General features: G+C 45.0%; 2 protein-coding genes, 2 long non-coding RNA genes and 2 other non-coding genes across 52 annotated transcripts; 3 read left to right on the forward strand and 3 right to left on the reverse strand.

The window, feature by feature from the left end:
• Positions 1–21,938: 21,938 nt before the first annotated feature.
• LOC146404655 (uncharacterized) lies at positions 21,939–368,999 on the reverse strand. The gene is made up of 3 exons (XR_014841359.1): positions 368,649–368,999; positions 361,319–365,191; positions 21,939–21,994 (listed from the first exon to the last, which is right to left on the reverse strand). It is a non-coding gene; the product is annotated as an uncharacterized LOC146404655 (long non-coding RNA).
• Positions 197,601–318,885, reverse strand: LOC102166005 (uncharacterized). 41 transcript variants are annotated; one of them, XR_014841261.1, is made up of 12 exons: positions 317,477–318,885; positions 312,645–312,858; positions 308,078–308,785; positions 307,443–307,530; positions 306,373–306,584; positions 298,994–299,211; positions 292,373–292,500; positions 290,115–290,154; positions 283,398–283,462; positions 279,874–279,952; positions 200,669–200,739; positions 197,601–200,177 (listed from the first exon to the last, which is right to left on the reverse strand). XR_014841261.1 is itself a non-coding variant. In XM_085018488.1 (3 exons), the coding sequence occupies exons 1-3, from the start codon at positions 318,762–318,764 to the stop codon at positions 311,761–311,763; spliced, it is 1,536 nt and encodes a 511-aa protein (XP_084874614.1). In that variant the 5' UTR covers positions 318,765–318,885; the 3' UTR covers positions 309,938–311,760. The 41 variants fall into 41 exon arrangements, 1 of the variants encoding a protein (XP_084874614.1); XR_014841258.1 differs by lacking the exons at positions 283,398–283,462; positions 290,115–290,154 and adding an exon at positions 242,472–242,640; XR_014841277.1 differs by lacking the exon at positions 298,994–299,211 and having other exon boundaries at positions 197,601–200,174; positions 316,995–318,885.
• On the forward strand, positions 316,928–393,007 carry ST6GAL2 (ST6 beta-galactoside alpha-2,6-sialyltransferase 2). Of its 7 annotated transcripts, none has more exons than XM_021087112.2 (6): positions 316,928–317,417; positions 358,020–358,958; positions 366,809–366,906; positions 369,079–369,180; positions 372,022–372,196; positions 387,669–393,007. In XM_021087112.2, the coding sequence occupies exons 2-6, from the start codon at positions 358,076–358,078 to the stop codon at positions 387,920–387,922; spliced, it is 1,512 nt and encodes a 503-aa protein (XP_020942771.2). In that variant the 5' UTR covers positions 316,928–317,417; positions 358,020–358,075; the 3' UTR covers positions 387,923–393,007. The 7 variants fall into 7 exon arrangements, 5 of the variants coding, with proteins under 5 accessions (XP_020942771.2, XP_003124903.2, XP_005662405.2 ...); XM_003124855.5 differs by lacking the exon at positions 316,928–317,417 and adding an exon at positions 317,467–317,804; XM_005662348.4 differs by lacking the exon at positions 316,928–317,417 and adding an exon at positions 318,017–318,286.
• Positions 325,515–331,123, reverse strand: LOC146404656 (uncharacterized). Its single transcript, XR_014841353.1, has 2 exons — positions 326,978–331,123; positions 325,515–326,432 (listed from the first exon to the last, which is right to left on the reverse strand). It is a non-coding gene; the product is annotated as an uncharacterized LOC146404656 (long non-coding RNA).
• A 23,474-nt stretch (positions 393,008–416,481) lies between the features above and the next one.
• On the forward strand, positions 416,482–416,588 carry LOC146404657 (U6 spliceosomal RNA). Its single transcript, XR_014842677.1, has one exon. It is a non-coding gene; the product is annotated as a U6 spliceosomal RNA (small nuclear RNA).
• Positions 416,589–527,820: 111,232 nt separating this feature from the next.
• Positions 527,821–527,902, forward strand: TRNAS-AGA (transfer RNA serine (anticodon AGA)). Its single transcript has one exon. It is a non-coding gene; the product is annotated as a tRNA-Ser (tRNA).
• The last annotated feature ends 11,486 nt before the right edge of the window (positions 527,903–539,388 follow it).

A 539,388-nucleotide genomic window follows, 5' to 3' on the forward strand; every position in this document is an offset into this window, starting at 1 on the left:
ACTTTAAAATATTTTGTTCAAGTTCTATGAAAAATGTCCTTGGTAATTTGATAGGGATTGCATTGAATCTGTAGATTGCCTTGGGTAGTATAGTCATTTTGATAATATTAACTCTTCCAATCCAAGAGCATAGTATATCTTTCCATCTATTTGTGTCATCTTTGATTTCTTTCATCAGTGGCTTGTAGTTTTCAGAGTACAGGTCTTTTGTTTCTTTAGGTAGGTTTACTCCTAAGTATTTTATTCTTTTGGATGCGATGGTAAATGGGATGCTTCCCTAATTTCCTTTTCTGCGTTTTCATTGTTAGTATATAGAAACGCTATCAATTTCTGTGTATTAATTTTGTATCCTGCAACTTTGCCAAATTTGTGGATAAGCTCTAACAGTTTTCTGGTATAGTCTTTAGGATTCTCTAGGTATAGTATCATGTCATCTGCAAATAGTGATAGTTTCACTTCTTCCTTTCCAATTTGGATTCTTTTTATTTCTTTTACTTCTCTGATTGCTGTGGCTAGGACTTCCAGAACTATGTTGAAGAGTAGTGGTGAGAGCGGACATCCTTGTCTTGTTCCTGATCTCAGCGGCAATTCTTTCAGCTTTTCACCATTGAGAATGATGTTCGCTGTGGGTTTGTCCTATATGGCCTTTATCATGTTGAGGTAGGTTCCTGTTATGCCCACTTTCTGAAGGGTTTTTATCAGAAATGGGTGTTGGATTTTGTCAAAGGCTTTTTCCACGTCTATTGAGAGGATCATATGGTTTTTATTCTTCAGTTTGTTAATGTGGTGTAACACACTGATGGATTTGCGGATATTGAAGAACACTTGCATCCCTGGGATAAATCCCACTTGATCATGATGTATAATCCTTTTAATGTATTGTTGGACGCGGTTTGCTAGTATTTTGTTGAGGATTTTTGCATTGATGTTCATCGGTGATATTGGCCTGTAGTTTTCTTTTTTTGTGGAGTCTTTGTCTGGTTTTGGTACCAGGGTGACGGTGGACTCATAGAATGAGTTTGGGAGTATCCCTTCCTCTGCAATTTTTTGAAATAGTTTCAGATGGAGAGGTGTTAGCTCTTCTCTAAAGGTTTGATAGAATTTGCCTGTGAAGCCACCTGGTCCTGGACTTTTGTTTGTTGGAAGTTTTTTAATCACAGTTTCAATGTCAGTTCTTGTGATGCGTCCATTGATCTTTTCTGTTTCATCTTGGTTTAGTCTTGGAAGATTGTACTTTTCTAAGAATTTGTCCATTTCTTCTAGGTTTTCCATTTTATTGGCATATAGTTGTATAGAGTAGTCTCTTATGATCCTTTGTATTTCTGTGATGTCCGTTGTTACTTTTCCTTTTTCATTTCTAATTTTATTGATTAGAGTCCTCTCTCTTTTTTGCTTGATAAGTCTGGCTAAGGGTTTATCAATTTTGATGATCCTTTCAAAGAACCAGCTTTTCGTTTCATTGATCTTTTCTGTGGTTTTCTTTGTTTCTATTTCATTGATTTCTGCTCTGATCTTTATGATTTCCTTCCTTCTACTAACTTTAGGTCTTGTCTTTTCTTCTCTCTCAAGCTGCTTTAGATGTAAAGTTAGGTTGTTTATTTGAGCTTTTTCTTGTTTCCTGAGGTGGGCTTGTATTGCTCTAAACTTTCCTCTTAGAACAGCTTTTGCTGCATCCCATAGGTTTTGGAGTGTCGTATCTTCGTTGTCATTTGCTGCTAGGTATTTTTTGATTTCCTCTTTGATTTCTTCAGTGATCCATTGGTTGTTTAGTAGCATATTGTTTAGTCTCCACATGTTTGTGTTTTTTGTAATTTTTTTCTTGTTGTTGATTTCCAGTCGTATAGCATTGTGGTTGGAAAAGATGCTTGATATGATTTCGATTTTCTTAAAGTTACTGAGGTTGGATTTGTAGCCCAGGATATGGTCAGTCTTAGAGAATTTTCCATGTGTACTTGAGAAGAATGTGTCTTCTGTTGCTTTTGGATGAAATGTCCTATAAATATTTCTTAAGTCCATCTGGTTTAATGCATCATTCATGGCCTGTGTTTCCTTATTGATTTTCTGTCTGGTTGATCTATCCATTGCTGTAAATGGGGTGTTAAAGTCCCCCACTATGATTGTGTTATTGTCAATTTCTCCTTTTAAGGTTGTTAGCAGTTGCCTTATATATTGTGGTGAATCTGTGTTGGGTGCATAGACATTTAAAATTGTTATAACATCTTCTTGGATTGATCCTTTCATCATTATGTAATGTCCTTCTTTGTCCCTGAAAATATTCTTCATTTTAAAGTCTATTTTGTCTGATGTGAGTATTGCTACTCCAGCTTTCTTTTGATCCCCGTTTGCATGAAATATTTTCTTCCATCCTCTCACTTTCAATTTGTATGTGTCCCTAGAAGTGAAGTGGGTCTCTTGAAGACAGCATATATACGGGTCTTGTTTTTGTATCCATTCAGCCAGTCTATGTCTTTTGGTTGGGGTGTTTAGTCCATTCACATTTAAGGTAATTATTGATATGTATGTTCTTACTGCCATTTTATTAATTGCTTTGGAATTGTTTTTGCTGCTCTTTTTCCTTTCCTTCTTCTCTTGTTCTTCTCTGCCTATAGAAGTTCCTTTAGTATTTGTTGTAAGGCTGGTTTAGTGTTGCTGAATTCTCTCAGCTTTTGCTTATCTGAGAAGATTTTGATTTCTCCTTCAAATCTGAAGGAGAGCCTTGCTGGGTAGAGTAATCTTGGTTGGAGGTTTTTTCCTTTCATCACATGAAGTAGATCATGCCACTCCCTTCTGGCCTGCAGAGTTTCTGTTGAAAAATCTGCTGATAGCCTTATCGGGGTTCCCTTGTATGTTACTTGTTTCTTTTCCCTAGCTGCTTTCAAGATTTTCTCTTTGTCTTTAATTCTGGTCAGTTTGATTAGTATGTGTCTCAGGGTGTTCCTCCTTGGGTTTATTTTGTATGGTACTTGTTGTGCTTCCTGGATTTGAGTGAGTGATTCCTTTCCCATGTTAGGGAATTTTTCAGCGATTATCTCTTAGAATATTTTTTTCTGTCTCCTTCTCTCTCTCCTTCTGGCACCCCTATAATACGGATGTTGGTGCATTTCACGTTGTCCCAGAGTTCCCTGAGACTCTCTTCATTTGTTTTCAATCTTTTTTCTCTTTTCTGTTCTGCGTCCGTAATTTCCACTAATCTGTCCTCCACCTTGCTTATTCGTTCTTCTGCCTCCTGTATTCTGCTGTTAGCTGCTTCTAGTGAGTTTTTTATTTCCGTTATTGTATTTTGCATCTCTTCTTGTTTAAGTTTTATCTCTTGTATCTCTTTGGTCAGTGTTTCCTGTAAGTTATCCATCTTTGCCTCCAGTTTATTTCCAATGTCTTGCATCTTCTTCAGCATCAACAATCTAAAGTCTTTTTCCTGGAGGCTGAGAATCTCCTCATGGCTTAGCTGTTTTTCAGGGGTTTTTCCTTTCTCCCTCATCTGAGTTATAGTTCTCTGTCTTTTCATTTTTATAGGTTTTTGGTGTGGTGACCTTCTTACAGATAATAGAGTTGTAGCCTCTCTTACTTCTGATGTCTGCCCCCCTGTGTCTGAAGTCAGTATGGGGGCTTGGTGTAGGCTTCCTGATGGGAGGGGCTGATGCCTGCCCACTGGTAGGTGGAGCCGATTCTAATCCTTCTGGTGTGTGGGGCTGAGTCTCTGGATGGGATTAGAGGCAGCTGTGTGCCTGAGGGGTCTTTAGGTAGCCTGTTTACTGAGGGGTGGGGCTGTGATCCCACCTGGATTGTTGTTTGCCCTGGGGCTTCTCAGCACTGACTGACGGGTGGGGCCAGATTTTCCCAAAATGGCCACCTCCAGAGAAAGGCACTGCTGCTGAATATTCCCGAGAGCTTTGCTTTCAATGTCCTTCTCTCACAACAAGCCACATTCACCCCCTGTTTTCCCAGGATATCCACCAAGAACTGTGGTCAGGTTTGACCCAGATTCCCTTGGAGACTTTGCTTTGCCCTGGGACTCAGTGTACGTGAAAGTCTGTGTGTGCCTTTTAAGAATGGGGTCTCTGTTTCCCCCAGTCCCATGGAGCTCTTGTGCACAAGCCCCACTGGCCTTCAATGTCAGATGCTCCAGGGGCTCTTTCTCCCAGTGCCAGATCCCCACACGTGAGAGTTTGATGTGTGGCTCAGAACTCTCACTCCTGTAGGTGAGTCTCTGTGAGCCAGTTAGTTTCCAGTCTGTGGAGCTTCCCACCTGGGAGGTATGGGGTTGTTTATATCCTGAAATCACCCCTCCTACCTCTTGATGTTGCCTCATCTTTTTCTTCTGGAGTAGGGTATCTTTTTTAAGGTTTCCGGTCCATTTTGGTGAAGTGTGCTCAGTCTTTAGTTGTGAATTTTGTTGTTTTTAGGAGAGAAGTTGAGCTCCAGTCCTTCTATTCTGCCATCTTAATCCCCTTCCTCTATTTTTCCTGATTTACAGAGATGTATGGGGACTTTTCCTTACCCTTTCTGCTATTTTCTGAAAAATAAGCCTAAGACTCTTCCTTTTCATCAAGTATCAATATAAATCCATTCCACATCTCTACCCCAAATCTTACACCTGTGTCTCTCGGTTTTCAAAAGCAGGAGTCATACCAGCTGAGGAAGAAGCAGAGTGTTCAAGGAGTGAGAAAACGGCCAGTGCCCTGTCTCAGGACTTTGTGGCTTAGACTGTACTCCCTTCCCCACTATTCTCCCCCACCCCCCACCCCTCACTCAGACTCTCCCTGCATTTGATGAATGGGAATGATGTGATGTGGCCGAACAGAAGTGCCCAGAGCAGTGCCATGCAGAGCCTGCCCGGCCCGACATGGCAGTTTGCAGTGGTCATTGCTGCTGGGGCTGCTCCGCGGGGACCTGGTTTCTGTGAGGGCACCTATGAGACAGAGCCAATAGGTCGGGAAGAACCAGACACCAGCACCATTAGGCAGCAGCAGCAGTGGGGCCAGAGACAGGATTATCAAAGTGACACTAAGCAATCTGGCTGCTAGGATCTGCACTGGCCTAAATCAGCCCTGAGGAGGACCTGTCAGGTCCAGCGGCCACTTTGTCAGCATTTGGAGGTGATGGGACAGACTCAGGAATGAGAGAATAGGGCTGCAAATTGTGCCTGGGCTCTTCCCTGTGCCTCTTTGAAGAAAAGAAGTTTGGAAAGTAATGAGCTTAGCATTTGTTTCAAGGATTTTTCTTTTCTTTTCTTTCTTTTTTTTTTTTTTTGATCTTTTTTAGAGCCGCACTTGTGGCATATGGAGACTCCCAGGCTAGGGGTCCAATCAGAGCTGTAGCTGCTGGCCTACACCACAGCCACAGCCATGTGGGGTCCGAGCCGTGTCATCACAGTTCATGGCAATGCCGGATCCTTAACCCACTGAGCAAGGCCAGGGATCATACCTGTGTCCTCATGGATACTAGTCAGATTCATTTCCTCTGAACCACGGTGGGAACTCCTGTTTAGTAAAATAATTTAATTTCTTTTTAGTAAAGAAATTAGGAGTTCCCATCATGGCTCAGTGGTTAACAAATCTGACTAGGAACCATGAGGTTGTGGGTTCAATCCCTGGCCTTGCTCAGTGGGTTAAGGATCCAGCATTGCTGTGAGCTGTGGTGTGGGTTGCAGACACGGCTTGGATCTGGCATGACTGTGGCTGTGGTGTAGGCCGGCGGCTACAGTTCCGATTCAACCCCTAGCCTGGGAACCTCCATATGCCTCAGGATCGGCCCAAGAAATGGCAAAAAGACAAAAAAAAAAAAAAAAAAAAAGAAAAGAAAAAGAAAAAAGAAATTACTCCAAGGTAAAGGGAAAGAAGAAATGCTAAAGAAAAACTGACCTTGTCAGGAAAAGAGTGTTTGTTGGGTCAGCCTAGGTTCCAACAGAGAGACGGTGTCATTATCACTGTCTGTCTTTGTCCCCGTCTCTCTCAAGCACACAGTCTCTATCTCAGGACCCCCCAGTCACATGCACAAGTTCTGGAAACCTTCTGTCCCTTGCTTAAGGGTGGAAATTTGCACTTCTGATCTAATTCTCCAGCATAAACATAGAAAAGGCCGTACATTCTCTACCAAGGACATTTTGGAGACTGTCAAGTGCATGTTTGCTTTGCTCTAGCAGAGCCTTTCCCTGGCTTCTGAGCCGCTGCACAGGGCCAAGCAGGTCAGGCCAACACGCTTTAGGCTCTGAATAAAGGCTGCAGCCTTTGCATTGGGGCAGTGTGGGCAGTGCGCCCTAAGTCTGGTGCTTGTGTTTCCTGAAACAGAAAGACAACATCAAAATGTGAGTTTTTTCTTCATGTTGTATTAGAAAGAGAGACAGTGGTTTACAGGACAGTTATGAGACTCTGTCTATGAATATTGCAATTTTACACCCTATAATAACACACTGACTTCAAAGCTCCCCTCCATAAAAATACTTCTCACATGTCACCAAGGCTAAATGCAAAATATCCAGTCCATCCAGGCAAAAATAAAGTCCATTAAGTGGAAGAAAACCACTCAAACTGGATTGGTCTTGTGCAGAAATGGCTTGGGAGTCAAGTGAGAAGCAGACACTAAAATAAGGATTCTGAGGAAATTGCCTTCATCTAATCAGGGTCCAGATGGGCCGATGTCAGAACCCAGCTCCCTGGTTTGCATAATGTGCTGTTCTCTGAGCCATAAGAAAGGGCTGTTTCGACTCCAAGAAAGCCCACTGGATTCAAGGCCATCATTCTTGTGACCTCTGGCCAATCCCTCAGCCTCACACAGATGTTGCTGTTCCTGGATATGGAGGAGTAATCCCATCACTCAAGCTGAGACGTTCACATGAGGTTCTCTGCTTCCGAGAACCCTGCCACGCTTATCCGCTTAACATAGCTGTTCCTGAAAGAACGTCCTGCCGTGCAGCTGAAAGAATGCTCTCCTACGAGGTGTTGGCTAAAGTGGGTCCCAATCCTGGTCTGTCATGTTTAGCAACACAACCTTGAATGCATCCTAAAACACTGGAGTCAGTTTTCTCATCTATAACCCAGACATCTCTATCTGAGGTGGTTGCCTTTGCTAATATCCTCCACGGCCATGGCCACTGCACATGCACCTGAGAGAGTGCTAGAAGCCAGGTAATAGGTAGGTAGATAATAGTTCTGTTACCGGAAAGATGTTACCAGAATCCGGGTTCGTTGTCACAGAGCTGAAGAATGAACTTCGTAGACACACAGGCAACAAGCAAGCCACGTCTTTATTACAGGAGAGCAAACAGCTCCCAGGACAGACACACACACATACACACACTCATATACTGGGGCGGGAGGAGGAAGAGTCCCCTTCTCTATTGTTCTTTGGAGGTTTTTATTTCTTAAAGACAGGAGTACCAACGTGGCATCTGGATATCAGTTCTTTTTTCCATTGGCCTTGCTCAGTTTATCTATATCAGTCCTCATCTAATAGGGACCTTAGAATTGGGGATGCTCCCTGAGTTTTATGGTCCTTTTGCTCTTCTCTCCCCTGGACTTAAGAGTCGTCACTCTTTCTACTCTTTTGCCAATAGTCAAATGTATAGGTCAGGGGTTAATGGCCACCCTGACGTAAAATAAATGTACTTTCTTTTTTTATTTTATTGTCTTTTTTGTCTTTTTAGAGCCACACCCATGGCATATGGAGGTTCCCAGGCTAGGGGTCTAATCGGAGCCGTAGCCATCTGCCTGCACCAGAACCACAGCAACGCCAGATCCGAGCCACGTCTGCGACCTATACCACAGCTCATGACAACACTGGATCCTTAATCCACTGATTGAGGCCAGGGATCGAACCTGAAACCGCATGGTCACTAGTCGGATTCATTTTCACTGCACCATGACAGGAATTCCCACAAATGTACTTTTGACAGTTAATGTTCTGACAAGCAAGGCCTGTTTGGATGAGTTTTTATAAATCTTAAACCATTGGAGTTCCCGTTGTGGCTCAGTGGTTAACGAATCCGACTAGGAACCATGAGGTTGTGGGTTCGATCCCTAGCCTTGCTCAGTGGGTTAAGGATCCGGCATTGCTGTGAGCTGTGGTGTAGGTTGCAGACGTGGCTCGGATCCTGAGTTGCTGTGGCTCTGGCAAAGGCTGGTGGCTACAGCTCCAATTCGACCCCTAGCCTGGGAAACTTCACATGCAGCAGGAGCGGCCCAATAAATGGCAGAAAGACAAAAATAAATAAATAAATCTATCTTAAACCATGGACATTAATCAGGGACTATATCGAAGCCCTTGTTCCTACACTAATGACTTGAATTATTATTCATTACTCTGTCTCAGTTTGATAGGTAAGTAGGTAGATAGGTAGGTAGATAGACAGATGGAAGATAGATAATAGGTAGCTAGATGGTAGATAGGTAGAAGATAGAAGATAGGTAGTTAGTACAGATAGATAAATAGATACCTAGATAGATAGTAGATAGATGACAGGTAGTACACAGAGAGACAGATATAGATATATAGTGATAGATAGAGAGAATGGATAGATCATAGATAATAGATAATAGAGACCAGGAACAGAGCCGGATCCAATGAACACGGACCTGCCCACACAGCCCAGGCCTGGAGGAGCCCAAAAGGGGGCTGTCCAGTGCGCTGCTGCAAAGGAAGCTCCCCCCGGAGGCTGTGAGGACCTGGTCTTTGCCTGTCAAGGGCATTTGTTTCCTGACACTTTCAGGAGCTCAGAAGCATACTGTCCAAGGGTCAGGATGCCCCGGGAAAACCTCTGCTCCATGAGGTCCGGGCCATAGACTCAGCAGCGTTCCCCTGGCTCCTGGCAAAAGGAGAGAGTCACTAAGGTGGGCACAGCGTCTGGTCCAGAATCGGCACTCAGCAAGTTTCGCCACCATCATCCACCCACCTCCTCCACCACTGTTACTCCAGGGCCTCTCCTTCTGGGAGACACCACCTCTCATGTTTTAGCAAAGCCCCTTCTCATCCCTTTAAAGCAATGTCATCTACCTCCTGGAAGCCTCCTCCACAAGTAGGTCACTACATTTTCAGGACTATAATTGCCTTCTTGGGGACAGTCCTCCAATAAGTACTTGCCTATTTCTGCAATCTGCTTTCCCCAACCTTCTGCAGATGCACACACACACACAACACACACACATACACAAACACACACACACACACACAACACACACACGCACACACACAATACACATATGAAACACATTCAAACACGACACACAACATACATATATACACATACACACATGCACACACACACACATACACACATGCATACACATACACACACCACACACACACACACACCCTCACTGAACACTCTAAAACATGTATCAACCCAGGAAAGTTATTAAAGGAATTTGATGGTGATATTTTTTCAACTATAAAATGCAGATAATAATAGTACCTATCTCGGAGAAGTGTTCTAAGGATTTAACAGGCCTTAAACATCAGTAACGCATTTCAAACATCCCTGGCCTTAGTGAGGGGGAGCCACTATCATTACCTTTATTCATCACTTGGTTGAAGCAATATCTTCTTTCACAAACAACTGCAAATACTGACCGGCAATATCAAGATTATTATATGGCTCTATTTATTTCAAAGCTGCTCTCACAAACATAGGGGAAAACGTCACAGCCACGAAAATACCCAAGTAGACAATTAAATCCACAGGCCCTAGATTGACAGAGCAATTATCTTGTCCCTAAATGAGCATTTTCTACCAGTTATATAACCATCCCATCCATGTCCAATTTTTTCCATTCAATAGCTTTCATATTTCATCAATCTTTTTTTGTGTTTCATGTGTCATTGCATCATATGTCTTTGTCAGTTAAAATAGACAACTAAATAACACCCACACTTCATTGTCATTCGTTAGTGGAGAAACTCAATTGAAAAACACTTTCAGGAAGATTGCTCACTTTTAATATCTTCATCACTTTAGCATTTATGCCACTTGTAGACAGGAATATTTAATAACTTACCGAGAATTCTAATTTGGAAAATGAACAGAAGGTTTGATCTAAAAGCGAAAGCCTATAATTAGAGAAGTAGGTCTACAGTTTTTATATTTTTTTGGAGGACCTCTTGATATTTCTTTCAAATCTACAGCTGGGGAAGTGTTTCTATCCTGCCACTTAGAAAGCACGTTCTCAGGAACCAAAGATAAAATAGTGCTGAGCATATAGCACAGGGAACTATATCTAGTCACTTGTGATGGAACATGATGGAGGATAATGTGAGAAAGATAATATGTGTATATATATATGTATGACTGTGTCACTTTGCTGTATGGTAGAAATTGACAGAACCCTGTATATCAACTATAATGGAAAAAATAAAAATCATTAAAAATTAAAAAAAAAAAAAAGTAAAATAGTGCTCTTCAGAAAAACCTCGGTCATCAGTGGAAGTTTCTAGCCCAGGACAACTTCTCATTGTCACCTAGAGCATTTTGGCCACTCCTTTTAGGAGCTATGCCAGGCTTAACTGAGTGAGTAGCATCTCAATTAACTACTCAGACCAATAATTACCTTCAAGAAGGCTGATCTACTATGAAAATACAGCACAATGAAAACAACAGTCCACTCTGTTAGAAATCCTCACAGGAATTACTTTGACTATAGTTTCTGTTAGATAATTCATTTCATTGTTCTCTACATGGCACTCAGATTAGAAATCTGACAAAAGAGTGAAATAGCTACAGATTACAATAACAGGCTATCTTTTCTTTTCAGTTCTTTTTTTTTTTTTTTTTTTTTTTTTTTTGCTTTTTAGGGCAGCACCCTCAGCATATGGAGGTTCCCAGGCTAGAAGTCTAATTGGAGCTACAGCTGCCGGCCTACACCACAGCCACTACAATGCCAGAACCAACCTGCATCTTTGACCTACACCACAGCTCATGGCAACACTGGATCCTTAACCGGTGGAGTGAGGCCAGGGATCAAACCCACAACCTCATGCTTCCTAGACAGATTCATTTCTGCTGCACCACAATGGGAACTCCCAGGCTACCTTTCCTTTAAAAGGGGTTTATAAAACAATCTCAGTGAGAATTTTTCTTCCTATTCTCTCTGTGCCTATAAAAATCATAAATGGAATACACACCCAGGGATCGAACCTGCATCCTTATGGATGCTCGTCAGGTTCATTACCACTAAGCCACAACAGGAACTCCCTCCTTCTTTATATCTATTGCTGCAAAAGACCTTTTCTGGCAGGTTCCAGGCTTTCCCATCAACAGTTTCTCTCTAATGTGCACCCACGGGAGGAGGGAGCTCAGCATCCTCCCACTCTGCCATCTTCAGAGCTCTCTTGTGCTTTAATTTTATTCATCAGAATTTTTTAGATTCCCTCACATACATCTTGCATGTATTTTGTTAGATTTCTACCTAAGGATTGCTTTTTTTTTTTTTTTGTCTTTTTGACTTTTCTAGGGCTGCTCCGGCAGCATATGGAGGTTCCCAGGTTAGGGGTCCAATTGGAGTTGTAGCTGCCGGTCTATGCTGGAGCCATGGCAACATGGGATCCGAGCTGCGTCTGCAACCTACACCACAGCTCATGGCAACGCTGGATCCTTAACCCACTGAGCAAGGCCGGAGATCGAACCCGAAACCTCATGGTTCCTGGTCGGATTCGTTAACCACTGAGCTACGAGGAGAACTCCAAGGATTGCATTTTTGAAAGACAAAGCTGTGAAAGCTTTTGTATCTTTTAAATTTTGAAAAGTGAATATATTCAATATTCTAACTTTTTGGAAATTACCAAAAAAAAAACTGGAAGCAGTATGAGGGAAAGATGACAAAAATGAAAGACTGATGGGCATCCCAACCCCCAAACTACTTTGTCGAAGCACCAATTGTCTTCCCAAGGGCCTTTCCTCCCAGGTCTAGCTCAGTCCTCACCACCCTTCCCACTCCACTCCTGGTCTCATCACTGACAATTATATTTAGGGACTATTTTATTTTCTGCCCCATGTCACCAAGTTGAGCACGATATCCTTAAGGGAAGCTACCATTTCTTCAACTTCTTTGATCCCCAGCACTGAGTACATGCTGCATATGGTAGGCTCTTTAGAACTAGTTTTTAATGACGATGAGACTTTTGTAATTTAAGTATAAGCCATGGCCATAATTTTCACAAATGTCTCCAAAATATCACTCTGAATAATTTATAGTCCTCATGTATCTGCATAAGTTTTTAAAGCTCTATAAAAATCAAAACATACCTTTTAGTTTTAAAATGTAGGTCATAAAAATAATGAAAATGTAAACATATGGTTTTAAAATAGCAAGCTTTGCAGCAGCACAAATCTGAGAAAACAGTGCATTTCAGCTATAAATACATTATTATAGATGGAAGGCAAATCTGTGGCCAACACAATTTAAAGTTTTCTTTTTTGTTCTTTTTTTTTTTTAGGGCCGCACTCATGGCACACGGTGGTTCCCAGCCTAGGGGTCCAATCAGAGCTACAGTTGCTGGCTTACACCACAGCCGCAGAAACTCAGGATCCGAGCTGCGTCTTCAACCTACACCACAGCTCATGGCAACACCAGATACTTAACCCACTGAAGGAGGACAGGGATCAAACCCGAAACCTCATGGTTCCCAGTCAGACTTCCGCTGCGCCACAATGGGAACTCCCACAATTTAAATTTTTCTACACGTACCACAAACTTCCAGTGTCAACCAAGAATTTATCTGACAGCTTATTGCTCATACTTCAAGCAATTTGCTGAAGTGACTTTCCATTAAAATATTTACTGCCTTCCCATCTCTTTCTTAAAAAGGCAGATTTTCAGTTGAAATATTTTCCAGCCAATTTACATAAAGGATTACAGGTCATCCATCTGTGTGATTCCAAGGAAGGGAAAGAAGAATAAACAGTTGGTACAACCCGTAATGCTAATCCCAGGGCACTTTTTATACTTGGGCTGAGGCCACGAGGGAGGAGGAAACTAAGGATAAAACCTGCCTGAAAACATGTGTGTGTGTGTGTGTGTGTGTGTGTGTGAATGCAAAAGCGAGATGGAGTTCCCTTGTGGCACAGAGGGTTAAGGACCCGGCATTGTCCATGCTGTGGTGTGGGTTCCATCCCTAGCCCAGGGAACTTTCACTTCCTGGGGGGCATAGGCAAAGCAAAAAAAGAACCCAAATAACATCCCCCCCTTCCCCCTCTCTGTCCCATCCCCCCACCCACCCCTCCCACCACCGCCCCAAATTGAGCAATAGCGAGGGGGTCTGAGGCTACTCTACCAGTTAAATCCACAACAAACTCCATATTTCTCAGCACCTCCAAACACATTATTCACTAGATGGAGAATGTTCATTGGGTCTTATTGGGGAATCAGTTCATCACAACCTCCTCAGCACAGGTATTCACCCTGTCTCCCACACAGGGCACAGACAAACCCCAGCCCCACCCCTCCCCGGACCTTAGCCCATTTTGTGCTCCCAGCCTCCCCCCACCTGCTCCAACTCACAGCTGGCCTCCTGCCTGACCCTTCAAGCCCCAGCAGAAATGACAGCTCCTTCACCAAACCTTGCTGACCTCATCTGATCTTGCTTCTCTCCAAACCCTCATTCCCCTTTAGAAGAATTTATTTCCTCCCATTGGGTGCTGGTTGTTTATGTGTGTGGCTGGGGGCTGCCTAGGCAGGGAGTCCTCTTTCTCCCCATCTCTCTATTCCTGCCCAGAAACCTAAAGGCCCCCTTTGTAGAGAGCAGATGCTCAATGCTTATTCATCACACTCACTGGACTTGGTCAATCTTTAAGGGTCAATATGTTACGCATCACGAAAATCAGAGCACAAAGTTCAGGACAAGCCGACTTAGCAACGGCATGAATAAGGCATCAAAACTCCTTGAAATACGAGCAATGTACGTGCTCATCACCTTCTCTATCGCCAGGCAGTGTTTCCTTTCTCTGGGGTCACAGCACGGTTTGCAAAGAAGACTCTCCCACCTGTTCCACCCTGGCCCATCATCCGTCAGGCACTGACAGCACCACTCTGCATACTTCGAGGGGCAGAGGCCCCAGTCAGCTAGTCCCTTTGGCCACAGGTCTATTGATGGAAACTACACATTCGAGCTATGTGTCAGATGAGAGGGTGATCAAAATGATCGATTACCCATTTCTCCACGAGAATGCTACTCCCAAAAGAATGCCTGATTACCAAATGACTGACCCCAACACAGAATGAGCTGATGGCATCATCTGCTCATGCACTGAAGGTTTTCTGCTAAGTTCATCTGGAGCTCTTCCTTCCCGGGGCTCCAGATACTAGGATTACATTTGACTGAAAGGCTTTGGCCCGGGGGCCGTTGGTTGATTGACGGGTCAGCCACAGAGTGGCTGATGAAGGGGTTGCTGGGCCCCATGGGCAATAAGCCTTTGGGAGCTCAAGGACTCCAGGCCTGCTGGTTTTGGAGAGAAATGATTCTGTCTGCTAGGCACCATCCGAGGAATCTTGCACAGGCGTGAAAGAAGCCCAAATGCCTTAGATGATCCTTTGACTGAATTCAGAAATCATCTGTTGTTTCCAGCTGACTATTTCTAAAGCATTGAACTGTCATAGCTCATTGGAACCAGGAGCTGCGATGTGTGCGCACAGCACAAAAACCAGAAGTGTAAATCTTCATTCCTCTCGTGAAAGTGTAGCGTGTTTTCTCCCCAGGCAAACAGATGAAGGATTGCAACACGGATGCTCTCATAAGATCAAAAACACAGTTTTTACCTTTCCCCCCTTGTTTAATACTCCTGGGACTGCAAACATACAGTGAGATGAAAATAATGGGGGCAGACAGCCAAGAAGGTCAATAGTTCTTTATTTTTGCCCTTTTTATTTATCTAAACAGAGGAAACAAGGCATTTCGGGCTGACTCTGAGGCAGAAGCCCTCAGGTCTCAGTGAAGAAATTGATCGGAACATGAAGTTCAGGTAGAAGAAAAGAAAGTACCAAAGTATTGAGGGTCTGAAAGGGAAGCTCCTGCTTTGGGCGAGGAGATGGATGGGCCATCTGTTAGGCCTGTCCTTGTCGGGGCTGGGGGGGCTGGGGGGAGCGACAATCTACACCTCCTCACCCCTTGACCTTCGCCTTTGTCCTCTGGCTCAGCCTAATCTCTCTGCCTTTCACCCTGCAGGGTCTCTGAGAGCTCCTAATAGAGGTCCTAGATTTTACATGATTTCTTAGCACTCCTGTGTGGGATCCTCTCACCTTCAGAGAATGGGAAGATAAAAGGTAGAGACCCAGAAAGATGGGGGGGGGGTATCTCTGGTTGGAGGATTAATCAGAGCAAACTTTTCCAAAAGCAGCTTGGATGGGGTGCTGACTTTGAGCTCAGCCTGCCTCTGAGAACCCAGCCTAAGGCACGAGCCAAAATGGGACCAGGAATGGGATAACGCGCCCCCGAAGCATCTGAGACACAGCTGGCCGCTTGCAAACATAGACCTTAGCAGGGGTGCTGCCCGGGGACCAGGGATGAGAGGAGGAGGAGGAAATGAGCGAGTTCCTGTGCTGATGGGCTGCTGTGTGGGTGATTCTGTAAGGAGACCTGGAGGTGAACATGAACGTGTGTGTCAGGTGCTGCGGGAGGTGTTCCGTTTTTAACCCGTGAACCAGCCCTACAGCGTTCTTTCCAATAGCGTTGCCACTTTTCAGCTGTTCACAGAGGCACACAGCAAGGTGAGCTGAACCTGTAGAACAAACGAGCCAGGTACAGAAGGAGTTAGCAAGATTACACCCAGGAATTTGGAAACCAAGCAGGGCCCTGTGGGGTCCTGGGCTCTTGAGCTTTTCTGTGTCCCCCATTTCTTGTTTTTAGGAAATAAACTTCAGCCTCCATGACCCTAGACCTACCCTGAGTTCCAAAGGGTGTGTTCAAACAGTCGCTAATCAGGGAAGGGAGGGGATGCAGAGACCAGGGAGGACCCATCAAGAAACAATGGGGCAGCTTTGGGGACAGGTCCTGGTCCCTCCTCAATATTTGAGTTCTTCTACAGAACTAAACCTCTCAACAAATGGAAAATGTTAAGCATTAACATCGTAGGAAAAGAAGACCATCAGGCCCCAGAACACCTGCTTTGAAAACAATGCAAGCTTGCTTCGGCCCTGATCCTTATCTGTGCCCCTATTTTTCACTCCCCAAACTACAAAACCACCTCCCAATCTCTCCTAAGGGGGGCACAGTCTTTAAGGCATTAACCTGCTGTGACCCTCCTTTGCCTGGCAGAGCAATAAAGCTCTCTTTTCTCTTTCACCCAAAACTCTGTCTCTGCATTTCTATTCGGCACCGGTGAGCAGAGGCTGAGTTCTGGGAATAATTTCAGTCTCAAGCTTGAGTATTTAACATCTTCTTTTTTTTCCCTTTTTTTAGGACCCCGCCGACAGCATATGGAAGTTCCCAGGCTAGGCTAATTGGAGCTGAACTGCCAGGTTACACCACAGCCACAGCAATGCAGGATCCAAGCCGTGTCTGGGACCTACACCACAGCTCATGGCAATGCCAGATCCCCGACCCACTGAGTGAGACCAGGGATTGAACCTGCATCCTCATGGATCCTAGTCAGATTCATTTCCACTGAGCCACAATAGGAACTCTTAACCTCTTTCTTTTACCGCAAGCTTTACTCCCCATTGCACACCCCAAACACAGCCTCATTCAGACCCAGGGCCCCCTGGGGAGGCAGGCGAGGCCCTAGGTGGTGAGAAGACAAAGTGCATGGGAGCTACTGGTTTAACTGGGAGGGTCTCAGGCTCCCAACACCCAGGAACTCCACCCCAGTGGAGTGATCGTTCCTTGGAGTATATCTGCTGACCTAACCAGAACGGATTGATTTTTTTTTTTCTTAGGTGAATAAAAATCAGGCAGGATCTCTGGGTCTTCATTTCATCCACAGTTCATTCCTAAAACCTGCTCTGAACCATACTGGCTGTGAGGACGTAAAATGTGAACTTTTAAGGAGCCCCGAGTCCAGTCCAGGAAAAAATGCTTCTGGTTTCTGGAATCTTAGAATGGGCACCAAACGCCAAATGTTCAGGGGATGCAAGCAAGCATCATTAGCCCCTGTCACAGCCTCAGGTCCTGATTTTCTTTTTTTTTTTTTCTTTTTAGGGCTGCACTTGCAGCATATGGAAGTTCCCAGGTCAAACTGGAGCTACAGCTGCTGGCAAACACCACAGCTCACAGCAACGCTGGATCCTTAACCCACTGAGTGAGGCCAGGGATTGAGCTCGAATCTTCATGGATACCAATTCGATTTGTTTCTGCTGCACTACTACAATGGGAACTCCCTGATTTTCCTTTTCTTACTGTTTTGTTCTCAATAAATAAATAAATAAATATATATATATATATATATATATATATTTTTTTTTTTTTTTGGTCTTTTTCTAGGGTTACACCTGCAGCACATGGAGATTCCCAGGCTAGGGGTCTAATCGGAGCTGTAGCCACTGGCCTACACCACAGCCATAGCAACGCAGGATCTGAGCTGCATCTTTGACCTACACCTCAGCTCATGGCAATGCCAGATCCTTAACCCACTGAGCGAGGCCAGGGATGGAACCTGAAGCCTCATGGTTCCTAGTCGGATTCATTAACTGCGGAGCCACGATGGGAAATCCAATATTTTTTTTTTCTTACAAGCTATCACTTTCTTCAAAAAGGTAGCATACATGTTTCTGTCTCCTTAATGGAGAATTGTGGTTAGTGGATTGTGATTTTCTTTTTTTTTTTTTTTTGTCTTTTTGTCTTTTTTTGTTGTTGTTGTTGTTGCTATTTCTTGGGCCGCTCCTGCGGCACATGGAGGCTCCCAGGCTAGGGGCCGAATCGGAGCTGCAGCCACCGGCCTACACCAGAGCCACAGCAACGCAGGATCCAAGCCGCGTCTGCAACCTACACCACAGCTCACGGCAACGCCGGATCGTCAACCCACTGAGCAAGGGCAGGAACCGAACCCGCAACCTCATGGTTGCGGGTTCGTCAACCACTGCGCCACGACGGGAACTCCTGGATTGTGATTTAATTGACTCTTTGAGTACATGTTCGTTGTATGTTACTATTTAGATCAATAGCTTCTCCAATTAGCAAGCATTGATTAAGCCTTAGAGAAAAAGAAGAAGAAAAAAAAAACTGGGTTTTTAAAATTACAGATAATGTTCAAAATGAAATATAGACGGAAATTTTGTTTCTTTTTAGGGGCTCACTCTTGGCATAAGGAGGTTCCCAGGCTAGGGGATCAAGTCGGAGCTGCAGCTGCTGGCCTACACCACAGCCACAGCAATGAGGGTATCCAAGCCTCATCTGCAACTCACACCACAGTGCATGGCAATGCCAGTTCCCTAACCCATTGAGCAAGGCCAGGGATCGAACCCACATCCTCATGGATACTAGTTGGGTTCATTCCCACTGAGCCATGATGGGAACTCTTCCTCTGTCTTTTAACAGCTTGCCTCACTGGCTTGGGCCACAAAGTTGGCTCTGCTACAGAAACATCTCTGCAGGTTCACACACACACCTCTGCAGGTGGGTCACAGAAAGAGCAGGACAGGGCTCTTAGAGAAGCATTGTCTGGATAAGTAATGGGAAATGCAGAGGAATTCCACGCTTTTTTCAGCCTGCCACTTTCGGACTCTTCGACGGTGGCCTTCCTACCCTGTGCCTTGGCATCCTCATCAGTGGAAAAGCTAATCAGACTTGCATCACAAGACCAAGGACGATGGGACACTGTGCACGTGACCCTCCACACTTACTGTGGGCCAGCCTACCTCGCCCTTCTCCTCGCTGTCCACATTTCCTGATGAAGTGGGATCCTAGAAGCACTGGAAGCAAGCAGCGAGATGATGCCAGGAAAACCCATCAGCTACAGAAGTTATGAAGTAACAGCACAAACACCACCATCCCAGATGGGCTGTTCGTCACTTTTCAAGGCAGTACCACATCTTCTTTTTTTTTTTCTTTTTCTTTTTAAATTTTATGGGAATATGGTTGACTTACAATGTTGTATTAGTTTCAGATGTATAGCAAAGTGAATCAACTATATGTATAAATATCTCCACTCTTTTTTCCCATCTGAGTTATTACAAACTGTTTAGCAGTTTGTACCATATCTATAGAAACTGTATTGCTGTACACTAGGTTCTCATTAATATGCAGTAAGTTCTTGTTAATCATTTATTTTATCAGTAGTGTATATATATTATTCCCACCCTCCCAATTATTCTCTCCCCCCAACGGTTTCACTTAAAATAACCATAGGATTGGTTTTGAAATTTGTGAGTTTGCTTCTGTTTTATAACTAAGTTTTTCTGTGTCATTTGTATTAGATCCCACATATAAGTGACACTGTATGATACTGCCTTTTTTTTTTTTTTTTTTTTTTAGGGCTGCAGCATGTGGAAGTTCCCAGGTTGGGGGTGGAATCAGAGCTGCAGCTGCCATCCTACACCACAGCTCACGGCAACACTGGATGCTTAACCCACAGAGCAAGGCCAGGGATCCGACCCACGTCCTCACGGATTTGTTAACTGCTAAGCCACGAAGAGAACTCCCGATTTTGTCTTTCTCTGTATCTCCTGCATCCTGGGATCCTCCCAGGGAGCCTACTCCACTATCCTGAAGGACTACTGACTCAGACATGAAGTGGATTCAGGGACAAAATGTGCAAAGGTGGGGACACGGCTAGGCAAGAAGCTGATGGAGAAGGATTTAAACCGCGGAAACGACAGAAAAGGTCTTTTAAATGTCTTAGTTCCTGGCAGGTGTACCGGCTCCACAGCCTGGGTCTGCGCGGGCGCAGTGAGCGCAGTGAGAAGCCTCAGGAACACTGGGCGCAGGAAATGCCGGCAAGGGGCAAGGGTGAGCCCAGGGGGGGACTCTTGGGACTCTGCTGAAAGGAAAAGAGAATAATTATGCCTGGGCGCTACCACTCTTCGGGGAAGGGATTCATCCCAGATGCCCGCCTCCCCCGCATCCTTGGCACCGCCCCACCTAATCCAAGCGCCAGGGGCATAGGCTTTTCTGTGGAGAAGAAATGCCAGAGGGACCAGACTGATGATGGAAACGCGAGAGGCTTAGGTCGGCCCAAGGCTGCTGTGCCTGATAGAAAATAAAGACACTTGAACTTGTTCACACTGGCAGGTGCAGAGATGTGAGGCCGGGTCTTGCTCTTACTGCTGGAGCAGGAGACATTGCAGGGGGCGGGGACAATGGCCCCGGGGTCCCTGCCCTCCTCGTTCAATCACAGTGGAATTTATTGTTTCACCCAGACTGCTTCCGGTGTGGCGATACTTCCAGAAACCGAGCAGGGAAGACGGGGCTGAATTTCCATAGCAGCTAGGAAGAAGGTGACCCAATGTAATACATTTTTCACATTTAAAACGTCTAATGAAATACGGCTTGTACCGCTTCTTCAAAGCAGATGATGCATGAACCTGCGGGTTTAAGTGCATCAAACTCCCCCGCAATGGAGGCCGAGTGGCTGGGACCACGGAGGCCTCCTCTTCCCACCTGCAGGTTGCACTGTGCAGCCCCGCAGCCCCTGCCCCCCCGGGCCCCCTTGCAGAAAAGCTGCCTCTTCCTGTTAATTAGGTCCCCCAAGTGCAGGGCACCCGTCAGGCATTCTTTTTAGTACAGAACCTTGTACTTCATCAGTGGTTAGAGGTTATTTTCTGTTGCTTTGAGATGGTTTTCAGAAAAGCTGTAAAGGCAGGTATGTGTCTAGGAAAGTCCAGGCTTCCCTCTGAGACGGTCTGTCTTTTCTAAAAGATGGGCGGCTGCGGGCAGGAGGGTAGCCCAGCCCGTCCCTCAGCAGGGGAAACAAAGAAGCCGCACATTGTAACATTAGGGAAGAACCAACCCTGGGGATTAGTGCGAGCTGGACTCATCATTTTCTCTCACTCATAAATATATTTTCCTTTATTGGCTATAACTCTAATATATGCTCATGATAAAAAAAAGAATAAAATCTTTATACAGTGTAAAAATTGAGTATCAAATTAATCTATAACTAAGCACCCAAAGATTTTGACAGCCAATGATTGGGTGGATTCTTTTCCAATTCTTTAAGCAATTGCTTTTTTTTTTTTTTTTTTTTTTTCAGCCATGCCCAAAACATGTAGAAGTTCCTGCCCCAGAGATCAAACCTGAGGCACAGCCATGACAAGCCCAAATGCACTGAGTCACTAAGGAACTACTGCACTTACTTTTAAATATTAACGTCAGGGTAGAGTTTTTGGTAATTAATTTTATTTTATTTTACTTTCTGCCCATAGCTACAGCATATGGAAGTTCTTGGGTCAGGGATTGAATCTGAGCTGCAGCTGTGACCTGCCCTGCAGCTGTGACAATGCCAGATTCTTTTCTTTTCTTTTTTTTTTTTTTTTTTTTTTGCCATGGAATATGTCTTTTTATTTATTTATTTATTTATTTATTTTTCCCCTGTTCAGCATGGGGACCAAGTTGCACATACATGTATACATACTTTTTCCTCCCATTGTTGTGTTGTGATGTAAGTATCTAGACATAGTTCTCAAAGCTACATGGAAATGCCAGATTCTTTAACTCAGTGTGCCAGGCTGGGGATTGAACTTTTATGCTTCTGCAGTGACTGGAGCTGCTGCAGTGGAATTCTTAACCTACTGTGCCACAGCGGGAACTCCTCATTATTTCTTAATGAGTATTTCTTAATTAATTTCTTGATTATTTTTAAATTAACTTCTCAAGAGTAATTTTCTGTGCTTTCTTACATTCTTCTAAGATGATGTCAGTGTTGAAGGGTACGCAGTGCTCCATTGTATTCACTGAATGGCTCTATCAGCATGGATTTGACTGAGACCCTATTTTGGAGTACTTAAGTTGTTTTTCTTTCTCTCTCTCTTTTTTTTTTTTTTTCCTTTCTTTTTTAGGGCCGCACCCATGGCATATGGAAATTCACTAGGGGTAGAATCAGAGCTACGAGCTGCCAGCCCACACCACAGCCACAGCAACTCTGGATCCCAGCCGCGTCTGTGACCTACACCACAGGTCACGGAGACACCGGGATCCTTAACCCACTGAGTGAGGCCAGGGATTGAACCCGCATTCTCCTGGATCCTAGTTGGGTTCATTAACTGCTGAGTCATGGGAACACCCTCTTTTTTGTTTTTTAGTATAAGAGATTTTTAAATAAGCATTCCAAGGTGTGGATACTTGCTTCATTTTCGTACTCTGTCCTTATAGCAGATTTTGAGAGCTGAAATTGCAGGATCGAACCCCTGGGGTTTTCTCTTGTAGGCTTAGGTGGGCTTTCAGCTCACTCTCCCTTCCTGGGAGCAGGGAAAGGAAAGCTGTAGGCACAGGCTGCAGCAGGTCTATGGAGCTGCCTCTCAGTCATTGGTCGAGGACTCTTCCCCAAAGATCTGACCAAAATTTTCTCCTGCACCTTTCTGTCCTCCGTTTCTTCACGCCTGCAATTATTTTAACAAGAGATTGTCTTTTATTGCAAAGTAGACATGTGTTACTTTATTTTATTTTATTTTATTTTTTTGTCTTTCTAGGGCTGGACCCCAAGGCATATGGAGGTTCCTAGGCTAAGGGTCCAATAGGAGCTGTAGCTGCAAGCCTACACCAGAGCCACAGCAATGCAAGGTCTGATCTTTGTCTGCAACCTATACCACAGCTCATGGCAACGCTGGATCCTTAACTCACTGAGCGAGGCCAGGGATCGAACCCGCAACCTCATGGTTCCTAGTCAGATTTGTTAACCACAGAGCCACAGCAGGAACTTCAAGATTTTTAAAATTCTTATTTATTTTTATAAGACAGTTGTTATCCTGGAGAGGAAAAGAATCTTTTTTCCTGAAGAGCAATCCTATGTCATATATATTTACAGTTACCAAATATGTAAATATACAAGAGAAAAACATTAAGATCTCGATTTCTAAAGAAGCTGAACATTTCAAATTTCAGGGAACATTCAAGAGTATGCATTTCTTTTTTATATGTTATGCAAGCTTACTGATTTCCAAAAATAAATCGTCTATTTAAATGCTTCCAATCTTCCAGCATTGAAATATAATTTGCAGAGGTGAGACAGCGAATAGTCATTTGACTCTGTATATTCTGTATGCTCGACAGGCTGCACTATAGCCTTTAGGGGAAAACAAAGACATAGAACAGATGATTTCTGCTGTCAGAGTTTATAGAATGTTAAAAATGTAAATAACAATGCAAGGGATGTAATGAATGAAAATATGATTAAATGCCAACAAAATAATATAGGCTAGAGATAATAAATTTGGCAAAGTTGAAAGAGAGCAGTGTTTGCTCTAGGGCAGAATGGTTATGGGTATAATTTACATAAGCAGAGAGAAGAATTGTGTCTTGGAAGAGCACGGTGAGAGGTGTGGGGATGTGAACACAAGGAGAGTTGAAGGACAGTGGCTGTTGCCTCTGAAGGAAGAAGTAGAAAGCAAGTTGTATGGATAATTGGACGCGGGGATGAACCAGGAGCTTACATTGATTAGACTCAAATAGAGTCAGTCCACTTCTCTGACCAAAATACCCCAAGACACAGCACAGGTATTTCTGATGAAATTACATCTTATCCCCAGTTCTGGCAATGGGAAATATCCTGGGAGTACCCAAGGGAAGCCAACGCTCACAGCTCAAACAGTGTGATCTGGGACCTTTGATCTTCTGATACGTCCCGTTATCCTGTATACAAACAAAGCCACAGGAAGGAAAAAGAACGAATCGTAGATTGAAGCTGTTTCACAAGTGGTTCGCAGAGAACCTCAAGAAGTGGCATCCATGCAGACCGTGGCTTCTGCTTTGCTGGCGTCATCCTCGGGGATACCGGCTTTCGGGGAAGTCCAGATCAGCACCTGGTATTCCCGGTTCAGGAGGCTTGTTCCCAAGGTGGACACCACACCAGGGCCACCTCAGCCCCTGCTAAAGTTTACTAACCATGTTGAAAGACATCAAGAGGTACAGAACCAAAACCAAAAGTTTTACGTTGTGACTACCACAGTCAGTCAAGGGTGGCGATATTAAGGAGCCCAATTACTGGCTCAGTCTTCTGCTTTTCAATCTCTACAAGTTTTAAAAATATGAGAAAAAGAGTGTGTGTATATATGTACATATATACACACACAGACACATATACATACATTGATCAGGCCAATTTTTGTACAGCGGAAATTTACACAATACTATAAATTAACTAATACTTCAACTTCAAAATAAAATAAAATAAATAAATATTATTGAAAAATATAAGTTGCTACATGGATCTGGGCCTTCCTAACCAAGTTTTTAAGAGAGAACCTGAATATTGCATTGATTTCTTTCTTTCCTTTTTTTTCCCTTGGTTTTTAGGGCTGCACCTGCAGCATGTGGAGGCTCCCAGGCTAGGGGTCCAATCGGAGCTACAGTTGCCAGCCTACACCACAGCCACAGCCACGCTGGATCCTTTCTCTGAGCGAGGGCAGGGATTGAACCCGCATCCTCATGGATACTAGTTGGGTTCTTAACCCGCTGAGCCACAACAGGAACTTGACCTTGATTTGTTAAATCACTTACTATTCCCAGGAAACAACCACCTACAGCAGCCCTCTCTTTTTATCCCAAATCCCATGCCCCTGGCTGTCAGCTGCTTTCAGCCCAAAGCCCTTTCTCGGTCCATTGGTCCTCTCCTCCTCTCCGCCCCCATGGAGCTTCTCTGCCCAGCTCTTGGGGAAGTGGAACGGAATTGGGCCTCAGAGACAAGTTGGCTGGCTGTCAGTGGAGAGAGAAGATACTAAATCACTTTTTCAAGCAGGACTCAACCTTTTTTTTTTCTTTGTCTTTTTAGGGCCACACCCTCAGCATATGGAAGTTCCCAGGCAGGGGTCCAAAGCTGCCGGCCTACACTGCAGCCATAGCAACGCAAGATCCGAGCTGCATCTGAAACCTACACCACAGCTCATGGCAACTCCAGATCCTTAACCCACCGATCGAGCCAGGGATCGAATCCACATCCTCATGGATCGTAGTTGGATCTGGGGACCAAGGCCCATCAGGGCACCAGAAAATAATTACATGAATGGGAGACTAAAGCCAAGGGCGGTGTAACCTGTCGCCAGCACCATCCTGTGCCAGGCACTTGGTCCTCTCAGGATCCCTGACACCTGCATCTTCCCTCATTTTAGCATCTCTCCTCACGCTGACCACTCCGGTTCCAAGATCTCTAAGGGGCAGGTGATCATGCAGTTGAGGGGACAGTGTGAACTGGGGGCCAAAGTGTCCTTTGTGCAATGGACCAGAGCTGAGTCAGAAATAAATTTTAGCTCTGTGTTAGCGAGGTAGAAGTTACAGCTGAGCACATTTCTGTGCTTGGGTCTGGCAGGAAGAAAGAGTGATGTGTTTTGGGAGTTCCCTGTTGGCACACTGTTAAAGACCTGGCATTGTCACTGCTGTGGCTCAGGTTGCAGCTGTGGCATGGGTTCAATCCCTGACCTGGGAACTTCTGCAAGGCCAAAAGAAAAAAACAGTTAAAAAAAAAAACCCAAAACACCAATGTGTTTGGCTTTATCTCTCGCTCTGTCTGCAAAGCTACCCAGTTAATAGCCTTGTCCTATTTATAATTTTCTCTTAATATTTTATGATCTATGATTACTGAAGATATTGCATGACTCTATGTCTGAGTACACTGCATTAAGCTGAAAGGTCTTAAAGGCACTCCAGGGGCAATTCTTGTCTTTTTTTACAAAGAGTAACTTTGTAAATTTAGCAGGTTGATCTTGCTTTAAGTGGGCACTGCCATGATGGGGTGGCGCCTACTTAGGGTTTGCTTCAGAACCCAGTGACTCTTGCAGTCATCTCTGTACCAGCCTGGCACCCCCTACTGGGTCTCCACTCCACCCCCCACCCCCCACCCTGCTTCTGTTACTCCAGCAGCAGCAGCAGCTGTCAAATGCTCTGCAGGTGACTTGGCTTGGCTTCTGTCTGCCTCTGAGGCATTCTGCTCCCAGCTCTGGTGGCAGCTTCTGGAAAGCAGAGAAACACTCCAGCAATTGTTCTTGTGGGGGTGCTGCTACTAGTCCCCTGAAAGCTGACAAGGCAAGAATTCAGCATGGCATCTCTGCTTCTCTCTTTCTGTTCTTCCAGCTCAGTCAGCTCCTTTCACATGCTTATGTGAAGCTATTTCAAAAGCAGCTACATGTAAACACCGATTTACCCCCAATGGAAATGTTACCCTTAGAAAAACAGGCTTTTGTCAACAAAACTGCCATAGTGCTTTTCTAACTGTTTGGCAGGAGGCAAGCCCAGGATAACATCTGCCATGTGGGGCCCTTTCCTCCTCCCCCTGCACGTTATGAAAGAGCCAGATCCTTTGCTGGAGAGTTTGAGAAAAAAAAAATATATATATACATACACACACACACACACACACACACACACACACACACACACACACACACACACACATATACACACACACACACATATGGAAAAGAGAAAGAAATGTGTTTAGGCACATGAACTGGGTCAGAATTGAGCCACGATTCAGTAATAATGAAATAAGAAGTGTCTATTGAATGCCTGGTGCTCCTTATTTGAAGAGTAAGGCATGGTCTCTGATATCAGATTACTCCCTAATCAAAGAAGCCAAAAGAGAGAGAGAAGCATTTATCTTTGGAACAATGAACCCAAACCACTGGGAGCCAGTGGGGATCAGAGATCAGGAGGAGGACTCTTTGACTTAGGGTCATGCATCACTAAGGATCTTTTTGAACCAGAATTACATGCATATAATTCTATCTTCACAATGGCACAAATCAAATAGCTCACCCTCCATTTAAGCTTGCCAAAACTTTCAGGAGAGGGCAGGTGAAAACACATTTGCATGTTTTCTGAGTATGCGGGGGTGGGGGGTGGGGGCCCACAGTGGAATCTCAGCTTGATCCCTATGTGGGGCTATTTCTGGTTCACTCTTTCCCCAGGTTCCCCAGATTGCCACCTACTCTCTTCTCTGTCCTCATTCCTGTCACTCACCCTCTGACCTGGGTTCTTTGGCCCCAAGGCTGTGCCTACAGAGTCCAAATAAGGCTCTCGTGGTATCTCTGAAACAAACATACATTGTTCTCTGTTTCAGGAGGGGTTTTCTTCAGTGTAATATGGGATGATATTCCAAGGGAAGGAAAACTGAGATGATCATAGAAACTCACCAGGGTAGCAGTAAGGTCTGCTCTGACTCAGTTGGGGTCAGATCTGGCTTCTCTGACTCCTGCTCAGACGTGGTCCAGTGATGTGGAGATTCCAGATGTGTGTGAACCTCATGGAGTCTGTGTGCTTTGGTTCTGATTGGTACTTTTGCATGGTGGTGAGATCTGATGGTTTATCTCTGAGAAGGGGGCTTCAGAGGGAGGTGGAGCTCTTGTTCCCTAATGGGCAATAGCAAGGAAAGAAACAGGATCTATTGTTTTTTTTTACTGTAAGTGTGAAAAGAAATTTAGGCTGCCTTTCCTCCCAGTGCCTTCTTCTCCTCCCCAGCGGATCCAAACAAGGTGGAGGAGACCCCTGGTCCCTTTCCTGCCCCTCGTGATAGACAGAGCTGGGGGGGAGCACCCCTGCATGCCCACCCTTCTTCTGAAGCCCACTGATGGTCTATTGTCATCTCTGCTGCCTCCCTCAGTCTCTTTCACAGGAGGCAGACTCACGAAGAAAAAACAATTGCATTCAATGGGTTCCAGATGGTTCACTGGAATTCCTTGGTGGTGTAACAGGTTAAGGATCTGATGTTGTCATTGCTGTGGCTCGGGTCTCCGCTGTGGTGCAGGTTCGGTCCCTGGACCAGGAACTTCCACATGCCACAGGTGTGGCCAAAGGGAAAAAAATGCATTGATTGTCAAGGAAGCTCCTGTCAAAATTCAACACTTGTATGTAAGTTTGGAAAGGCTGTTGGAGGTTTCCATGTAACAAATTGTCTCTGTTACCCCTGTTATGGGTTAAAGTGTGTCTCTCCAAAACATATATGGAAGATCTAAGCTCTGAAGCCTGGAAAATGGGCTTTTGTCACTATAACTAAGAGGAGGACATCCTGAATCAGAGTGGGCCTAAACCAATGACTGCTGTCCTTCTAAGAAGAGGAAATGTCAACCATGGAAAGATGGAGGCAGAAATCAGAGTGAGGCATTTACCAGCCAAGGACCAGCAAGAGTTTCCAGGAGCCTCCAGAAGATGGAAGAAGCAGGGCAGGCGTCTCCCCAGAGCCGTGAGAGGGAGCATGGCTTACTGACCCTTTCATGTTGGACGTCTAGCTTCCAGAACTGTGAGCAGGTCAATTTCTATTACTTTACCCCACCCAAGTGTATCTTGCTCTTGGACCACTTGCAAAGCCAGTCCTGCACAGTCTTGTTCCAAGTTTTCCATGGCAGGGGACAGAGGCTGGCCCGGCCACATGGGAAACTCAACAGCAGCTACATCTGTCACATGAGAGCCTTCAGATGAGACCACAGCCAGAGCCAAGAACTTGACTACAACCTCACAAGAAACACTGAGCCAGAGGTAACCAGCTGAGGCACATCTGAATACTGACCTGTAGAAACTGCAAAGCCATTGAGTGTGGGGCAGTTTGCCCCACAGCCACATATACTGATGCATCTAGTGCTTCACTCTGCCTGCCTCCCCATCTCCTTCTAGGATGTAGACTTAGGATAAAAGCAGCCAGCACGTGAGTCATTTGTCCATTCATGCATTCATTTATCTGTTTACTTGACTTTGGCCTGACGGCTCTGCTTTTTACTGTACCTACAGCAAGGAACAAGTCTCAAACATTTCAGAGTCAAATGCTTCCCCTTGCTGTAAAATTTGGCAGACTCTTGGCTGGGCAGAAAGGATGGACAAAAAAAAAAAAAAAAAAAAAAAAAAAGGCAGGAAAGGAGTAGAACCTAGTAAACTGAGTGCAGACTGCTTTAGGCATATTCAGATTTTTTCTTTCTATTAATACAACCCTCTGTGGTTTATGAAAAGTCATCTTCCCTTCTTTCTGTCTAGGGATACTGGGCCTCCTAAGCTTCCAGTGGCTTGCGCAAGTTTCCACCACTCATAAACGATGGTCCTACAGACCCAGTCACCTCTGTTCTATTTATTTTCATATCACTCATTTGCAGAAGTGCTGCTAAACTCTAGTCCTACCCTATTGTCAATTAATGTGAATACTAACTAGCATTTTCTGAGCCAGTCCTGTGTAACAGACATAGAATCAGAAATTAGGCACAAGTTATTTCACTCATAGATTATTAAAAAGAAAAACAAACAAACAAACAAAAACCTGTGGCATGGCCAGGCAGAGATAAGGGAAATCACGTAGCATGTAGAGATAATTCTAGCAAAAAGTGCCAAGCCAAGATGGCAGGGGTTTTCAGAAAGGACAATGCAGTAAAATCTCATTCATTCGTGTATAATATAAATGTGTTATGAACTTAGCTGTTCGTTAAAATAAAAATAACCTGAAAAAGACCTACATTACAGGGAACCAGAGGAGTCCAGAGAAATGTATAAAGCAAAACTGAATACAGCGACACTCTTTAAGTAATTTTTAAAAGCCCCTCTCTGAGATGGCAGAGAGGAAGTCAGTTTGATGAGAATTATACATATTTTCCCAGCTCTTGCCTTCATGAAAACGAGTTTCCATGGTGCCCAGGGACCCATAGGCATGATTTTGATTGCTTCCTTGTAATTTTCAGCATTTTCTACAATGAGCTATTCCATTTATAGCCATAGAAATACGACTGAAAAGAAAATTAAAGCGGAATAATGTGGTTTTGGTATTTTTATTTGATTTCCCATTTCTAGTGAAAACGTGCCTACACACAGCCAGGCCACTGCCCTCTGAGTTTCTATAGTTCATGGATTTGACAACAAGCATATTTTCATGTTTCAGCCTTTCTCCATTGGGAATGTGTATTTGAGTAAACACTGTGCCATAGATAAATTGGCAGCATTTATTTTCTTTCTCAGTGGTGCATAAAAGACTGGTTTGTCTTAAAAGTAATAGCATCTTCAGACTGATGAAATGTGGTATGTATTCCAGAAACATGTACCCCCTTAACTCTTTTAGGGGAATTTCTCCCATAGCCAAACTCTGCTCTTTACTGCCCACTCCAGCCAGCAAGGAATCTGCCTGTGAGAACGCCCGACTCAAGGGCTGACCCAGCAATAAGCTGATCTAACATTCGCAAGGCTTTGCTCCAAATAATGAACTGGGGACACCCTATCTTTCCCAGTACATTAAAATCGGTTGGCCTCAAAGCGAAAATTAAGTTGTAGGAAGTGTTTGGTCCTTATGATCCACCCGGAGGCGTGGTGCCTATGGCCAGTGCTGTGGAGGGTGTTTCATGAACCTTCCCCATGTGCTCGCCTCCTCCCCTAAGACCCTCCAACTTGTCTCTCCTGCTGGAGCCAAGGCAGCTGACCCTGGAGCTGTGGGACTTCATGTTTCACCATCAAACCTCCAGCTCCAGGGCTGAAGGGCCGTGCATCTTTGACGCTTATAAAGTCCTATTTTAAAAGCAAGGAACCCCCACAGTTCTTCTGTGCAAAGCTAAAGAATCACAACACTTTTAACCGTGGTAGAATCTTAGTAATTGTATCTTGAGGGAATCAACCCTTACGTGCAGATAGATTTTGTGCAATAAATGTGTTCCTAAGAAATTGTATGTGATTTTTATGTCGAGTCAAACCATATTTTATATGCAGTTTAGTCATAAGTACTATCAAATTGTTATAGAATGTAAGAAGTCATCCATTTACTTGTGTTCCTTCTAATCCTGAATTTTTTCATTTGATTTTCCTTAAAGTTAATGTTTCCTCTATTATGTATTATTATTGTGTTACTGAAGTAAGATTGTTTTTTAAGTGGAAGAACTGGAAATGGCTTTCCTTCTGAGAGCAGTGGCTTCCTAAGCGCAGGACGAATGCTGAGAACTCAGCACAAAATCCATCTGAGCATCTTTTCATCTAGGACTTAGCTGCCTGTGAACCTTTCCAGCTTGACTTTGTTTACATCGTTAATGTTATGCAGATATGCAAATATCAACCTATGCTGTTTGTTTATTCAAGTAGTCAAATAACTACATTGGGAAAACGGCACTATTTGAATTTTGTTCATTTTCTTGAACAGAACTCATTTTACATTTCAGACCATCACCAAGAGGAAAGGGTAAAATGACAGACGGCTTGGGATTTGACTCATTTCACTGTATTTTTCTTAAATTAAGGATTAGTCCATTTCTCTCTTGATAAATATGCAGAGAAGATTATGAAATGCCTCTTGATCTTTTCAGATCTTTAAATCCACCTGTTTCCTTTTTGTTTTGAATGAGATGCTGAGACGCTTAGATTTTCAATTTTCATTCCCGTTGTTAAACTTCCTTGGCAAAATATGGACAAAACACGAGCTTCTTGTTTATCAAGTGTACATCTCTCTTAAGTGTTTATTAAGTGTTCCTCTCTCCGCTGTCAGCTGCTTGATACTGGTTACCCATGCCCTCATCTGCATCATCATGACAGCATTAGGTGTCCCCATCTACACCTGCGTAGTCATGAATCAGTGTCACACCTCATCCACTAGAGCAACTCTCTTAAAACCACCTCATTGGCAAAATTCCACCATCTATATGGTCTTCTAGTCAAAGCTCCCCCTTTAGCGTTCCTGCTCAACTTTTCAAATTGTTTCTACATTAAGGAATCCGGTAGGAATTGAAGGGATGGTGGACAGTGAATTCAGTTATTTCACACTTTGTGCTGGGGGTGTGCGGTGCGCTTTGCTGGCCCAGAGCCTTTCGTGATGAGGTGTCTCCTTTTCTATCCTCAACAAGACGATTTGAGCCCATGCAAGGTGCGGACAGGAGGCTCACAGAGATTAATAAATTAATAAAATCCAACTTTCAAGGTTGGATAGCACCCTCATAATAGTATAATACGATAAATCCTAAAGCTAATGTGTGCCCAAAGTATGGAGGCACCAAAGGAAAAAAATCACTAAAATTTACTTCAAAGTAACTTTTGCCCTGGCCCTTAAAGGGTATCTAGCTATTTATCAAATGGGAAGGTTGAAGGAAATGCATCAAACTACCTACTCTACTGAAAAAAAAAAAAAAAATCTGGAAATTCAGATCGGCAAGTAGAAACGGGAGCTCCTACCCCACTGAGAGTTAGGGGTGGGACTCCTTTGATTGGTGGGGGCTTACATACTATGGAATTTCATGTTTCTTTGGGGTTTGCAAGGAGTTTGTCCATCAACAAGGAGTAAGAGGTGAGATCATCCTTCTTAGAAACTGAAGTTATTATGAATCCTCGGTTCCCTGGGTTCTCGAAGATGAGCACATTACACGAAATTGTTAACATCTGCAGGAATGAGGTTGTTTTCGTTTAGGTAAATGGGCAAAGTTTTTCTGCATTTTCTCAGTGGATATCGTTGATAAATGTTTATCAGCTGTTCCCGTGATGCTGCTGTATGTTCTACATTCGAGATAGAAAAGCTGTAGCAGGAGTTCCTGTCGTGGCGCAGTGGTTAGCGAATCCGACTAGGAACCATGAGGTTGCGGGTTCGGTCCCCGCCCTTGCTCAGTAGGTTGGCGATTCGGCGTTGCAGTGAGCTGTGGTGTAGGTTACAGACGCGGCTCGAATCCTGCGTTGCTGTGGCTCTGGCGTGGGCTGGTGGCTACAGCTCCAATTCGACCCCTGGCCTGGGAACCTCCATATGCCGTGGGAGCGGCCCAAGAAATAGCAAAAAGACAAAAAAAAAAAAAAAGAAAAGCTGTAGCAAAAACTCAAAGAACCTCTCTTCGAGGCGTTACTTAATGGGATGTGGGCAAAGTTGCCACATCTTTAAAAATGAGTGCCTCTCTAGAAGCATCTCTGTGTCTTTAAACAATGAGTCAGGCCCTGTAATTTGAACGAAGAGACGAGTTTAAGAAAATAACAATGGCAATAGTAATAATAAGAGTTAACATGCATAGAGCCCCTGTTGTGTGTTGGGCACTGGGTCCAAAGGTTTTCTTGGATGATTTGTCCTCACGTCTATTTGGAATATACCACGGCTAGCTTTCTTTCTCTTTCTTTTTCTTTTTTTTTTTTTTTCGTCTTTTTAAGGCCGCACTTATGGCATAGGCTAGGAGTGGAATGGGAGCTACAGATACCGGCCTACACCACGGCACAGCAACACCAGATCCTTAACCCACTGAGCAAGGCCAGGGATTGAACCCACAACCTCATGGTTCCTAGTTGGATTCGTTTCTGCTGAGCCACGACAGGAACTCCTGGCTAGTTTTCTTCAGCTTGCTAATGAGACAATGAAATCCAGCAGCTAAGCTAAAATCCAAGTCAAGCCATCTGACTTCAGGTTCTGAGCGCTCAACCGCTAACATGACTCAGTTGCTGTGTAAGAAATATATGTGAGAGGAGTTCCCGTCATGGTGCAGTGGTTAACGAATCCGACTAGGAACCATGAGGTTGTGGGTTCGGTCCCTGCCCTTGCTCAGTGGGTTAATGATCCGGCGTTGCCGTGAGCTGTGGTGTAGGTTGCAGACGCGGCTTGGATCCATCGTTGCTGTGGCTCTGGCATAGGCAGGCAGCTACAGCTCCGATTCAACCCCTAGCCTGGGAACCTCCATATGCCGCGGGAGCGGCCCAAGAAATAGCAACAACAACAAAAGACAAAAAAAAGAAATATATGTGAGAAAATTTCAGTACACTATAATTTAATGTGAATGAACTAAATTATATAGCCATCCCCCCAAAATAAAAGCAAACTGTTTATTCAAAGCTAAATAATATTTGTTAAAATTATTTTAATATTAGTCAATTATTATTTTTTTACAAAGTTTAAAAAATGCAGAAATATAAAGTGAAAAAGTTTACATTCCTCTTCATGACCCCATCACCAACATAACCTCCACAGAGGTTGCCATTGTTTTCAATGTATTGTGTATCCTTCTAGATCTGTTTTCCTTTGCATATACCTGTATATATCTATCCACAATATATATAATTGTTTAAAAATGGAATGTGTTGGGAGTTCCCATCGTGGCACAGCAGAAACAAACCTCACTAGTATCCCTGAGGATGAGGGTTCGATTCCTGGCCTCGCTCAGTGGGTTAGGGATCTGGCATTGCTTTGAGCTGTGGTGTAGGTTGCAGATGTGGCTGGGATCACCGTTGCTGTGGCTGTGGCTTAGGCTGGCAGCTGCAGCTTCGATTCAGCCCCTAGCCTGGGAACTTCCATATGCCATGGGTATGGCCCTAAAAAGCTAAAAAAAAAAAAAAAAAAAAAAAGGAATGTGTCATTCTGCAAATTGGAAAGAATCTCTGGCCCGGAAAATAAATAATCTTTCAAAATACAACTTCTTTCTGTTGAGCCATCACCAAAATGGAACTTGTATTTATGTATAACATGCAAAACAAAGGCCCTTCCTGAGATGAGTAGTTTTATATATTTAAACATGTTTTGGAGATAGGTCTTGGTTTTTTGTTTGTTTGTTTTCAGGGCGGCATCCATGGCACATGGAGGTTCCCAGGCTAGGGGTCGAATGGGAGCTGCAGCTGCTGGCCTACACCACAGCCACAGCAACTCAGGATCCCAGCCGTCTCTGCGACCTACACCACAGGTCACAGCAGCTCCAGATCCTTAACCCACTAAGCAAACCAGGGATTGAATCTGTGTCCTCGTGGATGCCAGTTGGGTTTGTTTTCGCTGAGCCTCAAGAGGATCGCCAGGCTTGTTTTTTAATGGTGGATGTGAATTAATTTTGTCATGAAAGATACAGCTGGAGGAGGACTTCCTGTTTCCCCTCAGGCATAGGAGGAGCTTAGAAGCCGTCCCTTCCATCCTCACAGCCAAAGTGGAGGACCTGGAAACTAACAACTATTTCAGAGAGAGGAAATATTTTATTCAGCTTCGCTCCAGAAAATACAAACAAGTCAGGTGATCTTTTCAATCCAAGTCAGAAATCCGTAAATGCATTTACTTTGGCAATATTTGATACCGAACTGGCTTTGCACTTCTTTCCTCCTCCTTGGTGAGCCTACCTGCAGCAGTCTCAACAAAGAGACCTGGGTGGGTCTGGATGAGGTCAGGGGGACCTGGGAGAGAGGAGATAGGGACAGGGGAGTCTGGATGGGGACAGGGCACCTGGGGGGTCTGGATGGGGACAGGGGACTTGGGAGAGACTAGATGGGGATGGAGAGACCTGGGGGGTCTGTGTGTGGACAGAGGGACCTGGGAGAGACTGGATGGGGACAGGGGGACCTGGGAGGGGAGGGCCTGGGTGAGAAGTGGAGCTGGTGCTCACACCTCAGGTGCCTGGGAAGCAGTTGAGAGCTGGCCCCTCTCAACATGCCCCCAATCCCCCAACACATGCTTCCCACCCCAGAAGCAGCCCACCACCTCCCAGACACTGAGATGCCTGTGCCCCAGCGCACACCACAGAGGGGCCCAGCTCAGAAAACAGTAAGCAGACTGCTTCCTAAATTGACACTTTGTTGCAATAATCCATAGGATCCATACTGGCCTCCCAAGGCTTCATCCTCAGAAAGCAATCTGTCTGCAAACCGACAGTTACCTTTAAAGAAACCAACACCAACCAAAAAACAACCCTACAGCATTACATCACTGCTCCTAAAAGGAACAGACCAAAGCACTTTCTCTGGAGAGTGGAGTCATGGATGTGTTTGTAAGGTAATTGTTTCTGTTTCTCTTTGACCTTGAAGCTGACAGTGGAAGGAGAACCATTTTTAACTGGAATAACCTCTTGGACAGGAGTATACAGTGACAGTCATCAGCTAGGGAGGCAATGATTTAATAAACACATAAATGGTCTTTGAGAATATGGTTAAATGAAATGGAGTGCTTAGTTAAATTTTTATGAGAAATTAACCATTTGACCAAAATGTAACAGGAATTAAAAGGGCCTTTATAGACACATAGGCTGCCGGCCAAAGTCCCAGTGAAACCATCATATCTGAGATCAGTTTCAAATAAAATAAGAGTTTTGGAAACGTCACATCTCTTTATTTGACAGAGATGTGGGGTTTTTCACAATATTAAATCTGCTAGAGAGATCTTTTATTTATGAAAAGATTCCTTATCTGACAGCCTTTAAAAATACCAATAGTAAGAGTTCCCATGATGGCTCAGCAGATTAAGAACTGACTAGTATCCGTGAGGACATGCGTTCAATCTCTGGCCTCAATCAGTGAGTTTGGGATCTGGTGTTGCCATGAGCTGTGGTGTAGGTCGCAGATGAAGCTTGGATCCTGTGTTGTTATGGTTGTGGTGTAGGCCAGCAGCTGTAGCTCTGATTAGACCCCTAGCCTGGGAACCTCCATATGCCTTGGCTGTGGCCCTAAAAAGACAAAAAAAAAAAAAAAAAGAGAGAGAGAGAGAAAGTTAAGTATGCATAAAATATGTGTGACTATTTCTTCATTATCAATGCATTACACCTGTAAGTAAATAGGAATTTATTTTTCTCATTATGTTTTCATTTTCGATTAGCATTAGTGATACACATAACATCTACAGTGTTTTGTATCCTATAAGATAATCCTGATGTAGATACAGAAAGACAATTCATCTTGTAAACAGATTGTATCAATGCACGACAGTGCTGTAAGCATGTTTTCCCTTTATGATTTTCCTTTTTTTTTTTTTTTAAGTTTTTCTGGCCATGTCCATAGCATGTGGAAATTTCCAGGCCAGTGATCAAAACTGCACCACAGCAGTGACCCAAACCACTGCAGCGACAACACCAGATCCTTAACTCACTGCGCCATAAGGGAACGCCATCCTTATGATTGTCTTAATAACATTTTTTTCTTTAGCTTACTTTATTGTAAGAATACAGTATATAATACAAAGAACATACAAACTATGTGTTAGCTATTTATGTTATCAGAAAGGCTTCTGGTTGCATCTGGGGGGAGCCAAAGGTTGTACATGGAATTTTGACTCTGCACAAATACCACACCTCTAACCCTGCATTATTCAGGATCAATCATATTTTATTGTATTCACTTAAACACACACACACACACACACACACACATACACACACACACACACACACACACACACACACACGAGTTCCCACTGTGGCTCAGCAGGTTAAGAACCCAACTAGTATCCATGAGGTTGTGGGTTCGATCGATTCCTGGCTTCCCTCAGTGAGTTAAGGATCTGGTGTAGCTCTGAGCTGTGGTGTAGCTTGCAGACGTGGCTCAGATCTGGAGTTGCTGTAGCTGTGGAATAGGCTGGCTCCTAACCTAGGAACTTCCATATGCTGTGGGTGCAGCCCTAAAAAACAAAAACAAAAACCAAAAAATAAAAAAACCTCTATTGTGGCGGTCATAGTGCCCCCTGAATGATGTCTTTCCTCATGAAATTCTCATAATCACTCTGTGAAGGGCTGAGTATTTCTCTATTTCACTGAAGAGGACAATGCCAAGTTCAAAGACTTGCAGAAACCCTACTGAATGTCTCTCTTCAATTCCTTTTCTCCCCTCACTTCAATTCTTGCTGAGCAAAGAGAAATCTAAATTTCCCAAGAAAAAGTTTCTTCTGTTGCTTCCTGTACCTGTTTCTCCTTTCGTTATGTCACAAGGCTAGGTAAAAAAGGGTTTGCTCCTGAAGGTACTAAATGGAATCGCCTGCATTCAAAGGATGCTTTAAAGGAAGTTCCCCTTATGGCTTAGATATTACGAGCCCGACTAGTATCCATGAGAACACAGGTTCAATCCCCAGCCTCCCTCAGTGGGTTAAGGATTTGGCGTTGCCATAAGCTGTAGTGTAGATCACAGATGTGGCTCAGATCCTGAGTTGCTGTGGCTGTGGTGTAGGCCAGCAGCTGCAGCTCCAATTTTACCTGTAGCCTGGGAACCTCCATATGTCACAGGTGCAGCCCTAAAAAGCAAAAACAAAAAAACAAAAAACCACAACGAATGCTTAAAAGATTTCCTGCCACCAATTGTAGGTGATTTATGGCACAGGGTGTTTTACCTGTCTTACTCTAAGGAGATAATGACACTCAGAAATAACCTGATCAAGTGACCATGGTCAGGGAAGACCCCCTGAGCGTTCAGAATGAATCGGGAGCCTGCCTGACATGAGGACCCCAGTGTCCATAAATATCGAATGGTAGTTTTTGTCATTTAAAGCCTGGGAACCACCGCAGGAGTGGCTTTTGATTCAGCTCAAAAAAATCACCTTCCAAATCAACGGACATAATTCTTGAGGTCTCCAGACCACGTTTTAAAACCTTTCCTTTTTTACAGCTGCCTCTAAAACCTAACGATGCTTTTCTTCCACTCCCAATCTGGATTCCTCTACAGGTTTAACACCTGCCTCCACCCTGCAAAACGGGAAAATAAGCAGAAAGGGGATTGTTTAGTATCTGCTCGAGATGTCATTAGCTCAAAGTGGCCACCCCGAGCTTCCCAGCCACCCTGTGGCTTATAAATAATTGGAGTAACCACAGCACTCTCGGTGACGATGGCACAAACAGGATGGTTTGCTCCTACAGGGAAATATTCATCTCAGCTCTTTTACACCCATCAAGATGGATTGTTTTTTAAAAGACTTCTAATTACTTTCCTGTTAATTATTTACATTCACCAAGTGTTTTATGCTTGCTTGTCAGCTATTAGCCTCGTGAGATATGTGGGCTGTGCAACATTGATTTACAAGTCTAGCCACCACGAACAGAGCTGGTGGCCCTGCCCATCCCTGGCTGAAGCCACTCGTATCCCTCACAGGTTTCCATCGGCAGCGGCGGGGCACCGAGGATGTTACCGAGGAGGACCCTGGAAGGCCGTCCTGGAGTGAACCCCACTCATGTCCACCACTTGCGTTTTTATCTCTAGAAAAACTTCAGTCAAAGAACCAATTTAATCAGATAAGTGAAAAAAAATACGGAGAAAAAAGGAAACAGTAATAATAATGCAGCCATTCAACAAAGTCAAGGACCTTCAGTTCTTCAAAGATGATAGACAATATTCTGAGCCGTATCCTTGGAGCTGTTTTGCAGATGTGATGCCCCCACCGGGAGGAAGAAGTCAACTGGATGCTGCACACAAGCAGGAGATCCCAGACCGGTTGGAACCGGTAGGTTGATGATACTGACTCCCAATGACCTCACCACCCACCAATCAGGAAAGTGCTCAGGAGCTGACCACACCCTGATCCTCAAAAACTCTAAGACTCCTCACTGCCCCCTGGGGAGGAGAGGCAAGGTCCCTGAGGCACTAGCCTGCTCTGTCTCCTATTTGCCTGGCCGTTAAAGCTACTTTTTCTGTTTCCTCCAACTCTGTCTCTGAGTTTCTATTTGGCATCCATGTACAGAGGCAGCCGAGATTTCAACACCAAGGACACACCAAAAAGAAACCACCTAAACATCCCTGTTTTTATCCTAGACACGTGGAACTTGCCTCCCTGGGAGATGGTGTCACGCAATCCCAAATTAGCCACGTCGTGGACATCTGTGGCACCACTCGGGTCCGATAGGTGGATTTTGTGACATCTTTGCCCCCACCTCTCACTTGAGGAGGAGAATGCTAATCCACGCGGGACTCGTCCAGCTGGCCCTGGTCCAGTAAGAATGTTCCTTCACTAAGTACGCTGAGCAGTTTCCTCCAAATGATTGGTTTTTATCTCCTACACCAACTCTTATCTGTCACCACTCCCTGCTCTTGGGACACGGTGGCGAAGGGGGAGTTAAGTGCAGCTCGGGACAGCTCACCCCTCTATTCTCAATTCTGTGCAAGAAAATAAGCTATTCAATGATCTAAAATGTCTGCCTCTTACTTCTTTTTATTTTTTTAATCCCTTCTATTTTTTTTTTTTTAAACCTCTATGCATCCCTTAGCTTGAAAGTATAAACTTCAGTCATGGTGGAAAGAAAAGATTTCAAGCCAGGGTGGGGCCCAGGAACCTGCATTCCTAAGAAGTTTCAATGTCATTGGGACCCCACCCTGAGCACCCCCTACCTCTAGTCTTGGCAGATCTGCCCCCAGTTCCACAAGGATAGGTCTTCCTTTCTGCCTGTCTTGCTTCCTGAAGGGTGAGCAGGGGCAAGAATGATAGTCATTCGGGCAAAATCTCGAAGCTCTGTCCTTCTGTCAAGGTGACCCTGTCCTCTTGGCCAAGATGTGCTCATGGTCGGTCTCATGGTGAGTCAGGGGTGAGGCCGTGGGCAACCCGTGAGGAGGTGGGGAGATCCCAGAGATGGCCCTGGGGGCCCCCTCAGAAGTTCTGTACAGGGCCCATCGCCATTCTCCCAGTGACTGAGATTGGGGCTCTGGGTCCTCAAGGTGGGTGGCACGTGACCCTCCACTGCTGGAAGGAAGATTCTTCTCTCCCCCGTGCCAAGGAGAGCTTGCTTTTGCTTCCCTAACAGTCAACTGAGAGCTTTTCAATCTAAAATTCCTGTGTGTTCCTCTCTCTACCTCCCCAACTCCTCCTCTTTTCAGCTTACATCCACCTGCCTGCAGTGGGATTCCGGATGGCAGGGTCCTTGAATTTCAACTCAGATGCTTTCACTGCTTTGATAGGGATGGGGTAGATGGTTGCACAGGTGGTTGCGGGGGTCCCAGGGGAACCATGGATGGAAAGGGGAACCTGAGGGGCTTTGGAAGATCACTGTGTGTTGGTGACGGCTCAGGAAGGTCATCAGAATGAGGCAGGCTTGCTTGACTAGTGGAGGCATGAGATATGCGTCAGGTCATTGGGTTGGGATGGGGTGAGGCCTGCATTCAGGTTCAGATCAAGGGCAGAAGTTTGAGGACTGCCCTTCTGCTGATTTGAAAGAGCACCAGGACTGTCCTAGTTTGACCTTATAGGGTCAAATGCTCTCTTATTGATACCAAGGAGGAGCTACTACTCAAAGAAAGAGGAAGAGGTAGTCTTTTCCCACCCCTACTCCCCTTGGATGATAAAACTTTAGCCCACTGGCTCCTGGGGGCAGAGCTTCCTTGCCTGCCCTCCTGCATCTCTCACAAGAATCCTATCCTAATAAATCCATTTCTTGCCTATCACTTTGTGTCTCGCTGAATTCCTTCTGTTCTGAGGCACAAAGAATCAGAACCTCTGAAATCCAGGGTGAGTGATTCTAATTTAAAAACCATGGGGGAGTTCCCGTCGTGGCTCAGTGGTTAACAAATCCGACTAGGAACCATGAGGTTGCAGGTTCAATCCCTGGCCTTGCTCAGTGGGTTAAGGATCCAGCATTGCCATGAACTATGGTGTAGGTCGCAGACGCGGCTCGGATCAAGCGTTGCTGTGGCTATGGTGTAGGCCGGCAGCTACAGCTCCAATTTGACCCCTAGCCTGGAAACCTCCATATGCCTTAGGAGTGGCCCAAGAAATGGCAAAAAGACAAAATAAATAAATAAATAAACAAACAAATAAATAAATAAGTAAAAACAAACCATGGGTTCCTTCTCCAAAAAAGATATACAGATGGCCAACAAGCACATGAAAAAATGCTCAACATCACTGATTATTAGAGAAATGCAAATCAAAACTACTACGAGGTAACACCTCACACCAGTCAGAATGGCTATCATTAAAAAGTCCACAAATAGGAGTTCCCGTCGTGGCGCAGTGGTTAACGAATCTGACTAGAAACCATGAGGTTGCAGGTTTGGTCCCTGCCCTTGCTCAGTGGGTTAACGATCCGGTGGTGCCGTGAGCTGTGGTGTAGGTTGCAGACGCAGCTTGGATCCTGCATTGCTGTGGCTGTGGCTGTGGCGTAGGCCGGCGGCTACAGCTCCAATTCAACCCCTAGCCTAGGAACCTCCATATGCCTCGGGAGTGGCCCAAGAAATGGCAAAAAGACAAAAAAAAAAAAAAAAAAAAAAAGTCCACAAATAACAAATGCTGGAGGGGGTGTAGAGAAAAGGGAACTCTCCTACACTGTTGGTGGGAATGTAAATTGGTACAACCAGTATGGAAAACAGTATGGAGGTACCTCAGAAAACTAAATATAGAACTACCACATGACCTAGCAATCCCACTCTTGGGCACATATCTGAACAAAACTTTCCTTGAAAGGGACACATGCACCCTCATGTTCACTGCAGCACTATTCACAATAGCCAAGACATAGAAACAACCCAAATGTCCATTGACAGATGAGTGGATTAGGAAGATTCGGTATATATACACAATGGAATACTACTCAGCCATAAAAAAGAACAAAATAATGCCATCACAGCAACGTGGATGGAACTAGAGATTCTCATACTAAGAGAAGCAAGTCAGAGAAAGACAAACATATGATATCACTTATATGTGAAATCTAATCTATGGCACAAATGAACCTTTCCTTAGAAAAGAAACTCATGGGACTTGGAGAACAGACCGTGGTTGCCAAGGGGAGGGAGTAAGATGGACCAGGAATTTGGTTAATAGATGCAAACTATTGTCTTTGGAATGGATAAGCAATGAGATTCTGCTGTATAGCACAGGGAACTCTATCTAGTCACTTATGATGGAGCAAGATGGAGGATAATGTGAGAAAAAGAATGTATACATGTACATGTGACTGGGTCGCCTTGCTTTGCAGTAGAAAATGGACAGAACACTGTAAACCAGCTATAACGGAAAAAAATAAAAATCATTTTAAAAAAATTAAAACCATGGGTTCAAGTCCCAATCTGGGTTTTGCCTGGGTTCAAGCCATAAGTGCCATCAGTTTCAGTTTGGCCAATACAAAACGTAAAAAATATTTTGCTTTGAACTAAGATGGCCCCCTGCATCCTCTCGATGTTCGGCCACCTGGACCATTGCTGAGCCGCCGGCTGGGCAGTGAGTCAGTCTGCATCCTCAGGTCTGTAAGGACATCTTCCCCCCAGAGACGCCCCTCCTGCCAACCACCCTGCCAGCTCCTGTGCACACAGTCTCTCTCCTCCCTCATCTGGCCCTGATTTCAGAGACAACAGCTTGCTGATAAAGCAGGTGTCAGCTCCATCAGAGAGAGAGACACACAAAAGGAGAGAGAGCTGCAGAAGGAGACGAAGCGGGTAAGGCAGCTGTTTGCTGTATTCTGTCTCATGTGCTTTGTGGACACTTCAGAACAGACACAGCGCATCCCTAATAAAGCACTTTGCCAGGACTTATTCTGACTGTGCTCTCCCAGGAGGGGGCGGCTGGGGAGCCACGTTACCCCTGCTGTGGCTCTGGTGCTGGGCACTGTCCAGCGTGTCCAGGTGGAGGGTTTGTCCTCTGGCCCAGGTCCATGGGCTTTCTCATTTAGGAAGCTTGGCATAGCTCCCGCGTGATCTCCAAGTCTTTTTCCACCCAGAGCTGATGTGAACAAACCGCTGTCCAAAACCTGTCCATAAGGAAGTTGGACAGAGCGAAGAACGCTCATCTCTCTGTCCCTCTGCGCCTCTGTCTACCTCCTGCTCTTTAAAGAATAGTTGATTTAGTTTGTGGCTGAACTGATCATCTATTTTTCTCCCTATTTCCATGCCCCCCCCATACTAATTCTAGGCTTCTGGGTGCCCTTCCCCATCCAAATTAGTTCTAGAATATCCCAGCATGCACCACCGATGTGATTTTTTATGGTTGCTGTTTTTACTCATTGATGCCACCAGACCGTCCCCCCCCCACCCCAGTAGGAAAGTGATCCCAGGGTAAAATCAAAGTGGGTTTCTATGGTTTTGCTCTCAGCGCTTCCAACATCCCTTAAGTGACACAGGGATACTCTGGGGTCATCCAGAATCCCAGGCGGGGGCATGCCAGTCAGTGTGGTCCCTTTGATCCCCCTAGCCTGGCTAATTCCAAGTTGGTCCAAAAAAATACAGGGAGAACAAAAGCCCAGGGTGAGGGGAAGGGGGCACCCTTACAAGAAGCCTCTGTGCTGTCGCTTCTCCTTAGTCACGGGGCCTTTGTGGGAGGCGACAGCTGCTGCAGAGGAAGCATGGCATCTGGGGGCCGCTGGGGACGTGCCGGTGAAATAGTTTCAACTTTTGATTTAAAGCCCAAGCAGCTTACCTTTTGTGAAGGTCCCCCTGGGTAATGAAAAGATGCTGAATGTGATGGATCCCGCCCCTTCCCTGGCGCAGTTTCACGTTGCTGAAGGTTCTGTCTCTCCTGCCACCAGCCCTTAAGCCAAGCACTCCCTGCACCCGTTTGGCTCTGGGTCAGCTCCTCTTCGGGTGTAAAAGCCTTGGCATTCTTGTCTCCGTTTTGGCTGAAGGAGAGAACATTTTTCAATAACGCTGCTGAAACGCTGCTTTATCTGGCAAAAGGTTTTGTCGGGACGAGACCCAAAAGGGAGGGGGGTCAGGGCTGGGGGAGGCCAGATGCCAGCTCCCATGCTCAGGACGCTGCAGCTCCGGGCTCCTCTTTCGGAATCTCAGTCCCACCTCCGGTCAGTCTGCATTTGCCTTGGGACACTTGTTCCATCCCACACCTTGGACTGTGCCGTTCGCTCGGGTCAAATGTTAGAGAACTGACAGCCCTCCGGATCGCTCGGGTCAAATGTTAAGAGAACAGATAGCCCTCGGGCGCAGTAAAGCAGATCCAACTATGGCCGGGATCCCTGCAGACACGGGCCGCCCAGCTGGTCCACCCTCCCAGGTTCCATGAGCAGGTGTAACACAGACCCCAGGAGGCCCAGAGTTTCTGAGGCTTTCTGCGGGGGGTGTGACCGGAAACTGGTACAAATATGTGTGCTGAGGTTTCAGATGGACTCCTCTGGCGATAAAATTATTCTTGAGGAGTGTGGCTGGGCCCTTGTCTCATTTTCACATCAGAATATAATTATTTTTCTCCAAAATTTCTAGATAAATAGACATTTACTCTACTACACGGAAATACACGGGTTCTATCCCATTTCCAATATTCTCTGTTTCCACTTTCGCCTGAGAATTATTTCCTTAAGTTTCTCAGTGTATTTCTGGCAATCCATGCAGCGGTTGTATGTATCCTGGGAAGTCCTGAGTGTTGGCGGACAGGGAACTCAAAGTCCATGAGAATAACCGTGGTAGCCCATCTGAGTACAGACCTGCCTGTATTTCATATTAGTGTCAAAAGAGTCTGAGTTTGTGTATTTACTCTTTCAACTAGGTTGTTTAAGTTATACGTGCTTTTTTTTTTAATCTTTTTAGGGCCACACCCACAGCACATGGAGGTTCCCGGGCTAGGGATCCAATCAGAGCCACAGCTGCCAGCCTACACCACAGCCACAGCAATGCCAGATCCGAACCGCATCTGCAACCTACACCACAGCTCTTGGCAACACCATATCCTTAACCCACCGAGCAGGGCCAGGGATTGAACCTGCATCTTCATGGATGCTAGTCAGATTCATTTCCGCTGAGCCACGACGGGAATTCCTATACATGCTTTAAAGTCTCTAAGTGATTGGCATGGACTTGGAGAAGAGACTTGTGGCTGCCTGATGGGAGGGGGAGGGATCGGGAGCTTGGGCTTATCAGACACAACTTAGAATAGATTTACAAGGAGATCCTGCTGAATAGCATTGAGAACTTTGTCTAGATACTCATGTTGCAACAGAAGAAAGGGTGGGGGAAAAACTGTAATTGTAATGTATACATGTAAGGATAACCTGACCCCCTTGCTGTACAGTGGGAAAATAAAAAAATAAAATAAAATAAAGTCTCTAAGTGATTGGGATTGGGAAGATTTAAACATGCATTATAAATTTTCTATTTTGCTGCCTTTTAATTAAATAATGCAACCTATAACTCTAGAGCTTGGATAATTTATTAAAAGTAGCTTCGTAGTCTGGTATAGGAAGTATGTGTGTAAATCTTCCATGAGGCTTTGAAAAGATTGTGTATTCTCATTTCTAGGATACAAGGGCCAAATATATTCATTAAATAATTATTATTTTTATTTTTTTTCTTTTGTCTTTTTAAGCCTGCTCCTGCAGCATATGGAGGTTCCCAGACTAGGGGTCCAAATCAGAGCTACAGCTGCTGGCCTACACCACAGCCACAGCAACGTGGGATCCGAGCCAAGTCTTTGACCCACACCACAGCTTCTGGCAATGCCGGATCCTTAACCCACTAATTGAGGCCAGGGATTGAACCCGCATCCTCATGGATCCTAGTCATGTTTGTTAACTGCTGAGCCATGAAGAGAGCTCCCAAATAATTATTATTAATGACAGTATTCAGACTATGCCCTCACTTTTTTATTGGCATCTTGGGATATTAGACTCAAGAATGATGTTATAAAAATTCTCACTGGCTGTTGTTTCAGCCAGTAAACCGTTGCATTTACAACTGTATGTGTGCATGTGACACCTCCTGATTATTAACTCTAGCTTTTTATTTATTTATTTATTTTTTGTCTTTTTGTTGTTGTTGTTGTTGTTGTTGCTATTTCTTGGGCTGCTCCCACGGCATATGGAGGTTCCCAGGCTAGGGGTTGAATCGGAGCTGTAGCCACTGGCCTACGCCAGAGCCACAGCAACGCGGGATCCGAGCCGCGTCTGCAACCTACACCACAGCTCACGGCAACGCCGGATCCTTAACCCACTGAGCAAGGGCAGGGACCGAACCCGCAACCTCATGGTTCCTAGTCGGATTCGTTAACCACTGCGCCACGACGGGAACTCCACCTCTAGCTTTTTAAAAATTAATAGGCTTTAAATCTTGAGTAATTTTAGATTTAGAAGCAAACTGAACAGGAAGCACAGAGGATTCGAATATGTGCTCCACCCCCCCATCACTAACATCTCACGTTAGAGCGAAGTGCTCTGTTGCATTTGTTCTGTGCCTGTGCATCTTCTCTGCTTGTCCCAGGTTCTTGGATGTTCTGATCTGTTCTGTTCTGTCTTTTTTTTTTTTTTTTTTTTTTCTTTTTCTTTCTCTTTGCCTCTCAGTTTCGGAAATTTCAATTGACATATCCTCAAGCTCACTGATCTTTAATTCACCTGTGTCCAATTTACCGAGGAACCCCTCAAAGGCACTCTTTGTCTCTCTCTCTTTTTTTTTTTTTTTTTTTTTTTTTTTTGTCGTCTTTTTGCCTTTTCTAGGGCTGCACCCACGGCATATGGAAGTTCCCAGGCTAGGGGTCTAATCAGAGCTGGAGCCGTTCGCCATAGCCACAGCAACTCAGGATCTGAGCTGCGTCTGTGACCTACACCATAGCTCACGGCAATGCCGGATCCTTAACCCACTGAGCAAGGCCAGGGATCCAACCCGAAACCTCATGGATACTAGTTGGGTTTGTTACCAACGAGCCACATCGGGAACTCGCCATCGAATGTATTCTTAGTTTCCGTGCAGTGGTTTTGATTTTTCTTTGATCCTTTCTTAGAGTTTCCATCTCTCTGCTTACAAGTTCCATCTGTACTGACGTGTTTTCCAGTTCTCCTGTCATTTCTTAGCTTAACCAATAGCCTTAGCTTATTAGTCATCATTGTGTTGAGTTCAGCTCTGATGAGTCTAATCTCTCTGCCACACCTGAGTCTGGTTCTAGTGTTTGCTCTGTTCCTCTGACTGCATTTCTTTCTTTTGGTGTGCCTTGCAATTTTTTCTTGACAACCTGACATGATGTACTGGGTAAAAGGAATTGAGACAAATAGGATCACAATGTGATGCTTTATGTTTTTCTGCCTGGCATTAGGGTGTGTTTACTGTTTGCTACAGCTGTAGATTTCAGAGGCTAAAATTTCCCTGCTGTCCTTGTTTTTGTCTCCTCTGCTTTTTTTTTGGGGGGGGGGGAGCAGAGGGCATGAGGTTCTTTAGAGTTTCTTAGACAAGGCTGAGATGTGCTCTTTTGGTTTTATTAGCCCATTATGGTCCAGAAGCCCTACTGCTGTGGTGATCAGGTGTGGGGGCAGGACAGTGCCCCATGTCTTGAGGATTAGGGCTTTGTCCCAGCAAGGAAAGTGACACTCAAAGGGAAGGAACTTGCCCAGGCTCAGGGGAGTACTTAACAGAGCACAGACATGGATACAAGATTTCCAGCATCGAATTCCCTGTCCTTTCCATTGTATCTAGATGATAACAGATGTGGATTATGCCTTTGAAGGGCTGATTATGGAAGGAGTCTCTTAATTTAAATTGAAAGGAGTTTTTTAAACATCATGGATTGTTTGGGCTTAAGAATCTTAAGGAAAACTGAAAAGGTGTTAAAGGTTGCTCGTGTGTAAATGAAGTTGTGCTGTGAAGTTCACACACAGTCCAGGTTTGCCTGCCCCCGCCCCTTGGGTGTGACAGGAGGGCTAGAAGGCGCTGGAGTTGGGAATTTCCTTCTGCTGTGATGCTTAGGCTCTCCTGAAAGAATGTCCCTTGAGGGCCTGCTGCTAAGAAGAGCAGAGAGCTCCTGGTGATCCACAAACAACTGACCTGCTGCGCTTGTTGCAGAAGGTTGTCTCAGGCTCACTGTGAGAACTCGATAAGGGGTCCTGGTGACAAAACTTGGGGGCCCCCTGGATATGTTAACTCTCAAACTTCTGGACACCAAGGCTCCAGCAGTTCATCAGTTGCAGTTGAGGTCTTCCTCCCCCAGAGCCAGGGCCCATGGGTGCTGCTCCCTGGCTTCTGTCTGCTAGGTCGTGGTTCTCTGTATCCGCCGTCTGTCTCCAGTCTGGGGGCAGTGATTCAGCCTCCACAGTTGATGGTGTTTCAACTTTTCAAACTGTAAACACCTTTGTTCCCCTCCTCCACCTCACAGGGCTTCAGTTTCTTTGCTGACTGTGCCAGAGGCGCCAAGCGGTCTGGGAACCAGAGCCCCTCAAGATTTATGTGGAAAATTGGAAGTTCTTGCCCCCACATAAATCTTGTGTTGAAGGCTGCAGAGGACATTGCCTGTGCATCCTCCAGAATGGTCCTTTGGCTTGATGGCAAGTGAGGGAAGAAAAATCACAGTGGATTGAACAGATTGAGGCTGGCGAGGGTGAGCACTTGGGTAAAGCATGTGGCCAAGCACACTTGTACATCTGCTGCTGTGACCACGCTTGGTCCCTGTCCTGGGAGCTTTCCTCAGAGAAGCTGTTGCTCAGGGGGCAGGATGACCTCAGCAATTCCGACCTGCATGGCCTGAGGGTGTGGGGGGACACCCTGCAGACAGATCTTTGTGTCCTAAATGACCTCTGCGTCCACCTGGGGCTCGGGGGTGGGGTCGGGCTGCGTAGGACTTGTCCCCAGCGCTAGGTGGGAGCATGGCTTCTGGGGCTCCCGGTTCAAACAGAACCGGTGCTGCATCCATCTAGATGCTGTTGAAGTGGTGTTCGGTGAGTTTGGAGCCCTGTGCCCATGACGGTCCCAAAAAAGGTTTGGGGGGACAATCGCGTTGTGGAAATAATGACCAGAGTGGGCAGCCTCTCCAGGAAGGAGGGACCGCCAGAACCCTCCGAGCTGGCTGTCATTTGCTGTCAGCTTACATGGCTCAGGGCCATGGTTGAGAGCACCACGTTTATGACTGCTGGAGGATGGCGATGGGCAGATGACGTGAGGAACACTTGTGGTCTGCACTGTTGTCCTGCCCAAGAAACAAAATGGGATGGATTAGTCAGTCAACTTTTTTTTTTTTTGGCCATGCCCACAGCACGTGGAACTTCCTGGTCCATGGATTGAACCCATGGGTCAACTTTGAGGTTCACTGTCAATTTAATTCAAGTTATAATTTGCTCTTTTTTGTTATTTTTAGTTTTCTTAGGGTTGTTTTTTGTTTGTTTGGTGGCAAGCTATTTCTCCTTTATGAGAATAAGATTCCTAGTGTAGCTTGATGTGAAGATTTTGTTCTTGTTAACCCTTTTTTTTTTTTTTTTGCTTTTTAGGGTCACACCTGAGGCATATGGAGGTTCCCAGGCTAGGGGTCTAATTGGAGCTGCAGCTGCCAGTCACAGCCACAGCAATGCCAAGTTCAAGCAGCCTCTGGGACCTACACCGCAGCTCACAGCAATGCCAGATCCTTAACCCACCGAGCGAACCAGGGATTGAAACTGCAACCTCATGATTCCTAGTCAGATTCATTTCTGCTGTGCAATGACGGGAACTCCCGTAATTTTTTTTCTGAAATCACAAAGTCCTGTGGCTTGTGGTTTCGAGGCAAACAAGTCAAAAGCAATCGCTGGTCCCCTCGTGAGCTCAGGAATCATGGCATGGCTTTGTCAGCCTCACAGAAGAAGAGAAACGAGACAGAGAGAGAAAGAAATCATTCAAATCACAGTAGCCCCTAGAGCGTTTGGAAAGTAGAAGATGGAATTTACAGAGGAAATGATGTCACAGGAAAGTTTCCAACCCCTTATTCTCATTGCCAGTAAACCCAGAACACAAGCAACCTAGGGAGCCAGCCTGTGAGGGCTGGAGAGATGATGTCAGACTTGGCAGGATGACTCTGTCATCCAAGCAGTTCGGAACAAAGGAGCAGGAGAGAAAGAAGAGGACCAGGCGGCAAGGAAGGGGGGAAGGTTTCTGCCCAGATTTGTCCAGAGGATTCTCACCATCAGGGGACAATCTTTGCTGTCCCATCCACCTGCCTACAGCTCATAGGCCCTAACCTTGGACTTGGGAGAACTCTCATGGAGACCCTCATGCCCAAAGGTCTCGAAATCCAGGACACAAGTGATGGAAACCCTCTCCCTCCCCCCCAGTCCCAGTTCTGGGCATCGTGACAAGCGCAGCTCCAGAGCACAGTGCCTGCAAGGAGCCTGCAGCCCAGTAACTGGTCCTCCATCTCTAAGACTCACACCAAGTCAACTTGGAATGGATGGTCCTTGGGCCTCCTCCCCCCGAGAAGGGCAATGCACACTTGTCCGTCCGAAAGCTCCCTGGTCACTTTAACCCTTGTCAAAATTCAGGTCCTTTAGACAGAAAAGAATCTACTACTTTTTAACTGTATTTCTACTTTTTGAACCCTTTGTAAAATACCCATCATAGCGCCAAACCCATAATAACAAGATTAACAAAAATGAACATTTTAATTCTCTGCCCTCCTCTTCTACAGCAACTCTTGTTACTGGCCTATATATATATTTTTTTTCATTTTTAAAATTTTATTGAAGTCTAGCTGATTTACAATGTTGTGATCATTTCTGCTGCACAACGAAGTGGGCCAGTTATACACACACATTCATTCTTTTTCAGATTCTTTCCCCACATAGATAATCACAGAATATTGGGTAGAGTTCCCTGTGCTATACAGCAGGTCCCCAATGGCCAGTCACTCCATATAAGACACTGTGCCTACGCCAGTCCCAAACCCCCAGTCCATCCCGCCCCATCCCCCACCTGTCCCCTTTGGTAATGTTAAGTTTGTTTGCAAAGTCTGTGAGTCTGTTTCTAAATGTATAGTTTTGTTTTGTTTTTTTTTTTTCTTTTTGTCCACGCCAGTGGCATGGGGAATTTCTCAGGCCAGGGATGGAATCCTAGCCACAGCAGCGCCCTGAGCCGAAGCAGTGACAACACCAGATCCTTAACCCATTTTGCCACAAGGGAACTCCTGTTACTGGCTTATATTTTAAAGCATTTTATTGTTTGGAGTTTTCTGGTTATGATACAATTCTTAAACAAATTATTTGTTAGAGTTAGGCAAGTGTGAGTTAAAATATCAAGCAGTTTTTAGAATGTTAATTTTTTTTGCTCTTTAGGGCTGAACCTGTAGCATATGGAAGTTCCCTGACTAGAGGCCCGGGGTTGAATCAGAGCTACAGGTGCTAGTCTATGCCACAGCCACAGCAATACCAGATCCAAGCCATGTCTGCGACCTACACCACAGCTCATGGCAACTTGGGATCCTATAACCACTGAGTGAGGCCAGGGATCGAACCCGAATCCTCATGGATGCTAGTTGGGCTTGTTACCACTGAGCCACAATGGGAAATTCCCAGAATGTTAACTTCGAACCCATATTGGCTTTACATATTCTGACTTGCAAGAATTTATCAACAGAGGCTGAATTCATGGATGATTACATGCCACACACTCCTGTCCCCTTCTCAGTGTAAAAACATAGCATAACACATGGAAGGCACTGTTTTCTCAACCTATAAAATATTCTCAAATCTATAAAATCCAAATGTGCCCAGTAACCAAAGGCCAAGCTGTACCTGCAGCCTTGAGCATCATTGGAGGGTGCTCTGGGGTAAGATAGGCACCCCTTCACACAGAAATCTCCTCACTTGAGAAAGCAAACCACCTACCCATGGAACAATGCGAAGATTGTCTGCTCTTTTTCTTCGTTATGCCCCAGAATTCAGGGAGCCGTCAAGAACAACCCCAAAGACCTATAGTTCTATGTCTGGGTCTAAGTCCAGGCCCTATCCGCTGCTCTGCAGGATGGCTATGTGTGCCTGAAAAGAGCTCTCAGAGGGGTCCTTGTACAGTCCCTCGACAGATGAATGGATAAAGAAGATGTGGTACGTATATACAGTAGACTATTACACAGCCATAAAAAAGGATAAAACATTGCCATTTGCAGTAGCATGGATGGACCTAGATATGATCATACTGAGTAAAGAAAGCCAGAGAAAGACAGGTATCATATGATCTATGTGGAGTCTGCAAAAAAAGATACAAATGAACTTATTTTCCAAACAGAAATAGACTTACAGACATATAAAACAAATTTATGGTTACCCAAAGGATAATGCAGGAAGGATAAATTAGGAATTTCAGATAGCAGGTACAGACTACTTATATATAAAACAGATAAAACAACAAGAACCTACTGTACAGCATAGGGAACTATAGTCAATATTTTGTAATAATTGATAAGGGAAAAGAATCTAAAAAAGAATATATATATGGATGTATATGTACATATGTAAGAATATATATACATATGTATAACTGAATCACTGTGCTGTACACCTGAAACTAACACGACTTAAGTCAACTATATTTTGGTTTAAAAAGAAAAAAATAATTAAAAATTAAAAAAAAAGAAATGTAAAATGGGCAATTCCTAGTCCTGAATACCCAAGTGAGCAGGCTTCAAAGCTTTATTCGTCTTCCTCTCCCCAGTCACAATACACATATTCATGTGCTTATACATATGTATGAATGCACACACACACATATACTTATTTCTACACATATAAACACACACACACATATGTACATGTATTATGAAAATATACACGTATCAAAACATGTACCTGTTAAAAACGTGTGCAGCCATTTCCAGATTATCAAATTTTCATGTCGCTCCACCTGCCTTTATTTTCAGTGTTAAATGCCGTGGTTCAATTTAATTCAATCAAATATTGATTGCACATTTCCTATGTGTCAGTTATATCTTTCTCTTGCTTTTAAGTACCAATAAAACATTCTGTCTGATCCACTTAAAAAAAAAAACTACAACGTGTGCAGCGTTTTCCCACATCTCTAACACAGAACTTAATACCTGTGCTTCCTGACCACTCTCCCCCTTCCAAGGGTGTCCTCCCCCTCGATAGTGAAGGTCGTGAAGGAGACGGACAGTGATGGGGCCATGAGGAAGCCCTGACCTACCTTCATGACAAAGGCAGGCAAGATGGGCTCCATCTGAGGGAAAGTTTTTGCAGCACATATAACTGGTGAAGCATTGATGTCAGAATTACAAAGAAGATTTAAATAAAACAAGCCAACTCAGGAGTTCCCATCGTGGCTCAGTGGAAACGAATCTGACTAGCACCCATGAGGACACAGGTTCAATCCCTGGCCTCACTCAGTGGGTTAAGGATACAGCATTGCCGTGAGCTATAGTGTAGGTTGCAGATGTGGCTCGGATCTGGCATTGCTGTGGCTGTGGTGTAGGCTGGAAACTGTAGCTCCCATTTGACCCCTAGCCTGGGAACTTCAATATGTCATGGGTGCGATCCTAAAAAGGAAAAAACAAACAACCAAAAAACTAGGACAAATCTATGTATGCAAAGTTCAAAAATCCTCAGGCGTGAACCACACATCATAAAGGAGACAAAGTCATAAAGAAAAGGAGTGATGCTGAGACCAAGGTATGGTTATCTTCAAGGAAGGATCAGGAAAGGACGGACTTTCACTCTCCTTCCACAGGTAGGTATGGAGCCACTCTGTCAGGGGGTGACCCAAGATGTCCCCTAAAAAGGCAGGGACGGCAAAGCAAAGTGTCTGGGATGAAAGGAGGGCTGGGCTGTGGATTGAGGACACCCCACACAAGAGGCGCCAGAATCTCAGCCCACAGCGGTGCTTCCATGACGCGCTGCCGCAGCTTGGCACCTGCTTGTGTTGAAAGCAGCCAAGGTGATGAAAACATTTGATGGGATCAAGCAAGCAAGCCTCAAAAACGGTCAATTCCACTCTGCTGTTGGCTCTCATGGAAGCTCTCAGAGGCAACTTTTCTGTCTGGGAAGCAGGAGAAAACTCACTAGCTAGTCTGTAAAGATTTCCTGATTTGATGCTTATCATCCCTCTTTACACCCAATCAGTCATGCGATGACTTCTGTGTCACATGCCACATGGATGTGAGCTGTAATCTGTGCTTTCTTGTTCCTAAATAAAAAGTTAATTAACAATGTTATGCATGGAAAGCATTGCCCTTATCCTTTCCGAAAGATTGCACGCATCACCTCCTCAGCTACAAAGCCAGAAAATAACTCTTTAGGACTCCTTTAGGACTTCTTTTCTTTCTTTACTTTTTTTTTTTTTCTGTCTTTTTAGGGCCACATCCGTCGCATAAGGAGGTTCCCAGGCTACGGGTCCAATCAGAGCTGTAGCCGTCAGCCTATGAGGATCTGTGGTTCTTCGGTGACCTACACCACAGCTCACAGCAACACCGGATCCTTAACCCACTGAGTGAGGCCACGGATGGAACCCGCATCCTCATGGATGATAGTAGTGTTCGTTAACCACTGAGCCACTAAGGACTCCTATTTCTAAGTTTTATTTTCTGGGACGATAGAAACAACCCTGAGTATGATGTTAAAAACCAAAAACCAATGAACCAGCATTGTAACTTCTTTTCTTTCAGCAGCTTTAAAAAGTATTTTTCCTTTGTTTCTTGTCTGAAGACTTGGCTTGATTCTCCAAAATCACTCTTTAAAATTTTTTTTTAATTTTATTTTTACTTTTATGTTTTTATGGTCACACCTATGGCATATGGAAGTTCCCTCAGTCAGGGATCAAATACAAGCCACAGCTGCAATAATGACGGATCCTTTAACTCGCTGTGCTGGGCCGGGGATAGAATCTGTGCCGCCACAGCAACCTGAGCTGGCTGCATTCAGGTTCTTAACTCACTGTGCCACCTCAAGACCAAATCCAAATCCAGTCTTTTTTAAGGCCCATATTACAAATTCCCATAGTCATGGTTTGATGCTTCAGCAAAGGTGTATGTTGGGGGCTAGACGGACAGTGTAAGTTAATACAAGCTTTTAAAAGACCTAGCCTAGGAGTTCCCATCGTGGCTCAGTGGTTCATGAATCCGACTAGGAACCATGAGGTTGTGGGTTCAATCCCTGGCCTTGCTCAGTGAGTTAAGGATCCGGCATCGCCATGAGCTGTGGTGTGGGTTGCAGACTCGGCTCGGATCCTGCGTTGCTGTGTCTCCGGCGTACATCGGCAGTTACAGCTCTGATTAGACCCCTAGCCTGGGAACCTCCATATGCCATGGGAGCGGCCCTAGAAAAGACAAAAAGACCAAAAAAAAAATAGTAATAATAAAAATAAAAGACCTAGCCTGACATCTCTGAAGAGTGTGTCCTTGACATGACAAGAGCCTAAATATGGCTGTAACTCGCACACAGCCAGCCTCCTCCTAGGAAGATACCATGAAGAAAGAATCAGACATGTGAATAAAAGGATGTAGGTGAACACTGGTATCAGATGTATTTATATATTAGCTGAAAAAACCCACAAACAGCTAAAACATGCAGCAATAGGTGAATGATAAGTTACAGTGCATTCATACAAAGAAGCATCTTATAGCCATTAAAAGTAGCCTTCAAGAAATATTTAGCAACATGGAAAATGTCCCTGGTATAATACAAAGTGAAACAAAAGTCCTCACAATTCTGTGGGCCAAAGGATCCCAATTGTGGAAAAACACATCTACAGGAAACATAATAAGTTAGCAACAACTTCTAGATAATGAGAATACAATGATTTTGATGTTTCTTTTTCTCTATCATTATTTCCCAAGTTTATATGGAGAGTATAAGAAAATAAAAAAATCATTATTTAAAATAATAGTTCCATTGATGGAGAAGGAGGTAAACATGTGCTATATATTAAAGGATGAGTATTAAATCTAAAGTAAAAATGAGCACTTTGACACAGAAAATACATCTTCTGGAAGAAATCATATGAGCACTTTTGCATGACCTTTGAAAAGACAAAATTACTCAACTAAGGCATTAGATGTACTAATCATAAAAGAAAAGATATAACAAGTTAGACCACATTAAGATAAACAACTTGGATTCACCCAAAGTCATTACAGAAAGATTGAGAGGGTAAGCTCCATACATCTGACAAAGAGGTCATACCCAGAATACGTAAAGAGCTCCTACAAATCAATAGGAAATATAAAGCCCAAATGAATTTATCCCAGAAGACACCAAGTCTAGGAAACGATGCTCAATTGCACTTGTTATCAGTGAAATGCTTACTAAAAGCATAATGTGATATCAGTAAAAGGAAAAAGACCCAAAATACACCTTGTGGTCAAGGGTGTAAGTGGAACTCTGAGACTGCTGGCATCAATGTGAACAGTACCCATGTGGAACCTGGTTGTCAGCATCCACTTGGGCTGAACACTATCTTATTCCATGAGTCAAAAGCCCCAGTCTTAGGTTTATAACCCCACCCGCCTCAGAGCTGGGTACATGTTGTCATCAAAGGATACATACAAGAATGTAGTGTAACTATTAGTAACAGCCCCAAACTGGAACTTATTCGAATACCCATCACCAGTGGATGGGATGAAGAGACGGTGGTATAGTCACACACTGGGATGGAGTAACATCCTGTGAGCAGAAACAGCAGGTGAATATCACAAGCACAGCAGTCAGTGAAGTAAGCCAGGCACAGCAGACTACATACTTTCATATTTTGTAAAAAAATAACAAAAACAGGTAAAGCAGATCCAAGCTATTAGGAGTCAGAATCATGGGCCCCTTGGTGGGAAGGGGTGACTGGAAGGGGGCTGGAGGGCTTCTGGAATTGCCACAATTTAAGGGTTAGGAAATCAGGAAAGAACAGTGGGGGCAGGAGCGGGGGAGTTGTGAGAGCAATGCTTTTGCCCTCCCTCCTCTGTGGGTCTGAACAAAGGCTTCCTGTTCAGATCTTGAAGTTCATTGAGGAACAGGTGTCAGAAGGGCAGCTTCTCAGGGAAAGCCAGAGCCAGCCAGGTGGGTTTGTCAGCTGAGGTGGGCAGCCTGTTTTCATCTGGGGCAAGAAACTAAGTTATGATGCGAAAAATAAGAGGAAATGAACATACAAGAATTCAGAATCTAGGAAACTAGGAGTTGACCTAAATATCGCAGTAACTGCTGCATAACTGTTACACCCCTTTCTTTATGAGCAGAGTCACGTTTGAGATTTAGGGGACTGTGTTGAAAGGGTGAGGATGAGTGTGTGTGCACGTGTGTGCATAGCATGTGAGAGTGTGCACGTGTGTGTGTGTAGGTGTGAGTGTACGCATGGTATGTGTGCACGTGTGTGTGTGCATGTGGGTGTGAACATGCTGGGATCAAAGGACCCCTGCTTCCCCCTCCTTTTGCTTAGATGACAGGCCAGGGCATGTACTGGTTTTTTGGAGAAACCGTGTCCAGATGTCCCTTCTCATGTCCCTCTGATCAGGGCTCTGGTTCCCAAGCCCACGGGGCATGTGGGCCAGGTTGACAGCATGTCACAGAGTCATGCAGTCTTGGGAGGGTCCAGCAGGGAGAGCCTGAGCCTGTTTAAGCAGAATCCCCCATGGCCACCTTCCCTGGTTGCCAGGTCCAGTCGGTCTGAACAGTTGTCCATGTCAGCACTTCATAGAGCTCAGCTTCAAGGTGAGAATGCAGGTGTGGTGTGATGTTTAAAAATGAAATGTCAGTACTGCCATTTGTAGCAACATTCAACTAGACTCTCTCTAGTTGAATCCACACACTCATGCATACTAAGTGAAGTCAGTCAGAAAGAGAAAGACAAATACCATATGGTATCACTTATATGTGGACTCTAAATATGGCACAGATAATCTATCTACAGAACAGAAACTGACTCACAGATACGGAGAGCAGACTTGTGGTTGCCAGGGGGAAGGGGGAGGAAGTGGGATGGATGGAGAGTTTGGAGTTAGTAGGTACAAACTATGATATTTAGAATGGATAAACAATGAGGTCCAACTGTACAGCAGAGGGAACTATATCCAATCTCTTGAGAGAGACCATGATGGAGGATAATATAAGAAAGGGAATGTATATATATTTAGGACTGGGTCACTTTGCTGTACAGCAAAAATGGGAACAACATGGTAAATCAATTCTAATTTTAAAATATGTAAAACAAAATAAAAAAATGAGGAGTTCCCATCATGGCTCAGAGGAAACGAATCTGACTAGTATCCATGCGGATGCCTGTACAGCGATCACTGGACTCACTCAATGGGTTAAGGATCCGGCGTTGTTGTGAGCTGTGGTGTAGGCTGGCGGTTACAGCTCTGATTCAACCCCTGGCAGGGGAACCTCCATATGCTGTGTATTCTGTGGGTGCAGCACTAAAAAGACAAAAAAAAAAGAAAGAAAGAAAGAAAGAAAAGTAGCCATTCAGGGTTTCCAGAGCAGATGCAGAATATCTAGGCTAGTTAGAGGAGGCTGCCCTAGGGACTGTCCCAGAGGAAAAGGACAAGGCCTGTGTGGACAGAGCTTCTTCCTGAGCCCTCCCCTGCTGTGCTGCCCAAGGGCGCTTGCTCCTGGTGCTTTGTCCCCAAACCGCCCTTCCACAGCCCTGCAGACACCCTCCCGCACAGCTCAGACTGAAGAGGGTCTGTCCTCTGAATGCCCCCTGCGCTGCAGGGGTGGTTTTCTATCTAAATAGCTCCCTGTCAAAGAGCATTTGGCACTTGGGAGCAAGCGCATCTTATTTTTTTTTTCCTAGCAAATGGCTTTTCTTCTTCTTCTTCTTTTTTTCCCCTCCTGACAGTCACCTGAGAAAAGGGTAATAAAAACCCACTCAAGATGAATATGAAGGCAATTACCTCGCACTTTCCCAGGATCCCATCTGGGACAAGGCAACTGGAAGTCAATCTGAAGAAGAGAAACCTCTGTGCCCTTCTCCAGACATGGTGCTAGTGCTCAGGGAGGATGTACACAGGGCAGCAGGTGCATCTGACCACCTTACACAAAGAGGAGCTCACTCCCGCCGCCACCCGGAACTCCATAGGCCGCAGGACAGCCAAAAAAAGGCCACTTCCAAGGGCAGCCCGCCCAGTTCCATGGAAGGAAGGCAGCCTATCTCCAGACCCTGGAAAGTCAGAGGCGTCTTTTTCCCCCCCAGTGATGTGCATTTAGAAGGGTTTCAAACACTAAAAACACCTTGAGATCCGAGGGCACTTCTCTGTTGACAAAGACTTTCCAGATACTTATCAGGTTCCTGGTGCAGGAAACAGAGCCATTCTCCCCACCTCACAGATGCTGAAACTGAGGCTTAGAGCCAGTATATGCTTTGCTGCAGGTTGCAGGGAACAGCTCATACCCCCACCCATACACAGAACTGGCCTGAGGGGTTTTGCTTCCAACATACCTGGTTTCCTTGAGTCCAGAGACATACTGCTGGGGCTGGAGCTTGCCACTTCGTTGGGACTCTCTTGCTCCTGGTATCTGTCTGCCTGCCGTCTGCCCTGAGTGCCAACATCATGGCATGGGCATGGAGAACCAGCTAAACCCTGGACTCACTCCTCCTCTCAGAACACAGCATCCACTCCCTTCCTTCTGCAGCATCTACTAAGCCCCAGACATAAGTCTTTGTGTCTCTCGGAATCTTGCGCAAAGGACGACTCCAAAGAGTGTAGCATCTTTGAACATTTCAATTGCAAACTATTTGATAGAAGACAAAGCCAGTGACTACTAGGTTGGAAAGAGAGGCATAGAAATAGAAAAATAAGACACTGTTTCCTTCCCAGCACCACTATGAAGAAAGGTTTTTGACTGATAACTTTTTAAAATTTTTATTTATTTATTTATTTATTTATTTATTTATTTATTTATTTATTTATTTATTTTAGGGCTGCACTTGCAGCATATGGAAGTTCTCAGACTAGGGGTCGAATCGGAGCTACAGCTGCCAACCTACACCACAGCCACAGCCACCAGATCTGAGCCGTGTCTACCACCTACACCGCAGCTCACTGCAACGAGGGATCCTTAACCCACTGAGGAATCAAACTCAAGTCCTCATGGATACCAGTCAGATTTGTTTCTGCTGTGCCACAAGGGGAACTCCTGATCAGTAATTTTTTATTTTAAGTAAAACGTTGAGCCGATGTATCTTTGAGAAAATGACCTAATCTTCATTCATTAAAAAAAAAAAGCCCAGTTATATAATCATGCTCCGCCCCCCACCTTTTATTTACAGTGAGAAAGGTTTATAAAATTCCATCCAGATCATCGCCCCCTCCACTGAGGCACACTTCACTGAAGTAAGCAGATTTTAAGGAGGAAAGAGCTGTTGCTGAAGAGAATAAAGGTAAACACAGGAGTTATTTAAGAAAAAAAAGAGAATAAATGCCTGAGAGCGAAATCTTTCAGAAAGGAGACAGTGCTTTCTTTGTGTTTCCCCTTGTTTTTCTTGCTGAAGATGCCAAGTTTACGTCCAAAGGCAGCACCTTCCTGCCCTCAAGTGATCCACACATCACTTCACCCCGAATAACCCCACACAAAGGTGTCTGTGTGAATTACAGCAGATGATCCGCTGGTGGGTCATTGCTTCTCTTAAAATCCTTTCTGCCTTGCTGCTCAAAGCCTAAAACTTCAGAGAAAGGCTTTCTTAAAAAGGAAGAGCAAAGAAGACACAGAACAGGGAAGGGAGAGGGTATAGACCGGATACAGAAATAATCTTATGGGCTTTTGTGTTGCTGCATCTTGATTCTATATTAACTCACTCAATCTCTCTCTCTCTCTCTTTTTTTTTTTTTTTTTTTTTTTTTTTTTTTTTTTGTCTTTTAAGGGGACTGCACCCTCAGCACATGCAAGTTCCCAGGTTAGGGGTCGAATTGGAGCTACAGCTGCCAGCCTCCACCTCCGCCACAGCCACAGCCATACCAGATCCAAGCCACATCTGTGACATATACTACAGTTCATGGCAATGCCAAATCCTTAACCCACTGAACGAGGCCAGGGATTGAACCCACGTCCTCATAGATACTAGTCAGATTCATTTCCGCTGCACCACAAAGGGCACTCCAAGTCTTTTATTCTCTTAAAAAAGTATTTAGTGATTCAACAGACAAGACCATGTCCTCTCTTTCATTTGTTTTGTATTCAGATGGAAAACTGTAAGGAGGACCCCTGTCCTTCTCAACTTTGGAGAACCTGGGAGTTCAAATGACAGAGATTGTTTTTCCAGATTGTATCCTAAAACAGAATTCATTGTCCTGACCTTGTGGTGTTGCAGGAGGCTGTGCTGACTCTAAATCAGCTCAAGAAGACGTACTCACGGCTTCCTTGGTTCTAAGATGCACTTTTCCATATTTTGCATCTTGGACTCTTCTCAGTCTCTGATTAGGGAGAATCTTACTGTAATTTTAGTTAATCAGGAAAGGTAAAACACCAGAGCAATCAATCTAGAAAAGGGAGAATTGATTTCAGGATAAGTTAGTAGTCCGCTGGTCACTGGGGGTTACCCCTGAGTTTTGACTCCACAAGCTTCCAAGGGGCAAATGCTGATTGCGAACAACTAGTCTGACATCACTGATGCGGAGCCAGCAAGAGACACGTGGCATTTCTGCCACAGTTATGCAATACATGCCTGTAACCTCAACAATGAAATATATTTATAGATGCAGAAATAACTAAGTATATAATATTTACTACAGTACCTTTGCTTTTAAGAAATGCATTTAATTTTTTTGTGATTTCTTTTTTTTTCTTTTTTTTCTTTTTCTTTCTTTTTTTTTTTTTTTTGGTCATTTTTGGGCTTCACCTCGGCGTATGGAGGTTCCCAGACTAGGGGTTGAATCAGAGCTGCAGCTGCTGGCCCACACCACAGCCACAGCAATGTGTGATCCAAGCAGTGTCTGTGACCTACACCACAGCTCACAGCAACACCAGATCCTTAATGTACTGAGCCAGGCCAGGGATTGAACCCGAATCCTCATGGATACTAGTCAGATTGGTTTCTGCCAAGCCATGATGGGAACGCTGTAATTTCATTTGTATTAATGGCTATGTCGAACACCAGGCTCACAAGATTCCTGAACATTTAATAAGCACCCTCGTCAACCACTATGAGCCGGCAGCAGACCACCTGATTACAAAGAGTGTTTTGGAAAAAACCAAAACGTTCGTTTTAACTCACTACACGAGAAGTTGCAATTGTGAAGGTCGGAGAATGTGCTGCCTTGGGTGGTTGATTGGGCTGACTTTGATCACGTGTCCACCTTTGACAACGGGTTTCTGCGGAGATGCAGAGATATCACACTTAGTGCCTGTGACTGGTGCTGTCTTGGAACACTCTATGACTGCTGTCATGGAACACTCTATGACTGTGTGTACTACACATGTCACAAATAACTCCTCTGATGCTCACACTCTTAGCCCAGGACATCCAGGCGCTTCTCGAAAGTGGACTCTAGCTACTTCAAAAAGCTGAGTTGGAAATATCTGGCAGTTTAGTCATTTTAATAGAAACAGTGGTTTATAATGTATTTTTTTTAATTAAAAAAAATTTTAGGGCTACACCCACAGCATATGGAAATTCCCAGGATAGGGGATGAATCGGAGCTGCAGCTGCCAGCCTATGCCATAGACATAGCAACGTGGGGTCTGAGCTGTGTCTGTGACCTACACCACAGTTCATGAAAACCCTGGCTCCTTAACCCACTGAGTGGGGTCAGATATCGAACATGCTTCGTTATGGACACCAGTCAGGTTTGTTACCACTGAGCCACAACAGGAATTCCATATAATGTATTTTTATCCAACTTGATGATCAAATGAGCTAGCAAGATGAGTGGAGATATTTAATAAAGGAGCCTTGGAAGAGTAATCGATGTATGCCAGTGGCTTCACAGGTAGCAGGGCAGGGATTGAACCAGACCACCTGACTCTAACATCGGTGCCCTATTCTGTGCTGGCAGTGCCCCCAGAGAAACTGACGTGGAGTCACAGAAGCCTCTTCTTCAGCTTTGTCATCAAACTAGATACATGACCTTACCTTTAAAATGCTAACATCTAAGGAGTTCCTATTGTGGCTCAGTGGGTTAAGAACCCGACACAGTGTCCATAAAGGTGCAGGTTCATCCTTGACCTCACTCAGTGTGTTAAGGATCCGGCATTGCCTTGAGCTGTGGTATAGGTCGCAGACGAAGCTCAGATCTGGCATTGCTGTGGCTATGGTGTAGGCTGGCAACTGCAGCTCCAATTCGACCCATAGCCCAGGAGCTTCCATATAACGCTGGTGTGGCCCTGAAAAGATGGAAGGAAGGAAGAAAAAAAGCCAACATCTAAAATTTTAAAAATCCAGCCCATATTTTGAAACTTTGTGAGTTTTGGACATTATATAAATGAGCAAAATGGCTGGGTGTGTAGACTCTTAGAGCCTGAAAAGACTTAAAGGGTTGAAGCGAGCCTTCTGCTTCACACCTGAGGCTTTCTGATGATGGGGAGGCAGAGTCGGCCTGCATCCACCTTGGCTGGAAACCCCCTTTCCATCATTTGCTTTATTTCCTTCCTTTCAGTCCTGATAACGTCTAGCCTGACCCTTAAGTTGGCAGCTTAAGGGTGAGTAAAAATATTCCTCATCTATTTCACACAATCTTCTCATAAAATATCACAATTTGACCCTGTGGGGCAGTGCGGGGATCTTTATCTGATGGATCCTGAGTCCCTGAGCTGACATCTGCAAGGTGTTATTGGAATATCCGGATCCCAAACAAACTTCTCTCTCTGTTCTCCAAGATCTGAAACATCATAACAAAGAATAAATCATTTTATGTCATAATACCAGGTTCAAATACAAATCCTAACTCCTCTGGCAAAGGTGTAAAATCTGACCTTCTCATGATGGTGTTGAACCCTTTATGGTCAGCCAGGGCTCACTTTCTCTGTGTCACCTGCCACCATGCACCTCCTTCTATTTTTCTCTTATCCTTGGCTGACCTGGGTCTCCCAGGAAGTCCCCTTTCCATAAATTTTATTTACAGAGGATAAGCCTTTCACTCCCCTCTTCAGCAGTGCTTTGAGTAGCCATCTCTTGCCACAATTCCTCCTTAAATTTGCAGATATCCCAAAAGACATGATTCAATTTTCAAGGTGTGCCTCTAGATGTCACTTTCTCCATGAGGTCATCTGAGATGACTTCCTCTATATCTAGGGCTACCATTCTCTTTCTCTTTCTCTCTCTCTCTCTCTCTTTTTTTTTTTTTTTGTCTTTTTAGGGCTTCACCTCAGCATATGGAGGTTCCCAGGCTAGGGGTCCAAATCAGAGCTGCAGCTGCTGGCCTACGCCACAACCACAGCAACTCGGGATCCGAGCAGTATCTTTGACCTACACCACAGCTCATGGCAACGCCGGATCCTTAACCCACTGATCAGGGCCAGAGTTCGAACCCACTTCCTCATGGATCCTAGTTGGGCTCATTGCTGCTGCGCCACAATGGGAAGTCCCTCTTTATACCTTTGGACATTAGGTTCTTATCGGTTAAAGGAAGACATTGAATAAAGTCACCAGCTCTCAAAGGTGGTGGAAGTAAATTAAGATGGTGGAGTTCCATCTGATAGCAAGTTTTCAATCTCAGTCCCAATCCTAATGAAGCCTGATTCTCCAGGGAGTGAAAGGGGAGTCAAATTGGAGGAGCCTCACACCTAACCAGTGATTGATTGATTGATTCTTTTTTCTCTTTTTTTTTCCTTTTTTTTTTTTTTTTTTTTTTTTTTGATTTTTAGCAAAGCACCCATGGTGTATGGAAGTTTCCAGGCTAGGGATCAATTCCGAGCTGCAGCTGCTGGCCTACACCACAGCCACAGCAATGTTGGATCTGAGCCACATCTACGAGCTACACTGCAGCTGGCAGCAACGCTGGATCCTTAGTCCACTGAGCAAGTCCAGGGATCAAACCCTCATCTTCATGGACACTATGTTGGGTTCTCAACCCAATGAGCCACAACAGGTACTCTACAAGCGATTGATTCTGACACAGTCTGAAAACACGTGAGGCCCAAGATAAATTCAAAGCTAACTATGCTAGATTTTAATGACTTGATCTGAATTGTTGGCAGAACAAGACCCAAAGCTGTTACAACTGCTTAGTTGTATGGAATTGATTTAAGTTGGGTATTTACTTCTAATATTCCATTAACTTCTCAAAACGTCCTGAGAATATGGAAATAAAGCCTAAGATGATGTACATGAGGTACAAGCATGGGGAAGGAACACACGCTTTCTTCACAAAAGCATGACAACCGCAAACAAAACAAAACAAAAAACATGAGTTTTTGATGTCCCAAGACTCCAATCTGATGGGGAAACTGCACCCTCAGCATTCCAGACTCAAATACACAAATTGCACTGATGCCCCAGGCAGATGGAGCCGTGGTTAAAACCACCTACCCAAAGAAAGCAATTTAATTTCAAAACAGTAACATGCAAATATCAATTTTTTTTGCAATGTAAGTCATATAAATTTTTTTTTCTTTTTTCTTTCTTTCTTTCTTTTTTTTTTTTTTAGGGCTGCACCCACACATATGGAGCTTCCCAGGCTAGGGGTCTAATCGGAGCTGTAGACACCGACCTACACCACAGCCACAGCCATCTCAGATCTTTAACACACTGAGCAGACCAGGGATAGAACTCCAACCTCATGGATTCTAGTTGGATTCGTTTCTGCTGCACCGCAACAGGAACTCCTGTCATATAAATATTTGCAGCGTCTCACGTGATAGCTTGTATTTTCTTTCCCAAAGACCGAGAAATCCAAAGGTAAAAAATGTGAATGGGTTTTCTCTTCAACCCCAAAGCCTGAAATCAAGTGGAAAGCAGGAAGAGGAGTAAGTTTGCCTATTGTTCTGCTGGAAAACTGTTTTCCAAACTGATTTTGCTGAGGGCAGAGCCCCGAGGGCAAAGGGCGTGGTAATCAGGTTGTTCCTTGATTTAATTTATCTTGATTAGCACAGCAATTTGCCAGATCCCTGCCTCAAAAAGTGCTAATCAATTTCAGCAACTACTAGAGTGGAAACACCACCCAAATGGCTCTCTTGGTCCAAACTGCTAATCAATTTTGAAAACTGAAATCAACCTGTATTTTATGCCTGTCATTTCTCACTTGACATTTTTAATACCTCTCATGACTCTGGGGAATGAGTTTTTCATGCCAAATAAGGAACCAAAACAATATTACATTTTGGTTTAAGGATTGTCACTTTTTCCTCCTAACACACCCTCTGCTGGCTTAAAAATGTTGATGTGTGTGTGCAAAGGAGAGAGAGAGATTTTAATAATCAAGGCTGTTGCCAAGGAGCTAGGCTGCTAGTCCTTCCCTCAGAAAGGAAACCGCTCCATTTATTTTATTGACTTATTTATTTTTTTTGCCACGCCCACGGCATGCGGAAGTTCCCGGGCCAGGGATTGAACCCACACCTGAGCAGCAACCCAGCAACAACGCCGCTGCACCACAAGAGAACTCCAGAGACTGCTCCACTTATGCAATACTTGGTTTAAGGATAGGAACGAGATACAGCTGTATTAGTCATTGAATGGTAAATATTAAGATAATATTTTAATAAATAATAAAATAATACAAATATCAAAGCTGCAGCACTTTAGAATGGGAATGGACTGTAGAAGTCACTGGCCCAGTCCCTATTTTAGCGGGAGAAGAAAACTCCCACGGGACCTCAGGCCTCCTCACTCCAGACCCAGGCTAGCACTCCCACCTTGGCAGGAAAGCTCTCCCTACACATCGGCTTTGGTTCCTATGAAGTTATGGCCACTAACGTCCCAACCTTAGTCATAGGCCCTGCCGCCCTGCTCCACTCAAGTGAGTTCAAGAGGCGTTGATCCCATGCAACCTTTCAAAAGGTTTGCAGTACTTTAAGCATGGTAAGCTTGCTTCCTAAGTGGAGATTTTTTTTTTTTTTTTTTTTTTTTTTGTCTCACATAGGAGTTGATGAGATTTTTCCCCCTTGCCTAGCAATTGAATTGCATCAGCAACCATCTGGATCCTTCAGCGGTAACACATCTGTTAGAGAAAGACTGGAACAGCTCTTTGGCAATGCGGTCTGAAGACGGCCGTTCTACCTATGACAGGGAGCACATTAGCAGAGTCTGAGACTCTCTGCTTAGTTGTTAAGGGCTGCCTATCAAATTTCAGATTTCAAACTCTTATGTCTAGGCCTAACAGCTGCAGATTCCTGGCTCAGGGCAAGCAGGCCCCACTGGGAGGCCCAGCACAAGCCTGAGATGGAAAACAAGGAATGAGCAGACCATTAGGTCAGGGATTCCAAGACATCAGTCTGGAGCTGGGCAGTGCACACACCTGCCAGAGGTCAGGCTGGGGCAAGGGGTCCCACCCACGTCAGGCTGGCCAGCAGGGCTTTGTAAAAAAATAAAAGCTGTGTAAACCTATCTATGGAACAGGAACAGACTCACAGACATAGAAAGCAGAACTGGTTGCCAAGCGGGAGGAAGGAGGGAGTAGGATGGACTGGAGTTTGGGGTTAGTAGATGCAAACTATGACACTTAGGTGGGTGTTTTGTTTTGTTTTGTTTTAGGGCTGTACTTTCGGCATTTGGAGGTTCCCAGGCTAGGGGTCAACCAGAGCTATAGATCCGAGCTGCGTCTGCGACCTACACCACAGCTCACGGCAACAGCAGATCCTTAACCCACTGAGCGAGGCCAGGGATCGAACCCCCAACCTCATGGATCCTAGTCGGATTTGTTTCCCCTGCACCTTGACGGGAACCCCAGCCCAGCTAAATTTCTTATGGATCCATTTATTACATATGTGCTATGTAATAGTCATACAATATCTTTAATTCAAAAATCTTTACTCATGCTTATTCTGAAGTTTGATATTAAAATCCTTCAGGGCATGGAAAATGGCTTCAAAATGTCTCTTGGTGAATTTCCCCAGAAAGGTCACAACAGCCATTCAGTTTCATATCATTTCAAGTCTGGGACTGTTTATTTCAGGACTCTTTCAGCCAAGAGAAGAGACGGTTTTCATAAAGGTGAGGAAAGAGGGAAGAAAAAAGTGTTTTGCAGTTTGTATGGTTTTTTATAACATAGCAGTGCTGTGTGTGATGGAGCCATGGCCATGTCTGCAGGATCAGAAACCCAAATGCGTAGGTGCAAACTTACATCTTAAAAAAAAAAAAAAAAATGGTATTTAACATTTTTTCCTAAAGCTACTGCTTATTTCCTCCATATTTCCAGCTTCCTTTTTTTTTTTTTTTTTTCTTGAGAAATTAAAGGAGTTCCCATTGTGGCACAGCAGAAATGAATCTGACTAGTATCCCTAAGGATGTGGGTTCGATTGCTGGCCTCTCTCAGTGTGTTAAGGATCCGTGTTGCTGTGAGCTGTGGTGTAGGTCGCAGACATGGCTTGGATCCTGCATTGCTGTGGCTGTGGTATAGGCTGGCAGCTGAAGCTCTGATTCAACCCTTAGCCTGGGAACCTCCATATGCTGCAGGTATAGCCCTAAAAAAGCAGAAAAAAGAAAAAAGAAATTAAAGTTTCCTAAAATAAGAGAAATACATCAAGAATAGCTCATATTTCATTGGCTCTGATTATACTGAAAGACTTCCCATTTCAACAAGGCTTGTTTATACTCACCTGCCAACTTCTCTGAAGAGAAGAAACAGGAAGATTTTGCCAATCATTATGGTTCTCACAAGCACCTGGCTCCCAAAGCATGTTAAGACCTCAACTCTGTGTATGCACGTTTGTGTGTGAACCTGTGGGTTTCCCTTCCTTGTAAACATCAGGAGGACACACCTCAGGGAAGCCGTGAGTGACAGGAAGCATGAAACCAGGGCTTTTCGGGCTCCCCTTGGCCCAATGTCAACCCAAGCCATTGGGATTTGGGGTAAACGACACACTCACACAGACCAGCTGAAGCCACCGGGCAGCCCACTCTCCTGTGTAACTCACACGAGCAAACCTTTCCATTTTCCCTGTTGTGGGTGCAGAAATGGCTTCAGTGAGTCATTATAAACAGAGCAGGTCAAACAGCAGATTGGGGCATGGAGCTTCTACTCGGCTTCCTCTCAGATGCTCTCCAAGATGAGGGGGCTCTCGCCTGCTGGCTGTCCCCTGGCTGATGCAGAGATCACCCAGAAAAGGTCCATGGAAATAACAGAAAGCTGCAGACTGGGAGTTCCCATCACGGCTCAGTGGAAACGAATCCAACTAGTATCCATGAGGATGTGAGTTCGATCCCTAGCCTTGCGCAGTGGTTTAAGGATCCAGTGTTGCTGTGAGCTTCAGTGTAGGTTGTAGACGTGGCTTGGATCCCTTGTTGCTGTGGCTGTGGTGTAGGCTGGCAGCTACAGCTCCAATTTGACCCCTAGTCTGGGAACTTCCATATGCTGCAGGTGCAGCCCCAAAAAGCCAAAAAAAAAAAAAAAAAAAAAAAAAGAAAGAAAGGAAGAAAGGGAGGGAGGGAGGAAGAAGAAAGAACGAAAGAATGAAAGGAAGGAAGGAAGGAAGAAAGAAAAAAAAGAAAGAAAGAAAGAAAGAAAGGAAAGAAAGAAAGAAATCAGTAGATTGATGACAATTCCAAGCCAGGCCAGCTCTGCACGCACTCAGAACAGCCTCCTGAGGGTGAGGGGCTGTCACTTTGCAGAGTGAGTGAAACTGCAGCCTGCACCCACCTCACATGGGGATTATCTGGTTCTGTGTCCTCTCCCTTTGGGGTCATCACATTCAGTATCTATCAAGAGGTTTAGAAAACAAGTTTCTCCTAGGGACAGGGGTAGGGGAGAGAATGTGCCTCTTAGATGTCACTAAGGAGTTTGTGTCTCTCGGTTAAGATATGCCAAATGTACTGGTCCAGTTTCTCCAAACGGTCTTGGTAAAATATGCTCAGGTCACAACTGGAAAACTGAATAAGGGAAGTAGGTTTTAAAAAATCAATACCTCCAACTCATAAAACCACCTTTTCAGAAAAGGTAGCACTGAAAGAAGACAAGATAATAAATCCATGTAACAGCTTCCACTGCTGTTTCCCCAACTACATATAAAGGCATCACTGATTTGAATGGATTATGGAGACGGGAATATTTCCCTAGTCTGAAAGTACAAAAGGAATTGTAAATGCAGAGCTTCAGTTAGGATGAGGTTTGCTTCGATGTAAGGTACTTACATGCAGATATTCCAGTGGCTCACGTTTATCACCCTCACTCATAGATGAGGTCTGAGAAGAGGTAGCTGGTGCTGTTAGCATCTACTCTGCAGCCTAGCTTCCTTAGGTGACACCTCATAGTTCAGCATGGCTGCTTATGCTCCAGCTGTCATGTCCACAGTCCAGCCTGCAGGAAGGAGAAAGAGACCAAAAAGGACCTACTCACTCTTCTTAGAGAACATTTCTGAGAGATGCTCCTGTCATGCTCAGCTATATTTTGGTGACCAGAAGTTACAGACATGGCCACACCCAGCTACAGTGGAGGCTGGGAAATGGAGGGTTTATTCAGGCCCACCAGATCTGCCCTAAAACCTAGTTTCTAGTATAAAAGAAGGAGGGAGAGCAGATATTCAAGGAGGGATACTTAGCAATTATGTTCATGTCAGTGCTACTCCCGAGGGATGAACAAGTTACTTGTAGACCCAGTTCTGGCAGGAGTCAAGGGCCTGAGGCAGGGCTACAAGGCATTTGGAGATCCAGATCCTGATGGCTGGGCCCCCCGTGAGTCTCCAAATCGTCCTTGCATGTGCTTCCCCTTCTTTGTCTCCTCCGCCTGAAGCCTCCCCTTCTCTGCCTGGTCCCTGCTCCCTTCCTCTTGTTCACCTGCCCCTCCAGCCATCTCTAGGAACTAGAACCTGGTCCTTGACCAGCCTGGTCCCAAGGCTAGACTCTTAGCTGCCAGGTGTCACTTCCTCCTTAAAAGCTGCAGTCCCCCAGCAGCCTCTCTGGATGGCCAGTGTCACCCAGCCTGGATCCGCCACCTCTGGGCTCTGCCCACCCAGCAGGAAACGTGGAGTCAAGGGCAGAAAGGACATTAGCAGTGAGATGGAACTGGGCTCCAGTCTCACAGCCTCCACCATGGGTGACCTGGCTCTGTGTGCTGTACTTTTCTCTTTTGTGAAATTGGGACATTAAGGGTGTCCACCCCCTATGAGGTTCTGTCGTTAGGAGCACGTGGGTGTGTATCTTTCAGGAGACACCATGGAGACTAAATCTGGCGCCAGGGCGGCTCCATGAGAGCTCCCACCCAAGTCTCCAGGTTTTGGGATGAAGCTGCCAAGCCCCCAGCAAGGGTCCTGGCCGCCTCTTGGTTACCCCCATCCTGTGATGGACCAGAGTCCATCCTGCCTCTGCAGCAGGTCTGTCCCCCAAGGATGTGGATCCCAGTAGGACATAGCATATCCTCCTACAGTCCCTGGACTTTGCACAGAGCATGTATAGTTTAGAACCTGCTCCTCAATGGAGGCAGCTTCATTTCAGCTTCCTCTGCATCTCCAGAGCTGTTGAAGGCTGTATCTTGAAACTTCACCTTGAATGCATCCTGCATCACCTGCAGCCATGGTCTCCATTCTGATCACACTTGTAAGATTCATGAGCATCTGAGAGCTGAGGTCAGCATTTGTCCCAGCAACTCATTGGAGCCCAATGTCTCTCTCCACTATGTGTTTGGGGGACATCTGAGGATCAGTCTTTTGTCACTCACCCAGATATTGGTCTCAGTTATTTATTGCCCCCAAATAATGCTGCGGGCAGAATCATCTTAAACCCCTATGTGGCATAGAGCTTTTGCAGTTCATTTTGCTCAGGAATCTGGGGTGAGTGGGTGCCTCTGCTGGAAGCTGAGCTGGCTGGTCCTGTGTGGCCAGTGGGCAGGACACACAGCGATGGCACCTCATCCAGGGCATTCACCTCTGCTCCCTCCGGCCTCTCATCCTCCAGCCTAGCTGTTTCTCACAGTGGAGGAAAAGCTCTAGGAGAAAAAGCAGAAGCACACCTGCCTCCTGAGGCCTGGACTCATACCAGAACGTGACTCTGCCGCATTCTTTAGGCCCCCCCGAGGCACAAAGACAACTGAGGGTCATGGACGCGGCCCTTTGCAGAAAGGAGCTGGACGGTCACTTTATAAAGGTCCCAGATCTAGGAAGTCACTAATAGCACCCATCATTTCAATTGGTGACCTACCCCAGTGCTTGCTCCGTGCTGGGCTGCCTGACATATGTCACACTATAAATCAAGGGTGAGGAAGCTGAAATAAGAGTCCTGAGGTTTAAATGTCATCAGAGAAGTTAACTTGGCAGCTGGGTCCAGCAACCTGAGACCAGTGAACTTGGCCAGCCTCTCTTAGCCAGACAGCAGGTGCCGGTGGAATGTGTCCCACCCACCGGGAGTGCCAGGATGGGGAGAAAGGGTTTCCACAGTGGCTGGGACCCTGAGCAACCACTGTCACCTCCTTCATCTCCATGCTCAGCAGGCTTTTGATTTCCCGTAAGGTATGATGCTTTGACATCTTGGAGCTTTGATGACTCGGGGAAAGTCTGCTGTCTGCAGAGTCACCTGGCTCCCAGAGACAGTGTCACTTCTTTGACATCAAACCCATCAGTCCCAAGGCCATGCTGTTCTTGTTTCCAGTTACTCCTGAATCTGTGACACTCTCCTGCCTCAAATCGCCAAGGGCTGGGTACCAGACAGCTGGTACCACCCAGCTACCCCAGAGCCTGCTGAAATTATTCAAACCATCTGATGCCAAGCCTGCTTACAGCCCTCAATCTTCTGTCCCTCATAAAGAGCCAGAAGCTCCTGTCTGTGTCTCTCTGCCTTTACCTCCTAAACTGCTGCTTCTCTGGGTGGGCCCTCTGTGGTGTGATGAGACCTCTCCTCATGGGTTCTAGAGAGTGACAAACTGTATTTTTTTTTTTTTTTTGTCTTTTTAGGGCTGCACCCATGGCATATGGAAGTTCGTAGGCTAGAGTTGAATCGGAGCTAGAGCTGCTGGCTACACCACAGCCATAGCCACAGCCATGCGCTGAATCTGAGCTGCATCTGTGACCTACACCACAGCCACAGCAATGCCAGATCCTTAACCCACTGAGCGAGTCCAGGGATCAAACCCAAGTCCTCATGGATACTAGTCGGGTTTGTTACCACTGAGCCACGATGGGAACTCCCAAACTGTCTTTTATTGGCAGTCATTTCCTGTTCTGTTCGTCACTACACCAGATTAAAAACAGCTTCAGGTACATTTTAAAACAACCTCAATATCCCAAAGAGCATGACCAGAGAGCAGGTGGATAAATGCTGGTGATGGAATTACCTAGAGCCCAGGGGGCAGGGGGAACCATGGGGGTACCATGGGGGTACCACAGCCCATGCTGGTGTTTCCATGGCCTGTGTCTTCACCAACTTCAATTCTTTCTTCCCTCTCTCCCCCGACATTATTCTAAGTCCTTGTTTCTATGGCAGAAGTGATTTGTGGGCCTCTTTTCAGCCTGGAGACTGACCAGGGTCACCCTCAGAGCTCTTGGCCAGGGCACACGCCTGCCCTTCTATTCTCACTCTACACTTTCTCAGTTTCTCTTTTCCGCCCTCAGCCCCAATCTTGCTGTTAAGCTTTCTCCTTAGGGTTGCAAGTCACACTTTGCAGGAGGGTTGGCTGACCCATGGACTGCAGAACATTTAATGACATGACCCTGCTCACTAGTTGCCAGGACATCTCCGGTGACAGGGACACGAGAACCATGCCACCTCTCATAGCTCCCTGGAAAGCAGGGTCAGCACCTTGTGGGGAGGTGAACCCTCTGCCCTCCTTGCAGGGCTCCTCCCGAAGCTGAGGTTACAAGTCCATCAACTCTGAAAGCCATCCATCCGTCAGCTTCTTTGCTTATCACATCCTTCGTTTCCATGTAAGTACCTGCTCCAGCCCCAATCTATAGGAAGCCAAGATCCCAGAGGGGAGGGGTGGGCCTGTGTCCTTGTCCCCTTCCTGGGGGCATCTCCCACTCTGCCCAGCTCCCCATCCCCACATCTCTTGTCACTGTCCAAATGGGGAGCTGCTGGGGATCCTTGAAATAAAATACATCTTGTCATTTTTTTTAAGTACTCGTAACTTGTTCTTATTATATTATTATATTTCTATAGAATAGGCATCTTCTAAATCTATTTTTAAAATAATTTGTGTATATGTGTGTGTATGTATGAATATGTGCATAGTAAAGAAAGCTTAAAAAACCTCATAGTGCCCACTGCTGGGCATCTATCCAGAGAAAACAAAGACTCAAAAAGACACATGTACTCCAGTGTTCATTGCAGCACTGTACACAATAGCTCAAGATATGGATACAACCTAAATGCCTATCAATGGAGGAGTGAGTAAAGAAAATGTGGTACATATACACAATAGAATATTACTCAGCCATTAAAAAGAAAGAAATAATGGCATTTGCAGCAACATGGATGGACCTAGAAATTATCATGCCAAGTGAAGTTAGTCAGACAGTGAGACACAGACATCATATGCTATCACTTACATGTGGAATCTAAAAAAAGGATACAATGAACTTCTTTGCAGAACAGATAATGACTCACCAACTTTGAAAAACTCATGGTTTCCAAAGGAGACAGGTTGGAGGGGGAGGGATGGGCAGGGGGTTTGGGATGGAAATGCTGTAAAACTGGGTTGTGATGATGGTTGTACAACTATAAATATAATAAAATCCATTGAATTAAAAAAAAAAACACATAGTGGGAGTTCCCACTGTGGCTCAGCAGGTTACAAACCTGACTAGTATCCATAAGGATGCAGATTCAATCCCTGACCTTGCTCAGCAGGTTAAGGATCCAGCATTGCTGTGAGCTGTGGTCACAGACTTGGCTTGGATCCCGAGTTGTTGTGGCTGTGACGTAGGCCAGCAGCTACAGTGACTCAACCCTAGCCTGGGAACTTTCATATGCTGCAGGTGCAGTTGTAAAAAGAAAAGAAAAAAAAAAAAGAAAGACCTCATAATGTTAGTATGAACAGAAAACATACATACATATATATAATCATAGCTTGAAAAGTGCATACTTTGTTTTTTTGAGCCATTTATCTCTCTCGTATCATGTAATATTTGTCACAAAATTACCCGTGATATTACTTCATATAGATTTACAGTTAACACATTTGAAATTGTTGACACCTTTAGTTGACACTTCTTTGGAAACAATAGTATTTTTAAAAGAGATAATAGTCTTTCTACCAAAACTAAAAAATTTAGATCTAACTCTACTAAGTAGAGGATATTCCCAATTAAGAATTTCTATATCTAAAAACATTCCATTTGATAAATTATTTTATTTTATTTTATTTTAGTCTTTTTAGGGCCATACTCGCAGCATATGGAGGTTCCCAGGCTAGAGGTTGAATCAGAGCTGTAGCTGCTGGCCTACACCACAGCCACAGCAATGTGGGATCCAAGCCGCATCTGCAACCTACACCACAGCTCATGGAAACCCCGGATCCTTCACCCACTGAATGAGGCCAGGGATCGAACCTGCATCCTCATGGATACTAGTCAGATTTGTTTCTGCTGAGCCATGACAGGAACTCCTGATAAATAATTTTAAATATCATTTAATATTTAAATAAATATTTTTAAAAGACCATGCCTATGAAATTTATCTCTATTAGGTCTTGAAATATTATGCCTAATTTCAAAAGCACGAAATTGTAGATCTTCTCATTCTTATTATATACTAGTTCAGAAGACAGATTTTTCTATTAAAAATAGGGCCATCAAATATTCTCCCTTACAGTCAAGATACGCTAAAGCTATCAAATGTCAAAATCATTTCTTGTATACTCTTGATCTCTCAGCATTTAATTTGTTCTCTTCCTAAGTGCTTCTGTAGGAATAAACCCCATCATCTTCCTGTTTGCAGTTTCTCCTCTTAATAAGGGTAATTGCTAAAAGCTTTGAAAGCTGAAATTTTGTGATGACCCATTTGTTCAATTACTTAATTAAAGATTTCCAATCAGTTTTGAACAAAGTGCAACCAAAATTTAAAGCACTTATTTACAAAAGTGTTCAACGCCAGGAGAGCAGTTGGGTTGATTTAAAAGTAATCCTTTAGAAAGGCTCAAACATTTCTAAAATATTATTCACAATGAACAGCAAAGAGCAAAAACTCATGTGGCCAGCTGAAGCTTTACATTTATTTTTATTCAATATTAACCTTATAAGAAAAAGTTGCCATTCAGATAGAAATGTATAAAGATCCGTAAAAGTGGACATAAAATTGACTTTTGAACAATACAGGGATTAGGGTGCAGTCAAAAATCCGTATATAACTTCTGACCACCCCAAAACTTAACCCACTGATGGCTGGAAGTCTAACTGATAATAGTCTATTAACACATATTTTTGTGATATTTGTATTATATATTGAGTGCTTACAATAAAATAAGCTAGAGAAAAGAAAATATTATTTTAAAAAAAATTGTAAGGGAGAGAAAATACATTTACAGAACCCTACTGCCGTTTATTGACATCGTAAGTTTGTGTTTACAAGATGAATTTCAAGACGAATTGTCTATTGGTACCCACATCAATATCATCTTATATGACATATAAAGATACTATGAATATCATTATAATGCTGTAGACATTATGTGTGTTACTAAAACCCTACATCAAAAATGAAAATGCCATGTGAAAAATAAATTCATATTTATTTACCAATGTAACAATCCAGGCGTTGATAATAAAGAAGCAACATGATTGCTTATCAGTAGCCTAGTGACACTGATGCAATAGCGTCCCATCAGGCTGGCCTTTACCCTAGGAATGAATAGTTATAACATTTTTCTGGCACACAGTGTTATATTCATATTCATAACACAGTATTGGAAATATTGCAACACTTAAAGCTTTCGCCTGTCATGGTACACTGATACAAAGTTTCTCCAATCATGGGAGCAAAAGGCAGTTGTATCCTTCTTTGAAAGCAAAGTTATAAAACAGTAAGAATGGACACGTTACTAGTTTTATGCTTAGGATCACTCACTTTATGCTCATGTAAGGATGGATCATCCCCTGCAGTGTAAGCCTTGAGCCCTACGAATACTTGGGCACCGATGAGCATCGTGATGCAGACACTTCGATGTTGCGCTTGCTGCACAGTTACTGGATTTTCAGATTTCACAAGAAGGCCCACGCACACGCGCACACACACGTGCACACACACACACACTCACACACTCACAACAGATAGGTTCATTCACCATAGGGCATGATGACTGGATACCATCCATGAAGCAGAAGGGGTCCCCATCAAGGTCTTTGTCCTCCTCCCGTTCACGTTGAGCGGCTGAGGGGTGGTCCTGCTGTGTCAGGTGCCAGAGGCAGAGGGGGTGGAGGTGGGGGAGGAAGGAGGGGCCTGCACACTCGGTGAACTATGTAAACACATCCGAATTCCCACCCCTCTTTCCTGCATTTTCTGTTCTCTGAAAATGTTTCTCCTTCTTCTTCCATTTGCTTTAGTTTCAGTGTCCATATCACAGAAGGTCCGCACTGTAGAAGAAGTCAAAAGCAGTCCTGAATAATCAGAACCCTTCTGCCAGATTGTCTGCTGTAATTGTTTTCTGACACTGCTTCCTTTTTTTTTAGGGCCGCACCCCATGGCATATGGAGGTTCCCAGGGGAGGGGTTGAATGGGAGCTCCAGCTGCCAGCCTGCACCACAGCCACAGTAGTGCGGGATCCGAGCCATGTCTGTGACCTACACCACAGCTCATAGAAATGCTGGATCCTTAACCCACTGAGTGAAGCCAGGGATCGAACCCGCAACCTCATGGTTCCTAGTTGGATTCGGATTAGTTTACTCTGCGCCACAACGGGAACTCCCTGACATTGCTTCTTTCATCTTCTTCCTCATCATCTGGCACTGGTTTGAAAGGTCTTATCTACATCAAGTCATCTTCTGTTAATTCTGGTGTGGGGTCCTATTAGCTCCTGACTTTCTCTGAGATCCGTATCTTGAAACACCACACTCCCCACCTTTCTTTGGCCAGACCCACAAGCTCTGTCACCATTTCCTTGATTGGCTCTATCGTAAATCCTGTGAGGTCATGCACAACACATGGACAGTTTTCTCCAGCAGGAATTTTTTTTTTAATTTTATTAGGTATAGTTGAGTTGCAATGTTGTATTAGTTTCAGGTGAACAGCATCTCCAGTGGGAATTTATGGTTTCAGGCTTGACAGCTCTTTCTATAACAATGATGGCATCTTCAGGGGTGTAATCCTTTCAGACTCTCATGATATTCTCTTTCTAAGCATTCTCTTCCATAGCACTGACAATCCTTCCCACAAAGTACTGTGTGTAATGAGACTTAAAGGTCTTTATGACCCCCTGGTCTAGAGACCGAATTAGAGACATGGTGTTTGTCTTCAAGTAGACCACTTGGAAACTTTTGAGCTCACTGGATTCTAAGTGGCCAGTGACCAATATCAAAAGAACATTCAAAGTCAGCCCCTTACTGGCAAGGTACTTCCTGACTTCAAGGACAAAACCTCGGTGGAACCAATACAGAGAAAGGATTCATTTTGCTCAGGACTTCTTGTACAACTACAAGACTGGCAGCTGGTGTTTACCTTTGACCCTCAAGGTTCAGGGGTCAGCATGGAATGGATGGGGGATGTGCCGATCATAAGCCTGACTGCATTTGCACAAAACAGTAGAGCCAGTACAGCCCTTCCTGCTTTCAATCCTTCTGCTCACCTCTCATCCTTAATAGTGCATGTCTTTTGTGGCTTTTTTTTTTTTTTTAGAATAGGATGTTTTCATCTGCATTAAAAACCCGTTCAGGCAGATTTCTTATCTCCTCAATGATTTTCTTAACAATGTCTGGGAACTCATCTGCCACCTCTCGGTTGGCGGAAGCTGCTTCTCTGGTTATCTTGACATTTTTAAAGCTGAACCCCTTTCTGAGATTATCAAACCATACTTTGCTGGCATTAAATTCTCTAGCTTTAGGTCTTTCACCTTCCATTTGCTTTAAGCTCTCATATAAGAACTTCACTTTTTCTCCTATCCTATTAGCATCTACAGGTATGCCTTTCTTATGACAATGCTGCGCCCACACAAAAGCTGCATTTTTCAATATGAGATAAGAAGGTATTTTGCAAGAAATGCAAGGTTTTCAAATCTGCTGGTGTAGCGGCAGCATTGGCCTTGTACATTTCCCTTTTTCTTTTTTCACAGTGGTCTTTGCATCAGAGCCATGTATCTTGAAATGGTGGCACCTGCAGCTACAGACCTCAGTCTATGGACCATATCAAGCAGTTCAGTGTTTTCTTGCCATGGCTCTGCTTGACTCGACTGTTTCTTGACTTGGCTCTGCTTCTTGGGAGGCACTTCCAGGGTCATGGCTGGCATTTCATGTGGGTCCGATGGTGTGGTGTAAGATTCAAAATTTTGCACTAAATGCGATGAAAAATGCACAAGAACTGTGAGAGGTCACTTTTTACAATGAATGGCAATTTACCAGAAAGAGGAACTGTCACGTGGGAATGATAGCCTGACAGGTGAGGTATCGTATCCTCACTACACTTGAACTCACTGTGATAGCAGTGGGAGGTGGCTACAAAATTATTCAAGCAGGACAGGGTGCATGATGGTCAATTCTCAGCAGTTATGATCAAATAGGTGCACCTTAACATCTGCTTATGTTCTCCCTGACTGAGAATGACACCATGTATGGGCTATAAGAGTTTGTGTGTGTATGTTTGATAAATTTTTACTTTTAGGAACAAATTTCTGTATATTCTATGGTAGTAAATAATAAAATTGGAGTCCCCGTCGTGGCTCAGCAGAAACAAATCAGACTAGTATCCTTGATCCCTGGCCTCGCTCAGTGGATTAAGGATCCAGCATTGCTGTGAGCTGTGGTGTAGGCCAGTAGCTACAGCTACAATTTAACCCCTAGCCTGGGAATCTTCATATGTTGCAAAGTGCAGCCCTAAAAAGACAAAAAAATAATAAAATAAACTAGTATTACATATTTTTATATATTAATGACATAACTAACTTTTTCTTACTTTTTTTCCTGTATTTCTAGTCTATGCAGTTTTCAGTTTTTTTCAAATTGTCAACAATCTCAAAAAAAATTCCAGTATATTAATTGAAACATTTATTTTTTCTTTTTCTTTTCTTTATTGCTTTTTGGGGCCACACCTGTGGCATTTGAAGTTTCCAGGCTGGGGTCCAATCAGAGCTACAGCTGCCGACCTACACCACAGCCACAGCAACGACAGATCTGAGCCGAGTCTGTGAGCTACACCAGAGCTCACGACAACGCCAAATCCTTAACCCACTGAATGAGGCCAGGGATCAAACCTGAGTCCTCGTGGATACCACTCCAATTTGTTACCGATTAGCCACAACAGGAACTCCTGTAGATTTTGTTATTTAATTAAACATTAAAAATAATAATTTCCCATGATACTGTGCTCCAGTAAATTTATATTCATAACATAATCACATAGCAATAATTTTATCTTCGGCATTGAGTTTTAACTAAATTTCAAACAGCATTCACAAATTATGCCAGATATTTCATCTTCTACAGAAAAAAGTAGAAAAAATTTAATTTCATGAATTGAGTTTAAAAAATCAAATAACTTTTAGGTTTATCTTAACCGATTTTATATTTGAAGCATCTGATGTTCCTGCTTAAAAGTGGAATCATTTAATTTTTTTTTTTTTTTTTGTCTTTTTGCTATTTCTTGGGCCACTCCCACAGCATATGGAGGTTCCCAGGCTAGGGGTCCAATCAGAGCTGTAGCCACCGGCCTACACCAGAGCCACAGCAACGCGTCTGCAACCTACACCACAGCTCACGGCAACACCGGATCGTTAACCCACTGAGCAAGGGCAGGGATTGAACCCGCAACCTCATGGTTCCTAGTCGGATTCGTTAACCACTGTGCCATGACGGGAACTCTCGGAATCATTTAATTTTTTGCCACATTCTTCTGCTAATGGAAATAATGCATCAATGGCTTTTCACGCATGCACAAAAAAACATAATAAAAATGCGCACAATTAATGTAGAAAAAGACATTTGATCTAAATGAAAAGCCATTTTTTTGATGCATGAGATGTAATTAATGCATCTTAAGCAATTGTATGTATTGAAGTGTTATTTTCAGGCAAGATCTTCTTCAAATAACTATTAAGCAAACAGGAGTTGAGTTTTGTTTGTTTGTTTGTTTGCTTTTTTTAGGGCCACACCATGGCATATGGAAGTTCCCAGGCTAGGGGTCAAATCGGATCTACAGCTGCCAACATACACCGCAGCCGCGGCAACGAGGTATCTGAGCCACGCCGGCCACCTACACCACAGCTCACGGCAATGCTGGATCCTTACCCCATTGAGCGAGGTCAGGGATCAAACCAGCTTCCTCATGGTTCCTAGCAGAGGTTGTTACCGATGAGCCATGATGGGAACTCCAGGAGTCGAGGCTTCATAGGCAGGTATGTGCCTTCTGTTTTTCCAGATTCCCTCTTTAGTGGATGGTGGATAGGAAATACTAAATAACATTCTGTACAGAATATGTATTTATCATCTACTCCTCTGAGGAACAAACATTTTGCATTTTTATTTTCATTAAGGTTGCACTTTCCCTTTTTAAGACGATTACGCTAAAAGAGCAGATGGTGGGGAGTTCCTGTTGTGGCTCAGTGGTTAACGAATCTGACTAGGAACCATGAGGTTGTGGCTTTGATCCCTGGCCTTGCTCACTGGGTTAAGGATCCAGTGTTGCCATGAGCTGTGGTGTAGGTCGCACATTCGGCTCAGATCCGGAGTTGCTGTGGCTCTGGCGTAGGCCGGTGGCTATAGCTGATTCGACCCCTAGCCTGGGAACCTCCATATGCCATGGGAAGCAGCCCTAGAAAAGGCAAAAAGACAAAAAAAAAAAAAAAGAGTGGATGGCAAAATCAAACAGCAGACAATAACGGCAGTAGCAGTTCTGCACCCTCTACGAGTAACAAAACCCCTGAGGAAAGAGCCAGACTACCCTCTCCACTTCTTCTAAGTGGACAGCTCTGTCCCAATGTCCCTCCCATGTTTCAGGGGTGCTCCTGCAGGGACTTCCCAGCTCTTGTTGTCCACGCCTGGCATACCAATGGCTCAAGCTTGGCCAGGTTGCACTGGGCTTGGATGCTTCCATCATCAGCATCTGAGACCACTCATGTCTCAGGGGGACTGGTTTCACCTGGGAGCACGGGCACCCTGGCACTGAAAAGGAGGTCATTACGCAGCTGGGAAGGGCCAGGAAAGAAAGACATTTAATCACGTGGTTATAGAGTACTCTGCCTCCTGCCACTGTCCCATACCTACCACACTACAAGACCGAGCAGGACAGCAGAAACGTCTTTGACATGTGCCCTGGATTCTCTCAGTGCAACCATTCATGCTAACCTGTGCTCTAAAAGGGACCAATCTGAAGAATGCAGGGGGAGACAGAGCCCAGGACGGAACTTCCAGCTGCAGGGGTTTCCCCCAGTGTCCCCATTTTCCAGCCTATGACAGCAGCCCTGCCTCTCTCAAGACTTGTTCCTGGGGGCTGGGAAGCTATGACAGAAGGTCCCTTCAGATCCCCACCCCCCAGATTACCAGTGATGAGGAGCCCGGGTCCTCCACAGATCACAGTGGGCTTCTGTCTAACAGCCCACGTGTGACTAGGAGCTCCCACAGGCATCCTGGACACACAGCCTAGTTCTCCTGCTGCATGACAGGGAAATTTGTTTTCTAAAGCCCGGTGGCTGGTGTACTTTAAAAAAATTTCTAATAACATAACTAATGTTATTGTTTGTTGAGATGAAGATTCATGAATATGTTTGGGTTGCAGCACAAAAAATATGAACATGAGAGCGTTTCTGAGGAAGCTAAATGCAGAATTTGACCTTCTCAGGGATCCACATACCTTCCTGTTGTATTTCAGTATCACAATTCCCATCTCTGGTAGGACTGCCTTTTCAGAAAAACCAATCTGGAAAAAGACTCATAATGTTGACACTTTCTCCCAAACTCCTTCTTGGAGCCTGTAACCAATTTTTAAATCTCCCGCAGTCTGATTATGCTTCATGTATGCTGTTTCTAATTACAGATCGTTTTAGTGTTTTTCCTCAAGCAGATAATCGGTCTAGCATATTAAAAAGGTTTTAGATCATTAAGAATAGCAAAAACAGCAACTATTTTAAGCGCTGAAAACAAGTCATATATACACACACACACACACACATATATATACATGACAGCATACACACACACACACACACACACACACACACCAACTTGTGAATAAAAAGATCTTAACTAGGAAAAATTGCCACAAAATGGAGATTTTGATTTAAATTTACTATTAAGAAGAGGAGTCATAATTATGCTTCCTGATTGCATTATTTTAAAAAAATATACTCTTTTCCCATTGTCTCGTATCTGATTTAAAGTGTGTCTGACAGTGAATCAACAGGACATTGCAACAGATGCAACTACAAAAATGCCAGGATTGTCGCTCTGCATGGCAGGAACACAAACACTCCTCTGTAACGTGCAGAAGCTGTGGCTATCAGTTTTGAACAGCTGGAGAGTTTTTAAATATCTAATCCTCCCCAAAGCAAGCATGCAAAGTGCAAGATTACAGAAAAACTTATAACAGCTACTCAGTTTATCCCCCATGAAGCAGCCACCAATCAGGTTTTGAAAACCAGAAGTTCTTTTAAAGGGAGTTAGCACACAGAAAAAAGAGGGGAAAAAAAAAAAAAAAAACAGTCTTGGGTGATCCTGAGGGCTATGTGCAAATACTGAACCCTCAAGGCTTGAAAATTGATCCCATGGGGAGTTCCCATTGTGGTACAGTGATAACAAATCCGACTAGTATCCATGAGGATTCGGGTTCGATCCCTGGCTTCACTAGTGGGTTCAGGATCCGGCGCTGCAGTGAGTTGTGGTGTAGGTCACAGATGTGGCTCAGAGCCTGCATTGCTATGGCTGTGGTATAGGCTGGCCCCTAGCCTAGGAACTACCACATGCTGCAAGTGTGGCCCTAAATAAATAGATAAATAAATAAATAAATAAATAAATAAATAAAAAGAAAGAAAGAAACGGAAAGAAAGAAAATTGATCCCCTGGAGAGAAAGGGCTGTCCAGCATCATGATGTAACAGGCACAGCTATGGGGAGAAGACAGCCCAGCAAAATCTTGGGGTCAATTGAATAGAAAGAGTCCTGAGAAAGCACAGCGTTGGTAAAATAAAAGAGGCTGTGGAAGGAAGAAGGGAGTTTCAGGTAGCACCATGTGGAGAAAAGCAAGGTGAGGATGATGGAAACGGTGCCCAGTCGGCTTTCAAATCTGGGGAAGGCTGAGGATGCCACAGTGAAAGGGTGAGACTAAGGGCACAGAGAACTGAACCATTTTCCAGAAAATTATGGCCATTACACGCCAGGAACCTAAGCCACTGTTTCTCAGGGACCACCCTCCACCTTTTAGGAGAGGTTCTGACCATTTGAACAGGCAGAATTCAGCCTCTGACCTCCTCGACTCTTTCATCCAGCAAAAAAAAAAAAAAAAAAAAAAAAAATCCTTCAAAACTGTAATCACAAAACATTCAGCTTTCTATGATCAAAGGAGAAAAATAGCCAACTTTGGGATATGAACCATCCAAATGGTACCCAAGAGCAGAAAATGACCACAGAGGAACCATTACAGCTTAGTGCTCTCTGCCATAGGGTCGAGGTGTGTCTGCAAACCCATTACCAGCTCCCTCTTCAAACACATCTACCTCCGAGCTGTTCTGCAGCTCCAGTAAATTATGTTTGGCACATTTTAGAATAAAATGGAAACTCGTTTCAAAGTTCCTGAAAGGGAAGAGGGTAGTGCGAGCACAGGTTTGAAGACAAACAGATTTAAAGTACCTGGAGTTCTCCATCTCTGTACTTGATGTTTCTTCAAGTCTCTAATACTTGCTCTCTTTCAAACACATGCTTGCCAGCAGCCTAAGGAAACTCCCTGTGCTTTGTAGAAATACAATCCTGGCCGAAGGCAAGGCCAGCTCTTCTCCAAGTCTGACTTCTAGATTCTTGGCTATGGTCACTTTGCTTTTTGAGAATTTTCTAAACCTGAAGCTCAAAGCTAGTTCTTTACAGAATAGGAAAAGACCAACCTACCTCCTTTATCACTAAAGACAATCGGGAGAGTTCGCTGTGAATGGGATTTTTCCAGAGGGTCTGCGGACCTTCTCTAGGTTAATTGATCAAGCAATCAACATTGCGATGTCATCATCACCCTGAGCCTCTTGAGAATTTTCCAACCAGTCGCTTTGCCAAACCCAGGAGTTTGTTCATTGTGGTTAAAATCTGAAGACATAGGAGTTCCCACTGCAGTGCATCGGAAACGAATCTGACAAGTATCCATGAGGGCACAGGTTCCATGCTTGGCCTCACTCGGGTTTAGGATCAGCGTTGCTGTGAACTGTGGCTTAGGCTGGCAGCTGAAGCTCTGATTCGACCCCTAGCCTGGGCACTTCCAATATCCCTGTTATGTATTCTTACTTTGTAGGTATGTGGAGACTCTGAGAAACTCAGAGACTGATACAGGTTTGAAGATGTACAGCAGAGCTCTGTTCTAACCTGGGTTCTGACAGCAGTCCATATCCCAAACACAAAGAGCAGTGTCCCTCCTGGTGAGGGGGGAGGTGGGAATTCTTGTGAAACACCACTGTCAACTTTTATGATGTTATGACTCAAATATTTAAGAACTAGATGTCAAAAGCCTAATGTATTTATCTCTTACAGCCATAAATATGAAACAAACTTACAGGTTCCCCATAATTAAAACAAAACAACCAGTACAATTAAAATTTCCATTTGGAGTTCCTGCTGTGACGCAGTGGGTTAAAGATCCAGCGTTGCCACAGCTGCAGCCTAGGTCACAGCTGTGGCTTGGATTTGATCCCTGGCCTGGGAACTTCCATGTGCTATGGGTGTAACCAAAAAAAAAAAAAAATCACCATTAAAAAAACCTAAGGTGATACATGTCCTCCAATGTTCATTGCAGCACTATTTACAATGGCCAAGACATGGAAACAACATAAATGTCCATCAACAGAGGAGTGGGTCAAGAAGATGTGGTACATATACACAATGGAATATTACTCAGCCATTAAAAGGAAATAATAATGGCATTTGCAGCAACACGGATGGACCTAGAAATTATCATGCTAAGTGAAGTTAGTCAGTGAGACACCAATGTCATATGTTATCACCTACACGTGGAATCTAAAAAATGGATACAACGAACTTCTTTGTAAGATACTGACCCATAGACTTTGAAAAACTTATGGTTTCCAAAGGAGACATGTTGGATGGGGGGATGGGCTGGGTGTTTGGAATGGAAATGCTGTAAAACTGAATTGTGATGATTGTTGTACAACTCTAATTGTAATAAAATTCATTGAGTTAAAAAAAATCTAAGGTGGAGTTTTTCTGTTGAAATAAAACCCACAGTGTTGATGCAATAGAAGAAAGACATGCAGTATGTTTTCTATTTCATAGATTGTCAACCAGATTATTTTGCTTTTTGGTCACGAAGTGGATTATCTCTCAAGTCATTGAAACTGTTTTTCTTTTCATGAGTTGATTTACAATATTGTGTTGTTTTTCTTATTTGATCCTAAACTCACTTCTTATCTTTGATATTTGAACTTTCAATTTTACAGAGCAATCTAATTCAATATCAGAGTTTAAAATAGAAACCAAAAGACGTTATTTACAGAAGAAGGATTTGATCGCACTGCAGCATTGCTGCCAACGGCCTTGTCAGTGGGAAGCATGGACTCTGTGTTTCACAGGACTTGGGTCCCTAAAGGCAATGCCCAGGGGAAAGTCACTTCTAGCCAGAGTTACTCTTCAACAATACCCCTTTAGACTCAGTGCACCTGGATGCTCGTCCACAAGGGAGCGCTGGGTCCTGAGACGGTTGAAGGGGCCTCAACCCACATCTCTGAGTAAATGATGCTCCCTCGAATAGAAGCTCCTTCTAATGAACAGAAGGGTGAGACTTTACGGTTTATGTATTGTTTTTCTCTCTCCCTCTCCTAGTTTTTCTTTGTTTGTCCTTTCTTTCTTTCTTTTCTTGGTTTGTTGTTGTTGTTGTTGTTGTTGTTGTTGTTTTTAAAGGCTGCACCTGCAGCATATGGAGGATCCCAGGCTAAGGGTCAGATTGAAGCTGTAACTGCTGGCCTACACCACAGCCACAGCAACATCAGATCCAAGCCACGTCTGAAACCTACACCACAGCTCACAACAACACTGGATCCTTAACCCACTGAGTGAGGCCAAGGATGGAACCCACATCCTCATGGATACTAGTCCAGTTCTTAACCTGCGAAGCCATGATGGGAACTCCTGTCCTTCCTTTCTTTCTATGAGCATTGATATGAAAAGATTATATTTTTTAAAAGATAACATTTAGGAATAAGAGGTCATGGTATATGTTACTTGCTCTCAAATGGTCCAGAAAATTAAAATTAAAATATACCTCTCTAGGAGTTTCCATTGCAGTGCAGTGGAAACGAATCTGACTAGGAACCATGAGGTTGTGGGTTCCATCCCTGACCTGGCTCAGTGGGTTAAGGATCCAGTACTGCTGTGATCTGGCATTGCCATGAGCTGTGGTGTAGGTTGCAGACATGGCTCGGATCCAGTGTTGCTGTGGCTGTGGCATAGGCTGGCAGCTGTAGCTCCAATTAGACCCCTAGCCTGGGAAACTTCATATGCCGTAGGTACAGTCCAAAAAAAAAAAAAAAAAAAGACAAAATAAATAAAAGAAAATGTGTCTCTCTAAAGGAGAGAGAGAAAGAAAAACACTCAAAGTATATCAATCATAATAAGGTACATGGGAGTTCATTGTAATATTCTGGGTTTTTTTTGGGGGGGGGGCATGCCCAAGCCATGAAGACATTCCCGGGCCAGTGATGGAACCCATATCACAGAGGTAACCAGAGTCATAGTAGCGAAAATGCCAGGTCCTTAACCCTCTGTGCCACTTGGGAACTCCCAGTGTGATCTTGCATCTTTCATGTCTGTAGTAATTTTTCAAGCTAAAAAGGATAATTAAACTTCAGGATCAACCCGAGACTCTCTTTGTAAAGCCCTGGAGTGGAACTACTCAGGAAATCAAGGGCCTTTATTGGGATGCTTCCTGTCCCTTTCATCCTGATCGCTTCTGCCTAGTCCTGCTACAGACCAAGGTATATTATTCTTACAACTTGAATAAATCATAAATAAATTATGCTTGTATTTATAATTTACTTGGTGACCAAAAAATACTAGGGGAAGGATATTTTTTGTACATGGTTGTCCAAGATCACCCAATGTTAGCAAGTGTGGTGAAAAAAAAGACCTGGACAGAAAGGAAAGAAGAAATGGACCAAAACAATGTTGCAAGAGTTAATGGCTGAGAATTTTCCAAAACAGATATCAAGATATCTAGTAGGAAGTTCAACCAGGATATGCCTAAGTAAAGTTTATTATTATTTTTTCATATTGTTTTTGTGTGTTTGGGGTATATATTTATTTCACTTGGAGCAGGTAGAACTTTTAATTAATTTATTTATTTATTTTTGCTTTTTAGGGCCGCACCCATGGCACATGGATGTTCCTGGGCTAGGGGTCCAATTGGAGCTGCAGCTGCCAGCCTACACCAGAGTCACAGCAACACCAGATCTGAGTCAGGTCTGCAAGCTACACCACAGGTCACAGCAACTCGGAATCATTAACCCACTGAGCAAGGCCAGGGATTGAACCTGCAACCTCATGGTTCCTAGTTGGATTTGTTTCTGCTGAGCCACAATAGGAACTCCAGGGCAGATAGAACTTTGTGAACTTAATGGCTGAGAATTTTCTAAAACTGAAATCAAGCTATCTAGTAATAAGTTTTAGTTTAGGCATATCCTGGTCAAACTGCTGAAAACCAAAGACAAAAGCAAAAACATGAAAAGTGTCCAATTAAAAACCTTATCCTTCAAAGGAAGAACAATAAGACTGATTTCTAAATTTTCAACAGAAAACCAGGAAACCAGAAAAGAATAAGATATCTTTAAACTGTTGGAAAAAATAGCTGCCAACCTAGATCCCATATCCAGTGGAAACCTCTCTTAAAATTGAAAATGGAATAAGAACATTTTCAGTAAAACAAAACATAAGGTAATTTACCACCAGCAGACCTGCAGTAATGGATATAGTATTGACGAAATTCAGACAGAAGGAAAATGTTCTTAGACATGCAATAAAAAGCAATAGAAAAGATTAAAATATATAAAAATCTATCTGTATACTAGTAAATACAACAATCATAAGACTATAGGGCTTAAATTATAAAAGAACTAAAAGCAGAGACAGGGAGTTCCTATCATGTCACAGTGGAAATGAATCCAACTAGGGACCATGAGGTTGCAGGTTCCATCCCTGGCCTCGCTCAGTGGGTTAAAGATCTGGCATTGCCGTGATCTGTGGTGTAGGTCACAGATGTGGCCCGGATCTGGTGTTTCTGTGGCTGTGGTATACGCCAGCAGCTGTAGCTCTGATTGGACCCCTAGCCCGGGAACCTCCACATGCCTCAGGTGGGGCCCTAAAAAGGAATAAAAAAAAAAAAAAAGAAAAGAAGGTGTGGTACATATACACAATGGAATACTACTCAGCCATAAAAAAGGAAATAATGCCATCTGCAGCAACATGGATGTGCCAAGAGATTATCATATTACATGAAGTAAGCCAAAGACAAATATCTTATGATATCGCTTATATATGGAATCTAAAATGTGGCACAATGTATTTACCTATGACACAGAAGCAGACTTAAAGACAAGAGCCTTTCCAAAGGGGAAATGGAGTGGGGGAAGGATAAATTAGAAGTCTGGGATTAGCAGATACAAATTACTATATTAAAAAATAGAGAGAGAAATGGAAGACTTAACCAAGCATGTGTCCTTTTGAGTCTTATTTAAACAGAATTTTATTGTATTTTATTTTTGCTTTTTAGGCTCACATCCACAGCATATGGAAGTTCCCAGGCTAGGGGTCAAATCCGAGCTGTAGCTGCCCTCCTTCACCACACCAATGCCAGATCTGAGCCACGTCTATGATCTACACCACAGCTCATGGCAACACCCGATACTTAATCCACTGAGCAGACCAGGGATTGAACCCGAGTCCTCATGGATTCTAATCCTGTTCACGACCCCTGAGCCATGATGGAAACTCCCTAAAGAGAATTTAAAAGGATGAGACATTACCCTCGCCTCTCTTCCAGTTCAAACGAAGTCCTTCACAGAGTCCATCTTCCCAGTGAGAACAGCTCATTCCACTGAGCGTGGTGTCACATCCAAAGGCGTTTGCACCGGAACTAGAAACACAGCTCCAGAGTGAGGACAGATATACGGGGGTGAGTTGAAGGTCATCAGATGGCCTTTCAGTGACTGCATTTACCGATTCTGAGCGGAGCATCTGGGCTTGGCCTTGCAGAGGGAAAGGAGGATGTTCTGGACTAGTGGAAGTTTCCTAATGCTGAGCAGACAAAGACCTCCATGAGCCATGGTCTACGAGAAAAACTCGGTGAGAGTTGAAAACCCCCAGCAGGCGTGGTGAGCTGATGTGACAGCTTGCGGTTTCCTTTACACCATGGTGTCCTGTGTGGTGACAGCTGGAAGGGGCGCAGAAGGATGGCTGAGGGCTCGCTGTACTCTACGTCTTCATCCAAGTGCAGGTCAGACAGATGTGTGGCATTTATGAAAACTCACGAAGATACCCACTTTCTATGCAAGCACTTTGTATCCCTCAGTGAAATAGAAACTATGTCAAATGTGGTTAGACCAGGTTCAAAATTGTAAAAAAACAAACACGCCAGCTTTAACAAAATTAGGACATGGAATGATTGGAAGCAAAAGGAAGGAGAAAGAAGGAAAGTTGGTGTGACTATAGTTAATTCAAAGCAAAGCAAATACTAAAGGAACAAGTATTGCAGAGAAAAAGAAGAAAATGCAAGCGTGATGAAATAACTAGATCACTAGGAAGACAAAAATACTTTAAATGTGTATGTGCTTAAATAGCTTCAAAATATATTCAGCAAATATTCACAGAATGAAAAGAAATAAACAAATCCATAATTATAATGGGAAATTTTAACACATATCTCTTAGTACCTAAAAGAAGAAGCGGTGAAAAAAAAATCAATAAGTGCATAAAAGATTTGAAGTGCACCATTAAGCAACCTGACCTTCCAATTTCCCATTGTAATTGACATACATAGAGCACTGTGTGCCAGGAATACACAACACAACATTTTTTCGCTGCCCATGAAACATTTACTGAGATTGACCATACACCAAGCCGTAAAGCAAGCTTCATCAAATTTTAAAGGATTGTCTTATACAGAGTAAAATCTCTGACCACAGTGAAAATAACTCAATTTGTAATAAAAAATGAATAACAAAAACTTGACAAAATCCTCATGCTTTGCAAAATAAAGCACAGCAGTTTTAAATAAGCCACAGGTAAAACGATATCACAATAGAAGTTGGAAGATATTGTGAAGTAGATTATAATGAAAATAATACATCAAAATCTGATAGATGTAGCTAAAGCTCTGTTCTGGGAGAAATGCTTGCTCTCAAATGCACAGATTGGAAGGAGAAAAGCCACCAATGACCTAACCTGCAACTCAAGAAGCCTGCAAAAATTTTTAAAAAGAGAAAGAAACAAAGATACCACGTGTTAAAAACAAAGTGAAGGGAGAGAATAATAAAGAAAAGATCAGAGTATATCTAAAGAAATAAAAGAACAAATGAATTATCATGAAGGGCAAAAATCAATTATTTTTAGAGCGCAATAACATTGATAAACCATTGGTAAGACCAATTAAGAATAAATAAAAGAAGGCAATATTATAAAAGTTAGGAATAAAAAAGGAGGCATTCTACAAATCTTAAGATATAATAAAATACTATGAAAATTTGCTCTTCCTTTAGTAAAATTTTAAATAAAATAGATCCTTAAAATAACACAAGTTCATGAAATCAGAAAGATAATGCATCTGTTTTAAAAAAATTAAATCTGTATTTTAAAGGGTTCCCACAAATAAAACTATAAACCAAGCTGGTTTTATTGGTGAATTGTACCAAATGCTTTAGGACATATAACACCAACTACTATCCAATTTCATCTAAAAAATAGAAAGAAGGGCTTATTTCTCCATTTATTATGGCTTCAACATAACCTTGGTACCAATTTTTGAAAGGACATAGCAAGAGTATCAAGAATATCTAAATCCAGGTGAACTCTTTGAAAAAGCATATGGATATGTCCTAAAGGAAATATTCACCCACTGAATGCCAATTGTAATATAAATTACAATATAATTTATATTACAATTAACCAATTGTAATATAAAAGGAATAATCCAAAGCAACATAGAGAGATGTATTCCACAAGTAGGAGGTTAGAAATCAATAAATACAATGCACCATTCACTAGCAGTATAAGTATGTGTGTGTATGTGTGTGTTTATGCATAATGCGTATATCAAATACTAAAACTTTATATGAGCAATAGGCTGTTTCACTTTCTTATCACAGTGAGTTCACTGGTGCAGCACTTGGAATTTCCTCCAAGAACTGTCCTTGCGTTCACACCTTGGCTAACTCTGGTGCAAGAGGCCTAAGTTCACCCTATCTCAACTTTCAATGCGCCTTCCTCACTAAGCATAATCATTTCTAGATTTTGATTTAAAATGAGAGATGTGTGACTCTTCTTTTCACTTGAATATTTAGAGGCTATTGCAGGGTTATTACTTGGCCTAATTTTAAAACCACTGTGTCTCAGGGAACAAAGAGTCCTGAGGAGAGAGAGACAGGGGATAGCAGGTCTGTGGAGCAGTCAGAACACACGCAACACTTATCAATTACATTCTTATCATAGATGGGCATGATATGCGGTGCCCCTAAAACAATTATGCTAGTACCATCAAAGATCACTGATCAATAATAAAGAAAAAGTTTGAAATGTCATGAGAATTACCAAAATGTGACTTAGGGATGCAAATGGAGCAACTCCCTTTGGAAAAATGGTACCTATAGACTTGCTTGACACAAGATTGCCACAAACCTTCAATTTGAAAAAAAAAAAAAAAAATTGCAACATCTGCAAAGGGCAATAACATAGAGAAAATGTTAAGGTTACTATTCACTGTAGGCACATACATATATAGGTTCTTTTTTCACACATTATCATGCTCTATCATAAGTGACAAGACATAGTTCCCAGTGCTACACAGCAGAATCTCATTGCTTATCCATTCTAAAGGCAATAGTTTGCATCTATTAACCCCAAATTCCCAATCCATCCCACTCCCTCTCCCTCCCCCTTGGCACCCACACGTTCTAAGATTACTTTGGAGGAAGCTGGATGAGGAGGACTCAGGAGGGCATATGAAAGGGCTTTGAGCATCCTGGTTATTTCTTTCTTGGGGTAGGAGAGGTTATGTGATTAGGTACACCTACTGCTAATTCACTAAAAACATTTTTTTCTACAATAAAAAGTATTTAAAATAAAAAGTAGGGAGTTCCCATAGTGGGTTAAGAACCCAACAGATACCCTTGAGAATGTTGGTTCCATCCTTGGCTTCACTCAGTGGGTTGAGGATCCAGTGTTGCCACAATCTGTGGCTTAGGTTGCAGATGTGGCTCGAATCCGGTGTTGCTGTGGCTGTAGTGACTCCTAGCCGGGGAACCTCGATATGCTGCAGGTGTGGCCAGAAAAATAAAAAGAAAAGAAAAGAAAAGAAAATGCAATACATTAGTTTTCGTTACTGTAGTTGTTTTAATTGAGTGCGATATTCTGGGCCTTATTTCCTCATGAAAAGGAGTTTAAGCTCCACCTGACCCCTCGGTTCTAAATTCCTGTCTGTAAGAAGAAGACTATGAGATTTTGATTTATTTTTCAAGAGTAGACTCAAAGACTAATTTTAAGTAAGTAGTAAGGTGAAGAAACACAGAGGTGTGGAAAACAAAACATGAACATAGACTATTTGAGGGATGGTTCCGGGGAGTGAGGCAGGAAATGAAGTCCATTCACATTAGTTACATGAAAACCAGCTGCTGCTCCAGCCTCCAGAATGGTTCAGAGTATGGAGTTTAAGGCAGGCACACTGCGTCCAAGTCCAGGTACAGTCTAATTATCTGTGTGTGACATTACAAAAACTATACATTTACACAAAATTATACCTTTACATAAAATAAATTCATGCGAGTCTATCAAGCACCTAGGTTTGTTTTTTTTTTTAAATAAATAACAGTAAATTAGTTCAAATGACCTCATCTCATGTATATGTAGACTTAATTGTAATTAACTGATACGACTGGTTTCCATCATGCTCAAAGTTCTATGCTCGATGTTTCGTTCAACTGAATGTTTTAACTGAAAGAAAATCTTAAAGCATATTATCTATTCTGAAAACCCAGCAGGAGAAACAACGCTCTTGGAATTAATGTAGGCAAAATGGTCATTAATAAGATGCTCTCATTATACTCTCCAAAAAATGATATTCACTTCAAGCGTCTGCCGTTTTGTCATTTCACGCTTGAACAAAATTGGAATCTCACTAGTTACCTGCCATATCAAGATTAATGGATAATGAAATAAAAAATTCCTTCTCATGAAAATTTTCAAAATTTACCCTTCATTCCTAACTCTTAACATCAACTAATTAACTTTGCTTGTCAATCCAGGGAATTAAAGTCAGAGATGTTGGGGGGGGGGACAGGAAATACATGTTTTGTGATTGACCACTTAAATATTGCAACAAGGTAATTCCAAAGAGTTAGCTCATGGTTGTATTATACATGGTTGGCCAGATAAAAAAACAGGTCACCTAGCTAAATCTGTTGTTCAGATAAAAAATGTTTATTATTTAAAAAAAATTTTTAAGTGTGTCCCTAATATTGCACAAAACAAACTTATACTAAAAAGGTATTAATTGTTTATCTAAAATTAAAAGTTGGAGTTCCTGATGTGGCTCAGTGATTAACAAATCAGACTAGGAACCATGAGGTTGCGGTTCGATCCCTGGCCTCACTCAGTGGGTTAAGGATCCTGCCTTGCTGTGAGCTGAGAAGTACGTCGAAGAGGTGGCTCAGATCCTGCATTGCTGTGGCTGTGGTGTAGGCCAGTGGCTACAGCTCCAATCAGACCCCTAGCCTGGGAACCTCCATATGCCGGGGGTTCAGCCCTAGAAAAAGGCAAAAATAAAATAAGAATAAAAATTAAATTAAATTAAAAGTTATCTGAGCAGTCTGTGTAGGTGTTTTTTGTTTTTTGTTTTTGCTTTTCAGGGCTGCATTAGCGGTATATAGAGATTCCCAGGCTAGGGGTCCAGTCAGAACTATAGCTGTGACCGGCACCACAGCTCTTGGGAATGCCAGATCCTTAACCCACTGAGTGAGGCCAGGGATCAAACCCAAAACCTCAAGGTTCCTAGTCAGATTCGTTTCCACTGGGCCATGCCGGGAACTCCAGCAGTCTACGTTCTTATGTGCTGTATTTGACAACCCTACCTGTACAATAACCCTAAGCAAACCTGGAGTCACAGTCACAAAGTTTATAGTCTGCTGCTGTTCGACCAAAGTAAGAAAAACTCATGCCATTTTATTGCTTAATTATTATACAAACTATTCACTACCTCTCAGCACACATTTTACTTAGAGACTGAATTATCTAAGATGCAAATTTTTAATTGACTTATTTCCAATATTCTAGAGCATGTGCTTCATTAAAAGAAACCTTGTAAATACCTCTCCTAAAGAGAAAATGCTGATGAAGTTAAAAAAAAATATTATAAGAACTAGAATGTATTGACCACTGATCATGTGCCAGGGATTTTTCTAAGTGCTCTCCTCAGTCAATTAATTGAATCATCTATTAGAAATACAAGTTTCCTCTGCCCGTGCATGGTCGAAAATTCATGCGTACCATCTCTCATTACGAAAGCTGAAGAATCACATTACATTGAGGAGAACTCAGTTCAAATAAAATTGACAGTAAGAATGCAAACATGACTCTAATTAACGAACCTCCTGGTAGTTATACGCTGTTGTGTTACCCAACTCTCATTCAGTTCTGACGTTGACACCAAAGAATTGTCTAAACAGAACAAATGTAGGGAAGGAAAGGGGTTATGTAAATTTTGCCTCGTTATCAATGTTTATGTATGAAGAGCAGTGTCACCTGGATCGTGGAAGGGTTATTCTCTTTTATTTTAGAAGTTCCCGTGGCACAGGAACCCACGGGCAGGAAACCACAGTTTGGAGGAGAGGGAGTCATAGGTCTGAGAAAAGAGGTGATTCACTTGAGTGGAAAATGTCTGGAAAGGAGAGGTAGCCAAGCATCAAGCATCATTTGGATTAAGGTGGGGGGGGGGGCCTTGTGCACACATGTGGTTGGTTCTCCCGGCTGGTCCTGGGGGACCATAAGAAAGGGGATCAGAACCACGAAGAAAGACTTGGACCAAAACCAGAGGGTGAGCTTTAACCTTGCCCAGAAAGAATATACAGAGAATAAGGGAAATGATGAAAGGAAAAGGAAGTGAAAGCCCGCCTGAAGTGACCCTCCAAGCCAATGACCCAAATAACTTAAAAGAATTATATTTGGAATGAAGAGAACCAGGACAGGACCATCTCACACTGTCGGAGCAGGAGAAAACTGGAAATGAACTCTTGTTACTAGCTCCAGTGTTGAGACCAGTAGCCTTCAGAATGCAGAGAGGGAACAGATCTTGGGCCAGAATGGAAGGAGGAGTTAAAGAGAGTGTGAGTGTGTGTGTGCGTGTGTGTGTGTGTGTGTGTGTGTGTAATCGTGCCTGGTAACACTGAGTGGCCTGATGCCTGTTCCAAAAGGGCTACACACCAGCCCCTGAAGAATGTGTGAATGAAATCATCACATGTCTCTCAGTGACCTTGAGTGAAGGTTGAGGAAGGGGAAAATCACAGAACAGGTGCAGAGGGACAGATGTGGCTCTGCCTCTGAAAGTGGGGGCACAGGTGGGCGTACCTGCTAACTATTGGCTTTGTCCAGGGTGTGTTGGAAGTATGTAGAAAAGCGAAGAAGATCTCCAATATCCAGAGCAGGTCATGTCATCTCATCTTGTTCATTTTAACAGGATTTCTAAACTGGTAGGTTGTAGAAAGGGCCTGGGCATGATATATTTCTTGTTCAGCACTTGAGGTGACATGGTCTTTCATGCCAGTTTAAGGGCAAAGGCAAATCCATGAGCTGATTGACAGGACAGGGTGAGTGACCAATGGCTTTGCAACCAGAAACATGATTCCGTTAGGTATGGGGCTGATGCCACTCTGGAGAGAAATTTCTACAGCAAACTGAAGGGCTAACGTTTTAAAGACAGAATCATCACATTCCTGGGTGCTTAAAAACTCTCCAGGAGAGTACATGCATTGGTTGATTGAACTGGAGAAAATGAAAGGCAAAAATCTGCCAAGTTGGAATTTCATAGGGAAAGATGATCTGGCTTGCATTTGGGTCCAAAAAATAGCTTTAGAGATGGAGGATGGAACAAATACTGTTTTGCTGCAGGACCTGGGTCAAAATTTGTGTGCATGACATGTCACTGCTGAGGTGTGATTGCCAAACGAGATACTGAGCTTATGGGCTGCCTTGTTAATATGGCACTTCATCCATGGACAGACCCCATCACCCTCCTGCAAGCAATCAGACAATTCCCACAGGAAGTCCATCTCCAGCGAGAGGTGGAGCTGGGCCAGAGGAGACAGGGAGACAGGTCATGCACAGTCCTCGGGTGTGTCAAGGAACAAAGATGGAGGAAATTTTCGATGACACCATGGGTCGCCCACCTGGCACCATAATCCTGGGGGGGCCGCCTGCCACCCCCACGTGGTGGACACAGACCCCTCAGTTCAGTGGAGGGCCAGCACTGTTTAGCATTACCTGTGCTCCAGACCCACCCAGGTATCCAGGTGAGACTGGTCCTGGAGCCCCGGACACACGGCATCCATCCATCAGCAGAAGTGCAGACAACGTACACAACACAAAGAATGCAAAGAAAAGTAGAAACTTCTGGAGAAAATGGATGGCAGGACCCAAAATAGCTTGCCCTACACCGACTATGATTAAGTTAGCCCTTCGTGGGGAGTTCCTGTTGTGGCAAAGCAGAAACAAATCCAACTAGGAACAATGAGGTTGCAGGTTCGATCCCTGGCCTCACTCAGTGGGTTGGGGATCCGGTGATGCTGTGAGCTGTGGTGTGGGTCACAGACACAGCTTGGATCTGGCGTTGCTATGGCTCTGGCATAGGCCAGTGGCACCAGCTCCAACTGGACCCCTAGCCCGGGAACCTCCATATGTCGGTGGGTGCGGCACTAAAAAAAAAAAAAGGCAAAAGACAAAAGACAAAAAAAGTTAACCCTTTGTGGGTGTCCCAAATGCACAAGGATTCAGGAGCCATCCAGTCACTGGTGATGCCCAGCAGGTGTTCCTGGCTCATTCCTGGCTTAAAACATGTTGACTCAAGGGTTTGTGATAAAGTTGAGAATACTGTATGTTTACAGCAAAATTTAATCTCATGTATCAGAACTTTATTTTTAATGCTGCTATTACATTTTATCATCCTCTTTGCAAAGTATTGATATTTATTTATTTATTTTTGCCTTTTTTTAGAGCCACACCCATGGCACCCTGGAGGCTCCCAGGCTAGGGGTCAAGTCAGACCCACAGCTGCCAGCCTACACCACAGCCACAGCAATGAGAGATTTGAGCCATATCTGCAACCTACACCATAGGTCAGGGCATCGCCGAATCCTTAACCCACTGAGCGAGGCCAGGGTTCAAACTTGCATCCTCATGGATCCTCGTGGGGTTCGGTACTGCCGAGCCATGAAGGGAACTCCCAAAATATTGATTTTTAATATTTGGCTTTTTGCTAAAAGATGTGCTTTGTTCAGGGTACATACATGCATAATGCACACATGGACACACGCACATGTAAAGGAAAAGAAATCGCGTTAAATAATATTTACTCATGCGATATGAAATGAATGCTAACATTTTCCATTTCGTTCTATTACTTGTTTAGAGGACCTATAAAGCTAATTTCATAGCCAACATAGGCCACTATTTAACAACATTAATTGAAGGACTCAGTGTTCTCTCAAACCCCAGGGTCTAGTGTCTACTTTAACACAAAGAAAATAGCATTTCAGAGTTCCCATTGTGGCTGCATAGGTTAAGGACCAGACGTTGTCTCTGTGAAGACGTGGGTTTGACCCCTGGCCTTACTCAGTGGCTTAAGTATCTGGCATTGTTGCAAGATGCCATGTAGGTCGCAGATGAGGCTTGGATCCTGGGTGGCTGTGGCTATGGCTTAGGCTGGCAGGTACAGCTCCAACTCCGCCCCTAGCCTGGGAACTTCCATATGCTGCAGGTGTGGCCCTAAAAAGAAAAAAAAAAAAAATTACATGTAAAGCTCTATCTCGCCGTGAAAATTCCTGAAGTTCCCAGGGAACCAAGATCCTGAGTTCTTGGGAAACAAAAAGTTTGTGGGTCCAGACATCAGCTGGAAATCTGGATTTAGTTGGTTTTGCTCACCTACTCCCCTGCACCCCCGTCGCAAGTCTTATAGAAATCTTAATTCTCCTGTGTAGTTCCTGTCAACTCCTGATGCCAACTTTCTCAACAGAGCCTAGGTTTCATAGGTCCTGTTTTTCCTAATGATCTGGTCACTCCAAGCACGTCTAGGAGCATGGTTAATACTGGGGACAGAGTCCTGAAAGGTGTTGTTTCCCAGAGCAATGTCGCCACAGGAGCTCCCCTCATCTGAGATACAGGCTGGCTGCCCCTCCTCCAATCTGGAAGTGGCCTGGCCGCCACCACCCGCCCCTTCTCGCCCCACTCGCTGCCTTCCCCAACCCCACCTGCCACCCTAGCCCTGGGCCTGCTTCCTCAAGTTCTCCTCCGCCCAGCCCCTGCCGCTCACCTTGCATCCTCATAAGGAAAGTCCCAGGCAGGTGGCCATGCCATCCACCAGCAGGACAGCTCTGCCTAGGCAGGTGAGGCCACAGACACTGCTGGTCTTTGGCTTATTTGGTTCTACTGCGGTTTTTTCTTCAGGGGGAGGGGTTCTCTGGGGTTGCCGGGGAAAGAGGTGTTTAGGCGATAAAGGAAACAACTGCCCCAAAGTGAACCGAGAACAGAGAACATCGCAGACCGATGAGGATGGAAAGAAAAATATGAGATGGGGGAGGGGGACTGAGTGCGCAGGTGGACCTGGAGTTGCTGGGCCACATGAGGAGGTGGAGCTGGGATGCTGGATGATGCTGGGGGCCCACGGGGGCGGGGCCAGGCTATCCCAGGCCGGTAGTGGGGAGATGAGAGGGGCCAGGGGTGCAGGAACTTCCCAAAGAGCAGCCAGCAGCCCCCAGAGCCCACATGCTGCCCAAAGAGGGAGGCCTCCCAAGCTGCAGGACAGAGGGACCAAGAAGGGTCTGGCATGGCTTGGGTGGGGCTCCCGGTCTGCGTTTCAGCCAGTGTTCATCCTGGGTGGGAATGTGGGACCTTCCCTTCGTGTCTTTCATAATGAGGTAAAGCATGGAGTGTGTTTATTTATATTTGGCCTGCCCACTGACATGAAGGAGTTCCCAGGCCAGGCACTGAACCCATGCCACAGCAGTGACAACACTAAGTCCTTAACTGCTAGCTAGGCCACCACCACTGCTAGTTTTTCCATTTCAAACAAAACATGTCAAGCTTTAAAAAGTGTATTGAAACAGGCGTTCCCGTAGTGGCACAGCAGAGACGAATCTGACTAGAAACCACGAGGTTGCCAGTTCGATCCTTGGCCTTGGTCAGTGGGTTAAGGATCTGGCGTTGCCGTGAGCTGTGGTGTAGGTCCGCAGCTGTAGCTCCAGTTCGACCCCAGCCTGGGAACCTCCATGTGCCACGCTTGTGGCCCTAAAAAGACAAAATAAGTAAATAAGTGTATTAAAACAACCACTTTTATTTTTTACTTTTAATAATTCAGTGAGTTTTAATTTAAGTATGTTTGTACAACCATCATCACAATATAACCACCACTTTCTCTGTTTCTCAGCCTCTATTATCCTTCCTTTTCTTTTCTGATTCCACATTTGCTCCTCCCAAGAATCTCTCCTGCACCTGCCATCTTTTATTTATTTATTTATTTATTCATTTATTTATTTGTCTTTTGTCTCTTTAAGGCCGCACTGGCACCACATGGAAGTTCCCAGGCCAGGGGTCCAATCGGAGCTGCAGCTGCCGGCCTACACCACAGCCACAGCAACATGGGATCTGAGCCGTGTCTGCGACCTACACCACAGCTCACGGCAACGCCAAATCCTTAACCCACTGAGCAAGGCCAGGGATGGAACCTATGTTCTCATGGATGCTAGTTGGGTTTGTTAACCACTGAGCCATGTTGGGAACTCCGAGTTCTGTTGACTCTTTTGAAATGTGTTACATTTTTCACAAAAGCTCTGCAAATGGTTATGTTGGAAGTAGGGAAAAGCAATCTAGAAACTTAAAATCTCCCCTGAGTCTGAAGGGCAGTTTGACTTCAGCAAATGGTGAACAAATATTTTCCTCGATGGAAAAAATAATCAACTTCAACACAGGAAAAAAAAAAAATTAGTTCCTTTGCAACACAGGATGAATTGTAAGGGAAAAAACCCATCCTTGGATCTGAGAGAAATCACCAAAGGATGCTCTCACGGGGTGAGGAGCTGAGCTTCGAAGTGACTCCGTCTTCTGCAGCTGTGTGTTTGGGGAAAACCGAATATTCACCAACACTTTTTCTTACCGGAGCAAGTGGAGAGGGAGGGTGTGGCTTGAAATCAAGGAACAAACTCGGAATATCTGTAAAACACCAGCTATGAATAGTCCTAGCATGAAAAATAATTTTTAAAGTAAACATAAATAGGGCCATTGATTACATACTTGCTCGGCATATTTGAAAATGCAACTAACGAGAAAGTAGAAAGATTAAGAACAGAACAGAAACATGACCATAGGTCACGTGATAGAGTTGACAAAGAAAATTCCATTCTAAAGCAGGGCTTCTGGTCATGAAACCAAATGGCAATGCTGAAACTCCCAGGAGATGAAAAGATCTGATTTATTTATTTATTTATTTATTTTTTAGGGCCACACCTACAGCATATGCAGGTTGCCAGACTAGGGGTTGAATTGAAGCTGCAGCCGCCGGCCTGTGCCACAGCCACAGCAATGCCAGATCTGAGCCCCATCTGTGACCTACACCACAGCTCATGGCAATGCTGGATCCTTAACCCACTGAGCGAGGCCAGGGATCAAACCTGCGTCCTCATGGATACTAGTCAAGTTCATTAACTACAGAGCCACAAAGGGAACTCCCTGATATATTTTTAATAAGGCACTCATGGGATTTGCTTAGTGATTGGATATATATTTTAAGAGGGGGACAGAAGTAGACGATGACTCTAAATGCTTTGGTCTGAACATTCTTTGTAACCAGCAGTAACTTAGGAGGAGGAGTTCCCATCATGGCACAGCAGAAATGAATCTGACCAGGAACCGTGAGGTTGTGAGTTTGATCCCTGGCCTTGCTCAGGGGGTTAGGGATCTGGCATGGCTGTGAGCTGCGGTATAGGTCATAGATGCAGCTTGGATCTGGAGTTGCTGTGGCTGTGGCATAGGCCAGAGGCTGCAGCTCCAGTTTGACTCCCAGCCTGGGAATTTCCATATGCCACGGGTGCGGCCCTAAAAAAACTAAATAAATCCTCAAATAATAAAATATGCCAGCATCGAAAACGTCCAGAAAAATGTGCTGACGTCTTAGAACCAGTTCTCTCAGAGGTGGCCCCAAACTGTGTGGAAGCATGACATATCCATGGAATAACTAGATGGCCTCTCTAGACAACTATTTCTCACAATTATCATCTATTTTAGAGCCAAGGTTACAAACAAGGAAGATAGGATTCAGTGAAAATGTGGAGCCTGTGCACCTGCCTTCTATCCTTCCCTCTTTTCTGGCTGCTGCCTTCATGGTCATTTGAGACTCAAGTTAGATGTCACCTCATCCATCCTGCATCCATCCATCCATCTAATATCCATCCACCTATCCACCAGGCATCCATCCACCTATCCTGCATCCATCCATCCATCCATCCATCCATCCATCCATCCATCCATTCATCTATCCATCTATCACCCATTCATCCACTAATCCATCATTCACCCACCATCCATTCATCCTTCACCCATCCATCCATCCACCATGCATCCATTCATCCATCATCCATCCACCCATCCATCTATTTCTCCACCAAATATTTATTGGTTTGTGTGCCCCCTGAGTACAAGGGATACAAAACTGGGAAGAACAATCTTCTCCTGACACTTCTCTTGGTTTACACTTGGAAAGAGACAATAAATAGATAACTTAACCTAGTTAAGTAGGTTCTGAGATAGAAGACCCCACAGGTCTCAGGGAGGACAGGAGGGAACATCTAATGAGATAGGATAAGTGTGCATTTGAGGAAACCTTAGACCCAGCAGAGAAGATTAGTCCTATCTTTATGGGTTTGCCAAATGATGGGTGCTTGAAGGAGATAGGATCTTGAGAGAAAAATCACAGGGCAGAGAAACTTCCGGGAAATTGATGAGCTTGTGGGTGTTTTACATGAGTGTCTCCTTCAACAGTGTATAAGCTCCCCAGGGGAAGGACTGTCTGATTCAGTTCTTGCATCTCTGGGGCCTGGACAAGGGCCTGCACACTGGGCTTAGTTGGTGATAAATAAGAGCCTATTAGAGTGAGTGAACTGTTAATTGCACTTGAAGAGATAAACGACCATATCTGAGCAAATTAAAAACAACTCAACTGCCACTGTTAAATGATGACTGATAAGGAAGAAGTCTTACTTTTCTTCTTTGGTCCTTTTGGGGGTTTTGATAATCAGCCATGCCAGCCAGCAAATTCTCTGTATCTGAGTCAATGATGTTTCTAACATACAAATCCCATATGTCACCTAGGATCATGTGTGGACTTGCACCAAGAGATCAACTTGAAAGAGCCAGAACCCTGGAGGAGACCAGGAAGATAAGGGCTATGTCAGGGTGAAAAGGGAGTGAACTGCCCAATTTGAAACAAAGCCAGCTGCCTTCTATACTATATGTGGATAAATAGGTTTCCTTCTCTCTTTTTTTAATTAACTTTTTTTTTTTTTTGCTTTTTGACTGAGCTCATGGCATGTGAAATTTCCCGAACCAGAGATTGAACCCATGCCACAGCAGTGACCTAAGCTGCAGCAATGACAACACCAGATCCTTAAGCCACTGAACCACCAGGGAACTCCCACGTTTCCTTCTTTAAAGAACCTGTTTGCTGCGCGTGAGAATAAGGAGTCGGATACAAGAGCAATTGAACATAAGCATTTGCCCATCAATAAAGCATCTTGCAAAGGTACTTCCAGAGGAGCTTAGAACTGAATATGTGGTGAGCTTTCTTAGAACAATAAATAAAAAGCTTTTTATCACCAAACACAACACTGCTAAAATGGTGACATTACCTGAGAGCAGTAATTATCACTCCAGCAGTCTTCACCTTCAGGGCTGGCTTGTGTTTCTGGGTCATTCTTTCCTTTTGGCCCCAAGAAGTATATCTCACCTGGAGCAAGGGATCCAGTCGCCCCCACCATTTTTATTTGTTTGTTTGTTCTTGCTTTTTAGGGCTGTACCCGCCTCCACTGCTATTAAAGGAAGGAATCCTGTCCTGAGCCAGATGGGGAACTGCCATGGGTGCAACCTCATTCACTGACTCATTCATTCATGCTCACCCCTCAGCACCGAAACTGCCCAGACCGACTGTGCACAACCTTCATCCTCAAGATCCCAAACCGTGGTAGAGGGAGAGGCGTGGGGGATGAAGGACCACAGAGTGAGCTGAGGGGAGGCAGGTGTCACTCCCACCTGAGGGAGAGACGCAAGGTCCTCGGGGGAACCGAGAAGTGGCTCCTCCCACAGCCCAGGCCACACACACCCGGAGGGAAAGCCCTCCAGCCAAGAGGGAGTGGACAGAGATGGGGGAGCATGAAACACACGTTGCCTTTGGAGCTGGAGCTCTGAGCTCAGGGAGCAGAAAGCCCTACTTGGGAGTAAGTTGGCGGGGTTGGGGTGGGGTGGGAGGGGGGGGCGGCGGCAGGGAGGACTAGAGCATGGACTCCGGGCAAAGTGGGGCCTGGCACAAAGGCTCTGAGGAACCTGGGCTCTGAAAGGACTTCAGGACAGATGGACTCAGTGGGACTGGGATTTGGGGTTTTTTTTAAATTTAATTTTGTTTGGTTTTCCTTTTTAGGGCTGCACCTGCGGCATACGGAAGGTCCCAGGCTAGGGGTTAAATTGGAGTTGCAGCCACCGGCCTCCACCACATCCACAGCAACATGGGATCCTCATGGATACTAGATGGGTTCATTCCTGCTGAGCCACAGCGGGAACTCTGGAAGTGTGATTTTTAAAAAGCTAACCTGGGCACCAAAGAGAAGGGTGGGCAGAACCACGGAATCTGGGGCTCTTTCCCACGACCCCTCTTAAACAGCAATTGATCTTATTTCCTGATAACATTTAACTGCAACGCTACCCAGAACCTCCCAGGCAGTCCTCTGAGGGCGCCTCATTGCTTCTGCGCTGTTCTGCCCAGGATGCAAAACCTGACTCCAGTCAGGATCAAACATCAGAAAAGCCTACCAGGAGGGATGTTTAATGACAACAAAAGTAAGATTTCTTCAGAAATGTCAATATTGTAAAGAAAACAGAAAGGCTGTGGAAAGAGGCCAGGGTAAAGAGAAGTGACAGCAATGTAAGGGAAGGGACTTTTTTTTTTTTTTTTTTTTTTTTTTTTTGTCTTTTCTCTTTTTTAGGGCTGTTCCTGCAGTATATGGAAGTTCCCAGGCTAAGGGTCAAATCGGAGCTGTAGCTCCTGGCCTACACCACAGACATAGCAACACCAGATCCGAGCTGCGTCTGCGACCTACTGCACAGCTCACGGCAATGCCAGATCCTTAACCTAATGAGCGAGGTCAGGGATTGAAACCGCAACCTCATGATTCCTAGTTGGATTTGTTTCCTCTGTGCCATGACGGGAACTCCAGGGAAGGGAAACATTCTAAAGCCCACTCTTGGGTCAAGGGGCAAAAGTGGAAGATGAACAATAGATTAGAGAGTTCCCATCATGGCTCAGCCAAAGCAAACCAGACTGGTATCCATGAGGACACAGGTTCAATACCTGGCCTGGCTCAGTGGGTTAAGGATCTGGCATTGCTGTGGCTGTGGCATAGGCCAGTGGCTACAGCTCCGATTCGACCCCTATCCTGGGAACCTCCATACGCTGCGGGTACAGCCCTAAAAAGCAAAACAAACAAACAAACAAAAAAGATTAGATAAAATATTGCTTTGGTGTTAACTTCGTGAATTGACTGAGGTTGTGACAATAATTATGCCAGAGAACAGTTCTCTTTTTAGAAAACACACGCTGAAATATTTAGATGTAGAGGGCCGTGATAACAACATAGACAGTTCACAAAATGCTGCACGTCTTTGCATTTCTGCATAGGTACATACGTGCATCCATACGAACAGAGGGAACTGACAGCAAATGCAACAGCATATTAATGAGAGTTCTGGGTAAAAGGCATATGGATGTGGTTTACACGATTTACAAGTTTTCTAAATGACAGTTCACAAAATGCTGCACGTCTTTGCATTTCTGCATAGGTACATACGTGCATCCATACGTACAGAGGGAACTGACAGCAAATGCAACAGCATATTAATGAGAGTTCTGGGTAAAAGGCATATGGATGTGGTTTACACGATTTACAAGTTTTCTATCAGTGAATTGAAGTGATTTCTAAGTAAAATAAAACAATGGGATTAAGTGTATATGTTTGTTCCCAGCCCTCTGCTTTGGAGAGGGAGCCGTGCAGGGAGCCTCCTGGCACCAAGACTGCAAGAGGCAGCGCTGGTTCTGGAAGACAGGCCCCCCCAGGCCCCTGCTCTGCTGTCTCCCTTCCCCCAGCACACTCTCAGCCGGGGTCCCACGCTTTCCCTCACGCCATCACTGTCACTCCTGCACCGTCCAAGAGACCCTCAGCCTCTGTTCCATGGACATCTGAGCACATTGGTGCCATCACTGGCCTCACAGGCTGGCAACGTGCGGGCACCAAATATGCTCCTGCAGGGACTTTGGGAAGCTGGTCCAGGCCTCCCTGTCCTCCATTAACCAAGACCTTGTGCTCAGATCAGCCCAGAGCCTCAGATGCTGGGCGGGCACCTGGGCAGAGGGACAGCTCCTGTGCTGGGGAGGCTGCTGTGAATGCAAACTCTGTTGCAGGAAAATGATGCTGTAAACTGAGCTGTTGGTACCCAGTGGTCTGGCTGATGGGCTGCTGTCTCCGCCCCAGGCCAAGTGCACAGGAAGACGTGTCCCCAACAGGGCTGTGTGGCTTGGAGTGGAGCAGGGAGATCGCCACAGTGGGAGGAGGGACCAGGGAAAAGGCGAGAAATGCTCCAGAGTGACCCATCCAGGCAACATCGTGGGAGCCCTGGAAGGGTGGCCTGACACACGTTCACCGCCCAAGACCACTTTGTCAGTAGCTGCTTTGTCCTTATCCCAGGAGACACGGCTGACCTCTGGAACATTAGGAGATTTAACAGCCAAGTCCTGGGACTGACCGGTGTTTGTAAATGGACCAAGTTACAAATGTTGAGAGTGCTCTCCAGCTGCTGGGCTGGGGAGGGGTGAACATCCCAGCTCCTTCTGCCACTACTTGGGGTTCCCACAGAAGAGTAGGAAAGCATGTTCAATGGCAGATCTTTTCCTAGAATTCACCATATCAATTAGGTATAAAGCAAAAAGCCCATCTCCGCAGATGGCCAAAGGCATTTGGAAAAAAAGTCCATATCCCTGCTTGATTTAAAAGATGACATTCAGTAAACCTAATAAAATAGAGCTCTCGCGTTCCAAAAGCCAGCACACGGAGACCCCTAGAAATCTTCCTGCTAACATCAGGATGAGGGTGAGGGCTTTGTGTTGGGAGCCCACCTAACCTCTCCTAAAATGAGATTCTAACCTCTCCAGGATGATACACCTCCTTGCAAAACTGCAAAAGAAAATTTCAGTGTCTATTATTCAGCCCACACTATCATAAAATTCTACACTAAAAAAATGGTTTGTATTCCATATGCAAATGTGCAGACACAATTCCATTAGAAGACAAAATGAAATATTCATAGGCTTACACCTAATTAGAATACATAAGCTGGAAATGAAAAGCACACAGAAAATATTGGACTGAATGTGGTCTGTATTTTTCTCTGTATTTGACATGTGGACACCAGGGATAAATGAGCACACTTGGGTCTATACAAATGTAACTCTGTGTGACCCATGCAACTGTGATGGACTTGAATGCTGGTGACAGACACCAGGAGATCACTGTCCTTGGAGACACCAGGCCCCCAAATGATAAATAACTCAATGAAATTCCAGCCAACACAAAGGACAGCCTTCTCTCAATTTGCTTGGCGGTTACTGTCTTTGAAAACCCAAAGTCTATTAAAATTGCAAAAGTGTTTAGCATATATATGTGAAACTGAGTTAGGCTCGTGGCTCAGATTTTTGTCAGCAGGTTTTTATCTACATGAAAGTCTGGGGACATTTGACACACACAATTTAGGGGTGTGGACACATTTTTATCATGGGAAGGTTTTTCTGCACTTCCAGGATGATTGGTGTCCTTAGCTGCCACATACCCAATGCCAATCCCGCTGAAATTATTGTGGCAATGCAAACCGCCTGGATGTAGGTTCCGAAACAGACCCGGGGAGCCTGCTCCATAAACCACTGACTTCATGGACCAGGGACCAATGCACCCCCACCTCCACGTGGTCTCGGAAGAGCCAGCACTTGGGGTTTAGTGCTCTGTAGGCACCATCTTGAAATTTTTAACAATTTTATCTTTGAACTTGCGTTTCCTGAGCGACGTCTAGTGGAGCTTCAGTAGCAGGGCATTTTGGTGACCTGCTTCCCCCCTCTTGGTGCCCCAAGCCCTTCCTGTTCGCCCTCTCCCTGGCCCTGATACCAGCACCCTTTACCACTCCCCAGACCCACCCTGGACTGGCAGCGCCACGGCACCTTGCAACTGGCAACTTGGTGGAGATGAGCCTCCACCCACCCTGATCCAGAGGCCAGATGTGTCTTGGCACAGAGACTGCTGTACGTTTGGGGTCACCCATTGCCAGGAGCTGGCAGCACAATCTCACAGCAAGGGAGACACCTGGCCCAATGTCCCCACCCCCAGCAGGACCCAGACACATGCAGGGCAAGAAGGGCAGCTGGGCAACAATCCCTTTTCTGACAGGCCTTTCCAGCTTTTTGAATGAGGAGCTCAGCATTTTTATTTTACTCTGAGCCCCACAACCTGTATAGTCGGTCCTGGTCCCACTCTGGTACCCTGTTATGAAATAGTGGTTCTTAGGAACTGAACATCATTCTCATGCTCTTAAATATAGATGCATCCATTATAATGAAGTGTAAGCATCAGACCATTTATTTATTTATTTATTTGCCATTTCTTGGGCTGCTCCCACGGCATATGGAGTTTCCCAGGCTAGGGGTCTAATCGGAGCTGTAGCCGCTGGCCTTCGCCAGAGCCACAGCAACATGGGATCTGAGCCGTGTCTGCGATCTACACCACAGCTCACGGCAACGCCAGATCCTTAACCCACTGAGCAAAGGGCAGGGATCGAACCCACAACCTCATGGTTCCTAGTTGGATTTGTTAACCTCTGCGCCACGACGGGAACTCCCCAGACCATTTATTGTTATCACCATTATCTTCCTGTGGAAATGTTGATTATTACTTCCTTTGTCTTTCTCCTTCATATTAAAATTAGGACATAAGACTGAGCCTTTTCAAAATCATGAGTATAGGGAGAGTCTACTATCAATAATTGGGTTTCAGGATATTAAAGAGATATTTACTTATTTATTTATTTATTGTCTTTTTTAGGGCCACACCCACGGCATGTGGAGGTTCCCAGGCTAGGGGTCAAATCGGAGCTGCAGCTGCCTCAGCCACAGCAACATGTGATCCAAGCCATGTCTGCCACCTATGCCACAGCTCATGGCAACGCCGGATCCTTAACCCACTGAGCAAGGCCAGGGATCAAATCTGCATCCTCATGGATCCTAGTCCACTAGTATTCATTAACCACTGAGCCACACGGGAACGCCTTGAAAAGACTTTAACACTATAACCTGGCTGTTGGTTGTTCTCTTTTGAGTTACAGCCTCCCGCAGGCATGCACCTTTCAGCAGAAGTCAGTGGCCGGGACTGGGCTGGGTGTGTGCAGGTGCTAGTACCCAGCCTGGGCACCTGGCAGGGAGGGTCAGCAGTGGGGGCTGGGTGGTTGTCCTGCCTGTGTGGCTGCAGAAGCCCCAGCTGCTTGGAGCATGGGTCAAGGCTCTGGTGGGTCAGGAGAGCCTCAAGTGCTGGCATCTTAAACTTGCAGAGCACAGACCTGGGATGGATGCCCTGAGGGTCCTTGGCTCAGCGGGTGGAAGTGGTGGGCAAGGAACCAGGGAGATGGTGTTAGCTGTATCATGGGACCAGGACTGTGAGATCTCAGGGTGAGTGAGCAGGGCTGTGCTGGCCACATCAGCGGTGGAATCTGCTGAGAGCAGGTCTCTGGATCACAGTAGCACCTGCTGTGTTGGGTCAGAGGGCCTCTGCTGTCTCCCTGCTTCCAGACCAGCTCAATGCTTCTCAACTCTGCCAGCCTGTGTGGGGTGCCTCTGAAGGTCGCCAGTGCCCAGGGTCTGGACACGCTGGTAGCTCACCCCACCCCTTCCTTCCTGGCCAGGGGAACTCTTTCTGGCTGGGAAGATCCTTCTTGCCCCCAGTGACACCAGCTGGGAGGTGGCTAGTGCAGCAGTGATGCTGAAATCCTTACCTTCGTGTGTGATTATGTTTTCTGCTGTTGCCAAAACCTCCACTGGGACTCCAGGGTCTCCAAGGCTCTGTCGCTCAGTAGATGGCTGTCCAGTCTTGGTCTCCATGGGGGACAGGAAACCTGGGGTCCCTTATGTAGCCGTTTTTCCCACACTTCCTTCATGATCTTTCTCTCAACTCAAACAAAGCAATGCATCCTTCAAAACTCATCCTAAAGGGTTGTGGTTGAGAGTTGAGTTCAGCTGCATTGCTACCTGGGCATTATTCCAGGTGGCCAAGTGACCCGCGGGGGCCTGAGACGGACCCAAGCCACGGTGCAGGCATGTGCCCAGCTGCCAGCCCACAGGGTCATGAGCAGACGTAAGTTCCTGACATGATGCCCCAGCAGCACTTGTGACAGGCACCTGCCCTGCTGCTTGGGGTCTTTTGAGCCCCCCACGTTACACAGGACCCCACAGGGCTTACCAAAGCCAGGCTCTGTGTGTCTGAACCAACCCATCCCGCCTCAGTCTGGGAACTGCACAGCACCCAACCTTGGACCCAGTAAAGGCAGGTGCCCAGGTCCTCTCTCTCTGCACCAGCCTTGACTTGCCCACGTGGTCCCTTGAGGTGGTGACCTGTAAGTAATAAACTTCTCTACTTTGAGTCCCTATTTCAATGGTCTTTTGTGAAGTGCAGTTCACCATTCAGCACCCCAGGGCTCCACTCAACAAATGTTAATCTAACAAAGTCATAGCAGCTGTACACTCACATTTATGAGAAAAAATACACAACCTTGAAAATATGCGTGGATATCAGCAAAAGAATCTTACAGATGCTTTCATCATTTTTTTTTTTTTTTTTTTTTTTTTTTTTTTTAGGGCCACAGCCGAGGCATATGGAGGTTCCCAGGCTGGGGGTCGAATCGGAGCTGTAGCTGCCGGTCTACACCACAGCCACAGCAATGTAGGATCTGAGCTGCTTCTGTGACCTACACCACAACTCGCAGCAACACCAGACCCTTAACCCACTGAGGGAGGCCAGGGATGGAACCTGTGTCCTCATGGATGCTAGTCAGTTTTGTTAACCACTGAGCCACGACAGGAACTCCTGCTTTCATTATTCTTAATCAGGTTACAAAGAGGTTTTAAGTTATTTTCAGCCTTAAGAACAGGTAACTTCAGGGGTTGCGGTCTTATAAGAAAACACAGAAACTAAGAAAGAGTAAAGAGGCCATATTATGAAAAAGGAACTTTTTCAGTATTGAAAGTGATTCCAGCAAAGAGACACAAAAGGCATTTTATACCAAATCATTAGGTTTTATAGTTCCTCAAGGGGACAGTAAAAGATAATGCTCATCTAGATGCATGCATTTTGTTTTAAAAATACGTAACTTTGGCGTTCCCGTCAGGCTCAGCAGTTAACAAACACGACTGATATCCATGAGGACGTGGTTTCGATCCCTGGCCTCGCTCAGTGGGTTAAGGATCCGGTGTGCCATGAACTGTGGTGTAGGTTGCAGATGCTGCTCGGATCCCGTGCTGCTGTGGCTGTGGTGTAGCCCAGCAGCTGCCGCTTCACTTGGACCCCTAGCCTAGGTAGTTCCATATGCCTCAAGCACGGCCCTAAAAAGAGACCAAAAAAAAAGTAACCTTTATTTTTATATTGCAGAAGTTACATTTGCTTACTAAAGAAAGAGAGAAAAAGAAAGAGAAGCTATAGATAAGACAAATGGAAGGGGCAAAAATCCATCCTTACGCTGCTATGGATGTAGTGTGCACTGTTTCAGATGTTTTCATATTCTTGATGTTACCTTCCATTTAAAAATAGCTTATCTGGAGTTCCCGTTGTGGCGCAGTGGTTAACGAATCCGACTAGGAACCATGAGGCTGCGGGTTCGGTCCCTGCCCATGCTCAGTGGGTTAACGATCCGGCGTTGCCGTGAGCTGTGGTGTAGGTTGCAGACGCGGCTTGGATCCTGCGTTGCTGTGGCTCTGGCGTAGGCCGGTGGCTACAGCTCCAATTCAACCCCTAGCCTGGGAACCTCCATGTGCTGCGGGAGCGGCCCAAGAAATAGCAACAACAACAACAACAACAAAAGACAAAAAGACAAAAAATAAAAATAAAAAAATAAAAATAGCTTATCTTTGTCTGACTTCCTTTACTGAGTACGCTTATCTCTAGGTCCATCAACATGGCTACAAATGGCGTTATTCATGTGATATCACTTATATGTGGGATCTTAAAAAAGGATGCAAATGAAGGTATTTGAAGAACAGAACTGACTCATAGACTTTGAAAACAAACTTATGGTTACCAAAGAGGACAGGCGGGGGAGCAGGGGTGGACTGGGGGTTTGAGATTTGCACGTGCACACGGAGGTATATGGAATGATCGGCCCACAGGGACCTGCTGTGCAGCATGGGGAACTCTCTCCAATATTCTGTGATCATCTATATGGGAGAAGAATCTGAAAAAGAATGAATGCGCATGTATATACATATAACTGAATCACTTTGTTGTACGACAGAAATGATCACCGCATGGTAAATCGACTATACTTCAATAGAACTTTAAAAAAATAGTTTTGCGTGCAGAGCTCTAACTTAATTTTTTTTCCCAGTAAAATGTGCAATCACCATCTTTTCATGTCAATAAACAGATTTCAATACCTTCATGCTCATACCTGCCTATTACCTGATTATCTGACTGTACTGCAATTTTCTCACGGGTACCCTATCATTAGAGGTTTAGGCTTTCTTTTCACTTACTTCTTCCCTCAAAACCACTGTGCTATAAACACACGGATGTGTCCCTGTGTGGTCTCATTTAATTGATGGACCAAAGGACTGCTCCCCTGGGTTGAGCTTTCTGCACAGCCGACAGACAGGCTGTCTCTGGGGCCCGGGGCTCCAACCTCGGTGCTGCTGAAGAGGGTATGTCTCCCAACCCCCTCCGTGGCTTTGCCTTCCCTGCTCATCCGTGGGTCTTAGAAGGAAACACTTGATTCTCATCTTTCGGTCAGTTTTTCCTGATTTCTAACAGGGCTGACAACATGCTGTAAGCTTCCTTGCCTACCTGCATTTACCTTGGAAAGTATCTGTTTGTACTTTTCCCACCCTTTCCTAAGGGGATGTGCAGTACGTACCTAATTCATCTCTTAAGGAAGTTAACACATTACCCAGTACAATTGGATGCCGGTTCTTCATTTGACTTTCATTCTTCTGTATTCCAGTGAACCCTGCATTGTTTGTGTATTCCATTAAATAATGCTGCTCTTCTTTAAAGCAGCGTAAATAGGTCACTCTGCATATCCTTATTCGAGCCATTGAAATTCAGGAGGAAATACATTTCAAGAGCTCTTGAAGGGAAGCGCCAAGGTGACATCTATTATGAAACCATCCACAGCCCCAGCGTTGCTGCAATACTGGCGATCTGCTGTTTTTCATGAAGATTTGCTGAAAGGCTGAGTCTTCTGCAGGGAGAGCTAACAATATAGAGGCTAATACCCTCTATAGATCTGTGATAATCCTTTGGATACATATTGAAATTTCTGCCAAGCAGCTACAAGTGTCTCTAGGATTTAGAAATGCCTAATACCTTAATCTGGAAAAGCAGATGTCTATCTGGCCAAACAAAAGGATGCTTAATGAAGTTTTCAGTGGAGAAATTGTAGCCCACCTAAAGCTATGGCCATAAATGGTAAACAGCTGTGCATATGAGTCTAGCCCACTAAATACAGAAATGCCAGGAAGTTACTCCACTCGAGTCATTTTGTTTTAATTGAATGGCCTTGTTCTAATACAAGACCTGGGTTCAACTGGTTTCACGCACCACATTCTTTTGGTTTAAAAGGCAAATCATCTCCAAGGTTTGGCTTTAGTGATTTACCATCATAGCTGTGTAGCAAGACTTAGCGGCCAAGCCAAATGGTTCAGGAGAGTCATGAGGCCATACGTCAGGGAATCCCTTGGGGCTGGACATCCTTAAATGGTCTGGTCCCCCGGCCCCCATACTTTCCATACCACAGGTGGGAGTGTTATACACTGACATCTGCAGGTTTGTCCTGAACCCAACTAACACGTCAGGAATGGGGGGCTAGAAAATAAACAATGATCTGAGCTGTTAATTTCAGGAAGGGGGATGCCACGTACAAACTTCCAAATCTGGAATAAATTTTACCCGCAGGAATCACGGTTTTTCCCCATTATACGTACCTCCACATTCTAAGATCTTATGCTGGAGCCAATGACTTAACAAAGCAGGCATTGATTTCATTTTTTTTTTCCAGCATTAAACCAAGTGGCACAAAAAGCGGTGGTTGACTCCTTTGTTTATATTAATTATATTCAGACACTGAAAGCTGATAGCAGAAGATTGATTGTAATGGAGCCATAAATTTAACACAGAGAAACATCATCCATTTACCTGGACAGCTCTTGGCTGAAATATATTTCTGAGCTGGAATGGGAGGGAGACGGTGCAAAGATAAGGATGAGAAATGCCTCCTGCCTGCAGCCAAGTGCAGTCATCCTTGGTCTAAACTGGCAACCACTCAGCCAGCAAAGTTATCCTCCTAGGGTAGGAATCATGTAGAGTCTGAACAATCAGAGGACAGTGTAATCACCCAGGATTTCTATGTTTGGTAAACATAGCTAAGAGATTCTGAATTTGAGGAAATAAAACGGCTTTTTTTCCTTTTTTTTTTCTTTTTAGGGCTGCACCTGCAGTATATGGAAGTTCCCAGGCTAAGGGTCAAATTGGAGCTGTAGCTCCTGGCCTACACCACGGACATAGCAACACCAGATCCGAGCTGCGTCTGCAACCTACAATGCCAGATCCTTAACCTACTGAGCAAGGTCAAGGATCGAAACTGCAACCTCATGATTCCTAGTCGGGTTAATCACCACTGAGCCACAACGGGAACTCCTAAAACAGCTTTAATAGCACCCTCTGCGTGATCTTGAGGCACTGAGTGCCCACCCTCTCCACTGGCTGGGTAAGGCCTTCAGAAGATCAATTTTGGTGCCCGGAGAAGGCCCCAGAGCACTGGGGCTGGATGCCCTGGGCCTCTGGGAGGAACTCCTGCAGCCCCAGGACTGGGCAGTATTTATGACATATTGGGGCAACCGAACAGAAGAGCCTCAGCCCTCCAGACAGAACGTGGTGGGATGAGGTGGGAAGGAGGAGGTGAGGGCCCCTCCTTCTGCTCCCCCAAGACCAGCAGCCCTCCAGGACGAGAAGGAGAGCAGAGGGCAGTGTCACCCATGCCACAACCCTCAGCAGAGGAGCAGGAAGAGCAACACCAACTGGCACCCAGGCCCGCGAGGTGTGTCCGGGATGGAGCAGATATTCTGAATCACCTTCAGTTCGTGTCGACCAGGGGCTGGGAGACTAGGCACCATCCAGAAGAGAGGGTGCTCTTGGGCATTCAGAGACCCGGATTCAGGCCACTTTTAAGTATCCGATGCTGTGTGAAAACCTGGGATTCCCAGCTGACCTGGGTTTGGGTTTGAACTTAGGATCAACCTTAGTATCTGACCTGAAGTATAACTTAGGGTCAGTTTAGCCAGGGCTGTGCGTGAGCAGAACGGGAAAGTACTGACCCACACAGAGGCCTCTCCCCAAACCTTTCTGGTGCGTCCCCTGGGGGTCTGGAGGGGAGCAAGGAGGTGAAGCCCGAGCTGTTCCCAGAGGGGACTTGGAGGATGGGGACCCTAACAGAGGTGACCTGGGACCCACCTGCCTGCCTGGCCCTCTCCCACCCCACCACCATCCAAAACCAAAATAAAGTCAAACTGAAAATTCAATGAAACAAGTTAGTGACCTAACCATAAAGAGAAGAAATCATTTCGCTGACTTGGAAATGCCATCATTTTACTGCAATATATTCCGAGGACAAAACACACAGAGATTTCAAACACAGTAAGCGGTTATAGCCACTAATAATAATGATGATATTATTTTGAAATTCCTACACATTTGAGCAAACCCTGAGTTATGCAGATGATTTTTTTTAATTATGAAATAAATGAGCAATTATGTTAATAAAGTTACAGAGGAAGATTTTTAGTGAAGAGAAGAAAGGTATAAATAGAAAATCGATAACAGGTAAAATTTCTATCATCTTAAAATTTGAATTGGAAATGTTGCTATGGGTTCAGAATTTATGTTTCTTATTCTTATAATACAGACCTATTTCCTAGCTGCGATCACCGTAAAGGCCACATAGACAGACGGAGTGACGATCTGGAGCATTTGGCAAAGCTCACACGCAATGATGGCTTCTGAGGACCATCTGATCCTGACAAGAACGGTGCTTCAAACCCAAGGAAGTCTTCAAGATAAGAGCAAACAGCTCCTTTGGCCAGAAAGCATAAGGCTGCCAATGACCACAAAGTTTCATCAAGGACTCAGCCTGAAAGAGTTGCATCAATCAAGATGACATGTTCTGGGAGTTCCCGTCGTGGCACCGTGGAAATGAACCCGACTAGTATCCTTGAGGACATGGGTTCCATCCCTGGCCAAACTCAGGTGGTTAAGAATCCGTCATTGCCGTGAGCTGTGGTGTAGGTCAAAGACGTGGCTGGGATCTGGTGTTGCTGTGGCTGTGGTGTAGGCCGGCAGCTGCGGCTCTGATTCAACCCCTAGCCTGGGAACCTCCATATGCCGTGGGTGCGGCCCTAAAAAAATAAACAAACCAAAAGGTGAGTTGTTCTGAGCATAAGATTAAAAATAATGAAAATAAATTGCAATGAATTAAAACATATCAAATCCATAAAATCCCCTGCATTCCTAATGTTCTGAGAGGAAAATCACTGGAATTGGTCCTTCTCAAAAATGGCTGAGGTATCACCTCATTATTTTGACAACTGAAAAATAAAAGGAAAGAATCCAGCCCTCATCTTCCATTTTCCATGCAAACATATTTCAAGTATCCTTACGGGTCACAGTGGAAAATTCTTTCTAGGAAGAACTCTAGTTATTAAAGAATGAAGCAGAGACAGGACTAGAAATTCACCCCTCCGTGGTCCCTAAGGAGACAACGGATCCAGGCAACTGTCCTCAGTGACTGTAAAAACCCTTGAAGGAGAAGCCTGGGCAGGCCGACAACGTTTAAACTCAGGGCGCAGACATGGTCCCATGCAGGCAGGTAACAGGTGGCTCTGGTGTTTGGCCAGGGGTGCACGCGAGACAACCCGAGCTCTCCTACTTGCCGGAAACATGGGAGAAAGTGCTTCCTTCTCACCAGGCCTCCAGATCTGATCCCCAAGCACAAGTGGCAGTGCCTGGAAGATGCCCTCCCAGTGCAGAACATGGTCCCATCTCCTCTGCGGAGTCCCCACCCCGCCCAGGAGCCGATAGGAGGCCAAGAGGTGGGGGCAGGAGATGGAGATGGAGCAGAGGCTCATGTGGGAAAAAACCGTGAGAAACACACCAACCTAGACCACGTAGTAGCCTTTGGGGCCCTCATTCAAATCAACCAAATCCAGAAAGACATTTTTGAGAAAATTAGAGATTTTCACCCACACTGGGTATACGATCATCCTAAGGAATTATTTTCAGTTCTGTTGGGTGTAAAAATGCTATTATAGTTTCATTGTAAGATATCACCTGTTAAAGGAACATACTGCGGTATTTACAAATAAGGTGATGCTACACCTGGGATCTGCTTTGAAATGCTTCTGCGGGAGTTGGGGAAGGGGAAGGGTGCAGGAGAGTTTATACACGAATCGAGACTGGCAATGAGAGTTGTCCAAGCAGCTGCTGGGCACCTTCATTGAATTCTTCCCTACTTTTGTGTTTGGAAACACTATTAACATAAAATCCAAAAAGAAATCGATAATTATTATCATTGATCAATATAATCAATTGTCAGAGTTCCCGTCGTGGCACAGTGGTTAACGAATCCAACTAGGAACCATGAGGTTGCGGGTTCGATCCCTGGCCTTTCTCGGTGTGTTAAGAGTCTGGTGTTGCCATGAACTGTGGTGTAGGTCGCAGACATGGCTTGGATCTCGCATTGCTGTGACTCTGGCGTAGGCTGGCAGCTACAGCTCGGATTCAACCCCTAGCCTGGGAACCTCCACATGCCGTGGGTGTGGCCCTAAAAAAGACAATAAATAAATAAATAAATAAGTGGCCCAAGAAATGGCAAATGATAATCAAATGTCATAGAAGAAAAGGAATGACTGGGTCACCTTGCTGTCCAGCAGAAATTGGCACACCTTGTAAATCCACTGTATTTTAATTAATTAATTTAGTTAGTTAGTTAGTTAGTTCATCTTTTTAGGGCCATACCCGCAACATATGGAGGTTCCCAGGCTAGGGAGCGAATCCGAGCTATAGCTGCCAGCCTACACCACAGCCACAGCCAAGCGGGATCCAAGCTGCAGCTGCCAGCCTACACCATAGCCACAGCAACGCCGGATCCTTAACCCACTGAGCAAGGCCAGGCATTGAACCCGCATCTTCATAGGTACTAGTCAGATTCTTAACCTGCTGAGCCATGATGGGAACTCCTCAACTATACTTTAATTAAAAAATAATAATAATAGGGAATTCCTGTTGTGGCTCAGTGGGTTAAGAACTCAACATAGCGTCCGTGAGGATGTGGGTTGGATCCCTGGCCTCGCTCAGTGGGTTAAGCATCCGGCGTTGCTGTGGCTATGGTGTAGGCTGGCAGCTGCAGCTCCGATTCAACCCCTGGGCTGTAAAAAACTAAAAAGAAAAGAATAAAATAAAAATGAAAAAAATAAAGCCAGTTGCCAATTCTAAGCTGTGCTGGAAGTTGAAATTCTAAGTCTCCTAGAAGCTGAAAAAGGCCCAGGGAATTCTGAAGGGCACCTCCTATTCTGAGCTCAGCCTTCTTCTGCCTCCATTCAGGATGGAGGTTTGGATGTAACTGTCTCTAATAACTTCATTCACTCAGAAACCATGAACTGATCCCCCTGGAGGCCACACTGCCTCTGAGAAAACCAGGTTGTCAGCCTCACCTGCATTGTGGGGACATTTCAATAACATGTCCACCAATCCTCCATTGAGTGAGTCCACGCAAACTGCTGTGGGCAGTCTCAGGGTAGACTTTGATCTTCGAGGGCACAGGAGAGCACGGGGCAGCTGGCGAACTGCCGGCATGACCACTCCTCCCCGGGAAGCCAGCTCAAGGGAGGCAAAAGCAATGACACTATTCTTGCAATCATACCTTACCTTGTGAAGACTGGCTGTCTCGGAGTTCCCGTTGTGGTGCGGAACAAATCCGACTAGCATCCATGAGGTTGCAGGTTTGATCCCTGGCCTCACTCAGTGGGTTATGGATCCAGCATTGCCGAGAGCGGTGGTGTAGGTCACAGATGCAGCTCAGATCTGGAGTTCCTGTGGCTGTGGTGTAGATCGTTAGCCAAAGCTCTGATTTGACTTCTAGCCTGGGAACCTCCCTATGCTGCAGGTGCAGCCATGAAAAAGCAAAAAACAAAAGACTGGCTGTCTCATTGATGCGTACATATATTCTGTTTAGTAAATAATCCCCTTGTCTGCTCAGATCAGAAGCCACAGCCTCGTAGGCAGGTCGGGGAAGTTGCTTGTTTTTTTGAAAAGCACTTTCTTCCTTCGCATAGACCTTTGTGGGGTCTTGGACTCACAGGTGCACTAACACCACCGAAATGGGGTCTCTTTGCTTGGCATTCCTAAAGGGGGTCCTTCTCCCTCACAGTTGTCCGCTGGAAGGACAGGGCTCAGCCACCTCCAGGGCAGTGGGGGATTTAATGGTCAGCTTGGGGGGCACTGAGGGATGAGGTCAACCTGTAAACTGGTGACTCTGGTAAAGCCAAGTGCCTCCCTCTGTAGGTGGGCCCCATGCCATCAGCGGAAGGCCTGAGAAGAACAGAATCCTGCTTCCCAAGCCCGATGGGACCCTCCAGCTGATGGCCTTGGCCCCCCACTCCCCTGGAACCACAGTCTCCCAGGTGTGCAGTCTGCAGGTGTGGGGCTTCCCAGAGTTCATGGGCAACGAACCAGTCCCTGCTGAAGAATGACTCCCCCATGCCTTTATGAGTGTGGTCTCAGAGAGACGAAGATTGTGTGTGTTTGTGTGTGTGTACACATCCTGTTGCTTCTGCTTCTCTGGAAAATCCTAGTAAGTCAGGGCAAGGCAAATAGAGCACCTGCCTTGAAAGCACACATCCCTTACTAAGTCAGCTTGGACCCTCCCGGGACTCGGACACCCAGGGAAACCATGCACTGTCCTGGTCATCTCCTGCCTTGGCGGTGTGCGAGGGCCCTCTCTCTGGGACATGGCAGAGAGGACATGGCTGAGTGTCACTTCCAGGGGTGGGATGGGGGGAGGCTCCGGTGGGCCTTCTCCTCCAACCACACACCTCCACCTCCAGCCCGCCCTCTGTTTGTAAGCATTGTCTTTGGGTGTGTCTTTTAAAAAGGGAATTGGGGTTTACCTTTTTAAAGAGACTATTAATCTCCAATTTAGGAAACATGAATATGACCTAAAAAAATGAAAAATATTCATGCACCTGTATGTTCATTGCAGCACTATTCACTATAGCCAAGACATGGAAACAACTTCAATGTCCATTGACAAATGAATGGATTAAAGAGATGTGGGACATATACACAATGGAATACTACTCAGCCAAAAAAAAGAACAAAATAATGCCATTTGCAGCAACGTGGATGGAACTAGAGACTCTCATATTATAAATAAGTCAGAAAGAGAAAGACAAATACCATATGATATCACTTATATCTGGAATCTAATATACGGCATAAATGAACCTTTCTACGGAAAAGAAACTCATGGACTCGGAGAACAGGCTTGTGTTTGACAAGGGGGAGAGGAAGGGAGTGGGATGGACTGTGAATCTGGGGTTGATAGATGCAAACTATTGCCTTTGGAATGGATAAGCAATGAAATTCTGCCATGTAGTACTAGGAACTATATCTAGTCACTTGTGATGGAGCCTGATGGAGGAGAATGTGAGAAAAAGAATGTATAAATGTATGTGTGAATGGGTCACTCTGCTGTACAGTAGAAACTGACAGAACACTGTAAACCAGCTATAATGGAAAGAATAAAAATCATTTAAAAGACAAAAAAAAATACGACCTGAGGTTCCACCTCCACTCCTTAGACGCTGCTGAGCCTCGAGCGACCTAAACGCTCTGTGCCTCAGTTTCCTCGTCTGCTGAATAATGATCCTTAAGGTTCTTACTTCCGTGGTTCATGTTGAAGATGGAGATGCCATGCTAGGGTCCTGGGATGGGATGCAGAATGTGACAACACAACCTACCAGGGTAGACTGAGAAGCTCACAGAAGAGAAGAGCCAGGGAGACCAGGAGACCAAATGTGACTTTAGATGGGATCCTGGGACAGAAAAGGGATATTAGGGAAGACTAAGGCTATTCAAAAAGAGTATGGACTTCAGCCAGTAGGAATGGATCCATTGAGTTCCTCTGTGGTGCCCTGGGTTAAGGATCCAGCGTAGATGGAAACTATAGCAGAGGTCGCAGCTGCGGCTTGGATCCCGGGAACTTCCATGTGCTGAGGGTGCGTCTAAAATGTTAAAAAAATATAGGGGATCCATATCAGTCCTTTAGTTCTCACAGATATCCACCACAATATAAGATGTAATAATAGGGAAAACTGTGTGGTGTATATGGAAACTTTCTGAATGACATTCACAATTTTCCTGTAAATCTAAAACTGCTCTCTAGATGTATTTGAATTAAAGTCATGTATTTTAGCGCTTTACCTGGCGAATGGCTTCTCCATAATACTCTCTTCTATCACAATTATTATTATTTTCTCAGGGTAAAACTGAGAGATATACTAGGTAAACCAAAATAAAACAAGTCTTTTGGGGTTAGTAGGTGCAAACTATGACATTTAGAATGGATAAGCAATGAGATCCTGCTGCACAGCACAGGGGAACTCTATCCAATTTCTTGGGAAAGACTGTGATGGAAGAAACATAAGAATGGGAATGTATATATATTTATGTGTGTGTGTGTATATATGTGTATATATATATATGTATATATAGATGTAGGACCTGGTCGCTTTGCTGTACAGCAGAAATTGGCAACTGATAAATCAACTAGACTTTAATAAAAAAAATTTTTTTAAAGAAAAAAATGAAAATAGGAGTTCCCATCGTGGCGCAATGGAAACGAATCCAACTAGGATCCATGAGGTTGCGGGTTCGATCCCTGGCCTCACTCAGGGGTTAAGAATCCAGCATTGCTGTGAGCTGTGGTGTGGGTCGCAGACACGGCTCAGATTCCGAGTTGCTGTGGCTGTGGTATAGGCCGACGGCTACAGCTCCGATTAGACCCCTAGCCTGGGAACCTCCATATGCCACAGGTGCGGCCCTAAAAAAAAAAGAAAAAAACGAAAATAAAACAAGTCTTAAATATAAGTCCAATTTTTATAGTAATGACTAGGGGAAGACTAAGAGGATTCCACTGAAAAATTTCTCTATTGATTTCTAAGTTAGAGGATTACATTAAAAGCAAAGAAGGATTAGCAATAAACACCGAGCTAGTTTATAAAGCAAGCAAAAAGTGATGGGATGAAAAAAAAATGCAGTTTCTTTTTATGGTAAAGCTTAAATAGAAGCATCCATTAAAACTGACGATGAGATGAAGAAATATTTTTTCAATATTCAGCCATGGTGCCAGAAAAGAGCTAAAAAGACAGTAGTGAGCTTATCTTTCCTTGTCTCCATTCCCTGTCACACACACGATGGATGCTCTAGTTTGAGGGCCGTCCTAACCCAGCCCCACAAAGTGGCAGCTTTGGCAACAGAAATGCCTCTTACAGCTCCGGAGGCTGGAAGCCCAAGGTGTCAGCAGGGCTGTTTCCTTTGGAGGCCTCTCTCCTTGGCTGCCGCTGAGGGCAGCGCTTCCGGTGTCTCCACTGGCTTCCTCTGAGTGTATCTGCGGTCTGATCTCCATCTCTTCTTCTTATGAGGACACCAGTGACATTGGAGGAGAGCCCACCCTGGGACTTTAATTTTAACTCAGTCCTTTATCTATTTATTTATTTATTTTCTTTTTAGGGCTGCACCTGAGGCATATGGAAGTTCCTTCCCCTGGGGGTCCAATCAGAGCTACAGCTGCCGGCCTACACCACAGCCACAGCAACACGGGATCTGAGCCACATCTGCAACCTACACCACAGCTCACGGCAATGCCAGATCCTTAACCCACTGAGCAAGGCCAGGGATCAAACCTGCGTCCTCTTGGATGCTAGTCAGATTTGTTTCCACTGCACCACAACGGAACTCCAGCCTGCTTTTTCTAAAACGCCATTTCCTGAGTCAGATGCCCAGCTGAGTTTGTTAAATTTCTCTATTCATATATTGCTAGCTTGTTAAAACATCTTAAAACTAATAATAACACATCATTTTAGATGCAGTTAATGTTTCACAGTATTTTTATATCCATGACCTAATTTTCCTCTCTAAACAGCCACATGACAAGAATAATATAAGTAATACTGGCCCATTTTAAAGGAGAAAATGGACCTAGGGAAATTTCTACTTGCTTAGAGTCAAATAACAAGGACCGAAATCCAGGTCTTCTGAATTTTATCCCAGAAAAACAGATATTGCTTGTTTTAAGCCAGTGTAAGGAACAGAGCTTTAGACTGAATAATTAGACTTTTGTCTCGTTGATTGATGAATTTTAATGTCAAATTTTAATAATTATAGCCATACCACGATTTTGTACTATTTGAATTATATTTCCCATGCGCTACATATGGTGGTATAAATGTAGGTTTGCTTGCTATAAAATTTTGCTCGGCATTACTCCGCTTGTGCATGTATTATACAGCAGATTTAGGTACGCAAACAGAATTTCAGTGGTTTTATTTGCTCTGCTTGTCTCTGTGACTTCTGGGAAATCCAGCCTGGCGTACAAGCACAAAGACCTCCAGATGAATTTAAAATACAATACAGCATAAAGAACTCCATAGTTTTGATCATTCATCTAGTTCCTTAGCAGCCACCCATCACAGATTTATGAAGAGAGAACTTTAGTCTATAAAACCAAGAAGGAGACTCTCTCAAAAGTAACTTGTAAAATATAGCTCATTCTGACTTGAAAGACTGTAGCTTAAAGGAACTGATTTCAGATTCCATTTCTGCCGTATGAACTGCCTGCAGCAGATCAACATTCCCACCAAGAACAATGGAAAAAAACCGGGATATGTTACTAAAAAAGGAAGAAGAGAATCTGTTTGAAGGTGCTGATGATTAGCTGAGGTGACCGGGGGTGGGTGGCCATGGTCCCTGGGGAAAGGGACTTCGGGATGGCGAATCTAAACTCTGCAACTGCTCTTGTTTTCCTAGGGGCCCTGCCAATGTTGGGCATGATGCTGGACATCTGAGCGGGTGGACAGAAGGTGTGCCACATAGCCACTGGGAGGAAGAAAAGAAACCAGCAGAGATGCAAATTTGAGCACCTGACATTGCCAGGCCAAGTAAAACTCAGGGACTCAAATCCAGGTGCAGGAGGGGAGAAGGGAAGGGATCCTGAACTCAGAGGGATTCCCCTTGAGACATTTATTGAAATCAGGACTTGCAAAGGGCAAGAGGACTAAACACAATAGCAAAACAGGCAGAAGCTGCTGTCTCCTGCTGTCTCTATAAATGAGAAGAGCCCAACCCAAAATACCTGTGAGCAGCAAGGTCAGAACATCTGGAGACGGTGTGGAGGAACTAGAGGTAGCTGTGGCCTCGGTCAGCTCAGTTTCTGTTTGGGTCAAGAGAATCTAACCCTCCTCTAGCCGCCTTCCAGGTGGCAAAAGGACCCTCTGTGGAGGGACATAACAGCATCTGCAAATTACACACGATGTCCAGCACTCAATAAGAAATGTTTAGGCACAGTAAGAAACATGACCACAAGAGAAAACAAGATAAAAGAAATGAGCCAATGGAGAGTGCCAGTCAAATCAGTAATTTTGAAAACATGCTAAGAGGACTTTGGGGAAAGAGGAGAAAGAATGTTTATGTCCATGGAGAGATGCTGAAGAAGGCTCCACTGGCGAGATGCCTTTGGAGCTGGATCTTAGGGATGGAGAAGAAATGGAAGCATGAGGACATAGAGACACAAAAGGTAGCAGAGCAGGTGGCACCATAAGTCCAGAGCCATTCCAGGTCAGGATGTAGGTTTGGGAGTAGGTTTTCATTTTTTTATTTATTTATTTTTCCTTTTAGGGCCACGCCCATAGCATATGGAAGTGCCCAGGCTATGGGTTGAATCGGAGCTGCAGCTGCCAGCCTACACCACAGCCACAGCAATGTGGGATCCGAGCCGAATCTGCAACCTATACCACAGCTCAAGGTAACACCAGATCCTTAACGCACTGAGCGAGGCCAGGGATCAAACTTGTGTCCTCATGGATGCTAGTTAGGTTCTTAACCTGCTGAGCCACAGCAGGAACTCCTGGGAAGTTTAAGTTGGCTGTGAGTGATCCAGAAAATGGGACAATGGTTTGGACTCTGTCCTTCAGGAAACTTACATCCCAAAGCCCTCAGGACAGTCTGCAGCGAGGAAGTCAGAGGGTTTCAGGAAGACAGTGGAAGGCAGTTGAGCAATAGGAGGGTGACCCATGCATGATTGGGGTCTTGAGTGGATGACGACAGCCTGGACTGGTCACTGCCCTGGAGATGCAGACTGGGGAACTTGAGAAGTTTACGTTAGAGGGATTTGGCAGCTGTTTGGATGAATGTAGACTTGATGAAGAATGATTTTGAGGGGTTCCCTGGTGGCCTAATGGTCAAGGATTCAGTTATATCACTTCTGTAGCTTGGGTTCGATACCCAACCCAGGGAAATTTACTCAGTGCTGTGTGGTAACCTATACGGGAAAAGAATCTGAAAAGAAATGGATATATCTATATGTAAAACTGATTTATTTTGCTGTGTGCCCAAATTTAATACAACTTTGTAAGTCAACTATATTCCAATAAATTTAAAAAAAAGACACAAATGAGTTTCTTTTCTGTGGAGAGTTTCATTTGTGCTGTATATTAGATTCCAGATATCCTATGGTATTTGCTTTCTCTTTCTGACTTACTTCACTTAGTATGAGAGTCTCTAGTTCCATCCATGTTGCTGCAAATGGCGTTCTTTTGTTCCTTTTTATGGCTGAGTAGTATTCCCTTGTGTATATATACTTATTAAAATGGAAACTAACTCACAAATTTTAATAACAAATTTATGGTCACCGAAGGGGGAAATGTAAGGGGAGGGATGGGTGGGGGGTTGGGATTGGCATATGCATGCCTTGGTATATGAAATGGATGGTCAACAGGGACCTACTGAACAGCACAGGCAACTCTACCCGATATTCTGGGATAATCTAGATTGTAATGATCTAGATGTATGATGGTTGAATCACTTTGCTGTGCAGCAAAAGCAACACCACATTGTAAAGCAGCTATGCTGCAATAAAAAATTTTAAAAAGAAGTCGATTTGCTTTTAATAAGCTCCTTCAATTCTCTAAGCCTTGTTTCCATTGGCATGATCCATTTATTCCCCCACCATGGATCAGAAAGCTACTGAGCCAGACTGAACATTCCAGTGCCCGGCCCATAGGCTTTTTAGGACAGGATGAAACAGGGCATGGAGATTATGAAAACACAGGCCCGATACAAGGTGCAGTCTAACTAAACAGGAGCTAATGGTCCCCTGAGCAAAGCATTGGCCACAGTTAAATTCTGACTCTGCTCCCTAAGAGTGCTTCTGGCGTTAGAGAAAGCAAATGGAAGAATTGCATTTAAAAAAATAGAGCTATATTGGAGTTCCCGTCGTGGCGCAGTGGTTAACGAATCCAATTAGGAAGCATGAGGTTGCGGGTTCGATCCCTGCCCTTGCTCAGTGGGTTAACGATCCGGCGTTGCCGTGAGCTGTGGTGTAGGTTGCAGACACGGCTCGGATCCCGTGTTGCTGTGGCTCTGGCGTAGGCCGGTGGCTATGGCTCTGATTCGACCCCTAGCCTGGGAACCTCCATATGCCGCAGGGGCGGCCCAAGAAATAGAAAAAAGACAAAAAAAAAAAAAAAATAGAGCTATAACCACCAGCTGCATTGTTTTTACTCACAAACTAACCACATTAACTGCTGTGTTATCAATGATAAATTGCCAATATTAAAGATGAGGTATTACCATTCAAATATTTATTAGCTTTATTCATCTTGAAAAAAAGAAGGTGAATCTCAGCTTCCACTGATCCACTGATAAATTATTACAGTTTTAATATGCAAGTGATTTATTTTATGGACTATTCACCAATGATAAATGGTTTTTGTTTTTTTGGTTTTTTTTTTTTTTTTCTGTCTTTTAGGGCCTCACCCGCGGCATTATGGAGGTTCCCAGGCTAGGGCTCCAGTCAGAGCTATAGCCGCCGGCCTACACCAAAGCCACAACAATGCCGGATCCTTAATCCACTGAGCAAGTCCAGGGACTGAACCCACGTTCTCATGGATGCTAGTCGGGTTCGTTAACTGCTGAGCCACGATGGGAACTCCAATAAGTGGTATTTTGACACAGTCTACTGAAAGAGCCCAGCCCGGGTCCACAGAGGGGGCTGGGCATCCAAACACTCTCTATGGGATGCTGGTCATGCAGGTGGATGCACGCTTATGTACGTTCTCCAGATACTCAAAGAATTTTAAGCCAAATGTCAAAAACTCCCAAATTGAGGAACCGTTCTAATTTCTACCAAAGGGTAGAAGCGTGACAAATATGACAGGTAGTGACACAATTAATGGAACTTGTCTTGGATGATTTTGGAAACTTGGGGTGGGGGGGTAATGCGTCAGAAGCCTAGAAGGGGTCAAGCCAAGTGGCAGGAATTTCTAGGGTGTGTAAGCCTTGCTCAGGGCCGCTGACCAGCACCCAGCTGTCCTGGAACTGTCGCTGGGCTTCCTCAGATGAGCCTGAGATTACAAGCGGTCACTTGGCTGATTATGAAAGTTCACTTTCATTTCTGACTTTATTGGTCAACTTCCTATTCATTTGGTTCAGTGATTCCTTTCTCCAGGGCCTGAGCCCTCGTGGTTACACTGTCAAGTTGGACCTGTGCACCTGTGATGATGCGCACAACCCGAACACCTGGTCTTTCCAAGAGAATATAAAGAGATGGTTGGGTTGAACCTTCTATTTTTTGTTAAGCTGGACATGGTCTCAGGGAAGTTTGGGAGCATCTGAGTTGCTATGGCAAAGCAGTAATTTATCACCCCACGTGACCCATTGAATAGCCTGAAATAAACAACGTCTCCCACATGTTTTTGGAAACTTCTGACTAATACATACAATATTTAAAAAAAAAAACAGTGACCATACTTCAGTATGGTTATTCCTACAGAAAGCAGCCAGTCAGTGGTTATTACAATAGAGAATAAATGGCCTAGCCTTATCCCTTTGGCTTTTAAATCATTAATTCACACATCCAGCTCTGTCAAATAACACAGAGATGAATCTTTTAGGCTGAGAAAGAGACGCATCTCCCTGCTCCCCGTCGCAAGAAAGTATGAGGAGATGCCTCATTGAAGGAATTCTGCTAAAGGCACCAGTCCTTGCAGGCAAGGGGTCCGCTACCTTTGGAAGGAAGGGAACAGAAGGAAAACCCGACATTCACTGCCCCATGGAAGGCCAGGTGCTGCACTCTGGTGATGCTGCAAGGAGGGGAGAGGTGATTTGAGCTTTTGCACGGCACAAAGGAAGCGCGGGATCCAGGAAAGCAAAGTCAGCTACCTCCTGGCCAGGCAGTCCCAACCCCACCTTCAGGCTGGGGGCCAAGGTCACCGGCCAAAGGTCCTGGCTGCTCTCAGCAGTAAGAGCTCTTGTCCTTAAACCATCACTCGTCCATCATGGGGACCAAATAGTGAACTCCCTCTCTCAGTGCCTGAAGTTGAAGTTCAATTTCCCCGAGAAATGGTGTCTGATGATCTAGCCAGCAACCATCGAGTGCGGAAGCTGAGAGAAGACAGCCCGCAGGCTGGTCCAGCCAACATCTGCCTCTGCAACCACTGGCCTCTGTGTACACAGTGGCCTCCATGCAGACACTGGCCTCTGTGCAGACACTGGCCTCCGTGTGCCCATTGACAGGTTCCAGCTGGCACATTGTCTCTGTGCCCAGCCTCTCCTCTGCACTGTTTTCCACCTGCACACAGGGGCCCATGTGGTGGCCCACGGTGAGACAGCTGGGTGCTCTGAGAGTCCTTCAGAACTGAGTGTCACAGGGAAGACAATGGAACTGACCACCTCACTGCACCTACCTCTCACTCCCCTCATCCACCACCCCGACCCCTCCCTGCCACCAGCCCCTCCCTCTCATCATCACTTCTTTTGCTGAAACTGCCTCTGGTGATGAAACTGGGGTCAGCCTCCCCCCGAGGGCCATTCTGAGCAAACAGGACAGAGCAAGGCCAGCATGTCCTTTCTCACATAAAAATCTCTAGGATGCCCTCAAATGTGCCTCTTGATAACAAATGCTGAACTGTTTACTAGCAGACCTTTTATGAGACCATTTGCTGACACCTGTTGTAGCAGAAAGAAGCCTACGGGGCACAACTCATGACCCTCATGACTCATAAACAATCCTGAGCCACTGGGCACCTTCCAGGTGGGACAGGTGTCCACTCCTTACTGATACTCCACTGCCTGGGGATTTCTACAGAGAATGACATCCTAGGAATAAGCAGTGACCCCCCTGCAGACAGGGACAGTGGACAGGGACAGTGGCAATACCCCTAAGGAGCGATGGGCATTGCTGGCCAGTACCGAGTATCCTCTGTAGTCTGGGGCTGTTTCTAACACGTCATTGAACCCACGATATGTAACCCGGTAAATGGCACATAACAAGGTCAGAGTGCCTACTCTGTGCCATGCTTCAAGGGGCCCAGGCACAGTGGTGACCGGGGTCTCTGCCCTCCTGGTGCTTCAGTCCTGGTAAGATGAGGATGGTAAATTACATCACTTAATCCTTACCACTCCCAGCATAAGAGGCTCAGGTGGTCTGTTCAACCCCGAAATCAATACCATTTCTCCCATGCCTTGTTATTTTGCAGACTAGGTTTTAATAAGTTTATATGGAGCTGAATTTAATTAAACATCTTCATCAGGAGATATTGTCAAGAGTAGTGTCATCAAGATGGTGACATGGAGCCTTCCTAACTTGGGGTCCCATCAGAGAAAGATCAACCAGCAATTGTCCAAAAATGACACACCACTGTGAACTTCCCAGAATAAGGGGGTGACATGCCACATTAATAGAATAAAAGATAAAAACCATGTGATCATCTCAATTGATGCAGAAAGGCTTTTGATGAAATTCTACACACATTCATGACAAAACCACTCAACAAACTGCATATAGAAAGAACATACCTTAATATACTAAAGGTCCTATAGGATAAGCCCACAGCTAACATCATACTCAATGGTAAAAGGTTGAAAGCTTTTCCTCTAAGATCAGGAAGAAGACAAGTGTGCCCACTTTTACCACTTCTATTCAAGTTAGTATTGAAAGTCCTAAGCAGAGCAAATAGGCCAGGAAAAGAAACAAAAAGTATCCAAATGGAAAAGAAAGAGGTAAAACTGTCCTTATTTGCATATGACATGATTTTATCCTGAATCCTGAAGACTTCATCCAAAATCCTGTTAGATCTAATGAATGAGTTCAGTGAGGTTGCAGGATATCAAATCAACATGCAAAGATCAGCTGTGTTTCTATACAGTAATGACAAATTATCTGAAAATGAAAAAAATCTACCCATTACAATAGCATCAGAAATAATAAGATACTTCTGGATAAACTGAAGCAAGGAGGTGCCTATCTCTGCACTGAATATTATAAGACATTGATGAAAGAAATTTAAGAAGACGCAAATAAATGGAAAGCTATCACATAATCATGGATTTGAAGAGTTCGTATTATTAAAATGTCCATACTACCCAAATCCATTTATAGATTTAATGTAGTTCCTATCAAAATTCCAATGATGTTTTATAGAAATAGAAAAAAAAAAGCAATCCTGAAAGTCATTTGGGACCACCAAAGACCACAAGTTGGCAAAGAAATCCTGAGAAAAAAAGAACAAAGCAGGAGGCATCACACTGCCTGATTGATTTCAAACTCTATTACAAAGCTACAGTAATCAAAACAGTGTGGTATTGGCATAAAAATAGACACAATGATCAATGGAACAGAATACAGAGCCCAGAAATAAACACAAGCACTTAGAGTCAACTGGCATTTGACAAGGGAGTCAAGAATACTCAATGGAGAAAAGACAGTCTCTTCAACAAATGCTGCTGGGAGAATCAGATATTCACATGCAAAAGAAGGAATCTAGACCCCTCTCTTACCTACTCACAAAAAATAACCCAAAGTGGATTAGAGACTTAAGTGTAAGACCTGAAACGATATCCCTACTCCCCACCCCCCACCCCCAATGATAACACAGGGAAAAAGATCCTTGATGTGGGTTTGGCAATGATCTTTTGGTCACGACACTTAAAACACAAACAACAAGGTCTTAGCACAGGTGGACAGTCTAAGCCCAGACGTGTCATAGGAGACACTGTGTTGAGGACATTACTGCAGAGCAAGAGGATATTATTCCTCCAGATTGAGACCTAGCAGTGGTAGCAAAAGCCATTATGAAGTTAATATATAGAAGCCCTCACTTCACCAGGAGCTCACAGCAAAACCAAAGCTTCCATCACCAAGCAGGTGACAGATGCTGAGTGCACTGGGCTCTGCTTGCCTTGGTCATCACCACCCTTGAAAGTTCACAAGCAGCACGGCCTTCTCTCAAAGGGACTTGGAATCTAAAAAGCAGCAGAACTGTGGTTCTATTTATGAATTTATACTATTTATGGCTGAAGAATACAAATGAGGCTTTATTGATGCATAGGAAACAGGAACTCAACAAATGATGTGTTGGGCTTTTCTGACAAATCATTCCATATCACATGGGATTTAATAGGAATGCTTCTTGTAATCAAATCAAATTGATTTCCACGTAGTGCAAAATTGTTCTTGAAAGCAGAGATTCAGGCTGATGTGGATGTTCTTTGTATTTTGCTGAGTCTTTCACAGTGTGAAGGATACACAAGGAGAAATACAGGGGGCTACGAAGATGTTTGTGACAAGTAGATATGACAGTGCCTTAGGACAGGTAGAGTGTGCAGGACATTGAGTGAAACAGCTGCCAGAATAGAAAGCAATGGGAGTTCCCGTGTGGCACAGTGGAAAAAAATCCAACTAGGATTCATGAGGATGCAGGTTCAAATTCCTGGCCTTGCTCAGTAGGTTAAGGATCCAGCATTGCCGTGAGCTGTGGTATAGGTCGAAGACGTGGCTTAGATCCCACGTTGCTGTGGCCATGGTGTAGGCCGGCAGCTGTAGCTCCCATTTAACCCCTAGCTTGGGAAGCTCCTTATGCTGTGGGTTCGGCCCTAAAAAGCAAAAAAAAAAAAAAAAAAAAGAAGAAGAAGAAGAAAGAAAGAAAAAAAGAATAGAAAGCAATGTTTCAACAAAAGTGATTTAATTATCTGACTCACCTGAAAAAACAAACCAGATAAATGCCAAGAAAACCAGTCCAGGTGAGGAACTGATGACCACAATATGTCCTAAATTTAAGCCACTTGGTCTTAAGTTCTGCATCCTCAACAGCCATGCCCTGGCGCATAATTACTGCACAGAGAATGGTAGCATTGATAAATTTAGGGCGTTACCAGACCCTGAACTATCACAGCATCAATCCACCATCACTAAATCATGCCACACACAATAGCATTTTTTTTAAACAATGATTATCACACTACAAACAGAAACAAAAGATTAAAAAAATGCAATAAAAAAGATTCTGTTTATCAAGGTATTCATTCAGTAATAGACACACCAACATTCTGAGAATGTCACATCACTATGATTTGAACGCATATTTAAGTACTAAGGGCAGTTTGGTGTTCTGCCCAGTAAATGCCTTTTAAAACATCCAGGTGAGGTTGAGATTACATTGTAAAGATGCATTCATTCAGTGCTGTCGTGTTTCTCAGTCCTATAACTTTTCCTAAACATTCTTTCATGCCGTTATAATAACTTTATAATCAGCAACGGAAAACATGCTATTTTTTTTTCTTTTTTCTCCCTTTTCAAAATTGCATTTCTGGAGTTCCGGGAAGTGGTGCAGCAGAAATGAATCCAACTAGGATCCATGAGGACATGGGTTGGATCCCTGGCCCTGCTCAGTGGGTTAAGGATCTGTTGTTGCTGTGAGCTGTGGTGTAGGTTGCAGACATGGCTCAGATCCCACGTTGCTGTGGCTTAGGTGTAGGCTGGCAGCTACAGCTCTGATTCAAAGCCTCGCCTGGGAACTTCCATATACCTCGGGTGTAGCCCTAAAAAGCAAAAAGCAAAAAAATAAATAACTTGCACCTGTGGAGAAGAAACAAGAATTCTTAACAATCCTTACTTTCTTTTTTGGGTTACTCCCAGAGTTATTTTTGGTCGCTCATTTTAAAAAGACGCATGATGCATTTGTCAGGTTCTAGGAGTGTATTCTTGGAATTTCAGAGAAGAAAGAAAGGAGCAAATTAGCATCCCTCTAAATTCTATCTAAATTTACCCCATGGGGGGTGTCAGACAGAGGGAGTGAAACACCATTGCTTGGAGCCCCTGAATCACGCACAGACCCTGAATCACCAGTGTGAGCGTGCTCCTTCTCTCCTTGTAATTTGGGATATTGAGGGATAAGGCATCTTGGAAAATGTATTTTACCCCAAGGTGTCAGGCGAATATATGTTAGACATACACATTAATGGCATGGCATTGCAAAATGCCATTTGGAAGCTCCGTGAATCCTGTGTTTGCAGCAGCAGCAACATGCAGGGTGGTGAGGACTAAATCGGGAGACCTGAGCTCTCCAGCCTTTCCTCTCTTCTCAGCCAGCACCCAGAGGACACTTAGGAGCCATGATGGGGCTTTTTTCAGCCAGCAGATGTGCTGCCTCACACCTGCTGCTGCTTCCTCAGCCAAAGTGCTGATGGGCACGGAGCCAGCCACCCTGCAGAGAAACCCAGGTTTGCAGCTGGCACATCCCCAAGTTCTAGACATCATGCCGACCAATGGGAAGGGTTCTTCTCCTGCCAGTCTTAGAATTATACTCGCGAGCCTTCAGTTAGGAAATACTTTCTGCTTTTCAGCTTATAAGATGACTTTAATTAGCAATGAAATACATTACCTGCACCTGGATTAGGTCCTGGTACAAAAAAAGATCAAACATAAAGACATGCTCATGGAGTTCCTGTCGTGGCTCAGTGGTTAACGAATCCCACTAGGAACCATGAGGTTGCGGGTTCGATCCCTGCCCTTGCTCAGTGGGTTAACGATTCGGCGTTGCCGTGAGCTGTGGTGTAGGTTGCAGACACGGCTCAGATCCCGCGTTGCTGTGGCCCTGGTGTAGGCCAATGGCTTCAGCTGTGATTAGACCCCTAGCCTGGGAACCTCCACATGCCGCGGAAGCGGCCCAAGAAATGGCAAAAAGACCAAAAAAAAAAAAAGATATGCTCAAGAAGTTCATGTTTCGGGGCAGCAGATTAAGAATCTGACTGGTATCCATGAGGATGCGGGTCTGACCCCTGGCCTCGCTCAGTGGGTCGGGGATCCGGTGTTGCCATGAGCTGTGGTGTAGGCTACAGATGCTGCTCGGATCCCGAGTTGCTGTGGCTGTGGTGTAGGCCAGCAGCTGTAGCTCCAGTTAGATCCCTGGCCTAGGAACTTCCATATGCCATGGGTGTGGCCCTAAAAAGCAAACAAAAACAAAAACAAAAACAAAAAACATGCTTGGATGCTTGGTCTGTCTCTCTCAATCCACCTGGAGACCTTGAAGATGTGTCAATAACTCATAGTTTTCCTTCTTTTTGATGTTTTAATTTCTCTAAATTTGTCTCCAACATGTTGCCTGTGTTTTTAAAAACCTTCCACCAGTCTTGGGGAAGTTCTTACTTTCCAGGGCATTAAGATATTTCAGGCTTATATTTTTCTGCTCCAGACCTGGAATCTCCCATTTCTTCAAGAATTTCTCATTCCTTTAAGTGTAGCAAGGTGTTTAGAAGCCAATATGTGGGTTCTAGGTGTACCCAAGCCTCCTGGGTAGTAGTTTTAGATTTTAGATATTTTCGGTAGCTGGTTCTGGGGTATCACCCACACATAAATTCACAAGATACATATAAGCACATATTCAGATATACACATATGCCTCTTTTGGAGATTCTCACTACATGTGTGACTGTTCAGGGTAGTGACAGTGAGCAGCAGAGAGTGACTGATTCAACAAATGTTTATGGAGCATCTACCAGGAATGGTCTCAGTGTAAGGACTATGGCAGCAAAAACAGCAAAGTCTTTGCCCCATGAAGCTATATTCTAATATGAGACAACACATGTATGATCTAGTGGCAGGCATTTATAAGTGCTATGAAAATTATACATGAAGGTATGACTATAAAGCATAAACTTGGTAGAAAGGAAATAGCTGTATTTTCAATAAGGTGGTCAGAGAAGTTGAAATTTGAAAGATGTGTGAGAGGCCATCATAGAAATATCAGGAAAAAAAGAGCTTTTCAGGCAGAAAGAGCCAAAAGGGAGAAGACCAGAGAAAGAAGCTTAACACGTTCAAGTTTTGGTAAGAAGGCCCAATGTGACTCGGGTGGAATGAGGGGCAGTGACCAAAAACGAGGCCAGGAAAGTGGGCAGAACCAGATCTTTGCAGGATACTTAAGCCATCGTGAAGATTTAGACATTTCCCACCAGCATGGGAGAAGCCATTGGCAATGCTGAGTAAAGTAAGGGCATTGCCTGGTCTTCTGCAAAGAGACCACTCAGGAGGCTAATTGGACAAGACACTGTGATCAAACAGGAGATCAGCCAGTGTGACAACTAGTGAGACCATCCAGGATAAGTGACATCAGCTGAATACAATGGCAGTGGTGGCTCTGAAGGAGAGTAACTAGATTTAGGACATGTTTAGAAGGTGGAGCTGCAAGAATGTACTGATGGATTAGGGGAAGATTTGAAGGAAAGAGATTAGGGGTGCTTCTTGAGTTTGGGGCACCATTTGCTGAGATGAGAAAGCCTGGATAAGGAGTGACCTGTGGGGAAGACGAAGAGTTTTGGTTTGGAACATGCTTGGAGGTACCTGTTAGACTTCGAAGGGAAATACAGTGTGGAAAGTTGCTCCTGGTGTCAAGGCAGAAACTAGAAATGGAGGTGTGAATTCACGAGCCCCTAGGCTAAAGGTGGCATTTGAAGATGTAGGACTGAACAGCATGGAGCAACCTAAGAACTAAGGTCTGAGGCATAGCATAAGTTTAGGAAATGGAGGAGGATCCAGAAAAGCAGCCAAACAGGCAGTGGAAAATTGAGACAGTGTGGCATCAGGGAGCTGAGGGAGAAAGCATCACAGGTAGGGAGTGGTCCCATGTGTCAGATGGCTGATAGGTGAAGCAAGATGAAGGCTGGGGAGTGACCTGGGGCAAAATTACTGGTGACTTTGATAAAGATACTGTCCATGGGAGGTGGGGTCATGTACGCCCAATGGGAAAGCAGAGGAAGGGGTGACTTGGAGCAAAACAATGCAGAAGGCTTCTGCTGTAAAGGGAAACAAATGAGTGGAAATGAGGGAGGGAGTAAAAAAAAAAAAACCCAGATTAGTGGAAGTGGCTGCGCTCCTTGCCTTTATCAGTAACTGGCCCAAATCCAAGAGGGACGTGAGTGGGGATTGCCAGATGGTTTTAACAAAAATATTTGGCACGTTGTATAAAAGTTCATTATGTACTGGTCTTACTTAAGAAGCAAATCGCTGTAACAGCACGTGGTGAAAAGCCAGAGAGTGGGTGATGCAATTAATGTTCACACCATGTTAGAATATAACAATACAAACTTTCTTAATTTGAAAGGTCAGGCATCAGATGTCAAGTATTTTACAAACTTTTTGCTCAGTGGGAAGCTCAAACAGTAAGACAAGCTCAGACAATAAGATTCAAAACTGGACAATGTACAGTCCTGATCTTACCTGTTCTCACACTGACTGTCTGAGCCGCCTCATATGCGAGCGTTCAGCTGCTTGGAATCACGTCTGGTCAATTTGAAAAGATGTGTCCTACCTCCGGAACTTTCTCTCATTTAAAATTCCACTAAGGGCATTCCCATCATGGCACAGTGGAAATGAATCCAAGAATCCGACTAGGAACCATGAGGTTGTAGGTTTGATTCCCGGCCTCACTCAGTGGGTTAAGGATTCTATGTTGCTGTGGCTGTGGTGTAGGCTGGCAGCTGAAGCTAAGATACAACCCCTAGCCTGGGAAGTTTCATGTGCTGTGGGTGCAGCCCCAAAAAGACAAAAGACAAAAATAAAAGTCCGCTAAGGCTAGGTCTTCATACTATGTTTGACTGGATAGTAGCAATAAAAGTAGAAACTGGCATTTATCTTTACAAAAATGGCTCTGATGGACCACTTATCTTTTACCTCCCTCTTCCCCTCCCCCATCCCCATCCCCTCCCCCATCCCCTGTCCCTCCTCCCCCCAATTCCCATCCCTCCTCCCACCATCCCCCACGCCTCCTCCTCCCCACCCCCCGCCCCTCCCTTCCCTCCTCCCAGTGTCTTTCAGTTTTGAGTAAGGGGAGGTAAGAGCTACAAGGCCAGGTTACATGAAGATGCCATTTCCAGAACCTTCCTTATTTCCCTTGCCCCACACACTCATGCCTTCCCTTGTCTCCCATTTTGCTGCTTGCTCACTTCTTTCATCCAACCATTCAGTTTGACTTCATTAGGCAGATGACTCTCTTATTCATCATTGCCTCCACCTTTCTTTTCTTTCCTCTATAGGAATGTCTCCCTCAGCTGACTCTTCTTTCTAGCTCCTCCTCTGTGTCTGAATCACCCATTCCTCCTACTGAAGCCTGTGGGTTAGAGAATGCCAATGCAGGTGCTAATCTGGACCTCTCCACGTGCCCTCTCCATAAACTCTCCTAAGCTCAGATTCCTCATGTGTCAAATAAGGAGGGGAATCACATACATTGAAAAGGATTTTGGTGAGATTGAAGTGAAACAAAGAGAGTAAATGCTTAACCCAGTCTTGTTTTTATTAGTTCCTTGATTGTTTTTATTATTGCAGTCATTTTGAAATAAAGATAGTGGAAACTTAGATTTTAAGAAAGTCAAATTTTCAAAGAAGTCATTTTCGATATTGAGTTTAAAGCCCTAATTAATGTCATATATATATATATATATATATATATATATATATATATATATACACATATTTCCTGTGCAATACGCATGCTCAAATCACAATATTAAAAATTGTCTATTGTAACCAAAGTTTGGATAACAAAACCAAACTTACACATATATACACATATATAATCATAGACAGCTGACTCAAACTGGATAATTTGAGGAGAGTTTAACAAGAGATTATTACCCTGCAGATAGCAATATCAGAGAGCCTTTGCCCAAGGCCCCAAAGGTGCAAGGGCATAGAGTAGGTGGAAGGTAGCCAGATACGAGGGAGGGCTGTGAGGTAGGAGCCATGGTCATAGGTAGAGTTCACGTTGCCCAACTGGACAGAATGGTCTAAGGGAGTTATTTCGCCAAGCTCTCTGTCTTCCCTCCCCAACCTTTGCAGCCATGTCCCTTGACCATGCTCCTACTGGCCAAACCCATCACAGAGGTCAGTTTCCTGGGACACTCGCCAGATGAGAAAGTGCAGAAGATGAGCCCAGCGGGGCAGGAATCCTGATTCAGTGGCAATTCCTTTACTTGAGACTAGGACTGTGAGTCTAAATCCACCAGGAGCTGTGTTTCACAGGCTCAATGGCAACTTATACTATTTCTATGTGAAATAGTAGATGAATACAGTAGTCTAGTCTCCTTAGTGATTAGCTCCATCTTTAAATCTGAACTTGATGCTTTACCAGGAATTATTCTAGGTGCTTTCTAGATGGGAGATGACAGCTGCACTTGCCATTATATTCACATATTTATCATGATGACTGTGCAATACACATGCCATAAGTAGATGACAACCAATTGCACTTAATTCACAGAGAAGATTAGAAACCAAATATCAAAAGCTTTTGCTCTCAAGACCATAACTACAAGCTCTGCCTCCTTGTATTATTAATCTCTCTGTAATACACTTTGAGTTCTCAATTGCTATTTGCAATGAAGGGAATTATTGTTTGACGGATAAATCTATGCGTTAAATGCATATATTCATATAGGTGTACGTGTTTGTCAAGATTTAAATTCTCAGTGGCTACACAGAACCACTTGAGGAGGAGATGTTTGTCTCTCAAAGGAAAACCATGTTTCTTCTTTTCTGATCCTTAGTTACTTAATTAGACACATTTCCTTACTTACCTTAGCTAAAAGAAAGCTTAAGACCTAAAGTGGTTTTCTTGTATAGAGCTACTATTTAGTAACTAAAATTGAAATGCTTTGTTTTCTTCATTACTTTATTTTACATTATGTTCCAATTTTAGTGTTTTTATTTTACATTCCTTTATACAAACCTGATGGTTTGAGGGGGTTGGCAAACATGTAATGTATGAAATAAATTTTTAACATTGGAAATTCCCATCAGGCATGTTTTTATAAGCTACATGGGTTATTTTCTGATACACACCAGACTCCAAATCACAGATCTCATTTCTTCATGCGAGATTGATTTGCTTATCAAATTATATCAAAATAGTGCATTTAGCATTTATTGCTTTTCTATTGAATTGAATTCAACCACAAACTCATTTTCATGGTTGCACAATAATAATAACAATAAAAATATATAGGAACAAACATCCGCATAAGAAAGGAAATCCTCAAAACAGCTCAGTGCAGAACTTGGTAATTTCACCCAGATGCTACAGTCAAAGGCATGTTAATGCTGCCAAGTTCACCAAAAGGGGAGACAGAGCTCTCTGGGGAAGGGAGTTCCTCACAGAGACAACATTAGACACGTGAGAACAAATTTCATTTGTCCCATTTCCTTCACTTTGGATCACATTTTTTATGGATGTGATCCCAGGGAAACTTGCCTGTCATATTAATAATCAAGAGAAACGCTGATGTATCCAGGACAATTTAGACTAGTGAGTTATTTGAAGCTGCAAAGCTTTTATGAGTCAGCCAGATGTTCCATGATGAATTATTCCAAACAAAGGAGCCAGAAACATCTCAAGTTAGCACTGGGCAGTCAGCTCTCCTTATTGATGGGAAGCAGGAAGGTGTGGAGTTTGAGCCTCTAAGGACCCATGTCCATCTACCTTTTGATAGAGAGCGCACTCCTGAGCCTCTCCTAGCAATTTGCTTTCATCTAGAAGGATGAAATGTCAGACACTGAAATATTATAAACATCCCCATTAATTCTCAGAATGGAAAGCTTTTAAAAACAACTACAAGCAGAGCCTCCAGGAAAAATGAGGAACAACTTTCTACTTCACTACCCAGGGACACGTGGCATGACTCATGGGACCCTTCCCTTATCGAGCACTTAAGCAACCCAATTTCTCTGTGGTGCAAATAGCTAAACACTTTGAGGGCATCAACTGCTTTTAGTATTAGGCCCTCTAATCCTGATCTTGAAGACTAAATGAGAGGGGAGATAGAGGATTCCAGGTTCACACCAGTAAATAGCTTCAATTAAGAAATAAAATATCCATTCGACGGCATGCCACTGATTTGGCCTCAGAAGAGGTTGATTATTTTAGGCTTCTCACATCGGGGTAGATTTTTCAGATTTTCGGGATTGTGTATCAGTGTCTTTGATGCAGGAAATGTATTATAGGAAGAAAAACATTGCTGTCTCCTGCCTGGTAAAGTATAAGATAGAGGAAGAGCCATGTTTTTATTTTTTTAATGTTTAACTTCATGACTCTTGTTAATACCAAGATGAGTTGAGAACAGTGAGATAAATTCCAGGAGGTAACAGAAGCTTAAGTCCTAGTCAGGATCTGCCCATCAGGATCTGTTTGGCTCAAGAATGCCCAGGTCTTGACTAATAAGGTGAGAGTGACCATTGGCTTGTAGGCTTCTCCCCCGGCTAGTGATTAATGTCTCTGTGGAATCAAGAAGGAGAAAGGAGCCAGAAGCATCTCAAGTTAGCACTGAGCAGTCAGCTCTCCTTATTGATGGGAAGCGAGAAGGTGTGGGGAATTTGAGCCTCTAAGGATCCATGTCCATCCAACTTTTGATAGAGAGCATGCCCTCTCTATCAAAGGCAGATAAACTATTTAGGATGTGTGGATGTGGTTCTGCATCCTCATTAAAGTTTGCTGAAGTGTAATTTCCTAGCCCTGATCATAGCTATCATTCGGGTTTAAATTTTTCTATGGATGTGATCCCAGGGAACATTGTTTGAAATATTTTTATTATAGGAATGATTGGACAGAAAAATTGAAATCAAGAATCTCTTGAAAAAGCCCTTAATTCAAATGTTGTTGTAGTTTCTGTTCATAATTCTCAATTTATGATCCTGATATTAGTTTCCAATTCTTGCTTTTCTTCTCAGACCTCTCTTCAAGGTCTCGTGTTTTCTTTTTCATGCGTGTATGCGTGTGTGTGTGTGTGTGTGTGTGTGTGTGTGGTGCTTAGTTTTAATTTCCTAAAATATATGAAAATAAAAGAGAACAGTCATCTTAAAAGTCGGTTAATGATGTGAGACTTGATAACCCAAGACCTAACAATGTATTCAATGCCATGCAAGTATTAGCACATTTAATCTTTACAAGTTTAAAATATATGCACTGCTATTATCCCAATTTTATAAAAGAGAAAATGAAGGCAAAAACAGGCATTGTAATTGCTTCCAGGTCAAGCAGTTAACACAGGGCAGAACCAGGATTCAGACCCAAGATGATTGATTCTAACCCGAGCCCTTGCACACTATTGTATATGCAATAATGAAATTCTCTTCAAGTTCAACTTTGATAGCTAGTCAAAGGATTCACTTCACATAATGATCTCTAATGCTAACCCTGTGTTGGTGGTCTAGGAAAAAAATTAAAGGCTTAAGCATAGTATCTGCCCTCAAGCATTTAGCAATCTGCTGGTCAGCTAAATATTAAACCTGAGGGTGAAAGGTAAGGTTATTACACTTTGGTAAATATGGTGTGTTGTATTTTTATAGATGTAGATGGATATACACATTAAAACATATCTGCATGTTTTATGTTTCAGTGCTATAAAGGTGATATTTGTATAAAAGCTGGCCTTCACATGGTTGAATAAAGACCAAGTGACAAGTACTCCCATCTACATTGTTACCAAAATCTTCCTGGTTACAGTGGAAAGGAGCAAAATAGTAGCAGGTCCTGATTCTACCCAGCAGAGCCACTGGATTTTGAAGCAGAGAAGCAGATACTTCTAAACCTGGCACCCTTTGGATCTAGGAACAATGGGCTACAAATTCAAGATTATGAAGGAAATGTTTTTTGTGAAAGCTTATTGGCTTGGGTATCACAGAGTTGGCCTAAGGGTTGTTCCCTCAGCGTGTCTGCTGAGCTCCAGGAGAAGAGACCATCACAGCATTCCAACCCAGAAGAAACAGGCCTGGAAGCAGTATTATCACCATCAGAAGTTTCATTGCGGCACTATTCACAATAGCCAAGACATGGAAACAACCTAAACGTCCATCAAGAGATGAATGGATTAAGATGTGGTATATATACACAATGGAATACCACTCAGCCCTAAAAAAGAACAAAATAATGCCATTTGCAGCAACATGGTTGGAACTAGATACTCTCATATAAGTGAAGTAAGTCAGAAGAAAGACAAAAACCATATGTTATCACTTATATCTAGAATCTAATATACAGCACAAAGGAACCTTTCCACAGAAAATAAATAATCTCAGGGACATGGAGAACAGACTTGTGGTTGCCAAGAGGGAGGGGGAGGGAGTGGGAGGGACTGGGAATTTGGAGTTAATAGATGCAAACTATTGCCTTTGGAATGGATAAGCAATGAGCTCCTGCTGTACAGCACTGGGAACTATATCTAGTCACTTGTGATGGAGCAGGATGGAGGAGAATGTGAGAAAAAGATGTATAAATGTATGTGTGACTGGGTCACTTTGCTGTACAGTAGAAAATTGACAGAACACTGTAAACCAGCTATAATTTTAAAAAAAAATTTTTTTAAAGAAGAAGGAGCCTGCCACCTCTTGGCTGCAGTTCCCATCCTTTCCAGCTCCAGAACCATATCGTTAGAACCTTGGAGAAGAAAGAAGGATTTAGGTCAAAACGCAAAGTGTTGGGAGTTTTTATCACATTAGGACACAAGAAACACAGCTCTGCTGTCATCCAAAGGTGTACCTCAAAGGCAGGGACACGTTCTCCCTGGGGGGCAGGACCCACAGTGTTGGCAGTGAGAGTTCTTGGTAGTGAGAGTCAGCCTGGCTACGTGGTGCACCCCCTACCCAAGCAGGTGACCAGACGCCCTGCAGGATCAGCCTTGAGAGGAATGCAGACAGCACTCCCTTGGGGGCCTGAGCTCTGGGGAATAAAGACGCACAGTGGGAGTCGAAGATGAGACTGAGTAGAACTTGGGCAGCACAGAATGGAGGGAGGGAACAGTGGGGAGGGGGCTGTGTGTTGTGAGCCCTGGCAGGCGTGAATATCAGCTGCGCTCGAGTATTCTTTCAAGACCAGTGTGAGGGGAGAGCTATTATAAGACCCAAAGCTTAAAATAAAAACCTTCATTCCCTCCATGTTTTAAAAGATAATTTCCTATTAACTTCTACCTTCTGCTCCTATGTTATCATTCAAGAACACTATAAAAAGTTAATGATGAGTGTGGAGCTGAAACTGGGAGAAACTGTAGAGTCCAAAAATAGTTAATATGTAGCCAAAGGGCAGTTATATACTCGGTCATTGAAAAGGCCATTAAGCAGGCACAGAATCTGGATGGCAGAACCAACAAGGGACAAGCACGAGGCCCAACTCATTCCTGCCCTGGAGTCTCAAATCCTTCCAGCTTGCAAAGCTCTCTTAAAACTTGCAAATGAGGTACCAACCCTGCAGAGAGAAAGAAGTCCTTGACTATTCCAAGAAGAGAAATTCTGAAATTTTCAAATTTCCCCTTGGTCCTGGGAGTTGAGTGCTGGCTGAATGTCCAGATCGCTTCTAAAAATGAGCTAGGAAGACCTCACTTTTTATTTCAAAGAACAGATTGGAATAAAGCCATTCTGCAATTTGCAACATTTTCAACATCTTACTCTCAATAGCTCCCATGACCTTTTCTTATTAAGTTATGTGCAGACCATACTCATTAATCATTTTTCTTCCTAAGGTTGAATTCATTAGGTTTTAGAGCTGATATAGATGCATAACTGTTAGTCATAATTAGTTGCTTAAAAGGGTGTGTGTAGGGGGGTGATTAGTGCCTCGTTAGCACCTCCATTTCTTCTAAAATGCTAACAAGTTATTAATGCAGCAAAAAAGAGACCATTCGCATTCTGCGGAAACTGACCTACACCAATAAATTAGTTTTCACATTTTACATTGTCTTTCTGAGCACCAATGATGGAGCTGGAGATTGAGATAGTGTCTTTTCCTTGCATTTAAGACCAAGGAAGACCAGGGCGGGTGTTCTACCTTTCATTCCAATCAACAGACAATTATCGTGTCCTTGTTTCCTGCCAACCACTGGGCTTACTGTAAAGAATACAAGAGGCTGCTATTACAGGAAATGCCCACCAGGAGCAGAAACTTGTGTCTCTGCGATTCACGTGGAAATGCATGCATCCAGGAAGAGGTCAGAACACAGCAGAAGGTTCACACCAGCTCCACTGTTAGGCTGCATAGCTCGGCCATGCAGGGCAGGGAGGGGACAGGTGCCTTAGACCCTCCAGGAAGTCAGCCTCCAAGTCTGGACCTGCAGCCCGTCCTCACCTCCAACTCAGTCCTTAATTTCCCCGAGTCTCCTGTTTTCATGTGTAAAATTCAGGCATTGAGAAAATGTACAGAAAGCATTCTTTGCACAGTGCCTGTCAATGCAGGGCTTTGGCAGGAAGGCAGGGTGGCCTGAGTTTTAACAAGAGCTGTGTGATGTGTCCTTTAGGAAGCAGATGGGAATGTTCACATAGAATCCGGCCTCATGGAGTCTGGGCCCCTTTCTTACTGATTCTCAGGACTAGTGAGAGTCAGTGATAACAAAGCATCCAATGGTCAGCCCTCCAACCGGGTGGGATGTGAGCCCTAAGCTGATACGTGGAATGCCTGGCCCACAGCAGACCCTCAGTAAATGTGAGCTATTATCTTTCTTGTTGCCATTGTTCTTTATTAGAGTTTCTGGTTCAAAATGAGCATTGGAAATATAAGAGCATATTTAATGAGGAAGTAGGAGAGCCTTCAGCTATTTCGAAAGCTTAGCTATGAAAGAGATAATGGAGAAAATTCATTATTATTTGTGAAGACAGATCCACGGTCTTTCCACCAAGAAAGAGGTGTATTCTACAAAAAGGAGCCCTTCGCTATGGCTGTCACTGACCCACAACTCAGTGGACCCCCAGAACACAATGAAGGCTTATCTATATCAGATGAGGCTCCAACACAGAGGACCCAAGGACCTCAGCTTCCCTTCTTCCTGGCAGAAGGTACATGCTTACCACATATGTGGGACCTGCAGAGAAAATGAGGTCATGTTCGGGAAAATCTGCATAAACTACAAAAGGAGTGGATCCGAGTGTGCCCTCCAGACCCAGAGAGGCCAAGCTTAGCCTTCTGCTGTGCCCACAACCAGCTGTGACTACAACCAGCTGTGCCCACAGCTGGCTGCGCTGACCTGTGCTCCCATGAGCCTCTGTCTCCCCCATATAAAGTGCAGGGAATTGGCATATATTCTTGTTGTGAGGCATTAATGCAGAACACCCAGAACAGCCAAGAGTTAACAGTGTTGTTCTCCTAATCCGGTGGGGAGGTAGGAAAGAGTGCCTTCTAAAGAGAGAAAGGATGACCACGATACAGCACGGCAGACACTGCGAAGGCATTTTGTCGCTGAGTAAGAGGAACGATGGGGTGAGAAGACTGGGAACAGTGGTTGGAGTGCACGGCACGTGGTCCCCTTACTTGGACCCCTTTACATGTGGAATCTAAAAAATAATACAGTAGATGCTCATAAAAGTAATACAAATGAATTTATATACCAAACAGAAAGAGGTTCACAGACATAGACAACAAACTTACGGTTACCAAAGGGGAAAGCATGGGAGAGAGCTAAATTAGGAGTATGAGAGTAACAGATACACACTACTGTACATAAAATAGATAAGCAACAAAGACCTACTGCATAGCACAGGGAACTATAGTCAGTATCCTATAAAAACCTGCAATAACCTATAATAGAAAATTACCTTTTTATATATGTTTTCTCTATTATAGGTTCTAGATAACTAAATCACTTTTCTATACACCTGAAACTAACACGATATTGTAAACCAACGATACTTCAATAAAAATAATTTTTAAAGAGCTTTACAAAAGTCTGTGAGCTACTCAGGACAACACGGTCTAGGGTGTTACAAAACCAGCATTTATGGGGAGAGGTGGAGGCAAGACAGGGGGCAGCTGAAATTCAGCTGTGCATCGAAAGGAACCACACAACACCCGGAAGCAGTTTAGGTATGTGCATCTCAGTATAGACAGGTCTGGAAAACTGAGAAGTGGATTAATCTATTTAACCTCAATTTGCCACTCATATAGATTTAAGATTTACATGCTTAAAACATGTATACATAATTTACAGAAATGATGCAAAAGAACACAAATCTCATTCAACACCTCAGAATGGTTTGCAGTGGGGGGTGGGTGGGCAGTGGGCTATGGGGATACAAATAATAAATAAATGAATAAAACCTGAGCCTGAACTGTGGTGAGGACTGAGAGCAAACCATAGAATGAGGACTCACAATTTTATTGGAACCTACGCATTATTAACTAATTTTGCAACCTTGAGCAGAGAAGTCTTGTCAGATCTGAAGCGTTTCATGGCTCTTTGTGTCTCAATAAGATGAAAGGGAATAATTGCTATTATAATGACTAAACACAGCTAGAAAGCTTGGAACACTGCCTTTCAAGATTCTCCAACTCCAGCGTTAGAGCCGAATTGAGCTTGAAATGCAGCCGGTTAAATCACACAGGGAAACTGGTGTTGATGCAGTTTCTAATGAGATGTGAATTTCAGAAACTTTAAATCCAGAACTGGAAATGCTGATGTAGACGAACACTAGGAGAAACCAGTCTGTGGTTGTTAAAAGGCAAAGGCACAGAACCAAGAAACAGCTGACCATGGAGGTGACAGAAACACAACGGAGAGAAGCCTGGACAACCGAACGCGCTGCCCAGGAGAATTCTCAGCACTGGACAGCGCCCTTGCTCAGGGCCACTGTGGGGTCCTGTCCTTCCCAACTCGTGTTCCTGTGTGCTCAGCCTGGTAGAAGCAGACCCCCATACACAACCACCCCATAATACCCAGCAGGCTTACTCGAGTTTATGAAAATAACCCCTGTTAGGAAGCAGGAGGGAAAAGATGTAGGATTTGGGGAAGGGAGATATAATCCAGGGTATCGAGGACTTGGGGGACTTTGCAGTGGGCTCTGGGTACAATGTTAAGAATTTTAGCCCTGGGCTTGAGTGGGGAAGATGGTGGATTTGAGAAAGGGAAGGTCAGCAACTTGGGGACAAAAGTTGCAAAGGCTTGAAACAGGCAGGGCAGACGATGGAACATTCCGTTTGTGTATTAAGTGAAATAAATCCAAACAACCATCTCCATGAAATTTTTGAGGTAGAAGATTTCGTAAACAAGAGATGATGGTTCATTTAATTTTATGTTCAGCATTATTATGTCCAGATGTGCAGAATACTAATGACCAGCCTCTTTCTTTAGTGTGGGACTACTATTTTTATGCACAACAAACTTTTTTTTTTTTAATTTGTAGGGCTGCACCCGCGGCATATGGAAGTTCCCAGGTTAGGGGTCAGATCAGAGCCTTAGCTGCTGGCCTACACCACAGCCACAGTAACACCAGATCCCCTACCCACTGATCAAGACCAGGGATCAAACCCACATCCTCATGAATACTAGCCGGATCTGTCTCTGCTGTGCCACAATGGGAACTCCTGCACCAAACTATTTTTAAAGATCTTTCTTAGTTTCTCTCATAGTTTAAAATAAACATAAACAGGACCCCCAAACATCTTTTCCCCCGTAAAATATATTAGCTCTTGAATCTTCAGCTCTTTTACCAAAGGATTTTCAGGGACATAAGCTTATAATGGGAGAAGGAATGTTATTTATGGCCCCTGTTCATATGATGCTAGAGATGTTGGACCATCACATGTGTGTGGTTGCAAATAGTGTATTTTGTCTGGAGAGGAATTCTACATTTAAGAAATATTTCATAACATTCGATAATGACTTAGGGTCACAAAGGGATAATTGTAGATTGTAAGGAAAACCATTCAGTGTGATGCATTCCACAGCCTTCCAGATAACAGGTTTTACAGACTTTAAATGCCTGGTTTTATAACTTCCATTGCAATGCACAGAAAAGACACTACTGTACTAGGCGCTTCCACAAATGGTCCTTATTTAAACCTCCCAGAAAAATCACCTGAGATGGGGATTTGTAATCTCAGGTTTATGGCTGAACTGATACTAAACTGAAACTAAGATTAGTTAAAAATTGGGCGTTTCCATTGTGGTACAATGGAAATGAGCCTGACTAGTATCCATGAGGATGTGGGTTTGATCCCTGGCCATGGTCAGTGGGTCAGGGATCCAGTGTTGCTGCGCACTTCAGGGGAAGTCCAAGACACAGCTCAGAATCCACGTTGCTGTGGCTGTGGTGTAGGCTGGCAGCTGCAGCTCCAATTCAACCCCTAGCCTGAGAACTTCCACATGCCACCAGTGCAGCCCTAAAAATGAAGGAAAAAAAAAAGATTAGTTAGAAATTGAGCCTAACCTCCTGGTAGCTCCAGAGTTTCCCTGGAGGATGGCTTTAGGACAGCAAGCTGCTAAGGATGCCGCTAAGAATCTTGTGTTTCCACAGCAACAACACTTCTGCGGCTCAGCCCACTGGGGAGAGACTGCTGGAGGACAGGGCTGAGGTAGAAAGAAGTCCCCCACCCCCAGGACCCCAGGCCCTGCCACTGTCGGAAATTTTTTCAGCCTAGCCAGAATGTGGAATTGAATTTTAAAAATGGAACAAAAGAACTTAGTTACAAAACAGAAACAAACTCACAGGTTTTGAAACCAAAAGGGAAGATGTGGGGGAGACATAAATTAGGAGGTTGGGGTTAGCATATGTACATTACTATATCTAACCAAATAAACAGTAAGGGCCTACTTATAGCACAGGGAATGCTACTCAATATTCTGTAATAACCTATACAGGAAAAGCATCTGAAAAAGAACGGATGTGTGTATACATGTAACTGATCACTTCGCTGTACACCTGAAACTAACACAACATTGTAAGTCAACTGAACACCAATAAAAATTTTTTAAAAAAGTAAGAGGAAGTTCCTGACGTGGCTCAGTGGTAACGAACCCAACTAGTATCCATGAGGAAGCAGGTTTGATCCCTGGCCTCGCTCAGTGGGTTAAGGATCCAGCGTTGCCGTGAGCTGTGGCGCAGGTCGCAAATGTGGCTTGGACCCTGCGTTGCTGTGGCTGTGGTGTAGTCCAGCAGCTGCAGCTCCAATTCGATCCCTAGCCTGGGAACTTCCACATGCCCTAGATGCAGCCCTAAAACAACAATAACAACAAAAGAAAACTTGAATCTGACAGACTCCAAAGTCAATTCATTTTCTAGAGCAGAAATCCACTGTGAGAACTAAGGAAAGCGATTTTATATTTTTATGTAAGAGTCATCTGCCAATGTTATAATCACCCTTTCTGTGCACTGGAATAATTGGAGACACTTACAGCCGACACTGACTTTCCAAGCATCATCTCTTGAGGGCAGGGTGAGGCTGAGGCACCGGCAGCTGTTGGCAGTGTGTGGATCCCTCCTTCCACCACCATCAAAGGGCTGTGGCTAAGCAGGAGCTCTGGGGCCGAGCATCCTCAGACTCCATCCCATTCCCCATCACGCTTAGACTCTCGTCGTCAAGGTCACTGCCTTGATGAATGACTCGAAGGTTAAAAAGAAAGTTGCAGGCGGGAGCAAGAGGAAGCGGCGGGTCCTGGCCAAGGCAGTCCCAGCAGCCTGGGCACCTCTCGGAGGAGAAGACACCGGCCTGATGAAGATCAATGACACGGATCAGACGCCATTAGTAGGCGCTGGCAGCTCATCTCGAAGGAAGAGATGGATTGCATGGCCATTTATTTGAAAAAAGGTACAGAGCTTGACGCTTTCTCTGTTTCTCTCCCCCTCCAGAGGATCGGTGACACCACAATTAGGGTTTAAGGCCAGCAGAACAGAACCCGTGTCTCAGTCCCTTCCCCAAGGTCCTCGCTCTTCTGTCATTTAGCTTTCCTGTGCTCCATAAACAAAGGATCTAATTTTCTAACAAAACCATGCTGACAGTTCATTTAATAGCGAAGGCTGCATCGAGACAGTTTTAACTGATTGATCCTGGATAAGCTGCTGTACTCAATATATTTTAAAGAGTCAAGATAATACAGGCTCTCAAAAATGAGCAGAAGTCAACCAAAGGCGTATAACCACATGCTACACATCATTTCGGGTCACAAAGTCTTCTTGGCATTTTTTTTTTCGGTCATTTTAGGGCTGCACCCACAGTATATGTAGATTCCCAGGCTAGGGGCACCTACACTGCAGCTTACAGCAATGCCGAATTCTTAACCCACTGAGCAAGGCCAGAGATCAAACTCACATCCTCGTGGATCCTAGTTGGCTTCGTTATGGCTGAGGCACAACAGGAACTCCCTTCTTGGCTTGTTCTGAAGAAGTCTGAAATGTTTTATTATCTGGGTTGTTATTCTTAGACTTTTGTTGATTATGGCCAGGTCAGCTCAAAATTAGGTCACAACCTTCAACTACTTTTTAAAACTGATTTTTTTTTCTTTTTTTTTTTCCTTGCTTTTAATGGCCACACCTATGGCATATGGAGTTCCCAGGCAAGGGGGTCTAATCAGAGCTACAGCTGCTGGCCTACACCACAGCCACAGAAATGCCATATTTGAGCTACATCTGCAACCTCACCAGAGCTCATGGCAATGCTGGATCCTTAACCCACTGAACAAGCCCAAGAATCGAACCCACAACCTCACGGTTCCTAGTAGAATTCATTTTCACTGCGCCATGATGGGAACTCCTTAAAACTGATTTGATTGCTCTACCCAGAGGGGTCCCACGTGGGATGTAGCTTTGTCAGAATGAAAAAGAGAAAGTCCAGGTTTTACAGGGGCTGATGGAGATCAGGAGAGGAACCACAAAGAACGGCAGAGAACAGCAACAGTGTGGAGCTTGGAGGTGAGAGGGCTGGTGAGCAGAACCAGCCCAGGGAGCCCAAATGAAAATGCAGGGCCCTCTGTGCAAAAATTATGAAGACATTCCAGGTGGAGGACTGTCAGGCACATCCAGCCCGGGAGCTGCAGGCCCGTGCCCCTTATCCCATGAAGCCCGCTCTGTAGGGAACAGCCAGGTGCACCTGCTTGCGGTCCCTGCTCTCAAACCCAGACCCAACTTGAACCCCAGGGTACCCAGTGTCCATACTGGTTCTGGGTACGGGTGTGAGTTTGGGATGAAATTAGCATCAGGGCAGGCGACCCACAGATGTCCCTTCCTAGAGCAGTGGGCAGCCTCCAGCCTGGGGCAGCCTGCATGGGGGAAGGTGGAGGGAGGCGCCCTGGTTCCTACCGGAGTCCTGGTGTGGAGGGGAGGGGAGTGTGTCTCATCCCTTCCTTTGCAGCCCCAGACAGGGGTAGACACCACAGCTTCCCCTGGTTCTCGGGCCTTTGCACTCAGACTGAATCACACCAGGGGTGGCTGTGGGTCTGCAGTTGCAGCAGGAAGACCCTGAGAAGTCTCAGCCTCCATAATCACATGGTGGAATCCCCTCCTGGGGAAGCTATTCCCCTGGAGAAGCCTGACTAGCTCTCCTCCCCCACAGGGTGGTCCCTGGTGGCATTACACGCAGGAGCCTAGGTTTCCTGAGGAATGCACCTTGTGTCCCTGGCTGAGAAAGAAACCCTGCTCCTGGTACTTCATCCTTTGCACAACCTTCCTGCTGAGTCTCAGGCCACTCTGTTCATCCTCATCTTTTCTTTCTCACGAATCCCCAAGTTTCTCTCCCCTCCGGTAGCCTAAGATGGTGAGAGAAAGGGAGTGGAGGGAGTTATTCCACCTAAAGACCTTTTCTTTCTTTCTTTTTTTTTGCTTTTTAGGGGCCGCACCTGCAGCATATGGAGGCTCCCAGGCTAGGGGTCAAATCAGAGCTATAGCTGCTGGCCTACACCACAGCCATAGCAATAGAGGATCCTAGCCGTGTCTGCAACTTACACCACAGTTCATGGCAGTGCCAGATACTTAACCCACTGAGTGATGCTGGGGATTGAATCTGCAACCTCATGGTTCCTAGTCAGATTCGTTTCCAATGCGCCACAACGGGAACTCCTGAAACACCTTTTCAATCTCAGTCTACCGTGAAAAAGTGCTGCTGGTTTATATTCTCAAAGTAAAGAGAGTTCACCTCGAATCACAGTGTCTGCTGTCCACACCTGCAGCTGGACTCTGTCTTCAGAGCGCTCTTTACTGGGGGCAGGGTGGGGGGAGGAGGAGGAGTATATTTAGATTCCAGTTCTGATCTTTTGCGGCAAATAGGATCAGTTTTGCTGTCATAAGTGCAGTTCTGTGGGGTGACCCCAGGCTTCCTGGGCACCCCTCAAACTGGCTTGTCCTCTCACCCCAGCTAGGCTTTCACAGTTGTGAAGCTCAGCTTATATGTCAGCTTCCAAACAGCAATCTCAGTTCCCACGGAGACCAAAGCCTGCCTTGATCCCTAGAACACTTTTCTGGAGCAGATTCTCCAAAGTGATTCTTGGAAACACAGGACAAAAGCACGACAGCTTCCATTTATGTTCATTTCAAAAATTTAATTTTTAAAAAACATGTTTAGTCTTTCTACACTTTTTACATGAGGCACATATATGATGGTTTCTTTTAGAGCTAGGGTAGAATATTTACATAATTTAAATAATAAATGTGCACATATTGAGGAAGGGGCTGCCTTTTTTTTTTGAACTAGGAGGGCACAGATAAAATACATCAGAACATCTGAGGTGCTGGGTCCCCGCCAAGTCTTTGAGGCTCAACCTTGCCCTCTGACAACCCAAGGGCTGGCAGCCATCCACTGCCAAACAGAATGGACCACCCAGAATCGTGACTATTTTATGTCAAAAGACTCTGCTGTTCTGCTCCAGTCTGCAGCTGTGACCCAGCTGGGTGTTAACATCAGCCCCAGCCCCGCTGAAACCAAAGTTTCTATGTCCCTTTGCAAATGACCCACCACTCCCAGCCCCTCCCCCAGTAGAAAAGCAGTTGCAGAGCTGTTAGATCTCTTAGCTAGCTCTGCTTCTCTGCAAATCCAGGCCTCTGAAGCCCTAGTGTTTCTTGACCGTGCGCACTGCTGGGTGTGTACTGAGAGTGAGATGACGGAGTGCAGTGAAGCAGGACACAAAGTAGGAACACGGATTCGGGGAGGGGAGAGTATGTAGCTACTCTGGATCTTCTTTTTGCTACTTTTTTTTGTTTTTAATTACAATTGATTTACAGTGTTGTGCCAGTTTCTGCTGTGCAGCAAAGTGACCCAGCCATACCTATATACATTCTTTTTCTCATATTATCTTCCATCACATTCTATCCCACAAGACTGGATACGGTTCCCTATGCTGTACAGCAGGACATTGTTTATCTATTCTAAATGCAAGAGTTTGCATCTCCCAACCCCAAATTCCCAGTCCATCCCACTCCGTTCCCCCTTCCCCCTTGGCATCCACAAGTCTGTTGTCTATGTCTGTGAGTGTGTCTCTGCTTTGTAGATAGCTTAATTTGTGCTATATTTTAGATTCCAGATATAAGTGATATCATAGGGTATTTGTCTTTCTCTTTCTGACTTACTTTACTTAGTATGAGAATCTCTAGTTGCATTCATGTTGTTGCAAATGGTATTATTTTGCTCTCTTTATGGCTGAGTAGTATTCCTTTTTGCTGCTCTTCAATCTGCTGAGGGACCTCTAAACACTTCCGTTAGCACCCTGAACTTGTGTTCCTGAAACTCACCCTCCACTCCCTCTTACCCTTGGGCTCACCAACTATGACAGGACCATGGAGTGATGAAGGCACCACAGCCCCACTACTGAAGCTATGGGACATCTCAGGCTCTTAAGGACAGGCAGCATGAATCCCACCATTACCTTCTCTTAACCCCATGTCTTGAGATGGGTTCAGAACGTATTTTATCCACCAGTGTCCACAAGCAAAATGCTCCAGAAATGAATACCAAATTGTGCTGTCAACAAAGGACCGCATGAATGCCCATCTGCTGAGACCAGAAGTCCCGCCAGATTATCTAAGACTCCACTGTTCACTTTCAAGACATACAAGCCTCAAGAAGCCACGTAGTAAATGGCAAAAAGTCCTAAATCTGCACCAAGACGTGTGCAATTTTTGCTGAGATTTTTGGCAAAGAACTTGAACCATTTTGGTTGCCTGTCTAAGCTTCAGGTTTAATCAGCATTGGGAGGCAGAGCCAAATCAAAGGAAGAGTTTCCTGGAAGCGAAGACAAGTAAGTCTGAAGAGTGGACTGAAAGGAAAGTGGTGATGCTCTGCTGGATGTTGGACTCTGGCCCAAGACAGCTTTGTCATCCAGGAGGTTCCTGATGCTGGAGAACAGAGCTGATGTCCCACTATGCCATGGGTTCTCCATCACACTCTCTCCCCCTCTACATACATACCTTGGGGTGGTGGGGTGGGGGGATGCCTCCACCATGGCCTAGACATTCATGGCCTTTGGAAAAAGTGACTGGCACAAATGAAAATTTCAAACGATTCACAAAGGTCCTTTTTATTTTTATTTTTAAAATATTTTTATATTTTATTTTTTATTATAGTTGATTTACAATGTTCTGTCAATTTCTGCTGTACAGCAAAGTGTCACAGTCATTCATATATGTGTATATATATATATTCTTTTTGGTTTTTTTTTTTTGCTTTTTAGGGTTGCACCTATGGCACATGGGGGTTCCCAGATTAGGGGTCAAGTTGGAGCTATGGCTGCCAGCCTATACCACAGCCACAGCAATGCAGGATCCAAGCTATGTCTGCAACCTACACCACGGCTCACAGCAATGCTGGATCCTTAACCCACTGAACGAGGCCAGGGATCGAATCTGCATCTTCATGGATGCTAGTCAGATTAGTCTTCACTGAGCCACAATGGGAACTCCCAAGGTCATTTTTAGACTGGAATTTTAACCACCTTAGCAGAATCGAAAGTTCAAAAATCATGATGAAATTTCACTTTGCCTTCCACAGCTGGACCTGAGGAGTTAGTTCAGAGCAAGAGATAAGGGGACCGACCTGGAGCCAGGATGTTCCTGGGCTGGGCCTCATCCTCGGCCAGGGTGCCATGCTCAGTGTGGGTAGTCCCTTTATCTTAAGTAAAGACCTTGGAAATTTCATGAAGAAAGAATTGGTACTCCTATTCTTGTAGGAGGATACGAGGCATGGGTTTTAAGTAACTTGTCCAAGGTCAAGAAGTTAGTAAATCATGAGGATTTAATTCTACAATCAAAACCCAGGGAGTTCCCGTAGTTGCTCCGTAGTTAACAAATCAACTAGGAACCATGAGGTTGCAGGTTTAATCCCTGGCCTTGCTCAGTGGGTTAAGGATTTGGTGTTGCCTTGAGCTGTGGTGTAGGTCTCAGATCCCACGTGTGGTGTAGGCCAGCAGCTGTAGCTCCAATTGGACCCCTAGCCTGGGAACCTCCATATGCTGCGGGTGCAGCCCTAAAAAGACAAGACAAAAAAAAAAAAAAAAAAAAAAAAAACAGATACTTTTTGCTGCTGGACAGCTTCCTATTGCTGAGCAGGACCAGAGCTGGGAAGAGGCCCAACATTAAGCTATGTATGCCACGTGGAGGTGACAAGGAGCTTCCCTAAGCCACAGACCAAGTTGGGAGGGTCGTCTCCTTTGAAATAAGAAAGGAATATGAATAGGGTTTATTTATTTATTTATTTATTTACTTTTCTAGGGCCACACCTGTGGCATATGAAAGTTCCCAGGCCAGGGGTTTAATCAGAACTGTAGCCGCCAGCCTGCACCACCGCCACAGCAATGCAGAATCCGAACCAAATCTGTGACCTACACCACAGCTCACGGCAACATCAGATCCTTAACCCACTGAGCGAGACCAGGGATCGAACCCTCAATCTCGTGGTTCCTAGTCAGATTTGTTAACCACTGAGCCATAATGGGAACTCCAGGAATAGGTTTAAATGAGTCAAAAATACACCCTGAGGAGTTCCCATCGTGGCTCAGCGGAAATGATTCTGACTAGCATCCATGAGGACACAGGTTTGATCCCTGGCCTCACTCAGTGCATTAAGGATCCAGCATTGCCGTGAGCTATGGTATAGGTCTTAGCCTCGGCTTGGATACTGCATTGCTGTGGCTGTGGCATAGGCCGGCAGCTACAGCTCCGATTTGACCCCCTAGTCTGGGAACCTTCATGTGCCACAGGTGCAGCCCTAAAAAGACAAAAAAAAAAAAAAAGATACACCCTGATAGGATGGACAGCTGGTTAAGATACCAACAAACACAGGCAAAGGCAAATAACAGGGTAACGGGGTAATCAAGGCCAAGACACTGCCCAGGAGACTCCAGGGTGGAAATTCATCACTGCACTATTTAGAACTAATTGTTTTATCTTCCTTTTTTTTTTTTTCTTTTTAGGGCTGCACCTGCAGCATATATGGAATTTTAACTAGTAAAAATAGAACATTCTTCCAAAGAAGAAAAAATTTCCAGGTAAAACAAGGAAGTTGAAACATGGTACATTTATAATAGACATTTATATATACGATGCTATACTCATTTGAAATGCCTGCACAAGTTACTCATGGGCCATGAAAATGCATCAGGGCAAAAATAGCGCCGACTTCTGCGCAGCCGAAACTCGCTGGCACGTTCATGATTGGGATAGAAATACCTGCCGTCGACTGCAAAGGACACCCAAATTACCCTCTTCAGGAGTGGCGCAGACCATAAATATTCAGTAATAGGCCCCAATGTTTAGTAGCTCTAGCTCGCGCTTGCCAAGTGCCCTGTGTTTTTTGGCAAGTATGTGCCTTAGATTTAACATCTACTTGGTGAACATAACCATTTCTCACTATTTTATTGGTTTTGAGAAAACGAAGAGGTTTGTGCCTTCTGTGCATTTAGACAGAAGAGACTTAGCCAGTTTGTTCCTGAGGACGGTGCTAAAAATATGAGACTTTTTTAATTACATAAAACCAAGTCACAGCACAGAAAACTGAAGATCAACCCCCCCAAAACTCTCAGCCGGACCCCGCCCCCACCTCAATAACCTGATTTCGTGCCACCCCATTCTGCACCCTTGGCTTCAAAGAGCTGAACCCCTGACTGGGGTCTCCCTGTAAAGTCTGCATGGCCAGCTCTGAGTCTCTGAGCCCTCCCTCCAGCCTCCTGGAATACTTTCCATCTTCCCTGCAGGTTCTCCATCTCCTGACTCACCTTTCAAATGCCTTTATGCTCACATGGAAGCTTTTCTCACGCTGACCATCTCACCCGGAGGTGATTTCTCTCCTGAGACTTTCTGTTTTCCTCTTCAGAAGGGTAGCAGGTGCGTATGATCCAAAGTTTGGAAACTTTTAAAGAAAAACAAAAGAAGGAGGAGCAGGAAGGCAAAAGAAGAGGAAGTGGAGTAGAAGAAAACTGTAAGGAGGAGATGAAAAAGAAGTGCCGCAATAAAATGTATTTTGGTAGGTTTTCTTCTTTACTTTCTCAATTTATGCTGGAATGTAGTGTTAATTGTACAAAACATGTAACTGTCTATACTGCCGTGTCCTTCCACCCCCACCTCCCCCACTCTCACTCCCACCTCCACCACCCTCACCCCCACTCTCACCCCCACCTCCCCCATACACACAACATGGCAGCATAAGACCACCTCAAAAACATGGTTTTTAATAGATACATAATTTCCACCTCCAAACGGCGCCATGATTTACATACTCACTTCCCTTTAATGGAACATGCAGATCATTTCCTGGTTTTCATTTGTTTGTTTTTGCAAATTACTTTGTCTGAAGCTCTCTGATGGCAACATGGAGTAGTGTGGTGTTTGGAATCTGGAATGAGAAGCTTGGAATACAATTTGTTGGTCTGCCAACAACAGCTATCTGACTTGATAAACCCCCAACCACTCTCAGCATGAGTTTCTTTAACAGTAATGACTCCATTCTTGACATGCACCTGATCACATCCGCATGCAGGAACTGACGTGTCAGTCAGCGCTCTCTCACTGAGGAGCTCCGCTGTCCCTGACCTTCTCAAGGCATTGTGAGGAAAATGGGGCGAAATTGCACAGTATCAAATTTAAAAAGTACTCACGCTTATGGCTTGTATTCCTTTCCATTTATCACCTCCCAGACCCACATTTCCATCTCCATGGACCCTCGCCCAGTGGGTACTTGGTAAATTCTCATTGACTAAATTAAAGGAATAAATCATTTACTAAGTTGAACAGAAATAGTTGCATATATATGTGTGTGTGTATGTGTATATATATGTAATATATACATGTAGAAACAGAAATAGTTGAATATATGTATGTATGTATATATAATATATATATGTAGCAACAGAAATAGTTGCATGTATATGTGTATATGTATATATAATATGTATGTAGCAACAGAAATAGTTGCATATATGTGTGCATGTATATGTGTGTATGTACATATATATATATATACATGTGTGTGCATATATATATATATATATATAGAGAGAGAGAGAGAGAGAGAGAGGGACCACCATACCCTATGATCTGTGCTTTGCTAACTGCTGCCTACCTGCCTGCCTACCCACCTCTACCTGCACCTACACCCACACCTACAGCAGCACCTACAGCTGCATTTCACTCACATTCTACCCCTGCACCTACATGACACTCCTCAAAGGGGGACATCAAAGTGCCAATTAATGGGAAAGTGTCTCAACCTCTTTGGTAATCACTAAAATGCAAATAAAAATGAGATACTGCTTCACGTCCAGGCAATGGGTGAATATTAAAACAAAAGCAAAACCAATGATACCAAATAGAGGGGGGTGGAGGGAGGCACCTAGAATTCTTTTCCACTCTTGCTGGAAATGTAAACTGGCATGCCCACTTTGGATATTTGATTGCAATATCTATCAAAAACATATGTAATTTATGAACCAGGATTTCTGTTCCTAGGAACATGTCCAGCCAAGATGCATACATGTGCTGCTCTCCAAAAGACCTGTGTAAGTGCACAGCTACATTATTCATAAAATGAACTGAGCATACGTGTTCAGAAGTGGGTTTGCATTTTTAGCATCTTGGTATAGATCTATGTAAGGTCACCCTTGACTAAACGTTTGAAATATTCTAAACTAGGTTCTTAAACTAATCCATATAAAGGGAACCTGAAAGTTGCTTTCAGAGGATCTCTTAGTTAACAGAAATCACTTGTCAACTGTGCAGGTATGAGTACCTGCAAGTTTCTAGTAAGAGAATTTGATTATCAAAAGGATCCTCAATTTAAAGTTTAAAAAAAACCAGACTTGGAAATCTAGTGAATTTTGGAAGCAGCAATTATCAAGAGAGTGGAAAGTGGCAAAGTAGGTTTGGATAACTTTATTACTAGAATGATAAAGTAGTTTTGGGACATTTACCTGTACTTTGAGTCACTCTGAAGTCAAATAACAGCTGCTTGTTGCTGTGTAAAGTTTCAGGCAATTTGAATTTACCCTGAGCTTGATCCCTGGAGTGTGATTCACACATGATAGTTTACATATGATGGTTCACATATGATGGTTCATGTATGATGGTTTACATGTGATGGTTTGCATATGGTTCACACACAATTGTTCACATGTTATGGTTCATAAATGATGGTTTACACGTGGTGGTTCATGAATGATGGTTTACATATAATGGCTCACATATGATGGTTCACATATGATGGTTTGCATGTGATAGATTACATATGGTTTACATATGATGGTTCACTTATGATGGCTCTTATATGATGGTTTACATATGGTTCACATGATGGTTCATGTATGATGGTTTACATGTGATGGTTCATGTACGATGGTTTGCATGTGATGGTTTACATATGGTTCACACATGATGGTTTACACGTGCTGGTTCATGTATGATGGTTTACACATGATGATTTACGTATGGTTCACACATGATGGTTTACATGTGATGGTTTATGTGTGATAGTACATGTATGATGGTTCACGTGTGATGGTTTACACATGATGGATTACATATGGTTCACATGTGATGGTTCACTTATGATGGTTCACCTATGATGATTCACGTACGATGGTTTACACTTGATGGTTTACATATGTCACTTCTGTCAATCCTGCTGGGCTGCCTGAGGTGGTGGCCTGGGCCACCTGGAACCTGTTTGCCCCTCCCCCTCTTTATCCAGCTCAGGAGTTGACACACTCCTGGCTCAGGGCTGGAGGAGTCAGGAGACCCAATCTCTGGAGCTGCTTGCTTTTTCAGGGCAATTTGAACTCCCACCAGGTGAGGCAGCGGGGAGGGAATTAAATATCCAATCTGTCTGGTACTGGGCAAGCATTGAGGAGCTGCAATGAACCAAAGGGACATGATGCCTGCCCTTCTGAATGTGCACACTGGTGACAGACGAACACGCACGGAGCAGCTTTAACAAGCAGCTCAACGTCCCATGCCTTGTGGGTGACGCAGACATGAGTGTGCTCAGGGGATGTAATTCCTTACCAGGGAGCTAGCACCAGAGGGACCTACCCCCACACAGAATCTGCCAGAGTTCAGGGGCTGTGCCCGCTCACATGCCCTGTGCTGGGTGCTACAGGCCATCTAACTCAGTCCCCACATCACCTCCTGTGACCATAATCCCTCCAGAGATTCCACACACATGAAACAGATGCTCTGAGTAACTACAAAACCTCCCCTGGGAAGACAAATAAACGTGGCACAGGAAGATGTCACAAACTCACCGACGAGGCCTTGGTCCCACCACTCACTTGTTATAGAGCTTCACAAAGGAGTGGAGGCAGAAACCCATGAGAGGAGAATAGGGTCAATACAGCCAAAGTCCCTATAGGAGAATGTCCAATATTCACACCACATACCGACCACTACTGTGTTGAAGGTGGTGAGACCAGCAGGAAAAAAAAGTACCTCTAACAGGTTTTCTTGAGCCTGCTCAGTTTGGCATGCCAAATGCTTTGAGTTAAGAGTTTTATTTGGCCAGAGGCAGAACACTGTAACACAAACACCAAATCTGCGAGTGTTCATGGCATTGACCGCCAAGGGCAAATGTCCATACTGATGATTAGGAACAGTGCCAATGATCAGACGCTGCCCACACTGACTGTGAGAGACCCCGGGACCTCTGTGTGGCAATCAGAGAATTTAAAGAATGTCAGTTCAACCTCTGTGCTCTCAGGCACCTTGATATTTATGTCTGTTGTGTAGTTATGAAAGTTGTTCCCAGCTGTTCAATGGTATCATGATAATCGAGAGTTTTAAAGAAGAAAGATTTGATTTTGAGTTGAGCTCAAGAACAGATTAACAAGATACGGCAGAGGTAAGGGGTTAACATTGGCAAGACGTGGCTCACTTTAAGCCACATCTCTGAAGCAAGAGAAAAAAATAAGTGTCTCAGGTGGTAAGAGGTTGTGCTTAATGAAGGGTGGGGTGGGCATTCAGCAGACAACGGGGGTCAAGGATTAAATGCAGCCGATAAGATGTTAGCCTCTGATCCCATAGATCCCTGAAAGAATGATGGGAGTGTGAGGGCATCTAAGGAGCCACTCATGGAGAATCGGGTGGTTAAGTAACTACAGACCTTCAAATCATAGCATCTAAGCCTCATGGTACAGAAACTAATTCACTTAATCCAAAGACTATGATTTCTTCTTTTACATCCCCCCAAAGTAAATCTCCTTGGACTCTTCTCCCCTTCTTTCTTTCCAAGTTCATGTCCATATAGATGGCCTTAGTCTCCAGGACGAAGAATTCCTACACCTCAGTAGCAAACTAGAAAATGGGAAGAGGACTTAATAGACATTTTCCCAAAGACATAACAAATGGAAAACAAGTACATGAACATAAGCGCTAATCCACAGGGAAATGCAAATTAAATCCACAGTGGGCTACAACTTCACACTTTTTAGAATGGTCATCATCAAAACCATTCTGAGGTCAGAGAAAAGGGAACCCTCCAACACTGTTGGTGGGAGCGAAACTTGGTGCAACCACTCTGGGAAAAGACATGGAGGTTCCTCAAAAAATTCAAAGTAGAACTAGCATATAACCCAGTTCATCTCACTTCTCATATTCCAAGGAGATAAAATCAGTGTCTCAAGGAGATTCCACTGTAGCATTATTCCCAACAGCCAAGACATGGAAACAATGTAAGTATCTGTCCACACAGGAAGGGATAAAGAAGATGCTGCCTGTTTGTACACACATGTATGGTGGGATGTTATTCAGCCATAAAAGCAAGGAGAATCTGCCATTTGCAACAACATGGACGGACCTTGAGAGCATGATGCAAAGTGAAATAAGTCAGGAAAACACAAATACTGTATATCACTCATACATGGAATCTGAAAATATTGAGCCACAGAAAGAGAGTACAATGATGGTTGCCAATGGCTACGGGGTGAGAGATGTCTGTCAAAGGGTACAAACTTTCAGCTCTAAGATGAATACATTCCATAGATCTAGCCTAGAGTATGATAACTATGGTTAATAATACTGTATCGAGTACTTGGAAGGTGCTAGAAGAGCACTGTTTTAACATTCTCACCATAACAACTGAACGGTGATTATTTGAAGTGAAGGATGTGTTGTCAAAACTTATGGTGGTAAATATTTTGCAACACACATATGTATCAAGTCATTCCATTGTACACTTTACACACTTACACAACGTTACATGTCAATAATATCCCAAACAAATCTGGGGGAAAACACATCTGAGCATCTGAGTAAAAAATGTTCTGGAACTCTTTTTATCTTTACTCATCAGTAAATCTAAAATTACTTCATATTAAACTACCAAGGGAAAAATGCTATGCACATAGTATTTCAGGTTCAACGTTTGTTCCTCTAAATTATTCTAGATACATACTTTCAGGTAGTAGAATAATCCATATACCTGTTATTTATTTATACAAATTTTTCCATATTTTCTTTTGACTCTCTTCTCACAGAATTATCATTGATTATTTTTTGCCTATCTAAATTAAAGTTGTTAAAAATTATAACAATTTTAAAAGCAGAACTAAAAGTAAGTTCAGAGAGGTTCTTTGTGACAACGAGTAAAATACTTTTGACTGTTTTCCTAATATATTTTGGTATAAAAAAGACAAATTACATTTACAAAATAATCTCCAATTTTTAGAATAAGAAGTCAATCTTAAAATTTGCCCAGTAGAAAATTTTCTTTGGCTATTAGCTTTTTATAATGGTATGTTCAGACCCACTTTTCTTATTTTCCTTCTTACAGCTTTGGCTTTTCCTTCACCAACTGGTCACCTCCACTCAGCTGGGCCTGGGGAATTTGGTCAGACAAGGGACCTAAAACACAATATGTTTTAGTGACTTTCCAAAAGTCTGATTAGATCTCTACAAAATCAGTGTGACAGAATTTAAAAAATCACAGGAACTCAAAACAATTTTGCAATTGATCCATGAAACTTAGAGAAGGGAGCCTGGGCTTTGAGAATTAGCTGTTTGGTTCCTAAGCATGTGATGTAAAGGCAAGAGTGTGAGCAGGGAGCTAGGAGGTGCTGGTGTGGCTCAGATGTGTTTCTTCCAGCTTTGCCTTCTCGGATGCCAGGGTAACTGTTAGGTAGAGCCTCCTCTACCCCTGACTCCAGACGACCCCTGGGAAGAACTTGACCCAGACAAACACTCCTGGTGGTCTGCACTCTTCATTCTCCTCCCCACAAAAAGGATGGGGGGGGGGCGTATTTAATTTGTGCATTGGGGAAATGAAGCAGGTATCAGTGGCCTGGCTCCTGTGAACCTGCTTTTCCCAGTTGCCCACCCACAGGGTAATTTCATTCTGGCTTATTTCCACCAGTCACTTGGGCTCATGGTTATGCCTGTAACGCAAAGGTTAAGTGAGTTCTAGAATGAAGCATTAGAAAGCCACACACAAGCCACAGCTTCCGACCCTGGGGACATGGGTGGCAAAGCTGGCATTTGAGCCCCATTTGTCTGATACTTATTTTTCAGTTGCTTCTGAACTAAAGAAATTAAGAAAGCAGGTTCACGTATGGATCACCCTCAAAATCTCAAATAATAAGGGTTATTTACCAATATAGCCTTTTCACATATGTAGTTACTGTGTTCCCACATGCTGTGTCCCCAGGAATTACCGTATCACACGTTACTGTGTACACGGTAATACATGTGCATAATCTTGGGACGTGGGTCACAACTAGTGAACCAACAATGAGACGCTATTATTAATTAAAGTCCATACTTTATTAGAATCCTTATTTTGTTACCTCATGCCCCTTTTCTGTCCCAGTATTTCATCCAGGGAAATGCAATACATTTAGTTGTGTCTCCATAAACTCATCTCCACTGTGACAGTTTTTCTGATGGATGTGACATTTTTGAAGAGTTTAAGTCATGTATTTTGTAGACTGTCCTTCAACTTGGATTATTTGATTTTTTTTTTCTCTCATGATTAGACTAGGGAGGAAAACCACAGCAGAAAAAAAACATCATTTTCATCACCTCCGATCAAGGGTACCCACTGTCAGTATGACTTATCATTGAGGGTGTTTGGCTGATCCCGAGAAAAGTGGTGTTTGTAGCAAAAATTACTCAGGTGTTTTTCCTTTAAAAGAAAATTGTTATTAAATGACTGTGAATTCTTCTGTACAGGATATTAGTATAGTTTTTCCCATTTTATTTATTCAATCCTTTTCAGATTAGTGTGGACTCCTGGTTAAATATTTTATACTTTGAGTTATAATACAATAAAATCCACTTCTTCATATTTGCTCAAATTGTTCCAGCGTTGGCAGTGGAAGACTCTCAGTTCCCTTCGGGGTCCCTTGAAAAATGTTTCAGCATTGTATGCGTGTGCATTTGTGTGAGTGTGCACATGTGTGTGTGTGAGTGTATGTGAGTGCGTGTGTGTGGTAGAGAGAGAGAGGGCACTTCTTTGCTTGTTAGCACTACCAGATGGCCCAGGCTCATCTCAAAATGATATTAGAAACCAAGATCTGGATACTGAGCGTGCTCCCTCCTACTGTGGTGTCATTGCTCCTAGACCTCCTTAGAGCATGAACACAGACAAGCATACATTGACTCATTTGTATATACACATCTATAATTATTTCCGTACATATTTATTTCTATGTACATTAAACTAAACGTGAGTTCCGACGAATTTCTCCAATTCTGGTCTAATCACATGTGATTCATTCTGGCCCTCCTCCCTTTCATCCCCGTCCATCCATTGACTTATTTTTTCCATTTTAATATAATTATGTGGCAGTTTCAGAACTGGGAGCCCATACATCCATGGGAAACAACTCTGTCACCTACAGTGCAGTGCTTATGTACATTTTCTTTGGTCTTTAACAATCTCCACTCAGTTCCAAAGTTAGGTACAGAAAGCTACATACTTACCTACAAGTCAAAAGTCACTTAGAATTCCAAGTCATGTCCATAGACTCCTAAGCACCCTACCACCATACAGTCAAGCGTCCATACGTCCTTGATAATATTCTTTTGTCTTTTTAGGGCCGCACTCGTGGCACACGGAGCTTCCCAGGCTAGGGGTCGAATCGGAGCAGCAGCTGCCAGCGTAAACCACAGCCACAGCAACGCAGGATCCCAGCCACTTCTGTGACCTACACCACAGCTCACAGCAATGCAGGAATGGGATCCTTAACCCACTGAGTGAGGCCAGGGATGTCCTAGTCAGATTCATTTCCCCTGAGCCATAATGGGAACTCCAGTATTCTTTAATTAAGTAAATTTATGTGGAGATAATATTTTAGATCATGCATTGCCATGAAAGATTTGCCTCAGTGCTTGTGCCTGTTGCAAATTTATTAGAGCTCTATCATCACCTAGAGCAATGATGTTTAATTTTTAACATCCTGGAGAAGGTACCTGGCTGTCCTGGAAGACGACATGTTATAAAGTCCAAATGACACAATCATGCTCCATGTGCACTGAACTCACCATTAGCTTGTTTTAACAGATAGAAAGATAGCAGTGTTGGAGCTCCTGTTGTGGCACAGTGGAAACAAATCAGACTAGTATCCATGAGGGTGCGGGTTTGATTCTGGTCTTGCTCAGTGGGTTAAGGATCCAGCATTGCTGTGAGCTGTGGTGTTAGGTTGCAGATGTGGCTTGGATCCTGAGTTGCTGTGGCTGTGGCTTAGGCTGGCAGCTGCAGCTCCCATTTGACCCTTAGCCTGGGAACTTCCATAGGCCACAGGTGCGGCTCTAAAAAGAAAAAAAGAAGAAGAAGGAAGGAAGGAAGGAAGGAAGGAAGGAAGAAAGAAAGAAAGAAAGGAAGGAAGGAAGAAAGATAGCAGAGCTAATGGAGATAATTCACAATTGAAAGACACATTTCCAGAGAGTTCCCATCGTGGCTCAGAAGGTTAAAAAAAAAAAAAAAAAAAAAAAAAGACACCACGTTTCTAGTTTCTCTCTCTTTCTTTATTTTTTTCTTTTCCTTTTTTTTTTTAACTTTTTAGGGCCACACCTGCAGCATATGGAAGTTCCCAGCCTAGCAACAAATAGGAGCTGCAGCTGCCAGTCTACACCACAGCCACAGCAGCAACCTGCACCACAGTCACAGCAACACTGGATGTTTAACTCATTGAGCCAGGGATCAAATCCTTGTCCTGATGGATACTAGTTGGACTCATCACCCCTGAGCCACTACGGGAACTTCTCCCTAATTTCTTAAATTATTTCATGAAATATTGATTTGACACCCCAGAAATCACAGAGTGTGTCTGGGAAATGACTTACTTGCCAACCAAGGGCTAATAAGAAAAGGACAGAGAGACTTCCTAACAAGGGTTACATCTTCTCCAAGTGAAAGCCGAGTGGCTAGCAGGACACTGCACCTGTTAAAATTGCACTGTCATGTGACTAGAAAAACATGTGAGAGAAGGGAGTCTTCCTACGACTTACAGTCGCACCGACACCCAAAGCTAATAAACACCTGCACTGCAGGTAAGGCTAGAATGTCTGAGAAAATCAGACACCTGCTTGACTTTTTTCCTCCCCTGACCTGCTTCCCCTTTTCCCCTCCATGCTTCTCCCATCTCCCGAGAACCCTTCCTAGATAAATTCCTTTTATGGAAAACTTCATCTGAGGGCCTGACCCCAGGGACCCCAAACCAAGAAAAGATGCCTGAGCGGGATGATTGGCTTTTCAAAGTGAAAGGATGTTTGTTAGCTTATTTAGCAAGTTCATTGTTCAAAAGGAAAAATGAAAGCAGTGATGATCATGACTCACAGAGACCATTTTCACAATCAAAAAGCAAATCAAGTCATCAAGAACTAAAATGAGGTAAATAATTTCTCTACTTAAACCCAGCAGCGCCAATTTGATCTCATCAAAAGAACCTCATGTTAAATCAAGTTGTTAATTTTCACTGAACCGTTCTCAGGTTTTTTTTTAAATCTCCTTTTTTACATGTGTTTGTTTCAAATATTCATAAATGATGAGTATAAAAAAAGTATATCCAACGTTGTTAACACATATTTAAGTAACATGAAATGGAAACCATTTCAATGAAGCAGTAAAGCCTAAGAGACAGCGTTTACTTTAAAACAGGGTCTGCTCACCTTCGCTGTAAATGTCCAGAGAGTAAATATTAGGTTTTGTGGGCCACACATGCTCATCTGAAATCACACAGCTTTGCTGTTTTAGCATAAAGAAGCTGTAGATAATACCTAGGCAAATGAGCATGGCTATTCCAATCAAACCTTACTTATTAAAGCAGGCAGCAGGTTGCAATGTGGTGTACAGGCTTTTGTTTTACAAGTTCTGCATTAAAAAGTAAGCCCAGTGCCTCTTGTAGAGGGAAAAAAAAAGTAAAAAATCTATTAGAGCCCTGTCAGAAAAAATGGAAGTGTAGGCAGCTCCAAGTTCCTGCCCAAGCTGAGGCCCTAGAAAATCCAAAAAACAAGCAGAAACTATCAGAATCAATACTGTCAGAAGTGTGGGAAACAGTCAAAGGTCTATAGTAACCAAGAGAAGGCTGAATAAAGATAAAGGCAAGTCAAAAATCATAGGAAAGCTCTGTAGCCCTTCCCCTGGTCCCACACCTTCCCTGAATCAGTGAGTCTTAGCGACAGCCAGCTAGGTTCCCGCATGGGGCCTGGGCTCTGGTCCAGGAGGAGGAGGCAAGGTTTTGCTTGCAATTTTTCATGTGTGTCCCTTCCAGGCTGCCTGCAGGCCTGAGACAGGGCACCCAAATTTGTTGTGCCTAATGCAGAACCCACTTGGGGCAGAAAGGAGTGGGCAATGGTCAGCCTTTAAGGTTAAGAGCTGATCTTCATATGTAATTGTAAGGGACCTCAAATAGCCAAAACAAACAAACAAAAAACAAACTTGAACACTAAGAACAAATTGGTCAGACTCACACTTCTTGTTTTCAAAACATACTGCAAAGCTACAATAATTTTATAAAGTGTGGTGCTGGCATAAAGGCAGACATATAGAACAATGGAACAGAACAGAGTGCTAAGAAACCAACACATATATCAAAGGCTGGTGGATTTTCAACAAGGGTGCCAAGACAACCCAATGGGGAAAGCACAGTAACTTCAACAAATGGTGCTGAAACACCAAGATTTCCACATGGGAAAGACTAAATTTGGACCCTTCCCTCACACCATATAAAAAATTAACTCCATATGTATCAAAGAACTAAGGAAAAGAGATAAAGCCATCAAACACTTGGGAGAAAATACAGGATAAAATCGCCATGATCTCAAATTTAGCAGATTGAACAGAAACACAAGCAAAAGGAGAGAAAAGAGATGGAAACGGACTTCATTACAATGTCCATTACAAGTTCTGTGTATCAAAAGACATTATCAAGGACATTATCAAGAAAGGGAAAAGACAATCTACATAATGAAATAAGTTTTTCAAATTATGTATCTGATAAAGTTTTCTATCTCAAATATGTTACAAACACCTGCAACTCAACAATGAAAAGCAAAGCAAAACAACCCCCCAAAAAAACAAAACAAACAAACAAACAAAAAAGGCACGAGATTTAAATAAATTCCCAAAGATATCTCAGAAGCACTTGGGAAAATCCTCGACATAATTAGTCACTAATTAAAGGCAAATCAAAACCACAGGGTCTGAGACACTAATTCCCACCTCCTAGAGTGGTTATAAGAAAAAATGAAAAATGCCAAGCACTGGCAAGGCTGTGGAGAAATCAGAACCCTTATAAATGACAGTGGAAATGTAAAACAGTGCAGCTGCTACGGAAAACAGTTTGACAGGTCATCAAAAAAGTTAAATATAGAATTACTATATGACCCAGAAACTCCAGTCCTAGGTACATACCTTAAGGAATTTAAAACAGGGTCTGGAAGAGATATTTTTACACCAACGCTTACAGCAGCATTTTTCACAATAGCTCAAAGGTACAACTCAAATGTCCATTGACAGATGAAACAAAATGTAGTTTATACACAAAATGGGATATTATTCAACTATGAAAGGAATGAAGTCCTGACACGGGGACAAGCCTTGAGAACATTATCTAAGTGAAACAAAACAGACACACAAAGATTAATATTGTATGATTTTACTTCCATGAAATATCTAAACTAGGCAAATTCACAGGGCTTTTTACAAGAGCTGGTTGGAAGGAGGAGTGGGGAGTCGTTGCTTGTAGTTACAGAGTTTGCATTTGGAATTTTAGAAATAGAGCATGACGAGGGTTGCACAGAATTGTGCCTATAATTAATGCCACTGCATTTTACACTTCAAATGGCTAAACTGTGACGTTTTATGTAATATACATTTACCACAATAAAAAAAGTTAATTTTTTAAAAATTAAACATTACTCGAGTTTAGAAATGCTATTCCATTTCATGCTGAATATCGAGGAGGAAGATTTCAAAATCTACTTTTCTTTACCTTCTGACCTGTAGTATAAGAGCACACCAGCAAAATTCACAGTGTCTAGTCAGGTAAAATCTACTGTTAATAATAAAACAGATTGTTTGGAGAGAGAATTAACATCCATCAGGCTTTGTGAGAGACCACAGAATCTATAATTCAGGCTTCAATTGGGTCTCATCTGAGTCTATGCTATCCATTAATCTACAGAATACAACAGTGAAATACTTTTTCGATTGTTTATGATGGAGAGTAACTTGGCACATTGTTACATATAGATTATTTCCTCTGTGTGTGTAACTTTCTCTTCTCATTTACCCTGTCTTACCCCTAGACTCTGGACAACCAGCCGCATATATCAGGTAGTCAAAACCACAGCCTTCCCAGCTCTATGGCTGGCCACCTGGTTTAATGGGCTTAACCATTCCAGTTGGGAACTAGGACACTATAGGTGTTTGACGAAGGCTAGGATGCTAAGACTGAGTCACCCTAAGGATGGGGCTCCATCCTGACGCACATGTAAATGGAAGTAAGCAGATCGGCAGAGATGGGGACAACCTCCTCCTGATGGTACTAGACATACCATCAGTTCTCCCACCTGCTCTTCTGGGAATCCAGCAAATGGGTACACTGACAATAAGCCTTTTTAGACTCAAGGTGTTCAAGTCAGTTTCCATTCCTTGCACCAAAGTCTCTGAATAGAACATACGAGGACAGACACAAATATATTTTCGTTTAAACTCTAAATTAGGCATAGTTTTTATAACTTCAAAGATGTTTGGTTTGGGGAGGGCAATTTCACACTACTAGCCTCTATTACCTTTAGGATAAGTATTTAATCTCCTCAGCCATTTGGCATATTTTTGCACAATCAAAACGGGAGGCAAAGAAGGCTGCACCATCCACACATGCTAACATCTCAACAAAATCCACGACAAAGAGACATGAGCTCTCCACGTGACTTTCCCCAGCGACACGGCTCCCACACATGAGTGGGGAAACTGTGAGTCTTTCAGTCAAGGAGCCTGCCCTGCATCTCTGGGATGGTTCACTTTTAATGCACACATGCAGACCCCAGCACAACACATGCCTGACAGCTTGAGACCAATAAACAGATTCCAGCACTAATGCACCTTCTGAAAAGTGCATGGGGTTTAGACTGCGTGGTTTGGTACGACCATGGAAAGTATCCATCATATGAGTTGGGTTTGTCACCCTGCCATGTTGCTGCCAATCCAGAAGAATATTTAGCAAAGCTCAAGAAGCTTTGTCTCGCCAGACAGAAGCAAAATTTCTCATGGTGGCTCTGGCAGCGGCAGCAGCAGGAAGTGTAAACCGTTATTAACTGAGTGTGTGTGGACGAGGAAGGAGGGTTAGTGCACCGCTGCTGGGACCCAGCTCAGTAGCCCCTGCTGAACAGGGAGCTCAGTGCAGGGCTCAGAACAAGGAACTCAGAACAGGACTCAGAATAGGGAGCTGAGATCAGGGAGCTCAGAACAGGGACTCAGAACAGGGGCTCAGAACAGAGACTCAGATCAGGGGGCTCAGAACAGGAAGCTCAGAACAGGGGCTTAGAACAGGGAACTCAGAACAGGGGCTTAGAACAGGGGCTCAGAACAGGGGCTCAGAACAGGGAGCTCAGAACAGGGGCTTAGAACAGGGAACTCAGAACAGGGGCTTAGAACAGGGGCTCAGAACAGGGGCTCAGAACAGGGAGCTCAGAACAGGGAGCTCAGAACAAGGAGCTCAGAACAGGGGCTCAGAACATGGAGCTTAGAATAGGAATCTCAGGACAGGGGCTCAGAACAGGGAGCTCAGAACAGGGGCTCAGAACAGGGAGCTCAGAACATGGAACTCAGAATAGGAATCTCAGGACAGGGGCTCAGAACAGGGAGCTCAGAACAGGGAGCTCAGAACAGGGGCTCAGAACAGGGGCTCAGCACAAGGAGCTCAGAACAGGGAGCTCAGAACAGGGACTCAAAACAGGGAGCTCAGGACAGGGGCTCAGAACAGAACAGGAAGCTCAGAACTGGAGCTCAGGACAGGGCCTCAAAACAGAGAGCTCAGAGCAAGAAGACTGTGCAGTTAGTCCCGAGGCCTCCTCTCTATAAACGTCAGAGATGCCACTAGCCAGCCCTACCCACAGCTGATGGAGGCGGCTTGTGTCACCCAACACCTTGCTGGTGTAACATTTCAGAGGGAGCGCTGTCGTGCAGGGCTGTCTCTGTGGATTCCCAGAACCCTCAGGTAATCCTCAGGGCAAAGGCCCAGAGGCAGATGCATTGGATGATAGCAGCTGAGGACTGTGCCATGGTGCTCTCAGCCCCTCTCCTGGGCCACCTGGGGACCCAGAGTGGGACATGTACAGGCCGCCCCCTCCCGGCTGACAAGCTGGATGCTGGCTCTCGTCTCAGCCTCAGCTCTGCCCAGGCTCAGTCTCCCTTCTCCGAGGCATCACCTAAGGAGGCCTTTCTCTTGGTCATGACGTTGCTCCTGTTCTTCTCATAAAATTAGATTCAAGAAGGAAAAGGTCTCAGGATTTGTGAAGGAAAATTAACCTTTATTTTCCTTCATGGGAGATATACAGTTCTCATCTTATTTCTCTGAGCTGATCCCAAGACTGAGGACTGATGTGACCAGTGGCTGGAAGGTTGGCGTCACCTAATGCTGCTTAGGGTGACAGCAAAGGAGAGGTTTCTTCCACGACAGGTGTCATCGGGCCTGGCTTCTGCTACTGAATCAATCCCTCTCCCTCTCTCTTCTTCCATCTCTCTCTCTCTCTTCTCCAACCCTGTCTCTCTCCCTCTCTCTCTCTTTCTCCCTCTCTCTCTCTCCCTCCCTCTCTCTTTCTCCCTCTCTCTCTCTCTCCCTCCCTCTCTCTGTCTCTCTCCTCTCTCTCTCTCCCCATCATTTCCAGGGAAGCTCATACTGTGAGCTACCCAGTGGGAGGTCCATGTGTCCAGGTCCATGTGTCCCAGCACTGGTGGTCCCACCCAGCAGACCATGCAGACCCAGGCCTTCAACTGCCACGTACGTGAGCCTGGGAATGGGTCACCTCCCCACTGAGCCTTGCCAGGAGAGTGGCCCAGCAGACACCTCAGTCACACCTTTAAGAAACCCTGAGCTGAACTGCACCTGGATTCCTGGCCTACAGAAACGATGAGCTCACAAGGGTTTAAGCCACTGAGTCAACAAAAATGGCTAATTTATTGCAGCAAGAGGTAAGGAACACAGCAGGATTCTTCGTGAAAAGAGTACAAATTTGATGGAGGAAGGAAAGACAGCTGAATGTAGAGGGAGGACTTCAGCTGACTTTTTGAGAATAAGAAGCAGCCTTGGATGCAAGGCTGGTTGAGTTTGCTGAAGGGGTAGGTAGGAAGGGGACATCAGCGTGACTTTGACCCCACACTTTGTGTAGATGTGGGCGGAGTCTACAGGAACTGGGATGGCATCTCCAGCTCCCTACAGAATCTCTAACAGTGGTCCTGCCCAGACCACTGAGCTCCACAGAAACCCTTACAAGGAACACAGTCAAAGGAAGGTTAGAAAAAATAAGGCCATAACAGACAATAAAGACAAATCTTCGAGTTCCCATCATGGCTCAGCTGTTAACAAATCCGACTAGCATCCATGAGGATGCTGGTTCGAACCCTGGCCTCGCTCAGTGGGTTAAGGATCCGGTGTTGCCGTGAGCTGTGGTGCGTGTCACAGATGCAGCTCGGATCCTGCATTGCTGTGGCTGTGGTGTAGGCTGGCGGCTACAGCTCTGATTGGGCATCTGCCTGGGAATCTCCATATGCTGTGGGGCTGCCCTAAAAAGCAAGCAAACAAAAAGACAAATCGTGCTTATTTCCTGTTTTGGAAATAAGTAAACAGAGTTGCCTACGGGCATCATCCTGCCCAAATGGTAACTTTCTTCCTTTCTCTCACTTCTCTACCTTCTTATTTTCATCTGATGATACAAACTTAGATTTGAAATCTAGTTGAAGTCTGACCTGCGTTAAAAAGAACCTAATCTGAGAGTCTTGCCTTGTTAGCAAGAGAAAACAGAGATACCTATTTCCAAGTTGAGAAACCAAATGCAGAAAGAATAAGGACAATGGGACAGAGAGAGAGAGAGAGAGGAAGAAAGAAACAAAACTCACATGTTCACGTGCTGGAAACATACTGAAAACCCCAAACCCTGAACTTAAACCCATAGGGCAGTCATGTGACCTGCAAAAAATCCATCACCTCTCTGAACGTTTAGGGCCTTTTGTCAGATTTGTCTCTCTCAGCCCAAAGCAAAGCTTTCTTTAGTAAAATAAATCCATGCACTTGACCTTGGCATCAGTCAGCCTGAGAAAACAGTACAGAACAGGCTCCTTAGAGAAAGCCAACAATAATCCACTTCTGACATGCTTTCTATTTACTCTTTTCCCTCCCCCCTCCTTTTGATTAAGTACTTTTTTAATTTCGCCAACAGCTTCATGCATTATTCTGTGGCTGCTTAATATTAATAGCAAAAGGATTTATTCTATTGTAATGGGTTCATTATCATGCCAGCTGCCACGCTTGTGTCTCCAAACAGGCTTCCGGAAATGGAATCATCGCAATACCTTTCTTGCAAGAGAACTGCAGATTAACAATGGGAAAATAGAAACGCGCTGCCAAGGTTTACAGCCAGGTTGACAGAAACAGACGAGTCAAGCTTACCAACCCCCTCAGAGCAACAGCCCTTCTGCTCCATCCTGGGGTTTACCCCCTAAGTCCCCTCAAACTCCCCTAAGTTGCTCAGTGCACTCCTCTTCCTGAAATGGTCGTTTGGGTTCCCCAAACTACACCTCTCCTTAAAGCATTGCTCACTCTCTCCTCAGAAATAATTTCTCCCCATTGGTGCCCGTCGGTGGCACCTGCACCGGTCCTCTCTAGAACATTCTAAGCTCCATGGAGACAGAGTGTTAGGGCGGCTGCACTTAGAGCAATCACTCCACACACCCACACTGAGTCCCACGACAGCCCCCGGAGCTCCACACCAGACCCAGTGGCCGGCGCAGGGCTCAGCAGGCAACACAGAAACTAGAAGGTGCCTCGCTAGATACAGTCCCTCACCTTAACACATCAGAATCAAATTTCACACACCCAAACCACAGTTCTCAGACATACTGAGCCCATCAATGGTTTAGGAAAAACTTCACAAGGGCAGAGTGACAAAGAGAAGGATGAGCTAATTGGCAAGTTTGCACACAAGGTCCAGGGCACCCCTGCCTCCAAGCCTGTAGGATTTACTGCCTAATTACATGCAAGCCTATCTCCAAGTTCAAAGTTCCCCAAGGTGGGGACCGTGCTTCATATTTCCTTCAAATAGTGCCTTGCATAGCCCTGAACATATAGGAGAGTCCCAGGGAGTGTATTCTCATAAATTTGTGATGCCCAGAAAAAGGAAAGAAAACATCAGGTAGGAAACACACAGGCCCCAACAAAGTCAGGTTTAAATACCATCATCTCTGTTTGATACACTTTAAGCCACTGGTTTCTAGTTCGGTTTTGTTGTTGTTGTTGTTGTTGTTTTAAACTTAGGGCTGAACCTGCGGCATATGGAAGTTCCCAGGCTAGGGGTCGAATCAGAGCTACAACCACACCAGATCTGAGCCACATCTGCAACCTATACCATAGCTCACAGCACCACCAGATCCTTAACCTACTGAGCAAGGCCAAGGATTGAACCCACGTCCTCACGGATACTAGTTGGGTTTGTTACTGCTGAGCCACAAGGGGAAATTGTTGGCTTGTTTTTTCTTTTTTAATTTATTTTTTTATTTCATTTTTTAAAGTTTTATTGAACTATCATTGATTTACAAGGTTGGGATAATTTCTGCTGTACAACCAAGTGGCTCAGTGGCTTACGTGTGTGTGTGTGTGTGTCTAGTCACACTGAAAGTATATAAGAAGGGAGGAGTCAAAGGAATTCTTGATCCTTTGTGCAAATCTGGTGTCTCCCTAATGGGCTGGCTTCCTGTACACATTCCCACCTCCACCTCCATTCCACAGGGAGTGGAGGGCATGCCGGATCTTTGGGGAGAAGCATTTGCCTCCTGTGACTGGACCCTGGTTCAAAGACCACATGGCAGGGCTGAGGCCAGAGGGCCACTGTGAGGAGTGACTGGATTTTGAAAGGCAGGTAGGAGGAATGGGTCGAGATTCTGCCACTAAAACAAGCGGGACGGACCCTGGGAGCTGGCCTGGCCCCAGCAATAGTCAGACAGGCCGCTTTGATCGCTGTGTTGGGGAATAGTGACTCTGGCTCAGATCGTCAGTGTTAGAAAGTAAGACACAGGAACATGGGGAGACCTCGACAAGGCTCTTTACTTCTACAGATAGGCAGGAGTACTCAAAAAGCATGCACAAAAGAGGGAAGACACCCCTATTTATCCCTAACACAAGTGATGTACCTATCTCCTTCCCATTGGTCAGGTCAGGGCGCACATTCTTCTCGGTTGGCTCATTTGAAGCAAACTGTTACTGGGAGAAGAGGCAAAGGGGGTGGGTGGGTGGGTGGAGGAGGGTGTCTCAGATGAAGCAGGAACAAAAAGGAGTAATCAAGACTTCCTTTGAAAGAAAAGACGTGAATTCTCACAACTGGTCCCCTCTGTCTCCAAGGAAATAAAACCCTTTCATCTGCCATCACGACCCTTTCTCTGCTGTCTCTGTTTGTCTTATTTTCTGGGGAGAAAAAGCCCTCTCTTTAAGAAATGTTATTAAAACAACCTATATGCAGAGTTCCTGTTGTGGCGCAGCGGAAATGAATCTGACTAGAATCCATGAGGATGCAGGTTCTATCCCCAGCCTTGCTCAGTGGGTTAAGGACCCAGCGTTGCCGTGAGCTGTGGTGTAGGTCACAGACATGGCTCGGATATGGTGTTGCTGTGTGCTGTAGACTGGCAGCTACAGCTCCGATTGGACCCGTGCCTTGGGGACTTCCATATGCTGTGGGTGTGGCCCTAAAAAAAAAAAAAAACAGAACAACCTGTATGAGCAAAGTTCTCCAGGCCCTGAGATCAGCCCGCAGCCTCTGCTGAGCTTCACCTCCTCCCCAGGGCCTCTTCCTTCCACCCTCCTCCATCCTTTCTCTCCCAACTAGAGAGACAAAGAGACCATCTTCCACCTTGTCCCATCTCTTTGATCCCCTCGCTTCTACCCCCTCCACTTCTTTTTGTTGATGGAAGTGACATTTAAAAAATTATAAAAACAAATGGTGCTAAAGGAAGAGGGGAGGAGCCTTCCAGGGAAAAAGGGAGAAGTGGGTGGAAAGCTTTTGGAAGGGGGCTTGGGTTGCCTTGGTAACCATAAGTCCTATTGCCCTCCTTTCCCTGGGTGTGACATTTCTTGGATTAAAAAAAAAATGTTCTCATGAAAATTTTACAGGAATAAAAAAGCGACTGTTTGTACTGCATTCTCAGTTTTGAATGGAATGTTATTTCGGCACTCCCAAAGAAATTCTGCTTGACTAGTTTCAGAAAACAGAAAGCGTATATATGTGGGTGCATAAGCCAAGGAAGAGCTAAAATAAATGTTCATTGAGCACTTACTCTGGGCTTCTACGGGGTCTGGTCAACCTGCAGCCCCAAGACATCATTGCAAAAGCTCAGAGGACACAGGAATACCCAGAATATTGTGAGGCAGAATAATAACTCAGGTCATCAGTGTAGGAGCATGGGCTTTGAGGCATTCCTCGATATGGCTATTGATTGACATTTGTGGTTTAAGGGCTCCAGAGAGTAATTCCCTACAGGCCTTGTTTACTATGGGAAATGCACCTTCCCCCACATGGACCTTAATCTCTAGCCCACTCCTCAACTGGTAGAAAAGGAATGAGAAGAAGGGTGACTCAGTCTAACGAAAGAGAAGGACAAAGAAATCATAAAACTTAGGGGACATTTCCACCCCTAAGACCCCTGTTGGACAAGGACTGATATAGGTAACTGGGCAGGGCCAATGGGAGAAAACCACATCTTTCTGGACCCCACATTGATACCCCCCCATTTTTAAGGGATTAAAACCCCTATAGGAAAATGCGGGGTGGGGGGGTCCTCCTCCTCCCAACAGCCCTGGGAGCTGTTTGCTTTCCTTTAATAAAGACTTTGCTTGCTTGCTGCCTGTGTGTTCGTGGAGTTCATTCTCCAACTGCTTGAACAAGAACCTGGATTCCGGTAACAGCTTTTCAGTATCAACTGCTCCATCTGCCACGTGGGCAGAGTAAGATTTCACATTCAGCTCCACTGACCCTGGAGCCCATTCATTTGTTCACGTGTGTTTGTTTGTCTGCTCGGCAAACATCAGCCAGACTCTTACCAACATGCCAGGCATTGCTGGAGACACCGTGGACATCTAGGCAGACAAGGTTCATGGAGTTGACCCTGGTCCCTGGCCCCACTTGGTGGGACATAAAAGATGGGAGGATTTTATTTTGTCCTGCCTCTGCCTTCAGCAAAACTCACCTTGTTTCCACAGGTCAAAGGGATCCCCAGCCCTTCCTTTTCATTCTGCATGGCCTGGCTTTAAATCCCAGCCTATGCCGGGTTATAACCCATCTCTTTACCTTCCCGCAGCCCTGGGGAAGGTTTGAGGTCTGGGGTTGGTGAGAATCAAGGACAGATATGAGTCTTTGCACCCCTCGTTCTTCTGGGTTTCTTGTGTGAAAACAGTTGCATAGAAATGACACCTGCAACATTAAAAAAAAAAACAAAACCAACCAACCAAACAAACAACTTTTCAGTCTCAAGGTGGCTTTAAATCACAGTGGTTTTGGCTACTTGGGAATTTCCTGAAGGTGGTGGCAGGGAAGGGACGAGGAGCCAGGAGGTACAGTGCTACAGACACACAGCTCAAAGTTGCACTTCAGCCCCCTTATAACCCCTGAGAAACCTCACCCAAGTGATTATGATGTCAGAGCTGGGATGCCTTAGCCCCCAAATGACAAATCATCTCTGTGGTCTTACCCTGTCAATTTTGGACAAACATTTGATTGCAATATAATTTATATACAGGCAGGTGCACAAAGCTTGGAAAATTAGCACAAAGGAAACACACACATCGCCAAACTGCTCAATAGGTGGGACAGTATTATTAGCCTCCAAACATGTCCCTTCAGATATTTCCCTCCAGTGGCTCATCCCTTGCCCTCCAGGAACAGAAAGAAACCCCTTGTTGGCTGTGCCAGCTCTTGGCCACCATGGAGAGGATGATGCCGTGTGCCCCCTTTATCTATGCCTGCATCTGTCCTGTCGTGTTTGTGCGAGCCGGCCATGCTGTCAGGTGAGGCAGTAATGTACCCATTCTCCTTGCAGTCAGTATTCTGCTATCTGAAACAGCACAGCATATTGATGCAATTATTTATTCCCAGCTTTTGGCTCTTTCCAATAAATAACACGGTGTGGCCCCCAGCCTCTGATATAGCCCCTAATATCTCTGAACTTTGATGTTCGTACTTTTGTCTAATTCCTTTGCAAAAGGCTGTGGCATTTGTCTCCATCGCTCTTGCTGGCTTCTTGTTGAGATGGGTTATACTGTGAGCTGTCCTGGGGATAGGTCTGGGGGTGAGGAAGCCAGGGTGACCTGTGGCCAACAGCCCACCAGGAACAAATCCTTCTGACCATCAAGTGGGTGTGTTTGGAGGCGGACCCTCCCCCAGTCCAGCCGTCAAGTGAGACCACATCCAGGACAACACCCTAAAGGACCCTCATGAGAGAGGTTGAGCTGGAGGCACCCACACTACACAGATCCCGGAGCCACAAAAACTGTGCCATAATGAATGCTTATTGTTGGAAAGAGCTTTGTTTTCAGGGTAGTTGTTACACAGATAGATAGTTAAACAGTGATATACACACTTCTGTACCTATTTTACATTCTGTTGTATATAAACCCAGGAGTGGCACTGCTGGGTCACCGATGGTGCATGTGTCCAGCTTTAATACAAAGCACTGGTAGCCATTGATCTTCCCAAAAGCAAAAGAGAGAGTTTGGGTTCCTCGGCTCCCTTTCCACTCATTAGTCTTGCAGACCTTCTACCTCTGTGGTGGGGGCAGGTCAGCATCCAGGAACCCTCTCGAGGTTCTGGGAGGCAATAGGCGTGGGCCCTTCTTCCACTGCTTGGGGTCATTCACACACCCCCGTTTATGAAGCACCCACTTTTCTATCTAGCCGTCAGTCTTTTTCTCATCGATATGAGATCATTCTTTTCACATTTTTGCATCCAGCTGTTAGTTATATATGTTACAGACGTCATCTCCCAAACCAATGGTCTTTACACTTTCTTGGTGTTCTTTTGGAGGGATAGACATTAGTTATCAATTTTAATGTAGCCCAGTTTATTCTTTATAGTTCGTATATTTTGTGGCCCATTTAATAAACCTTCCCTTCCCTCATGATCAAGAAGCAATTTATTTTCTTCTTCTGTTTTTTTTTTTTTTTTTTTTTCAGGGCCACACCTGTGGCATACGGAGGTTCCCAGGCTAGGGGTTGAATTGGAGCTGTAGCTGCCAGCCTACACCACAGCCATGGCAACACCAGATCCGAGCCATGTCTGTGACCTACACCACAGCTTATGGCAACACCGGATCCTTAACCCACTGAGCAAAGCCAGGGATCGAACCTGAGTCCTCATGGATACTAATCAGATTTGTTTCTGCTGAGCCACGATGGAAACTCCCAAGAAGCTATTTTCTTCTGTCCTCTCCTGGAAGCTTTACCATGGGCATTTAGACCTGCTTTTGCTGATTTTTATGGATGACAAAAGGTACTGGTAAAGAGATTCATTTTCTTCTGTGTGGATAACCAATTAACTCAGCACCATTTTATTGGGAAAAAAAAAAAAAAAACACCTTTTTTATCCACTGCACTACAGAGCTTTCCTTGTCAAAAATCATAATCCTTTACATAAAAATCAAGATCCTTTACATGATCCTTTTTTTTTTCCTGTTGGTCTATATACCTATCCTCGAAAGAACATGTTGAATTAGTTGCCATGGCTTTATAATAGATCTTTATTACAGTAGAGTAGATTCCCCCCACTTTTTAAAGATTGTCATGGCTCATTTTAATTCCATCATTTCCATATAAATTTGAGATTGAATTTAGGATTATCTCTCTCTCACACACACACACACACACACACACACACACACACACACACACACGCACACACAAAGCCCTCTGGGATTTTTGCTGGAATTGCGTTTAACCAATAGATCAATATGAGGGTCATTATTGTCCTTTTAATACTGGGTCATCCAATTCATGAACATAGTATATGACTTCATCGATGTAGGGGTTCTTTAATTTTTTAAATATATGAACTGCTTTTCTCTGCGTAAAGGCCTAACACATGTTTCTTTATATTTGTGCTTAGGTATCTGAAGTTGCTTGATGGTTTTTGTAAAACCATCTACTATGTTTAATTTTCTGTTTTTCACTCACGTAAAAATTAAATTGCTTTTTTTGATGCGTGCCCAAGTACACAAAAGTTTTGCTAAATCAATTGATTCATTCTAAGAATGCATCAAATACTTACTTGGGATTTTATGCATTCACAGCCCTCTTATCAGCAAATAATGATATTATTATTTCTTTCTTCCTAACCCTCACGCTGTTCCTTGTTCACCGTATTGCACCATATGAGACCTCCCTTAGAATGTTGAAGAGATGCGGGGTGGGCATGGGGTAGAAGACAACTTTATCACAATCTTGATCTTAGAAGAAAAGCGTTTAACATTTCACCATTACCTGAAACATTTCCTGTAAGTTGTATGTAGACAATCATTATAAAATCAAGAAAGTTACCTTTTCTACTTAGTGTTTTTTTTTTTTTTTTTTTTTGTCTTTTGTCTTTTTTGTCTGTTGTTGTTGTTGTTGTTGCTATTTCTTGGGCCGCTCCCGAGGCATATGGAGGTTCCCAGGCTAGGGGTTGAATCGGAGCTGTAGCCACCGGCCTACGCCAGAGCCACAGCAACGCGGGATCCGAGCCGCGTCTGCAACCTACACCACAGCTCACGGCAACGCCGGATCGTTAACCCACTGAGCAAGGGCAGGGACCGAACACGCGACCCCATGGTTCCTAGTCGGATTCGTTAACCACTGCGCCACGACGGGAACTCCTACTTAGTGTTTTTTTTAAGTTATGAATAGATGTTAAATTTTGTCTAATATGTGTCTACACTTCTTGAAATTATCATTAGCTTTATACTCCATCAAAGTGTAATTATATCGATTAATTTTTGAATGAAATCAAACTCAAATTACTAGAATAAACATAGCCCAGTCATGGTGTGTTACCCTTTGTATCTTGCCAGATTTTGTTTGCTATTATTTTAGGATTTTTGAAAAGATGTTCCTGCAAGAGATTGACTTGTGATTTTCTTTTCATTGAATATTCTTCTTAAATTTTGGTGTTTAAGTTTTTTTGTTCTCATAAGTCGGGAAGATCTAAAATATTTCTATCTGATGAAAGATTTTGCAAAATATTGAAGCTATTTCCTCTTTTAGTAATTGCACAATTCATAGGTAAAACCAATTACATCTATGATTTTCCTCTTGGAGAGGTTTTCCAATATGAATTTAATTTTAATAGGTATAGACTATCCAAAGTCTAGTTTTTCTTGTGCCTTCTAAGTTTTCAAATGTATTGGCATAAATGTGTGAGTAATTTCTCACAACTCTAGGTCCTGTGGTGCTAGTCCATTTCACCATTTTGGTATTGGTTTTATGTGCTTTTTAAAAATAGTATTAGTCAGTTTTACCAGGCGTTTATCACTTTTATTAGTCTCTTCAAAAGAACTAATCTTTGAATTTGTTGGTGCTCTTTATTATATGTTTATTTTTTATTTCAGTAATATTTGCCCCTATTTTTGTCACACCCTTTTATGTCCAAGGGATTTAACCCATGCCTCTTTTGCTGCTTTTTGAAATGGATATTTAATCATTATTTTCAGGCTTTCTTTTGAACACAAGCATTCAAGGCTACACATTTTCTTCTAATCTCCATGTTACCTGCATTGCACAAGATTTAATATGTGTGTATATTTTTTTAGTTTTTGTTTCTCCAGCACTCCTGGTGTGTACCACGGCTGTCCCTCTCATGGGCCTGCAGATGCTGTGAGCTCGGCTTCATGCGCATGCTCAGAGAACCGCAAACATTTCAGCCACTCGACCACTCTGACCCCTTGAAGGACATGAAGCCCAGAGCCCTGTTCTTTCCTCTTCTTCTGAACCTTGGCCCTGTGATGTGTTTGTAGCTCTCTGATATCTTCAATCAGGAGTTTTACATATTCTTAACTACTTTTATTGAAGTAGAGTTGATTTACAATGTTGTGTTAACATCTGCTGCACAGCAAAGTGATTCAGTTATATATATACACACACATCCATTCTTTTTCAGGTCCTTTTCTCATATAGGTTTTCATAGATTACTGGGGAGAGTTCCCTGTGCTATACCTCAGGTCCCCACTGACAATCCACTCCAAACCCCCAGTCTATCCCTCCCCCCAATCCTTCCCCCTTCGTATCCATACGTTTATTTTCTATGTCTGTGAGATTGTCTATGTTTTGTAAATAAGTTCATTTGTATCATTTTTTAGATTCCACACATAAGCAATATCATATGGTATTTGTCTTCTGTCTGACTTACTTCACTTAGCATGAAAATCTCTAGATCCATCCATGTTTCTACAAATGGCATTATTTCACTCTTTTTTATGGCTGAGTAGTATTCCATTGTATATACTGTACCCCATATTTTTATCTATTCCTCTGTCAATGGACATTTAGGTTGCTTCCATGTCTTGGCTATTGTGAATAGTGCTGCTATGAACATTGGGGTGCATGTATCTTTTCAAATTATGGTTTTCTTTAGATATATGTCCAGGAGTGGGATTGCTGGTCATAGGGTAGTTCTACATTTAGAACCTCCATACTGTTTTCCATAGCAGCTGTACCAATTTACAGGAATTGGCTTTGTCACTGTTGTGGCTCAGGTTCGATCCCTGGCCCAGAAACTTTCAAAAGATGCAGGTGTGGACATATATATATATATAATTTTAAATTGGAAAAGAGATGAAAGAAAATGTATTAAAGATAATACATCATGAACATTAAAATGTATGAATGTTAAATATATTTCTATAGCAGAAACTTAGGTTGAATTACTGCTTAATCAAACTATTGTGGCTGGTGGCAAGGCAATAAAAATATTAAATTGCTTAATGATATTTAATGAGACCAGCTTATGAATTACCTAGAGTTCATTCCATAACTTTCAAGATATTAGAGTAATTAATTGTGTCTATAATCTTTTTCTTACTTTAGAAAAATTTCCCCTTGCTAGTCAACCTGCTTAAACAATCCAGGATTATTACATTATTTTTTTGAATCCAGAGCTTTCTCGACAGTGGAATGAATTACTCTGAGGATAACTGCCTTTTAATCATTTTAGGGTAAATCAGTGAATCATTTGAGTCTGAAATTTGAGAATGCCAATTATGGCTTTTTGCTGCTCGCTCCCCATGTCTGAGGCTGGGGTGGATGAGTTTGGGCATGTTATCCGCTGGAAAATTCTAATGGTTTATTTTAGCTCCTTGGAGTTTCTCTCACTGGAGTTGAAGGAGTTACATTTAACAAGGATACAAGGCTGAGGACAGAGTATGCCAAAGAATACTGAATTCTCCTGAACTCCCAAAAGAAATGTTTGTGATTTTATGTATTCAAGTAAAGAACGAATAGTATAGTGATTTTGTGCTTTCGGTATGGACTTGTAAGCTTCATGGATTGCCTTGTTTCTGCAACCAAAAATAACTGTTATTATTTGTACAAGACTTATAATCTCCTTAACATGACTAAGAGGAAGGTAGTATTTTTCTCCTTCTATAGACAATGTTCAGATTGGTTTATTAACTTTCTGAAGATCTCAAGTAGAACTTTATATTCAAAGGCCCTGAGACAAAATTTCATAAATCTTGTGATTTGTTCAACTACATTACTTAATAATACTGAAGTGTATGTTATACATCAGCCACTTTCAGACACCACTAGCTTTTTGATCACATTCAAACAGCACAAGTGCTGATCTTGATACCATTACTTTAGCAGTAAACTAAAACTGAACATAGTGTATTTCTGGAAATTTTAGTTTAGAGAGTTTTTGACCAAACTTCTAGGTGAGAGCATTTAGAAATAATGGTCAAAATATGTAAAACTCCTAAAAGGGAACCCTCCTACACTGTTGGTGGGAATGTACATTGGTTTCCACAAGGAAACCCCCCTCTATATACTTTTATATATACTTTTCAAATGGTGCTTTAGCTGTTGGGAAAATGTTCATTTGTGATCCATAACAAACCACACAGGAATCTGCATTTCACACTTCAGAAGCTCTTCTATCAGGGTGTGATTTACATCTCAAACAGCCTTTCAACCATCATCATCCAGTGGTGATAAGACCAGTCATCTTGGCATGCCTGAGTACCATTTGCTTGGTCCTGGAGTTCAAGGTTGGCTAAATCACTCCTTTTAGTTTATGAAATGTTTTGGCCAAGCTTCTCCATGGTGACAAGATGGAGGTGGAAAAGGATTTACAAAAACCCTGTATCATTTCCCCTTTGTGAGGGGCTTTCCAGTGATTCAAAAATCAAAAATGGTCCAGGCCTCCACCGAAAATGCATCTATTTAATAAAAAGTATTCCTGAACCCACATCTGCAGTCTCCAAGTCTCTCACATCCTTTCCACGGAGTAGGGTTGCACCTGAACTCTACACTGAGATCTCATGGTCACTGCTGCAGGATTTCAAGCAGCAGAGAGGTTTGAACAAGGCGACATAAGCAGACTGCTGTCCAAAGCAGCATTTGGGACATCAACCAAGCCTCCCCATTCCCAGCTGTTGTGACAGCTTACACTTATTTTGGTTTCTGCTTTTGCATCCATCACACCTGCCTCTCCTGCCTGTTTCACTGTCTCTCTTTGATTTTTGTCTCCTAAGGCTGCTGAGGTGTGGGGTCACCATGGGGAGGGCAAGCTTACAGTCCAGCTGTTGCTGATTTCAGCAAATAGCTCCTCCTCCCATAAAACCAAGGGTGATCATGTGTGAGGTGAAAAGGATAAATAAATAGAGAGGAAAAAGGAAGGGACTTCGGGATGTGTGTGTGGCTCTGAACATCTTAGCTTTCTCACGCCCATTTGCTAACTTTAAGCTCATTTCCAGTCTTTTTCTACACATAAACATTCAGGGCGTCTCCAGATAGGGTCTCCCAGCCTTCTGAACCTTTGCACATACTGCCCTCCTGAGGCTGGACCTCTTTTTTCCTCCCCCTCTGGCCACATTTCCTCCATGGCCATGTCCAACTTGAACACTGGTTCTTTGAAGGTCTCTCCCCAAAGTAAGTTACACCCCCCTGTTATTAAACCTTAGCATGGGAGTTTCTGTTGTGGCTCAGTGGAATTGAATCTGAATAGCATCCATGAGGACTTAGGTACAACCCCTGGCCTCACTCAGTGGGTTAAGGATCCAGCGTTGCTGTAAGTTATGGTGTAGGTCGCAGCTGTGGCTCCAATTCAACCCCTAGCCTGGGACCCTCCATATGCCACAGGTACAGCCCTAAAAAGACAAAAAAGAAAAAAAAAATCTTAGCGTGGAGTCCATCTCCTTTTCAGCCCCTGGCACCCTTATAAATATTTCTTTATATATGTACATATGACTGGGTCACTTTGCTGTATAGTAGAAAATTGATAGAATACTGTAAACCAGCTGTAATGGAAAAAATAAAAATCATTTAAAAATTACTTATTTATTCATATCGCATGTGGGATAGGAGCACGGCTGCTGTTTCCTTTACAGTGATTTCCCAAGTCAGCCACACGCCTCGGAGATGGTCAGCAACAGTGAGGATCACAGCAGTGAGGTGCTGCCCCTGGGGCTTGGGTGGTTGAATTCTCCTCTTAAACCACCCTGAGTATTCTCCCAAATCCTAGAGGAACTAATTACTGGATGAGAATAATAATACATTCTAAAGTAACCCATTGATTCGCAACTCATAGAACATGAACCCATGAACACTTAGGAAGGGTTACAATGTTTCTTGATCTATGACATAGGACAGTGTTCAGAAAAACTTTGCCACCTTACAAATGCAGATTCAAGAGGTACCTTCCTTCCCCACCCCCACCTCAGGTGTCACCCCTAGGGCCCTCTACAAAGTGGTCCACCCCAGTCTGTCACTGAGAAACCTGGTTGCTTCTTCTCCTTGTTTATTTAATCCCTCCCTTCTAGAATTTCCACTGTTTCCAGGCAAAGCAGATGGTTTTTTCAGTCCACTCCATTCCTTCAAAAGCTGGCTATTACAGCATCTTTGAAAAAGGATATACACTACCCAGCACTTGCAGGGTGTGAATTACTACAACATTGCTGAAAAGGGAACCAGTGATCTTAAAATGCCTCCACCCTGGCATTTTATACGTCTCACAATTTCAAGTGCTTCCTAAGGAATCATATTTTATCTGCAATAGTATTCACTGCGGTAATATTTATAACAGTGAAAGTTGGAGGAAAAACATGCCCAACAATAGCGGCATTACGATAGCCAAAGGCACATTCTGTGACAGTCATTATTCAAGATAATTAGGTAAAGGAAATACTCATAGTATAATGTTGGTTAAGGAAATGCAGTTTCAAAATTATCAACATTGTAAGTCAATTGTACTCCAATAAAATGTTTCAAAAATCGCATAGATGGTATGGAATTGACTACATAAAAAAATTCATAACAGAATTTTCTAAAGCACCAACTGTATCGGGCAGAGAGCATGTGGTCCTATCAGATCTTAGTATTTATCAGTAAAGTGCCGCCTAAATTCAAGTGTGCCCCAGCATCTCATCATTGCGGCCTCCTGAGGTTAAGAGGGCTGATTGCAGGTGTGGGCAGGTGCTGGCAGGTGCACACAGGTGGATGGTATCTGGCCAGGGGAGGCCTCTGGACTTTTCTCCTTCCTGCCACCTCCACCCTGAACATTCTCAGTGCATTTCCATCTTCACACTGTTTCATCTCTGCTCAAATACTCCCTTTCTGTCTCTCAGGATCCTTAGAGGCGGAATAATACACTCTACATGGTTAAACTTTTAAACCTTTGATTCACTAACTGAAAACTGCAAATTCTTGTAAACCCTTTAGTTATGTGTATATGTTTCTTGAGGCTATTACACCAAATTTGTGGCTTCAAACAAACCATAGTGGAAAGGAATATTTTTAAAAAGAAGGTTATAGGAGTTCCGGTCATGGCTCAGTGGTTAACGAATCCAAGTAGGAACCATGAGGTTGCGGGTTCGATCCCTGGCCTCACTCAGTGGGTTAAGGATCTGGCGTTGCCGTGAGCTGTGGTGTAGGTCGCAGATGCAGCTCGGATCCCGCGTTGCTGTGGCTCTGGCGTAGGCCGGTGGCTATAGCTCTGATTCGACCCCTAGCCTGGAAACCCCCATATGCTGCACAGGGGGTTGGGGGGACCAGGGGGGCGGGCTCCTAGAAAAGGCAAAAAGACAAAAAAAAAAAAAAAGAAGGTTATATATGTATATAATTAAGTCACTATGCTGTAGAGCAGAAGTTAGCACAAGATGGTAAATCAATCATACTTTAATTAAGATCAAATAAATAGAAGAAAACAAACAGACAAAAAAGAAAAAAAGCAAAAAAGAAAAACACAAATGTATTAACTTCCTGTTCTGGAGAACAAGGGTTTGAAATCAAGCCTCTGGGACTGAATCGGTTGACCAGGTGTGGCCAGGGCTACGTGCCTTCTGGGCTCTGGGGGACCCTTCCCTTTACCTTGGCAGCTTCCAGAGGCTGCCTTCATCCCTGACTCCTGGCTGTACCTCTCCAATTTCTGCCTCCGTGGACACATCTCTTCTTTTGCTATAGGGATGGGGCATGATAGCTACACAGGTAGCTATAGAAGTCCCAATAAGGGGCCATAGTTAGATAGGGAAATCTAGGGGCTTGGGAGACCACTGTACATTAATAACTGCTCAAGAAAGCCATCAGAACAAGGCAGGCTTGCTTGACTAGTTGAGGTGTGAGATATGCCTCAGGTTGTTGGTGGGGGATGGGGTGAGCCCTGCATTCAGGTTCAGACCAAGGGCAGGAGTTAAGGACCACCCTTCTGCTGATTTGAATAAACACCAGGACAGTCCTAGTTTGACCTTCGAGAGTCAAACACTGTCTTACTGGATACCAAGGTGGAGCTACTACTCGAAGAGAGAGAAAGATGCGGTCTTTTCCGACCCCACTCCCCTTGAATGATAAAACCTTAGCCCACTTAATCCTGGAGGCAGAGCCTCCGTGCCTGCCTGCTTGCAGCTCTCACCAGCGTCCTATCCTAATAAATCTATTTCTTGCCTATCACTTTGTCTCTTGAGCTGAGGCATAAAGAACTTGAACCTCAGTACGTCCAGACACTGGGTGAGTGATTCTAATTTAAAACTATGGGTTCAGAGTTCCCGTCGTGGTACAGTGGTTAACGAATCTGACTAGGAACCATGACGTTGTGGGTTCGATCCCTGCCCTTGCTCAGTGAGTTAAGGATCTGGCATTGTCGTGAGCTGTGGTGTAGGTTGCAGACGTGGCTCAGATCCCGAGTTGCTGTGGCTCTGGCGTAGGCCAGTGGCTACAGCTCCGATTCGACCCCTGGCCTGGGAACCTCCATATGCCACAGGAAGCGGCCCTAGAAAAGGCAAAAAGACAAAATAAATAAATAAGTAAATAAATAAAATAAATATAAAACTATGGGTTCAAGTCCCAGTCTGGGTTCAGGCCATTAGTGCCATCGGTTTCATTTTCACTCCAAAATCACCTGTAAGGACCCTTGTGGTTATGCTGGGCCCAAGACACTTCCCCTGTCCGAGAGCCTGGACTCAATCACATCTGCAAAATCTCTGTACCATGGAAGGTCACATGGTCACATATTCCAGGGATTAACACGTGGCAATTATTCTTTCTACCACAGTATTTCAAAATACCTAACAACGTTTCCATGCATGGAAGTCACCCTACACTTAAATTCAAAAAGTAGGACATTCCCATCATGGCTGAGTGGTTAATGAGCCCGACTAGGATCCATGAAGATGCAGGTTTCATCCCTGGCCTTGCTCAGTGGGTTAAAGGATCTGGTGTTGCCATGAGCTGTGGTGTAGGTCACAGAGGTGGCTCGAATCTGGTGTTTCTGTGGCTGTGGTATAGGCCAGCAGCTGTAGCTCCGATTCAACTCCTAGTCTGGGAACTTCCATATGCCATGAGTGTGGCCCTATGAAGACAAAAGACAAAAATTAAAAAATTCAAAAAGTAGAACCATTACTCAGAATCGAATACAGTTACCATAAGAATTGACTAGCAAGAGGTTAGTTGCCAGCAGCGCTAACAGGGGTGGTTTTGAACACCTCTGGATATGTGCTCACCACTTGAGCTGGACACTTGAAAAGCAGAAGCAGCTGACCCTGGATGAGACCATATCTATTATCGGTTTATATTTATGAAAGATCTATATTTGCTACAATTATGAAAGATCTATAGTTGCTTCTGTATCATTTTTTCCTGTTTCTTCATTCTGTACTTTCCAAATCTTCTACTTAGAGTATATTGCTACTTATTTAATTGGAAAGTGATTATAGCAAATTCGGGTAAGAAAAACACAGAAAAGTGAAAACCAGGGAGTTCCCGTCATGGCTCAGTGGAAACAAATCTGACTAGCATCCATGAGGACACAGGTTTGATCCCTGGCCTTGCTCAGTGGGTTAAGGATCCAGTGTTGCCGTGAGCTATGGTGTAGGTCACAGACATGGCTTGGATCTGATGTTGCTGTGGTTGTGGTGTAGGCCGGTGGCTACAGCTCCAATTCAACCTGTAGTCTAGCAACCTCCATATGCCTCAGGTGCAGCCCTTAAAAAAAAAAAAAAAAAAAAAAAGTGAAAACCAGACTTCTTTCAATGAATTTGAGAATTCCTACCTACCATTCTTCCAGGACCAAGACAAATCTGAGCTCTTCCAAGGAGCTCTGCCACCTCGATCACCATCTGTCACCTTTACCATCCATGGCTCTGAAATGTCCCCCTTTTCTCTCAGAGCCCCCCAGCATCTGGTGAATACTCCTAAAACAAGGTGCAGGATCAGCCTCCACTGGACTCAGAGACCCTTCAAGAGCGAGACTGTCCCTCACTGGCCTCTGAGCCACTATACCCCTGTCCCCACTCCAAGCCTGCGTGGCGCCATAACCACTAAACTGCAGGTAACAGAAGTAAGACACATGCTGTGAGCTGGAGTCTGGCCCTTGCCATCAGCCTCTACATGGAGTAAAACATAAGCCCCTGCACCTGCTGACCCCCAGCACCCCGAGTGGAGCCCCAGGTGGAGACCAGCAGGGAGGTGCTCTTTGCACTGGGAAAAACTGGAAGAACTGGAAGATCTTCAGACAGATATTTCTAGGAGAGGATTTTATGAGCCCAATCCTTGCATCTCCTCATATCTAGAAAAACACTAAAATCTGTCAGTGATGGCTGATGTCTGTGGCTAGTCGTGACCTTCTCGAGACCAGCAGCAAATTTCTATAAAATGTGTGCCCAGCTGCAGGCACCTCCCCCCTCATCTTTTTGACTTAAATCTTGGTATTCCGCCCTTTCCTCTTTGGGGCAGTATTTCAGATAGAAATGCTGCCTCCTGGGCTGCAGTTAGGTGGACAAAAAGATGTCCCAGCCATCTGTGAGAAGAGCCACTCTCATGGGTGGGCCCATGAGCCCTGAGGGAACTCGGGAAAGAAACAAAGACTGGCCCCCAGCTGAGGGGCCTATCAAAGGAGTGAGTCCAGGAAGCCCAGACATTTACATTTTCCCATAGAAGTTTTTTTTTTTGTAAATCTTTTTCTGTAAATCTGATTATCTGTAACTCTTTTGTTGCCTACCCTTTGTTGCAAAAACTCTTATATATCCTAGGTTTCCCCTCGGCTCCTCCCAGTGGTTTCTCCAGGCTACCTGAGATGCTGTCTCCCAGGCTTAAGGCCTAATTTCACCCCAAATAAAATTTAACTCTCAATTTTCAGGTCATGCATTTTTTTAGTTGAAAATGTGTACACGTGTATATGCCACACAGCTGCCAGTCGTGTACGTGGTTTTCTATTAAAATCTCAAACTCCATAAACCAGCCAATGTCCATTAACTACAAGAAATAGGAGACTGTGTCTGTGCTGACACTTCTCTTTTCTATTTAATGGTTGGTTTAGACTGTTGCCCTTATTAGGGGACCTTAATTCCTTAAAAGGGGGCTTGTTTTTTTCCTTTACAAATAGCCTTGGGACAAAACAGTAAACTGAAGCAATCCATCACCTTGCCAAGCTCAGAAAACATTACATATGGCACCGTGAAGAAACGCTAATTAGCCCTAATTGAGAGAAATTAACACAGAGCCCAAATTATCAAGTATTTTAAAGGAAATTGAATCTCACGGTTTTTAAAATACAGGGGGAATCTTCAGCTAACTCCTGATAGCATGCTGACAAGTATCAGTCCTACTGGGCTTGTTTAATAAATAAATGCGATTACATTCCACAGAGCCTGCTATTTGTTTGGGTTCAACTGAAGGCTGGTAAAAGACAGGACATTCTCCAGGCTTCCTGGCTTCCTGGCTTTCGCTTCTGAGGATGTGCGTTTCTGTGTTCTGGGCTTTGGTCCCTCCCCAAGGAGAGCCCTCCCTGTGGCCTCCAAGAGGGTGTCACACTGCGGTCCCTGTCCCCATCCCAGCTCTGTCTCTTCGTGCCCCCCAACTCCTCTCTGGCCTTTCCCAGCCAGGATGTGCCTCCCATCCCTTCCCATGGGGGGTGGATGCGGAGCCTGCCAAGTGCCAGGAACACTTTAGCTGCCTTGTCTTGTAAGGTCGTGGAGATAAGACTGAAAGGATGTGAAAATTAACTAGACACCTAGACTCTTCTTGTATTCAAATGCTCCTGATACAAATGTAGATTTCTTCTCACCCAGACGCAGATGCGACCGCAGATATGAGAGTCCCAGCTCAGTGCCTGGCTCTGATCTGGTTCCTAGTAAAATGCTGATGCTGATGTTTTTCCCCCAACACCTCTGAGATCTCTTAACACTATAAGTGCTACAGAAAACAATCAGAGGAATAGGGTTTCCTTAAGTGGCACAGGACAGGGACCCACGAATTGCCAAAGAAACGGATAAGGTTGTAGAACACGTGAGTGTTTGAAGGGGAAATAGCCAGTAGGATGAATCAGGCAGCCTCAGAGGAGGTCAGCAGCCTGTGTGTAGATCCCACCAGGTAGGTATCAGCCAGAAAAGGGTTCAGTTGGTTATCCGAGGTCACCAATAAAGTCTCCAGATTAGAGACTCCAGGTTGTAATGTAAAGCCTCGGTCGTCTGATTAATGATGTCACATTAATGTATGTCATAAATACACTGCACGCCTGTCCTGTGCCTGCCTCGTGTCACTTTGAAACCAGGTAGCGCGTGTTTGAGTGGAGGGATGGGTGGGTGGGTGGAGAGGCTGAGGCAGAAGATGAACAAGAGACATGCTGCCATCGCTGAGTGACTGACCCACAAGATCTACACGGAATCTCGTGCACTTCTAAACTTCATGTATTTATTTTATTTTTTATCTTATTTTATTTTTTGAAGGGTCACAACCATGGCATACAGAAGTTCCCAGGCTATGGGTCGAAACAGAGCTACAGGGGCCGGCCTACACCACAGCCACAGCAACAAGGGATCGGAGCCATATCTGCAATCTCCACCACAGCTCACAGCAACGCCAGATCCTTAACCCACTCAACAAGGCCAGGGATCAAACCTGCATCCTCCTGGATACTAGTTGGGTTCATTACTGCTGAGCCACGACGGGAACTCCAACCATTCATTCTAAAGTGGCTTAGAAAGTTGGGGACATGTCCCCTGGAGCCCTGCTATGGAAGAATATTGTCTATATCATCCAGACTCCTTTCAAAAGCCCGAACCTGGATCCAAGATTCAGCAGGTGTGTAGAAAAACTTCAAGAACTCGGCTGTCATCCTCGGAACCCTCGTGGTCCACATGCTAGTTTCCATGAAGACCTTCCAGATCAAAGACTCCAGACCTTGACCCACAATTCCTTGCAGTAAGGATGTTCCCACCCATACCTTGCCCCAGACCCCCTCAGGAACAATCAGTTAAGCCCAGCAATCCGATCACATTGAATATATTGCCATATTTTTCAAAAGGATGATGAGGATGGCTGGAGGATGCTACTCTGATTATAAAATCTAACTGGAGACCAGAAACTCACACAGCATGATTTCAACAAGGCTCAAAGATCCATTTCCTTTCCCTCTACCCTCCTCTCACACTCCAGATAATCTAGGAAACACCAGTTTCCTGTTATCTCTATACCTGAGGACTTTGGTTTCTTTAAAAGTGCAAATACTCCAGGGAAACATGTTAAGCCATGAAGCCATCAGTCATGTGGAAATCAGTGCAAATGATCTGTGAGCAAGACACGGGAGAGGGAGGTCCCATGGTGGCTCAGCAGTTAACGAACCTGACTAGTATCCATGAGGATGCCGGTTCAATCCCTGGCCTCGCTCAGTGGGTTAAGGCTCTGGTGTTGCCAGGAGCTGTGGTGTAGGTCGAAGACGTGGCTCGGATCCCACGTAGATATATATGGCTGTGGTATTGGCCAGCAGCTGCAGCTTCCATTTGATCCCTAGCCTGGGAACCTCCATATGCTGAAGATGCGGCCGCAAAATGACCAAAAAAAAAAAAAAGACATGGTAGAGGGAGAAGAGTTCAAAGGGCCAGTAGACACTGCTGGAAAAGTCAGGGAAACTGGTACAAACAGACAGGTTAGAAGTCAAAGAAGAGCTCCTGCTATTTCACGAGTTTTGCAGACTCAGCCCTTTTTTTCATAATCACATTCAATCTGATCTGCGCAAGAAATCTGCTGAGCTCTGCACTGGACAGCAGTTGTGTAACACCCGTGTCTTCAGGAAGGGATTGGGTAATGGGTGCAGTAGGTACCAGGTCTGTGTGAGACTCGCATTTCATAGTCCTGAACAAAGCAGGGAAAGAAAGACTACGTCCCACAAGGACTAGAGTCTCGGTGTGGAACTCGCCGTCCTTCCTCCCTCTCGTGTGCGAACCTGAGAGCACGGCTCTTGGAGGACAGTTGTGCAGAAAGCAGAAACAGAGGCTGATCAGGGATTTGATCAGAGCCTCAGAGGAGAAAGGTCACATTCGGTAAGCACGTTGCACCCGACACCCTACAGCGGTGAAAGGACAGGCACACGCTGGCCTCCAGGCCTGGGTCCTAAAATGGGACAAGCTGTGATACACACAACAACACAAAGGCGTCCCAAAGAGACTGTGGTGAGTGAAGGAAGCCAGTCTCAAAAGAGAACATACTGTATGATTCTGTGTATGTGACCTTCTCAAAAACAAAGACATTCTGAAGACGAAACAGCAAAACGCAAAAGGGACAAAACCATAGGGACGGACTGAGAACATATCAGTGGTGGCCGGTGGCCGGGGGATGGCGTGGGGGGTAGGGTTTGACTACGAAATATCAGGGCCAGGGCATCTGTCTAGAGGATGGAATTGCAATCACGCAATCTCTGCATGTGTTAAACCTTGAAAACCTGCACATGCACAAAAAAGCCAACGTTAAAGCACATAATTTTTTTTTTTACCTGTAAATTTAAATTCCGCAAGAGGATGCGAGGGCAGAGAAGAGTGTGAGAGTAAGAAGAGAGGATTTCAGCCAGATTTCAATGGGCCTTGGTGGAGTCACATGGGGACCGCACTGGAAACACCAAGCCCGTCAGACATCACGTCACCTGCAGACACGTGAACCTCCACCAAATCCGCAAGGAACCCAGGCATGGGGCAACAGGTTCTCCTGCCCAAGGACATGCTGTTCTATGCAGGAGGACTAGAATTCTAACCCATGTCTGTGTCTCTCTAAAGCTGGGGTCTCCAGGAGAAGCCACGTCGCCACATTGCATCACCACCAGAAGAGACCAGGTACAGGTAAGCTTGAGGTTTATTGTTCGCTGTCCTTTTTTTTTTTTTTTTTCAGGGCTGCACCTGTGGCATGTGGAGGTTCCCAGGCTGGGGGATGAATCAGAGCTGCAGCCCTGACCCACACCACAACCACAGCAACACCAGATCTGAGCCACGTCTGCAACCTATAGCGCAGCTCAGAGCAATGCTGGGTCCTTAACCCAACTGAACGAGGCCAGGGATGGAACCTATGTCTTCATGGACACCAGTCAGATTGTTTCCATTGAGCCATGACAGGCACTCCATGTTCGATGCTCTTGAGTTTGTTTTCTAGGGTGGCCCTTGAACAAAAGCCAAGTCCTAAGAAAAACACTTACTGCCTGTTCAAAAATACATCTTACAGAAGAAAGTTTCAAAAGCTGGCTGACAGCCGAATTATTCCCAAGTTCAACATGGAAGTATTTCAATACCACTGCAAAATTAAGACAGGGCTTTCCTATTAGAAGAAGTAGGAATCAGAGCCAGTCCAGTTCACAGTGCGGAAATAGGAGACAGAAAGTCCTAGAGAAAATTCCCTGCAATTTCCCAGTTTGCACCAAATTTAAATGACAACTACGGGGTTAAAAAAAAAATAGACATTTTCTTGACATTGCAGAAATAATCTTAATGTCCAACACGCTGAGGTTCAGAATTTCATGAAACCTTTTTGACAATCCTCTGGAAGGAAAAATCAGCATAGACTTGGTTGAAACAAAAACGGCTCTTTGACTTCACTTTAAAATAATTATAGCAGAAGTCAGATTTAGCTGCCGACCTCTTTTGAAACAAGAAACATGAAAATCTGCAGATGAAAGGCACGAAAAGAACAGCTTGTTCTCTCCCCCTCAGAAGTTCAATCTTTCTGCTCATCACTGTGCAAGCCTGTATTTTCAGATCCAGGCATATATCTTGTTGAGTCTTCATTCGAAAGAGCATATGGCAGGTGGATCCAGGAACACCCAAGAGAAGCACAGGGCTCCTGATGTGGGGCCAAGCCGCCACTTTTAAAGCCTCCAGCCCTGAATGTGAAGACACACATTTCTCATGTCAGGGGGACTAATTTAATGAACTTTTAAATATTCTTTTCATTACCTGAAATCGACTACATCTTTCTCTGAATCCCGTTTCTTTTTTCTTTCTCTCTCTCTTCTTTGACGTTGTTTTTCAACCTTGGCTCATAAAAGTAAGACAGTGTTTAGCGCCATTCCACAATGAATTTGCTTTCCTCTCCATGCTTTTCTCCAAAATCAGAAAAGAGTATGTGTCCTTTAATTCGTGAAACTCCATGGGAGGTGTTAAAAAATTTTTTTTTGTCTTTTGTCTTTTGAGGGCTGCACCTGTGGCATATGGAGGTTCTCAGGCTAGGGGTCAAATCAGAGCTGCACCTGCCAGCCTACGCCACAGACACAGCAATGCCAGATCCGAGCTGTATCTGCCACCTACACCACAGCTCACGGCAACACCGGATCCTTAACCCACTGAGCGAAGCTAGGGATCGAACCCGCAACGTCATGGTTCCTAGTCATATTTGTTTCTGCTGCTCCACAATGGGAACTCCAGTGTTAAAATTTAAATACTCCATCTCAGCCTCTCTTGGTAATGATAAAATCCTTTCTCAGATAGAACCATCCACCTCCATGGCCTTCTTCTCTACCTATTCTAGCTCATATCTAATATTTTTGCTGTATCGAGATTCTTTAATTACTGAGAACTAATTTACATGCTAGAACATCCACTCACGGTGGGCGACTGTACTGCAATGGCTTTCGTATTCCATTTCTGTGGTCACCAGAACAAACTGCCATTCAATTTAGTAGCTTAAAACAACACTCATGTTTTCTCTGACATTTTCTATAGCTCGATGGTCCATCTGGGGCCAGGTGGCTCCTCTGTCCATGGGCTCACAGGGCATTTGTGGGGCTGTGCCCTTCCCTGTAGACTTGGAGCAAGAATCCACTTACAGGCTCCTGCAGGCTGCTGGCCGCATTCCCGCCTCGTCCTTGCAGGGCTGAGATCCCTGTGTTCTTGCTGGGGGTCAGCCAGGGGCCACTCTTCCTTCTTCAGGGCTGGCGGCCTTCCTCCTCCTGCTCTCCAGGTGCCCTCCTCCCCAACCAGGAATGTTGGGTCCAGCTTGTCTCACCCTTTGAATCTTTCCAGCTCCCTCTCTGCAGCATCTCTGATTCCAGTCGAAGTTCTCTGCTTTTAAGGATTCATATCATTAGAACAGGCCCTTCTGGATAAGACAGGATAACTGTCTCTTTTAAAGTCCATATTTCTGCAAAGTCCCTTCTGCTAACGCAGCATAACAGATTCACACTACAGGAACTTCTCTGGGGTACTGTTTAGCCCAGTGAACTTTAATTTCATCCAACCCCACCCCAGGGGCTGATGAATGAGGAAGCTTTTTTTTTGTCTTTCTGCCTTTTCTAAAGCCACTCCCTTGGCATGTGGAGGTTCCCAGGCTAGGGGGTCTAATCAGAGCTGTAGCCGCCAGCCTACACCAGAGCCACAGCAACGTGGGATCCGAGCCACATCTGCAACCTACACCATAGCTCACGGCAACGCCAGATCCTTAACCCACTGAGCAAGACCAGGGATGGAACCTGAAACCTCATGATTCCTAGTCGGATTCGTTAACCATGGAACCATGACAGGAGCTCCGTGGAAGCTTTTAGTTTTCATGTACCAACCTTGCATGGGGACTGCTCCAGCTGCAGAGTTTTCATGAGTCTCTGGCATTTGGATTCAATGCATAGAGGTCCTGAGGGTGAAAGGATAAGAGTCTGAATTCTCAGTTCCCTTCTGAGTCCTGGCACCCTTCTTGTTGGGCCTCACTGTGCCCATTTTAAGGACAAAGCAGATGAGGCTCAGGGAGGTTACATAATTTTCTCCAGGTCACACTGTTCTACCAACAGTGCCTCTACCAGGCACCAAGATTTGAACTGGATTTTAGAGAAGACTAAAACCCAAATGCTGTCCAGGCAAGGTGAAAGAGGGGGGGCATTTTGGCCAACATTACTAAGTGTCTTTTTTTTTTTTTTTGCTTTTTAGGGCTGCACTGTCGGCATATGGAGGTTCCCAGACTAGGGGTCAAATCAGAGCTACAGCTGCCAGCCTACACCACAGACACAGCAGCATAGGATCCAAGCCACGTCTGCGGCCCACACCACAGTTCATGGCAACACCGGATCCTTAACCCACTGATCAAGGCCAGGGACTGAACCTGCATCCTCATGGATCCTAGTCGGGCTCGTTACTGCTGAGCCACAACAGGAACTTCCCTAAGTGTCTTAACTTTACTATTAATAGGACTTTGTCATGGAGTCATGTATTCTTTCATTCACTCAGTAAATATTTACTGGATCTGTGGTACATCTATTCAATGGGATATTTCTCAGCCATAAAAAAGAAGTAAGTGGAGTTCCCGTCGTGGCTCAGTGCTTAACCAATCCGACTAGGAACCATGAGGTTTCAGGTTCGGGCCCTGGCCTCGTTCAGTGGGTTAAGGATCCACTGTTGCCATGAGCTGTGGTGTAGGTTGCAGATGCAGCTCGGATCCCAAATTGCTGTGGGTCCGGCATAGGCTGGCAGCTACAGCTCTGATTAGGTCCCTAGCCTGGTAACTTCCATATGCCTCGGGAATGGCTTTAGAAAAGGCAAAAAGACAAAAAAAAAAAGAAGGAAGTAATGCCATTTGCAGCAACATGGATGGACCTAGAGATTATCATACTAAGTGAAATAAGTCAGAAAGAAAAGGACAAATTTTGTATATATCAATGATACGTAGAATCTAAAAAAAACATGATATGAATGAATTTATATACAAAACAGAAACAGGCTCACAGACATAGAAACAAGTTTATGGTTACCAAAGGGGAAAGAGTAGGCGGAGGGATGGATTGGGGGTTTGGATTGGCAGATACACACTAATTTATAAAATAGATAAACACCAAGGACCTACTGTATATATAGCACAGGGAAATCTATTCAATATTCTATAATAATCTATAATGAAAAAGAATCTGAAAAATAATATATAAAAGCAAAAAAACCCACCAAAAACCTACTAGGAGTTCCTGTTGTGGCGCAGTGGAAACAAATCCGACTAGTATCCATGAGGATGCAGGTTTGATCCCTGGCCTCGCTCAGTGGATTAAGGATCCAGTGTTGCCATGAGCTGTGGTGTAGGTTGCAGACATGGCTCGGATCCGGCGTTGCTGTGGCTATGGTGTAGGCTGGCAGCTGTAGCTCTGATTTGACCCCCAGCCTGGGAGCCTCCATATGCTACACAAGCCCTAAAAAGCAGGAAAAGAAAAAAGAGTATATATACATATGTGTGTACATGTGTATGTGTCTATATATACTATATATCACTGAATCACTTAGCTGTACACCTGAAACACTGCGAATCAATTATAATTCAATAAAAAAGAGAAAATGTTAAAAGCGAAATAAAATAGAAAAAAAAAATATTTACTGGGTTCCCACTACTGACAGCTATGCTTTCCGAGCCTCAGGGGTTCAGCAGTGAAAAACAAATTTCCCTGGCTTCACGGAACTCATATTAAGAGCCTAACAAATAAGCAAAGAGACACAAAGTCCTTTAAAATCCTGGATGCCTCGGAGAAAAATGAAAGAGGATGTGAGGCCAGGGCAGGACCAGGCTGGGGCTGGAGGAGGGAGCAGGACTTAGAACTTTAAATAGTCAGAGGCAGCCGCACTTTGGAGGCGGTGTTTGAACAAAGAATTGCAGCAGGTGAGGCCTCCACACATGCAGAGGAAGAACCAGAAATACGTTCCTTTAAATCTTGTTCTTTCTAAGCCTTTAAAGGGATGCGTGCCCCCAGGTGGAGGGGAGGGCACCCCCTCCCTACCCCATCCTAATAACAGACACCAGCTGAGCAGTGACACTGGCAGCAGCTGGCTGAGGAGTCTGTACGCCTCTCAGGGACACCTTGAAGCCCTCGTCACTGTTCCTGTTTTTATAAACAAGCACAGAGGGTCTCAAGAGCTTGCTGAGGTCACCAAGTAGGTCCACCACCCACAGTCATGTCTCCTTGCCCTTGTGCTCGACTTCCTTTGATGAGGGACATTCAGGGGACAGTGAAGTCCTCAGCCCGGACACTGTCACAACACCCGGTCCTCCTCCTCCTCGCATCTCCACTCCTGCAGAAAAACCCCCGACCAGGGAGATGAAAAACGGCAGGGTAAATTCTATACACACTCATAAACCAGAATCAACGTGCAAGGAGGCGACTTTTCATAACGTGCTTTTTTGGAGGAGGGACAATCGACGTTGTTATGACAATGGGGACAGTTAAGCCCAGGCAACAGATGACAAAGGCCACAGCAGGCAGTTGTGGGTTTCTCTGCTTGGGGAATTATCCTCTGACCAACTTGTCACTGCAGAGCAGACCCCTCCAGAGAGGGCATAAGCGGTTCCTGAATTCACCTTAGCTACTCATTCACTGGAGAGTGTCAAAATCGCAGTAATCTTTTTAGGAAAGGAAGACAGAGGAGGCAGGGGAAAAAATACAATGGAATGAAAGAGCAAAGAGGACAAGGAAAGAACAGAAGATCAAAAGATTCAATTTCCATTACTCCCTTCCCCTTGCAACATAACGTTGCCCAAAGCCAAGAAAGAAAATGCCTATTTTTTTAATCTCCGATCTGTTGAGATTATAATGTTTATTTCTCTGAGTGCCAAGTCTCATATCTTTTTCTTAATATTATTTTTTATCAGAGATCTGCTGAGGGCAGCTCCCTAGACTTGCTTCTGCCTTTATTCTTTTTTCTTTTAATAACAGCTCAGGAATCCAACACTTTCTGTTTGCCCAAATCCACTGGTTTTCATTCAAAACCGGAACATTCCTGGGATAAAACTTGAAAGGACATAACCTGCTCAGCTTAACTTCATCACTATGCCGTGATAGAAATCTCAGAGTTCTGTTCATTTTTCTTTGATTCTGGAACAAGCTCTGAGAAAGACTGTGGCTTTCAGCCCACTCATTCGAGATGGCACTTTGCCGAAGGTTGCAAATTCAAGTTTGAGCTTGAAGAGCAAATCAGCCTTTGAAGGGATGAGATTCTGAGTTCATTTATGCTGACAGAGCCAGTTGAGAGTGGGGGGTAAGCTCCATCCCTGAGGAGTCAGAGGTCAAAGGCACGAGGAGAAAGATCTTCAGGTCTGTGAGCAAAGAGACATTTTGCTCGTCTCTTGTATCTATGTTTTTGTAACCATGTTTTTAAAGTTTTAAAACATTTTTATTATATGATGCTTCATTTTCAGACCTTTCAGTAGTATCAGTCATTCACTGATATTCCATGAGCAAAATATTTTCTGAACAACACTATAAAATAATTAGATTATTGTATTGCCCAAGGAGAAAAAATGGTCTATTTACTTTTTAAAAAATTTACTTCTTACCCTGCTTTAAATGTCTTCCCATGGTGAGGAGTCTCAAGCTGACTTAATTTCTTTTTGAGTGGAAAAGTCCCTTGGAGGCTGCCTTAACCAAACCCTTTAATTCTGTAGACCAGAAAACAAAACCCATGGGAAGCCAAAGAACTAACCCTCCCACAGCTAGTTTATAACAGGAACAGGACTATGGCCCCAATCTACTTTTCACAGCAGATGAAATGTGTTTCCTTTGGTATTACGGGAATGTTACTGGAGGTGCCATGGCCTCTTGGCTAGGAAATAGATAATAGTTCTTAATTGTGTAATATTGTATTGGTGTTTCTATATTTTTATTTTTATTTTATTTATTTATTTATTTATTTTGTCTTTTTGCCATTTCTTGGGCCACTCCCACAGCATATGGAGGTTCCCAGGCTAGGGGTCGAATCGGAGCTGTAGCCACTGGCCTAAGCCAGAGCCACAGCAACGCGGGATCTGAGCCGCGTCTGCAACCTACACCACAGCTCACGGCAACGCCGGATCCTTAACCCGCTGAGCAAGGGCAGGGACCGAACCAGTAACCTCACGGTTCCTAGTCGGATTCATTAACCACTGAGCCACGACGGGAACACCTGTTTCTATATTTTTAATCTGAATCAGAAAAATATATTTCTAACCCATTTATGTAAATTGTTAATATGTTTCTCTAGAGCTATAAAGCTACCATTCAAGCTGGCAAGTTTGCTTTAACATTGCTTTAACAACCTGAAGCTGGGCTTTTGTGATGCATGTACGTTTTTAAAAGTATGTACATTTTGTGATTTTATGTACATTAAAAAATTATTTTATTGAAGTAGAGTGGATTTACAATATTGTGTGTCATGTATGTAGCTTTAATTGTGAAGCAGTCACATCCAACATTAACAAAATATGGCAGCCTTTCTTAAAATTTTCATTTTGCTGATGTTTCCTGGATCCAAGCTAAAAAATTTCAAGCCACAGCTTTTTAACCTAAATCCCTTATAACTATTTTTTAAAACATTTATTTTGTAAATTAGTGATTTTTCCAAGTTTGGAAATCAGTGTTTGTTTGATTGATTGATTGATTGATTGTGTGTGCTTTTAAAGATGACTTTTTTGGAGTTTCCCCGTGGCCTGGTGGTTAAGGATTCAGTGTTGTCACTGCTGTGGCACTGCTTCCGTCCCTGGCCTGGGAACTTCCACATGCTGTGGGCATGGCCAAAATAATAAATAAATACAAATAAATATGGCACTTTTACTTGAAATAGCACCAAGTGACTTTCATTGTGTTTGCCCCTGTCACTAAATTACACAGCACAAATCTACAAAGTCTGTTGAAAGAACTTTATATAAATGATAATAGGCTTTGTATAGTTAATATTATGCATTTTAAGTTGTCTAAGAATGTATTTAGATGGAAATTCAACTGTCGATAAAATGTGAACTCTCTGTGATTTTATACATCGAGGTCTACATCTGTACTTCTAATCTGTTTCTGCCAGTGCTGGTCATTTTCCATTCCCACCATGCCTCCCACCACAACAAAGGTGCCGTCTCTCTTACCTGGATTATTGCAGTGACCTTCTCATTGGTCTCCCTCTCAAAAGGACTTGGTCCCTTTCAGTCTATTTTCAACTTTCATGGCACTTTTCCTATTCTTCATAATTTCTTTAAGACAGCTGATCGTAATTTCATAAATGCTAGTTTTTTAAGTACATTGTGGTAGTCCCAGAAGTTTGAAACACTTGAAAAATTTAAGCACTTTTTATCTTTGAAAAAGCAATGTATACATGTGTAAAAAGGCAAACAGTAAAAAGGATTAATAAAATATAGAGTAAATATCTCTTCCATCCTGAATCCTTAAATACCTCTTCAGCGTAACTATGATTATCAGTTTCTTGTATGTATTTTCATAGGTTTCCATGTTATATAAACATATATGTGTTATAAAAACATATATAACCCCCAATTTTCTACACTAATGAAAATATCATCTATATAGTCTTAAAGAGCTTACTTTTTTTTACTTAACATAGCTTAGAAAATGTTTTATGTCATGTTTCTTATACGTAAATAGTGTTTCATTGTATTGGTATATCATAATATGAAATAATCTTTTTTTTCGCCTTTTTAGGGCCACATCTGCGGCATATGGAGCTTCCCAGGCTAGGTGTCAAATCAGAGTTGCAGCTACTGGCCTACAACCACAGCTCACAGCAATGCCAGATCCTTAACCCACTGAGCAAGGCCAGGCATCAAACCTGCATCCTCATGGATGCTAGTCAGATTCATTTCCGCCGAGCCACAACAGGAACTCCAATATGAAATAATCTTAAAATGACAAAATATTTCCTTTATGTAACAAAGTCAACAAAATAATGGCTGTGCAACCAACAATGAGAGCAATACCAGTTCAGATCAGAAAAAGAAGACAGAGTTCCAAGGGTATTTTTTTTCTCTGTGAAAATACAGGACTAATAAAGTGCATTTGTATGCACTGAGACATGATGTACGATTCTGGAAAGTTAAGAGGTGAATTATTAATCAGTACACACAAAAACTTGGTTGATATGAAAAATGATGCCAATATTAGCTACATGAAAAGCAAAATGTGTTTAGGAGGGGATATGTAATCAGGATATGGTATATGATTCAACTGTAAATAATATTTACATATTCATAATAATTTAAATATTAAATACTGATTTCACAAAAAAATTAGGAGATAGTGATAAGCGAGGGATAAAAATTTTGTGTCCGTGTGACATATAACATTAGTACATAAAAGTGCACCAATCCTAAGTGTACAGATTGATGAATTATGAATTATGATATAAGAAATGGCCCTGGGTAATCAGCTCTCAAGTCACCACACCAGCAGGTGTGGGTGGACAGGCATGGGCGGGCAGGTGTGGGCAGAACCCATCCAAAGGGGCAGACCACAGCCTTGAGGTGGGACAGTGGGGACAAGGCCAAGGGGATGCTGGGAGGACAGAGTGGGGATGAGGAGAGAGAGGGATGGAGGAGTGAGGAGAGTGGACCTGGGACCAGGTGTATCTGGCCTCAGGTCCTGACTCTGCCCTTCACTGGCCACATGACCTTGGGAAATGTATTAACATCTCTGGGTCTTAATGCCTTCACCTGCAGAAGGAAGACGATTTTTTTTTTTTTTTTTTTTTGGTCAGTAGAAAAACGTCTTATAAAAACTTGGAGGCCAACATTGAAAGCATGGTTTGTACACATTTTTGGAAGAACACAAAGTGAATACAACCAAATATATTAAAATGGTTTCAATTACCAGCATTGAAACAAAATTAGTGCAAAAAAAGCCAAATACAATTGCACAGATAGTGGCTCTTAAGTCTTGAAAGAAAGCAAACGTGACTCTCGGTCCTTCCCATTCAGGTGAAACTTGTACTTGCAAAGGGTCTGGTGTGGACTAAACACTATTCTTGCATCTACCAAGGACCTAGTGTATAAACACGTTGTTAGGGCTTTCTTAGTTAACATTGCCCTCCAAGACCTGCCCTTAGGAAAGCTGATAAACCTCTTGTCTCAATCCATTCCACATCTCGTGTGATACTGTCTCTAACATAATGTCAGCAGAGCTTCCTTTCTGTATAAATATATTACGCTTACAAAAAGAACATGAACCCTAGCTAGCACTGGAAACTTTTCTACAAAGGAAAGACAAAGAGGATGCTTTCAGATTTCTTCAGCAACCTTTAATTCTTGAAAAGATGAAATGTTCTCCCATGTTTTAAGGACAACTTATTTTGAACCTAGAAATCAAAACTAAATCCAACTGTCAACAAAATTATAAAGAAGGCGATTTCAGACATGTAAGAAATAAGGACGTTTTACTAGTAAAATGTCCTTCAGGATAGAATCCATTCAAACAAAAAGGGAATCTAAGAAAGAAGAAACTTGAGGCATCCAAGAAACACGCATGCATGTGTGTCTATGTGCTCATGCATATGTGTGCTCACGCATATCAGAGTGATGACTAAGTGGGAGGGGAGTGAGCAACGATGGATCCAAACCAAGACTGAAGCACAGAGATGTGAGGAAAACATTTTCGGAGAAAAAAATATGGATTCCCCTGAGCAGAGAGACAACACCATCAAAAAGAGGTGGCAGACGCTATTGTTTGTTAAGAATATGTCTTCTGTTAAGAAGAAATTTTTAAACTGTTATTTGGAAAATCAAGGAAACAAAGCCCTTTGCAAAAAAGCATTGCCTAAACATGGAGAAAGCTAAGAGGTGGAGTGATACCAAATCACTGAGGACTATAGAAAACATAGATAATTTTACTTTGCTCTTGCAACTTCACAGTTGAGCAGAATTTAATGGCATGAAACTATATTCCTTTATCATAGAACTAAATCATACAACTTGGTTCGAGAATGAATATTGTTTCATCATTTTAATATTCTAAGGATTATTATTATTTTTAAAAGTTCTGTGATCCACTCCAAGTAAAAATGGGAAAGATTTAATTTTAGTTACCAACTATAATATAAATAACAAACTTGGACAATGCAAAGTGATATAAAGGTGACAGAGCTAGAAGGAAAGTGGGTGAAGTGAAGGACAGGAAGGAGCGACATTTCATCATTTTATGTGGGGCGTGCCGTAGAGATTGTCCATAAAGGATGTGGATTCCCTTTGAGAAAATTCAGCACTTATCATGACTTAAAACTAGAAATCATACCAATTAATGATAGGATAAAACTTCTGTACGTAAACAAATATACATTGTTTTTTTTTGTTAGTTTTGTTTTTAGGGCTACACCCACAGCATATGGAAGTTCCCAGGCTAGGGGTCCAATCAGAGCTGTAGCTGGGGGCCTGCGCCACAGCCACAGCACAGGATCTGAGCCACATCTGTGACCTACACCAGAGCTCACGGCAAGGCCGGATCCTTAACCCACTGAGGGAGGCCAGGGATTGAACCTGCGTCTTCATGGATGCTAGTCTGATTTGTTTCCACTGAGCCACATCGGGAACTCCTATACATAAACAAGTATTTTATAGAAACTTCCTACAACAATCATCATGCTTAGACTTTAGACACACATCTCTTAATATGCTTTAAGATATGTCTCACCAACACTGCAAGGAAAGAAAAATAGATGAGAAGGGAAGAGAGAGGAACAGAAGAGATAAAAGTGCCATTTCCTGGAAAAGGATGAAATTAAACTATTAGAAATAGGAGATGTCAGCAAGTTGCCAAATAAAATATTACCTTATAAAAAGCAACAGCATCATTCTATAAGAGCAAAAATCAAGTAGAAAATGTATTTTAAAATAAAATCTTAGTGACACTAGCCATAAAAGAATAAAACACCTAGGAAAGAAATTTTAAAATGCCAAGGCCCGTAGCTTTATAGCAAAAAAAAATTAAACTATTGAGTGACATAAAGGAAAATCAATCCCATGTTCTTAGGTGGGATGTCACTACATCAGTGTCCATCAAATTAATCTATAAAATCTCTGCAGTCTCAACAAAAATCCCACATTAAATTCACATGACAAAATAGATAACTCAATTTTGGAAAAAAAAAAAACCAAAAAACCAATCAAATAAGTGAGCTTTGTATGTCTAAATATTAAGATGTTCCATGAAGCTGCAGTAATAAAAGATAACAGCCCAGAGCTAGTGCAAGAAGAGACAATGAGGGGGTAGAATAGATCAGCACAGCAGAGCAGTTCAGAGACAAACCTGTATACACACACCCATGTGTACCTACAATTATGTGTAAATCTAATAAATATGTCGTAAGAGGAGCAGTGCAAAGACAGACCAATTAGTAGATGGTGGTAGGAAAACTTGGAGAAAAAGGATACAGTGGGCCAGTCAGCAGCTGCTGCACAACACAACGTGGATCCCCAGTGGAGACGCACCTTAAGGTGAAATATTAATTTATAGTTAGTGGAAGAAAACCCTGGGGCTTATTTCTGTAATCTAGAAGAGGAGATGGACTTCAGGGAAGTCCTTAAAAACTGAAATGAAACTCCCAACGCACAAGTCATAAGGCAAAAAAAAAGAAAAAAAAAGTTCTTCCAAAAGAATGCATTTTCAGGAAAAATTTCTTCTCTTTCCTAATGAAGAACCAATAGAAGATACCATCTGAAGTTGGTAAGTCAAGGATCCATAGCAGGAATGTATTCAAAATATAGCAATAACCACAAAAGAGCTGGAAACAAACAGGAAACTAGTGTATTTGGTTACTGTGGGATTCTGAAAATAGATTGCCAAGTATTTCTTTCATGTCAAAGCTTTGGGTATTGTTTGAATGTAATCTGAACATCCATGTACTGATATGGTATACATGTGATCTTAACATGGTGTTTTTCATGGGTTTTTCGAGCTTGGGGGCTGGACCGGGCACCTCCCTTCCTGGTGATGGAAACTATCCCGTGGGGGAGGTGGTCGTGACAAGAAAACTAGAGACACTCATACTAAGTGAGGTAAGTCAGAAAGAGAAAGACAAATACCATATGACATCACTTATATCTGGAATCTAATATATGGCACAAATGAACTTTTCCACAGAAAAGAAACTCAGGGACCTGAAGAATAGATTTGTGGTTGCCAAGGTGGGGGGCAGTGGGATGGACTGGGAATCTTGGGTTAATGGATGCAAACTATTGCCTTTGGAGTGGATAAGCAGTGAGATCCTGCTGTATAGCACTGGGAACTCTATCTAGTCATTTGTGATGGAGCATGACGGAGGATAATGTGAGAAAAAGAATGTGTATATATGTATGTGTGACTGGGTCACTCTGTGGTACAGTAGAAAGTTGACAGAACACTGTAAACCAGCTGTAATGGAAAAAAATAAACATCATTTTTAAAAATTAAAAAGAAAAATAAGAGGCAGCTGGAAGTCAGATCTAGACTTGGAGCTCTCACATTTCAATCACTGAGTGTGAGCACTGCAACAAAAGCTTTCCTTTTCTGCAAAATAGAACAATAAATATCCTCATTCTTGATCCAAACTAATCGATGCCAGGAAGTATACAGGTTAAAAAGAGCTATTGGAGGAATTTACTCTTGGTCAAGCTGTTTCAGAACCACCACGCCAAAAACGCCACTTTGCACACATATAAATGCACTTACAATTGGTAGACTTCGTCCCTTTGGCTGCAGACACACTCTTTAAACTAGTCACACCCATTTTCATTTACAACCTTTATTCTAGGTTCTTCACCTGTTCATTTTTGAAGTGTTTTTCTTTCTTTTTTTTTTTTTTGTTTATTATTTTAACTCTTCAGAATCATATGTCATAAAAGCGAGTGGTTTCTTACCTTTTTTTTTTTTTTTCTTTTTAGGGCCTCATTCATGGCATATGGAAGTTCCCAGGCTACAGGCTGAATCAGAGCTACAGCTGCAGGCCTACACCACAGCCACAGCAATAGCAATGCCGGATTCTTAACCCACTGATGGAGGCCAGGGATCAAACCCACAACCCCAAGGCTCCCAGTCGGATTCGTTTCCACTACACCACAACAGGAACTCCAGTTTCATACATTTAATAAGAGAGGGAAAGAAGAAAGGAAGGAAGAGAGGAGAGAAGGCGAGTGGGGTGTGATAGGATAATGAGCAGTCAGGCTATTCCTAACAGAAAACCCAATTTCAATGCTTTAGACAAATAAGGATTTTTTTTTCCTTCTATGTAAAATAAGCCCAGAGCTGTCACTTCAGGGCTGGTAGGAAGTTTTGTGCCTCCACTGTTTTCTCAGGCTGCCTCTATCTTTCTGCTCTGATGTTTCCAGACCACTGTTCCCAACCTCAAGGTCACAAAATACTTACTGGGGCTCCAGACATCACACACTCTTTCCAGCCATCAAGAAGTACCAAGTAGGGAAAGGAAGCAGAGGGAAAGGAGCTCTCCTTCCATTTGAATCACTTCTTTTGAGGAACATTCCAGAATATCCCCTTATCATTTCTACTTTCATCACCCTGCCCACACTTCTCTATATTTCTATTAAATTTCTGTTTCCTGGTGAGATAAATTTCTGTTATCATCTTGAAATTTTATCATCTTAAAGAGCAGTCTAGGAGTTCCTGTCCTGGCTGAGTGGTTGACAAACCCAAGTAGTAACGATGAAGTTTCGGGTTCAATCCCTGGCCTCACTCAGTGGGTTAAGGATCCAACGTTGCTATGAGCTGTGGTGTAGGTTGAAGACATGTGAAGACATGGCTTGGATCCCTCATTGCTGTGGCTGTGGTATAGGCTGGTGACCACGGCTCCAATTTGACCCCTAGCTTGGGAACCTCCACATGCTGCAGGTGCGGCCCTAAAAAGACAAAAAAGACAAAAAAAAAAAAAGCAGTCTATATATGTGATTTGAGTTGTTCAGTCTCTGCGTGATTGATTCATTACAGAATATTCTTTGGGATCCATATAGCTAAGCTGCGAATTAGCCCTAAAATTATTATGCCTACAAAGCCTCCACTCATGATGAATAAATTTTATTTAATATGTTAATTTACCTAAAGAGAACCAATATCTAATGACCTACAACTGTGGTCCCCAACTCACTGGAGCTAATTCTCTTTGTGACACATGTTCGCTCTGCACACTGCACTGTCCTGAGGCTCTAACATCTCCCTGAAAGAGAGCCTTCTTGGATTTCAGGTTGGACGGTCATTCAAAGGTACACAGTAGGCTTATCCAGCACCATCTACACTTAGCTTTAGGAAAGAAGCTCAGCACATACAAGACAAAGCATTAGGAGTCCTCAGACACTCAGACAAGACCTCTACCATCCAAACCCAGTATGCAACTGATCTTGAAAGATGAGCATGGACAACTGACATGAATGCAATTCACATCAGCATGGGTAAGTCCCAGCCCAGTCAATTACAGATGACAAAATACACAGCCCTGACAACCATGAGTGATGTGTTCAGGAACCTCTCTGGTAGATGTATTCATTGAGTGGATGCTGCAAAAAGGCTAAGGATTCAATTTTTCCTAAGCATCCCTGGGGCTAGAGGAAGGATTATGGCCCTACTCTTAAATCCTTTATGGTAAAAATAGCTTGTATTTCAAAATATAAATTCTTACAGACAACTACACCAGAAAGTATAAAATAGATGCTGCTTCTATTAGAGGTGTGTGACTTCATAAAATTGACTAACTAGCAGTCAATCCTTCATAATCAAGAAGGAGGCTTCTATTTAATAAAAACTTCTAAGGCTGTGTACATCTTCCTGATTTTAGCTTTCACTGCATTTCCTAAGCATTGGTATGAAGTAATTCCTTCTGAAGATGCTTTGGCTCTTGGGTTCTTATTACATCTTTGAAGTAGGGGTTATTTAGAAGGATGTTACTGAATTTCCCAGCAGTTAAGTTTTGTTATTATGGTTGATTTTCTTTGTTTTTATTTTTTTTGGTGGGGGGGTATTTCTTTCTTTCTTTTTTTTGTCTTTTGTTTTGTTTTGTTTTGTTTTGTTTTTTTAGGGCTGCATCTGAGGCACATGGAGGTTCCCAGGCTAGGGGTCAAATCGGAGCTGCAGTCACTGGCCTGCACCACAGACACAGTAACACCAGATCTGAGCCGTGTCTGCAACCCACACCACAGCTCACGGCAACACCAGATCTTTAACCCACTGAGCAAGGCCAGGGATTGAACCTACGTCATCATGGATATTAGATTCGTTTCTGATAAGCCATGACGGGAACTCCTCTTTTCTTTATAACATAGATTTACGTTGATTTCTTGTTTGTTTGTTTTTGTTTTCTTTTGTTTTTTGGGTTTTTTTGGCCATGCCCATGGCATGTGGAAGTTCCCAGGCCAGGGACTGAACCTGCGCCACTGCAGCGACCCCAGTGGCTACAGTGACAACACAAGTTCCTTAACGCGCTGCACCACAAGAGAATGCCCTGATTTCTGTTCTTACAGTGAGAAACTGCAATGTGAAAATTTTCAGCTTTTTGGAAATCATTAAAGCAATTCTTCTGGCATTTTTTTCTTACATCACGGTATGACAATGAAATGATAATATTTGTATGGCCTGCTGGATAAATTAATGAGACCGTCTGGAGTCTGGAGGACTGACTGCCCAGGCACTGCCGGGTTTTCTGAAAAACAATGAGGAGCTCCATCTCAGCAGATCTGGGAGCTGTTTGTGGAACACGGGTTGGGAAGAGCTGCATTACAATTTCCTTTCTGGTCTAGTATTAGCCTAAGAGACCAGGGATTATGTCGCCAGTATTCCACCTAGAATACAACATTTTATATACATGTGACTAAGCAGAGTGTTGCTTTAATTTCCTGCACTCCTATTTAATTTTTGTTTTATCTGTCAAATTCTGAAAGAATTTTTTTTTTTTTTTTTTTTTTGTCTTTTTAGGGCTGCACCTGCAGCATATGAACGTTCCCAGGCTAGGGGTCCAATTGGAGCTACAGCTTCCAGCCTACACCACAGCCACAGCAACACAGGATCCGGGCCTTGTCTGTGACCTACACCACAGCTCATGGCAACGCTGGATCCTCAACCCACTGAATGAGGCCAGGGATCAAATCCACATCCTCATAGATACTAGTCGGGCTGGTTACCAGTGAACCATGATGGGAACTTCTGAAAACGACTTCCTGCAGAATAGACACTCTATAAGTAGGCCTCGTGGATGCTAGTCGGATTCATTTCTGCTGAGCACGACGGGAACTCCCTGAAAGAATTTTAATTACTCTTAATGTTGAACATCTTTTCTTGCTTTTATTTGTTTTTCTAGATTTTTTTTCTGTGAGTTTCCTGTTTATATCCTTTGGCCATGTTTTTTCAATTTCCTATTTTTTCTACTCTCTGTCAAGAGATGTGTGAGAATTATTTACAATTCCATATATTAATACTTTGACTTGATATATCTCCTTCCAGCCTGTTCCTTTTAAACTTAATGTCAGCTCTTTTTGGTAACAGATTAAAAAAAAAAAAAAAACTTATACAGTCAAATGTATTAATTTTTACCTTTATAATTTGTATTGTGTGTCTCATCGAGGTATTTCTGCAGATCTTATTTTGCTAATTTTAAAGTTTTTGTTTGTTTGTTTGTCTTTTCTAGGGCCGCTCCTGTGGCATATGGAGGTTCCCAGGCTAGGGGTCGAATCGGAGCTGTAGTCTCTGGCCTACACCACAGCCACAGCAACTTGGGATCTGAGCTGCGTCTGCAACCTATACCACAGCTCACGGCAACACTGGATCCTTAACCCACTGAGTGAGGCCAGGGATCAAACCCAAAACCTCATGGTTCCTAGTCAGATTCGTTAACCACTGAGCCACGACAGGAACCCCTAAAGATTTTTTAAATAATTAAATCTTGATCCATCATATGTTCATTTTATGTACACTGTTCAAAGGGTCTATTTTTTTTTGTAACACTACTTACTAAATGATTCACTCTATTTTCAAAGATTCTAATACTTCCTCTATTAAAAACCAAGGTCACTTTAAGATAAACTGATCACATAAAATTATATGTTTAATAACTAGAAGCATTATTTAAAAAAAAAATCTGTACACACATTGTCTAAACACAATTATATCTCCACCACTAGTGATGAGTCAATTCTACCTTCACCAGTTCTGTTATGATTTTCTGTCTTCTTTTTATAATGGAAAAATAGGTCTTTGTGGTATAGAAATTTGAAGCCTTTAATTGTTCAGGGAGGAGCTACTTCTGTGTGTATTGACCATTTCTTATTGCTTTTCTTCTTTGAATTTTCTATTCACATGGCTTGAAATTTTTTCAGTTGGTGTCGCCTATGATTTTTCCTTTACCTGTCTGTGTGTTCTTTCTATTACCCCCTGTCTCAAATATCTTGGGTCAGAAAGAATATGTTGATAATCTGGTGGAGAGGGTTGAATAAATTAATTTATGTCTCTTAGAATGGTGTCTGCCACACAATAAATCATCACCAATTACTGGCTGTTATCCTTAACAATGGCAAGTTGGGTGTTCCCTTCATGGCTCAGCGGTTAATGAAGCTGACTAGGATCCATGAGGATGCAGGTTCAATCCCTGGCCTCTCTCAGTGGGTTAAGGATCTGGCATTGCCTTGATCTGTGGCGTAGGTCACAGGTTGCAGATGCAGCTCAGATCCTGAGTGGCTGTGGCTGTGGTGGAGGCTGGCAGCTGTAGCTCTGATTTGACCCATAGCCTGAGAACCTCCATATGCCGAGGGTGTGGCCTTGAAAAGCAAAAGGGGGGGGGGGCAAGTTGTTTCTTCTATGATCCTGGAGATAAAATGTCAGTGTAGTCATAGGTATCAATCCTGGCAGTGAGACTCATAGGATGGGGGAGGCGTCCATGCTAATGTGAGTATTCACAGTAAAAATGCCAAGAGTCAATGTTTTGCATGAAAGTTTCTTAGGAAGGTACTATTTTGGAGAGTAGCTTCCCAGGAATGCAAATGAATCCAACCCTTCCGGGGTTTCTACAAACACCGAAATGATTCACATTGATTTGCATTCAGGGGCCTTGTTATAATCCCAAAAATGCAGATGTAAGCACACTCAGAGCAGAGAGAAACTGGCTACGAAAAGCCCTGGAGAATGCGGATGAAGGAACCATCGTTATCTCCTACTCACGTTCACTCCACAAACTTGCTGGAAAGAATAAAACATTTTTTTAAAAAAAGTTTTCCCTCTGAATGTATAAATTTGAATTCACAAAATGTATAGGCACAAGGCAGGTACTCAGTAAATTTTTATTTTGTGAAAGATAACTAACGATATTTCTTTAAAAACCTGTCACGGCATCATCTTCCTATTCCTGCATTCACAATTTTAAGTGACCTTATCTTTCAAATCTGTATGAAATATTCCAAAACAACATATCTTGTTCTCAGACAGTCGGACTATAATGAGATTTTCATCATTTATACATTTTCCCATACGTACGCCAGCACTGCAGTGAAATGAATGTGAGTAAATATTAACCTATCAACTCAATTATGATAAAGTTATGCAACCAAGTTTGCTTCCTAAATTTAAAAAATTTTATTCTTGCTCTACTAGGGCCAGTGTGATGTTTTCCTTCTAATATATCTCTTTTCCCACAAAGCAAAGCTAATCCATGAAAACACAGCATATTGTCAGGGAAAGGGGTAAATTCAGAAAACTGAAGTTTATCCGTATAATCACAAAAGCTTTTTTAAACGTTAACCAAATTTGTTCATGTCATTATCACATTTGTTATACCCATCCTTGTTTTAGTAAATTGACTTCATGTGATATTACTCAATTACAGGACCCATCCTATATGGGCTATGTTTATTTTATGTCCTTCTAATTTAAGAAGGTTCTACCCATCCAATCGTGATGCTTCTAGTAACTCCACATAGATTATCCAGGAATTCCTCAAGTGGGAATAACTGGCAAAGCATAAATTTACCAAAGAAGATAGCATTTGCATAAGATAAAAAGATGAAAGATATTAAGATGACAATGTTAATATTTACTAAATAATATATCCATTAAATTATTAAAGCACTATTCAACAACATTGAAAGAAACAAAATTCTGTAAATTTAAATCATTAAATGGATTTTTTAGATTACTCTTATAGATCTTAAACTTTAAAAAAGATATAATATAGAACTCTCCAACTTACATTTTCATTTCATAAGACATAATAGCGAAGTTCTAGCTAGCCACAATAAGCAGGAAAAGAAACAGAAGGCACCCGAATTGGAAAAGAAGTTAAACTGTCAATCTTTGCAGATGACATGATAATATATATAGAAAACCCTAAAGTTTCCATCAAAAATTGATCAGAACTAAGAAACAAATTCAGTACATTTGCAGGGTACATGATTAATATACAGAGATTATGTTGCTTTTCACTAATAAAGAACTATCAGAAAGAGAAGGTAAGAAAACAATCCCATTCAAATTTGCATCGCAAAGAATAAAAAATAAATAGCTGCTCAATAGTTTGTAATAACCTATATAGAAAAAATAGTGAGTATATTTATGTGTATGACTGATTCACTGTGTTGTCAACCTGAAACTAATACATTACAAGCCAACTCTACTCCATAACATTTTTTTAAAAAGAACCATTGCATTCAACTTTGTAATGTTCTCAATCAAATCTGACTCCCCACAGGCCTGAATTTTTTAATTATCCCTCCTTTTCTTTTTAATAGTCTTTTTTCGTATATAAATATACATATATACATACGTACACATATTAATGTATCTATGTATATTGTATTTACAAATCTGTGTGTATACACACACAGAACATATGAACAGGTCTTAAGAGTTTAGATTTTTTCAAACCGGTTTTTATAGGACCTGGTTCAAGGTGGATGAGGATCTTTAAGAATCGTAAGGAAAGAATAACACCTAAGAGCAAGGGGAAAGCTTACTGTTCTGTGGTAAGGACTGCCTAATTAAGTTTCATTATCTCTTTTAGATCCTTTCATGGGAAGCCAATGATCTCCAAGGGAGAAAGACGGTGTTATTCAGAGGTGGGCAGTTCAGAACAGAATCTTAGCCAGTTTTCTTTCGTCTCTCCCTCTTTGATCTGTGAATTGGCTTAAACCTTGCTGGTATCAAGACAAAACTTTGACTCCCTACCAATTCTTTTATCTATGTAACCCAGGCAAAGGTCATAACAAGGAACCCTGGGGTATTTTATAGACATTATATGAACTCTGCCTGTGTCAGCTTAGGGAGCATATTGTTCTAGGATCTTTAAAAAACATTGCAGATGTTTCTTTCAGAGGCAGACCCATCTGAAGGGGGAAAAAAAATCAAAACATACTTAGAAGAATTAGGTATACATCCAGAGAATTGCTAACTAATCTGTAGGGGCTCTGAAGGCAAGTCCTTGCAGAATATTATGCAATAAAATCATGTGATCCTTAGAAAAGAATTTAATTGAAGAAGAGAGTTTTAGGTAACTTGGCACATTTCAATGTTGGTCTGTTCTCACTGGGCCAAAGGAACAAAACCCAAATCTTTGAAAGGCAAGGGTCAAATCTATGAGCATGCACTAAAAAACGTGTGTTATTTTGTTTGTTTGCTTGTTTATTGTGATTGTGGCTGTCCAGCTCTGTAAACATAAAAATGTCATTGAATGGTGTACTTTATTCTCTGATATATAAATTATAAATAAAGAAGGCTCTTAGGGAAAAAAATAGTTGTTTGTGTTTCACAATGTATAATGCTGGAATTACGCATCTGGCAAATTTTTCAATCTTTCACTAACGAAATTGAAATGCAGAAAAGGAAAACTTAAAAATGTTCTAATTGAACAGTGTATTTGGAGGTGTATGCTTACAAAGCAAGCTTGGTTTAGTTCTAGCACTTAGCCAGCAGTATGGGGCAGTTGGGGGATTTTTGTGCACTACTATGTGTGGGACTCCAGAAGGCTAGCCATTTCACCAGTTCAGCAGATTCTTTATTTCTCTGAAGTCCTAATCAGTAGGAATTTACAAGGTCTAAAACGGAATATAAGCCTAAAAATGGAAAATCCCTACATTACTGGTAAAACTACAGACAGTGAAATTTAAAGTATATAAATTAACCTCAAAGACAGAGATTTGTGTGCGTTGGTGCAAAACCCATCAAAGCAATGAATTGTATGCTGTCTGGAAAGACGGTTCATTCTTTGAATTGTGAAACTTCACCATGTCATCACTAAGCCAACATAAAAGAATCAAAGCCACACAGGAAACAAAGATGGATGAGGTAAGGGTGAAATTCAAAAAGACAGTTGTAACAGCAAAGGAAAGTAAAAGCATTGCTGATGACACGATGAGGAAAAAGTCAGTCCAACAAAAGGATGTAATGTTTGTAAATATACATGCGCCTAATATAGGAGCACCAAAATATATAAAGCATATATTAACTAAATATTTCCTTCGAAAGGGAGAAATTGACAGCATACAAATAACAGTAGGGGACTTCAACCCCTATTTACAACAATGGGTGGATCATCCAGAAATAAACTCAATAAGGAAATACTGGCCTTAACCTACATGTAGTGTATTAAGTGTGCAATAGCACTATGTCTTAAACACGTATCAAGACATATACCTTAATTTAAAAATACTTTATTGCTAAAAAATGCTAACCCTTCATCTATGCTCTCGGCAATTCATAACAGTAACATAAAAGATCACTGAAAACAGGTCACCATAAGAAATATAACGTTAATGAGAAAGTTTGAAATACTGCAAGAATTGCTAAAGTGTGACACGGAGATAGGAAATGAGCAAATACTGTTGGGAAAAGGACACTGACGGACTTGCTCAATGCAGGGTTGCCGCAGATCTTCCATTTGGAAAAACTTAATACCTGCCAGGCATACTAAGTCAAAAGTGCAATAAAACGAAGTCTGCCTGTGCAGTGGAATATTATTCAGCCATTAAAAAGAATGAGATCCTGCCATTTGTGACAACATGAACAGACCTAAAGGGTATTAAGTGAAGTGAAATAAATCTGACAGAGAAAGACAACTGTGTCACTTCACTTATATGTGTAATCTGAAAAAAAAATGAATAAACAAAACCAATCAAAACCAGAGTCAAACACACAGAGAACAGAACAGCAGCTGCCAGAGGCAAAGGGGCTGGGCCAGGTGGGTGAGATTGGTGAAGGGATCAAGAGATACAAACTTCCAGTTAAAAAATAGACAAGCCATGGGGATGTCCTACACAGCATGGGAAATAGAGCCAATAATATTGTATGAACTTTGCAGGGTGACAGACAGTGACTAGTGGTATTGTGGCGATGGTTCCATAAAGAACATAAAGGTCCAATGACTACCTGGTACACTTGAAACTAATGTAACATTATGTGTCAGTCTCACTTCAATTTAAAAAATAGAATTGTTGGAGTTCCTGTTGTGGCTCAGTGGAAATGAATCTGACTAGGAACTTTGAGGTTGCGGGTTCAATCCCTGGCCTCGCTCAGTGGGTTATGGATCTTGCCTTGCCGTGAGCTGTGGTGTAGTTTGCAGACACAGCTCGGATCCCACGTTGCTGTGGCTGTGGTGTAGGCTGACAGCTATAGCTTTGATTTGACCCCTAGCCTGGGAACCTCCATATGCCGCAGGTGTAGCCCTAAAAAGCAAACGAAATAAATAAATAAATGTAAATAAATAAATAAAAAGAATTGTTAATGATGCAAACTGATCTCAGCACGAAAACTTTATATTTCGACCTTCAACTTGATTTGAAAACAAACAATCCAAAGTAGCCGATCTTCGTTGCCGTGAGCTGTGATGTAGGTTGCAGACGCGGCTTGGATTCCGAGTTGCTGTGGCTCTGGCGTAGGCCGGTGGCTACAGCTCTGATTAGACCCCTAGCCTGGGAACCTCCATATGCTGTGGGAGCAGCCCAAGAAATAGCAAAAAGACAAAAAAAAAAAAAAAAAAAAAAAAAAGGAGAAAAAAAAAAAAAGTAGCCGATCCTCCTCATTTACGCCAACAGCAGCAGCAGACCACAGACCCTAGTTCCGAAAGAATCTGTGAAAATGCTACCTGAATAAACCACCCTTATTGGACGCCCGTGACAGCCTTTCTGACAAATGATGACCCTGAGAGCACTCTGCATTCATCCTGATTTGGGGGATCAGCACTTTCAGCGCATGAAAATGGGGACTGTTGAGCTGTGCAGTGTACAACATACACAACCATACACCTGCCTGGCTTGCCTTACATGACACCGTCAAGGTGAGCCTTGTTTTAGGAGGGGTGTATGGATCCAAGCTAGACAATCAGGTGCTTCTGCTTAGAATTGTAATCCTAAAATAAGCCAAGTGACACATTCAATCCACAGGCAGGCACCTGAAAATGTAGTCCATTTGTTCCTTCTACCCTGTCCCTGGAGCTGCCCTCATGGTAGATTTGATACCTAATTCTTCAGTTGTTTCAGCAATTCTATGGGCTACTTGAACTCCAGCCAATACAAACACTTACAGTTGTAGTTATAGTTTTAATTCTTCAGAGACTGCTCTAACCGCTGGCAACCTAAGGTCCATGGCTGACGCTGTACCTGTGCCCTGACAGGAACGCATCCCGCATCCTTCCCCATCCACCATGATCTCTGAGTGATTCTAGCAGACGATGCGCTCCATCAGCCTGGCCTGACACTCGCCTTCCAGAAGCTTCCACCCCATTGTCCTAACTACTCCATAAGGCTGCCAATCAAACTGAATCCTTTTGCTACATAATCAATTTCTAAATTCTCGAAGATTGATTCTGGTTCACTCTGGCCACATTTGGCCAAATCTCCTGTTTGTTCTCTCTCTTTTGGATGAGTTAAGTCTTAAGCAGATAATCCACTCTGGCCCCTTCCTTAGTCATGAAGGAAATGTGTAGCCGATGGCCATCGGTTACAGCCTAAAACATAGCAAACATCTTACAAGGCAAATTCTCTGTCCTAACTGCAGATAAGGAATAAAGACGGTTATTTTAAAAGGAGATGCAGCACATAATTAGCATGAAATATGGACAGATGTATGGGGCTTTGTTTTGTTTTCAATTTCGTTAAGACTCCAGAAAATGACTCTTTTTTTTTTTTTTTTTTTTTTTGCTATTTGCTTTTTGCTTTTTAGGGCTACACCTGCAGCATATGGAAGTTCCCAGGCTCGGGGTTGAATCAGAGCTACAGCTGCTGGCCTGCACCACAGCCACAGCAACTCAGGATCCAAGCCGTGTCTGTGACTTAGGCCACAGCTCACAGTAATGCCAGATCCTTAACCCACTGAGCAAGGCCAGGGATCGAATCCACATCCTCATAGATACTAGTCGGGCTGGTTACCAGTGAACCACGATGGGAACTTCTGAAAACGACTTCCTGCAGAATAGACACTCTATAAGTAGGCCTCGTCCCTAAGCTGAGATTTTTTTTTTCTGCATTTCTTCACTTAACAGGCTAGTTTGGATTTAAGGATTTCCTTAGAAAGAGGAACGTTCTGCCAAGAAATGATGTCCCTTCTTGGCATTTGCTGAGGTTCCTGGCAGATGGCAGGCTCTCAGCGCTGCCTTAAAGACCATCACTTTTACATCTCTTTATGAGTTAAGAGCAGTAAATACATCCTGCTCACAGCTCTCCAGGCCACGTCTGCTGCTGTGCACACAGTGACTCAGCGGCCCCCTCCCTGGCAGTCCCGTCCTCTCTCAGCTCCAGGGCGTGATGGGGGCCTTGCCCAGGGAGGGTCTGCCCACCTGTGCCATTTTATAGCCTATGAACTTCAGTTAATGTTTTAGCTCTGTGTTTGGGTGCTAAGGAAGTTAAGAAGACCAAACTTATAAATGCCAAGTTGATGATCACAGTAAATACCCATAAAACTATAAAGTGTCACATATGGGGACCGGTGAATCAGTCCTTAACTCTGGGAAGAGCCTCTTTGTGAATTAAAATAAGAAAACTTGAGTTCCCATCATGGCGCAGTGGAAATGAATCCCACTAGGAACCATGAGGTTGTGGGTTTGATCCCTGGCCTTGCTCAGTGGGTTAAGGATCGGGCCTTGCCGTGAGCTGTGGTGTGGTTACAGACTTGGCTTGGATCCTGCATTGCTGTAGCTATTGTGTAGGCTGGCAGTTGTAGCTCTGATTCAACCCCTAGCCTGGGAACTTCCATATGCCTCGGGTGAGTCCCTAAAAAGCAAAAAGAAAAAAAAAGAAAAAAGAAAACTCTGCATATCAGCCACTGATACAAGGTGTACTCAGGGTGTTTCTACTTGTTGGCGTGCACCCAGGATGGCTTTGGTCTGTCCATGGCTGATTCCAGCTGCTTTTCCTTTCACACCAACTCAGGTCAGTCCCCAGGAACCTTGCAGCTGTGCTCCAATGTAGGATGTGGAGGGTAAAACTCGGGGGGGCTGTGGACACAGCAGTCTCTACCTCTGAACTTCGGGTACAGAGAACAGAAAGGGATGACTCTGGTCTGTCTTCCACCAGCCACGTCACACCCCCAGGCTCTGGAACCCCAGGCCCAGCTGCTCAGAGGACAGGCAAGCGAGAGGGTTGCTGGAATATTCTTAATAATCTATATGAGGAAGAATCTGGAAAAGAATGGATGTGTGTGTGCGTATAACTGCATCCCTTTGTTGTAGAGCAGAAATTATCACCACCTTGTAAATCAACTATGCTTCAATAAAACCGTAAATAATGAGCAAAAAAAAGCGTTGCTGGAAACTTCTCCCTCAGACACTTCTCCTTGGCAGCAGCCCTGGGGGCGAGTGCATGTCCCTGGTGATGTAAGATCCACTGATCTTCCCCCCACGACCCGCAGAGAAGCCACCAGCCTGTGTTCCTAGAGGCAGAGATGAGAGAGATAAGACCATCCAATGGGCTGGGGCTGGTCACCAGATCCCCGAGTTCTACCCCAAAGGTGTCACCACACAGGAGGGACCCAGGACAGATATGGGCATTTAGCAGCCCTTGGATTTCTCATCAATAAAACACAAAGGATGGATGGGATGGCCCAGCTCCTTCGGGACCCTCGCACTGGATGCGCAGAGTCTCTCCACTTGCTCTCCACCCGTGTCTGTTTTTGTTATCACAACACCGATAGGATTACAGACACCACTGAGGCTCAGAGACCACCCCCCCCCAAAAAAAGGGAAATTGTTCCTTCCTGTATGTGCTTGAAAATTATTTCATGAAATCACAAACCTGCCTCATGGCAGCTTGGTCCCTGCAACCTGCCTCGGCGGGACTGCGCTGCCCAGAGCCCCCTTACCCATATGTCTCCAGTTAGGGTGGGCCCAGGGCCCCTCCTGGTGGCAGCCACCAGGAAGCTGGGGCTCCTGGCCCTTTATCTGCAGGCTCACCTCACTGGGGTGGGACAGCAGACCGGACTAATAGTGCATTTGCCCCTGGGCCCCGTTGCTCTCACCCCTAGGCTGGGTGTGTCCTAACCCTAGGACAAAGGGGCCACTGTCCCCTGTCCCCTGCAGGACCAAACCCCCAAGGTCAGGCCCAGGGACAACTGGTAGGTTCAGGGTGCCCTCCAGGGCCCCAGCCCCAGCTTCACCCTACCACCTTCCTTTCCATCCGCCCACGCTGTGGCGTCAGGGTCTGGCATAGCCACAAAGTCACCAGTTTGCAGAGGCATCTGGACCAGCTTCCCCAGGCGTCAGGAGCAAGTTTCTGTACCTAGTCCCTTTGTATCGATTCCTACCCTGTCTAGAGGTTCTGTTACCAAATCCCGACCAACACACATTTTATTAAGTACTTTGAAACAGAATGTTATCCTATCCACTCGTAAAAACAGTTTACAAGATTGTGGATTTGGCAGAAACCTTAGAAAGAGGTTGTGAGAGGCTTGGGCTCCAGCTGTGAAGACGCACTTGGGGGCAGAGTGGCAACCAGAACATGGATGAGAAAAGACAATCCATAGACACCAACATCAAGACAACCCGGATTTACAGCAGCCGTCATAAATATGCCTCACAGACCACATAGGAAAAAGCTGTGCTGGAGCCTAAGACACACTTGGGGGCAGAGCAGGGACCAGAACACGGACGCTGACCCAGTCCCAGAGTGTCTGTCATGATTTCAAACCACTTTACTTTTTTATGAGCATTTAAGCGCTTCGGAGACCAGCAGTGTTTCACAAACCCTCAAACTGGTCCCAGATGGGGGCTGGGATGCACTGATGTCTGCAGAGTTTGGACTAAACGCATCCAGCATCTCTCCCAAATGCCTCATCTGAGTGTTTCATCACTGAAGAAGCACGGATCATGCCTCTCTTTCGTGCAGACTCTGTTGTAAGTGCTGGGCATTCAGACACGAACGTGATGGACAAGGCCCTGCCCTCAAGGGCCCTTGGGGAAGAAATTAGACCAGCAGAAAAAACACATGTTTCAGGTAGCAATCATTTCCATGATTAAAAATGAAAAATGGTGAGGATATAGAAGTCATGCTGGGTAGGTGGGTGGGGGCATCTTTCAGGTAGAAGATCTGGGAACAGCCAGAACATATGTCCTGAGAAGGACATCAAGCAGGCCTCGCAGACACGTACTGATCTCACACATGTTTAGGGACCAATGATCAGCCCGTCAGTCTTCTGTTGTGGACATAAGGCCCACGTGTAAGATGTGGGTGAAGCCAAAGGATAAACTGTTTCTTGTCCTGCCACATGAATCCCAATCTCACCCCTTCATGTCCCATTCTTACAGGTCTTTAAGAACAAATTCAAGTTTTAGATCAGGTATCAAATGCCACCCGCTCCAGAAAGCCCTTTCCCATCTAAGCCAGCCCACCATGCCCCCTCTGCCACATCGCTTGGGTACCAGGGTCAGAGCTGTAAGCAGAACATCTTTCTTCTTGGATGACCTCACATGTGTCACCCCGACCTCTCCCGCTGGTTTTTAGGTGGAGGGCAAGCGCCGTGTCTGCTCCTCTCAGAGCGTCCGCTGTGGCACATGCCATGGACCGGCTCACCAAATGCGCTTCTCCCTTTGGCTGCACACACAGCCAGACTGCACCCCGCAGCCCTCCTGCCTGTTAAGGAGAGATGAGCAAGGATGAGTGGGTGTCGGTGTGCCCACCTCGTGCAGGGTAAGCCCAAGAAGTCCCCCAGTGACCTTCCTCTCTCGAGTCCCATCTTTCCTCTGCATGCTGGTGCCCAAGACAAGTGCAGAGGTCATGAGATGAAGGTGGCAGATGATCTCAGAGGTCACGAGATGATGGTGGCACCCTGGGTCCTGACCCGCATGGAGCAGAGCCTAAGTCGGCACTGAAAATGTCAGTGAGTGAGAAATAAACTCTGCTAGGCGAATGCATGAAGGTTTGCAGCTCTCTCTGTTGTAGCAGGTAGCACTTACTTTAATACCTTGTGTCTGGGACAAGGTCACAAAGTCTTTGCTTCCAAGGATGTTGGAACCCATGCAAACACCTGCTACTTTTGCTGGATGAGCTAAGCTCCTTGCTCAGGTCACACAGCTCATAAGTGGTAGAGACAGGGCTGTCTGCTTCCCGAGCCCGTGTTCTTCGTTATCTAACGCCGAATCACCAACATTTCTGATCACTGATGTCCTGGCAATAGGAGCATTATTACAACTGTTTTTTGTCTTTATTTTTTCTCTTTACTGCCGACCCTAAGCATATGAAGTTCCCCAGCCAGGGGCTGAATGGGAGCTGCAGCTGCCAGCCACAGTCACAGCCAAGTCAGATCTGAGCCACATCTGCGACCTGCAACACAGCATATGGCAATGCTGGATCCTGAACCCACTGAGTGAGGCCAGGGTTCAAATCCACATCCTCACAAAGACTACCTTGGGTCCTTAATGCACTGAGCCACAATGGGAACTCTGGAGCACTGTTACAACTGGAGGCAATAACACAGGTCAAAACAAAACTTCTGATACCAATTTCTGCAAACTAAAGAGGAGGATGAGAAGTGGCTTGGGTGAACCACACAGAGGAGAGGAAGGAAAGAGACCGCAAGAGAACTGTACCTCCTCTTCCCCCAAACACAGAACAAGTGATTCATTGTGCTTGGCTATACACAGACTGCCTGCCGTGTTCTGATTAACTGACAGGCAGACCCCGTCACCAGAAGATCTAGAGCAAAGCCTCTGACATTTCATCCTCCATGTGTGTGAGTGTGGTACCCCAGATGAAAACCCCATCTAACCAAAGATGGGGGAGGAAAATGGGAGAAATCAGCCAGTAGACAAGCATAGACCTTCTGAAAATTGAAGGAGAATCCAACCAAACAGTACATCTCAGGAACAACAGATTAAAATCATATATATATGTACATCACAATGATTCCATGCCACCTAACTCCACCAAGACATCAAATCTGCATATTTCAAACCCAAAAAGCGAGAAGGCAAAAAAGACCCTGAAAACCAGCAAAACTTAGTCTCAAAAATCTATTTTAAAAGCACTGTTATTTATATGTTAGAATGTATATATGTTATAAGTATACATATGTTATATATATGTTATAAGTTATATGCTAGATAATATATATAATTTGTTATATAACATATATGTGTGTTAACATATATGTTATGTCATATAACATATAAGTTTAAGTTATATAAGTTATGTTATATATGTTATATGTTATGTGTTAGAATGTATATGTTATAAGTATATATGCATTATATGTATATATGTTATATAAGTTATAATTTGTCATAATTTGTCAGAATGTATATATGTTATACACATACTGTATATATGTTAGAATGTGTATAAGTATATATGCATTATATATGTATATGTTATATGTTATAATTTAAGTCATAATTTGATATATAAGTTATATGTTACACATATGTTATAAGCTATATGTTAGAATGTAGATATCTTATAAGCTGCTGTGACATGTCTGTACCATTTATCTCACCAGAGCATGAAATGAATAAAGTAAAACCTCTGTGGTCACGATTTGCATCAGTCGAGGAAAATATCACTGAATGGAGTGACCACAGCCCACTCCAGGTGATCAGACTTACAGCTCGGGGTCACCGTCCCCAGGAGGCCCTGAATAAAAGACTGTGGATTATTCACTATTGCCTCCAGCCTTGTGAAACAATCCCGAATTTAGAATCACGAGGACAGCAACAATGCTCACATTTCGTGCTGGAGTTTTAAATCACTTTCTTATCCTTGGTGTGGTTTGACCTCACAACAACGACATTTGTTGTCCAGAGCTATCACTCACTACCTTCGTTTTACAGAATTGACAACACAAACTCATGAGTTTAAGTCACTTCCCAAAGGCCATAAGTTAGCTCTGAAACCCCACTTTTAGGAGTAAAACCCAGTGATTTTTCTGCTACACTGCTGCCTCTTCTCTGATAACTTATGTTCCCAAAGCAAGCAGCGTTTCCAAAGCATCCAGGCACCGCAGTCCCAAATTGCAGACCAGGAAACTGAGTCTCTGAGAATTAGATAACCTCCTGGGTTGGGGTGCTGGTGGAGGCAGGGATGGACTGGGGGTTTGGGACTGACATATGCACACTGAGGTCTATGGAAAGATTGGCCAATGGAGACCTGCTGTATAGCACAGGGAACTCTACCCAATGTTCTGTGATCTTCTATGTGGGAAAAGAATCTGAAAGAAAAATAAATACAACAAATAACTCTCCTAGAAACCTCTAACTAGTTTTTAAGTGGAAAAAAAAAAAATGGATTCAAATTGAAGAGTCTCGAGTCCAAGTTCAGCCTTCTCTTCCTTGTAGAACATGACCAGCAGGCTCGACGTAAAATCTTGCTCACCTGAGACCCAGAGGCTGGGCCCCGCCCCGCTGCCCCTGAGCCATAGCTGGACAGCAGAATTGCCTCGGGCCCTGTCCTGTCCCCAACCCACAGAGCCAGCCTTCCATGTAACTGCCTCTCAGACTCACACCTTCCCTTCTCCACTAAAGTCCTGCAATGGCTTCATGCTGTTCTGGCAAAAGGCAAAGTCCCCTTGTGGCTCTGGTGTGACGGGGACTCGGCCTCCTTGCTCAGCCCATCTCACTCTCCTTTCCCGGCCCTGGGCACTGAGCTCTGTGCCCAGACCCTTCCGCCACGACTTCCTTGACCTTCTCAAAAGCTCTGCCAACCCACGCAGGAAGGTTACACAGCCTGTGCAACAAACCTCATCACACCACACCTTTTCTTACGTATGATATGGACAAACAAATCAAGACATTTTTGAACTACAAGGGGGTTTTTTGGGTCTCCATTTCCAAGCTTAATCTCTTATTATTGTAAAAGTGTCTGCTATTAAAACACTGTCCTGCTGAGCCCAGCTTATAGTATGAAATGTAAGACTTTTGAAATCCAAACACACTGGCAGAACAATGAAAGTCCTTAATTATGAATGTTTATAATAAAACAGATACTTGGCCATAAATTTCTAAATTAAAATTCAAATCCTGAATCCTTAAGTTGTTTTTTTCTTTTTTCTTCTTCCTTTTTTTTTTTTTTTTTTTTGCTTTTTAGGGAAGTTGCCAGGCTAGGAGTTGAATTGTAGCTGCAGCTGCCAGCCTACACCACAGCCACAGCAATGCCAGAATTGAGCTGCATCTGCGACCTACACCTACAGCTCATGGCAATACCAGATCCTTAACCCACTGAGCGAGGCCAGGGATTGAATCCACCTCCTCATGGGTACTAGTCAGATTCGTTTCTGCTACGCCACAGCAGAAACTCCAATTTTTTTTTTTTTTTTCCCAATACAGGTTCTATTCTGTGTTTGCTCTTCGTTGCTGACGTGTCTGCATCCACAGCCCCGGAGCACAGGTGACTCTGGAAACTGCCTGCCTGCCCTTCCCCAAGGAGACAGAATTGGAAAACACCTACCGGTTTACTTTTTATAGGACTTTCAAATATGGTCGTTCAGAGTTTACGCTTTATTGGGTAATTCAATCAGTCATATTAAATGTGAGATTGGCCCTGCCTAGGGTAAACTTTCAGTCAAAGTACTTACTTTGTCAACTAAGAAAATAATCTGAGTTACTGGGTGGTCTTGAAGAAGGGGGAGGCGGAGGGGAAGGCTCTGACAGTGAGAATTAGGGAATCCAATCCTAGCTACTGTGAGCAATTTATGATTTATTTCAGGGGTGAAAACTGCATATGGCCTGTTCTAGGAAAGCGGATGAGCATTAGAGTTTATGGCAGTAGGTGCAGATCAAGATTTTATCCTTCCCTTGTAGAATTCCTAACAAAATGTAGATTTTTAAAAAAGAGAGAATAAATGTAACCAAGGAGTTGAAAGACCTGTACCCTGAAAACTGTGAGACATGAGTGACAGAAACTGAAGAAGACACAAATAAATGGAAAGATATTCTGTGTTCATAGATTGAAAGAATTAATATTTTTAAAATGTCCAGAGAGACTATATTCAATGCAATCCCTACCAAAAGTCCAGTGGCATTTTTCACAGAAATAGAATAAACAATTCTAAAATTCACATGGAACCACAAAAGACCCCAAGTATCCAAAGCAATCTTGTGAAAGGAGAACAAAGCTGGAGGCCTCATGTTCCCTGATTTCAAACTATACTGCAAAGCTACAATAATCATAACAGCATTGGAAAAGAGACACATAGGTCAATGGAACAGAATTGACAGCCCAGAAATAAACATATACTCATATATGGTTAATCAATTTATAGCCAAAGAGCCAAGAATATACAATGGGTAAAAGACAGTCTCTTCAATAAATGATGTTGGGGAAACTGGATAGCCACATGCAAAGGAATTAAACTGGACGACTATCTTTCACCATACCAAAATTCACTCAAACCACTTAAAGAACTGCATGTAAGACTTTAAGCCATAAAACTGCTAAAAGAAAACATAGGCTGTCAGCTGTAGCTCCAGTTTGACCCCTAGCCTGGGAACATCCATATGCTGTGGGTGAAGCCCTAAAAACCAAAACAAACAACCAACCAACCAAACAAAAAAAACACAGTGAGGTATTACCTCATACCTATCAGAATGGCTGTCCTCAAAAAGAATACAAATAATAAGTGTTGGTGAGAATGCAGAGAGAAGGGAAATCTTGTGCACTATTGATGGGAATATAAGTTGGTGCAGCCTCTGTGGAAACAGTATAGAGATTTCTCAAAAAACTAAAAACTACCATATGAGGCTGCAATTCCACTCCTGGATATAGATCCAAAAAAAAAAAAAAAAAAGAAAAAGAAAACATTAATTTGAAAAGACACATGCACCCTTACATTCCCACATTCAGAGAGCAGCAATATTTACTACAGCCAAGACATGGAAGCAACCTCAGTGTCCACTGACAGATGATGGCTAGAGATGTGGTGTATGTATATAAAAAATGGAACATTACTCAGCCACAAAAAAGAATGAAATCTTGCCATTTGTGACAATGTGGATAGACTTTAGGGGCATTAGACTCAGTAAAATAAGTCAGACAGAGAAAGACAAATAGCCTATGACTACACTTGCCTGTAAAATCTGAAAACAAAGATTTTAAATGAGCTCATAGATACAGAGCACAGATTTATGTTGCCAGGGACAGGGGATAACAAGTGAGAGAAATAATTTATATTTCCTGTTATAAAATAAATAAGTCAAGGGACGTCGCAGTGACTCTATCTAGTTAATAATATTGTATTGCATGTTTGAAAGTCGCTAAGTAGACCTCAGAAGCTCTCATCACAAGAAAAAATACTTGTAACTACATGTGGTAACTTAGACTTGTGGTGGTGATCAATTCATAATATATATAAATATCTAATCATTATGTATACACTTGAACCTAATAGAATGTTGTAAGTCAATTATACACCATTTTTTTAAAAAGACCTGTATGGGATTTTTAAAAATGACTAAATGAGGAGTTCCCATTGTTGCACAGTGGTAATGAACCAGACCAGTATCCAGGAGGACACAGGTTTGATACCTGGCCTCGCTTGGTGGGTTAAGGATCTGGCGATGCCATGAGCTGTGTTGTGGGTCGCAGACACAGCTTGGATACCATTGCTATGGCTGTGGTGTAGATTCAACCCCTGGCCTGGTAACATCCATAGGTCACGGGTGTGGCTCTAAAAAGACAAAAAAAAAAAAAAAAAAAAAAAAAAGACTGAGTGAAAAACAATTTTATAGTGATCAATACATACATCCCTGTGCATTTTTAAATGCTAATCTTTTGCAGTTATTGTACTTTGTTTCAATGAAATAAAACAAAGTATCAAGTCAAATTACTGAGTCATTGGGAGAATTTTCCCTATTTTGTTTGCTTAAAACGCAAATACCTGGAGTTCCTTGGTGACTCAGAGGGTTAAGGATTTGGCATTTTCACTTCTGTGGCTGGGGTTCAATCCCTGTCCCCAGAACTTTCACATGCCAAGAGTGTGGCCAAAAAGAAAAAAACAAAACACAATGCTAGCATGGTAATAGTGGACTTTGCTATTCAGCTAAACTCTCCACCTGACTACTGGTATCAAATGAAGAAACCACAGTAGTATGTATGTTAGCTGAGATGCGCAAAAGTAAATTCCAAGAGCAGCAAGTTCAGCAAAACCACTCTGCAGTTAAGGCTCTCTGACCAACCACGTTGAGAATAAGGAGGTTTGCTTTTTCAAAGGTATATCAGAAGCCCTTATTAAACATTTGTTTAAAAAATTATTTTAACAGCACAGTCAACAAAAGAAAAAATGGATAAAATGGACATCACCAGTTTTAAAGCCTTTATGCATTAAAGGACACTATCAAGAGAGGGAAACACAACCCACAGAACGGGAGGAAATATTTGCAAAGCACCTATCCAGTGAGGGACCAATATCTAAAATGTAAAGGAAAATTCCTACAACTCAACAACAAAACACAACCCAAGTCAAAACTGGGCAAAGGACTTGAATAGACCTTCTCCAAAGAAGATATATGAAGAGCCAATAAGCACATGAAAAGATGCTCCACTAGTCACTAAGGAAACGCAAATCAAACCCACAATGAGCCATCACCTCTTGCCCGCTAGGATGGCTACTATCAAAAAACATAAAATAACAAGCATTGGTGAGAATGTGGAGATATTAGAACCATTAGGCACTGCTGGCAGGAATGTACAATGTTACAACCAGAGGGGAAAACAGGTTGTCAATTCCTCAAAAAATTACAGCACAGAATTACCACATGACCCATCAATTCCACTTTTGCACACATACCCAAAAGAACTGAAAGCAGGGATTCAAACAGAAACCCATATGCCTGGGGTCATAGTACCCTTATTCAAAAGAGTCAAAAGGTGGAAATGACCCAAGTGACCATTAACAGATGAATGGATAAACAAAATGTGGTACCTACTTGCAGAGAAATCTTACTCAGGCTTAAGAAGAAATGAAAGTTTGATACATGCTGTGAGAAGGATGAACTCTGAACGCATGCTAAATGAAATAAGCCAGACACAAAAGAACAAATGTCATATGATTCCACTTATATAGAATAGTGGGTGCCAGGGGCTGGGGGGAGGGAAAAGTGTGTTTTGCTTAATAGGGACAGAGCATGTATTTGAGACAATGAAAAAATTCTGGAAATAGGTAGTGGTAGTGGCTATACATCTGGAAAGTACTTGATGCTGAACTGCACACTTTAAATAGTTAAAATAAAAAAGTCTGTTATGCATATTTTACCATAATTTTAAAAATCACTTATAAAGAAACAATTTAGAAGAGTTTACATCTTTAAAATGTTGAAAGAGAAGTATAAACTCTGTTATTTATTCATTACCTCTGTGGGCCAGATGAAATTAAGCTGAAGGCTGGATTATGGGATATAAATTTTCATCTCCAGATTACGAAGCCGTGTAAACAGTCTTCAGCAACGCTGAGCTTTCTGACCAAAAGGCAGGAAAGTAATCACATTGTTGAGATTTAAGAAAGAAAAGGAAAGAAATGCAGGGGAAGGGGAGAGGCTGCCACATGTTTAATTATATTCTAATAAACATCTGCGGCCCGTGCTTTACAAAAAAAAAAAAATTGCAAAGGAAGAAGCAAAAAGAAAATGGATATGAAAACATTTAAATAATTTGCCAATGAACACTCACCTAGAAATCAAGCTGAGGTTAAGACCTAGGTCTTTGAAGACCAAAAGGCCACTTGACTACACGTGGGAAAACACATGCACACATTCGCACCCACACAAACAGGGGAAAACACATATGCATGCACGCACACCAATACAAACTTTAAATGGCATGCATCCTAGCTCCTACCACCCCTTCTGATCCTAATTCATCTGATCCTACCTCTGGTCTGCATACTTAAGCCCAGTAAGCCCATCCAATATGCGAACTGTGTGTTTGTATAAATATTTGACAACCAACAGAAGAATGGAAATGTCAGCTGCTCTCATCTGCTGCCAAAGGGGCCCAGCAGCCCCACCAAGCAGTCCCGCTGGAACTGGCCATGATTAGTGTTCCTCCGCCTTGGAGGAGCCCTACCCTGATCCTCACATGTTCCCACTGGGTCCTCAGAACCTAGGTGCAAGTGCTGGGTGTGTGCTTCACTCCAAGCAAATAGCCCGGAGACAAAGGCGCCGGTGGCCTCTGCGTGGCTATCTCCAAACCCCTGTTTTGTCTTTCACTGGATCATATAGAGATCAGGTTTTCAAGCCTGAAAATTCAAAGCCCCGGCTTCAAGGCAGGGCTGGCTGTGCCCATAGTAACTGGCATTCCCTCAGACTACCCACCAGTTCCCAGGGCACTGGGGGTTCTGAAAATACAGCTGCATCCCCAAGCAGCCCCTCTTACCTTTTGGGCACATCATCGACCCAGTTGGGTTATTATCAGCTGATGGATGGAGGTGTCCCAGTTACAGCGTGTGGTTTTGAATCCGCACGTGTCCCGATGGGCTGATCTCTTTCCGAGTCTCTGATTCCTCAGCCGTAGCGGCTCTGGACACCTTACTTTGTGTGTGGTCACCTCACTGCCCTGAGGCTGCCTAAAAACAAACCCTCCAACAGCTGGACATTCACCCACTCTTCCTACGCCATTAAGCCCACTGCAGACAAAGGTCCACGGTTTTCTTTGGTACCACTGGGAAAAACTCTATTTACATCAGACTGGGTTTTTGAAAGTTATTTCTACCATGAAAATCTGCTATTCCTCCTTCCTATTTTATTGAAGAAAATTCCTTTTTACAAGGGATCAATGTATTTTTATCGTCTTTACTTTTGGGGTTGGTGGGGGAAGAAGGTCAGGAGCCAACAGAGTTTTGCCTTCTATTTTTACCAAAACCCTCTTACTGTCTCGCTCAGTCACAGCTCAGAGGCCTCTGGTGACACCATAAATGTGAACAACACCAGACCACCTGCCACTCTTCAAAGACACAGCAACACCTTCCTGCCCTGGCCCCATGTGTGCACCAATTGAAGGGCTTTGGGCAATTTCAAGGCATCCAGCCTGTGTGCTTCCACATGTGCAAAGGAAACCAGGCTCAGCAGTAATAAAATAACCCCAAACCTGTGTCCTCTCCCTTGTCACTCCCAGTTTCTAATTAAGCTCCTTTCTATAATCCTTCCCGGCAGATAATGCAACTCCCGTCACTTTCCATCCTGTCACACGGAGCCTGATTTATGAGGCTGGCTCCTGCTCGCTGACAACGCAAAGATGCGGCAAACCCAGTCCAGAGCAATCATGATGAAGGGGGTGGGTAATTCAGTTCAGGATCTGCTAAATGCAGATGTGCAAAGCCCTGTGAGGCCAGCTTGGCTGCACGCCATCCCTTAGGGCCATACACATGTCCGTGTCAGTGGTGCCTAGGCCTGGGGACAGTGCGCACTGCCTCTAAGTACCCGTCAGGGATGGGGGCTTCAGCGGGCTGGCTCACACCAGGCTGTCAATTCCACCACATGTCCAAGCAGGATGCTGTGCAGTGCTAACCGTCCAGTCCCAAGGAATCATTCTTGCAAAAGCCCGAAGTTCTCCTCCTGAGGTAGGAAGACCTTACGTCTTCCTACATACAGGTGGCTGTACGTCTTCCCCTACCCACAAGGGCCTGCGGATGGGAAGCCCCCCTTCTGCCAGCATTGGTTCACAGTCACAGCAACAGTCAGCTTCCCTGTAGCAAGAGGGCCACGCTTTGCCCAGGAGCTTGTGCAAGGTGCCAACATGGTGTGTGTGGGAGGGATGTCATGCAGGACTTAAAATTGAGAGAAACAGATATTAACTTTTAAAATAGACATTTACGGAGTTTCCGGTGTGGCTCAGTGGTTAATGAATCGGACTAGGAACCATGAGGTTGTGGGTTCGATCCCTGGCCTTGCTCAGTGGGTTAAGGATCCGGTGTTGTCATGAGCTGTGGTGTAGATCACAGACACGGTTTGGATCCCGCATTGCTGTGGCTGTGCTTTAGGCTGGTGGTTACAGCTCCGATTAGACCCCTAGCCTGGGAACCTCCACATGCCGTGGGTGCAGCTCTAGAAAAGGCAAAAAGACAAAATAAATTAATTAATTAATTAAATAGACATTTACAAAATGACAATGGGTAGAAGTGCTATTAAATGAGACTGCCGTGGTATGAGGGCCATGTTGAAAAAGGACCTGGTTAGAGCAGGAAAGGGGTGTGGAAAGTTCATCTCCTTTTTCCTTGTTTTGTTTTTGTTTTTTGACCACACTCGGGGCCTGTGGGAGCTCCTGGGCCAGGGATGGAACCTGTGCCACAGCAGCGAGCCAAGCCACAGCAGCGACAACAGGAGATCCTTAACCTGCTGAGTTACAAGAGAACTGCTCGTCTCCTTTTTCCCATTAAGCCAAATGGCTGTGTGTCTCTGTGTGCGTGTGTGAGTGTGTGTGGTGTTGAAAGACTTATCTAGAATCCAAATGAAGGCCTCAAATATGCTGAAACAATTGAAAGATCTATTCTTTCACCTGTAATATTGCACACCACAGTTATTAAAGTATCTGAGGGATTTTTATGCCCTTTTTATTATTATCCATTCTCCTTTTCAGAGCGATGTGTCGTGACAGGTCTTAATGACAGCAAGCTGGCTGTTGGAGCCCAGCCTCCCTGCAGTGCACAGCTGGAGCTCAGGACACAGCAAGCTTGTTATTAAGTCCAAGGCCTCGGAGTAGGAAGTGACCCTCAGGGCTGGCCTGAGCTCTGTCGCCCAGCTGGATCTCTGAGTTGGCCTGGAGCCAGTCTCTGAGTTCCCTTGACTCAACTTGGGGCAAGGAGTCTCTGAAGACAGAGTCCCCTCCCCCCAAGATGCTCTGAAGACATCTTCTTAGAACAGAGCCCCCAGAAAATGGTCCAGGAGCAGCAGGAGTTCTCATATCCAGGCTTCCCATCCTCCATCCCCCATCCCCTGGACTACGTCTGCTCCCTGGACCACATCACACGCTACCTCCCTCTGTGGTACCAGGGCCTCCTTCCCCCCAACCCCTTGGCTTGTGCACTGAATTTCCTTCTCTTGCAGATCTCCTGGATGGTTTTGTAGATTTAAGAAATTCAATTCAAAAAATGGTATTCACTCAGTGATTGTGACCAGGTCAGATACTGTGTGCTTCTCAAAGTGCAAACACTAAGGCAGAAACAGCTGATGTGCGAGATTGTGAGAGTTCTTTTTCCCTTTGAAAAATATTTTTTGCTGTTGTTAGTATGCTAGATACGCATTTTACAGTTGAATCCAGACTACGTTTTGCTGTATAAAAATGGGAGAAAAAAGAAACCAAACTTGATGATATGATGTTATAAAGGGCCATTGCAGTAATGTGACTGAGAGGGAAGGAAGACAGTTCAATATTTCCATAGTAATTGTTCAGAGGTATTTTCAAATCTGAGAAACAATTTAGCCAAAGCCTTTTTGAAAGCACCAGGCATTTTTCCACTTCCCACCTCATTGCATGCCTGTAAGGAGGGGCCAGTGTAAGAACACAGGAATCCGGAGTTACTAGGTGTAGACAAGACACCTGGCCCATTGTGGATTGTTTCAAAAAATGGCTTTGCAACCACTGTGGAAGACAATATGGAGGTACCTCAGAAAACTAAATACAGAACTACCATATGACCCAGCAATCCCACTCCTGGGCATCTATCCAGACAAAGCATGCGCTGAAAAAGATACATACACCCCTATGCAGTACTATTCCCAATAGCCAAGACATGGAAACAACCTAAATGCCCATCAACAGATGAATGGATTAAAAAGATGTGGTACATATACACAATGGCATACTACTCAGCCATAAAAAAGAACAAAGCAATGCCATTTGCAGCAACATGGATGGAATTAGAGACTCTCATACTAAGTGAAGTAAGTCAGAAGGAGAAAGACAAATACCATATGATAGCACTTATATCTGGGACCTAATATACAGCACAAATGAATCTGGCTACAGAAAAGAAACAAAGTCATGGACTTGGAGAATAGATTTGTGATTGCCAAGGGCATGGGAGGGAGTAGGAGGGACTGGAAGTTTGGGGTTAGTAGATGCAAATGCTTGCATTTGGAGTGGATAAGCAATGAGATCCTGCTGTATAGCCCACAGAGCTGAGAAAGTGCTCTTCAAACTCAGCTGACCATGACTTTGCACGGAGACCCCGTCCACACACGTGTACGTACCAGCAACACAAGTTTCACAGGCCAAAATATAGGATCAGTCTGACCTTCACTATGCTTTAATACTTCCAATTCTAGGTTTTGTGGGGGGGGGTTGTTTGTTTTGGTTTTTTTGTTTGTTTGTTTGTTTGTTTTGCTTTTTAGGGCCATACCTGCAGCATGTGGAAGTTCCCAGGCTAGGGCTTGAATCAGAGCTACAGCTGCTGGCCTACACCACAGCCATAGCCACAGCCATATGGGATCCAAGACATGTCTGCAATCTACACCACAGCTCGTGGCAACGCCAGATCCTTTACCCACTGAGCAAAGCCAGGGATCGAACCCACAACTTCATGGTTCCTAGTCAGATTTGTTTCTGCTGCACCACAATGGGAACTCCATCCTTCCAATTCTTGTTTAACATACTGTTCATAAGATGCTGTCAAGATCAAATCAGTTGATTCCACGACCCTCGTAACTATTACATATAGCACGGTGAGAACAAAATACCCTCTATATACAAAATATACTCTAGAATATACTGAAGGGTGTTAAATTCGTCTTGAGGGCATGAGAGATCTCTTCCAGGATTACAGACCGGGTGGCTGAGGGAGCAAGGCTGACATTTTCTCTTTTCCTTTTCTTTCCTTTCCCTTTCTTTCTTTCTTTTCTAAGGCCACACCTGTGGCATACGGAGGTTCCCAGGCTAGGGGTTCAATCAGAGCTACAGCTGCCAGTCTACACCACAGCCACAGCAACGCCAGATCTGAGCCACGTCTGGGACCTACACCACAGCTCACAGCAATGCCAGATCCTTAACCCACTGAGCGAAGCCAGGGATCGAGCCCGCATCCTCATGGATACTCGTCGAGTTCGTTTCCGCTGAGCCACTATGGGAACTCCAGGGCTGACATTTTCTAAAGGTCGCTAGAGTACCCTTGAGAGACTGTTGAGGGAGACACAGACCTAAGCGTTCAGAGGTCTGCACGAAGGCTGTCTACTAATTCAGGGGACTTCTGAGGGCCTGGACCAAGGTCCAGCCAGACATGGTCCAGGGTTAAGTTGAGAGAGTGCTCGGAACCGAGATCAATCCACGACAAAGAGGGAGGGGCAGTGGTTAGAGGAGCAGGGACAGAGGAAAGGGGACATGCCTGAAAGGTGAGGCAGGAGGAGGCCTTCGGGTGCCCGTGGAGGTGGCCGTGGCCCCAGGGGAGGCTCAGGAGGGAGGTGTGTGCAGGGCGGACATTTGATGATCCAAGACCAACCAGGACATGGGTATGCAGGGCCCCAGGGATGTGAGGGTCTTGGGGGAAGCACCCAAGAAGGACAACTAAGAGGCATCTGTATTCTGTTCAGGCTGCTCTCTCCACAGGACACCTCAAGTCTGGGGACCCCTGAGGGCCTCTGAGACCCTTTCAGAGAATGAAAGATCAAAGTGATTTGATCACAGTGTTAGGATATCATGGGTCTCTTTGACACCTTTCCTTTCATAAATATACAGTGGAATTTTCCAAAGGCTTCCCAACCTGAGATATCACGGTATTTAATTGACTCAGTGTCACCATGTGCTCCGTGAAGTCCAGTAAATTTATGTCATAAATTTATGATCACATCCACCGTCAGCACTGAAGAGGCAGGACTCTGGCTGTCTTTTATTTATTTATTTATTTATCTATTTATTTTTGTCTTTTTAGGGTCCCACACACCGGCACACGGAGGTTGCCAGGCTAGGGGTCAAACCCGAGCTGTAACCACTGGCCTCCACCATAGCCACAGCAACTCGAGATCTGAGCCACATCTGCAACCTACACCACAGCCACAGCAATGCAAATCCTTAACTCACTGAGCAAGACCAGGGATCGAACCTGCATCCTCATGGATACTAGTCAGATTCGTTTCCACTGAGCCATGGGTCGGGAACTCCCTGGCTGTCTTCTTTTAGGAGAGAGGTTTGCCAGAATGTTAAACAGTGCAACTCTCCTCCCTCAAGTTTTTGTTTGGGAAAGCAAATTTATTTTTCTGGAAGTATTTTATTTATGACGACCTGTAATGAGTTCATTATTGCTTTAAATGGATTAATAAGGAAATATGTTTAAAACCCCCAATTCTCAATTTGAATTGCTAATATTTAAATATGAAGGGATAGCATACACATAAATAAAAGCCCTTTGGGGATCCTCTTTTTTAGGATAGTAAAGCCAACCTGGCCCTGAAAGATCAATGTCTCCCCAAACTTTATGTCTCAGTCATGACCACCTTAAACTTAAATCCCGTCCCTTCTTCCCTCTGGGTAAGGTTCAGGTGCCCTTGTCTGCGTGGAGGTTGTTTGTTTGTTTGTTTGGGCTGTACCTGTGGTACATATGGAAGCTCCTGGGCCAGTTTCAGTCTGCACACAGCTGCGTCAATGCTGGATCCTTAACCCACTGCTCCACAGCAGGAACTCCCTCTGTGTTTTTGCTAAGCCCCTCTGGTACAATTAATTGCTGCCTTGCCTGTGATCACCAGAACTTATCTGTACACTTCCATGGTCCTTCTGCAATTATTTTTTTTTTCAATATGTGTCATTTATCAGCACACTTTAAGACGTATTTTGAGAAACCTGTTACTTGTTGGCTACTGCAAATCAGTAGAGACAGCATAAGAAACTGATAACCTCACAGGTATCAGAGTCCTGGGGAGATTCCAAAAGCTGTTGCTATTCGAACACCAGGTTGTGCATCAAGTATGGAGAAGGGAGGGAGGAAGGATGGAAGGAAGGATGAAAGAAGGAAGGATGAAGGGAGGGATGAGGTTGGTTCCAGATGAATAACTATACAATCAACCCTCATTTCCCTGTGATATGAAGAGACAGGCGTTAGGTTTACTCAATGACCCTCGTGGATAAAAGGACCCCCAGACATCCAGTTTCGGCTAACAGTTTTCTTCCCCAGTGATAACATGACCTCTTGGCATGTGCTTCCTTTCCTTTCCAGGTACTGCCGTGCAGTGAAAGTAGAGTAGGTAGACCCAGCAGCCAAAACTCGCCCCTAGATGGGGGACGTGGGCCTTGAAGGTGGGAGCCCCGAATACCTTCCTCGCTGGGTTTCCGGCTCCACACACGTCCAGGCCCTGAGGAGATGAGCGTGCTCTGTCTGCCCGAGTAGTGGACGGCGTCTGACCTGGGGACTGTCGAAGGCACGGCCTTTCTCCTGCTTGAAATTGGCACCACAGGAAAGTGACACAGAGACGTGATGCTAACCTGCAAAGATCAAGGTGCCGGCATAATTCTTCTCGGAATAATTCGGAGCTAACCTTCCCTCTGACACCGGGGTCCCTGAAGTGGTAACTGCTCACCTGGAGAGCGAGGCAGGACAGCAGCAGGGGTGACACGAGAGTCCCCACAGCACCGAGGGGTCAGCAGCCTGCCAGGATGGGCCATCGTGGCAAATGGCATCTGCGTCAGGCAGCCTCAAATACGCCCAGGATTTTTTTTTTCGCTATTTCTAGGGCCACTCCCACGGCATATGGAGGTTCTCAGGCTAGGGGTCTAATCAGAGCTGTAGCTGCCAGCCTAAGCCAGAGCCACAGCAACTTGGGATCCAAGCCACATCTGTGACCTACATCAAGGCAAGATCCTTAACCCACTGAGCGAGGCCAGGGATCGAATCTGAAACCTCATAGTTCCTAGTCAGATTAGTTAACCACTGAGCCACGACAGAAACTCCACACCCAGGATTTAATAGGACTCAAGGTTCATGTATAACCCTTCCAAACAAAGAAGTCTCATTGAGAAGACATATCTTTTTTTTTTCTTTTTAAATTATGAAATCGCTCAACTTTTGAACCTAGAAATATTCCATGTTAACCAAACATGTGACTTTCTAAGCATGAGATGAGGACCTGGACCAGGGATAACTAAAGATGATTTATTTCAACCCAACGTGCAGGGCACTCCATTCTGCACGGCTCTTGTCTGACACACACGTAGTGTTCTGAGACTACTGTTGACTGTGAGAAAACAGGCTACTGAAGTTCCGTCTGTTTTCAAAGACCCGTCTAGGGGCTCAGCATTCAGTGTCAACATTTACAAAATTCGCACACGAAGTATCAGCCGGCTCCACTGCAGCAAAGTCCCTCGCTTTTCCTAGAACGAAATAGCTTGATGGTTTGCTCTGAACTGCAAATTGAGAGATTAAGTGATACAAGCTTATTTACAGCCCATCACATACTGTTATTCGCAGTCACGTTTTAAAGCCCCGAGAGGCTGTCAGTAAATTGTCAGACAGCCTGGCAGGAAAGAAGGCACAGAACAGCCAACGGATTCCAGCGCCTCATCCTCAGAGGAAATGTGCCAGGCTCAACTTCAGACAGGCGGGGCTGGGTCCTGGGCCATCATGTCGGGTGGGGCCTGGCTCACACAGACCCGGAGAGAGATCCCTTAGCCAGTGACAGGCTGGGGGGCTCTGCATCAATACCACAAGGCCGAGAGCTTCCAGGGCTTTTCCAATGCTTTTCATCAATCAGTTGTATAAGTAATAATATTTACCAATTACAAATTGTATGAGATTTCTTGTCAACAGTGTCACAAAATTGATAAATAAAAATTTTTAGCCACGTATGAGTCTTCATTCTGGATCCTCAAAGTACTGTGGACATTCATATAAAAGGACCCTGGACCTCTGGGGATGAGGTTCCTGACCAGGTAGAGATGGCACAGGTCCCTCCCGGTTCTGTCCTGTTAGACTCTCTACATAGCTTTTAGGGTCTCTACATAGTTCTCAGCACAAAGCAGATGACATGGCATTCCTGTTTTCCCAAGCTGTTGCAGTACCAACCATCTTGTCCTTCCTTTTAGGGCTCGCTGAAAGAAGATTCCAGATCACGGGGAAGGAAACCAGGCCCCACAAGCCAAAGCCAACCTGGCCACCTGGCTTTGTAGGGCCTGTGAGGGAAGAATGGCTTTTACATTTTCTGTTTTGTCTTTTGTCTTTTCAGGGCCACACCCCCGGCATATGGAGGTTCCCAGGCTAGGGGTCAGATCTGAGCTGTAGCTGCCAACCTACGCCACAGCCACAGCCATTTGGGATCCAAGCTGTGTCTTCTACCTACACCACAGTTCATAGCAACACCGGATCCTTAACCCACCAAGCAAGGCCAGGGATTGAACCCACATCCTCATGGATGCTAGTCCAGTTCGTTAACCACTGATCCATGATGGGCACTCTGGGTTTTACATTTTTTAATGGTTGACAAAAATCTAAACAAGGATATCGTGACATGTGACACTCACAAACTTGAAATCTTCAGTGTCTGTAAATAGTTTCCTGGGAGCAGCCAGGCCCACACATTTGCATGTTGTCCTCGGGCATCTCAGGCCACAGGGGCCCAAGGTGAGGGGCTGCCCACTGCCTGCCCAGCCCATGACCTAAAGGGGTTCAACCCGGTGCTAGGCAATTCTCAGATCTGAGATGTGGTAGCGAGCCGAGGAGTCCCTGAAGTAGACCTGTTTTTGTCACTAAATACTTGGAACCTCTGAAGGTGCTGTGTGGCCTTCTTTTTCTAAACAGGCTACAAGGTACCAAAATAAGCACTTCTTCCTCTTTTCTAGGATATCTGTCCAATTTTTTAAAAGCAAGTTGATCTTCACAGAAAGTGATAATCTGTATGCTCTTAAATCAAAGAATGAGGGAGTTCCCGTTGTGGCTTAGCAGAAATGAACCCAACTAGTATCCATGAGGACACAGGTTTGATCCCTGGCCTCATTCAGTGGGTTAAGGATCCGGTGTTGCCATGAGCTGCAGTGTAGTTTGCAGACTTGTCTCGGATCCTGCATTGCTGTGAATGTGGTATAGGCCAGCAGCTGTAGCTCTGATTCGACCCCTAGCCTGGGAACCTCCATATGCCACAGATGCAGCCCTAAAAAAGCAAATAAATAAAATAAACAAAAGAATGTAAGTGTTTTTATGGGTTTCCATTCTCGGTGACCATTGGAGCATCTTTCTCAGTTTAGGGCTTGACATCTTAAAAGGGATGCAGACCGTCTGGAGAGGATTCAGTGACATTTACGAGGGTGCCTGGCCAGCTGATTCATAACAGCAACCATTCCTAAAAAAGGATCGGGAGAAATAACACAAAAGGCTCAGCAGCTGTGACTCGTCGGAGGAGGAAGATTCCTCTGCAAGTTGAGTATCCGGCTTTTCTCTAAGAGCATAAGGACCAGATGAAAAGGAAGCTATGAAACAGAGTAAGGAAGCTTGACTCTAAGCATCGGAATTTCCTGGGAGTCACTAGGTGTTGAAATACATCTCCCTATGAGATTTCTTTCGAAGCAGGAGGGCTTCTGACCCAAAGGCGGAGTGGTGGGCTGGGTGGCACATCTCGGTTGTGACTCTGTGATAAGGGACGAGGCCAGTCCTTTCCTTTGAGCTGGTCCTGGACTCTGCCACTCTTGCCAGGAGGATCAAAGAGCAAAGGTAGCAGGACAGAGATGGATGCTGCAGGGGAAAATGAGAGTGTGTTTCCTTGATAACATCACTGTGGGGTGCAATGAATGGAGGAATTCATTTTCCTGAGGTCCGGGGGCTGTGCCCTCAGGTCTGTGCGTGAGCCCGTTGGCCAGCCCACCTGGCTGGTCTGGGAGCTTAGTGCCTTGAGGTCAACTTCAAGGTTGGCAGAATGGATGGAAAACACCAAAGGCCTTCTCTCTGCTACTTTTTTGCTCTAAAACTAAATTTTTCCACAGAGGATAGGGTAGGAAAATGGGAGGGAGGCAGATGAAGCAAGAAGGACCATGAGCTGATGACTAGACATCATGGTTTGTCTCCGGGAATGGAATGCAGTTCCCTCAAGCCTCAGCATTTTAGGTAATGGATTCTATTGACCACTTAGCTCCAGGCTGGTTTGATTTCCTCCTCTGTTCTTCAATAGGGTTGTTATATTCACATGTAGCATAGGCTACTATTGTACCATTGTCTCAGTCATTAGTAAAATCCTTCAGAGGCAATACTGCTGTGACTCACAGACCCTTCATGGAGGTTCCCATGCCTTCCTTTGAGAGCACAGGTGGAATCCAACCTGAAAATGCTCTGGGGATTGTGGCTCTGGGCGCAGGGGAGACCAGAGCAGGAGAAGAGAGAACGTTGGCTGGAGGCTGGTGGAGCTGGGCTGCATGGCTCTGGGCTGAACACAGGACACACCTGCTCCAGGGAGCAAGCGCCAGCCTTGGCCAAGGGCTTCATCTCCACTGCATGTCCCTCCAAGGCAATGAGCAAAGGTTTTCTTTTGAGCAGTTACAGAAATTCCTCGAGCCAAGCTTGGCCTTGCGTTTTGGAGGGAGGAGGGGTGAGAGACAGGCAGGCGGGCAGGGAGGCACACAGCGGGGTCAACGCACACGCCTGGCTGGGCTCAGGGAGATTTCGCAGGGGTGGGGGGGTTGAGCCCCCGCCATCTGGATGATCTCTTTGGTGGAGTATTTGGAGCGAGATTCCAAAAATAAGTGCCCTATATCCCTCCGGACTGGTGACGCTGCTGAGAGCGGCAGCGCACCCAGGAGGGAGCTGAAGAGATCAAATGGGCAGCAGCATCTATCCATCCCCAGCCCCAGCGGCCTAAGGGGTTCACTTTGTGCAGCCCCCAAGCCCCCACCCATTTCCCTGCTCTTCATAGGGTGGTGCTCACAGGATCACCAAGTAGAGACACTGACATCGGGTTTGACTATCTGTACCCACCTGCAGAGAAGTCTCTGGCAGCCGGGCAGGGTGGGGTTGGGTTTATTTGCTTGTTCATCTCCTAGGGTCAACCTCCCCTACTAATCTCCAACTGACTACAAGTATCAAAAAATCGGTTTGGGTAGAAAGAAATCTGATAGAGCGTGTACCCGAGGAAAGACCAGGAGAGAAAAGTATGCAAAACCGACCCAGGCTTCTGACGGCTGGGCAGAGGCACTCTGGACACGCAGACTCCCTTTTGAGGGAGGCAGAAGGCAGCGACATGAAATGACCCCCAGGGAAAGTCCCCCTCGGCATCTGCAAATCACCTGGAGAGTGATGGGGCTTTGCTCCAGCTGCTCTCATCTTTTGTTGGAAGGCACCTGGCCCAGGAGACAGATTTCCGGGAGATGTCAGCTTGCCCGTATCTTCAGTGACAAATAAGCCAGTAACTTATTTTTAGAGATCTGATGTTCACACTACAAGAAGTAACCTTTTTTTTTTTTTTAAAGGAGAAACTAAATTACAAATACACTTTAGTCAGTTCTCTCATCCTTATGGTGTCAAAAATGTGTGATTTATTACCTTGTTTTCTCCTCGCCTGTTACATTCCCCCCGAGCCTCCTCCAAGGCCTGTTTGGGGCTTGATTAGCCCACGTGGTCATTTCAAAACACATCACATTGTAAGCAGTTCTCAGGAAACTCAGGTTTCCCAGATGGGAGCTTGCGATTCACAGCGAGCTGGAAGGCCAGGCTGCTGCGTCTGACAGGTGCCGATGGTGACCTCAGGGCCTCCATAAACGGCCCCGCCACCTCTGCCCCTGCTACTGCGTTCCTGCCCTGTCTCCCTCTGCCTGGGCACAAACCCTGCACTGTCTTGATGCTCAGGATGGCTCAGGGTTGGGGAGCGGGGGTTATGGTGGAGGAGGTAACTGGAGACATCGCTGGTTCTAGGAATCTTTGGCAGAACTCCTTAATTTAATAAAAACAAATTTGTGTGGGCTCTTTCAGGCTCTGTGGTATTTTTAGAGCCCAGACTAGGGTTTGGCTGCGAGTCCCTTGGTGAATAAGAGCCTGTGGTATCAGCACTAATGTTATGGATACATCCATACTGTCCGCCACGCATAAGGCATCACAATCACTATGAAAACTGTAACTGCAAAGCATTCTTTATCCATCCATCTTTTTCATTCTCTCATTGAATATTTACTAAGCTTCTGTGTTAGGACCTGCCAATGCTAGTCTCAGCCACTTCCATGATGGATAAGACCGGGTCCCCAAGTTACTCACAGGTTTACTTTAAGTAAGTGTGAATCATGAGTCCTGAACAGTGGGATGCAGGAAATGTTACAAGAGAAGCTGGTGGTGAAGGACAAACGTGGAGCTGGAAAGATTTAACAAACAGGGTGACATTTCATTTGGGCCATAGAACCAACAGGATGTGTATGTCTATAAAGAGAGATTTATGTTGAGGAATCGGCTCACATGATTGTGGGGCTGGCAAGTTCATGACCTGCAGGGCGGAGTCCCAGGGAAGAGCTGTGGTCCACCCATACTCTGTCTGTTGGCAGAGCACCTTCCTGCTCCGTCAACTGATTGGACGAGGCCCACCCACACTATGGAGGGTCGTCTGCTTTACTCGACAGTCTCCTGATTTAAATATTAATCCCAACCAAAAAAAAAAAAAAAAAAAAAAAAAAAAACACCTTCACAGAAACATCTAGAGTGGTATTAGAATAAATACGTGGGTACTATGGCCCAGCCAAGATGATACAGAAAATGACCCATCTTAGAGAAGAGTCTGAGGTCCAAAGAGGGAAACAGACTGTGGATTCAGAGCTCCTTTGGGTCCTGAGGAGTCAGCCTCTCTGACTCCTCAGCTGGGCAGTAAGGCCCATCACAGGAGCCCCTGGGCAGTCCTGCCAGCCACACCTCCTTCACTCCTCTGAGGGATTCATCACCGGCTGAGCCATGACTCCCAGCTCCTAAAGGGGCCCAAGCCCCCACCAGCCGTGTCCCTCCCACTGGTGACTCCAGAGCTGGCCTTGGGGAGCTTCCTCCACTCCTGGTCAAGGCAGTGTGAATACAGATGTGTCCACCTCATGGCAGGGACCGCACAGCCTCTTGGCCTTCTCTCCCATGGTTTCCTGAAAAATGGCATTTCTCCTGGTATAAACAGTTCGTGTTCAAGAATATACAATTCTGTACCACTCAGCCATAAAAAAAGAATGGAATAATGCCATTCACAGCAACATGGATGCCACCAGAGACTCCCATACTAAGTGAATTCAGTCAGAAAGAAAAAGACAAATACCATATGATATCACTTATATGTGGAATCTAAAATATGGCACAAATGAACTTATCTACAAAACAGAAACTGACTCACAGATATGGAGAGTGGACTTGTGGTCACCTAGGGGGAGGGGAGAGGGAGTGGGATGGATGGGGAGTTTGGGGTTGATAGATGCAAACTATTACATTTAGAATGGATGAGCAATGAGGCCCTGCTATACAGCACAGGGAACTATGTCCAGTCTCTTGGGGGAGAATATGATGGAAGATAGCATGAGAAAGAGAATGTGTATATATGTATGACTGGGTCACTTTGCTGTAGAGCAGAAATTGGCACAACACTGTAAATCAACTATACTTTAATTTTTAAAATGATATTTGCTTCTGTTATACAGAATAAGAAAAACAGGAAAACAATATTAAGCACAGGTAGGGAACTAACAGTTCAAAAGACAGATGTTAAGATAATAAGTAAGGAGTTCCCATCATGTCGCAGCAGAAAGGAATCTGACTGGGTACCATGAGGTTTCGGGTTCGATCCCTGGCCTCGCTCAGTGGGTTGAGGATCCAGCATTGCCATGAGCTATAGTATAGGTCACAGACATGCCTTGGATCCCATGTCACTATGGCTGTGGTGTAGGCTGGAAGCCACAGCTCCAATTAGACCCCTATCCTGGGAACCTGCATATGCTGTGGGTGCAGCTCTAAAAAGACAATAATAATAATAATAATAAGTAAGAAGGTAGTTTCTGAGATGCACGCAAAGACACATGTGCAATAAGGCACCAATTCTAAGATGTGCCAGAGACACAGAGAATCACAGATCACGTGGTACTCCCAGGACTGTCACTTACAGAACAAAAGAACTGCAAAACTCCACCTGAGACCTGACAGCTCTGTCACCCCTAAGCCACCCACACATCGGTGGCCCCAGTGTGGTCCCATCCTGACCCCATATTTGCTCCATCCAAGAACCACAGACACAGTCCTCAGCTGAAGGTCAGCCCCGGGCCAGGTCTGGTAAACTGAGCCAGTCTCCCCAACACAGCCAGCCTTGTGATCTGGGACCCGCTACCTCCCGTCCAGTGGCCCCCTGAGCATGACCACATCCACATCGTCACTGAGGAAGGGTAATGGCATGGGGAGACCTGGGGACTGCCCACACCAACCCCATCCCCCGTGTGTTGACCCCAGGCTATCCCCTCCCTTTGTTCTCGCCAGGGGCCAAGGGACCCTGGGATGAGGACCTGAATGCCACCTGTGAGGGGCTTGGTTACCTGACCTCTGGGCAAGCGCTCCTGGTCAGGTGCATGAAGCCAGTCTCCCACCCCGCGCAGGTCCGCACATCCGCAGGGAAGGTGACATCTGGCACACATTAAACACGGACGGCACAAGCCCTGCTGTAACTCATCGGGGAGCACATGAACAATTACAGGCAGGGAGGGAATACTGCTTGAACTTGAAGGGACTGGAGGCTCAGAAGGATGTTTCGTGTCTGGCTGCCTGGAACACAGGCTGGAGGGAGGCATGGTTTCAGGCTGAAAAGCAGGGAGGAGTTCCTTTCAGGACCTAGAACTCCATATTGAGGCATTTCAGCTTTATCCTTTGTTTGTTTAATGATTAGAGTATTGTCGATTTACAGGCATATTGGGGAAGGATGGGTCTCTAATCCAATCGGATAGGGACAGAATTGCACACAAGGAGAATGACATGTGATGAAAAAGGCAGGTGTGGGGATGATGTTTCTACAAACCAGGAACTGGGAGACAATACATTTCTGTTGTTCAAGCCAAACAACAAGAAAAGGATTGCTGATTTACACTGTTGTGTCAATTTCTGCTGTGCAGCAAAGTGACCCAGTCATACATACATATACATTCTTTTTCTCATACTCTGTCTATCCCAGGAGACTGGATAGAGTTCCCTGTGCTGTACTGTACTGCAGGACCTCATTGCTTAACCATTCTAAATGCAAGAGTCTGCATCTACCAACCCCTATCTTTTGATAGAAGGGAGTCATTAAAGATTTCCACGCAGGTCAGGTTTTTAACTCTGATAAGGTTGGGCTTCCTGGAAAATCATTATGAGGGCAAAACAAACATGGATCAGCCTGGAAGGGACACAAGCAGAGACCAGAAAGGGGTGTCGGGAACTCAGAATGTGTTTGGGGAGAAAGAAAGGGAATTAACCAGGCAGAAAAGACATAAAGGTCAAAATTAAGATCATAAATTTATACCATCTGAATGCAGATGTCAGAAAGCAAAATGAGCATCTACTGAAACCCTACTATGTGCCAGAAATCCATCACACTGCCTGGTTTTACCCTCGCAAGAGCCCTTTGAAGCGGCGCAGCTCCCACTTCTAAGCCTCAGAAACTGTCCCAAGAAGTGCCCTGAGTCCCATCCCAGGGCAGATTCAGAGTCTGAAGTTTTTTTATGGTAGGAGACTCTGTAATACAAAACCATAGATGCCAAAGTGGGCATGAAAAAAACGCAAATGAAAACTTACAGATTTAAAAGCAAACAGCACAGAGACCAAAAAAAATCCAGCAAAATTACACATTTTCAAGAATTAACTGCCCAGTAACTTTTGTGATATTCTTGCCCTATATTTTTGTAATCTTTATATTCTTGAGCCTCCCCTGTGTAGGATTTTCTACAGAATGAATAGAAATATCACTCCTCCTATTTTTCCAGCATAGTTGATCAATGTGTTCTGAGACACACTGAGAGTTTCGAAAAATTTCTTTATTTTCTTTATCTTCCTAAGTCCATGTAATGTCATGCATGTTTTCAGCATGGCTGTCAAATTTGGAGAGATTTTTGCCAAGTTTCTGTTTAACATGAGCCCTAAAGTTTCAGGGCTTTTTGAATTTTCTCCCTCAATGACTAATCTTAGAGTCTCTTTGAACTTGGGACATTGGTGCTTCTGGGTCCACCCTTCCTTATTTTCCAAACCAGTTTCCTAGAGCAGGATCTTTGTGTCCTGTGACCTCCAGCCCCTACCTCCCTATTCCTACACCTGGAGAGGTAAGCTGTCCTAGGGAACATGCCTCAAGGTCATTCCAACATTGGGACAGCTGGCAATGTGGGGCAAAGCACAGGACTGACTGCAAAAGCACATAAGCAGATCCCACTAAATATCACCTAACTTCCCTTTATCTGTATCCTAGAAGTGCCCGCTGTCCCTCCAATGACATCTGATGGGGAGAAAGGGTGACAGCGGGAAAAACAACCTGGAGAGACAAAATGGCCTTCATCAACTGAAGCGAAAAGTTTATTTTTGCAAGTTTTAGAAAATGTGTAACTTGGTGAGCACTTTCTAGGATCCTGCTTTTTATCTATGTATTTATTTTAGTCCTTACTTAGCTCACTCCATGAAACGAGCATCACTGATCTTCAATGTGCAGCCCACTCCCTAGCCCCCCAGAAAACCCTCTGTGGTCCGATCCTTTGCAAGTTAGTGATGCTCATTTCATGGAGTGAACTAAGTTAGGACTAAAATAAATACATGGATACCAGTCAAGGTCCTCGTAAGATGCTGACCAAGTTCAGAAGCAGAGCCCTGAGATGTGCAGACTTGGAGGGCATCTGGGCTGCAGGTGACACAGTTCATGGTAGACAGTCACTGTGCTAATGGGTTTGCCAGGTTGGGTGTGGGTGGCGCTTTAAGAGGAGGCAGCAGAAGAGTCTTACCATCTCTAAGTTTGGACAGTTGTGGTTTAAAGGATGTTAATGACAGAATATGTAGCCCCCCACCCCCAAACTCCTATGTTGAAACGCAAATCCACATGCATGGTATCTGGAGGTGGGCCGGTGGGCAGTGATGAGGTCGTGTGGGCAGAGCCTCACAGAGGGGACTGGTGCCCTTGAACAAGAGGCCAGAGAGCTCCCTCGCCCGCCCATCAGGTCAGGACAAAGAAAGAAGGTGAAAGTTGCTGAGCCAGGAAGAGGCCTCTCACCAGACGCCAAAGCCGACTTGGGAATACCAGCCTCTGGGGCCGTGAGCAGTAAAGCTCTGCTCCTTCAAAGCCACCCAGGCAGTGGCATTTTTGCTAAAGCAACAGAACAGACCAAGCAAGGATCTCTCGGGGTCCTGCCAGCTTCATCTAGAATCTCCATCTCCATCGCTGTGACAGTGTCCAGGCTGACAGCAGGCCACCACCTCCTGTGCCAAGGCTGGGCCCTCTTGGCTGTCAGGAAACGCTGGCCTACAGACATTTCTACTGGGCCTCTTCACAAACGTGGGATGGGGCCGGCGTGCACGCTGACGCCATTGCTGGAAAACACACGTTTCTGGGCATGTTCTGACAACACTCATGCGTGGACCGCCTCGGTTTCCAGCAGCATCAGAGAGGGACTCAGACCCCGGATGGAGATTGTGAACTGGTGCCCTCTGACCTCCTGTGTGACCATGCAGTGGGCAGACAGGACCAGTGTCTGGACTCACTGTGACTGACATCTGGGGACCAGTGAGCAAGTGTCATGAGTACAACCTCCCACTCCATGTCTGAAAGCTAGAAACAGTGGCTATCTCTCTCTCTTTTTATTTTTATGGCTGCACCTGTGGCATACAGAAGTTCCCAGGCTAGGAGTTAAATTGGGGCTGCAGCCACCAGCCTACACCACAGCCACAGCAATGCAGAATCTGAGCCACATCTGTGACCCACACCACAGTTCACGGCCACACCAGATTCTTCACCCACTGAGCGAGGCCAGGGATTGAACCGGCATCCTCATGGATACAAGTCAGATTCGTTTCTTCTGAGCCACGATGGGAACTCCTACTTCTTGTCTCTTTGATGGCAGCTGCTCTAACAGGTGTGAGGTGGCGTCTCACTGTGCTCTGGGTTTTCCTTCCCCTGATGACTAGTGACATTGACCATCTCCTCATGTGTATGTTGGCCATCTGAATGTCTTCTTTGGAAAACTCTCTATTCAGATCCTTTGCCCACTTTTTAATCATATTGGGTTTTTTTTCTATTGTGTTGTATGCATTCTTTATATATTCTAGGTATTAACTCCAGATCTTTAACCCACTGAGCGAGGCCAGGGATTGAACCCTCATCCTCATGGATATTAGTCAGGTTTATTACTGCTGAGCCACGACAGGAACTCCCAAAATTGTTTCTCATACCACGAGACCAAGTGGCAAAATGGTGCCGTTGAGCCTTGAGTGGCCGGCATGAGGTAATTACCACATCAACTGCCACATTTGATGCCCAGCACATCAACCTACTGTGTGGCCACCAACATAAGCCTTGGAGAGCTCTGCTGTCACCAGGAGACGGGAACGGTCACCTTCTTTTGCCCAGGGCAGGGCTCCTCTTAACACAAAAGTGGTGAATTACACGCGTCCAGGACCATGAGGCCCACCAGAATGTTCGAAAGCCTCTACTAAGATTTACGAAGAGAGTTGTGAAACACCAGGGCCCGTTATGTATGGCAGGGTCTGGTTGTGACAAGGCTGTTAAGACTGAGTTACTATCCTGCTTATTCCAACCAGCACTCGGCGGTAATTTATACCTCCCTCAATTTATGACACTTGGTACCACTTCTGCTCGTGGCCTCGGTGGCAAGAGAATTTTTATTTACAATTTTTAAAATTGCCTTAATTAAGTGTCAAAACTGAGGTGCCTAGAAAAAGCTAATTTTTAAATACTATCAAAAGAACCCTCAAAACCTTCCATTAATTCCATTGGTGGTTTTACATGCCTGTTTCAAATACTGAATCTAGTTACCGATTTTCCAGAGTCAGCAGGTGCATAAATGTCAAATCATGAAAATGAACATCATTCTCATCTGAGATTATTCTAAACTCAAAAAGTGCTGCTGGTGTTTATGACAGTTGTTGAGATCTATTTATGGATGTATAGCAAGAGAGGAATCATTTTTAGCTGACTGCTTCCTTTTAAGTGATTTTTCCATCTTTTGAAAGTACTTAATAACGAATTTCAACACTCTGTGACAAATAGCAAATTACTTTGCCATGCTGATCTTCATTTTATGAACACTAAATAAAGGTACACATTAACCACCTCCTAGCAGTTTGTGATAAAGGACAAAAAAAGGCTAAGGCTGTTCCTATGTCCTACAGTAAAAATCAGCTGCATCTTTTAAATACAGAACATTCGGCCACGCTAAAAAAGGCTGTATGCTTTCTCTGAATTTCTCAAACATACATGCAGGATTCAAGTAACTTGGTATCATCACTATGGTATCATCACCCTGCAAAACTCTGGGCAGAATCCGAATCCAAGTGGAAATCAACTTTGTCTTCATCACCCCAATCAGTCAATCAAAAAACAACCCCGGAGTTCCTGTCGTGGCTCAGTGGAAATGAACCCGACTAATATCCATGAGGATGCAGGTTCAATCCCTGGCCTTGCTCGGTGGGTTAAAGATCTGGCATTGCTGTGAGCTGTGGTGTAGGTTGCAGATGCAGCTTGGATCTGGCGTTGTTGTGGCTGTGGTGTAGGTCGGCAGGTGTAGCTCCGATTTGACCCCTAGCCTGGGAACTTCTATATGCCCCGGGTGTGGCCCTAAAAAGACAACAAAAGAAAAAAGAAAAAGCGACTCCTCCAGGAGAGTCCAAGTAAAGATAAATACAGCGATCCTCACTCTTGATTACTATAAAGAGCACTCAGATCTCAGAGGTTAACGTGACGAAACATGGAGGAAAACTGAGGTTGCAGAGGGGGTGGGGGTCATGTCAGCAGCAGGGAAGCAAAGCCTGGAGCCATTGGTTCAGTCCCCTGCTTATCTGCTCTGAATCAACACTCCCTTTGGTGGAAGACAGAAGGAACGCGTCCTCCATACGCAGGACCTCTCAGCAAGATTCCTGCAGTTAAATGGGGGTGATGGAAACGTGACAACGAGCAAACACACCAAAAGCACTGAACGGCTGCTTGCCATCATTTCGAAATGCAGGTGAGAGCTTCCTTTGGGATCAGCTCCAAGGTGCCCCAGGAGAGAGAGGGACCAGGCCTTCATCTCTCTGGTACTTTGGAATATGGAATATGCATGGGGTCTCGTCCACACAGCATCTCCAGCTGCATCCTTTTAGACAGAACCACTTTCTGCCAATGATCTGAGATGGGGTACACAGTAACTCCTGAGATCACCTGACTCCTTTTCTCAATCCTTCTAGTAGGAATAGCTGATCACCTCTGATCCTTGCCTCTTCCTGGAGGAGTACTTGAAATTAAGAGAGGGGTTCCTGTGTGCCTCAGTGGGTTAAGGACTTGACTAATATCCATGAGGATGCAGGTTTGATCCCTGGCCATACTCAGTGGGTTGGGGGTCTGATGTTGCCGTGGCTGTGGCTTAAGTCCCAGATGTGGCTCAGATCCAGCACTGCCATGGCTGTGGTACAGGCTGGCAGCTGCATCTCCCATTCGAGCCCTAGGCTGGGAACTTCCATATGCCACAGGTTCAGCCATAAAAATAATAAATAAATAAATAAATAAATAAATAAATAAATAAATAAAATTAAGAGCGCGATGGGGGTTAACCTGACTTACTGAAGTGATCATTTTGCAATATATCCATATAATGGGCCATTATGCTGGATGCCCCAAACCAACACAATGTTATATGTCAATTATATCTCAATAATAAACAAGTAGATGATTAAGAAGTTAAGAGAGGTGCCCATCTCTGCTCAGGGGAGCTCCAGAATTCTTTTCCATTCAGAGTCTGCAAGGTCCAGACTGTTCCTCCCTCTCCCTCTGTCCCAGGACCAGTTCTGTGGTTCGAGGACACTTCCCAACAGAACACAAGTACTAAAGGGCTTCTTTCCAGTGGCTCAGTGCTTGATGTAAAACAATATCCATAGCTTGTAATTCCAGGTTAGAGGTGTTTTGAGAGGGAGCCATTCCCTGTGCTCCCCGGAGGCGGTCCCAAGTCCCCATAGGCCTGTCCTGACACTAGGCAGAGGGGCGCTGGCCCAGCGACTCCAGACCTACATCTGTCCTGAGCTCTACCCACACCTTAACTCTCAGGGTATTTCCGTGTGTATCAGCCACGTCAGTTGTCATGTTTTGTGTCCCACTTTGTGTACCAGGCATTCTGCCTCCTCCTTGACCTAATGTGAACACAACTGTACAAAAGAAAAGCCACTACTAGCCTCATTTTTACAAAAGAGGGATCCCTGCTGAGATGGCAGAACCAAATCAAAACCCATTTCTTCAAATCTCATCACTGCCCCTGCAATAGCCCGAGGGCCTCCAAGGTGCTGACAAGAGAAAACCTTTGTATCTGGTTCTGATCTAGTTATAAAATAAAGGTTATTTCACCTGCTAACTTAAGTAGTTAGATTCATATTAAAAATGTATTCCAGGAGTTCCCATCGTGGCTCAGTGTAAGGAATCTGACCAGTAGCCATGAGGATGAGGGTTCGATCCCTAGCCTTGCTCAGTGGGTGAAGGATACAGCGTTGCTCTGAGTTGTGGTGCAGGTCGCAGACGTGGCTCAGATTCTACGTTGCTGTGGCTGTGGTGTAGGCTGGCAGCTGCAGCTCCAATTCAACCCCTAGCTTGGGAACTTCCATATGCCATGCTTTTAGCAGCCCTAAAAAGACCGAAAACAAACAAACAAACAAACAAACAAAACTTCGGTTAGCTTTTGTTCTGCCTTGGTCCAGATTTCTATATAAGAGAGAAGAATGCCAAGCCCCACTTCTGTCATCATCTCCCTGAATTTGTGTTTTCTACTAAAATCAGTGTTTGTCACCATTTTCCCCAATTCCATGAGGCTGCTTTTACTCCCTGGCCCTGGATTTTGTCGGTACCGCCCCAGAGCTCTCATTCTCATTACATTCTGCAGCTGAGTGTGGTTTCCAGCAGGCCTCTGAGCCTGATTATGAGCGCTGACTCTGATCTCCAAGCCACAAGGCTTCCCTCTCTGACCACCCCGTGGGCGGGGCCCATGGTCCACCCGCAGGAGGAGCTCCCAGGCATGAACAGGACAGCCAAGAGGCTCCTGGGATTCTCATTTTCAAAATGTCCTGAGTGCCTCATCTGAATGTGAGAAATCGAATCTAACCACCAGAAGACAGAACTGACCCAGAGACAGTGAATATAAAACAGCCCGCCTCAAACCTTCTCAATCCAAACCATCAGCGAATTAAGTGCGAGCATTCACCTAGGTTCACACTCCACTAGGAATTTGCATTATTGCAGCAACTCAAGTTGACATGGCTCCAGAGACTCAACACACCAGGGAGAAGATAAAAAGTGATGGAGAGTTCACCAAGAAAGGGCACATCCTTCCCAGGGGTTAGAGAAGAAGAAGAAACTAGGACAGTGCCAGACCCAAGGCTGTACAGTGTACATCAGTCATTTGACTCACACCTGCTTCCAGCGCATTTCCGTACCTTTAATTTATGAGAATTTGTACATCCCTCTCCCACAAAACATAAAAAGGATGTTACTGCTTACCATGTTAGTCAAAGCAGAGAATTTTTTACAGTCCCACTGAACCATTTCCCCTCATTTTTATTGCCCAATAAAAAAGAAGTTAAACCCACAATGGCATGAAAATAGCATTGAGATTCATAGAACAAAGCAAATCCTAAGGAGCCCTCAAAGTGTTGCTCTGGGTACCACATCTATCAAGGAGCAATGCTCCATCTGGTTTGCCAGTATCCCCAGATGTTCTGTTTGAAGAACACTACCGTGAACATAATCTCATGCATAATTTTTAAAGAGCCCATGAAAGCATCACTAAATACCTTTTAGACAGGAAGTTGTCCCCTAAATTGAAAGGATCAATGGCTATGTAAGACCAGCTGTGATTCCGGCACACCAAAGAGTGGCCCTCTTTGTACACGTACGTCCTCTTTTCCGTACATGTGTGGTCTCCAGTGATAACAGATTGATTAGCTACTGTTTTTGTTTCTTTTGTTTTGTTTATATACATAATTGCATTTTTCCCCATAATGAGAATGTTTTAGATCTATTCTCTTAGTAACTTTCAAATGCAATACACTATTATTATCTATAGTCACCCTGCTGTGCACGGCATCCTGAGACGTATTTATTTTATAACTGGAAGTTTGTACCTTTGACCCCCCACACACACCTGTTTTGCCCAAGACCTACTCCCTCCCTCACCCTGGCCACCATCCATCTGTTCTCTATATCTATGAGTTCAGCTGGTTTTTTGTTTTAGATTCCACGTATAAATGAGATCATACAGTATTTTTCTTTCTCTGACTTATTTCATTGAGCATAATGCCCTCAAGCTCCATCAGTGTTGTCACAAACAGCAGGAGTTCATTCTTTTTCATGGCTGAGTAATATTCTAACATGTTATTAGAAAATACATTTTCTTCATCTATATTATTTACCCTTCATCCATCAAGAGTCACTTGGGGAGTTCCATCATGGCTCAGTGGTAACAAATCCTACTAGCATCCATAAGGACGTGGGTTCAATCCCTGGCCCCAATCAGTGGGTTAAGGATCTGACAGTGCTGTGAGTTGTGGTGTAGGTTGCATAAATGGCTCGGATCCCGAGGTGCTATGGCTGTGGTGAAGGCTGGCAGCTGCACCTCTGATTCAACCCCTAGCCTGGGAACTTCCATATGCTACAGGTGCGGCCCTAAAAAAAGAAAAAAAGAGAAAGAGAGAGAGACACTTGGTTTGTTTCCATATCTTGGCCACTGTGAATAATGCTGCAATAAACATGGGGGTGCATCTGTTTTTAATTAAGACAAAAATTCTAAATAAAACCAGAATATCAAAACCCAGATTTTCAGAGAGAGAAAGACAAATACTGTATGCTTTTGCTATATGTGGAGTAGGAAAAACCTAAGGAACAAACAAGCAAAGACAAAATAAATGAGCAAAACAAATCAAAAACATAGGCATCGATACAGAGAACAGAGCAGTGGTTACCAGAAGGGAAGGGTGGGGGTAGGGCGGAAAAATGAGCAAAGGGACCAACCGTACAGTGAAATAAATGGAAAATAAATGCTTAGCAGGTTGAACACGTGAAACTTACATAATGCTACAAATCAATGTCACCTCAATAAAAAAATGAAAACAAATAAATCCTGATGCAGAGACTTCCTTTTTTTTTTTTTAGGGCTACATCTGCGGCATATAGAGGTTCCCAGGTTAGGGGTCGAGAGCTACAGCTGCTGGCCTACACCACAGCCACAGCAATGCAGGATCCAAGCTGCATCTGCAACCTACATACACCACAGCTCATGGCAACACCAGATCCTTAACCTACTGAGTGAGGCCAGGGGTCGAACCTGCGTCCTCATGGATGCTAGTCAGATTCATTAACTGCTGAGCCACGGCAGGAACTCCCAGAAAGTTCCTTTTTTGAGGAAAAGCACTATCATAAAAAGACACTGAAATCACAAATACTGGTATCAATAATGCTTGAGCTCTGACCCCCAAAGAACTGATTTACATTGAGCCCTCAATAAACATACACCTCAGTAGTGACAAAATGCCTTCTATTGTAACAAAAACTCAAAATGACTTAAACAATTAGGAACAGTTATATTTCACATGGCAAAAGGCTCCAAAATAGAGCAACTCCAGAACTGGTTTACTGAAGCCATGAAAGACCCCATTTCTTTCCATTTTCCTGCTCCGTTCTTCGCAGCACCCCCCCCCCCCATCAGAGCAGCATCCTTCACGGCTACCAGTGACCATCACAATCCCTGTGAGGTCACCCTACCGTAAACCCTTAGGCACAAATCTTCAAAACCTAAGAAGAAGGTGTCAACGGGAAAAGGACCCATCGATTTGGCTTTCGTGTCGCAGAATGCAGATGAAGTCAGCTGTACCCAGTACCCAGCTGGATCTCTAACACCACCCTCCAGGTGAAGGAACCAGGCCTCCTTGCAGAAAGGGCTGGTGAGACTGTGATGGAGAATCTGCACGGCGAGCCTGGGGCTCCTGCAAGTGTCAGGAAAGAAGGCACTCAGAAGATACCGCGGAGGAATGTCAATGGGACACAGGGGCCAACCAGCCAACCAGGAAGAGCCTGGGGTGGCCAGAGCTAGAGCAGTTTGAGCAAGAAAAATAATGTCCTGTTAGATGATGATGCAAAGCTAAAAGTATCCTTGTATCCACCAGATATGAATAAACACGGAGAAAGAGACAAATCTCCTGCAAGAAAGAATAACAAACTCTTGATGCAGACACCACCCTGAGAAGGTGTCCTTAGTGACCTGCTTCCAAGGAGCAGGCTGTGGCAAGAGGAAGGGGGCCTTTGCAGTGAAGGAAACTCCAAAACCTATCGTGGCCAGGTGGCCAAGGTCAACATGTTCAGGGAGAAGTGGTGCTGAGAGCATGTGCCTTTAAAAGGAGGGGATGAGTACTTCACTTCTGGGTCATTTTCTCAAAAAACCCATAACCCCAGTTCCTCAGGAGAGGAACATGAAACAAACCCAATGGGAGGATGGTGTGCAGAACACCTGGCCAATCTCAAACTGTCTAGGAGGTCAGAGTAGGGACTCGGAGCCACTGTCCCACATCAGACCTGACCACTAAACCCAGTGTGGTGCCCTGGCTCAGACCTGGACCAGAAAAAGGGCATTAGGGAAAACCTGGGAGATCAAAGAGAGCATGGAGCTGCAGTTGCTTTTCTAGCTGAGGTACCATAGTCATGCCAGCTGTTAGCAGTAGGAGGGATGTGTTGAGAGGTATGTGGGAACTCTCTGGACCATCCATCCTGCAAACTTTACTGTTTCTAAAATGATGGAATCTTTGAGAGATGAATGGATTAAGAAGTTGTGGAAAACTACTTAGCAAAAAAAAAAAAGACAAATTAATGCCATTCTCAGCAACATGGGTGGAACTAGAGACTCATACTAAGTGAAATAAGTCAGAAAGACAAATGCCATATGATATCACTTATATCTGGAATCTAATATACGGCACAAATAAACTTCCACGGAAAAGAAACTCATGGACGTGGAGAACAGACTTGGGGTTGCCAAGGGGGAGGGGGAGGGAATGGGATGGACTGGGAATCTGGGGTTAATAGATGCAAACTATTGCCTTTGGAGTGGATAAGCAATGAGATCCTGCTGTACAGCACTGGGAATTCTCTCTAGTCACATATGCTGGAGCAGGATGGAGGATAATATGAGAAAAAGAATGCATACATGTATATGTGACTGGGTCACCTTGCTGTACAGTAGAAAATCGACAGTACACTGTAAACCAACAATAATGGAAAAAAACAAAATAAACTGATGGACTCTAAAGCCATTCCAAAATTAAAAACTGATTTTAAAAAAAGTAATCCATACATGTTAACAGCACGATATATAACAGAATCGTGTTTGATAAACTGAATGCTACCGAAATTTAAAATTTTTGCTCTGTGAAGTTCTGTAGAAAAGAAGAGAAGCCACAGACTGAAAGAAAATATGTGCAAACCATAAATAGCACAAAGGATTCACAGCTGAAATATGAAGAACTCTCAAAACTCATTGATTTAAAAAAATCAGGAGTTGCCGTCATGGCCCAGAGGAAACAGATCTGACTAGGATCCGTGAGGATGCAGGTTTGATCCCTGGCCTTGCTCAGTGGGTTAAGGATCCCGTGTTGCCGTGAGCTATGGTGTAGGTCTCAGACACAACTTGGATGTGGCATTGCGGTGGCTCTGGTGTAGGATGGCAGCTATAGTTCCAATTCGACTCCTAACTTGGGAACCTCCATATGCCATGGGTGAGGGGACAAAAAAGCAAAAAAAAAAAAAAAAAAAAAAAATTGAACAATCTAATTAGAAAATGGGCTTTTTAAAAAAAGACGTGAAGAGACATGTCACCAGAGAGAATGATATTCAGACAGCAAATGAAATGATGTTCACACCAACAGCCAGAGAAACGCAAATTAAAACCACAAGGGGCTATTACAGCCTACCTATTAGAATGGTGTGTATGCAGGTGCTAAAAGCTGGGTGATCTGAAGGTTGATTGATCCTATCAATGTCAGTCTTCTGGTTGAGATACTGTCCATATGGTTAAGCAAGAACAGTGGGGGAAATTGTATAAACAGTATATAAGCTCTTTCTATTATTTCTCACAACTGCTTGTGTGTTCACTCATAAATTTTTTTTACTGAAGTATAGTTGATTTACAATGTTGTGTTAGTTTCTGGTGTAGATCAAAGTGATTCATTTGTGTGTGTATATATATGTACACACACTATATATATATACACACTATATATATATATTCGATTGTACATATTCAAATGCATATATATTCAATTCTATAATATATAAAGCATATATAGTTACATATTTTTTCATATTTTTCCACAATATATTGACTATAGTTCTCTGTGCTATACAGTAGGGCTTTCTTGTACATCTATTTTATATATAGTAGTACGTATCTGTTAATCTCAAGCTCCTAGTTTATCCCTTCCCTCGCAACACAATTTTTTTGGGGTTTTTTTGTCTTTTTCTAGGGCTGCATCCAAGGCATATGGAGGTTCCCAGGCTAGGGGTCTAATCAGAGGTAAAGTCACCGGCCTACTCCAGAGCTGCAGCAACCCTAGATCCAAGCCGTGTCTGCCACCTACACCACAGCTCATGGCAATGCTGGATCCTTAACCCACTGAGCGAGGCCAGGGATCAAACCTGCAACCTCATGGTTTCTAGCTGGATTCGTTAACCACTGAGCCACGACGGGAACTCCTCAACATAATGTTTTTAATGTAAACACGGGGAAAATACGAGGCTCTGATAAGTGCCTTTTTTTTTTCAATATTGAAATATCCAAATCATCACTATCTTGTCTAATCGGTTTAGTCAAAATAATTTAATATCTATGTATAATAAAAGTGTGTTAAAATGGGGCAGCTATACAATTTAGACCAATTTGTCAGGTCACATCATGTGTCCCAGAGGCCACGGGGCCAACCAAGGAAGCTCTGTCATAACAGAAGTTAAGTGCTTAGAGTCTTTATAATTGGGCTGTTGACCTGCTGTATGATGCAATGGCAGACTTTTCCTATTCACTCTGGGTAGGAAGGGGCCAGAACCCTACAGCCATCTCTGACTTCCCCTAGGCTGATGTGGATTTAGTCAGCTCTACTCTTTAGACCCAACTGTTAAACCAGTTACAATTTTACGTACTGACACAATTATCAAATACTTTGTAGCTCTATAACCACAAGCGCATCTGGTTGCTGTTTCATTTTAATTTCAAATGTTGTGTTGAGGTCAAGACAGGATCCATTGATGACATGCCCTTATCATATCTGTCACACAGGAAACCTTCAAAGACCACGCAGTTCATACAGCCCGTCATGGTCTTACATAAGCCATTCTGGCTCAGAAACATTCCCCTCTTTCTTTCACATTCACAAAATAATTTGTAGAGTTTGTTGGAAAAGAGCGTTTATGTAACCTTAAGCTTTACCTTTTTTTTTTTGGTCTTATTTCAGGGCTGCACTCATGGCATATGGACGTTCCCAGGCTAGGGGGCACATCAGAGCTGCAGCTGCCAGCCTACTCCTACCACAGTCATGCAGGATCCAAGCAGAGTCTGCAACTTATACCACAGCTCACAGCAAAGCCGGATCCCTAACCCACTGAGTGAGGCCAGGGGTCGAACCTGCGTCCTAGTCAGATGGACACTAGTCGGATTTGTTTCTGCTGAGCCACAACAGGAACTCCTTTAAGCTTTATCTGGATTGTACTTTTTGAAAATGGGAACGATGGCCACAGCCTTTACAATGCCCTTGGTCCAGAAGGATGGAGGGACAGGGAGAGACAGACAGCAGTGACTTCAGCTAGGGAGGCGAAATTTGGGGGATTCACAGTGCAGCTGAGCTGCAGGCAGATTCCAGTGAACGATAAACACTTTAGAAACATGTGTTGGCTAAATAAATCAGAAAAGTCATATTTCCTCAAAATACAGATACAAATATGCTTTTGTTTATCATACGGATAAACTCAAAACTTCCAAGTGACATTTAAAAAGGATTGTTTAAATAAGGCATAGCAAATACTTAGAACACAGCTATTAAAATAAGTGAGCCAAAGCTTCATGAATGAATATGGGAAAATGCCCAAAATACCATATTAGATAAGATAAAGAGAAAACTGCAAGTATACATATAATTATATATGTACATATATTTATATAATATCATTTATGTCTAATACAATAATACTATTTGTTAGTGAACACACAGAAATCTAAAAGTAGGAATTCCCATTGTGGCGCAGTGGAAACAAATCCAACTAGTAACCATGAGGATTCAGGTTCAATCCCTGGCCTCGATCAATGGGTTAAGGATCCGGCATTGCCATGAGCTGTGGTGTAGGTTGCAGATGCAGCTCGGATCCTACGTTGCTGTGGCTGTGGTGTAGGCCAGCAGCTATAGCTCTAATTCCACCCCTAGCCTGAGAACCTCCATATGCAGTGGTGCAACCCTAAAAAGAAAAAAAAAGCAATCTAAAAACAAATCATTATATTTTTTTAAATGGACATGGAGAACAGACTTGTGGTTGTCAAGGAGGAGGGAATGGGGTGGATTGGGAATCTGGGGTTAATAGATGCAAACTATTGCCTTTGGAATGGATAAGCAATGAGATCCTGCTGTATAGCACTGGGAACTACATCTAGTCACTTATGATGGAGCAAGATGGAGGACAATGTGAGAAAAAAGAATGCATATATGTGTGTGTGTGACTGGGTCACCTTGCTGTACAGCAGAAAATTGACAGAACACTGTAAACCAACAATAATGGAAAAAATAAAAATCATTATAAATATTAAAAACATACTTTAAAAATACTATAAGTTGTTGGCAGGTGTCTGGATGGGGAAGGGTAATGGACACTTTCATATCCCATTTTTTTCTCTAATGTTTGACTTCTTGGGAAAGAATAAGAGTCTAAGAACAGCAGGCAATAACCATCCAAGAAGAAAGGTTGATGTAGCCTGGACACAACCTTTGTAAATGCTGGGTTGGCTCTGCCCCTCTCCCTCTGCCTCTGCAGTGTGTGTAGGTGGGTATTTTCTATCATCTACACACCCTAAGCCAGGTCTCCTTATTGTCTAGAGTAAACCCAAAGAAGGCTTCCACCACTGCCTCCCTGACTCCGAAGGTGCAGCCCTCACTGTCAAGTTGAGAAAGACCCTAAGATGCAGAAGGACCAGTGCCTGGAGCCTGACCTCCAATCAGGGCCCTGGGACCCTTCATTGGAGACCTTCCTCCACACTGTGCGAAGCCCCAGGTGTGGGGATGGCCGGGGCCGAATGGTGGATGAGGGTGACTTTCTTCTCTGAGCCCACGCCATCTGTCTGTGCCACGCCAGCTGAGTGATAAAGAGATGTTCTCAGAAAGGGAAACCGTTGGCTGAACCAGGAGGTCAGGCAGGGGCTGTTTGCGACCCAGGGAGGGTTGGGGGTGGGGGCAGGTAGGCAACCTCAGGAGCAGTTTGGTGGGGCAGGGCGGGGGGGGCGGTGGGAGTCAGTGCAGCAAGGAGACATCTGGGCCGTGTGGTGTTTGCAGGGCCACCTGCACTGAACCCACAGCGGGTGTGATCAGGACACTCGGGAAAGACGATGGTCCTCAAGCCATCTGTCTGTGCCACAGCTGCTGGTGGGGGGGGGCCTTGCAGACAAACCCAGTGTTCCACCTGCCCACTCAGGCATGTCCGTCTTTCCCAGCAGCGGACTCAATAAAGAAGCGCTTCTGCTCTTCTTCTCCTTCCTTTTCCGAAAGCAAGGGACTGCTTCCCCATAACGAAAGGGGTAGCACCATTATTTAAAGCTCAGTGGCAGCCAAGCCCCTGCAGATCCACAGAGCACATGTGGGAGTGTGATGCCCTAGGATTTGGAGCTGTTCCTCCAGGCATGTGCCACCCGAGGACTCCAGCCCCTCTTCGCGCCCTGGTCAGGCTCGGGGACTTTACCATCAGGCTCCTCATTTGAAACCTCCTCATCCCAGCAGGTGTGGCCGAGGCTCCTTCCTAGGAATCCTTCTGAGCAACCCAAGACGGAGAGGAATCACTTCTACGCTCCACATGACTTTGTTCATGCTTTTATTACAGCAGGTTAACCACTGCCTCACGGTCCAATGTCTGTCTCTCTCCTCCCCTCCTCCCCCCGCAACATCTCAACAAAAGTATGACTCCTTTGAGGACAAGGCCGTCACCTTCAGCAGGTTTGGAGGCAGACTGATTATGGGGTTAAGGCCTAGGGAGGAATCTGTTGGAAGGAAATCAGAGCGGGCACGTGTGGTTATCTCTGTCCCCAGACCCCCTGAAACAGATTCTGTGTGCTGACGCTTGGTGCTCTCACATGGTTAGGAGGCTAGTCTCGGATCAGGATGACAATGTACGCATCCACCATCCCTTTCAATAGAGACCTAGAGAGCAGAAATTCTCACCAGTCGCTGCAAAATAAAAGAGGAATGGTCCGGTGCGCTTCGGGTCAGAAAGGCTTTTCTGTTTCAAAGCTGAGCTGTGGCACCACGTTGGCAATGGCTTCTGAGAAGTAACCCTCACGTCGCCTCTCCCTTTTCCCTGTTGAAATGCTGGAGGACACTGAAAAGGCAGAAAATGTGCACTTCCCTCCAAGACCTGGGGCTGGCGGTGCTGATAGAGAATTCGAAGGACAGAAGTGACAGATGCAACCTACAGAACCCAGGAAGGAAGACGGCCACTCAGATGGGAAAACCCTGAGACCTCTCTGCCCCATTTCAGAAGCCACCCTGGCCAGGATCTGCCTTCTCTGCATTTTCTCTTTCTTCCAACAGACTCCTTCTGCAGGGCTGAGGCCCCTGAGGGTCCTCAGTCCACAGCCTCCAGTCCAGGAGCCTGGCAGAGGGTGGCCAGTAGGCAGGCTTCGGTGGTCCAGCACACATCACCAGTGGATGCAAGACACTTGAGGGGAGAGAGGATGTTCCTGATGCGGGGTTGTGGGGGACAAGGATGGACAGGCTCCCTTTCCTTCCAGAAGACAACTGTGCAGGACAGAAAGATGGGTGGGTCATGGCAGATTCTGAGAGGCATGTGCATTAGTCAGATGGGGAGACGTGACAAAGGGGGCGGACTGGGCCGCATGACTAGAAACAAGGAGTTTGGGATGAACAGATACACACAGGCCTATGTAGTACAGATTAACAACCAGGACCTGCTGCAGAGCCCAGGGAACTAGACTGGATATTCTGTAACCACCTATAATGGGAAGGAATCTGAACAATAGATATATATGCATGTAAAACTGAGTCACTTTGCCTTACACCTGAAACACAACATAATTGACTCATGGTTCTGGCGGCCTCGAGTTGTATGCGTCCTTCCTCCCTTCCTTTCTTCCTTTTCTTCCTTCTTTTCATTCTTTCTCTTTCTCTCTTTCTTTTTAGGGCCGTATCCACAGCATATGGAGGTTCCCAGGCTAGGAGTCGAATCAGAGCTGCAGCTGCCAGCCTACACCACAACCGCAGCAACTCGGGATCTGAGCCACATCTGCCACCTACACCATAGCTCAGGGCAATGCCTTAACCCTTAAATCCTTAACCCACTGAGCAAGGCCAGGGATCGAACCCGTGTCCTCGTGGATCCTCGTCAGGTTCGTTAACCACTGAGCCACGACGGGAACTCCATATGAGTTCTTTCTATATTTTGGATATTAACCCCCTACTAGATATTTGATTTGCAAACATTTTCTCCCACTTGGTAGGCTGCCTTTTCATCTTGTTGATGGTTTAATGGGTTCATTTTACACCAAAGTACCTCAGTAAGAAGCCTGTCACCACATAGGTCATATTGTGATGTACAGGGTGGAGGTAAGGACTTTAGCCCATGAAACTGGGGGCGGCAGTGGGGGGAATGCAGTTCACTCCATGAGGGTGTGGCTCTTAGTGCAGACACTCGGCACCCGGAAGCGGGGTGTCCGATGCCCTCTCACTTCAGGGGGCTCACTCTCCTGGCACAGCCAGAGCTGTTCAATGCTTATCAGACACACAGGGCTGGGGGAGGGCACACAGGCACCCAGTGTCCAGGTGTGGCTGTGTGAAGTCCACTGATGAGCTGTTAATGACCACAAGAACACAAAACAAGACAGCGACAGCAAAGTCACACTTAACTTCCATCATGCAAAAGTGAGAACGACACTCGGTTGTGAAAAGAGTGTGGTTAGGGAGTTCCTGTTGTGGCTCAAGCAGAAACAAGCCTGACTAGTATCCATGAGGACACAGGTTCCATCCCTGGCCTCACTCAGTGGGTTAAGGGTCCAGCACTGCCATGAGCTATGGTGTAGGTGGCAGATATGGCTCGGCTATCATGTTGCTGTGGCTGTGGTGTAGGCTGGCAGCTGTAGCTTCAATTCAATCCATAGCCTGGGAACTTCCATATGCCTCAGGTGTGGCCCTAAAAAACAAACAAATAAACAAAAAAAGAATATGGTTAGATGAACACACATGTATTGATGAGGGAAGAGCGAGATGGCACCAGGATTTGGCAAACACTTTGGTGGTGAATCAAAGCCCTTTTTTAAAAACGTGATGTAGGAGTTCCCGTCGTGGTGCAGTGGTTAACGAATCCGACTAGGAACCATGAGGTTGCGGGTTCGGTCCCTGCCCTTGCTCAGTGGGTTAACGATCTGGCGTTGCCGTGAGCCGTGGTGTAGGTTGCAGACGCGGCTCAGATCCCGCGTTGCTGTGGCTCTGGCGTAGGCCGGTGGCTACAGCTCCGATTCAACCCCTGGCCTGGGAACCTCCATATGCCGCGGGAGTGGCCGAAGAAATAGCAACAACAACAACAACAAAAAGACAAAAGACAAAAAGACAAAAAAAAAAAAAAAAAGTGATGTAATTTGACGTAGGATCCTTGCTTTTAGAAACTTTTCTTCAGAAGCTAACAGGGGTTATTTTGAAATTTTCAATATTCTTCTCAGCGATGATACTAATAATGAAAAAAAATTATGAAACAGTCTCCACGTCCAATAAAAGGGGATAACAGCGTATTCATGTGATAGGGCCCTACACCAAATGAAGAGTTCTCAGATAACTGGTTTTGATGAAAAACAATTCTACAACATGATCGTAAGTGACATAAGCCTTGAACATATAATATATAAATAGTTTTAAAACATGCTCAAAAAAATAATGGAAATCTTGGCAATTACTCTCTCTTGGTGATGAGAGATTTCCTTTTTTTTTTTTTTTTTAATTTCCGTATTTCCTAAACTTCTTACAAGGAGTATATTTATGGGTTGAATCAATAAAGCACAAAGGACAGAATTATTTCAGCCTCGTGTTTCCTTTCTGTTCACTTCTCTCCTCTTCATTGTCCTCAGGGCTGGAGATTGAACAGTGACTAAGTGCTCACAGAATGCATTACCCTCTTTTATTCATTAGTTTGGGTCTTTCTCATTACTACTGCATCCATTATAACTTTATCCATATCCTGACGCTCATGAAACTTACATGAGCATCTCGATGTGTTTAACCTACTGTCACTATGCAAGGAGGCACCGCCTCTTTGCTTCAGCAGCACACGGCACCGGGATGAAAGGGCTCTCAGAGAATGGAAAATGGATTCACATTAAGATGTATAAGGGCTAGAAAAAGAAATAAGCCAGGTGGATTACTGCGACTTACAGACTATCTTTTTCTATATGTATCTTGCCATTTCAAACTTGGAGTTCCTCGATGGTAAAAACAGTCTGTCCTTCCAATAGAAATAGAAACAGAAATAGAAATAGGAGTGCCCATTGTGGCTGTGGAAACAAACCCAGCTAGTGTCCATGAGGATGTGGGGTCAATGCCTGGCCTCGCTCAGTGGGTTAAGGGTCCATTGTTGCCACAAGCGGTGATATAGGTCACAGACATGGCTCAGACCCTGCATTGCTGTGGCTGTGGTGTAGGCCTGCAGCTGCAGCTCCAATTCGATCTCCTAGCCTGGGAACTTCCATATGTGGTGGGTGCGGCCCTAGAAAAAAGCAAAAAAATAATTAATTAATTAATTAAAATGAGGTTTTGGAAGGAGGTTGTCCCAGGTAAGCCAGCTAAGAAAATCCTACCCATGGTGGTAGGTGGAGCATGAAGAGCCCCAAGCATCCTGCAGCAGTGCAATTAACTCTCACCAGTAGTGAAGTGGGCTGGGATGGAAGGAAACACACTGGGGTGGGAAATATCTCAGTGCTTGAGAAATTTCAGAAAGGCAGGAACGAAGGATTAAAGGAAGGACATAAGAATGCAGAAAGTCTCAGGGTCATGACAGAGTGACTTCTTTTCTTCAGCTGAAGGATGGAAGATGCTTGGGATTGAATCCAGGACAGATGAGCAGAGCTTCAGAAGAGGCTGAATTCTCAGCCCCAGAAGGTCCTGGATGCCAAGGTCAGGGCCCTTGGAAAGAAGGGGGACCTGGAACATAGGATGGGAACATCTGGGCTCGGGCACCTGTTTTGAATGCTACTCCCTCTGAAATCTCCGGGCCACTCACCTATCTTAGTCTTTCTTGTTAAAAGCTAGGATTTTCTCTCTTGCCGAAGGTGATAAGCACATCTGTGCATTGAGGATTGCACACACCTCTTTTCATACCTATTCTACAGCTGTCCTGGACACAAACCAGTAACCCGGGTGAAGTCATGACATAAACTTGCCGGGAAGGTGCTAGACTTACACAGATAGGGAACTGCTAGCCCCCAGAGAAGCCCCAAGACCAGCCAACATGAACCAGCAGGAGTGGACAGACAGGACTGTATTTTGAAGGTCTGGATCAAGGGAGGCAGCAAAGTTGTATAAAAGCATAGTCAGGTGGAAACACTCTCCCAGGACACGGGATGTGGGATCCTGGCAAAGACCCCGGAAGACAGGTCTAATGCCACACTTGACTGGTTCTTAGAACCCCGGGGAAAGCAATGGCCCCTGTGCACGTGGTTGCCATGACAGGACCGGGACAATGGAACAGCGGATCAGAAGCTCAGATCAGAGGTTCCTGGAGGGAACACACCTCACAAGGCCGGAAAACCAGCTGGCAGACTGGGTTCTGTTGGAAGGTACCATTTAGCAAAGCAATAAAAAATGCACTGGTAGAGGAGCGATTGCATCTCTGAGAATTTCAGAGATGACTGTGATTGGCAGACCAAGGCTGAGCGTAGGCGGCGATGTTACAGTCCTGGCCTCCCTGAGAGCAATGAGGACAACAGGGTCCCAGCATTACAGAGGCTGGGGGTTGCAGGGGCTGCAATTCAACATCAGAGGCAAGAGGGGACAATTTTCATAAGAAAGGCAAGAGTAGCAGCAAAAAGCTGTGGAGTTAATAGAACATGTCATGATTACAAATAAGGTAGATGGAAAGACGAAAAAGGTGATGTTCCATTGACAGGACAAAGTCAGACAGAGACAGACAGAGGGCTGTGCTCAGACCCAGATCACATAGACTCCAGGAGAGGCCAGATCCTATGAAGAAAACCCTGTCCCCTGCGGCAAATGTATTCACCGGTGGTCTTCCAGCCCTTTCCTAAAAGGACCCATGGCCCTTATCTGAGCAGTCACCCAAGGTGAAAGGAAAAAACCTAAGTATGTCAATGGCTGTGATACAGTGGCAGAGCTGGTAAGATACCCTGAGCATCACCAGGGTTAGAGGAGGAGGAACCTGGTCACAAATGGATCCTGACTCAGCTCTGCTGACAGTAAGTCTGTGACCTACCCAGGGGTCACCTCTCCTCCCCCAAGTGATAACTGTCAAGGACTGACAGAGAGCTGACAGGAACCATGCCCTGACTCCTGGGCACATGAAGGGATGGCTCTCAAGGTGGGGAGAGCCACGTGAATGACTCTGACCACTGCCTCCCGCTCATGCTGCCAACACTGCAGCCCCAAAGATGGCTTTGCACCCTGGTGGAACCACCTTGAAAACCATACTAGATGTACCAATGCTGGTCTTCAGTGCAGGCCCACCAGATGGCCAGCTTAGCCCCTAAACATCCAGACAGACCGTAGAGGCTAACAGCAGAGGATGACAAAGCCAGCCATGAAATAATTCTGGCTGCTGCAGTCTGAGCCAGGCATGGCATCTTCCGCCAGTGAAGATAAAAGCCATCCTCACTTCAAAGTCTTGGGGACCACTGGCACTTCTGACCAAATCCAGGGGTTCCCACAACCCAGGCAGTTTCAATAATTCCCCGGAAAAATTCATAGACCTCACTGAAAGTACTGTACTGACCATGAAGGTTGTATCATAAAGCATGAGATCAGAATGAGCCCAGTGAGAGGACATCTGGGCTCCATCAGGGGAGCCCTGGGTGCACAGATCCCCGAGCCCCCTCCTCTCGGGATCCGGATCTGTCACCCTCCTAGAATGTCACTGTGCTTGTCACCAGGACGCCACGGACCCAGAGCCTTCACCGGGCGCAAATGATGGACTCATTGGCCGAGTGGCTGAGCTCGATGTCACAGCACTGCGTTTCATCCAGGATTCCTATAACTCTCTGAGGGAGGGGCACTGCCCAGCCCCCAGCCCTTAGCTTTCTGTGCACAGGACTCTGCATGGCCAGCTCTGCCCTCAATGACAGTGATCCACTGCAACCGAGGGAGGGGAGTCAGTGGTATCTGAAGACGAGGTACCCTTGGTCAAGTCTGAGTGGAGTCGCGCCAGGAACCCCACACACACCCTCCAGGCTTCCAGCCAGAGGTATCCTCTGCAGGGGAGGGGGTGTCTCAGCAGCATCTTCGGGAATCATTCCTGAAGACCAGATGTGGAAAACAGGCACAGCCTGACGTCGTGGCAAAGCTGAGTTGCCCACATCACAAGTGACAGCTGGTCGGCCCTTGGGCTCCCTAGGGTCCATAGGGAGGCACCCAGGGGCAGCCGCGTGAGGCCCAGTGAAGAAGCCATGTGCAAAGGAAGGGCTTCGAACCATGGATACAGTCAGAAAGCAGGTCCCGCAGGACGCCTGGACCCAAATGGCCTTGAAGGTTGGTCCAGCTGAGGCCAAGGCAGCCGGCCATGAGGCAGCTTCCCCTAGATGGGCTGGGCTGGGGGCTGGGCAGCCAACACTGCAGGCAGTGGCCAAGAATGAGCCCTGCATCCACCCCAGCACCTGTCATCGCAGGCCTGGGGCCACCACACCAGTGGGCAATCCAGTAGCCCAGTAGATGTGACAGAGGCCTGACCCCACACCCGGCCAGGGAGCATTCCTGGGTGGGCTGGCCTGTGCCCTGGCCAGGGCATCCTGCTGCGCAGCACTCTGTCCTCATAAACCCACCACCTATAGTCCCTGGATCTCCACAGAGGAGCCAGCGTGGACCAGGCTCAGGTGGGACCTTCTGCTCTGAGGAGGTCCCTCCTGGCGGAGTGGCTGAGGACAGCTTTCAGGGTGTGGCCTGTCCGCTCTTCCTGGGCCTGTTCGGAAGGACAGACAGATGAGCAGGGTTCAGCTCCCGGCCTCTCCTGCCGACTTTGTTTCCCCAGCCGAGGGGCGGGAGGCCTTCCACTGGCAACAGCACTGCTGCCTCTGGGCCGATCGGAAGGGACCCCTCCATGATGCTCTTCTGCAGAAATCTCTGAAATATCTGCTGTCGCCTTTCCTTCGTTTAGTGACATTTACTGAGTTCCTATCAGGACTCGTGTGAAAGGCTGTTCACTTGTCCCCTGACTCCCAAGTCCCCTCATGTGACAGGGGTCCAGCCACCACCAGACTGACTGTCTACACCACTCACAAGCCTGGTGTGCATCAAATGTCCCCATGTAAAATACAGAATCTTTATTTTTATTTTTGGCCTCATGTGAAAGTTCCCGGAACAGGAATCAAACCCACACCACAGCAGCAGCCCGAGTGGCTGCACTGATAACTCTGGATCCTTAACCCACTGTAGCACAAGGAAACTCCCAAACTCAGATGCTTCAAAACCACTTATTTCTAAGACTGAGACTTCTAAACTGGGTGACCATCAGCAGAAATACTAGAAAGAATATTGTATATGTTTTCAACATTGAAATCGGACTGTTATGAATCATCAGTAAGCTAAAAAATATAACTTTTTAATTATTTGTATTATAAATTATAAATTAAGAGGTAGAAACTTCTATATATAAAATAAGCTACAAGGATATATCATATGGAATGGGGACTCTGGCTGATATTTTATCATAACTTTAAGTGGAATACTGTCTACAAAAATTTTGGTTGTACATACCTATAACTAATATATTGTAAATCAATTATACCTCAATCAAATATATATAAATCAAAGCTGACATAACATGTAAAGGAGGAAACGCCTTTTGACAGGGCTTTCCCTTTCAGAATCCCCCCAGTAACTTTTTATTGATATGGGGGTGGCGGTTTCTAGCCTGGACCCTCAAGTGCCAGGAAGCACACACAGCTCTTGCCTGTTGGTCTAACTTCAGAAGACAGCGGCAGTGGAGGTGGGGGATCCCACACCAAAACTGGAAATGAGAAGGGGGCGTAGAAACTTCTCCCCCACCCTCCATCCAAGATCTTGCCAGAGAGCTGCAATTACGACAAATAAAGCACACACTCGGTACCTTTGTCAGATCAGATGCCTGCCAGTGCTCCTGTGTATGGTTCAGAGACCAGGAAAATATTTTCACCGAAGGTAAAATTGTGCTTTGAACTCTTAACCTAAAATCTCCCAGTTGTGATCACATTCATAGAAGCTGGTTCTTCACCTATTTGGAGTCACAACCAGTGCTCGGCCCTTCTCCTCATGGCCATGCACAGTGAACCCTCCAACATTTTCAGGCACCTTAAGAGGCCTCATGGTATTCAGAAGTTCCCTGTGCTGCCCTGAGCCCAAGACAAGCATCCCAGACTCCCAGAGCGCCTACCTACCAGGTAAGCGCCCAGCTTTCTCTGATGGGGGCAGGAAGGCAGCATCTGCGCCTACTGTGCCCTGGGGCTGCAGGAACACGACCCTGAGACGCATTCTGTGCAGGTGGAGGAACCAGAGCATGTGTGTGAGCTGCAGCTTCCATCATTCAGTGGCCTCAGGGATAAGAGGAAGCACAGGAGTTCCTGTCATGGCGCAGTGGTTAACAAATCCGACTAGGAACCATGAGGTTGTGGGTTCGGTCCCTACCCTTGCTCAGTGGGTTAACGATCCGGCGTTGCCGTGTGTTGTGGTGTAGGTTGCAGATGCGGCTCAGATCCTGCATTGCTGTGGCTCTGGTGCAGGCCAGGGGCTACAGCTCCAATTCGACTCCTAGCCTGGGAACCTCCATATGCCGCGGGAGCAGCCCAAAGAAATAGCAAAAAGACAAAAAAAAAAAAAGAGGAAGCACATCGGCCTGTTACCAGAAGTAGGTGTGTGACCACTGAGCTTCAGAGGCCGTTATCAATTTCACACGTCCAGTCTCATAAAACATCAACTGTGTCATTCTAAGACCTTTGGAGATGTTTTCCTCCCAAGACTACATAGTTTAAGAAATAAAAGGGGACCAGGTGGCTTAACTCGCCACACCCACTGACACGCTCCACCACCGACAGTGTCTACCTAATGATCACCCTTCAAAAGCCCAGGACGAAGTGTGATGTCTAGTCTCTCAATAATCCAAGTTGATGTCACCTTGTCAGAGAAGGAAACTGTCAGAGAGGAAACTCTGACATAGACTCCGAAGCTGACAAGTGGTTCTGACTCATTCATCTCTGGAAAAAATTCTTCAGGTCTAAGTAAGACTGTTTACCCTTTTTTCTTATTTTCTTTTCTTTTTTTTTTTTTTTTGTCTTTTTAAGGACACACCTGAAGCATATGGAAGTAACCAGGCCTGGGATCGAATTGGAGCTGCCACACAGCCACAGCAACATGGGATCCAAGCCTCATCTGTGACCTACACCACAGCTCATGGCAACACTGGATCCTTAATCCACTGAGCAAGACCAGGGATTGAACCTGCATCCTCATGGACACTAGTCAGGTTCGTTAACCAGAGCCACAACAGGAACTCCAGGTAAGCCTGTTTAGAGATGATGATTTTCACAACCCGTAACTAAAGAAATGTCTGCTTGTCCCCATTCATGAAATTTTCTCCCTGATTCCTTTGATTTGTTTCTTTTTCTTTTTTAAATTATAGTTGATTTACAATATTCTGCCAATTTCTGCTGTACAGCGACCAAGTCATACATATATACACATTCTTTATCTCACATTATCCTCCATCCATTTAATTCTTGCCATAAGTACTGACAGTACTACCTGAGGAGAGGTGAGCTGTCTTTCAGGAACAGCATATGTCCAGCTGCCTCCAGGAAGCCTCCCAGGGACATGCAAATCTGCCCACCACTCTCCCCTTCTCTAAAATCCGCATGGCAGCCAGAGTCCACAGCACTCCTTTAAAAACTGACTGTATAAAACTTGGCTTCCAGCACAGCTGCTATCAGCCCAATCCATTTGTCTATCTCCTGGAGACAGAACTCCAGCTATGGGATGTCCACTTCAGGGATAGTCAAATGATTAAACACAGTTTTGTGATCATTCAGAAATGGATTTAGAAGGCAGAGTTCATCCACAATGTACCAATTCATTTTACGAACAGTGACTGTGAAATTCCTACCGTAATTCTCTCAGTGCTGACCCAAGTTGAACTGCCATCTTATCTAAAACCATCCCTTGAGTATGATTTCATAAAATATGATTGAGGTACCATACATATATATATATATATATATATTCACTAAGCTATGGTAGATTCATAAATATATGTAGAATCTTGGTAAGCACAGGCTAGAGATACACAACTAATTAGCTTCTGAGTTTGACAGCCTACTGAGAAGTGGTAACAATCATATAGCATTCTGAAAAGCCTCCCTTTCCTAATTTTATTTACTTATTTATTTATTGTTTTTTGGGGGCTACACCTGCGGCATATGGAGGTTCCCAGGCTAGGGGTTCCAATCAGAGCTGCAGCCACCAGCCTACACCACAGCAATGAGGGATCCAAGCCGCATCTGCGACCTACACCATTGCCCACAGTAATGCCCAATCCTTAACCCACTGAGCTAGGCCAGGGATCCAACCTGCATCCTCATGGATCCTAGTCGGGTTTGTTAACTGCTGAGCCACAAAGGGAACTCCTCCCTTCCTGAATTTAAAAGTTATTAAAACATGCTACTTATAAACCAGTTTACAGAAAAATAAGAAAATAGTTTTCATTTTTAAATGCAATCTGCAGAAAACAGAGATGAGCTCAAAATGTATGTTTAAGAATATTCGTTCTCAGGAGTTCCCATCATGGCTCAGTGGTTAAGGAACCCGACTGAGAACCATGAGGTTGCCAGTGCCATCCCTGGCCTTGCTCATTGGGTTAAGGATCCAGCATTGCTGTGGCTGTGGTTAGGCCAGCAGCTGCAGCTCTGATTCGACCCCTAGCCTGGGAACCTCCATATGCCGTGGGTGCGGCCCTAAAAAGACAAAAGCAAAAAAAAAAAAAAAAAAAAAAAAAAAAAAAAAGAGTATTTGTTGTCAGATTATATATAAGATTAAAAAACGGGAAACATCATAAAGTTTCAAGAAACAGGGTTAATACAATGCAATATTATACACTCATTAAAAGAGTGTTTCAGCAGAATTTTTCATGACACGGTGAAATGTTCAAAATTACATTAAATTTTAAAAAGTAGATTAGAGCACTATGTACAGTATGGCTTCTTATTTATTTTATTTTATTATTATTATTTTTTTGTCTTTTTGTCTTTTTAGGGCTGCACCCGCAGCATATGGAGGTTCCCAGGCTAGGGGTCTAATCAGAGCTGTAGCCACCGGCCTACACCACAGCCACAGCAGCGAGGGATCTGAGCCACGTCTACGACCTACACCACAGCTCACGGCAATGCCGGATCCTTAACCCACTAAGCGAGGCTAGGGATGGAACCTGCAACCCTATGGTTACTAGTTGGATTTGTTAACCACTGCGCCACGAGGGCAACTCCACTTCTTATTTATTTTAATGTATAAGATTTCAAAGAAAAAAAACAAATTTAAAAAACATTAACTGTGGAGTTCCCGTCGTGGCGCAGTGGTTAACGTATCCGACTAGGAACCATGAGGTTGGGGGTTCGGTCCCTGCCCTTGCTCAGTGAGTTAACGATCCAACGTTGCCATGAGCTGCGGTGTAGGTTGCAGATACGGCTTGGATCCCGAGTTGCTGTGGCTCTGGTGTAGGCCGGTGGCTACAGCTCCAATTCGCCCCCTAGCCTGGGAACCTCCATATGCCGCAGGAGCGGCCCAAGAAATAGCAAAAAAAGAAAGACAAAAAATAATAATAATAATAAATATTAACTGTGATTAGCATTCGAACATGAAAACTAAATTGTTCCACTGCCTTATTTGTGCCTTTCTCTACTTAAAAACCTTTCCACAGTGAAAAAGTAAGCAGTTTTTTTTTCCCCAAAATAATTGATATTCTGTACTGGAAATACAAGTTTTAAATAAATTCTAATTTCAAAGAATAATTTTTATTAACACAAGAAAAGAGATGAAGATAAAATTTTCTCTGAAATTAAAAAAAATAAAGTGTAACTCACCTCATAGTCTGATTTCGTTTTCCAAATACCGTTTTCCAATCAAAGAAACCAAGTATTTTTAAGCGTTGAATTCCAGGGACTGAAGCAGAGAAAGGTCAAGATGAACTTTGAATGTTTTTAAATTTTTAAAAAATTTTTTATTTTGCACAGTTACTTTTGTTCTTAATTATATAAGCGTCCCATACAGAAACAGTGGCTTGCACCCTGGCCCTCTCCCAGTGTTGCCGGTCCTAATCCAAGCCTTTTCTTTCTTTTTGTTTTGTCTTTTTTGGGCCGCACCTGCAGCATATGGAAGTTCCCATACTAGGCGTAGAATCAGAGCTACAGCAGCCAGCCTACACCACAGCCACAGCAATGCCAGATCCAAGATGCATCTGCAACCTACACCACAGCTCACGGCAATGCCAGATCCTTAACCCGCTGAGCAAGGCCAGAGATCGAACCCGAATCCTCATGGATGCTAGTCGGGTTCATTACTGCTGACCCACAACAGGAACTCCCTAATCCAAGCCTTTTCCAAGGCTCAGAAAGCTACCTTCCCACATTGCCATCCCTGACAAACCAGACGTGCTCTTAAGGTCCCAGATAGCAAGCAAGCAGTGCTCAAAGAATAACGCTGTGATGGCAAAAGGACACAGGAGGCATCTTGAAATTGCTCCCAAGGACCACATGAGACAACTCGAGCAAGAAAATCATTACAGAAAAGGATTGTAATCCATTGACTGTCTGAAACATGTCTGAGAGTCCATACTGACATAATGATAGATGATATAGGCAGACAGACTGACAGATAGATAGATAGATAATAGATGATACATGATACATGGTAGATGATAGATAGATAGACAGATAATAGATAGACAATAGATGATAGGTGATAGATAAATAGGTAATAGATGAAAGATACATGATAGAGAAATAACAGATGACAGACGATAGATGATAAGTGATAGATAGGTAATAGATGATAGATAGATGATAAATAGATGATAGATAGATAGATGATAGACAGATGGATAGAGAAATGAGGGGGAGGAAAACTTCTCCTTCCTGTGGAATTCCAGTTAATAAGTGCGATTTTAGTAACTGCACTGTGGTTATAGAAAATGCTAACATCTGATGAGGTTTGATGAAGGAAGTCAAGAACTCTCTGTTCTGGGAGTTCCCGTCGTGGCGCGGTGGTTAACGAATCTGACTGGGAACCATGAGGTTGTGGGTTCGGTCCCTGCCCTTGCTCAGTGGGTTAACGATCCGGCGTTGCCATGAGCTGTGGTGTAGGTCACAGATGCAGCTTGGATCCCGTGTTACTGTGGCTCTGGTGTAGGCCGGTGGCTACATCTCCGATTGGACCCCTAGCCTGGGAACCTCCATATGCCGCTGGAGTGGCACAAGAAATAGCAAAAAAAAAAAAAAAAGAACTCTTTGTTCTAGTTTGGCAACGTTTTTGTAAATTTAAAATTATTTCAAGATGAAGAGTTTGAAAATTAGGATGATTTCAATAACAAGGTATAAGTATTTTATATTCTTCAATTAATATGCCACGGTTGTAGAAAATTGAACAGCAGATAAAAATATCACGACTCATTTGATCCATCATAAGAAGATACATTCCTATTGTCTTTGCTCTTTAATGGATATCTCTGAAGACATTTAAAGGCAAGAAGCCATGTAGATCTAAAGAGAAACTTGCAATGCCTGCAGGGTTGATTCCAGTGTATGACCCTGAGCTCTCACACAGGACCCTCAATAGCCATACTTGCAGTGTTCTGACTCAATTAAATCCACATGTTGAAATGTGGCAGGACAGCAGGCCGCCATCAGACATGCCAAAGACGGCCTTTTCCCAACTGCTCAGAGCAAGCTTCCAGCCTGGAAACCACTGCCAACCCATCTGGAGAACCTTAGCAGGAATTTGCACTGGTAGCATCGAAAGCCCCCACGGGCATGAAGGGGCCTGATAACAACCGGGAGATGCTAAACAAGATTTCCAGCAGCAGAGAAAGGGCGAAAATTAGGTTTAAATTAGGTGACACTTCTTTTCTTAATATAGAACCTGGATCAAAACCCAAAGCGTCCGAGGTCATTGCAAGGCATCGACCTGGTAAGGCACCATGATAACTTGTAAGCAAACAAACGAGAGGCATCCAAAAGGATGCGCCCTCCATTCATAGCCACCAGGACCACGTTTCTTGCTGCTACGTTATGCCCTCCACTAGAAACAGTGGTTATAGCTGGACAGTGAGAGAGAAGCAAGCCCAGAGTTGCACGTGAGCCAGCGCAAGGGACCCATTCTCTCCAGCTGGAACTAGGCTGTTGCTATAGCAACAACCAGATGACGGACAGATTTCTGAATGTGCAGTGGTCCATGGTGATAAGGGCTTCCAGCTCTCCACAAAGTGCTTCCAAATCTTCTAAAACGTGCACCCTGCGTAATGGTTCTAAATGCTATATTTCAAGATCAACCGTAAATGCCATTCTTTTAAAAATTGAAAGGATAGACAATCTGAATGATTTTTAGCTCTAAATAACCATTTGTGCTAATACCAGTTTTCAGTCACTTGCCAAGTCAAAACTCCCATTCTTTTTCTTTTCTTTTCTTTTTGCTTTGCTTTTCAGGGCCTCAACCGGGGCATGTGGAAGTTCCCAGGCTAGGTGTCGAATCGGAGCTACAGTTGCCCACCTACACCACTGTCACAGCAACACCAGATCCAAGCCCTGTCTGTGACCTGTGCCACAGCTCAGGGCAATGCCGGATCCTTAACTCATTGATCGAGGCCAGGATTGAACCCACAACCTAATGGTTCCTAGTCAGATTCATTTCCCCTACACCGCAACAGGCACTCCAAAACTCCCATTCTTTGGGCAGCTCTGCTTAACCTTCTTTCAAGGAAGGTGGAGCAGAATTAATGAAAAAGTAGTGTCCCCTAGATCCCCAGAAGTTCTTTTGGAGGTGAATTTAATGCCAGGAGTTGGGCAGGTTTTAGAAATCATTTTCCAGAAAACATAGCAGGATGCTTTTGGCCTTCCCTTGCTGTAGGTAGTTGACTCACTCCCCTAAGAGAGTACCGTATCTGCAAAGCAATTTCACTTCGGCTGAAATCAAAAGGAATCAAGCCTGTATGACAGGAGCATTTCCAGGCAACCGAGATGCAGTTCTCTCGGTTTTATGCAAAATATCCTTGACTTCAACACATCTAAAGTGCTTTTGACACCCAGCATTTAAAAATGCGGTGAGATGCTTCGACTTCCTGGAATTTGGAGCAAGTGGCTTCCTCAGATGACTGCCTAGCAGAGAGCTTAGGGATCAGGTGTGCCACGGCTAACGAAGGGCTGATCTTAACGTCCACACAAACCTTTCAGTGTGTTTATAATTCTAAGCTAAGTTTCTCTGATCAAATGTGGGTTGGCCTTCTTAAGACCCTTAGGCTAAAAGTCATCATCTATTTTGAGGCAAAGACCAGCAGATTGATTGGCTTCCATAACATTTTCCTTGAAGCATGTTATACTCAGTCAGATAGATGTACCTGGATCCTAAGTGTTATCAGCCCAATTAATTCTCGCCAAAATAACGCACCTGTGCAACCAGCCCCTAGATGAAGAAACAGAACATAAGGGAATAAGAACCCAGAGGGACCTTCGTGCCCTTCCCTGTCCCTCGGCCCGATGACAACGGTACCCTAACCCCATAGATTAGATCCTCCTGCTGCTGAGCTTTATGCCAGCTGTGCCCTGTGTCTGGTTCCTTTAACTCTACTGTCCTTTGTGAGGGTCACCCAGCTCCTTGGTAAGGACAGTTTGTTCATTCTCTTCCCGGTATCATGCTTTATCGTTCTCATTAAAAAAAGATGATCTGGATCTACTTTAACACGGTTGGTTCTAGGGAATGCTTACAATTTTCAAAATAACTTCTTCTCAAAGCTGAAAATCAAAAAGGAGAAGTAGCTGGGAGGTACAAGTATGTTTTTCCTTGAAATCTGAGTGATGATATTCTCGCCGTGTTGCTTTGATGGGATTAGAATGAACATCAAACATGATGGCCTCTGAGCACTGAAAAGCATGGAGAAATAGTTCAAATAGTTCAAAGGCATCGTGACTGTCTCTGTACAACACGTTCAAGTCCCACGTATTTTTCTTCCACTTCTGAAACCCATCCTAAGATTTGGTGGAACAGTTTCAGGAAGGTGCTAATGGATTTCGCCTTCTTCTTCTTTTTTTTTTTTTTTTTTTTTTTTTTTGGTCTAAAAGACCTAAAATGATTTTCGAAAGGAAAAAAACGAACACATTGCCAGCATGCCTATTTTCAAATACATGACTGGTCAGGGGAGGCAAAAGAAAAAAAAAACAACAAAAAACCCAGGCCTGCAGTAGCATATCTTCAGACACATCCTCATGTTTATTTTTGTTGTTGGGCTTGCGCTGGGACAATTTACAGAAGCTCATATGTAAATACATGATTTGGAGAGTCTGCAGCATCTTAACACAGCTAAGCCATCAGACTGCCTTCCTGGAAGTGCTTCCATAGATCTCATGACATCATCCAGATGAGGAGAAATTAACAGGGTCACTGATTCATTCAAACACACAATATTCTCAAGCTCATTTCCATGGAGAAAAACGCAGCCTCTCTTGCTAAAGGCAGATATAGACCAAGGCTTAAAAGTCAAAATAATTCTATTCTTTAAATCCTACTGCGTTAATTAATGCATCAAACGTAGATGATCGTTTGCTTTTTTTTAATGGCTGCATCTGCAGCCTATGGAAGTTCCCAGGCTAGGGGTCAAATTGCAGCTGCAGCTGCCAGCCCACAGCAACATGGAATCTGAGCCACATCTGTGAATGTCACTGCAGCCTGTGGCAACGCCGGATCCTTAACCCACTGAGCAAGGCCAGGGATCAAACCTGCATCCTCACAGACACTATGTCAGGGTTTTAACCAGCTGAGCCATAACAGGAACTCTGATCTTATCTTTTGAAAAGGAGTTTTAGGAGCTCTCACGACCAAGGAGAGAGAAACCAGGTAAATATTTCACTTACATTCACTCCAAAAGATCTGAAAACACAGAATCTTCAAAAAGTAGAAGTGTGTCTTTTTAGTCAATAGGTGTTTATTCCTGGTCAAGTTCTCCCTTTTGATATTTGCAGAGAAGATGGGTGTATGGAAAAGCAAGTTCTAGGCCGATTTCAGACATGAAGGTGGCATGAACACACAGACACACTTGTGGTTCTGTGAGTGCACACAACACACATCATGAAATCTCAAACAGAGCTGCTGTCTGGAGTGACCGGCTGGTGGAGAAGGGCCAGAACCAGCCTTGACATCGGGGTCTGCGGGGGGGCGGGGGGGGGGCAGGCTGGAGGATCAGTCTCCCCAGGAGGTCAGGACAGCAGGGAATCCTCCCTATCTGTGGATCTGTTTTATTTTTGATATAACTCAAAAAGACTTGACTAGATGGGCTGCGTTTCCTTCCAGAACCAACAGACTTTGATCCTTCTTCAGGAATAAATCCAATGGTGAGAGGCGGGAAGGAGGTCAAAGCAGAGGCCAGGAGCACCGAGGTCAGGGTCATAGGAACCTGGCAGCCATTTAGGAATAAAGGATGAGAGCCCCCGGGGATTTCAGGAAAGGCTTCAGGGTCTGGAGCAGCGATAAAGGCACAGAAATGGCCAAATCTTAGTTCCCCATATGCTGCCTGCTGATGAGGGGTGTGGGGGAAACTAAAAGGGGTAGTGTCTGGTCCAAGGCAGGGGGGCGAGTTCAGAGGACCTACATTCCCAGATTGTGGCTCCTCACCCACTTCAGAGAAAGCAGTTATATGGGGCAGAATATAAGATTTGGATTTTTTAAAAATAAATTTTTTAAAAATTTTAGAATAGTTTCAGATTGCATAAAGATAGCACATTGACCACTCTGCTCAACAATGGATCAATAACCTGAATGAGTAATCAACCTTTGTTGGATTAAATTAGATTCAATTAAGCAACTGTGATTTTAGGGTCCCTTTTACTGTAGCATAACCTAACATGGCTTTTGTTTTTGTTTGGTGGTCGTTGTTGTTTGCTTGTGCCCATAGTATGCAGAAGTTCCTGGGCCAGGGATCGAACTCGTGCCACAGCAGTGACTAGGCCAGATTCTTAACCCACTGAGCCAAAGAGGAACGCCTATTGCATAACCTGAATTCTATTTCTGTTGTAGGATTTACCTTTTTTCTCCCAGAAACCTGCCCCATAGTATCATCTCAAATTGTCTATTTTGTGCTTCTTCATCTATCATGCACAAAATTGGAATTAGGGTCAATTTCTGAACTTTTTTTTTTTCTTTTCTGTTTTCCATTGTTCTAATTATACAGCAATACCATGATGTTTTAATGTATCTGATTTACAAATCTCTGTTTTTTGTTTTCTAAGTGTAATTCTTGCCCATTGCCCTTCTATTTCAGAGTTTTCTTCATATTCTTGTTAAACATTTTTTTCACATGCAATTTCCTATTTTCTCAGCTCTGTGCACCTACTATTAAATGTGTCAGTTTTAAAATTGATCTTTTGATCCAGTTATTACAAATACGACAGTTATTTCCACAATTTCTTTCCCTTTTTCTCTCTTCATTGTATCAGTTGTCTCATACACACATCCTTGGGTTCTTTAGCACCGACATTTGTGGGGGTCTTGGTTTTCCTCCTCCATGTGCAATGCTCACCTTAAATCTTTCACTGTGAGGGTTCTTGTAACGTCTCTTGGTCATTAGCTAACAAGCATCTTCCAATAACCTCCTTGGATGAGCTCACAGGCACAATGTTTTCCTGGGTTTGCACAAGTTCAAAACCATTTGCCTGCAGCCCTTATACCTGAAGGATGCTTCCATGAATACAAAATCTTTAGCCCACTCTTCATACTTTGGATGTCTTTACCCTTTGCAAAAGTTGCTGTGTAGAAAAGAGCAACATTTCTCCGTAGGTCTTGGTGTGCCCCACTGCATTAAAAGTTCTTTTTTTTTTTTTTTTTTTTTTTTAGGGCCGTACCTGTGGCATATGGAGATTCCTAGGCTAGGGGTCAAATTGGAGCTACAGCCACCGGCCTACACCACAGCCACCACAATGCAGGATCCAAGCCCCATCTGTGACCTACACCACAGCTCACCACAATGCTGGATCCTTAACCCACTGGGCAAGGCCAGGGATTGAACCCGCATCCTGGTAGATAACAGTCAGATTCATTTCTGCTGAGCCATGACAGGAACTCCCCCCATTTATTTATTTATTTTATTTTATTTTATTTGTCTTTTTGCCTTTTCTGGGGCCGCTCTTATGGCATAAGGAGGTTCCCAGGCAGCACACTTTTACCCTAAATATATCAGTATATTCCCGAAAAACAAGGATACTCTTATGAAACGACAGAAGAATGTTCAAATCCAGGAAACTGAATATGATACAATACTGTTATGGAATTCGCAGTCTCTGTTCAAAATGTCATTAATTGTCCCAATAATGTCTATCATAAAGGACCCCTGCCCAGCCCAGGCCAGGGTTTCACAAAAGGACACGTATTATATTAATCATGATCACTTGAGTCTCCTTTAATCAGAAGCATGTTTTTACATTTCACTTTCTTTAAAAACTTTGAGCCATTGTTTTGAGAATGTCACTCAGTGTGGGTACTTAGATATTTTGTCGTGATTTGTTGCAGGTCACGTATCTGGGGCAGAAGACCCTCGGAAGTGACGCTGTGATCGTCTTACGAACCATAGCAAGGGTGACTTGACCTCGTTTGGGGGTGAAGGTAACTTCCGTCCTTTGGGGAATGTGGCGTCTGCAAGGTTTCTCAGGTGCAAAGCTCCTCTGTGGTCCTTTCTGTTAAGAAGTATCTTGGACCCTTGGAAACAAGATGTTTCGTGGCTCCAACTTTCTACCCCTGGTTTTGGCCTCAGTCAACAGCTGTCAGACAAGGACTTCCTAACCTTGCCTTCCCTTCCACGTTTCTTTGTTGGTTTTCTTCAGCAAGGAGGAGTGTTTCCTTCCCGTTCACTCAGGGAATGAGCAATTCTCAGTTCATTCAATGGATAACTACGTCTTTCTATCCTTATGTATTTCGATGCTCAAATTGTACCTGAAATGACCAGTGGAACATCTTCATCAGTTGGCTCGTGCAACGTCTTCGTCAGCACGGGGCTCCATTCTCTGGTCACTTTCTTCCATCCCATTCTAGCCCTCACCTTATACGTCCCTTGACACAGCCCTGGACGCAACTGTGTCGCCAAGGAAACCATTGTTTCAAGCCAATTTATTAGAATGGTTTGCAGAGCTCAAGATGTGAGTTGTCACAGGTGCCGAGGCAGACTGCTCCAGGGCCCCTTCACCCAGGAGACCCGAGGACTCTGTGGCTGGAGTCACGAGTGCGTGTGCACATGCATGTGTTTGTGTGTGTGTGCATGCACGCTCACATGCAGTCATTACACAGATGTCCCAATTCCCCTGCACACAAGTTCTTAATCTCCGCCCTCGCCATACTTGGTAACTCAGCTCTCCATCAGAAGAGGAGAAAGTTACAGGTGCTTGTTCTTAAGGCAATTACTTCTCTATCCAAAAATACTCAGAAGTGGTTGCCAAATGAGTAGCCCAAATGACCAGGACCAACAAAGCTCCTAGTTAGAATTCAGCATGGGTACAGCATTTTTATCTTCAATCTGAGGTACAGAGTCAACATACTATGCTCAACATTATTTGGGCTAGTTTCTTGCATACCTGTGTCCTGTGATAAGTTTAACACTTTTTTCCCATTTTCTTTTGACTTTTCTCGCTTCTACTCTTCAGGTCACCTCATTTTTCTTGTTAGTGTTCATTTGCCTTTGGACTCTATCCAATGCCATCCTCATCTTTCTGTCCTGCCCTCTGCCCACCTGTGATTAACATCCTCCGTTTCTACATTCTGAGTTCTTGCCTTTAGGCTTCATTGTACACCTCTTAAAATAGCATTTATTTTAAACGAATGAAGATTTCACTTCCTACAATTTTTCATCTCTTGCAAGGCAATGCTTTTCTGGAGAATTCCCTTCCTCTGTTGGTAATCTGTGCTGCCTTTTCTTTCCCTTCTTTTGCAGCATCTTTGTGTGGCTGTAGCATAGAAAGGCCCTTGTTCTTTTCCCATCATGCTGGTCATGGGAGCCAGTTACCTGCAGGACTTCGTAGGAGTGACAGGGTGTGTCTCCACAAAGCCTATTCGGTCTGTCCCTAGAACTCCACTCAGAGGTGCTTCTGCAAAATTGCTGTTTCTATGCAGGTCCACGCACAGTCCACCTCCTCCGCTTCTTTTCATTGTGTCATCTGATTTTTGTAATCTTTTCTTTTCTTTTTAGGGCCACACCCACGGCATATGGAGGTTCCCAAGTTAGGGGTTGAATCAGAGCTGCAGCTGCCGGCCTACACCACAGCCACAGCCACGTGGGACCCAAGCCGCGTCTGTGACCTACACCACAGCTCGCGGCAACGCCGGATCCTTAACCCACTGAGCAAGGACAGGGATTGAACCTGCATCCTCATGGGTACTAGTCAGATTCATTACACAGTGGGAACTCCTGATTTCTATAATCTTTTTTTCACATTTTCCCTCAGAGTGAGAGCCACGCTTCCTCAAACTTGGCTTTCGTTAGCCCTCTGGAAGATCTGCAGACATGGGGCTCTGTTGTTGAGAGCATTCACAAAACAGTTGGTCTCATAAAAACTGTACTTTCTTAAGATCTTCGCCTGTCATTTTTACCACAGGCCAGCCCTAAGGACAGCTGCAGGTGGGCAGGGGGGTGTCACCAGCCATTGGCGGCCCCAGAAGTTACCCAGGCAGACTTAGGCGGTGGGTCCTGGTTCCCCAGGCGTTGTCCTAGGTTGAGTCTTTGGTCACAGCATGCTCATCAAAAACAACTCTTTTTACTAAAAAAACTGTCTGGAGATGGGTGACATATTATATGGTTATACAGCTGGACCGGGAACAGCAGCCCAGCTACCTAGAGGCAAGTGAGTTTGACACACTTAGAGGCCTCTGATCCACAGTCTGGAACAATTTTCTGGGTGTGTCCGAACGTTGAAGCAAGCTGCCCAATCAGTCACTCACCCTGAGAGGACGGGAAGAGCTTTTTCCTTTGCTCAGAAAGGTTAATTTCGAAGTTCTGGGGACCCAACTGGCTCCTGCATTTGTCCGTTAATATCCAGATATTTGGATATAAACAAAGTGGCAAAATGAATGAGAGAATGTTCACCTGATATTCTCAGAGGAGGAGGTGGGGTATCCAACAGGGCCTGAGAAAATAATGCAGAAGATAATATTCGACCTAAAAATCATCATCTATCGATATCATTTCAGTGGCGACAGGCATTGATTGAGTTTAATTAACTAGTCCCTTGGGTACTATTAAAAAGTTTCTGTTGGAGTTCCCATCGTGGTGCAGCAGAAGTGAATCCGACTAGGAACCATGAGGTTGTGGGTTCGATCCCTGGCCTCGCTCAGTGGGTTAAGGATCTGGCATTGCTGTGAGCTGTGGAATAGGTCACGGACACAGCTCAGATTCTGCGTTGCTGTGGCTGTGGTGTACGCCTGAAGCTGCTGCAGCTCCAATCTGACCCCTAGCCTGGGAACCTCCGTGTGCTGAGGGTGCAGCCCTAAAAAAATGCAAAAAAAAAAAAAAAAAAAACCCTCTGCTCAAAACTACTTCAAGAGCGTACATGCAATTTAGAAATTGTTACAGGGTGTGAAATTCAGCCAAATCCAGAGCCTTATCAAACAAAATTTATCTTCCTAAATAATCTCTAAATATTTCCAAACCCAGACATCGCATTCAAGGTACCATTCTGCTTCTCGTAATTTTGGCTTCAAAGGTAAAAGTTAATGGCATATACTGAAAATCTCAATCACACCCCAGAGGTAAAAGTCATTCATTTTAATTATGAAATGTGCCCAGCACATCCTGTGAGCTGTGGTCGGCCAGCATCTGAAATCCAGAACAAGACTCATTCCAATATGCAAATCACAAAGCAAGGGGCAAGATTTTTCAAAATGTTTTCTTTCCCACAGAATTGAATTTGCATGTAAAAGCACAAAAAGAAATTTCTGAAAGATTAAGTCACAACACCAGCAAGAGAAACATTAGCTGCTACTGCCAAAAAGCTCTTTGCTAAGGCACTAAGGAGAAAGTAGGAAGAGACAGGCCAGAGAGTCCCTTGAGTCAACAGATCAGAAAACTGGGGTTTGGGTTTAGAAGAAAATGATTAGAGATAAGATACTGGAAAATAAAAACTATGACAAGAGTCTCTGCTGTTTTGCTCTAATATACACATATGCTATTTCCTTGATTCTATAATACCATGAATAGAAGTTACATCACCAATTTAATAACAGACTTTTTCTTTTTTTTTTCTTTTTTTTTTTGCTTTTTAGGGCCACACCCGTAGCATATGGAGGGTGCTCAGGGCAACACTGGATCCTTTACCCACTGATCGAGGCCAGGGATGGAACGTGCAACCTCACAGTTGCTAGTCAGATTCATTTCTGCTGCACCACAGTGGGAACTCCAATAACAGACTTTTGGAGGAAAAAAAAAATCTGTGTATATTTGGGCTTTGTGTTTATTTTTTTAACTCAATAAAAATAACATACATACCATATACTAATTCATTATTCGTTCCTTCTACTATGACAAAAGGTTTCCTGCTTTCAGAGACTAAAGATTATTCTAGAAGACTTTTGGCCATCACTCGCCATAGCTAAGATTATAGTGGCACATTGTCTTTCAAAATCCATATTCGCTTGTGTTTTTCACATATTTAGCAGCTTTAGAATCAACAGCATAATTGTGAAACGCATCCGGTAATATTGTGGTTTTGTCTGAATTTCCTAGGATTAAGCGTCTAGCTTAATTTTTTCTCTGACTTGAATCATATTCTGCTGAAAGTTAAGCAGTTCTTCTTGACAGATATTTTGACAGATAAATATTCACTGTCTGAGTAACAGAAACATGAATTATACCAACCATTCCAAATTCCCACTCTGAGACTTCTGGCAAGTCCTACAGCCTCTGATGATACTGCCTGTCACGTGACAGGCATTTTTTGGCACAGGAAATAATGGTCTTGTTCTTAAAACAGCAGTTGTAAAGTTACGATTTAACATATCTTAAGCAGTGAAGTACAGATCCATCCCAAACTGAGTTCAATTTCAGATGCTTCTTCTACTACTATTTCTATTGCAAATAACTCAATGGGTATATAGAGAGGCTGGACAGTACTTTCTAGGGCAAATCCATGAGTGATAATAACCAACACGAGTCAATAATCATTTATACAGAGAGTTTCCACTTCTGGCTGTGATGGGGTGGCTTGCAGCAGATCAATGCTCCTACTACCTACAAGATCCAGGTTAAAATGTATTGAAAAATCCATGTGCAGGAATTGGGGAGTGGCCAACACAAGAGTTGAATGGACAGATTTTGGACAAAAGGGAAGTTTTTAGAGGTGTACCTACCTTTCTGGGTTGCTTTTCTCCTCAAAATATGTTTTGATTCATGGCTCATAGCAAGAGTGTGAGGAGCTGGTCGGTGGGTAGCTGCTGGGAAGCAGAGAAGCTAGTAAAGCTTCAGGCATGTCATAAGCCTAAAAGACAAAAACGGAGTCAAGGTAGTTTTCAAGTAGTCAATGCAGGTTTCAAAGAAGCAACATTTGAGTTTAATTGTCTTTATCAGTTGCTTGTTTCCTTTTTCAATTGATTTCTGCTCTATCTGCTTTATCTTATAAGTAGCATAGAGTCCCTTTGCTTTTGTAGCCAGCCTGAATATCTCAGCCTTTTTATGGGAGTGTTTTTATCATTTACATTTAAAGTAATTATTGATAAGGTTAAGTCAAGGTAACCATTCTGTCTTTTCTGTTTTCCCTTTTGTTTTTTGGTCACTCTCCATATCTTTTCCTGCCTTCTTCTAATACTGTTTCTTTCAATCAAAGACAAAGCCCTTTCACTCTCAGGAAGCTATGAAATAAATAAATGCTCAAAGCGCATAAGTAGAACCTTTGAACCAATAATGCATTTGCCCAGGACCTTCTCATCCTAAAGAGAAGAGGTGAGTCAGAAAGGGAAGAGGGAATAAGCAGGGACTCCCACATCTAGCCACCCCACCCCCTTGACAGATCTTTGCTCAGAGCCAAAGTAAATCTGTCACCCGAGGTTGAGAAGCAACCTTACATATAATGGAATCAAACAGCTTAGATTAACAACAGCCTGAAATTATATTCATTATCTAAGCAAAATGCAACCAGCTGCACATTCGTAAAGAAATAAGTCTTCCTGTTGAAACAATTCTCTTTCAAAAGGAAACAACACATTTTTCTTTAATTAAAATGGACACTTTATTTGAAGACATTTTGAAGATGCACAAAAGTTCTAGTGTTCAAGTTCTCACTGAGATTATACTTTTTAGACTTTTACATTTCTTTCATTAAAGTATAGTTAGTTTACAGGGTTGTGTCAACTTCTGCTGTACAGCACAGTGACCCAGTCATACATACAAACACATTCTTTTTCTCATATTATCATCCATCAAGGTCTATGACAGGAGATTGGATATAGTTCCCTGTGCTATACAGCAGGACCTCATTGCTTATCCATTCTAAATGTCGTAGATTGCATTTACCAACCCCCAAATGAAAAGCTGATCTATAACATTCACATGACTTGCTCTGTCCTCTATTTCTGGCCAACTTCCTAGCCACAGTCCTTTACACAGCCTTCATTAAAAAGAAGGGGGGAGGGGTGGGGAAGCATGAGAATTTACGGGAACAAAAATCACACGCACAAAAAGGCTGTAATATACGTGGCTCAAAAACAGGCATTAAAAAGATGATAAAAGTTAATTTGTTCTCCAGTGGATTTTGATCTAAACTCATTAGCTGTCTCCTTTCAAAAGATACAAACTTGAGAGGGGAAGGGAAGAACAATGGCTGGATTCCCAACTTTTAAGATGCTAATAAGGAGGTGGTTGTTTTTTTGTTTGCTTGCTTTTCAAGTTTCACACACACACACACACACACACACACACACACACACACACACACACACACACACACACACACCCCAGTGGCTTGAACAACTTCCTTGTTACAGTTTAAAGGCAAGGCGACCAAGCTCTCACCCGCCCACTTAGGAAGTCTTTGCACTGACTACACTTGGCCCACCCCAGGATCCCTCTCTGCTGGGGCATCTCAAAGTCCCCAGAATCTCACCCGCCATTCCCCCCCCACACACACCCCTTATTCTCCAGAGGTCTCCCAGCCCAGTTAGCCTGTCTTGGAGACTTTAAGAAATTCTTGGCTATGGTATTTTCCTCGGCTCTTACAGAGCTTTTAAAAAGTCATTTTTTTTTTAAATAGCAATGTCACATTTAGGTTATTTTGAAGCCTTTGCAATCAGAGACTGCACAAGTAAAGGCTCTTATAGCACTTTCACCCACGTGTCCATCTGTTATATTTTGGATATAGGCAGGATGTTAAATATAAGCCTTAATAAATGCAGCGAGGCTGAAAGACGTCAGCAAGCGTGATATTTGCATTTATTATATTTAACCATGACTTTGCCTCCCTGCTCCAAATGAAGACAGACAACCTTGAGCACGAGAGGAAGAAAGATCAGGCTACTTGGTTTTTTGCCATATGGGGGACATGTATTTTATGTTTCCATTCTACCTTCTTGTTTCTAGTCTTTTTTTTTTCCATTTAGTTTTTTTCTCACCTCTTTATGAAATCTCTTCATAACCTCATATCATGGCTCCAATGTACAGAGAGGGAAACAATACCACAAAGAGTCCCTTTCAGGTATGTCTGAGACAAGACTCGAATGCAAAGGATCAGACTTGCCCGGGACCATGACTCATGTGATGGAAGCTACCATCTGGGTGCCGGCTGCGCTTTGTTTTGTGATTCAAGAGTCCTGACATGATTGCGTAGTGAAAGCAAGAGCTACAGGAGAACACATCCTTGTTACTTGATTTCAAGTGGGTTCGCAAAAGCAGCTTTTCAACAGCCACAAAGGAGCAACAGTCAGGTGCTCTTCCTGTGGAGCGGGCCAAACACCCATTTGGAAACTAAAGATGAAGAATCACTGAATCGTCATGAAGTGAGACACTTAGGTCTTGGGAAACATCAAACACAAGCTCTGGATGACTGGGTCCCTCTTCGCAGCTAAAACTCTATGACAACTGCCTTGTGCTGCTTACATAGAAGTCATAGTGCCCCATGTCACGGAATGGTGCAGAGCTAGAGAGAAATGGGACAGCAGTGGGGAGGGCTCAGGGGCTTGGGGAGGGGGGGCGGGGGAGCGGGACGGCTGGCTTGTTCCCCCAGCAAGAAGATGGGAGGTGAGCTAGAACGGAGGCATCACTAAGGACAGAGAGCTGCAATCTTCAAAGATACACTCCGCCAGGCCGGGGGGTAGGGTGGGGTGTTTGGGAGTGATTCCTGTACATGATCTCATTTAAGCCTCCAAACACCCTCAGCGTGTAATTCACACTGTTACTGTTACACTGGACTGCTAGCCTATGGTAGGTCACACTGTAGTCAGTGGCTCCCGATAGGAGCTCTGACTTACTGAGTGACTGTTGTACATCAAAAACTGCTCTAAGCACGTCATGTTTTACGTTTATGCATTTTGTCCTCATTTCAACCTATGAAATCAGTCTATTTACTAGGGGAGGGAATTGGGACACCAGAGGTCCACATACCTAAGCGACACACTTGGGGAAGCCACAATTCGTGTGACAGGGGTGGTCCTGCAGAGGACAACAATGGGGAACCCATCCCCCATGTTTCTGAAAATTGGGGGTATCTCAGTCTAACGTGTTCTGACCAGGGACCCCTTCCATCCACTGCACACGTGACCACCACGAGTAAGTATCGTTTACGGATGCTCACTGCTCCCAGGTAGAGCCCTGTGCCCTGCTGGTCTTGGGGTTTTTCATGGCTCCTGTTTGTAAATGCATATGCAAACCATCTGAACACTGAATATTTTCAGCTATTCCTCACCTCTGCTCCACACTTCCTGTGTCTTCATCCTTCTCAGAAGCCACAGCCCCACTGCTATTACCAGTTATTAGCAATAGCGAATAATCGAGAAAGACACAGAAAAATGCAGGGAAGAGAGGGGGTCTCGTACTTCCTTTATTCACCACGATCCTGGCCACTAACAACCAGTTTTAAATGTTAGCATGTAGTGCTCTAGGATTTACTACTTTTACCCCGGAATACATAAATATACATTTCTTCGTTCTAAAAATAAGAACCTCTGGTTGGACCTTTAAGAGAAAACCATCATATGTCACGCCTTAACTATCTTTTCTGCAAATGTCGTTCAAGTATTTATACCCACCTCAGATATTCTCAATTCATGGAAAGCTTGAAAACAGGAACTCATTGCCCTGGAGGAAGCAGAATTCCAGCTCCCTCCAATCAAGCAGACAACAAAAGCAACACGAGTAAAGAACGTTGCTTAGGACTATCACCCACCCTCCCCTGTTTGGAAACAAAGTAGGCGGGTAACAAGGGAGGTGAGCCCCAAAATCACCCCTTCAAAAAGAGAAGGCACTGGGAGCAAAAACCGAGGTCGGGAGTTCCCGTCGTGGCACAGTGGAAACGAATCCGACTAGCATCCATGAGGATGCAGGTTCGATCCCGCAAGGGGTTAAGGATCCAGTGTTGCCATGTGTTGTGGTATAGGTTGCAGGCGAGGCTCAGATCTGGCGTTGCTGTGGCTGTGGTGTAGGCTGGCAACTGCAGCTCCGATTCGACCCCTAGCTTGGGAACCTCCATATGCCACGGGTGCGGGCCTAAAAAGCCAAAAATAAATAAATAAATAAAATTAACTAAACAAAAAAAACCTAGGTCGGCAGCTCCCCTGAAACTTAACAGCTCTGAACCTGCCAGCAAATGATTATGATGCTTCTCTAACCTAAGTGTTAAAACCAAGGCAACACGAGCCATCTTTATTTATTATTATTTTTTCGTCTTTTTGTCTTTTTAGGTCTGCACCTGCAACATATGGAGGTTCCCAGGCTGGGGGTGGAATTGGAGCTGTAGCGGCCGGTCTATGCCACAGCCACAGCCACGCCGGATCCGAGTCACGTCTGCAACCTACACCACAGCTCACAGCAACGCCAGATCCTTAACCCACTGAGCAAGGCCCATGGGATTGAACCCACAACCTCATGGTTCCTAGTTGGGTTCGTTAACCACTGAGCCACAACGGGAACTCAGCGTCATTCTTTAAGAAAGAAGAAAACCTTTTCAGAGACCCACCAGGGCCACCAGCAAGGATGAATTCTGTTCATTGGCCAGTTTTTAACTGGAGTCTTGGTTTTCTTGTTGTCCAATTGTAAAAGTTGGTTGACTGTTTGGGATACCAGCTCTTTCCCAGCTGTGTGTTCTGCAGAGATGTTCTCCCAGGCGGTCTTTACATTCTCTTTACAGCACTTTTCACAAAGCGAATTCTTTTCCAGTTGAACGAAGTCCAATGTAAGGATTTGTTTTTCTCTTTCATGGATTACGCTTTGAGGTTTACATCCAAAAAAGTCATCTCCACAGAGTGCCCGTCATGGCTTAATGGTCATGAACCCAACTAGTATCCATGAGGATGCAGGTTCCATCCCTGGCCTTGCTCAGTGGGTTAAGGATCCAGCATTGCTGTGAACTGTGGCTTGGATCCCAAGTTGCTGTGGCTGTGGTGTAGGCCGGCAGCTGTAGCTCTGATTTGACCCCCAGCTTGGGAACTTCCGTATGCCTTGGATGAGGCCCTAAAAAACTAACTACATAAATAAAGAAAATAAAAAGTCCTCACCTCAGCAAACTAAGATTCTAAGGCCATCTAGAATTTCTGCAGTGTCACCTACACCCCAGAAGAAGATGCTGTATAGTTTTGCATTTTACAACTATGGTTATTCTATTCCTCTCCATTCCTCTTACTGGTAACTGCTGCGGAAATGAGCAGAAACACACTTGCCTGCCTATAGCAATCTCTGGTCAGAGGAATAGAAGGAATTTAACTGGCTTTGACTACTGATTTTCAACTTATTCCAACAATGGAAGCACCTGGCAGATTAGTCAGGATGGGACTATCCAGAGAAACAAAGGCAATAAGGGGTGTGTGTGTGTGTGTGTGTGTGTGTGTGTGTGTGTGTTTAATAAGGAATTGGCTCACAATTTATGGAGGCAGGTGAGTGCAAAATCTGCAGTGTGAGCCAGGAGGCTGGAGGTCCGGGATGGTATCGTCCCAGCCCAGAGGCAGTCTTAGGGAATCCCTCTTGCCCAAGAAAGCAGGTCTTTTTCAGTAAACTGGATGAGGCCCAGCCACACTACAGAGGCAATCTGCATATTCAAAGTTCACCCATTCAAACGTTCATCTCATCCAAAAATACCCTCCAAGTTGACACATAAAATGAACCATCATAATAATGCCATGGGCAGCAATATGGATGGACCTAGAGATGATCATACCAAGTGAAGAAAGTCAGACAGAGAAAGCCAACCATCATATGATATCACTTATAGGTGGAATCTAAAATAAGGATACAAATGGACTGACTTACAAAACAGAAACTGACTCACAGACTTTGAAAACAAACTTATGGTGACCGAAGGGGAGGGGGAGGGGCAACTGAGGGGTTTGGGATTAACCTATACACCTACGATATATAAACTAGATCATCAACAATGACCTCTTGCGTAGCACAGGGAGGTCTATCCAATAGTCTGTAAGAACCTACATGGGAAATAAAAAAATGGATATACGTATATATATAACTGAACCACTTTGCTGTACAGCTGAAGTTAATACAACGCTGTAAATCAACTGCATGCTATTTGGAAACAAATCTGACTAGTATCCACGAGGGTGCAGGTTCGATCCCTGGCCTCACTCAGCGGGTTAAGGATCTGGCATTGCTGTGAGTGGTGTAGGCCGGCAGCTATAGCTCTGATTTGACCCCCTAGCCTGGGAACTTCCATATGCCACAGGAGCTGCCCAAAAAAGAAAAAGAAAAAAAAAAAAACAAACCCGACATGCCAATGTAAAATAAAAATTAAAAAAATAATATAAAATCAACCATCATACCTGGGGAGCTTTACAAAATACTGATGCTGGCTGAGTCTCATCCCCAGTGACTGATTTCCCTGGTCCAACATGTTCTCCGCATCCTGATGTTTAAAAGTCCCCTGAGGCACTGCGCTGGGCCACTCAAGTTAAGAACCTCTGGATTGGCCAATCTTTGGGGTTGGAGAAGAGCTCTGGAAGCATGAGACGTCTCGATTTCCTGAACAAAACTGGAGTTGCTGAGAAAAAAGTAGATGGGGTACTAAAATGATAGTGTGGATTTGAAACCTACTGCTTCTGCAACAAAGTTCTAAAAAGGTTTTTGTTTTTCCTAATTCTTTCTATTACTCATCAATCTCCTCATTCCTCCTTGTCTTACATAAGGCCATTTAAATTTATATTTATAGTAATTAAAAATAAATACAATTGGGGACTCCTTTCATGGCTGAGTGATAAAGAATCTGACAAGTAACCATGAGGATGCAGGTTCCATCCCTGGCCTCACTCAGTGGGTTAAGGATCTGGCATTGTCACGAGCTATGGTGTAGGTCACAGACACAGCTCAGATCTGGTGTTGCTGTGGCTGTGTGTAGCTCCAATTCAACCCCTAGCCTGGGAACCTCCTCATCGCAGATGCAACTGTAAAAAGAAAAAAGACAGAAAAGAAAAAAACTAAAAAATAAATAAAATTTAGGGTTGTTGCTGCTGTTGTTGTTTGCTTTTTAAGGCCACTCCTGCGGCAAATGGAAGTTCCGGCTAAGGGTCGAATCACAGCTGCAGCTGCCAGCCTACACCACAGCCGCAGCAACACCAGATCCTTAACCCACTGAGTGAGGCCAGGGATCGGATCTGCATCCTCGTGGATACTAGTCGGATTCGTTCCCACAGAGCCACGAGAGGAACTCCTAAAATTCAGTTTCTTAATCACAACAGGACTTTCTCAGGATTCAGTGGCCACCCGCTGGCTAGCGTCCAGGCATCAGGCAACACAGATACAAGCTACTTCAACTTCAGGGAAAGTTCTATTGGGCAGCCCTGATCTAGAACAACAAACTTAGCTCCACTCGATCTGTGCCAGAAACCATTATGAACACACAGTCCTCCCTTCACAACCCTTAATAGGCAGCTGAAGAAACAAAGTATGTGAATACATCATTATAATAACATATGATATTAGCAATCATAACATACTCATGGCACAAATATTTTGGAGATAAAGGTGATCGTGATCCACTTTTCTTTTAACAATCCATCTTTTAAAACATTTCAGTCTCACTTTCTCCTTAAGTATTAAAATAATTTTAAAAACTTCCATATAGTTTTTTTTTTAATGTTTATAAGCATGGGTAACAGGAGTAGTGGGGTAAGGATACACATTTTAAGTATTTGCCTGCCCCATAAAAAAGGACCCCCCCCATCACCAGCACTAGGGACAGGCCTTGACCCAGGGTGGACCCACCAAGTTCAAAGCATTGAGCCCTGTCTGTCAAGTATGACAGAACCAGGAGGACGTAATTAAATTAACCCTCAAGAGTTATAAACTGAAATGAGAAACATGAATCCTGAAATTTGACCAGAAGCAGTGATGCAGCTTCTCCCTTGGAAAGCTGACAAGACAGAGCAAATGCCAGAATGGGGACTCTCACATTCACAGCCAAGCAGGCCAGAAACTTCTGTCAGCCCCACAGTGGAATTCTCACCCCCAACCCCACCCCTCCAGCCCCCCACCTCCCTATCCCACCACCTTCCCACCCCCATCCCTCCACCCCCCCACCCCTAGGTGAACTGCAAGGAAGAGGGGCTAGTCCTCAAAATTCTGTTTGTGCTGTGGCATCAGTTACTCTGTTTGGCAGTGAAGTGGTGGCCCAGGGTGTCTACAGATCCAGAAAGGAACTACCGTCAGGCTGCTTAGACATGCCAAGGAAACAGGGTCTCAACACAAAGCAGATCAACTTTGGGATTTAGGTTTGGATCAGCAGATCAACTCTGAGATTTAGGTTTGGATCCCTCTCTACTCCCTGTTCTTCCTCTGGTAACTGACCCGCTCCTTTCCCCCAGACCGACAACCTGAGAAGCGAGTCCAGAACCTGGGGAAACCATTTTCTCTTCGCTGGGCATCTCAGCTCTGTCCGCACACCAGGCAGAGGCTCAAGGGCGGTCACATGACACGGGACCAGCCATTCAGAGTCCTTCCCCCTGACTGGGTGGGGAATCCACCGAGGCCTCATTTCTGGGTCCTGACTTCGCGCTTGGAGCCCTGCTTCTGGCCTTGCGGAGGATGCTTCCACTCGCAGAGAACAAACCTTCAGAGGGATCTGCAAGCCTGTAAGTAGTAACGTCTCTTCTCAAAGAGCAGAAATGCTGGAAAGGGGAAATATAAAGGTGTTTGCTCTTCCGATACAACTTTAATTTTACCATAATTTTAATCCAGGGAAACACATTAAAAAAAAAAAAAAAGGAGGTCTCACTGTGGCACAGAGGGTTAAGAATCCCGATACAGCAGCTGTAGAGGCACAGGTTTGATCCCTGGCTCATCTAGTGGGTTAAAAGAGCTGGTGTTGCTGCAGCAGCAGTTTGGATTCAGTCCCTGGCCTGGGAACTTCTATGTGTTATAGGTGCAGCCATAAAAATAAATAAATAAAATAACAATTAAATTAAATTAAAAACAGAGAAAGAGAAATGCTATAGTGGATTGAAGGAGGGTCCATAAAGACAGGTCAGGTCCTAACCTGGCAACCTATGAACATGACCTTGTTTGGAAAAGGGTCTCTGAAGATGTAATTAAGCTAAAGAGCTTGAGACAAGGCCATCCTGTATTATCTGGGTGAGCCTTAAATCCAATGACCAATGTCACAGAGGAGGGACACAGAGGGGTCAGCCATGTGAAGACAGACACAAGTGATGCAGCCAGGAAAAGGAACGCGCGGAGCCAGCAGAGGCTGAGGGGAGCCAGGAGGGGCTCTTCTCTACACCCTTCAGACCAGAACCTGGATCCTCAGCCTCTGACCTCCAAACTGAGGAAGAACAAATTCTATCATAAGTGACCACGTTCTTGGGCATTTGTGGCTGCAACCTTAGGAAGCCAATATAAATGCTGAATAAAAAACACAGTTTGCTGAATCATTCAAAACATTGGCTATAGGGCACATATACCTAAAACCAGCTTCTGGGTGTATTAATGCTTTTGGTCTGACATTAAACAAATATCAAAATGCTTGGTGCCCATCCAAAAATATTTTCTTTCAAGCTAAGCCATTTTTGGAAAAAGTCTTGGCCTGGTTTCACAGACTGGCTTCGAATCCTATTTCTTAAGTCAAAAGCAGTGCCCTTTTTGATTGCCACTAGAAGTGGCAGAGGAAGGGAATTTAAAAGGGAATTTTTATCTTCAAATGAATCCCGGATTTCTTACGTGAGGTTTCTAATCATGTGAGTATTTTGACAGATGCGTTTAAGGCATTTAAAAGTATTTTCATTGTTTGGTTCCGTAGTCTTACACTACAGGCCAAGATAAAACACAGAAAAAGGGTTAAATTGCTATTATGTTTCAGGAAGTAGCGGACACCATCTCCTCTAGACATTTAAATTGGGGTCTTCTTACATTTTTCTAAGGCTTCCAGTACCCAAGGAGCAGAAACGGCACTTCCCTCTTTTAAAGTGTCATGTGGTTCCCAGCCAGGAAAGCATCCTATGTGATTGTAGGGAAAATTAAACAATTATCTTTTTGATTGATTCTCACAATGCCCCAGTGTGGGAGCTCAATATTATTTTCACTTTCTTGGCAGATGAAGAACAACGGTGTTAAATTATTTCCTCCCAAAGCATCCAGTGGCTCAGGAAAGGATGGACCTCTGGCTTCCAGGTATTTGCATTAAAAGTCCAGGGCCTGGTGTTAATTTCCTCATCCACATGGCTCCCTGGCCCAATGGAACCTTCCCAGGAGGCTGCTGGCCCTTCAGCGGAAGCCAAAAGGACACTGGCTCTAGAAGGGCTGTGTGAGGCCACCCCCTGGAAATTACAGGTGTTCCCCTCCCAGCCTGCAGAGGGCAGCAACTCTCAGGGGCTCAGCTGCCCCTGAGATACTGGCTAAGAGGACCACAGCTCCCAGAGGAAGTCCCCAGGCCCAGAGACGAAATGGTAGCAGCTGGAAGTCAGCCTGGCGCATTGCCATGGCCAGGCCTGGTGGACTCTGAGCACCTACAGTATCAGCACCACCAGCCAAGCAGGCATCTAGAGGGCACCGAACTGCTCCCTTGGCACACTGTGGCACAGTCTAAAATCCCCAGTGAAAGAATGCCTTTGGACAGTCCTTCCTTCCCCTCTTAGAAGGTGACAGCCTACAGTGGTAACATCTCGTGGTGGATTTGTCTGAAGCTGTCTGAGAGTGATGAGATGTGAGGTCACTCAAGAGCCCTGGGACCTGTTCTTGAAGGTCTCACAAAGGGCAATGACGTTGCTGACACAGGATCCCGAGAAGCACCATCCTGAACAGCAAGTGCAGAAGGAAAAGTCAGGGAGGGAGGGCTCCAGCTAAAAACGACATTCCCCTTTCACTGGGGATTTTAGACTGTGCCACAGTGTGCCAAGGGTACTTGGGTACTGTCTAGATGCCTGCTTGGCTGGGGGTGCTGATGCTGTAGGTGCTCAGAGTCCACCAGGCCTGGCCATGGCAGTGCGCCAGGCTGACTTCCAGCTGCCACCATTTCACGTCTGTGCCTGGGGACTTTCTCTGGCGGCTGTGGTCCTCTTAGCCAGCATCAAAGATTAACACCCCCTTCCATCCCACCTACCCCTCAAGCAACCCCAGACCTTGAACAGGAACTAATGCGGGAACCCCCTGCTCCATCATGCTCTGAGCTGAGTGTGCTATGCTAGTGCCCATGGAGCTCTTGCAGAATTAAGCTCTGGGTTGTGATGCTGTGATGTGCTGCACAATACTCTCTTTATTGGCCTCTTTATGCCTCTGCCTTCCTTCTCCAATCCCCCTCCTACCGATGTTTCCCGGGATCGCCTCCAAAAACACTTGCACTTGTCTAAAGGCCTGCTTCTGGGGAAACCAAATTCAAACAATTGGCAAAGCTTTCTGTAAGCAGAACTTTCGCTCTGCCTAATGGCTGTGGGCTCTGCATTCACAAAGGTGCTCCCTGTTCATAACAGTATCTTATTGTCTCAAGAGAGAATCAGCCAGAATGGTCATCTGGCCTAAATACAGTTTTCCTCTTGGCTCATGAATTGCTTGTTGACAGAAAAATACCTTTAGATCTATCACTTTTAATACATCAAGAAAGAACAGTATGCCAGGCTGCCAAGGTGGTGTCAGCAGATTCCTGGGGGGTTACATAAATCCCACCCCCACCCAGAAATCCAGAGTGTCCCACTCCGCCCCCAAGGAGGCCAAGTGGAGAGTCTAGACTTGCTCTTGGGCATATATCCAGACAAAATTTTCCTTGAAAAAGACACATGCACCCATATGTTCACTGCAGCACTATTCACAATAGTTAAGACATGGAAACAACTTCAATGTCCATCGACAGATGATTGGATTAAGAGGATGTGTATGTATACACAATGGAATACTACTCAGTCATCAAAAAGAACAAAATAATGCCATTTGCAGCAACATGGATGCAACTAGAGACTCTCATCCTGAGTGAAGTAAGTCAGAAAGAGAAAGACAAATACCATATGATACCACTTATATCTGGAATCTAATATATGGCACAAATGAACCTTTCCACAGAAAAGAAAATCATGGACATGGAGAATAGACTTGGGGTTGCCAAGGGGGAGGGGGTGGGAGTGGGATGGATTGAGAATTTTGGGTTATAGATGCAGACTATTGCCTTTGGAATGGATAAGCAATGAAATTCTGCTGTCTAGCACTGGGAACTCTATCTAGTCACTTATGATTGAGCATGATGGAGGATAATGTGAGAAAAAAGGATGTATGTGTGACTGGGTCACCTTGCTGTACAGCAGAAAATTGACAGAACACTGTAAAACAGCTACAATGGAAAAAAAAAATCATTACCAAAAAAAAAAAAAAAAAAGAGAGAGAGAGAACCTAGACTTGCACCACCACTGGGATCTCACAAGGTGATACCCCCTTCCTCCCAGTGGAGTGGCCAGAGGAGCTCTGCCAAAACACAGGACTTAAATAAGATTCTGAATCGTATGATACCCCCAAATATCCAGGTTTTAATTTTTTAAAAATCGCGTGTCATACAAATATCAGATGAGGAAAGACAATCAGTGAACATCGACACCAAGACAATACAGTCATTAAAATGGTCTGACAAGGATTTAAAGCAGCCATCATGAATATGCCTCGCTGACCAAATATGAAAAGCCTGCCACAAATTTAAAAAATAGGAAATCTCAGAAAAGATGTAGAAGATATAAAGAAGAAACAAAAAGTTTAGAACTAAAAAGTATAATAACCAGTGATGGGATAGAAATAAAAAAACTCTGTGATGGGAGCAACCGTAGAATGGACAGGAAAGAAGAATCAGTCAACTTGAAGATAGAATAGTAAAAATTACCAAATATGAACCACACAGAGAGAAAATAGCAGAAGAAAATTTAATAGGGTCCCCGAGACATGTGGGATTGCAACAAAAGTTCTAACAGTTGTGTCATCCTAATCCCAGGAGATCAAAAGGGGGATGGAAATAAAGGAAATCAGGGAGTTCCCATCGTGGCTCAGTGGTTAACGAATTGGACTAAGAACCATGAGGTTGCAGGTTTGATCCCTGGCCTTGCTCAGTGGGTTAAGGATCCAGCGTTGCCGTGAGCTGTAGTGTAGGTTGCAGATGCAGCTTGGATCTCACGTTGCTGTGGCTGTAGTGTAGGCTAGTGACTACAGCTCCGATTAGACCCCTAGCCTGGGAACCTCCATATGCCGCGGGAGCAGCCCAAGAAAAGGCGGAAAGACAAAAAAAAAAAAAAAAAAAAGAAAGAAAAGAAATCAGGACTGAACACTTCCTAAACTTGCCAACAAGTATAACCCTACAAATCAAGAAATGAACAATCTCCAAACAGAAGCAAACCAAAGAAACACATGCTAAGCTACATTATGGGCAAACTTCTGAAAGCTGAAAACACCTGTGTGAGACACCGCTTCCTTCAGGTCTGTATCCTGAGATGCTCAGTTGTGGTTCATTGCTAATGAGTCAACCAAGTGTATTAAACAAGATGTCTTTAAACAAAACACACATTGTAAATGGTTATGAATTGATCAACTCATGAAACTGTGGTGGTCAGGAAAAAATACTTCTACTTCATTCCTAAATATCAACAATGACTTCGTGTGTGTGCCTGCTGGGCGCTGTATGACTTCGCAAGCTTGGGATCGGATGGAGCCTCTATATCTGATTCCACTTGGGTTTTCACATAATACTTACTTTTAATCCCAACAACTTCCAGAAATGCGATTTCAGAGAGAGATGACATCTTCAGTAAGTGCTGCACAGTCTAATGGAGAGACCGTCAAACCATGTTATCCCACAGGGGCCAAGCATCACTGTGCTTCCCTTGAAAAGTTAAACCTTCCTGCAGCCTCTCAGTGAGTTTCCGTGGGGTCCACGTCACCTCACACAGTTTGAGCCCCATGGATCTAATTAGAGGAAGAATAAAGACACAGCAAAATTGAATATTTTGTTTCATAAAGGACTAATTTTGTTATTTTTCCAATATGGAAAAAAATTACATTCGGGGAGGGGGGCAGAAAATAGTCTGGGAAATGATGTTTGAACCAGCAGGTGAAGACTGAATGCAACTTTAAAAGTGTTTAGTGGAGTTCCTGTCATGGCTCAGGGGAAACGAATGCAATAGGAACCATGAGGTTGCGGGTTTGATCCCTGGCCTCGCTCAGTGTGATCTGGCGTTGCCGTGAGCTGTGGTGTAGGTCGCAGACACGGCGATCTGGCGTTGCTGTGGCCCTGGCATAGGCTGGCAGCAACAGCTCCCATTAGACCCCCAGCCTGGGATCTAGATCTCCATATGCCATGGGTGCGGCCATCAAAAGACAAAAGACGAAAAAAAAGTGTTTAGTTTTTATTCTGAAGGCATTAGAGAACCAAAGATGGTCTCCAAGAGGGCAAGGCAGATTGGCAAATCTGCATCTAAATATGCTGATATGATATGCAGATATATCTGTGCCTAGAGATAGATAAGTTTAACTATGTCTGTGTGTGTGTGTATGTAATAGAAAACATGATAGACGTGAGTAATATATATGTAAAGTATGCAAATATAAATATAAATAGATAAATGCATGAATTAATTATATACATAAATGCATATGTAATTATATACAGAAATATATACATAATTCTATATGTTTTTTAGGAACACAACATGGTGGCCATGAAGGATGAATTGAACTGGGGAGAAATTAGAGGCAGGAAGACCCGACTGTACAATAGTTTCAGTGCGACATGGTGAGGGCACATTATACAATGTGTGTGTTTACCTGTATGTGTGACGTCCTCTCTGATGTTTCCTAGCACCTAGAGCAGGTCCCGGAATGAACATGTGTTGAGTGTAATTAGTTTTGTCACCTGTAACAAAAGAAAGACACTCTGTGCCACGAAGTTATATTGTTAAAGGACCTAACTGGGTCTGGGGTGTCAGGAGGTTTCCTTGAAGCTAAGATGTGAAGGATGAAAAAGGGCTGCTGGAGGGTAGACACCAGGCAGAGGGTCCAGGGAGCAGGTGTGTCAGGAAGGGGACAGAGCAGGACGGCCAGGCTACACCAGCCTGCAAGGTGATGCAGGGTCCATGGCACTTACTGAGGTGGGCAGAGCAGAGAAAAGACAAGTGGAGCTCAGACCACTGTCCACCAACCAGGGGCCCCATGTTCTAGAACATTCTCAAGGACAAATGGGCTCCAGTATAGGAGTTCTCAAACCTTTTTATCTGGGGACTTCTTTCTGTTCTTAAAAACTATTGAGGATCCCAACTTTTAGGTACGTGGGTTTGTCTATGCAAATCAACTGTAATTATTTGTTGGGTTATAGCGATTGCATATTTCCCCAAATTAAAACTGAGGAACTTTTAAACCATGTAGTTCATTTAAACATTACAATTATAATAAGCTATTATTACCTGGTCATGCCAGTCACACATTTTTGTGAAAATGTAACTATGGTTTCCAAAACAAAACCAAAAAACCTAGGCAGGAGAGTAACATTGCTTCCATTTCTGCAAATTGCTGTAATGTCTGGCTAACAATACAGGTGAATGTTCATAGCTGTTTCTGCAATCAGTCTGCACCATCAGTCTGCACTCAGTTTGCAGTTAGTCTCCACCGTCAGTCTGCACCATCAGTCTGTAGTCAGTCTGCTCAATCAGTCTGCACTATCAGCTTCTAGAAAATTCCCCTGTACAATCAGGAGAGCAGGAGACTGAAAAAGGAACAAATCTCTGGTATTATGAAAATAGTTTTGACCCTAGGAACCCTTTTGGAGAGGGTCTTGAGGACCCTGGGCCACGCTTGGGGTCACTGCTCCCCCACGGAAAGTGTCTGTGGGCATGAGAACAACCCAGGATGCTGACGTTTCTGTTCTCTTCCTTCAAGAGGGCTCCTCAGGGGATGTTATCATTCTCAAAAAATTTTTTAAAAAAAGGAAAATCATGAATGTGTATGGACTTCTCCTTTTATCATTTCTCAATGATTCAATATATTAAAATATCCTCTCCAGGCGTTCTGCTGTAGCCCAACGGGATTGGTGGCGTCTCAGCAGCACCAGGACACAGGTTGTTCCCCAGCCCCACACAGTGGGTTAAAGGATCAGTGTTGTTGTAGATGCAGCCCTAAAAAAGAAAAAAAAGAAAGTAAATTTTACTTATTTTTATTTATTTATTTTTGCTTTTTAGGGCCGCACCGTGGCATATGGAGGTTCCCAGGCTGGGAGTCGAATCGGAGCTCCAGACTCTGGCCTACACCACAGCCACAGCCACGCCATATCTGAGCCACATTTGCGACCTACACCACAGCTCGCGGCAACGCCGGATCCTTAACCCACTGACAGAGGCCAGGGATCGAACCCACATCCTCATGGATCCTAGTCGGATTCATTTGCACTGCACCACGATGGGACCTCTAAGAATGTAAATTTTAAAAGCGCTAATCTTTTCAGAACAAGCAGTTGGTATTGTGACCCTAAGCTTCTGCTACAGTAAAAGGGGAAAGACATCAATCCCATTCCTTCCCGTAAGTTTTCATGTCACAGGATAACGGATCCGCCAAAGACAAGGCCCTCAAAAATTTAAAAATTTTTTCTTGCGTGGGATGTGATACCTTGGCAAATTCTCTTTTTCTTAACTCTTGTTGATATTTGAATTAAGAGATGTAGGACTATTTAAATTGTGCGATTCAACACAGAACTTATCATCAGTTTCAGCTCTGTGAGAATTCTTTTGGGAAGCAAGTATTGATTTCAAACTGCTCTAGTTAAAGGAGACCTAGATATATGTTGGGGAGAATAATTTGAGTTGAACAAGAGACGTATCATGCAACTTAGTACTTCTTTAAAAAAAAAAAAAATGAACAGGGTTTTAAAAAGTGGTCCAAAGTTCCCATTTGCATTCATGCCCCTGCTGGCTCTTAGATTAGTGCCATTATTACCCATTAGTTTCTATAACTAAAGCCATCTCATACCATTTCCATCATTGACTGAAAAAAATTTTAAACTGCATTGGATTTAGACTTCTGAAATGGAATGCTATTTTTCACTCTGTTGTAATTGTGTGCAGTACAGGCTGCTTCATCCTAAAATGATTAGTGTTTTGTGAAAGAGAGATAACAAATGGCAGAGCTCATCAATGGGAAAATTACCCAGCAGTTGAGGTAGGTTTTAATTAATGATATTGCTCGCTTGTTAGAGAGAGGTCTTTGAAAAGGTAATCACAGAAACATCACATGTGGGCTGTTTGTTCTCGTGGGACCATTTCATTTTATTACTGTTTTTATTTTTTTGTCTTTTTAGGGCCGCACCTGTGGCATATGGAGGTTCCCAGGCTGGGATCGAATTCAAGTTGTGGCCACTGGCCAACACCACAGCCACAGCCACACGGGATCCAAGCCACATCTGCGACCTGCACCACAGTTCATGGCAATGCTGGATTCTTAACCCACTGAGGAGGCCAGGAATCGAACCTGCGTCCTCATGGATACCAGTCAGATTTGTTTCCACTGCATCGTGGGACCATTTTTAAAAGGAAAATGTCTTGACTCATTTTCAGTCCATCTCCAAATCCTCCTAAGGATTCAGGATGGAATTATGTGCCCTTCTAGCAACTTTCTGATGGGTCCCCTATTTCCCTGTGTGCAAATGAAGATGCCCCCCCACCCTCCTACAAAAAAATGAGAAGCAGTAAAGGCTGGGTATTCAGGGCCTGCGAGAGTGGAGGAGTTGGATACCATCACTTTATTTTGACAGGGACTCAAAGGCAGATAAAGGAGTAGGAAAGGTTGATGGAGAAAAGAAGGGACGCTTCTGGGCATGCCTTGATTAGAGGCTGCGGCCCGGGGAAGCTTATATAGGTGTTTTACTTTGCAAGGATTGCCATAAGGAAAGACTTCAAGGTGGGTGGTTACTTCCCACATTCCGGGCGCTAGAAGTCCAAGATCAGGGTGTCGGCCCAGCCCCTTCCTTCCCAGGCACCTCTCCTTGTCTGGCACAGGGCCAGCTTCTGGCCCTGTCCGACCCACGTGGTCTCTTGTCTGTGAGAGGGTCCCTGATGTCTCTCTGTGTCCTGAGCTCCTCTTTGTATAAGGACAGCAGTCACACTACATTAATACCCACCCCAATGACCTCATTTTAACTTAATAATCTCTTGAAAGGCTCTAGCTCAAGATACAGCACATCCTCAGGTATCAGGGGTTAGGGTTCAGCATATGAATTTTAGAGGAGAGCCTCAGGCTGACTAGAAGCAGGGAACCCTATGTGGCTGGGTAGGGAGCAGACGTGGCTTTGCAGGAATGGTGTGAGGGTGGAAACGGGGCAAAGATTTGAGAAGCTGGCACTTATTGGGGTCTGACTGTACAGACGCTGTGATTTGGCTTTTCTGGTCTGGCTACTGCAGATCATAGGGCAGAATTTTATTGTCAGATATGGTCTGGGTGTTACAGGTTCTGATATTTGGTCTTAAACAGGAGACCAAACCAAACCAAACAGAAACACCTGCTCTGTCACTGATGTCTGTATCTGCAGATCTGGAACAGACCCTGGCAGACGGTTGGCGCCTGAAAACAGGGGCTGAAGGCGTGGGCTTGGGGTCAGGAGGCTCCTTTGTGACAGGCAGTCTTGCACCATCCTCTCCCCCCACACCTGGATTTTCTTATCTCTAGAATGGGCACACTCCCAGCTCCTAATCACAGCCTAGTAAGAGTAATAATTGTTATTATTTATAGTATTATAAAAGTACTGAACAATTACTAGATGCACAGTTGGGGTAGGCACTTTTGACAAAATGTTTCTCTATTGATAGTGGACACAAAACCCTAACTGAGGGATTTGCCAATTCCGAACTGCAAGCCTTAGCCCCGATACGGTCATTAGTCCTAAAGGATCTATGATAATATACATACAACTGAGGCGATTTCTAGTGACTATCCAAAAGGCACGGGTCCTTTCCCCCAGTGCAAATGACTTTTTGTGTGGTCAGTTGACTTTTCCAGTCTAAGTCTCATGGAACCAGTGATCAGACTGAACAGCTCTGCGGATGATTATTTTCATTTCCCCTCCAGGTGTGGAAACGGCTTCCGAGTTACTGCATTGCCCAAGTTACTTCAGGTCACTGGATGTGTCTGTGTCACCCGGGACGGTGTGCTCCCTCCATCTGTGACCTTTCGGTTTCCTCTTTAGAAAGAAGGAAACAAAAACCCTGGCATCAGAAGCGTGTTGTGAAGTCAAGAAATGAGGGGAAAGAACAAAAAACTCTTCCTTATGGCAACATGGGACTAGGAAATGGCCATAGATGCAGGTGAGCATCCTGATCCGAAGCTTAAACCAGTGAGTGAAAGTTTGAGGCGAAACAGAATATCTACATGGTCTCCACACAAATTCCTTTTAGTTCTAAAGGAACAGTAATTTTGCTGCAAAGAAAACTGGCAGATGCCACTTTAACCCAGTAACAAAAGTGAAGCTCGTCAGTATTGGAACAAATGAATCATGTGTCGTTTGGAAATGATACTCTAAGAAGGACATAGCACTGCCATATTTGGGGCCAAAAAGAAAAAAGGAAAAAAAAGCATAGCTGGAAGCTAATCTGAATTTGACTGTGAGGACACCAGAGACAAGCCCAAATGGAGGGCACTTAAAAATAAATGGTCTGAACTCTGCAAAAACGTTAAGCTTTAGGAAACTCTGTTCCAGATTAAAGAGACCCAAGAGATGAAACAACTAAATACAACAGATGATTCTGAATTGGGTCCTGGGCCTTATTGTTTACCATTATTATTTGCGCTATAGAACATTAGTGGGACAGTTGGTAAAATCTGAATAAGGTCCAAGATTAGATAATAGTGTAACAGTATTATTTCCCTAGTTGCTTAAGAGACTGTCTCTGTAATGAGGAAAATAAAGTACGGGTTTCCCCTGCTATCTGAAAGCACCGCAGTCCCAAGAAAGCGTTCATAAACTGCAACAGCATAAAGGCAAGAAGGTACCTTAGGTCCATGAAATAAACCAGATAAAGCACAGATGCACCACAGATGTGGTTCACAGCTCGAGCTGGATGCTGAGATTCGGAGGTGCTGAGATGTGGAGATGCTGAGATGCTGAGTGGTTCCAGGAAAGAAGTTGGCCGGGCCCATCTTGCTGCCTCTACAACCATTCGTGCAAAACACACGCTGAATGCAACTTCCCACTTTTCGCCTTTTTCTGTAAAAGTGAAAAATTATCCTAGGATTTATCTCTGTTAGCGAAAGCAGGTACTCATATAGGTTTTTTCTAAAAGCAAAGTGGCTTAAAGCAAACTTACAAAAAGTGCAGGATGCCTGTATTTAGGGGGAAAGGGGCAGGATGACAGCAACTTGCCCTCCCGAAGTTCAGGACAAAATAAACAGGAGTACAAGATGATAAAGCAAACTCAGCCCAGTGTCAGTGTTTGGGGAATCTGGTGGGGGGGGTAGGTATTGGTTATCCAATTTTCTCTAATTATTTCAAAATAAAAGGCAGGAGTTCCCCTGTGGCACAGTGGGTTAAGGATCCCGTGTGGTCACTGCAGCAGCTCAGGTCTCTGCTGCGGTTTGGGTTCAATCCCTCGCCCAGGAAATTCCCCATGCCACAGGCCCTGCCAAAAAACAAACAAACTAAAAAAATATTTTTTAAAAACCCATAAGCTGATAATTATAAAGGGCTTAGAATGCAGCCTTAAAACATCAGTGTTAAATATTACTGTTTACCATTTAGAAGTGGCAAGGCCACCTGTAGATGGCTTTCAATCCCATCAGACCTTCATTTCCTCAGAGATGAGGGAGGAGAAGCATTTCCATCAACTGTGAAGTGCAGTGCCCCTGTGGATGCCTGGGAGCTTGTGACGTGTACTCGGGTTCTGGAAGGTGACTGTGAAAGGGGGTTTAGTCTGCATTGCGGACAAGGCCACTGAGGCACAGAAAAGAATCAGCTTCACAAAGGTGACAGGGTTGGAGGAAAACCCAGACCTCCCTGCCCCAGGTCTGAGTCCTGTCCCATCAGGTCATGGACTCCAAGGCAAAGTTTAGAAAAGGGGGATTTCTTTCACAGCCTGACTTGTTTTCACCTGCTCAGTCCTGCAGGTGTGGCTGTGACCCCTGATCCTGCCTGAGGCCAGCTCTGCTTTCCGGAGAATAGCTCTGGGAGGGGAGGTGCAGACTGGGGGCGGATGGAGAGGCAGCCTGGTGGGGAGGAGGGAGCAGGCTGGGGGGGATGGGGGTGCAAGCTGGGGGGAGGGGGTGGGAAGGGCAGCCTGGGGAAGCCAGTCCCGTCTCAGTGTCTTCTCTACATCTGATGCTGAAAAGGCATCTTTCTTATATCTGATGCTAAAAAAGATCTCTTTTTCTCCCCATCTGAAAATATCAAAGGCACGCTGGTATTAGCTCCAGCAGGCCCAGGATTCTGGCCTCGAGAGCATCCAAAATCCTGAGGCTCGTTCTTATTAGTGGTTGTCTCCTTATTAACCTTTCTAAAGACTGAACTTCTTTGCAGAACAGATGCTGACTCACAGACATTGAAAAACTTATGGTCTCCAGAGGAGACAGTTTGGGGGGTGGGGGGATGAGCTTGGGTTATGGGATGGAAATCCTGTGAAATTGGATTGTTATGATCATTATACAACTACAGATGTGATCAATTCATTTGAGTAATAAAATAAATACATAAATAATTAATTTAAAAAAAAGAGACTCCTAAACAAAACATACTAGCCTGGAGTTCCCTTGTGGCTCAGTAGGTTAAGGATCCAGCTGTGGCTCTGGTTACTGCTATGTCCTGGGTAGCCTGAGAACTTGCTCATGCCGCATGAGGCCAAAAACAAACAAAAGTAGGCTAAAACAAGCCTTTCCTAAAGAAATGTATTACTTGCATCTATCTGCTGTAATAAATATCAAGACTTTGATTACTTAATAAAATAAAAACTATTTGTGATCAGATAAAAAATAAAGACTAAATGACAATTAAAAAGAAAAAAAAAAAAAACATGGGATGGCTAGGGAAAAAAATTTTTTTTCTGACTTTAGCATTGATTGATGGGCTCCAAACAAGTGACTATCCAAAATTCATTTCTGCATGGACCACATACAAATTTATTTCACTGATTAGGTATGAAGAACACGTCTATAGGTTATTTTCCTGGCTGAGGAACTGGTTTCCTGGACAGAATGGCAGTCTCAGGAAAATCAAAACCTGAAGACATTACGGACTTTATGCTTAAAGAAAATGGTTCTAAAAAGAAATATGTGCCAGCCTCAGTTTCCCCATCTGTAAAATAATCTGTGGGTTTATTGTGAGAGGTGAACGGCATAACAAGAGAGGAAGATTTTCTATGAACAGCAGTTAAGTGGAAACAAAGACCCCAGATTTAGCAATGCTACAGTGAGAAAATATTCACTCTTCATTTCCTGCCCAAACCCAGACACTTCTCAGCTAGGTGATTCACGGAGCTTCCAATGATGCTAACCAAAGACAAACTCCTCAAAATGGAAAGAATGTTCCCAACGAAACACAGCCCATCATCCATCCACCAACAGTGGATAAGAAGCAACACAGTGGTGGACCCTCTGTTTAACATCAGGAAAGGCAATTCAGTTTGTTAAGAGCAAATGGATAACTGCAAGCGAGCTTCTGATCCTCAGGAATAAGTTTCTTCTGGATTTGGTTTGGTTTTGCTTAAGGACAGGAATATTAAAGTGCCAGAAGAGCCTGGGAGTTTCTCAAAAATCTGTAGACTAATAAAAAAAAAAAAAAAAACATAATCTGCTCCTCCTTGGGGTGCCTCTAAGCAATTAAAGGATGTCAGAATATTTTATTTACCATATACTTTGACAGAAACAATCATGAGTTGATAGCTTTATGTATATCAACTAGCTTTCTGATTTCTTTAGGAAACAATAGATTAACTCGATTTAGCCCCACTTCACTGATTTACCCCGACCGTAAATAATAGACTCAATCCACTTAAAATTTTACAACAATGATTTGCATAATTGCCTTCAGGTGGTAATTTTTCTACAAGCATAAAGTTAATTGTTATTTGGCCACTCATTAAAACATCTTGTGAAAATTTCCTTAAGGTAATCAAGACATCAACTTCTGCAGCATTTAAATACATACACGCTGTAAGAAGGGCATGAAAATTATTTTTTCTATTTCATGGTTAAGGTATTTTAATAACAGCTACCATTATTTATTCATTACCTCAATTATTAAGTATCACAGTCCAGGCACTAGGGAGACATTACAACACTTGAGTGCTACCTCTTCTGATAAACTTTGAAGGCAGGTACTGTTAAGCGCCTTACACAGAAGGAAAAACCAAGGCCCATAGAGTTTTCAAACTGGCCAGGCCCCTCGAAGATAAGGGGTGGATTTTTGGACATTATTCCCACCCCAATGGCCCCAGGACTCTGTCACATCACTTTTTTGGTAGCCATATTGTCCATAGTTAGGACACATGCTTGTTTCAATCCCTGTGACCTCTTGCAGTTCCTCCAAATTCCAGCTGTCAGAAACCAGGCAACACTGAGGGAGCACTCAAGGTCCACATTTCTGATGGAGTATGGGGTGCATTCTACCCATGGGGTGGCACCCCTGTGATGCTGCTAATATCTGCAAGCTTCTTTTTTTTTTTTTTTTTGGTCTTTTTAGGGCCGCACTCCATGCTTCTGGAGATTCCCAGGCTAGGGTTCAAATTGGAGCGGTAGCTGCCGGCCTACACCACAGCCACAGCAACAGGGGATCCCAGTCGCCCTGCTACTTACACCACAACTCACAGCAATGCCAGATCCTTAACCCACTGAGCAAGGCCAGGGATCGAACACTCGTCCTCATGGATACTAGCCGGGTTGGTTAACCACTGAGCCCCCCTCGGGAACTCTCCTGCAAGATTCTTGAGGGCAGAAGAGAGATAACCAAACTTTACACCTCTGCTGCCCAACTCAGAGTCCCCAGCACGTAGGAAGCACTCAATAAATACTGCATGACTTGGTATGCAGTGCAGTTAATCGTTTTCTTCTAAAATCCACAATTAGGTCACTGAACGTACACACTAATTTTAAAATAGTGTATTTAGTGAGGGATTTGCGTCTCCAAAATGTTAGCCTCCTGCAGGGGCCTGGGATGTAGGGGGCAGGTGTAACTGGTCCCTCTGAGATGGCCACTACCTGGCAGTATCTTCAACTCAATCTTGCTCCACCTGGGGGCCCCACACCCACACCCGAAGGGCTCTTTCGGTCCGCCATAAGGACCACGGGGTGGGGAGCTGCCCACCGCCTCCCGGGCACATGAGAGGAGCGCGCTGAAGTTCAAAGGCTGGTGTTTACCAGCAAACAAAGGGCGGCGCGGTCTCGGTCCGGGACCAGCTGCGGCCGCTTCTCAAGAACCAGAGGTTGGAGGCAACAAATGGACATCCCGCACGCGAGCAGACGGACACCCTATCCGCAGCCACACCCGCGGCTCCCGCGCCCGGTTCTCCTCGCGCCAGGCCAGCAGTCCGGGTGCCGTCGTTCCGTGAACTTTGCTGGTCCTCTGGGAGCCAGTCGCGTTCGGTGGGGAGAACCCGACCGACGGAATTCCCAGTGGCAGGTGGCTCGCTCCCAGTCCACCTCCGGCTCCCGGGAGCAAGGGCCGGGCGGTGGCGCGGAGCCTGGCCGAGCGGGCGGAACAAAGGGAGCGAGCGGCCCGAGAGGATGCTGCACTCCCCGGCGCCCCACCCGGCCGGCTCCCGGGCACTGCCTGGCGCGCAGGTAGCCCGGCCTTCAGCGCCGCGGGAGGGTGTGTCAGAGCGGGGCGCACAAAGACTCACTTCCGCGGGGCCAGGCTCCGGGACCCCTTCCCCGCACTCACGGCTCGTCCTCTCTCCAGCATCCTTGCGGCCCGCGGGTGCCACGCGCCGTGCCAGGCGGAGCCTGTGCAGGTGACCCCCGGAGGACCGGGGCTGGCTGGAGGCAGCGGCGGGGGCTGGCTTGCCTTTCAGGCCGCCGCGCCGCGCGAGTCTGCGGCCACTCTCTGCCGGGAGCCGGGCTCGGCGCGCAGCCGGGAAGCGCCCCGCCGGGCACCCCTGCGCAGCCGCGGCCAGGCAGCGGAGCCGGGGCGCCGGGAGCGGCCGGGAACTTCCCGGGACCGCGGGCTAGGTGAGCGTGCGGGGAGGGGGAGGCCGGCGGCAGCGGCGCGGGCGGAGGGGCCCGGGGCGGCCGCAGGGGCACGCGGGGCGGGGCGCGCAGGCTCGGCGCGGGGACCGGGAGCCGCCGCCGGGAACAATGAGGCGCGCGGCGCGGGCTGAGCGCAGCCCCGCGTCCCCCACCCCCCCCGGAGGCCGAGTCCCCGGCGCGGCGCGCTCTGGCCCAGAGGCGACCCCGCCAGCCGCCCGGGACGGGAGCGCGCCGGTCGCCAGGGCTCCGAGGCGGCGCCGGAAGGCTGCTCGGCGGAGGCCGGCGGGAGCCGCTGAGCGGCGCGCGCGTCGGGCGCCCGGGCCCCGGGTCCCCGCTCCAGTCCGGGCGAGTGTGGGAGCGCGTGGCGCGCGCCCGGGCGGCTGCCGGGAAGGAAGATGTGACACGCTCGTCACCGACTCCAGCGCCGCGGGGTCGGACGCCGGGAGGCGCGGCGTCCGGAGAAGGTGGGCGATCCGGGGCTTGGGGTCGGGCGGTGCCAGGCGGGGTCGCGGCAGCCAAGGCGCAGCTCAGCACCGAGTTAGACTCGGCGACCCGGAGCCAGACCTGTGTGGGGACATTGAGGGCGGTTTGGGGGGAGAAGCGGGACATTCTCAGAGAGGTAAGCCCACCAGAGGCTTGCGCTGGGGACGGGCGGACTCGGTGTGGGTACCCCAGTGGCCCAGTAACCGCGGTCTTTTCTTTAGGCTTTGGAAGGGAATCGAGATCTTTTAATTGTTTTTCTCGACTTTCCCCTCCCCCTCCCTTCGGCCAAACTGCACTTCTTCGAGCTTCAAGTGCGTTCCATTGATTTCTAGTTTTCCGTAGCTGGAACGTTTTGGGGCAGAAGGTATCTTTCCCGGGTGTTCGTTCTTGCGCACTTAAGCGAGGAAAACTCTTCCTTTTGAGTTGTTTTACTTTCCAGCGAGAGGATATTTGATGCATTGGGGGGCGCGGATTGTAACATCCATCTTGTCCGGATTATGCGATGCGAGGGGACGGAGTTAAACTCCTGGCTGGAATCGGCAATCGGAATCGCTATTGGGAGAAGCCGCGCTTTCCAGGAATTTAAATGAGACTTTCTGTGGTCGCCTTCCAAGGTCTCCCTCCTAGTACCATATTTGTTTTGTCAGGCCGAACTTTCAAAGCTGTTTTATAATCCGAGAAGCACTTTAGGAGAAAAGCAATGCTCGGCTGGATTTTTGCGAACGTATTTTTAGTGGTCATGCTGAGAATTTGAGGAGACACAAACCATATTTGGTCGAAATCTTTGCTTTCTGTGCGGTTGGCGTTCTAGCGGTGAAGGGGCCAGCTGATTCTCAGCGCGGCCGGCTGTTTGCTTGGTGAGGACATTGGTGGCGGACTCGGAGGGCGTTTTTAGTACTTTCTGCACATTTTTAAAGCTTCGTGTGGGTTACTTGATATTTACCTTTTTTTGAAATTTTGGTCCGCATATTTTGCCATATTGAAATAAAATTTGTGACTGATGCATTTCAAAAATCGAAATGAGGTATAGGTCCAGATGTTGCAAACTTGGCGTTAACACTTATTTTAAAAGAAAAAAAAAAATGATGTGTGGCCTTGAACTTGGTTTTACCCTATGATTTTGGCAACCCAAATTTTGACAACACTTGAAGGCTTGCATTTCCCACTAGAGCATCAGGAAAACTGTTTTGACAGCAAGGGATGGATTTTATGACTGAAATGAGGTGGAGCCTAAAATACTGGGTGGCTCGCCTGGAATTTTACAGCTAGGTTTTAAAAAGTCACTCGAACATATAAGCTGTGGCATTTTACATATAACATATAAGCATATAAGCATATATAGCATATAAGTGTAACATTTTACACTCGAACATATAAGCTGTGGCATTTTTTGCTTGAGGCAGTTGAAGGTTCTAGGGCTTTGAGCTAAGTCCCTGCAGAGATTGTGGTGCGAGCCTCAGCTCTAAATGGGGTGCCGAGCCCCACAATTTAGTTGGGGGGAGGCCATCGGAGAGAGAGTTCAGAGCGGAGACTAGCATTTGGTGAGTTTATTATGTGGTGCACGCGATCTGGGAAGTAAAGATAAAGAAATGAGGACCATTAGGCAGGAGGATTCAAGGCTGAGATCATTTAATATTATTATGCAGAGAAGGGCAGTCAACTGTGCTCAGTCTCTGATGAGGATAATTAAGAGGGAAAGAGTCTACTCCTGGGGCGTAGACTGAAGTTGGATCTTCGGCTTTGTGAGCAACCAGCGGGAATGGTTATATAGTGAAGTTGTTGCTGAGAAATTCCTATAAATGTTCCTCTCTTGGGCTCTTTTTCTGAGATTCACCTCTTCTGACTGAAGTGTCTGAGTCTCTCTGATCAATTGCTTATGCTAACTGAAATTTTCTGCTCCAAGGCTACAGTTTATCCAGGCGTTTCTCAAGGGCTTAGGTTTTCCCACAAGGACACACTCTTTCCTAGGCTTCTGCACCTACCCCTTAGGCAAACAGACCATGAGGTCCTTTCCAGAAACTTGGTGATATTTGCCCTTTGAGAAACTTTTAATTAACTTTCAGATCTGGGTGTCTTATGCTTGATACTTTTGAATAAAAATATCTTACATGTTGATAATTGGGAGTCTGTAACATTCACCTCTCTTTAAGGACACAGTTTTTTCCCCCTTCCAGATCTTGTGTTAGATGATCTTAAATTTTTTGTTTAAATTAAGTGAACTACCTTATTCGACTTGCGCAATGACTTAGCAAAAGATGGTGCCTTCAGAGTTCCCATTGTGGCTGAGCGGTTAGCGAACCCGACTAGTATTCATGAGGACGTGGGTTCTATTCCTGGCCTTGCTCAGTGGGTTAAGGATCTGGCGTTGCCGTGAGCTGTGCTGTAGGTCAAAGAAACGGCTCGGATCCCGCGTGGCTGTGGCTGTGGTATAGGCCAGCAGCTATAGCTTGGATTGGCCCTCTAGCCTGGGAACTTCCATATGCCATGGCTGCGGCCCTAAAAAGACAAAAAGACCAAAAAAAAAAAAAAAAAAAAAAAAAAAAAAACCCAAAAAAACAAAAACAGATGGTGCCTTCAAGGTAGGTGTATGTTAAGTTTTGAGATTTTAAGCATTGAAAGCCTCTTCTTAAATAAGAACCATGGGATCAAACTCACAACTGACTGTAAGAGAAATAATTTAGTAGAAGCAGATACTAATTTTGGCATCAGGGCAGTGCAAGTGTAATTTACACAGCAGTTTTCACTGTTCCTTTTTTTTTTTTTGGTTTAAATAGAGTTTATTTGATTATTAAAGAGGAGGCACATTTCTTCATATGGTAAGAGCTCTTGGGGGACTTTTTTTTTTTAATTAACGTATAGTTGATTTACAGCGTGGTGCGAATGTCTCCTGTACAGTCAGCAGTTCTTAACAGGTTGGTTAGGAACCAACCCTGAGTCTGCTGTAGAAAACCAGCTACTGTTAGTGGGTAAACCTCAGACTTCCCATCGAATACATCTGCCATGTTTCTGAAAGCCCTCCTTCCTACTTTTGAGAGATGTGTTTGTAAACACAGGGCATAGGCAGAAACATGAATTTCTTAGGACCCTTACCAAATTCCACCTGATCTGAAATTCCAAGCCCGCCCCCTCCAAAAGTGATGGAGAACCATGGCAGGTCCGAAGGCTTGGAGCCCACCTGCCCTGTGGTTGAAGTGGCGGCCGCAGGGTACAGGGCGTGAGGCGTGGCCCCAGCAGCCCTGAACTGGTGGTTTGGTTCAGCACTCGCATCCACCTTACACCTGCCGCTCGGCGAAAGCTGGATCCCACAGTCACCTGGCTGCTGGCTTCGCTCGGCCACAGGCAGGTTCCACTCTGTCCCTCAGGGTGGAGTCCCTCCTGCTCTGGGGAGGAACTGCTAGAGGATGGAGATAACATCACAGCACTGTCACCCCCCTCTCAGGGCTTCTGTCTGTGCCGAACCATCTGGGGCCCTCCTAGTCTCTGCTGCCCCCTGCGGTCTTCTCTAGGAAAGCGTTCCCAGTTCAAGGCAGATGTCCTTTCTGATCAGGGTGTGAGGGTTGGGGTTGCAGTTTTGCACTGGACTTACTCAGCGAGGTAGCAAGGAGAGAGCTTGGCAAGCACTCCTGACACAAGTCCTGGAGTGACCAGCGCAGTTTCCAGGGCTGTAAGATGAGGCTCAGGTTAAAGCCTCTCCAGGTACAGGGATTGCTGCCGGGGTGTTCTAGCATCCTGGAAAACTGATCCCCCTCCTCCGAGAGAATGAACCTTTACTTAACATGCTGGACACCCCTTCCGACACCAAGCAGCCCAGGGGGGAGCAGAGATTCAAAGAATAGTAACAGCCTCTGCTTGGAGGTGCCACCCACCCCACCCGGCCACCCTGGGCATCAAGGGGCACCTTGGCCACAGCCTGGGGCCGCTTATTGCCCCCATTTTACAGGTGAGGAGGCCGACCTCAGGAAGACGGAGCACCTGCCTCAGGAGTGAGAACGTGGCAGAGCTGGGACTGGAACCTGGGTTTGTGTGTCCCCTGAAGCCGTGCTGCGAGGTGACAGCCTGCAGAGGAAGGGGGTGAGGTGATTCCTCTCCTCCTGTGCTGGCCCAGGAAGGTTGTCCAGGATGCAGTCAGATTCGGGGAGCCCATGTCTTCCAGAACCTGGAGGCAGAAGGGGGCTTGAGCTGCAGCTTAAAGGGGGCCCTACCATTGGCAGTATCCAGTATTAGGATGAAGTGCAAAAGCTCACAGGGTGTCACAGTGGTGACATTTCCAAGGGAGAATATAAGCCAGAGTTCAAGAAAATTATGCCCGTGCTTTGAGTTATTGGGTTGGTGAAGAGAGGAGGCTTAGAAAGTGGTCTCTTGGGACATTTAGAAATATATTGGCTAAAGTATTAGCGAATACGCTGTAAAGAAAAATCCGGCAATGTCTTCATCATAAGCCTCTGTTTTCAGAAGTTTCTAATTCACACATTAAATCCTCCTCTAGGCTGCTGCTAGGATTTGAGCTTGAGAGGAAAATGCTTTTATTAAATTTAGAACAATTGCTTTTCTGTGTTCAAATGATACAAATTTTTCAGGGAGTGATTCTTGTATGTTGGCAAGTGTCGTGGTTTCTAAAACGACTTAGCTTTAAATTCAGCGGGGGAAAGGGTCAATCTCACAGATACGCCGATTGCTCTCAGGCAGAAGGAAATGTGAGAAGTCGCTTCCTCACAGGTGGAGTGATGACTTTTCTGAAATCTCAATATATTATGTATTAAAAACCTACGTTTGTACCTCTGGCCACGCATGGATACAACAAAGTACAACCAATACAGGACTTGTTTTCTCAATGATACGCTTAATCCAATGACCGTGTGAAACTCTAGGTGCATGATTAAATGAGTAAATTTGGTTTTACTATTAGAAGAGGGATCTTACTATGTAAATTACATTTTACAATTGGGAAAACTATATCCCCTGAGATGTTCCATACCAAAAAATAAATCAATAAATAAAAGACTGTCTTTTAAAAGAACGCACACACTCACACCCACACATAACTAAGGGAGTGATATACCCCTGAGCTGATGTGTGTTTATATCAGTGATGAGGAAAGGAACTTGAATTAGGATACGTGCATATTCATGGCTAGGATTCATGGCTATTGAGGAACAAAATTGGGACTAGATTCCTGACCTTCTGGCCGAAAGAACATTCCATTTGCTGTATCACTGATCTCTGGAGAATTCCAGGTTATTAATGGAATAGGAAGAGATCAAAAATGTTTGGAATTTAAATTGTATTCTTGATTAATTATACATAGGGTATGTGTGGGAACACACACCTGTGTGAGTATGTGAGGGTCTTTCTTGGGCGTCTTCGGGGCCCCAGGTGGCCTGCAGGATGCATTCGATCACTGGGACTGATCTAAAGGGCGGCATCTCCAGCAGGGGCTCCAGAGCACTGGGCTGGCACTGCCTGGGGACTGGAGCCCTGGAGTCACTTAGCTGCTGGTGCCATGGCAGAGGCTGATCCATTCCAGGTGTTTCAGGTCAACTGGAATTGGCCACATAGTAGCGCTGACTCATTCCTTCTGGAGAACAGGTGATTCTTCCAAATCGCCCCGAACCATAAAGTCTTCTGATCACTTCAGACTTTAGGAAAAAGAATTAAGCCTATAATCTCATCAAATACTATACCTTCAAAGGGTCCCTTTGCTGCACAGCGGAAATTGATACAACATTGTAAATCAACAATACTTTAATTATATATAATATATATTTAATTATATGTAATTATAATATATAATTCTATTTATACATATAATATATTATATATTTATATGTGTGTGTATATACATACACACATTATATCTTCTATTTCCCAAGGTACTTTTTGGGCCATTTATAACTAATGGGAAGCTAACAGGTGCACATATACTATATATGTGTATATGCAAGTATGTAATGTGTATATATTTACATAATCTCTACTTTTCTTTTTTGTCTTTTTTTTTATAGTCTCTACTTTTCAAAAGGAAGTTTGCCCCTTTGAGTCACAGTGTAGTTATGAACTGTATTCCTCTGCCCTGTTTTCAAAATTAGTAGCTGGGAGAACTGGACTAATCATTTGCCTGTCTCAATACTTGGTATTTATAGTGACTGGATTCAGAGAATTAAACAGCTTTCTTCCTTCACTCTGGTTCTTCTCCCTCCATCGTCTAGGCTCTATTATGCACCCCGGATGTGCGCGCGCTTGCGCGCGCGCGCGCGCGCACACACACACACACACACACACACACACGGTGAGTGGTCCCCCCTGCTGCAGCCTCGTCCCTTAACTGAAAGATCCTTCTTGCAGGTGGCCCTGCAAGCTGTTCCCTGGCCTCTCAGCACACCTCCAGGGACCAAGCTTAGATGCTTGATCGTGTCGCGTGAATGGAGCTAACATTCTGTTAGGTTGAAAGGACTTTAAAAAAACAGAGTTCCCCAGTGGCTCAGCTGGTTAAGGACCTCGTTTTCACTGCTGTGGCACAGGTTTGATCTCTGGCTGGGAACTTCCACATTCCACCAGCTTGGTGAAAAAACCAAAAAGAACTACCATCTGCCCCCTAAACATGGTTTCTGAAAATAGAGGGAAATGGTGAGGTCTTTTGTCTTTTCTTCAAGTGGAGCCCCTGTCTATGGATCTCCCCCGGTTCTAAGGACAAGGGACCATGAATCAGGAGGACCATTCTGTGCACACATTATCTTTAGAGTTGCCGTTCATCACTTTGGAGGTAGACACACTTACTAGCTATGTTAGGAGGTCAAAGTTAAACCATTCAACCTTACCATTTTTATGCCTCTGTGAATCTCACAGAGCAAACCTGAAAGCCGCCTTTCTTTTCATAATTATTACCAGTGTGGTTGGGCATCTCTGTTCCTTTCTTTAACAGAGCATTCAGAAGTGAGGGACACGTGTAATTGGTCAGTAATTAGTAAATAATTGAGTAGGATCTGCCCAGGGAGAGTTTATAAAAGCACTTCGCCTGGGATTCATAAATGCATCAAATTCTAACAATGTCCATTATTATTACCTGGTGTGATAATAAAGTCTGTGCCCCAGTGCAGCCAGGGCTCAGCAGCGTTTGTGGTTAGGCTGCGTTTGTTTCTGCCTGCCCACGAGTCATCTGTGAATAGACAGTAAAATCTGGAACGGATATCCAGACCAGAGAAAGTATCGGATACCAGCTGTCCATGAAGAAGTGTAAATCCAGTGTCTTGATGCTGCGATCAGAACAATCAGGTGCTCAGGGAGGCGAACACCTTTGGTGGGAGCCCGGGGTTGGCATGGGCAGTGCCTCCCACCCTCCCCTGTGTCAGATGTGGCCGTGACCTTGTTCTGCCTGCGCTCCCTGTAGGAGACGACCCCCCAGGCTGAGGGCACTGCCAGGGACAGAGGGTCAGCATGCATTTGGGGTCGTTAGAGGTTACGTGGAGCTTCGTGCATTTTCAGAGCATTTTCCTGGGCTCACATCCTCTGTGTGCTAAGTGCTGTCTGTGCATGTCTCGCCCCAAAGGTCTCATCGGAGCCCCGGGCATGGCTGGATGAGTTGGTTAATTAAAGAAACTCTCCCTTACTCTGAACTCATCCTAGAATTAAAATAAAAAAATGTAACCAGTGGTCGAAATTAGGGACTTCAAGCAATGCTCTGTGGTAAATAGAACATGGCAGGAATTTAATGATAGCACATGGAGCAAAAAAAAAAACCATACATGGGATATTTGAATATGCTATTTCCCTGCTCCATTTACATACGCTTAAGATACAGGGGCTCGCTTGCAAATACAGAGAGAGGAAGCTAAGTGTGGCTTGCCTCTCACCCGTGGAAACAGTTGCAAATCGCTTTCATAACCTAGTTAAGTGGATTTTAATGACTTCATATGTGTTGGTTATCAGCCTTGGCGCTGCTAGCTGCCCGCTGCCTGGGGTCTCCACAAAGTCGGCACAGGCTCGTTTCTGTCCTGGAGTCACATGCCCAGCAGAGACTCAGCCCTTTGGAGGAAAACTCCATCTACCTTAGAGATCTGAGTTAGGTCCTGAAGTTGCTGTTATTTAAAGTAATCTGTTGGAGTTCCTGCTATGGCTCAGCGGTTAACAAACCTGACCAGTATCCATGAGGTTGCAGGTTCAGTCCCTGGTCCCGTTCAGTGGGTTAAGGATCTGGCATTGCCGTGAGCTGTGGTGTAGGTTGCAGTCATGGCCCAGATCCCGTGTTGCTGTGGCTGTGGTGTAGGACAATGGCTACAGCTCCGATTTGACCCCCCGCCTGGGAACTTCTATATGCCACAGGTACAGCCCTAAAAAGACAAAAAAATTTTAAAAATAAAGCAACGTATTAACATTTGAAAATCTGTGGAAATGATAACAATTTTCTTAAGGACCTTAGCTCTCTGCACATCCGCAAGGCCTTTTAATTTTCCCGGTGAGTCTCACTGTACCAGCCTAGTAAGGTTCTGACCAGTTGGAATTTTTGCACTTTTTAGTTATGTTCTTGTCCTAGACAAGGTTTTTTGTTTTTCATGTGCTTTTTTTTAGGGCTACCTTCACGGCACATGGAGGTTCCCAGGCTAGGGGTTGAGTCAGAGTTAGAGCTGCCAGCCTATGCCACAGCCACAGCAACATGGGAACTGAGCCGCATCTGCAACCTACACCACAGCTCACGCAACACTGGATCCTTAACCCACTGAGCGAGGCCAGGGATTGAACCCACATCCTCATGGATACTAGTCGGATTCGTTTCCACCGAGCCACAACAGGAACTCCCCTAGACAAGGTTTTTGAAAACTGGGTGTGATTAGAAAATTGTGTTACTGTGTTCTGGAATTCTGGGGCCAACCAGGAAGGCCTTAGCCTTTGATTAAACCTAACCCACCAACTTATGCTGTGCTCCTTAGGGACTCACAGCTCGAGTTAGCTGTTGAAACTGGTTTCCAGTGAGTCACAAGCTTTGGGGAGAGGCCATGAACTCAGCCTGGGCCTTCATTATGGGCTTGGTGTTTGCTTGCTTATTTGTTTGGTTTTCGTTTTTCTAACTGCTTTAAACTCATGGAGGAGGTTCTCTGTCAGGCACAGAGCCTCGAGATCAGCAGAATTTTGTGGGCTTCTAGAAACTAGTCATGAGTAATTTGAATCCAATGAGAGTCCTGCCTTTTTCTCGCTTACCCTCTATGAATCTCTGATGTAGGTGGTAATCTCCACATTTCAGCCCCTCTTAGGGAATTACTGTGAAGTATTCTGTGTGCTCACCAAAATAATTGTGTCTTCTTTTTGGGGAAGAAAGGCCTTGCCCTGAGGGTCAGGGGCGTCCTACAGGGTGGCCTGCACACAGCCCTCAGCCCTCTGCCGAGTCGAGGTGGAGATGGTCTGTCTGTTGGGTGGTTGCGGGGTTCCTCGTCCACACCTGGCTGAGGGACACTCCTTGGGCCTAGGTGACAGCCTAGAAGGGTGGCCCTCTCCTCACCCGCTGCCACTGGCCATTTTGCAGACGTGCCTCCTGGCCATCTCCCCAGCCCCGTCGGCCACCCCGGGCCAAGGGGAACGTGGCTCAGCACAGAGGTGGCCCGACCGCAGTCCTCACCAACAGGTGGATAGAGGTCGGTGGTCTCCCAGGCGCAGAGGCCAGGTGCCTCCTGGGCTGAGCCCTCTATTCAGCCCTGCCAGGAAGGGGTGAGGGCTGCCGGGTGCTTCAGCTTTGGCCTCAAAGTCCTGAGCTGCTGATGGCAAGGCCTCAGCTATCTGTCAAGTTAATGAGAAGGACTTAAAAGCAAACGGATCCTTTCTTCCCTCTGCGAGGTCCTTCCCCTTCTGGAGGGATCTGACTGACAGCTTTGAACCAGACTCCGCCCAGGGAGGGGAGACAGCAGGAGGAGCCTCTGCCCTGTGCTAACCCAGCCTCTCCCTCCCTGACCCAGAAAACAGGAGGAGGGGATCCCTCTGGCCCCCGTCTCGGCAGGCGTCCTAAGAAAGGAACAGTTATTGCCTTCAGAGGTAGCTGTTGTTTGGAGGCTTCTGGAAGAAAAGATGAAACGAAGAGATGAAATGTGTTTTCTGTTTGCAGAAGGAAATGAACAGAGTAGCCTGGATTTGGCATTTCCTGAAGTATCTGAGTGGAAGGGTGAAGCTCTGGGTCCAGGGAGCTGCCTGTGATGCAGCCGCCTTCCCAGCTCCCTGGTTGCCCCTGCAGAAAGCTGCCCTTCTAGATCCTGATCCAGATCCAGACCCAGATTCAGATCCAGATCCTAATCCAGATCTAGACCCAGATCTGGATTCAGATTCAGATCCCGATCCTGATCCAGAGAGACACTCAGACTCAGATCAAGACCAAGACCTAGACCTAGATCCAGACCCAGACCTAGATCCAAACCCAGGCCCAGATCCAGATCCAGAGAGAGACTGAGATCCAGACTCAGATCCTAATCCAAAGAGAGACTCAGACCCAGATCCAGGTCCAGAGAGAGACCCAGACTCAGATCCATCAAGAGACCCATATCCAGATCTAGACCCAGATCCTGATCCAGACCTAGATCCAAATCCAGATCCAGATCCAGAGAGAAACCTAGACTCAGATCCAGCAAGAGACGCATATCCAGACCCAGACCCAGACCAGATGTTTGTTGAATTGAAGACCCCCCCCTTTGTTGCAGTCAGGAACTGGATCCTCACACATGGACTCTGTCTTGCAGCTGTGGTGTCACAGGCTGGCATGGTGCTCCCTCCAGAGTCATGCATCTAACAGGGTTTTTCATTCGCCCTCACCCCTGATTCACGCTCTTTGGCCAGAATGAATGTATGGGGGGAACAGTTTGACTGGGAGGTGAGACACTTCCTTCTCAAGAAGAGAAACAAGTGGGCTCCTTGGTCTTGTCTCTAAAGCCCCAAACTCTGCACTCAGGCTGGGTGGATGAGTTTCCATTCTGGTCTCTGTGCTCATCTTTCCTCAGCCTCTGTCTCTGACACATCGTGTCATTGCATTCTCACATCCACCTTAAGAGCCCGCTCTGTGGAAGCGCTGCTGGCCGATTCCAGCCACTGATCTCTGCCGTGAGACTTGTACGCAAATACTTAGTTTGTTATGGCAGGTCCTAAAAATTTATGACCTGTGAAAAGTTTCTTGTCAGTGTAACTGGGGTCAGAATGGCACATTTAATCTGAAATCCGCCTGGTACCGAGTGGCACAGGATGGGGGAGGTCTTTGTAAACTGTAGGGGGCAGCCTGCAGGAGACACAGGCCCTGGAGCCCACAGACTGAGTCTCAAATTCCAGGGCCTCCACTTTGGGGGTATTTGTGGGTGTTATATTTTCATTTCTTTTTTCTTTTCTACTTTTTTTTTTTTTTAATTAAGACTTTTAGAGCAGCTTAAGGTTCCCAGTACAATTGAGCAGAACATTACAGAAATTTTCCATGTACTCCCTGCTCTAACACAGGCATGGTCTCCCCCATTATCAGCAAACCCCCAAATGGTACCTTTGTTGCAGTTGATGAACAAGATTGATACATCATAATCTCCCAAAGCCCAAGAGTTTACATTGGGTTTCTTTTGGGCTGTACATTCTGCTGGTTTGAACAAACGTATCGTGGCTTGTATCCAGCATAATAGTACCACACACGGTAGTTTCTCCTAAAAAGTCCTCTGGACTGTACCCATTCAGCCCCCCTCACCCCCATCCACCTTCTCCGGCAGCCACTGATCTCTGACGGACCCCAAGTTTTGCATTTTCCAGAATGTCACATCATTAGAATCGCACAATATTTAATCTCTTCAGATTGGCTTCTTTCTAAGTAGTTATATGCATTTGAGGTTCCTCCATGCCTTTTCATGGCTTGATAATTCATTTCTTCTTTAGTGTCAAATCACATCCCCTTGTCTGTATGGACCACCATTAATTTATCCATCGCCTATTGAAGGACAGCTTGGTTGCTTCCAAGTTTGGGCAGTTGTGAATAAAGCTGCTATAAATATCTGGGTGCAGGTTTTTGTGTGGACAGTAAATTTATTCCTTGGAGTAAATACCAGGGAAGGTGACTGCGAGATTGTCTAGTGGGAGTATGTTTAGTCAGTGTTTTTTGAAATATGACTCATTCCATGTATGCTTTTATCAGATGAACATTAACTACTTGATATAACAAAATAGTCATTTTTAAATTACACACTCAAACTAAAAAAGGTTAATATACAGTTGAGATCAACATTAATAACAGCAGTTTTTGACAATATCAGTCCTTAAGGGGAAGCAATAAAAGAAAGATTTGGTTTCTATGCAGTCAAAACAGATGGAATAAACCCTAAAAATTCATTATGATTCATGCATTCATATATTACACTGCTTTTCTTTTAAGTTACTTTACTGAATTGAAACCTGTGTACAGTTTTTTAAATTAAGAAATCAGTTCTTGGAGTTCCCATCATGGCGCAGCAGAAACGAATCCGACCAGGAACCATGAGGTTGCGGGTTCAGTCCCTGCCTCACTGAGTGGGTTAAGGATCCGGCGTTGCCGTGAGCTGTGGTGTAGGCCAGCAGCTGTAGCTCCGATTGGACCCCTAGCCTGGGAACCCTCCATATGCCGCGGGTGCGGCTCTAAAAAGACAAAAAAAAAAAAAAAAAAAAAGGAAGGCAAAGAAAAGAAGGAATCAGTTCTTTGCTTTTATTTACTTGTGCCCATTCAGTCTAAACAGATGGTCAAGGCAGCTGTAATGAATACCTGAGGAAGATTTTGAAAGCATTCCTTCCTCAGAATGACAAAATTATTAGAGATAATTCCTTCTAGTAATTGTTTAAAAAAAAAAAAAAAAGCAGAAGAAGCATGACATTCAAATAGTTAAAAGTGAATACACTATCTTGTGGGCTGATTCCAAACATTCATCCCTTGAGAATAACTTTCTGCAATGAAGGCTATTTTATCTTACTTTGACCTCTGATGGTTATTAGCTGGTTGGGGTTATCTGTTGGGCACTACAACAAAGCTCAGCGGCAGAGTCTCCTGTCCCTGATGTTCTGGATGATGAGAGAAATGGTGGTGTCCATGTTGAGGATTTTCTGACCTTGTTTTTATTCACTTGCTCTTTATCTCTGATCTGTTTCATAAAATTGTCTGCCATGGTGGGTTCAAATGTACACGATAAGCAATGACAAAAATTCCTGTGTGTTAGATACCTCCGTAACTAAACTCGAATAAAGTGTGTTCCGTGTTGAAAGAACTCCCCAAACTACCTCCCAAAGAGGCTGCTGTAGCAGTTTGCATTCACCCCCAGCAGAGAAGGAGAGTTCCAGTTGCCCCACATCCTTTCCAGCCTTGGAGGTGGTCACTGTCCTTCTAGCAAGTGTGCAGTGGTTGCTGAGGGTGGTTTTAATTTGCATCTCCCTGATGACAATGATATGGCACATCTTCTGGTGCTTATGTACCACCTGTATGGCTTCTCCAGTGAGGTGTCTATTTAGGGCTTTGGCCCATTTTTCAATCAGGTTGCTTATTTTCTTGTTGTTGGCGCTTTAAGCCTTCTTGGTGTAACTTCAACTACAGTCCTTTATCCGGTGTGTCTTTTGCAAACATTTCCTCTCAGTCTGTGGCTTGTCTTCTCCTTGTCTTAACCTTCCTTTCCCAGAGCAGGACTTTGTAATGTTAGGGAAGGCCAGCTTATCAATTCTTCTTTCCATGACTGTGCCTCTGGTGTTGTGTCTAAAAAGCCATTGTCACGTCCAGGGTCATCTAGGTGTCTTCCTATGTAATCTCCTGGGAATTTTACAGTTTTGTGTTTTCCCATTATGTCCGTGATTTCCTTTCCTTTTTGTTATCACAAAACAGAAAAAAGCTGGCCAGATGCTGGGCCCCCGTTTCCTTCTCTGAAAAACGAGAGTGAATGATCTGGGTCTTTTTGACAAGCCATGGTTTCACATGTCAGTCAGCACATCTGCCCAGGGGTAGCATCTGAAGCTGTTACTGTCAGAACATCATTGCCATACAGTGGTCCAAGGGAATGGCTTTGACTGCGGGTCCAGAAATGCTTTTGGCCCTTCCTTGTGTAGCCCTCCTAAAGGTTTGGGTTTGTTGTCTTGGCTGTTGTGTTACCTTCTATATTACACCTTACCTTGGGACATGACTTACAGCTGATATCACTTACAGACCAGGGGTTTAGTGATGCAGAGGTCTTGGGGTGCTAGTTCCCTGCCTTGGAGACTGTGGGGCTCAGGCACAAAGCTCATCTGCTGCTGGGAGACCACATTCATGTCACCCAAACAAGCCCCCTCTGAGGCGGAAAGACTGTCCCCTTGGCCTGCCTGGTTGGCCCCTCCTCCTCTGGACCAGCCCCCCACCTCGAGAAGATTCCACCTGCCTCAAGTCAGGAGGTGATTCAGTGTCGGGGGTGGGCGGCAAAGAAGCAAGGAAGCCTTTGAAGTTCCATGAAAGTGATCATTGGGTTGTTTTCGGTCAGATTCTTAGAAATGCCTTAGCATCCTTGTCAGAAGCAGAAGCTTGGCTGACTCGCCTTGAATGACGCAGTTATGTGTCCCTGGGTCGGAGTGACTGCTTGCTCAGTGGATGGAGAAAATACAGCTTAAATGAGTCAGAGAAGGTAGGAAAAAAGGAAGAGTCAAAGGAAATGAGCACAGCGCTTTCAAATGTGCAGATTGTGGCCTAATGGCAAAGCTCTCCTGAAGCTCCTCAAGGAAGGCTCAAAAGGGTGGTGCCGACACAAAGGCCATGTGGCGTCAGCCTGGATTCACATCCTGACTCTGCCGCTCATAAGCTGGGTGACCCCCCAAGCCAGTGGGGGACCCCCAAGGGAAATGGGAAAAGCCCACGAGAGGGGTCCTGGCTCGATTGTGTTTCTTGGAACACCACTGCCTCTTTCTGCTCTTGATGCAACTTCTGGTTCCAGCAGAAAGCTTGGTCTGGCAGGCTATAGGATTCCCCCACTGAGATACAGGTGACAGGCTCACCCTGCCCTCTCTGGGAGTCTTGCTGCACTGCGGCTCGTGGCGGGCTCGCTGGCTTCTGTGCTCGCTGGACATCACGGCTGCTGTGGGTGGATGGGGTGATAAGGATCTGAGGGCACACGTGGTCCACATGTGTTCTGTGCGTCTGTTCCGCTGGATCACACGCTTCCCAGTCCTGTTCCCTCATGGGACTTGCTTAGAAAACCTAGACTCAAAGACACAGCTATTCAGAACTTCAGGACAGGGCAGCATTCTGCCCGATCTGGGGTACAAGTCATATGCCCATGAAGCCAGCCCTCATGATATCTGACGATTCCTTTTTTTGTTTTTTTTTTAGGGCCACACCTGTGGCATATGGAGGTTCCCAGGCTAGGGGTCGAGTCAGAGCTGTAGCTGCTGGCCTACACCACAGCCACAGAAACACCAGATCTGAGACTCATCTGTGACCTACCCCACAGCTCACGGCAGCACCGGATCCTTAACCCACTGAGCGAGGTCAGGGGTCAAACCCAAATCCCCATGGTTACTAGTCAGGTTCTTAACCTGCTGAGCCACAACAGGAACTCCTTTTTTCTTTTTTTAATTAAAATATAGTTAATTTGCAACATTGTGCCAAAGTCTGCTGTATGGCAAAGTGACCCACTCATTATCTTCCATCATGGTCTATCCCAGGAGACTGAATATAGTTTCCTGTGCTGTACAACAGGACCTCATTGCTTAATTTTTAACACACGTGCAGCACCACACCCAGAAATATTATCTGTGGCTTCTGTGTCTTCCCCGCTGAGAAGCGAGGACTCAGGAATTAAAATGAAGCTCATCCCAACTTCTTGGCCCTTGACACCCCGTCTCCATCTGTCCCCATGGTCACCCTGTGAAATGTTCAGAACGGTCGTGTCTCTCCTTATTTTTCAGTTGTGAGAACTCAGGGTGGCAGAGGTTAACTGAGGACCCCCGCTTCTCTCCATTTACCATGTGGTTCCCTCAGGGATGCTGCCCCTGCCCGCAGGAGCCCTGGCCACGAGTCCCAGGCCACCTGGTGGTGACCTGCTCCGGGCCAGCCTTGGAGACATTGTGCCTGGAAGGGGGCACCCCCCCCCCAGCCCCAGGATATCTGGAGCTCCCCCAGGGTGATTCCACAGACGCGACAGGTAGCTGTTCGGTTCTTCCCAGTCCTCAGATGCATTTCCCGCGGCATTCTGCTCAGCTGCAGGACTCCATACTATCGCGGAAGTAAAATCCATGAGTGGATTTATTTAGCATCATTAGATGAATAGATGTTGCCCACAGAATAGACTCCTTCGGGTCTTAGGTATTTCCGTCCCTCCCCATCACTCAGTGGCAGAGAACAAGGCAGGACGAGGGCGGGAGCTTGAGCCAAGGAGCCTGCATTCTCATTATCTACCTCCAGCCAGCTTTGCAGCCACGGGTTAGCAAAGTGTGTCCCTAACCATGGGCTCCTCAGGGGCAGAAAGTGGGAGCTTGTGTTAGGTTTTCCCCAGTTTATGTGAAGGCTCTCAAGTGCAGGGAAAAAATATTGGCCCAGATTTCAGGTGCTTTGGCTTTTCCAAGACAAACACCACAGTTACATTGTGAACCATGCACTCACTTCTCTGTCATTGTGTTCATTGATCCGGGGCGTGCATAGAATAGAAATGTATTTTACCCATCAAACTGAGGATGTTTAGTTTAGTTCCATTGTGGAGTTCCCATTGTGGTGCAGTGGAAATGAATCCAACTAGTAACCATGAGGACACAGGTTCGATCCCTGGCCTTGGTCAGTGGGTTGAGGATCTGGTGTTGCCATGAGCTGTGGCATAGGTCGCAGATGCGGCTCGGATCCCGCGTTTCTGTGGCTCTGGCGTAAGCCGGAAGCTGCAGCTCCAATTGGACCCCTAGCCTGGGAACTTCCATATGCCACAGGTGTGGCTCTAAAAAGAAAAAAAAAAAGTCCATTGTTTCTTCTCTAAGGTTGTCACTTTTGTTATCTGTCCTGCCTGCATCTCTCTGGAAACTTGTTCTTCTCTGACCCATGTCTGTTTAATGCCTGGGTAAAGATGCTGGATGTAAAGGATGATAAAACCGCCTTCATCTCGGCCCATGTTCTCACATTTCGCTTAGAACTGATATTTATTTTATTGTAGCAGTGGGACTAAAAATTTATACTGGAATTACCTGGTGGCTCAGGGGGTTAAGGTCCCTCGTTGCCATTGCTGAGGTTCCAGTTGCTGCTGTGGCGTGGGTTCGGTCCCTGGCCAGGGAACTTCTGAATGCCACGGGCACAGCCATAAATAAATAAATAAGAAATAATTACAAATTTAGACTAAAATGAGAAGGGCAACCAAGTGAGAAGTGCTCTCTTAGCCTGTAATGGAGAGTAGACCCAGAGTAGCCGTACACAGCTTCCCTTGAACTTCTATTCTGAGAGCCAGAGCATATTCAAGAGTGTATTCATTTCCTTTGAATTCAAAGTAATAACTATACATTGTTAAGAAATGAACTCCAGATGTAGATTTTTTTTATCAAACTTTTCCGACATGTTAAATAAATTTTAGACCGATGAATTCAGTGTTTCTGTGATAAAGATCATAAAAACATGTTCCTTTTTCAGAAAGCAATCTGGGAGTGCATATTTGTACTGGAGTTAATGCCGTGTTAAGTCAGTGTAACGTAGCTGCTGCAAACATTTGTGGAGCAAAGAAAAAAATGCCTTTATTTAAATCTTGCCAAGAGCAGAAAATGAAATGAGCAAATGCATCCTGGAGGGAGATGCAGTGGGATGATTGGAGCTGTTTTATTACTGTGGGGCAGTGGTGCTGGCCTCCTGTTTAAGCCTCATGTACTAAAATGGTTATGACCACTAATAATCTCATGTCAGAGGGTGTCTTACAAGAGATGTTTGATGAGTGAATAAATGTTGGAGCAGTGATTTTTTTTTTCTGCTACGGAACTTTTATTTATTCAATGTAGATATTCGAGACAGAGACCCTAATTGTAATACTATTTGTATATTTACATAAAAGTAAGAAAGAAGAATAAATGAACATCAGTTCCATTTAATAATGAAATCCCTGGGAGTCCCTTTGTGGCGCAGTGGAAAAAGAATCCCACTGGTAGCGGAAAACAAATCCGACTAGTAGTGGAAAACGAATCTGACTATTACCCATGAGCATGCAGGTTCAATCCCTGGCCTCACTCAGTGGGTTAGGATCCAGTGTTGCTCTGAGCTGTGGTGTAGGTTGAAGACTCGGCTCAGATCCAGCAGTGCTGTGGCTGTGGTGTAGACTGGCAGCTGCAGCTCCTATTTGACCCCCTAGCCTGGGAACTTCCATATCCTGCAAGTGCAGTCCAAAAAGCAAAAAAGAAGAAAGAAAGGAAGGATGGAAGAGAGAGAAAGAAAGAAAGGCAGGCTGGCCCTTGGATGACACAGGTACCATCAAGTCAATGTTAGCAATATTTTCACTAAATTGTGGAATCATGAAAAATAAGACTCTGTTTTATCCTTTTGATTCCCACCATCTATCCCAGCACCTGAATAAATGCTTGGACATACTGTGTGTGCATGCGTGTGTGTGTGTGTCTGTTTGTGTGTATGTGTGTCTGTGAATTCTCATCAGGGGTGGTTAGACAGCTTATTTATGTGCACAACGTATTTGCAAATTGGGAGAAAGTCTTTGGAGGCCAGAGAGCGATTACAGCAGCTGGAGAAGGGGCTGGGATGGAGAGATACCCAGATTACTTGTTTAGCAAGAATATCAAACCAGAATTCTGTGATGCACAGGGTCACCTCAGAGACACACGATGTTCAGACAGCCTCCCTGACCTCCTTGGATGTTTGAGAGGAGGCTGCCCCAGGCAGAGGAAGGGCTCGTGGGAACTTGGGGCTGAGTATGCTCAGAGCCACGGGGACACAGCAGGAGCAGGGCCAGGTGGGCAGGTGGGATGTGACGTCAGAGAGACAAGCAGGACACGCCACCCACTTCTCGGAGGCCCAGCTGGCAGGTGTCTAACAGCAGGAAGAATAAAGGGTTGAGAGCAACCAATTGCTACATTATATCACCACCTAAAAAGTTCATCCCTGGTGGCTCAATGGGTTAAGGATCCATCATTGTCACTGCTGTGGCTTGGGTTCAGTCCCTGGCCTGGGAACTTCCACAAGCCTCGGGCACCGCCAAAAAAAAAAAAAAAAAAAAATTCCACCCTGCTCTCTGGATCATCTGCAGGAGCAGGTGCAGTAGGCAGGGAGCTTATTCCAGCAGCACAGGGGAGAGGAGGCCACCATGGCCATGGACATGAAGAAGACAGTCAGTCCTTCAGGTCTGGGTGTATTTTAGGGTTGGGACTGGACGTGAGCTTTTAAATGCAGAGAAGAATCAAGAATGACACCACTCTGTGGCCGGAGCGGCTGGGTGAGTGCTGTTCCTGGATGGGGACACCTTGCCGAGGAAGGGAGAATAAGTAATGACGTCTTGTGTGGATCTGGGGAGTTTAGGTCCCTGGAGCCATCCCACAGCAGGGGGTTCTATGCATCTGCAGTTGGGAGAAGCTGGACTGTGGGGTTGAGAGTGGAGGCATCGTAGACACAGGAGCAGCACTGTCACAGCCCTGCGCTGATGTGTGTCATCCTCACGCCACCTCCTGTCGTCCTCAGGCCACCTCCTCAGTGATCAGGGAGTGCAGCTCTGAGCTCCAGGGAAGCTGTATTTTGAGTTTCTCACTCTTCTGTTCCATTTCCCGTTCTCCTTTTCCATCAGCCCTGGGGCTGGGAGAGGGGGTCGTTTATCTGGCGCCTCCCCACCCCGTGCAGCAAGTATTCTTGTCTCCACCCACCTGCCCCTTAGGTACAGTTTCTGAAATTAAAAGCAAAGAATGGGGTCCTGGTTCCCTGTGACAGTTATCCGTGGAGCGGGCAGTCTTCTCTTTGTCCCCATGAGAGAAGGAGAGTCAGGAGCCAAAGGGAAAGTGGGCAAAAATCAGAACGCATGGTGTCCTGCAAGCCTTGGGTCTTTGGTGGCTGTCTTTCCCAAGTCACTTTGGGCTCAGCGTTTTTTTGGCTCAGGATATTATGCCTTGAATCAGGTTGTAGCAGGTGTGGTGTCCAGATACTGAGGAATTTATGAATGAATGAACTAATGGAAGATGAGTGCTGTGCTAGCATGCACACGAGGACCAGATAAAAAAGTATTGGACTCCTATCCACACAGGGACTGTGACCCAGACACCACTGGCCATGACCCGGGGTGGTTGGGAATTACAGGATGTTGTAACAGGTGACCTAGTTTCAGAAACTTCAGAAATGATTTTGTAAGCTGGAAATGTTTTCCTGGTTTGGAAAATGAAAACTGGAGAAGCATTCCAACCGTGACCGGTTACCCTGACGTCCACTGGGTCCTACCCCAGCCCCTCACCTTTACAAGAGGGGAGCCCTGCAGGAGGAGAACTTGGCTTTGAAGCTCACAGGGCAGAGCTGAAAGCGCCACACGGAGAGCGGTCTTTGAAGTCTCACGGTTTGTACTAAATCTTCGAGGTGATTTTATACTTGGCTCCATGGTAAGTGTGTATATGTGTTTTAAATCAAAAATGGATGTGTTTCTTCCAGCCCACTGTGGGCTCAGAGCTCTTTTATGCCTTCAGAAATCATTTTGGCTTTAAGTTTTTCTCTTCCACACTGAGAACTCATGCTGCCACATGACAGTTTCAACCAAAAAGTTGGAATCCAGGGTAAAAGGTTAGATTTGTATTTTTTTTGGGGGGGGGGTTGTTTTTTGGGTTTTGTTTAAGATTTTAATTTTTTTATTAGAGTTGATTTACAATGTTCTCTCAATTTCTGCTGTTCAGCAAAGCAGCAAGTGACCCATCACACATATATACACACACACACACACATTCATTTTCTCACGTTATCCTCCATCATGTTCCATCACAAGGGACTAGATAGAGTTCCCTGTGCTATACAGCAGGAGCTCAGTGCTTTTCGATTTGCAGTTTGTGCTCATGTATTAACCGGAATTCTTACCTAGAGAGATTAGGGAAGAGAGATATAAACACAATTCATGAATTCTCCTTGTTTTTGAAACTTTCACGACAAGTTTGACGTTTACAAGTTATGTGGAAAGTCAAGACTTTAAATCTGCGTAAAACAGAGAAAATAATAAGTGAGTTTCCGTCCCCAGATTGAGTACTTGTTAGCATTTGGCCATGTGACACCAGATCCTGTCTTTGTGAGGAAGGACATATTGAAGCCTGAACGTGGCATCCCGCCTCCCCTCCCTCAGGTCTCTTTCCTCCTCAGGGGAGCTTACTGGCTAAAGTTGGTGTCTGCGTTGTCAACTTTTACACAGATGGCACCATGCGCTGTGTTTGTTTTTGCAGGTTCTGTTTTTGCCTCCCTGTTCCACTGAGATTTGCCCTCACTGATCTGGGGAGATGGAACTAAAGCAGAGACCCTGTTTGTTTTTGTTTTTGTTTTAAGATGGGGCTCTTGCCACAGAAAACTCTTTCTTTCTGTCAAGATCCAAAAGCCCCCCCATGGGGTGTTTGAAGCCTCCTGGAGGCTGTTCTGCGAAGCTCCCTTGCCTTGTGAGGTGCCCCGTTGCCCAGATGGAAGAGAGATGTCAGATTCTGAATCTTCAGTGTACTTTTGGTTTGCTGTTCTGCTGCTCAAGAGGTTAAATCTTAACTTTCTCAAGAACGTGATTCTGGTCTCCAAGGGCAAAGCAACAGGGGATATAGAGTCAGCCTCATAGTAGGCTGAATAAAGGTTCATTGAATTATAGCCGCATCCATTAGAAACCTCTGAGCAGGATGAAGCCACTGAAGGATGTTCATCAGGACCCTCAGGCCATGATGGGTCTACTTTTTACACCAGAAATGCCAGGCAGAGGGCTTTATTGGGGGTCACTTGGTGCTTGTCAGCTTGATCAGGGGCAGGTGTTTATCTAGCTAGACCAGGGCACACCCCATTTGGAGTCGTTAAACAGAAGGATGGCCACAGGTAAACCCTGAAGGTCCAGTATCCTTGGAACCAATACTCAACACAGTGAAATCCAGCATGGGGTGACTTTTTTAGTGTTATAGAATTCCAAAACCTGGATTGAAAAATACTATTTCTTGAGCCCTCCCTGTGGGCCAGGCACTGTGCTAATACATCTCCTAGGGCAACGAGAATCAGGCTGGATCAGGCTTTGTGTGAAGAAACTGAGGCTTAAAGGAGTCCTCCAGGGAGGGAGTGGGATGGAGGAGGAGTTTGGGGTTAGTAGATGCAAACTATGATGTGTAGAATGGAAGAGCAATGAGGTCCACCTGTACAGCACAGAGAACTAGATCCAGTCTCTTGGAATAGACCATGATGGAAGATAGTCTGAGAAAAAGAATGTATCACTGGGTTCCTTTGCTGTACAGCAGAAATTGGCCCAACACTGTAAATCACCTATACTTTAATTTTTAAAAAGTAAAATAAAATATTTTTTAATTTAAAAATTTAAATAAGTAAATGATTCATCCAAAGTGGCAGTGTGACCAGGATGTTAGCAGGGCTGTCCCGACCAGGGCGTTCTGGTCAACTCCACTCGGCAGAGCCATCCCAGTGTGGAGACCAGGGATAGTGTCCTTGAGCTGCCTCCTGAGTGGTGCCAGGACCCCTCACCACTGCATCTCATCCCCTGTGGACCTAAGGTGATGTTCTGGACGCCTGCTTGGATGAGGATGGAAGGCCTCTTCTCCTAAACAGGGGCGCTCCTGTTAAGAACCACCTGGCTGAGAAAGCAGTATGGAGGTTCCTCAGAAAACTGAATACAGAGTTACAATATGACCTGGGGAAATCCCGCTCCTGGGCATCTATCCTTAGATAAAACTACTATTCAAAAACATACATGCACCCCTATGTTCACAGGAACACCATTCAAAATAGCCAAGACATGGGAACAACCTATATGTCCATCAATAAATGAGCAGATTAAGAAGATGTGGTACATATACACAATGGAATACTACTCAGCCATAAAAAGAATGAAATAATGCCTTTTGCAGCAACATGGATGCAACTAAGAGATTCTCATACTAAGTGAAATAAGTCAGATAGAGAAATACAAATACCATATGATATCCCTTCTATGTGGAATCTAAATAAAATACGGCACAAGTGAACCTATATACAAAACAGAAAAGACTCACAGACATGAAGAACGGATTTGTGGTTGCCAAGGGGATGGGGGAGGAAGAAGGATAGAGGGGACGTTTGGGGTTAGTAGGTGCAAACGATGCCATTTAGAATGGATGAACAATGAGGTCCTGCTGTGCAGCATGGGGAACTCTATCCAGTCTCTTGGGATAGACCATGAAGGAAGATAATATTAAAAAAGGATTGTATATATATATGTATGACTGGGTCACTTTGCTGAACAGCAGAAATTGGTACAATGTTGTAAATCAGCTATTTTTGTATTTTAATATAAAAATAAAAGAATCACCTGCTGGCCGCCTACATGTTCACCACAAATCCCACTTACATTTGAGGAATCAGAGAAAAACTTTCAAATCTCAGTGGCAGGTATGCACTCTTGCATCTTGCCTATTAAACATAAGCGTGAAGCTAATTAACAATGTCTGCCATGAGCCTTGGCATGTTATGGTATAAAGTGTAAATATTTGAATGTGAATTGTCGTAAAACAAACAGAGCCCTGCGTCCGGAGCAGACGGGCTGTTGCAGGCAGCCCGAAACCCCAGCTGGCCAGCAGCCTGTGCCATCTCTGCCCAGCAAGTCATGGGCATCTGGAGCCCCTCCCCACTGCTGGGCACCTGCCACTCACTGCAGAAAGATCCAGAAGCTAAAAGCTGCCTAGAGCTGCTGGCCTGCCTGGGTCTTTGCCTTTTCAACAGCTTCCTACCTGCCCCGCCGCCCCAGGACAGAGCCTGTAGTGCTGAGCCCATCGGGGCCTCAACAGAAGGCCCCTCGCTCCTGGCCGCCCGTCTCACACCTGTCCCCCACCCCTACTGCCCAGCCGGAGGCAACTGGCCCCTCCATACCACTGTGTTCCCCATGTCCACTCGGGCCCCTCCTCTCTGAAGTAGCCCAGGGTGACCTCAGCCTTTGTCACGCCTCTGACTATTTACCCATCCTGGGAGCGAGAGAACAGTCGAATCGTTCTGTCTTCTGCCCGGATAACAAGCCCCGAGATCACGTGCCTTCACCCCGCAGCCTCTCTACGGCTGTTGGGGGCTGACCTCCCATATTCTGACCTGCAAAATCGTCTTGGTTGGTGCTCTCTGGTGACAACCAGCTCAAGGCAGTGTGGGTGCTGAGGCTCTCCTGGGAAAGTCCGTGTCTCCAGCGAACACAAACAGGGATGTTGCAGAACACAGGATGTTAGGGGACCACGTGGTTCCGCCAGGGTAGGGAGCTGGGCTGAAGTACCACGTGGTACTTCGAGGCAGAGAGAAAAAAAATCTCATTAAAATGTTAAATGTGGGCATCTATCCGGACAAAACTCTACTTAAAAGAGACACATGCACCCGCATGTTCATTGCAGCACTATTCACAATAGCCAGGACATGGAAACAACCTAAATGTCCATCGACAGATGATTGGATTCGGAAGAGGTGGTATATATACACAATGGAATACTACTCAGCCATAAAAAAGAATGACATCATGCCATTTGCAGCAACATGGATGGAACTAGAGAATCTCATACTGAGTGAAATGAGCCAGAAAGACAAAGACAAATACCATATGATATCACTTATAACTGGAATCTAATATCCAGCACAAATGAACATCTCCTCAGAAAAGAAAATCATGGACTTGGAGAAAAGACTTGTGGCTGCCTGATGGGAGGGGGAGGGAGTGGGAGGGATCGGGAGCTTGGGCTTATCAGACACAACTTAGAATAGATTTACAAGGAGATCCTGCTGAATAGCATTGAGAACTATGTCTAGATACTCATGTTGCAACAGAAGAAAGGGTGGGGAAAAAAATGTAATTGTAATGTATACATGTAAGGATAACCTGACCCCCTTGCTGTACAGTGGGAAAATAAAAAAAAATATATTAAAATGTTAAATGTGGCGCCACCTCCCTGTGACTTCGAGATACAGGGCCAAAAAGAGCTTCTGGACCAGAGGCAGGCAGGGAACCACTCAATACCGAGAGAATAATCCATTTGTCAGGAGTTGTTATAAAGATTAAACTGAGACGGAAGGGTTCAAGTGAGACGGTCCAGGTGAGGCGCTGGGCACAGTGCCTGCTGTGTGAGAGCCCCTCGGGAGGGATGTCTGATGTTGGTCTGCTCCGTTGCCCTGACAACTGCTGCTCAAATGCTGACTCGACCCGACCCAACCTGACCTGCCCAAAGTCACCCACCCTGGCACCTCTGCTAGGAGCCGCCCACCGGACTTCAAGGAGCTCACGCTCTTCCACATTGACACCAGCATCCAAATTTTGAACCGAGAGGAAGCCTGCCCTCATTTCTGTCATTTAGGCGTTTGCCAAGCGAGCTCCCTGGAGTGGTCCAGCCCCAGCATCCTCCTCCCCCCCACACACAGTTCTGCTCCCTCGTTCCTGGGGCCTGGGGTCACAGGTGACTGGCCAGAAGCTGCCAGCAGGGGCTGCCCTTCTGGAGGACCAATTCTGGTCCCAAAGGGGTGCTGAGTGTCAGGGGCTGCCCTCCCACCCCCGCACCCTGCTCCACCCCGGTTGCTATACTTGTTCTTTCTGTCCTTCTGGATCTTAGCTTGAGAACGAGCTGGGATAGAGATGGAGTGAATTAGGGAGTGGGCCCTTAGTGGCCTTTAGGATGCCTTACATTTATAAAAAAGATGAAAAAAAAAAAAAAGAAACTGAGTCTTTTGTGAAAGGACCCCTGAGGTGGTGAAGAGGCAGCAGAATTCCAGCTGAGTGGCATCTCCTGTGCTCTGCAGACAGCGTTTTCCTGGATGTGTGACAGAGCTAATTTTAGAAAGATGATTCTTAAAAGAAAATGACCCCCAAGGCTACTAAGATAAACTAAATCTTCTTCATTATTATTTCAGCATTAAGACAAATACTTAGAATTAAGATCATTTAGACAACGTCTACACACGAAAACGGGCACCAATGTTTCTCAGACCAAGAAAAAGCATGGCCCAGGGGCACTTGTAGCAGACACATCCATTCACGTGTGTTCAAAACACACTCTGTATTCAAGGAAGCTGGTGCTCAAGCTTGTCCACCTCACAGTGTGGGAAGGACATCATTGCAGCAGCAAAAGCCCAGGGTTAACCTCTCTTTACCCTGGCACAAAATAAGAAGGTATTACCCCTCAGCTGCATCGTAATGTTTGTCTGCGGTGGTGCTTACATTTCATAATTTTACTGGCCAGCATCATAAATTGTGCCTTTTGGGCAACATGGATGGAACTAGAGACTCTCATACTAAGTGAAGTCAGTCAGAAAGAGAAAGACAAATACCATATAATATCACTTATATCTGGAATCTAAAATACGGCACAAATGAACCTTTCCACAGAAGAGAAACTCATGGACTTGGAGAACAGCCTTGTGGTTGCCAAGGGGGAGGGGGAGGGGAAGGGAGTGGGATGGACTATGAATCTGGGGTTAATAGATGCAAACTATTGCCTTTGGAATGGATAAGCAATGGGCTCCTGCTGCCTAGCACTGGGAACTCAATCTAGTCAGTTATGATGGAGCAGGATGGGGGATAATGTGAGAAAAAGAATGTATATATGTATGTGGGACTGGGGCACTTTGCTGTACAGTAGAAAATTGACAGAACACTGTAAACCAACTATAATGGAAAAATAAAAATCGTTTTAAAAAATAAAAATAAAAAAACAAACTGCCTTTTGGGAAAATGTGATTTCTTTTTGAATGACTTGAAGGCTTTTGAGGGAGTTCCTGTTGTGTCTCAGTGGAAATGAACCCGAACTAGTACCCATAAGGACACGGGTTCGATCCCTGGTCTCGCTTAGTGGGTTAAGGATCCAGTATTGCCATGAGTTCTGGTATAGGTCGAAGACGTGGCTCAGATCCTGCATGGCTGTGGCTGTGGTGTACACCTGCAGTTGCAGCTCTGTTTCAACCCCTAGCCTAGGAACTTCCATATACCACATGTGTGACCCTAAAAAGCAAAAAAAAAAAAAAAGCAAAAAAAACCCCCACTAATTATCATTTCTTTGAGAATTAGTATCTAGGGCGTGAGCACCAGAGTTTCCAAGCAGGTAGAACAATCTAAAGCATTTCTAGGAGTTCCCTTCATGGCTCAGTGGTAACAAACCTGACTAGCATCTATGAAGATGCAGGTTCTATCCCTGGCCTCACTCAGGGGGTTAAGGATCCAGTGTTGCTGTGAGCTGTGATGTAGGTTGCAGATGGGGCTCGGATCCTGCACTGTGGCTGTGGTGTAGGCTGGCAGCTGTGGCTCTGATTGGACCCCTAGCCTGGGAACTTCCATATGCTGTGGGTGCAGACCTAAAAAGAAAAAAAGAAAAGTATTTCTAGCAGTGGAATCATTGTTTTGTCTGTACCATTGCCTTCATGTTTCCTGGAGGCTTGGCTAGAAAGGAGACAGAGAGTGGGGGAAAGGTAGGAAATGGGGTGGGGGGCAGGGGGTGGAATGAGTGGAAACAGGCAGAGAATGTGCCCTTGGAGTTGACGCCCTAGCACGGCCAGGCGGCAATGTTGGGATCATTGCTGTGGGAGAGAAGAGAAAGCCACATGCCCAGCTGGCGTTTATGCCAGACCTCCTCCCAGGGACGGGGCAGGACCTCCACAGCCTCCGTTACTGAAACCATCCCGGTGAGGCTGGCGTGAACCTGTGGTTGGGAAGCCCCTTTTCACCTCGCCTGGGGACCAGTGATTTGCCTGATGGCCTCTATTTATAGCTGCCTGATGTGGATCATGCTGATGATGAGATGGAGTGGGGAGTGTCAGCTTGCAGTATTTCAGATGTGCTATACTAGGGGGGAAAAAATGTACTTATCCAACATTTCTTCCTATTAGGCCATATAGGAAGGCGAAGGCTGGTCCACAGCTATGACTTTGAGCCCATCCTCCACCTCTCTGTGTCCTGGATCTTTGCAGCTCTGCCGATGACAGGGGCCACGATCCATGTAATGATTTCTGTAGCATTTTGCCAGCAGAGGATGTGTGCAGCCTTGAGAGTTCATCATTTTGGAGAATGTTCCCTTAATGGGGAACAGGGGTTTGCCGTATCAGAGGATGCAGGGAGGGCTTTGGTTTATTAACGGCTGAAGGCTCACCAAGAACAGAAGCAGCCAACCCACGCCTTTCTACTATTACTGAGCATCAGGGCACGAAGTCTCACCTGACGAGAAGTGGTCCTGCGAGGAGTGATGCTGGTCCTGGCTCAGCAGAGGCCTCACAAACCCCACCCTGAACACCTCCCAGCACTTGGGGCAGGGGGCAGGAGGGTACCGTCTCCTCCAGGGTCCTGGCCCCTTGCAGCCCCATCCATTCTCTGGGCTTTCCCTTCCTCTCGTTTTTCTTTTCTTTTTTTGTCTTCAGGGCCACACCTGCAACATATGGAAGTTCCCAGGCTAGGGGTTGAATCGAAGCTGCAGCTGCAGCTGCCAGCCTACACCACAGCCACAGCAACGCCAGATCCTTAACCCACTGAGCGAGGCCAGGGATCGAACCTGTGTCTTCATGGATACTGGTCGGGTTTGGCACCGCTGAGCCACAACGGGAACACTCTCTTTCTCTCTTTGAGTCCCTGGACCTCCCTAATTACCTTCCTCACATTTCTCATCTCCTCATGAAGGAAAGGGCTTCGAGACTCCTTGGCTAGGTGGGAGCTGGGCGCCCCTCGGAGGCAGATGCTCTGAGTTCTGCCCTGCAGTGTGGGAGGTTCCTCTCCAGGTTCATTTCCTGCAGCCTCTAGACTCTGCTAAGTGGAGGCAGTTGGGGGGGGGGGGACGGCACCTGGCGTGGGGGGACCCTGACCCTCAGCTCCAAGCTGCAGGCCCCTCCCCAGATCAAGGCTTCACCCACCCCAGCCCTTTGATTTGGGGCATTAAAAACAGTCTCTCCAAGTTCCCGCTGTGGGTCAGCGGTAATGAGCCCAGCAAGTATCCATGAGAACGAGAGCTCAATCCCTGGCCTTTCTCAGTGGGTTAAGGATCCAGCATTGCCATGAGCTGTGGTGAAAGGTTGCAGACTCGCCTCGAATCTGGCGTTGCTGTGGCTGTGGTGTAGGCCGACAGCTGTAGCTCTGATTTGACCTCTAGCCTGGGCACCTCCGTATGCTGCGGTGTGGCCCTAAAAAGCAGAAAAATAAAAAATAAAAACAGTCTCTCAAGCAAATGCTAAAGTAGGAGACCTCTGTTCCGTGTCCTTCAGTAGCCCTCAGACTGTTCTCAGTGCCGACAACAAGGAAAGGAACATTTCCAGCCAGAAGCAGACAGGCTGCCTTTTAAATCAGCCACTGCAGCCTTCCTTCCGTACCATAATTTGGTCTTTGTCCTCCTTCTGGCCCTGGAGCTTCTAAAACCTGTGGAATTTCCTGAGTTCTCAGAGTGTCTTTGTTATGCTAATGAGTTTACTCTGGGTGGCCTCCCAGAATCGGGTCCAGTCTCCAGGAGGAGCTGTGATTGGGGTGGGGGGTGCTTTGGGCCAGCCTGACCTGGAGGCCGGGAGGGTGTGGCAGGGGAGATGGAATATTGAGTTCGGTCCCAAGCCCAAGAGTCCATCAGTGATGTCATCTAATGAGACCCACCAAAACTGGAGACCATAGCTCACTGGAGCTTCGTGGTTGGTGAAGGCCTCCATGTCCTGAGAGAGTGACGTTCCCCCAACCCCAGGAGGATGGTGACATGGACTCTCTGCATTTGGGACCCTCCGGCCACCTCCAACTCTGTATCCCTTCCAGAAAGCCTGTGACCTCTAGTTCAGGGCTTTCCTGTGTCCTGCAAGTCATTTTAGCAAATTATCAAACCTGAGTGGCGGCGTGGGAACCCCCAGGTTGTAGCCGGACCATCAGAGGGGTGGGTGGCCTGGGGGTCCTGCTTCATTCAGGCTGGGGTCTGAAGTGGGGGCAGCCTCTCCAGACCGAGTCCCCTTGGGGGGGTTGCCGTGCTAACCGCGGTGGCTGGTGTCAGAACCCTATGGTCCTGCTCTCAGCTGGGGGGAAGCAGAATAACTGTTGTTATGGGTAATTCTGTGATTTCCAATAGGAAAGTGGAAATCCTGGAAACACTTTTAGATCTTTAGGTTGGGCTTCACAGTTTGAAGCGCTGTCTCCTGAGCGGATAGGTTTAAAAAAATCATTTAGCAGCACCTGCCCAAAGCGTGGTCCCTGGGCAGTGCACGTCCACACACAGCTCTTTGGGTGTTCCTGATAAGATGGGGACAGAACTTGGTGGTGAGCATGGGGACATGGATGAGACATTCAGGAATGGAAATAGGAAAGTACTGAGATTGTGACAATTTAGGGGAAATGATCCTTTGCCACAGACTGTGTAAGAAGGGATATTTAGAGTCGAGAGCCTCATTCGATCCCATCAGATGGAATCAGAACTTAGGGCTAAAAGTGTGAGCAAATGGGCTTTTCTGTGTTATCTGCTGCTTGCTTTCTTTGTGGCTTTGAGAAAGTTACTTAACCTCTCTGGGCTTCAGCCTCTGCACCTAGAAAATGGGTAGAGCCATATTTCCATGGGAAGACCAAGTGAGATAATCCAGGAAATGTGGGAAGTGAGCACACGGTCTGGCAGAAAATGAATTGATGCAGCATTATTTCCTGTATGTTCCTTTCTTGGCATCAGTGTTTCTGGCTTGGGGAGAGCTTGTTCTGTATATGTGTTTGACACACGACTGTAAAGGAAACCCAGAGCTTCATTTGCATGTGAATACAAGGCCAAGCAAATGCTTTTTAAGAAGCCACAATTTACACACGTCATCCCTCTGAGAGGCCAGGCTCCTGTCTCAAGGATATAGGACTTTCAGAAGCATTCTGGGCACTTCTCGCTTGGCGTTTTTATCAGAGCTTGCTCCAATGATCGTTTCTTTTCTTTTCTTTAAATGACTTTTTTACTTTTACCATCATAGCTGGTTTACAGTGTTCTGTCAGTTTTCTCCTATACAGCAAGGTGACCCAGTCGCACATACATATATACATTCTTTTTCTCACATTATCCTCTATCATGCTTCATCATAAGTGACTAGATAGCATTTCCAGTGCTAGACAGCAGGATCTCATTGCTTATCCATTCCAAAGGCAATAGTTTGCATCTATTAACCCCAGATTCACAGTCCATCCCACCCCCACCCCCCTTGGCAACCCCAAGTCTGTTCTCCAAGTCCATGAGTTTTTTTTCTGTGGAAAGTTTTATTTGTGCCATATTTTAGATTCCAGATATAAGTGATATCATATGATATTTGTCTTTCTCCTTCTGACTGACTTCACTTAGTATGAGTCTCTAGTTCCATTCATGTTGCTGTTGCACTGAATTTGTAGATTGCTTTGGGTAGTATGGCCATTTGTGCAACGTTAATTTTTCCAACCCAAGAGCATGGGATAGCTTTCCATTTCTTTGAATCCTCTTTAATTTCATTGATTAATGTTTGAGGCTTCTCAGCATATAAGTCTTTCACCTCCTTGGTCAGGTTTATTCCAAGATATTTAATTTGGGGGGGGGCAATATTAAAAGATATTGTATTTTTTATTCCTTTTCTAATATTTCATTGTTAGTATACAGAAATACGACCAATTTCTGCATGTTAGTCTTGTATCCTGCTACTTTGCTGAATTCATTGATTAGTTCAAGGAGTTTTGGGGTTGAGTCCTTAGGGTTTTCTATATACAGTATCATGTCATCTGCATACAGTGACAGTTTTACCTCTTCACTTCCAACTTGGATACCTTTTATTTCTTTTGTTTGTCTGATTGCTGTGGCTAGGACTTGTAATATTATGTTGAATAAAAGTGGTGAGAGTGGACATCCTTGTCTTGCTCCAGATTTTAGTGGGAAGTCTTTCAGCTTTTCTCCATTGACTATTATATTTGCTGTGGGTTTGTCATAAATGGCTTTTATTATGTTAAGGTATGTTCCCTCTATACCCACTTTGGTAAGAGTTTTTATCATGAATGGATGTTAGACTTTGTCAAATGATTATGTCGTTTTTGACTTTTTTTTTGTTAATGTGGTGTATGACGTTGATTGATTTGCATATGTTGAACACCCTTGACACCTGGGATAAATCCCACTTGGTCATAGTGTATCATTTTTTTTTATATGTTGTTGGATTCGGTTGGCTAAAATTTTGCTGAGAATTTTCGCGTCTCTATTCATCAAAGATACTGGCCTATAATTTTCTTTTTTGGTAGTATCTTTTTCTGGTTTTGGTATTAGGGTGATGGTGGCATCATAGAATGTCTTTGGGAGTGTTCCTTCTTCTTCAACCTTTTGGAAAAGTTTAAGGAGAATGGATATAAGTTCCTCTTTGTGTGTTTGGTAGAATTTGCCTGTGAAGCCATCTGGTCCCGGACTTTTACTTTTAGGGAGTGGTTTTATTACATATTCAATTTCATTTCTAGTGATTGGTCTGTTTATTTTTTTTTTTACAATATTTGAATTTTTTTTCCATTTTTTTTATTCCTCAAATGAATTTATCACATCTGTAGTTGTATAATGATCATAACAATTTGATTTCACAGTATTTCCATCCCACAGCCCAGGCACATCCGCCCACCCCCCAAACTGTCTCCTCTGGAGACCATAAGTTTTTCAAGGTCTGTGAGTCGGCATCTGTTCTGCAAAGACGTTCAGTCTGTCCTTTTTTCAGATTCCACATGTCAGTGAAAGCATTTGATGTTGGTGTCTCATTGTAGTTAATCTGTTTCTTCTTGGTTCAGTTTTGGCAGGCTGTAAGTCTCTCGAAAGTTGTCCATTTCTTCTGCATTGTCAAATTTGATGGCATAAAACTGTTCATAGTTATCTCTTATGTTTTTGGATTTTTTGTGGTTTTTTTTTTTTTTTTGTATTTCTGCAGTATCCATTGTGATTTCTCCTTTTTCATTTCTTATTTTGTTTATTTGGGTTTTTTTCTCTCCTTTTCTTGGTGAGTGTAGACAGAAGTTTGTAAATTTTGTTTACCTTTTCAAAGAACCAGCTCTTGGTTTTATGGATTTTTTTCCTTTTGTTTTTTGAATCTCTATTTTATTGATTTCCTCTCTGATCTTCATGATTTCCCTCCTTCTGCTGATTTTAGGTTTTGTTTGCTCTTTTTCTAATTCATTTAGGTGGTGGGTTAAGTTGTCAGCTTGAGATTTTTCTTTTTTTGAGGAAGGCCTGTATCCCCCTAAGCACTGCTTTTGCAGCATCCCGTAGATTTTGGATGATTGTGTCTTCATTATTATTTGTCTCAAGGTATTTTTAAGTTCCTTCTTAATTTCCATGTTAACCCATTGGTTTTTTAGTAGCATGTTGTTCAGTCTCCATGTAGTTAGTTTTTTCTCATTTCTTTTCCTGTGGTTGATTTCTCCTTTCATGCCACTGTGGTCAGAGAAGTTACTTGAAATAATTTCTATACTCTTCAATTTGTTGAGGTTAGTTTTGTGCCCCAGTATCTGATCAATCCTTGAGAATGTTCCATGTGCACTTGAGAAGAATGTATATTCTGATTTTTTTTTTTTTTTTTTTTTTTATGTAATGTCCTGAAAATGTCAACTAAGGCTTTAAGTCTTCAAGTCTATTGTGGCATTTAGGATCTCTGTTGCCTTAATGATTTTCTGTTTAGAGGATCTGTCCATTGATGTGAGTGGGGTGTTAAAGTCTCCTACTATAATTGTATTCCCATCCATTTCTCCTTTTATGTCTGTTAGTATTTGTTGGAGGCATCTGGGTGCTCCTATATTAGGGGCATATATATTGACAATTATAATATCCTTTCTTTGAATGGATCCTTTTACCATTAAATAGTGTCCTTTTGTGTCTTTCTTTGTGGCCTTCATTTTAAAGTCTATTCTTTCTGATAGGAGTATTGCAACTCCTGCTTTCCTGTCTTGGCCACAGGGATGAAATATCTTTTCCCATCCCCTCACGTTCAATCTATGTGTGTCCTTTGCCCTAGGTGAGTCTCTTGTAGACAGCAGATGGTAGGTTTTTGCCTCTTTATCCAAGCTGCCACTCTGTGTCTTTTGATTGGAGTATTCAGTCCATTAACATTTAAGGTAATTATTGATAAATATGTATTTATTGCCATTTTAAACCTTGTTTTTCAGTTGATCCTATGTTTCTACTTTGTTCCTTTCTTTTTTTTTGGTTGGATGATTTCTACTTGTTTTATGCTTGAGTACTTTTCTTTTTGGTTTTTGTGAATGTAGTGTTTGGTTTTGATTTGTGGTTACCCTGTTTTTTAAGTATGTTAACCCTTCCTATATCTGCCTGCTTTAGCCTGATAGTCGTGTAGGCTCAAGCACATTATTAAAATTTAAAAAAAAAAAAGTCTAGATTTTCTCACTTTCCTTCCCCACATTTTATGATTTGAAGTCTGTTTTTAACATCTTCGTGTTTGTCCTTTTACTGTTCCTTGTGTTTATTGTCACTTTTATAGTCTTTTCCCCCCTTTTTAGATCTGTATGCTGGCTGTTGAAGTGATTGCTTTCAATTGTGATTTCCTCCATCCTATTTCTTCTTACTTCTTTTTTTATTTAGAGAAGGGCTTTCAGTATTTCTTTTAGAATGGGTTTAGTATTGCTGTACTCTTTTAGCTTTTGTTTGTTGGAGAAATTCTTTATTTCCCCTTTTGTTTTAAATGATATTATTGCTGGGTAGAGTATTCTAGGCTGCAAATTTTTTCCTTTTAGAACTTTGAATACATCTTGCCACTCTCTTCTGGCCTGAAGTGATTCTGTAGAGAAATCAGATGATAGCCTTATAGGGGTTCCCTTATAATTAATACTTTGTTTTTCTCTTGCTGCCTTTAGAATCCTCTCTTTATCTTTAACTTTTGCCATTTTTATTATAATATGTCTTGGCGTGGGTCTGTTTGGGTTCAACTTGTTTGGGGCCCTCTGCTTCCTGTATCTTGATATCTGTTTCCTCTAGATTTGGAAAGTTTCCAGACATAATTTCTGTAAATATCTTTTCAACTCCCTTTTCTTTTTCTTCTCCTTCTGGAATGCCTATTATGCATAGATTGGCCTGCTTTATAGTATCCCACAGATCTCTTATATCACTTTCGTGTTTTTTCATTTGGTTTTCTGTCTCCTGTCCTAATTGGGTGATTTCCCTTATTCTATCTTCCAAGTCACTAATTCATTCCTCTGCATTATTCATTCTGCTCTTTAATGCCTTTAGTTCAGTTTGCATCTCTGCAAATGAATTTTCTAATTTTTCTAGCTCCTTTCTAAAGCAATCTGCATTACTGCTATATCTTCTCTTAATTCCTTGATATCCAGCCTTGATTCCTTCAGTATTTTCACCACCTCCGTTTTGAGCTCAGTGTCCATCAGACTGCAGAGGACTGTTTCATTGTTTGCTGCTTCAGGTGAATTCTCCTGTTCTTTTAACTGGGAATGGTGCCTGAGCTTCTTCATCTTGCTTATGTGTTTCTTTTTCTGTGTGTTTAGGGAAGCCAACTGTAGCCTTGGAGGGCTACTTCTATGCAAGAGCACCCCTTTGTATTTTGTGGGGGGTACTATTTATTTTTGGCACAGGAGTTTGGCTATTTGCTTTCTCTTTCTTCAGTGTGAGCAGGCTGTTATCCTCGGGATGCTGAATGTGGGGCTAGTAGTCAGTGCCTGGTTGCTGGGCTCTTAACAGCATCAAGGACCTCAGGAAGGTGGAGCAGGCTACTCCTAGTTTCAGGGCCCTGGGAAGTGGTAATGAGCCTTAGGCAGATTTATGAGGTGCCCAGGGCATTTGGCAGTGGCAGCACCAGGGTGTGTGAGCTCCCAGGGGAGTGAGAACAACAACAGGTGGTGTTTGACCACAATGCTCTCCTCTGTGGTGCCCTCTGAGGTGATTGGGGCCGCAGGTGGTGCCTGTTCAAGGACCCCTGTTGGTAGTAGGCCACACACTTCTGGAGTCAGAGATAACTGCAGTGGTTTGTCCCCATCACCTGCAGACCATGCAAGAAGCCTCCTTTCTTGCTTAGCCCACAAAGGAGGTGCTGCCCTGCTGCTCCTAGTTGCAGGGTCCTGGGAAGTGACAGTGATCAAGCCTGTGTGGATGCTGCCTGGAGCATTTGGTAACATCAGCAGTAGGGCAGGTGTGTTCCCAGAAGAGTGAGAGCAACAACAGGTGGTGTTCAGTCACAGTACCCTCCTCAGTGGTGCCCTCTGAGGTGATTGGGGCCGCAAGTGGTGCCTGGTCACAGACCCCTAGTGGTGGCAGGCCACACCCACCTCTAGAGTCAGCAATAACTGCATGGTTTGCCCCTGCCACCTGTAGACCATGCAAGAAGCACCTGTTTCACCCACTTTATCCCACACAGGAGGTGCTGCACCAGTTGCTCCTAGTTGCAGGGTCTTGGGAAGGGACAGTGATTAAGCATCTAGGCACTGCCTGGAGCACTTGCTAGTGGTAGCAGCAGGGTGGGTGTGTTCCCAGGGGAGTGAGAGCAACAACGGGTGGTGCTCAGTTGCAGGGCCCTCTTTTTTGCCAACCTCTGAGGTGCCTGGGGTCACAGGTGGAGTCTGTTCACAGAGCCCTAGTGGTAGCAGGCCACGCCTCCCTCTGGTTTCTGAGATGACTGATTTGGTCTGTCCCTGAACACCTGTAGATCACACAAGTGGCACCATGTGCACTCAGCCCCCTGCTGCCCTTAGCCCACACAAGAGGTGCCCAGATACCCATAGCCCACACAAGAAGTGCCCGGTCTCCTGTAGCATGAGCAAGTGGCTTCTCAACACCCATAGCCTGTGCTGGAGGCGCCCCACCCTCTGAGAGCCCACGTGTGTGCAAGGAGATTCCTGTGGTGGTCCCCCCTCCTCCTCTCGCCCTCCCCAACAATGGCGCCTTGCTTCTCCTGTGGGCCCAGACCTTCTCCCAGGTTCCCTCTGCCGTGGCATTCCACTCTCCAGCCTGTAGCACACTGCTCCTTAGCCCTCAGGCTGTCCCCACACAGCCAACCCTAGTCCTCTCCCTGGAACTGACCTCCAGAGCCTGAGTCTCAGAGCCCAGCCTCCAGCCGAGTGTCTCAGGCGGTGGTATCCAGGTCGGTGGTGCAGACAATCTGTGTGGCTCTCACTCTGCTTTGCCCTCTTCAGTCCAGCTGCTGTGCTTTTCTCGGCGACTTTGAGGTCCCTCCATCTCAGCTGATCTCCTGGTGGGTTAGGTGGCTTCCCAGAGTGTGGGTTCCTTTTCTCCTTCACAGCTCCCTCTCAGGAATGTTAGTCCTGTCCTGATTCCTTCTCTCTTTCTCTTTCTCTTTCTTTTGTTTTACCCAGTTATGTCAGGAGTTTCTTGCCCTTTTTGCAGGTTTAAGTTCTTCTGCCAGAGTTCAGGAAATGTTCTGTGCAAATCGTTTTACATGCAGATGTGTTTTTTCATGTTTGTGGAAAGGGTGAATATGACGTCTTACTCCGCCATCTTGATTCCTCTTTTCTTTTCTTTCTTTTTTTGTTTTTTTGTTTTGTTTTGTTTTTTGCTTTTTAGTGCTGAACCCACCACATTTGGTATGGAAGTTCCCAGGCTAGGGGTCAAGTTGGAGCTACAGCTGCTGGCCTACACCACAGCCACAGCAACTCAGGATCCGAACCTCGTCTGTGACCTACACCACAGCTCACAGTAGTGCCGGATCCTTAACCCACTGAGCGAGGCCAGGGATTGAACCTGTATCCTCATGGATACTAGTTGGGTTTGTTTCCACTGTGCCACAGCGGGAACTTCCCGGTGATCATTTCTGATGTGAGACATCACCTTGAAACTTGGTGACTCAGAACAGCGATCCGTCATTACCACTCCTGGTTCTGTGGGTTGACTGTGCTCAGCTGGGTTCTCCTTTGGCGTCACACATGAGGCCACAGCCAGAGGCTGGCCAGAGCTGGAATTATCTGAGTGCTACACTGGACTGAAGGCCAAGGTGGGGAGGGCTGGGGACACTGTACAGTTTAGTCCACGTAGCCTTCCCACGTGGCAAGCTTGGGCTTTCTCACTGTGTGGGGGACTCGGGTTAGAGAGGCAGCTTTGCTGGTGGCCAGTTCCCCCAGCCTCAGCGTTTTAAGGGCAGGATGTGGAAGCTGCTGGATCTGGGCCTGGTAGTTGGTCAGAGGCCACCTGTCCATAGGACGAGGGCCAGAGGACCCTTGATCCCTGTAACCCCTGTAGGGCCACAGAGCATGTGGGTTTCTCTTTGGCATATCTTTTTTCCACCTGTGTCTAGCTTCCCCAGGTGACTTCAGGGACCTGGGTATCACCCACTCTGATTGATTTCTGAGTAAAACCCCGCCCCCATATTACAGCCTGTCACATGCCCTCATGTCTTCCTGGAGGCAGTCAGCCCGCGCCGGGGAGGAGGTCCCCCTGTGAGTGCCTCCCAGCCAAACTGGCTTCCCTTCCCGAGTCTCTGCTTTCTAAGGTTCTCCCTTCCCTGGCTGCCTCCTTCCCCAGTGCCCCACCTGCCCCTCTTCACCCCTTCCCCAAAAGCTTCTGCAACCACCTTCCTCCCTGGCCCAGAGACCTTCCCTCCTCCCTGCTTCTCACACAGTCCGTGGCCCAGACTTCCCATTATGCCCCGTAGACCCCCCAGGGCTAGAAGGGGCAGCTTCCCAGTTAAGCTTCCTCCAAATGTCTTCCCTACTGCTTCTAACCCTGTCAATGAACCCACAGATGTGCCACCTGCAGATGCACAGCTCCCACCCTCAGCACACACATGTCCCCACACACACACACACAGGGACTCACATCATTCTCTCAGCCAGTGCTTATTCAGAGTCAGCCTAATGCTCCTGTAGCTCACGCATTATTCCTTCTATTTTCCCCTTTTGGGGGCTTCGCTGACATTCCTGAAGCTTAGGCGCATTTCTTATTGATACATTATTGTTTTCCTTAGTCCTGAGCAGAGCACCTGCTACTCCGGCTAACACCATAGGATTAATGAAGAGGGGGACACTGAGTGGAGGCGGGTCCTTCTCTCCTTACCTGGAACACCTCTGCCTCCTCCCTCCCCCTCGCCCCATTGGAAGCTCACCTAGAATCAGGCTCTTCCCTAATCTGCCTCGTTTCAGAGTTTGCCATCCGCCCCTTATTCCATCAGAGGCTCCTGGAGAGGGTGATTATCCAGGGGCTGTTTTGAAGTCCACAACCCAGCACAGCCTCCCCCGGAGCCTCAGTCACTTACTGAGGACCATTGGTGCCCTTCTGGAAGTTTCCCTTAGAAACGCTGGCAGGACGGCAAGACAGAAGCTGAGCTTTGAACCTTTGGTGATTGGAGGGGTCCTTCCTCCTTGCTTCACCCCCCGCAGGGCTCTGCAACTCACTCACCCAGCTGCAGGGAGGGGTGCCCAGGATGGGCCGGGATCAAGCAGCCCTGGGGTAGAGAAGCAGATACATCACTGAGGCACCTCCAGAGGTTTTCTGGGGTACACCCACGGCATCTCCCTCTCCCAAGACCCTCAGCCAAGGCCGTGGGTCCCCGTGTCTTACAGACGTGGAGGGCGGAGAGACATGGCCCCTGAATTTAGCGGAAACCCCAGATGACTGCGGCCCCTCCTAACCCTCCGCAAAGCCCCTCTGAGGTAGAAGGTCCCCAGCATTGTTCCCCGTGGCTAACTCGAACTCCTGGCTATTTTCCAGGTCCATCCCGCCTCCCACCGCCTTGGGACACTAGGTGCTGACCCCGCGGACCTGCCATGAAACCACACTTGAAGCAATGGAGACAAGGGGTGCTGTGCGGGATATTTGCCTGGGGGCTCTTCTTCGTGGTGATTTTCATCTACTTCACCGACAGCAACCCTGCCGAGCCCGCGCCCAGCTCCTTCTCCTTCCTGGAGACCAGGCGACTCCTGCCCGTGCAGGGGAGGCAGAGGGCCATCATGGGTGCATCGGAGGGCCTACCCGAGAGTGCGGACGCACGCAGGGGGCTGCTCCATGGACACCCGCCCGGCCCCCTGCACTCGAGGCCGGCTGACCCTCAGACATGGGCCCAGAACGGGTTGGAAGATGAAGGGTTCTTTTCGCCCCAGAAAGGGAGAAAATCTCAAAGCGCTTTCCCCGCGGAGATTGCCGCTTCGGACACGTCGGGGCCCCTCTCCCCCGCAAAGCTGAGCTGGCCTGAGAGGGTTCGGCCGGAGCATCAGGCCCGCGGGCGGCGGGCGAAGCGCCGGCCACGGAGGCAGGGGAGGAGCGTGGTGCCTGAGGAGGACGGGGACCGGCTGTACTCGCCCCTGTCCCGGGCCCTGCTGCGCCGGCTCTGGAAGGGCGACGCGTCCTCGAGGATGCTGCACCCGCGCCTGCAGAAGGCCATGGGCGCCTACCTTCGCGCCAACAAGCACGGCGTGCGCTTCCGGGGGCGCCGGGCGGCCGGGCGCAGCCGGGCGGAGCTGCTGTGCGCGCTGCGGGGCCGCGTGCGGGTGCGCACCCTGGATGGCACCGAGCCGCCCTTCTCGGCGCTCGGCTGGCGCACGCTGGTCCCCGCCGTGCCACTCGGCCAGTTGCTCCCGCGCGGGCTCCGGAGCTGCGCCGTGGTCACGTCAGCCGGTGCCATCCTCAACTCATCCCTAGGCGAGGAGATAGGTGGGTCCCGCGGCTACCGCCTGGTCCTGAGCGCCAGCCCTGCCCAGTGCTCTGAGCATCCTTCCACCGTCCCACCCCTGCCAGGAGGGCCTGGTGTTTCTAGAGAATTTGAGGTCACTTTCCTTCTCTGGGACAGAATGAGCCTGGTTGGGATCCCAGCAGAGGTCTCCTTTGGGGCGATTTAGAGCAGAGGTGGACTCCGAAACTGGGGGCTAGGGGAGTGGGAGGCCAGCGGCCAATCTGGCTGCCCTGTCTCAGAATTCACCTGCGGGAGAATCCAGCCCGCTGGCTGCTGAACGCATAATGTGGCAGGATTAAGGGGGAGCAGGAGGAACAGAAAAGACAGCAGGGGAACCCCCACAGGACAACGCCCATTAAGAGTCAGCTCCAAAGAGGAGTTTGCAGCATGATAAATTTAACTCCTTCAGGGACTAACACCCTGTCCCCAGGCTCTGCTGGTTGAGAGCACCATTCCTAGGGAGCCATGAGCTCTGACCTCACAAGGTCGGCTCACGCTCAGCCTCTGGGTCCTGGCCAGGGTGCCTCCCAGGGACCTGCTCCAGGATGGCAGATAAGGGACCTTCCCTTCTGAACTGTCCTCAGGTCCACGGCTGAGCCCTGGAGCGCATTCCTGCAGTGGTTCCTGTTAGTCTGGCCTCTCTAGAGAAATACCAGTGAGATATGCATGTAAAGAGAAAGATTTATTTTAAGGCCTTTGCCCCTGCAGTGTGGGGATGGCGAGTCCAAAGTCTGCAGGGCAGGCAGGTAGGATGGCTGGAAATGCAGGTGGGAGCTGATGTTGCAACCTGGAGCCCCAAATCCACAGGGCAGGTGGCAGGTGGGCCGCTCAGGAGGGTTCCTGCATCTGGGTAAAGACTTCCTTCTTGCTCGAGAAACCACAGTGTAGTCCAAGGCTCCAACTCCCCTCGGTGCCTAGGCCAGCCTGCTGCTGCCCCAGGACCCTCGGGGCTCTTCCACTCACTTAGCAAACACGGGCGTAGCCCCTGCTCTGTGCTGGCTTCTGTACTGGGTGCCAGGAAAACAGGTGTGGATCAGCCTCAGCCTCAGCCTCAAGGCTAGATGTAAAACAAGGCGTTCATATTCCCACTGCACGGGGCATTAGCTCAGAGCTGAGTTCGCAGTCACCTTCAGGAGGCACTGCCCACTGGTTAAAGAGGGGTCACCACTGTTGGTTCTGGGACCCATTCATTGTTCCACATACTTGAGGAGTGGCTGATGTTCCAGGGCCCTCTTGAAATAGAGCAATGCCTTTACCATCAGGCTGCACAATCCTGCTCTCCTCGCATAGACTCCTGGGAACAAGGCCGAATGTGAAATTTTTAGGAAGTTGAAAAAAGATAAGGCCTGAGTCTGGGCTTGGGGCCTGGGGTCCCGGTGTCCCCACGCTGGCAGTAAGCAGCCTCATAATCACACTAGTACGTGTGTCACATCCGCTTGCAGCCAAAGCCGGAGCAGAGCAACTGCAACCAATTAGTGAGAAGCGGTGGTTCTGAGGCCCCCGGGTGAAGTAAAGCCACACGTCCACTCTGTTTCCAAGGACCATGATTAAGCACGTAAGAAGGAATTTAAGCAGCATGCTTTCAGACAGGCAGTGACTGGTTCCTGGTTTGGTTTTGCTTTGTTTTAAGCCCCACCTCATCTGTAGCTGTGCATTTGGATAGTTCTTGCCTGTTGGGGAGAATTCCTCGCTCTTTATTCCTGCATGAATATCCCTGACCAGAGCCCTGTAAACTCTCCTCTCTTCAGAATTTGAAAGAGAGTGTGAAAGACATTGGGAACTGCATATTTCTAGGGAGTGTGACATGTCAGTTATGTCTTTGTTAGTCTCTCATATCCAGTTTAATTGATTAGAATTTGCACTTGTATGAAGCTTTATGTTTAGAAGCATAGACAGGAAACCGAGGAACAAACATACCCAGAAGTTTTTTAAAATTCTCTATAAACAATTTTGTAACTACCTTTTTAAGAATCTGGTCACAATAGCGTAATGCTGTCTGTATAGACAAAAAGCCTTGTTTCTATAAGCTGTACCTCTCAGCCTCCGCTCTGGTGCCTGCCAGGGGCTGACTTGGTTCCTTCCAACTCACCTGAATGTGCACACACCTAACAGCACACAGTTGCTGACAGCTCTCTTAATGAAAACCAATTCACAGGGCGGATTCCTTCAGGAAATCTGGAATTGGGCTTGCTGTACTCTTTCTTTCCTTCTTTCTTTCTTTCTTTTTTTTTTTTTTTTTTTTTTTTGGCTTTTTAGGGCTGCACCCGTGGCATATGGAAGTTCCCAGGCAAGGGGTTGAATCAGAGCTGCAGCTGCCAGCCTATGCCATGGCCACAGCAACATGGGATCTGAGCCTCATCTTTGACCTACACCGAAGCTCATGGCAATGATGGATCCTTAACCCACTGAGTGAGGCCATGAATCAAACCTGCATCCTTGTGGACAGTAGTCGGGCTCATTACCGCTGCGCCATGGTGGGAACTCCGGGCATGCTGTACTATTGAGCAAAAGTCATCCTGACCCCTGAGCATGTACTAGGTGAAGAGCCAAAGACTTGCCCAAGGTCATGGTCTGATGGAAAACTGAGGGCAGAGCCAGGAGAAGTACCCGCTGCTGCCCAGGTCAGTCTGCCACCCCTCCATGGGGCCCAGCCCCTCCCCCTGGGGGACCAGGCGGTCCCAGGGCTGCACGTGGCTGCCCTCTTCCCACTGGCCACTCCATTCCCATTTCCCCAATTCTTTTAGATGGAGTCATACCTCGTCATTGTTTTTGAGAAGAACAGCAAAGCAGTTCTAAACACCTCCACTTTGAATGTGTCATCAGAAAGCAAGCTGAACTGTTTTGGAAACGTAGAACATTCTTCTTTAGAGTCGTGAGATGATCTTTTTTCACCCATTCCTAGAAACGATAATCATCTGATAGTGAGATCTCTCCCAGCAATCTCAGAGAAAGATGCTCCAGACACAACAATTCTACTCAGAACTAACTGACAGTCTTGGTCTTGAATGTAGGCCAGGATTTGTTCCTTGAAACAGATTCGGGGACGTGTGTGGGAAACGAGAGGGTGGGCGGAGACTGTGAGGGAGTCGAGCATCTTCCTGGGAGAGCTTGAGGTTTTGCATGTCCTTGTTACCTCACCTTAAAAAAATCAGGAAGGCAGATCTTATAGTCATTCAACAAGCATGGATCCCCCAACTCTCCACCAGATACTGTGCTCGCCACTAGTGACAGAAAGATGGATAAGGCGTAGGCCTGACCCTCAAATCCTCTGCTGTCTAGTGGGAAAGACAAGACTATAAACACAGTTCTCATATCATGATGAGAAAGACAAGAGAGCTGCTTAGACTGACAAGGAAAAAATGAGAACGGAATCCCACCCCACCACAAGGGCTGGTGTCTTAAGAGGGGAATCCAGGCCAAAGGCCAGCAGAGCAAGTGGATGAGAAACAGCACCATGTGTGGGTGATGAGGGCTGGGGAACGGGGGTGGAGAGCAGCTTGGGAGGCTGGTCAGCCGCCGCATGCTCCAGTACGTCATTCCCCACACTTTACATAAAGGTGATGACAACAGACACTGCTTATTGGTGCTTCCTGCATAGACGACCCTGCCCTAAATGTTTGTGCACGCTCACTGGCACAAACCTTGCAACGCTCAGTAGTAGATGCGATCATTCCCATTTTATGGATGAGGAAACCGAGGCACAGAGGGCAGAACTGGGTGTGAACCCCAGTCTGGGTCTCAGAAACTCCAGCTCTGGCCCCTGAGCCTCGTGGTGTTGAAATCTTGGAAGTGGGGGAGTGATGGGTCGGCTTTTCATGTTGGAAAGCTTGCTCTGGAGCCCAGATTCAGCACGCCAGAGAAGGAAAGAGATGGCAGGAGTCCCATTGAGGCAGGACAGAGCGGGACGGTGGGTTGGCAGGAGAGAAGACCCATCTTTTTGGCAGGTCATTCCCCAAAGACTGGAGGCACTGGCTCTCTTGCTCTTGCAGATTCTGTTTTCCGGCTGAGTTCAGGAAAGGAGGAGGGACGCTGGGTGCAGTGCCTGCGGCTGGACATGGATTTCATGCTGATGCACCTCCTAGCTGGTTGCTCCTTGCAGGGTTTTCATCTTCCCACGTGGATGCTCCTAGGCTAGCTCTGTTCTCAAGGTCACCGTGAAATGGCTCTAGCCTGGAAATGCCGTCTCGAGAAATGACACTTTGTTCTCCGGCGCTGGCTGTCTGATCTGTTCCTTCTTCTGTAAATATGAACGGACAGCTAGTTTTTCAGTCGCCTTATCTGGGAGAAGCATCACCAGATGCACATTTACAAATAAGCCTCGCCTGATGGACCAACTCAGCTCGTCCCCTGACCTGCTCCCGGTCCATCCTAGTCCATCTGCTCACTGATGCTGCGGCAGGGGGCGTGGGAGGGGTTAGTCTTCAAACAGCAGCCCCATCCCTACCTCTCCACCGTCTCTGTCTCTGCCTCCTCCACAAAGTTGGCCTTTTAACCCTTCCGAGTCCCACCACTTCCAAAGGAGTGGAAGCTAGGTGACGTTTCTTCACTCTGTGCCTTGGCGGGTTGTTCTAAGGCTTCAAACCCACACACACACACCCTGGCATCGGAAAGCTGGCACATTTTCCGGGGCAATGGGATTAATTTGGAACTTCTACATGTTTAGAAATATGGCCACTGCCTGGCATCCAAGTTTTGTCCACCTTACCTCTTGACAGGGGCTGTGTCTAAGGGCAGCAGAGTTTGGTGGCAGCACTGGTCCAGGAGTGCCAGCATCACACTTCTTGCCCTGGTGCCTATAGTAGGCTATTCCACTACTCTGCCTTTGGGGGGTGGCCCCAGGTCACAGAATGTGCTAGCCTGGTGCTTGGAGTCTCCAAGACCCTTTCGGGGCATCACAAGGTGAGAACTATATTTATACTAGTTTCAGTGGTCTTTTTTTTATTACTCAAATGAATTTATCACATCTGTAGTTGTGTAGTGATCATAACAATCTGATTTCACAGGATTTCCACCCCACAGCCCAAGTACATCCCCTCACCCCCCATCAGTGGTCTTTTTAACTGCTGACGTCTGAACGGATGATGTGGGAGCAATGGCGAATGAACAGCTTCTTAGCACACATTAAGGCAGTGGTATCCAACTAGAACTTAGGGAATATTTTGCTGCCAAGCCCAGCAGTAAAAGAAAAGTGTGCCAGCTCCATGGACCAATGTCTGATAAAGCAGTAAAAATGGTTCGTCTTATTAGAGGTCCGTCTTTGAAGTACAGGTGTTTTAAGTCAAAGTGGGAAATAAGATGAAAGCCTTTCCGCAAACCAACCCACAATGGAAAAGCGCTTGTGGGACTGAGTCGTGAGTGGAAGCGGCCACTTTTGTCAGGCAACACAATTATACTTGAAACAGATGACCGATAAACAGACACTATTTAGACTTGGATCCTTGGCAGTTATTTTCTCAAAGAGGAAGTAAGCAAGCCTGTCACTTTTAGGAAAATAACTGACACTGTTGGTTGCCAATGATAAAATTAAAGCTTTTCAACCATGAGCCTGGAAGCCTCCCAAACTTAAAAAATCATGAGATGGGTGGGAATATGAATGATATTTGATATTTTATAAGGAAATGCACCAGTATTTGGAAGATGTGCATAACTTACCGAGCTGAGAGTTTGTAGCTAACTGCGAAACAGATGAATCCTCTATTTTAAGAGCAACATTAACTCAGAGATTTTAATGTAACAGCATGAGAAGTTCATTGATACTGTTTTTCATTCCACTTTGCCAGGGACCTTTCAGAAACTAGCTCTTGTCCACTTTGCTCAAGTATCAGAGGAGAATATTGCCAGTAATTGGAAAGACTCTTAAAATACTTCATTCTCAACGATGCATCTGAGTCTTCATAAACTTTAATGAAAGCCATATATTGCAATAGATTGACTATAGAAGCAGATATGGGAAACCTGTCATCTCCTAAAAGACCAGATGTCAATGAGGTTGGCACACGCTTAAAACAGTGCCCATCTTCTCATTATTTTTTCCAACATTATTTTTCATTAAAATGTGTTTTGGGGGAGTTCCTGTCATAGCTCAGTGGTTAATGAACCTGACTAGCATCCATGAGGATGCAGGTTTGATCCCTGGCTTCACTCAGTGGGTTAAGGATCCCGTGTTGCCATGAGCTGTGGTGTGGGTCGGAGACATGGCTTGGATCCCACATTGCTGTGGCTGTGGTGTAGGCCGGTGGCTACAGCTTCCATTCAACCCCTAGCCTGAGAACCTCAGGTACGGCCCTAAAAAGACCAAAAAAAAAAAAAAAAAGTGTGTTTGCAAAGATAACAAATAATTTTTTCTTTTTTTTTTTTTTTTTACTTACTAATGTGATATGTTTTGACAGATATAATCCAAGCAAACAGAAGTTCTCTGAGTTGTCAATAATTCTCAAGATTGTAAAGCGATCCTGAGACTAAAAAGTGAGAACCACTGCTTTGGGTGATCCAGTTTTTTTAGCTCAAGTATCATCTGAATTTTGAAGATTAAACTCTATTCAAAAATAATAATAATAATAATAAGGCAAATCATTACCCCCTCCCCAAACTGCAAACCAGTGCTTAAGTTGTGAAGAAAGAAAATTGGAAGTGCCTGGGGTTTTGGCACCATTTGTGAAAAGCCAAGATCACCTGAAATCTGGAGATGTGCTGACTCTTTCTAAGAGCCAGGCAGTGACTATTTTAGGCCTTGAGCCACTGGGCTTCTGTCTCAGCTCTGCCGTTAACACGGATGGTAGATAAACACACGCGTGAGCCTGTGCCGTAGTACAATTTATTTACTAAAACACACCAGAGCTTGCCGACTCCTGCAGAAAGTCCCCTAAAAGAATGCTGTAGGATTTTCTTTTGGTGGTGTAGCCAGGCATCCTGTATGCCCTCTTTGTGTTCCAAAAGTGGAGTCATTTCGGTGCTCAAAAGGAATCCAGATTCTTCCGTGTTCAGGGCTTGTAGAGAAAGACTCGCCGTTTTGGAACTTGGCATTAATGCACATTGAGTGTCTGCCGCTTAGGGGGTGGAAGCCCCTTCCAAGAAGACCCGTCAGAGGGGGCAGCAGGCTCCATGACGAGGCCACCACTTTAGGGGCTTGTGTGGGTGGGGTCTGGCCACAGGGTCACCTACAGAGCTCTTGGGCAAATCAGATATTTGCAACCTCAGCCCTGGCTCTCTCACAAGCAGGCATTGTCCTTGCTCCAGGTTAAACCAGAGCCCCATGCTTGGGATCTTTGGAGCTGAAGGAAGCCCACAGACACTCCCTATTGCTGATTAACTCTGGTTTCAGCCTGAGTCTGAGAAACACATTAGACTCCACAAAGCAATCTAGAAATACATGCGTGTCTTGGAATGTCCCACACAAAGCATGTCTTTAAAGACTGACACAGACCAAGTATCTAAGAATAACTTAGATGATGGAGGAACAGGTGTAATGGATTTATATGTTTTTCATGTTTCTTTGCCCCCTGGCCAAGCTGTCACTCTACAGTATAGGAGCTCCCTGGTGACTCAAAGAGTTAAGGATCAGGCACTGTCACTGCAGCAGCTCGGGTCCCTGCTGTGTCGCAGTTTCCATCCCTGGCCCAGGAACTTCTGCATGCCAGGGGGACAGCCCAAAATAGATAGATAGACAGACAGACAGTATACCGAAAAATGTGTTTGGATCTCTGAACCTTATTAAAAGGGGTCTCAGTGGCTTCAAGTGTTGAAAGATTTGCTTTAATCTATTTTCCTTGATTATGCTGATTCTGCAGAGGAAAAAAAAAAAAAAGTGAGTCTGTCACTTCTGTGCCCTTAGATTCGCATGATGCAGTTTTGAGATTTAACTCTGCTCCTACACACGGCTACGAGAAGGATGTGGGAAATAAAACCACCATCCGCATCATTAATTCCCAGGTAAGAGGATGGAGTGCTTTCGTGGCTGGACATTTTATAAGCAAATAGTTTACATGGGTGAGTGAAGAGAAATCACACTGCTATCCATGACTGTGACCTGGCCTGGTTCTGTGGGTCTTTTAATTAAGAGTATTAGTGATGGAGTTCCCATCATGACTCAGTGGTTAAGGAATCCGACTGGGAACCATGAGGTTGTGGGTTTGGTCCCTGGCCTTTCTCAGTGGGTTAAGGATCCAGCGTTGCCATGAGCTGTGGTGTGGGTTGCAGACTCGGCTCGGATCCCGCGTTGCTATGGCTCTGGCGTAGGCCAGTGGCTGCAGCTCCTATTTGACCCCTAGCCTGGGAACCTCCATATGCTGTGGGAGCAGCCCAAGAAATTGCAAAAAGACAATAAATTAATTAATTAATTAATTTTAAAAAAGAGTATTAGGAAAAATGCAGAGAAATGGGAATTCATGTGTGATGTAAGGAGGGAAAAAATGAGTAAATAAAATCAGAAGGAAAAATCAGAGTAAAGGTAGAAATACCTTTAGCCTATTGCATTTTGTGAAAGGAGAAAAGGAAAGTTAAATCAAAGAAGTCATCGGGATAAAGGGAGAAAAGCAGAGGAACAAAATTCAGGGCTCGGCAGAGCAGCTCAGCAACTTGAGTTTGTTATTGGAAAATTTTTTAAATGAAAGTATCTCTGCGCTTTTTTTTTTTTTTTTTTTTGCTCTTTAGGGCCAAAGGTGCGGCACATGAATGTTCCCAGACTAGGGGTAGAATCAGAGCTACACTTGCCGGCCTACATCACAGCCACAGCATCCTGAGATCTGAGCCTCACCTGCAACCTACACCACAAATCACGGCAATGCCGGATCCTTAACTCACCGAACAAGGCTAGGGATCAAACCCACGTCCTCATGGACACTGTCCCATTCATTTCTGCTGAGCCACAGCGGGAACTCCTCTCTGTGTGTTCTGAATAAGAATATTTTCCAAAATCCATAGCAAAATTATTCTCAGCACAAACCACAACAGGTTCCAGAGTTTCAAACTATATAGAGACCTGGGGGTGAAAAGCAATTTATGGTGAGTCTCTTATAGCACAAAAGGCTCGTTTCCTGAATGCAGAGACACCACTGATTGAAAATTCCTCACCTGTCTGATGACAGTTCTTCAGAGAGGAGATGAGCCCACCAAATTAAAATACATGTCACTTGTAAGATACATCCTAACTTCAGAACTATTAAAATGCAAAGGAAAAGGGGAGCAGCTTTCTAAGGGTGGGGAAATTGCACCTTAAAACTGAGGCCAATCAATGCATCGTTTTCCCCCAGACTCTAATTTACAGAAGGTGATTGGCAGGTGACCTTGAAGGACTGACCCAGAACTGGAAAGGGCCCCAAAAGGGGACAGTTACACTGGGTGGACTCACGGCTCCTGGTCTCTGGGCCCCATTTGTCCTGAGGCTGGCACTGGGGAGGCACCTGAAAAACCCAGCTCTTCCAAGCCTGCAGCTTTCTCTCCCATGACCTGTGAGGGCAATTATGGAAGAGGCTTTGGGGGCCTCCCGAGTCAGTCAGGGGTTACATCTTCTAGGAATAGATGCCTCCAGACATGAGTCCAGTCCTGGTAGAAGTGGAAGAACAGGTGGATTTTTTTTTTTTTTTTTGCTTTTTAGGGCCACACCTGCGGCATATGAAAGTTCCCAAGCTAGGGGTTGAATTGGAGCTACAGCTGCGAGCCTACACCACAGCCACAGCAATGCAGGATCTGAGCCTCGTCTTCGACAGACACCACAGCTAACAGCCACACCAGATCTTTAACCCATTGAACCAGGCCAGGGATCAAACCTGGGTCCTCATGGATCCTAGTTGGGTTTGTTATGGCTGAGCCACGATGTGAACTCCCTAGGCAGGTTTCTATAAAAGAAACCTTCCTTTCTCCAAATGTTTCTGAAGTGCTTTGCCGTGGAATGCCAGTCCCTTCCCTCCCCTAGAAAATCTCTGGAACATTTTTCTTTTCTTACTCCAACCCCTTTCTAAAATTGTCACCTAAATAAAAAAAAAAAAAAAGTAAATAAAATTTAAATAAATAAATAAATAAATAAATAATTATCACCTCTTTTTAAAATGTAGTTTTGAAGAATCAGGACACAGGCTGTGACATGATTTTTCTATGTATTTGCAGATTCTGACCAACCCCAACCATCACTTCATTGACAGTTCGTTGTATAAAGATGTCATCCTAGTGGCGTGGGACCCAGCTCCTTATTCTGCAAACCTTAACCTGGTGAGTATTTCCGCAGGTGCCCCGACACTTAAGGGTCAGGCAGTGCCTTTGACCGATAAATATCAGGAGCAAGTCAGGGGTTAAACTTTGACACAGAATGCAACCAATTGTGGGTGCTGGTTAAATTCAAGTGTAGTGATGCCCAGTTCCAGTAGCATCCATGGTGAGCATTACCCCCTGATACTAAAGTGTTTTTGTTCTGCAGAAATTTTTTTTTTGGTTTTTTTTTTAGGGCCACACCCACAACATATGGAAGTTCCCAGGCTAGAGGTCGAATTGGAGCTACAGCTGCCCGCCTACACCACAGCCACAGCAATGCAGGATCCGAGCCACGTCTGCAACCTACACCACAGCTCACAACAGCGCTGATGGAGGGCAGGGATCGAACCTGCATCCTCATAGATCCTACTCAGATTCGTTTCCACTGCACTACAATGAGAACTTTCTGTTCTAGAGGATTTAAAACACAAAAGCAAATGTACAACATCTACATGCTCAGAAATTCCCAGTTACACCAGAAGTTGGGCTGATTAAACTCAAATTTTTTCCATTGTGAGATGGTTCGGTCTGTTTCCAAATACTCCAGGACCTTTTGAAATAAATTGGAGGTTCTCAGCAAGATAAGACTAACTTTTGGGAATCAACAGCTCGTTATTATTGAAATGGGATGCATCACGAGCTTTTTCTGAGGGTTGGACTCTCTGGCTTCTGCCTCCAAACCCTTTTAATCTCATATGATATAGTATAAACAAGACTATTGCTAACCATCAAAATGTAAGCAAGTTACAGTCATGGCCCGTCTACTTTTGGGGAAAACCGGCATGAAGAAGCCAGCCTTCTTGTTCTTAAAGAAGGCTGGGAAGGTGGGTTATAACTTGGCCTCCAGAGCAATGCTGTCAACTGTGTCATTGTCTCTGGACTTGTCCTGCTGTGACTAGAGAGGGTGCCGGCTTCCTAGGAGGGATGTGGGAACAGCTCTCGGTCCCTCCAAGGAGTAACTTTGCAGGGCAGCTGCCCTAGGGCAGTGGTCCCTCTGGCAGGAGCACTTGTCACTGTGCATCCTGAGATTGAGCTGCACCTGGCCCCATTGTGACTGGTTCTCAGCCAGGTGTGCATTGGGACTGTTGTTCAGATGTGTTTATCAGGGCCCCGTTCCCAGGATTCCTGGCACATAGAGCCTGGTTGATTCTCGTGCAAACCATCTTCTGAGAACCAGCATCAAAACTGTGTTTGAACTTGGCAGCTTCCTTCCAGCCCCAGGTCCTGTGACTTTAAGTGCGGACAGCCCTCTGCTGTCTGCGGACCAATGAGAGCCTCTGGATGTTGGACTTTTTCTCCTCCGGGGATAGAAGCATCCCAGCCCAGGGCACAGAGCTGTCCAGCTGACAGAGGTGGCTGTTCTCTGGTGACTCCTCTTCTGCTGTGTCTGGATCTGGAGGAGGCAAGAGGGGGGGCATCGAGCCCCAACTTCCTTTTGCTTCCCTCTCGCTGCTGGGGTTTGGGTGCCCAGTTCACTAAAGATGAACTAGCCTGTGCTTTCAAAAGTTTTATAGCCACAGACCCCATGCAACCAGGGGCTGTGCCTTAGGATCTTAATCCAAGCCCAGCTTTGCCGAGGTGTCTGTCTGAGGGACCATCAGGCCCTATGAGGTAAGCCCCTCCCCACCCACCGTCTTCACATCCCATTTCTTGGTGGCATCTGAGACACTTCTGAAGACTTTTTTTTTAATCAACCTTACTGTTAATTCTTTTCTTTTTTTTTTGCCACCCTGTGGCATATGGAGTTCCCAGGCCAGGGGTCAGATCTGAGCCACAGGTGCAGCCTCTGCCCGAGATTGAATCTCTGTCCCAGCGTTCCAGAGGTGCCACCAATCCCATTGTGCCACAGCAGGAACCCCTTTAATTCTTTCATGCAGTAATTTTTGTAGAATCAGTGTAAGCATACATTCTGATGGGTATTAGTCGATGTGCACGGCCCTGTACCCACCACCATAATTAAGAAATCAAACCTCCAGAGTTCCCGTCATGGCTCAGAGGAAACAAATCCGGCTAGGGACCATGAGGTTGTCGGTTCGATCCCTGGCCTTGCTCAGTGGGTTAAGGATCTGGAGTTTCCATGTGCTGTGGTGTAGATCACAGACTTGGCTCAGATCCCCCATTGCTGGGGCTGTGGTGTAGGCCGGCAGCTGTAGCTCTGATTCGACCCCTAGCCGGGGAACTTCCATAAACCTTGGGTGTGGCCCTAAAAAAAAGACAAAAACAAAAAAAAAAAAGAAGAAGAAGAACGAAAGAAAGAAATCGAGTCCCTCCATCACTGCAGGAGCTCCTGTGTGCCCCTCATATCCCCCAACCGCAGCCCCAACCTACACACTGATACCTTTCCACATGATACATTAGATCTGGAAAACATTTCTGAAATACAGTGATTGAAACTGCAGCCGTGGGCCAAGTCTGGCCCCGTTTTTGTAAATAAAGTTTTATTGGAACACAGCCACGTCCATTCTTCCTGGACCCTCTGTGGCTGCTTCCCAAGTACAGGGCGGAGCCTAGTAGCTACAGCAGAAACCACCTGGCCCCAGAAGCCTGTGTGTTTGTTATCTGGCGCTTTATAGAGAAGTCTGCTGAGGCCGTCTCAGCACCTCTGCCTGACTTTATTGAAGAAGAAGGCGCCGGGCTCTCAAGCCAGACCCCGGCCTCTGCACTCGCTCCCGCATCGGGTGTGGAAGGGGTGTCCTCAGCCCCTCCCTCCTAGCCTGGCCCTTCAGCCTCTACATGCCCGCAACCTGAGCACTGGCCTGTTTCCTCTATCTTGGACTGTGTTCATCTTCTGTTCTCTCTCAGTGGTACAAGAAGCCGGATTACAACCTGTTCACTCCATATGTTCAGCATCGTCAGCGAAACCCAAACCAGCCATTCTACATTCTGCATCCCAAATTTATATGGCAGCTCTGGGACATTATCCAGGAGAACACGCGGGAGAAGATCCAGCCCAACCCGCCATCCTCTGGCTTCATCGGTAAGTGGGTGTTAGACACGGGAGCAGCCAGGCGGGCCAGGGTGAGGCGTCAGGTTTGATAAAGGTACATTCATGCTGTGTCATAAGAGCGGTCAGAAGGCGTCTTGAGAGGGGAAATCGATTAACTGGAAAGAGGACAAAAACCCAGCTCCAGTCACGGGGGCTTCACAAACCAGCTCCACGTTTCGAGGTGCACAACAAGAACTGCTTTGTTTTTCTCTTGATGATGGGGGCACGGGACAGGCTCCACTGGTGACCCCTTTGCTCCCCAGGCACTGGGGGGAGGGTCACTTGCTGGTATTTAGCGGTGACACGGGGTGACCTCCCTCCCCTCTCTGGCCCCTTGGCAGGGATGGCAGGGAGGCCAGCTTAGCTGGATGATGACCTTGTGCTGCAGGTGGTGGCCTCGGGGTAACTGGACCCTTAACGGAAGCTCAGGGCTCCTGGCAGGCATGCCACACACGGGAAACAGAACTGCGGTTCCTCGGGGTGGAGGCCTGGGAACTCTCTGGCGTGCCCCACTGCTGATGTGGGGACAGGTCCGGGAGGGGATCTGCAGCCACTGGCCACACCAGAGTTGCAAGGTTTCTGGTGGGTCTGGGCTGGGCGGTGTTCAGCTTCCTCCACCAGTCAGCCAGCTCCAGTCTGCAACTCTGAGTCTGGACTTGACGTGACAGGACAACACACTCGGCTTACTGCATTAACGTTTTGCAGCCAGGCTTTGAGCCTCCAAGTTTTTGGTCCTACCCCATTTCTTTTCCCGTTTCAGCCTCTTGCCCTATTATTTCCAGAGTAGGTAACATGAAGGAGGCAATTAGATCCCCTTGGCAACATGAAAACTGCAGTCAAACCAAAGGGCAGTAATTTGGTCCATAAAGTTAGATCCTCTCCACCCTAATTCCAGTGAACTCACCAACCTGCAGCCTAACCTGGGCTCCAGAGTAGGTGCCTGTGCTTAACGGGGTATATAGGGAGGTGACACAGTTTGGTGACAGAGGCTGGCACAGGGGCATCGGAACTGAGGCTTTCGGAGTTTGGAGTGGGTTTGGGGAATATAATAATGTGAAATATTTTATGAAGAATTCCAGATCAAACTTACCAGTCCGTCCATTCTCCTCCGTGGGCGGCGCTCCCCCACCCATTTTAAAGTCCCACCTTTGACATGCTTTGTTTCCAGGTCCCTTTGTGAAATCCTAAGTTCTTGTCTTTCATGCAGCTTCACAGAGTCCTGTCAGTGTAGGAAGAAAGTGTAATCTAGTTGGTCAGCCAAGGATCAACCAATGGAATGAAGCCGAGACAGAACAAAAGGACGTGGGTACCGGAGTTCCCGTCATGGCTCAGCAGTAATGAATCCTACTAGCATCTCTGAGGACACAGATTCGATCCCTGGCCTCACTCACTGAGTTAAGGATCCGGCATTGCTGTGAGCTGTAGTATAGGTCACAGACTCGGCTCGGATCCTGCGTTGCTGAGGCTGTGGTGTAGGCCAGCAGCCACAGCTCCGATTTAACCTCTAGCCTGGGAACTTCCATATGCTGTGGGTGCAGCCCTAAAAAGACAAAAAAAAAGGGGGGGGAGGACATAGGGGTGCTGCATCATATCAGTGCCTTCCCAGGAATTCCTGTAGCTGATATGTGATTAGAGCGAGAGTTCGGAAATCCTTCCTATCCACCGTGCAGTTGGAACGCTTCCACTGATGTAGTCCTTGCGGGAGAACAGCATCCCCGTGTGTTTTGTGGGAAGAAGTCACGCCCCCGGCGGCCAGCTTCCTTTCCCAGCTACTCACTGAGCCTTCGGAGTTTCTGGGGGCCACTGCTCACCTCTGGCTTCCTTTCCAGGACCAAGCAGGTGGGCAGTTGGATGTCACTGCGGGGGTGGGGGCTGGGTGAGTGAGATTGCTGCTCTGCCTTCACTAGTTTTCCACCTGGGGGCGTTATTTGCTCCTCTGAGCTTCCTCCTGCTCCCCTGAGAAGTAGGAGTCATAGCACCACCTTTTCATCCTGTAGTTTGCGACTGTTCCTTATTTTCCAACATGGTCCAGTCCAGTCTGGCAGCTATTAGCCACATGCGGCTCTTTACATTTAAGGCGATTAGGATGCAGGAAGAGGAAAAAAATGCCCCTTCCTCAGTGCACTAGCACCATGTCACGCTCTGATAGCCATGTGCTCCTGGTGGCTATGGCTTGGGCAGCGTGTTGGGCAGTGTAGACCAAGGAAGGCTGTGACGTGCAGCAGTGCTACATTCTGCTGATCACAAAAGCATGAAAAGCATGTGGAGAAAGTCCTTAGGTCCCCGCTGGGCGGCTGTGGCCTGCGGGTGGACACATCTCGTAGAAGACGTGACACTGGCTTGAAGCTCTTGTCCCCGCCATATCTCTGTGAGAGACCCTCCAAGGGTGGGGAGGGGGTCAGGAGGCAGAGCCTGGGCAAGTCGTGCCCCCTGCTCGCGCACAGGTTGCCAACAAGCACCCCACAGATATTGGCGATGTCCGCACCTGCGCAGAAGCGCCCTGAAAGCCATCAATAAAATGACGTCACCACATCTCAGGAGAAGGTTTGAAAACCAGTGAGCCGCTATTCTCTGTTATCAAAGGTGCCTCCAAGTGCCTCTTCTCTTCGTCCCCAAGGTCACGTTGAGAAGCCATTGCCTCACCGTCTCACTACCGTGCCCTTTGCCAAAGCCCTAACCTCTGATGTCAGGGCCATGGGGCAGCAGGCCCCACGTCCCCTGTCCTGTCCCCCTGAAGCGGAAGCCGGCAGATCCCTTTCCTTCCCTGATGTGCATCTGCCTATGGGAAAAATAGATTCACATTTAATTCCTTATGTATCTACCCCCACTGCATATGTTTTCCTTATGTGTGTTTATGAACGTGCAGGTGTGAAATAGAGGGACTCTGACAGTTGACTAAGTTGACCATAAGAGACATGTCTTTTTATGGAATTGTTGTCGATGGCAGTTCAGTTCCCTGTGACACTGATCCCCTGCAGTGTCATGTTGTTAGTGTTATTCAGAGGCTGCTCCGGGGGTCTGGCCTCATCATGAGGAGGAAGGCAGTGAGGACAAGGAGAAAAGTGGCCCAGGCGGGTATAGACGGAGCCCCTCCTGGGTGCCAGGGACAGGGTGGACCTGAGGGGTGGTGGTGAGGAAACCAGGCAGGGGCTGCCTCCCTGGAGTTGACAGTGCAGGAGTGACAGGTGTGACACGGGTGTACGCACATAGGTCAAGTGTAATTACAGATTTTGATCAGGGGCTGAGAGGTGTCTGTTTTGCCCACGCTGTGATCCTGCTCTTAGCCTGGCACATAGTAGGTCCCCAAATCCGTTACCCCGTAAATGAATGAACGTTCTAGCACACATCAGGGTCACCCCGACGGCTTGTGTACTAATTGTCTAATGCTGTGAAGCAAGTTGCCCCAAAGCTTCCATCCTGAAAAGAACAAGGGGTTTATCATCTCAGTTTCCACAGGTCAGGAACCTGGGAGCCAATGAGCCTGATGACTCTGGCCCTGTGTCTCTCGTGAGGTTGCAAGCGAGTGTCTGGCGGGGTTGGCCAGTGTCCCTCCAGGATGGCTCCCTGGGGCCTTGGGTCCCACCACATGGCCCTCTGTGGGGGATGCTTCAGTGACCTCCCAACGTGGCCGTAGGCTTCCTCAGAACAAGGCTTTCCCAGCTTTGGGAGCAAGGAGGAGGCCACCATTCCTTCGAGGTCCTGCCTGTGACATAAGTCAGCCCCGTTGTAAGGGTAGAGCTACACAGACATGAATACCAGTTGGGGACCATTGGTGGCCTCGGTGGGGGCTGGCCACGGCAGCTTCCTGACAGCAGGTGACTGGACCCAGCCCTAGGGTTCCTGGGTAGGTGCAGAGGCAAGAGTTTGCGTTGCTAACAGGTCCTTAAGTGATGCTGACACTGTTCGTCCAGGGTCCACACTTTAAGAACAGTCTTCTGGCTTTTTAGAATCTTAAACTTGGAGAGAACTTCCAAAATCTAGTCCACAGATGGATTGATACCTGTGCCATCAAGGTGACTTGCATTTGGCTCAAGAGAGAAACACAGAATTCTTTCATAACCACTAAGACTCCACTTCCGCTCAGTCCCTGACTTTATACAGTGTTTAAACACATGTGGAATAATCCTTTTTAGTTGTGCTTAGTTAAAATGATACAACATATTACTAAAAATACTGTTTATTTGTAGCTTTGCCTTTTGAAATTTTGCAGCATTAAATCCTATATTCCAGCATTAGTAGCCCTTTAACAACAAACATTCTTTTTTTGTTTCTTTGAAGATGTAGCTCTAAAATTTACTCTGTTCATTACAAGGGGACCCATTTCCTGTCCTGAAAACTCACTGTAAAATGACACACGTGAGAGCTAAGTGTGAAAGAGGATTTTTGTTTGTGTATGTGATTGGTTGGTTGGTTGGTTGGTTGGATGGTTCTACCATCTTGGGGCCTGGGTTCTTGGATAGCCTGATGGGTGGCATTAAAGTTTGGGAAGCAACAAGGAAGGTCCCACCTCTCCTTGATTTCAGGAAACCAAGCTCTCAGTAATAATTGGGTCAACATGTTTTATTCAAAAAGCATAACATCTTTTATCATCGTTGACCAGTAACCCCTCACCAGCACCAGCAGTCTCCTTGATGACACACAAAGCATGTGGGCTGGCCCTGTTGTGAGGGGTGTGTTGTGTGAGAGTGTGTGTGTGTGTGTGTGTGTGTGTGTGTGTGTGTGTTCTGCTGGGAAAGGGAAAGCAATAAGCACTGAAGGGAAGAGGAGTTCGGGAGCAATTTCCGTTCAGGGCCCCTTCCAAGTGTCCCTTAGGCCATGTGGGCCTGGAGATGTTTCTCCATCAGTTTGTCCTTGAGCACAGTGACCTCAAGGGCAGGGCTTGTTTTTTCCTGGCTTCCGTAGGATCCATGTATTGTATCAGTTCCTGTGGAGAAGTTTCCTTTGGGGCAAGATGTCCTCAGGAAATCAGATTTGGGCACAGATTCTTAGTTTGCAACTAAACAAATCATTGTTTTATCTGCAAATAGGGGGACTTTTTCTACTTATAGAGGAAAGGGAGTAAGCTGTAGGTTTGGAAAAACAGATTTATCTGGCATAAAAAGAAAAAACTAGAAAGATGCTTATCTCTCCCACATCACTTTATGTGTATGCTGTGGTTAAGATCTTGGGCTCTGCAGAGACCAGAATCTAATCTCGGCACCACCCGCCAATGACCTTGACCTTCAGCAAGTCACTTAATGTCCCCAAACCTCAATTCTTCCAACTAGAAAATAATAGTATCTTTACTTTGAATTATCATGTGCCCAGTGTGATAGCCAATATTTGCTGTCTACTCTTATTGGGTGGTACCCCACCTAAAACTCTGTGCTCAGTCAAACAAGACTGCTGTCCCAAATATAAAAAGGCCATTCTTTCAGTAAAATGTATGATCAGGGTGATAAGAGATCTTTGTTTTCTCTGATATTACAGAGACCATGTCATTACATCAAATAAGTACATCATAATGTATGCCTTTCTTTCACTGTCGAGTATTTAGATTGTTTCTAATCATTTGATATGATGAAACAGTCATATTGATGAGTCATTACTATATCCGTGGACTAATACATAATACACACTATCATTTATCCTGTATGTGAATGTATAGACTTTTCTTTCCTTTAAACTCTTTCCTTGAGACAAATTCTCAGGAGCAAAGGGTACGACATGTTGATAGTTGTTGGTAAGCATTGACTTATGACTTTTTCTTTGACCTCTGACCAGAGGCCATATCTGTCCTTCCTGATCACAGACAGAGGCTCACTAGTAAGGGCCTGGAGATGTATTGTGTGTCCCCTCTCCGCCTCCAGAAGAGCAGTGCAGGGATCTTTACCCGTCTTGCACTGCACAGGTTTTTTTAAAACTAGAAGGAAGGAACATGGTTCAAGGTCATCCGTGGGACCTGTTTCTTGGGAACAGCCCTTCTGTGAAGCCTCAGCTGGGACACTGCTTGTTCTCATAGGAGGAGCCTTCCTCTCTCAGCCCTGGTTGGATACAGAGATTTCCTCCTGCGGTTTGGTCCTAGGAGGTCGTTTTGACTGCACCGTGGCTGACAGGATAAGGAGTCCCTTGGTTTTGACATAGCCCTCATAGAGACTGCTATTTCTGTAGAAGGTCCGTGAGCTCACCTGGGGCTCTGAAGGTGGCTGAATTGTTCTGCCACCTGCCTGCAGTGAGGCACCCAGCCATGCAGAAGGCCCCAGTCTAAACTTCTGGCTGGGGGCAGAGAGCCTCTGTGGATAGGCCGGGGGCACAGACCCAATCAGCAGCTTAGAGATGGCACTGGCATTAGCCTCAAGTCGGCCGTACTTTCTTGTAGGAGCTACCAACACCTCCTCTCACCTTTTTAAAAGGCACCCTCTATTGGTTATATTGGACATCGTATTTCTAGGTTTCATAGATGCAAACACTGCAATTTCAGGCTCTCTAGTATATACGCAAGAATAATCAGCTTAAAAACAGGTCATAACTTCCTTTCTTTCCCATTTTATTTCGCATGTGTGGCTCTAATTTGCCAATATATCGTCCAAACTCAGATGCTAACACAAAATAATAAAACGTTAACACAAAATAATAAAACGTTAACACAAAATAATAAGCCATTTAACATCTGTATTTATGAGCATGTAAACTCAATTCTGTTATGTTGATTAGGAACAACTTTTTACATTTTCCTGTAAATAATGAATCCTGAATGTATGTAACCATCCAATAGTACAATATAAATGAGCTGAAAATTGGCCTTCAGGTATTAATCCTGCATGGTATGAGTTTACTTAATACAGTAGATGCTTCTTAAATTATTATTTTATTACCTAAAATACAAATTTCCAGACTACCTTTTTTATTATGGCCACACCTACAGCATATGTAAGTTCCCAGGCCTAGAACTGAATCTAAGCTACAGCTGCAGCAACGCCAGATCCTTTAACCCACCTTGCCCAGCCAGGGGTTGAACCTGCACCTCCATAGCAACCCCAGCCACTACAGCCAGATTCTTAACCCACTGCACCACAGTGGGAACTCCCTCCAAACCACTTTCTCATGACAGATGTTTTCAAGAAATATCACTTAAAACATCACCTTTGCTCCTTAAATAATCTTTATTATACTTCTCGTTATTTTCTATCTTATGGTGTGGAAACCACAAAACGGCTCTAGATTTCCGCCAGACCAGCATATTCAGTACACACACCCTTCGCCTTCAGCCCTCATTCAGAAACAGGTTTTGTAGTGTTTTATTGGTTAGTCTCAGAAATTTTGAATTTACCTTACCTATACATTATGTTCCAGTGTTAGCTGGAATTGTTGAAAGTCAGTATCTTTCCTGCCACTTGCGTTATGTTTTAGTTATGTCCTTGGGTTATTTTGCGACTCATTAAAAGAGTATGTTGGAGTTGTGTTTGTGGCTCAGCGGATTAAGAACCCGACTAGGATCCATGAAAATGAGGGTTTGATCCCTGGCCTCGCTCAGTGGATTAAGGATCCTGTGTTGCCCTGAGCTGTGGTGTAGGTCACAGATGCAACTCAGGTCCCGCATTGCCATGGCTGTGGTGTAGGCCAGCAGCCTCAGCTCTGATTTGCCCCCTAGCCTGGGAACTTCCATGTGCTTCAGGTGCAACCCTGAAAAGCCAAAAATAAATACATAAATAAATATGCGTATTGAGGAGAAAATTCTATTATCGTTAATGATTTTGGATGTTGCTTTCAGTACCTTACCAGTGAAAAGGAAGACAGTTTTAGTGTGATCACAAAGGTGAACTCTGCTAAACTCTGGCACACAAAACGCTTCTATATACATAAAGCAGAATTTTAGAGGAGAAACCTCCTTCTTTCAGAATTCGTGATAATCTGAACATGGGTTGAAGTTTGCTTGTCACCCAGGTATTGGACATGTAAATAAGTGTACATACTGCTTGTTATGCTGAATCCTATAATGTGACATTCTATGAAGACCAGCAGAAATGCTTTTTAATTGGTTTAATAACTATATTGAATTATACAACATTTTAAAACATGTAACTTGGCAAGTGAATGCCACTTGAGTCATCATTGCCCAGGAAAAATGTGCACTTTTTTTCCTTCAAATGAATCCCTCATTTGTACATGAGGACTCATTTGTAAAAAACTAGCCCAAGAAACAACATGAATTGAATGATGTTCAAAAGATTTTTAAGAGCTGGCCTCGTGCCTATTTGACTGGCTTGGAAAAATATATTAAAAGGTGTCTAAATATTGATCTGCCTCTCAAAAAGTCTGGCTCCACATAGAAAGCAGTAAAATTTGATGAGCGAGGAAAGCAGTTACTTTGTGGTAGTCCATAAACAAAATGATGTAACATAAAGGTTCCCTAAGTGATGTTTTGAAAAATTCTTTACAGGAGTTCCCGTCGTGGTGCAGTGGTTAACGAATCCGACTAGGAACCATGAGGTTGCGGGTTCGGTCCCTGCCCTTGCTCAGTGGGTTGACGATCCGGCGTTGCCGTGAGCTGTGGTGTAGGTTGCAGACACAGCTCAGATCCCGCATTGCTGTGGCTCTGGCGTAGGCCGGTGGCTACAGCTTCGATTCGACCCCTAGCCTGGGAACCTCCATATGCCGCAGGAGCGGCCCAAGAAGTAGCTAAAAAGACAAAAAAAAAAAAAAAAAAAAAAAAAAAAATTCTTTACAGAACCACACAGCATTAGAAGACTTATATTCATTTTGCTTTTTAGGTAATCCTGAGCAGCCTTAAGAAAGGAAATTAATTAATTAATTTTTTAAAAAATATATATATACACATATATATGGAGTTCCTGTCATGGCTCAGTGGTTAAGGAACCCAACTAGTATCCATGAGGACGAAGGTTCGATTCCCAATCTCGCTCAGTGGGTTAAGGATCTAGTGTTGCCGTGAGCTGCAGTGTAGGTCACAGATGTGGCTGATATCCCCACGTTGCTGTGGCTATGGTATAGGCCAGCAGCTACAACTCTGATTCGACCCCTAGCCTGGGAACCTCCATATGCAGCGGGTGTGGCCCTAAAATAGCAAAAATAAAAATAAAAATACCAGTTTTAGCATAGCCAGATGTGACTTCCCCTGTGGGGCTGGCTCGGGTAAATGAGTAGGAAAGAAGGTGACTGTTGAGTTTACATATGGTGAGATCTTCGCAGAAAGGGTTCAGCGTGCAGGCCTGACTGCTGATCATCAAGGAGCCCTGCTGGCAAGATGACCCTTGGCCCCCGTACCTGAGAGGTTTGGGTCTCTGTGCCCACACTGTCTCTGCAGCAGTGGGGTCTGTGCCCAGCACCTGCTTCCTCTGGAGGCCAGGTTGCTGGTGTGTGCCTGTGTGACCAGCTCCGCCTCCAAACCTGAAGCTCAGAGTCGCTGCACAGCTCCCTGGACAGCGGCGTTCCACGAGTGCGCCTGCGCGAGTCCACTGCGCGGGGTCTTCAGTGTCCCCTGGGGGGCGGCATTCCACGAGTGCGCCTGCGCGAATCCACGTGGGGGAGGGGGCTCCGAAACCTCGCGCCCAGTGTCCCCTGGACCTCGCCCGTGTGCCTTTCCTTTTGCTGGTTTTCCCTTGTGACCTTCTGTGGTAATAAACCACTGACCATGAGCTGGGCCCAGTGGGTCCTCGTAGCAAATCATCAAACCCAGAGGCGGACTGGGGAGGTAGGTGGGTGGGAGGTGGCGGACAGGGCCCCGGATCCGTGTCATTCAGGGATCATCTGAGAAACGTGTTGGTGGTGGTTACATCATTTATGGATGACAGGGCCCAGCATCAAGGCATCACAGCCCCTCGGAAAACAGGCTGGCAGCAATGCTTAGATGTTTTTCTCGGTACAATAGTTAAGATGCTTTCTACTAGTTCTTGGCTTTGGGGGGCGGGGGTTGGGTTTTTTTTATTTTGGGGTTTGTTTGGGTTTTTTTGGCCACTCCCGCAGCATGTCAGTTCACCGTGCAGGGATCAAACCCTTGCCACAGCATCGATCCCAGTCACAGCAGTGACAATGCCAGATCCCTACCCCTGAGCCTCCAGGGAACTCCCAAGATGCTTTCTTCAAGTCATCCTAAGAACTGGAGGTTGTGGGCTTGCCACCTTTTTTAAATTTAAAGGTCAGGTCTTCAGTTTACCTTTTATTTTCCTCAAAGGAACTTTCTCTAAATCCCCAGTTCTCGATACGTGCTGAGTTTAGGTGAAGAGCCTTGACAGTACTTGAAGGCCCCGGTCTCTCCCAGTCCTGTCCCCCTCCCTTCCCCAGTCAGTACTGCCCACACCCCCTTTCTCTACCACACTCTCCGCATTGTGCCACACCTGTTAGGCACCTCCAGACAGTGCCACCCACCTAGTCCCTCTTTTTAACGCAGGAAGAGGTTTCCCTTCAGGGTTTTGTGTTCAGCTAAGTGCTGTTAACTCACAGGAAAAGCAATGTGAAGATTCAACCCCATGTAATACTAGTGGCCTATTTATTACGTGACAGAATCTGAATCTAAACTCAAATTTCTATGTAATATCTGCCTTAATAAATGAGAACGTGAGAGTTCTCACTGTGGGGCAGTAGATTAAGATTCTAACTTCAGTGGCTCGGGTCACCGAGGAGGTGCAAGTTCGATCCCTGGCCCGGCTCAGTGGCTTAAGGATCTGGCATTGCTGCAGCTGCAGCATAAGTTGCAGCTTCAGCTCAGATTCAGTTCCTGGCCGGGCCTTCCAAATACCAGGGGTACAGCCATTTAAAAAAAAAAAAAAAAAAGATGGAGAAAGAAGAGTAGGATGGTCACAGGAACCCATACGTTCCTAGGGGAACACAGAATGAGATGGAAAACCATTGCTACCATGTCTTTATCAGATAAGCAAAAAACAGGAAGAAGTAGGCAGACCCCTCAAGATAAGTACCCACTTCCTGAACCTCTGTTGGCCTTCAGTTTGGACTGCCATGAACTACCTGGCAAGGTTCTGTATTTCTGAAGCTCTAGAGGTCATTTTAAAGTATTAAGTATTTAGGAGTTGCCGTCGTGGCGCAGTGGTTAATGAGTCCGACTAGGAACCATGAGGTTGCGGGTTCGGTCCCTGCCCTTGCTCAGTGGGTTAATGATCCAGTGTTGCCGTGAGCTGTGGTGTAGGTTGCAGACGCGGCTCGGATCCTGCGTTGCTGTGGCTCTGGCGTAAGCCGGTGGCTACAGCTCCGATTCAGCCCCTAGCCTGGGAACCTCCATATGCCTCGGAAGCGGCCCAAAGAAATGGCAAAAAGACAAAAAAAATAAAAAATACAAAAAAAATAAAGTATTAAGTATTTAGGTGAGAATAAGAATGTATATATATAGTATGTATACATATGTATGACTGGGTCACTTTTACGTACAGCAGAAATGGTCAGAACATTGTAAATCAACTATAATAAATGTTTTAAATAATAATAAGTAAAATATTAAGTATTTAAGAGGTCTCTTGTGGAGCAGTGGGGTAAGGATCCAATCCTGTCACTGATGTGGCGTGGGTTTGATCCCTGGCCTGGGAACTTCCACATGCCATGGGCATGGCCAAAAAATAATAGTAAACTAAAACATGAAGTACTCATATGTGAAAATGCTAAAGTGTACCTACTTACAGTAAAATCATAACTTTCAGCCCAATCTTATGACAAAAATCTATATTGTCTAATAAATACGTGATTTATAATGCAGTCATTCACTAGCAGCAAGAACACACTCTCTGGAAGCCTTTCTAGGAAACAGTCATGAATTCCAGCATCTAGCAGCTCTTCAAGGCCATGATAGTAGGCAGGACTAACACAGGCAGGAAGTACCCCAAGGTCCTTCATAGGTGGTGTGGGTAGCAGTTTCACCGAGATTAATGTCCAAGCTACAGAGGTCCAGTCACTTAGGAGACAGTGTGGGGATCCCTTATAGCAGAGGTTTTCAAAGAACACACATGTGAGCCCAGCCTGGTCCCCCACACATGCTCAGTGGACCAACATTGGTCCAGAAACATTTGTAATTGGTCTACAACTAGGCCATTGTAGAAACTGACAGTATTTGGAAGATTTGATGGCAATTTGACATAGCATGGCATCCTAGCATGATGAAGAATGATCATTCTTCTCGTAGGTCCTTGTTCTTGTATTTGTTTTTGTTTTTGTTTTTTGTTTTTTTTTTTATCTTTTGTCTTTTTTTGTTGTTGTTGTTGTTTTGTTGTTGTTGTTGTTGCTATTTCTTGGGCCGCTCCCGCGGCATATGGAGGTTCCCAGGCTAGGGGTTGAATCGGAGCTGTAGCCACCGGCCTACGCCAGAGCCACAGCAACGCGGGATCTGAGCCGCATCTGCAACCTATACCACAGCTCATGGCAACGCCGGATCATTAACCCACTGAGCAAGGGCAGGGACCGAACCCGCAACCTCATGGTTCCCAGTCGGATTTGTTAACCACTGCGCCACGAAGGGAACTCCTGTTCTTGTATTTGAAAGAAGTGCTGCCTGTGACGAATAGGAGCTTTCTGAATGGCCCCTCCTCACAGACAGTTTAGGAACGCTTGTTAAAAGTCCTGTTTCCTGGAGTTCCCTTTGTGGCTCAGTGGTTAACAAACCCGGCTAGGATCCATTTGGATGCAGGTTCTATCCTTGGCCCTGCTCAGTGGGTTAAGGATCCAGTGTTACCGTGAGCTATGGTGTAGAGCAGACGCAGCTCGGATCCCGTGTTGCTGTGACTGTGGTGGAGGCTGGCAGCTATAGCTCCCATTCAACCCCTAGCCCTAGAAAGCAAAAAAAAAAAAAAAAATCCTGTTTCTTGGACCCCAACCTTTTTCAGTGGAACCCAGGTCTCTGGGGACAGGGACAAGTCTAGGAATCTGCATTTTAGCAAGCTGCTGGAGTTGCCATTGTGGCACAGTGCCCATGAGGATGCAGCTTTGATCCCTGGTCTCACTCAGTGGGTTAAGGATCTGGCACTGCCACAACCATAGGTTGCAGATGCAGCTCGGATGCGGTGTCACTGTGGCTGTGGCCTAAGTCAGCAGCTGCAGCTCTGATTCGACCCCTAGCCTGGGAACTTCCATATGCTGTGGGAGCGGCCTTAAAAAGAAAAAAGAAAATGAAAAGCAAGCTGCCCTTTCACACTGAAGGCTGAGAGCTGCTTTCGAGGAGGGACAGCGACATCCCTCAGGTATAAGGACATCCCTTAAGTATAATGTTGGCGCCGCTGGAGACCAGAGTTGCAGAGGCGACACCTGGCACGCACCAGCCACAGTCCCCCTGGATGAGGCTGTGTTATGGGCTGACAGTAACAGGGATGTGGTTTCTAGACCCAGTTCCAGGCTCGTATCAGATGCCTTTGTGCAAGACACAGCCTGGAAGCCTCTTCACAGGGCTGCAGCTAAACTGTTGTAATAAGTGTGCAGATAGAGGACATACAGAGCGTGCAGGACAGGCGGCTGTGATGCTTTGATGTGGCCCCGCACCGCACCTCAGGGAGGGAGGGCAGCCGGGCTGGGCCAGCGCGAACCTGATGGGCAAATGCTGAGCCATCCTTGGCTCCTCAGATGCCCAGAGACACACACAGCAGAGGCATCCTCGCTCATCAAAGGTGGGTAACAGGAATGGAAGGATGTAATTCTCCAGGCATGTGGCTTTCTCATCCATTGTGTCAGTTCCTTATGGATGGTCTCGTGGGGAAGAGAGAAGTGTTCGTGGAGCAGCCACGCTGAGCAGGAAGCAGAGGTCCCGTCACCTGTGCCTTGCTCCAGGCTGGTGCCCACCCCTTGGTGACTTTGAGAGGAAGGTCCCTGGTTCACGCCGGGTCCCACCTGAACCACGGTCACATTGGACTGGCCCACAGAAGGGGGAGGGCAGGAGGGAGCCAGTAGGACCAGGCGGGAAGGAGGGGCTGACCATGACCTGAAGGTTGGACGCTGCCCTTGGAACAGCTCTTCTGCTTCCTGGAGCTTGACCTGAAGACTCTCTTTCCCCCCCTTAGGACCATGGTTTACTCTCAGCCACAGCCTTGTGGCCGTCAAGTCAGGCACGTGCTAACATCTTCTAAATGGGACATCACTGTCCTCTCTGCCACTCCCCACCCCACCCACAGCATCCACTTCACCCGTCACCCACCTGGCGGAGCCTGCAGGTTCAGACGTCAGTGCCCCCGAAAGTTCCTGGATCCCCAGGTGGCAGGAGTCATTCCCCTCCCTCTGCATGCTCCAGTGGTGGGAATTTTCATGGTGCAAACAGGATTGATTAATTAGAAATACGATTGCCCCCTGGAGGCAAACCTTGTCTGTAACAGAACTCACTGTGTGACTATGTTTTCGTAACAAGGGCTATACTTTGAAGGCTGTTAACAAAGGTGATGGTGGAAGTAGGAAAAGAAAGCTCTTAGGGCGTTCCTGTTGTGGCTCAGTGGTAACGAACCCAACTAGTATCCCTAAGGATGCAGGTTCGATCCCTGGCATTGCTGTGAATTCTGGTGTGGTCGCTGCAACTCGGATTCAATCCCTAGCCCAGAATGTCCATATGCCGCATGTGTGACCCCCCCCAAAAAAAAAGAGGAAGGGAGGAAGGAAGGAGGTGGGGGAGGGAGGAAGGATGGAAGGAAAAGAAAAAGGAAGGAAGGAAGAAAAGCTCTAGAAAGAAAGGAAGGAAGAAAGAAAAAGAAAGAGAGAAAGAAAGAAAGAAAAGCTCTTTAGCTGAGATCCAGAATGAGATTTGCTCAGTGATGATGCAGTTTTATAGTTATTTGAAACTTTGGGGAGGGGGAAAGAAATGAAAGCAACTTTAATCTTCCCTGTCCAGCACCTGTTTGATTGATAGTCAGCTTTTTATAACACATTCCTTTTTTGGGTCACAGTCCTCCCCTTACAAATCAGGTGGGCATGCAGGTGGAAGGTGACAGTGTGACAGTGATGTTCTCCCTTGGGGATGCAGGTCTGTCTGTCTGTCCTGTCCTGATGTTCAACCACTTTATCTTTTCTTCTCTTGGTCCTGGACTCCCAGTGGTCAACAAGGACAAAAGACTGTATAACAGCCTCAAGTCTTAACAGGTCCCTAAACCAGCTGCACACATGCCCCTCACTGGAAGTTAGAACTTTAGAGCCACAAAGTGAGGATGACAAAGGAGGAAAGGCAGAACAGGCATCTTGGGCCACCCCTACCCTTTCATCACTTCTCCAGAAACACCCCCACCCACCACTTTCAAAAGCAGGAAAGCAGATGGTATAATCATTCAACAAGCATGGATCCTTAAGTCTCCACCGGACACCCTGCTCCCCACTCCTAACAAAAGATGAATAGGGTGCAGAGCTGACCTCAAATCCTCCGCATCTAGTGGGAAGGGCAGGTCTCAGATGGCAGTGAAGAAGACAGAGCATAGACTCACAAGGAGGCCAGGACCCTGGCCCTGCCCCCACAGCGGGGGCCCCTCCCCAGTCGCTCACGGCCGTCTCCCCTCCCCCACAGGCGTCCTGCTCATGATGAGCCTGTGCAGCGAGGTGCACGTCTACGAGTACGTCCCGTCGGAGCGGCAGACCGAGCTGTGCCACTACCATGAGCTGTACTACGACGCCGCCTGCACGCTGGGCGCCTACCACCCACTGCTCTACGAGAAGCTGCTGGTGCAGCGGCTCAACACGGGCGCGCAGGGCGACCTGCACCGCAAGGGCAAGGTGGTGCTGCCCGGGCTGCGGGCTGTGCGCTGCCCGCCGGGTGCCTGAGGCCCGCCTGTCCAGCCGGCTCTGCATCCGGAGATGCTGGAAGGCGCCCTGGAGGCAGCGGCCTTCCGCCTGCAGCTGTAAGGTAGTGCTGGCCGTGGTGTCCGTCCCTTTTTAAGCCATCGAGTTCTGACAACTGCTTTGAATATAGAAATGGAATTCAAAGGAATAAACTCAAGAAAGATGTAAAAAAAATTTTTTTTTAAAGGAGAGCTGGGAGAAAAAAGCAAATTATTACAAACAGGTGCATAGCTCCTGAATGTCACTCTTGTCTTTATGGTGGGCACCTCAGTAGTCAGGGCTGGTTTCAGCTTCAGGGCTCAGTGACACGCCTGACACATGGTTTGTCCCTGGAGGGTCAGTCCCTGTCACAGCTGCTGTGTCACAGGCACATGCATTTCTTGTGAAAGTCCCTAGGGGAGAGGACGTACTTTGGACTGTCACCCAGCTGTGTCTGTGGTCACACAGGACCCCCCCCCACACACACACAGCACATCCCATGAGGGCTCTCCGGCCCCTGGCCTCTCCATCTCTGCTCCCCGCTGCCCAGCGAGGGCTTTGCTCTGTGTATTTCTAAAATTCACACCTTTCTAAAGCCGTGGAGTACCTTTCCTGAGCGAGCAGTCCAAGAAAAGCTGACGCGAGAAGCAGCCCCAGGAAGCACCTTGTTTTCTTGCACTATTTCCTTAGTTGATTGGGAGGCCCCCAGGCGCCGGAACACAGCGGCAGGTAAATACAGATTTGGGGGCAACAGGGCCATCCTGGACCCCAGCTTTTCTGGCCTCACCTGCCAGCTCGCCCTGAAGTCTTCTAGCTACAGGTGCTCTCCTGACCCCATAGGGGGGATTCCTTCCAGCCCGGAGCCATCCCTTTGTGTCCAGGGCTGCACAGATATCTGTCTCATGCATTTTTCTTGCAGGTTCCTATCAGCTGTTGGCATCCTGACAGTGATGTGCTGCTTTCCATGAATTCTTCCTGCAGACAGATGTTTAAGAATCCCACCCTTGGTTTTTTGTTTTTGGGTTTTTTTCGCTTTTTAGGGCTGCATCCACGGTATATGGAGGTTCCTAGGCTAGGGGTCAAATCGGAGCTACACTGCCAGCCTACACCACAGCCACAGCCACAACCACAGCCACACGGGATCCTAGCCTTGTCTGTGACTACAGCTCACAGCAATGCCAGATCTTTAACCCACTGAGCAAGGCCAGGGACTGAACCCACATCCTCATGGTTCCTAGTTGGGCTCATTAACCACTGAGCCACGAAGGGAACTCCAACCTCACCCTTGTTTTCACAGCTATGTTTTACATTGGCAACATAACAAAGCCATATACTTCATACAGTTGCGCGAACGCCTCACACTTTCCCAGCCTGGAAAATAGTATATACCTCCAAGGGACAGGCAGGAGCAGGAAGCTTGTCACCCAGTGTGTTCACTGAACCAGTTTGTTTTGTTGTAATCTCAACTTTCGTCACGGATACAGTGGGGGGCGGGGAGTGTTTTTACTGTGATTCTAATGAAACAGAGACATTTTGGAATACTTAGTTAAACATGTGATTTCAATCTATAACCAAAATATATCTCAGTGGTACAGTGAGGGGTTCTGGTCAATGACAGGAGCAGCTTAATTCAGTATGTGCTCCTTTGCAAGTCTGTGGATTTCAGGAGAGTTTAGTGCAAAAGGGTTTTTGTTCCAAAATGAGTTATTTTCCTGAGCAAGAGTGGTTGACAGAAGCTGGTTGCTCTGTCCGGTTGGTCTACACCACAGAAATCGGGTCTGGTCCCAGCCCTGTCTTGCGGCTTACTGTCAGAGCGAATTCGAGGGTCATTGAAAAGCCTCAGTGGTGACAGTATCCCCTAAAAGCCCACCTGGAGAGCTTTGCTTCCAGGCCTGTGAGAAGGGATGGCTAATTCTGTCCAGAACGTTGGTTTCTGTCTGAGCAGACGTGGCCAGACCACTTTTCTCCCTGGATTCCCGAAAGAGCGAGATCTTGTCTTGTCCGCTATTTAGCAAGTGATGCGTTCAGTGACTCTGGGCGCTGGGAGGTGGCTCTGACTGGGGATGAGCAGTCCAGCCACTTTGTCCCTCCCTGGACCCTCCAAGATCTGCCCCTCAGATGCTTATGACGTTCCTTTAACAGTCTTCCTACCTGATTTCCCCACTGGCCTCTCTCTGTCCAGGGCTGCCCCTTAGGTGGCATGAGATCATGGGCCGGGAAAAGGTACCAGGGGTCCATGTAAACAGTCAAGTTCAAAAGCCCCAAAGTACACTTCAGAGATCTTTAAATACATTTTGTTGTAACACATGTACTTTAAAACAAACTTTCAGTCTCACAGAGGTCATAAGGAAGACTGGAGAACATAAGAAAATTTAATGCAAAGTTTTGGATTTATTATGGCCTTGAAAACCATTATGGGGTCTGGGCTCTGGTAGACACTGAGAAAATGGGGTGCACGTATGACTATAACATGGGCTGGACTTTCTTCTTTGTAAAAGTTTAAATTGCGTAGCTGCTCAAAAGTACTAGGCAGTTAGAGCTGATGGGATGACTGTTTCTCGTGTTAACCAGATTGGTTCTAAGTGGCAGCATGTGGCCAGACCTTAAGTCCACAAGTGCCCCGTCTACTGACCTGCAATAAACACAGGGTCCTTCCACGCAGGAGTTATGGGAAATGGTGCCCTGCTCTTTTCTTCCAGGCTTCGCCCCTTCCAACCACCCACCTCTCTGTGAAGGGATGCCGATAATCAGAAGCCATTAAGTGGTGGCCCTTTTATCACGCTCAAGACTGCTGAGGTCAGGTGGCTTTACATTTCCAGAATTTCACTTACTTTTTTGTTGCTGTTGTTACCACAGTGAAACAGACACTGACCTGAGTGACAACTCGTCTCCAGTTTCTCCCCAGCACAGTTCCCCGGCCCCTTCCAGATAGGAGGGACAGTCCCCAGGGAATGCCAGCATGTCACCTTCCCCTCAGGTGCAGGGAAGGAGATGGACAGCGAGGAGCTGCAGGTACAAAGCACAGCCTCAGGGTGAGTGCTGAGAGGGCTTTTGCTCACCTTTTGGTCATGAGGTCTGTCCTCGTCCGCTGGACATAGAGCTCAAGGACCCCGAGTCCACAGCTCTGGCCATGCGTCCTGCACCTCAGCCCATCAGTAGGAGCTTCCTCTGTCCCACACTTTCCAGTGGTCATTGTCACGGTAGCCTAGCATCTGGACAAAGCCATGCTGAAATCATCATTAGCATTTTCAAAATTGGGAATGAAAGTAACTGTTGGAAGCTGCCCCAGCTCACCCGGTTACATGTTCATAAGCCTGTTCATCTGGGTGGAACAGATTAATAACCTGATGCTGTGGGCTGACCCGGGCAGAGACACTCACAGCCACTGAATTAATTAGGTCCTCTTTGGCTGTGTCAGGTGGAATCTGGCTCACGTGAGTCATGGCAGGTGGTGGAGGAATTTCATGTGCATATAAGACCCAATTAAAGCTCTCTCCTGCCCTTTTTTTTTTTTTTTTTTTTTTTTTTTCCTGCTTTTTAGAGCCATGGATGCGGCATATGGAAGTTCCCAGGCTCGGGGTCAAATTGGAACTGCAGCTGCCAGCGAACACCATAGCCACAGCAACACCAGATTCAAGCCGTGTCTGTGACCTACACTACAGATCACGGCAATGCTGGATCCTTAACCCACTGAGCCAGGCCAGGGATCGAACCCACGTCCTCGTGGATACTAGTCGGGTTCATTACTGCTGAGCCACAATGGGAACTCCCTCTCCAGCCTTATTCTTAGAGATCAACGCACAGTGCACGGTTGGGGCTGGTGGCCAGGGTGACCTGGAACCGTTGCAGCTTAGCTGTGGAGAGAGGTGGAGCCAGCAGTTGGGAGATTCGTCCAGAAACACATGACTGAATGTATAGGCCAGACAGTATCTGAATATTTTCATCATATGGATGATGTTGTCTCTCACTTGCTGATAACTTAGGACTCCTAGTGGTTCCACAGCTGATGAGGGTGGCTGCCTGTAGAAATCAAGCGCTTAGGTAAAGTATTCCTGAGTTCAAAGTTGCTTTTTATACCTTGGATATTTCCATCGTGAAATTATTTTGCATGTTTCTGTCTCTCGGGTATTATTTCCACAATTTGGTAAATGAAAGGTATTTCTCTTTCAAGGAAATAAGTTGTGAGTTCTGAACTCTTGTTTTATTAAGTGGATGAAGCCTTTTAGTAAGAAGAAATGATCCAGCAACCTTCGCGACCAGCTTGGGCTAATGGAATTTAAAGAATTAAAGATACCGATACAGTTCTTATTCTTGTTACAAACAGTGTGTATGTAGATATAGTTATGTAATTGTATATATACTTATCTACACACATGGTTGCTTTTCTGTTGTCTTTTGTCATCCCACTTTCTTTCTGAAATGTTTACAGTAAATTTGGTTTTAATTATGCAAACAGCAGCTTTTTAAGAGAAGTAAGTAAATGTTAGGTCCTTCTGTTTAAACAACCACAAAAAAGAAGGCTTCCCCTACATTCATTTTGCACGGTTCAGGCCACATGAACAAGTGCAGCAGAAATATCGAAACGGCATTGGAAGGGTTGAACTACTGCCTGAAGGTTGCATCCTCATCAGAAGCCTAACTTGACTGTGAACTTTGATGGGAAATTGATGGAGAGCTCCTGGCTTTTGCAAGATTGGGGAAGAAACTCTTACTCAGTTCTATGGAAAAAAGTCATCTTACTAGGAAGGTTTCACACAAATTAACCGCATGGGAACTGTTAAAACCTAACATTCATGATCCCACACATTCTCTTGTTCTTGAGATAAAATACGTACGAATTCTTTCCAGTGGAAACCAGTGAACTTTTTTAACAGCTTTGGGAGTTTTTTGGTATAATAATTTTTTTACCAGAAATGTGTCCTCTGCAGACTACTTAAGGCTTGAGGTTTTCCAGGAGTCCCATTTTAAAAGTGTTTATACACGGTTTAACACTTTGCTATTTTCTATTTTGGTTTTGTATATTTTTATGTGTACACAGTGTACAGACTTTTCTCTTGTAAATAAAACATGTTCACGATTTGTCTAGAAGTTTCTGTTTTCATTTGGAGAAGCTGCACATACCGGCGGGCTGTCCCTTGGGGGGCGGGGGGGGGGGGGAGGCACAAAGCCGAGATCTGATTGGAAGATTGTCAAAAGAGTCACACCAGCAGGACTTCAGGCGCTGAGTGTGGACACAGCCGGGCCTGAGACAGAGGTGGGGTCCATCACTCTCCCAGAAGTTCACTGCCAGACCAGAACAGCCCCAGTGAAAGCCATCAGAAAAGGCATCACTAGGCTGACAGCTCCTGATGTTGACTTGGTTATCCAAGCATTTCGATTGATTGATTGCCTCACAGGTGACAGGGCTTTTAGTCTCAGACAATTTAAACAAGTGATTTGAGGAAAACCTGGAGACATGGAAGGCACCTGACCCATCACATGTCACCTGCCCCTTGCTGTCTCCCTACTTGCCACCTGAAGGGCATCAGTTAATTAGGCTCCGAGAAATTGCTCTTTCTGGTGCGAATGTGAGGGAACCCTTGAAGACAGGGCCCAGGGTTTGACCTGGGCAGCTGGGGAGCCGGGGAACAAATCCCCTCTTATGGTTATGCTGGACCAGAGGGGCTCCCACACCCCGGCTTGTCCTCAGGCTTTACCCCCTGCAGGATGGCAGCCTGCTTCCAGCTCATTCAAATCTGGACAAAAAAAAAAAAAAAATAAGGGGGAGTTCCTGTTGTAGTGTAGCAGAAACGAATCCAACCAGGAAACAGAAGGCTGCAGGTTCGATCCCTGGCCTCCCTCAGTGGGTTAAGGATCCAGCATTGCTGTGAGCTGTGGTATAGGTTGCAGACGCAGTTCAGATCCTGCGTTGCTGTGGCTGTGGCATAGGCCAACAGCTGCAGCTCCGATTCAACCCATAACCTGGGAACCTCCATATGCCTCAAGTGCAGCCCTAAAAAGCATAAAATAATGTAAAATCTAGACAAAACCATAATTTGAACACATACATGCACTCCGCTGTTCATTGCAGCACTATTCACAATAGCTAAGACACGGAAGCAACTAAGTGTCCATCAACAGGGGAACCGATTAAGAAGATGGGGTACATATACACAATGGAATACTACTCAGCCATAAAAAAGAACAAAATAATGCCATTCACAGCAACATGGATGGACCTAGACATATGATATTAAGTGAAGTAAGTCAGAGAAGGACAAATACCATATGTTAGCACTGTATGTGGAATCTAAAAAAATGACATGAATAAACTTACTTAGAAAACAGATACAGTCTCACAGTTGAAAACAGACTTATGGTGACCAAAAGGAACAGGTGTAGGGGAGGGATGGACTGGGGGTTTGCGATGGGCATATGTCCACTGAGGTATATGGAATGGATGGTCAGCAGGGACCTGCTATATGGCACACAGAACTGTACCCAGTGTTTTGTGATCATCTATATGGGAACGGATACGTGCATGTACATGGCTGAATCACTGTGCTGTACAGCAGAAATTAACACAACACTATAATCAACTCTACTGCAGTAAAGCTTTTTTTAAAAATGTAGCCCAATTGGGAAGGACTGGAGGGGGGCCCTGGAAGGATGAGGGGATGAGGCAGCCTGGGACCAAAATGAAAACACAGATGTGGCAGCGAAGAGAGGACTATGGGACCCATTACAAGTGTCTCAGGCTGCAGGTGCCTGGTGGGGAGTGGGGGCACCAAGTGCTGTGCTCAGGAAACTCGGGGGTGCTGAATCTGCCAGGATCAAGGCCCTCTGGAACCAAAACTCTGCTGACCACTCATCCCAGCAGGAGCAGCAAACGGTGGTCCACGGCTTACTTTTGTCAATAAAGTTTTATTGGGCCACAGCCATGTTCATGTGCTAACATCTTATCCAGGGCTGCTTCATACCAAGAATCAAGTAGTTGCAACAGAGACCTTATAGCCCCCAAGCCTGAAGCGTTTATCATCTGGCCCTTTACAGAAAGGGTCTGCAGAGCCCCAATTGGAATGCAAAACACCCCGAACTAGGTAGGCCAGCCTCGTGGAGGATGGTGGGCATGTGGGCCTCACACACCTGTAAGGTCGGTGTAATAGCAGCTGCAGCCAAGTGGGGTCAGCCCGCAGTGCCACAGCCAGGGAACAGAGCCTCGCTTGCAGTCCTCATCTCATTCAAAGCCCCTGCTTGGAAGCCTTAGGTCAGGCTTTTTTCCCCTTTTTGGCCTCCCCTGGGCATTGGGAGTTCCTGGGCCAGGGATCACATCCCAGCTGCGGTTTCAACCTACTTTGCAGTTGCAGCAATGCCAGATCTTAAGGCCGGGCAAGCGATTAAACCTTTGTCCCAGCGCTGCAGAGATGCTGTTGATCCTGCCATTGCACCACAGTGGGAACTCCAGGTCAGGCTTTTTAAAGCAGCCTGTCCCTGGGACACTGCTCTGGTGCTCAAACACCCCCGTACCCCATAGTGCAAGGGCTCAGCTCTGGAGGATAATTAGACTTTGAGTATTTTGAGAAACTGTGCTTTGAAATTTTGGGGATGTGACAAAGGACTCAGGTTTTCTACATCCCGGAACACTAACAGGCATCTGAATGGTACATGTCCATCAAGTACCATTTCTATGCTGTTATGACAAGCCAGTCTCTGTGTTTGTCACAACCCAGTGGAGAGAGTGGCTCTGGCGTCAAGAAAGCCAACAGGGAACACTGGCAGCCTGTAAACTCTATCCCCAGATCTGTCCTGACTAAATGGGGGCATATGCCAGAGAAGCCAGCTTGAAAAATGAGACATGAGGTGTGAAATGATCACAGCGGTCAAAGGAAAAGGAAAATCAATGACTTCGAAGATGCTTCTCTCCTGTCATTCTGACTCCTTGACCCTCTCACAAGGGTGGTGGAGAAAGAGGATTGGAACAGCAGCATGACCCTCAGCTGCTTAGCTGCTTTAACACGATGCTGGCACCAAGGGACTGGGACTCTTCTCATCCATGACACCTGTTTTTTTTGTTTTGTTTTTTTGTTTTTGTCTTTTTAGGGCTGTACCCGCGGCATATGGAAGTTCCCAGGCTAGGGGTCTAATGGGAGCTGCAGCTGCTGGCCCATACCACAGCCACAGCAATGTGGGATCAGAGCTGCATCTGAGACCTATACCACAGCTCACAGTAACACCAGGCCTGAGCCTTGTCTGCGACCTAGTTCACGGCCACGCTAGATCTTTAACCTGCTGAGCAAGGCCAGGGATTGAACCCATGTCTTCATGGATCCTATCAGGTTCTTTACTACTGAGCCACAGTGAGAACTCCCCATGACACCTGTTTGAAGGAGCCCAGGACACGGACAAACCTGGACAAGATGACCAGAAGCCTTGGTGGCCATGTGGGGCCCAAAAATTGTTGCTGGCAGAGATGGTTCAGCAGCTGCCTCCTTATAGGGACCAGAGAGGATGACTCACCCGGAATATGAGCAAGCAGGGTGTTCTGAGTGGCTCTCATCCACCTAGGTCACAGGTAGGAATAAAAAATGTTTGCAGAATAGAAGTTCCCTTCGTGACTCAGCAGAAACGAATCTGACTAGCATCCACGAAGACGCAGGTTTGATCCCTGGCCTCACTCAGTGGGTTAAGGATCTGGTGTTGCCGTTAGCTGTGGTGTAGGTTGCAGATGCGGCTCAGATCCCACATGGCTGTGGCTGTGGTTGTGGCATAGGCCGGCAGGCACAGCTCCAATTCGACCCCTAGTCTGGGAACCTCCATATGCCTTGGGTGAGGCCTTGAAAAGACAAAAGACCAAAAAGAAGAGGAAGGGGAAGAAGAAGAAAAGAAGAAGAAGGAGAAGAAATCTTTGCAGAACAGACCCACAAACTTTGAAAAACTTATGGTTACCAAAGGGGACAGGTGGGGGATGGGGAAGGAGGGGCTGGGGGGTTGGGACTGGCAAGTGCCCACTGAGGTCTATGGAATGACTGGCCTATGGGGACCTGCAATGCAGCACAGAGACATCTACCCAACATTCTGTGATAATCTATGTGGGAAAAGAATCTGAAAGAGAATGGATATGTTATATGTATAACTGAGTCACTCTGTTGTACAACAGAAATTATTACAACCTTGTAAATTAACTACACGTCAATAAAACTTAAAAAAATTGAAATATTGAAAAAAAGAAATGTTACTGACAGGGGAGAGGTAAGTTAGGAGTTTGGGAGCAGCCTAGGCACACTACTATATATAAAGCAGATAAACAACAAGGACCTACTGTAGGACCAGACTCCAGACTCCATATCTTATAATGATGTTGAATGGAAAAGAACTTGGAGTCTATAGCTATATTGAGATAGCAGAATCACTTTGCTGTACTCCTGAAACTAACACAACATTGCCAATTAACTATAGTTCCATTTTTTTAATGTTTTTTTAAAAAGACATGTAACTTTCTCCATGACCAAACGTAACTTCTACCTTGAATTCCCTTCCCAACGCAAGGTGAAGATGACTTTACTTCACCTAAGACAGCATTAAGCATGAGATGCACCTGTCCCTTATGTGCCACTCTAAAGAAAAATGCTGTAATTGGACCAGTGGGACCTTAAGTGCATGCAGTGAGCACAGTAGCCACAAGCTACAGGAGGACACTCGAGCTGGGATGTGCCTTGTCAGAACCGAGACGTGGAGTATAAAATATACCCTGGTGTTCTAAGACCTGGCGTGAAAAGATGAGCATAAAATATCTCAATGATTTTGTTATGCGGAGGGCACGCCGAAATGGTATTTTAGCTATAAGGGGTATGCATGGTTCCTAGACTGGAAGGCAAAATAACTTAATAAAAATTGGAAAGGTGGTACGTGGCAGGAGCAAGGTCTGACCCAAGAGGTGGGTTCCATCGCCCTTACTCATCTGCTGTGCTGCTTCTGTTGTCAGCTGTTTGAAGGAGAGCATGGTGACACTGCGAGGCTGCCAGGCTCGCCAGACCGCCGTATCCGATGGTCGTTATTAGACAGATAATCAGAATCTGAAAACTAGCCTTCCCCAAAGAAAGGAAATCTGAGAAAGGAATTGACCCTGGAGCTGGCGCTAATTAAAAAATTGAAATAAAGTAATGTAAGGGGAGGATAAGTTAGGAGTTTGGGATTAGCCCATGTACCTGCTATATATAAAGTAGATAAATGACAAGGACCTACTGTAGGACCAGACTCCAGACTCCATATCTTATAATGATGTCGAATGGAAAAGAACATGGAGACTGTAGCTATATCGAGATAGCAGAATCACTTTGCTGCATTCCTGAAACTAACATAACGTTGCCAATTAACTATAGTTCCATTTTTTAAAATGGTTTTTAAAAAAGATGTAACTTTGTTTTCTCCATGACTGAACATAACTGGAGCCAGCACTAAACACCCAGTATGGACAGATGCTGCCCAACTTCATCCTCTTAATCCATCCAGCGTCCTTAGGAGGGATCGTCACCCCCATGTGACACACAGGGAAACCGAGGCGCCAGGTGGCTCTTACTTGACGCGGGTCCTCACGATGGAGCAGGTTTGAGTTCAGGTCTTCTCAACCCAAAGTCTAATTTTTTCACCCGAACTTTCTGTCTAAGAAACAACAAATTCCAAGAATAAACCCTAGGGCTTATCCTGCATCAAAAACCTGGGGACATCCTTCGTGAATTAACATATTTCCAAGGAAATGTCCTAGGCACTTCACCAACCTAACTTTGCTGAAATGTCAGCGAGTACAAAGCCAGCCAGGGATTCCACACAGTGGTGAAAACCATGGCTAAAAAGTAATGAGATGGGGAAAGTTCAAGGCAGAATGCCAAGGGAAAAAAAAAAAAAAACCAGAATGGAACATTGTATCTACATTAGAGTAGAAAGTTGTATCTAAATTAGAATACAACATTGTATCTAAATTACCATCTTTTCTCAGGTATGCACACACACGTATGCACATAGTACTAATACCTTTATATACCTATGCACATGTGAGTCACACATCAATACATGCATGACTTAAAATTTTTTTTCTTTTTTGCTGTTTTAGGGCTGCACCCGAGGCATATGGAAGTTCCCAGGCTAGGGGTCCAATCGGAGCTGTAGTTGCTAGCCTACACCACAGCCACAGCAATGCAGGATGTGAGCCTCGTCTGTGACCTACACCACAGCTCACAGCAACGCTGGATTCTTAACCCACTGAGTGAGGCCAGGGATCGAACCCAAATCCTCAAGGATCCTAGTAGGGTTCATTTCTGCTGTGCCACAGCCAGAACTCCATGACTTAAAAATATTGTAAAAGGTCAAAATAATGAGAACCAGAAATTCTCTCTGCATGGTGGGGAAAGGGTGGTTTATATCTTATCCTAATACTTTATTTTACACATTTCAAAAGATATATAAACATAATTACAAAAAATCAAATTTTTAAAAATATTCAGCAGGTGTTAGGGTCTCATGGGAAGAGATGGGCTTTGACAGTGTGGCTGATGAGAGAAGAAAATCCACCTCCAGCTTTGCATTTATTCATTTACTTGATGAAAAAACAGGTGTGATGAGGGACCCCCAAACTTCCTAGCAATACAGGCTAGCTCAGCACCCCGGCCCTCTAGCAACGTCACCACCAATGGCCACCAAACTCTGTGGCAGGCATATGGGATCCCATTATTGATTAGAAAGGCATGGTCAGTGCCTACTATGTGACTCTCCCTGAAGTTCCATTTCCTCATGTGCAAAATAGAAGTAATAACAGCACCTGCTCATTGAACTATTACAATTAACTGAGTGTGTGGGTTTAGCACAGAGCCTGACACCTAATGAAATGATTTGACATTGGTGTTATCATGATTAGAATATTGGAGTTCTCATTGTGACTCAGCGGGTTAAGAATACAATATAGTGTCCATGAGGATGTGGGTACGATCCCTGGCCTCACTCAGTGGGTTAAGGATTCAGCATTGCCGTAAGCTGTGGTGTAGATCACAGATGTGGCTTGGATCTGGCGTTGCTGTGGCTGTGGTGTAGGCCAGAAGCTGCAGCTGCAATTTGACCCCTAGCCTGGGAAATTCCATATGCTACAGGTTCGGTCTAAAATAATAAATAAATAAATAATATACATATATAATATTCTGATCTCTTCAGACTAATACATCTAAGAAATTGATAGAAGAAAGCAGTGATGTATGCTAAAATTTGCAGAGGGTTGCTGTCTGTTTACCTTTTTAGAGTAAAATAAAACTGAGTCTTTGCGATGGTGATTTGTTTCCAAGGCTCACTAACAAAACACTGGCAGGAATCCTCTTTCATGAAATAAGCAAAAAACAATAGGGAAAATTAATAAAACCAAGAGCTGGTTCTTTGAAAAGGTAAACAAAATTGACAAACCCCTGGCCAGACTCACTAAAAAGAGGAGAGAAAGAACCCAAATAAACAAAATTATAAATGAAAAAGGAGAAATCACAACGGATACAGCAGAAATACAAAAAACCATAAGAGAATACTATGAACAACTATACGGCAACAAGTTTGACAATCTGGAAGAAATGGACAATTTTCTAGAATCTTACAGCCTGCCAAAACTGAATCAAGCAGAAACAGACCAACTGAACAAACCGATCACTAGAAATGAAATTGAAGAGGTCATAAAATCATTCCCTACAAATAAAAGTCCAGGACCAGATGGCTTCACAGGTGAATTCTATCAAACATATAAAGAGGAATTGGTGCCCATCCTCCTTAAACTCTTTCAAAAGGCTGAAGAAGAAGGACTACTCCCAAAGACATTCTATGATGCCACCATCATCCTAATTCCAAAACCAGGCAGAGATACCACCAAAAAAGAAAACTATCGGCCAATATCATTGATGAATATAGATGCAAAAATTCTCAACAAAATCTTAGCCAAATGAATCCAACAACATACCAAAAAAATTATACACCATGACCAGGTTGGGTTCATCCCAGGTTCACAAGGATGGTTCAACATACGCAAATCAATCAGCATCATACACCACATTAACAAAAAAAAAGTCAAAAATCATATGATCATCTCAATAGACGCAGAAAAAGCATTTGACAAAGTCCAACATCCATTCATGATCAAGACCCTCGCCAAAGTGGGTATAAGAGGGAACATTCCTGAATATAATCAAAGCCATTTATGATAAACCCACAGCAAATATAATACTCAATGGGGAAAAACTGAAAGCCTTCTCACATCTGGAACAAGACAGGGATGCCCACTCTCACCCACTGCTCTTCAACATAGTTTTGGAAGGCCTAGCCACAGCAATTAGACAAACAAAAGAAATAAAAGGCATCCATATAGGAAGAGAAGAGATCAAACTGTCACTGTATGCAGATGACATGATACCATACCTAGAAAACTCTAAGGACTCAACCCCAAAACTCCTTGAACTGATTAATAAATTCAGCAAAGTAGCAGGATATAAGATTAACATTCAGAAGTCAGTTGCATTTCTGTATACCAGCAATGAAATATTAGAAAAGGAATACAAAAATACGATACCTTTTAAAATTGCACCTCACAAAATCAAATACCTCGGAATACACCTGACCAAGGAGGTAAAGGACCTATATGCCGAGAACTATAAAACTTTAATCAAAGAAATCAAAGAGGATGTAAAGAAATGGAAAGATAGTCCATGTTCCTAGAATGGAAAAATCAATATTGTAAAAATGGCCATACTACCCAAAGCAATCTACACATTCAATGCAATCCCTATCAAATGACCCATGACATTTTTCACAGAACTAGAACAAACAATCCAAACATGTATATGGAACAACAAAAGACCCAGAATCACCACAGCAATCCTGAGAAACAAAAACCAAGCAGGAGGCATAACTCTCCCAGACTTCAAGAAATACTACAAAGCCACAGTCATCAAAACAGTGTGGTACTGGTACCAAAACAGACAGACAGACCAATGGAACAGAATAGAGAACCCGGAAATAAACCCTGACACCTATGGTCAATTAATCTTTGACAAGGGAGGCAAGAACATAAAATGGGAAAAAGAAAGTCTATTCAGCAAGCATTGCTGGGAAACCTGGACAGCTGCATGCAAAGCAATGAAACTAGAACACACCCTCACACCATGCACAAAAATAAACTCAAAATGGCTGAAAGACTTAAATATACGACAGGACACCATCAAACTCCTAGAAGAGAACATAGGCAAAACACTCTCTGACATCAACATTATGAATATTTTCTCAGGTCAGTCTCCCAAAGCAATAGAAATTAGAGCAAAAATAAACCCATGGGACCTCATCAAACTGAAAAGCTTTTGCACAGCAAAGGAAACCAAAAAGAAAACAAAAAGACAACCTACAGAATGGGAGAAAATAGTTTCAAATGATGCAACTGACAAGGGCTTAATCTCTAGAATATATAAACAACTTATACAACCCAACAGCAAAAAAGCCAATCAATCAATGGAAAAATGGGCAATCAATATATTCTTAATCTCTAGAATATATAAGCAACTTATACAACCCAACAGCAAAAAAGCCAATCAATCAATGGAAAAATGGACCTGAATAGACATTTCTCCAAAGAAGATATACAGATGGCCAACAAACACATGAAAAAATGCTCAACATCGCTGATTATAAGAGAAATGCAAATCAAAACTACCATGAGATACCACCTCACACCAGTCAGAATGGCCATCATTAATAAATCCACAAATAACAAGTGCTGGAGGGGCTGTGGAGAAAAGGGAACCCTCCTGCACTGCTGGTGGGAATGGAAACTGGTACAGCCACTATGGAGAACGGTTTGGAGATACCTTAGAAATCTATACATAGAACTTCCATATGACCCCGCAATCCCACTCTTGGGCATCTATCCGGACAAAACTCTACTTAAAAGAGACACATGCACCCGCATGTTCATTGCAGCAGTATTCACAATAGCCAGGACATGGAAACAACGAAAATGTCCATCAACAGATGATTGGATTCGGAAGAGTGGTATATATACACAATGGAATACTACTCAGCCATAAAAAAGGATGACATAATGCCATTTGCAGCAACATGGATGGAACTAGAGAATCTCATCCTGAGTGAAATGAGCCAGAAAGACAAAGACAAATGCCATATGATATCACTTATAACTGGAATCTAATATCCAGCGCAAATGAACATCTCAGAAAAGAAAATCATGGACTTGGAGAAAAGACTTGTGGCTGCCTGATGGGAGGGGGAGGGAGTGGGAGGGATCGGGAGCCTGGGGTTATCAGACACAATTTAGAATAGATTTACAAGGCGATCCTGCTGAATAGCATTGAGAACTTTGTCTAGATACTCATGTTGCAACAGAAGAAAGGGTGGGGGGAAAAAATGTAATTGTAATGTATACATGTAAGGATAACCTGACCCCCTTGCTGTACAGTGGGAAAATAAAAAAATTAAAAAGAAAAAAAAACCACAGGTCAATAGATTTCAGAACTTTTCTTCTCGTTTCTGCCCTTTTTTTTGCCAATACAGAGGACCAGCACCTACTGTCAGAAGGAACGCAAGTTATCGCCCCAAGGAAGGGGTTAATCATCTCTAAGTAATCTTGTCAGACTCTGTACCAACACTCATGAAACAGGAGGAAGCCGCAAAGCGAGGGCGTGTAGTCAGTAGCCTGAGGGGCCCCAGGCTGCAAGCTGGGGGCGCCGTCACTGCTGACAGCTCATCTTCACACAAAGCAAACCTGGCAGCCCATGTGGGGAATCTAAACACTGAAATAAAAGACGTCTCAAAGGAGCAGGGAAGGGAAAGCCAATTTGAAAAGGAAACACTAAGCTGAGAGAACCTGGAAAGTCAGGAGTTTCCCCAGGACAAGGTCAGTAGATGGGAGTTGGGGGACAAAGTGGTTTTCACAATGTGGGTCTCAGCTGCTCATGTCCAGGTGTCTGGGCCACCCACCTAGACCTCTGGAACCACAGCCCCTGAGAGGAGCCCTGGAATCTGCATTCCTGAGGTTCCCCTGTGGTCCTTCATCCCCACACCCGTGAGCCCCTGGTCTGTCCAATGGTGCAGCTCCATAAGCGACCATGTCCAGAAGCTTGTAAAGATCCCTGTAGCTGCAGAATTGTTTCCCAGCTCCCACCAAGCTGCAAGAGAAAGAAATTAACATTGAGTCCTTCATTTGCATATAAGTACTTCCACCCTGGTGGCCTTTCCAAAAGAGCTGTGTTTAAAGAGTTACCTCTTTCCTTTTGCAGAATCCCATCTGCAGATTGTCTTGGAAGGTCCAGGGTCTGAGTTTCCTGAGATCTCATGCCTCTATGTGTGTGTTCATTGACTGTATTCCAGTGCTGGTTCTGACGAAGGTCCACCAGGAGTGCTTATTGCCGTGTATTGTTTTCCAGTAAGACAAACTAGGATCTCAGCTTAGGTTATTGATAAAATCCTATTCACATCAGTCATGAGACATTCGAGAGGAAAAGTTCAATGGCTTGGTTCTCTATTATGAAATAGCTTTGGTCCTTGGTGTGTTTTCCACCGTGACTCAGTAATATAAAATCCCAAGGCCAAGTCGTGCCTTCCTAAGAGCGCTAACTGCCTATATGGGTGTCTACAAAAAAAGGCCACAGTTTATAACAGTAGGTGAGAGACTATTCAGTTTGCTGAGAGACATGATTTACTGCTGTTTATGAAATGTATCCCAATTAGGACCATTAGTCTTGAATTCATTTTCGATTGTTTTACTCTTAACTATATTCTTTTAAAAATTCTTGAATAAAACACCAGCTTTCAGAGTTACCTTCGTGGCTCAGAGGTTAATGAATCCAACTAGGGAGTTCCTGTCGTGGCGCAGTGGTTAACGAATCCGACTAGGAACCATGAGGTTGCAGGTTCCATCCCTGGCCTTGCTCAGTGGGTTAAGGATCCTTCGTTGCCGTGAGCTGTGGTGTAGGTCGAAGACGCAGCTCGGATCCTGCGTTGCTGTGACTCTGGCATAGGCAGAGTGCCTGGCCAGGTGCCCAGCTGACCCCTGGTGGCTCCCACAGCCCTAGTGAGGCAGAATATTAATTCAGGTAGTTAGTGTAGGAACAAGGGCTCAGATACATTCTTTTGATATGGATATTGATTAGCCTTTGTGGCTTAAGGGCTCCAGAGAGTAACACTTTCACAGGCCTTGTTTTATTGTAGGAAATGCGCATTCCCCACAGACTGTTTACTATAGGAAATTCGAGTCTCTAACCCACTCCTCAACTGGTAAAAAAGAAATGAGAGGAATGATGACTTAGGCTAAGTAAAGAAAAGGACAAAGAAACCATAAAACTTACGGGACATTTCCACCCCTAAAACCCTATTGGAGAAGGACTGATAGAGGTAATTGAGCAAGGCCAAGGGGAGAAAACCACATCTTTCTGGGCCCCACGTTGGTACCCATCTCATCTTTAAGGAATAAAAACCCCTAAAGGACAATAGAGAAGAGGGGCTCTTCTCCCCTCTCCCGGCCTGTCCTGGGATCTATTTGCTTTTCTTTAATAAAGACTTTGCTTGTTTTCTTGCTGCCTGTGTGTTCATGGAGTTCATTCTCCGACTGCCATGAACAAGAACCCGGATTCCAGTATCATCTTTCTGGTCTCACTAGGAGTGTCCTGCCAGGGTCCCTGACTCCCAGAAGCTTGTGGTCCAGGGGAATAATGGAACAGCAACATGTTCAGTCAGAGAGCATGTGAGTGATTCTGCGTTCAAACAGCAGACTCAGGCTCTGCAGTCAGGACCCTACATTCTCGTCCACAACCACTCGGACACCAGCAGGTCAACCATGGAAGCCTCCAGGACCCCTTCTCTGTACAGTCAGGATACACAAACAGCACTGCCCTGTGGGGCGGTGTCCAGCCTGGTGCGTGCACCAAGCGGAGCCCATCTGTGGTCTCCCCGCTGACCTGCCTCCCCTGCTGGCTGCCAGCACCCCAGACAACTAGTCCCCAGGCGGCCCTCACTCCAGATGCAGCTGCAGATGCAGAGGGAAGGTGCTACATTTCAGGAGCCCCAGCTGGGCCTGCACCTGCCCTGGAGAGGCAGCTCCTGGATGTCCCACCTCTCCCTCCTCCCAGCAGGGCTGGGGGAGGGGCAGCATCCCCATGGGTGCAGCTGCCCCTTTGGCCATCTGCTGAGATAAGTGACAAAGCTACACCTGGGACAGTTTGCTTTTCCTCACCTACAAGATTCCTTCCCCTGAAAACGGCTCTGCAGCAACAGCCCAGTTGAATTAAAGGCATCTCAGGGCTTCACCGAAAGAGAGCATAAAGTTTGCCCTGGTAATGAAGCAAAAAACAGACAAGATGTTTAGCAGAGACATGCAAATTATCCCTGTGCTGGAGTTAATGGGAATCTGCTTCTCCGCCTTTCTCCTTGAATGTGAAGTTGATCTGGCAGATTAGCTGTGGCCGTGGTGCATTCAGTTCCCCCAGTGAGAGCTTCTGCAGAACAGAAGGAGGCAGACCCTGAGCTTTCCTGGGGGCGATCTGCCTTTCCCACCCATCTCTCTCTCAGCCTGGTGGTGCCAGAGGACCCACTGTGGGTCCTATTATCAGAGAAAAGGGAGCCAGACAGGAGGATTCATTTCCTTTCCAGGAGTAAGAAAAGCGAGGGGTCAGCCTGCTAAGAAAGCTCCCAAACAGCCAATAAAACATCTGGTGAGGATGGCGAGGGGGACCCCGGGACATCCAGGAGCTGCCATCTTGGACCCCCAGGCAGCCCAGCCCAGTCTCCGGAAGCCTGACTGGCTTCCTGAAGGCTTCCATTCATTCACTCACTCACTCTTTCACTCCTCTGACAGTGAATGGCCATCAGGTACAATGCAGGTCCTCTGACACACTTTGGGGCTGCAGACATAAGTCAGACCATCAGTGTCCGTCTCCAGGTCAGAAAATTCCCAGATTTTGTCTCCGACACATCTCCCCACCTTTCTCACCAGGCCAGTTCTAAGTTCCATCCTTATTATTCCTTGGGTGATTTTTTTCCCCCCTTTTTACCTTTTTTGGCCGCTCTGTGGCATATGGAGTTCCTAGGGCCAGGGATCAGATCTGCGCTACAGGTGCCACCTACACCACAGCCACAGCAATGCAGGATCCTTAACTCACTGTGCCGGCCCAGGGATTGAATCCACATCCCAGCGGTTCAGAGGTCCTGCTGGGCCACCAGGAACTCCTTAATGGTTGTTCTAAAGTTAATATATCCTTTCCTTTTCCTTGAATCTACACAACAGATATTTTAGGCACTCACTCGAATAACGCAGCCTCAAAGTTTGAAATGCTATCCAAATACCTACAAACACCAAATTGATTCTCCAGCACTTGGATTCTGGACCCATTGGGCCAAATGCTTTCCCGACACATCTTGAATGGACTGCGGAGCTAACATATCCAAAACTGAGTGTTCCATCTTCAAAAACCTCCCACAGACCCCCCTCGTCTTGATGAACACAATGTCCCTCTACTAATTGCCCAGCATAGAAACAGCAGTCACCCTGGCCTCATCCTTCTCTCTCTCACCCACATCCAATCCACCAGCAGGTGTTGGGGGTCTCTGAAGCCGTCAGATCCTGCCCACCCCTGTCAGTCTAAGCCGTGTCCTCTCTTCTGAGGAATATTCCAGGAGCCTTGTCACTGGCGCCCCCCGCTTTCTTTCTTGCCTCCCTTCTGGGTAACAACTTGAAAAATAAAACCTGGAGTTCCCGTCGTGGCTCAGTGGTTAACAAATCTGACTAGGAACCATGAGGTTGCAGGTTCCATCCCTGGCCTTGCTCAGTGGGTTAAGGATTGGGCGTTGCTGTGAGCTGTGGTATAGTTTGCAGACGAGGCTCGGATCCCACATTGCTGTGGCTGTGGTGTAGGCTGGCAGCTACAGCTCTGATTAGACCCCTAGCCTGGGAACCTCCATATGCCGAGAGAGTGGCCCTAGAAAAGGCAAAACGACAAAAAAATAAAAATAAAACCTAAGCCTGGTCCAGAAAAAGCCTTCTATCAGTGTTTGTTGATTGAATAAAGAAGGTGGGCACTCTCGTGATCTGGCAGCCAACATGCCGCCAGGTGGCTCTGGAGCAGTAGTGCCACACCAGCTGGTTGGGTTCTTTCCTGAGCTTCAAGATACACTAGTTCAACAAGGAAAATCATGCCAAGCTCTGTGCTTAAGTTCTGCAGATCCCGGCCCCGCAGCTCACTTCCTCCTGCAGTCCTTCCTCAACTCCTGATGGAAGGAGGTGCCATGTCTTGGTCAACCCCACTTCACAGCCTGTCCCCGCCTGTCACTCATCACTCTGGCCCAGCCCACCAGGGGTAGACCCCTTCTCTCTGAACCCTCCCTCCTGCCATTGCTGCCAACTGCAGGCTGACCACAGCCTCCTTGTCTCTTTTAAGGTTCATTGATTCTCCCCTTTTGTTTTGAATCACAACTGAATATCTGATCTGATGCCTTGCTGGGGATTCTTCCGTCCCTGCCTCCGTGCTGAGTGCCATGCTTTCCAGTGTTGTCATTACTGTCGAGTCCACTGCAGGAATTTCAGCAGAGGCTTGAGACAAAGCATGCACGTTCCTAAGGAAGCTACAATGTGTGTTTGCATTGCTGCCATAAGCTTCACATCAAGAAGGGACTGTTTTTAAGGAACAACAAGGGATGCTGAGAATTCAGGAGACTTAATCAATATATGTGATATGCTTTCTGGACAAATTTACAGCTTATAGGAATAAAGCTAGGCTACCTTGTATCAGGACACCAAAGAAAAAGAAAGAAGTTATTTACAAACATTGCAGGAAAAAGTCATGAGATTATTTTGACAATGCCTATTTCTTCAAACAAAAGGTTGAAATTTCATAAAGACTTTGATACTTTTGTAAAATGCGTCTTAAAATCTACTGCATTCCATTGTTTTGGATGAAATGTTTAGAGTGAAAAAAGTAATGGATTTCTAACAAAGCATATTTTCCCTTTCTTTCTTCCTTCCTTTCTTTCTTTTTGCTTTTTAGGGCCACACCTGCTGCATATGGAAGTTCCCAGGCTAGGGGTGGAATTGGAGCTGCAGCTGCTCCACAGACACAGCAGCTGCTGCACAGCCACAGCAACCCGAGATCCAAGCCGAGTCTGCCACCTATACCACAGCTCACAGCAATGCCAGATCCCTGACCCACCAAGTGAGGCCAGAGATTGAACCCACATCCTTATGGATCCTAGTCGGATTTGTTTCCACTGCGCTACAACGGGAACTCCCAAACAAAGCATATTTCCAACATATGCATAAGTCATTCCTACGAGGCAGCAAAATCTGCCACTCCAAAATACGTTTGTCATGGGGATTGTGTTGACCTGAAAACAATCAAGCCCACAAAACTCAAGAAGAAATTTTGACCTTCCCCATAACTGCCAGGAGAAAGGTATATAGGGGAACACTTTTGGGAAGGCCCCTGTCACCATAGATTAATTCCAATATGCATGAGGCTCATAGACAGGGAGGAGCCAGCACGTGGACGAATAGAGACAGTCCCTCACTGTTTAGGGACACTTTAAACCCCCAGCTGAGTGCACAACAGGCAGGGATGACAAAACTTTCATTGAAAAAGACACATGCACCCGTCTGTTCAGTGCTGGAGGCTCTTGACTTTTCTCCGTGAGCTGTTGCCCCGGGTGAGGGGGACCATAGAATGTCGCTGCATCATTTTGGATAAAATGCCAACATCTAAAGTGTCATCTCTTTGGGATGATGGCACTTTACAGGGAAACCGATGATTATGAAGAAGTCACAGGTGCTTGCCACTCAAGAGTTTAAACAATTTGCAGGGCCAGTCTTTTCAAGTGGCATTTTAAACTCTGGCATAAAGCAACAACCTAAAAGCCAGACCAATCTAACACCTGCTCACAAAGACAAAATAGAAACAGACTCAGATTTCAAAATCAAACTTCTGGTTACCAGAAGGGAAATGATGGGGGGAGAGATAAATTAGGAGGCTAGGATGAACATATACACACTACTGTACATAAAATAGATAACTAACAAGGACCTACTGTAGAGAACTGGGAACTCTACCCAATATTCCGTAATAACCTATATGGGGCAAGATTCTGAAAAAGAATGGATCTATGTATATGCATCACTGAGTTTCTTTACTAACCCAACATTGTAAATCAACCCTCCTCCAAAAAAATTTTTTAAAAGACAGCCATTTTTTTCTAAGAAAAATGCAGCAAGAAACATAGATCAAATATAGAACTACCATATGATCCAGCAATCCCACTGCTGGGCTTATAACCAGACAAAATTTTCCTTGAAAAAGGTACATGCCCTCCTATGTTCATTGCAGCACTATTGACAATAGCCAAGACATGAAACAAGCTAAATGTCCATCCGCAGATGAATGGATTGAGAAGATGTGGTACATATACACAATGGAATACTACTCAGCCATAAGGGATAAATGAATGCCATTTACAGCAACATGGATGAAACCAGAGACTCTCATACAGTGTGAAGCAAGTCAAAAAGACTTATTTGTGGAATCTAAAACATGGAGCAGATGATCCGATCTAAAAAAACAGAAACCAATCATGGCCAAGGAGAGCAGACTTGGGGTCCCTTGGGGCACCCGGGGGGAAGTAGGATGGACAGGCATTTGGGGGGTTTTGGGGATGTAAACTATCACATTTGAAGTGGATGGGCAATGGGGCGTAATTGGGTCGCTTTGCTGTACAGCAAAACTTGAAGAACCACTGTAAATCAACAATACTTTAAGAAAATAAAAATTTAAAGAAAGAAACAGAGATCCCATGAGTTAACAGAACATAGAAATAAACAAAATCCCTGGGTCCGGAAGACAGTTAAGTCCCTAATGACACAGAGAATCAGTTGGGTTCCTTGGTCAAGAAAGAAATGAAAAGTATTCACTTGGTACAGGTTTGTTTATCTACAGACCACAGGAAATTACATATTCTTTGTTTTCCTCCTTCCTTTTTCCTCCAAGTTTAGGTGTTCCACACTCAGGTTCAGTTTCTTTTTCTTTTCTTTTCTTTTCCTTTTTTTTTTTTTTTCTTTTAGGGCCTCACCTGCAGCATATGCAAGTTCCTAGGCTAGGGGTCGAATTGGAGCTACAGCCTACACCACAGCCACAGCAACACGGGATCCAAGCCATGTCTGCGAGCTACACCTCAGCTCACGGCAATGCCCGGTCCTTAACCCACTGAGCAAGGCCAAGGATCGAACCTACGTCCTCATGGGTACTAGTCAGGTTTGTTAACTACTGAGCCACGACAGGAACTCCCTTCTTCTTCTTCTTTTCTTTTCTTTTAGGTTCCGTTTCAAAGCAGTTGATATCAAGGCTTTAATGTCCCGTCAGTGGGAAAAAAGAACAAAAGAGAGAAAGATCTTTACTAGCAAAGTTACAAAGGGTCCTGCAAGCTGCTCCTTCTGGATTCAAATTCCCACAGACAACTGGTTCTCAATCCCAGTGGAGTTGAACACAATGCGTGTGAAAAGGAAGAGACTGAGTGAGAAATGACCTTCCTAAAAGGAAAAGCCAAAAATGTATTCTTTGTGGGGAAGGATCACTTGACAAGAGAATTTGCAGGGATGAGAGGTTGTTCTCTTAATCTGAGGAAACAGAACGGCTCACTGTTTCCTGAAATCTAAGTCAGCAAGCCTCATCAATATCATCCCTTAGAGATCGCGAGAGAATTTTTAGAAACCCCATTGCTATGTATTACCGAATAGAACTTGAGGTGCCTGAAAAGCCAGTAAAGGAGTTCCCGTCGTGGCTCAGGGGAAACAAATCCAACTAGGAACCATGAGATTGTGGGTTCAATCCCTGGCCTCACTCAGTGGGTTAAGGATCTGGTGTTGCCATGAGCTGTGGTGTAGGTTGCAGATGTGGCTCGGATTCTGCGTTGCTGTGGCTGTAGTGTATGCCGGCAGCTGTAGCTGCGATTCGACCCCTATGCCACGAGTGTGGCCCTAAAAAGCAAAAAATAAAATAAAATAAAATAAAAAAGGCCACTAAAAAGTTATCTTCGCACAAGTGGAGCCCTGTAGAGACCAGAAGGCCACACATGGCCAGAAAAAGGTCATTATCTCTTCAGTGGGTGCAGAAGGAGAATGTCCAGGTGGACTTGGGCAAAGTCTAGGCCATGGTCTCTGTCACCTGTTTCTCGGACCCTTCCTAGCTCTGATGGATAAGTGGAAGGAGGTGGAGGGAGGAGGCGGGTAAGACAGCTCTCAGTGTCGAGTTGGTGCCCTGGTCCCTGGGGCTCTGTCCCTTCTCCAAGGAATGCTATGTCCTTTCACATTTTAGATTTTCACCAGCTCTTGCTGTTAATTTAGAGCATTCCTTAGGATTCCAGACGGCCTGGACCAGTGGCAGGAAGGTGACAGCATTCTGTCTTCAGAAGGACACCTCCACTGGGGTGTCCTGCATTTCCCCCCCTGTCTTCGGAAGGACACCTCCACTGGGGTGTCCTGCATTTCCCCCCCTGCCCTCTCCCTCCCTGCCCACACTCCCTGCAGCACACAGACCAGGTCCCTGGGGAGCACCAGCAGAGGCACATCCGGGCTTTGCTCCATCTTTTACCTCCTTTAGTTATTTATTTTTGCTTTTTAGGGCTGCACTTGTGGCATATGGAGGTTCCCAGTCTAGGGATCGAATGGGAGCTGCAGCTGCTCGCCTACACCACAGCCACGGCAACATGGGATTCAAGCTGCATCTGCGACCTACAGCACAGCTCACAGCAACACTGGATCCTTAACCCACTGAGCAAAGCCAGGGATTGAACTCACGTCCAGTCGGATTCATTTTGCTGGGCCCCAGCGGGAACTCCCCTTTTACCTACTTTAAATTCCACCTTTGCATTTTCTCCCATGACTCTAGGGCTCTTAATCCACACTGACCGTGAGGTCTTGTGCTCTGTCACAGAGAATCCTCAGCACTCTTAGCTGAGCACGAGAAGAAACAGTCCCACTGATGCAGGTGGGAAGCCTTGACTGAACTGGCTGTGAAAAACAGCTCAGAGCAGTACCGAATTTTTCACCTTATTTCCTTCGAAAGGCTAGACAAATGTTTCTAAAGGTTTTCAGTGATATACCTTTAACTCCTAGTTGTTCTTTTCTTTTTCCCCCACAGCATGCAGAAGCTCCTGGGCCAGGAATGGAACCCAAGCCACAGCAGTGACAACGCCAGGTCCTTAACCCACTGTGCCACCAGGGAACTCCTAATTGCTAATTTAAACTCAGAGCCTTAGTAATTTCTAGTTTCTCCTGATTAGGAACCAGTGAGTTGACCTGGTTTGTGTCCCTTACTGAAGATGTCCTGGGATAACTAATACACCATCCCTCCCGGAGTTTCTTTCTTTCTTTTTTTTTTTTGTCTTTTGTTGCCATTTCTTGGGCCGCTCCCACGGCATATGGAGGTTCCCAGGCTAGGGGTCGAATCAGAGCTGTAGCCACCGGCCTACGCCAGAGCCACAGCGACACAGGATCCGAGCCGTGTCTGCAACCTACACCACAGCTCACAGCAACGCCAGATCGTTAATCCACTGAGCAAGGCCAGTGATCGAACCCGCAACCTCATGGTTCTTAGTCAGATTTGTTAACCACTGCACCATGACAGGAACTTCACCTCCCGGAGTTTCTTAACACCTGCTTCCGCCAGGAAAGGGAGCCGAGATTGCAGCTGTGAACCCACTGCTTTTGGCTTTTGGATTTCCCTCCTTTAAGTAAGTCACTTCTTTCACCCAGGTCTTGCTTTTGTCAGATTTTCTTGGCAATTCGGGAGATCCCAGAGGAATTCCTCCTACCCAGACTTAATTAGCCCTTTCCACTGGCAGCCCCAAATCTTTCTTTAAGATCTTTTTCTTTTTCCAAGCTCCTTGCAGAGAAGCGCTCTCCAGGATCCAGCTGCCACTTCGAGTGCAGCAGAGGGGACAGATCCCACCAGGTGTTCCTATCCTGGTTCCCTAGCAGAGGCCCAGCCCCCAGGGCTCATGCCACTCCCTCTGCCAACAGCCCTGCCCCAGTCTGGCTCTTAAGGGCACAGGAGAGGGTTTGGAGATGATGGGGGGCAGGGTTGCATAAGGGAGGAGCCCCAAGGCCATCACCCACGGCTACAGCAGGGGCCCCCACAGCTTAGCTAGGTCTGCTGTTTAGACTCAGCACAACTGTGACCTAGAGCTCCTTCGAAAGATTCTCTGCCAGGAGAAGGCCTGACCTCCTTAAGATTTCCTGCCTCAAGTCAAAGTCGCAGGCCCATCCTAATTAACCGCCTGGTCCTTTCAGAGATGAAATGGAACAAGCGATTTGCGGTCTGTTTGATGTTCTCCGAGCATAAATTACCCGCTCAGCCCGCCCCCAACATCCCAGTCAAACATACTCAGGGAAGATGAAATAGAAGCGGATAAAACCTCATCTCCCACAAACCGTCTACCAAACACTTGGAAAATGAGAGAAAAGGGACTTGTCTGTAGGGGTCCCGGCTTGAAAAATTCATGCAATTTCCTCGCCCCTCCTCTGTTTTCCGAAGACTTTTTTTTCCCGCTTCCTCGTTCAATCAGGAAAGGCTAACAGCTGTTTCATCTCTCGCTCTTATAAATTGGTAATGGATTTTTAGCAATGCAGCAAAGCTCTATAGCACAAAAATCAATAAACCCTACGGATGGTGTGAGAGTGATTTGACCTATTTAAGGGACGAATAAAGGATTAATGAAATCTAGTGGCAAGTCCTAAAACTGAGCAGGTGTCAGGCTGCCCCCAGCCCCACCTGCCTGTCCTTCCAGGAAGGGACTCAGGTGGGGGCTGCAGCTCTGTCACTGTGCTCTGTGTGGGTACAACGGGGCCTGAGTTCTTACGACTTTCACTCCCCTGCTCCCTCTGCTCCAATGCCTGCCCCCCCACCCCACCCCTGTCCCTGAATCTGCACAGCACTGTCCCAGCCTGACAGCCCATCCCTGTGTCTACACAGCACTGTCTCAGCCTGACACCCGGCTCCCACAGAGCCCCCTCCTCGGCCCCCTGGGTGCAGAGCAAATAAATCTTTCCCATGGTTTTCTTGGCCCATTCCTCTGCCATCTGTCCCCTGCCTCCGCTCCTGTGCTCCATGATCGTGGGAAGACCGGCAACGGGTCGGATGCAAATTGATCATCTTAGTTAGTGAGTGGCTGAAACAAGTGTGCAGCCCTCGGCTGGTCTCCACACTTTATTCATCTGGTTCCATGCCTACCACGCCTTCCCTCCATTCTCCCCTCCAGCTGTTCAAATACTCCCATCCACTAAGAACAAGCTCAACCCCCACTTCCTCCCTGAAGCCCTCCAGGACTACCCTGTGTTGATTCCTTTCCCTCCAAGCTCTCTTGATACCAGCTGGTCTGGCGGTCAGGGAAGTTTCTTTGTCTCGCCTCTTTGTGAGTTTGTCTCTTCTCTCCATTTCTATGAGAAGGTCCTTGAGCAGAAATCAGTATGACCAAGTGACCAAATACACTTTTCACAGGTAAGTGAAATCAACTTATGATTTTTTAACTTTATAACTTTCCCCAGCCCCTGCCTCTGACAACTACCAATCTCTGTACCATGAGCCCTTTTTTTTTTTTAATTCTACATATAAGTGAGACCATAGAAAGTCCTCAAATTCCATCCATGTTGTTACAAATGGCAAGATTTTTTTTTCTTTAGTTGAATAATATTCACATATGTATGAAAATGCTACCTATGAACTGGAGACTGGCAGAGGCCATCAGCCTCCTCACAGGTCGTCCTGGTCATGAACCACTGCACCTGCCAACCCTCAACACCCCCTGAAAGAGCTCAGGGCACAGATCAGGTGTGAGGTGCTCTATGCTGTAGGAAAACCGGCAGAACTGGTCTTCAAATAGCCAGCTGATTTCAGGAGGGTTTTTTTGTTTGTTTGGTTGGTTGGTTTTTTTTGCATTTTAGGACGGCACCCATAGCATATGGAAGTTCCCAGGCTAAGGGTCGAATCAGAGCTACAGCTGCCGGCCGACACCAGAGCCATAGCAACACGGGATCTGAGCCATGTCTGCGAACTACACCATAGCTCACAGCAGCGCCGGATCCTTAAACCACTGAGCAAGGCCAGGGATCAAACCTGCAACCTCACGGTTCCTAGTTGGATTCGTTAACCACTGAGCCATGACGGGAACTCCGGATTTGCAAAAGTTTTCTCCCATTTGGTAGGTTGCCTTTTCATTTTGTTGATGGTTTTCTTTGCTCTGCAAAAACCTTTTAGTTTAATGTAGTTCCACTTGCTTATTTTCGCTTTTGTTGTCTTCGACTTTGGTGTCAAATCCAAAAAATAATCACCAAGTCTGATGTCAAGGGGCTTACTGCCTATTTTCTCTTCTAGAGAGACTTGGGAGTTTATAAGGGAAAAAATGATACATAAAGACATTCACATTCCTAGAAAGGTAACAGAAGGAAACGTCATTGGTCTCTTGGACTGGCTTTGTGTTTCATCCTGTTCATTTTCCACTCAGTGAGAAGTTCATTTAAAAGCCAAGTGTGCGAGCTTGCTTCAGCAACACATAGACTAAAATTGAAACGATACAGAGAAGATTAGCATGGCCCCTTTGCAAAGATGACTTGCAAATTCATGAAGCATTCCATATTTTCTATACGGCACAAATAAACCTTTCCACAGAAAAGAAACACACGGACTTGGAGAACAGACTTGGGGTTGCCAAGAGGGAGGGGGAGAGACCTGGAGGGACTGGGAATCTGGGGTTAATAGATGCAAACTATTGCCTTTGGAATGGATAAGCAATGAGCTCCTGCTGTATAGCACAGGGAACTCTAGCTAGTCACTTGTGATGGAGCACAGCAGAGGATAATGTGAGGAAAAGAACGTATATATGTATGTGTGACTGGGTCACCTTGCTGTGCAGTAGAAAATGGGCAGAACACTGTGAACCAGCTATAAGGGAAAAAATAAAAATCACGTCTTGGAACTGATGTTGCTGTGGCTGTGCTGTAGGCCAGCAGCTGTAGCTCCAATTCAACCCCTAGCCAGGGAACCTTCATATGCCATGGGTGCGGCCCTAAAAAGCAAAAAAATTAAAAAATAAAAGAAAAATAGGAATCCTTTGGGAGTTCCCACTGTGGCACAGTGGGTTAAAGGATCTGATTGCAGTGGCTCATGTTGCTGCAGAGGCAAAAGTTCAGCCTGGCAGTGGGTTAATGATTCAGCATTGCTACGGCTATAGGATGGACAGGGCATTTGGGGTTAGCAGGTGCAAATGATGCCATTTAGAATGGGTGAGCAATGAGATCCTACTGTACAGCACAGGGAACTCTATCCAGTCTCTTGGGATAGACCATGATGGAAGATAATATGAGAAAGAGAATGTATATGTATGTACGACTGGGTCACTTTGCTGTACAGCAGAAATTGGCACAACAGTGTAAATCAACTGTACTTTAATAAAAAATAAATAAATGTAAATCTTGACATTGCAAACACAAAGCTAATTCTGAAAAACAAGAAGAGAGAGGGCCTGAAATATTCCGACTTGAAAGAGTGATGGACAGATAGCTATGAAGATGCCGCTGTACAAATGCTGGGTAAAAAGGCAGCTTCAGAGAACAGCGGTATTCAGAACAATTATTAACAGTGGAGGCTAGAGATCATTGGATAAATCAGCACTCAAATGGAAGTCTCTTCCTGCTACCTCTAGTGGGAATATCTGGGTCTTCAGGAAATATTACAATGCAAATCTCAGCAGGCTTTTCTAACATCTGCATCTGTGTCTCAAAAACAGTGGTGCTTACTGGCTGTAATATGGAAGATATCAATTACGTGATGCCATCTTTGGAACTTTTTATTGATCCCATTTTGTCACTGCCCCAGCAATTATATTCACATTCCATCCCTTTAAAATGGCAATGCACCATTGATTTTTGTCTATATTAATATTAGGTAATAGTATTTTATGAACATGCATGATTGTCATTTAGATAATAATGGCATTATATATTATGAAACACAACAGCTATCAAAGAGGAAATAGTACATATCATAGCTCATCTGCAGAAATTTGTGGACCTTGAGGCTTGGCTCTGAGGGCAAGTTCTCAGGGCCCATAGTCAGCTCAGGACCTCCCCACCTAGGGAGGCTCTTTCCTCATTTTTTTCCCAACTTTGGTTCTCTTCGCAAAGGCTCAGATCTGTCCTGTGTCTGAGGTCGGAGCTGAAGGGGAGTGCCCTCCCCCTGAACCTGCTGGCCTGAGTGGGCAAACCAGGGGCGTCCTGGCCTTCCAGCTCAGCTGGCTGCGCTGGGCAGGTGCTGGCAGAGGTCAGAACAAAGACGAGCAAGTATGGTGTGTGTATTCTGCAAGAGTGGCCATAGTTAGCTCAGAAGCTCTTACACGCGTCCTCACTTTTTTTTTTTTTTTTTTTTAGGGCCGCACCTGAAGCATGTGGAGGTTCCCAGGCTGGGGGTCGAATCGGAGCTGTAGCTGCCAGCCTACACCACAGCCACGGCGACACCAGATCCGAGCCCACATCCGCGACCTGCACTGCAGCTCATGGCAACACCAGATCCTTAACCCAATGGGCAAGGCCAGGGGTCGAACCCACATCCTCACAGACACTGTATGGTTCTTCACCTGCTGAGCCACAAGGGGAACTCTCTCATTGGTTTCTTTTTCTTGATTTGTAATTGTGGCAAGATACACATAACATGAAGTTTACCATCTTAACCCTTTGTAATTGCACAGGTCCTTGGCATGAAGCAGTCACATCCCTGTGTGGCCACGGCTCCATCCATCTCCAGAATTCTTTTCATCTCACAAAACTGAAACTCTGTACCCATTACACACAACTCCACGTTCCCTCCCCCAGCCCTGGGCATCCATGCTTCCACTGTCTGTCTCTATGAATCTGGCTGCTCTAGGGACCCTCATATAAGCGGAAGCACACAGTACTTGTCTTTTTATGTCTGGCTTATTCCACTTAGTATAATGTTCTCTAGATTTATCCACGTTGCAGCAGGGGTCAGACTTTCCTTCCTTTCTAAGTCGAATAGTGTTCCAGTGAATGTGCAGACCGCATGTCAACGATCAGTCCATCCATCAGGGAGGGGACACCTGGATTGCTTCCACTTTTTGGCTCCTGTAAAAAATACCCCATCAATTTCTGAAATCCTGCCTCTGTCTTTGAGAGCAATTCCTGTGTGAAACTTCCTTCGGTTACCAGTGAGCAAGCTGTCTCTTTTCTTTTTTTGCCTTCTTTTTTTTAAAATTTATTTTTATTTATTTTTTTGTCTTTTTGCCATTTCTTGGGCCGCTCCCGCCACATATGGAGGTTCCCAGGCGAGGGGTCTCATCAGAGCTGTAGCCGCCGGCCTACGCCAGAGCCACAGCAACGCGGGATTCGAGCCGCATCTGCAACCTACACCACAGCTCATGGCAATGCCAGATCGTTAACCCACTGAGGCTGTCTCTTTTCTGCAGGGACCCTGGCTGACACAGAAGCCATGGGAGCTAAGACAAGGCTGATGGTCCTGCTGAGGAAGAGAGAGCTTATATTACCCCAGGAAAGCGCAATTCAGAGGGGCACCAACGGACTGAATGGAGCATCAAAATCAGCCAGATGCAATTTAATACAAAAAAGGTAAAGCTCTGGGAGTTCCCATCATGGCTCAGTGGTTAATGCTCCCAACTAGCATCCATGAGGATGCCGATTCAATCCCTGGCCTTGCTCAGTGGGTTAAGGATTCGGCATTGCCACGAGCTGCGGTGTAGGTCGCAGACGCAGCTCAGATCCTGCATTGCTGTGGCTGTGGTGTAGGCCAGCAGCTGTAGCTCCGATTGGACCCCTGGCCTGGAACCTCCATATGCTGGGGGGCAGCCCTAAAAAGCAAAAAAAAAATTTTTTTAAAAGGTAAAGCTCTTGCTTTACATTAAATAATTAACCACACACCAACTACCTAACAGTATTTCACTTGAAAACAAAATTCTTGGAACTGCCCCCGAGCAACGGGTCTCGGTTGGAGTGTTTCTGCCTCCCAGGGGGATATGTGGCAAAGTCTGGACCCATTTTGGATGCCACAGGGAGAGGTGCCACTGACATCCAGCAGGTAGAGATGGAGGACACTGCTAAACACCCAACAAGGCCCTCGACAAAGTCTGTGGTGCCAAGGTGGAGAAGCCTGTCCTCAAGTATGGAATAAATTCAGAACTAGGAAAGAAGACGGTTTTCAACTTGATGGTGGGAACCATCTTTCTACTTTTCTAGATGCCCAGTGAGGGGGCAGGCTCCATCTTATTATTTATTCATTTTCTTTTTAGGATCAGCAATGCAGGATCTGAGCTGCGTCGGCAACCTACACCACAGCTCACGGCAATGCCGAATCCTTAACCCACTGAGCGAGGCCAGGGATCAGACCCACACCCTCCTGGATACTAGTTGGATTCATTTCCGCTGAGCCACAACAGGAACTCCCCAGGCTCCGTCTTAAAGCCATGCTTGGGAACAGTGCAGACGAAGCCAGGCCTGCAGTCAGGGGTGTGAGAGGGAGGAGCTGGGCGGGGACAAGGTCAGAGGCAGCTGCTAGACCTCTTCCCCTCTGGGTACCCTGCCGCTCAGAGACTGGCCAGCTGCCATGAAGACCCCTTGTGTCCAAGATCAGTAGTGGGTTGCAGAGCTTTAAGAAGAGACAGATTTGGAGTTCCTGCTGTGGTGCAGTGGGTTAAGAATCTGATGGCAGTGGGTCCGTAGAGGTGGAGGCACAGGTTCTATCCCCAGCCAGGTGCAGTGGGTTAAAGGATCTGGGGGCTGCTGCAGCTGAGGCTTGGATTCAATTCCTGGTCTGGGTACTTCCATATGCTACAGTTTCAGCATTTAAAAAAAAAGAGAGAGAGATGGAAATTCCTGTTGTGGTGCAGCAGAGACGAATCCGACTAGGAACACTGACATTTCGGGTTTGATCCCTGCCCTCGCTCAGTGGGTTAAGGATCCAGTGTTGCCATGAGCTGTGGTGTAAGTCGCACATGCGGCTCGGATCTGGCGTTGCTGTGGCTCTGATTAGACCCCTAGCCTAGGAACCTCCATATACCTTGGGTGTGGCCCTAAAAAGGCAAAAGACAAAAAAAAAAAAAAAAAAAAAAGAGGGAGCAGGTAGGAGTTCCCATTATGGCTCAGTGCTAAAGAACCCGACTAATGTCCATGAGGATGCAGGTTCAATCCCTGGCCTCGCTCAGTCAGTTAAGGATCCAGCATTGCCATGAGCTGTGGTGTAGGTCAAAGATTCGGCTCTGATCTGGCATTGCTGTGGTTGTGCTGTAGGCAGGAGGCTACAACTCCAATTGGACCCCCAACCTGGGAACCTCCATATGCCATGGGTGCAGCTATAAAAGAAAAACCAAAACAAACAAACAAAAAACAGACAAAAAAAGAAAAAGTAGGTAGATTTTTTCCAGTATCTTATTATAAATATTTTAAACCTACAGCAAAGTTGGAAGAATTTTATAGAGCATGTACATACCTACTGCCTAGATTCAACCATTCAGCTATTTTTAAGGAAGAATTTCTTATATTTTTCACTTTTTACTGTTGCAAAAGTGAAATGTCAGTGGGCTTTTAAATGACATGGTAGCGAATGTTTCTTTAAGGAAGGAGAGAATGACAATTCCTTTTGACCTGGAAATTCTACTCAAATGATATGTTTGACATAATTGTACTTACAAAACTCAATCCACCTTTTTTTTTTTTTTGGCAGCACCTGTAGCATACAGAAGTTCCCAGGCCAAGGATCCAACCTGTGCCACAGCAGTGACAACACCAGATTCTTAGCCACTAGGCCACTGGGGAACTCCTGAATTCATGGATTTTTAAAATGGCATATTTTTGAGGGCATGCATTCAATCCTCATTCTTCTATAAATTCATCCAAGTTAAGCTTGTCAAACACAGAATTAGCCCTATAAATACACATACTGAGTACACTCCCTTGTCAAAATGGAAACTCACCATCAGAAAATTCTGATTCCATGCTTACCACTCACCAAATTTCATCACTGGTCAGTCAAGTTTTGATAATAATCCAAACTCCAGTCAGTATCAGCAGCCCCATGTACTTGCTTCTATGGCATTTCCATCATATTTCGTGTTTTCAAAGAGCAATACAACCAGCATCTCTCCTAGTCATTCAAGAGAATAACCTAGCTACGTTATATCCTTTCTCTGGAGTCGAACTACAAGGATTATCAATTCCAGATCACAGATGTTCAGAAAACACTTCTAGTGTTTTCCTCCAAAATGAAGAAATCTTAAGAAAATTTTCTTTGCAATTAAATGGTTTCTAAACGGAACCCCAGGTTCTTAGGAGACGTTGTAGAGATTAATTTAAAGGTGGCCCCATCCAATAGGATTATTTGATTTGGTTTCATACACATATATTTTAGGATGGAATTCTAATATATCTTATATTTTATATTTATATTTTATTTCTATATACCTTATAGTTCATAAATATATATATATATTATATTTTAGGAGGGAATTATACCTTCTATTTATTTATTTATTTAAATTTATTTTTTTAGGGCTGCACCTGCAGTATATGGACGTTCCCAGGCTAGGGGTCAAATCGGAGCTATAGCCACCAGCCTACTCACAGCCACAGCAACGCAGGATCCTTAACCCACCAAGTGAGGCCAGGGATCAAACCCACGTCCTCACTGATGCTATGTCAGGTTCTTAACCTGCTGAGCCACAGTAGAAACTCTCCACCTTCTTTTTGGTTCCAAATCCCCATCTTCAGGTATATTGAACAGCCACGTCCAGTGTCAACAAAAAAAGGAAGCAATAATTATCTAAGAAAGAAAGGGAAAATTCTCATCAAGCCAACCGGAGGATTATAACCCAGGAAACAGTCTTTCCAAAAGCTCTGAGAACTGTTCGCCCCATTAGACGTCCAAGCTCAGGGTTAAAAGTTTTCGAGACAAAGGCAGTCTTCATCGAGTGAAAAGTCCTAAAAAACAGGCATGTGAGGCAATTTGTCTCTTGCCTTGATCTGTGATGTGCAGTTTCTGTCGCTCCCACCACTGCAGTTTTCCATAAATGCTTTTAATGCAGAAGGAATTTCCCAGAAGACGCTTCTTTTCTTGCTGTCAGAAGCTCACAGTCCTCAGCCACGTTCGTTTTCTAAGTGCTGAACTACTTTTTCCATATTACGATGTTCTTGACACTTACAGAAAGGTGGCATCTGCCCCCGCCCCTGTGGCGGGTGTGGTCAGGAGTCACCCCCATCTAGGGGAGTGGGCACAGGTGTGGGAGAGAAGCTCAGGCCCCAGGTGAGAAGGAGAGGTGTCGTCCTAGAAGGCTGGAGGCAGTGAGACAGGTACTGAGACGGAAGAGCACAGCTGAGAGGTGCTCGGTTCCCCATGCTGCCAATAGGAGAGTCTGAAAGGGAGGAGATGCCCAGCAGGAAAGCGGAGGGATGAGAACTGGAAGGCCGGCCGTGGGGTGGTGGGGGGCGGTGAGAGAAGAAGGCGGGGATGGAGGGGGAGGCGGGGATGGAGGGGGAGGCAGACGGTGCTGACGTCCTTCCTACATGATGCCTGCTGGGGAATGTCACTGTTGGGCAGCTGCCTGGAGCTTCCCAGGGGACGGTTTGCCGTCTTTAGAAGTAGGGCTCTGGGCCACAAGCCGCCCTCCTAAAAGGTTCCAATGGCTGTAGATCGGTGTGGCCAAGCGGCACACGGGGCTGTAGGCTCTGTGTCTGACACCAGCCACCCTCTGCCAATGTCCCTCTTTGACCTTCTCAGAAAACATGTCTATTGACTCCAAGACATTGGATCCTGCGGGGGGGCGGGGGGGTTCCTTCACTTCCTACGCGGGCGCTACGGCACTGACAAGCACGGCGTGAACGCAGGAGTTGCCCAGAGTGAGTGGCCTGCGGGAGAGGCCAGTGAACACCAGGCGGAGGACAGGCAGCTGTCACCCACCAGGTCCTGGCCCCAGCCTTTCTACCTGAGGCACCTGGGTCCGTTTGCACTGGGCAAGGGTCGCTCCAGTGTCATCCGGCTTCATACGGGCCAGGTTCACGTGGGCAAGTAAGGGGGACAATGGTTGGGCTGTAGGTCACCAAGGAAAGCACATGTTGACTTCCTCAGGGATGTGGGCATGGACTTTCCTGCCCCCTGAGCCCAGCTGACTGTCCAGTACACCTTTCAGCCCTCCGTGGAGGCCCCCCTCCTTGCTCCCACTCACTTTCCCGGACCATCTGCCTCTTCAGGTCTGGTGGCCTCCTCCATCCCTGGAAAGCCAAAGTCTTGCCCCCACCCACTGGGTTGAGCCTGAAATGGTCAGGTGTGCGGATCATCACAGCGGAGGAGGCAGCATGAAAGGGCTGCTTGTAGGCAGAGTGGTTCAGAGGCCAAACATGCTGCCCCCAGGCACGGTGACACTGCCGGCTTCCTGCCTTGTCCATCTCTGTGACCCGAGTCCAGCCCCCTTTCTGGTCATGAAAGATGCTGGAAAAATACAGAACAAAGGAAGGACAGAGTCAGTTCCCTTTCCAAGGGCTTATTTCATCTTATCTCTTGATGCATCACCTTTTCTATGTATGAAATGAGAGGAGAGTACCCAGAAATTTCCATAGGCAAAGAAAATGTTCATGATGTTTCTAGACCATCTAAAAAGACAATGAGATGCAATGACAGAGCACATTTGGACTTCAGGCCTGCATCTGTTTCCCCCAGTGACCTCTAAGTAACCTTTCATGCTCCCCTGATGAGCACGACCCAATTACTGCCCAGTCTGGAAAAGAGCTGAGCACTTCTGGGCTGAATATTCCTTTGTTGCAAACACCCTATGGAATCTTTTCTTATCCTTCTCCCAGCGATAAAAACCTACAAGTGAAAAAGTGAGCCCAACTTCTCTTTAAACTTGTTCTCAGTGGATTCTGAATCAACCTGCTGAGTTAGGAGGAGAAAACAAATATTTCTACCCGTTGCACAGTCTGCCATTTTATGGGTACCTGTTTCCAGAGGGAGCATCGATTTGTGTCTATTCAACAACCGAAGGCAGGTATATTTCATTACTGTTGTTGAGAATATCAGAAAGGAAAGGAAAAATATGGATGTAATCATGACATCAAATGTGGCCAGGTAAAAGGCAAAAGATTTATATGACTTGAAGAGAAACCAGAATATGGAAATCTTCAAAAGTTAGGTTGTGATGATGGTCGTACAACTATAAATGTAATAAAATTCATTGATTTAAGAAATGTAGGTGGATAGAGAGCCTAGAAAAGTTCTCAGAGGAAAAAAAGAACAAATTTATTACTCATAAAAGCAAAAACCATATTCCTGGGAAAAGGTGTTTATTTCTATTCTGCATGAAAATAGAATTTTGTGAAAGAAACAGGAATTGGGAATGAGGTATTGCAGTGAAATACACAGTCCATAAAAATCACTCCTCATTAAAATAGTAATAGTGTCCCTTATATATGACTGCACATCTGATTTAATAATAAAGCAACATAAATAATTCGATGTGGGGAGACCTCACATCAGAAAAGAAGGATCCCACTGGCCTCCAGTGCCAAGGACTAAAGGTCCCGGATCCTTTCAGAGAGGGGTTAAGGAGGGAGGCTGGGACACTGCCTCTCCCCCATCGACTCAAAGAGGGGTCTACACGGGGAGAAGGGAAAAAATGACGCAGGTTCTCCCACTTTATAAGCAGAATGGATACAAGAGACCAACCACCCATACCTTTTAACATCATCTGTTTTTAAATCCACCAAATAATTAAAATTAGATTAAATTAAATATTTTTAAAAGATTTTTATTTTTTCTATTATAGTTGATTTACAATGTTCTGTCAATTTCTGTTGTACAGCAAAGGGGCCCAGTCACACAGATACATTCTTTTTCTCACATTATCCTCCATCATGTTCCATCACAAGTAACTAGATGTAGTTTCCTGTGCTATACAGCAGGATCTCATTGTTTATCCACTCCAAGGCAATAGTTTGCATCCATTAACCCCAAACTTTCAGTCCATCCCACTCCCTCCCTGGACAACCATAAGGCTGTTCTCCATGTCCATGAGTTTGTTTCTTTTCCATAGAAAGTTTCATTTGTACCATAGATTCTAGACATACATGATATCACATGTATTTGTTTTTCTCTTTTTGACTTCACTTAGTATGAGAGTCTCTAGTTCCATCCATGTTCCTGCAAATGGCATTATTTCATTCTTTTTTATGGCTGAGTAGTATTCCATTGTGTGTGTGTGTGTGTGTGTATGTGTGTGTGTGTGTGTGTGTGTATACCACATCTTAATCCATTCATCTGTTGATGGACATTTTAACAATTATTTTATTTAATTAAAATAATTAAATTCCATCCAATTCCTCCTTCTTTTGTGTCACAACTGCCTGTCTGTGTTCTCTTCTGAGTGTGGTTATGAATCTGTTGTTTGGGGACAAAGCTTGTCCACGCTCCCTGCAGTCATCACTGTGCTCAGGCCCCAAATGGCCACACTTGGCCTGAACGGCCCTTTAGCTCTTTCCTTTGTGCTTTCAGGGCAGCCCCTCACCATCAGGCCCTTGAGGTTTTTCAGACTCACCCTGGTTTTTCCCTGTGGACATGGAATAAACTGCCTTCCGAGGCTTCCTGGCTCCTTGGTAGATAACAGATGAAGGCATGAGGATGCAGATTGGTTGGTGGGGAAGTGTGCCTGGCGCTCCAAGGGCATCCTTGGACTCCCACGTGTGCACTCCTGTCTCCAACAGTCCACTATACTCCACCTCCAGGCAACCCTCCTCAGCCTGCTCCTCGCTGCCCAGTGCCCAGGAGGCTGAGTGCCAGGGACCAGCAGAAGGGGCCAGGGAGTCTCCCCCTCTCCCCCCTCTGCTCCAATGCCCAGTCCCATCAGAGGCTGTGCCCTTGGATGCTCTCAGGCCCTGGGCTGGTACCTACCCAGTCTGAATCCCTCCCCAGACTTTGTGGAACCCCTTGTCCCTGCTCACCTCCTCTCTTCTTTCAAGTGGGTTTTCATTTTCCCATTGCGATGGGGAGTTAAGACTCCAACTTAACACGATCCGTTCTCACACACCATGATTTTCCTGCAAGAGATGGTTTCATCAACTGCTAAATTTACTCCTCATTGTCAAACAGCACGTTTTCCTTCTTTGTTCCCAGGAGAGGCATACGGTTTCTGAGAAGAAACGCTGCCCTGAAGTCGGCCCTGCAAATACACCCAGGGAACAAACCAGGCAGATAGATGCTTCACAAACCATATCAGCCCCAAGCAAGGCAGCTTCTCAAGGCTGGCGGGACACCAGGGTTTTCTGTGCATCCTGAAAGGAGTTCTCTGTGGGTTTATTATGGGTAATAAAAGGGTTTTATGATGGACAATAAACCTAAGGGGGTCTCCTTTCAGTTTCTGTTCTGCCCTTCAAGGGGTCAACCTGATCCATGACCCAAAGCCAGCAGAGACGTCCGAACTATGGAGCCAATGTCTCCTCAGGCTCAAAGGGGGAGCTGGATGTTCCAAAATGAAGTTTAGTTTTAGGAATAGTTGTGGATTCAGAGGAAAACGGTGAACACATCACAGAGATTCCCAACACCCTGCACGCGGTTTCCTCTTATTAACACCTTACTTCACGTGCTGCATTTGTAACAACTAACGACACATTATTAACTGAAGTCAGAATGGCTTCAAATTTCCCGCATGGCATCTAATAGCCTTTCTCTGATCCAGGACCCTGTCCAGCAGACACACGCTATTAGTCATCCTGTCTCCATAACCTCCTCCAGACTGTGACGGTTTTTCAGAATTTTCTTGTGTTGACAAATAACAGCCTTGAGAAGTACTGGTCAGGTGTTCTGAGACTGGGATTCGTCTGACTTAGGGGGCATTAGCCTCAAGTGATGGGGGCATTAGCCTCAAGTGATGGGTTTCAGGGAGAAATCCCACAATGGCAAAGTGTCCTTTTTTTTTTTTTTTTTTTTTTTTTAGGTTCACATCTTCAGCATATGGAAGTTCCCAGGTTAGGGGTCAAATTGCAGCTGTAGCCTCTAGCCCACAGCACAGCCATAGCAATGCCAGATCTGAGCCGTGTCTGCCACCTACACCACAGCTCACAGCAACACTGGGTCCTTAACCTACTGAGTGGGGACAGGGATCGAACCCATGTCCTCATGGATACTAGTCTGATTCGTTAACCACTGAGCCATGATGGGAACTCTAGCCTAAGAAATTCTAGAACCATTCTCATGATGGTGGTCACTACCACCAGTGCTGCTGTTATGATGAGTTTTTTAAGATGAATCTAAGTCTTTCTGTTGGCATTGTGAGCTGAGATTTTTCAGCATGTTGAAGAGAGACAAAGACTGATGAGGGTGGGAAAAAGCCCTGGGGTGCACGGTTTGAAGTGGAATTGGAAAGAGCAGCATCAACTCATGACTTAAAAAATAAATAAATAAATCATATTTCCTACTTCTATGCACTGCAAAGGCACAGAAATAAAGACCAACCCCATAGTAAGACATTGCAGCCTTCTAACAGTGTTTCTTGCCAAGGAAAGCAGGCTCTCTGAGAAATGGCTGATTCCAATTACAAGATAAGCCTGGGGGAGTTCCCGTCGTGGCGCAGTGGTTAGCGAATCCGACTAGGAACCATGAGGTTGCGGGTTCGGTCCCTGCCCTTGCTCAGTGGGTTAACGATCCGGCGTTGCCGAGAGCTGTGGTGTAGGTTGCAGACGCGGCTCGGATACAGCGTTGCTGTGGCTCTGGCGTAGGCCGGTGGCTACAGCTCCGATTCAACCCCTAGCCTGGGAACCTCCATATGCCGCGGAAGCGGCCCAAGAAATAGCAACAACAACAACAAAAAAAATAAAAAAAATAAAAAAATAAAATAAAAAAAAACAAGATAAGCCTGGAACATCCTGTCCCACCCGAAAGCAAGGAAGCTGTCAAGCCCAGTAGGGTCTTGTCAAAAGGACCAGCCTGCATAGGCTCCCACTGGCCAAAAATAGAACAATTTGAACACAACAAAGCTATCAGTTGCAATGACTGGAAACCTTAAGAGGTTTGCAAGACTTAAAAGAGGAAAGCAGCTCAACTCATTAAGCAACCTGGGTTGAATGTTAGGAAGCCAGCTCCTTACTTTACTCTTTTGGCCAACTCATTATTTTAAAACTTATTTTTTAAAAGGGAAGAGAGGGAGTCAAACAATGATCAGGCCTTTCCTATGAAATTCCTATATCAGGATAATCAAATAAGTTGACAAGGGAGAATTTCTTTCCTGAATTATCCCAGCTTTAAATGAATGAAGTATGATAGAATATCATTTTTACAGTACTAATGAATGAATACATCTAAGCATAGATTATCAGTGGTAGGTAAACATCACCCGAAAAAGAGACAAGCAGACAGCAGGCACTTCCTGATGGAGAAACACCACTAAGCAGTAGTCTGTCAGGAGTTCCCTCTGTGGTCAATGGGTTTGGCCATGTCTCTGCAGCACCAGGGCACAGGTTCGATCCCCAGCCTGGCACAGTGGGTTAAAAGATCCAGTGTTGCCGCAGCTGTGGCTTGGGTCCCGCCTGCAGCTTGGATCTGATCCCTGGCCCAGGAACTCCATATGCAGCAGGGCGCCAAAAAAGAAAAAGAAAAAAAGAAAAAAAAGAAGCAGTCTAGTCAAAATAAATACATTAAAATTAAAAAACAGGAAGAAAACAAAATCAAGGCTGACTTTGATCAAACATCTAGCTCTACCAATTTACAGGAGCTATAGGGAACAGAGGAATGTCATTAAAAGTTCTACAAGGCTGAAATAAACTAAATCCAGATGGTGGCAAACCTTATAAACTACTCGGTTTCAATAGAAAAATCAATATGGGGGCAATAAAAGAGACTCAAGCAATTGGAATGTGGACCTTCTTTGGATCCCAACTTAAACAAAATTAAAACATCCAATTAGGGAAATGTGAAAACAGATGGACTACATGATGATCTTAAAGAATTACTGCCAGTCTTTTGTGGAGTTCCCGTAGTGGCTCAGTGGTTAACGAACCCAACTAGCATCCATGAGAACGCAGGTTCCATCCCTGGCCTCGCTCAGTAGGTTAAGGATCCACCGTTGTGGTGAGCTGTGGTGTAGGTCACAGAAGCAGCTCAGATCTGGTGTTGCTGTGACTGTGGTGTAGACCAGCAACTACAGCTCTGATTCAACCCCTAGTCTGGGAACCTCCATATGCCGCGAGTATGGCCCTAAAAAGACAAAAAATAAAATAAAATAAAAATAAAACAGAAGAACACTCATTGGACTTGTCCACCACCACCACCACCAACAACAACAAAAAAGAATTACTGCCAGTCTTTAGTGAGAGAACAGTCTTATGGTTAGGAAGCTGGGGTCCTTTTTTATGTAGTTAAAAAGTCCAAAACCAAAGTTTCAAAATTCCTCACCGTTGCTGCAAATGTTCTTGCCTGTGGTCACACGAATAGTAATTGGTGAAGCTCAGGCTGAAACACCATGAATTAAGGCACAAATAGACCTGAGTGAACTTTGAACAAACATTGCCCTGCATTTGCAAACCTAGATATATATAGAAAAAAAGAACATCCAGCTGGTTTCTGGATGTTCTTCAGTAGTCAAAACCCATCACATTCAGTCTCCATTGCCATGAAATTGTTCCCTAAGTGTCCCTAATTTGCTTCGATAGCTGGGAATGAAAGTTGGAATGAATGTAAGGGTTCATCTTCCATGCGGGTCCTTTGATCTTGGCCATCAGGCCAGCCAGGCCACTTCACTGAGGAACTGTGAATTGAGGTGTCGGACAGAATGAAGTGGCCGGGAATTTTTCATGTTTTTCTCAGCTTTTCTAGTTAACCTGAACTGACCACAAGTGCCTTTGGGTATGTGGGGAAAAAAATCAATGCAATCTTTCGTTCTAAGCGATATTTTCATAACATCCATTAAACGGAAATCTGACAGCCTAAGAACCAAGCTGGTCCCACGTGAAGCCCTCGGGTCCCCTCAGTGACTTTGACCCAGTGGTCACGCTGGGAACACCAACCCCCAAAACTGACACATGGCTTTAACTTGAGCGGGGTTTTCCCTGGTGTCATTGGTATCAACAATGTTCCCTTTCTGATTATGAAATATTTTAAATCGTTAGTTCACAGTTTCAAAGTCTACAGGAAATTGCTTAATTTGGCAGGAAAAAAATAGAAATAACTGTGTGATCTCTGCCACATGGCTAGATTTTCTTAGTTCATTCTTAAAATTATCATAAAATTTGTAAAAGTGGAGTAACTGTAGTATCTTTTCACTAGAACTTTGATGATGTAATAATCATTATTATTAGTGATGACAGCACTGGTGACAGTACTAATAACGGGAATTAGAAGTATTATCTTCCAAACATAGTGCTAAGGGCTTTACATGTTTTATCTCATCTAATCCTCCCAACACTTTTACCCTTTGAGGAAAGTTACATTCAGTCCTGTTATAATTGTCTCACAAATGAGGAAAGAGGATGAGAAATATAGTTACTTTAGTTTAGTTTATGAAATGGCAGGGCTAGTACTAGAAAATGTTGCAGAGTGCTATTGATAAAAAATCAAAACTTGGAGTTCCCGTCGTGGCGCAGTGGTTAACGAATCCGACTAGGAACCATGAGGTTGTGGGTCCGATCCCTGGCCTTGCTCAGTGGGTTAAGGACCTGGCATTGCTGTGAGCTGTGGTGTAGGTCGCAGATGTGACTCGGATCCCGCATTGCTGTGGCTGTGGCGTAGGCCAGCGGCTACAGCTCTGATTAGACCCCTAGCCTGCGAACTTCCATATGCTGCGAGAGCGGCCCAAGAAATGGCAAAGACAAAAAGACAAAAAAAAAAAGAAAAAAAAATCAAAACTTTTCCCTAGTTCCCCTGAAAATAATCCAAGCATGTGAATTTCAAACACACGCATATACATATAGATAGATAGACAGACAGATAGTAGATCCATATAGATATACAATTTTGGTCAGGCATGACCGCGGTGACTGCTTCAATGAGAGCACCATCCCAATATCAATCATCCTGGGATGGAGGAAAGAACCTGGACCACATAGTAATAAAAGAAGTCGGCACCAGAGCAGAAGAGGAATCAGTGCCTGCTGATGTCTCAGGAGGTCTTTACGATGCCAGACCTAGAGGTGGGGATCGGAGCCCACACCTGCCATTTACTGGTTCCATGTACAGAACCGGAGTGGAGGGACCCCAGGCTGGGCTGGTCCTCTCTGGCAGCCTAGGCTGAGTGTCTCTGCTCTACTCTTGAGGCGTCTCCCTTTATGTGACGGGTGGGAACTTGGAACAGCTTTGACCCTTGGAACATCCTTCCAACCCCCTTTGAATGCATGGAAACTTGTGAGAGGAAACCCCCTGTCACTATAGCCCTCCACCCCCACCCAGCCCCCACCCCCCACCCCCACCCCTGGCGGCTCCCTGGGGTGCTCCTTTCTGCCTTCCCTCTGAAGCCAGCACCTGCCCGCTGGACGGCTGTAGGAACTGCACTGGGGGCTGTAGTTTGTGCCTCCTCTGTACAGCCCCACTTGAGCTCAGCTCTCACCTTTGCCATGAGAGGCTCTTCTCAGACCTTGTGTAACCAAGTCCAAGGTCATACCGCTCACTTCATGACAGTCCAATAAATCCAAAAACAAGTTGTTGGAACAAGGACTAGCAGCTTTATCCAGAAAGCCAGCAGACCGAGAAGACAGTGGACTCATGTCCCAAAGAATCCCCTTCCCCAAGTTAAGATTCAGGCTCCTTTTCTGCTCAGAGGGGTGGGAGTAAAGTCAAGTGTTTCCTGGTCCCCATCAGCCTCTGGAGGGATGTGTTCACAGCTTCCTCCTGTAGCCATTCCCAGGTGAGCCTGGTCAGGGGGTTCCTGGGACCTAAACAGGGTATTTTAGCTTCATGCTCATCACCCAGAAGGCAGGTGCCCAGAGATGGGCTATTATGTACAATTTAAGCTTATAGGCAGCTTCCCTTTCATGATTAACTTGCAACAGGGACAATGGAGGTTCTTTCCTATTACATTCGGGGCAAGGAGGGCATCTGAATCCATCCTGACTAGCCCCCCAGCAGCTGTTCCAGCCAGGATAGCACCTGTGACAGGAGGGGGACCATGCAAGCAGCATATCTGAAAGAAGTTCAGCTCGACAAAGCAGTTCATGTCTATTGGGAAGGTCTACACATCACCTGCCCTCATTCAACTCTTGCATCTACTTTTTTTTTTTTTTTTTTTTTTTTGCTTGCTTGCTTTTTAGGGCCACACGCATGGCATATGGAAGTTCCCAGGCTAGGGGTTGAATTGGAGCTGCAGCTGCCAGCCTACACCACAGCCACAGCCACACTGGGTCCTTGACCCCCTGATCGAGGCCGGGGATCGAATCCACATCCTCATGGATACTAGTCAGGTTCGTTACCACTGATCCACAATGGGAACTCCCCACTTATTTGTTGAAAGAATGTCCACACACACACTCCTTTTCCCTCCTCTGAATTCAGAAGCAACAGACAAAACAATGAATGATGAGAGTGAAATCTTAAAAGAGATGGAAAGGCAGTACCCTTCCGTTTCAGCAGCTCATGTTCCCACTAGAACTCTCATCCACAATGACTGCCCTCATCAGCACGTCAGATTAAGTCAGCAAAGCTAAGTTAACACCAACTGTGTTGCAACTACAGCTAGAAATGAGTACCACGGGGATGGAAAACATGGCCATAGCCTTCAAGGAAATCATTGCCTCCTCTTGATAACAGGAAGTAACCCACTGAGCAAAGCCAGGGATCGAACCCGCATCCTTATGGATACTAGTTGGGTTCATTACCACTGAGCCACGATGAGAACTCCTGTTTGTTTTTTGTTGTTTTGTGGTGGTGGTTGTTTTGCTTTTTTGTTTGTTTGTTTTCTTGGGGTTTTTTTAGGCCCACACATGCAGCATATGGAAATTCCCAGGCTAGGGGTCGATTCAGAGCTGCAGTTGTTGGCCTAATCCACAACCACAGCAACACCAGATATGAACCATACCTGCAACCTATACTGCAGCTTGAGGCAATGCTGGATCCTTAATCAACTGAGCAAGGCCAGGGATCAAACCCACATCCTCATGGCTACTAGTTGGGTTTTGGCTTTTTTTTTTTTTTTTTTTTTTTTTTTTGTCTTTTGTCTTTTGTCTTTATAGGGCTGCACCGGGACCCATGGCATATGGAGGTTCCCAGGCTAGGGGTCCAATCAGAGCTGTAGCTGCTGGCCTACGCCACAGCCACAGCAATGCCAGATCTGAGCCATGTCTGTGACCTATACCACAGCTCACAGCAATGCCGGATCCTTAACCCACTGAGGGAGGCCAGATGGAACCTGCAACCTCACAGTTCCTAGTCAGATTCATTTCGCTGCACCACAACAGGAACTCCACTAGTTGGGTTCTTAACCCACTAAGCCACAATGGGACCTCCTGGATGGGATTTTTAAAGACAGATGTCTTCTCTGTTCACTTGTCCCCATCTGCCATCTGGAGCCAAGAACTGCAAGATCCTAGGAGACAAGGGAGAGATGGGGTGGAAAATCCAGGACTCCTGAATCATCGGGTGTAGGAAGCACCTGCCAACCAGGAGCATTGGCACGTTAAACAGTAACATGCAGAAGTAATGGGCTTCTGTGATGTTAAGTCTCTGCACCCTGAGAGTTTGATTTCTGCAGAAGCTGTCACCCCAGAACACAGGGTAGAAGGAAATTCTAGGCCAAGTGGGTAGTGTGGGTAAAGCATTAAAGGAGAAGGAGTATGATGAGGCTCTGCTTCCAGAAAAAGAGTGCTCTCACCACCTTATTCTTCCTGTAAGGATACCTGAAAATCCTAGGCATGACATACACAACAGAAATGAAAGTACCCTGAACACGGGACAGCAGAAGGCAGACCAGCTCAGGGCCATGAACCCAGGAAATAGCACAGCACTTGGATCCCTGGGTAATCTTAGGACGGCATATATTCTCAACTAGATGCTAAAGAAGCCAGCAACCCAGAAAATCCAGTGGGTATTTGACCCAAAAAAAAAGCTTTTTTAAAAAGATTGCTCTCAGGAGTTCCCATCGTGGCTCAGTGGAAACAAATCCGACTAGTATCCAAGAGGATGCGGGTTTGATCCCTGGCCTCAATCAGTGGGTTAAGGATCTGGCGTTGCCATGAGCTGTGATGTAGGTCGCGGACATGGCTCAGATCTGGTGTTGCTGTGACTGTGGCATAGGCCAGCAGCTGCAGCTCTGATTTGACACCTAGTCTGGAAAACTCCATATGCTGCAGGCGCAGCCCCAAAAAGCCAAAAAAAAAAAGAGATTGCTCTCTAGCCAAAGGATCAGGAAAAGGGAAGCCTAAAAAGATAGAAAATGTTTAGACTGTACTACTCAAGCCAAATACCATGGGAAAAAACCTGCTGTCCCAACCCCAAAAACCTGTAGCAAAGCGAAAGTGGGGTGTGGACTTCCTGCACCTGGTTGCAGTGAGGTGTCCCTCCACTCCCCCAGCCTAGGGGTGTCAGCAAGGGCAGGGTGGGCATCCTGAAGCCCCCCTCTTCCTCACCCAGGGTGTCTGAAGGCCAAGTGGGGAACCCAGACTTCAACCTCCATCTGGCCAGAATGAGGTGGTACCCCATTTCTCCTGCCAGTGGGATGGCAGAGGAAAGCTGACAAAAGAGGAGACTTAAATAAGATCCAGAGTCTCATAACAGAACACCCCAAACTCAACATGCCCAGGAGTCAGTTGAAAAATCACTTGTCATATCAAGAACCAGGAATATTTCAACCTGAATGAGAACAGACAACTAACGGATACTGACACAGAGATGACACAGAGGTTAGAATTGTATGACAAGGGTTTTAAAGCAGCCATCATAAAAATGCTTCAACAAGCAATTATAAAGAAACATGAAATGAGAAAAAGCACAGAAGATACAAAGAAGAACCTTTTGGAAGTTTTGGAATTTCAAAATCCAATAATCGAAATTAGAAACTCAATGAATGGACCCAAAAGCAGAGTTCAGAGAGCAGAAACAGTGAACTTGGTCAGAGAATAATAGAAATTACCTAGTCCAAATAACACAGAGGAAATAGACTGGAAAAAAAATGACAACAGCCTCAGAGACCTACAGAGCAATAACAAAAAGTCTCATATTCATGTTAGCAGTGTCCCAGAAGAAGAGAAACAGAGTGGTGACCAAAAAAGCATTCAAAGAAATAACTGCTGAAATTTTTTCAAATTTAGTAAAAGCCAAAATCCTATAGATTTAAGAAGCCTAGCAAATTCCAAACAGGATAAATTTAGAGAAATCCACATAAGATACATCATCGTCAGACTTCTGAAAACTAAAGACAAAGAAAATAGTGGGAGAGATGACCTCAGACTTATATAGAGGGGGAAAAAGCTATTAAAATGTCTTTATATAAAATTAACTCAAAATGGGTCATAGGAACTCCCATTATAGCTCAGTGGTTAACGAATCTCACCAGCATCCATGAGGTTTGATCCCTGACCTTGCTCAATGGGTTAAGGATCCAGTGTTGCCATGAGCTGTGGAGTAGGTCACAGATGTGGCACGGCTCTCAATTTGCTGTGGCTGTGGTGTAGGCCAGTGGCTACATCTCCGATTGGACCCCTAGCCTGGGAACCTCCATATGCCAGGGGTGTGGCCCTAAAAAGCAGAAAAAAAAGTCATAGATTATAATATGAAACATCAAACTATAAAACTATAAATAAACTATAAAATGTCCATAAACACAGGAGAAGATCCTTGGGACCAAGCGCTTAGCGAAGAGTTCTCAGATATGATATGAAAGAATGCTCCATTTAAAACTTCTGGATTGATCTTCATCAAAATTAAAATCTTTTGCTGTATGAAGACTCTGTGAAAGAAACATTTTGCAAACCTCATATCTGACAAAATACTAGAATATAAAAAGAAATCTAGAAATTCAGTAGTAAAAGACAAACATACGAACACATCAGAAAACATGCAGAAGACATAAAAATACATTTCAACAAGAGTATGTGCAGACAGTAAATGCGTGTGTGAAAAGATGTTTAACATCTGGCCATTAGCAGAATGAAATGGAGGCCAAGAGCTATCCCACATACTGTTATGCAGCTAAAATTAAAAACAGTGGAAACACTGAATGCTGGCAATGATGTGGAAAAACTGGGTCTCTCACACCTTGCTGATGAGAAAGTAAAATGGCACAGCAGCACTGGAAAACACTTTGGCAGCTTCTTAAATAGACACAGACTCACCATACAACACAGCAATCACACTCTTTGATGTTCATCCCAGAGAATTAAAAACTCAGCACGCACACTCCCACTGCCAAATCCTTACCAGAATGTTCATTGCAGCTTAATTTGTAATAGCCAAAGCTGGAAACAACTAAAATATCCGACAGTACGTGAAAGGTTAGCCACACTGAAGGACATGCATACATACATACCCCTCAGCAACAAAAAGAAACTTCTGTACAGGCAGCAACTTGAAAGAAGAAGCTCAAGAATAATATGCTGAGTGAAAAGCCAACAGCGAAAGTTGCACCTTCTGACTCCATTTCTGTAACATTCTCAAGATCAAAGTCATAGAGATGGAGAACAGATCAGTGGTTGTCAGGATTAGGAAGGATGTGGGGGGGAGACATCCACCCACAACACAATTAAGTCTTATGGTGATGAAATAGTTCTGTGTCTGATTATAGCAATTACATGAAACTAGACATGCAATGACATGACACTTGGTAGCAATGTCAACTTTTTGTTTCTCATGCTGAACTATCACACCAGTATTCCATACTGTTGTATGAGATGGAAGTATCATACCAGTATTTGATACTGTTGTATGAGATGGAAGCATCACACCAGTAATTGATACTGCTATATGAGATGGAAGTATCACGCCAGTATTCGATACTCTTGTATGAGATGGAAGCATCACACCAGTATTCGATACTCTTGTATGAGATGGAACTATGGGGGGCAGCGGGGTGAGGGATGCGGAGAACATCTCGGTACTGCCTTTGAAACTTCCTGTGGCCCTATAATGATCCAAAACTAAAGTTTTTAAAAAGTAAATCAGTCCAAACAAGTAGTGAGAACCCAAAGTGTGCCCAATACACACCCTTGTATTAGGGGTGCAGGGTGCTTTCAGTGAACTATATTGAATGTATGTCAACTTTGCTGCAGTCCCAAGAGCTTGCGTGGAACTGTGGAGTTTATTGTTACACACTAATCGAGTTTTACTTCCTCTCATTTCATCCTTAAACATTAATATGGATAATTGCTGGCAAAATAATTAATGGGTTGAATTTGCTCACATTAACGGAATCCATCAAGTGTTCTGAGTAACTAACTGTCGTGTATATATATAAATATATATATTTACAGTAATTCTGCTTGCCATGCAAGTCACCACTACATCTGACAATTTAATTTTGCACTTTAGTCTTTCAAGAGCATGACTAAAAACTGCTGTTTATCAAAGAACAAAGTAGAAAAACACAGAAACAACACGACATATGATTGATTTTATGATTGATTTTACGATTATTACTTACTAAAGGGAACTTATTAGAATGAAGTTCCCATAACCAAGTAGAGAAAAATCCGTGGTCCTAGAGGTATTAGATCTATTGTACGTGATTTTTCTAATTTTTTTCAACTTAGTAAATATTTGTTGATGACTCTCAGAGGCTCTGTCTGCATGTGCACTCAGAAAGCTTTTTTACATAGGCTCTAAATCAGTGCTCTTTAACAGAGGTTCCTGTGATGAGGGAAATCATTTCCATCCATGGTGTCCAGTACAGTAGCTACATGTGCCTAATGATCCTTGCAATGTGACTGTTAATGATTAAGATGCTGGATTTTAAATTTTATTTAATTTTAATTAATCTGCATTTAATTTTCAAAAGTTACATGTGGCTGTGGTTACCACACTGGACAGTGCAGCTCAATATCATCAAATTTATTTGGAATTCTCACCCATGAATTTCAGAATGCTTCCCTTCCACAAGTCCATACAGAAGGTATACACAGGCCCACTCATGTTCAAATATTTTCACTGGAGAAAGTACCAATCAGGAGAGCTGCTGCAGTTGTAAGATGGGGAGAAAAATAAAATCAGATCCAAATCTCACAGCAAACATGGATTCAAGGAATAAGGCAATAGTGCTAGACTTTTAGAAGAGGATAAAGTATCATATTCTTATAATAATGTAAAAATTGTTTAAACAACCCCTCCAAAGTTGAAAATTTGACCATCCAACAATTAAAAACTTCTTTTATTGAAAGGACATTGCCAGATGAATGGATTAAGAATATGTAGTATATATACACAATGGAATACTACTCAGCCATCAAAAATAACAAAATAATGCCATTTGCAGAAACATGGACAGAACTAGAGGCTCTCATAATAAGTTCAGTCAGTCAGAAAGAGAAAGACAAATACCGTATGATACCACTTATATCTGGAATCTAATATATGGCACAAATGAACCTTTCCACAGAAAAGAAACACATGGACTTGGAGAACAGACTTGTAGTTGCTGATGGGGAGGGAGTGGGATGGACTGGAAATCTGGGGTTAATAGATGCAAACTATTGCCTTTGGAGTAGGTAAGCAATGAGATCCTGCTGCATAGCACAGGGAACTCTATCTAGTCACTTGTGATAGAGCATGATGGAGGATAATGTGAGAAAAAGAATGTATATGTGTATATATGACTGAGGCACTTTGCTATATAGTAGAAAATTGATGGAACACTGTAAACCAACTATAATGGAAAAAAATAAAAACCACTAAAAAAAAAAAAAGAAAAAGAAAGAAAGGACATTGCAAAAATCTAGGTTTTTCCTGACACATAACTATGGAAGGATTAGTAACAGCCTTGATAAAGAACTTCTAAATATCAGTAAAGAAAGGAAAAGAAGCCCAATAGAAAAAAAATGAACAAAATACATCAACAGGTACTTCAGGATCCATCAGTGGAGAAAGGCACATGAAAAGATGCTCAACTATGAATAACCAGGAAAACAGAAATTGAAACGAAATGAAATACAACTTTATTCCTACCTGGATTAGCAAGGATACTGAGCAACTAGAATCATACTGTACTGATGCCAAAAGGCTGAGCCTTACATTGAAAAGCCATTTTTCTCTTAGTTACATCCTGAGGGACCCCAGCACTGGTGCCAAAGTTTTCCTCTATAGGGATGTTCCTAGCAAAATTATTTGCGATGGCAACAAACTGCAAAGAATCCAAATGTCCCTGAGTAGGGGAATAAAATCGTGGTGTAGCTATAAAATAGAATCTGTACAGAAATTATTTCATGGAAAAGAAATCAACTACAGCTATGCAGATTTCAGGGAATCTCAAAACGAACAGTTGAGAGAAAAACAAAACAAAACAAAAAGAAGCAAAGGCAAACACATAGCATCATGTCATTGACATGGAGTTGAAAGACATTCGAAATGTAATGAGGTATTGTTGAGAGATGCATACATGGGGGGACAGACTCTATGGAAAATCAAAGCTATGACAAATACAACATTCCAAATAGTGGTTGCCAGAGTTCCCGCTGTGGTGCAGTGGGTTAAGAAGCTGGCATTGCCACAGCTGTGGCATAGGTCTCAGCTGTGGCTCGGATTCGATCCCTGGCCTGGGAACTTCCATATGTGGTGAGCGTAGCCAAAATAAGATGTATGTGTGTGTGTGTGTGTGTGTGTGTGTGTGTGTGTGTGTGTGTAGATATAGGTATACAGATAGATATACAGATACATAGTGGTTGCCCCTAGTGAGGAGAGGGGCTGTGATAGGACAGGCACCCAGGGCTTTAGAAGCACAATATTCTACTCCTTACTCTGGGTTGTAAGAGAGCATAAATGTGTCTGTTTTCAGTTTTTACACTTTATATATAGGACATATAGATATTCAAATAAATACTAAAAGGCCAAAAAATTAAAAGACTTTCAGATTTTTTTTTTTTTTTGTCCTTTTAGGGCCACACCTGCGGCATATGGAGGTTCTCAGGCTAGGGGTCGAATCGGAGATGTAGCCACTGGCCTACACCACAGCCACAGAAACAAGAGATCTGAACTATGTCTGCAACCTACACCACAGCTCATGGCAATGCTGAATTCTTAAGCCACTGAGCGAGGCCAGGGATCAAACCTATATCCTCAATAGATACTAGTTAGATTTGTTTCCGATGAGCCATGATAGAAATTCCAAGACTTCCAGACTTTTAAGAGGTTAAAAAGAGGTTGGAGTTGACGTGGTGAGAACAGCATCCTGACCACCAAGTCACGTGCCCTCATCTGTGTAGGCAAACCAGATGCTGTGTGATGTAAGCATCACTAAGGGCTAGTCTGAGCCATGGGAGCCCCCACGGATAGATGCTACAGACCAGAAGCCCTATCGAACTTGGGCCAGACACTCTCTAACTCCACATACTGAGAGTTATTGAATTTTCTCTTCTTTTTTTTTTAAATGACAGTCACAACATTTTATTTCAGGTTCTCTATTTTTTCTTTTGTGCCACACACAGAGCATGTGGAACTTCCCGAGCCAGGGATCAAACCTGCACCACAGCAGCAACCAGAGTCACAGCAGTGACAATGCGAGAGCCTTAACCTGCTAGGCCATCAGAGATCTCCCTGAATTTTCTAAGTAAATGATGGTTTAGTGGCACATTCTTACCTGTCTCAGTCTTGGGATGAACCACATTCCCCCGTGCACACGTCCTGTGGGTTTGGGTGTAACACTGAGGCCATGAAAACAGTTTCAAAAAGCAATGTCCATTGATGGGAAACAGACAGGAAATGCTGAGCTTTACTGGGTGGAAACTTCAGAAGCAAAGCTTACACAAGTGAAAGCAATTGGTATTAAATACACAGACAACATTATTTGTCTTGTCTGAGCAAGGAAATCTGCTTACCCAGATACCATTTACGAACATTTTTCTGGTGTTTCTGCAACTGATTTAGTGAATGAATTGGATGTAGCCAGGGGCAGCTGGAGAGCAAGTTTATTTTGTGACTGGCCCAGGGGTCCTAGGTCACACCTGCCGTCCCTAGCCCTGACCTTATCCTGGGCAGATCCTATAGCTTTTCTGGACATTTCCTATTATTACAACTAGTCTGATTTTACAGGTACTAAAACATCCAGACTCTTTCCATGTTAAAATGGTATCTGTCGTCCAACCTGAAACCCACCCGTGTCCCTGTCCATCCCTGGTTCAGGTATGGAACTTCGTCATTGTTCTCACTCATCCTCATCCAGCCTTCCTCCCAGTGCAGTCCTTGCTCCTCTGAGGTTGAGGAATTGGGGGTGGGGGAAGCAGAGAAAGGGCCCCAGTGGACTGGGATAGTGGTACCATGGCATCAGTGCTGTCTGGGTGTGGCAGACACCCAAACACAGATGCTATTTCTCCGTGGGGTGCATAGGTGGGTTTCTCGGTGCCCCCCCTCCCACTTCCTGGCTTCGTCGCGGGAATCTCTCCTGAGTCATCCTCATTGGGGGCTGTACCTCTCTGGTCCCTTCCTCATCCTCGTCTGTTGGCTCAGCTATCCACACCCGTCTTGGACTGTGTAGCATGTAGAGCATCCAAGCCTGGCATCCTTCTCTGGCACCTGCCTTGCACACGGAAATGTGCCCTTGGCCCTGCCCTTGTGGACAGGAGTCTTCCTTCCACGTGGCCCATTTCCTGTCAGAGCAGCAGCTCTGAGTAGCTTCTACCTTTAGCGGGTTTCTAATTTCATTTTTCCGTTTTGAGGATGTGAGTCAGGAATGAGTCATAGCACCCCCAAATTCCCAAGGACATCCCAAGGACATCGTGGAGCCCTCTTAATGGTTTTTAAAGGAGCTTCGGCTGGTTTAAGGGGTGAGGTAAGCAGCTCAGGGCAGCCTGACAACTCTTTCACTCTGTGATCAACATATATGAGTTTCCTTACCTCTCCCGAGGGGAGGAACTGTCAGAGGTTGGAGGAGATTCCTTAGCAACAGCTCTATGTCCACAAATACATATGACCTGGCACCTCTTATAGAATGTGTAGGCCATTAACACCCTTTAATCTCAGTTCTGTGACCTTAGTCCTAACTGAGCCAATAGGAAACAGTGAACTGTAATTGTTCTGTTACACACATGGTAACTATATTGCAATAACAACAACAGCAACAACACATTTATCAAGTTTTAACCATGGACAGAAACTCAGTTAAGTCCCTACGTTTGTCCACTTTTGTTTTGTCTTGTTTCTTTTCTTATTCTTTTTCTTTTTTTGTTTTTTTCTTTCTTTTTTTTTTTTTTTTTTTTTGTTTTTGTTTTTGTTTTTGCATTTTAGGGCCACATGTACGGCATGTGGAAATTCCCAGGCGAGGGGTCAAATCGGAGCTGCAGTTGCTGGTCTCCGACACTGCCACGGCAACACGGGATCCTCAACCCACTGATCGAGGCCAGGGATTGAACCCACATTCCTCATGGATTCTAGTCCAGTTCGTTATGGCTGAGCCACAATAGGAACTCCCCTATGTCAGATTCTTAGCCCCCTGAGCCACTCTTGTCTAATCATCATGAAAATCCTTCGTGGTGAATGGACTGAATGGCTCCAAATTTCTACCCCACCCTGTGTTCATGCTTCTGTCATGTGACTTGGGAGTTTCTCCCATCAAAGAGTATTTCCCTGGCCCTTGATTCTGGGTGTGGGCATAAGTTTCCTTCAGCCAATGAGATGTCACCACACATGGTGCAAGCAGAGGGTTTTAAAAGCATTTTCTATTCCCTCTTGCTCTTGGCCAGGAGTAGGACACACCCTGGCCACCCCACTGGGGCGAGAGAAGGAAAAGTCACATGTGTGGGGCATGTCCAATGACATCATCGCAGCCAAGCCCACCTGAGGCACAGTCTTTGGATAACCTGCTGACACATGAACATGCCCAGGCAAGATCAATAAAGTGTCTACTTCTAGAAAAGTTGAGGGGACATTTATTTACTTGATTCCTTTCCCCAAATGCTGGCTGCAGATACAAATGTCTTATGATCCATGAATTTCACTCCTAGGTATATGCCCTGAAGGGATTTTTGCAATGTCACCTGGGGACAGGAGCAGGAATGCTCACAGCTGGAGGGTTCACAGTGGCCAAAAGCTGGAAGTCAGGCCACAAAAGCACCACCAATTTGCAGCAAAGGCACACAGTGGAACACTATCTGGTGATACAATGTAAGGACCCATAGCTGTCTGCCACACATGGAGGCAACTTGTAAATAAAACTGATTAGAAGGAGCAAGATGTGGGAATTCCTATAGTGGCTCAGCGCTAATGAACCTGATTAGCATCCTTGAGGACACGGGTTCAATCCCTGGCCTTGTCAGTGGGTTAAGGATCTAGCTTTGCCATGAGTCGTGGTGTAGGTCACAGATGCAGCTCAGATCCTACGTCGCTGTGGCTATAGCTGCCAGCTCCAATCCAACCCCTAGCCTGGGAACTTTCATATGAGGTGGGTGCGGCCCTAAAATTTAAAAAAAAAAAAATTTTTTTTTAAAAGAGCAAGATGCAAAAGATATACCCAGCATGAGTCATGGTATATAAAATTCCAAAACAGTCAAAAATAAACTATTATGTTTGAGATTTACACATACATTGTTCGGTTAAAAGTAAAAAGAAGAAAAAATTGCCATGAAATTCAGGAGAGCAGTTACCTCTGGAAGGGTAGGTGGGTGAGCTGACAGGTCAAAAGCACATGGCAGAAGGTGGGTAGATTCCAGGGCGAGATTCTTCTATTTCATGATCTGAATGTATGCACTCCCCCTGCCCCGCCAAAAAAATGTGTATGAAATCCTTCTGACTTCTAACTCAGGCTACGATTTAAGTTTTAACAAAAAATAGGTATTAAACATTTGCTATGCTGCAAAGAAATGTGGCAGTTTAACAGATAAAAAACAAATATTTCACCACTGGTATAATGGGACACGTGTGGTTCCACGGCCACAGCCAGAGCCACAGCCCTAATGCAAACATCCTTTCATTCATCTTGTACCAGAGGAGTATTCTTCCACTAAAGCTTTCTCACAGTTAGAGCCCTATTAAACAAGAAAGGAATTCAGATACAAAAGAAATGAAGAAAATTTCAGGTTAACAGAAGGCAGAGTCTGAATTTAGATTCAACTGAATTATTGTTTTATTTTAAGTGTCTATCTCACAAATCAAACATTGAAATCTGAATGTTTAGGGAAAAGAATGTAAAAATAAACTAGAAGTTGTATTTGATAAATCAATGGCACTCATTTATCTTCTAGTTGCAACATTGTTGTAAACAAGTCCTGAAGAGCCAAGGCACAGCATGGTGGTTACAAGTGAAAATAGTGTATTAGAGATTTAAAGTGGCTAAGAGACTAGATATTAACTGTTCTCACCACAAAAAGAAGTAAGGAGACCCCACAGAGGTGTCAGCTATCATGAAGATGGCAACATATACGTGCCATCAATGCATTGTATGCCTTATACCCGCAAAATGTTGTATGTCAATACAACTCAATTTAAAAAAAGAAAAAGATAGGAAGTTTCCTTTGTGGCTCAGCGGTAACAAGTCCAACCAGGATCTACGAGGATGTGGGCTCAATCCCTGCCCTTGCTCAGTGGGTTAAAGGATCCAGCATTGCCATGAGCAGTGAAGCTGCAGATGCCGCTTGGATCTGGAGTTGATGTGGCTGTGGTGTCAGCTCTGATTCGACCCCTAGCCTGGGAACTTCCATATGTCGCAGGTACAGTCCTAAGAGGCAGGGAAAAAAAAAAAAAAAGGAAAGATGGAAGGAAGGAAGGGAAAGATATGACACCAGAGACCCCATTTGGTTTCAAGATCTTAGAGATTATTAAATTTTAACCAACTCCCATCCACCCATGAGATTAGAAAGGAAAAAACATACCCACAACAAACGGTGGTGATAAATTAATTAAATAGTCAACATATCCAGAGGATGGAAGGTGTGTAACAATAGGATTTGTCAAGCCTCAATAAAATTTTTACAGGGAGTTCCCACTGTGGCTCAACGGTAATGAATCCAACTAGTATCCATGAGGACCTGGGTTCTATCCCTGGCCTTGCTCAGTGGGTCAAGGATCCGGCATTGCCGTGAGCTGTGGTGTAGGTCGCAGATGCAGCTTGGATCCCACTTTGCTGTAGCTGTGATGTAGGCCGGCAGCGGCAGCTCCCATTTGACCCCTAGCCTGGGAACTTCCATAGGCCATGGGTAGGACCCTAAAAAACGGTAAATAAATAAGTTAATAAGTAAATAAATAAATAAAATTTGTACAATTCTAGAAAGTTAAGAGAAAACTGTCCTCATAGCCTTCCCCAACTGTAAGCTAAAAATAGAAAATGATGTTATGTGATTCAGCCATTTATTTTCATTTTTATCAGATTCTTGGGCTCTTGTGGATAATTACAAAACTGTGCAACATTGCTCTTTGCTTCTGTTTTGGAGGAATGAGATGTAAGATAAGTACCCACAAGACTTCTTACCTAAGCTGATTAGCTGAGTTATTCAAAACCCAGTCTCTTGCCTGGAGTAGAATGACGTTAATATAAATTCCACATTCTTGTCTCCTGACAGAACATTTGCTTTCGCCCATTTTCTTAATCTAGATCCATGCAGACGCTCATGCACATATGGCTTCTCTTCATTATTAAGCCAATAGAGCCACCATAAAAAGTTGCTAATCGTCCAGAAATCAATTCACTTCATTACTTTGCTGGAAGGTCAAATCAACCGTGTGTTTGGTCCTATAAGACCCAACATGAAAGAAATGATGTCTCCGAGCACCTTGGTTTTGCTAATTATTTGTGTGCTCTGGAAGGAAGCATCTCAAATACAATTATAGAAGCCTATGGTTGGATACGACTTTGCACAGTGCATTAAAACTGACAATTACAACTCCCGATAGTCTTAGACTGATTTAATAAGATTTAATGACTCTACAAGTCATGCATTCTAAAAGAGAAATGGTGACTGAATGGACTAGGACCAAACACCTTATTATTCTGTGTGACTGAAGCTTTTTTACTGGCAATTTCCACTACGTCCTAAGGAAATGAATAGTTGCATCCCAAAGTCACTCACTATCTTTTCTTCTTCGTACTTCATATTTTAAGCTACTTTGCTGCTTTTCAATTCTTTCAGTGTTTTTATTTCATGATTTTCAGAACAGCTTTATTCCACCTAGTCATACCCATAATGAGAAATGATCACATGAGCCATGAAACTTATTTCTTTCTTAGCCCAGTGGCTAGAGTTCCAGCCCTGCCCCACATGGAGAAAGTGCTAGTAATTTCTTTCAAAGCCAGAAAATCTGCCCCCAAGGACCTCCTCTGAGTTTCATCAGGAACCAAAAAAGAAGGAAGATATGTTAGCAGAAATAAATTTCTAGTAACTGCAGGAATTTAAAACACTGTTATGAATGGTAATTCAGTTTGTTAATACTTTCAATTCTATAGTCTATTCTAGTCTGGTTTAATGAGTCTTTCGTCTCCACCTCAAAACGTAACAACTTCATTCCTATCTTTGAGTTAGTATCCATGAGGTTGCGGTTGGATCTCTGGCCTCGGTCAGTGGGTTAAAGGATCCGGCGTGGCCACAAGCTATGGTGTAGGTTGCAGATGTGGCTTGGATCTGGCATGGCTGTGGCTGTGGTGGAGGCCGGTAGCCCCAGCTCTGATGGACCCCTAGCCTGGGAACCTCCATATGCTGCAGGTGAGCCCTAAAATAAATAAATTTTAAAAAGACAAAAAATAAATAAATAAAGATCAGAGAGGAAATAAATAATAATAAATACCTCTATGTCTTCCCAAATAGGACAAACATTTTAGTAATAGTTTCCCTTACCAAACATCCCACACTCCTGACCCCCAGCTTAGGTGATTCATATTCCATTACTTATTTTTACATGGCTTGTCTCACACACATTCAAGCTTTTTGACACATGCAATAGTATTGTGATCACTGTTATTTTACTTTGCAGTGAACATGTGTCTAAACACACCAGCATGTTCAACACTTCTCCTTGCTCACCCTTGCTTCTTGAATCCCACTCCTTCCATATGCATTCCTTATCCTCGCCTGTGTCATTATTTGTCCATTTCTATATCTTGCTGGAAGAATCTTTACTAACATTTACGGTCTCTGTATACTGAAAATGTCTTTTATTCTCCTTCATCCTTAAATATTCATTTATCTAGGCAAGAGTTCTAAATCCACAATCTTTTTCCTGCAGACTTTACAGATGTTGCCCCATTGTCCTCTGTCTTTTTTTATTCCTGATGAAAGGCTACAGTATTTATACCCCTGTTCCTTGATCAGTACTCTGATTCCTTGGGATGAGGGGTAGAATTTTCTCATGATGTTTTGCAATTTCATCACACAATAGTTCTTTGTGTGTGCGTGAAATGTACTTACTCTATTATAAATTTTCAGTCTGACGGTTTCTTCACTTCTGGAGAAATCTCAGCTGTTTGAAAACTGCCTCTACCATTCTCTTCACAACCTCCTAGAATTCCAGTTAGAGCTGTATTGAACCTTCTCATTTCTTCTTCCTTATCTCTTACCTTTCCCATCTTTTATCTCATTATGTCTCTGTGCTGATTTCTGAAAGACTTAACCTATGTTTCATTTCACTGATTCTTCCCATGACTTTGTCTAATGTACCATTTAACCCGATTTTTTTAAAATTTGAAATTATTGAAATATAGTTGACTGACAATGTTTCAGGTGTACAGAAAAATGATTAAGTTGTATATATATGTGTATATATACATATATATATATAATTTTTCAGATTGTTTTCCATTATAGGATATTACAAGATATTGAGTAGAGTTCCCTGTGCCTATACAGTAGGTCTTTATTGTTTATCTATTTTACAGAGTAGTGTGTATCTATTAATCCCAGACTCCTAATTTATCCCGCCCTATCCTTTCTTTTGGTAATCACAAGTTTGTTTTCTATGTCTGTGAGTATATTTCTGTTTTGTCAATAAATTCATTTATATCATTTCATTTAATTCCACATATAATATGTATATTTATACTCCACAAAAATATCCTAGAATATTTGTCTTTCTGACTTCCTTCACTCAATATGTTAATCTCTAGATCTATCCATGTTGCTGCAAATGGCATTGTTTCATTCTTTTTTATGGTTGAGTAATATTCTATTGTATGACATCTTCTGTATCCATTCTTCTATTGATGGACATTTATGTTGTTTCCATGTCTTGGCTATTGTGAATAGTGCTGCAGTTAACAATGGGGAACCTGTATCTTTCTGAACTAGAGTTTTCATCTTTTCAAGATATACACCCAGTCGTAGGATGGCTGGATCATATGATAATTCTTTTTTAAGGAGCTTCCATGCTGTTTTCCATAGTGACTGCTCCAGTTTCCATTCCTATCAACCCATCTGATTTTTTGGAATTACTATATGTTGGGTTATTTTTCATCTCTGCTTGTTCAATTTCAGAATCTTTTTTTCTCTCATCATGCTTACAATTTTCTATCTCTTTGGGTTTTAAAAGTTTCTTAAGTGGCACCGACATTCTTCTTCTGTTGCTCTTCCTTGGATGTACAGTCACCAATCTGAAGCCCGTAGGTGGGGGCTGTGGACTAATTTGGATGGAACTGACTCTATCAGATACGTCACCCTTCTGCATGACCCCATGCATCTCACAGTTTCTCCGTGAGTGTTCTTTCTCTGGGTCTTGGATACTTTTCTAGGCAATAGTTTATTGATGGCTTTTGCCTCAACCCTCTTGTGGGGCCTGGTACTGAATCTCTGCGGAGAGAACAAAAATTTCTGACATGGAAGGGTCTAAGTCCGCTGCTCAATCCAACCCTTTTACCACTGACAACATGCTGACGTACAAAATTCCAGAGTTTAAAGGACCTGCCGAGACATCTACAGATAGATATCTAGATGCCAGGAGAGAGTGAGAACACAGATCTGTGCTCCCAACACAGAGTTCTTTCCCTCTAACAGGCAATTCCCAGTGCCCAAGACACCCAGGAGTCTTCCTTCTCCCACCAGAAACGCATCTGTCCCTTTAACAGAGTGTGAGCATTGGTTAGATTCATTTAAATGTCCCAGGCACCCACACTGCAAGAAAACCAAGTTCTGTCAGCTGAGATTTAACCCACATTTCAATTGCTAAAATAAGGCCAGGCCATTTACACCCATGAACACACACAGTAGGCCAATATTTAGGGAGTGAAGGTGTATGATTATGGAAATATTCCAGTAGCTGAAGACTCTTTTTTTTTTTTTTTGGCCACACCCATGGCTTATGGAAGTTCCCAGGCCAGGGATTAAATCCGAGCCACAGCTGTGACCAACACCACAGCTGCAGCAACAGTGGATCCTTAACCCTCTGCTCTAGGCATGGGGTCAAACCCACGCTGCCTCAGAGACAACACCAAATCCTTAACCCACTGCACCGCAGTGGGAACTCCTGAAGCCTCCTTTTTAAGCAACAAAAGATTTTCTTCTGCTGCACTTTCCTGGAAGTGGTGACACCAATGCTTGCGAAGCATTAGTCTACATGACAGGCCCCTGGAGAACTCTGAATCCTGGTGAGAATGTTCTAGACACCATTCCTGTAGCAGAAGCCATGCTGGGGTCTGTTCCACCCTCAGCGCATGACTGGATCTGGGCAGCTTTCACAACCTCCATCACCACCCAACCCCTGCCCCTGCCGCAAGCTCAGTGTCCCTGAGGACAGTCCCCAAAACTGGACAGGATGTGCATTTCTAGATCTCTCAGCCCCTCCTGGTGCAGTGTTGGACTCGGTGAGACCCAGTCTGGGCTGTGGTCATGACTTACTGTCTCCGTGGGACACACACATGGGGACAGAGTGACAGCTGGAGATGTTGCCACCACCAAGAGCCCATTGCTGGTTCCTCTACTCCTTGATCATTTGGCAACTCCACCTTCTGCACAGTTTCACTGTAACTTCACTTTTCATACAGTGCTTTAAATAAAATCTTAACAAGTTTCCATTAAACTCTCATAAAAGCATAATGTATTTCCATTAACTCTTGTTTTATCGATAGTCATAGCCACAACTCATTTAGTGTATTATTAAGAATGCACAGCCAGGAATATCTGGTTTTTGCCCTTTGGGGTTAAGATTCCATAACATTAAAGCCAGAGATCACATCACTCCCCTGGGTCAAGGATCACACTAGGGAAATTTCCGACAGTGGAAACTTGCCAATCGGAAAGAGAGACCAATTTTCCATTCAGCTGCCCAAGTGTCCCCAAAGAGATGACATTTCATTTAAGGATCGGAATGTGATTTCAGCAGATACCCCTTTGATTACAGGCAGGAACAGCCAAGCTCACTCCCTGGCTGGAGACAGAGTATGGGGGTGGGGGAAAGAAGGGCTGGGGAGGGGGAGGGCTAAGGGCTCAGCAGAAAGAAAAGCCATGAGTCTGTGTCTCCAGAGAGGAGAAAAGAACAAGTTTCTACCTTTGTGAGAAGCAGTGACAGGGACAAAAAGGTCAGGAAGCACCTTGCATTTCCTAGCCAAGGTCAGGGTGGATTCACAGGGTAGCCAGGTTGCTGAATCACTCATTATAATGATGACGTGTAGAAACACCCTTTGCCTCACCGACACTGAGAGGGGTAACCTGAGTGGGGAGGAGGAGGGCTCTGAGCAAGCTCCAAGGAGTGTGTGTCTGTGAGCGATCATCTAATCCCCTCATCTGGCCAAAAACCAGTGGCCCTCGGCTTCCTCCAACAAAAAGGAGTCCTTCAGGACACGACTTTTGGAATTTCCATGCTGGTTCCAAACATCAGTGGGTTAAGGAGCCCACCTCAGAGTTCCTGCTGTGGCTCGGTGGGTTAAGAATCCAACTGCAGTGGCTCAGGTCACTTCGGAGGTGTGGGTTCGACCCCTGCCCTGGGAACTTCCATATGCTGTGGGTGCAACCACAAAAAGAAAGAAAGGAGGGAGGGAGGGAGGAAGAAGGAAGGAAAAAGAAAAAGAAAAAAAGCCCACCCACAGCCAGGGTATTACAGGTAAGGTCTCCCCTTCATCCACCAAAGCCTATTCGGGGAGAGACACCTGATTTTGCTTATCTAAGGAGAATAAGAACAATAAAATGATTCTCCCCAATCCATTCCCCATTCTGCCATCAGAAAGATTTTTTTTTTTTAAGGAAAAACCGATTATGTCACGCTTCCAGTTAAAGTAATGCTTCTTACTACTTTGTGATAAAGCTCTCCAACCCTAACCCAGCTTGCCTGTCCTACTCCCCACCTCTAGCTTCCAGCAACTCCCCATTGCCTCCCACCAGCCACGGTGGCCCTTCCTGACCAGCACCTTCACCCATCTCCACCCAACCCATCCTCTCTCTCTTTTCTGTCCCCGGAGACCAGGCTCCTGTCTGTCACAGCACCTAGCTCGCTATGCTTTACACTGAAGGACGTTATTATTTGACTCATGGGTGTTTTGCCTTTAAAACTTTTTTTTTTTTTTTTTTTTTTTGGCTGCACCTGCTAGGGGCTGAATCAGAACTACAGCTGCCAGCCTACACCACAGCTACAGCAATACAGGATCTGAGCCCCGTCTGTGACCTACACCACAACTCATGGCAATTACGGATCCTTAACCCACTGAGTGAGGCCAGGGATTGAATCCTCATGGATCCTAGCCAGGTTTGTTAACCACTGCACCACAATGGAAACTCCTGCCCTGAAACTATTGATTCCATGAAGTGGGCAAGTGCATCTTTTCATTCACCAGCATGTCCTCAAATGAACATCAGCTGTAAAAACAAAAAACAAAAAACAAAACCCTTCTCCCTTGTTTTATAGGCAGTAAAACACTAATTGTTTCTAATAGGCTCATTTAGAATGACAGCTCATCTTACACTAGAGTAATCATATAACATTAGTAGTATACACTGTTTTCATTTTTGTAATTTTTAAAAGATCATTGAAGCCTTCTAAAATTGTCCTTAAAAAGCTATGAGCGTTCATATCTTGTGGATACAATGATAAAAAGAGCAGAGTAAAAAAAAAAAAAAAAACAAACTATATTTTTTCATTACAGGGCATCTAAAAAGTCCATTTATCCACCTCCTAATCTTAACCCACATAATGGAGGTCAGTGCCCCACACTAGGGCTGGGGTTTCCTGACTGCAGAAGGAACTCTATGCTGGAAAGCTCTTTCTTATGGGACTGCCTTATGCCCATGTGTTATGGGGTGTTTAGCACCATCCTCGACCTCTATCCACTAGATGTTAGTGGTACCTCTACCCCAGAAACAAACAAAAATGTTTCTAGACACAGTCACATGTCACATGGGGGGAAGGTGTGGACTGTCCCATTGAGAACCACTACACTGACCCAGGAACACTGATGCAGACCTGATGCTCTCCCAAGGAGAGCACCTAGCATCCATCATCACCATCATCTTTATCATCACCCTCATCACCACCACCACCATCAACACCATCATCACCACCACCACCGTCACCACCACCATCATCACCTTCACCCTCATCACCACCATCACCACTACCACCCTCATCACCACCACCACCAACACCATCGTCACCACCACCACCATCAACACCATCATCATCACCACCACCATCACCACCATCACTCTCATCACCACCATCACCACTATCAACACCATCATCATCACCACCACCATCATCACCATCACCATGATCACCACCACCCTCATCACCCCCATCACCATCATGACTTCTCTGCACCTTAGTGACACCACTCCAGCCCCTTCCATAACAAAGAATCCCGTCTTCTCATCCAGCTGTTTCAGGTGACTTGCTTCCCGGCATTTCTAGCACACTTACAAGAAAGCACCGTCTGAACTCAAGGTGCCACTATTTCATTTCAAATACTCTGGTGGGGGGTAGGGAGTGGGAGAAAGACATCAATCTATCTGTGAGATGATATTTTGAAAACAGGGGAAATCATCCAGGCCATTGCTTTCCAGAGTGAAGGTAAAAGAATTAATGACACCAAGGATTTAGAGAGTATGCTTTATTCCGTGTGACAGTGAGATGACTCACCTCCCACAGGTAGTTAGTTCTAGGAACTATTGATTTAGTAATTCAAACACACACACATGAAATAATAGTCTAAACAAAATCTAACAGATCTAATAAAAATTTAAGTTCATGTATACAATGAAACGAAGTTTTATATTTCATTTTGAATAGTGTGTTGTACCACAGATTCTAGCACCCCTTTCATCTTTATTGGTTTAATTAGATAAAGTAAAGGGGTGTGATTTATGCTTACCTAGTCTTTACATCTAAAAATTAAATGTCTGGGAAACCAAATCAAAACCAAATTTCCATATTTATGTTCATATTCTTATCGCTTGAAAATTTCTGAACATCTAAGCTAGAACAGTCTTAAAAACTTTTATTACAGAGAGTTCCTGTCACAGCTCAGCAGAAACGAATCTGACTAGCACCCATAAGGACGCAGGTCCAATCCCTGGCCTTGCTCAGTGGGTTAAGGATCTGGCATTGCCATGAGCTGTGGTCTAGGTTGCAGACGCAGCTTGGATCCTACATTGTTGTGGCTGTGGCGTAGGCCAGTGACTACAGCTCTGATTCAACCCCTAGCCTGGGAACTTCCACGGGTGTGGCCCTAAAAAGCCAAAAAAGTAAAAATAAAAAAATAAAAACATTTATTACAGGATCAAGTCACTTGTGGAGTCTCTTGCTTTGCATATTGAGGGCTTTTGTTTGTTCGTTTTTTGCTTTTTATTTGTGCTGGAGCAATTCATTTGTTTTTTTAAAAGGACAGAGACTTATTTTGAAGGTAAAACAAACTTTTGAATTTGCTCTAAAAATGACAACAAATAGGGAAAATATATATATACATTCATTAAATGAAAATACAGGGATGACCATTTTTAAGGTCTGAGTTGGCTTTGACATCTAAACTTTACTTACTTTGTCCAGTAATCAGGTTGGGTGAATTTAGGGTCATTTTGGGTCACCCTTTAGAGAAAAGGCAGAGCCTGGGAACTTCCAAATGCTGTGGGTGTGGTCCCAAAAAGCAAAAAAATTAAAATTTAAATTTAAATTTAGAAAAAGCTAAAAATAAAAAAAAAGGCAGTCCATGAGAGTAGATGCTGTGTTCCAAAAACTGTACTTCATTCTTTTCCGTCCTTCCCCTTATTGAATACTCACCACAACGCTAAGAGAGGGGAGCCCCCATTTAACAGATGAGGAAATCCAAACTCTGAAAGGCTGGTACCCTTGGCCTGAAGCCAGTCTGGCCCATGATAAACTGCCCCCAGGGCACTCTGCAGTTCTGGCTGGTGTGTATTTTGTGACATAAGCGACAGAGCAAATAAGATGAATGACCATCCTACCATCTTCCCTGTTGCCTCCACAATGTCAACATCATAGAACTGGTAGGAAACCACTCTCATGTCATTGACATGCAAGCAACTTTTTCCCTAAATTAGGGAGTTCCCGTCGTGGCGCAGTGGTTAACGAATCCGACTAGGAACCATGAGGTTGCGGGTTCGGTTCCTGCCCTTGCTCAGTGGGCTAACAATCCGGCGTTGCCGTGAGCTGTGGTGTAGGTTGCAGACGCGGCTCGGATCCCGCGTTGCTGTGGCTCTGGTGTAGGCCGGTGGCTACAGCTCCGATTCAACCCCTAGCCTGGGAATCTCCATATGCTGCGGGAGCGGCCCAAGAAATAGCAACAACAACAAAGACAAAAGACAAAAAAAAAAAAAACTAAATTAGTAGTTTCTAGAGCGGGTATCTGTGGAGGAGCTGGGTCCACACTCTTCAGGAGAAAATTCTTGGTCTAAGGTAATTCTTTTTGTTGCTGGCATTCACCCTCTCATTCTAGAAAACAATGCCCTGGGGAATTTCCCTTATTTGCCAAGAGTTCTCTCTCAGATAGATTGTCTCCCTTCTTCAAAAATCATAGGATATAGTGACCTTACATTAATCTTTGCTTTTTTAGAATAGCCTTTATTTTTCTCTCTGAAAACAGATATAGCCCAACACGGCTAATACTGGTTGGTACACTTGTCCACGAGCATGAGATTTTTCTCTGTCAATTCTCTAAATATTTTCAGCATAAAATACTAAATTCCATTTTTAGGGGAAAATTCAAATTCCTTTTTTACCTTGGGATAGATTTTAACCGTGTTTCAGTTTACTTAGATATTGAGATCATTACCTCAAGGAACAACGAAAAACCCAATGTCTCTGAGCTTAAGAATTCAGGGTTCTTGCTGTATTTTAAGCCATGAGGAAATACAACTCCAAAATGAGCTAAAATTGAAAATGTAATTATTATTTTTAAGTAGCATCTGACCCATCTTTGAGCACATCTAAAAAGAAAACTGGTTTTAAAAACACAACATCGCCACCTAGCGCCCTGGATCTAAATTACGAAAAGATTAGGAAGAGGCGAGTGGAAGAAATTCCACCTTAAGCCCTTTCTTCACCTGGCAGAGTCTAATAAATACATGTATACAAAAATGACTAGGAGGAAATTTGCAACACGGCATCACCCCTTATAGCATAAAGTTGTGGGTAGGTAGGGTTGAATAAACCAGTAAGTCTTTCCACGCCACGAATGGCATTTTTGCAGGTAGGTTTACAAATTTCAAAATGTACCTAACGCCTCACAAATAGAATTCCTGCCCACACTCCCTCCAAAATTAGTTCACGTTGCCTGTGTCCACAGGGTAGAATATGAAATAGTAATATTGGGGAGTTAGGAGAATCCTTGGAGAACAACAGCTCATTCATCCATCCTTTTATGGAGGACACTCAGCTTCAGAAAGATGACAATGAGCCAAACCCACACCTCCAGGGACAGCAGGACTGGGCCACTGACCCCGTCACAAATAGAGTGTCCCTCCACTTGGCTTTCAAGTGCCCTCTACGTACGTTTTTGCCAATGTCCATCACCAAGTCAAAATGGGTGAAATGCAAATAAAGCATTTTGTGAACTGCATTCTGCTAATATTCATGTCCTAGTTTTTGTAACAGTTCACAGGTATGTAAGATGTTAACCCTAGGGGAAGCTGAGCGAGGGGTAGAGAGAAACCTCTGTATCATTTAGACCTTTTTGCAAGTTTAAAATTAGTCCAGAATTTAAAGTTGTTTTTTGTGTGTTTGCTTTTTGTTTTGCTTTATTTTTGCCACACCTTCAGCATGCAGACGTTCTGGGGCCAGGAATCGAACCTACCTTGCAGCAGTGACCACACCAGGTCCTTAATCTGCTGAGCCACTGAGGAACTCCCTAAAATTAAAAAAAAAAAAATCTTTGAAAGTAAGTCCAAGCTCTGTTGAGCAGACAGCTGGAGTGAATTACCCTGCGTCCATTCCAGGGTCAACCTTGCCTTGTTCATTTTAAAACCCCGCTTGAAAACATGTCATTGAACCGTGTCTCCTAAAGAAAACAAGCTCCCAGGGCACAGCCAGGGTCCTGAATCAGGAGCCACTCTTGCAATTTCCATTCTCACACCACAGTCGCCCGCCACTGACCCCATTACCACATGCCTTCCTTTCTATGAACTGGGTGCCCAGCTCTCTGTTTGGTCTCCTAATTTGACAATAGGCTAAGGGGCTAGACCCTGTTTTACGGCCTGCCTAGCCTAATTCCAAACAACCACAAAACAGCAATTTCCTCTCCATAAGCTGGGACCGGTGTGAAGGTAATTCTTTGCTCCAACAAGAGGGAGGCGGGTTCAGTGGTGTGAGTTTCCTTGATTTAGACACTCCTTCTGCAGGATGGAGAACACGCCACACCTGCAGAGCTGACCTCAGGGCCATGACTCCTAGGGCCTCTCCAGAGGTTGAAAATCTAGTAGAATAAATTTCTATGGTCACTTATAGAACCATAGTCTTAACAAAATCTCTTTCCCCCAAAAATGATTCCTAGATTATCAAACCACCATCAAGTTTTTGGTTCTGCCTTATTATTCATAAAAAAATTTTTAAAACATATATATATGAGGGATTTGTTTTTGAACAGATCATAGTTTTCTTTTTCTTTTTTTCTTCTTTCTTTCTTTTTTTTTTTTTTTTTTTTTTTTTTTTTTTTTTTTGTCTTTTGTCATTTTTAGGGCTGCACCAGAGGCATATGAAGGTTCCCAGGCCAGGGGTCAAATCAGAGCTGTAGCTGCCGGCCTACACCACAGCCACAGCAACTCAGGATCCGAGTTGTGTCATCAACCTACACCACAGCTCACAGCAACACTGGATTCTCAACCCACTGAGCGAGGCCTGGGATCAAATCCACATCCTCGTTTATACTAGTCAGGTTCCTTAACCACTGAGCCGTGACAGGAACTCCAGATCACAGTTTTCTTTTTTTTTGTCTTTTTGCCATTTCTTGGGCCGCTTCCATGGCAAATGGAGGTTCCCAGGCTAGGGGTCTAATTGGAGCTGTAGCTGCCAGCCTATGCCAGAACCGCAGCAACGCAGGATCCGAGCCGCGTCTGCAACCTACACCACAGCTCACGGCAACGCCGGATCGTTAACCCACTGAGCAAGGGCAGGGATCGAACCCGCAACCTCATGGTTCCTAGTCGGATTCGTTAACCACTGCGCCATGACGGGAACTCCCCAGATCACAGTTTTCAAATGACATTACTGCCAAAGCAGTTTTAGAGCGAGTCTGAAAAGAAATTTATTAAAACATTGGAAATAGTGTGTTTAAGATCCGGGCTATAAGCGGCTTATTAGATCTTTAAGTAAAGAGGGAAATCACCTTTGTCTAACATTTCAGAAGGGATTCCATGACACTTAGGGGAAGAGAGGAGAGTTCCAGGGCAGAGGGAAGAGGCTGTAAAATTTAAGGAGGCATAGTTACATGACCAGCTTTGCACAGAGACCTAATTATAAAGTATGTCCTACTTATGGCATCATTTGATACAGAAAAACTTTGCAACGTGTTAAACTTCCTATCCCTGTTCTTCAGATAAGAAGGCAGACCTTGAGAAAACCTAGGGAGTATAGAAGAGGGAGCCTTGCTCAGAACAAAAAGCGAATTAACACGGAGCCAAGACCAACATCTGCTTTGATACAAAGTCTTGATTTTTCCCAGCGCTAACTCCTGCTGTGCTCTTTCTTAAAGAAGCCGTCCCCAGCTGCCCCCTCACAAGATCTGGATACCCAAGATGCCACCTCGTTTCCCTGCAGAAGCCACCTCCCTGCAGGCACAGTGGCTCTGTCCCCTATGGCCAAGGTCAATGGCTGACCTTGAGCTCAGAGATGCTACACAGCTGGGAGCAGAGTAAATTGAAAGCAGAGCTGAATCCTGACGAAGGAGATGCCAACTGGCTTCCTGATTGATATTGTCTAGGGTGGCTTTCACCTACAAAGATGAATTGCCAAACCGCATCATTTTTATCAGTCATATGTACACTTTCAAGTGAAAAATCCCACATCTGCGTCAACCCCACCCTTGGATTTTGCCTCCAGGTGGGCAAAAACGCATCCTTTGGATGGAGGAACAAATCTGTGGCATTTAATGAGACCCACTAAAGTCACAGCCCCAGCCCAGAGTCCAGGGAAAGAGCAGCAGAAGAAAGGCATTGTTGCAGATCTTATTTGAAATGAGGGACATACGTCCTGGGGTCAGAAGAGCAAGAGCCCTGGATTTAAAGAGCTTAACTAGAGCCACAAACCAGGGGGCTGCCCTGGGCTCAACTCTCCCCTCCAAGGCTCCCTCCTTGCCAGGGAGTTGCACCAGGGCTTACAGGAGACAATTTACAAAAACAGAAAACAAACAAAAAACACGGTTTGGGCTGAAACCATGAGCATATGCGTATTCTTCCCACTAGAGCCTGTTTCCCCAAATTAAGTATTGGTATGCATTTGTGCAGACACCACTGCCAAGGCGCAGGTGAAGGGGTAAATTCGGAGACACACAAAAAGGAAAGCTGCCCCCATTATGGCATTTCTCCACTGCAGCTCTGATGGGCGAGCCAGAGGCTAAGGCAACAACTATCGTACACATATGGCACAGGCTGCTTCTGGGATGACAGTAAACTTCTTTCAGTTTGAAAGCACAAGTGGAAACAGGTGTGCAGGAAGCAGAGCTTTTACGAGAACTTAAAAGTGCTATGGTCTTAATTTCTCCTTCTTCCCTACAGGCCGGACAGAGTGTGTGTGTGTGTGTGTGTGTGTGTGTGTGTGTGTGTGTGTGTGTGTGTGTGTGTGTGTGTGAGACAGGGAAAGGAACACAAGTGTATTTATTTTTTTATTTTATAATATAGAAGTATTCTTTTATAGAAGTATTCTTTCTCCTTGCTGTGTTGAGAGGCAAGCTCACCTATTGGGGGACAAACAGGACTCTATGGAAAATCAACCTTGAAATCAGAAAATATAGGAAACTGTCCATAATATATAGCAACTCTTTCTAAGTAATGCTCAATGAGAAGGAGAAAGATGAAAGAAGCAGGCTTACCTCTAAGACCAGGAACAAAAATTGGCACCTTTCAGGAGGGCAGTTTGGCAATTATCTTAGTATCCTCATAACTGCTCTTACTCTGCAGCTCGTCAGCTCTATTTTAGGAAATATCCTAGAGAAATTATCCTAAATATATGCAACGGCTTTATACACAATGGAGCTCATCACAGCATTATTTATCATATTAGATAAATATCATATAGATAAATAAATATTAGAAATGACTAAGCAGAGTTCCCTTCATGGCTCAGCAGTTAACAAACCCGACTAGGATCCATGAGGTCGCAGGTTCCATCCCTGGCCTCGCTCAGTGGGTTAAGGATCCGGCATTGCCATGAGCTGTGGGGTAGGTTGCAGACACGGCTTGGTCCAGCGTTGCTGTGGCTGTGGTGTAGGCCGGCAGCTGCAGCTCCAATTTGACCCCTAGCCCGGGAATTTCCATATGCTGCCAGTGCGGCCCTAAAAAGACAACAAAGAAAAAGGAAAAAGAAAACTAAAGAAATGACTAAGCAGATATGGGAGACTGACATCATCGAAATGGCAGAACAGACATTTCTAACATCTTCTCCCTAAAGAACAACAATTTTAACAATTATCCAGTGACGAGAGGGCCTTTGTGCAAGTCCAGGTGTCCAGCAGAGAAGTTCCATTACATCACTGGAGAAAAAACTGGTGCACTGGGTACACTGGGTAGGAGGGGACAGTTTCACTCCAGCATGTCACCCCTTCCCTAAGGTGGCACAGCTTAGCATCAAGAGGACCTCAATCCATAACCCATAACCTCTCCCAAGGGAAAAGCGAGAGCACGTGAGTGAGTACCCAGCTTCCACACCTGTGCACAGCACTGTCAAAGATACACATTTCGTCCCTGACCCCTTGCATAAGGAAGTGCACTGCATGGTGGGGGATGAGGAGAGGCTGGGAGAAGAGCAGCCAGGGCTCTCAGAGAGCATCAGAGGGAGGCAGACCTACTACGTGCCTGGCAGACTCCAGCAAGAAGCCTCCCCATGAACCGGGATCCCTTGCCTGCAGGTCCCCTCAGCTGGCCCACAAGCACTGGCCTCACCCACACATGCCACACCCCATGGCTGGCTCCCTGTGTGCCCCCAGGGCAGCATGCATGAGCCTTTGCAGAGGGCTAGTGAGCACGGAAGAAAGCCAGCTGACTCTACAGGGCTGGGAGAAAACACACAGACTTGAACACTGGGCACCAGGGCAGGGAAAGCACCCAGCTCAGTTTCGCTAGATCTAAATCACAAGAACACAGTCACCAGAATGCCCTCCAAGCAGAACAAGAAGAGTGAAGCAGACATATGCATACACGAGGCTTTAGAAAGCCTCATCATACCTAGCAGAACTCACAGAAGGTATTCCTCTTCCAAACCCAGCCAGTAAGACTGGAGGCGGTGATTCCTTCTTCAAATGCAAAGACAGCAATGCAAGACTTCAAGGGACATGAAAAAACATAGAAACATGACCCCAACAAAGAAACACAATAGTTTTCCAGCAACCAAGCTTAAAGAAATGGAGCTATGTGATTTCCCGTATAAACAATTTAAAATAGTTGTTTTGGGAGGTCCTGTCATAGCTCAGTGGTTAATGAACCTGACTAGTATACATGAGGATGTGGGTTCAATCCCTGGCCTCACTCAGTGGATTAAGGATCCAGCACTGCTGTGAGTTGTGGTGTAGGTTGCAGACAGCTCAGATCCCACATTGCTGTGGCTGTGGCGTAGGCTGCCAGCTACAGCTCCGATTCGACCCCTAGCCTGGAAACCTCCATATGCCTTGAGTGCAGCCCTAAAAAGACTAAAGACAAAAAAAAGATAAATAAATAAAATTGTTGTTCAGTGAGCTACAAGAAAATACAAAAAGACAGTTTAATAAAATAAACAGTGCACAAAAAAATGAGAAATTTAACAGAAATATAGAAGTCATTAAGAAAAGAAATAAACAGAAATTCTGGAGCTGGAAAATACAGTGGATAAAATGACAAACCCAGAGTTCCCATTGTGGCTCAGTGGGTTAAGAACCCGGCTTGTATCCATGAGGATGCAGGTGTAATCTGGCCTTGCTCAGAGGGTTAAGGATCCAGTGTTACTGTGGCTGTAGCGTAGGCTGGCAGCTGCAGCTGCAATTTGACCCCTAGCCTGGGAACCTCCATATGCTGTAGGTCCAACCCTAAAAAAACAAAAAAAGAGATACATTCAATACAGAGCAATAGCAGACTTGATCAAGCAGAAGAAAGAATTTAAGAAGTTAGACAGGCCTGAAATTATCCAGTCAGAAGAAAATGAGGAAAAGTAAAACAATGAACAAGGAGGAAGAAAGTGCACATGAACCATGGAAGACAATTAAGAGAAAAATCTACACAGTATTGAAGTCCTGGAAAGCTAAGAGAGGGATAAAGAGACAGAACTTCCATTTAAAGCAATAATTCCTGGACTTCCCATGTGGCTCACAACATAAAGTAATAATTCCTGGGAACTTCCCAAATCTAAAGAGAGATGTGGACATCCAAGTTCATGAAATTCATGGTTTCCCAAAAAGCTTCAACCCCAAAACACTTATTCCAAGATACATAATAAAAATTGGGAGTTCCCATCATGGCTCAGCAGAGACGAATCTGACTAGTATCCATGAGGATTCAGGTTCGATCCCTGGCCTCACTCAATGGGTTAAGGATTTGGCATTGCCATGAGCTGTGGTATAGGTCACAGGCACGGCTCTGATTTGGTGTTGCTATGGCTGTGGTGTAGGCCGGCAGCTATAGCTCTGATTCAGCCCCTACCCTGGGAACCTCCATATGCCATGGGTGTGGCCTTAAAAGACAAAATAAAAAAATCGAAGCCAAAGAATTTTAAAAGCAGCAAAAGGAAAAAACAAATTCCTCAATACAAGGGAACCTTCATAAAGTTACAAGCAGATTTCCCAGCAGAAACTTTCCAAATCAGGAGAGAGAAGAAAAAACTGCTGAAAGGGAAAAAGATCCAGCAAATTTGTACTTCAGAAATAAAGGAGAGGGAAAGACTTTCCCAGACCAACACAAGCTGGGGGAGTTTATTACCACTAGTCCTGCTTTACAAGTAATGTTGAAAGGAGTTCTTTAAGCTGAAATGAAAGGATGCTAATTAGTAACAAGAAAACACATGAAAATATAAAACACACTGGTGAAGGTAAGAATACTGCTAAATTCAGAATAGTCCAATACTGCAATGTTATGGTGTGCTGTATTGATCACTTAACTAAAGGTTAAAGAAAAAAATGACTATAATTATGAAACTTTGTTAATGCATACACAATATAAAGAGGAGTAAATTGTGACTTCAAAAAAATGAGGGGGAATAAAAGTGCATAGCTTTTGTACATGATTAAGGTTAAATTACTGTGATCTTAAAAGAGACCATTATTCTACCTATAAGATGTTTTGTGTACATCTCACAGTAACCAAAAGCAAAAATCCACAGTAGATACATAAAAGATAAAGAGAAGGGAATCAAAGAGGACCACTACCGAAAATCGTAAGGCCACAAAGAAAAACAGCAAAAAGCGATATAAAGGAGCAAAGGAACTACAAACAGCCGGGAAACAATTAATACTATAACATTAGTTATTTAAATACATTAAATCCTCCAATCAAAAGGCACAGATTGGCTGAATGGATTTAAAAAAAAAAAGACACAGCTATATGTCAACAATAAGAGACTTACTTTAGCTTAAAGGACACACAGAGCTTTGAAGTAAAAGGATGGAAAGATGTTTCAGACAAATGGAAATAAGAGAACGAGGATAGCTATACATATACAAAAAAAAGATAGACTTTAGGTCAAAAACTGTAACAAGTGACAAAGAAGGACATAATATAATGAGAAAGTGGTCAGTCCATCAAGAGGCTCTAACAATTATCACGATAGATGCACACAACATTGGAGCACCTAAATATATTAAACAAAAGCTGACAGATCTGAAAATAGTAATAGACAATAATACAATAATTGTAGGGTATATCTCACGAGTATATCTCACACTTGTTAAAATAGATTTCATCAAAAAGGTAAGAGATAACAAGTGTTGGCAAAAAAAAAAAAAAAGTAGAAAAGAGAATTCTTGTGCACTCTTGGTGGGGATATAAATTGGTGCAGCCACTCTGGGAAACAGTATGGAGTTTCCTCAAAAAATTAAAAATAGAACTACCATAAAATCTAGAAATTCTACTTCCTGGATATCTATATACGAGTAGCAAATAAATTCACTATAACTTTTTTTTTTTTTTTTTTTTAGGGCTGCACCCATGGCATATTGAGGTTCCTAGGCTAGGGGTTGAATCAGAGCTGTAGCCACTGGCCTATAACCACAGCCACAGCATTGCGGGATCCAAGCTGCATCTGTGACCTACACCACAGCTCATGGTAATGCCGGATTCTTAACCCACTGAGCGAGGTCAGGAATCAAACCTGCATCCTCATGGATACTGGTCAGATTCGTCTCCAGTGAGCCACAATGGAAACTCCCTAAAATCACTATATCTTGAAGATCTCCATGATCACTGCAGCACTATTCACAATGGCCAAGTCAGGGAAACAACCTAAGTGTCCATGAATGGACAAAGAACATACACACTGGAATATTACTCAGCCATAAAGAAGGAAAACCTTGCCATTCACAAAAAGATAGGCAGACCCTGAGAGTATTATGCCAAGGGAAATAAGTCAGACAGAGAAAGACAACTACTATATGACCTCATGTATATGTGGAATTTAAAATAAAGCCAAACTCAAGAGGAAAAGAGAGTAGACTGACGATGGCCAAGGGCTGGGGGTAGGGAAAATGGGGAGATGCTGGTCAATGGGTAAAAACTTCCAGTTATAAGGTGAATTAGTTCTGTGATCTAACATGCATCATGACGACTAGTTAACAATATTATATACTGAAAGCTGTTAAAAGAGTAACTCTTAAAACTTTCCATGACACACACACAAAATACTGTGTTAACTAACCTCGCTGCAGTTATTAATCATTTTCAGTACCCGCATGTAACCAATTATTACACCGTAGATCTTAAACCTACACAAGGTTATATGTCAGTTTCATCTCAATAAATCTGGAGGAATAAGAAAAGACTGAAATTATAGGGAAATTGGTGAGGAAATATTGACATCTCGATGGAATACTATGCATCCATTAAAATTATGTTCAGGAATTCCCATTGTGGCTCAGCAGAAATGAACCCAACTAGTATCCATGAGGATGCGGGTTCAATGCCTGGCCTCACTCAGTGGGTTTGGGATCCAGCAGTTGCCATGAGCTGCAGTGTAAGTCGTAGACTGGGATCCCTTGGTGCTATGGCTGTGGTGTAGGCCAGCAGCTACAACTCCAATTTGATACCTAGCCTAGGAACCTCCATATGCCTCAGGTGTGATCCTACAAAGACAAAAAAAGACAAAAAATGAAAAACCTTAATAAATTTAAAAGAACATACATCACACAAGAGCTGCTTTCAGATCACAAAGGAATTAAAATAAAAGTCAATCACAGATTGACAACTAGGAAAACTCAGAATATTTGGAAATTAAACAACACATGTCAAAATAACAGAAATCTCAAGAGAAGTTTAAATACATTTTGAACTAAGTGAGTGTCAAAATACAGCCTATTAAAATTTGTGGGATGTAAAGAAAGAAGAGCTTAAAGGGAAATTTATAACATCAAATACATGCATTAGAAAAAAGAATCTCTAAACACAATAAGCTTTCACCTTAAGAAACCATACAAGTAAGAGAAAATTAAATCCAAAGCAAATGCAAGAAAAGAAATTTTTAAAATGGGAGCAGAAGTAGATCCCATTGCGGCTCAGCAGAAGCAAATCCGACTAGTAGCCATGAGATTGCAGCTTCAATCCCTGGCCTTGTTCAGTGGGTTAAGGATCTGGCATTGCCATGAGCTGTGGTGTAAGTCACAGACGTGGCTGGGATCCTGCATTGCTGTGGCTGCGGTGTAGGCCAGCAGCTACAGCTGAGATTCGATGCCTAGCCTGGGAACTTCCACATGCTGAGGGTGCAGCCCTAAAAAAAAAAAAAAGACAACAAAAAATAAAAAATTGGAGCAGAAATCCATGAGATCGAAACCAAGAAAACAATGGAAATGGAGAAATCAATAAAAACAGAAGCTGGTTCTTTGAAAAGATATTAACAGACTTTTAGCCAAGCTAACCAAGAAAAAAAAAAAATACATAGATTTCTAGTATCAAAAAAAAAAAAAAAGAGGGGAGTTCCCATCGTGGCACAGTGGTTAACGAATCCGACTAGGAACCATGAGGTTGCGGGTTCGATCCCTGCCCTTGCTCAGTGGGTTAATGATCCGGCGTTGCCGTGAGCTGTGGCATAGGTTGCAGATGCTGCTCAGATCCCGAGTTGCTGTGGCTCTGGCATAGGCTGGCAGCTACAGCTCCAATTAGACCCCTAGCCTGGGAACCTCCATATGCCGTGGCAGCGGCCCAAGAAATGGCGAAAAGACAAAAAAAAAAAAAAAAAAAAAAAAAAAAAGAGGCATCATCACTACTGATTTCATGGACCTTACAAATGATAATGACATTATAAATAACTCTATACCCCCAAATTTGGTAACTGAAATGAAGGACACTAACTCCTTAAAAATACAACCTACCAAACTCACACAGGATAAAGCAATAATTTGGACCAGCCTATTTCTATTAAGACGACTGAATCAATGTTTAACACATTTTCAAAATAGAAAGCACCAGGTCCAGATGGGTTCACTGGTGAATTCTTCCAAATATTTAAGGGAGAAATGATAAAACAAACAAACAAACAAATGAAACCATTTTGTAGAAAAGAGGCTACCAGGATATACTGTCTAACACAGGGAACAGGGGAATAGAGCCAATGTTTTATAACTTTAAATGGATCATAACCTTTAAAAACTGTGAACCACTCTATTGTACCCCTGAAACACATATAATGTTATACGTCAACTATACTTCAATTTAAGAAATAAAATAAAATAATAAAAATAAATAAAACTTAAAAATCACTCCACTGGGGGGGAAAACAATGATTTTATATGATACTGTCATGGTGAATAGAGGACTCTATACGCTTGTCAAAACCTATAGAATCGGCAACACAAAGAGTGAACTCTCATGCTAGCAGTGGGCTCTGGTTAATAATAATGTGTCAATACTGTGCCATTTTAACCAGGGCACCACAGCAATGCAAGGTGTTAAGAATAGGGGGTGGGGAGCCAGTCAGAAAATAGCTGCATTTTCTGCCTGATTTTCTTTCTTTTCTCTCTCTCTCTCTTTTTATTTTATTTTATTATTACTATTATTATTATTATTATTATTATTATTTTTGCTTTTTAGGGCTGCACTCTCAGCATGGAGTTTCCCAAGTTAGGGGTCAAATTGGAGCTGTAGTGACCAGCCTACACCACAGCCACAGCAATACAGGATCCCATCTATGTCTGCAACCTACACCACAGCTCTGGGCAAGGTGGGATCCCCAACCCACTGAGCAAGGCCAGGAATCGAACCTGCATCCTCGTGGATACTAGTCAGATTCGTTAACCACCAGGCCAAAATGGGAATTCCTCTGCCCGATTTTCCATATACCTAAACCTGCTGTAAAAAAAAAAAAAAAAAAAAAAAAAAAAGTCTATTACTTCTTCTTTTAAAACCGACAAGGTGGCCAAGTCACCTGTGGATGGTATCTGAGGGCTTGGAAGAGCTCTTTATTTCTTCCACCCAGGGAGGCCCAAGGCGGGGAGCGGGGCAGGTCTCATCCACACAGTCCCCAGGTAGCTACAGCCCAGTGGCCTCCACTCCCGGGTGACAGCCCAAACCTACTGCCTCCATCCCAGGCGCCCTCAGGCATCTCCCAACCTCATGCACTCACCAGAAGCCCCAGCAGCTCGTGGAGTTTCAGATTCTGGTTCCTTCTAGAGAGGGACGGGGGAGGCACCCAAGGCCAAGCCGGGTGGGCGGATAGCCCCGCAGGTGTGTGATCTCAGGGGAGCGCTTCGGGGGGCCCCAGGGCCTGCCGGGAAACCTTCCCAGCTTCCTCTACAGCTCACTACCCGTCCTTCACACGGTCACGTGCTGCCCCATGTGACTCATCTCCTTCAGTCCTTCCTCTCTCAACAGTGAACCCTTTCTTTCCACACAGGAAACAAAAGCCAGGCAGGACAGCCTCCTTTCCTAATGCCACCCCAGCCAAGGAGCCCCACTGCATCTCACCCACACCGGCTTCGTGCCCTACGATGGCTCTTAGGGTGCTGCACTGCCTTCCACCTGCAACCAGAGATCCCCCCACCCAGGCCATTCTCGCCATCAGCCATTTCCCAGGACCCTTGTCCTCTATGGAAAAATTCTGTGTGATTATACCTAATAACAGTCTCTCTACTGAATACTCACGCTCTGTCTTAATCAGATGCATCGAACTAGCTTTAAATTAACCACCTCTTGCTTCCATAAGATCCTTCCCATTGTTTTTTAGTAAGTTTCTGCTTCTTATTTATTAGGCACCCTGTGGTGACTTTTACCATCATCGCTCTCCTGCGTCCCTTTGGCCTTTCATTAAATGCCTTTTAGAGTTATCTAGGGGTTCTAGGAGTTCCCGTTGTGGTGCAGCGGAAATTAACCCGACTAGTACCCATGAGGACACGGGTTCGATCCTTGGCCTGGCTCAGTGGGTTAAGGATCCGGCATTGCCATGAGCTGTGGTGTAGGTCTCAGATGTGGGTTGGATCCCGAGTTCCTGTGGCTGTGGTCTAGGCTGGCAGCTGCAGGTCTGAGTTGATCCCTGGCCTGGGAACCTCCATATGCTGCTGTGTGGCCCTAAAAGATGAAAAAAAAAAAGTTATATAGGGATCCAGATGGACAAATAAATTTATGTTTTGGTCCACTCCTTCTGCTACCAGCAGTGAAGGATGAAATATAAAAAAGAGAAAACCAAGGTGAGATAGCTTGTCTCAAACAGCAAAAGCAAAAAGAATAAACCATATAGGAAACCCTTTATAAGTCTGAGTACATTGAAATTAAAAACATCTGTTCAAAGAAAGATGCTGAAACAAACTGAAGGATAAGGCACAGATTGGAAAAAAATATATTTGTAATGGACATTCTTGACAAAAGATTACGGTCCAGAATACATAAGGAATTCCTTCCTACAAGTTGATGAGGAAAACAATAGAAATCTCCAGAGAATGATGGGCTGAAAAATGAAATGACACAGAGAGGAAGCCAAACGCCAATAAATGATACGAAGAGATCCAACCTCATGAGTAAATGTAGAGAATAAATTAAAACCATAATCATTTCATATTATTTCACACCCATCTGCAAGGCAAATTTAGAAAGTCTGGCAGTACCAAGGGGATAATGAGGGTGTGAACAAAACAGCAATCTGTGCTCTGTTGGAAACACTCTGCAGAGCCCCAGACGCTATCTGGGACAGCTCCAGGCACGTGACTTTGCATCCCAGTGTCCTACTCCTAATGGTACGTGTACAAGTACCTGTATAAGGGGGCGTACCCTGGCAAGTTCAGTGCAACTCTGCAATAACAGAACCTTGGAAAGAGTATAAATGTCCATCCATGGAAGCTGCTAAATTAGGGCATAGTTATAAAATAAATGAACTTGAACTATATCTCTAGTGAATAAATGGATACATTTCTAAAGCAAATTGAGAATTTCCCTTGTGGCTCAGTGGGTTAAGGATCCAGCATTGTCAGTGCAGCAGCTCCAGTTGCTGTTGTGGTTCAGGTTTGATCCCTGGCCCAGGAACTTTCACATGCCATGGGTATGGCCAAAAAATTAACTAATCAAATCGAATCAAACTGAGATGATGGTTGCATATATCTGGGAATATATTAAAAACCACTGAATTGTATCCTTTAAATGGGTGAATTGTATGGGATGCACATGCTATCTCATTAAGCTGTTAACAAAGAATAAGAGACTCTTATGAAAACTTTATGTTAATAAATTTGACAAATTTGTGAAAGACAAAAACTACCAAAGCTCGCTGAAAAAGTATTACCCTTTTTTTTTTCAGTGCCACACCCACGGCATATGGAGGTTCCCAGGCTAGGGGTAGAATTGGAGCTGTAGCCACCGGCCTACGCCACAGTCACAGCAATACCAGATCAGAGCCACATCTGCGACCTACACCAGAGCTCACGGCAATGCTGGATCCTTAATCCACTGAGCGAGCCCAGGGATCAAACCCAAGTCCTCATGAGTGCTAGTCAAGTTGGTTTCTGCGGAGACATGACAGGAACTCCTAACCCCGTATCTTTTAAAGAAACTGAATTTATAGTCAAAAATCTTCCCGCAAAGAAAACTCTTGGTCCAGATTCTTCATTTCTGATTTAGCCCCCCCCCCAAAAAATTTTTTTTTGGATGCTCCCGAAACCTATGTAAGTTCCCCTGGCCAGGGATTGAATCAGAGCTGCAGTTGCAACCTCTGCCACAGCCACGGCAACACTAGATCCTTAAGCCACTGCACCATAGCAAACTACCAGATTCTTAAAGAAGAAATAATATCATTTTGACATAAACTTTCTAGAAAATATTGGAAGATGCTAGTTCCATACACATTTCATAAAACCAGGATTATTCTGATACCAAAACTGTTCAAAAACAACACTAGAAAAAAAAAAGACCAATATTCCTCATGAACAAAAACACAAACACCCTAAGCAAAAACCCTAGCAAATCAAAGCTAGCAATAGATAAACTATAATACTTTATCACCAAGTGGTTTCTTTTATGGAATGTAAGTTTGGTTTAACGGTCAAAAAATCAATCAACCCCATTAACCAACTTAAAAAAAAATAAGGAAAATTACACGGTAAGCTCATGGATGCAGAGAAAGCATTGACAAAATGCAACATACCTTTGTGATAAAAAGTCTTAGAAAACTACCAATAGAAGGGAACTGCTTCGATATGGTAAAAAGTAACTTCGAAAAACCTACAACTAACGTCGAAGTTATTATTCATGAGATAATGCTTGCCTCTAAGATTGGGAGCAATGTAAGGGTGCCTTTGTCCTTTTATTAACAATTGTATTAGAAATTGTAACTCGGGAGTTCCCGTCATGGCACAGTGGTTAACGAATCCGACTAGGAACCATGAGGTCGCGGGTTCGATCCCTGCCCTTGCTCAGTGGGTTAACGATCCGGCGTTGCCGTGAGCTGTGGTGTAGGTTGCGGACGCAGCTCAGATCCCGCATTGCTGTGGCTCTGGCATAGGCTGGCAACTACAGCTCCGATTAGACCCCTAGCCTGGGAACCTCCCATATGCCGTGGGAGCGGCCCAAGAAATGGCAAAAAGACAAAAAAAAAAAAAAAAAAAAAAGAAATTGTAACTCATGTGATAGGACAGAGAGAAGGAAGGAAGGAAGAAAAAAGAGACAGATTGGAAAGGAAAAAATAAAACCCTTTATTTGCAGCTATGGCATAATTGTTTTTGTAAAACAGTCCAAAGAATCTGCCAAAAAGCTTACCAGATCTGATAAGTAAGTTTAAGAAGATCACAGAATACAGGCTCAATATACAAAAACCAATTATTTTCTATATATTAGCAATAAGCAGTTGGAAATCAAACCTTAAAAGACCATAAAAGATACAATAACATAAAAATATGAAATAGGAATAAGTCTAACAAAATATGTGTACATGAGGCATTTGCACTGAAAAACACAAAACATTGATGAAAAGAAATTAGGGAAGCCTTAGATCAATGGAGAGAGATGCCACATTCATGGTCTAGGAGGCTCAAAATTGTCAGGATGTCAGTTTTCCCCAGATTGATCTATTAACTTTAACGTAATTCCAACAAGCTAGTATGTAGAAATTGATAAATTGCTTATAAAAGCTTTTGTGGAAATACAAAGGAGTTAGATCGTCCAATGCAAGGTTGAAAAAGAAAAATAAATGTAAGATGTCCGATGTTGAGGAACAAATATATCACAATCTGCAGAAGCAAAGCTCCAATAGGATCTGACAATACCCATCCTTTTGCACAGGCATGCATCTGTACACACACTGCACACCCGCATGCTCATATGTATGCCTTACATGCATGTGTGCATACCTGTAACACTTACAGTACATGCACATGCTTTTATTACATGCATGTGAACACAGCACATGCGCACATGTTCATACATGCACACACTTATACACATGCCACAAGCATGCACATTTAGGTTGCATGCATGCATGCAGTACACTTACCTTACATGTATATGTACTATATAACATATAAGCACACACGTTTCCATTCTATGCATGTACACATACATGCACACATGTTTGCGTGCACATTGCACACTTACATGCATGCACATGTGCACACATCCAGAAGCCTATACTTTGTCCCACTCCACAGCGCCCCCTCTCTTGGGCTACCATTAACTCCCTTAAAGGCAGTGGCTCCTCTGCTATATTAAATGTCATTCTTGGAGTCCCCTTGTTGGCTCAGCAGTTAACGAACCCAACTAGGATCCGAGAGGACGAAGGTTCAATCCCTGGCCTCGCTCAGTGGGTAAAGGATCTGAAACTGCCCTGAGCTGTGGTGTAAGTCACAGATGCCGCTCAGATCCCGCGTTGCTGTGGCTGTGGTGTAGGCCAGTGGCTACAGCTCCCATTCGACCCCTAGTCTGGGAACTTCCACATGCCATGGGTACGGTCCTAAAAAGCTAAAAAAAAAAAAAAAAAAAAAAGCCACTCTCTAGAGTATTTAATTTTAGCTCAAGGATTAAAGGTAAGTGAAAATCCAAAGCAATAAATATGCAATGGTGAAATGACAAGTAAATCCTCTTGTTTGATGTTAGACATCATGTCCTTCCTTTTTTCACTCTCAATTTAAGCCCTATCTGCTCTCACGCCTGGCCAAATTGCAAAACAAGGAAGGAAATGAAGTACACTGGAAGCTAAAAAGCCTCCAGCCACTTCTGTGGACAAACTGCCAGCTTATTAACTTAGCTCTCATGTTATGTCTTGAAGTTTAATTTACTAGACTTAAAAACATTTAGTTATAGAAAAGCAGAAACTTCAGAGCTACCTGCGGCTTCAAAGCACGCATATAATGTGTCTAGGAAATACCTTTGAAATGAAAATTCAGTTGTAAAATAGAAGCACTTAACCCAAAGCACCAAGTTCTCTTCCCTCAGCTCAAAGCTCAGCTTGAGACAACACAGCAGAAGGGTGATAGATGTGAAAAGCCCACTTAACAGAAAGATACATCATTCTTCTACGGAGATTGTAATGGCTTTACTTTTAGCAAGAGTTGGGGGCGGCAGGTAGGAAATTTTGGAATAAGCCTGTTGATGGCGATTACTACATAGGCATCTCATTATTTACCATCAGGAGCATGGTTTTCGGAAAGACTGGTTTGTGGCCATACCTTAGGTTGGGCTCTGTGATTGCATAAGATCCATCTTTATTTCAAGGTGTGAACAAATGCAATCGCAAATATTTCCATAGGTCACTGACTTCCCAGACCTTATCTAGGTGTGTTGCTGGACTGGAGTGATACTTTGGCCAACTTCACAATCACACCACTCTTTTTTTTTTTTTGTCTTTTTGCCATTTCTAGGGCCACTTCCCTCGGCATATGGAGCTTCCCAGGCTAGGGGTCGAATCGGAGCTGTAGCCACCGGCCTACACCAGAGCCACAGCAACGTGGGATCCGAGCCGTGTCTGTAACCTACACCACAGCTCAAGACAACACTGGATCCTTAACCCACTGAGCAAGGTCAGGGATTGAACCCGCAACCTCATGCTTCCTAGTCGGATTCATTAACCATTGTGCCATGATGGGAGCTCCTCACACCACTCTTTTTTTTTTTTGCTATTTCTTGGGCCGCTCCAGCGGCATATGGAGGTTCCCAGGCTAGGGGTCGAATCGGAGCTGCAGCCACCGGCCTACACCAGAGCCACAGCAACACAGGATCCGAGCCGCATCTGCAACCTACACCACAGCTCATGGCAACGCCGGATCATTAACCCACTGAGCAAGGGCAGGGACCGAACCCGCAACCTCATGGTTCCTAGTCGGATTCGTTCACCACTGCGCCACGATGGGAACTCCCACACCACTCTTTTAAGAGCCAGAAATTTATACTGAGACAGGCTGGGACCTGGGACCTAGGACCCTTTGCTGCAGTGCTTGTGCCTGGACAAACACCTCCTGGAGCGACAGAAGACAAAGAAACTATGAAGGCGAAGTATGAACAATAAGATCCAGAAAGACCAAAAATTCAACTGCCACTTGAGAGCAAAAGCAAGGTCCTGCACCTGATACCTTTCATACAGCACCCCAGGGGGGAGACAGACCCCCTAAGGCACCCCTCCTGCCTGCCCACTGGGCCCACCCCCACCTTCACCCCATTTAAGGGACCAGCCTGGCCCACCTTGGGAAGGAAACAATGGCACCTGCTACTTGTTCTCGTTTTGTCCTTCGGCAGCACAAGACCCTATAAAGCTTGAATTCCCTCTGGCCTCTTGTCAATTGCTACTGATTAAAGAATCCAAGGAGATCCCGTCGTGGTGGGGCAGAAATGAATCCTACTGATAACCATGAGGTTGCAGGTTGGATCCCTGGCCTCGCTCGCTCAGTGAGTTAAGGATCCGGCTTTACTGTGGCTGTGGTGTAGGCCGGCAGCTGCAGCTCTGATTCAGCCCCTAGCCTGGGAACCTCCATATGCCTTTGGTGCGGCCCTAAAAATCAAATATATATATATATTTATTTAAAGAGTCCAAGGACCCAGGTCAGTAATAGTACTTGTCACAAACTGCTAAGAGTAATTTTAGCCTTGAGCAGAGATGAAATTTCTACAATTAAGAGTCCTTACTTTTCAAGGGTACCCTCCTACACTGTTGGTGGGAATGTAAATTGGTGCAACCACTATGGAAAACATTATGGAGGTCCCTCAGAAAACTAAATATAGAACTCACATGACCCAGCAATCCCACTCTTAGGCATATATCAGAACAAAACTTTCCTTGAAAAATATATGTGCACCGGTATATTCATTGCAGCACTGTTTACCATAGCCAAGACATGGAAACAACCTCAATGTCCATTGACAGATAAATGGATTAAGAAGGTGTGGTATATACACATAATGGAATACTACTTAGCCATAAAAAGGACAAAATAATGCCATTTGCAGCAACATGGATGCAACTAGAAACTCTCATACTAAGTGAAGTCAATCAGAAAGAGAAAGATAAATACCATATGATATCACTTATATCTGGAATCTAATATATGGCACAAATGAACCTGTCTTCGGAAAAGAAGTCATGAACTTGGAGAACAAACTTGTGGTTGCCAATGGGAAGGGGAAAGGAGTGGGATTGGCTGGGAGTCTGGGGTTAACAGATGCAAACTATTGCCTTTGGAATGGATAAGCAACAAGATCCTGCCGTATAGCACTGGGAACTATATCTAGTCACTTATGATGAAGCATGGTGGAGGATAATGTGAGAAAAAGAATGTACATATGTATGTGTGACTGGGGCACTTTACTGTACAGTAGAAAATTGGCAGAACACTGTAAACCAACTATAATGGGAAAAATTAAAATCATTAAAAAAAAAAACAGGAGTTCCCATCGTGGCGCAGTGGTTAACGAATCCGACTAGGAACCATGAGGTTGTGGGTTCGGTCCCTGCCCTTGCTCAGTGGGTTAACGATCCGGCGTTGCCGTGAGCTGTGGTGTAGGCTGCAGACGCGGCTCGGATCCCACGTTGCTGTGGCTCTGGCATAGGCCGGTGGCTGCAGCTCCGATTCGACCCCTAGCCTGGGAACCTCCATATGCCACGGGAGCAGCCCAAAGAAATAGCAAAAAGACCAAAAAAAATAAATAAATAAACAGTCCTTACTTTTCAAAGTCAATTCTATGGCTTTCCAGCCTAGCTGGTACGGTGCCTTGTCCCAATGAAACATTCAGTACATGTTTTGTTATGATGTTCACTGCAGAACATCATAAGGATGTTCACTGCAGAAATCATTAGGATGTTCACAAATACTTCATTCTTTTTGGACATAAAGTAACTCTGTACCTCCAGCCCCATTGAATGCATGGTCACCTCACTTATTTTGGTCAAAATGTGAGCAGGACCAACACCTGTTACTTCCAGAAGGAAGTAAGGGCCAGTCTTCTCTTTCTTCCCTGCTCATGTCTAGCAATGTTCCAGGACCAGTGTTCCAGGAGCTGCTTCTCTGACCACAGCATGGGTAGTAATATGCAGAGTTGAGCCCAGCTGGCCTGTGAGGGAGAGAAGTATTGTAAATGGGAAACATATCTTTCTTGGTATAAACTCCTGTGAGCTAGGCAGCAATAGGGAAGGGAGGGAGTTAAACCAAAGCCTGCTCTGTTTTACAGAAACTAATTGTTAAGTTGCAGAAAGTTCTAAACACCAGATGTTCCAAAAACACTCCAGGGGACAAGAAACCACAGGGTGAACAAACAACCATCCTCCCACTCACGTGCAGTTTTTGGCAACTAGAGTAGCCTTTGCTTCAGTATAATGATCACGCCTGCCCTTCTGTGATATGCCCCCCCAGATATAAAAAGAAATTCTAGCAATGGCCTCCCTGCCAGAGACTCACTTCAGATCTAGACACACTGCCTGAAAGTGAGAGAATGGAAAATGGTATTCCTTGCAAATGGAAACCAAAAGAAAGCTAGGGTAGCAACACTTCCTTCCTCCTCCTCTTCTTCTCCTTCTCCTCCTCCTCCTTTTCTTCTTTTGCTTTTTAAGGTCACATCCACAGCATATGGAAGTTCCCAGGCTAGGGGTCAAATCAGAGCTACAGCTGCCAGCCAATGTCACAGCCACAGCAACTTGAGATCCAAGCTGCATCTGTGACCTTCACCACAGCTCACGGCAATGATGGATCCTTAATCCACTAAGAGAGGCCAGAGATCAAACCCACACCCTCATGGATACTAGTCAGATTCATTTCTGCTGAGCCACAAGGGGATCTCCCAGGGTAGCAATACTTCTATCAGACAAAATAGACTATAAAACAAAGACTGTAAAAGAGACAAAGGAGGGTATTACATAATGATGAAGAGATCAATCCAACAAGAAGATATAAGAATTGTAAATATATATGCACCCATACATATTTCCACAAGGAGAAAGAAACAGTACCAATCCCTTCAGTGGTCTCCAAGGCCTATAGCCCACCTCCCAGCATGGTCGCTGACCTTGTTTCCTCCCCATGCAGACTCACAGGAAAGCATCCACCTCAGGATCCTGGCTCTTCTCCTTCAGCCTGGCCTGCTCTCCTTACAGAAAACTGTATGGCTCACTCCTTCACTTCCTCCAGGTCTTTATCCAAGTGACATCTCCTTGAGGGCTTCCCTGGCCCCTTATTTAAAGTTGCAGTCCCAACACCCACAACACCCTCTCTTCCATTTCAGCATCTCCCAGAACCCCTCCCACCACTTTGCATTTAGTGCATCTTACGCATTTGTTTTGCTAAGTATCTGTCTCCCCCAGAACATAAGTGCCATTGAAGGCAGGCACTTCCACCTGCTTCATTCAGAGCCACAGTCCTGAGGCCTGCGAGGGAGCCTGGGGAAAATCCATGGTCAATAAATGCTTGAATGAATTTGATTTTCTAGCTGGTTTTTGCTGATTTAGAAGAAAGATAACATTGCATGTGCAGAGATGTATTCAGTATCTGACCAGATTAATAAAATCTATTACTAGTCTTAAGGGCACAAAGTTAATCCTCATAGGCTCTTTGTACACAGATGTTTATACAATAAAATCATTCCTTCCCTGAGGCAAGGAGCCCTAGGCCAACTTCACGCTTTGTAAATGGTAGGACTGTTCAAGGCTAACAGAGGTTAGCAAGAGAAATCAGATCTTCAAATAATATTTCAAAAATAATATCCAGCCACAGCAGAAAAGGGCTCATACCAGAACCAATGTGTTAATTGGATCACCAATTGTGCTAATTAGTTTAATTAAAGTAATTTCACAAGGACTTTTCTTTGTGGCTCAGCAGCAGCAAACGCAACTAGTATCCATGAGGACACAGGTTCGATCCCTCGCCCAGCTCAGTGAGTTAAAGGATCTGGCATTGCCATAAGCTGTGGTGTGGGTCACAGACATGGCTCAGATCCTGCATTGCTGTGGCTGTGGCGTAAGCCGGCAGCTGCAGCTCTGATTCGACCCCTAGCCTAGGAACTTCCATATGCCTCGGGTGCAGCCCTAAAAAGCAAAATAATAATATTAATAATAATTTCTCAAGATGGAAAAGTGGCTTAAAAGATTCCTGCATATTCACCATAGATTGAACATGGTTCCAACAACATGAGTCCAAGCAAATCTCAAAAAGGCAAAATGAACACTCTTATCTTCATGCTAGTTATCGGCCACAGTGCAGTGACAATATTAGAGCAGAAAAGGAGGGGCACAAACCCTCAGAAGGAGCAGGATTACACCCCCTGTTGGTGGCAAACCACTGCCTGATACAGGCTATGACCTAATGCTCTTCTGACCCCATTGTCACTAGAAAGACATTCAAGGAGTTCCTGTCATCCATCAGTGGTTAACGAAACCAACTATTATCCATGAGGATTTGGGTTCAATCCCTGGCCTCACTCAGTGGGCTAAGGATCCGGTGTTGCCGTGAACTGGTGTAGGTTGCAGACATGGCTTGGATCTGGCCTTCCTGTGGCTATGGTTGTGGCTGTGGTGTAGGCCAGCAGCTGTAGCTCCAATTCAACCCCTAGCCTGGGAACTTCCATATGCCACAGGCATGGCCCTAAAAACACAAAAGACGAAAAAAAAAAAAAAAGTTATTCAAAACTCCTATCTCATCTTCATTTCATCCTTTAGTACATGTATGTAATTTATAGGTAAATAAATCAACATATATTATGGGGTGTACAGTCTAAAAAGTTTAGAGATCACGGTTCTGGGTGATATATAGTCCACTTTGGGGAACATGATCCCTTTGCAGGATCTGAGGAAAGTCCTAAGTACTCTCCCTAGAAAACTGCATACACACACACACACACACACACACACACACACACACACACACTGTACATATGATATACCCATATATACCACTGGTTGTGTCTGTGCACATACACTGAATATATTGCATACCCATATATAATGTGTATGTGTGTGCATTTGTGTGCATGTATAAACGGTGCCAAGTGTCATGGGTATGGCCGACTCTCTGAGGCCCATCCACATACCCTCTAAGGTCCACTTGCTCCAAGATAAGAATCCCTGCTCGGAATGAAAACGCTGGCTTGCCTTCAACTGAAGGTGAAATACAGTGAGTTCTCTACATCTACTCTCCTGAAATGACCAGCAGCAAAGGAAACATAGCCCACGTCCAACAACAGGAAGCAAGACCCCCCAAAGGAAAGGGTTGGGGGGGCTGCAGGAGGCACCCGCCCGCCGCGCCGCTGCGCGCTTGACCGCACACTTGACGGAACAGCTGGGCGGTGGGAGCTCAGCACCCCACGTGACTTTACGCGCCCCGCCGCCGGCCACGCAGCCTCCTTGAAGCCAGTGCGCTGCTCTGGTTAGATTAGTGCGGGTGTGAGAAAAATGCAACAGATTTTAAACGAAGCTATAGAAAGTCATCTGGAGTAATAGTAAACACACACTGCTAAATCGAAGCAAGACAAAATAGAATTCTACTACAACACGTTTTCCAAGCATTCTTCTGAACAAAGCAGAATATTTTTCAGATCATAACCCTAAGCTACACCACTCAGTACCTCCCCCAGGGCTCCCCTCACTCGCTCCCCTCCCCCGCCACCACCAGTGCAAAGCCACTCATCAGCTAGTCCCCCGCCCACACCCCTCCGGGCCTCCCTGCCCCCTGCCTCCCCCTCCACACCCCCTGCCCCCACCCCAAGCAATAGAAATATAAAGCCATTGTGGAAAGAATGAAAATAGTTCTAATACTCGGCTTTTCCACACAGAAAGACTGGCGGTCTCTCCATGTAGTCAAATCTTCTTTTAAGATTTTTGGTTAAATTCCAGTTCTTTCATCCAGCCAGTATCTTCAAGACTTCTGTTGGTTTACCTGTGTGTTTGTATTTGTGGTTATTGTCCATGAAATGTTCCCAATACATCTTCAAAATCATTATTTCGTTGTGCAGAAACACACTCGATCTTTATATCTGTATCTGTTCTGTATAGAGCCATTTTTCTGAACTTTTCTCACTTTTCTCACTTTTCCAAGTGCTTTTCATGAGTCTTTTTCACAAGGATTTCAGAGACCGACGGCCCTTTTACTGTAACAGCAGGAAGAGTTGGATGAACCCTGTAGGAAGGGCCAGGAGCAGGTGTGTCCTCAAGGCCCCTCCCTCGGGGCCCTGCCAAGCCCCCAGTCTCTTCAGACCCATCATGTTTGTCCCTGCGGTCTTTTGCTACCCACCACTGTCTTTGGTTCTTCGCACAAGGTGACCGGTCTCAGACCCACCCTGTAACAGATTTCAGGTACCAGTGCTTTGAAGGGCTGAGGCTTACCAAGGCGAAGTCAGTTTCAGGCACACCTTTTAAAAATGCCATAATCGGGAGTTCCCCTTCGTGGCGAAGTGGAAATGAATCCGACTAGGAACCACGAGGTTTCGGGTTTGATCCCTGGCCTCGCTCAGTGCATTGGGGATCTGGCGTTGCCGTGAGCTGTGGTGTGGGTCACAGACGCAGCTCGGATCTGGCATTGCTGTGGCTCTGGCGTAGGCTGGACGGCTATGGCTCTGATTCGACGCTTAGCCTGGGAACCTCCACATGCCACGGGTGTGGCCCTAAAAAGACAAAAAAAAAAAAAAAAAAAAAAGGTGCCATGATCGGAGGTGACCCCTGTCTTGGGACAAGGCTGAGCTAAAGCCAGAGGTGGAGGACAGGGCTTGCTGGGCTGCTGCAGGGAAGGGGGGCCTGGAGAGGCTGGCCCCCCAGGTCTTCCCACTACACTCCTCCTGTGGGTGGGGACCAAGCCTCTTCTAGTTTGGGAATTCAGTTGGTCAAAATACTCAAGCACATAACCAATGACCTAGCAATTCTACTTCTTAAAATGTATTTCACTGAGAAATTCATCCCTTTTGGGAAATTAATCTGGCAGCTCTCTGTGGGTCAGTGTATTTGACTTAAGAATGTCCTCTCAACAGTTTGGAGATACCTTAGAAATCTATACATAGAACTTCCACATGACCCCGCAATCCCACTCTTGGGCATCTATCCGGACAAAACTCTACTTAAAAGAGACACATGCACCCGCATGTTCATTGCAGCACTATTCACAATAGCCAGGACATGGAAACAACCCAAATGTCCATCAATAGATGATTGGATTCGGAAGATGTGGTATATATATATATATATATATATATATATATATATATATATATACAATGGAATACTACTCAGCCATAAAAAAGAATGACATAATGCCATTTGCAGCGACATGGATGGAACTAGAGAATCTCATATGAGTGAAATGAGTCAGAAAGACAAAGACAAATACCATATGATATCACTTATAACTGGAATCTAATATCCAGCACAAATGAACATCTCCACAGAAAAGAAAATCGTGGACTTGGAGAATAGACTTGCGGCTGCCTGATGGGAGAGGGAGGGAGTGGGAGGGATGGGGAGCTTGGGGTTATCAGATACAATTAAAATAGATTTACAAGGAGATCCTGCTGAGTAGCATTGAGAACTATGTCTAAATACTCATGTTGCAACAGAACAAAGGGTGGGCGGAAAAATGTATACATGTAAGAGTAACTTGATCCCCATGCTGTACAGTGGGTGGGGGAAAAAAATGTCCTCTCTGTGAGGATTTCTGGGCAGGGAAGGTCACCCAAGGGGCAGAAGCGTGAATACATGGCAGACAATCGGAGGCTGAGGACAGAGGCTTCCTCGGGGCTCCTTTAACTCCTTCCTCTGGTTACTGCCCTCGGTTGGCAGGATCCCAAGGTGAGAGTGAGGAGGCAGCCTCTCTCAAAATGAAGGGGAAACAAAGACTCAAATCTTAAGTTGTTGGTCTGTTGCCTAACCTTCTGTGGACTCCAGGTGGCAGCATCTCCATCCTCTTTCTCTGTCAAGAAGAGAGCCCCTGAAGCCCCAGCATTGAAATTGATTAGGGTGAAATTGATCAGGGTGAAATCCAGCCTGTTCTGCTGCTGGTGCAGGCTGGGTGCAGCCTTTCCAGGGGTGACCAGGTGCTCTCCTAGAAAAAATGCCCACACTGGCCCATTTGTTCAACACATAGAATCCCAGGTAACAAGGTACTTTCAAGTCCAGGGAGGAAGCTGTGGTCTGTTTGATTCCAGGGTTCACACCCACCCACCAGGCCAAAGGCAAGCTAGCTATGGCAGCTGTACCACAAGTGGGCGCTTCGTGGCCCAGCAGAGCCTCACAACCACACAGATTGGGTGGTGTCCACTGTCCCCTTGGGACTCTCCAGGCAAAGGCTGGTGTTTCCTGCCACCTGCTCTGTGCCAAAAGAGCCAGGGACCAGAAACCATCCTTCCTGCGCTCGCAGTGCTGGCCCCTTTGCTCCTTCTGTCCACCCAGATGGAGAGCCTGAAAAACACGCTTAGAGGCAAACAGGGAAAGAGAGCAATGATGCTGAGAGCCAGGCTCCTCGGGCCAGGAGTCAGGTGATGGAAATACAAAGGTAAGCAAGCCACTTAGGCTCAGTTTGAAGCATGAAACCTACAGCATTGAAATGAAATGATGAGGAAAGCTCACTTCCTGTCCCTCCGTCTCTGTCTCTCCATCTCTCCATCTCTGTCTCTTATGCACACTCCAAGTAAGATATGAGGGAGGAGAACTGAATAAAATTACTGCACACATGCGAGATGGGAGGGAGCAGATCGACAGACAGGAACAACTGAAAAAGAAATCCTGCCATCTCTTCTTGCCAGCAAATATGCCCCTTGAGTTTCCCATCTCGTTAGGGAATCAGAGGAACAGAAGGTCCCGCTTCCATGTTGGCTGTGGCCCATGGAGGCCGGCCTGGGGTGCAGAGAGGATTGAAGAGATGCTGAGGAATCCAGAACCTGCACCTGAGAGACAGGACAGTAGGCCTGGGTGCAAGGGAGCATCCCCTGCTGGAAGATGTGAAGCATCTGCAAAGGAGAGCACTTGTTCCCCGGGATCCAGATCTGGGTTTAAGCTGCACTCCAGATGCAAAACAGAAGTTACCCAGCAGCTCTGTCTATGTATCTCACTTGCAGGATCTGAAGGGAAACTTCTAGGTTGCTCTCCATGGAAATTAAATGAACATCCAAAGACTTTCCTCCCTGGAGAAAGTTCTGACAGCATCAGGAAAACACAAGTTCAGCAGCCATCTCAGAGGGGCGGGTGGGCACTGCATTCTGTTCTTCCCCGCCCGCCTGTCTCATCAGCGAAGTAGGACAGGAACTGTCAGCCGGCCTTCTCCTTGGGTCTAAGTGACATCACTCAGCGGGTGTTAGGAGCCACAAACGTCATCAGCAGGGGAGGGGGCGGGAGGTCCTGGAGGTTATGGAGCAGCTGAAAGGAACCTGCACCCCCAGAATTGAGCCGAAGATGCCTGGAACAGCTGCAGTTACTTGGGGAAATCAAGTACTAAGATTATGAGCATTTACTTTTTTTTTTTTTTTTTGTCTTTTTAGGGCTGCACCTGAGGCATATGGAGGTTCCCATGCTAGGGGTCAAATCTCATCACAGCCACAGGCGCAGCAATGTGGGATCTGAGCCACACCTGTGACCTAGACCACAACTCACGGCAACAATGGATCCTTAACCCACTGAGCGAGGCCAGGGATTGAATGTGAGTTCTCATGAATATTAGTCAGGTTCATTACCACTGAGCCACGTGGCTGTGCCTGCAGCATACAGAAATTCCCGGGCCAGGGATGGAACCCGCACCACAACAGTGACCCAAGCAACAGCAATGACAATGCAAGATCCTTAACCCAATGAGCCACCAGGGAACTCTACAAGTTCCTTTCATTATATTTTGCATAGGAGTAATTAAATTTAATGTTGCAGATGCCATATGTTTAAGAAAAACAATGAGTATATGGTCAAAGAATTGTTTCTGACTTGTGAATTTATGCATGAAAATTTTTAAGCAGGTCTGAAAGTGAGGCCTGTTTGAAGGGAGCCAATAGAACACAGAACATGTGCTGGTGAGTGGGTGCCTCTGGGAAGACGTGTGGTCCTTTCTGCCGGCCCTAAGGGATGGCGCAGAGTAGGCTCAGGCCTGTCCCTCCCTAGGGCTGAGGAACTGGTACTTCCTTCTTGGTTCTTGTCAGCTGCTGGCTGCTGGCTGCTCCCACTGGTGTCGACCCCTCTGCACACTGACACGTTCTGAGCCAGCAGGGCCTGGCAGAGAAACCTCTCTGTGTTGGACCCCAGGAGCGTGTGATGAGAAACCTCCAGGACACCAGGGAAGGACCACACACGAAGAGCCACCAGCTCGCTCAGCATCAGCTGGCTGGGTACCCAGGTGGGACTCAGACCATATCCCGAGATCCCATAGGTTTCAAACTCATGAGTATAGAGCTGGCACCCGATCCAGGGGTGAATTCTTTGCTTTGGCTTCACCCAGAGCCGGCCCCACGCCTGCAGAGATGCAGACCACAGCCTGGCCTCTGCTTACCCAGCAGAGCAGAGCTTTGCTGTCTCAGGAACAGCTGGTCGGATTCATTACAGAGTTCCTGCTCTGCTCCTTGTCAGCAGATAATTCCAGCAACAATTTTGACCCTGAGTCACCAAGTTCACCAGGCTTTGAGGTAAAGCGTGGGAAAGTGCTTTCCAGCAGTCAGGCTGGCCAGCCGTTCCTGGGCGAGGGCTTTGACCCCTGGATAATGGTGGGAGGTGATCAGCAGGATAAGCCATCAGGGGCAGCGTGAAGGCTGTGCTTTCCTTCTTTATTTCACAGCCTCCCTGGGAATTTTCGCACATCCCAGTGGGCTGAAAACTCTGTGCCTTACATGCTGAATGAAAGAAAAAGCTATTGATAACTTTGCAGTGTATACACACAGTTTCACTTTCCTGATTTACTCTGAATTCAGATTGACCCCTACATTGGTGTCCTTGTCAAGCTAATTATATATATATTTTTTGTCTTTCTAGGGCCGCATCCGCAGCATATGGAGGTTCCCAGGCTAGGGGTCCAATCGGAGCTCTAGTCGCTGGCCTACACCACAGCCAAAGCAACTCGGGATCCAAGCTGAGTCTTCGACCTACACCACAGCTCACTGCAACGCTGGATCCTTAACCCGCTGATGAAGGCCAGGGATTGAACCTACATCCTCATGGATGCTAGTCAGATTCCTTTCCACTGAGCCATGATAGGAACTCCATAGCTAACAATATTTAAACATCTAAATTGGCAAACAGTGCGTGTAACCAGGTGAATTTTTGTCATTGGTCCAATCTGAGTCAGTCCCTGAATCACCTTCGAGAGGATAAGACACATGTCTCTGATCATCTGCCTTGTGATAACAGATCATTTCTAAATAGAATTTACAACATTACCAGCTTGTGATGAAAAATATCCATTTCAGAGTTCCTATTGTGGTGCAATGGAGACAAATCCGACTAGTAACCCTGAGGTTTCAGGTTTGATCCTTGGCCTCGCTCAGTGGGTTAAGCATTCAGCATTGCCGTGAGCTGTGGTATAGGTCGCAGACACTGTTCGGATCTGGCGTTGCTATGGCTGTGGTGTAGGCCGGCAGCTGCAGCCCCGATTCAACCGCTAGCCGGGGAACATCCATGTGCCGCAAGTGTGGCTCTAAAGAACAAAAAACAAAACAAAACAAAATATCCATCTCGTTTTTTTGTTTGTTTCACAATAGCTGCTTCAAAAAAACCACCCTTTGTGCTGTGTTTATTGCCGTATCACTTATAACATGGCGATAAATCGGGAGCTGTTACACCAATCTCTCAGACACTGCCCATCAAAGAACACTCCACTCCTTCAGCTTCTCAACTGATGGATCCTTTTCACGAGAAAATCAGAGAGCTGCCAACAATGTGTCTGATACACAACGTCTGCCTTGTCCTCATTTCCAAATGACAGCAGCCCCAAGGAAAGCAGCAGGGCTTGCTGAGGGGGCAGGGGGGAGACTGCTTGGGGTCTGAAGTCTAAGAATCTTACTTTTAAAGTAGTTGCTGGCTGGTGAGGCAGGACCACAGAGCCCTCCATCAAAATCAAAGTGGTATTTTATGAATATGGACACAAGTCTATTGATTTTTTTCAAAAATGTTTAGAAATATTGAGTAAGCATCACACACACTGGTTGATGAAACGAAGATGAAAATTCATGGCTTTAAAAAAAAAAAAAAAAAAAAGAGTTCCCGTCGTGGCGCAGTGGTTAACGAATCCAACTAGGAACCATGAGGTTGCGGGTTCGGTCCCTGCCCTTGCTCAGTGGGTTAACGATCCGGCGTTGCCATGAGCTGTGGTGTAGGTTGCAGACGCGGCTCGGGTCCCGCGTTGCTGTGGCTCTGGCGTAGGCCGGTGGCTACAGCTCCGATTCGACCCCTAGCCTGGGAACCTCCACATGCCGCAGGAGGGGCCCAAGAAATAGCAACAACAACAACAACAACAAAATTCATGGCTTTTGCCATCTAAGAGGGGAGGTGTTCTGGAAGGGGGCTGGCGGTGGGGGATATGAGCGATACAGGAACAAGAGCAAGGAAGAGGAGTTTAGGGGGAGGAGGGCGGGGAGCAGGGGCGCGGGGAGGGAAGGCCAGCCCGTCTGCTCGGGACCAGCTCCTGTCTGTCCTCCGAGACCTGGGCAGAGGTTCCCGGGGATCCACTAGAGTCAGATGCTGGAGGCAGAGGTTACTGCAGAGTCCATGTCCACGGGCGAGCTGGAGGGATGGGGGAGGGGTGGCAGGCGGAAGGACACACATCAGGTTGTGGGATTAGAGAGAATCGGCCCAGGCAGCCCAGTTCCCGGCCTGGGCAACAGGGGAAGGTTGAGATGCTCATGGAAACGGGGATCAGGTGTGAGGAGAAGACGCATGTCCGGTCCCTGACACCCCGAACTTCGGAGGCCTGAGGGGCTGGAAAGCAAATACGTAGGCAGAGATCTGGAGGAACCTCTGGGCGCAAACGACGATAACAGGGTCATGAGTTTGTGCGCAGGTCTTGAAGCCTTAAAAGTGGAGGAGAAACACTGAATTCTATCACATGAGGGGGAGGGAGGCTGAGGACAGAGCCCATCATTCCCCGGGTTTGGGGGGGTGGGGGGCCGCGCAGCTTCACTAGTCGCCCCGAATGGACCAATCCACGTATCACAGCTCAGCCCGCTTTCTCTCCAGGGTTTTTTGGACGCAAATCCAGACATCGTAGCTCTTCGTTCCTAAATGTCTCCTGGTGCAGCTTCCAAGGAGGATGTTTGTGGGCTCTGAAATGATGGCCTTCCCCCCACCCAATTTTCAATGTCTTACAACTTTGGAGGGGTTTGACCGTAATTCCTTTTGGCTACTTATTATTGTTGTTGTCGTTATTGTTACCTTACTAAACTGAGTCTCCTGCACCTTTTGGCAACAGCAGGGAGCCGGCCTTCCCAGAATCTGGTGATCTTGGGGACAGGAGTGGCCTGTGCTTTCCCAGCTCACCTCTGCGTCCCTTGTTCCCCCTGTCCCCCACCCCCCTTCTCCTGCCCCTGTTGCTGGACCTTCCTTCCTCTCCTGTGTTACCAGGGCCGGTCTTCTCCAACTGGATCCTCCTGGCAGTTCTCCCCCCTGAAGATCTCTGCTTGGGTGGGAGGTTCCTTTGCTAGTTGGGAGCGTCCTTGACTCTGACTCTGACCTTGTCCCCGACTTCTGAGCACCTTCACACCCACCCGGTCATCTCACACCCACCAGGGGATGGGTCTGCTCTTGGGACCTGGTCTTCACAGCAGCACAGCTGCTTTCCCTGTGCTTCCCTAAAGGGGACCAATGCTCCTGGTCCCAGGCACAGATAAGGGTAGGGGATGGAGGCTGGGGTGGTGGGGGTTGGGGGGGGGGAATTCCTCAGCACCTCGTTCCCCTGGAGATGCTGCCTACACATCTTTGCTGTGCTGTCGGGGGAGCCAGGCTGCCTTCCCCCAAAGTTCTCTCTAAAACAGTCTGCAGAAGCTAGGAGACCACAGTGAGAAGTGCCGAGAGAATCGGCTGAGACCAGCTCTGAAAAAGGCTCCTTTTCGATGTGAAGATAATCATTGTTGTTAAATGTCTTTGACACCCCCCCCCCCAATCTGCCTGTGGGCTTTCTGAGGGAGGTTAGCATGTTTTACCCATCCCAGGCCTTCAATGGTACCCATCCTGGAGGAGTGACTCCATCATTCCTGGCTGCCTTGAATTAAAGTAATATTTCTTGCTGGAAACAGTGATTCTATCAATTTCTTTTCCCCTACCAGAGCTAGACAGCCACTAGTAAGTAAAAGATGCATGGATCTATATACATATTTGAAGACTCCAATACATTTTTTTCTTCTCCTGAAGGGACAGTAAGAGAATAAATAAGCCCAGGAGACTGAAGTCAAAAAATTAAAATTTGAGACCCTAGTGCATAAACTTCATTGACCACTGCTCCCTATTTTAGAAAGTTAACTGGTATAAAATTTTCAAATATGCATTTATAAAATGTCATTGTAAAAGTGGTAGCAGTTATTATAATTCATTTTTTCCTTTTTTTTTTTTTTTTTCGAGGCTGTGGCTGCACCTGCAGTGTATGGAAGTTCCCAGACTAGGGGTTTAATCGGAGCTGCAGCTGCCAGCCATAGCCACAGCCACAGCCACAGCCACAGCCACAGCAACTCTGGATCCTTAACCCACTGAGTGAAGCCAGGGATGGAACTCGTATGCTCATGTTCTTAACCCACTGAACCAGAGTGGGAACTCCTGTAATTCATTTTAATTGCTGCTTTGCAGGTGTCTTAGACCCCACGAAGGCTGCTAGAACAGAATCCCTCAGACTGGTGAAGATAAACAACAGCAGGGTATCTCTCACTGTTCTGGAGCCTAAACATCCAGATCCGGGTGCCACCTGGTCCATGAGGGCCTCTTCCGGGTCACCGTCTTCTCCCTGTGTCCTTATGGAGCAGAAGGGGCTGGGAGCCCTCTGAGGTGTCTTTTATGAGGGCACTTATCCCATCGATGCAGGCTCCACCCTCCTGACCTGAGTGCCTCCCCAAAGCTCCCACCTCCCAACACCATGGCCTTGGGGATTTCAACGTGAGAACTGGGGGCGGGGGGAAGCTGCACCCACTCAGACCATAGCAGTGGCCCCCAAACTTGCTGTGCTAAATCCTTTTACGTGGTGCCCACAGCATCTGTGCAAGTAGGTGGGCAGGTGATCCAAGCTACGTTAGCCCCAAGAAGTAAATAGCTCTTGAGAGGCCAAGCCTGGATTCAATCTCCACCTCCCAGGGGCAGCAGACTGCCTCTAAAACTTTGTTCAGGGAGTTCTCATTGTGGCCCAGTGGAAACAAATCCAACTAGTAACAACGAGGACAAGAGTTTGATCCCTGGCCTCACTCAGGGGGTTAAGGACCCAGCATTGCCATGAGCTGTGGTGCAGGTCACAGACTTAGCTCAGATCCCTCATGGGAACTCAGACCCCTAGCCTGGGAACTTCCATACGCTGTGGGTATAGCCACCCACCCCACTCCCCAAAAAAACCCTTGTTCACATGGCACAACTGCCTCCTACTGCAGCCACTCCAGGTACCGGGGGGATTGGGGGGAGCGTGGCATCCTGCAACACTACAGGGCTGGACCACGTCTTTCTTTTTTTGACTTTTCTTAAATTCTGCTAAGTTTGTTTTTTTGTTCGTTTGTTTTTTGTTTGTTTGTTTGTTTTGTTTTGTTTTGGGGTTTTTTTTGCTTTTCTTTTTAGTGCCACACTCGCAGCATATGGAGGTTCCTAGGCTAGGGGTCCAATCGGAGCTACAGCTGCCGGCCTACATCACAGCCATGGCAACACAGGATCCGAGCTGCATCTGCAACTAACACCACAGCTCACAGCAACACCAGAACCTTAACCCATTGAGCAAGGCCATGGATGGAACGCACAATCTCATAGTTCCTAGTCGGATTCCTTTCCACTGAGCCACAATGGGAACTCCTTTTTTGTCATAGTTTTTTTGTTTTGTTTTGTTTTCTTTTTTTTTTTGCAGTTAAGTTTTATTGAAGTATATTTGATTTACAATGTTGTGATAATTTCTGCTATACAACAAAGTGATTCAGTTATACTTGTGAGCAATCATTCTTTTTCAGATTCTTTTCCCATATAAATTATCACAGAATATTGGGTAGAGTTCTCTGTGCTATATAGCAGGTCCCATATACCACAGTGATTTTTTTTTTCTTTTTCTTCTTCCTTTTTTTGGGTCTTTTTAGGGCCAAACCTGTGGCATATGGAAGTTCCCAGGCTAGGGGTCAAATCAGAGCTGCAGCTGCCAGCCTACATTACAGCAACAGCAACACCAGATCTGAGCCACGTCTGTGACCTACACCACAGGTCATAGCAACGCTGGATCCTTAAACCACTGAGCAAAGCCAGGGATCATACCTGCATCCTCATAGATACTAATCGGGTTCTTAACCTGCTGAGCCATAACAGGAACTCCCTCAGTGCCTTATTTAAAATCACAAAACTACAATTATTTTCACATGACATTTTTCTTCTTAGATTTTCACTATATTTTACTGCCTTATTGCTTTGTCGAGTATCACCATTCAATAAACAAAATTTTAAAAATATAAGATAAATTGTACTGAAAGCTAGCAGGTGCATTATGCTCAAAACTTGAAGACATATTTCACCATATTTCAGTTTATTAAAAATAAAGGTGAGGAGCCACTGTGGGTTAAGAATCCGATCGCTAAAATTATTTTGTGATATAAAGCAAAAAAAAAAAAGAATCCAACAGCAGGGAGTTCCCATCGCAGCTCAGCAGAAACTAATCTGATTAGCATCTATAAGGACACAGGTTTGATCCCTGGCCTTGCTGAGTGGGTTAAGGATCCAGTGTTGCTGTGGCTATGGCATAGGCCAGCAGCTGCAGCTCATACTGGACCCCCAGCCTAGGAACCTCCATATGTGGCCCTAAAAAAAAGGAAAAAAAAAAAAGAATTTGACTGAAGCAGCTGGGGTTTCTCGGGGAGGTACCGATTCAATCCCTGACCCAGCGCAGTGGGTTAAGGATGCAGCATTGCCATAGCTCACAGTATAGGTTGCAGCTACTGCTCGGATTTAACCTCTGGCCTGGGAACTTCCCTGTGACGCAGTACAGCCATTAAAAGGGGGGGGGGGGGCTCAAACTTGAAAGAACAAGGGATCCTGTTAAAATTCAGAGTCTTGGAGTTCCTGTCGTGGCACAGTGGTTAACAAATCTGACTAGGGACCATGAGTTGCAGGTTTGATCCCTGGCCTTGTTCAGTGGGTTAAGGATCCATCATTGCCGTGAGCTGTGGTGTAGGTCACAGATGCGGCTCGGATCTGGTGTTACTATGGCTTTGGTGTAGGCCGGTGGCTATAGCTTGGATTAGACCCCTAGCCTGGGAATCTCCATATGCCTTGGGAGCGGCCCTAGAAAAGGCCAAAAAAAAAAGAAGAAATGCAGAGTCTGATTCAGGAGATCTGAGGACAGTCTCCAGAGTCCGGCTGCTCTCACAGGTGCCCAGGTGATGCCCGTCCTGGGGACCAACTTGGAGAGTCGGAAGTGCTACCCAGAGGCTGGAAAACTGACTCACCAGCATCACCTGGACAGTTAGTTTAAAGCCCTTCACCCCACCCGCATCTGATCCAGTGTGTCAGAGGTTGCCCTTGAAAATCCAAGTTTTTAAAATTGAAGTGTAGTTTATTTACAATGTTGTGCCAATTTCTGCTGTACAGAAAAGTAATTCAGTTACACATATACATATTCTTCCTCATATTCTTTTCCATTATGGTTTATCACAGGGTGTGGAATATAGTTCCCTGTGCTCTACAGTAGGACGCTGTTGTTTATCTATTTTATGTATAATAGTTTGTATCTGCTAATCCCAAACTCCTACTTTATCTCCCTCCTCCCTTTCCCCTTTGGTAACCATAAGTTGTTTTTTTTTTTTCAAAGTCCCTGTTTCTGTTTCATAAATAAGTTAATTTGTATCATTTTTATTGGATTCCACAGATAAGTGATATCATACGATGTCTTACTTCACTTAGTAAGATAATTTCTAGGTCCACCGATATTTCTGCCAATGGCATGCCTTCATTCTTTTTTCTGGCTGAGTAATACCCCATTGTGTCAATACGTCCCATCCTCTTTATCCATCACCTGTCAATGGGCCCTCAGGTGGTGAGACGCTACATTTGTAACCAGCTCCCAGGTGATACTGATGCTATTGGTGAGGGACCCACTTTGAGAACCGCTGATGTAATGTGTTTGGGGTTTTATTTTGTTTTTTAATTTTTCATTGGAGTATAGTTGATTTATAAATTTCTGTCAATTTCTGCTGTACTGCATAGTGACCCAGCCATACATATGTATATATTCTTTTTCTCATATTATCTATCTTCCATAATGTTCTATCACAGGTGATTGGATATAGTTCCCTGCTGTACAGCAGGTAATGTGTTTGTTGATGATATGAAAGGGTTAGTTGCACACTCACTTTAAGTCCTGAAAATGGAAACTTCTTTAATAGACACACTAATCAACAATTTCAAACACCACTGATGTTGGGAATATTGGCATGTATACCTTTCTGTCCACACCTATAGTTGCGTGTTGGGGCAATGGGTTTTGGAGGGAAAATATCCATTTACTTAGAATTGTCAATTAATAAGTAATCACCTGCTTTTCCCAGGCACAGAAACACAGTATGCTTACTAGTCTTCATGGTCATTTCACTGACTCATAGCCAGCTGGACTAACGGGGGGCTGGACAGCCCAGAGGAGGTGCTCAGAAGCATTTCCCAGAATTCCCGTCATGGCTCAGTGCTTAATGAACTGAGTTTGGGATTAGCAGATACAAACTATCTAGTATCCATGAGGTTGCAGGTTCAATCCCTGGCCTTGCTCAGTGGATTAAGGATCCAGCATCACCGTGAGCTGTGGTGTAGGTCGCAGATGCAGCTTGGATCCTGCGTTGCTGGGGCTGTGGTGTAGGCCGGCAGCTGGAGCTCCAATTAGGCCTCTAGTCTGGGAACTTCCATGTGCCATGGGTGCAGCCCTAAAAGGACAAAAGACAAAAAAAAAAAAAAAAAAAAAAAAAAAAAGAAAGAAAGAAAGAAAATATTTTCTGCCCAAACGCGGGTGCAGTTTTCCAGGTCAGCAGCAGGAGACAGCAGTGAGACCTGCCTTGCCGCTGCTCCAACAAGTTAGAAACTACAGATGCGTTGCTATCTGCTTTGCTACTTGAGCAAAACCCAATGGGCTGCCCACAAAACAGCCACACACACTGCAATTTGCCCGACAGCAACGCTCCCAGAGTTTAAATGTCTTAGCACCAAAATGATTAAAAAACATTTCAATGGAGTGTAAAGTATAGTATAAAATATAAAGCAAGCAAGAAATGAGTCACATTTATTTAGTATGTCAGCCGAGAACAATTGAATATGCTCATAAACTGTGTGTTTATCATTTTGTGAAGATCGTAAATATCTGTGGTTAAGATGCCAATGTCACCTTCGCGGGAACTGAATCAGCGCCCTGCCCAGCCTTGCCCCCCTGCCCCGCCTCCCTGCAGTGACCTGTCCACCGGGGCGGGAAGCTGCTTTTTTCCTCACACCCTCCCTACCTGCCCCTCCCTGTCCCTTTCACATCTCTGTACCCCCTTCCTGCCTGTCACACACCCACCCCAAAAAGAAGCTTTGCAGCTCATGCTGTAAGAAGTTAGAGGTGCCCGTGAGGTTGCCCGGCCCATTTCTTGAACATTCCAGACCCTGGCTCAGGGTCAGCCCACTTCTGCTGCAACTCTTAATGGTTCGGTGTCAGTGTCACAGACTTCCAACACCCTGGCTGCTCAGCCACTAGCCTTCCTCCGAGATCCCACCAGGATCAAGCCAGTCACATTGGACCTTGTCCTGCTCAGAACTGGGTCCCTGCATCGCTCGACTTGATTTCAAGCAGTGCCCCCCCACCCCCACCCCATTTTCCAACTCCTCTCTCCTTACATACACCCCCACCCTCACCCCCCATCCTCAATGGCCTCAAGGAGAAGAGGGGAGAGGTGGGTCCGAGCCCTCCCTGTCCCCAAGGGGACAAAGGCCACCCACAACTGCCCAGGTACTGGGAAAATTGGGGGGGAGTAGCTCCACCCTTTTGGCTCTGCTGGGGAGGGGCACCCACGTGTTATCCCACCCAGATTCGTGGGGAAGAGGCAGGAGAGTCACTAAAGGGTTTGGGGAGAGAGTGATGTGACGTGATGGACAGGGTCAATTCGATGTCCCGGAGTAGGCAGTTCTGCTCCCAGAGGAAGACCTGACGCTCAGTGTTGCTCATACGTGGTCTCATTCAGTCTTCCCAAAGATGTGCTGTGGACTTGATCATCTCCACGGGAACAATGAAAAATGGGAATCTGGCAGTTCCCGTCGTGGCTCAGTGGGTTAAGAACCCAGACTAGCATCCATGAGGACTCAGGTTCGATCCCTGGCCTCACTCAGCAGGCTAAGGATCTGGTATTGCTGTGGCTGTGGCATAGACCGGCAGCGGCTCCCATTGGACCCCTTGCCTGGGAGCTTCCATATGCCACTAGTGCGGCCCTTAAAAGTGTCCACTCTAGGCCAGCCTCTGCCTCTTGCCAGGGGGCAGGTTCAAACTCTGACCTCAGGTTCTTGGTCTGGGAAGCGAGCATGTCTGACCAAGCACTTTGAGGTACCCCCTCCAGAAGCCTGTGGTTCTGCAAAACCCCTAAATACATGGTGCTTCAGAATCTTTTTCCCTCAAATGAGTAAAAGAGCTGGGAGTCTGTAACAGGTTCTCACAATAGGCCGTGGTGCAGGCTGTGTGCGGTGCCGGTATGTACACATGTGGAGCTTTGTGAAAGGAAACCAGGCAGGATCGGAGCACCTGGCACAGGGTCAGCTGCATAACAGCCATGTTCCCCCTTCCCTCTGGCTTCATTGTCTTCATATCACTGACTTTTGTGGCTGGAATCCTGAGTGCAATTAGCCACGGGGCCTGGATCATTCTCTGATGTAAGAGGCTGTCCTGGGCCTGCCCATCAGATGCCAATAGCACCCACTCCCCATAGAGCGGTGACAACCCCAAACGTCCTCAGACGTTGCCAGGTGGCTCCTGGGAGGCAGCCCCCAACCCCCCACCCCCTATCCCTGGTTGAGAACCAGATTTCCCCAGATCCCAATGACACACGAGAAGAAAATGACACCTTGCTCAAGATCACTTTTCCAGTAAAAGCTAGAGTCCGGCCCAGAACGTGCCTCTTCAGAGCTCTCATCCAGATGTGACCTGAAGGACATCCTGGGATCCGAGGGTGGGGGCTCAGGCCTGGGTGCCTCCGCTGTGTTTCCAGAATGCTTTTGAATGGCAATTCAGTGGCACCTCCTCACTTTAGAAACACACTGATCTGTGTTTAGGAAGAGTGAGTTTCAAACCCGGGAGTCTTGCAACCCTTTGAGTTGGCCATACATAGAAAGATAAAGCCAATTTAGTCTTTGACCTCGCAAGAAGGGACTTGGGTTTGTTCCCCCTTTTCTCACGGGCCGGCCAGAGGGCACCATCTCAGATGATCTATGCATTGAGCAGCCTGGATGGCCCCCAGCCTCCCCGGTGTCCATCTGTGTCAGACTGGATTCATTACATTCAATTGGACATATTTCCACTTTTTCATTTGTTCCTTGCAAAGGTCTCTTCCCAGCTAAGTGGCTCCAGCATTGCTCCACACAGCGGGCAGCCTCTCTGCCCATAGCAAGCTTGGGAATGTTTAACCCTTGAGGAGGAAATGTAAAGCTACCCCAGCTGAGCTCTTCCTCCTGAGGTTACACAGACGATGCCACACTTCATCTGGACAGTTCAGGCTCCCAGGGCATAAATGAGAACAGCTCCTGAACTGAGGGTGCTCCCAGCCAGGCCCAGGGCCAGGAAGACTCACCTCGTCACACAGACGGTGCGTGGAAGACTGGGAGTCAAGATGTGTAGCCTGCGGGAAGATTGGGAGGGACCGTGGTGGGGAGGACCCATGTGATGGAGCCCAGAATAGGGACATGGATAAGGGCTGAAGCTGAGCGCACGTTTGTAAGATACAAGCAAAGATGGCAAGGTCAACTTCCAGATAAAATACAAGACACCAGGGCCTTTGAGGAGCCCCACTGGGGCCTCAGCCCACAGCCCTCATGCTGCCTGTCTGTAAGTGCAAAAGTACCAAGACACCCCCCCCACCCCAACGCTGCATCCCTTCTCAAACTACAGATTCATGAGCAAAATACACGGTGCTATTTGAGGCCATTCAGCATTGAGGTGGTTTGTTTTGCGCCAATTGGCCAAAACAGCAATGACGAGAAAATAGCCTTGCTATATTGAAAATAAAGTTTGGTATTCTGCAGTTTTTCTCTCGAACAGATGAAAGGTATTTAAGCACATTTATCTTTAACTGTGAAAATGTTTAGTTAGCTTTGCTGTACACTTAAAGCCAACATGACTTTCTAAGTCGACTATATTCCAATAAAGTTTAAAGAAAAAAGAAATCCTGTTTAAAAACTAAAAGCATGCTGTTATAATTTTTACAAGCCTGAGCCTTAAAAGTTTATGATATTCGTTTCACAGCAAATGGTCAGAAAGTCACAGAATTTAGAGCTGAAGTGACACTGACAGGCTCCAGCTCTCCCTGGAGAGCACAGGAACCAGAAGCCAAAATCTGTTCTGTTGATCCTGCAAAACCTAGAAAATAAAGATAAGCTTTCCTGCTTTGTCACTCTCAGAATGACTTCTCCATTCAGGATGAATTATACTAAATTTGTTAAGAAAATATTCTTTCCTTCCTGATACAAAAACAAAACAAAACAAAAAACCACTTCTGCTTAAGAAGCTAAATTTATCTCTAATGTTCTTGTAGAGTCTTTAGGATTCTCTAGGTATAGTATCATGTCATCTGCAAATAGGGATAGTTTTACTTCTTCCTTTCCGATTTGGATTCCTTTTATGTCTTTTACTTCTCTGATTGCTGTGGCTAGGACTTCCAAAACTATGTTGAATCGTAGTGGCGAGAGTGGACATCCTTGTCTTGTTCCTGATCTCAGGGGGAATTCTTTCAGCTTTTCACCATTGAGAATGATGTTTGCTGTGGGTTTGTCATATATGGCCTTTATTATGTTGAGGTATGTTCCCTCTATGCCCACTTTCTAAAGGGTTTTTACCAGAAATGGGTGTTGGATTTTGTCAAAGGCTTTTTCTGTGTCTATTGAGAGGATCATATGGGTTTTATTCTTCGGTTTGTTAATGTGGTGTATCACACTGACTGATTTGCAGATATTGAAGAATCCTTGCATCCCTGGGATAAATCCCACTTGATCATCAGGTACAATCCTTTTCATGTATTGTTGGGTGCAGTTTGCTAGTATTTTGTTGAGGATTTTTGCATCTATATTCATCAGTGAACTTGGCCTATAATTTTCTTTTTTGGTGGTATCTTCATCTGGTTTTGGTATCAGGGTGATGGTGGCCTCATAGAATGAGTTTGGGGGTATCCCTTCCTCTGCAATTTTTTGAAATAGTTTCAGAAGGATAGGTGTTAGCTCTTCTCTAAATGTTTGATAGAATTCGCCTGTGAAGCCATCTGGTCCTGGACTTTTGTTTGTTGGAAGTTTTTAAATCACAGTTTCAATTTCAGTACTTGTGATTGGGCCATTCATCTTTTCTATTTCATCTTGGTTTAGTCTAGGAAGAGTGTACTTTTTTAAGAATTTATCCATTTCTTCTGGGTTTTCCATTTTATTGGCATATAGTTGCATATAGTAGTCTCTTATCATCCTTTGTATTTCTGTGATGTCCGTTGTTACTTCTTTTTCATTTCTAATGTTATTGATTTAAGTCCTCTCTCTTTCTTTCTTGATAAGTTTGGCTAAGGGTTTATCAATGTTGATGATCCTTTCAAAGAACCAGCTTTTCGTTTCATTGATCTTTTCTGTGGTTTTCTTTGTTTCTGTTTCATTGATTTCTGCTCTGATCTTTATGATTTCTTTCCTTCTACTAAGTTTAGGTCTTGCCTGTTCTCTCTCGAGCTGCTTTAGATGTAAAGTTAGGTTGTTTATTTGAGCTTTTTCTTGTTTCCTGAGATGGGCTTATATTGCTATAATCTTTCCTCTTAGAATGACTTTTGCTGCATCCCATAGGTTTTGGTGTCATATCTTCATTGTCATTTGCATCTAGGTATTTTTTAATTTCCTCTTTGATTTCTTCAGTGATCCATTGGTTGTTTAGTAGCATATTGTTTAGTCTCCACTTGTTTGTGTTTTTTGCAGATTTTTTTTCTTGTTGTTGATTTCCACTCGTACAGCATTGTGGTTGGAAAAGATGCTTGATATAATTTCAATTTTCTTAAAGTTACTGAGGTTGGATTTGTAGCCCAGGATATGATCCATCTTAGAGAATGTTCCATGTGCTCTTGAGAAGAATGTGTGTTCTCTTGCTTTTGGATGGACTGTCCTATAAGTATCTATTAAGCCCATCTGGTTTAATGCATCCTTCAGGGCCTGTGTTTCCTTATTTATTTTCTGTCTGGTTGATCTGTCCATTGCTGTAAGTGGGGTGTTAAAGTCCCCCACTATTATTGTGTTATTGTTGATTTGTCCTTTTAAGGTCGTTAGCAGTTGCCTTATGTATTGTGGTGAACCTATGTTGGGTGCATAGATATTTAAAATTGTTATATCTTCTTTTGGATTGATCCTTTGATCATTATGTAATGACCTTCTTTGTCCCTTAAAATAGTCTTCATTTTAAAGTCTATTTTGTCTGATATGAGTATTGCTACTCCAGCTTTCTTTTGATCCCCATTTGCATGAAATCTTTTCTTTCATCCTCTCACTTTCAATTTGTATGTGTCCCTAGAAGTGAAGTGAGACTCTTGCAAACAGCATATATATGGGTCTTATTTTTGTATCTGCTCAGCCAGTGTATGTCTTTTGGTTGGGGTGTTTAGGCCATTAACATTTAAGGTAATTATTGATATGTATGTTCTTACAGACATTTTATTAATTGCTTTGGATTTGTCTTTGTTGCTCTTTTTTCTTTCCTTCTTCTCTTGTTCTCTCCTGGTTTGATGACTATTTTTTGTATTGTATTTGAGTTTATTTTTCTTTGTGTATCAATTGTAGATTTTTGGTTTGCAGTTATTCTGAAGTTTTGATATAAGAATCTATATGTATATGAGATTGTTTTAAGTTGTTGTTCTCTTAATTGCAAGTGCATCGCCAGTGTCCTGCATTTGTACCCATCTCTTCTCATGATTTCTGATTTTGGTGATATAATTGTGCACGGATGATTTCATATCTTTACTGTATATATACCTTTACTGGTGAGCCTTGTCATTTGTGGCATTTTTGTTTCCTGTTGTTGTCTTTTCTTTTCTGCCTAGAGAAGTTCCTTTAGTATTTGTTGTAAAGCTGGTTTAGTGTTGCTGAATTCTCTCAGGTTTTGCTTATCCGTAAAGCTTTTGATTTCTCCTTCAAATATGAATGACAGCCTTTCTGGGTAGACAAATCTTGGTTGGAGGTTTTTTCCTTTCATCACGTGAAGTATATCATGCCACTCCCTTCTGGCCTGCAGAGTTTCTGCTGAAAAATCTGCCGATAACCTTATTGGGGTTCCCTTGTATGTTGTTTGCTTCTTCTCCCTAGCTGCTTTCAAGATTTTCTCTTTGTCTTTAATTTTGGCCAGTTTAATTAATATGGATCTAGGTGTATTCCTCCTTGGGTTTATTTTATGTGGTACTCGTTGAGCTTCCTGGATTTGAGTGAGTGGTTCCTTTCCTATGTTAGGGAAGTTTTCAGCTATTATCTCTTGGAATATTTTTTCTGTCCCCTTCTCTCTCTCTTCTCCTTCTGGCACACCTATAATACGGATATTGGTGCATTTAACATTGTCCCAGTGTTCTCTGAGACTCTCTTCATTTGTTTTCAGTCTTTTTTCTCTTTTCTGTTCTGCATCCGTAATTTCCACTTATCTGTCCTCCCCCTCACTTATTCGTTCTTCTGCCTCCTGTATTCTGCTGTTAGCTGCTTTTAGTGAATTTTTTATTTCAGTTATTATATTTTGCCTCTCTTCTTGTTTAAGTTTTATATCTTGTATCTCTTTGGTCAGTGTTTCCTGTAAGTTATCCATCTTTGCCTCCAGTTTATTTCCAATGTCTTGCATCATCTTCAGCATCAACAGTCTAAAATCTTTTTCCTGGAGGCTGAGAATCTCATCGCTTAGCTGTTTTCCTTTCTCCCTCGTCTGAGTTATAGTTCTCTGTCTTTTCATCTTTATAGGTTTTTGGTGTGGTGACCTTTTTACAGATAGTAGAGCTATAGCCTCTTGCTTCTGATGTCTGCCCCCCTTGTGGCTGAAGTTGGTACTGTAGGCTTCCTGATGGGAGGGGCTGATGCCTGCCCACTGGTAGGTGGAGCTGATTCTAATCCCTCTGGTGGGTGGGGCTTAGTCTCTGGATGGGATTAGAGGCAGTTGTGTGCCTGAGGGGTCTTTAGGTAGCCTGTTTACTGAGGGGTAGGGCTGTGATCCCACCCGTATTGCTGTTTGCCCTGGGGCTTCTCAGCAGCTGACTGATGGGTGGGGCCAGATTTTCCCAAAATGGCCACCTCCAGAGAAAGGCACTCTGCTGAATATTCCTGAGAGTTTGCTTTCAATGTCCTTCCCTCACATCAAGCCACATTCACCCCTGTTTTCCCAGGATGTCCTCCAAGAACTGCAGTCAGGTTTGACCCAGATTCCCTTGGAGACTTTGCTTTGTCCTGGGACACAGTGCATGTGAAAGTCTGTGTGAACCTTTTAAGAATGGGGTCTCCATTTCCCCCAGTCCTGTGGAGCTCCTGCACACAAGCCCCACTGGCCTTCAATGCCAGATGCTCCAGGGGCTCTTTCTCCCAGTGCCAGATCCCCACACATGAAAGTCTCATGTGGGGCTCAGAACTTTCACTCCTATAGGTGAGTCTCTGTGAACCAGTTAGTTTCCAGTCTGTGGAGCTTCCCACCTGGGAGGTATGGGGTTGTTTATATCATGAAATTGCCCCTCCTACCTCTTGATGTGGCCTCCTATTTTTCTTCTGGAGTAGGTATCTTTTTTAAGGTTTCCGACCCATTAGGTTGAAGATTGCTCAGCCTTTAGTTGTGAATTGTGTTGTTTTCAGGTGAGAAGTTGAGCTCCAGGCCTTCTATTCCACCATCTTAATCCCATCTCCTATCTCCAATGTTCTTAAAATTACAATTTGCTCAGCAACAGTCCTATGGATCCTTGATGTAATTTAGGCCTCTCCCAATGTGTGGACCCCCCCAAAGACAAGAAGAGAGGGGTCCTGACCAATTAAACATGGTCTTTCATTACCCCAAAGCAGGGTTGCCTGACAAAACACAGGAAGTGGGTTAAATTTAAATTTAAGGTAAAGGGTGATTTCTGATTTTACTGTGGGAATGTCCCATTCAAATAATCATGTCTTGTATTTTATTTGCTGAATCAACAACCTAACTCCACAAAGACTCTTTTAAATTGGATTAGACTAAGGCATCCAGAATGGACATGTTTAAAGTTCTTTGGGGAAAACAGGGTTGGACTATTTTGCTTTGGATGTTTTGTTTTTTTTTTTTAATTTGCTATCCTTTCATTTAGCTTTTCATTTTGTTACTGAATAGAAATAGAGACCCCAGGATAAAATGAGCTCAGTATTTTATCTTTTCTTTTTAGGCCACAGCCAAGGCTTATGGAAATTCCTGGGCCAGGAATCAAATACAAAACAAAGCTGTGACCTATGCCAGATCCTTAACCCACTGTACCAGGGTGGGGATTGAACTCATGCCTCAGCAGCAACCCGAGTTGCTGAAGAGAGAGCACAGGATTTTTAACCCGCTGTACCACAGCACTAACTCCCAAACTCTGTATTTTATTTAGTCTTTTGTCTTTTTGGGGCTGCTCCTGTGGCATATGGAGGTTCCCAGGCTAGGGGTCCAGTCGGAGCAGTAGCCACTGGCCTACACGACAGCCATAACAATGCCAGTTCCAAGCCATGTCTGCGACCCACACCACAGCTGATGGCAACCCTGGATCCTTAACCCGCTCAGCAAGGCCAGGGATTGAACTCGAAACCTCATGGTTCCTAGTCAGATTCGTTTATGCTGTGCCACATCAGAACACCATCAAGCTTCGTATTTAAATTTTTTATTTGTATTTATTTATTTATTTATTTGTCTTTTCTAGGGCCGCACTCATAGCATATGGAGGTTCCCAGGCTAGGGGTCAAATCAGAGCTACAGCTGCCAGCCTATGCCACAGCCACAGCAGCGTCAGATCCAAGCTGAGTCTTCGACCTACATCACAGCTCACACCAACACCATATCCTTAACCCACTGGGTGAGGCCAGGAATAGAACCCACAACCTCATGGTTCCTAGTTGGTTTTGTTAACCACTGAGGTCCCAAGCTCAGTATTTCAAATGAAGCCACATTTTCTACCTATTGGGGTGATGCAGTTTCACCTCACTGCCACAGTGTGTAGATGGGACGGGATTCGTGAGGAGGTTAAGGATAAAATGCTCTCCCTTTCATCAGAGAAGGACACAGAGGTCCTCTCTGATTCTGGGGGCCGGGAGCAGAGATCTTAGTGTGTATCCACAATCACGAGGGTAATTGTGGCCCTGAAAGCACATCACAAACCTTTCCCTCCCCAGCCCCTAAATGAAACAAAACACACAAATCCCACAGCAAGATTTACCTTTTAGGGACTCAGCATAGATTTCGATTTTCTGCTGGGGTTGGTGTGAAAGCTGCCTTGGGTACTGCATTGTGATCTGAGGGCTGTAACCCTTCCCCAGGTGTGGCTGCTTCTGCAGTTTAGACCCAAGCCACAAGCAGAACCCTGGGTCCCCAAGTGTGACCATGGGGTTTTCAGTCTTCCGCTCTTTCCAGGAAGGGCACTACCAGGGAGTGAGTGAGTGTGGAAGAGGCTGCTCCAGTGTCTGCCCATCAGGAAACTCACAGGATTTTTGCAGAACGTGGTAAAACTCTGTAGAAGGGCCCTGAGAGCTTGGGGGGAAAAAATGGAAATACAGCCTTACATCCTAGTTCTTTGGTGGAAATAATTAATAGTGTAAAAATGTCGGTCATCAAAAAAAAAAAAAAAAAAGGAGTTTCTGTTGCGGCTCAGTGGTGATGAACCCAACTAGTATCCATGGGGATACGGGTTTCATCCCTGGCCTCGCTCAGTGGCTTAAGGATCCAGCGTTGCTGTGAGCTGCAGTGTAGGTCGAAGATGTGGCTCAGATCCTGAGTTGCTGGGGCTGTGGTGTAGGCTGGCAGCTGCAGCTCCTGTTCCCCTGGCCTGGGAACTTCCATATGCTGCAGGTGCAGCCCTAAAAAGCAAAACAAAAACAGATGTCAGCTGTCCCTAACTACTGTCCCTAAACCACTGCCCACCAGATTGCAGAACAAGACTGTTTGAGGTGAAAGTTTATTAACACTTTCATCTGAAAGACAAATGTATGGAATTGTCAAGAAAATTCTGGAGGAGAAGAAAAGTGAGCTGGGAATCGTGGTGGCTTCTCATTGGCCAGGGTGTTGCCGGGGGAAGAGACAGACTTCCCTCCTCTTTCTGGGTCTGCAAGTGGGGGCAGGGGTTGCAGATGATGACCCCACCCACCCACCCCTCAGAACCCCCACTCCACTTTCACTGATGAGGTTTCAACCACAATTCATTTAACAGAGATGTCTTTGCATAAGGCATGAGTTTTCACGAGATGGCAAGATTAAGCATTTAGCTGCTACACTCTGGGCCACTCTGAAAACAGAATATGCAACATGCAGGATGTCCTTTCCTCCCAATTTTCCCCAGATGTGAGGTCTGTCTCACTCAGAGCCCAAGCTGAGCTGAGCTAATTGAGCTGAGCTATGTCAGGTGGATGAATAGTTTCCCGGCAGTTGTGGGGTGGGGGTGAGGTTGGCTGGAGGGGGCACGGTGTTGAGTGCTTTCAAGAAAATCAGCATAAAAGATAATAGTCGGCTTGCTCCATAACCAGCGATGATCACAGGGGCGTCTGGCAGCTTCTCCTGCTCAGAAAGAAAGGGCAGCTCAGTGGGGGATTTCCTGGATTCCTGCTGCCCCCTCACCGCCCCGGAGTGAGGGGCGGGTGCTTTTCCCAAGTTCAACGTGCACAGCATTTGAGAACACGTTCCAACAACTAGAGGGATTTAAAGCAAACCTGAACTCAATAAAGCTCATCAGCATTTCTCATAAATGGAGTCGCTCACACTAAGCCCCACATCACCAAACTGAAACTTCGTTACGGTTTCACTCTTCCAGAAATGGAATGTCAACACAGTGCATCAGGAATTGCCTGACCAGCAGTTAGCAAGGCCCCCTGCCTGGTTGACCCCTGCTGCCCCATCTCCTACAGGAAAGTGACCCTGTAATCACCACCCCACTTCATCCAGTGTAACTTCCTTATTCCTGCTCCCTCCTGCCGTAAAAGTCTTTCATTCTGTCCGGCTCCTCCGAGCTCCTCTCTGTCTGCTGACAGGCTGCTGCTGCTCAACTCGCGAATCTGCTGGAGGAAGTCAGTAAGATCTTTAACAGGTACTTGATGAACGTTGTTTTGTAACACTCAATATAGGCAGTTGATGGATGGATGGATGGGTAGATAGATGGATTTGATAGATAATGTATGAATAGATGATAGATTGATAGACGATAGATAGATAGACAAATGATAGATAATAGAAAGATAGGTGATGGAAATACAGATAAATAGGTGATAGATAATAGATGATAGATTAGATTAGATAGATAGATAATAGAAGACAGACAGAAGATAGATAGATAGACAGATGATAGATAGATAGATAGATAGATAGATAGATAGACAGATAGACAGACAGGCAGACAGATAATCAATAGACAGGCAGCCAGGACAGGATACACATGCAAAGCTTCCCATCACTAAGGCTGACGAGCAAAAAGGCAGGTGTGGAGTAGAAGGAACTGGAGAAGCACGGGATGAGGTGGGGAAACGGCCAGGTGTGAAGCAGGTTCTATGAAATGTTGTGACCTGTGTGATTTAGTAAAAACACTGACATCAACTTTAATCATCAGAAGTCCGATTTTACACAACAACATAGCTTTCTTTAGTTAATACTAAATATTTCCATCCTACGAGATGTATAAACATTAAGAACGGATAGAAGAGGCATCCATCCTGAGTTTCTATACAAAGCAGCACAAACACGGTGGCCACTGGGCCCACCCGTACCCACTGCATCTCCCTCCCCAGCCCTCCGAGCGCCCACTTGGCGCCTGCTGGAGTTTGGTATTTATAACTGCATGTCCTCAGGCCTTCAGTCCTTTTCTACGTGTCCATCACAATGGAGGGCAGTTTTCTACGTGTTTTCAAGCTCTGACATGAATGCTATACTTCATGCCTTCTTCTGCAACTTCCTCTTCTTAAGTCAACATGTAACTGGGGTTTATTTGCATTCCGTATGGGGATGGCTCATTATTTTCATGGATGTGTAGCATTACATGATATGAACAAACCACAGTTATTTAGTCATTCTCTGGCTGATGGCCACTTTGGTTGTTTCCAGATTTTTTGTTTGTTTTTTGTTTTTTGCCTTTTTAGGGCCGCACCTGCAGCATGTGGAAGTTCCCAGGCTAGGGGTGGAATCAGAGCTGCAGCTGCTGGCCAACACCACAGCCACAACTACTTGGGATCTAAGCTGCATCTGTGACTTACATCACAGCCACAGCAACACTGGGTCCTTAACCTACTGAGAAAGGCCAGGGATTGAACCCATATCCTCATGGATATGAGTCAGGTTCGAAAACCACTCAGCCCTGACAAGAACTCCTGTTATTTCCAGATTTTAAACTCTTATAAACATTATAGAAATAAACATTCCCCAAAATAGCTCTATTAACATATGTGTGAACATTTGTTAATAGAGGTACAAAAGGATTGTAATTTCTGGGTCAAATAATAGCATAGTTTTTCAATTCTCTCCTTATAATAATAATTCCCTTGGTTGATTTATATATCAAGCAAAAAAAATGATTGCTATGGAAAAGATATAAAAAAATGTCTAATTCAACCATTCATTTATTTCATCATAGAGACTGCCCATCCTTGTTTCTGTATGAAGAACTGAGATTATATACCCTTTGACTTATAAGGTCTGCTAGAACTTGATGGAACTCATGTGTGTGTGTGTGTGTGTGTGTGTGTGTGTGTGTGTGTGTGTGTGTGTTTGGTCCTTTTAGTGCTGCATATGGAGGTTCCCAGGCTAAGAGTCTAATCAGAGCCGTAGCTGCTGGTCTACACCACAGCCACAGCCACAACCATGCGAGATCTGAGCTGTGTTTGCGACCTACACCACAACTCACGGCAATGCCGGATCCTTCACCCACTGAGCGAGGTGAACCTTCATCTTCATGGGTGCTAGTCAGATTCATTTCCTCTGAGCCACGGTGGGAATTCCTACTATATTTTTTTTTTGATAGATAGCAAAACATGAATTCCTGCTGTCCTTCCTGATTGTCTTATACATGTAAACTAATCATTCTACTCCTGACCAAGCTGTCAAGTTTACGTGGCACGCTCAGAACTCACGCACCAGCCTTCCTGCCCTGGAGAAAGAGCTCACAGCCAGGTGACACCGAGTTCGACTTAATGGTAACTTTCAAGTCACTTTGTCTTGAAAAGTAAGAAATGCTTAATTCAGGGAAGTGACATACAATAGATTCCTTGATAGAAAAAAAAAGAAAAAAGAAACAGGAGAATATGTCGAAGGGTGATAAGACTTCTGTAAGTATCTAATGTCCAGTCTTGGAGGCCATGTCACCCGGACTCCATTCGGAACCCCAGCGGTCTCTGTCAATGGATTGATAACTGGCCAGGCCCCTTTCTTGACCGTGTGATAAATACCCACAGCTGATTGAAGCAGATGGTGACTTCCCCCTGACTTTCTGGCTCCTGCAGCTTCGCAAAGCCCTGCAAGGGGCAGCTCTGGGACCCTTGGCCCCGCATGAACCGGCTAGACCATCAGCTGCCCTCCCCAACCCCAGCCAGGCTCCGGGACAGTGACCCACCCGCTGCTTGTTAGCCGTGACTTTGCTGCTGCTGGTCTCGCCCGAGGCCCCCGTGTCCTTTGCAGACACCTGCATGGTATCTTTTCTTTCCCCATGAAATCGCTTCTGTCCAAGGAGAACCCCTGCCCCCAACAGTCACTGGATTCCAAACAAATGCACCTGCTGCTCTAATTTCCTCCGCGGAATCAGCACTTGTCTATTTTCTCCTCTCTCCGTTCCCATCTATGTGTATTTTTCTGGTCTTTTTGCAGTCTCGTGTATGTTTTGAATCTTATAGTCTGTTTCAATCACTTCTATATAAGAGAAAGTGTTTAATGAATAACTAATATCTCAAGAGTCAAATGAGGTGCGATGTTAAAAGATTTCTGAGGCAAATTGCACTATTTCAGATTTTTTTATTTTGGCTGCACTTGCGGCACATGCAAGTTCCCAGGCTGGGGATCAAATCCCGGCTGCAGATTTGACCTACTGCAGCAATGCCAGATCCTTAATCGACTGTACCAGGCCAGGGATCAAACCCATGCCACTGCAGAGATGACACAAGATCCTTAACCCTCTGTGCCACAGTGGGAACTCGAGGTATTTCAGATTTATATCTACCTTTGTACTCTCAAATTTTTACACAAAGTGTCATCTATGCTAAGATATTCCCAATGAAACAAAGTCTAACACTGAGCGAAATTTATGAAACAGAACATGGGTTTCCCGTTTCCTGAAGGCTCATGCTAGGCCTTTTTAAAATGCATTTGTCTGTCTTTTCTGTTAGAGCTGCAAAATGAGGGAGCCAGACAAATCCTCAGGCTGGTAACATGAGCCACGTGACAAGTGACAAGCTCTCCCTATGGACCCAGGTTAGCCCCTGAGTGGCTCGTAGCCAGATGAGGTCATTCATACAGGGCTCTGGGCTAGTGCATCTCTGTCTGGTTTCTGGCTGTGCCGCCCCTAATGTGGGTTATGGTGCTGCTTCTGCCTCCGAGGCTTCCTCCATGGAGCCCAAAGTGCTCTGCAAATGCCTTCTCATCGATTTTCAAGTCTCTGAGACGGGCTTTGCAGGTGGCAGGGGGACAGAGATTGCTGCCAAGGCCACTCAGAGTCAATGAGCCACCCTACCCCCAGGCCCCACAGCCCCCACCATGGGGTCCTCCCCAGCCTGGTCCTGCCTGTCTTCCTCTGAGCAAGAAAAGGCTTCGCACACGAAGAGCTCAAACTCAGTGCACGGGGCATTTCCTTACCACCACCCAGCCTGCTTTCTTTTCTCTGCAACACTAGAATTGGCTCATTCGCAGCCGACAGTCAAGTCCAGGAGAAATTGTTTTTAAAAAGAACAAGAAGTGGAGTTCCCTGTCGCGGTGCACTGAAGATGAATCTGACTAGCATCCATGAGGACACAGGTTCAATCCCTGGCCTCGCTCAGTGGGTTAAGGATCCGGCATTGCCATGAGCTGTAGTGTAGGTCACAAATGCAGCTCAGATCCCACGTGGTTGTGGCTGTGGCTGTGGTGTAGACCAGCAGCTATAGCTCTGATTAGACTCCTAGCCTGGGAACCTCTATATGCCACAGGTGTGGCCCTCAATAGACAATAAATAAATAAATAAATAAATAAATAAAACAAGAAAAATAGGACAGGGAATTTGTTTTTAAAAAAATCCCAAAGGAAATAGTTCCTTGACTTTAATCAGTTTTAAAATATCTATGTGTTTACCTCTCAGAACAAGTTAAAAGAAAAAAGCCTACCGCATTGCACTTCCTGACTTGATAAACCATGGGGTTTTCCTGAGACTGGAACAAGGTCAGTGGGCAGGTGGGTTGCTCGGAGGTGCCGAGCAGAGAGGCAGGAGGAAGTGAGTTTGCACATGTCGCTGTCCTAACCCGGCTTCCGCCACGTCCTGTGGGGGCTGGCAGTGTTCATCCCAGAGGCCCATGCAGCCTTCAGGGAAGCCAGGAGCCCTCCGTCACCCTCAGCTCCCAGTAGCAGGACCAGAAGTTTCTTTGGTGTGTGTGTTGAGGGGAAGGTCCTAGGCTCTGTGACATATTTAGCCGTGTCTCTGGTATATCCCAGAGGCCTGCAGACCCCTCCTGAGTCTGCTGATCAAAAGTGTCCCCAAATGTTGCCGGATGTCCCCTGGTGGAGAACCGCTGTCCTTTGTCAAAGTGCTCTGAAGGGTCAAAAACCAAACCTTCCCAGAGCTGGCTGTTGTCCAGAACACTGTGGCTCCACACAGGTCCAACAGAACATCAGGAGAAACTCAAGATGACACCAGGTCCCCAAGATGCCCTTCTCCCACCCTGCAGCGCAGCACACGATTTCCAGGGAAAACGGAAGGCCTTTCAAACCAAAACGCTTGCTTCACTACCAAAGACTTGAACGATGAAGATCATATCCCGTAATTACAGGTGTAAGGAAGCAAAACATCACCTCTTCCATTCTGGGCAGGTCTAATAATGAAATTGGCATAAGACAGATGAACAAGAGAAGAATGTATGGACATTTGCACATAGAGGGGCCCATAAAAATACGAGATTCAAAGAAGTGAGCAAAGCAGACAGCTCTTCAACCATTCAGACAAAGAAAGGATAGATCTGAGAATTGATAAAAGGGAGTGGAGGCTGGGGAGGTGAGTCCATGAGGAAGTAACAAGGTTTGTTGGTACAACCTCAGCCTTACCTGCCAGGTCCCTGATGGAGTCTTTCCATCTCCCCATGAGGGAGGGCACCTGTGCTCGGGAGGGGACACAGGGGATCAGAGTGTCCTTCTTATACCAGGTGTATCTTCAGTGACTCTAATTCAAAATAATATGTCAAAATGGCATATTTTGAGGGGGCAGAGTCTGATCCCCTTTACAGGTGTTACTAAGAATTCACTGAAAGTTTACCCTTCGCAATCAACTTTAAGATGAATTGCTTTGCCCTTAAAAATATATTAGGATTAGAGAAGGGCTTAGTGTTAACCAAGTGAATCGACACACATTAGAATCATGCCACCACTCTTAATAACTGCCTGTGGATGACTAAATTACAGAGCTCCAGTTAAAGCGTAAACAAATTCTTGGCATTTTAATGTCTCGACGGTTGGAGGTTTTTAAAAACCCAAGACATCAATCATCAAGACCTTTTTTGAAAGTGATGTGATTTATTGGTTTAAAAGCAGTGCCATTATCATTAATTCGACAGGCACAAGTAGGAATTAATTTGTTTATTTACTGTCTCCTTTTCTTTGAAATGTTCAGCTTGGACAAAGTGCAGCCCCAATGAACTGAGTCCAGTAGCTGAAGACAAATCTGTGCTTTATGGCAAAACAACAAAGGCAGTGTTTGCTGAGGGATGCCGCCGGGCAGGACCCTGCTGGTACAAACATTTTGATGCTGCATTAGTAAGACTATACAACCATGCACTGCAGATCAAACATAGCCGCAGGAAACATTTTTTTAAAACAGGATTCAAAAAAAAAAAAAAAAAAGCCACAGAAGATCAGGAGATGAAACCAAGAGGCTTAAAAGGAATCCTGCAGTAAGCGAAGTACCAGTTATACGCTGTCACCAGGGAAAAATCAGGAACTAAATCCTTTCCTTCTATTCACAGATTTTTTGATAAAGGTGTTATTCTAAGTTTAAACTACCTAGAGTGGCAGATGTGATGAAGACAGCACTGGATTTGGAATGAACACTGAGGTTTGGGGTTTTTTTTTCTTATTTTTTTCTTATAGTTGATTCACAAATGTTCTGACAATTTCTGCTGTATAACACAGTGACCCAGTCATACATATATATACGTTCTTTTTCTCACATTATCCTCCATCATGTTCCATCATAACTGACTAGATATGGTTTCCTGTGCTATACAGCAGGATCTCAATTCTTATCAACTCCAAATGCAATAGTTTGCATCTACTAGCCCCAAACACTTTTTTGTCCACAGCCATGGCGTATGGAAGTTCCTGGGCCAGGGACTGAACTCACGCAGCAGCTGTGACATAAGCTTCAGCTGTGCCACACCACCATACCCTGGGCCTGGGATTGAGCTGCAGCTCCACAGTGACCTGAGCTGCTACAAAGACAACGCCAAGTCCTTAACACATTGCACCAAGTGGGAACTCCCAGTGCGGTGGTTTGTAGGTGCCTTTAGCTCTGGGGCTCAGAGCAGGACTCTGTCAGAGCTTTAACTTTTCATGAATTACCTGGAGACACCTCAAGACCATGGGATGTGATTCTGTAAACAGATGAGAAGGCAACTCGGCACCCCTGCAACCCTGTTTCTATTCAACCCCTTGAACAACATCACTGGCTCAGGCCCAGCAGGGAGCAGGTTCATTTACTCCTTGAGGCAATTTGCCAAGTGGGAGCTTGTGCCCATGTGTATGGCCAAAAAAAAAAAAAAAAAAAAAAAGAGGTGGGAGGGAGTGGGATAGACAGGGAGTTTGAGGTTAGTAGGTGCAAACTATGACATTTAGAATGGATAAGTCATGAGGTCCTTTTGCACAGCACAGGGAACTCTATCCAATCTCTTGGGATAGAACGTGATAGAAGACAATAAAAACATAAGAAAAGGAATGTATATATGTGTATGACCAGGTCAGTTTGCTGTACAGCAGAATTGGGCACAACATTGTAAATCAACTATACGTTAATAAAGATAAACTACACTTTATTAAATAGAATTTAATTAAATAAACTACAACTACACTTTAATAAAAATAATTTTCAAACATTTTAAAAAGGGAGGTGAGCAGCAGAGGAGACAGTAAGAAGCTACCGCCTTTCCTGGGCCTGAAAAGGGGGAAGAGGGGCCAGTCGGTGATTTTTTTTTTTTTTTTAGGGCTGCACCCATGGCATATGGAGGTTCCCAGGCTAGGGGTCGAATCGGAGCTGCAGCTGCCGGTCTACACCATAGGCACAGCAATGCCAGATCTGAGATGCTTCTTCAATCCACACCACAGCTCACGGCAGCTCCAGATCCTTAACCAACTGATTGAGGCCAGAGATTGAACCCGCAGCCTCATGGTTCCTTGTCAGATTCGTTTCCACTGTGCCACGATGGGAACTCCAATGTTAGTGATTCTTTTCTTTGCTTCTGTGCTTCCATAATGAATAGGTGAGAGTTTCATTTGACATAAGACAAGACTAGGCCAATTCACTAAGGTGACACTTATCAGGCAGTTCCTCTTTGTCCTCAGAACACAGCACAGGACGCTTTGCTTATGGATGTGCTTAATCAACCTACAGACCCTGGCACAGAGCTCCCAAAACGTGTGCGTGCGCACGCACGGGAGCACTGAAGGTGGATTTGGGAAGAGAAATGCCAGAAGATCTGACCTGCCTGGGTTTGCTGAGCAGACAGTGGCCACACTGCATTCTGGGTTCAAGGCATTTCCGCCAACACTGGGGCTTTAGGGTCATGGGACGAGCAGGAGGAGGCATGTCCGGAGCGCTGACGAGCAAAGGCCAGCAAGGGTCGGTTCCAGCACGTCTGCCTGTGGGCGTTCCCGCAGGGCTGCAGGGCTGCTGTGCCCACCACGCAGGGGCCTGTGGGAAAATCCGCAAACCCACTCCATCCAACCACAGCCCCCCAGCCTGGGGGCCCTGTTGCACGTCTCCTTCCAAACCCCACGTGTGTTCTCCTGGGCTGACTCTAACCCAGAGCCACACAGGCAGGGGGAGGTCCCCAGCCTCAGATGGGAGGGGGTGATGGCGCCAAATGAACACCCGCTATGCAGACAGGCATGTGTACAGCTTCACTAAGTGTATGTGACTCGGTCAGAATCCACTTAGGAGAAACGCCTTTTAACACAGTTACTGAAAATGTGACCACAGTTCCTGTTAATTAACACCTCTTTATTTTCATTTGAGCAGAAATAGTTGCCAGCAAGTCGATGGGCATCTATTCAGAGGAGTCACTGAGGGCCCACTATCAACTGCTTGGAGATGATTTAATCATCTCTCTTGAGTTTTTCTTTCCAAGTAAGCTGCACAGGGCTAACCCTCAGGGCCGGCAACTGTCTTGTCTTTTTGCTCCTTTCTGTCAGCCTAACCTCCATGACTTGGAGGCAGAGAGACTTACTGCTCTTCAGGCCACTTCCGCCTCCCAGGTCGGCAGAGCCCAACTTTGCTTGGAGACTCCGGTAAACGTGATGGATCCAAGGCAGAAGTGCGCGTTTCGGCCCTCGCCCCCGAATCGGTGTAGGTGGCCCAGCCTTGAGGAAACTGAGGGAGGTGGCTGGGTGCTTCCTGGGGTGGGCGGGGCAGGGTGGGTCCCTTGGTTGCTATAGGGTGGGGGGGGTTGTCCCTTGGTCACTATGGGGAGGAGGGGTCCCTTGGTCATTATAAGGGCCCAGGGGGCAGATCTTGTCTGTCTGGATGTGCTGTCAGGTCAGCGGCATGGGAAGCAGTCTTGGGACAATGGCCAGGCTTAGGGTCACACACCAGAGAGGACAAGACACCTGGCACATGATGACAGGGCGGAGTCTCTCTCTTGCCCTTTCTCTGGATTTGTGGGGATGGTGGCAGTGCCTGTGCTCTCAGTCAAGGGACCTGTGTTTTTTGTTTGTTTGTTTGTTTTTAGGGTCTCACCTGTGGCATATGGAGCTTCCCAGGCTAGGGGTTGAATTGGAGCTGTAGCTGCTGGCCTACACCACAGCTCACGGCAACGCGGGATCTGAGCTGTGTCTGTGATCTACACCACAGCTCATGGCAAGGTGGGATCCTTAACCCACTGAGCGAGGCCAGGGATCGAATCTGCATCCTCGTGGATGCTAGTCAGATTCGTTAACTGCTGAGGCGCGACGGGAACTCCCCAAGGGACCTGGATTATTTGCATCCTCGAACAGCTTACCTGATAAAACCTGCTCTTACTAGGATGGCTTTCTTGTGCCCCTGGAGCGCCTTTGTCATGAAGTTTAATGATGGGAGCATTAGGTCACATTAAAACCTAGATGCATGGCCCCGGCACAAGCTTTGTTCCTCTGTTAGATACTAGTGCTAACAGATGTTTCCATCCTGCCACGTCATGACAAGTTGATAAGTTAAATCCATCCTCCATGTTGAATAAACACTGGTGACAAAATCCACCACGTTGTGTCCCTAGGGATCTGCCTGAGTGGGGCTTCGAACATTGTTGCTGCCTGCTCATGGGATCTTCCCACAGCAAGCTGGGAAAGCTGCTTGTCTTCTAAGAGTTGGACATATTTTATTAGTTTATAATGATAGTGTTGGTTTTTTTCTCGCTTTTATGCATTAATAGGCTGCTTCCATAATAAATAGGTGAGAGTTTGGTTTGGAAAAAGACAAGACTGGGCTGACTAAGTCCTCAGAACACAGTGTGGGATGCTTTGCTTAAGCATGGATGTGTTTAATCCACCTGCAGACCCTGGCACACAGCTCTCAATACAGGTCAGTTGTTGCTGTTCATCGACTGTGTTGTGTGAGTCCCTGCTTTAGGAATCGGAGTTAAGGGAGGATAATGAAACCTAGGATGGCAAAGGACCTCACGAACGTGGGATATTTAACTGAGCTGCGGGTACAGGAATGTCCTAAGAGTTACAGGGACTGGGGGTTTGTCTGTCTCTGCTGTGAGGCAGGCTAACCCTGTGTCTGGTAGTCAGCTTGGCTGTCCCACCCCCTGCTGTCCAGCTGTCAGTGCTCAGGGCTGTCACGGTGTCTGCCCCGGCCACTGCCAGCCCTACCTTTATTTTCCCACCACCCATTGTCTCTGAGCTGAGACCCAGAGCACTTTGAACCTCAGAACTGTACTCTCTCTTTGAGCTTCCATCCTGCCTCAGCCTCCGTTGCCTCTTCATCTAGATAATCTTGAAGCTTCCAGATCTTAAATCTATTTTTTTTGTCTTTTTTTTTTTTTAGGGCCACACCCGCAGCATATGGAGGTTCCCAGGCTAGATATGGCCATAGCAATGCCATATCTGAGCCACGTCTGTGACCTACACCACAGCTCACCGCAATGCTGGACCCTTAACCCACTGATTGAGGCCAGGGATCGAACCCGCAACCTCATAGATACTAGTCAGGTTCATTTCCGCTGTGCCGCAATGGGAACTCCTGAAGCCTGTCTTTGAGTGTTCTTTACAAGAGAAAGAACACCGCACATTTCAACTTCCAGTAGAAACTGGAATCAAACATTTTCTCATACTTCAAAGATGCTGTATACTTGGTATCCAAGAAATTTTTGCACATTAGTGAAATTGGAGGTTTGCAGGAAGATTTGTTAACATCTTAGCAGTGGTGTCTCCAGCTGGACCCTGGGGACCGGCAGCAAAGTACTGCTACACAGTGTCGATGCGCCCATGAAAATGCTGGAAGAGGAGTTCCCACTGGTTAAAGATCCAGCATTGTATGCAGATACGACTCGGATTGGATCCCTGGCCCAAGAACTTCCACATGATGTCAGTGCAGCCATTAAAAAAAATGCTTGGAAGGAGTTCCCATCGAGGCTCAGCAGTTAACGAATCTGACTAGCATCCATGAGGACACAGGTTTGATCCCCGGCCTCACTCAGTGGGTTAAAGATCCACCGTTGCCCTGAGCTGTGGTGTAGGTCGCTGACACAGCTGGGATTCTATGTTGCTGTAGCTGTGGTGTAGGCCAGCAGCTACAGCTCCGACTCGACCCCTAGCCTGGGAACCTCCATATACCATGGATGAGGCCTTAAAAAGCAAGGAAAAAAATGCTTGGACGAGAAGTGATCCTAGGACGAAACAAAGCCAAAAGAGATGCTAATATTCTGGCTAGACATTGATTCTGTCTGATGCAGGAACCAGGCCCAAAGCAGAGGAAGTGGAAACTTACAAATAAGCTTGTAATACCTGATTCCAACTCACTGTCAAAACAAAAAACAAGTCACTAATGAAAGTCCTCCACATCAGAAGGCTATAGTAATAATAAGTCTGATCCAAATCTACAGAAATTGTGCCGAGATGTGGCTGTATTTTCTCCAGGGCTATTTTATCTTAAAAGACAACTTAGGGGGAAAAGTATTTCTTTAATTCAAAATCACATGTCAACTCCCCTCCATAAATGGACCGATGGTTTTCCTATATATTTTGGGCAGTTGATCTGGTATATTTCCTAATACAGAATATGTCAAGTTGAAATAGATGTTGCCTTATGCCATTGTTTTCTTTCACTCTTTTTAGTCTTTTTTTTTTCTATTTAGGGCCACACCTGTGGCATATGGACGTTCCCAGGCTAGGGGTCCAACTGGAGCTGTAGCTGCCAGCCTACACCACAGCCACAGCAACGCAGGATCCCAGCTGCATCTGTGACCTACACTACAGCCCATGGCAACACCAGATCTTTAACCCACTGAATGAGGCCAGGGATTGAACCCACATCCTCATGGATACTAGTTGGATTCTCAAGCCTCTAAGCCACAACAGGAAATCCTGTTTTCTTTCACTCTTTTTAGTCATAATAGATCTGGTTGATTGATTGGTTGGTTGGTTAATTCTAGGCAAGTCAAACGTGAATGAAAACTCTGCGAAGCATTTTTTCAATAGACAATTACAGAATACTTTTCCTTGAGCAGTTTTCAGTTAATTTGGTAGGTGAGATAGAAACAACAACAAAAAAATACATATATAAGGATGAAGGCACTCAGGGAGAAAACTGACTGCTTAGATGGATGATGATATACAAAGGGATTAATGGTAATATTTTAAGTGTAATGATAATACTTTCATGACTTTAAAGATCTGTATCTTTTAAAGACACCTTCTGAAATATTTATAAATGAAGCGACACCGTGTCTGAAATTTGCTGTAAAAGTCAGGGTGGAAAGAAGGAATGGGATAAAAATGAAAACAGAGGGAGTTCCCGTCGTGGTGCAGCAGAAGTGAACCTGACTAGGAATCATGAGGTTTCGGGTTCAATCCCTAGCCTCACCTAGTGGGTTAAGTTTCCGGCGTTGCCATGAGCTATGGTGTAGGTTGCAGACGTGGCTCAGATCCCGCATTGCTGTGGCTCCAGCGTAGGCCGGCACCTGAAGCTCCAATTCAAGCCCTAGCCTGGGAACTTCCATATGCCGAAGGTTCAGCCCTAAACACACACACACACACACACAAAATGAAAACAGAGCGGCCATAAGTTGATAATTGCTGAAGTTCAGGATGAACTTTTGCATAGATTTGAAATTTTCAATAACAGAAAGCATTTTTGAAAAGCTTTCCGGACAATCTGAAAGTGAAATTAAGAAAACACTTTTCTTTATAATAGCATCGAAAATAATAATAGAAAGACTACTTGGGAATAAAAGTTTTAAAAGAAGGGAAAATTTATATTCTAAAAAGTATAAAACAAATTAAATAATCTTACCTAAATAACTGGGGAAAAGATATCATGTTCATGGATTCAAAGACCTATTTTGTTAAGACAGCAATATTCCCCAAACTGATTTACAGTAAATGCAATTCCTGTCAGAGTCTCAGCCTACTCCTTTGTAGAAATTGATAAGCTGATCCTAAAATTCCTATGAAATGACAGTGGATCGAGAATAGTCAAACAGGAATTCCTGTCGCTGCTCAGTGATAAACGAACCGACCAGTATCCATGAGGACTGGGGTTCGATCCCTGGCCTTGCTCATGGGTTAAGATCCTGTGTTGATCCTGTGTTAAGATCCCCTCTGGGGATCCAGTGTTCCCATGAGCTGTGGTGTAGGTTGCAGGCATGGCTCGGATCCTACCTTGCTGTGGCTGTGGTATAGGCTGGCAGCTGCAGGTCCGATTTGCCCTCTATGCTGGGAACCTCCATATGCCTGCTGCAGGCATGGCCCTAAAAAGACAAAACAAAACCCAAAGAATAAAAGAATCGCCAAACCAATCTTTTGAAAGAAGAACAAAATAGGAGCACGTACACTTCACGAGTTCATAACTTATTACAAAGCAAGTGTTACTGCACTCCCGGGTCCTTGGACTCTTGAATCAATAGAAATTTGATAAGAGGGCAGAGGGAATTCAGGCCAGGCTTTCCTGGGACTGGACTGCAGCAGAAGGGAGAGAAAACAAATAACAGTTTCCCTAGCTCATTTCCTGGGGTGGGATGAGCTGGTTCTTTAGTGGGGTGAGGGTGGGGGTGGGTCTGTGGGTTGGGCTGTAGGCATAGTTTGGTGGGGCTGTGTGCAGGGACCTCAGAGCTTTGCTCTCAGCATCTCAGGAATGGCAGTTAGTTTGTGGCCATTTTGTATCTTCTTGTTTATAATTTGCCCTGACTGCACAGGCATGCAGTTGTTTTTAATCCCTTCCAGTTTCTTCCTATTCTGTTGCTGGAGAAGATAGTTTTGCCCAGGGGCAAGCACTGCCCTCAAGGGTCCCAGGTCCCAGCCTATCTCATTATTTCCCCTGGGCATCTGCTGGTCCCCAGAGAGGTTCATTTTCACCGATCCTCTGACTACCTGGCAGGCACAGTTCTGTGCACTTTGCATCTATTCATCTCACCTTGGGAGGTAGGTACTAATTCACTGTCCGTGTGAGGCAGCAGGCCCAGAGTGATTAAGTAACTTGCTTATGTTCACACAGCTTGTAGCTGCTGGGCAGGCACCTGGGAGTCTGGCTGTAGCAGATATGCTTTCAACAGCCATGATTAAACCACAGGATCTGTCTCTTCCCCGACAAGTTCAAACCCCCTTATTCTTCCCCTTATTCTTGCAGTCATATCATGTCCCATCATTTTTTTTAATTCCAACTCAAAATCCCAGTTGGTCCTTCCAGAATGATCACTTCTCCAGGATGCTTCAGGATGCCCCCCTCCAGTTCTCAAATGCTCGTTTCCAGGGAATTAACTTCTCCTTACGGAGGTTTTGAGCTTTTTTTTTTTTTTTTCCTTTTTTTCTTTCTTTTTTTGCTTTTTAACCCCACATCCAAGGCATATGGAAGTATGGAAGTTCCCAGGCTAGGGGTTGAATCAGAGCTGCAGCTGCAACCTACATCACAGCATCTGTGGCCTACCTCACAGCTCACGGCAGTGTCAGATCCCCAACACACTGAATGAGGCCATGGATCAAACCTGCATCCTCATGGACCCTAGTTGGGTTCACTGACCATGCTGAGGCATGAAGGTAACCCCCAGGTTTTAGCTTTTTCCAGAGATCCTGCCCCATAAGCTGAGGCTGCCCTGGAAAGGAAGCTGTTTTGGCAACAGCATCCCATGTGACAAGGACAGATGGTAGAACCCTAGAGGAGGGCAATTCTGATGCCACCTCCTGCACAATCGTGGGCGAGTGGGGACAATTCGTTCGCTGCGCTGAAACAGTCCGCCAACAGATGCATGATTTCTGATAGCTTTTCAAAGGCTGTCTATTGCTTTAAAACGATCATTAAAGAAAACTGCAGTGTTCTTTGTACCTAAGCCTGGGGAAAGTGTTCGAAGGATTTCAGTACGCAGGGTAAATTTCCCGATAGTTTTTCTTTTCTTTCAATTGTTTTTAATTAAAAGCAAAATTGTGTCTACGTGAGCCAGAGCCACTCCTGAAGCATGTGTTCGGCAGCCCCCTCCTACATAATTGGATTTGGCTCAAGGAAGAAGAGGGGCGTGTGTAACAAAAACCCACTTGTCCAAGTACATTTTACCAGGCTGTCCTCCCCCAGAAAGGGTGATATATAATCCTGATTGGCAATTTAAATGCTAATTAAGCAGACAGGTAATGGACCATCTTTTCTAAACAGCTCCAGAGACCTCCTCTTCATTGCAAACAGGTTTCTCCTTCTCCTCCCGGGAAAGAAAGAACCCAAGATGGGATATTAACAATTTTTTTTTTTTGCCATGCTTTTGAGTTTTCACTCTCAAAATCATCCGGTATCATTATGTAACCGTGTAGTTAGAGTACTTAAAAATTCATTGGATTTCCAGAGTTCACGCTGTGGTGCAGTGGGTTAAGGATCTGGCGTTGCTGCAGCTGTGACCCACAGCTGCAGCTCAGATTCATTCAATCCCTGGCCTGGAAACTTCCACATTATGTGCGTGTGGCTAAAAAAGAAAAAAAAAAATTAACTGGACTTCTAATAACGAACAGATGTGTAGGAGAGGAAGGTGACTATTTAAAATGCAAGGTGTCTGAGTTCCCATTGTGGCTCAGCAGTAACAAACCCAACTACTATTCATGAGGATTCAGGTTTGATCCCTGGCCTCGCTCAGTGGGTTAAGGGTCCAGTGTTGCCATGAGCTGTGGTGTAGGTCACAAATGCGTCTCAGATCCACATTAGCTGTGGTGTAGGGTGGCAGCTGCAGCTCTGGTTCGACCCCTAGCCTGGGAATTTCCATGTTCCGTGGGTGAGGCCCTAAAATGACAATAAATAAATAAATAAATGGCAAGTTGTCTGCCTCTCAAATGGATGATAATAACTATTTTTGAAAGCAGACTTTGTGCACCATGGGTTTGTACACCTGACAGCTGTTCCCCCCCTGCCCCCGCCGTGGGAAGTTAATTACTTAACACATCCCAGAGACACCATCCTCCTTAATGGCAAATGCAAACTTCACCAAATAATACACTGAAAATGAAATTTGCCTGTTTCACACACTTCCCCAGATTTGGCTGGTAGATAAGAATTCTCTGGGCGTTTATACTGCCACTGGCAGGCACATTCTCAGCCAGAATTTACTACCTGCTCATCAGAAACTGGGCCTTAGCGGAGAGCCAATGTTGAAGTCAGATACACAAATCACAGCCTCTGCTTCTGTGGAGCAGAAGGATGCAGCCCAAAGGAGTCCCAGAAGTCAACCTTGTCTCTCCCCCACGCCTCCACACCACAACAGGTGCACTTGTGGGCATCTCCTTATAGCTTCTTCAAGATCTACAGCGGCTTGGAGTTGAGCACGTCACAAATGGCCAGTCCCAGCAGAGTGACTACCTCCCAAACTGGTCTTGGTTGACTGAGGGTGAAATCCTATGTTCAGATGCTCCAGGCCATGTCAGCCAGGCGGACAGGGAAGGGACAGGCCAGAAAAGCGGTTGCATGAGATCAGCTATAGCCTTCAAGGTCCTTGGCCCCTTGGTCTCTTCCCTCCACCCACCCTCTCCAGGGACCCCGTTTGCCCGTGAAAGCCGATCTCAAACACTAACAGGGAGAGAGGCAAGGGCCCCAGATGTGGCCCCTGCAGCCCTGACACACTCACAGGCTTCCCGCTCTGGCCCTCCAGGGCTATGTCACCCGCTTCCCCACTCACCCCCCAGGGATGGAACCATCCCCTGGATTCTTGTCTGGCTCAGGAGGATGGGGTAGTCCCAGCTCTGCGTGGGGCTTCAGTCACGACCGGTCCCCCAGGATCTTGGTGCTTCCCTTTGTCTTGAGTGAAAAAGGCTGCTTCACAGCCCAGTCACAGCCACCCTGTGTCCCATCAGTAATGGACTTGTAGGCATGGGGGGGGGTTTCACCCCTGAGTATGCTCTCAACATCATCACCTCCTCAACAAATTCCAAAGGTAAGACAGTGATTTCCACCCCCTCGCATGCCAGTGAAGCCCACGGTAAGATGCTAGAGGAAGTCCATGAACACCAGTCTGGACCATGGGTGGACAGGGAGGAGCTGGGAGGGAAGGTCCTGCAGGAAAGGGGCCCTGCGAAAGCGGAGGCAGAAATCAAGAGGCAAAAAACTTCCTCTGGGAGTTCCTGTTGTGGCGCAGTGGTTAACGAATCCGACTGGGAACCATGAGGTTGCGGGTTCGGTCCCTGCCCTTGCTCAGTGGGTTAACGATCCGGCGTTGCCGTGAGCTGTGGTGTAGGTTGCAGATGCGGCTCGGATCCTGCGTTGCTGTGGCTCTGGCGTAGGCCGGTGGCTACAGCTCCGATTCAACCCCTAGCCTGGGAACCTCCATATGCCGCGGGAGCGGCCCAAGAAATAGCAACAACAACAACAACAACAAAAAGACAAAAAGACAAAAGACAAAAAAAAAACAAAACAAAACAAAAAAAAACTTCCTCTGGACTGTGTGTTTGTGTCTTTTCCTCTGGTTCTTCCTGCAGAGTCTGGGGGGGGGGGTGCATCTCATAGGCACCTGGCTTCCGCTGATTTTACAGACCTGAGCTCCTCCTACCAGTTCCGCCAACAGTAACTGAGCGCCAACAGTAACTGAGCACCGGCTCACAAGAGCAAAGACCACAGCTCTGAGGGCAGCCCCTGCCACGCCGACCTGGGCAGGATCAGTGTCTATTCCTCTCTTTTCCAAAGACCAGGGTGTATGTGAACCTGAGAAGCAGGATTTCTATTCAAAACAAAGGAAACATTTATTGCCACCTGCTAAGAGCCAGGCCCTATGCTCAATGCTTTTATATTTGCCCAATATCTTTTGTTCTGTTCTGTAGATAACTTGAGTATGGAAATCTTTAGGGATGCAAATGTAGATTTGATCAAATGTCTCCTTGTAATAGTTAACTTATCTCCATTTTTTTGGCTGCACCCTTGGCATATGGAAGTTCCCAGGCCAGGGATGGAACTGGCACCACAGTGCCAAAGCCAGATCCTTAACCCACTAGGACACCGGGGAACTCCAAGAGTGAACTTACTAATTTAGCTATAATACATGTTATTAAACATATTCAATAACACATGAATTTAGAAATATCAATTTTTCCAGTCTTTTGTTTCTTCCGTGCTACCCAAATGCTTCCTGGTGTTTGATGTAACTTTGTCACTCTCACAGCCAGTTTTGAGCCTCTAAAGCAGTTTTCTAGAGCACAGAACTTTCAGATCTCGACTAAACCGAGACCTGGAAGTTTTGGAACAGTATACATGCTGTCGATGGCAACTTCAGCCCAATTCACAAATGTCCGTCCTCATCATTAACTAAAAGAGTGCATTCTTTTCGTTCATCCTGCACGTGTTCTCTGTAATTTGAATTATTATTTCTTTCTTCACTCATCTTTAAAAAGCCTATGTGCAGTGATGTTTAGGAGTTGCAAGGGCATATTTTTTTCATTTTTTAAAAAGTTTTATTGACGTATGGTTGATGGACAAGGCTGTGCTAATTTCTGCTACACAACAAAGAGATTCAGTCATGCGTGTACACAGACCCTTTCTCTTTCCAATTCTTGTCCCACATAGATGATCACAGAATATTGGGTACAGAGTTCCCTATGCTGCCCAGCAGGTCCCCATTGGCCAATCATGCCACGTACATCAGTGCGCATATACCAGTCCCAGACCCCTAAGGGCAGATCTTGCTTTCACACTAATATCAGTCAGCCAGGGGTCTTTCTTATCTTTCAATGAATCATTGCTCAGGTGGCCTCTAAATCATCCCAAATTAGCATTCTTTCAGGCCCTTTCAAGCTTAAATGTTGTCCAAAATAGAGTAATTTAGATTGCATCCCCATAACGATATATAACTATAGGGCAACTCTTTCCTGAGGAGTGGACTTGGGGAGGGAAAAAAAGACTTGTGCCTTTTATTAGGAAACACACGATACATGGTTCTTCTTTAGGCATCACAAGGACACAATGCCAGGTTACAGAAATAAGCAATAATTTGGTAACAGAAGAGAGAACCCTCCTCACAGCCAGGGGTTCAATGGCTGTCTTAAAGAATAAAGACTTGGGATAACATCTTACATAATTGCGCTTAAGACTCCAGGGATTTTTCTAAGTGTCTTATGTGTATTCACGCATTTAATCCATAAAACATCTCCATGTGACATGTGCTATGATCCATCCCTTTTTTTTTTTCTCTTTTTCTTTTTAGAAGATCCCAGGATGGGGGGAATTCCCATCGTGGCTCAGTGGTTAACAAACCCTACTAGTATCCATGAGGATGCAGGTTGGATGCCTGACCTTGCTCAGTGGGTTAAGGATGCAGTGTTGCCATGAACTGTGGTGTAGGTTGAAGATGCAGCTCAGATCCAGTGTTGCTGTAGCTGTGGCATAGGCCGGCAGCTACAGGCCGGCAGCTACAGCTCACATTTGACCCCAGCCTGGAAAGCTCCATATGCTATGGGTGTGGCCCTAAAAAGACAAAAGACAGAAGGAAAAAAAAGAAGAAACTCCCAAGTTAGGGGTCAAGTTGGAGCAGCAACTGCCAGACTACACCACAGCCACAGATACGCTGGATTCTTAACCCACTGAGCAAGGCTGAGGATTGAACCTGCATCCTCACGGACACTGCATTGTGTTCTTAACCCACTGAGCCACAGTGGCAGCTCCAGACTGATGCCATTTAAAGTTACCAATTACTAGGTAATTGGTCCTGAGACATTGATCTGAGCCTGAGGGTCGCCTGCTTCCTGCCTCTTACTTGTAGAAGGCCAGATGACTGTGTGAGAATGTACATTTTGTTCCTTCTAAAAAGGCCTGGAATCCTAGTGGTTGATTATATATTAGAACCACCAAATGATGCCTGGGTCCAACCCCAGACCAAATCAACTTAAATCTCAGGGTGGGGGTATGTTTTTAATGCCCCAGGAGATGTGACATCAAGTTGAAAACCTGGATCAAGGGTTCTCAAAACTCTAATTATCACCACCCCCATGCAGTCATCAGTTTCTCTTTCAACTGAAGTAGCAAAGGACAGACCAAGCATTGGGGAAGCATCTAAAGAAAACAGAGACGCCAGGAGGCAATCACGTGAGGCTGGAAACTTTGTCTGTAGGAAGAAATGGTCCAGCCTCTCCTCTGCCTTTATATCATCAGAGTGTCTGCATGTTTCTTTCAGGTGGGGCATTTAGTCCATTTACATTTAAGGTAATTATTGATATGTATGTTCTTATTGCCATTTCATTCACTGTTTTGGATTTGTTTTTATTCTTTTTTCCTTCCCTTCTTCTGTTGTTCTCTCCTTTTGTGGTTTGATGACTGTCTTTAGTGTTGTATTTGAGTCGATTTTTGTTATTTGCATGTGTATCTATGGTAGATTTTTGGTTTGCAGTTATCCTGAAATTTTGATATATATACACGAGATTGTTTGAAGTTGTTGGTCTCTTAATTGCAGGTGCATCTCCAGGGTTATGCATTTGTACCCTCCTCTTCTCACGCTTTCTGATTTTGGTGGCACAATTGTGCGTGGATGGTTTCCTAAGTTTACTGTATATATGCCTTTACTGATGAGCCTTGTCATTTGTGGCATTTTTGTTTCCTGTTGCTGTCTTTTCTTTTCTGCCTACTCAAGAAGTTCCTTGAGTATTTGTTGTAAAGCTGGTTTAGTGGTGCTGGATTCTCTTAGCTTTTGCTTATCTGTGAAGGTTTTGATTTCTCCTTCAAATCTGAATGAGAGCCTTGCTGAGTAAAGTAATCTTGGTTGGAGGTTTTTTCCTTTCATCACGTGAAGTACATCATGCCACTCCCTTCTGGCCTGCAGAGTTTCTGCTGAAAAATCTGCCGATAACTTTATTGGGGTTCCTTTGTATGTTATTTGTTTCTTTTCCCTAGCTGCTTTCAAGATTTTCTTTGTCTTTAATTTTGGTCAGTTTGATTAATATGTGTCTTGGGGTTTTCCACCTTGGGTTTATTTTATATGATACTCATTGTGCTTCCTGGATTTGAGTGAGTGGTTCATTTTCCATGTTAGGAAAGTTTTTGTCTATTATCTCTTCACAAATATTTTTAGGGCCTTTTCTCTCTTCTCCTCCTGGCACCCCTACAATATGGATATCGGTGCATTTAACATTGTCCCAGAGTTCTCCTAGACTGCCTTCATTTCTTTTCAATCTTTTTTCTCTTTTCTGTTCCACATCAGTGATTTCCACTAGTGTGTCCTCTACCTCGCTTATTCGTTCTTCTGCCTCCTGTATTCTGCTGTTGGTTGCTTCTAATGAATTTTTTATTTCCATGACTGTATTTTGCATCTCTTTTTACTTAAGTTTTAAATCTTGTATTTCTTTGCTCAGTGTTTCCTGTAATTTATCAGTCTTTGCCTCCAGTTTATTTCCAATGTCTTGAATCATCTTCACTATCATCAGTCTAAAGACTTTTTCCTGGAGGCTGAGAATCTCCAGATCACTTACCTGTTTTTCTGTTTTTTGTTTTTTGTTTTTTCTTTCTCCCTTATCTGAGTTATAGTTCTCTGACTTTTTATTTTGTATAGATTTTTGGTATGGACCATAGAGTTGTAGCTTCTCTTGCTTCTGATGTCTGCCCCCCTTGTGGCTGAAGTTGGTAGGGGGCTTCTTGTAGGCTTCCTGATGGGAGGGTCTGGTGCCTGTTCACTGGTAGGTGGAGCTGATTCTTATCCCTCTGGTGGGTGGGGCTCTGTCTCTGGGTGAGTTTAGAGGTGCTTGTGTACCTGGGGGTCTTTAAGCAGCCTGTTTACTGATGGGTGGGGCTGTGATCCAATAATAAACCTGGATTATTACTTGGCTTGGGGTTCCTCAGCACTGATGGGTGGGACCAGATTTTCCCAAAATGGCCATCTCTAAAAGAACACACAATGATGATTATTTCAGAGAATTTTAGCCTCCAATGTCCTTCCCCGACAACGAGCCACAGTCACCCCCTGTCTTCCCAGGAGATCCTTCAAGAACTGCAGCTGGGTCCAACCCAGATTCCTACAAAGCCTCTGCTTTGCCCTGGGACCCAGTACACATGAAAGCCTGTGTGTGCCTTTCAAGAATGGGGTCTCCATTTCCCCCAGTCCTATGGAGCTCCTGCACACAAGCCCCACTGGCCTTCAATGCCAGATGCTCTGGGGGCTCTTTCTCCCAGTGCCAGATCCCCAAGCATGGGGACTTGATGTGGAGCTCAGAACTCTCACTCCTGTAGGTGAGTCTCTGTGATATGGTTACTTTCCAGTCTGTGGGCAGCCCACCCAATGGGTATGGAGTTGCTTATACCATGTAATCGCCCCTCCTACCTCTTGATGTGGCCTCCTCTTTGTCTTCTGGAGTAGGATATCTTTTTTCACACTTTGCAATTAATTTGTTTGAAGGTTGTTTGGCAGTTAGCTGTAATTTTGTTGTTTTTATGAGAGAAGATGAGCTCCAGTCCTTCTCCTCCACCATCTTAATTGCATCACCTGATACCACAGTAGACACTTGTGTGTAGATCCTACATAGATCACTGCTGAAATAAGCACCCAGCAGTAGTCGTGGCCGAGTGGTTAAGGCGATGGACTAGAAATCCATTGGGGTCTCCCCGCGCAGGTTCGAATCCTGCCGACTACGGGAAGGCAAATCTTTGCTATGAATACAGTTTTCCTTTTGCAGGCTTCTCCACAGACTATTTGGATTATTTATGAATGTTTACGATACCAGGGGGATCCTCAATGTGGCCGGAAGGGGAGTAGATGAGCGAGCTAGGGAATTGTGTGACTGTGGTTACAACCTGAGTCCAGGAGAGGGAGATGGAACAAAACACTCTAGACATTCTAGAACAAAGAAAAGCAAGGCATCATCAGGTTGGGCAGAAAAGAACAGCTCCAATCACTGGCTCCATGGGAAAGCCTGTGCCACGGGGCCCCTGGAACCCACCTAGACCTTCCACACGAGCACTTTTTTGTCTCAGCCTCATGGGCACCCCTGCATGTTCCTAATGGGTTTAAGTCCCCTCCTCCTTAGAACATGCACTGGCAAATTACTTTTTTTTTTAATTTTAATTTTATTTTTTTATTGTTATTTCCCCAATACAATTCTTTTCCTACTGTACAGCATAGTGACACAGTTACATATACATGTATGCATTCTTTTTTCTCCCACTATCATGCTCGGTCATAAGTGACTAGACATGGTTCTCAGTGCTTAACAGCAGGATCTTATTGTTAATCCATTCCAAAAGCAATAGTTTGCATCCATTAACCCCAAGCTCCCAATCCATCCCACTCTCTCCCCTTCCCCCCAGGCCACCACAAGTCTATTCTCCAAATCCATGATTTTCTTTTCTGTGGAAAGGTTCATTTGTGCTGTATATTAGATTCCAGATATCAGTGATATCATATAGCACTTTTTTTCCCTTTCTGAATTACTTCACTCAGTATGAGCATCTCTAGTTCCAACCATGTTGCTGAAAATGACATTATTTTGTTCTTTTTTTATGGCTGTGTATATATACCACATCTTCCTAATCCAATTGTCTATCGATGGACATTTGGGTTGTTTCCACGTCTTGGCTATTGTGAATAGTGCTGCAATGAACATGTGGTTGCATGTGTCTTTTTTAAGGAAAGTTTTGTCCATATATACGCCCAGGAGTGGGATTGCTGAGTCATATGGCAGTTCTACGTATAGTTTTCTAAGGTACCTCCATACTGATCTCCATAGTGGCTGTACTAGCTTACATTCCCACCAACAGTGCAGAAGGGTTCCCTTTTCTCCACACCCCCTCTAGTATTTATTTGTGGACTTATTAATAATGATGGCCATTCTGACTGGTGTGGGGTGGTATCTTGTGGTAGTTTTGATTTGCATTTCTCTAATAATCAGGGATGTTGAGCATTTTTTCATGTGCTTGTTGGCCATCTGTATATCTTCCTTGTCTGGTCAGGTCTTTTGCCCATTTTTCCATTGTGTTGCTGGCTTTTTTGCTGTTGAGCTGTGTAAGTTGCTTGTGTATTCCAGAGATTAAGCCCTTCTCGGTTGCATCATTTGAAACTATTTTCTCCCATTCTGTAAATTGTCTTTTTGTTTTTCTTTTGGTTTCCTTTGCTGTGCAAAAGCTTTTCAGTTTGATTAGATCCCATTGGTTTATTTTTGCCTTTATTTCTGTTGCTTTGGGAGACTGACCTGAGCAAACATTTATAAGGTTGATGTCAGTGAATGTTTTGCCTATATTCTCTTCCAGGAGTTTGATGGTGTCTTGTCTTATATTTAAGTCTTCCAGCCATTTTGAGTTTATTTTTGTGCATGGTGTGAGGGTGTGTTCTAGTTTCTTTGATTTGCATGTAGCTGCCCAGGTTTCCCAGCAATTCTTGCTGAAAAGACTGTCCTTTTCCCATTTTATGTTCTTACCTCCTTTGTCAAAGATTAACTGACCGTAGGTGTCTGGGTGCACTTTACTTTTGAATTGTGGGGGTCATTTTAGCCCAAACAAATGACTGTGCTTCTTTATTTTTTATTTTATTTTATTTTTTGCTTTTTAGGGCCACACCCACGGCATATGAAGGTTCCCAGGTTAGGGGTCAAATCGGAGCTGCAGCTGCCAACCTACGCCACAGCCACAGCAACGCCAGATCCGAGCCATGTCTGTGACCCACACTACAGCTCACAGCAACACTGGATCCTTAAGCCACTGAGTGAGGCCAGGGATCAAACCTGACTCCTTATGGATACCAGTCGGATTTGTTCCTGCTGCGTCACAACAGAAACTCCCTATGCTTCTTACCTGTGTTTAATTCTACCACCCAACAAACTCACTGAGTGCCTTCAGTGACCAAGGAAGACACCACAAGAAATAGACAAACAAATAAGAAGTCTCCCCATCCGCAAGAATCTCAGTCTATTCGTAGAGAAAATGTGTGAATATAACAATTCTAATTAATTTTCCATATATACACACCATAAGAGAGGTAGACATAAGATGCTAAGAAAAGTCAAAGCTGAAAGGGATGATTTCTAACCAGAGGAATCAAGAAAACTCTCCAAGAAGTAGTGGCCTTTGAGCTGGACATTGTGGATAACGAGGGAGTTCAAAGGGCAAAGGAAAGAGGAGAGAATTAACTCAGAGCAGCGTGTGAGTTAGCTCTGAGAGGCCCTGAGAACAGCAGTTCCCTTTGATTGGTGTGGGGTCAATGAGAAGCAGAAGGGGGAAATGCAGAAAACAGTGCAATGGGTGGAGGCCTGGCCTCTTTGCTGTTGGATCCATTTCTGGCTACCCCTCTGCCCCATGCAGCACTGTCCAGAGAACTCTGCCCGTAGTCTGCATTTCCCAGCTCCTGAGCTGGCCTCCAGCTGGGTTTGCCCGGAGGCCCTGGCCCCTGATGGAGGCAGCAGGATGAGAAGCCCATGTGTTTGTGGCTATCTTTGCAATGGTGACAACTCCAGAAACAGCTGTTTCCTCCACAGGCAGCGTGTGATGCTCTCGGCCTCCGCAAGAGACCCTGGATTCTGGGCTCTGCTGACAGGGGTGCCAGTCATTGTCCTCCAGACAAGGAGGGTGTCTTAGTCAGCAGGGGCCCCTATCACAAAGGGCCACAGACTGGGTGCTTATCAACAGTGGACGTTTCTTTTTTTTTTTTTCTTTATAGTTGGTTTACAATGTTCTTTCAATTTTCTACTATATAGCAAGGTGACCTAGTCACACACACACATATATGCATTCTTTATCTCGCATTATCCTCCATCATGTTCCATCATAAGTGACTAGGTATAGTTCTCAGTGGTATACAGCAGGATCTCATTGCTTATCTATTCCAAAGGCAATAGTTTTCATCTACTAGCCCAAAACTCCCAGCCAATCCCACTTCCTTCCCCTCTCCCTTGGCAGCAACAAGTCTGTTTTCCAAGTCTGTGAGTTTCTTTTCTGTGGAAAGGTTCATTTGCGCCATATATTAGATTCCAGATATAAGTGATATCATATGGTATTTGTCTTTCTCCTTCTGACTTACTTCACTTAAGTCAGAATCTCTAGTTCCATCCATGTTGCTGCAAATGGCATTATTTGGTTCTTTTTTATGGCTGAGTACTATTCCAACAATGTCATTTCTTCCCCCCAGATCTTCCAGGTGGGAGTCTGAGATCGGGGTGCCAAGACAGTTGGGTTCTGCTGAGGACTGCCTCCCAGCTTCAGGCTGCATCTTCCTGCTGCATCCTCACAAGGCAGAGAGACAGAACTCAGGTTGCTTCAGCCTCTTATAAGGGCATACATCCCATTCATGAGGCTCCACCCTCATGACTTAACTACTTACCAGGCCCCACCTCCTAACCCAGCACACTGGGGGCTTAGGATTCAGCACATGGGACGTTAGGGAGACACAAGTATTCAGGCCATGGCGGTCAGGGTGGGCAGTGATTTTTTTGTCCTTACTCATCTCTGGGGTGCTTCACCACCCCAGTCATCCCCAGAGTTAAAAATTCCCTTAGGCATTCCTGTCGTGGCTCGGCAGAAACAAACCCACCTTGTATCCATGAGGATTTGGGTTCAATCCCTGGCCTCGCTCAGTGGGTTGAGGATCTGGCATTGCTGTGGCTGTGGTGTAGGCCAGCAGCTGCAGCTCCAATTTAGCCCCTAGCCTGGGACCTTCCATATGCTGTGGGTGTGGCCACAAAAAAAAAAAAAGATGGAGTTCCTTTCGTGGCTCAGTGGTAAACAAATCTGACTAGGAACTATGAGGTTGCAGGTTCAATTCTTGGCCTCGCTCAGTGGGTTAAGGATTTGGCGTTGCCATGAACTGTGGTGTAGGTCACAGACGAGGCTCAGATCTGGCATTGCTGGGGCTGTGGTTTAGGCCAGCGGGCTGCAGCTCCAATTAGACCCCCAGCCTGTGTACCTTCATATGCTGCGGGTGCGGCCCTGGAAATAGACAAAAGAAAAAAAAAAGGAATTTACCCAAGGATATCTCTTTGGAAAGCCCCCTTTGGTCCAGCAAAGATCTCCCTTAGGTCAACCCAGAGTGTGGGAACAGCCACTTCCAATACGTGGAGGGAGAAAGGCATTGGCTTTCCCAAGCTCCTTCACCTTGAATCTGTGTGTTACACCAGGCTCACGATCTTTAAAACAAGTAAACTGATGTCTGCTTGCTCTGAATCTTCTGCAGGTTTCCCTCTCCCCTTCGTTGGTACTTCAGCTAAAATGCTTGAGTGTTGTTCCATTACCATTTGAAAATTCCACCATCCTTGAGTCCTGCTCTATATTACCTCGTGATGGAGATTGGCTTCCATTCCATGATTCCCTGTTCCCTCATGTTGGTCGTTTTATTTGTTTATTTATTTTTGTCTATTGTCTTTTTAGGGCCACCCCTGTGGCATATGGAAGTTCCCAGGCTAGGGGGTGAATTGGAGCTTCAGCTGCTGGCCTATGCCACAGCCACAGAAACGTTGGATCCTCCACCCACTGAGCAAGGCCAGGGATCAAACCCACATCCTCATGGACACTAGTCGGGTTTGTTAACCACTGTGCCACGACAGGAACTCCCATATTGTCCATTTTAAAGTGATCATAAGAAAGTATCTGAAGAGGACAGGAAAGTAACTGATTTTTTTTTCCCCTAAATGCATGTTATCCTTCAAAATTATCAGCTCTTCACAACATCCGTGGACTTCTCTGCATATCCGCTAACCTGCATCTTCCCTCTGCAGTCACAGTCTGCTTTCACGGCCACGGCCTCCACCACTGTTCAGCTCACTTCAGTCACATCCCAACTTCCCTGCCACTGTCCCAACAGGAAATAGAAGTGGAAGACATGGGGATGTCCCAAATTTTATGTAGGTTTGTTCATGCATCAGCTGCTTGCCTGCTCTCGGTGCCTTTGTCATTGTCTATGCACCAGAACAAGTCCAGTTGTTTTAACTCCGTAGCGTCATACACATACAGAGGCAGAAGCTGTTTTCTTGCTGCCTCCTTTTCCCTCCTACCTTCTCACTGCATCCAACACCTGACTCCTAGCCCCATATGCCATGTACGGTTGGGCAGTCTGTGCACTGATTAAAGGGACAACATCATAGAGAAGGTAGTTTTATTTACTAAGATAAAAAGTCCTGCTAGACAAGTCAGGGATATTGAGGAAGGGGAGCCTTTTCTGCTTCTTATCAAAATGCCACATGGGCTAGCTCTGCTTCTGAAGCCCCCATGAATGTGCCCACAAAAACACACACCCCTGTTCTTCTCTCCTGACTGCTCTTCGTCCCTAAAAAATGTCATTGTTAAGCTTTTCTCTGTTACAGTATCAAAAGGTCTGGAATGCATGACTCAGTGGTGGTGGATGCCTCACCCACCGTGAACCGATTGCCTCACTGTTGCTCCTCGCGCTGTTAGCAGGCCTCCTTGTTACCAAGTCCCCTCCGGCCCCTGGCATTTTGGGCCTGGGTCACAGGATGGCCTGAGACCAAATGAGGAGCAAGCTGCCCACAGGCTGTGACAGGGAGGCCTTTGCTCAGGACCATTTCTTCCAATTGCAAGGTTTAGCACTTAAAAGTCAGCAGAGGAGTTTCTGTTGTGGCATAAGGGAAACGAAACCGATGAGTATCCATGAGGCCGCAGGTTTGATCTCTGGCCTCGCCCAAGGGGTTAAGGACCTGGCATGGCCGTGAGCTGTGGTGTAGGTCACAGATGAGGCTTGGAACTGATGTTGCTGTGACTGTGGTGTAGACTGGCAGCTGCAGCTCCAAGTCAACCCCTAGCCTGGAAACCTCCATATGCCAAGGGTGTGGCCCTAAAAAGCAAAAAACAAAAACAAAAACAAAGTCAGCAGAAAATGCCTGAATTGGGAAGAACTTGCAGAAATAACCATGACAACTGGGAGTGACAGGTGTCCCAGACACGTCCCTGCTGGCCCCAACCACGCACACAGGCGTTCCCAGCATCTTGGCCTTTTGCTGCCAGAGCTTTCAGAACTCAGAGCTCCAGGCAACCCCACATTCCTACCTGAGCTGGCCTGCACTGGAAACCTCTGTGCCAGCTTTGAATTCCCATCCAGGATCCTCACAGAAACACAAAGAGCTGGGAGGAAAAATACCTCCAGCAACATCTGAAGAGAACCCATCACCTGGTGGATGACTGGCGAGCCCTGCTCATTTATCTCCTCCCCTTTGCTCTTCACAGTCAACTAGAACTTCAGTTGATGGGTTTCTGAAATAACTCTCAAGTGTATTTGCACAGCTTTCCCACCACGAACACTGGCCATTACTTGTTCCTGCCCACTTGGACTGCAGCACCTGCCCTCTATGCCAGGTGCCTCTCCTATGGCCATTCCTATGCCCAGACATCACCAGGAAGCCTGCCTGGGCCGGGGGGGTGGGGAGGAGCTGTGGCCTAGGAATGGACAGTCAGCCCACTGTCCAGGAGTCCCAACTCTTATTGTGATCAGGTTTAGGAATCTATTCTAAGGATGACCCCCGAATATTTCTTAGGGAGGAAACAATGTTTGTGCAGGAAGATACTTTTTTTTTTCTTTTTTAGGGCTGCACCCATGGCATAAGGAAGTTCCCAGGCTAGGGGTCAAATTGGAGCTGCAGCTGCCAGCCTACGCCACAGCCACAGCAACACCAGATCCGAGTCACATCTGCAACCTGCGCTGAAGTTTGCAGCAATGCTGGATCCTTAACCTACTGGGTGAGGCCAGGGATAATACCTGCATCCTCAGAGAGACACTGTCAGGTTCTTAACCCTCTGAGCCAAAACGGGAACTCCCAGATACATGCTTTTATTAGCAGGTTTAGGTGAGAATGATGAGGCCACTAAGCTGTGGACTATAAAGAGGGGAAATACACTGTGTTGCAGAGAAATAAAAAGAAATTCCAGGGTTGGGGTGGACCAGGGGGCTGGGGAGGTGGGAAAGCAGAGGAGCAAGGAGAGTAGAGGGGTGTGTTTGTGTGTGTGTGTGTTTGAGTGTGTGTGTGCGTGTGTGTGTGTGTGTGTGTGTGTGTGTGTGCATGCATGGGATAGCTGCATGAATGGCTATCCGCAGGGATGAGGAGGTCACAGAACTACGTGTGTGCCATGTACTGGGACTGGACAGATGGGGATGGTGGGGCCGGTGTCTGACTGTTGTGGATGGTGGGGCCAATTTCTGACTGTTGGAGTGGGAGGTCACAGCTCAGCAAGAGAGGAGGCCAGAATGACCCATGTGGCACTGAGCAGAGCTGGAGACATCAGGGTAGACTCGTGTTTACACAAAGATCATTACCTGTAGAAACCTGTATAGATGTATGTACATGCACAGGGTAGGGCTCGTGGGCATGCACATGGAGACACACACACACACACACACACACACACACACACACCTCTACCCTGTGGGCTCTAAGGGCCCAGGCACAGCAACACCCAGTCCCATAAGCATACGGCACTCAGATTTGATTTCTAGACTGCTCCCAGCAGAAGGAACCAGGGCTCCTTGGAGGAGCAGGCATTCGAGGACTGCAGCAGGAGGTACCAGAGGGGAGCCTGGAGCAACTTAGAGCACCAGGAAGTAAGGAAATGCTCGAACCCCATGACTACCCTGATGCAGTACACAGCACGGGGGCATGGGACTCCCAGTGACTCAAGCTGGCATCACTCGAGCAAGACAATTAACAAAGAGGTATTGCATTATAACTCAGAGTGGGGCCATACCAATAGCAACAAAGGACAAAACAATGAAATAAACAGGGAAAAGGGATAAATCTGCCTCCAGGAAACATTATAAGTGACTTACATGGACACTACCCCTCAGGGATGTGGAGCGTAACTCCATGCTCCTTACACAGCGTGGGCCCTGTGACTTCCTTCCAAAGGGGACAGAATGGAAAGTGGAAAAGGAGAACACATGGTAGACACGACCTCTGCCAGGGGATGAAGGTCAACAGCATGAGTCGGTGTTCCCATCGTGGCCCAGTGGTTAATGAACCCGACTAGTATCCCTGAGAATGCAGGTTCGATACCTGGCCTCCCTCAGTGGGTTAAGGATCTGGCGTTGCCATGAGCTGTGGTGTAGGCTGAAGATGTGGCTTGGATCCTGCGTTGTTGTGGCTGTGGTATAGGCCAGAGGCTACAGCTCCAATTCAACCCCTAGCCTGGGAACTTCCACATGCTGCACATGCAGCCCTAAAAACAAAACAAAACAAAACAAAAAATAGCAAGAATCACAGGTCATGTTGACATAAGCCTTGATACAAAGTGGCATAAATCCTACAGGAATGCAGGATGCTCATAATAAGGGAAATTAATTGGGCTCTGTAGGAACTCTGTACCATCCTCTTGTTCTAAAAAATATACTTTTTTTTTCGAAAAAGACTCAGGGATGGGAATGTAGAGATGAAATTTCTTTCTTTTCTTTTTTTTTTTTTCTGCTTTTTGGGGCCATACCTGTGGCATATGGAGGTTCCCAGGCTAGGGGTCTAATCGGAGCTACAGCTGCTGGCCTACACCACAGCCACAGCAATGCAGGATCTGAGCTGCATCTGCGACCTACACCATAGCTCACAGCAACACCGGATCCTTAATCCACTGAGTGAGGCCAGGGATCGAACTCGCAACCTCATGGTTCCTAGTTGGACTTGTTTCCACTGTGCCATGAGAGGAACTCCTAGAGATGCAATTTCAAGTTATTTTCATTGCTGGGATGTTGAACACACCTGCACCCTAAGGTGCAGATAAGGCCTGGTACACTCGATGATCCTGGAGCAGGTGTGGAGGCCCAGGAAACAAAAGCACCCTCCCTCCTCCCCCCAAGACCCATGGAAGTCACACCCTCTAGAAAGGGACTCCAGGAGCAGACATTCTAGCCTGCAACCAGCAGGAACACAGCAGTGACTCACAAGGGTGCCTGCATGGCTGGGAGGGGCAGCTCAGGAACCCAGCTCTTCTTTCTCAGAATTATCAGAGGAAGAGGTGTCTGCCCAGTTCTAGTCAGGAAAACTTCTCTGAGCCTTTCTTTCTTTCTTTCTAGGGCCCCACCTGCGGCATAAGGAGGTTCCCAGGCTAGGGATCGAATTGGAGCTGTTGCTGCTGGCCCAGCCAGCCAGAGTCACAGCAACACCAGATCTGAGCCGCGTCTGCAACCTACACCACAGCTCACGGCAATGCCGGATCCTTAACCCACTGAGCAAGGCCAGGGATTGAACCCGCAACCTCATGGTTCCTAGTCGGATTCATCAACCACTGAGCCACGATGGGAACTCCGAGGTGTGCTGTTTAAAAAAAACAAAACAAAACAAAAAAAAGCCCTGACCTGGGGGTTCCCATCATGGCTCAGCCATGGCTGACTGGTATCCATGAGGATTTGGGTTCGATTCCTGGCTTTGCTCAGTGGGTTAAGAATCCGGCATTGCTGTGAGCTGTGGTGTAGGTCACAGACGTGGCTTGGATCCCACAATGCTCTGATTCGACCCCTAGCTTGGGAACTTCCACATGCTGTGGGTACAGCCCTAAAAAGAAAAGAAAAGAAAAAAAAAAAAAAAAGAAAAGACAAAAGCCCTGATCTGTAGCTTCATTGTGCATCCCCATGGGATAAATACTCCCACAGGAAGCTTTGTGCCTGTAGACTGTCCTGACTGACCGAGAAGTGGGCACAACATTGCCTGGAGCCGATGCATTTCTCCTCTGAAATTCCTTAGGCTTCTGAGCTTCTGAGCCAGCCCCCAGCCCTCATCACTTTCTATTGCCAAGGATGGTCCTCTCTGCACACCTTCACTCTCCTCCAGGACAGCATCCAGGGGAAGGAACAGGTAGGTGCCTCAGCCCCACATGCTCAGCTGTATGACACTGAAACATTCAGAGATTCGGATTCCTGTCTATTAAAGACGCAGCATCAGCAAGCTGTCTCGGGGCTGTCAGAGAATTTGGTGAGATAAACACGTGACAGTGTCACGCACAATAGTCCCTGGATTTTGGTGGAAGTTCCATAGACTGTAGTTTTCTACCCTTCTTAGGCTCTTAACACTCTAGGAGAGGAGCCACATCATGGTTCCCTTTTCAATCACCACAAGTGTCAAGAATGCTGCAGTGTAACTAGCCGCGGTTGAAAACATACTTGCTAACAGAGACACTGAAACAATGGAGAAGCTGATGGCAAGGCTGGAGGTGGGGATGGGAGCCCGGAACCTGCTGGGGCAGAGGGTGTCGGCAGCTGAAGAGGGAAGAGGAGGAGCACAGGGATGAGATTTGCTTGAGCCCAAGGTTTCCCTGATGTGCCTGGGGTGGGGGTAGGGCTGGGGCTGGGTTTGTCTCCAGGGCACCTCCCTCCCCTTGGCCTTCTCTGCTGGGCACACCTAACTATTGCTTTTACTCCCCAATCCTGGCTTTGGTTAAGACCACCGACAGCCTCCTCGGTGGTGATAAAAACAGCACCAGCTACTCCTACTGCAGCAGCTGACAGTGTTTCCATATAGTTAATCCCGGAGGGGCAGAAGTTGGCAATGGTGCATGCTGGCAGAAAAAATGCTCAGGTAGGACTGCTGGGTTCAGGGAGTTTTGTACAGATGTAGTGTGTATTTCACAATCCCTGGCCTGCTTGAACTGATAAACACCTATCAGCTAAATCTCACCTACAACCCAACATGCTTGAAATCCCACTGCAGCTTCCATCTGATTTTGCCTTAGGGCAAGTGTCAACACAATCTTTTCTCACATCTCTGCTCCTCAACTTTTATCTAAAAATCATGACGTCATAGAAGGAGAAGCTCGGGCCCTGCCTGCTCCAGACAGTTCCTTGCAAAAATTACAGATTTAACCCAAACTCAAAATGTTAACAATGGAGAAACAAAAACTGCAAGACCAAAAGCAACGCGTCCCAGGTGGCATGCTCTGGAAGATGGACCAGGAGTCTCTCTGCCTCCAAATGTCCCCTGGCAGCCTCTTTGGATGCTGCAGGGTGGGGGTGGGAGGCTGGGCGTCCTGAAAGGAGGCCAGTCCAGGGGTGGGCAGCACCGGCCAGAGCAGCCCTTCCCTCAGGGACGGGGCTCAACAAGCTTCTTCCCATTGGATGACTCTCAGCGGTTAGTGGGGAGACCGGACGGGAAAGTTGTATTAGAATCACAGAATCAAGACTTGTGTGCTGTGTAGTTTGAATGATGTGACCTAT

This window comes from Sus scrofa, chromosome 3 (genome assembly GCF_054392235.1).
Source record: "Sus scrofa isolate SSC_HxYL_T2T_F1_AM1 chromosome 3, Sscrofa_HxYL_maternal_Yorkshire_Landrace_v2.0, whole genome shotgun sequence".
Lineage (NCBI taxonomy): Eukaryota > Metazoa > Chordata > Mammalia > Artiodactyla > Suidae > Sus > Sus scrofa.

Bases quoted from the DNA above. Each gene is read 5' to 3' on its own strand.
- ST6GAL2 (XM_021087112.2), top strand. From the start codon at position 358,076: ATGAAACCACACTTGAAGCAATGGAGACAAGGGGTGCTGTGCGGGATA. The intron at 358,959-366,808 runs GTGGGTCCCGCG...CTGTGCCCTTAG, and splicing joins ATCCCTAGGCGAGGAGATAG to ATTCGCATGATGCAGTTTTG. The intron at 369,181-372,021 runs GTGAGTATTTCC...GTTCTCTCTCAG, and splicing joins ATTCTGCAAACCTTAACCTG to TGGTACAAGAAGCCGGATTA.
- LOC102166005 (XM_085018488.1), bottom strand. From the start codon at position 318,764: ATGCATCAAATATCCTCTCGCTGGAAAGTAAAACAACTCAAAAGGAAG. The intron at 312,859-317,517 runs GTGAGTGCGGGG...TCACTTTTACAG, and splicing joins TGCTGGAGAGAGGACGAGCC to AAAAAGGCGAAAAGTGGGAA. The intron at 311,836-312,644 runs GTACCTTCTTGC...TTCTTTCTAAAG, and splicing joins GTTTATTTCATGGACCTAAG to AGGAAACCGAAAGGTCACAG.